This window comes from Arvicanthis niloticus, chromosome 1 (genome assembly GCF_011762505.2).
Source record: "Arvicanthis niloticus isolate mArvNil1 chromosome 1, mArvNil1.pat.X, whole genome shotgun sequence".
Lineage (NCBI taxonomy): Eukaryota > Metazoa > Chordata > Mammalia > Rodentia > Muridae > Arvicanthis > Arvicanthis niloticus.
In genome coordinates, this window is record NC_047658.1 from 110397070 (window position 1) to 110873561 (window position 476492).

The 476492-nt window shown below is 49.1% G+C and overlaps 1 protein-coding gene and 1 long non-coding RNA gene across 26 annotated transcripts; one reads left to right on the plus strand and one right to left on the minus strand.

Annotated features, from left to right (window-relative positions):
• The first annotated feature begins 26009 nt into the window (after positions 1 to 26009).
• Shank2 (SH3 and multiple ankyrin repeat domains 2) lies at positions 26010 to 467213 on the plus strand. Of its 23 annotated transcripts, none has more exons than XM_076914170.1 (27): positions 29881 to 30512; positions 30601 to 31637; positions 53598 to 53692; positions 82649 to 82868; positions 104525 to 104728; positions 106965 to 107036; positions 110859 to 110967; positions 120876 to 121027; positions 122221 to 122388; positions 134180 to 134296; positions 143961 to 144038; positions 181175 to 181241; positions 231638 to 231956; positions 238935 to 239104; positions 245713 to 245826; positions 311035 to 311110; positions 334900 to 334982; positions 336505 to 336629; positions 437050 to 437185; positions 437972 to 438051; positions 438246 to 438267; positions 439425 to 439445; positions 446235 to 446365; positions 447933 to 448044; positions 448868 to 448888; positions 450271 to 452674; positions 461778 to 467213. In XM_076914170.1, exons 4-27 carry the CDS (start codon positions 82662 to 82664, stop codon positions 462346 to 462348), a joined length of 5559 nt encoding a protein of 1852 aa, XP_076770285.1. In that variant the 5' UTR covers positions 29881 to 30512; positions 30601 to 31637; positions 53598 to 53692; positions 82649 to 82661; the 3' UTR covers positions 462349 to 467213. The 23 variants fall into 23 exon arrangements, with proteins under 23 accessions (XP_076770315.1, XP_076770285.1, XP_076770313.1 ...); XM_076914198.1 differs by having other exon boundaries at positions 30601 to 30686; XM_076914200.1 differs by lacking the exons at positions 29881 to 30512; positions 30601 to 31637 and adding an exon at positions 26010 to 26140.
• LOC143434716 (uncharacterized) lies at positions 442860 to 451676 on the minus strand. 3 transcript variants are annotated; one of them, XR_013104438.1, is made up of 4 exons: positions 451551 to 451676; positions 448578 to 448860; positions 445928 to 446062; positions 442860 to 443966 (listed from the first exon to the last, which is right to left on the minus strand). It is a non-coding gene; the product is annotated as an uncharacterized LOC143434716 (long non-coding RNA). The 3 variants fall into 3 exon arrangements; XR_013104436.1 differs by having other exon boundaries at positions 447914 to 448860; XR_013104437.1 differs by lacking the exon at positions 448578 to 448860.
• Positions 467214 to 476492: the final 9279 nt, after the last annotated feature.

Genomic DNA, 476492 nt, shown 5'->3' on the forward strand with positions numbered 1-476492 from the left:
ATTGTCTAACATGAGGAGGGGCTGGAGGGTCCTTACTTCTTTGCTCTCTCCTCTGCTTGGTGTCACTGTTGTCTCCTCCTCTGCTCTTTGATAGAACACACTGCTGTTAGCCAGGGCCACATGGTTTTGCAAAGCCTCCTCTGTTCTGATTGAACTGTGCCATATCTCTAAACTTGTTTCTCTGGGTTCCTGACTTTTCTGCCCAAGGGACTCCAGTGATGGCTGCCCCAAGAGTTGCTCATCTGTCCCCCAGAATTCTTTAACTGACTGCTAACTTGTCACCCCTAGCAGTGGCCAACTAAGGGCCCAAAACACCCAAACCAAGCAAACAAAAGACTTCAATCCCACCTCCCACCCTATAACTACCCCAGCCTGAAAGTAGATAGACAGTCCTATAGGAGATGCTCCCATTGCAGTCTCCTCCACCAAGAAAGACCTGTGTTGTCTTAAGTTGCTCCCTCTCCCTTCTTTAGCTTTTCTTTTTCATTAACTTTTCAGCTATGATGAACCCCTTGCTGAGCCGAATTGCCTGTGAAACCTTCTCTGAGGCAGGGATCACTTACACTAGGTTTGAACCATGCTGTCATGTATGACTCTCAAACTGAGGTCCTTACAAGAGGCTCAAGAGGGACACCACGGTGGATTGTCCTTTTGGGGAAAAGGTTTGTTCAAAGAGTTACTAACACCAAAGACAGACAGACAGCAGGGTGAGGCTCTGAGAAGCATTCAGGTCCCAACACCACAGATAAACAGCACTGTGGGGTTTCTGATGAAGCTTTCAGGCCCACAAGGGAGAGCCATTTCTCTTCTTATAGGTCTCCACTCCCTGACTGTGGATGCAGTGTGTAGACATGTATGTATATGTGTGTATTCGTTACTTTTTTTCTTTTCTCATTTCTCAGTGAGCAAATACCTGACGAGAAACAACTTAAGGAAGGCTTGTTCTGGCTCACACTTAAGGAGGGAAGGTCACAGTCCATTGTGGGGAAGAAGGCATGGCTGCAGGATCAGGCAGGAGAGGAGACAGAAAGTGGGGTCCAGCCAGCTATAAAACCTCAAGTTCCATACCCACTAACCACTTCCTCTACCTGGGCTGTACTTCCTAATGTCTCCATACGAGTCCTAAATAGCATTCTCATATGTTTAAACACCCATCTGTGTTACCAGATGGGCACAAGAACTATGAGGTGGGGCGTGCTCAAACCCCGGGATCTGAGACAGTAGGAATGGAGCGCCCCACTCCCAGCCTCCCATTCCTGCTCTGGAACACATAACAGTGACCAACTGAGAGGACCACGGGCACTCAGTTATGTTGCATATTACCTGGAGCTCTTCTCCATGCTAATGAGGTCTCTAGACAGCCTTAGCCTTAGCCTTCAGCCAATGGCCTTCCCTTTCTGGATATTCTCACACCCTTCCTCCAAAAGTATATACTGGCTCACCCTGAATATAGTGTATTCATTCATATCCACCCCCCAATAAAGAAATATAAACAAGCTAATATTTTCCAGTGAGCTGCTTCAATAGAGATCACCACGAGGAAGGCCTAAAGGAGTGAGACAATAAGACTCCCGAAGAAGGCCTTTTCTCCTCTCACGCCCCTCTGGCACTCAGCACTTGCTCCCAGTCAGACTGGATCCGACTTGTCTCATGCTGTGTTTTCCTTTTCTTGCATGGCTCTGACACCTGTTCCCGACTTCCTCTTCTGGTTGGGGTCCAGGCATCCCAAGGGGAAACCCTGGGACCACAGCATCCATCCCAGATTCTCCTTCTCCTTCTGGTCTGGCATGAATCTGCATTCTCATGCCCCGAAGGGAGATGCATAGACTGCTGCAGATTCCCAGTTCTGGACTTTGCCCTGCCTTCTCCTAGCTGGTGTATTGGTGGCCACCACTTTGAGGCAGAACATAGAACTACAAAAGTTCCTCATCCCTAAACCCGAGACAAGGTGACCTTATGTAGCAGAAAAGACCTCAGTGGTGTCACATAGCTGTCTCCTCTGGGCTGGGCAAGATCATCACCATCTTGAAACAGAGCGGCTGTGAGAATCCAAGCAACACTTGAGAGAGTGAACCACTAGCATCCCCTCGTGCAAGGAGCCTGAAGGCACATGAGGTCCTGCCCCTCCCCAAGGCCGGCTGAGTGGTAGCAACTGCTCAGAAGACATGACTTCTTAGGGTGGAGCTTCCGGTATGTTGTGCATACTCCTGAAAGTCACCTCAGCAAACTCACAGGCTCACCAACACAATCTGGTTTGAAAATCCCTTTTGGTCTCTGTCTGGGTTGCATAGAACTAGCCTTCTCAGGAAAGCAGGTAGCAGCCATGACTGGATCAGGAACGGAGCACCAATAGCACCAATGTTCTAAGACTTTGGAAGAGTACCTTTACTCCAGTGGGTGCCAGGAAGGGGCATCTCAGAGCACAGAGGGGAGTTGTTTGAGGTGGTGGGTTCAGCTGATATCCCAACAGGACAGCCCAGTGCCATCCTCCACATCCAGGTTGCCTTGAAAGTTGAGCTCACTGCAGGGATAGTGTCCTATCCTTAAGTTGCAGGAGGGAGGACAGGAGGAGAGCCACAAGAGTTAGGTAGCTCCTTACCTTGTTGTGGGCACTGATGTGAGTCTGGAGGGTAAGTGCTGGGGTTCTCCGGTACTTGTGGCTCTTAGGATGGATTGTTCAGAGACACGTGGATCATTACTAGAAAGGAACAGTGTTCTGGCTGGTTTTGTGTGTAAACTTGAGACAAGCTAGAGTCATCACAGAGGAAGCAGCCTCCATGAGATCCAGCTGTAAGGTATTTTCTTAATTAGTGATCAATGGGAGAGTGCCCAGCCCATTGTGGGTGGTACCATCCCTGGGCTGGTACTCCCAGGTTCTATAAGAACTCAGGCTGAGCAAGCCAGGGCAAGCAAGCTAGTAAGCAACACCTCTCCGTGGCTTCTGCATCAGCTCCTGCCTCCTACCCTGTTTCATTTCTTGTCCGGACTTCAGTAACGGACAGTAGTATGGAAATGTAAGCCAAATGAACCCTTTCCTCCCCAGCTTACTTTTTGGTCATGGTGTTTCACTGCAGCAATAGAAACCCTAACTAAGACAGTTTATCAAGGGAGACATTCAGAGGGGCCTGGAGGTGTGCCACACTTTTCCTGTGGCGTGGCTACAAAGGGGCAAAAAGGAGGAGAAGGGCTTAGGCAGATCCCCAGGGACGATGACCTTTTAAGGATTATTAACATAGTTCCCACCTCTCTCACGTTTGCATGAGCAATGGCTTTTCTAAGCGTTCTCCTTTGGCCGAATGACACCCATGTGGAGTAAGGGCTGCCAAGTCTTTCCCTTGCTCTGCCCTTAGATGTGTTGATCTCTGAAATTCCCTCCTTCACTGTTCTGTCTCAACCAACCCCAGGCCCCCCAAATTAGCCTAGAAAATCCAGACAGGACCTAGAAACCACATAAAAATGTAAAAGTAAAGCGACTTACTGGGCTGTGCTCTGAGAATGGTGGGAGAGGGAGAGAGAGGTTCAGCTTTCTGGCTTTGGGCTTGGAGAAAGTGCCCAGAGCCAAGGAGGAGTCTGAAAATTAATTTTCCCCGAGAACCCCCTAAAGAAACAGCACTTTGACTGAAACCCTCTGCAGCCCCAGTCTGACTTCAGACTTCTGAAATTGCAACAGTAATATATTTGTGTTTTGTCTTAAGCCACTAAAGTTGTGGCCCAGATTATATCAGTCAAGGTGTGCTGTTTAGATTTTTGTCAACATAAGCTAGAGTTGCCTGGGAAAGAGAACGTTAACTGAGGGCTTGCCTTGATCAGATTGGCCTGTGGGCCATTTTCTTGATTGATGATGGGGAGGGCCCAGGAAGCTGTGGGTGGTGCTACCCCTGTGCAGGTATCCTGGGATGTATAATAACGGACACTGAGCAAGGCAGTAAGCAGTGCTCCTCCGTGTTCTCTGCTTCAGTTCCTGCCGCCAAGTTTGTGTCTCGAGTTCCTGCCCTGATGTCCCTGTGTGACAGACTACAAGCCATAAGATGAAATGAACTCTTTCTTTCTCGAGTGGCTTTTGATCAGTGTTTTATCACAACAGCAGAAACCAAGGTAGGACACATTGAGACTGATAGCTTGGCTGATGTGAAGACAGATGTATTTGATGTGACCCAGGGGTGGTGGCAAGACTACCTACCTCCCAAGACAGACACAAAAGCCATCAACGGCTTTTACAGCTCATTGGTCTGAAGAGAGGGTGAGAGGGCTGTCCTTGGTGTGAAGGAGAGTGGGGACAGGTATAAAGTCATGCTGTTGTGGGAATGAAGTCCAAATTCATGCAGAAGGTTGGGTACAGCAGCTGGGTATCCAAGGGACTACAGCTTTGTCAGGTGTGGTCTCTCGGCTCTAAAGCTCCCTTGCTGCAGGGGGCAGTAGAGTGCTGGGCTGTGTTCTCTGAACCATGCCAGCTGCTCTCTGCAAGGCTGTGCCTACCAGGCTGCTAGAGGGTGCTGCAGATGGCAGCCATCCACTATGCCATCTGTCCTATCCCTAGAGGCTGAGATTAAGGAAGCCCTCTCAGAAGCAAGGACACTGAGACCCTCAGAGACACTAACCCTCTCTGGGGGGTCTGGGCTTAGGTTCTGAAGGGCGTCTTTGCCAGTGTTCTCATTTTCACACACACACACACACACCCCATCTCCTCTTTGGGGCAGCTGTGTCCTGCCTGTGCCTTCAGCCTCAAGGATGCCTTGGGGCCCTCACTGTGCCTCTTGAGGTAGGCATAAAGAGAGTGTCCAGATAGCAACTGCTCTCTGGTCATGATCTCTCCCCACTCCATTAAAATCTGCTAAGTAGCTTCATGGTTCTGAATTTACCATGGTGTGTTCTGAACACCTTGCCTCTGGCCACTACAGGCTTCCCAAACACTGTCCCTGTGACTTCAGATGAATATTCTTTCTGCTTGCCATACTCTCATCTCTCTCTCTCTCTCTCTCTCTCTCTCTCTCTCTCTCTCTCCCTCCCTTCCTCCCTTCTTCCTTTCCTCCCTCTCTCCCTCTCTGTTTTTCTCTCTTACTTTTTTAAAAACAATTTTACTTTGTTTGGATTCATTTATTTTATGTTTATGAATGTTCTGCCCATATGCGTGTTTGTGCATGGTGCATGCTGGTGCCCGTGGAAGCCAGAAGAGCAGAAGAGGGTGTCAGGGACTCTGGAACTTGAATTATAGATAGTTGTGAACCACCAAGTTAATGTTGGGAACTGAACCCAGGTCCTTGGCAAGAACAACCAGTGCTTTCTTAACTAGGGAGCCAACTCTCTGGCTTCCCTCAGCTCTCACAGCTGAAGTCGTGTGTGTGTGTGTGTGTGTGTGTGTGTGTGTGTGTGTGTGGCCTCAGGACCGTCTGCATGCTAGGCAAGCACTCTACTATTGAACCACAACTCCTGCGCTTAGCAAACATTCTTCATGTTCCTAAGAAAGTGCACATGGTTTAGCACATGAAGGTTTATCTGCAGCAATGCCAGCCTGTGCACATAGATTCTTCCAAAATGTTCACTTATGGCACCTGCCAACATCCAGTTCCCACAGTGGGAACCCAAGCCTTTCTTTCACTCTTCTGAGATTCCAGAAAGGGACTCACCGTGATGGGCTGTCTGACCCTGCATCATCTCTAGAACTTCTACGAAGCAGTTTGGAAGCCGAGGCTACCGTGACTGAGCTGAGCAGTCAGAGATGCTGGTTTGTTGCCTCCCCTTCATCCCTGAAAACCTGAACTTGTGCATCCCATTCTTATTGGGAAGAAGAAAGAAAGACCCACATCCACTTTCCTTCCTGAGTGGAGAGCCAGCTAGGTTGTGAAATAGCACCTTTTTTTGTTTTGTTTTGTTTTGTTTTGTTTTGTTTTGTTTTGTGTTTTATCTGTGCAGTGAGGTCTCCCTTAGGGTCTGAAGCTTTCCCGCTATGACAAACAGCATATATCATGCTTGGTTAATCTCCTGTCTCAGTCTGCACTCTGTTGTTTTGTTTTTAGAGCCAAAGACTGGCTCATTGGCTAGCCTGGAGCTCACTATGTAGTTCAGGCTGGCATCAAATTTACAGTGATTCTCCTGTCTCTGCCTCTCAAATGTTGATGTGAGAGTGAGCCACCACACCTAAGGACATGTGGACAGACCCCTCTGTACAAAGACTTCAGGCAGTGAGAACAAATGACAGATGTGGTTGGGGGAGCGTAAAGTATTTTGAAAATTCCTTCTGCCCCATGTCATAGTATCCTCAGTGCCCTTGGTTGAGCTTTGAGTGCTGATCAACAAGGCTAGCATCTGTGGTGAGGAAACCAGCCTACCAAATGCAGGCTTCTATCCTGCTCACCCTCTCCTCAGGCCTTGTGCACCTTGCTATTGCAATGATCAATGTTATCATCCCCCGACTCTCTTAGTAGGTGATTGGTCCCAGATAGCAAAAGTTGGGAATGTGTAAGCCCCTCACCTGAAAAGTACATTTGCATGTGACCTGCATGTCTCCTCCTCCTCTTGATGCCTCATATGATAAAAATGCCTCACAAATACTTACCATTCTGTGTTTCAGACATGATGGCAAAACTGAGGAGATAGTGGGCAAGATTTCTTGCAGTGCAAGTGTGAGGATGCGTTTGAATCCCCAGCACTCATGTAAAATGCTAGGTATGGCTCTACATGTCTGTAACACCAGCCCTGGGGGAGGGGAGACACATGGATCTTGAGAGTTTACTGGCCAGTCAGCCTAGACAAAATGGCCAGCTTCCAGCTCAGTAAGAGACCTTGTCTCAAGACAATGAGGCAGAGAGTGATACAGGATGCCTGGTGTTCTGCTTTGACCACTGTACACATATGATGGATGTACCCACACACTGTCTTAGTTATATTTCTGTCAGGATGATAAAACACCCTGACTAAGAGCAACTCAAAGGAGGAAGACGTTTGTTTAGCTCACAATCTCTGACTATGGTTCATTGTTGTGGGGAAATCAAGTCAGGATCTTAAAGCATCATATCCACAGTCAAAAACAGAGTGAGAATAAACACATGAATCCTTGCTTGCTTCTCTCAGTGAGATTTCTCCTTTCTTATATTGTGCAGGATCCTCTGCCTAGAGAATGGTGCCGCCCACAGTAGGCTGGGTCTTCCTACATTGTCAAGACAATTGCCTATTAACATACGAACAAGGTAACACAATCTAGCAAGTCTCTCAGTTGCAGCTGTCTTCTCATGTGATCCTAGGTTGGTAAAGTTGACAGTTAAAAACTAAGTGTGTAAGAGTACACATGTGTGCCACACACACACACACACACACACACACACACACACACACACATCCTAGGGTCCAACTGGAAACCATACAGTACTCTCAGCATCTCTGTAGCCTTTTGGAGCCTCTTTCTGTTTCACCCTCAAAGGAAGCTTGCTGGACTATGAAAATGTATTTTTACCTGAAATGCACATTAATCCAATACTGTAAGATTATTGTTTTCTTTAAAGACAGGGACTTACTATGTAGCCCAGGCTAACCTTGAACTCATGGCAATCCTCCTTCCTCAACTTCTTGAGTGTTAGGATTACAGAATGTGCGTGCATGGGCGAGCACACACATTTATTTATTTATTTATTTATTTATTTATTTATTTATTTTTATTTTTGATGACAGGGTCTTACTATGTGCCTCTGGCCAGCCTGGAACTTGCCACGTAGACCAGGCACCTACAGCCCACAGCTTTGGGGCTGTTAGTGGTGAGGAAGAGCCTGTATCTCCTGCTCTCCTCAGTTGGAAGCTGGGAACACAGTTGTGCCTTGGGAAGCTGTTGGCTGAGATATTTTCCCCATTTTTCTGATCCTAGGAAGAATCTCATCTGGTACCATTTTCTCTGGAGTACCACACTACTCTCCTTCTGCTTACAGCCTCCCCAGTACCAGAAGCAAATGAATGATCTCAGATTGTTCCCGTGAGCACCTGGGGTCCCAATGCTTGGACTGTTGTGTTTTATAGAGGAAAAAAAAAAAGAAGCCATGGTTATGTTTGGTGGAGGAGCTGCGGAAAGGGTGCCTCTGTGGGCCCATGCTGAGGCATCTCTTCCCCCTGAAGTACCAGCCAAAGTATAGTATAGAATAGAGTTTATTTAGGGCTTGGGAAGGGGAGTTGAAGGGGTAGTAGAGGCAGAGAAAGAGAGAGAGAGAGAGAGAGAGAGAGAGAGAGAGAGAGAGAGAGAGAGAGAGAGACACAGACTAGAGGAGTAGAGGCTGGCCATAAACACATGGTGAGAGAGGAGGGAGGGGAATGGGAGAGAAGGGACAGAGAGGGAAGAGGGTAAGAGAGGAAGAGAAGAAGAGGGGGCAAGCAGCCCTTTTATAGTGAGTCAGGCATACCTGGCTGTTATGTTACATGGCTGGTAACCATGGGGTAGAGCCTAGAAAGAATGCCAACATGGATCATGATCAATCCAGTCATGGTCAAAAGCCACAAGCAGAGTATCCTCCAGGATTCCCGTCAAAAGCCCTGGTGAAGGGTGGCACTCTCCCTGCTGCGCAGCCACAGTCTGATTGAACTGTGGAAACTCAAATGATGGGTAGGAAAAAGCTACACCAGAGCCTGGAGGCTCTGTCGCTGTGATAGAGACCTGACCTTAGCAGCATAAGGGAAGAGAGGGCTTTGGTTAGGGTTTGCTTTGGGATCGCAGTTGTGAGACCACAGGGCACCACGATGGGGAAGACACTGCTATGACAGTAGTAGGAGCATGAGGTTGTTTGCTCACGTAGTGATGGGCTAGGAAGCAGAGATGGGACAGAAAGGGAGAGCCCGCCTTCTGCTGACTCACTTCCTCTAGAGAAGGCCCGCCTCCTAAAGGTTTCACACTATCCTCAAACAGCAGAACTAGGACTTGCTGGACACTAAGAGTTCAAACACAGGAGCCTGCTGGGCAGCATCTCACATCTGAGCCAGTATAGATGCTGTGAGGCCACCGCCACTGGGGAGCACACTCTGCATTGAACTAGCACCTCCAGCAATAGTGTCACCCAAGAACACCTGCGCCAACCATGCAGATCAATGTTTGACCACATTCCAGGGATCCTGGACCCAGTCCAGGTCACATAAAACTCAGGGTCACGCAGTAAGGTCACCAACTATAGAGCTGGAAAGACCTCCAAGTGGGTCTCACGGCAGATGTCCTGCATGCCCTCTCCCTTTTCACCCTGGCCCTCAGGCTGTGTTTCCCAGGCTCTGCACATTCCTGGGCAGATTTCTAAGGTCCAGGGGGTCTTTCTCATGGATGCCCTCCATATCACAGAACAATCCTGCCTCTGTTTTATTGTTTGTTGGATAAACAGGCTGGATCAGGATTGCCAGTCTCCTCCTTCCTCCTCCTTTCTCACAACCAACCGAACCAGCCTGGCCTGTTCTGAACCCAGGAGGCTGGCTCATTGGACCTCAGGGCCTGTCTTCTGCATGTGAACTTGGGGGCAGGGAAGGTGTCAGGAAGCTTCCTTCCCCAGTAGCCGCTCTTCTCTGTGGGCCTGCTTTCTGTTGATGTGGTGGCAAACATCTGTAAGCTCAGTCTTCAGGAGGCTGAGGCACCAGAATTGCCATGAGTTCTAAGGTCAGCCTGGGCTACATAGATAGCATGAGCTACAAAGTGAGATACTGTCTGTCTCAAAACAAAACAAAACAAAACAACCAAAAAAAAAAACCCCACAAACAAAAATGGCAAACAAACAAACAAAAATGGCAAAGCATGAAAAAAGCAAAAGAAAAAAAAAAAACAATAGCCGCTTAGGTCTGACCCAGAGTCAGTGAGCTTGTTGGAGGCTGCTGAGTCAGGCTAGGCACCCACGTAACTTTGACATGGCTCCCCTCACAGTCTGATGGGGGTGGGAGAATCTGCTAGACAGGCCATTTCCCAAAGTCAACCCTCAGTTGGAGGATGGGAGGTGGGTGCATCCCCAGAGTGAGGATACCACTCAGCTTTAGTGCACTCTTGTGTGTGGTGTGGTGTGGTGGTTGGTGTGTGTGTGTGTGTAGGTGGAGTGAGTCTGACCTGTAGAGATCTATGACTGCTTAGTTGGAGTTGCCCATCTGGACCTGGCACAGTGTTCTCTGCTGAAGGAACACCATGGGCACAGGCAGGGTCTTCTACTGTGAATACAACTCTTGTCCACCAGGGGCCAGACCTGAGAAGCCTTTGCTTGAGCGTCACAGGGCCATTTCTAATCCTTGCCATTCCCTCTACAGACTGTGATCCACCGTCAGCAGGTATGCAGCACGGCTGGTCAGAGGGGAGGCTTCTCCTATCATCCTGTTGCACTGGAGTAGCCCGTGTTTCCTAAAGAACTGAAGTTCTGAGGAGTCCATTCCTGTCCCATGTGGCCTCTCTGGGAATGCTTTCCCGGATGCTCCTTTCATTGCTTTGGGAAACATGATGACTGGAGGGTCCAGAGCTGCAGAGGTTCATGGGCCTACCCTGATGTCCCCAGGAAAACCCTTAGCTAACTCCTAACCAGAGGTGGCCTGCAGGTGCTGGCTGCTACAGCAGTGGTGCAGGTGATCAGCTCTCCCTACCATGGTTCCAGCAATCTCTGGAGCCACGTGTCAGACAGAGGTGTGGAGTGTGTTCTGGCTGCCAGGACAAAGCTGTCCTTCCTACCCAGCTGTCAGGGGGACAAAGGGCTAATTGAGTGCCCCTGATTCCTGTTACCAGGCCAGAGGCTGCTATTTACCTTCCTCAAGGTGAGGTGGACTCTTGGTGGGGGTGCCCAGTGGGAATAATGCCACAACCCAGTCTTGGCCCAATTACAAGAATGTGCCCATTAGTTAGTAATCCTCCAAAAGGTTGTGTTAGGTGCATTGCCTCTGCCCAGGCTGCCAAGCTGCTTGATTTTTTTCTTAGCTGCCTTTGTAGCTGTGGAAGTGATTTCCACTCTGACTAATGTATCTTCCCCCTCACCACCACCAGAACCAAAAAGTCAGAGGTGGTTTTCCCTTGACCATGCAGTGTCTCTAAGAACTGGGGTCCAGCTAAGATGTCCTTCTCTGTGTGTTGTTAGTGAGTTCGGCTCCTGACACAAAAGTCTGAGTGTGAACTAGTCAAGGCATGTCAATCAACACCCCCCTTTTTAAACCTCTCTTAATGTCTGTCTCCCATGACATGATCTTGTTCAGTGTTGAGGCATTCCAGAAATGGATTATTTATTGTACCCCATGTTTTCAAAGTGTAACAGACCCAGAGAGGTGAAGTGAATTACTCTACACTGGAGAGCCAGTTTTTACAATATCTGTGCAGCAAAGTCTTACTAACCTCAGTGCTGCTGATGCTGGGGCAGAGCAGTGCTGTAGTGGAAGCTGCTTAGCAGAAGATAAGGCCCCTGCAAAACATAACCACTAAAATGTCTCTAGACATTGGTGGTGATTTCTGAGGGGTAAAGCATCCCTTGTTGGAAACCAATAGTTGTCTCAGGCCATTCTGTTGCTATAATGAAACACTGGATGCCATGTGCTTTAAAAGAAAAAGATGGACCTGAAGAGTGGTTAAGAGCATTAGTTGCTTTTGCAGAGTGTCTGGGTTCAGTTCCTCATGGCCACTTGCAGTGCCAGCTCCAGGGGATGTGATGTTCTCTTCTGGCCCTCCATGGGCATGATATAAACATGGTACTCATGTTTATATCATGACAGGGTTTCAAGACAGGGTTTCTCTGTGTAGCCCTGGCTGTCCTGGGACTCACTCTATAGACCAGGTTAGTCTTGATATTTACAGATATTTGCTGGAATTAAAGGTGTGCACCACCACTTCCCTGCTAATAATTTTTATGTTTTAAGAAAAAGATGTTGTGCCGGGCGGTGGTGGCGCACGCCTTTAATCCCAGCACTTGGGAGGCAGAGGCAGGCGGATTTCTGAGTTCGAGGCCAGCCTGGTCTACAGAGTGAGTTCCAGGACAGCCAAGGGCTACACAGAGAAACCTTGTCTCAAAAAAAACCAAAAAAAAAAAAAAAAAAAAAAAAAAAAAAAAAAAAAAAAAAGATGTTTATTTAGCTTGTACGTTTTTTTCTTTTATATTATTTTGAGACAGGCTCTTACTCTGTAATCCAACCTGTCCTTGAACTCTGGGCAATCTTCCCTCTATAAGTGCTAGGATAATAGATTTGAGTGGCTCACAGTTTTAAAGATTTTAGGTCCAGGATCAGATGCTGTATCCATTTGGCCTCCTATAAGACCCCTGTAAAGGTAACTTTTATTCACTTTATATAATTATTATCTCAGAGGCTTCCTGCTGAATACGCTCACTCTTTCTAGTTCTTTCTGAACTCTGGCTGGCTCAACTCTGCTCTTCTGGCTCAAACTCCTCTCCAAGCTGACTGACTCTATTTGACTTCTCTGGCTTCTGACTAAGTTGTTCTCTTTGACCTCACACTAACTCTGGTAATTTGTTCTTATCTTCTGGTTTCTCTTTATTCTCTGGCTTCAACTGCCCCTGCTGACCTGCACTGAACTGCATGAACTCATGAAGGAACGCAGCTCCACTGCACTGCATTCACTGCACCAACTCCAACTCACTGAATTCAGCTCCACTGCATTCACTGCACCAACTCCCAACTCACTGACTGAACTCAGCTCTACTGCACTGCATTCACTGCACCAACTCCAACTCACTGAATTCAGCTTCACTGCATTCACTGCACCAACTCCCAACTCATTGACTGAACTCAGCTCTACTGCACTGCATTCACTGCACCAACTCCAACTCACTGAATTCAGCTTCACTGCATTCACTGCACCAACTCCCAACTCATTGACTGAACTCAGCTCTACTGCACTGCATTCACTGCACCAACTCCAACTCACTGAATTCAGCTTCACTGCATTCACTGCACCAACTCCCAACTCATTGACTGAACTCAGCTCTACTGCACTGCATTCACTGCACCAACTCCAACTCACTGAATTCAGCTCCACTGCATTCACTGCACCAACTCCCAACTCACTGACTGAACTCAAGTCCACTGCTCTGCATTCACTGCACTGACGCCCAACTGACAGACCAGCTCCTCTGCACTGAACTCAACTGACTGAACAGAACTGCCTGAACTCCACTCACTGAACTGCTCTCCAATTAGCCCTCACTTTTGAACACGGCTATTCCTTCTACAAACTTATCTTACCTCCATTGTTTGGGATTAAAGGTGTGTACTAAAGGTGTGTCTTCATTCCGGCTGGATCAGGCAGACCTAGGAGGTCTTTGGATGTGATCCCTTGCCAGAGCAGCCATGTTGCTGGATTAAAATTCCTCCACAGACCCCCTTGGCTATATCAAATATAACAGAGGAACAGGTCTAGGGATATGATTCAATCAGCAAAGCAAACATGCTGTGTAAGTGTGATCTCCAGCATCTGTGTGAAAAGCCAGGCACGACGGCAGGCATGCGTGGCCTTAGTGATGGAAGGCAGACGTAGGTGGTTCTCCTGGGATTATTGGCCTAACTGGTGAGCTTCAGGCCAATGAGAAACTCTGAGGAGATGGATGACCTTTCTTGTGACTTAAGGCTTTTTTTGTCTGGCGTATACATGCACAGACATGTATGCACACACACACAAACAGGAACATGTGTGTATGCACATACACCTGCACACACGTGCATGCACATGCACAGACACACCTCTACAAATATAACAGAAACAGAAACGGAGCAGGGGGGAGAGGGCAGGTGAGTATGGAGGCCTTGACCTGTAAGTACTTGCTCCCACTAGAACTGGCTTACTCTGTCTGATCAGCATTCATCCCTATTCAGTGAAACCACCGTGACCTTCCACTAGGCCTGTTGAACACGACTGTTCTCTGAGCCAAATCACCACCATCTTCATCAGACCAGCAGTGCCAGCTTGCCAAAGATCATCACAGCTGGGCTCACTGACTATTGACATTCCAAGGGAGTGGAAAGAGTCTGGACCCTCACTTGAGTGTCCAGTCCCTTCTTCTAAACAATTGTAAAGAAGTCTAATTATGCATGTCCCTGCAGGATATGGGGAACTACAAAGGAGGGGGCTCCATCTACATAACCATAGGAGAGTCATCTTCTATCTCGGGTATAGACCTGGTGTGGCTGCTTTAAGACCACCCAAACTCATGTCCATAGCCCCTCACCTATGCTTAATAAACTCATTGCTTCCCCAGAGTGAACTCTCTAGACCTTAGAAGGAGGGTGGATGTCACTTATATTTCCCCCAGAGAAGAGATTTTAGAAATGAGATCTTATTTCTGCAGAGTTCTGACACTGGAGAGTGAGCTCATGGGACACGAGCCTCTGGGGGCAAACACCATCCAAACCAGAGCACCAGTGGGTGCCTGTGACATGTCCATCACAGTGTGTCCCACCTCACCCTCACGACCTTAACCGGCTCTATTTTCCCTGTGCTCCAGTGTCCAGGCCACTGCTGACTCCGTTCTGTCTCCATAGACTCCCTGGTGGTTTCTCAGTCTACACACAGAGTCACAGGTGTCGGTGTGGAACAGCGGGATGTGGGATACTAAGGGCACTCAGACTGTCAAATGTTGGTGGCTGTTCCTCGAATCACCAAGCTGATATGGTGATATGGCAGACAGCCTCTGCTTCTGTATTCAGCTCTGGATGGCCTCCTGTGTTGTTCCCAATTTGGAGCAACAAGGAAAGCTGTTCTAAGTATCCTTGCCTAAGTCTTTTTTATCTTGGTTTTAGCATGGAAGGGCTGCCCTGCACCATAAGGCTGTATTTACTTGTTTAAGAGACTACCATGCTTGGAGTGAGGCCTGGCAGTGCAGGCTGTCACCTCAGGTCTTCTGGAGGCTGAGGCAGAAGAATCATAGATTTAACACCTGTCTAGCGTACAGATTGAGGTCAAGACCAGACTAGGTAACATAGTGAGACTCTGTCATTTGTTCCTAGAGGTTTGTGTGCCACAAGCTCTGTTCCTGGTGTCAGAACCTTGTGTGTGTGCACATGATTGTGTGTGTGCATGTATGTATATGTGTGTGCGTGAATGTGGAGGTCAGAGATCAACTTTAGATGTCACCATTGGAGTTGTCCCCTGGAGCTGTCCACCATTTATTTATTTATTTATTTATTTATTTATTTATTTATTTACAGGGTCTCCCATTGGCCTGGAGCTCAATGATTGGCCTACAAGTCACTAGACTACCTGGCCAATGATCCTCAAGGACCCTCCCATCTGCCTCTTGCCTTCGTGTGTAGATGCTGAGGACCAAGTTCAGGTCCTCATACTTGCTCAGCAAACACTTTTCCGACTGAGCCACTTAGACTGTGGCTTTAGTCCAACATCCAACCATCCCCCCTCCCCCCTCCCCCCTCCCCCCTCCCCCTCCCCCTCCACCCTCTGCCCCATCTCTATTCCTCATTCCCATTTGCGCCCTTAATAACATTTGGATCCCAGCAGTGATCCACAGTGAACTCTCTGGGAACCCACCATAACAACTCACATGTTTCTTGTTCATGTGGCTTCACACTGTGCCTCCTCACTCCACTACAGCAGAAAACTCCTAATCCACAGGACGGCTCTGTAAGTGCAGGGGAGGGACCAGGGACTCGATAGCATTTTTCCTTTAATAAGACCTTTGATAAAGTGATCTCCTTGTCTTCTTATGTTCTTATGTCCTTGTCTTTCCCAAAGACAAGTCTAAACCTTTTAAGTAGGTAAGCAAATCAGAGAGAAAGACTTTGTTTTTCTTATTTCTAGAAATGTAAGGATTAAGTTTTAATCAGTCACTTTAGTGCGAAACCAATTAGTTTCAGATAATACGGTGGAAATTAATCCTTGTAGAACATTCATTTAAACCCTTATTTTTTTTCTTACTCAAGGGTTAGTTAAACTTTAGTTTTTTGCATGTTGGTGATTCAGGCGTCCCCGGAAAATACAGAAAATACTTCAGGAGTGACATCAAGACCCTTGGGCTCTGATTGGTGACTACAGTCTTAAAGGGAGAGAGACACTCTTTTGGTAATCTCTTTTATAATGTTAAAATAGTTTTATGTAAAGATTTATTTAAATTTTTTAAAATCACTACTTTTAAAGTTTGTTTATACAAGTATGTCTCATATATGCCTCTGTGTACTACCTGTGTGCAGTACCTGTAGAGGCCAGAAGAGGGCGCTGGATCCATGGAGTTACAGGCTTTGTGACTGGCCTGTGGGTGCTGGAAACTGATGTTGGAAGATCTTCTGCAAGATCAGGAAGAGCTCTTAATGTCTGAGGCATCTGTGATGCTCCACTGAATGATTTTTCTTTAACCACCCATGTAACATCTTTGAAAAGGAATGAAAAACATGATTTGTGAAGCATCTGCCCTAATCCTCAACAAGGCTGATATTGTTCCTGTTGACGTGAATATTAATTCCTACTTCTCAATCCTGACAGGCAAGTATTTTTAACCTGTTATGTATTTTCACAGGTGAATTTTTGTGTATTTATAGACCTGTGCACACCTGTGAAACTGTAAATATACAGTAGCAAACATGTCTCCTAGCTAGCTGTTCTTCAGTTTACAATACAGATGACATATCTGTGGGTGTTGACTGTGCATCCCAGTTGCTAAAGTGGGTTGTGGTCAGCAGAGCATCTGACCCAGTGGAGGCCTTTCTGTATGTTCCATGTGTATTAGTTAGCTTTTCCTAGTAACACACACTGCCCCCCGCCCCCATCTCAGCATGCATTTCTTCCTCAGAACTGGAGGTTAGTGAATGCAGTGGCAGCCTTGTTTAGATTCTCATGGCTAGTGTCATCCAGATTCCACAACCTGAAGTGAGTCTGTGGCCAAGCCAGCATCTTGCTGTGGTGGGGAAGCACATGTGGTCATGTACAATGGATGTTGGCTGGACACAGGGAAACCCAGCATATTGTAAGAGAGGAAACTGAGAGGAGCCTGGGATCTGCTGGACGAGTGACTGACGGGGCTTTAGAAGTCTAGCATTTGTTTTTGTTTTAAGTTTAAAAAAGAATTTAAGTGTGTGTGTGTGTGTGTGTGTGTGTCTGTGCACGCGTGTGCGCATGCATGCCAGAAGAGGACATTGGATCATTGACTCGTCTGGAACTGAAGTTACAGACGGTTGTGATCTGCCCCAGTGGCTCCTGGAAACCAAACCCATGTTGTCTGCAAGAGCAGTAAGGCCTCTTAACTACTGAGCCACTGCCATTTCTTTAAAATTTGCTCCTAATTGTTTTTTGGACTTGATCTGTTGTTGTGTTAGAATATAATTCATACTGTGAATATTATAGTAATGATCCTTAATCTTGTTTACATTTATTTATTTTGAATATGTATGTGTGTGGACACAGGCATGTCACAGTATGTTTATAGAGGTCAAAGAGCAACTTGTAGGAGTCCATCTCTCTTTCCACCTTGTAGGTCCTGGGACTTGAACTCAGGACCTGAGGCTTAGTAGCAAGCCTCTTTAGCCATCCAGGCATCTTGACAGCCTATAACAATGATTTTATTTTATTTTTTCGGAGGGAGGATCTCACTAAGTAACCCAGGCTGACCTGGAACTTGAAGTGATCCTCCTGCCTCTGCCTCCTAGGAGCTGGGATTACAGGCATGTACCACCATGCTTGTTCTTATTAATGATGTCAATAGCTAAGCAAGACCCACCTATTGGAATGTCTGTTAAGTATTTTTTTTTTTTTTTACATATATACCTTTTTAAATCACACTACAGCCCCAGGCTTGTTCAGAAAGACTTGTTTTTTAAAACTGGGAACCTGAGGCTTAGAAGATCCATCCAGCCACTGCCCCAAGCCCCGTCCCAGGACCAAGACAGGATGCTTATTACATCTGGAAGTGGACTCCATAGCTGGAGCTTCAGGAGCACAGGGGTGTTGTTTAATAGTCCCATCTTTTACAAACTCTTCTATTTTGTGTTGAGGGAAGAGTGTGTGGGTCATAAGCATGTGGAAGCCAGAGCTGGCTCATGTCTTCCACCGTACAGGTCCCAGGGACCAAACTCAGGTTTTGTCAGGCTTGGAGGCAAGCACCTTTGCCCAAACAGCTCCCTTGTCAGCCCAGTCCCCATCTTGTTGATGCAGGAGGACAGTAGGAACTTCAGGAGGACAGATGTCCTGTCTGGACCATCTGTCTGAAAGTGGGGCCATCACAAAGGTCTAGACCTCCTGAAGATGCTTTCTGGTCTCACTGTGACAACTCTAAGACCACTCTATCTGTTTCTCGGCCTCTCCGCATTCTGAACATGGAAGGAATTCAACCTTCTTTCCTCCCGCTTTGAGGATAGGCATATCACATTGCATGCCTCAGCCACTGAGGCTTAAGTGGAAATACAAGGTCAGGTCCAGGAGGGGGCTTTGAGTGGGTGACTGATTGGGTCTCGTGAGGGACAGGTGTGCTGGATAGTCACCTGTGTCCACACAATGAGCAAGCAACAGAAGATGTGAGAAGTGAACCACTGTTGGAGATGAGTCAGTATTTGTCACTATAAAATAACTCAACCTTGACTCGCTGATACAGTCTCCTCTCCTAAACTCTTTCCACTTTATGTGTAGATGCCTCTGAAGCTAGGCTGTTAGACCTCTTCCCTCTCCATGTAACTCAACTTGCCTCTCTGGGTAGCCCAGGAGGCCCCCTGCACCAACTAAGAATGACTTTTCTTAAGATAAGCACATTAGAACCTCATAAAGACACTGCTGTCTCTAGACTGGGCCAAGAGCTGCTTCACAGCTGTCTAACCCAGCAAGTGGGTCTTCCGTGAAGGTAAATTCTACCCTGTGTTTGTAACTGAGAGTAGAATGTGCCACTGTCTTGCTGTCCAGACACTGTGGCAGAGCTGGTTCCTAAGTTGTGCTGGGAAATGTCCCCAGTGACCCTACCAAAACCTGTTTGTCTGGGGCTTCACGATGAGTGGACAGTTATTAATTCTGACTCCAAGAAAGTCCATGTTAAAAATATAGCACTTGAACTGCTGCGATGAACTCTTGTGTAATCGACACTTGTTTCTCAGTGTGGAAATACTTCAGCCCCCACCACGGCATGCTCCAGCACACTTGAGGGGAGGAGTCCTGTTTGTGGTCCTGTGGCTTGGCATGAAGTTTCTAGGCCTAGAAACTGACTTTGACGGTTGTTTGCAGTTCTTAGCTGCTCCTTTGCCTAATTTACTAATTTTGAGAACACACGTGGCAGTGGAGGCACGTGTCCACACAGCCTCTGAGGCTGTGCAAGTGCTCAGTACAGAATCACAAATAAAACAACACATATCCAGGTAGTTGGGTTATCCACAGGCATCCTTAAACGTTATCGTGTCTTCTTCTTCTTCTTTTTTTTTTTAAAAAAAAAAGATTTATTTTATTTTAAGTTATGTGTATGCGTGTGATTCTGCATGTGAGTATGTGTGCGGGTTTGTATGTGTGCGTGGAGGTATCCTTGGAGGCCAGAAGAGGACATCGTATCTTCTGAAGCTGAGGTTATAGGCTATTGTGAGCCACCTGACATGTGTGGGAAGTGGGCCCAGGTTATCTGCAAGAGCAGCAAGTGCTCTTAATGGCTGAGCCATTGCCTCATGTTCCCTCCCCCGCCCCACAAGGGTCTGTATGTGTCAACCCCTTTTCTTTCTCCAGGTTTCATTATATTTTCCTTTATGCCTCCAATAGCACCAAAATGTATTTATCCCTTGCCTTAGTGACAGTCTTGAGATAAACATGCTCAGTATTGCCATTAAAGGCACTTGGGACACACACGGAAGCAGCCAAGGGCAGACCCACTAATCAAAGACACCATCGATGACTGTATGTAATGTGTCATCCATAAATGAGGTATTGACAGGTGCATTAACCTAGAGCCATGGGTCAATGCTGCAGAGACCCACTTCATAAGTGAGCTTGGCATCGTTAATGTAGGAGGCCGCCAGGCCTCGGGATCGGTGACACTGAGCTCTGTTTTCAGGGTGCATCAGGCATTCCACATTGGTTACTTTTCTCACTGGTGAGAGTAAACTCAGCTGAAGGGAGGGAGAACTGATTTGGTTTCATGGTCCCGAGGAACTCAGTCCACCAGGGCAGGAAAGGCACGGCAGCAGAGGAGACTAGGAGGCAGACATGGAACATCTGTCCACAGGTGGCTTTTCTGATGCAGTCCAGGATCCCAGACCATGAGACAGGCCATCTGCATTCAGGGTCTTCCCTCCTCACTTAACTTCTCTGGAAACACTGTCACAGATGCTCAGAAGAGTCTTCACTAATGCCCTGACTATTTCTTAATCATTCACTCACTTGTTTAATTTTTTTACTCTAATATTTTTATTATTCTTTGTGTGTGTGTGTGTGTGTGTGTGTGTGTGTGTAGCATATGCCACCGTTCTCATATGGTTATCAGGGAACAACCAAGAGGGTAAATTCTCTTTCATTCTCCTGCCTTTGCTTTCTTAATGCTGGGATTACAATCATTGCAGCCACAGGCAACTTCCTGGGTGTTGTGCTTTTCCTAATTTAAAACCACCACCACCACCACCATCATCACCATCATCATTTTATGTGTATGGGTGTTTTGACTACATGTATGTGTGTGCACCACATGTATGTCTGGTGCCCATGGAGGCCAGAAGAGGGCATCTGATCCCTGGAACTGTAGTGACAAATAATTGTGGGCCACCATGTGGGTGCTGGGATTTGAACCCAGGTCCTCTGTAAGAGCAGCTCAGTAGGCTCTTAACCACTGAACCCCCTCTGTCCCCACCAGTTGTTTTCTTAATGCAATCAACTTGACAATGGCTATTTATTTACTATGATAATCTCCAAGGGGTGATCCCCAGGTGACCATGGGGCAGGCTGAAACCTCCACAGGGCCAGCACAATCCATTCTCTTTTTATGGTAAAAAGTGGATCCACAGTCTTTTTATGATAAATTGGAAAGGCACATACATTACTGCAGACAGTTCTGAGTGCTGTCTTCAGGCAGAATTTGGGTTGGAAGGAGTTGCCACGTGAGGAGTGGTCAGAGCCAGCTGCTGGTAAGAATGGCATGCACAGTGGATTGGTCCTCAAATTCTGAGAAAGACCCTAGTCTCCAGAATGTAAGAATCACTTTCCTGGAGCCTCAGCTGTGGGATGGGAGTAGGTACCTGCATTACTTATGGGGACTTCAGTTCCCAGCTGGGGAGTTTTCACTGGTTCGTGGGGTCTGGAAATTTCCTTTATAATCAGTCAGCCATGTTTTCATTTGTATAGGGGCAGGAAAAGTTCCCTGGTTTCAGAAGTGTGCCTGATCCATGCAGGTGCCAGGCTTCATGTCCACATGTCCTCATGTCATGACCTGTCACCCACTTAGAACATCATTTTTGTTACTAGATGCAGGTTAGGAGCATCCAGTAGGTGCAGGGCTGATCTTCCCACAGGGATGCTACAGTGACCTTGGAAGCCCTGCTGTCCCCTCCAGTTTTCTCAGCTAGTGTTGTTGTGAGCTGCTGGGACATGTCCTGAACCACTGCTCTGTGCTGGGCTCTGGCTCAGCACCCCACGTGAAACCCAAGGAAATCTAGTGGGTTTCTTATTTGACATACAAGAGCCCAGGCTTCAGAGAACCCGGGTGTGCCCAAGTTCTGAGAGCTGCCTCAAGAGCCTGTCTGGACAGTGGAAATGGAAACTTGGCTCCATGTGTACACGTTACAAATTGACCTGGCTCAATTGTATCTGTGACATACTTGCACTTTTGGTGAAAGGAACAAGCTGTGAAACCACCTAGAGTGGAGACCAGGAGTTCAAGTCTTGCTCTGCCCACCATACCAGTAGGCCACTCTTTTACAGTGTTTTCTCTTCTGGATGCAACAGATGGTTTTGGGGGTAGAGTCTCACTCTGTTTCAAGGTCAGGAAATTCCAGAGTTCTCCTGTCTTAATATCTCAAGCACAGGAATTATAGGTACCAGCTGCCCTGCCTGGCTTCTAGATTTTTGGTGGAGTTTCTTTTCGTGGCATGGCTTGTGGCACATATAAGAACAACCCCAGGCCATGTTCTCTTGTGTGAGTGGGAGAGAGATGAGAGAGAGAGATGAGAGAGAGAGAGAGAGGGAGGGAGGGAGAAAGGAGGGGCTTCTGTGGGCTCTTACACACACATGTGGTATACACAAATATACATAATTAAAATTGAACATAAAATATTACAAGGTAAATGAGAAAATTATTTAATACCCCTCAGTATATAAAAAGAAAAATAATGAAGTCATCATAAAGACAGTGGCTGGAGAGTTGAAATGGAAGGTCGGCCGTTTAGCAGCCCCGTAGTATTTCTGACAGTTATACATCCTCTCAAGACACTTGGCTGGTGTTGGAACAATAAAGCAGGTTAAGAAGGGCACCTGGTGATGAGGAGACCCTCTCACACACCTGCCACCTGATCTTCCAGCATCTGCTGCCATGGAAACAGCCGATAGCCCAGTCCATCTCAGCTTGTTTCAGGAACATCAGAGAGATGCAGAGGGCAGCTCCATGGGGTACATGAGAGATACAGGACAGGCGAATGGGAAGATGTGAGGGAACGGAGGAGCACTGCGGCTCCGTCTTGGAGGCTGTGTCCCTGATGGTCAGCCCCTTTGTGGTTGACGCTGCATATAGGGTATGCCTGGCAGATCAGAAACACAGGCGCCAGGTTGCTTTTTGGGTTGTCACCCATTCACACTACCGAAGGGTCTGCACTTACAAAAGACTTTGAGTTCATTATATTACCATTTGAATTGTGAATTTAACAACTCAACACCCCTATATACTGTGGACCTTTCTAGAGGACCATTGGGAGAAATACCTTAAAAGATGCAGTCCACCAGGAGTTGGGAAGAATATAAGAACACCTCACTTCATGAATATGCCACACACCTCATAAATATTCATAAAACATTCTTTTACCTCTATAACATAGAACCCACTAAGTGTCTCTCCACTGTGGGGCAGCCCACCTCCTATCTCTTTGGAGTGTTTTGTTCAGCTTTGATAAATAAATTTCTACGAAAACTGTCTGTTTTCACTGAACTCTTTCCTTGAAGCAGAGCAGAACGGAGAGGCCCTTTTAACCATTCTGTGGGAGCCCAGGCCACCAAGCTCATGATGAATCAGCTGGCACTAGAAGGCAGAAGGGACAGGTAGGGAGGAGACATGTGCACAGCAGCTTGTCAAGTGGCTCAAGTCTGGAGAACATGGTGACATCAGGGCTTGCTTGTCTGAGTGACAACATGATCCCGCTCTGTCCCTGACATCCCCAGTCCTGTGCCTCAGCTGGCCCTGCTTTATCACTAGACCATCTGTGAGGCTGAAGACAGAGCCCAGGGAAGCAAGCCTAGCAGGAGCTAGCCTAGAAGAGAACACACTGGGCCAAGCATGCTGTCACATGTCTTGACACCCCAGCCATTGAGAAGTAGAGGCAGGAGGATCAGGCATTCTGTGTCCTCTTTAGTTAAAATTGTGAGGTCAAGGCTAGCCTGCTGTACATGAGACCCTGTCTCAAAAACAAAACAGAAAGGGAGAAAGAAAAGAGTCCCTTGAAGGAGGGAGTCAGGAGGGAGGTCCCTGGACTTCTGAGATTCTATATTCCTGAAACCCAGTCTTGGCCAGTGCAGGTGAGAGATGGCACCCTATTTTATTAAAACACCATAGAGCACCCACTGGGTTAGCACTTTCTGCTCACTAAGGGGGTGGAAGCTAAGTGGTTTCTAACAGGATCTTCTCATTATCTGGCTGTATTCTGGGCTATAAACTTCCCAGGAATGCCCAGGATTCTGCAGGGATAGTCCACCCACACCCAGTGGAGGTGGAGGCCTTCCACCCTGTCACAAAAGCTGAACCATTTCCTTTTGGCTTTTATAGCACCCCTTCAACCTAGAATGGATTTCTTTAGCTCTGATCCAGCCAAAGGCAAAGGAAGCAGGAGCTTACAGAGTGGGCAACCTTCCAACTCCTCCATCTCCTGCCCAGGCACACCCCATTCACGGCCCTGCCAATCGATAAGTTAAAAGTCTCACATCGCCTTCAGAGAAGTAAATGTGTAGAAAATGCTGCTTCTAATGAAATAGTGCATACAGCACAGTTGGACCAGGTATGGAGGGGAGGCTGGTCCCCAGTGGCCCAACTCTTTGTGGTTCCCTGTAAATGTACAGGGCCCCTTAATACCTTTTGAGGAATGCTGCTTGCAGGAGCTTTGGGACGATCCAATGCACAGTTCTCAGATCCCTGCTATGACCACAGGTGTTTGCACAAATACACCCCAGATGTCTCAGAAAACTTAATCCAACTAAATGTGCAAAGAACTGTTTTGTAGCACCTTGCTGAAGGACAGTGACAAGGACAAAGGTTGGTGCACATCCAGCAAATGGGTATTTCCCCAAAATATTTTTTTTAAGATTTATTTATTTTATGTATATGAGTACACTGTCACTGTCTTCAGACATACCAGTAGAGGGCATCGGATCCCATTGCAGATGGTTGTGAGCCACCACATGGTTGCTGGGAATTGAACTCAGGACCTCTGGAAGAGCAGTCAGTGCTCTTAACCACTGAGCCATCTCTCCAGCTCTGCAAATATTTTTAATATTAATTAAAACATTTATATTTTATGTGTGTGAGTGTTTTTGTTTACTTGTTTACTTGTTTACGACCTACATGTAGAGCAAGCAGAGTCCAGAAGAGGGCGCCATATCCACCGGAACTAAGTTACAGATAATTGTGAACAGCCATGTGGAGCTGAGAAATTGAACTCCAGGTTCTCTGGAAAAGCAGCCAGGGTGCGTAACCACTGAGCCATCTCTCCAGCCCCTATGTGGTTTTGTTGTTGGTGTTTGTTTCTAAAACAAGCAAGCAAGCAAGCAAGCAAGCAAACAAACAAGCAAGAGTTCCGAGGGTTGAACCCAGCTCCTCAAGTTTGCAACTTAAGCAGTTTACCAACTGAGCAATCTCTGGAATACTTTGATCCCCAATGTTGTGGGATTGAGTGCAGTGTCCTCTGTCGGGAGATGTGCCACCTGCACCTCTGCTCTGAGTTTGACTCTGCACCGCCAGCCAGGACGTGTGTGGCTCATCCTGGATCCTTCCAGTGTCTCCACCAAGGTCCTGAGCATGCCTCACACAGGTTTCTTGAGTTATATTCACTCAGAAACCCGGACCCACCATGCTCCAATGTTTGTCTGCTCTGCTCAAAACAAGAAGGGCAGCTGGGCACAGAGAAGATCACCAAGTCAGAGGCACAGAGGGGCTTACAGGCCAAGGGTGGGGGGCAAACATGCAGGAGGCCATAGCCTGTTTGCTCTACCTGGTGGGGCAAGCCAGTTTAGAGCAGAGCTGGAAGCCTGCCTGCTGGGTGACAGTGAGTGTGTGCGGGAGGAGGAGGCAGGGACCTCCTGGGCTGCTTTGATTGGAGGAGTTTGGATCTGACACAAGGAGAAGTGACTCCAGCTAGGAGTTCCCTCAGAGGAGGAGGGTGAGCCAGGTCAGATCAAGCCCTCTAAGGAGGTAGTGGTGGGGCAGGCGTGCAGAGGAGGCATAGCAGCAGCAGCAGGAAGAGGAGGAGAAAGTGGAGAAGGAGGAGGAGGAGAAGGAAGAGGAGGAGGAGCCCAACAGAACTGAGAGACAAGCTGGGTCATGGAAATCTAGTCTACAGGACTTGGGGATGTGAGAGTCAGAGCCAGGAGCAGGCTTGTCTGTGCTTCCAGGTCACTAGTCTGGAGCATTGAGTGGGTCCAGGGTCAACTGTGTCCCCTAGCAGGAACCCGGGAAGAAACAACAGTGTGAACAGCAGTGTTTGAACTCTGCAAATTTTGAGTTTGGAGCCCCAGTGAGCTGATTTCAAGCTACAGGAACTAGAGCCACTTGGGAAGGGCAAGCCTTAGTTGATGAATTGCCTCTGTCAGATCTGCCTGTGAGCAAGTCTGTGGGGGGCATTTTCTTAACTAAGGATTGATGTGGGAGGACCCAGAACACTGTGGGCAGTGCCACCCCTGGGCAGGTAGTCTTGGGTTGTATAAAAAAGCAGGCTGAGCAAGCTTTGAGAAGCAAGCCAGTAAACAGCACTTCTCCATGGTCCCTGCTTCAGTTCCTGCTTTGAGTTCCTGCCCTGGCTTCTCTAAGTGATGGACCGTAGGCTGTAAAGATGGTGGAAGAGAGGTCCCAACAATCAGGTATAATCAGCCCTGACACAAAGCCCTCCACAAGTGCCTCAGCGCTTTCTTGTGTTAATTCGGGAATGGTCCTCAGCGCTTTCTTGTGTTAATTCGGGAATGGTTTTGTCTTTCCATTGTATTTCCAGATAATTACTGTTTGATGAGTAGACAAGTTGTCCTAGAATATTTTCTTAGACTTTCCAACATGATACTCTCTGGGTGGGAGGTTGATCTCTTTATTCCAATGCTTGTGTTTCTTAATTTTTCTTATCTGATTACACTGGCTGATATTTTACATGAAATAAGTAAGTGTGGGGGGGTCACACGTGTGGGGACATGCACACAGCTTGTGTGTACAGAGCTTGTGTGGAGGTCAGAAGACAATTTGTGGAAGTCAGTTCTCTTTCTATCATGTGGGCTTAAGGGATGGAACTCAGATCAGCGGGCTTGGTAACAAGCACCTTTTCCTATGGCGCCCTCTTTCTGGCCCTTAGCTGGCATTTCAGAGGTCTCATAGGAATAGCAGTCTTGCACTTCTTGTTTCTCCATCAAATTCTATTGATATAGCATTTTATATTTAAACATAAGGTACATTTTGGTGCAATTTAAACTGAATATTGAAATATCCTCAAATGATACAGCTGTGACATAACAATTTTGTTTGACAAGACATATTTCTTAATTTGTTTGCTGATATGTAAACACATGTCAGAATAAACGAGAGTCACACTGGGTGGATTTTGTCTGTGAAGCCCCATGGCACTCTGTTTATCCATCATCCATGTAAAGGTTTTGCTTACTTGCTTGCCATGAAGGAGACAGATGAGGTACGCAATAAAAGTGGGTCTCTGCATCAGCAAGGAAAACTCCAAAGGCACCTCAAGAGGTCATAGCTCTTCTGCAGGCTGATCCCTGCTTGGGATGCTGCTTGTTCTGCTTTCACAGTTACCAAGAGTTTCCCCCAGTGTGTCCACTCCTCTGTCGTTTTCATTTGTTCATTTCAGACAGGGCATCACCACTAGCTGAGGCTGGTCTTGAACCTGTGATTTTTCTATTCCTACCTTTTGAGTCCTAGGGTGTATCAGCCTATCTGGTTGATTCCTACATTCTTCAGGCTATGCCACCAATAGGAGGCAGAAGATGTGTGTGTGTGTGTGGGGGGGGGGTTGGGGGGGAGAAGTATGGGGGTGGAGAAGTATCCTGCAGAAATATCCTCAGACCCATCAGGCCCTCTATCTAGCTGGCCTCTCCTTCTGCCCACAGTCCACATATCCTCAGGCAGACTCTTCACACAGGGCTTGTCAGAAAGTAGCCCAGCATCCTTCTATGCCTAGTTTAGTTACCAGGCTCTGGGCTCTTATGTGTAGATAAAGTGCCAGGAGGTGTTCCAGAACAAACACAGGGAAAAGAACCCATAAAATGTGGGTGGAGGGTACTAAAGGTCCGTTTTAGGACACAGGTGGGCTGTAGGATAGCACAGCTGCAGGGGAGGAAGGGGATTCCAAGCTAGAAGCCGAGAGAGGAATACACTTACCAACTCGGAGTCGAGAGAACAAGAATGAATTTAAGCTTTTCCAATAGTGGAAATAAGTTTAAAATGTCACAGAAGCACGAGAGATCTAGCAGGGACCAGATGTGCTGCCCACAGCAGCTGCTTTAACCCGGATATGGCAGCCTTCAGCTCTGCACACCACATCTTGCCTGCATTTTATCCCTCCCATCCTCAGCCCTCAGGGTCATTCCCCTCAGGCAGTCTAGAGACATCTTGCCACCACAGCCCAAAACAACTCCAGGGCTTCTCTAGGAGTTGTTGAGTGCAGTGAGCATCAGGTTAATGTTAATCACAATATATTGATAATGGCTTTTCCAGGGCCAAAAAGGTGGTTCTGTCTGGAATCCCCACAGCATGATGTGATGTCTTGGCTCCAAGTTCCCTGTATGCATCTCTTTCAGAGAAATCCTAATATGAGAAATGTGATATTGGGATGGATAGAAGCCTCGTCCAGGGCTTGCAAGAAAAAGACCAGATATTTGTTGGGAGGCCTTTCTACAAGGTCATCTGATCCTCCCCCCACCCCCCATATTCACATGTGCAGTTAGCTTGCAGAACCAAACTAGAGGCTCAGAAACTCAACTCTGCAGCACAAAGAGTGATGCCCCCTTTTTACACTGAATGGGGGCGGGAAACAAGGCTCTGGGTGATGTGCACAGTTGCAGACTTGCCAGAAATAAGAACACCAGAAGAGGTCCTAGCTCAGATGAGTGGCAGTTTATCAATCTTTGAAAGCTTACAGTGGGTTTGGGGACAGACAGGGTGAGGGGTGTGTGTGTCTGAGATACCACCGCAGGCCCTCACTGGTGTTTCCTTAGCCTAGAACTTTCCATGTGACAAATTAGATTCAAGGATGTGGCTTGAGCTGAGGACAAGGCTGCACTGGATACAGGGACACAAAGAAACTGGGGCACAGGCAGGATCCTGTCCTTAAAATGCCAAACCGAAGGCTCCAAGCAGCAAGCAGAGCAAGGGATGTATGTGGGGTAGGCAGTGGGGGCACACACTGGGGTGACAGGCTGGTGGAAGCTGGAGTCCTCAGGGAAGTCTTCCTTTCTTAACATAGCGATGATGATGGCACTTGAGCCCTCCGTGGGGACAGCAGAAAGTTCAAGGCTGACTTCTGCCTCACTGCTTCCCTTATTGTCTGCAGCGCAGACTGCAGGAGTGAGGCTTGGGGACAGGCAGGCACTTAGGGTGGGAGAGTGGCAGCAGCAGGGTGTCTTGGCATGCATCTTCCAGCTGGGTTCCTGGGGCCAACAGTCCACTTTCATTTCTGTGACATGTGCTCTCTGGGGTCAGGACTGATGGAATTAAGGAAAGGTGGAACCAGAGCCCATTGCTTGCAAGGAATGCAGAGACCATCAGAGCAGTCTAAGGATCTCTCCCAGGAAATCAGTCTGCGGGATCTGGCCAGGGTTCCTTTTCTTTTTGTCTGAGGGATTACTAGTGGATGCCTCATTTCTTCATTCAACAAGTACGTTAACAGCTCTTACATCTAAGGAAGCTGAGGAGGGCTGTAGATTGGAGCTGGCAGCCCTCCCCTGGAGGTACCACATTACTCGGTGTGTGTCCTAAAATAGGCCTCAACACTACTCTTTTTTTTTTTTTTTTTAAACTCAATAGGCCTCAACACTACTCTTTTTTTTTTTTTTTTAAACTCAAGGGCTTAAAGACTTCTTTGAAATGTGGTCCAATTATTCAAGGAGAAAAAAAAAAGTATACAGAGCAAATATTTAACTCTGCTCTTGGTATGTTGAACTCACCTGTCCACGGGAATCTCTCAGGCGTAGCCTACAAGACTCACTTCATTTGTGTCTCCATTCTTTCTGAGGAGGGTGCAGATTGGGACCTGTCTAATGCCATGGTTCTGAATCACAGCTTGGAATAGGAGATTAGACTTCTATCCTCACCTCCAAACTCTTTGAGCTGTAGATTTCTGGGACAGTAAACTCCTTTTCCAAAATATTGGAAAAAAAAAAATACAGATCCCTCCCCTCAATAGCTAGCCCGGAGACACACAGTATGTACGGTGTGGAGAGATGTCAGTAAATTATTAAGGCTTTTGGAGATTATTAGCCATGGTCCCTCCAGCAGATTGGGCATGTTGCTGTGGCTTGGAGCTGAGGACCTGGGGCTCCCTCTGGGCTGAAGGAAAGTCTACCACTGCGGACAATAAAAACCATGGACGGCTCTAGGGAGAGCTTCACCTGTAGGATTCTGGCTCCTCTTCCCTACCAGCCCCGCCCGGTCAGTCGGTCTCCTCCCCTGGGCGGAAGGTGCTCCAAATCCAGCGGTTTGGGAGGCAGACGCAGGCGTGTTACCCAGGTACAAAGTTTTCAAACGTGCCGCTAAAGGTTTTCCTAGCCGCGGACCTCGGTTTTCCAATCGTATTAACATGCTCCGGGAGGAGAGGGGTTGCGGTCCGGATAATCTTGCGGAAAGGGGCTGGCCTCTACCATCCGGAGAGACTTTCTGGTCTGGGAGGGGGTGGCGCGTGAGCCACGCAGCCTGGGGCGGGGCGCCCAGCGTCTCCCTGGGTTGCTACAACAGACCCCACACTCTGCGCCACCTCGGCCACCGTGAGAGACTTGGACAGGTGCGGCGGAGGCGGGTCGCCCGCGAAAGGACCCCTCCCCCACGCCGCTAGTGCCCCCGGTCGCATTACGCCCGGGAGCCCACAGGTCGCCCGCGGCGCAGAGAGGGGCGGGGCTGCGTTTTACACCCCCAAACCTCCGGCCGGGCTAGGCGCGGCGTGGCTCAGTCTTCCAGGCTGAAGCAGGTTCTGGATCTCAGGTCCTCCCCGGGGCTTGGGCCCGCCCCCGACGTGGGAGCCAGGTGAGACGCACGGGCGGGGAAGAATAGTAAGTGGCCCTTGGGCACCTAATTTGGCTTCTTGAGGCAATCGTGTGTCTCTGGATTCCAGAAGCAACAGCGACCAAGTCAACGCGGCCCCCCTGTACCCATAGAGGCTGAGGATGGGAGCTGGGAAAGAAGGGTGCGTGTATGCAGGTGCGGTTTGCGTCTCTTAGGAGGTACCCCTTCCATCATGACCCTTTTCCCCCAGCAGGGGCCAGTTACAAGAGCTTTGGATGCGACCTGGTTGCAGAGCTCAGAGCTCTTTGTCCCCTGAGCCTGTAGACCTCTGCTTCCTCCAGCGCTTTGACTCCTTCCCCGGGTCAAGGCAGGTGGATCAGCCTCTATTTCATGCCCGGGATCTCCTGTCCTGTAGATCGCCTGTTTCCTGGGGAGTTGGGCCAGCAAAGCCCCGCAGAGGAACAGCCGCAGGGCCGCCAGGGGGCGCGCTGGGCGGGGACCCGAGCCCTCATCTTGCTGTCCCTTGAGGCCCGATGCGCGCTCTCTCAGATTCTCTCCAGTTGCTTGCTTTGCCCAAGATCGCCCTGGCCTCAGCTGGCTCCGGAAGGTCGGGGGTTGTCCAGATCCCCGCCGGGTGCCGGACCCCTGCCCTCCGCGCTCCCTAGTAGGGGTGTGGGGATCCGGCGGGCGCAGGGGAACGGCCCCCGCGTCCGCCGGCCGCTGCCTGTGAATTATGCAGGAGGCTGGCACCGGTGCTCGAGTTACTCAAGTTTCCCTGGCAACTTTCGCTCGGGCATCCCTCCTGCGGCGCAGCGGGCAGCTCCTCCCGCGCGCCCGGGGCCCCAGGCGCCTTCCCTGTGACGCCAGGCCTCGCAGCCCTGGGTACCGGGTAACCAGGAGGGCTCCGGAAGACGCAGACGCAGACCCAGGCCACGCCCTCGCCCCCTGGGCGGGGGTCCTCTAAGGAAGCGAGCAGGTGCGACCCCGGTGACATCATCCTGTAAACTTCGTCTTGGGCTCAGAGGGTGCTTGCAGAACCTGTGGTGGACTTCGTTGCCAGGATGCTGTGGTCGCGCGGGACTCCGCTTCCTGGTTTCCAAGGGTGTAGGGCATCCGCTGGATCTCATCGCTGGGGTGTGTAGTGTGGTGAGTCTCCCTTAACCTCTCAGACCCGTCGTGGAGGATGAGGGTATCCAGGGAAACTTGTCTCCCCAGTTCAGAGGGCGCCAGGATTGCCTTGCAAACTGCAGCTGGAGTGCAGATAGGATGGGCTTCCATGCACCTCCCCACCCATTGGCAGAAAGTGCAAGGGGTTGCAATGTGAAGCGCTCTAGCTGTTCAGCTCCAAGTGAGTGGGGCACTGCGAGGTTTTAGGGTCTAGGGGGCGCCAGGTGGGCGAGAGGCTTATTCTACTGACCACTTTTTTGTTGGCTGAGCTTTAAAAAGGGTTGTAGGTTGTTCCATCTGAGAAAGTACCTTGAGCCCATGGGTGCGGGGGAAGGGGGGTCTTGGGGGCTTTTCCAATCAATGGCTTACAGATCGCTTGCAGGCACAGTCCTGGAAGCCTTCAGAGGACATCTGGAATTAGTGGTTTGCTCGTGAAAATTCGAGGTAGTAAATTAGGTAGGTGTGTGACCTCTTTCTTTCCAAACTGAAGTTCGAACATTAATGAGGTCAACCAGCTAATTAAGCCGAGCTTCAACATGCAGAGATAATTTTGGAAGTCTGGATTGGAGAGTGGCTTGTGACCGACCTCTAATTGGGATTGTACCCCGGACCTTGCTGACCTGACTAGGGGAAGTTCTGCAGGTAGCGACCCACCTGCAGGCTCAGCTTTGATCCAAGTGTCAGGGGCCAGCACCCTGCAGGCTGCCTAGTGTGTGGCATGCTTACAAGGGCCCCTGGAGGTGCCTTGATTGGAAACATTCCAACCACTTGTAGGTGATAACTAGGCTGAGTCTGATGGAGATTGAAACCTTTTTGCTGCAGTTGAAGCTAGCTGAGAAAGATCATGGACACTGATGATAAGTGGAGAAGACTGGTAGCCAGGAAGGGAGTGGGGAACCAGGAAGTCACCTAGTCGTAAAGTGGGCAAGAAGACTAGAGCTGGCTTCATAGAGGCTGGAAGTCACAACTGCCAGGAGTGCAGTGTTCTCAAGGAAATGGAACCCATGGTTTGTACCAGGAATTTTTCCAAGAAGGAGCAACTAGGTGGCCAACTGGGCATCTTTGGGCCCCTCAGGAGGCTGGAATACAGGAGAAGGTGTTGCTGCTCCCGGACACTGACCACAGCCCTTGGTGAACTGGGACCAACAGGGAATCTCTGCCTGGTATCTCAAGTGATTTCCTAGGGGGGAAAAAGTGCCTCGTTTGTAATCAAGTCACTCACTCATTTATTTAAGCCACCTCAAGGCTCCATCACAGCCATGATCGTGAGAAGGCTACTTGGTCCAGGTGTGGGGATTGTGGTGTTATTGAGAACACTGGGTCATGGCAGGGGGTAGTGAGATGTGAGGAGTTTCAGCTGGCCCCTGTGAAGGAGTTGGGGACAGCATGGAATTTTATATTCCCTTGTGAGGAAGAAAGTGTGATGGAAGAGAATTCTGGGAGTTGCCCCAATCTTCAGGAAAGCAGCCCTTGAGATGGAGCTGGAGAGAAAGCAAGTTGATGACATCTGTGCTTTGTTTCTGGTTACTTAAGAGTCCTAAGTGTAGAGTTCTGGGCTCTCCGCAGGCTCCAGAGAGCAATGAGGGTGGCTTGTCCAAAAAGGGCTTTGTGTGGGACCCTGCAAATGTCATGGACACCAAGCAAGGCTACACCCTCCCTGCTGACCCCTTTCCTGATGCCAGAGGGCTTGCAGCCTCAATGGCTCCTTAGGACAGCAGCAAGGTCCAGCCGTAGCAGCCTGTTTAAATTGGCATTTTGACCTTACAGGGCCCTTACCTGTGGCTGTGACCCCCATGGGAGGTAACCTTGAGGAGGTTCATGCACATGACTCCAAACCTCTTGTGGATTTCCTGACCCTCTTGGTCAGGACAAAGTGGGGATTCATACACAAACCTATCTTTTTTCTCTTTGGAGCCCCTAAGCTCTTCACCTTGGTATTGTTATATGTATATCTGAAGAATGTGAACAGATTGAGGGATTGTAGCCTGGAATCCCTACTTCTAACCTCATGACATTTGGTCTGGGAACAGAAGCTAACCAGCCCACCCCAAGGGAGATCTGCCATCTTCTGTGGGCCAGATATTTAGCCCTGTTTTCTGTGCTATTTCATTAAAATAAGCTGAACAGATCTCATCTGGGGGTCTGCTGCTGGATGTCAGGCCTGGAGCTGGATGCAGGTTGCTACTCTTGAGACTTCTGGGCTGGTGGTGGAGCCAGAGGATGGTTACATGTGGCTATTGGGTGCTGTAGAACACAGAGAAACCCCTGATTGTTATGAAGGGGACAGTACAAACCACCCAGAAGAACGGGATGACTGCATTCTCTGGCTTGAGCCAGGCCTTACCACAGCTGAGGATGACTGTCGATCGCCTAGGTCCTGGGGACTGCCGCTCGGCAGCTGTGGAGTGGACAAAGCAAGCTGTCCTGAACACTGCCTTCCTAGGTAGCTTTATTATGCTTTTGCTGATGTCTTATGTTTATGTCTGATGTCCTAGAATGCTGGAGGGTGGCCCGACTTCTGTTCCCTTTTCCACGGTAGCCTGAGGCTCTGGAGAGGTGCCGCTTGCCCATGGTTCCCATAGGTAGTGAATGAGGAGCCCGTTTGTACCTTGGGCAGCCCCAGGGAACTCAGCCCACATTCCCACACCCTGCCAGAGCTAAACACACACCACCCAGCGGGAAGTGCCACCAGAATGTGCCAGAAAATTAGTTGTCTTATTCCTGTGGTGTGAAATTGAGTTAGTGGGCGAAAAGCCGAAGTTTCGAAGTTTCCGAGCAGGCGTCTTGATAGGATGTGCATTTTTATCATTGTTGAAAGCAGATGCTCAGAGCCATTTGACATGGCTCACGGGGTCCACTGTGGCTCTGGTGGGAATATTCTGGTGTCTGGGTTGCAGGTTGCCTCTGATAGGAGCCTTCCTCCTGATCAAGAGGATGTCCTAGGCTTAATTGGGAAGGGGCACGATATGTGTCCCTCCTGGTACCCAGAGCCTGTTCAGGGTGGGCATTCTGATGCCTGGTCCTAGGGACAGGCCAGCTGCAGCATATAGCACTTCCTGGGAGATTAAGCTCTTAAAAGCCTTTGGGGGCAGTGGGGGTCAATGGGTAATAGCAGTAAGTAGGAGCTCTCTGATTGGCTGCCAGATGTCTCTTCCAAGCAGAGAAGTAGCACAGGCAGATGGGGTTATTCTCTAAAAACTGCCTATGTTTGATGTGCTTTTCCTAGCCCAGTCCTTGGGCTTTGTGGGGCCATGGGTTTGACAGATTCTCAGGCTATGTCTGTAGATTACATATGATGAACTTCAAGGGTGCAGGAGGGCTCCTACCTGCTTCCTTGTGTTGAGCACCCTGGAATTCTCCTGCAGGAGTTCCAAGAATCCACTTTGAGAAACTTAAAGTTTTTAGTAGGGAAGATGGTTGAAGCAAGCCATGAGATGCTTAGCTTAGAGCCTCCCCTGGGAGACTCCCCCCAGATGCATCCATTAGGGATAAAACCTTTGCACACTTATAGTGGCCCTGCTGTGCTGGGGCCAGGTCTCTCTAAAAAGCATTTCCCCCTTCTCTCCATTTTTTTTTCTCTAAAAGCATCCCTTTTATTAAAACCTACATATTGTATCTTCCCATTTTCTGACTGTTTTCCTTTGAAGCATTCTTATACCTGGCAAAATTAGAGCAAATTGCATGGTAACCCTGCTATGTCATCTCACATTCTGCCTTTAACTCTTGGTTAGAATTCTCGCACATATGTGAGTCTTTATCTAAATCTGTCTTCACAGTTTACATGTTTTCAGTGGATGCTGGTTTGCCTTTAATGTTGTGGTTCACGATAATCAAGAATGACTGTCTGTTGGCTAACTCTGTTATAGCACCCAAGCATTGCAATCTATCATAGACCACCATGGCTAAGACACCTGGATGAGCTTTACAGAGCTGTTAGTATTCCTGAAATTTTTGGAAGGTGCTGGGAATTTGTACTTAGGTCTTTCACAGTGCTGAGCAAATATTCCACTGAACCATGTCCCTAGTCCCTTACTGGGAGACTCTAAGCAGCTGACCTCCTATTGAGCCATGCCCCAGCCCCTCACTGGGGGATTCTAGGCTTGTGCCCTCCCACTGAGCCATGCCCCAGTGCCTTACTGGGGATTATAGGCAATCATTCTCCCCTGGAGTCACGTCCCAAGCCTTTATTCTTTATGTGACTGTTTCTGCCAAAGAATTTTCATCTAATGTGATATGTTTTATGCTCCTGGGTCTTTTATTAATTAACCTAGCAACTCATCAGCAAAAAAAAAGTCTATAAATTGATGTTTTAAAGATTTCCTGTGACCTTAGTCACAGTCCGTGAAAGTCACTTGTGGATTGAGACAGTAGGATAGTGTCTGCTGATCCTGGCTGACCAGGTGCCATAAAGACACCACAGATATTTAGACACGGGGAGGGAAAAGGTGGGAGTGGAAATGTGCTTCCCTGAGCAGATGTGGGCAGCTTGGTGTTTTGATGAGTTCAAACACCAGATCAACCCTTTGGTAGCCAGAGGTCACCACTTGGGTATGTGACCTTCCCCATTGGGTCCGGAATGTCTTTCATTTGTAAAATAGTAGGAGCCTTTGGGAAAGGGATGTGGGAAGGGGTCACCCTGTCTTAGTTTTACTGCTGTGAACAGACACCATGACCAATGCAAGTCTTATAAATGACAACATTTAGTTGGGGCTGGTTCACAGGTTCAGAGGTTCAGTCCATTATCATCAAGGCAGGAACATGGCAGCATCCAGGCAGGCATGGTGCAGGAGGAGCTGAGAGTTCTACATCTTCATCTGAAGGCTGCTAGCAGAATACTGGCTTCCAGGCAGCTAGGATGAGGGTCTTAAGCCTACACCCACAGTGACACACCTACTCCAACAAGGCCACATCTCCTAATAGTGCCATTCCCTTGGGCCAAGCAGACACAAACCACCACATACTCTAATAGTTTTTTGTTTGTTTGTTTGTTTGTTTTGGTTTTTTTTTGGTTTTTCGAGACAGGGTTTCTCTGTGTAGCTCTGGCTGTCCTGGAACTCACTCTGTAGACCAGGCTGGCCTTGAACTCAGAAATCTACCTGCCTCTGCCTCCCAAGTGCTGGGATCAAAGGTGTGCGCCACTACCACCCGGAAAATGGTCTTTTTCTATGATCTATTTCTGGAAGAACTTTGTGCCCCTACAGGGTGAAAGTCACTGCTTAAGTTTGTAGGATTTAAAAAAAAAAATCCTGCAAAGGGGTGTGTGTGTGTGTGTGTGTGTGTGTGTGTGTACATATATGTGTTTATATGTGTGGAGGTCAGAGGTCAAGCTCAGGTAATATCCTCAGGAACACTGTCCACCTGTTTTGAGACAGGGTCTGTCATTGGCTTGGAGCTCAACAAGGGGGCTAAACTATCTGGTGAGTTCCAGGGGTTCTCCTGTCTGTACCTCCCCAGTGCTGGGATTACATGCATGTTTCATACATTTTAACATGATTTTTTGGTTTTGAACTCAGAGTCTCATGCTTGCAAATGCTTTACAGGCTAAGTCATCTCCCCAGCCCCTAAGTTAGCAAAATGCATTTCACCTGCATCAGTGTTCATCTGGATAAGGTGACTCCTAGGTAATGACAGTGACAGTATCTAACTGGTGAGCTTTACACATGTGTTGCCTCTTAGCCTGGAGCCTCATTATTGTTTTGGGATTTGAGGGTGTCCTGCTCCCAACTTTGCAGGATTGAAGAATAGCCTGGACTCTGGATACAAAGCTTGGACTCTGCTGTCCAGCCTGACAGGTGGTTTGTGAGCTTGGAGCCTCAGCTTTGCAGAGAAATCCAATCCCAGGTCATTTCTGTGGTGAGAGGGGTGCTCAGAAAGGACACAGGGGGCTGCCCCTGTGGTTTCCCCAAAGCATGCAAGACTTGGGTACTCCCATTAGGGGATCCCTGCCTCAATAACAGACATCACTCCTCCCGTAGCTATGGCAGGTTGCTCTGTGTGTCACCCCTCACACCTCCTCAAGTCCCAGTAGTAGGTAGGCTCTGGCAAGCTATCAGGATCTGTCCCATCTATCGGCCGCATCTGGTGTCAGGTCCCTGGGGATGAAGTGCCAGGCATCCAGACTCCAGACTTCGTCTCTCTCAAATGTCACTCAGCAATAAGAAGCCAGTGAACCCTTTCAGCCAGCCTGCCTCCATCGTCATGAGATCAGCTATGCCAGCTATCCTCATCAGGATGGGGTCTGCCGACTGTAGCCATTCCTGATTAGAAGGAGAGTGTCTTAGGGTTTCTGTTGCTGTGAAGACACCATGACCATAGCAACTCTTATGAAGCAAAGTATTTGATTAGAGCTGACTTACAGTTCAGAGGGTTAGCCTGACGGGAAGCCTGATGACATGCAGGCACACATGGTGCTAGAGAGGTAGCTGAGAGAGTTCTACATCCAGATCAGCAGGCAGCAGGAAGAGAGAGTGACACTGGACCTAGCTTGAGCTTCTGAAACCTCAAAGCCCACCTTCAAGGACACACTTCTTCCAACAAGGCCACACCTACTCCAATAAGGCCACACCTCTCAATAGTGCTACTCCCTAATAGCTTGTGGGAGCCATTTTTATTCAAACCACCACATAGGGGATGAGGGCCACTGGATCTTTGCTTGAATAATTTGGTTACTCCTCCCAGCTAATTCTGCCTTAATCTCATGTGCCTTGGTACTCTTGCTAGAGTACATAGGTCAGGGGAGGCTAGGGAAAGGGGACTTCATCTGCACAGCTGTGGGGAAGCTACCATCCTTGCTGGGTGAAGACTTTCCAGTGTGGTTAACCTGAGATCCTTCATGCTTCTGCCAATAACCCCTTCCCCATTCTGTGTCAGTGACCCCAGTGAACCCATTGGTTCCTTGGTGTATACTTTGGTGGACTTGAACTTTGGTTTGTCCTTAGGACCTTAAGAGAGTAGACATTGTTCACATCTTCCCCTAAGGGAGGAATTTTAACAACATTTGCCCTCAGAGGCCTTGGAGACCCAGCAGCAGCTAGATACTCTGGCCCAGCAGTGGCGGGTATCCCCTCAGGAGGCATAGACCTTATGCAACTCAGGTTGGCATTTCCAGGATGTTTACTGAAGCTGGGAGCAGGAGGGCATGGGGGTGAATGGCTGTGGGTAAACAGTGAACAAATCCAGAGTCCACAAGCAGCTGAGAGGGACATTCCTGGAGTCTTAACGGGGACCTGGTTTTGTTGTTAATAATTTTCTACACACAAGGACAAATGCCTCACTCCTGTTTCTGGAGCTGGAGAGGCAGAAACCCTTTCTGTATTTCCCCCACCAATGTCTGTAATTCAGAGGTAGCCCATTCTGATTTTTTGGGGGTCCAGTTGGGGAGTGTCTTAGTCTCCCTGGCTTTAAGTGGCTCATGTTGGGTGGCTGTGGGTTTTCTGTCTTGCCTGGGCTGTATCCTCCTCTTATCTGCTCTGTTCCTTTTGAAATGACTTGCTTTTGACAAGGTTTGAGGTATGTAGGAGGGGGTTGAGATGTGTATTTCAAAGAACTGGGGCCACTTAACCCTGAGGCTGCAACACATACAATGGCTTCCAGTTTGGCTTCAGTAACAGGGAGATGGCTTTCTGTGGAGGCAGCTTCACCTTAGCTCATCTTGGACAGAGTTAACTAGGACATTATGTTAGATACTTCTCTCATTGCTGAGACAAATATCGGACATATGCGACTGAAGGCTCACAGAGTGAGGATGCGGTGCATCGCAGCAGAGAAGGCATGGTGGCAGGTGCACGAGGCAGCCGGTCATATCGCATCCACAGCCAGGAAGCAGACAGATGAGCATTGGTGTGAAGAAGTCAAGTCCCTTTTCTTCCTCTCAGCCCCATGCTCCAGAAATAAGACTCAGACTCAAAATATATTTACAAATACCTTGACCATATTCCTAGGCCCTTTTCTTATTAGATCATAACTAAAACAACCCGCGTATATGTACATTCTGCCATGTAGCTAGTTACCTGTGCTCAGGTGCTATGTGTCTGTCTCATTACATCATCCCGCACCTGGCTCTATCCCAGAATTCTTTCTGCTTCCCAGATGTTCTATCTCCCATTTCCTGTCTAAGTCATAGGTCATAGGCTTTTTGTTTGTTTGTTTTTGTTTTGTTTTTCGAGACAGGGTTTCTCCGTGTAGCCCTGGCTGTCCTGAAACTCACTCTGTAGACCAGGCTGGCCTCGAACTCAGAAATCCACCTGCCTCTGCCTCCCAAGTGCTGGGATTAAAGGCATGTTTTTAATTGACAGGTGATGCATTCATACAATACACAAATATTCTCTGAACACTGGGGCTCAGCTCCCTCTCTCATTTCTGTTGAGTACAGGACCCCAGCCCACGGAATGGTGCTACCAACACTCAGGGTGGGTCCTCTCATCTCTGTTAACCTAACTGGGAAACTCTCACAGGCATGCTAGGTGATTCTAGATACTGTCAAGCTGACAATATTAACACTCACAGACCTGGTTTCCCAGGGTGCGCCCTCCCTGACACCTGCTTCTTAGGGTAGGCGGGGTCATCTCAGGTCAAAGGAGTCCTCCAGGTTGTCTCCTTCATTTCTCTCTCTTTCCTGGGCCTTCACAGTGGCCAGACAGGGAAAGTAATCATGATATTGTGTGGGGAGTTCTTGATTGTTCAGCACCGCGTCATCTTCATCCCAGCCCGGAGAAGACAGGCTCCATGACACCTTCTTCCATCTTCTGGGGGAGTAGACAGAGGCAGAGAACACCAAATCTGATAAAGGTTCCATGGCTGGCATGGGGCCAGGCAGCCACCACTCCATCCTGTCAGCCCTTCATCAGTGCAGGTCATTTCCTGGGGAGACATGCTGGCTTGCTTTTCAGTTTCTAATTTGAGGGAAGCATTGTGATTCTCAAACTTAGGGCCAAGGGACTTGGGGTCTGGGGGCTCTTTTGGCCTCTTCCCACAGGATTCAGGGGTCCAGAGAGTGTGTCTTTGTATCTCTGTACTGATAGTCCTGTCAGGAATGGAAGGAAAGGGCTGGGAATATAGCCTAGTGATAGAGTACTTGCTTAGCACGGGCACGGCCTGAGTTCAATTCCCACCTCTGGAAAAAGAAAGGGGGCGGCGGGTACAACCCAGCAGCATAGTGCATGCAAGACCCTGGACTTGCCAAAGAGTTAAAAAGGAAATTGTAAAAGAAAAGTTAAAGTATTTATTAGTATATTTTTATAATAGTAATAAAGGTATTAGCTGTTAACACAAATATTTCCCACAATATAGTAATTCCAAACAGAGGAGATCTAATTGTTTTTTTAAATAAATAAAATAAAAAATTTATTTTACTTAATAATTTATTTGTGTGTGTGCACATGCATACACATAAAGGCACAAGTGTGGAGGTCAGAGGTCAGCCTGCTGGGTTGGTGCTTTGCATTCTACCATGTGGGTCCTGGGGATCAAACTCAGATTATTCCCCGAGGTGACAGGTACTTTATACTCTGAGCTATCTTGTGGCCCCAACATAAGTGTCATAGTTTTTGTTGTCATTTTGACACACCTGGGAAGAAGGAACATTGATCCAGGAATTAGTTCCATCAGATTGGCCTGTGGGCAAGTCTCTGGGGAATTTTCTTGATTAATGATTGGAAAACTCCACCCACTGAGGGAGGTAGCACACCTGAGCAAGTGGTTTAGGGCTATATAAGAAAGCAGGCTCAGCCAGCCAAGAGGAGCAGACCAGTAAGCAGCCTTGCCCCGTAAACCTCTACTTCAGTTCCTGCTTCCAGGTTCCTGCCTTGTTGAGTTCCGGTCCTCACTTAGCTTCATGATGAACTGCAAGCTGTGAGCTAAATAAATCCTTCTGACCCCCCAGTTGCTGTCAGTCAGTTGATTTTGTATCATGGCAGGAGGAAGCAAACTAGAACACCAAGTGTTTTCCAAAAGGAAACCAACACTTACAAGAACATCACTCCAGTCTGTTTTTGCAAAGCCTCTCTGTGGCCTGGTTGTGCAGACAGAGGTGGTCTCGCCTCTGTTTCTGAAGAAGCCAGCTGCCTCTGTCTCAGTCCCACAGCCCCCAGCACAGACTACCATACATGGAGTATGAGAATATCGTTAAATTAATTACATCTTAATATTATTATGAACACGGTTTGAAAGGGCCATGGGGAGCCCTTAGTGTTCCCTTGCCCATGCCACTGCTGGGCAGACCAAAGGTGAGGCCAGCTCTCCCATGCTCACATCCTCAGGGCTGGCTCACCTGAGCTCCTGCTAACAGGATCAGCTCTACTGTGCTGCCCAGGTGGATGCAGGACCCACTCTCCTGAGTGCTGCAGCTGCTGAGGAGCCAGGGCCAGCTCTCCTGATCTCATAACCCTGGGAGACAGTTCCCCCATGATGATCAGAAAAGTGGTAGGGCCAGCTCTGCATAGCCCTCAGAAATCAACATGGCCCCAGGTGGCAGCCCTGACCAGGGATATCCACACATTGACAACCACGGGAATGAGCATGGGTCCAACTTCAAGAACAGGGCCTGGATTTGAAAGTCAGCTCTGTCTTGTGGGAACTGTGAACAATAAATTCTTGCCATTCAAGAGGCATTTGAAATTTGGTTGGGGGCTCTAGATGGTCACAAAGTGGTCCTATCTGAAGAAAGGGTTCTAGAGTCTGGAATGATGGGAGAAGGCAGGGACCTCTCCAGGCTGCAGAATAAAGGAGGCCTGATGGAGCCTCTAGGTGTTTAGAAGATGCAAGCAGAACAACTGGGAAGTTTTCAAATAGAGTCAAGGTGGATGTTGCAAGAATTTTTCCCATTGGGATTGGGGATAGGGGCTGACTAGGCAACATCTACCTGCTATCCCCCAAAGTCCTAATGACAAACCAAAGTTTAATTCCATCAAAATTTACCTTTGGGAAATGATGAACTTGTTAGGTTTATTTATAGGAACATAGAGGACCCCAAAGCAGCCACATTGCAAAGTCTGTGCCCAGCATGGATGATGGCTTCTGCACAGCTATAGATGGCTACTTAGATGGTGCCTCTTTCCTAGTCCTACCACTGTCTATCCTTTAGCCCCTCCCATAGACCCCAAGGCCATGTACAATATAGAGCAAGAGTAGCTAGCAAGCATTTGTAACTGCTGGCCCATTTCTCCAGCCCCAGGTCTTTCTTTATTTTTCTTTAAATTTATTTCTTTTATTTTATGTAAAGAGCACTTGTCAGCATGTACGTATATATACTATGCGCATGCCTGGGAGGGCATAAGAGGTCATCAGATCCCCGGGAACTAGAGTCATGAATAGTTGTGGGGGCTGGGAACTGAGTCCTGGTCTTCTGGAAGAGTAGCAATTGCACTTAACTGCTTGCTGAGCCATCTTTCTCTCTCTGGGACTTTCTTCCTAAAGGCATAACCATATTATAAATTCTATAGTCACGTACTTACAACTAAGGCTTATGTAAAATATCTATCAGTATCATGCACCCAATCCCACTCATTTATACCCTTTTATAATCCCACCCAGTGCCCTTTTGACCACACATCTTCATTTGCAAACATTCATTGCAATGAGTCATTGGTCTGGTTCTAGGCCTCTGGCTTCTGTTATACTATCAATACTGGATACTCACTCTTCTCAAATATCCTGTTGTTGCCCTGTGCCATGGAGATCCTGATGCTTTGGAACTGTAGGACCAGCTCCTTTGTTCACTTCATCAATGAGGTCAAGGTGGGCCAACTTAAAATCCTGATCTGGGCCTGGTGGTAGCTGAGTTGGTTATCTTGCTAGCTCTCCTATACCTATACCACCAGGGGGTGAACTCTCCAGCACTGCCTTGGGATGGCTTACCTACATCTCATGCATCTCCCACATCTCTGCATCTCCAGCAGTCCCCATAACCGGGGTCAGCTCCACTATGCTATCCAGGAGAGAGAGGTGCAGGGCCCACTATCCCAAGTGCTGCAGCTGGTAAGGGGTGGGGCCAGCTCTCCCACATGCTATAGGTGAGAAATGAGGGAGACATTTCTCCCTTGCCCATGCCACTGCTGGGCAGACCAAAGGTGAGGCCAGCTCTCCCATGCTCACATCCTCAGGGCTGGCTCACCTGTGCCCTTGCCAACAGGATAAGCTCTACTGTGCTGCCCAGGTGGATGCAGCACTCACTCTCCTGAGTGCTGCAGCTGCTGAGGGGCTGGGGCCAGCTCTCCTGATCTCATGACCCTGGGAGACAGCTCCCCCATGATGATCAGGCAAGGGGTAGGGCCAGCTCTGCATAGCCCTCAGAAAACAACATGGTCCCAGGTGGCAGACCAGACTAGGGATATCCCAGGTAGATCCTGGCCTTTGGTGGTAACAGACCCCACTGCTGCAGGGCCACAGACCCAGACATGGCCCTTGGGAGCAGCATGGGTCAGGATCTCACCATAGCCTTAGGTGGCATCTAGGGTTCCTCTTAGGCTTGCTCTGTCTGCTTGGGCCACATGATGCTGAGTTACAGCTCATCTTAGGCACAGTTTGCTTATCTGGGCCCCATAGCACCAGACTGGCTATCATCTGAGGCTTGCCTGAATACTCACCCCTTTAAAAAAAAAAAAAATCAGATTTTAATCTGTTCTTTGTCAGTTTCACCCATGCGCACAATCCATCCAGTCATACCTCCTCACTGTGTCCTATCCCATCCCAGTCCCTCAGTCTCTGCTCCTCAGGGTGTTTCTCTCCCACATTCATGTGTTGCTTTTGTTTGTGGCCCACTTCATTTAAATGGGGTGTCTGTGTGGGCCCAGGCATGAAGCTGCCTGCAGGAGCATGGAAACCCACCAAAGGCCAAAAACTCTGAAGACAGTGGCTCCTCTCCCAGCAGCCATGACTGCCAGTAGCTGGGGACCCATGTGCTTCTCCCCTCTCCAGTATTTTATTCATTTCTTCACTACTTCTGCCTTGCTGATCTGTAAGGGAGAGCGGGATAGTATTGGTTGGTCCTAATTCTGGGAGTGATGTCATTTCTCACTGTGAGTTTGGTTTTACAGTAACCCTGTGCTGGGCTGAGGAAGTTCATAGGGTGTTGGATCCAGTCCAGTGCTTTTTCCACTGCCCTGGAGATGGTGAACGTCCCTTTGCCATTTATTCAATTAGTATGGTGCATGACACTGACTGAGTCCTGAACATTTTTCTCTTGGGATTAACCTATCCTCCAGGATTCACTGTCCCCTGTACCTGCTCCTGAATAGCTTTCCTCAGCTTCTGCAGATACATTCTCAAGAGATACTGGGCCTGCAACTTTCTTGTGGGATCAGGTTTGGGACCAGGATGGTACTGGCCTCTGGAGAGGAGTTGAGAAGTATGCATTTCCATTCTTGGGGAGACTGAGGAATTGGCCTGAGGTTTTTTTTTTTTTCAGTGCTTAGCATTTGCTGAGAAGCCACCTCAGCCTCAGGTTCTCTTTGTAAGACTTTTCAAATTATTGATTCAGTTTCTGCTCATTAGAGACCTGCCCAGATCGTTTCTTTACAAAAAATTTAAATTATGTCTTTGTGTCTGTGTGTGCAGATGAGCTCAGGGCCCATGGAGCCCAGAGGCGTTGGGCCCCCTGGAGCCGTAGTTACAGGTGGCTGTGGTTGTGAACTGCCTAGTGTGGGTGCCAGGAACAGATTTTGTGGCTTTATCTCCTGTCCAGTGATGTGTCCATTGGAAGTTGCTCAGCCTCCCCCCAGCCCGTACCTCCCTTTCCTAGTGTGGTCAGTTCCTGTTTTCCATCACTGGACATCCCAGTCCTTGTGCTTTCCTTAGGTAGACAAAGGCTCGCCCGCTGTCACACTCTTCAGATAAGTGCCTTCGCCCTCCTTGATCCTCTATGGCTTTTCTGATCTCAACTGGATGGGTTTTGCTTCGACCATATTGTTTCTGCTCCTGCTGTGCTTTTGATCTCCGTTTGCCTTTCTTTTTCTACACCAGTTAGGTAGAAGGCAATGCCGCTACTGAGGTGAGATTTTTCTAGCAGCAATTTTTGGTGTTAGATGTTTATCTGTTGCTAGTCAGGCATTCTGCTGCAGAGCTGTGTCCCTGGTCTGCGGCTTCCTCTTCATGTGGATACCCCAGAGCACTGCTGTGGCGAATCCCCCATGTTTTGTTTGAATGGGGTGTCAGAGGCAACATAGCTCTGCTTGAGACACACAATCTGTGATCTCAGCACTTAGGAGGTGGATGCAGGAGCACTCAAGAGTTCTAAGTTGTTCTCTGCTACATGGTGAGTTTGAGGCCAGTCTGTGATACGTGAGACCCCAACTTCAAAGCAAGCAAGGGAAGCTGGGGAGATGGCTGAGTGGCTAAGACCACAGACTGCTCTTACAGAGAACCTGGGTTCAGTTCTCAGCACCCACCTGGCAGCTCACAACCGTCTCTAACTCCAGTTTCAGGGGATCTGATGCCCCCCTTCTGGCCTCCATGGATGCTGCATGGATGTGGTGCACAGAGATACATGCAGACAAAACACCCATACACGTAAAATAAAATAAATTTTTAAAAAGGTTTAAAACCAAGCAAGCAGGCAAACAACTCACCCCCCCCCCCACCTAAACCCCTAATCAAATAAACTAAAGATAGAGAGAAACCGTGGCACTGTTTTTCAGAGCAGCTTCGACATTTAATTTCCTCACCAGTAATGTCTGCATGATCGAGTTCCATCCAGGTCTTCCACCGTCTTGAAAACAGGCGGCATTAATATTTTCTATTTTAACTGTCCTGATAGGAGTAGAGTCATGGCTGATTTTACTTAGTGTTTTGGCTGTAAGGACATTTTATCAGCATATATTATTTATAGTGAGTGATGGGCTTCCTAAAGATGCCCCATTCAACAGTATTGACCATACTCTTCCCCTGCCCCGTGCCCCTTTCCTCTTCTGCCTCCCGTGTTCTCCTTCATTTTCTCAGAGAATCTTTTTGGGATTGCCTCGTGAGAGAAAAACAAGCCAGTACCTTTCTAAGCCTGGCTTATTTAACTTTTTATGATATCCAATCACATTGATTTTTCTCTTACAAAGGATGTTTTCCTCTTTTATTATGACTGAATAATACTCCATCATGTATCTAATGGAACTGGTCCCATAACATACTGTGTAGGTGTCCCTGGTGCTGATTCTGGCTCCATTCCTAACCTTCCCAGGGGTGGCATTTGTACCTTTGATGACTGAGGATGAACAGCTTCATGGCTTATAGCTGTCTGTGTCTTCCTCTGTTAAACATTCCCCTGTTTCATTTGTTCCGACCTGGCTTGTCTTGGTTTGGGGTTTCACTGATGAGCAGTGAGCACTCTGTGAATCAAGTGTGTGCTTTGCAAATTTTCACTGTGGTTTGTGTCTCTGGCCCTTCATCAGGGCTGTCAGGAGGGGGAGGCTTTGATCTCCCTATAGTCCTGCCTAGGCTGCTGCATCCCTGCGCTGCCTTTGCAGGAGTTCAAGCAGGCGCTGCCTCATCTGCACCCTGAAGAATTCTTCTTAGTTTTACTAAAAGCTTCATGCTTTCATGAAAGGCTATCAAACATTTGCATAAAATTCTGTTTTTTGAAACAGCTTATTTTTCATGTGGATATGTAACTCTTCCAATGTTGTTGACTGTAAATGACCCTGTCTCACTAAACTGTCCATGGCCTGGGAATCAGCTCTGTGTGTGTGTGTGTGTGTGTGTGTGTGTGTGTGTGTGTGTGTGTGCGTGCGCGCACATGCGCACATTTGTGCATTTGTGTAAGCTGATGATCTAGCCCAGGGATCCCATTGTGCTAGGCAGGCTGGAGAGCTAGGTCCAGCTGTTAAGAGCACTGGCTGCTCTTACAGAGAACCTAGGTCCAATTCCCAGCACCCACATGATGGATTACAACTGTCTTTATCTCCAGTTCCAGGAGATCTGATGCCCCCTTCTGACTTCTGAGGTCACTGTACACACACGGTATGAATACATACACATGGAAGCAGAACACACATACACCTAAAGTAAAAATAAATCTTTAAAAAATGTATATATGATTTCTGTCATCACCGTGCAGAGTCAGAATACACCTCCTAGACATGTTTTATTGTACTTATACCTAAGAATTTATTTTTTACACTTACCTGTTAGTTCGTGTTGGGTGGGATAGGTATGCATGTGGAAGTGAGAGGTCAATCAGGGAGAATCAATTCTCTCCTTCCATCATGAAGGACCCAGGGGTTGATCTCAGGTCCTGAGATTTGGCAGCAAGCTCCTTTACCTGCTGAGCCATCCTGCTGTCCCCTTAAGCATTTATTTTCCTCTCTCTCTCTCTCTCTCTCTCTCTCTCTCTCTCTCTCTCTCTTTCTCTCTCTCTCTCCCCTCCCTCCCTCCCTCCCTTCCTCCCTTCCTCCCTTCCTCCCTTCCTCCCTTCCTCCCTTCCTCCCTTCCTCCCTTCCTTCTCTCCTTTCCTTTCCTTTCCTTTCCTTTCCTTTCCTTTCCTTTCCTTTCCTTTCCTTTCCTTTCCTTTCCTTTCCTTTCCTTTCCTTTCTTCTTGGAAGAGCTATGTAGCACTGTGTCATTTAGAGTTGGTATTGGTATTTATATGCTCATCTTGCTTTTTTTTTTATAGATTTAGTTATTAATTGTATGTGTATATTGGTGGTGTGCATGTGGACGTCAACCTGGGGGAGTCACTCCTCTCTCTCCATCATTCAGGACCCAGAGATTGAACTCAGGTCCTGAGACTTGGCAGCAAGCTCCCTTCTCTGTTGAGCCATCTTGCTGGCTCTGAGTGTTCATCTTGTATCTTGTGATCTCCATGTCTCAATCCTCATCTATTATTTCTGGAGGATTCTTGATTTTCTAGACTCCTTCTGGTGTTCTATAATTGAGAAGCAGCTTACTTGTAGATGGGTTTTAATTTTTCTACCTTGTTGCACTTATGGGAGCACCTGGTGCTGTGCCCAGTAGCAGTGACAGATGACACCTTCAACTCATCCTGAGGGTACAAGCTTTTCCAGGAAAGTACCTATCCCTTCATTTTTTAATGACTGCAAGTTAATGGGTTTCCTGGTAGATATTAAATTGAGGAAATTCTCATTTTATTTTTATGAGAGTCTTTGCCACAGATAGATGTTAAATTTTGTTAATTTTTTTCAGGATGACATCTTTTTAAAATTAACTTTTAAAAATAAAATATTGAACCAACCTTGCATCCTGAAATGAACTCCACTTGGTCATGGTGTATATTTATTTTCATATATGGCTGAATCATATATTTGCTAATATATATTTATATCCAAATAGTGCAGTATAGTGTGTGTGTGTGTGTGCGTGAGAGAGAGAGAGAGAGAGAGAGAGAGAGAGAGAGAGAGAGAGAGAGAGAGAGAATCAGTTAGAGTCTCAGATTGAACTCACTATGTAGCCAGGGGTGCCAGGGGTGACTTTTGAACTCTCCCTCTCCAGTGCTGAGATTGATTACACCATGCACTTTTTTTTTTTTTTTTTTTTGCAGTAATAGGAATGGAACTGAGGGCTCTACCAAGTGAGCTGTAGCCCCAGCCCCATTTGTTAATATTTTTTTCAAGTATTTCCCTTCAGGGAATTTATGTTCATCTCTTGGCTTTCCTAATATTGATACCAGAGTTCTTCACAAAACTTTATTTTTCTGTTGATACCAGTGTTCTTACTGAGGGCTTCATTCAGTGAATTGGGACATGTTCTCTCTTCTTCTGTTTTCTAGGAGACATTGTGTAGAGTTGGAATTATTAATTAATCTTTCTCTTACAAGTATTTTAAAACATTCTGATAGTTTCATACATGCATTTAATGTATGTTGGCTTTATTCACCCTCTCCTACCCACTCTCACTTCAATTCTCCTTTAACTATTTCATACAATTCCCCAGTGAAATCAGGTGTGTCTAGAGGCCTCCTTTTCATTCAAAACTGGGTTTTAAAACTAAGAATTAAATTTCCTAATGGGTATAGGGAATTATCTAAATTGACTATTCACATTGGGTGTGTTGTAATTTCATTTCTTGATGAATTGGCTTATTTCATTTTTACTGTGAAATAAACATAATGTGAAGCTGATTATAATGTTCTGCCATAGCTGCTGCCTGTGTTGTCTGTGCTGATGCCTCCTGCCTTATCCACGGGGTATGTTGTCTGTGTGGTCTATGCAGATGCCTCCTGCCTTGTCCATTGAGTATGTTGTCTGTGTGGTCTGTGCTGATGCCTCCTGTATCATCCACAGAGTGTCTGTGTGGTCTGTGCTGATGCCTCCTGTATTGTCCATAGGGTGTCTGTGTGGTCTGTGCTGATGCCTCAACACTTTTTCTTTGTATGAGTTATAGCATTATAACTGATGTGTATGCAATGTATACTGCTCAAGTCAGGGTGATTAACACTTCCATCTTTTCATGTTATTGTTTCCATATATTGGTCACTTTCAACACCTCTAGTTATTTTGAAACATATGATTACTTGTAGACTATAATTGTTCTATTGTGCTGTATACCTCTAGGATTGTTTTCCTCTTGTGCTGTGTTCTGACATCCATTATCCATCCTATCATTGCCCCCTCTCTCCCCTCCATATCCTGGATTTTTAATACCCCCATTCTAGTATGTGCTCCTATGCAATCTACTTCTTAAGTTCTACAAATGGGACTATGTGGACTTTGTCTTTCTGTGCCTGGCTTATTTTCCCTCATATGATGGCCTCCAGGTCTTCCTGATTTGCCTATATGTTTGCAAAATTTGGTGTCTACTTTCAAGCTTCTGGAGATAGTAATATAGAATTTGAGATTCTTATTAATTGTAATGTATACATTGAGAACTATGGATTCTCATGAGTAATTGAAAAGAATTTGTTGTGCAGTTGCTCAGTGTGATGAAGTGTGGAGTTGCCTCTTTCCTGTCAGCCTGTCAGTTTTTGCATGCTCTTTGCTGCTCTAGTTTGTGCATGTATATCAGGATTGCTCTCGACTGTTGCCACAGCTGTCTTGATTGTCTTGAATTTATGTTATAGAATGTGTTTTGCATCATTTCTGTTTTCTACCTGCCTGTAGCATTGTATTGGAACTAAATATAATTAGTTCCAATTGCATCCTCATATAATTATGTTTTTTAAAAGAACCTGCTTTATTTTTTAGTTGCCATACTTTTGACCATTTACATTTAATGGAATTACTGCATGCAAGGGCTTATGTTAGTTCTTTGGGGTTTTCTGGGTTTTTTTTTTTTTTCTTTCCTTTTTGTGGGTTATGTAAATCTTTACATGGAGTCTCATTTTGGCTTATCTGCATTAAGTAGTGTTTTTGAGTTCATCTGTTACATAACTGTTTGCTCTAGGCACAGTACACACTAGCTTTATTACCACTTACTATGGAACTGGTTTGAGTAGAATATATACTTTATTATTTTATGATCCTCTGCCCTCCCCACTTGTAATTGCCAAGTATTTCCTTTATGTGCATTTAAAGTCTTATCAGATGTGCTACAGTTTTTTAAAAATGTGATTGTCAAACAAAGAAAATTTGGGAAGGGGGAATATTGCACATTTTTGCTTATCATATGCATTTTCCCTTTGTGCTTCACTGTCCTGCTTCTTTAGTCATTTCTTTGTTTGAAGAGGTTACTTTATCCATCCTTTAAAAATATTGCATTTATTACTATTGTATGTATGTGCTTGTGTGTGTATAATGTGTGTATGTGAGGTTGGTACACATGCCATAATGCACACTTGAAGGTCAGAGGACAACTGTGTGGAGTTGTTTTTCTCCCTGCAGCTTGCTGTCACTGTAGTGAAACACTCTGACCAAAAGCAACTTGGAGAGAAACGGGTTTATTTAGCTTACACATTCAGGTCACAGAGAGAGGGTGAGGGAAAGACTTCGATTGGTGAGAGAAGTCAGGGCAGGGACTTGAAGCAGAAATCATGGAGGAACACAACTTTCTGGCTCACTTACAGGCTCATGTTTAGTGCCCTGGGTCCTCCAACATCAGTTAACAATCAAGGCAGTTCTCCACAGACATGCCCACAGGCAATCCTTCAGCCGAGACTCCCTTCTCCGGTGACTCTAGTCTGTGTCAAGTTGACAGTCAAAGCTGATTAAGACAGGTGGGTTCTGGAGATTAACTCAGGTCATGGGGTCTATACCTGCAGAGCCATCTTGCTGGCCCTACTTTGGCCATCTTGACAACAGGTCTGCCACTGACAGATCCATGAGTGCTCTGCTTTGCTCTTCCCCCACACAGAGCATTTGGCAGTCTTCTGTCTTCACTTGCTAAGTCCTGTGCTGCCTTCTTTTGACTCCATGGTTGTTGATGAGAAGTTTAGATTTTTTTCATGGTCCCTGCCTTATATTTAAGGCGTTGTGTTCCTCAATTTGTTTTCTAGACTTTTCCATTGTCATTAGTTTTCACACATTTAATAATGATGTAACTTGATGTGAACTTTCATGGGTTTATCCTCCTCTTCTTCTCCCTCCTCCTCCTCTTCTGCCTTCTCTCCCCCCACTTTTGAAACAGGGTCTAGTGTAGCTCAGGCTAGCCCAGAACACACTATATAGTCAAGGCTGGCCTTAAATTTCTGATCCTCTTGCCTTCAACTCTTCAGTGCTGGGATTTTACATATGCACCACCACTCTCAGATAACTCCTGTTTTCTAGTGTTGCTTCCATAGGGAAGGTGAGCATGCGCCTTGCCTCACCTCCTTTAGCTGGAGTTCATGGCTTCTACAGATCCCAGCCTGGAGAAGCCTCTGTCTCTACTGGAAGGTGTGGGAGTGGCCATATGCCTTCTACTGATGTCATTGGTGGAGTAGCCTTGCCCCTGGACAGTGTGGAAGGTCTGCCTCTACTCATCTTCTAGATAATAGCCCAGAGCACAGGGATGGATGTACTGCGGCTGCCTGGTGCCTGGAGGCCCAGGCTCTCTGAGATGGCCAAGCCAGTACTGGAGGGAAGGAGAGGATCCTTAAGGGCAGTGGTTACATCTCTCTCCCCACCTCCCCGCCTGGCAGAGCTAGGGGCCCTGGTACAGCCATTCCGGTTAGAAATCCATGCTCTCACTTGGCCTTGCTGCTGGGGCAGGTAGGGACCTTGGTTCTGAGTGTCTGGCCAGAGTTGCTAAAATGTCTTTTGACTGAAGAGAGGGCTTTGATCGTGGGATTTCTCCATCCCACTAGGATTTCTGGCTTGTGGTTTCTGTGTGGTTTCGTGACTTTTTCTAGTACAACATGAACACTGATAACCAAAGCACAGACCAAAGAAATTATTCCACCAGAGTCTACCTCAGTGAACCAGTGAGCTTATCAGGTGATTCACAGGAGTGCATATGGGGGCTGTGCTTAGAAAGATGCAGGACCATTGCTCACAAAGCCATGGGTCGGTCAGGGTTACACATGCAGGAGCATAGATGACTTAAAGGGAGCTGCATTGCTGGAAAGCCCCACACCCAGCATGGCTGATGACCAAGAAAGCTGAATCCCATGGGCTCCTTGTATAGCTTGCAGGCAGCTCCACTGAGTACCCTCAGAGTACCCCTCCAGAGAGTACCCTCTCCCCAGCACCTGTCACTGTTCATAAAGTCTTAGTCGGGTCCTTGTGTGTCTTTTAATTTCCTCAGCTTTAATTGTCTTAGTCCTGGGCACCTTGGATCCCTCTTTTCTCCCTGAGGAAATAGCTACACAACAAGGACGTGTGTGGGACGAAGAGGCAAAAGACCAGGACACTCACAGGTGTTCCACTGGCCACCCGTGGCCTGGCTCCCAGAAACCTGTTTGATTTGTGTCTGGTATCCGGGGCTCAGCTGCACTGGGATAGGGGACCAGCATAACTACTCCATATGTGTAAAGAAAAAGTCCAACTGTTGGACTTTTTAAGCTCAGAAAAACCAAAGTCTGTGGAGAGTTGGACCCTGTGCCTTTTGCAGCCCCTCCTGACGGTGCCCTGGCTCCTGTCTTTACAGGTCTTGAAGCTTCTCCACTCTCCCCACCATCCAGAGTCCAGGCTGTGGCTGCTGTAGGGAGCCTTCCTGTGGGACCTGGTGTGCTGACACCTCTGGTGAGTGGGAACCTAGTTGCTTGTCCTGTCACAGGGACAGTGCTGATATTGTCCAAGAAAAAAACCATAAACCTGCCCAAAACATTGTTAGATTGTTTCTGTGATTTGTGTGTGTGCGCATGTGCATGTCTGCGTCCATGTGTGTGGTATGTATGTGTATGTGCATGCACATGCATATGTGTGTGTTAAGTCTACAGTGTGGTTTTCTCTCTCTTTAAAAGAATAAGCTGTATGTGTATGGAGTGTGCGTGTATGGGTACACATCTATGTGTATGGTGTGTGTGTATGTGCATGTGTGTGTAAATATACAGTGTGATTTTCTCTCTTTTTAAAAGAATAAGCTGTATGTGTATGGAGGTGTATATACACATATGGTCAGTGTTAGACATCTTCCTCTCTTGTTTTCCAGCGTACATTTTGAAATAGGGCCTCTCACTAAGCCTGGAGCACAGGCTATCTTTCTCTACCCTCCATCCCTGGCTTTGCAAATGTGTTCTGTCATGCATGCACAGCTTTACATGGATGCTGGGGATCTGAACTCAGGTCCTCAGGCCTGGAAGGCAGGCACTTTATCTTCTGAGCCAGCTCCCAGCCCCTATTGTATGGCTTTCAGTTGTCTCCTTTGTAGTGACTGTTGTGTCACATGATCTTGAATATTTCACTTTCCCAATGCATTCTGGGTCACTTCAAGCCACGTTCTCTACCAGTGGGTGTTTTAAACACCTGCCAGTGCTTCATCAGCCTAGAGGGTTTCTCCATACTTGGGATGGTCTTTTCAGGAGGGGAGAGAAGTAGATGTGGAAGGGTGGGGCTGGCAGCACCTCTGTCTCTTGGAGGGTGGGTACGGGGCCCAGTGTCTTGTTCCCGTTCAGAGGCCAACTGTGGCTGCAGGCTGGTGCCTGCCAACTACCCTTTCCAGAAATAACATTTTAGTCTGCTGATTGTGCTAGAATACATACAACACAAACTTCCCATGTAGCAGTTTCCACTGGGTAGTTTGATGACTTTTACTCTGTCATGTGGTCATTACCAGTGGCTTCCCAGGGCAGGCTCTGCCCCATTGAGCACTCCCTCTCTCCACCCCCAGGCTTTCTGTGTATATGGGTGTCTGACTGGGGACTGACACAATGGAATCAGATCTGACCAGGGGGTTATGTCTGCCCCATGTTGTAGTGTGTGTTTGAGCATCAGTTCTTCGTATGGGGACCATTTTGCATTTGGGGAGGCATATTGCATCATATGACCATGTCATGTAGATGGGTGTTTTCCTTTTTCTTGGGTAGATGTCTTGCAGTGGGTGCTGTGGGACTCTGTTGAACTTCCAAGAGCTGGGTGATGACTGCCATCCTAGTGGATGTGCGAGCTGGTGCATCATGGTGTGGAAGGACTTCCTTTAACCACCATCGGCAGGCCCTTTGTGGTATCTGTGCTGCAGGAGGTCAGTGCACCTCTTTGTCCTGGGAAGTTTGAGGTCCCGGAGACTGAGGGTTGGGTTTCTGCTTATAGAACCTTACAGTGGTTTCTGCTGAATAACTTTGTGTGCAGAGGGCTGGGTGTACAGTCAGGTGTGGCAGGGCTGTACATGGGGAGACAGCAGCTGGATGTCACCATCATTTTAGTCAGGGCCTTGGGTCCTTGACTGTCTTGCTGGGGAGAGAATGAGTCACCTCAGGGTTCCATGGGGCCTAGCCTTGTGCTCAGCACTTCCTCACATGTGTGCCAGGGAACTGTAATTGGGAAAACTGTTTTTTGTTGGTCTGACATGTCAGTTGCTAGGCCTGTGATCACATGTAGGACCTGCCGGAAGATAAGCCTGGAGGACCCAGGATTGGGTGGATCGTGACAGGGAATGTGGCCCTGTCTTCTTAGGAGTTTGGCTTCAGCAAGTAGGGGCTACTCTTCCATCTTCATGCTGTCTGTGCAATGTGAGCAAAATCAGGTCACTCTGTCCCTTGCTGCCCAGAGCCCGGTTTGTCATTGGGTACCATGGGAGCCAACGACCCTCTCTTGGTGAGTGCTATTTAGCTGGATGGCAATGGCTGAGCTCAAGGACCTATCAAAGCTGATGAACCATCTTTGTCATCTCTGAGATTGCTTTGGGGACCTGCCACCAGAAGCATGTGACAGGTTGGCAGATGGCCCCAAACCCACAGAATTCTGAACCCTTGATCTTGTGTGGCCTTAAGGGAGCTGGTAACATGACTGAGTTGAGGGCCTTGTGCGTGCGAGATGGCCTGGTTACTCTTGCTAGTCTACTAATGTCATCAGAGCCCTTGTATGGGGCTGAGGGAAGCTTGGAGATGGAGGAAACAATGCCTCATGAAGCCAAGGCAGAGCCTGGAGAGATGTAGCCATGTGGGTAAAGTGCTTATCGTGAAAGCCTAGGGACCTGGGTTTGATCTGCAGAACCCACATGAAGGTAGGAGAGGACAGACTCCACCCAACAGTTCTCTGACCGCCACATGTGTGACATACATATATCTTACATACATACAATGATGATGATGATGATGATGATGATGAAGGGAATGAAGAAGAAGAGGAAGAGGAGGAGGAGGTGGAGGTGGAGGAGGAGGTGGAGGCAGAAGCAGAAAGACACAGCCATGGCTCAGGAATGTCTGAAGCTGAAAGATGGAGGGGGACCCTTCTGGGGTTTGAGGGCCTGGGAGAGTACAGTATTGCTCACATCGATCCAGCTGGGGGTCCTGAGTTGTTGACATTGGCTTCCAGGAGCAAATCTCTGCTGCTCAAGGCCAGGCTTTTGTACGTTGTGGAATGGTTGTAGGAGACCTGCACAGGGTGTGATGGGCTCCTTTTCAAGCCTCTGGATTTCACTCAGCAAGAAGACAGGTGTGGGCATCCAGTTCTGAGGGCTCAGGTTCCCTTGGCAGCACACTGGTTACCGTGGGAACGCCTGGTGGCAATTTCCTAGGCGGGCAGCAAGGATGGCAGGCAGCACTGTCCTGTGATCTCTGGGATACTGAGGCTGTAGGGAGGGTTAGCTTTTGTGAACAAAGTGCAAGACGAAGCATGAGGTAGGAGGTTGGTGAAAGGACCTGGCTTGAGGTAATAAATTGGAGATACAGGAAGATACTTGATGTCCTGCTGTGAATTCTGTTTGAGCACACACTGGAGTACTGTACCTGCACATAGCACACACACACACACACACACACACACTGCCCAGAGAATTTGGCCTGCAGTCTATGACATGTACATCAGACCTTCAATATGAGGGACTTTCAGAGAATGTTGCCGGGGTCAAAGTTGAGGCAGGAAGGTGGACGAGAAATCATGAGGACATCACCTACCCCAGGAACTGTGGGCCAGTTTTGGCTGTCACTCTATATGTGGTCCATGAGTCTAGAACTCTCTGGACCACAGCCTTCTGCCTGCAGAATAGCGGCTTAATGTTTTCACAGGGTAGAGTGAAATGCAGCTAAGGAGTCAACATCAGCACCATGGGCTTTGCAAACTGCAGCTTTGAGAAAGTGTGTCTTGTTAAACCTGAAATGTCACAGTGGGGATCAAGCTCAAGTGCACATGAAGGTGGCAACAGTGACAGAGGGCAGACAGAGGGGAGCCAGTGCAGGGGATGTGTAGCCTGCAATATGGATTGAGCCCTCAGCTATGGGAGCCTGTGGAGGTAAAGTGGGATTCACAGCCACTTCCTCAGAAGTCCTGCCCTAGGAGAGGCACACCAGAGATGGCCAGGATCCAACAGCAGAGGTGGCCTGGCTTTCAGAGCTTTGCAAACAGTGTATACTGTCCAGCAGCTGTGCCTCCAGGAGATGGGGTACAAGAGAGATGTGAGCAGCCACCATACACTGGACCAGAAGATGCTGGATCACTGTAGAAGGCAAGATGGCCACATGGATACCACGACTCATCAGGTAGGATTCTGATTACCTGAGCTGCACATGGTGGCCAGCCACCCTGTCTAGGACAAGCAGAGCCATAGCCAAAGCTGCAGGCATCTACACTGCTGTGAATGAAATCATCGACATTAGAGATTCCAGAAGTCAACAGAAGACTAATCGGGTAGCCGCTGGCTAGGAAAACAGGACTTTACTTCCTAATGGGTAGCGGCACAGTTTTACCTTTAGGGTTATTTTTTCCTAACAATTTACAAATTGATGTAAGATTCACATAAAACTTACTCTGATGGCTGACCGGATCTGGAAATCAACTGGAACAGTCCTCTGGGTGCTCCTGTGAAGGATTTTTTTTTTTTTTTTGATCAGATTATTTGAAGTGGGAGGACCCACACTTGATGTCAACGGCAGCCCAGATAAAAGAATGGGATGAAGGAAACTTTGCTTGCTTACCATCCTTCTCAGTGGCAAGTTCAGAGGCCAATCATTGAGCTTCACCAATACTAGGACCAATTTTGTCAGCCTTCTGCTGTAGACAGTCCCAGCAGCCCTTCAGGATTCCCTCAGGTCTTTAGCTTTCAGCCTCCCTGACTGAGCAGCTGCCAAACCCTCCATCACTCTGGGTGAGCCAGCTATAGTTAACTACCCAGACAGTGTCGTGCAAGCCAATATAACACATCCTCTTTTAAAATGTCCTCATCTTATTGGTGTTGTTCTGTTGGAGATGTTTACCACTGTAACGTGTCCAAGTCAGTGGTTCCTAGGTATGCTGAACCACCATACCACAGTCTATTCTAGAATATTCTTACCCCCTCATGAAAAAACCCCTAGGTCAACCCCTAGGTCACTCTTTACCACCCCCTGGCTCTGAGTAACTACACTTCTGGACACTGTGTAGAAATGGTTAGAAGACAGAATATGGCCTTTAACACTGTGTGATTTCACTTGGCGTAGGGTTCTCAAGGCTCATCCACTCTGTAGCCTGTATTAGTGCCTTGCTCTTTCCCACAGCTGGATAATATTCCATTGCTTGGGACCTTGTAGACTGATTCTACACCTTGGTGATTGCCAGTGGTGTGGCAATGGGGGGTGGGGTGGTGGGAGATTGTAGGTAGACAAATGCTTTTACTGCTCGTGGGTTTGGAGAGAGGAGAGGAACTGTTCGCAAAGTGACAAGCCTCTCTTGGCTGGCAGACTGACAAAATAGGGTGGATTACTCCTGATTGCACCCTGAGGAGGGGAGAGCCATTCCTGTTACTCTCTTAGGCTGCAACAACCCTTCTTGGATGCCAAGGACACTTCTCATACCCAGTAATCAGTTTCCAGATGGAAAAATAGGAGGTTTACCCACTAAACAGTGATGGCCAGCCTTGCTCCAGGTTATAGTTTGCTCCTGAAACTAGGGTTCTGTTGGGAGGTATCGTAGAGACTCCAAGGTTCAAGGGGTCATGGAGAGGGGCTGAAGCTTGGCATCCTGTAGCAGGCTGGAGTCCCTGAAGAGAGGCCAGAAGGCCATGGGTGGAGGAACAACATGTGGTGACTCCAGCCACTGGAGATGCCAGGATCATGGAGATCAGGGACACTGGAATACCAGGACAATGGGAAGATCACCAAGGGCAGCAGCAGCTGTGGAATGGAGTCTGCCTGAGCCTCTGAATTATGTGTGCTGTGCACAGCAGAGCTGGAGAAGTGGAGCTGTCTGGGCCTGTGGAGCCCAGAAGATGGCAAGCGAGGCCCAGATGCATGACGTTGAGCTACAGGATGTAACGTACACTGACTGTTGTGTTTGATTTTGCTTTGTTCAGACTAAGACTGTTCTCAGGTTCTTCCTTCTTGGAATAAGAAAGTACTTAGATTGATTTGGATCTTTTCTTACAGGAGCTCACAAATGAGAGCCTGGACTAAAGAGATATTGGCTATTTTAAAGAGACTAGACTTTTTTTAAAGTGTTGAAATAAAAAAAATATATATATGTATGTCTGTGAAGCATGTGCATGCAGTACTTGTGGAGGCCAGCGTAGGTGCCAGGTCCCCTGGAAGTGGAGTCACAGACAGGTGTGAGCTGTCATGTTGGTGCTGGGAATCAAACTCAGGTCCTCTGAAAGAGCAGCGCTGCTCTTAATCCCTGAGCCCTCTCTCCAGCCCCAAGTGTTGAAATTGTTAGAGACTGCAAGAATTTAAAAGTCTCACCAAGTTGTTCATTGTGATATTAACATAAGGTCTTGGAGATAAACGGAGCGGATATTATGATTTAATAATTATGTACTTGTGTGTCAATTTGGCAAGGGGTCAATTTTCTGGTTGGTGTTTTGTCCACTTGATGTAAGCCAGAGTCACCCGAGAAGAGGAACCTTAATTGAGGAATTGCCTCCACCAGATTGGCTTGTAGAAAAGCCTGTGGGGGTTTTCTTGATTGATGATTGACGTGGGGAGAGCCCAGCTCACTGTAGGCTGTGCCAGCACTGCTCAGGTAGCCTTCAGTTGTGTAAGAAAGCTGAGCAGGCTTTGGAGAGAGAGCAAGTCCATAAGCCGCATTCCTCCATAGTTTCTGCTTTGGTTCCCTCCTCTGGGTTCCCTCCTCTGGGATCCCTCCTCTGGGTTCCCACCTCTGGGTTCCCTCCTCTGGGTTTCCTCCTCTGGTTTCCCGCCTCTGGGTTCCCACCTCTGGGTTCTCACCTCTGGGTTCCCACCTCTGGGTTCCCTCCTCTGGGTTCTTGCTTTTGGGTTCCTGCCTTAGCCTTCCTTGATTCTCTCCATGATGCACTGTAAGCTGTAAAGATGAAACTTTCCTCCCCAAGTTGCTTTTGGTCGTGGTGTTTATCACAACAATAGAAAGCAAACCAGGACAGAAAGGGTGCTGGCCAGGGGATCCCAGGTCCCCTACACTTAGGCCACCCACAGAATTCACAGCCCCCCAGAGTGAAGATTCAAACTTGAGCCCCTCCCTGTTCCTGAAGGCTTGGCAGGAGGTAGAACGAGTTGGCACAGGCTGGCCCTCTGAGGGATTGCTTCTCCTCCATGTCATTAGTGGCTCTTGTATTGCTCTGGAACGTGGCCTCCTCTCTCAGTCAGGTGTCGGGCCTGCCTTCCTCTGCTTTAGGTGCCCAATGGAGTAGGTGGCTTAGTTATTCCCTCCTCTTCGGCAGCAGCTGCTGAACTGCACACTGGGTGCTCTGCAGGCTGAGGCTGGCTAGCAGGTCCTGAGCTTCTGGTTGAATATCTTGGGCTGCTCCCCTGGAAAAACAAGAGCAAGATGGACTTGGGAGCTTTGCAGGCTGGGTCCCTGTGCCAACAGGGAGGCACTGGCCAGGAAGGGTGGCAGGCTGAGGCTGCCCCAGGCAGTGAAGGCTAAGGATTATGGAATCTCAGAACATTCCTCCACCCTGCTCTGCTCCTCCTTGTAAGATCAGGTGTTTTGCTCAAGTGGGACAGAGTTGGGGGGAGGTGGATGTAGTGACCCCAGGACACGGGTGCTGCTCAGGCACAGTAGCTGTCTTCTTGATTTGTTTCCAATCTGGCAGAGTGGAAACCCCCACCCCAAGCCTCACCCCCAGGCACTGAGTTTTGTGCAACACTTGGAAGAGAAGAGGACATGGATGGACCTCTCACAAAGACACATGGTCCCCTACTTACAGCTCTTTCGTCAGCACACTGGAGCTAAAGCAATGCCCTGTCAGAAAGTGTACTTGAGTTAGAGTTTGATCATTTCGGGGGTAGGGACACTAGTAGATTGCAGTCCGATTCTTTCTTGGGGGTTGACTGGACATTGAGCCCCAGCTTCTACTCAGCATTGTGGGAAGAATGCTGTAGAACCCTGTGCTCTCCTGTTCCCTAGGATGAGGTGGGTCCAAAGGAGTCAATACTTCCTAGGGTTTGGATGTGTTTGAATACTTGATTCCTGCAGGTGGCGCTGTTGTAGGAGCTGCTGCCTGGGGCAGCCTCAGCCTTTGCTACCTCCCTGTAGCATGTGCTACCCTTCCTGGCCAGTGCCTCCCTGTTGGCACAGGGACCCAGCCTGCAAAGCTCCCAGGCCCATCTTGCTCTTGTCTCTCCCTGGGAGAAGCCCAAGCTACTCAGCCAGCAGCTCAGGCCCCTTCTGGAGGTGGGGCCTGAATGGAGGAAGCAGGTGGTTGAGGGGACAGGCCTTGAGGATTATACCAGACCTAACTCCCAGGCCAGCTCTATCTGCACCCTGGCCTGCCAAGACTTGAAGAGTCCCTGCTGCGGGCTCCCGCTGTAGTCAGCTCTGCCACGCCTTCCACACTGTGGTGGATTATACTGTTTCAAACCATAAGCCAAAGGAAAATTTCTTTTCTTAAATTGTCTCTGGTCACAGCAAAGGGAAAGTGGCGGATATGATATATTAGATAGTATCTACACTCATTTGTGTGTATGAGTGTGTGTGTGTGTGTGTGTGTGTGTCACAGGGCATGTGTGGGGTTTAGAGGACAGCATGTAGAAGGTGATTTTCTCTTTCCACCGAGTGAGTCTGGGGATTGAACTCAGGTCACTGGGCTTGGCAGCAAGTGCCTTTACCCACTGAGCCATCTCGCAAGCCCTTCTATGCTATTTTTAAACCTAGGATGTTTTAATGTCCCATCAAGGAAGGGATAGCTGGGCCTTGCTTTGCCATGACAGGGACCTGCAGGATCTCAGGACGGTCACAGGCCTCCCTTCCCAGCAGGAACCTGGGGCAGAGGACGCTCTGGGCTGCCTTGGGACCTCAGTCTGTATCACAGCTGCCTTCCTCCATGGGAGGCCATATGCCAGTGCCTGTGCTGGGCCCCCAGCAAGGCTTCTCCTCAGCAGAAACAATATAGTTCTGCTTGTGGTTTGGACTCTGGGTTAGAGCGATGCCTCCAGACCTCTGCTCTTCAGCTGGTGGCCTCCATTTACCAGTGTGTTCCGTTTATAAGTCTAGGCAAGCAGTGGCTTCTCACCTAGAGACCCAAAGTCCCTGAGAGTCTACCAAAACATTTTGTCTTGGGTATTTGACTTTCTCTCATCTACCTCATTATACAGAAGATAAGGAGAAAATTTTAAGTTCTATATAATATTCTAGAATAATTTTAAGTTTTCTTCCCTCCCCTTCCCTGTCCCTTTCCATGTACATGTGTGTATGCATGTTTTGCCTGTGTGTGGGCACACACCTGTAGGTGTGCATGCGCATGGAGGCCCCTGGAGTTGATGTAATCTTCTTTGATTGCCGTTACCAACTTAGTCTTTGAGGGTCTTTCAGTCAAACCCAGGGCTCGTCAATATGGCTAGTCTTGCTAGTCAGCTTGCTCTGGGGATGCCCAGGCTCTTCCCTCTGAGGCTGTAACTATAGGAGGGCTGCCGTACCTACCTGGTATTTGTATGGGTTCTGGGGATCTGATCCCTGGTCCTTACATTTGTGAGGCAAGTGCTTAACTGTGAGCCATTCCCAAGCCCAGTTTTCAATTTTCTCAACAGTAGTACTCAGTGTAAAACTCTCTCATTTACACCAATCCCTTGGGCATATATTTGTCTGAGATCAAAAGGCTTGCTGGTTAGCACCCAAAAGTGAGCAGGTGTGGTGTATAAGACAAAATCACCTCCTGGGCAGTTCTGAAGATGGCCTCACAACTAACCTTAGGCCTAGGCCTCCGTGACAGCAGAGAATAGTATCTTCCAAGGGAAATGGCTAGATGGCTTCCACAGTTTGACTGTCTATCTCAGCAGCTAGGGTTAACCCTTGACTAGGGAATGCAGCCGCTCCTCAGGAATCCAGGATTTGCCTACCTCAAGATCCTCATTCCATGTGGGCCTGCCCTGGCTTTACGTATCTCCAGACATCCAGTGGGCTCAGCCTTTCTGCCCATCATCTGCCTGGGGCTCGTCTGTCACAGGGGCTTGTGGTGCCACATTCTGTCTCACCACTGGGGTGTGTGAACTCTGCTGGGTCAGACGAAACTCAAACGCCAGACTGCATTTACCCTACACCACCATCGAGTGATGGACTTTCAGGAAGCACTGATGCACAGCTCAGGGGATAGGGCCTCAGCCCCAGTGTGGGAGACTTAGGAAGTGCAGCTCTGTAGACAAAGGTTTTCCCCATGCTCCCCACAGTGGTTCTTGATGAGAGAGACAGTCCATGCTTGTCCATACCATTTATAGATTGTTCATCATGGAAAATGGGTGCACACAACTTCCTCAGGGTAGACCAGAGATTAAATACCTTTTGCAGGAAGGAATGTCGGGGAAGGGTAAGCTTATTGGCTAAACCCCCAGGACCATCTAAGTACCTCATTAGCATGGAGAGCTCTGTTCTGATCTGCGTGACCATTGATCACTTTCCTATGTGGGGAGTGTGGTCACGTGTTCCAGGCCAGGAATCTGATAGGGAGCAGGGAAACTCCTACCATCCTCAGGTGGGTGCCAGGGTCTCTGAACCCACTCAACCTTACCGAGTTTCCTGGCACAGTGCACTGCCCCACAGGAGCTGGTATATTCTGTGACGGGATGACTTAGTAGGAAGCTCGAGCCCAGTATGTGGCACCTGAGAGCTACCTGCAGAGAGCCATTCTCAAATGTAGCCTTGGTAGCCACCACAAGCACAAAGCTTGTCCCTCAGTTGACTGAGTCTCTGCCTTTTCTCAGTCCTGGGACACACTAGACATTGCTAAGGCTTTGGGCCTCTCTGTATTCAGTTTCCCAGGGTGGCAGGCATGATCTTTCTCTTGTCCCAGCTGTACCAGGTGATGGCCTGTGAAGGCCTGAACCATGTCCCTCATAGTGCAAATGTTGGCCTTGTTTACAGATGGACTCTTTTGGTTTTTTGAGACAGGGTTTCTCTGTGTAGCCCTGGCTGTCCTGGAACTCACTGTGTAGACCACCAGATTGACTCTGTAATGAGGTGACACGGTACGAGGAGGTCAGTAGTCTGGGTCCTGTTACACAGGGACAGGATTTTAGGAGGTGACTGGGACAAGGGGCTATACAGAGAGACCATATAAGGACAGGGGGCTGTGGGCATGTTTCCATGGAGATATTGCTCACATGCTGTGGTGCTGAATATCTATCTGCTTTCTCTATGAGGGTCTTGACGAGGAGAGCACTTGTGACCCTTGGGAGACCCTTGGAGATAATACCTGTTAACAGTCCCCCGTGGGACAGGGCAGGCTCCTGGCATCAAGACAGTACCCCTCATCCCCAAAGTTCTATCAAAGGTAAACCCTTGCCTGGGGAGGGCAGCCTACATAGTAGTATCGTTTCTTGTATTACCTAGGGGGTCTCTTTGCTGGTACGGCTTTTTGTGAGTTCTTGCAATGGCTGGGACTCTTCAGAGTTAGAGCTGCTTCTGAGTTACCTATGTACCCAGCAAGCTCATTGTCCACCTAACTGCGTCAGATAGAATTCTTTTTTTGGTCTGCTGGTGACTTCTCTGTCTAGGGTTAATGATGTTTCTTTATGTCTCCCAAGGAAAAGTCCCATGACACATGGAGCAAAGCCTGGTCTAGCGCCTCTTTGGAGAGACCCACCCTGGCCATGCTTGCATTCTAGACTCCTGCCTCTGGAATGTGAGGTGATGCATGTTGGCTGTGTGGCTGCACCCTTGAGAAATGTGGCCAGAGATACCAGGCAGGGAGTAGTGGAACAGGAGATGGTACCGCCTGCTGCCACTGCTGTGTGAATTAGGGAGATGGAGACTCTTCCCAGGCCTTAGTTTCCTCCTGGATTGGGCTTGGATGTGGGGTCTCCTCTGTGTGGGTTGAAGAAGCATCAATGCCCAGATGTGTGTAGAGCATGGGGAGGCCTCCCGCCAGTTACCTTGTCCTCATTGACTTGGCTTTGCTAGAGACCATGGTGAGTGACTTGGAGGCGGGATACAGATGCATAGAGGATGAAGATACTGGGAGAAGATAACATCTGTAGGGAAAGGACAACAGCCTCTAGGGAGCCCTAACACACAGCTGTCTTAGCTCTCCAGCATCCAGGATGAGGGACAATGGGTGTAAGTGACCACAGGCTGTGGGCTAGAGGCTATGGGTGGCCATCAGGGGCTCCCAGCCTGTTTCCCTAAGATTCAAGGTTATCCCAGGCCATCTGCTCCTAGAGAGATAAGATAGTTAAGAGCACTGGCTGCTCTTTCAAAGGACGGAAGCTGGCTTCCCAGAACCCACATAGACTGTTCATATACATCTGTAACTCTAGTTCCAGGACATTTGACACCTTCTTCTGGCCTCTGTAGTCATTGCACACACATGGTATACAGACACGCAAGCAGGTATACACTCATACATATGAAATAATAAATAAATAAATAAGTTAAAGGTAGTAGCCAAGACATATCGACCCCACTGGGTTGTTCTAGCACTTTCTAAAAGTTTATGTTCCTGGGCTGAAATTAATCCAATCTACGTTGGCGTGTGGGCAAGTGTGGTTTATTTATTGTGGATTGACAGGTTTTTTTCAAACATACCATCTGTAAGTGTTTTATAGAAGTTTGTGTCTATTTTAATTAGCAATTGAACTGGTTTTTTGTATAGTGTGTGTGTGTGTGTGTGTGTGTGTGTGTGTGTGCCTGTATGGGTGACCTGGACTTCAACTGTGGACCTCTTGTCCACAGCATTGTTAGTGGGGGAACTTTCTGTTTTTTCTGTTTTGTTGGTTTCCGTGTTACCACCCCCATGAAAAGAAAAGCTATTTTAATTGTCCAGAGCACAGCACCTCCTCCACAGCTTTCTCTGAGAACCACGTCCTGCATTCTCATCGCCCCTACCCTATTGGTACAGAATGGTGCAGAATGCCAGCAGGTAGCGTCTCTGAAATAAAGCAAGGCACAGGCTATGTGCCCATGGTCTGTTCGTATAAATACCACAGTGTTGGAGAAGCTGAACAGCACAGTTGCTGCACACCTGGAATAAGACAAGCCAAATCCACCAGCCACTGTGGTCTACATGTGCAACTAGAGAGGACATCTGTCCCCAGGACAGTCAGTGGTTACTCTGTTATCCCCATGATGCAGTCAGGCCACAGCGGACTCTGGTTGTCAGCTCTGGGGGAACATTCTGGGCCTGGTGGATTTCCCATGGCAAGCTAGGGTTTGTGTGGACATGGGCTGATATCAAGTGAACCCTTTGTGTGAACATGGGCTGTTACCAAGGTGACCCCTCTGAATGTGGGTAGGACTGTCATGGAGGTGACCCCTCTGTGTGAACATGGACTGTCATTGAGGTGACCCTGTAGCTTGTCTTTGCTACCTTGTGGGTTCTTCTCCCCTTCTGTACCCCCTTTCTTCCACCCTTTCAACCCCCTAACACTAGATGAGAGAGAAAAAAAGGATAGAGCTGCCTGCGAAAGGCCAGTGAGACCCCAGTTCACCATGCCTTCCCCACCATGATGGGCTGTATCCCCTTGAACTAGGAGCCAGAAAAAGCTCTTTCTCTCTTCAGTTGCTTTTGTCAGGGTGTTCTACCCCAGCAATGAGAAAGTAGCACGCACAGCTCTAGGCCGCGGGCTTACAGATGCTCTCAGAACATGGGCTAGGCTGATCCTGAGCAGTGGTTGGATTGGTTTATGAAGGATATGTCATAGCTCTACTCATGAGACAATGATGACAATGGACAAGATGTTCTTAGGTCTTGTTTATCCAAGCTTGCCTGTCTTGTGTAACAGAGAAAGTACAGAGATATTTCAGAAGACAGGTCTCTGGGCAGGCATCTGACTGTGGGCTGATCGGGCTTTGGAGGGAGAAGTGAGAGCAGGCTCAGGTGGGGGTTTTGACCCCTCTTTAGGCCTTGGGAACTGGACACGAAGGCTGCTGAGTGTGGAGGCCACTGGGCGGTATTACATCCTAGGACCTGATCCCGAGGGCCCAGCACATGGCTGGCGAGGCTCAAAGGTTTTAAACTTTCCAGACATATTCTCTGAAGAATACCAAAACATTGACATTCAGGTTGCAGAGAATCCTGGCTCCCACAGCTGTCTGAATAACAGTAATCAACCAAACCCAATCTGTCCTAAATACTGTCATCAAGCACCAATGATGGCAGGTTGGGTAGTCACAGCCCCCACTGGGGGCTGTCCCAGGTAGGCCCGTGCTTGGCAGTCAGGGCTCTCTGGACTACAGGCTTTTCTCAGTCTTGGCCCAAGGTGGTGTCCCTTCAAGCATCATCCCACTCCATGCTAAGGCTGGCGCTGGCTTTTGAGGGCATTAAGAACTCTATACAGAGCTATGTGAGTCCAAACACTTAGCTCACTATTTTAAGTGTTTTGGTAACACACATATTTCAGCCTTAAAATGCCAGAAGCATTTCTTTTCTCTGTACTTTGAGGCTGGGGTGTGTGTGTGTGTGTGTGTGTGTCCCCCAGAGGTTTTTGTTGGGTGTTCTAGTCTATCTCTTTCAACATTAGTTTTTCAGACATGGTCTCCCACTGAATCACTTTGTATAGATCAGTGGTTCTCAACCTGTGGGCCTCGACCCGCCTGGAGGATTGTGTGGCCTTTTCCCAGGGGCCATCTGAAAACATCAGAAAGCACAAATATTTACATTATGAGTCATAACTGTGGCAAAATTACATTTATGAAGTAGCAACAAAAATAATTTTCTGTTGTGGCCCTCTCCACTCCACACTTGGCAGCCACTGTTTCCCGGCCCAAGCTGCCGCTCCGGTCTTCAGGTCAGGGTCTAGTGAGAGAGAGAGAGTGGGAATAAAGGGGAAGAGACTCGAAGAATGGAGACAAGACAGAGGTTCTGATCAAGTCTCAAGTCTCGTTTATTGAAGGGAAATCTGGGGTATTTATTCGCTTTTGCCACATGCCTTGTAGGCGCGTGGATAGCACGTGCCTTGCAGGTGTTGATATGACGTAAGCCTTACAGGTGTGGATACCATGTGCACCTTATAGGCATGTATGGCACGGATAGCACGTGGACAGCACGTGAACTCACGTGCGCCTTGCAGCTGGGGTCAGTAAACAGCAAAACAAAATATGTGGGATATCAGAGTGTGCTCAGCTGTTGTAGGCTGTTGAGAAACAAGTCTCACGTCAGGGTATATGGCTCAAGATGGCTGCAAAGCTGATAGCCGCTTTCTGCTAAAAGTTGGCTCCCAACAATTTTCTGGTCAGGCGTCACCATAACATGAAGAACTATCTTAAAGGGTCGCAGCATTAAGAGGGTTGAAAACCACTAGTCTAGATCAACTGGCCGGCCAGCCCCAGGGATCCTCTCGTCTCTGCATCCCAGTGATGGGATCACAGGTCCATGGCATCATGCCCAGTTTTTTATGTGGGTGCTGGGGATCTGAACTCAGAGCCTTATGCTTACATGCCAAGCACTTTGCTGACTGAGCCACCTCCCTGTCTCATAGCTCTATAATTCTGCTGTGTGGTGCACCTAGGACCAGAACTCAGGGACTTTACTCAGAACTCAGGGCACTGTGGTTTAGACTGTGCATCAGCCTCAGGCCCTAGCACTGACTACAACACTGGAGATGACTGTAGTAGAGGTCCTATGGGAGACTCTTCTACGTGGGGTTTTGGCTGATGACTCTCGCTTTACTGGTTTAGCACCTGGGCCTAGAATAGAGCCTGGCATGGCTGTCTTTTCCTCTGTTGTAGCCAAGGCCCCTGGTTAATAATGTCAGTGTACTTTAACCAGGTCAGATGCTGCAGAAATGCAGCTAGGATGTAACTGTTCCAATGACGGTTGGTCCAAGTGTTCAAACACACATCTGTGTGGACACTTTATTCCCCAGACACCAATGGCACCTTTAGTGACTCCTGGGTTGTAGGGCTGGCTGGATGTTTTCCCTTCATTCATAGTCAATGTGAGGGATTCCATTACCCTTTGTATGTTAATCTCTCATGTGGGAGCCAGTGCGGGCGGCCTGCTAAAATGGCGCCTGACTTCCTCACACTCCGCTGCCGCTTACACTGCGCAGACTCACTGCCACGTAGTATCAGGCCATTTGACGTGTGCCAATGGTGTGTGCCCACGTGGCAGGCTCTGCGTGACCAGGCATGGGGATAAAAGGGAAAGGGAAATTGGGATCTCGGGCTTCCAGAGAGATTGTAAGAAAGGTTCCTGAGTAAAGCTGTGTTGGGAAGAATCTCATGTCGTGTAGCTTCTTTCTGTGGGTCAGATAGTGGCGTGCAACACTCTTACTTGTCTGACATGGTGGCTTTCTTTGCTAGTTCAGTTTATCTTTAGCTTCTCTTGGGCTTTCAGTGCAGTGTAGGTAATTATCTGGAAATACTGATTACCTCCATTCTTTCCAGTCCTTGGGCAGGGGTTCATTTTTCTGTCTGCTTGCATTAGTTGGCAATACTGTATCTCAGTGGTTCTGTTCTGACGGTGCCCGTGTGCCACGGTACCAAACTCGGGCATAGCCCTGGGGGATTAAAGGAAGACACAGACCCAGGTCATTCTTTAAGAGAGAATAAAGCTTTTACTGAGCAGGTTCAATATATATACCAGCCAGGGAAGGAAAAATACAAACAGGAACTCAACTAGGGGGCAATGGGCTGTCAAGTGTAAATTCCCTGCCTGGGGCACCATGCCTACATCAGGATGTTTTGATCTTAGAAAAACAGCAGAATGTTACTTGTCAGACAGCAGCACATGGAAAGTCTCAGCCAGGGCATAGCAGCCCTTCGGGGTCCTACACTGTTCAAATTAGGGAGCTTATTGCTCCCCAGGCTTACAAGGGATTGTCTGTGATGGAGGTATCCCTTGTTCCTTGGTGTCTATGGAAGACTGTCCGTGGCCTGGATTTCTTATACCTGCTGCACACAGGGATTTGCTGGACACAGGGCTGAGAGCTTTAGACCAGGCAGCATAGCACAAGAACTCATGGCCTGTGGGTCTTTATGTTATTCATGTGTTCCGTGAAGCATTTGCCTTGCATGTCCTTCCTAGCCATGGTGGGCAGCTCTGCAGGAATGTTATGTGATGGTCCAGGTGTGTGACGAGGAAGGGAAGAGCAGAGTGCATTGTGGCTCTGGAACTCTTGGATTCTGCTGTAAAGAAGCTAACATGCAAACCTGAGCTAAAACCAGGTGGCACAGGGTCTGCATGCAGTAGGAGCCAGGGCAAAAGCTGGCTGGGGCCTGAGGAGACACACAGTTTGTGCTCTGCATTATCTGGGGGGGGGGGGGAAAGCTGAGTGAAGCAATTGTCTGAAATTGCCTGATGCTGGCTAAGGAAGGATGGGAGATACCACAGGAATTGTCCCATTACTAGTATCAACCAAAAATGGCAATTGCTTCCAGGACCATGTCAGCACCCTCCCAGCAACCTTCTTTTCAACTGGCCTAGAATCTTCCTCAGAAGGCAACTCTCCAGACCTTTGGTAGAATGAATCAGCCCAGCATGACAGAATCCTTAGGCAGTGCTGGTTAGGGGAAATAGTTTAACCTGGTAGCATCTGTTTTTTGACTTAGACCCTCGAGTCTGACATGACGAAGATATTTTAGGGATGGAAACATGGCTCACTAGATAAAGTGTCTGCTATGCAAGCTGAGGACTCGAGTTTGCATCCCAGGACCCATTTAAAAAGCTAGGCATGGTGCCACACATCTGTAGTCCCAGTGCTAACGGGAAAGAGATAGCAGGATCCCTGGAGTTTGCTGGCCATTCAGTCTAGCCATCAGTGAACTTCAGTCAGTGAAAGAATAAGGTGGAGAGCTGTAAGATGGAATCTGTATCTATATATTTGTATCTATATGCTAACATGCACACTCATCTATACACAGAGACATATGCACCAACATGTACACACACACACACACACACACACACACACACACACACACACACACACACAGAGTTACCGAGTGGCTATCATGTCCCTACCATCCTTTTCTCCTGGATAAAGAGCCATTTCAGATTTCTGGCCACCACTGTCATGTGAACACAGCTCTTGACTTCAAAGATGCAGACTGCATCCAGGAAGCTTTCATTCCTACTGGGCAGGTTGTCTGTGGCCTCCAGGGAGAAGCCAGCTGAATCCAAGAAACCTTAGTAGTCTGTCTTAGCTGTTCTCTAAGAAGCTTCCTTGCCAAGCACTAAGGTGGGTTGGGCTCTAGTGGGACCCAGGCATTCTTACTCCATCTAGGTGTGTTTCCTAAACCCACTTGACCAGAGGAGGTCTAGAGAGCATGCGTGTATGAGCAGCAGGCAGTTTTCTAGTACTGGGAGGTCATGGCAGCTTAAGAAGGTGCTGAAATCAGCGGCTCAGTAATTGGGGAGAAGGGCAGGCTGAAGAGAAGGGCATCAGAGAAGGGGGTGCTCATGGGACCTTTTGCTTTGGTTCATGCAAAGACACACATAGGGCCAGACTTGGCCACATATATGGCTCCTTAGAAAGTGTGTATGGAAGTTGCCGGTGAACCAAGACAGACAGAGAATCTGACCCTGAGTGTGGAAAACACCCATTCACGGGATGTTTCACCAGTGTTTCAGCTGTGACAGCGTGGGTGCTATTCCAGAGCACCTTGGACAGGTAGTATAAACAATAGGAATCTATTGTCTCACATCCTGGAGGGTGGAGGTGGGAGATAGAGGTGGTACAGGGCAGGGTCCTCCGGAGCCTCTCTCCTTTCTTGCAATGGAGTTTTCTAGTTGCTCCTTGCATGGTCATCCCCTGCCTGGTATGTGACTGTGTCCAAACTCCAGCACCTGTTAGAGACCCTGTGACAGTTATTCTTGACTGCCAACTTGATGGGATTTAGAATCACCATAGAAACACACTTCTGGGCATGTCTGTGAGGGAGCTTCTAGGTTAGGTTCATTGAAGTGGAAAGATCCTGAGTGTGGCTAGCACCATGTCCTGATCTGGGATTTTACAATGTTTGAAAGGGGGAGAGTGATCAGAGCATCCATCTCTCAGCTTTGGGAATATGGATACAATGTGACCAGCTGCCTCATGCTCCTGCTGCCATGCCTTCTCCATGATGATGGACTGCATCCTTAACCCTGAGCCAAAATAAACCTTTCCTTCTTTGAGTTGCTTTTAGCAAGAAGAAAAAGAATTATTGAATCAGGACTGACTATACTGTATTGTATTTACTTAGGTTTCGTGGTACTGGGGCTAGAACCCAGACAAGCACTCTGCCACTGAGCCCTTTTGCCTGTCCAAAGACCTTTAACCACCCATTGAAAAGCTTTATCCAAGTCATGTGGCCAGGCCCAGGGAGTAGGACTCCCATAAATGAATCTGAGGCACGCAGTTCAGCCCGCTCATTCCACAGACCACTGGACGTCAGCTTGTGGACCTCCTAAGTTTTGATCTCTAAAACGTTTAACTGTTTCCTGGAGCTTTATGTCTGTGTCTTGCATGATGTCCTCGATGAATGAGCAGGTAGGAAAGTGTACTCACGTGTGCGGCATGGGGTGGGGACGGGGCGGGGGGGGGGGGAACAGAGGGCGCTTAGGCAGCAGGGCAAATATCTCACTAGAATTTTGTGACAGTGGGGTGACACATCCTGTGTTGGTTATTTTTACCTTTGCTGTGACCAAGTGACTGACGAGAAGCAGTTTAATGAAGGGAAGGTTTGTTTACGTTTGTGAGGACACTGTCTATCGTAGCAGGGCAGCAGGGCAGCAGTGGGAGGCAGCTGACCACATGGCTTCTGCAGTCTAGATGCTAAGCCCACTGGATGGTTCTGCCCACAGTTAGGGTGTGTTTTTCCATCTCAGCAAACCTAATCTAGGAAGTCCCTCTTACACTTGCCCAGAAGTTTGTCTCCATGGTGATTCTAAGTCCCATCAAGTTGTCCCTCAAGATGGACCATCGCATATGGGGTTTCATTCAGCTGCACCCATGGTACTCTGGCTGGCAGGGAGAGCAGGCTGTTTCTCTGGAGAATTTGAGGGGCAGTGGGGGGTGGAGGGGTGGAGCTTTTCAACAAGGCTCCCCTGAGGAACAGGTACCTGATGCTGTCTGGCCCCTGTGTCGCTGACCCTTGCTTCCTCTACTCAGTTCAGTTCCCAGGGGGCTAGTGCTCTTCTTGGCAAATTTGACTTCTGTTCTCCAGGTTTCCCAGGAGGCGGCCCTCTATCCTGTACTGGGACCTTGACCTGGCTTTAAATATCTAAACAATGCTCTGAGGACAGCTTGGAAAGGGAAGGTTCCCCTGGAGGACCAACAAATTTCATACATTTAATGCACAGAATAAACTACAAAATAAAAGCTTTCACCATGTTGGTTTGAGATTCCCTCAGGAAGAAGGCTTCTGTGCATTTTAAACTAGAAATCGGTCTGTGAACCCCTGAGATTTTTGAATTGATCCCCAAAGGCATTGCAGCCATTGGCTGGACTGTTTTATCTGTATCTTCCATCAAAGGTCAGCTTTTCTGCCCCGTACATGAATGAGTATGAAACTATACACCTGCCATAAGTGGCGTTAGGTGATAAGCCAGTTCTAGGTTTTAGATGTTCCCAGAATTCTCTAGTAGCAAAATGCCTCTTCTTTGTGGAAATTTGCTTCTCAGTAGTGATTTTTCTTTTTTCCTTATTAGTAGCTGTCCAGCAGGGCTGATGCAAGAGTCCCGCACCAAGGGTTGACCTTCTTGGCCTGGGAGCCTACAGCTCTGCATGTACCCCTGTGAATAGCTGTATCAAAAGCACAAAACCACCCTTCCTCTCTGCCTCACCCTGCCTCCTTTCTGTTTCTGGGAAACTTCTTTTTGGAGTCTGGTCCTGAGGGGATCCAGGGACCAAAGACAGTTCCTGCTCCCCAGAACAAAGCCAGACAAAACACCAGGCCTCCTATTCTGTTTCAGCATGGGATAATGACCAGTGGGTGTTTAGTTTAAGTGTGCCCTAGGTAGCCAGCAGGATGTTCACAGAACAACTACTGCTTCCTGCTTACCTGAAAGTGAATGTGCCCAGCTGCCCTCTGCCCTGGCCAGAAGTTAATCATTAATGTTTGCCCAGTCCCCTTTCAGGTGGCCAGGTGTCTGCTGTTCCCATGGAGCTGCACCACATTCCTTATTAGGGTCATGACCCTCCAGGTCAGGTCTCTGGCCTTGGGATCTCAGGACCCTCCTGCAGAGAAGCTTGGGGCTGATTCTTCCTCCAATCATCCCACTTCCAGACCCAGCCTCGGGCCTCTTTGGATCTGTCTGGTGGAGCCCTTCTTAGGTACCTACCTATTTAGTCATGTCTCTTCAAAGTCAGCATGAGGGTACATTATAGGGTGTCCTTGTGGATGAAGAGGTTGCTGGTAGTGGCTTGGACTGGGGAGCTTCACCTCATTATTCTCCCTGCTTTGGTCTGTCAGCTCTGTTCTTGGAGTCAGGCTATAGCTTTAGCCTGTCATGAATGCCCCCATCACACTCCTTTATTATAGAAAGAAGACTGGGAGGTTAAACTCACCTCAGAGTTCTGGTTTATATCCAGCCATGGACATGTTGTCACTGCCCAAATCTGACCTAACTGTCCCCGCAGGCCTGGGCCTCTGGGCTCTGTTCTCACTTGCTGGAGTTGACACTCCACTGGGGGCAAATTCAGGGCCCATGCTCTGCTCATCTCTCCCTCACTGCATCCTGCCAGCTCCACAGCCTTGCTCCTGTCTGACTGTGTCCATTGAATGTCTTCTGTATCCCAGATGATGGACGAACAGCAGCAAATGAGACAGTAAAGAACCAGTAGTCACAGGCGTGTGGTTCATCAGGGAGCTGTAATGATGCAGTCACTAAGAAAAGTTTTGAGAGAGCTGGTTAGAGGCCAGGTTGGGTCTGATGGGGGAGGTAATCAGGGTTGTGGGGAGGGATTGAGGTAAACATGGGTGTTTGCTTCAAGCTGTTGGATGCAGTTTCAGGCAGCTGGGGGTGGAATTCACGTAAGAGGGGCTTCCTGTGCACTGCCTGCCTCTCCACCCTCCAGGGCAGGAGTTCTGAGGACTGGAAGATCTCATTTGCTCCAGGATTAGACAAAGCTGGTCTGGGCTATGTAGGCTTCAGTGGGAGCTGTTTTCCAAGGCTGACAGAGAACGGTGCTATATGCTGTGTGCTGGGGCCAAGGACGAGTGATCCCTTTATGGGGATTCAATGGAACATCTCCCCTTCTCACTTCTCAGTGTACGCTTCTGCCTTTGACCTGTTCCTGGACTCCCAGGAACCCAGCCGCAGTCATTGCTCATCCACCACATCTATCTATGCCAGGCTTGTCTTCTTTCTCTGTCCCTGCTGGGACTGAAAGTGGGACAGCCTCAGGAGCTGGAACCACTGGGACCACACTAACACCTGTCAGTACAAAGGACTCCATGAGATGGAACATGAAGGGCCAGACCTCCCCAAGACATGATAGATTTCTTCTTTCAATCCAACACAAGTTGTTTTAGAGATAGCTTGCCTACTTGCTCATCCTCAGAGAGGTTCCGGGTGGCCATCTCAGTAGGATGTGTGGCTGTGATGCAGGACCCATGGTGGTAGCGCCTGAGCAAACAGGCTGCAGAGTGAACTACTCAGCTGCAGCCCGAGCAGGCTGGCAGAGCTGCGGCAGGGCCATTCTGCCGTTAGCCTACTGTGGTGCTATGGCACCAGTGTGTGAGCATTCTCATCCCTTTCCTGCAGGCTGCCAGCAGGGTCTTGACCACCCTTAATGCTACCTCATTGACAGTGATACAGGGTCAACAATCCCCTGTCCTACTGGCCACAAGCAGCTGGGACACATGTGCTCTGTATGCTTCGGTGTCAAGCCTGCAGTATTGGGACACCCCCACAGCTCCTGGGCCCAGCTGAGCTGTTGCCACTTCTGCTGCTGCCGTGGTTGTGGTCACTGTCACCTCTGCTGCTGTTGTCAACTGAGGCTGCTGTAACTGCTGCCAGCACCACTGCCAAGATCCAGCAAGCAGCAGATCACGCCCCCTCTTTGCAATTCCCTCTACCATATCTTGACAGCCCTGCACAGGGGAACCCAATGAGCACAAACCTTTCTGGTGTGGAATACAAGAGTGAGAATGGATTGCATATCTGCCAAGAGGTTATGTGCAACAAGTCTAGCTATTAGACAATCACTGGGCACGAGCCTGTACTATCCCACCTCTTCCTGTATCCGGGCATTGCCCTGTGGATCATCAGTGAGCCAGGCTGGGAGCCCTGTGCTGACCACTGCTCCCCCGAGCTCCAGCACAAGCTTCTGTAAAGTCTGGCTAGGGTGAGTGCCCTTTCCTGCTCCCAAATACAGCAGGCAGAGTCTAAAGCTGGACCAGAGACACTAAGAGTAGAAGCTGGAGGCACCAGGTGGCCCATGCTTGGCCGTTTATGTTTACTTCCCAAGCTTAGCAAAAAGATTTCCCGATTTATTTAATTTAATAAAGGAAATTAATTAAGGAAGCTTGCTTGCATGTATGTGTGCATACCATGAGTGTGCCTGGTGTCCATAGAGGCAAGAAGAGGACACTGGATCCCCTGGAACTGAAGTTAGATAGTTACGAGCTGCCTTTGAATTCTGGAAACTGAACATGGGCCAGGGCTCTTCACCACTGAGACATCTCTCCAAGCCCTATGGATCCTCCCACTTACTGATGACAATAGCCCCCAGGCAGCACACCCCATGCCAAGGGGCTGCCCCATGATCTCCGGGTCTGTATGGGGTGGAAGACTCTGTCCGCCCTCCATTGTCCCAAACTTTGTGGATATGCCTCTCTCACTTAAATGAGAAGCTGGTCTATGTTCATCTAGTCTGTGAAGCTACAACCGTTTTGAAGCTAAAGACTACAAGGTTGGCTCAAGGTTAATGAGGACCCATGGCTCCAGCCTGTGGCTGTCAACCTGCCTGCCTGTTAAGCCACCTGAGAGCATTTAAAATGCAATAGCCATGGTGAGGCAGTTAAATATCAGTTCCTGGCCTGGAGCTGGTGTGTTTGCAAGAGCTGCATAGCCAGGAGGAGAGCATCAATAGCTTCCTGAGAACCAGAGGCCTGGGTGGAAATCATGACACAGTGCATCATTTTCTCATGAGTCAAGTCCTATGCTCCCCCCCCCCCAAAACCCATAAATCCAAAGCACTTTGATATCCAAACCTTCCAGAACAGAAACATAAAGATGGGTGGAAAATTCCATTCCTGACCTCAGGGCCTGGGTTGTAGCTGAAACCTGGGTACAGAGACAGCAGTGTCTCAAACCACTAGCAGGCTACATTTGTATGACACACAAATGAATTCATCTTCAGACCAGAGTCCCCTCCACGAGATGTTCCATTATGCATGTGGACATACTCCCAAACTGCAAACAGTCTGACATTCATCCCTGGGGATGAGGGATCCTTATCTTGTGATAATGTCACATCAGGTTTGAGTACCGACCCTTGTTAACTCCCACACAGGTGGTGTATGAGGGACTGGTGAGGGACTAGCTCAGTGGTTAAGAACAAGCTCTTCCAAAAGACAGATTTGTTCCTGCTGCTTGCTCTGGCAACGACAGCTCCAGGGGCTTGGATGCCCTCTTCAGATGTCCACGGTCGCCTGCACTCTTGTAGCATGCACTCACACAGGCACGAGTGATAAAGGCAAATCTAAAAGGAGGATAGTGAATGCATGAACAAGTGAATGTTAAAAGTTACTTTGAAGCCAGTGCCTAACTGAGATGGACAGGGAGAGCTGGGCCTTTGACCACAGACCTTGGGTGCCTTGCTGGATTCTCGTGTGGCTGAGAGGATGCTGGCAGAAATAATGAACCTGTTCAGCTACTGAATATAGGAAGGCTCATTTGCCCTGAGATAGGCAGATTAATTAATTACTTAGTTTTAAGACTCAGTCTCACTATGTAGACCAGGCTACCTGGAAGTTCCAGAAATCCATCTGTCTCCATTTCCCAAGTGCTGGGATTAAAAGCGTGCTCTGCCACGCCTGGCCTGCTCTGAGATTTTAATTGAGTACTGCATAGGGTGAACTCTGGAATTTTTACTTAACAAGCCTTCCTGGCTGGTTGCAGGGGCTCATTGTTGGGGTGTGCCTGCAAGTGGGCTGGACAAAAGTGAGGTCCCAGAAGAAACAGTCCATTGGAAAGGGCCTACTGAAGAACCTCATGGGGAGGAGTATGACCAGGTGACCTGGAATTTCTGAGGGCCTATAAGGACGAAAAAAAAGATATCTGGAATTTTGTTATGATATCTCTGCATCAGCAGGCATTTCTTTTTCTTTTTAAGTAAACGTGTGTGTGTGTGTGTGTGTGTGTGTGTGTGTGTGTGTGTGTGTAGATGTTGTGATGGTTTATATATGCTCGGCCCAGGGAGTAGCAGTATTAGAAGGTGTGACCCTATTGGAGTAGGTGCATCACTGTGGGAGTGGACTTTAAGACCCTCATCCTAGCTGCCTGGAATCTGGTATTCTGTTAGCAGCCTTCAGATGAAGATGCAGAACTCTCAGCTCCTCCTGCACCATCCCTGTCTGAATGTTGCCTTGCTCCCACCTTGATGATAATAGACTGAACCTCTGAACCTGTAAGCCAGCCCCAATTAAATATTGTCCTTATAAGAGTTGCCTTGGTCATGGTGTCTGTTCACAGCAGTAAAACCCTAACAAAGACAGAAGTGATAGTTGACTTAAATTATCCACTTGATACAACCTAAAGTCACCTGAGGAGGAAGTCTCTCACTCCAGCCCATGCCCAAGTTTATGGGGCCAGCAAGCTGGTGCAGGTATCCCAGGACACCTGATGGTGAGGGCTAGTGACCTTGGTGTGTACAGAGGTGATAAAGGGTGGAGCTGAGTTACCTTGTCAATTCTGCCTCATCTATAGGGCAGCTGCAGCCTAGTGCTGTTTTGAAGTGGCCAAATGGGCCAGGATTGGGCCTGGAGTAGCTGTAGCCTAAAGCCTTATAGAAGGTTGACATTGAGGTATGTCTACATGGAGACAACCATGTTTGGAATCTTTCTGAAACTTACAGCCAGCTGAGGGACTGGGGAGTGAGAAAGGAGCCTGGGTACCCTTATTTCTGCAGGTACAGTCTTGCACACGTGTAGTGTTTGAATCAGACAGTGCTTGTCCTCCTGAGCCTTGCTGAGGATGCAGAGCGGTGGTCATGTTAGATATGAGGGCTCCCTAGGAGTGGCTGGGTGATTGTGCTGATGCCTGTCGTGTCCCTATGAGTAAGACTACTGTGTGTCAATGTTATGAGGCCAGAAGGAGACCTAGCTTTGCACATAGTAGCCCAGCATACAAGGCAGACAGAAGGTGCACCTGCTAGAGCCTGATGCTGCCTTCTCAACCTATGCAGACAAGTAGTGCACCATTAGAGTGTGGGAATGTGTTTTCATTCACAGACAGATGTGAATTAGCTATGGGCAATTGGTTTAGATTCCCATACATTGGCATCCCCACAGCCACAGTGTGAGTAACTGACAGTGAGCTTACCTTGTGTTGTTATGAAGAGCCTTGTTAGATAGCTGTTGTCATCCCTCCTCCCTTTCTCCTTTTGCTTCCCTACTGTTTTTCTATTTAAGTCACTCAAACAGCTACACACAGTTACCCCAGCCATTCATATATTCATCCATGTACACAACAATCCTCCTACCCACCCACCTATCTACCTAGCCTTTATCATCCATCCATATATATATCCATTCATTATCCATTCATCCTCCCATCCATCTCATCTCACTGCACCCATCCATCTATCTATCTGTCTATCTATCTATCTATCTATCTATCTATCTATCCATCCATCCACCCTCACATCCATCCATTTATCCATCCATCCATCCATCCATCCATTCATCCATCTATCCATTTGTCCATCCATCTATCCATCCATCCATCTGTCCATACACCCATCCTCACATCCATCCATCCATTTGTCCACCCACCCACATCCATCCATCTATCTGTCTATCCACTCACCCACTCATTAACTCTATCATCTTCTCATCCATATTCACCTCTCACCCATGCACACATTCAGGCAGCTATTCATGTTCCATCCAACCATGTCTCCATCCATTTACCAACCCACATATTCCTCCATTTGCCATTCATCTATCACCCTCCTTCCTTCCTTCTCTCCTTCCACAGGGAGGGAAACCCCTTTATTGGTATTCTAGATTCTCTGCTTTGTGGCGGTGTGAATTCAGAACAAAAGACAGATCCACAGAAGAAAAGCAGGTTGCTGACATAGGCAGCCCACACTTCCCTCCCCATCCTGGGCTAAGCCTCTGGGAAGAGTGACTCAAAGGCTTGCTTAGAGCTCTGGCCTGGGTAGCATCTCTGCAGGAGAACAATGAAGATGAGAGAAGACTTGATCTCAGGTAACAGTCTGCAGGATGGGCAGCACAGGGAGGGGAGTGCTGGATAGAGGCCACTCAGTACAGCCTGTCACGTGGGTCCCCTGGGCTGTCTGTCTGGCCTCTAGATGATGAGTATCAAAGTTGTTTCTAGAAGTAGACCTTTGTCCTCCCTGGCAGCCAGAGGGGAGCAACTTTGTAAAATGAGGCCCTAGGCTTAGGCTAACTGGGAGATAGGAGTGTCCTTGCCTCTGCTTCTGCTTAGTTGCTCCCAGCATAAAATATTCTCTATGCCAATGTAACCTGAAATGTGTGTGTGTGTGTGTATGCATGTGTGCATTTGTGTGTGTGGGGATAACATTCCTTCTGTCCTTCTCTCCCTCTCTCCTTCCCTCTTTCTTGCTTCCTTCTTCCATTAAAAATTTCCCACCTGGGGAGAGTAAACTCCAACTCTCAGCACAGATCCCTGTGCTTCCAGCTTCACTAGATCTTGACACTTATCCTCTCAGGCTGGCCTTTCCAGCAAGCACACAGCCCTGTGGGGTTCCGAATTCCTAACTCTACCCTCCTGAGAGGTGGCTCCTGAGGTCCCCAACTTCCTTCTCATTGATGCCTCCCTGCCGTGATACCCCTTGGAATCTGTACACCTGTCGGAAGGACTGTCCCATGTCTTTCTAACCACAGAGCTATGAGAATCTCTCTCAAGTTTTTTTCCTTTGCTTGGAAGTCATTCCTCTGTTTGGGGTCATTTATACAAAGCTCAGGTTTATATTTGTTCATAGCCCATGGATAGCGGAGACTATAGCTTGGCCAGGTAGTGCCTGAGTGACATAGGTTTTGGTCTCCTGAGCTCACATGGCCTTCACCTTCTTAACAGAATTTCTCTACAGGTGGAATTGCTGGTATGGTGTGGCACATTCCCTGCCAGGTCCTCAGAAACCCCGGTTTAAGCATTTATTCAGCCCTTTCTGATCTCCTAGCAGGGCAGGGGTGGGGGCACTTGCCAAACACTGGATGACTTTTCCTGGGTTCTGTTGGTATTTTGCTTTTATTGCTCCCTCTGGTAGCCCAGGCTGGCCTCAGACTCATTGTTTTGAGGTTGACTGGACTTATAACCCTCTTGTCTCTACCTTCTAAATGCTACCATCACAGGTGTGTGTTGCCACAATTGGCCATGTTTGTCTTCCAGGTGCTCCCTGAAGGCCCTTCTCTGAGGTAGCCACCTGCAACCTGGCTGGAGCTTTTGCACTGGAGCTGTCCCTACATTAGCTTTAAGAAAGGGGCTTCCCCAGCTTCTGCCTCTGGGGACCCTTGCCTCTCCTGGCTCCAGCTTGCTCAAGACTCGGGTCTCTGTTCTGCTCTTAGACCTGGAGATGATCTTTCTAAGGCTCTCCTCATCTTTCTGTACTATTTTTACTCTATGCTGCAAGCCACTCTGTGTTTGAAGTAGGGGGTTATTACAGCATAGCTTGCCGCCTTCTGACCCCGTGCCTGCGTTCTTTCCTCTCCTGCTGCCACTCTGGCCTCAAAGAAAAAATAAAGGTAGCTGTTCCTCCTTTGTGGGCAGTTTCAAACTGCCAATGCAGCCATCCGGTAAATTCCCATAGTCGTGGCCATTGCTGCAGTCAGCTGGGACTCCTTCAGGGCTGCTTTGGCACAGTGTGACAGGGACATTCCTGGTCCTGGCCCTACCTGCTGCCTCTGTCCAGGATCAAGGAAGCAGGGGTGGGGGTGCCCAATTCTTTCCACCTTTAGGAATCTGACATGTAAGCATAGGATGCCATGGACTGGCAGTCACATTGGCAGACTCAGGAACAAGTCTCAATGCACCCCTGGGTTCTCACTAACATTCATATTTATTTATTCTCCTTTCTCTTTCCTTCCCAGAGATCCAGGCACCATGCCACGCAGCCCCACATCCAGTGAGGACGAGATGGCCCAGAGTTTCTCTGACTATTCTGTGGGCTCGGAGTCAGACAGCTCCAAAGAAGAGACCATCTATGACACGATCCGGGCCACCACAGAGAAGCCAAGCGGGGTAAAGATGGAGGAGCTCCAGGGCAATACCCTGGTGATTCGAGTGGTCATCCAAGATCTGCAGCAGACGGTGAGCGAGCTCCTGTGTACAGTAGCAAGTGCTTCCTCATCTGCTCGTGTGTCTGTGTCTAGCAGCACTGACTGTGGCTGTGGGTGGTTCTGCTCCACCCTGGGTTTTCAGGCTGGTGCTCCAGACTCAGTGCTCCTGGGTAGCTCTCTGACATTTCTTGCCCCTAGCATCCTCTCCTTCCTTCCTATTGCAGCCTACAATAATCACTGAACATTCTCCATTCATTCCGAATTGCTATAATGAAACCCGTGGCTGGGCAGTGTATAAAGAAAAGAGATTTGTTCAGGTTCATTGGTTCTACAGGGCCAAGGTCGAAGGCTATCTATCCTTGGTGGTGACCTTATTCTTAGTGGAGTTCCAAGGTGAGCCAGGATGTCACAGGCAAAACGTGTGTGGGTGTGGGTGTGTGCATGCCTCTGTCTGATATTTCTCCCTATTCTCCTGTAGTTACCTGGATTTGAGAGTTGGATCACCCCCCCACTTGACTTCACCTAATTCATTGCTCCCCAAAGTTCCCCCTCCAAACACCATTGTCGAATTTAGTTTCCACCCATTTCATACACCATGAAAGAAATGATATTTGAGGCCTAGAACCCTAGAGAGATACCCAACCCATGTCCAGGCCATAGTAAGCACCTTCTGCTGGGTCAGGCCTCCAAGCTTTGGGACCCAGAGCAAAGGAACCACAGGAGCCTTTCCAGGTCTTATAGATAAAGCTCAATGGTGAGCATATCAGCCAGCAGTGTCTATGATATTTTAGCAAGGAAGGCAGCCCACTGCCCCTGCCTCCTATCATGTGCTCACAGCTCAAGTAGACAGCCTGTTTCCCCTACTCCTGGAGGAAGGGATTCTGGTTTGAATGTACCTTGGTTCCCCATGTGGCTCTGGTCACTACCTGGTTGTCCCTAAATTCTGGGCCCAGCATCATTTCCTGGGATGTCCCCCAGGTCACAGCTTGCTCATGCTGATCACCTTGCCTGTCCTTGTGGGATCCTCCTCCTGGATGTTGGCTTCAGGTGTTTGGGTTGGGGAGCAGACACAATCTGGATGTGATAGATGGCCATGGTTGCTGTGTTCAGGTGTCACTTCCCAGGAGGTTCCTGGGCTGGGGTTCTGTCATTCTCTCAGCTTTTCTCCTTCCTTATTCTTTAACTCCTTGGGGCTTTCTTGATGAAACTGTGAGCTCAAAGCAGAGATAAGGCCTGACCTCTTCAGTCCCCATGGGGGCAGGTTGTGAATTATTGGTGCATTGCTGGTCTGGGGTATCAGGCTCTGGCTCTCTGAGACATTGCACAGGGTCATGGCAGGGCCTTTGAGAATCTGCTCCACCTCTGATGTCTGTGATAAGAGACAATGCCAGTTAATGACAGGGCAGGAGAAGTGGTGAGGGATGTGCTCTGAGACAGGATGAAGGAGGTGGAGTAGGGTAGGGGGGTGGCAGGGTGGGAGGTGAGTAATCAGGTGGTGGGATGAGGGAGGCGAGGGATTGGGTGGTGAGGTAATCCAGTGGTGTTGGGGGATGGGATAGAGAGGTAATGGGGTATTAAAGTGATAAGGTGAGGGATAGAAGTAGTGGGTGATGGGGTGAGGGAGGTAGCAGGGATAGGGAGGTGGGGGAGATGACAGGAAGAGGCAGGTGAGGCGGGGTAGCATCTCTCTACGCTCCCGTTACCTAGCTCTTGAAGGCAAGCTCTGGAGAGGGCTGTGTGGGTGCAGATCACACACGTACACGCACATGCACACGCACATGCACACACTATTTATTAATGAACATCCCTGACATTATTCATTTGAATTTAAAAGGAGGAAAAAGGCAGTGAGGAAACAATGAACTTTTTTTTTTTTTTTTTTTTCTCCAAGAAAGATAGTTTCCAAGGACATCTAGAGGGAAATATTATTAATTCTATGAAGAGGGCTAGATTTTCTGGTACTGTTAGCCCCCACCCCCCACCCCCGGCTGTGTTTTTCCCAGGTCATTTCTGGATGAATGACTCAGATTGCTGAAGAGAGCTGCCTTCCCAACTCACAGGCTCTTTGGAGCAGGTTCTCAGGCACACAGACACTTGGGGATTCAGGCTCCTTCACTTGGTAGCCAGGCCTTTCCCAGGGTCTGGAGTCCTCCACATCCTCCTGTGGATCTGGCCTGATGGTGACAGATAGAAAAGGTGAATTGGGGGAGTATCTCGCTTCCCTGCCTTCCCCAGCTTCCTTAAGGAGGTCACTTAATTGCAGACTGGGCCTTGGAAGTTTTGGTAAGCAGCAACTAGCCATTTGTACTTCCCTTCCTCCACCTCCAGCTCATACCCATCTTCCTTTGGTGAGGACTCTGTATGCAGACTGCTTGTCTTACTTAGTGCTCACCCCAGTCTGCACCCAGGACCCTAGAGTCACCCTGTTGCTGTTCCCACCTAGACGCTATATGAAAGGGCAGAGACCTTTGCAGGTTTCTTTGCTAGGTTCCTGTTTTATTTGCCCCTGCACTGGACAGAGCTCATGGCTGTGAATGTGGACGTGCTGCTGAGCCTCACCACGTGTGGCCTGTCTACTCTGTAAAGATACCTAGTTCCTGTTGAGGTTGAGTCGGGGATGCTGAGCTCAGGGCCAAGGGCACAGGAAGCCACACCCGTAGGCCATTGTGTCTTCCTAAGGAGCAGCTCAGCCTTCCTGCAGTCAACTGCATCGTGTACTTTAGTACCTTGCTGGAAAGCTATATTTAATTAATTAATTGATTCTACTTGCTTGCATCATGGTGTGTGTGTATGTAAATTTGTACAACTCAGGTTTGTTCCCTGCTTTGTTCATATCTGTAAATGAAAGTATTTAGGTATTATTAAGTTGGCATGTTCCTATGAAGGAGTCCCACAAACACTGAGAGGGGTGACTGCATTTTAAAATGTTCCTTTATCACCTTTGGCTCAGACATACATTTTCCTTTCTATCATAGTTTAGGACCAAAATTATTCCTCCTGACTCAGCCACTAGACTATAACTGTTTTTGTTGTTGTTGTTATTGTTAAAAAAATATTTGGGGATAGGATCTATAGTCTCTCATAGCCCAGGCTGGCTTTGATGAATTCACTAAGTTGATGAGGATGACCTTGAACTCCTGATCCTCCTGCCTCCAAATCCTAAGTGCTGGGATTATAGGTATGCACTGCCATACCGGTTTTATTTATTTATTTATTTATTTATTTAATGTGAGTGCAATGTTGCTCTCTTCAGACACACCAGAAGAAGGCATCAGATCCCATTACAGATGGTTGTGAGCCACCATGTGGTTGCTGAGCATTGAACTCAGAACCTTTGGAAGAGCAGACAGTGCTCTTAACCACTGAACCACTTTCCAACATACTTGGTTTTTGTTTGTTTATTTGTTTTTTTGAGACAGAATTTTTCTATGTCACCCTGGCTGTCCTGGAACTTGCTCTGTAAACCAGATTGGCTTTGAACTCAGATCCACCTGCTTCTGCCTCCTGAGTGCTGGGATTAAAGGTGTGCATCACCTCAATCATGGTGTTTTATGTGGTGCTGTGAGCAGAGCCCATGGATGTGTTGGTCCCTAGCTCCTAAACAGTGCTTATTGGGGTTTTTTTTTTTTTTTTAATACTTATTTTTTCTGAATTTGTGTTTGTGTGTGTGTGAGAGAGAGAGAGAGAGAGGGTGGGGGAGGGAGAGAGAGAGAGAGAGAGAGAGAGAGAGAGAGAGAGAGAGAGAGAGAGAGAGAGAGAGAGAGAACACAAGCGAGTGCATGCTCAGGCAGGTGCCTGTGGCGGTCAGAGAGTGCATCCCTGGAGCTGGGCTTATGTGCAGTTGTAAGCTGCCTGACTTGAGAGCTGGGAACTGAATTCAGGTTTTCTGCAACAACAGTACAATCTTTCTAGCCCTAAAAGGGATTATTGTTGGTCCTTCCTGGAAACATGGCATGAGAGCTTACCTATCATTCCTGGTGTTCTGTGGTATTTCCCATGTTGCTCTCCTGGCTCCTGTCTGTGTCAGGAGAACCAGCTAGTGTCACTCAGGGATTTTCTGCTCTGTGTCTGCATCTCCATCCCTCTCTGTTGAGTTTTTCAGCATCTTTGTATCAAGCATTTGGCTGGAGCCGTCTGTCCCCAGGATTCTCTGATCTTAGAGTACTGTCTGTTTTCATAACTTTGCATGCTCTGCTTCTGACAAGTATTCTCTGGAGCTGTTGTTTGGGATGTGTTCTGATGTCTGATCATTTCCCTCCTGAGTATAATGTTTCTTAAGACAGTTCTTCCTCTGTGGGGTGAGTTTTCACACAGAGCAGAGCAGCTCTCTTCCCATCATTCTCTTCTCCGCCTTCTGTGTTGCCTAAACCATCCACCCCTGCCCAGCCCATGCCAGCTGAGTGACAGCAGCTCTGTCCTTCCATGGACCTAGAGCACAAGAGTGAACCCTCTTAGCTCTCTTGATATATCAGTCTACCTGTTTCTCTCTCTCTCTCTCTCTCTCTCTCTCTCTCTCTCTCTCTCTCTCTCCTCTCTCTCTCTCTGTGTGTGCACGCATGTGTGGGTGCGTGCTTGCATGCACGTGTGCATGTGTACGTGTGTGTGTGTGTGTGTGTGTGTGTGTGTGTGTGTGTGTGAATTTTTCTAGAGGGCTGGGCAGGTATCTCTTTTTCTTTTTTCTTCCAAACATTATTTTAAATGCTTTTCCTTGAGAAGTCCCCTGAACAGAGACTAAGTTTCTTCATCACTGATGGACCCTCTCTGCCCCCATCACTCAGTGGAGAGCCCTGCCTACAGGGTCTCCCAACAGCTGGTTCCTCATAACCTTATCTCCCACCCAAGGAGGGGGAAAGAGCCGCAGTGAGAGGGAAGAGACATGCCTCCTATCACAGCCTTTTGTATCTCTGCAGGTCATTGGATTGGGTCACTTCTGACTGTGTGTGGTGCCTGAGTCCTCCTCTGCATCTTCTAGGCTGGCTTCTGTATTTTAGAACATTTAGTCTGACTTACTTGATTCCCAGAGACTGTCTCCCTCAGTGTTGGCCTCCAAAGTAGAGAGCCCTTGACCTGCCATCCATTTGAGCCATCCTTCTATTACATCCTTCCATTACATAAAGCTGGCTAATCTTTATTTCCCAGAACTATCTACTGATATAGGCATGCATGCTACGGACTCTAAGAGTGCTCTAGGCTGGCCGACCCAGAACCTAAACATCAAAGCCAGGAGGGCAGAAGGGGGTGGTGAGGGTTAGGCTGCTGGGAGCAGGTTACAGAGTATAGTACACTTCTTCCCTGCTGGGGTCTATCCCTAGGATGGGTGGGGCCCACTGCATCCAGGCAGGATGCAGCCTTGCCTTGAGCTGATCCTGACGTGGCTCATCCCTGTGGGTGTGTCCCATGCAGGAGGAATCCCAGTGTGCCATAATTATACAAAAGATGTTGAATGCTTTCCTGATCGTTGACTTCATGACAGACATCATATTAAGGCGTTGAATGTGCTCTGTGGAGTCCTTGTAACAACCTTGAGCTTGGTAGTGTGTCTGAGCATCTTTGTTGAAAGTTAACACACCTATGGAGAGGACCAGAATCTTAGTTGTTCAAATAGAACTTTGGTGCTACACAACTGGGAGGAGACAGAACCATACAGCCTGGTCACCAGGGAGGCTCCGGATGTGCTGAAGTTTTGAATAAGGCTCTTTAATAACGTATGAAGTGGGTTTGCTTGTGACATTCTTGTATATACACGCAATTAAACTTTGTTCTTGTTCATCTTCTTTCCCACTGTCCTTCCCTGCCCCCTCTATCTCCTACCGCTCGTTCTTCAATTCCTCCTACATCCCCCTGATCCCTCTACCTCTCCCCACTGTCCTTCCCTGCCCTCCTCCCCCTCTACCTCCCCCCACTCCCCTTCCCTGTCTCCACTCTATGTTCTTTCCTGTCCTACTCTACCTTTCCCCCCACTATCCTTCCCTGTCTGTCTGCCTCTTCGTTGGTCTTCTCCCCCTCACAGTACTCTTCCTACCCCCCCCCACCACACATTTAAATCCAGGTTGTTCATATGAGAGCAAACATGCAATATTTGTCTTTTTGAGTCTGGCTCATTTTGCTTAATAAAACAGTCTCCAGTTTCATTCATTTTCCTGCAAATGTCACGACTTCATTCCTTGCGGCTGTTTAAGATTCCATTGCATGCATACACTGTATTTTCTTTATTCATGTGTCTGATATCTATGTGAGCCGCTGTGAATAGTGCAGCAGCAAACACCCCAGTTTGTAGAAGGAATGTGGAAGATCAGAATGGAGCCGGTGAGAGACAGAGCAGACGATCTAAGGCCTGAAAACCTGCTGAACAAAAGGCCCATGATGTGCCCACTGACTGCCAGGTACCCAGGCCTGGTTTACACACACAACTGGCATTCAGTGTGGAAAGGTGGTTGGTGAGCAGCTTGTGTGGCAGACAGTCCTGGTACCACAGTCTGGTCCTGCTGTGTGTCTGTGTGCCCCTACCCTGGGAGGTCTATTGAGTTATATTGGCTGCCATAGTATTCCTTAGCAGCCAGGATGGGTTAGGTGACTAAGGAGGGTTCACAGGACTCTGAGCGTAAGCCTAGTATGGTATAGCTTGAGAAGCCACAGCACCAACATCTGGCAAGCCCAAGCTCCCTGTTCTCTACCTGCTTTAGCCAGTTCCTAGCTGGTCACCTTCACTGTGGTACAGGCCCACTTCTCCCACAGGCCTTATATCTGCTTGTTTGCACTAGAGTTACTGGGAATGCTGGCAAAGGCTGTGTGGTCACCTAGTATTGAAGACCAGAAGGGCAGTACCACTTTGTAACTGGAAGGGCACTCTCAGGAGCGTAATCTGTTCTGGAACTTTCTAAAGACCATTTCACTTCATTCTGTTCAAGACAAACAAAGCCTCTGGAGGCAGAGACAGGCAATCCCACGGGTATGAGTTGTCAGCAACAGAGCGGACATTGTTCCCGCATGCTGTCCCTTGCGGGCTAAATCCTCTGTCTAGCTGGGGACATGACACAATTCCTGGAATCCTGCCCGGAGGAGCTGAGTGGAGCTGCCAGCCAGCTTGCCCCAGGGGCCCCCAGTGCCTACACACTGGGTGCCTGGAGAAGCTGTGGGGCTGTCCTTCACTGTCCCATGAGGCGCAACCCCGCTGTCTTCTGCTGCCTGCTATTTCTGAGCTCACAACTCCAGTGAGTCTGGTCCAGGGAAGCCTTGAGCAGTACTAACAAGGCACCCTTGGAGCCCTGGCTGAGCAGGGGATGAGTGGTGGGTTTAGAGGATAGGGAGGGGTTGATAAAGGGTGCCAGGAACATGTTGAAGCACATTTCTGCATCATTCCGAATTCGATATACAACTGGCACTGGCCATTCACCGTGGCCTTTTAAAAAGTGGCATATGCCCAGATGAGTACCAATCAGAGTGGACTCTTCTGTTATATTCTTGGAGAACGGTGAGTGAGAGACTGGGTACAGTGCTGGCTGTGGCCGAGGTGGACAGCAGCAATGATTGAACCCACATTTATCCCCGGGAGGTGGCAGAAGAGTGCTGTGGAGTGGGGGGAGGGGCTCTTGAGGGTTCCCAGCAGCAGCCCCTCAACCTCCAGTCAGGCTTGGCACCAGGAGCTCAGCCAAAGCTATCAGTCTAAGCCCCCATCCCCTCCACTCCACCACCTTGGCTCATCTCCTGGCAGCCGCTGCAGGGAAACGAGGCTGGCCCCTTTTTCCTTAATTAGTAGTTCCATTTATGACATAGATGTATCTTCCTATGGGTTATTTCATTTAGCAAAAAGCTTTTCATCTACCACCCTGACCCCCTTAAAGACAATTTATTGCAGTTCATCTTTCCTCTGTGTTTGACTCTTTCTCGCTCTCTCCTATCTCGCTTATGTACCTCCCGAAGCCACTGTTCCAGATTTGGCACTCCTAGAAGTCCTTTCTTCTCCATCTCAGTATCCCTGCCTCCCCCTCCCCCCACCCCCATCACTGACCATCTATCATCCACTTCTGAATGGTCTACCTAATTTGCCTGACTCAGAAATATCCTTGACCGTTATACTTGTCATTGAGGTTGAACTGCAGCTCCAGGCACAGTGCGGTCATCTCCCTCTTGTGCCTTTGGTCACAGGCAGGTGATTGTCCAGCTGGCCTTACATGTATGAAATTTCCTGTGCTTTTGAGTAGCAGAGGAACTGAGCTTGCTATGAAAACACTTGAACCCATGTCCCTGTCCAGTAGCTGAGAAGGAAGGACCATAGTGACCATCCATGGTGAGAGAGTGCAGGAAGGCTGGCATGCAACTTATCACCCTGACCAGCTGTTTGAACATTGTCCTTGGCCCCCTGGGAGGAGAGAATGTGATACTTCTTCCAAGGCTCATGGTGTCTGTGTTTATGGAAAACAGGTATGGCTGGTGAAGGGTGTTAGGCATGGCGGCACCTTCATTCCATGTTAGGAAGCTTTGTTCTGGATTCTTTAATATACACTGCCTAGAGGATGCTGGCACCATATGATTTACCTGCCATCTTGTTCCCAACAGCATCAAAGCACTAGTCACTAAATTTTAGACTAATCATTCTCTTAACCAGGTCACTAACAGGCTCCAGCAGAGGGGTTAGGTCTACAGCGCCTTGCTCCTTAGCCAAAGCCCCTGGTCCTACCATCGAGCTTGGAGCTAAGCCTGCAGCTAGGTCACACCTTGTAGCTCTCAGCTCACCATTCCCAGTTTCTGATTCCTGTCAGAGGCTCCTGTCTGCAGAATTGCTTTCTCTGGAATCTCAGCTCTCCCCTGTGCATGTCATTATCTTCCTTCCCCAGCTGGCTCCTCACACCATCCATCCTGCAGGTATGCCTAGTTCATTCTCTGACTGTAACCCTGGGCCCACCATCACCACATCCCCAACATAATGACTTCTATCTAGTGTGAGCTCACTCCTCTTGGGCACTTTGTGGAAAGCCCAGAGGCTTGTGGCTAAGTCTGGGTGCAGCCTGGGACATAGCTCTTCCCTTCCCCCTCCTTGTACCCCCACACCTGTCCCAGCTCTAAGCATCTTCCTCAGCCAAGTTTACCTTTAAAAAGGATTGCACTCCCCCAACAGTCAAAAGAGCTTTATTGATTTATAGTTTTTTATAGATCCCAGACACTGTTTGTTTTAAGCATTCGGGTCAATGGTTTCTAGTGACTTTAGCAAGCTGTGTGCCCATTGGCCTCATCTAGGTTTGACATACATCAGCACCTGGAAAGATCCCTCATTCCCACTGCCAGCCTGACAAATGTGTATCTACCCTCTGTGTCTTGTTTTTCTTGTTCTGGACATTTCCATGTAGATCAGGCCACAAGTCCATGGCCTCGGTGACTGGCATCTCACTCAGCATCATGGTGGTCACTGCCTTTATTCAGCTCTTATAGGACTTCTAACTGTCCCAAAGGGAGCTCAGACACTGCTCTATCCAGCAGGAACTCTGCCTGACTTTCTCAGGCCTTTGACCACCTTAGAGTTTTGATTTCTCTCACAGCATCTGAAGAGCTGTTTGCTTAGTGTTTATCTCCCTTTTTTGCTGTGTGCTCTGCTAACGCAGCCTGGCTGGAGGGAGTGGGCTCACTTAAACCTTCCCTGTCAGTCAAGGAGGAACATTTGAGCTAAGCCCTGTGGTGCATTTTTCTTGGGAAGATGTGTATCCAGAACTTGCTAAGCACAACCAGCCATGAAGTCCGAGTGTTGAAGCCACAGAGATGGCCATGTGCCGCAAGTGCAAAATGTATGTTTGAGGGAGACGGTCATGGGGGTGGACTGAGACACCACTGGGGCATAGTGGTTTGGGTGGCCAAGTGAGTTCTGTTCAGAGTGTGTGATTTCACTGAATTTGTGCTCGTGGCCTTGGCTGCTGTGGTGGGAGGAAGGCTGGAAGAAGAGGCGGATGGGAGACTCCTGGGGAGAAGGAGAAAGAGCAGGAGAGGAGCCAGGTACAGGGCTGGCAGGAAGAGGAGGGACTGAAGAGGTTCCAGGTGACAGGGCCAAGGACAGGAATAATAAGATCAGAGTCACAGGCTCTTACAGAGTCCTGGGTGGAGGGGAGGAGTTTACAGAGCCCTTAACAGTGACCTGTCAATCAGTTTGAAATAGAGTGCCCATGTCATGGATGTTTCCAAGAATAGGACCAAAACCCTATTCTCTCTCTCTCTCTCTCTCTCTCTCTCTCTCTCTCCCCCCCTCTCTCTCTTCCTTTGTCTCTCTCTCTCTCCTCTTTCCTCATTTTTGTGTGTGTGGTATATATGTGTGTATATGCATGTTTGCATGTGTGTGTGAGTTGATGTGCTTGTGTGTATGGCGGCTGGAATACATGTATGTGTGTGCATGTTTGCATGTGTGTGTGAATGGTGTGCTTGTGTGTGTGGTGGCCAGAGGTGAATGTAGAGACTCATCCTTGATTGCATCTCTCCCACTTTGGTAGGTGAGGCAGGGTCTCTCAATCAAATCCAGAGCTCATCTATCATATGGCTAGGCTTGCTAGCAGCTTGCTCTGAGGATTCTCTTTCTGAGGATGAATTACAGGATTCTGGAGATCTGAACACTTGTCCTCATGCTAGCACAGCAAGAGCTTTAGCTGCTGAATCATTTCCTCAGCCTCCATTTTCTTTCTTTAAAAAAAAATCTCATCATGTTTCATATAAGTGCACCTTTCAGTCATGGACAGTGTGTGCTTCAGTGAACCTTAGGGTATTCACAGGTATGGGGCACAGCCCCTCAGTCACAGAGTTCTCTTATCCCTGGAGGAATCCATACACCAACTGGCCAGCTGTCCTCTCGTGGATCACTCTGGCTCTTCCTGTTCTGCACATGCATGGTAAGTGGAGTCACAGGGATATAGGGGCTGAGGGGTGGAGACCTGCCCTTTAGAGTCCTGTCTCTCCTATTGGCGACATATCTGTCACCTCACATCTGTGCACACAGCAACACTCCCAAATCCATTGTGGTCCTGATTTGTTTCTTTTTTTTAAATTTTTCCTAATAAGATCTTTCTATGTAGATCAGATTGGCCCTTGAGCTTCCAGCAATTCCCCTGCCTCAGCCTTGTCAGTGGTAGGATTGAAGGCGTAAGCCACCATACTGACTGACTTATTAAATATCACACGATATTCTCCCTGATCAACTCAGAAGTGCAGAATTCCTATATCAAATGGTTCTTCTGAGCCAAGGGCTGTATTTCCCTTTGCCCATCTCTCTCAGAATGGACTTGTATAGTTTAAAAATATTTTTTTATTTGTATGTGTATATGCATGCCATGGCACATGTGTGGAGGTCAGAGAGCAACTTGTGGGAGTTAGTTCTGTCTTCCACTCTGTAGGTTACAGGGATAGAACTTGGGTCATCAGGCTTGGTGACTCAGCCCTACTCACTGGTCCAGAATGGACTCTTTCTTACTTGCTCAGTGCTCACCCAAGGAGGCTTATTGAGAGCTAAAGGCCTGACCAGAGATCACTGACTGGCATGTGAGTTTGATTGGGCATATGTTGTGCTCTAACAGAAAATGACTGACATGATGCTTCATCTTCGTTGCCTACTTGGCTGGCTTTGGAATCACCTGGGAGACTTACCTCTTGGTGTCTGTGAGGGCTTTTGCAGGGAGGCTTAAGCGAGGTGGGAAGACCTGCTCTGTATTCCGGCAGCCTCATTTCATAGGCTGGGATCCCAGACTGAATAAGGAGAAAATGAGCTCTCTTTCACTTTCCTCTGTCTCCGCTCCCTCGATGTGGATGTAAGTCCTGCCGCCATGCCTTCCCCGCAGTGGTGGACTGTGCCTACAAACTGTAAGCCAGATAAATTCTCCCTTCCTCCAGTTGCTTTTGTCTCATCAATGAAGAGAGTCACAAACACAACTGGATAGTAGATGACATTGATAATGGCCCTTCCTCATTCAGAGGCTTGGAGTTCAAAGAACCTGTGACTATAACTGATACCCATCCATTTAGCCAGGCCCCAGGAGGCTAAGTATACTTAAGGGCCTCGGAAGTATTTTATTCCTCATTTAGAGAAAATGTCAAGAAGAATAAATATCATATGGGCTCTAGGGTGTCTATTACACAGATCTATGACCACAGACAATCTTCAACTTTTTAGAGATAAGATTAAGCCTTACTGATACAGTCAGCCTTTGTTGTCCTTGTCTCCAGTCCTTTCCCCTCAGGGACAAAGCAAACACTGTCATGAATTCAGAGTCTCTCTCTCTCTCTCTCTCTCTCTCTCTCTCTCTCTCCCTCCCTCCCTCCCTCCCTCCCTCTCTCTCTCTCTCTCTCTCTCTCTCTCTCTCTCTCTCTCTCTCTCTCGCTCTCGCTCGCTCTCTCTCTCTCTCTCTCTCTCTCTCTCTCTCTCTCTCTCTCTCAGCAGTTTTGATATATATCCCAGGTTAGCCATAAACTCATGATCCTTCTGCCTCAGTTCCTTAAGTGCTGAGATCATATGACGATGTCACCATGTTCCTCCTCTTACAATCTGTTTCCCACATACCTATCTACTCACCAACCCAATCATCCAGTCTTATCCTCCCATTCATCCTTTACCCACTCACTCGTCCCCTCCTTCATGCAAACATTCAAGCATCTGTCTGTCCATCTATGCTTTTGCAATATAGAAACCTGTGCTTAGGCTTTTGTGTCTACTCTGAGTGACCACCCAGTGTGCTTTGTAGTGGATAGCTGGATTGCTGTTGAGAGAGATTGAAGGCAAAGAATTGGTTTTCTTTGTGGTTTCATTGACTCATCACGAAAACCAAAGGAAGTTCCCATCCCCATCTTCTCTGCAATGCTACCATGATAATCTGTTTCCTTGTGCTTCAGCCCAGAAGTTCCACTTCGAAGCTTTCATCTTAAGTTGTTTGAAAGAGAGCGGAGGCCCGGGGCCCTGCCATGCAGGGAACCAAGGAAAGGCAACCTTCATCTTGCTGGTATTATTCCTCATTCATGACTTGATTGACAGGTGGAGAGGGACTTGATACTTATAACTAACACTTTCCAACAACTAAAACTGGCTGGGCCATGTCTCTTCTCTATGTTAGGATCCTATTCTGTCCCTTCCTCTGCTGGATAACAAGATGGGAGTTTTATATGCAAGGTCAGGTGACCTAGCTCGAAAGGATCTCTGATCCCAGACATAATCAGCCAGCATGGTTTGCTTTTCTGCTTAAGCTCATGGTTAATTCCCACTTAATTCTCTTTGAGAAGATAACTTCTGGGAATGAAAGATTTGTCCTGGAATTATCAAAATTCTATACAGAAACTCAGTAAATTCCACATTGCGGTGGGATGCTGAGGCCCAGACGTCAGGCTAGCGAAAAACACATAGCCCCTTTCTTCTGGTGATCCCTGGTAAGACAGCAGGAAGGTGATCCCTCATTCACGTTAAATCTGAGGGAAGGGCTGTCTTCTAACTTCTTTGTGGTGATTATATTTGTATGGGAGGGTACAAGAAACTGCTGAAATGGCCACTCCATTAGGAGGAAGGTTTTTAGTATAAATAAGAGAGGGAAACTATCCAGAGGACCCTCCAGAGTCCAGAACAGAGAGCAGACTGGACATGGCCAGGGCCAGGAAAGCAGGAGAGAATAGTGGACTTAGCATGAGACAGACTAGCAAGAATGCAAGAGAATGCCGAGTAACAGAGTAGTTGTGATATCAAGGAAGCAAGAGGCCAGCAGGTGAGAGGCCAGCAGGAGCAGCTGGCTTATAAGGAGGATGAGTAGCTAAGGGAGAGAAGCCTGTGAGCTGGAGGGGATTTAGGGGAGAGGAGAGGGGAAGGGAGGGGAGGGGAGGGGACAGGAGAGGGTCTGGAGTGGAGGCTCTGAAATGTATAACAAGTACTTGTGAATAGGGACTGAGGAGCCTGGCAGCCAGCATGGGCTTTGATATGCTACCACAGGTGCATATCAATGGAGAGCTCTATCCCTTCTGCCAGAGGCAAGGGAAATGGCTGCTTTTAGGGACAGAAAACACATTTCACAGATTTCTAAGGAACGCTGTCTTTTATCTAACAGCCAGAAACCCGTCTATAGTCTGGCTTGAGCTCATTCTGGATATGTGGACAGCCTGAAACCTAAGAGTGTTATCAGAAATTTCGGGTTGCCAGATTTGCCTGGGGAAGTTGGGGGGATCCCCTCAGGGTTCTTAGTCCTGTTAATCAAAGAATTTAAGAACAGACTCAGAAAAAATGCTAGAGGTAGATCTTATTAGTATCGATAAGAAAAAAAAAAACAAAAAACAAAAACCCAGGGCAAGTAAGCTGTAAATCTGGGTACTTGCCAGGAGGGAGGGAGACAGAGAAGAGGAAGATGCTTTGTGCTGCTGGTAAGCAGACAGGTGTAGGTGTAGCAGCTATGTGGTGGCAAGGAGGGCTTTAGAGAAAGATTAAAAAGGCCCAGGATCCTGGAGACAGCTCACTGAGGCTCTGGCCATAGTCCAAAAGAAAGAGATGGAGGGAAGAAAAAAGAAAAAATACATTTTTCTGAGTCAGGGCTCAGGTGAACAGACCTACGAGAACCTAGGAACAGCACAGAGAACAGGGATTTCTGGGAGGAAACATTTCATTGTCTCATTCTAAGGATAATTATTCCTCCCATCTCTTTATCATGGCCAGTGAGCTTTGGTTGACTGGCTGGTTCTACTGGATTAACTGTTAAGAGAAAAACAATGGCATTTCTCTATCTGGAGGTAGATTCCATATTTATGACCAGAAGGAAACAGCTTCTTCTTAATGAGTTCCCAGTGCCTCTCTAAGAATTGGATTTTCAGGATCCTCTCATCTTGTCTCTGACTCAGCTTCCCAGCTTGGTTGTTCCCACCTCATCTGGTGGATGAACTCCCTTCCTGCCTCCCCATCTTACCCTCACCCTACCCCTTCCCCCATCCTTCCCCCACTCCACCCCTTCCACAGCTTCCTGCCTGTGATTTGCTGTGGCCTCTCCTGCCTGTCTCCTCTTGATTAGCTTTTGTTACTTTCCCTCTGTGACTGGGAGGGACTGGCAGCCCCTGGCAGTTGTATGGCTCTGGAAACATGAAAGTTGGGGAGTATCCCACCTTGGATGCAGGGGTGTTGGTTGTCACCTGTAGAATAGCAGAGGGGATCAGAATGCTCCTGACTGTCTAACTAAGAACCATTCTCTACTTCAGTTTATTGCTTTTACACTGACTACTGTGGCCAGGGTCTGACTGACTACTTTGTGATCTCTGCCTGAGAGCGGCTAAGGAGGAAAATTAACTCATCTTCAAGGAGCACACGAGCCCTGGCGGGTCTGAGCAGTGCCTCCCAGTTCACTCTCACCTTGGCAATAGCAGAGGCTTCGGCACAGCATCAGATGGCTGCGGTTAAGCTTCTGCAGCTGGAAATGTTCTAATTGGAAAAGGGAATCCACAGCCACGATGTCCTTCGTTAAATTCTCAGAAGCATAAGCCTGGCCCTTGGACTTCAGCATCATGGTGTTAGCCTGCCTTTCTAGGTCAAGGTTACCAGTTCCCTATAAAGCCCTTATTTTAAACTTCAGGTGTTGCCCTACCTATGTGTGGGCAGTGACTTCCACAGGTCTCAGTATGATTGATGGGCTTTTGCTGAAAACAAAACCCATTTTATTTGGACAGTGGCATTTGTGACCCAGTCACAGCTTGAGTTGACTTTAGATTGCTGTTTTTCAGAGGTGCGGACTGCACAGAGTGCAGAAAGACAGATAGCCAGGGGAAAAAATCCTCCTTAGTGTACCTTACTTCAGCTTCTACCACGCCTGTCTTTGCCACAGGTCACCCAAATGCATTGTGCCAGCTGGGGAGACGGCTGAGTTGGTAAAATGCTTGCCTCGAAAGCTCAAGGATCTGAGTTCAATCCCCATCACCACATTAAAGACCCAGGCATAGTGGTATACTCTTGTAATCCCAGCTCTTGGGAGGCAATGGCAGATAGATCCCTGGGACTCACTGGCCAGTCAGTATTGCCCAGTCAGTGAGTTCTAGGCTAGTGAGAGGAATTGGTCATTAAAAAACAGGGTGAATGGCACCTGAGAAATGACACCTGAGGTTGTCCTCTGGCCTCTATACACACAAATGTACCTGCACACAAGTATGCCTGCACACACACACATATGAACACATACACAGCATCATGAAGACATCCATGATGATGTGGTGTTGGGAGCCGACTTTAGCAGAAAGCGGCTAGATCAACTTTGCAGCCATCTGGAACCATATACCCTGACGAAAGATTTGGTTTTCAATAGCCTACAACAGCTGAAGCACACTCTGATATCCCACATATTTTGTGTTGCTGTTTACTGGCCCCAGCTGCAAGGTGCACGTGGTAGTCATGCCTGCAAGGCATTGCAGTTCACGTGCTGTCCACGTGCTATCTACGCCATACATGCCTGTAAGGCACACGTGCTATCCACGCCTGCAAGGCATTGCGGTGCACGTGCTGTCCATGCTATAGACGCCTGTAAGGCTTACGTCATATCAACACCTGCAAGGCACGTGGTATCCACGCGCCTACAAGGCACGTGGCAAAAGCCTATAAATAGCTCCGAATTCCCTTCAATAAAAGAGACTTGATCAGAATCTCTGTCTTGTCTCCATTCTTTGCGTCTCTTCTCCTTTATCCCCACTCTCTCTCTCGCTAGACCCTGACCCTCGGACCGGAACGGGCAGTACGGGCTACAACAATGTGGATGGATAGTGCCGAGAGACTTTCAGTGTGAGATGCAGTTCCTTGTCGGGGTTATGTTAGGAGCACAGTGGGAGTGGCCTGTCTTCAGGCGTGCTGTGGTGTGATCTATGCCAGGGACTGGTCTTTCAGCTCTGGAGATGGCCCCAGATACCTTAGGACTTCTTCCCTGAGTGCTTGTCCTGAGTTCTTTTGGTTTCTTCTGGCTCCTCAGGTGTAAGTGGGTGATTTAAATCTCACTCAGGGTTAACAGAGGACGAGAAGGCAGGCATCTTAGAATGTATGTGTAATGCCAGCCTGGGGTTGTTGATCTTCCTGTCCAAGCTGCCCACTGTAAGGAGACATATTTATACAGTGTAGTATTTACTATTCTTCCTCGCTTTGTCTAGACGTTCCCTCACCTTCACTGCAGTCTCATCGAACAGTCCTTACACTCGGCTCAGACTCCAGACAGGCATGGGCACACTCTAGCTGGCTTCGTCCACAGTGCTGCCGAGACTCAGAACACTGTAGACAGGAAACGAGGGGCAGCTGCCCTTCTGTAGGGGTGGACATGCGGCCCCAGCACTGCTGTGTGCCCTGCTGATGCTCACGTGGACTGGCAGTCAGTGCAGACTTACCCCTCAGCCCTCACCGTGGGCACATGGCCCTCTATGGGGGTTAGATATTTCTCCTGGTCACCCAGTCATACATGTAACATACATCTAGCAATAGGACAGGCGTGACTTCTTCTGTTCTGAGGTGTAGCCCTGACTCTAGGACCTCACAGTCTGACTGCTTAGAGTTAAGAGGGCTTTCAAGAGGGGATTAGGGTAAGTTGAGGCCAACAGGGTGACTCTGATTCACATGATTGGGACCCTAATAAGAAGTGGGGCTCTGACACAGGGTAGCCTGTGAGGACAGGGAGAAGACAGCAGCTGCAAGCCAAGGAGACAGGTCTCAGGAGGAACCAGCACTGAGATTCCATCTGGGACTTCTGATGCTGTGGGAACAAATGGATGCACAGTCAGAGACCGAAACACACAGGCTGGGGCGCCTCTGGTTGGATTTGATGAAGATCAAGACCCTTTGGACTTTACCCTTGCAAATTGGCTTGGCAGGCTATGGCCAATGAGCATGGTGTGGAAGACTTGTTCTGGTGGTCTCCAAAGCTCCTGCCCTGTGTGTGCTGAGTCGAAGACCCAGCACGGGTGTTCTCTCCATCGGTCCACAATGCATACTAGCTTCCTGCTGTCTGTACCTGAATATTTTCAGTTCCTAGCTCACGTCTTGCAGAATACTTTCGAATGCACGATGACCAAATACTAGAGCAGCTATTTGGGTGCTGTCAAGGGTGTCTATGGCTGGGGTGGTGGCGCTCTGACTGTTCTTTGCATTACAACACTATTTGTCTTGGATTGGACTTTGACAGTGAAGTTCACTAATGGACATATCCGTGTCCTACACTATTGAACATCATGATCAGCCCCAGCTCATGCTTGTAGCTATGTGGGTTTGGGTGGGCGTATTCCTTACTTTTCTATTGCTCTGATAAAACACCTGACCCAACCAAAGCAACTTACAGAAGAAAGAGCTTATTTAGGCTTATGACTCCAGAGGGATCTGAATCCATGATGGCAGAGTGGAGGCATAGAAGCTGATGTTGAAAGCTCCGAGCTCCCATCTTGAATTCCAAGCAAGAGGCAGAGGGAATTAACTAGAAATGGAGCAAGTGTTTTAACTCTCAGAACCCGCCCCCAGTGACACACTTCCTCCAACAAGGCCACACCTCTAAATCCTTCCCAAACGGTTCTACCAACTGGGAACTAAGCAGTCAAACACAGGAGCCAATGGGGATCATTCTCAATGATGACCAGCACAAGGGTCATCACCAATTACTCTCACCATTGCCCTCACCCCCATCATCCCCATCATTCCTAATTGATAATTCACCGTTATCTAATTGATATGCCCAGATGTGTAATTCCAAATTCAGTCAAGTTGACAATCAAGATTAAAGGTCAGGGGCAGGTTATTTATATATCTGTTACTTCAGAGGCTGTAGTGACTGCCTCCAGGTATGCTGCCTCATACCTCTGAGTTCAGAAGTCCAAGATCAAAGTGCTAGCCCAGATTCCCCAGGATGCCCTGAGGAGCCTCGGGTCCACTCTCCAGTTCCAGGGCTTTGTTGAAGACCTTCAGCTTTTTTTTTTTCCTCTAAAGAAACATTACCCCGATAATCCTCCTGAAGCCTCCTCCTATGTGTCTTCTGTGACATCCCCATTTACCATCTCTGTAATGCCATGGTATTAGGTCAGAGCCACACTTCTCCAGTGTAGCCTCATCTTAATTGATCACACCTGCAAAAACCCCATTTTTAAATACGCCTCTGTCTTCGTGGGGTGTGTGTTGCTTATGGTCACCTGTATCTTTCTGGCTGCCATGTGTGTGGAGTGAGACCCACATTACTGAGGAGTCAACACGGTGGCTGGTGGCCACTTATTAGGTCTGCCCAGCAGGTGGGTAGCAGACCCAGGCCTTTCTGACCTGTGAATTCTAGCTATTCCCAGAAGGAGCTCCATGGGGCACCCCTGGTGCTTTCCAAAGCTGCTGTTTTGTTTCTCAGGGTTGGTTCTTGCACTAGGGAGGCACAGACTGGGCATCACTGCTCTGCCCACCAAGTGCCAGTGAGTGCCAGTCTTTGTATGGGCTACAATGGCAAACAAGTCCCCTGGGAGGCAGCATGCAGCCCTGGGCCCCTCTAGGCACTTGCCAGTTGTCAGAGAGGCCACTGAAATGCTCTGGGGTGTGGCTGTGTGAGGGAACCTGAGTTGGGACGTCCCATCTGTGTACTGTAACTCAAATCCTGCAATGATTCCTGAACTGGGAGTGGCAGGGTTATGTGCAGCCCCAGGAGGCTATATCTCTTATCGTGCTTTTGTTGTGTCAAGATCACAGAGAGTTCTCACCTAGCCCCTTGGATGGAAGCAGGCCGGCCCATTGCCTCCTCTCTGGAAGGAACAACTGGTCCCACCAGGTCATGTAACCCAGGAAGGTCAGAGGGTCACCCTGAACTCAGCCAGTGACACCTGAGAGAGGCCAACAGGAGCATTCATTCATGTGTGGGGTGTCAGCTTCCCTGGCTGGGGTTGTAGCTGCTGGACTAGTGTTCAGGGTGGACAGCAGCTGAGCCATTTTGCAGCCATGAGAACCTGCTGGCGCTCAGGGACAGGATCCTGAAGGCAGCAGGGCCTTCTGTACCCTTAGGCAGACACACACGAATCCCCTGAGAAGCACTAACTCTAACCTCTTTCAGTAGTAATTCCTCAGCTCTTCTGAGCTGTCTTCACAGTAGGAAAGCACGTCTCTGCACTCCTGCTTTGGCTGAGGAGTGGAAACCAATTGTAATCCAAAACAAATGAAGAGTCTTAGTTAGACATGAACCTGATCTGGCTTTGGCTTCCCTTGGCTTCCAAGGAGTGCCACAGAAGGCTCCTAGGACACAACTGAGTGTCACTATTCCAGTTCTTAGAGGCAGGGATGCATCTTTAGGACTGTGGGCGATGGAGTCCCTGCTGGTGCTGTTTGACCTTTTAAGAAGTTACCTCTTACAGTAACTGATTTGATGCTCCCCAACCCTGCTCAGTGCCACCCCTCACCCTTCAAGTGGTATGTACAGATTGGATTTTGGTTTTCCATTTTTACGTAGATATACATGGCGTGCATATACAGATACATGTTTGGCTACCTGATGTCCAAAGTGGATGTCTAGAATCATCCTTCACTGCTCTTTCAACTATTCACTGAGGCATGGTTTAAGGCTTTATCAATCAAACCCAGAGGTTGCCCTTATGGCTAGTGCCATCAGCTAGCTCTGCTGGATGCACTGTCTTTGCCTCCTGGGGCTAGAATTACAGGTGCATACCACACCCACCTGGCATTTACATGAGTTCTAGGGATTTGAACTCCAATCCTTACACTTGCACGGCAAGCGCTTTTGACCACAGAGTTATGTCTCCAGATGTCTAGTGCATACAGTTCAGAGATAGTGCTGGTGATGTGAAGACTCTCATCCCTCAGGCTTCCCATGGTGAACTCTTTAGGCAAGGTGTCAGAGTTGCCAGAGAGCAAGCCATGTACACCTCAAGTGGCACTGTCGCACAGTCAGCTGCAGCACCAAGGGTTCCATGTAGTGGACTGAGAATCATGCACAAGACTCATTTGATCTTCATCAGGAAAGAGTGTGATTTCTACACAAGGGTACACCAGATCTATTATGTGTTACAAATAGGAAGCTATGCAGTATATCCAACTATGTGTCTCAGGACAGCTGTAAATGCCTCAAACAAAAGAGATTTCTTTTTCTAACTCAGTCACATAGTTCTCAAACATGAACTTTGTAGATGGCAATGTTATACTCCAATATGAAATGCACTTGGGAGGATGCGTGGAAGCTTTAAAAACATGTCATCATTGTGTATGAGGAACCTGAGTGTCCATAGATCTGAAGGTCCAGAGGGGGTCCTGTAACCCCTGGGATGTCTCAGAGGCAGTTGTATTTAGCTGTGACCCTCAGTGTATGTCCCCCGTCACAATGCATTTGAGCGCTCTGGTGTGCACATATATGATAATCTCGGATTCAGTCTCTAGGCTGGCTGGTCAGGTAGTCTCAGGGATAAGCCTGTCTCTACCTCCCAAGCACTGTGATTTTGTGAGGGTTCTGGGGCTCAAGCTCAGGTCTCATGCTTAGAGGACAGGCACTTTATTGACTCCCAGCCCTGATTGAGTTGCTTTCCCCAGCCTTTCTGTTTGAGAGACAGAGGTAAACTTTACTTTGTAGTTAGGAAGCCACAGCTCTTGGCTCTTATGTTCTGAACGTGTAGCAGTGGGGCAGAGGTGACAGGAGTGAAAGGAACAGGAATCCTTTGATCCTGTGCCCAGGTTAGTAGCTCTGATGACCTTTGGCATCCTGACTCATGTCTCCGTTCTTCCTGCAGAAGTGCATTCGATTTAACCCAGATGCCACCGTGTGGGTGGCCAAGCAGCGGATACTGTGCACGCTGAACCAAGGCCTGAAGGATGTACTCAACTATGGACTCTTTCAGCCAGCCAGCAATGGGCGTGACGGCAAGTTCCTGGATGAGGAACGGCTCCTGCGGGAATACCCACAGCCCATGGGCCAGGGTGTGCCTTCCTTGGAGGTAACTAGCCGTGTGTGACTGTATGAGGGTGGGCTGGTGCTGTGCAGCCTGGGTGCACCTGAGGGCAGCATTTTAGCCAGGCTTCCTTTGGTTTTCCAATGGAATTTTAATTAGAAAATTACCCATTCTACAGTTAAAATCTGGCTTCTCGGGACTTCCCTGTTAGGTGTGTGTGTGACAGGTACCTTCTTGGTGGCTTTGGGAATGTGGATCAGTGGCGTGATTAGTTAAAGACAAAGTAAGAGCTGAGTTTATGGTGGCATCTGGAAGTGGGCTGGGGTAAGATGCAGGGCTAAAATGTTGTAGTCTAGCAGCAGGCATGGACATCCTCCGGTTCCATCCAGAAGCTACAGGCTGAGCTTCGGAGACACACACTCCCCAGGCAGTCCCAGTAATCCAGTTCTTCAGAACTGACTTGTTTTGACACTTAAAAATCAAGAAAGTTCCTGTCTGAGTCATGGGCGTAGTGGACTTGTCATCTTGTGTGGGGCAGAGGGAGAACAGAACACAGTTGCCTCCTTCCGATAGTACAGGGGTCGGTGATGGTCTTAGAGAGATGGCTCAGTGGTTAAGAACAGCTGCTGCTCTTCCAAAGGATTCAAGTTCAGCTTCCAGCATTTAAACATACACACATACCCATGCGCGCGCGCACGCGCGCACACACACACACACACACACAGATTGCTTTGTGTTTTAGAGCACTCGTTGCTGTTGCAGAGGAACTAGGTTCAATTCCCAGCACTCACTTGGTAGCTCACCACCATCTCTAACTCCAGTTCCAGGGGATCTAATGCATTCTTCTAGCCTCCTAGTTACAGTTCCACACACACACGGCACACCAATATACATGCAGGCAAAACACCAGTAGACACAAAATAAAAAGATATTTCTTTTTGAGACAGGGTTTCTCTGTGTAGTCTTGGCTGTCCTGGAATTCACTCTGTAGATCAGGCTGACCTTAAACTTACAGAGATCCACCTGCCTTTGCCTTCCAAGTGCGGGGGTTAAAGGCATGTGCTACTACCACCCAGCATAAAAGAATATTTTTTAAAAATTACATTTTCTTACTTTTTATTTTATATTCGTGAGTGTGGATCCTGCATGTTTGTGTATGAATCAAATATGTGACACACCCACAGAAGCCAGATGACATCATCAGGTGCCCTGCAAGTGGAATTATGGGTGGTTGTGAGCCACCACGTGGGATGCTAGGAACAGAACTCAGGTCCTCTGGCAGAACAGTCAGTGCTCCTAACCACAGAGCCATCTTTCCGGCTTCCTAAGTTTTTTGTTTTTGTTTTTGTTTTGTTTTGTTTTGTTTTGTTTTTTAAAGGCTAAAAAAAGGAAAATAATAGAAGGTCAGATTTCAGTTGGGGAACTAGCTTATGCCTTCACCTGGAATGTTCCCATGTTCCCATGTTCCTACCTTTATTCCTGGAAGTATGACAGTCTCAGGAGAAGATCAGGAAGGAGGCACAAAGCGACCTGAGTTCAGGAAGGTCATTCCACTCTGGGGCCTTTGGGTGTTGTTGTCCTTGTGAGACAGAAAAGGAAACTGAGGCTGTGGTGGGAAGATGACCAGTTCAGAGTCACTCAGCAAATAGAGGACCTTATGTTTCCTCTCAAAATCTCAGTCATGCACCTGCCCTTAGTGTTCTCTGAGAACCTTCTGCAGTGCCTCTCTAACAGTCAGCTACACAAAGGTCTGGGTGTCTGGGAGAGGGGTGCGTGGTAAAGCTGACCACTGGGTCACCGCTTGCCATTAACTTCAATTCCACTTCTCTGCTCTGCAACGAAATTTCCAATCCCAAATAGGCAGCAGTGTCCTGAAGGGCTAGCGGGGGCCTCTGAGTCCTGGGCAGAGGGTACATGGGATTGCTCACACAGCTCTGACAGAGGCAAGTGACAGGGAACAGAAATATAACATCCACAGTGCACTCCAGACAAGCTCAGGTCAGGTGGGTCCCCACAGACTGTGAGCCAGTAGGATGAGGTCATGAACTCTGGTGTGGCCATCTTACTCTTCATGCTGAGGACTGCCTTCCACAGTTGAGAGCCTTCCCTTTGTCCTGATGGCTGCCAGATGGTGGGACTCTTAAGGGGGTGGGCTCTGCAGTACAGACACCAGTGTCTAGGTTAAGCCTGCGGTTCCATGTCCTTGGCCAAATCACTTTTCCTTTGAGCATCCATGTCTGGCGTTTAGTCATCTGCAACCTTTCTCTTGTTTCCATGGCAGTTTCGCTACAAGAAGCGTGTGTACAAGCAGTCCAACCTGGATGAGAAGCAGCTGGCCAGGCTCCACACCAAGGTATGGGGTGTGTGTTGGGTAATGCTTCCTCCACCCTATCAGGTCTCCTCTGATCCTGTTGTGTTGTCTCTGGAGGACTCATTCCCCTGGGAGTGGCCTCTGTATACCGTGTGGGATGAGGCCTCACCATGCACTTCGCAGGGAACCTAGCCAGATAGCAGGCAGCAAGGTGGCCAGAGAAGCTGGTGAAGGTTGAACAGGGGGTTGCTGTTCCTCGGGTGCCCAAGGGAGGTTAAAAGGCAGCAGGAGTGGGATCGTGGGATTTGGATACGTAGTGAGGTAGAGGCTGGGCACCATCTCTGATTGCTGTTACTGCCAAATCTGAATAGGCCTTAGAAAGGCAGAAAATTCTGGCACAATGGGAGGAGAGCTCTGTGCTACCTGGAGGGCTCTGTGCCCACTGAAGGGATGATGATTCCCTGTGTCACACCTCAGACATGCCAGTGAGGCCCTGGCAGTCAGGAACATGCCTGGAGCAGGAGGCAGAGATCCTGAGGCCTGTGGATGGAGCCTGGAGAACACAGGGTGGACACCACCTCTCCTTAGACACCCTGGGGTGCCTGGTACTGGCCTGCCGAGCTCTCCTGCTATGGGGAGCGCGCCCGGGCTTTCACAACCAAACGTTCCTTGTTTCTCAGATGGAGCAGGGTTGTCACTGTCGGTTTCATTCTTGCCTTTCATTAATTTTTTTTTAAATTAAGCTAGTTCTTTGACAGTTTCATACTGTATGATCCATACTGTATAAATGCATTTTGATTGATTGATCTATAATTTTCCTCTTACCTTCCTCTCATCTCTGTCAGCCACCCATACTTCCTACCACTCTGGTTCCACCAGGGCTGTGTGTATGACCGTTGGGTTGAGCCTATCCACTGGAGCCGAATGGGCTCGCCGCCAGTGGATCCACAACTGAAGCCAACAACTCCTCAGTTTTCTTGAATGTATCCGTAAATAGTTCGGTCATTAGGGGTAGGCCAGAGCCCCTTGTCCATCTATGCCTGAGTGCTGATGGACCCACTCTTGTGCAGACCCAGTACAGGAGCCCACAGCTGTTGAGTTCAAGACTTCAAAGTCCATGTCTTGCCAGGAGATGGCACTGTGCAGCCCTTCTTGCAGCTCTTGTTGTCTGTCTTTCCTCCCTTTTTTTTCCCAATGTTCTCTGAGCCTTAGAGGGGATAGTATCAATGTCTCACTTCAGGTGGAGCAGTCACAAGTTGCTTATTCTCAGCCTGTGCAACCACGAGAGGCTCTGAAAGCCCTAGGAAGAGAGGTTTCTCTGATTAAGGCCAAGAGTAACATTGTTTAGGGAGTAGGCAGCTTGGCGCCCTGTCAATTTAGTGTTTCCCCGCAAGGGCCTGTGACTTTCCCTACCATGCATTTTTTTTTTTTTTTTTTTTTTTTTTTGGACCCAGTTTATAGCACTGGGTTTGGATTCCTGCTGTGAAGTGGGCCTCAAAGGGAGTCAGGGAGTGGTTGGTCATTCCCACAACTATTCTACTGCTATCATGCATTGCCTAGCAGGTTGATAGCGTGGACTGTAGGATTTATAGCTGGGCAAGACCGTTGGTACCTTATCTCCCCTAAGATAGGACTATTTTGTAACTTCTTAGAATTACGAAAGCTAGCCGCCCATGAGGAAGTGTCCAGCTCGATTTCAGGTCCACTTTGATTTCTCTAAATCACTCAATAAGCTGTGCCCTGTCTTCAGCTCGAGGTCTCATTATCTAGTTCTCATGAACAACCAGACAAATGGCAACAGCCTGTACCGTTTTAGGGGCCTCTGTGGCCTCTCTGACCAACATGGTTTTAAGTGTTGTGCCTAAGTTATCCAGAGGTAGCTGGCAGCTGTCCTTGGATCCCTGCCCTTTGGTATACCACAGTGTCCTTGACACTGTGACACCTCAGCCATGTCCTGGCCAAGTATGGTCGAGGCTCTTCTTATTTTTATTATTATTGTTGTTATTTAATGTTCAGGCATAAATCCGTGTGGCTTTAAAGAAAGATGTCAATGAGTGATACCCACAGTTTAAATGACACTCCAGATTTTGGACATTTGTTCCAACCCCAGACTGTAAGGGGTTTGGATGGGAACCCAACTGATGGCGGGTGCCTGGACAGCCTGGGAACATCGTCAGGCGAAAACTCACAGGTGTTCCTGTCCTGTGTTGTGGAAACGATGGATCAGGATGAGGGTGGGGCCCAAGAGATATGCTGGGCTCTTCCTGATCCTGCGGCTGGGCTGCCTGCTGAGGATCAGGAATGCTGTAACTTCTCTAATAGAGAAGGCAGGCAGGCTTGGGAAGCTCAGGTCCTGTGGCTGACCTATGTGACCTTCGTCCTGGACTAGGTGTCCCTGAGGGCAGGTGTCACTGTTTCAATCTGGGACTAATGGGTGGGGTTCAGTAGTCTCCTCTTTACAGATGAGACCCTCAGCCTCAGCCTCCCTTTTGGGAATGGAGTGGAAGGTCTGAGTGAGTCCCGAGACTATCCATTGTCACCCTGCTCTAGTGATCTGCTCTCTCTCTCCACATCAGAGCATCTCTTGCTCCCAAAATAGTGGAACCCACTTCTGCAGCTATCATAACTTAAAAACCACAAGTAGACTGGAATCCCACAGCTCCAGGGTCCTCAGCTCTCTGATATCACAACTAGGATTTAGATTTCTGGGTGCCTGGGTTATGGCTGTCAGGAGTGGTAGAATGATTTCTCTGGGACCTCTTTAGATGATCTGAACGCCACTCACCAGGGTTCCATCCTAGTGACCCAGAGACCCCTAGTGTCAGCATATAGGAATTACAGTTCGTTGTGAGAATCCTGGAGGGACAGACACTGAAATGTTGTTACAAAGATGGCAAACAGCTAGGGTTCTGAGATATTTATCCAGAACAGGCCCATAGTGTTGGCTGTGTGTTGACCTCACGCTTGTCCTTATGTGAGCCTTGGTGGTAGTGGTGGAGGTGGGGTCAGCAGTGCCCCATGCTAGAGAAAGCTAGTGCCTCCTAGCGGGTAACCTTTTCTAAGTCTATAAAGATTCTCTCTCCCTCCCTTCCTCCTTTCCCATCTATCTTCCTTTCTTTTCCTTCTTTCCTTCCTTTCTTCCTTTCCTTTTTTTCCAGCATAAGCTCATGTTGTCCAACTAGCTTTGAAATCATTATGTAGCTAAGGATGACCTAGAACCTCTGATCCTCCTGGCTCCAGCAGGAGCTGGAATTAAAGGTATGCACCTGCATATCCAGTTTATGCAGTATTGGGCTCAAGCCTAGGGCCTCATTCATGCCAGGCAAGTTTTCTGCTCACTGAGCCTCACCGCCTGCCCCTGTGTCGCAGCCCTCGCTGCTCCACGCTGCCCCACGTTCAGACAGCAGGTGATCCGGCCCACACTGCCCCACGTTTGGGGACCAGGTGCTCCAGTCCGCAGGGGTCAATCAACAGGGTCTAGCAAGAGAGAGAGCGTGGGGATGGAGGAATAAGAGACACAAAGAATGGAGACAAGACAGAGAGTTTGTTCAAGTCCCGTTTATTAAAAGGAAATCATGGGTACATATAAGCACAAGCAGGGGAACACAGCTGAAGACGCTTTACCACGTGTGCCTTCAGCTGGGGCACTAAACAACAAAACAGGATATGTGAGAAAAACAAGATGTTTATCAGAGTGTGCTCAGCTGTTGTGGGCTGTTGAAAAATAAGTCTCTTGTCAGGGTATATGGCCCGAGATGGCTGCAAAGCTGATAGCTGCTTTCTGCTAGGACTTGGCTCCCAACACCCCTGTAAATATATTTTTCATAAAGATACTTCTTTTTTGTTTGTTTGTTTCTTCTCCAGACCAATCTGAAGAAGTTTATGGACCACACTCAGCATCGCTCAGTGGAGAAGCTGGTCAAGCTGCTGGACAGAGGCCTGGATCCCAATTTCCATGACTTGGAGACTGGAGGTGGGTGTTCATGAAGGAGGCCTTTTCTGTACTCTAACGAGTAAAGCGATCGTCCATTCCTTGGTTCAGGTTACTCTGCATCATTCATCTCTTATGCTTATGGGGTTTACCTGGGCTTTGAAGTGGCTCCTTGCCTTAGTTAGGGTTTCTACTGCTGTGATGACACACCATGACCAAAGTAACTTGGGGAAGAAAGAGTTTATTCAGCTTAGGCTTCCATGCCAGGGTTCATCATCAAAGGAAGTCAGGACAGGAACTTGAGCAGAGCAGGAACTTGGAGGCAGGAGCTGATGCAGAGGCCGCAGTTACTGGCTTGCTCAACCTGCTTTCTTATAGAACCCAAGACCGCCAGTCCAGGGAAGCTGCCACCCACAATTGGCTGGGCCCTTTCTCATAAATCACTAAATAAGAAAATGCCCTACAGTGAGCTTATGGAATGTTTCCTCAGTTGAGGTTCCCTCCTTTCAGATAACTCTAGCTTATGTCAAGTTGAGATAAAATTAGCTGCTACGCTCTCCAGGCATGTAACTTCTGATCTGAAGGCCTGTATTTTTCTCCTTGCTCTCTGAGCCTCTGCCTCAGTGCATACATACACACAGTAGGTGCTCCTTGCATAGGTGTTAGGATAGAAGAAAGCGAATAGATGCCATACATGTGTGGGGCTGTTGCCTGCTGACTGGGGGCCTTCTGCAGAGCCCCTAGGATGCATGTGCTAACCAGCCAGCACTGCAATGTCCTTGGGTTTTTCCCTCTGTCTGGGTTCAGGTTTCCTGGCAAACAGGCTGCTGCATGCACATGTCTTATGCTCCCTGCTGGGTGTTGGGTTCCTTAGGCTTGAAATATCCTTGGGAGAAAGCTGCACTGGTTGGGGAGAGGGCTCTTGGGGAAATTTGACTTTAGCAGTGGGGTCCTTTTTCCTGCCTTTTTTCCTTCTCTCCCTTCCTCTCTTCCCAGGGTACCCCAGGTCCACTGCTGGCTCCCACATGGCTTCTTGTCACACCTAGAAATTACTATGTACACAAGATATGAAGGTGTCTTATATAGTGTGGATCTTGTTTGTCATTTGGGGCAGCCTGGCTGACCCCTCAAGCTGAGGTGGGCCCCACTGGGTACTGACCTAGTTAGCATGCCCTAGTCTGAACCCTGATGTGGGCTGGGTTGCCTCTTTGCTCCTGTGTTTCTTTGGGTTTATCTGTAAGCAGCATGAGAACTGGGAGAGGGCTCTTTCTAAGGATGGTGGTGACGGTGGTGACATCCAACATATCAGGAGAGATTAGGAGTCTTGGCGAGGGGATGTGAGAGGAAGTCCTGACCAGAATGAGCAGGCACCAGGCCAAGGAAGAAGCTCCCCAAAGGAAGAAAGTGATGTTTATGTGCCTTGTGGTGACAGGATTCCTCCTATGGCCTCAGGGGTCCTGGCTTTGTACTGTCTGGTCCCCACTTTCCCCATGGCTCTAAATTGATTCTCCCATGCATTGACCTCGAGTTGGCTCTGGCTTGCTCTGCATGGATGGGAGCTGCCCTGTCCCATTCAATGACATGCAGCTCCCCGAACTCTTGATATGAAAGTAAAGTGTAGCCAGGAATGGCACATGTCCACAACCCAAGCACTCAGAAAGCTGAGGCAGGAGGACGACAAGTTTACTGTCAGCTTGGGCCACATAACAAGTCCCCCATCTCAGATTAAAAGGTAAGAGAAGGACCATGGGTATAGTTCAGTGGTAGATTGGGTTCTATCACCAAAAAAAAAAAAAAAAAAAAAAAAAAAAAAAAAGGAAAAGGTCTATGGGTCTCTGAGTTCTGAAGGATGAACTGGAGCCTTCAGATCTCCACAGATGACCTTCATTCAGGCCTACAGCTCTGTCCTCAAGGTCTGTGGCCTGGGTTTTCTCCTAATCATGAGTCTTTGGCCTTGGTGGCAAGCTGCTTGGGTCTGGTTCTCTTTCTGTGTTTTATGGTGACTGTTTCTAGAAGATTCTATAAGGGATCAGACCAGGCAGTATGAGCCTCTCGCCTTGCCATGTTCATTAGAGCAGGCTGGTGTCTGCAATGGGGTTTTTTTCCTGATGGGAGCTGCTGCTCCTTTGCTCCCATCCCCTTTTACATCAGGGTTTCTGGTTCTGGGGTTAGAAGCAGCTGTCATTCCAGGGCACAACCCAGTCGACACCGACTGTTTTGAAGCAGAGGTGTGCGTGGGGTGGCCTCTCTTAGCCCCATCTGGAGCTAGAACAGAGGTAGTAATGATGGGCAAAGAGCCGGTGCTTAGAGAAATTCCAAGAGATTCTGCCCTCTGGGTATGAGGGACCTGGAAGTTCAGAGCACAAAGCCCGCAAGTGATGATTATTCCGTCTTCTCTGAAATGCAGCCAGTGTTCAGTGAAACACCCTGATCTAGCTAACCAGAGATTGACAAAGGAAACCAAAAAGCCTGTCTGTCCTCTCTCCTGTCATTGCCCTCTAAGAAACAGACTGTGACATCTACTCACTTCTTAATGGAATGTATTGGTCTTAGAATAATCTAGAGATGACTAAAAGTCAAATATGACATGGCTTTATAGAAGGAGCTTGTGGTGGTGCACACCTTTAATTCTAGCACTTGGGAGGGAGAGGCAGAGAGGCAGAGAGGCAGAGAGGCAGAGAGGCAGAGAGGCAGAGAGGCAGAGAGGCAGAGAGGCAGAGAGGCAGAGAGGCAGAGAGGCAGAGAGGCAGAGAGGCAGAGAGGCAGAGAGGCAGAGAGGCAGAGAGGCAGAGAGGCAGAGAGGCAAGGCAGACGCAGAGGCAGAGGCATGTAGAGCAGAGCTCTATGAGTTTGAGGTTAGCCTGGATTACAAAACAAGTTATAGGATAGTCAAGGCTATACAGTAAAACCCTGTCTAGATGGGGGAAGCTAGGAGGCTCCTAGGTGTCCCAGGCCACTAGACCTTGTCCTCTCCGCAGCCCCACACTTGTTTTCTAGAAAGGCGATGCCTCCTCCAGCTCTAGTAGACTTTGGATATCCCTTCCATGTTTTGAAAGCTTGAAGCTGGGTCTGGTGACGTTCTGAGTCACCCTCTGATTAGCAGATTCTCTGTACACCAGACACCTTTGTTCCCCAAGGAGAGTCAAATTCAGCTTCTTTCTGAAGGCCTAGGCATGCCACCAGCCTTGGCCTCAGCTCTGCATCTCAGAGTCAGCTGCAATGGGGAGCCATAACTGAGGCAGCAGTCATTCTGGGCTGACTAACATGCAAGTGACATGGGAATCCCAGTGGGGTGACCTGCCACTTAAAACCACATGGTCTGTCCACAATAGTAGATGTCTGTAGCTGCTGGAAATGTCCATTTCAGTAAATAATATGAAGAGAAAACTGAAGACATCTCTCCTAGTGGAGGGGTCCTTGGGTCCCTCTCTGCCATGATGGGACCTCTGGGATATGAGATGGATGGCAGCTCCAAGCCCTGGAAAGGCCGTCACAGTGACAACCCTAGGGGACTTAGTCCATCACTTTCACACTCTGGGTTTCTAAGCTTTGAGGTGTGCTCAGATGAGAGAAAGGCAGCTGATTAATGAACTGGAAACTTGCCGTACCTCCAAAACCTCTGAGAAAGGCTTGGAATAGCACAGTCCCCTGCCTGGCTGCTCCTGCAGAGACACTTCGCTCATCTGGACTCACTTCTAAGACCTGGTCACCACTGGTCCTAGTCTGCTCGCTATTGCAGCCTACAGTTGAAGCCTGTTGTGAAGGGAAGTAAGGACAGGAATGTGAGGCGGGAACTGAAGCAGAAGCCATGGAGGAGTGCTGCTTACAGGCCTGCTCCCCAGGGGTTGCTCAGCCTGCCTTATAGGATCCAGGCCAAGGGTGGCATCTCCCACAGTGGTGTGAACACTTCCACATCAATAATTAACTAGGAAAATGTGCCACAGGCTTGTCCACAGACCAGTCTGATGGAAGCATTTTCTCAGTTGAGGGTCCCTCTTCCTAGCTGACTCCAGCTTATGTCAAGTTGACAAAAATCCCCAGCAGCACACCAAGTGAGAGATTCCAGGCAGTGATGCTCCAGAGCTGTCAGTGAGGGTGGGGGTAGCTTCTAGCTAAGTTCTTTATCATCCTTGAGAGGTGCTGTTTCCACCCACATATGACTGTGGTCGACTCCTGGGGAGCCCCATCCTTCTCCCACATGGCCCAATTAGAAGCTTCTGTGGACATTCTGTTTCCCCTTCCTCGGAGCTCTGTGGCTTGGGGAGTGGAATGGCCTGTCTGATGACTTATGGTCTGTATCTGTCACACAATGAATCACAGTGCATGATCAATACCCCAGGAATTGCTGTGTCTGGAGGGAGCGGGGTTCTGAGACCTCATAAACCTGAGTCTGCAGACAATGAGAGATGTGCAAACGAAGGCAGCCTGCCGCCAGTTCATAAATACTCCCCCCTCCAGTGAGTCGGGCGCGTCTGGTTGGTCCTTGGAGTTCTAATAAAGAGGCCTATTGTTAGGCGAGAACTCAGATGCGGTACCTAGTTATTTTACAAGTCTTCTTTATGCTCCTGCTCCCTGAGGAGCATGGGAAGCTCCTGGGCTAGAAGATAAGGTTCATCAAATATGGAAGGTGTGAACCAGGAAAGGCAGCCTGCAAAGGAAATGAGTCTAGGATTGGGTCTAAGGTCCATAAAGAACCAGTTTTAGGGTCACAGAAAAATCCCACTGGGCAGCTGGGGTGTAGCTCAGAGCCAGAGCATACAGAGCCTGTCTGCCTGGGGTCTTGGGTTCCAGCCCAACTACTGCCCAAACAACAAACAGATATGACAGCATACACCTGCAGTTCCAATACTCAGGGTGGGAGGCAAGAGGATCTGGAGTTCAAGGCCATCCTCAGCTACATAGCAAGTTGGAAATTAGCCTAGGATACATGAGACCGTGTCTCAAAATAATTGATTAATTAACTCTAACCCTGAGTGTGGACCATTCCCACATGCACCTGCACCAGCTGACAGTCAAAACTGCTGTGGTGTGTTTGTCACAACTGAGGCTTAGGGGTTACACTAGGGCCACTCTTGGTGGGTCACAGATTCTGTGGGGTTTGCCAAGTGTGTGACTCCTGTACCTACCATCAAGCATCATCGGGGACCCTATCACTGTCTACACACCCCCCAGCCACAGTCACGTGTGTCCCTGCTGTCTCCTCCTTTCCAGCAGTGTGAGTGTGGGAACTGGGCAGTATGTTACAGCCAGCCTGGTTTCATTCACTCAGTGGCCTGTGTCCAAGTTTCATCTGTGCCTGTCTGTGTCTTTTTAAAGTATTTACTTAATTGTGTGTTGGGGGAGTATGTGCACCGTGCACATATGTGGAGGTCAGAGGAACTCTGTGGAGTCCTTTCTTGCCTTTCACTTTTATGTGGGTTCTGAGAATTGAACTCAGATTCCTAGGCTTTCTCTGCAAGCACTTTACCTACTGAGCCATTCTCAGTAGGCCCAGCTTAATTCTTCATAGTTCTAAATAATATTCTTCCCAGTCAGTAGTTTTCTTTTTAATTTATTGACTTAGGATAGAAAAATGATTCTATGAGATCTTTAACAATTATGAACATAGGTTTTCCTTTCCTTTTTTTCTTTTTATTTTATTCTTTTGTATTTTTTTTTTTTTGAGACAAAATCTTTCTTAGATAGTTCAGGCTGACCTTAGACTCAAAGCAGTTCTCCTGCCTCAGCTTCTTGGAGTGCTAAGAAATAGGTGCAGTACCATACCCTAGACATATATTTTCAGCTTTCTTGTGGAAACTCCTAGATCTCTAGTTTGGCTGGGTAGAATGTGCTTGATTTTTTTTTTAAATAATTACAATTATTTTATTTCAGATGTATGGCTGTTTTGCCTGCCTGCATGTCTGTGTACCACATTGTGCAGTGCCAATGGGGGCTAAAAGAGGGCATCAGATCTGGCACAGGAGTTACAGACAGTTGTGAGTCTTCATGCAAATCTTAGGATTCCTACTGCTGTGATAAAACGCCATGACCAAAAAGCAAGTTCTGGAGGAAAGGGTTTATGTGGCTTACACTTCCACATCTCTGGTCATCATCGAAGGAAGTCAGGACAGGAACTCAAGCAGGACAGGAACCTGGAGGCAGGAGCTGATGCAGAAGCCATGGAGGAGTGTTTGTTACTGACTTCTTCCCCATGGCTTGCCTTGTAATAGAAGCCTGGACTACCAGCTCAGGGATGGCACCATCTACAATCACTAATTAAGAAAATGCCCTACAGGCTTGTCTACAGCCTGATCCTACAGAGGCATTTTCTTAATTGAGACTTCCTCCTCTCAAATGACTAACTTGTATCAAGTTGACATAAAACTGTTCAACACAAAGTGGTTGCTGAGAATTGAACCCAGGTTCTCTAGAAGGGCAGTCAGTGCTCTTAATTGCTGAGTCACCTGTCTAGCCCCATTGTACTTTGTTTTGTAAGATTATGCTGAGCTGTCCTTCAAGGCACCCTAGGTGGCTGCACCCTGTCACATTTTTGCCATTGATGAGGGAGCAGGGCCCTCTGTCCTCAAGGGTTAAGGACTCAGTGTTCTGTGTTTGGCCATTCTGAGTGCCTGCAGCACATAACCCCTGCAGTGTCCCCTTGAGGTGTGAGTGCATCTCCTAGGGACCTGGGGCACAGCACACCAGTGTTCCATGTGTAACTAACTCACTGTCGGTCAGTTCTCTTTGTTGGGGATTTTGTTCAGGTGTCTCACCCACTTGGGGAGGGGGCTTATTGAGTTTACAGGTTCTCTGTGCATATTGGATATCAGCCTCTCATACATTTGTGTTTGTTGTTGGAAATATTTTCTCTAAGCCTGTGAGTAACAGAGTGTCTTTGCATTAAGTCCCTCACCCTACTATGTAAGAGCCTTGAGGTGTTTTTTTAACTTTAAAATTTTTATTTATGTGTATATGTGTTAGTATGTATGTGCACGCATGTGTGCGTGCATGTGTGTTTATGTCTGTGTGTCTTCATGTGCCCATAGAGGCCAGTAGAGGGCATCAGATTTCTAGAGCTGGAATTACAGGCAGTTGTGTGCTGAGTCAGGTGCTGGGAACCAAAATCAAAACTTGTGTGAGAGCAGCCTGTGCTCTTAATTGCAGAGCCATCTCTCTGGCCCAAACGTTTTTGTTTTGTTGTCGTCATTTGTTTTTTAATAAACCTTTCTTAGAAAAGCTTTGGCATGGGGAGTTTCTGCAGACCGCTCACCCATTGCTACCCTTTGACATCAGTGTGGCATATTTTGCCACCATTGACCCTCATACCCACATGTGAGTATTACAAAGCCCATGCACTATTCTGATTTCCTCAGTTTCCTTAAATGTTTTCTTCCTGTCAGAGGATTTCAGGGGGCCTGTAGCATCTTTACTTGCCATGTCTCTAAAGGCTGCATGGCTTTGATGGTTGCTTGGACTTGATGACCTTGGCAGCTTTGAGAACTGTCCTGGGATTTATTCAGATGTCCCTCTGTGCATGTTTGTCCAGTGTTTTCTTCCTGACTGGACCTAGATCCTGTAAACATGAAGAAGTGTGGGGCTGGGAGGAAGATGGCAGAACTGAAGCATCCTTCTCACCTTGGGTGGGGTCTCCTGCTGTTGGCCAACCTGACTGCTATGATGCTGACCTCCCCAGCATGGCCCTGACTGCAGCTTTTCTTCCCTGAGCCTATCCCATACAGTGTGTTTTGGAAGGGGCTCAGTTGGCACAGCCCACTATTAAGGAGTGGGGAGTTATGTCCTGCCTCCTGAAGGGCACAATGGAGACTCATGTCTGCCTGTGAGCTTGTCCCCCCGGCTGCCACTTATTGGTCACCTAGTCTCTGTATGGGTTGTGTGCTTTATGTAGGTGTCCCTGAGGAATGGGCTTTAGGATCCCTCAGGTCTGAGCTCCAGGGGGATGCTCAAGTCACACAGAACCTGTGCACATCCCCTGGCAGCCTGCATCATCTCTAGATTGCTTATAAAACCTGATTCATGGATGCTGTGAAAATCACTCTGACATTGTGTTACTTCTTCGTTATATTTTATTGTTGTTATTTTTCAATCTGTGCACTGCATTAACTTTCCCTGGGAAGATGTGAATGAACTTCTGTTCACTCTGGGTAGATCAGAACAAAGAAACAACCCCAAGCCCAGCCCAGATCAATGACTTAAATCAGACTTAGTAACAGGAGCAGTGAAGGTATACTTGTAGGAGTTGGGCTGAGGTGTCACTCACAGGAGCCTTGGTGAAGTGTCAGTGACCCTGAAACAGCTGCATCACTGCAAAGCCCCACCCCAACTTTGTAATGTCCCCAATCTGCATCGATGGAGTCCCACTTCATTCACCTTCAGTTCATATCCCATAGTGCCTTGGGAGAGACCTCATGTAGCTTGGCAGAATTTCACACACCTGGGAGGGAGGGCCAGGTGGGAGCAGCTGGATCTCAGGTCTGGGTCTGATGACCTTCCTCTCCCTTGTCCTATGAGAGAATGTCCACTGGCCTGATCATGGAGGTCTCCTGTGGGCCTCAGCTGCTCTGGTGAAGATGGGGACAGCCAGTGTTAGAGAGGAATGTGTTTCCTGATGCTGGGGTTGGCTCAGTGTACAGTGAGTGGCTGGCTGGTTGATACTGTAGCCTCCGAACTCAAGCTGGAAGGCAGTGTTCTCTATGGCGTATTTGTTCTACATCTTGCATTTCACACTTAGGGTGGCTCAAGTCAGCCTGTGTGCCCCACCTCCAGTCCCCATGTCTGTGACACACTCATCATTCCTCCCTGTGTTAAATTTTCCATTCTGGGACCCCTCAGCCTCCTAAATCAGTGTTTCGAGAATCCTGTTAGAGGTCGCCCAACCCTTCAGAGGCAGACTGGTTTTCACTGCCATAGTTGTTGGCTGACACAGGAGGGATCGCACCTCCAAATGCTTGATTCCTGGGATCCCTTGTCTTGTACATGGAACACACACACACACACACACACACACACACACACACACCCTCCAACTGCTGCTCTGAGTCCCTTACATCCCCTCCTTTCCCTCCCTGGTGTGCTATCTCCCTGTAGCCTGGCTGGAGTTCTCAGCTGGCCTGCCAGGGTCCTGCCTCTTTCCCATCCTCCTGGTGCCTTTTGGAAGACATCCAGTTATCTCCCAGCTACAACATCCCCAGGATATGTCTAAGGTGATGGTGTGTGTATAACTTTAAGGTTAAGTGATGCAAGTTTGGGTACCAGCCTCTGCTCAGGTGTAGCTGCTAAATTTTAAAGTGTTTTAAAAACCAAGGAGATTTCAACGTGTGAAAAATGAGGAATATTTTCAAGACACTGTTGCAAACACCTGTGTGGGACCAGCTCTCATGTAAACTGAGACCCATTGTTTTGACTGGACATGGCCAGCAAGCCCTTAGGATCTATCTGTCTCTGCTGGGGTGACAGATATGCACACTTACATTTAGCTTTTATTTGGGTACTGGGGATCTGAACTCAGGTCCCCCCGCTTGTGTAGCAGGTACCCTACCTACTGAGCTTCCTCCCCTGCCTCGAGATGGAGACTCTAGGCCAACAGTGCTCAACCTGTGGGTCGCAACTCCTTTAGGGGTTGAACAATCCTTTCAGAGGGGTCACATATCAGATATCCTGTATATCAGATCTTTACATTATGATTCATAACAGTAACAAAATTACAGTTATTAAGTAGCAACAAAATAATTTTCTAGTTGGTGGTCACCATGACATAAGGAACTATATTAAAAGGTGACAGCATTAGAAAGATTAAGGACGGCTACTGTAGAGTGTTGTCACTCTGGGTCACAGAAACTTGTAGGTTGTCCTAGTACTCTGTGGTCACCTGAATATAGCACCTAGAGGACCCCAGTTCTTATCTCTGTGGTCACCTGCGCTTGTTGTAATGCCTCTTTGTTTGGTCCCCTCAGAGACGCCCCTGACCTTGGCTGCCCAACTTGATGACTCCATGGAGGTCATCAAAGCTCTCAGAAACGGGGGTGCACATTTGGACTTCCGCTCCAGGGATGGGATGACTGCCCTTCACAAGGCTGCCCGGATGAGGAACCAGGTTGCCCTGAAGGTATGTCCCGAGCCTGCCTTGTGTGGGCAACAGGGTCCTTTATCTGATCCCCGAGCTATTGTCACAATGGCTTTCTCTCTAGGGAACCATGAATCCTGTCCCCACTAGAGCTCAGAAGGGCAGCTGAGTGTCAGGATTTCCTGCCCTCTCTGTGCTATAGCTGCTTCTCAAACTAACTACCCTTAAGCTACCCTGATCCCTCTAGTCCACAGAAGGGCTCATGTTTTGAATGCATGAGTTGGTGCTAAACCCTGTGTTTGTCCCTCAGAGGAGGCCTCAAGTCCAGTAGAAGTACTGACAGCCTCGTTGCCCCTTGCATTGCATCTTTGGGAGCCAGACAGTTATACCGACACCCATCTTCTCCTGAACTTCCATGTGGCATATAGTTCCCCGTGGCCATCTTCCCAACCCCCCTTTCCCAAGCCTGCCTTTCCAGGTCCATTCCTGTTACACACCTGTCTTAACCACAGCCATCTTCCCACCCCACCTTTTTCTCATGCCTGTCTTTCCAGGTCCATCTTCTCTGTCCTTCCCATACCCTCCTCCCCATGCCCATCTTTCCCCACTGCCAGGCAGCATTCAGTCTCTTCCTTTCTTCATTTCCCATCTTCCTTTCTCCCGTGTCTTTGCTCCTTTCCCCTGTCTGGCAGCATATGCAGCATTGTCCAGAGAGAAGATGGCTCCCGATGAGGATGAGGAGGTCAGGTCCCCTGGCTGCAGCTTGATCAGAGATGGAGGTTTTCCTCTCATTCCTGCCATCCCTACCTCACCTCAGCTGCGCCTTCCTACAGGCTTCTGGAGATTCCACATGTTCCTGATCCTGCCCAGAGGCTCACTCCCCCTGACTTACTGGGGTCCCACTGTTCTCTGTGTTAGTTCAAATGCTATGGTTCTCCTTACCTGGTGGCTCTCTACAGCTGCCTTCTGGGATACTGGATTCCAGGTGCCAGCAGGAACCTGTCAAGAAGCCACCGCTGCCAACTGTCTCTCATCTGGGTGCAGGTGCCATTCCTGCATCCCCAAATATCACCTGTCACTTCCATTGGCAGTTAAGATTCTCCAGTTTTCTGTGTCAGGGGGGAAACATCAGGTGACCAGGCATGACTCGCCTGGTCTGTGGGAAAGCAGCCCACGTGTGTCTTCAAGTCATTCTGTGTACAAGACCAGTGACAACTTTAAATTCCTTCCCCTAGACCCTCCTGGAGCTTGGTGCCTCCCCAGATTACAAGGACAGCTATGGGCTCACCCCACTGTATCACACGGCCATTGTGGGGGGCGACCCTTACTGCTGTGAGCTGCTTCTCCACGAGCATGCCTCCGTGTGCTGCAAGGATGAGAACGGCTGGCATGAGATCCACCAGGTATGACTCTGCTTGCCATGCCTGCTGCCGAGATCCCTGCCCTGTGATGCCAGACCCAGCTCACGGAGCAGCTGAGTGCCAGGCCCTCGAAAGTTTACAGGGTCCATGATCTCCAGGCCCTGATGTTCTAGGAACATGGCAAAGAAGGTACCAGGACCCCTGATGAGGCCTGATATTTTCACACAAGGCCTGAGGTTTTTAGACATTACCTTCTAATCATGAGGCTGGGAAATACATCACCTATGATCTGGTAACCATGAAGCTGGGAGGTGTGTCACCTATGACCTTGTAACCATAGGGCCAGGAAGTGTGATACCTATGACCCTGGCAAGAAACAAAATCCGCCTGATGATTCTAGAAGGGCTATCTCTCATCAGGTGTAGGAAGGAAGGGTCCAAGTTCAAGCTGAGCCCTGTACACAAGCCAGGCAGCTGTGGGAGCCAGTGCCAGCTCTGACTCTGAGACTGGAAGGGCCAGTATTTCTGGGAAGGTGGGGCTGGTTGGGTGGAGCTAAGCCAGCATGGCTGGGCTCACAGGGCTAGTGGAAGAAATGTTGAATCCTCTAAAGCTGGAGATTATAGCCTTGGAAGTCAAGGCTTTTGATCTGGGTGGAGAAAGGGTCTGGGCAGGTGGGCAGACAGGCAGGAAGGTCGGGGAAGAGAGCAGGGAGTCAGTCTCTCATTGGCCTTCATATGGCGGTTGTGCATCATGGGTCTTAGTCTCTCCATCAGTTTCTCAATGCCTGTGCCATCTCCCACACCTGCCTTTCTTGGAGGGAGGGGTTGCATGCCCACCCAGTGCTGTCCAGGGCCCATGGTTGCAGACTGTCACAGAGAGGGAGGGAGATCCCGCCCTACCCTGGCCTGTCACTCATAGGGTTCAGCTCTGTATTGTGGGACCCCACAGCTTGGAGAAGTCCCCACGTTCTCATGGTGTGAGTGGTACTCTTTAACACCTGATGCCGGAACCCCAAGCACATACTGGGTGGGGACTTGGGAGTGGCAAGCATAATGACTATATTGTCCATGTAGCTGATGTGAGACTGCTGCCATTCCTATGCTTATTTTGTGAAGGACTTTCTCCCCACGGTGCCTAACTTTAGGTGACAGACTGCTGGAACATGGTACCAGTTGCTGGCTCAGAGTAGTTCTAGGCACTGCTCTGACGGTGTACTATAAGATGGGACAGGTGTTTAAGAAACCAGTAGACTTTAGGGAAACAGATGATTCTCCACACGTGGTGGAGCCTGTCCAATCAGCAGAGGCTCTTTCTGGGAAGCCAGAGGCACCTAGAAAAACTCAGCTCTGTCCCAGATGCCTTCAGGCACCAGCTACAGCACCAGCCGCTCTCTAGGCCCCCAGCCTCCCGGTGGACATCATACCTCCATATATACATTTCAAAGTACAGTCATCTCTCAGGACCCTTGGGGCTCCTATTCCAGGACTTTCCAGTGATACCAAAATTTGAGATGCTCTAATCCCTTCTGTAATACTGTGTGGCATTTATGTACATATCTACCCAGGCCTGTTCAGCCATCTTAAGGTTACTCTTTTAATTTTTTTTTTTTTTTGGAGACAGGGTCCCAATCTGTGGCCTAGGGTATCCTGGAACCACTTCATAGAATAAGCTAGCTTTGAACTTCAGGGAACCTGCCTGCCTCAGCCTCCCAGGGCTAGGATTATAGGCATGATATAGAATAACCTGAATGATGTGAGTTCTTTGAGAACAATGGTTCTACCATGTTTAAGGACAACAAGAAAAAAGAAGTCTGTGTGTTTAGCACAGATGCAAAATTTCCCCCAAGTATTTCTTCTATTCATGGCTGTAGACTCCATAGGTGACAGATTCACAGATGCAGAGCTAGGTTTGTACCCTGGAGAACCCTGGGAACTGGGGTAGTATCTTGCCCACATGCTTTCCTCTTTCCTCTCAATCTCTGCTGCTTCCCCTTCCCTCCCTGGGCCAAGGTGACAGCCAGCCATCAGGCATGCTCAATTCCTCCCGAGATGCATGGCAGAGTTGAGAGTAGTTTCCCATTTGTTCAGCTGTCTCCCTGGTCTGGCCCTCACTTGTGCATGGTCCTTGCTTGTTTGTATCTGCAGAGGCCTCGTGGGGCTCCTGGCCTATAGATAGCCCTCACCCCCCCAATCCCCATCTCCCCAGCACTGGCCAGAGACTCCACTGCACCTCAGGCATGCAGTAGATAGACAGACTCTGACACACTAGGGAAGCCAGACAGGAGACAAACATTTAAAAAATTGCAAGCATGTGTGCACACACGTTTCTGGACATGTAGGAAGCAGGTATATGTACTCTGTGTCCCCATGTGATAGTAGTTCCTGGGCTCATACAGTGACAGCAGGCACTGGCACTGTCATCCTGGGGCAGAAGACGGGTGACTGACTCCTCTGCTCTGCACATTTGTGGCTTCTTCACCTGCATCTCTGTCTGTCTCTCTTTCCCTTGCTCCCTCTGTCCCTTCCTCCCTTCTTCCCTCCTTCCCTCCCTCTCCCTGCCTGCCTGCCTGCCTGCTTGCCTGCCTCACCTCCAGCCTTCTTGCCCCTCCCTTTACCAGGGTATCCCCTCTTCACAGTCAAGTGACAGTGACACCACACTTACAGGTCTGGTCCTTTTTATCTAAACCACATGACTGGTCCTTCCCTTGGACAGCCCTTGGCAGTGAGACCCTGGCTGTCTCTGATTCCTGGGCCTCACAGATGCCAAGTTCCATCCTGGGTCTGGATTGAGAACTTCACCACTTCAGTGCCCCCCAGACCTGTCAGTCCCTCAGCCCTGCAGACCAGACCGCAAACCATGGTTCTCTGGAGACCCTGGCAAGACTTAACACTGTTGATTATTGACTCCTGAATCCTGCCTTTTCTTGCAGGGTTTGGTCTGCCCTCTAGTGGTCAGTTTCAATCTAGCCTGGGAACTTGTGCCTACTAAACATGGTGACCCTATGCAGACCTGTCAGGAGTAGGAGACACAGGCAGCACCTCCTAGGTTATCCTTCCAGCCACAGTTCACACTTACTCACCTAAACACTGCTCTGCTCACTCCCTTTATATATCCTAGAAATAATCCCATCAGATTTTTCTGTTCCTGTTAGTAGGCGAATTGATAGGCCCAGAGAGGGTAAGTAACTTGGCTAAGGTCACAGAGTGAGCAGTTGGCTGAACTAAATTGAGCCCTGCCTTGTCTTATCTTGATTGCCTTCTCCTTCATCTTATCTGCAGACCTCTCAAGCAGAAACCATTCTTAACACAGCTGTGTTTGCAGAGGAAGAAATGGCATGGGGTGGGTGGGTTTTGTAGGGTCCACCTAGACTAGTTCTGGCTCTCTTGGAACAGCCCCAGAGCCCCAGATTTCTGGGCTGAGGATTTAAAGTTGGTTCCTTTGTGGATAGCACCACCATCTGATGTAGCATCATGCTGTGGAGATGTCTGCTTTCTTCTGCTGGCCCTGGAACCAACTCCTTGTAGCACACATGGCAAGTGCCTGGCCAGCTCCCTGGGGTTCTCAGAGCTGTCCCTTGGCTCTCTGTTCAGAAGCCAGGTTTACAACACAGGATATTTCTCCTAAGGTGAGCATGGGCAGGTGCCCCTGCCTGATATTTCTGGAGCTCTTGTTTGAATTCACATCTGCAAATTCATATCTTTTAATAAACATTTATTTTATGTATGTGTATGTGTGCATGTGTGGGGGCATGAACTTGTGGATGCAGGCACCCAAGGAAGCCAGAAGAGGGTATCAGATTCCCTGAGCCTGGAGTTACAAGCAATTGTGAGGTACCCAGCATGGGTGCTGGGAACTGAACTTGGGCCCTTTGGAAGCTTTCTTCATTTTGTTTTAATCGTTAGCTAGTTTTATGTTATGTGTATAAGTGTTACACCTGCATATATGTGTGCAGTGCCCTTGAAGGCCAGAAGAGGGCGCTGGATTCTCTGGAATTGGAGTTGCAGATGGTTGTGAGTTGCCATGGCAGTGCTGGGAATTGAACCCAGGTCCTTTGGAAGAACAGGAACACTCTTAACTGCTGAGCCACCTTTCCAGCCCTTCAACTCATATTTTTAAAGATTGTTTAAATGCTACTAGTTCTTTTCCTTGGTCCCAAAATAAATACATGTTCAGCATGAACACCTAGGAAAACACATGTGCACACACACACACACACACACACACACACCCCTCCTTAAAGAAACCAAATACATTACCACCACTCAAAGATATCAGGTGGGAGTTTTCAGTTCTGTTTTCTTCCCCCCCCCCCCAACACACATGCAGCTGTAGTGCAGCCTGCAGTATGTTGGAACCAGCGTAGACAAGCATTTCAGGGAGAAGAGAGCCACACTCCCATACTCTATGAATCCACATCATCAGTATGGTGTCATCTCCTCATACCACCCATGGAGTGATTTTTAATCCAGTGTGGGCAGCCTGGATGGAAATCTCTCATACTTCCTAGGTGGCCTGGGCAAGGGCAGTGTCTCCTCAAAAATTTCAGAGCTCTTGAAACAGCCGAATGTAAGAGCATCCGTGATACACTTTCTACGATGCCTGTGTACTAGACCTCAGTTTGTGTTCTCAGCATACACGTGACCCTCTCCACAGTTGTCATCCTACCATGTCCTATACTGTGACCTCATGTGACTGTCTTCTGTGTGTCTGTGTTTTGGCAAACGTGTTTGTTGTTTGTTTTTACCTTATAAGAACAGGGTTTCTCTGTGTAGCCCTGACAGTCCCAGAACTCACTCTGTAGACCAGACTGACCTGAATTTACAGAGATCCACCTGCCTCTGCCTCCCAAGTGCTGGGATTAAAGGTGTACACCATTACCACCTGGCCTTTAAAAAAAAAAAAGATTTATTGCATTTTATGTGTATGAATATTTTGCCTGCACGTATGTATATGTGTCATGTGCATGCAGTGCTTGTGGAAGCTGGAAGAGGGTGTTAGCGTTAGGGCCCCTGGAACTGGAATTACAGATGGTTGTGAGCCACCATGTGGGTGCTGGGAATTGAACCCAGGTCCTCTGAAAGAACAACCAGTGCTCTTAGTGGCTGAGATGTCTAGCCCCATTGGCTAGTCTACTTTCTTTTTGCTCACTCCAGTGATCTCATTCTCCCTCACAGCCTTCCTTTTAGACCAAAGAGTCCAAAGAGTGACATTGTGACACCCTGGTTAGGACTCTTCTGGTGTCCAGGAACTTCTCGGCTCCTTCTGCAGTTGTTTGGAGATTTACCACAAGTGTCCAGCAGGTGACAGTGCAGTAAAGGCACACTGTTTCCTCATTCATACCAAATCTGCCAGTTGGCAAGTGGCAGGTGGGCTGCTGGGCACAGCTGGGGTGAACCCAGCACTCTAAGGACACCTTATTCTAAATACTCACGCCCAGCCCTCCCCAGGGGTGTCTGAGACAGTAGATTTGGGTGACCCCCAAGAAAACTTTTTTTTTTTTTTTTTTTTTTTGAAAGCAGGGAAGTGGAAAGACAGGGTCTGAGTCGGTGTTATGTCTTCAATTTGGTTTGCTTTCCACCTCCATTCTGCTCAGAAGCTGTGTCCAGTGGGCTCTGCAGGGGACAGGGACTGGTTTCTACCCTTTGGTAACATTTAGGTTCTTTGTTTTAGAACTATCTACAGGGAGTTTGCAAGTGTAGGGTATCATATATCAACAAGCAGGTGCCTCCTGGTAGGCTTCCCTCCAGAGCACGTCCATTTTGCCAGCTGTCCCAGCAGTGTCTGGTCCCTCTGCCTTCCCAGGGTTTCCTTCAGACTCTGGGACAGTTGTTTTTCAGATTGCCGTTCTGTCTGTGTTCCTCTGCCATATCCTGAGGACACACAGGTCTACATTTGTCTGCAAGCTGCTGCCCCTGTGCTCTTGGCATTGTGTCCTGTCGGGTGGCCTGTGGTGACCACTTGACATGATTAGTGGCATCCCTGTGAATACTGCCTCTTCCCTGTTGCAATGAACTAGTGATTCCCGAGACTGCCAGTCCATGCACGATTTTACCTGCAGCTGTGGCATTCATATTTCTTGTCTGTATTGATTTTTGTCTTTGCCCAGTAGAGATTTTCCTCCATTTTGCCTCTAGCTGGGTATCCATCAGACAGAAAAACTACTTTTGTTTATCTTTTATTTATAGCAAGGTAGACTCATAGGTTTCTCCTTTCTGGCAGATATTATTGGATAACACCTGGTGTTGGCATCTGTCTGGATCTGTGGGTGCCCCTTTAGAATGCATCTGAACATTGTTTAGTTGTTTTTCTTATTGCTTGACAAAATGCTGAACAGAATCAGTTTAAGGAAAGAAAGGTTTATTTGGCTCACACTTTGAGGGCACTTATGGTGTCATGGCAGGGAAGGCATGGTGGCAGGTGAGTGAGGCAGCTGGTCACACTGCAGCTACTGTGACAGAGAGAGACACAGCACCAGTGCTCAGCCTATTTTTTGTTTTGTCCAATTTGGGACCCCACCTCAATGAACCTAAGGTAGATACTTCCTCACAGGCATGCCCAGAGGGGTGTTTCCATGGTGACTGTAAATACCCATAAGTCAATATGAATTGTCACAGGCTTCTTCCTGTCCTCTTCTGACACATGGTTAACTCAGGGTGTTGTGTGATAATTTTCCTGGAAAGACATGTCACAAAAATATATTCATCCCTGACTAAGAGGAACCAATGACAGACTAAAGTGAGGATAACACTGAAGTCCAACTTAATAAACCAGTAGGTTTGTTAGCATTCCTTATACGGGTATGGAATGGGATAGTTACAGGAGCAGGGATGACTCTAAGCCCACCCAGACGTGCTGATGCCTCATGACAGCTAGAACCCTCGAGCTCCCTGCACAGCTTGCAAGCAGCTCAAAAGGTCAGAGAGTTATTTCTAGGCAGTTCTTCTGGTTTAAGAGCATCTTAGCTTTATACAACTTTAGAGAGGCAGGGGGCCTGTGCATCTGTTCAGTTTCAGGGACATCCTGAGAATTATGAATTGTCTACTTCCTGCCTCTGAATGAACCTTCCTTTAGAACCTTCTGAGTCTAGAGGAGTTTCACCTCTAATATGGAATGTCTCAACTTGGGAAATTGCCATATAACACAAGCTCTTCCTCTCATTTTCCTGCCTCAGCCATGGAATGACCATTTCTTCAAGACCTTACCTCTCTCTAGTGTAGCATGGTGTGGGGTGTGCTCATGGCTCCTGGGCTACTGCTGATAACATGTCTTCCTAAGCCAGAATTAGAGATGCATGCATATGTGTTCCTTTTCTCCCCCTCTCTCCCTCCCTTCCTCCCTCCCTCCCTCCCTCCCTCCCTCCCTCCCTCCCTCCCTCCATCCCTGCCTCCCTCCTTTCCATATGTCTGAGACTCCAAGGATGTCACAATCTAATCTATGATGTTTGAGTATCTTACCAAAAATTGAGAAGGTACAGCCACGTATGGAGACTCAAACCTGTGATCCCAATATTTAAGAAGCTGAGGCCGGGGATTGGCTTTGAGTTCTAAGTCAGCCTAGGCTACAGAGCTACAGAGTAAAGCCTTGTCTGTCCTATTTACTTTTCTATTGCTCTGACAAAACACCATGATCATGGAAACTTCTGAAAGAAAGTGTTTAATCAGGCTTACAGTTTCAGAGGATTAGAGTCCAGGATGACAGAGAGAAGGCACAGCAGCAAGATCAGCTGAGAGGTCACATCTGGATCTAAAAGCAGGTAGCAGAGAGAGGCAGGGGAGGAGAGAGAGAGAGAGAGAGAGAGAGAGAGAGAGAGAGAGAGAGAGAGAGAGAGAGAGACAGAGACAGAGACAGAGACAGAGACAGACAGGCACTGGGAATGTCATGAATCTTTTGAAAACTCAAAGCCTGCCTTCTATGGCACACCTCCACCAACAAGACCATACCTCCTAATACTTCCCAAATGCTTCCACCAACTGGGGGCCAAACATTCAAGCATACAGCCTATGAGGAGCATTCTCATTCAAATCACCACATTGTCTCAACATAAAATAACATAAAGAAACATGTGTGCCCCTCCCCCATACTCTGAACCACCCCCGTCATCTATGACCCTACACAGTGGACATGCTGTACAAATACTTGTTCTGTTCTTTTGTATGGGAAATAATGACAAGAAAAAGATGCCTGTGCACTGTCAGTACAAATGTGATGTTTATCCTGGATATTTTTGATTGATCACTGATGGTCTCGCAGCTCAGAGGGACAGCTGTCCCTGCTTCTATCTTTGTTTCTCTGTATGTATGTCAAGAACTGTGTGTTCATCCATCCATTCATGACAGCTCACTCTCTAGCACTCAGAAACCAGAGGCAAGACAGTTACCCCAGGTTAAGACCAGCCTGGTCTACATAATGAGTTTCAGGCCAAAGGTGTTACATAGTGAGAGTCTAGCTTTAATCTGTCAACCAAAAGAGAATTGTGTTCATGCTAATACTCCATACTGGGGGCTGGAGAGATGGTTCAGTAGCTAAGAGCACTGGCTGCTCTTCCAGAGGACCTGGGTTCAATTGCCAGCATCTTCATGGTGGCTCACAAATGTCTATAACTCCAACTATTATCTCAAAGATGGAAGGAAAAAGACCACTGACCCAAATTATCATGGCCAAATTAATTAAAGCAAGCTTTTAAAATTTGTGTACATGGGCTGCCTCCTAAGGCGGGGCTTAAGCATTGGATGAGAGGAAGACAAAGCTTTTATAGCTCAGGAGTAGAGGGTTTCCAAATGGCATATTTGCTGGGCGGGGTTACAGGAGCACAACATAAGCATAACACCTAACACCTCCTGACAGGAAGACATAACTGCAAGGTGGTCGCAACAACAGGTAGTCATAGCAGCCATTTGAAAACAAAGATAGTGTTGCAAGATAGTTACTGACTTTTTGAAACAAAGACATCCTTGCTGTTTCTTGAAACAGGCAGTACAGAACCATTTGTAGTTAAGGTTACAGTCAGGCCATAGCCTAGTCCTTGAGAAACAGGTTTAATCATAAACAGGAACAAACCTAATTTGACTTTACTATAACATGACTGTAAAATCTAAAATGGAGGCAGGCTGGTTCATTGTCCCAGAAGATCAGATGCCCTCTGCTGGCCTACTTAGGTACTGCATGCATGTAGTGCACAGACATACATAAAAACACCCTTGCACATAAAATTAATGAATTAATCCCCCCACCAAGCCAGCACCACAAAGCTCTGGCTTTTCTTTAAGTTGAATTTTAGCTAGTCTCTTCAGCTTAGAGAAACCAGTCTGAGTTCTTCACCTGAGCACCTGTTTGCTAAGCTCTGGCTGCTGGTTGGCTCAGCCATCCAGTGTCTGATCCCTGGGCTCTCCCTACCCACATTCCTGCATCTCCACCAGAAGGCTCTGCCCTAGCAACCAGGGATTAAGAAGGGAAGAGACTAAAGGTGGCTTCTTATCTAAGTGCCTGGCAGATTCTGTGGTTATAGTTATCTGTTTTTGTTTTTGTTGTTGTTTTTGTTTTGTTGTGTTGTTCCTCTTTTTCTTCTTCTTCTTCAGGACCCTTGGCCCCGACTTCCTACACTCAGTGCCCCTGTTTCCTCGCCCAGTGTCCACTGCATCTTGACCCTCTCTGAGAAAATGGTGACAGGCCCCTGGGAATGCAACTTCAAACCTCCTGAATTTAAATTCTATGGGGGAGGGGGTAATGAGTCTGGATGAATTGCTTGGTGAGCCTGTAGTAACTGAGTCCTCTTAACTGACTAGAGAGCAATTAAATTAAGCTGCTACAAAATGTTGTCTCTGCAAAGCCTTGGAGAAGAGCTGATTAGCCAAATTGTATCTTCACTTTAAGGAGCAGAATTTCCATCTCAAACTGGTTGAAGGAAGCAGAGGGATTAGGCCTTGTTTTAATGTCTCTGAAAAACCCCAGGGGTGGAGTAGCTCAGAGGAGTCCCAGCAGGGTCCTGTGGATTACGCCAGGGCTTCCCAGGCTCCTTGCTTCTCCCTCTGGTTCTTATGGCCCTCCCCTCCCCTCCCCGCGTCCCTCCCCTCCCCTCCCTTCCCACGGTGTGATAGCTCCAGCAGCTGTAAAGAATGTTACTTTTCCAGAAGTCCTGAGCCATTCTGGCCTTGGCTCCCTGAGTCTGCTGGGCTCCAAGGTTCCTCCCTGAGCCTTGCCTGCAGTGGTGGAGTTGCCAACTGCATAGCTATGCCCTGCTCTTCTGCAGGATCAGGTGCACCTGGGCCATCTGAACCAACAGGAGCTGGGCAGGCAATCCCAGGAATGAAGCAAGTGCTTAAGTGAAGTGGGGGCACCAGGCAGGCAGGTAGGAGAGCGGAATCTCTTGTCAGAACCATCTAGTCAACAATGAGAGAGCGTCACAGGGGGCATAGCACGATAAATGGATGTTTCTTGGATGCTTTTAACAGCCATAGTCTACTTCTCACTGTTTGTAAAGTGGCTTTTACTCTTATTGACCCTGCTGAGGTAAAGTGTTCTCTGTATACTGATCAGAGGCATGGTCTGTTGATCCAGGGCCAGTGTTGTCATCCACAAGAGCTTTCTTTGTCCTTGGTGTGGCAGACCTGCCTCCTCCTGTGAGGTCACTGCCTGTCAGAGGTGCCCAGTCACCTGTGCAGGGACCTTCCTGCCACTTTGAACTGGGATGGGGTGCTGTACCTATTTTTAGGGCCCAGTGTCATGTGATCTTTGATGTCTTTGTCCTCTGTGACTCATGAGAGGGACACTGCATCCACTTAATGACAAGGACATCCATAAGCTTGAAGGTGAGGGCCAAGCTAATGGATGGTCTGGGACCCAGTCCAAGTGTGTTTGGTTTTCGAACTACCTGGGATATAGTCACTGTGTCAACCCCTAGAAGAACTTGGAAGGAGCAGATCACATAGTTTGGCTATCCTACCCTGGGTCCCGCCTCCTGTGGAAGGTTGGATTGCATTTAAATGCATCGAGAAGCTGGGTTTGCATGTGGAAGGACAAGTGCAGGCCTTCTTGCACACATACACACAGGGATAGGGCTCTGAGCATCCCCATCCCCATGGCTGTGCATAGTAGCTTCCTGCCTGGGAGCATGGACCAGTAATACAGAGCTGAGCATCCTGATCTGAATGTCATAGAGCTCAGCACCCATATCAGGGAAAGACCTATTTGTCTTTCTGGATCTATGTGGAAAGAACCCTGGGGCCCCATCCAGACCCCTTGCCCAAGAGCAGAGCTGGGTTCCCAACTGGTCAGGGGTTCCCTCTCTCCACTCTTAGCTGGGATCTTGGGGCCTCCCCAGTCCTTGGTGTGTGATGTCTGTGGGCCTCAGTCTACAAAGCTAGGTGGGGTGAAGTCTGCCATGAGCTCTGTCATGCTTTTAAATGAGTGGTAGGATGCTAGGCATAGGCCCGTGGCTTGGGCAACATTAGGCATCAAGTCTCACTCAACATCTGTGTCGTAGGCCCAGCCAGTAAGAGGGTTCTGGGGTCTCATTCAGCTTCTGTGTCCTGGGACCAGGCAACAGGGGGTTCTGGGATCTCATGCAGCCTCTGTGCCTCAGACCTAGCCAGCAGGGGGCGCTGGGGTCTCTGTCTCAGAACTGGCCAGCAGGGGGTGCTGGGGTCTCATGCAGCCTCTGTGTCTCAGACCTAGCCAGCAGGGGGGGCTGGGGGTCTTTGTCTCAGGACTGGCCAGCAGGGGGTGCTGGAGTCTCATGCAGCCTCTGTGTCTCAGACCTAGCCAGTAGGGGCCACTGGAGTCTGTCTCAGGGCTGACCAGCAGGGGCACCAAGGTCTCACTCAGTCTCTTGTCTCAGGCCTGCAGGTACGGCCATGTCCAGCATCTGGAACATCTGCTTTTCTATGGCGCAGACATGAGTGCACAGAACGCCTCGGGGAACACAGCCCTGCATATCTGCGCCCTCTACAATCAGGTCAGTGGCATACACATCCCTCACCCTAACCCTGGGGCGCACTGGGCACTGGGCGGAGGGGCTGGCCTGCGTATCTCTGTGACTCTCACCTGCTGCCTTACTGAGAACCAGAGGCTAGTGAAGCTGTGAGCAGCCCTAGGTCACATTCCAGACCTACAGCCAGCCCTGTGCAATGCCAGTGACCCAGGCTGCTCATTGTCTAAAAGACACGGGAAGGGCTGGAACCCTTGGCTGAGTGCCAACTTTGCTTGGTTCCCAGAGCCTGGCACCTGGGTAACCCCTCCAACTCTCCTTTTCACTTCTGGTTAAGTGTGCATAACAAATGTGACTCTCATAAACATGTAGGTGCACAATTCCTTGACAGCACATTCACAGTGCTTTATGGCCATCCTCACTATCCACCTCCATGACTTTTCATCTTCCCAGACTAAATCCGTGTCCCCAGGAAACACCAGCTCCTAACCCGCAACTCACCCCCCTCCCCGAATCCCTAGTCTCCCATCCTGCTCTCTGTTTTAAGGACCTCTGAAGACGAGGATTTTGCAGGAGTTGGCCACCTATGCTGAGCTTCTTCTACTCAGCACCGTATTCTCATGGTCTAACCTGTAACGAATGCCAGCCACTCTTCCTTCTGAAGTTTGCTTCCACACCACCTGCTCTCCTGTGGGTGGATGCGCGGCTTGTTCTGCCTTTGGCTGTTGTGGTTTCATGTTGCCATGAGCCCAGGTGTGTGCAGCTATCTTCTGCCCTCCATGGGGACAAACTCCTAAGCAGAACTCAATGTAACTGACACACTGGTGCCCCACACCCCTCCCCCAAACTTCCGTGTCAGACCCTGGTGGACAGTGCTGTTCTGGAATCCCTTCAGGCTGGGGGACATAGTGCCTGCTCTCTGGGAGAGAGACACCTTAGTGGCTGCGACTTTGGTCCTGGACCATGAGTGCCCTGATCTGGACATGGAAGGGAAATGAGAGACGGATGTCCCCGGGGGATGGGATGGGTGTTGAACTTAGTACTGCTCAAAGGATGTGAGTGGATTGCAGGGTCAGCTTCGGCAAGCAGAAAAAGTACCACTCTCCTTGGTGCTCAGGGTCAGGTTGACACAGGACAACCCCACTGAAGACGGCTTGCTTCTTTCTCTTCTCATGTCATGAAACCTCAAGTCTGGGGCTAATGACCCAAAGACATGACCCCAAGCAGCCCGGCAGAGGGACTGGGGAAAGACTCTCCCTCTCGAAGGGTGGAGGGATCTCAGTGATGAGACTCTGCTGAGCATACCCTGGGGGTGTGGCCTCAGTAAACACTGAGTTCTCTTCTAGTCTCAAAGCCATAATCCTATTGCACCACCGACAGTGACCCTAGACCCTCAAGCCTTAGCTCACATATCCAAGTTTGGTCCCAGGCCCTAATGGCTGGTCCCAAGTCCTCTCTACTTCTTCTAGTCAGTAACTTTCCTGGATCCTTCACGCTTGAAAACTCCTACAAACCCTTCAAGACCCCACTCACATGGTCCACCCCGAGTCAGGCCTTCTCTTGACCTTGTAGAATTTGTGAGTGTCTTGCTCTGAAGACCACTCTCAGGATCAGGCTGATGGAGTCAGTGTTTCAGCTGGAGTGTCGTGCAGTGTTCCTGACTTGGACGCAGAGTATATTCACAGTGCAGTCACCCCCAGGTCCACCGTGGAGCTCAGATGGGGGAACCCTTGTTAAGTGTGGGAATACTCAGCTGCCTTAGAAAACACATCATGAGGCTTGGCTGGGTCTAGGAAAACATCTGCACCAACATCTGCTTTGTAATGATTGCCTACGATGGGAAAACATGGCTTAATTTTACTCAGTATATTTCAAGCATATTTTAATCACAAAAAATATAGGAAATCACAGTGTCTGTCACTTAAAATAATTGTGGGCATGATGGTCTTTGAAAGGGAGGCTGCAGAATTTTATTAGGCAGCCTGTGTTCTTGGCTATATTGGAGAATGGTCCTGCTGGGGTTTACTCCATATGCCCCAGAGCTGTCTCCATCCCTAGGAGGGTCCCCAGATGGCCAGGGTTTCCAGGAAAACCTTTTACCCATATACTGTCAGTCAGAATAGAGGTAGCTGATTTTCTAGGGCCTATTGATAAACATTTTATGCTTTGGTCACTGCCTGGACCCTCCAGTCACATGTCAGCTGAGCAGCTACAGAACAGCAGTCTGAAGGTCATGGAAAGTGGCCATGTGTAAGAAAGTTATTTGTTCAATCAGGGATGGGGTGAGTTCTGGGGGTCTGGGATCATGGGGTGATCTGGCCCATAGGCTGTTAGCCATCTTTGGAGTAGAAGGCTACACTATCTTTTTTTTTCTTGTACCTCATTCATAATTTGCGCCTCCCCAGGGCTTGGCTGACTTCCATCCTACAGACTAGTGAGTGTGAGTAGGGTAGGTAGAGCTGTCCACCCCACAAAGCTGCCCCCTCATGAGGGCAGCCTGCTGCCACCCAGCTTCGGACAGTATGTCTGTTCTCTGCAGCCTGGGACAGAGTCAGCCAAGGTGACTAATCTTGTGTCACCTCCAAGGAATGCTGTGTTGGTTTATAGGCTCTAGAGTTATTTGACCACACAGCCTCCTGACACCATGACAAGTTGGGATGTCAGTGAGTGTAACAGAATCTGTCCTCCCCTGATGGGAGGGGTCTTCAGTCTGTCTCAGGCCTTTCCCAGCCCATGGCTGTGTCTGAATTGTGCGGGTGAAGTTGCTTTGCCACAGCTCTGAGGGTCACAGTCTTGCATAGCTTCCTGGAGCTCACAGGAGCTGTCTCAAGAGTGGAGGATAAGTCAGCCTTTGGCATTGCACACGGATGTCCTGCGTCTTTCCTCTGCGTGTCACTACCTTGCTGGCATCTGTGCTCATGGCCCCTTGTCTCCAGACAGGAGATATATGTGGCTGCACAGGCTTGGTTGTTGATGACAGAGACCACACCAGGGACATTACATAGGAAGTGGTGTCATACTGTACATGGTGAGGATGTGCCCCAGGGGAAGGACAGAATTCAGAAGGGCAAGATTCAGGGCAAAGAGAGACATGGCCTCAGGGACATGGGATAGTGATGAGGAGGCCTGGCCCACTGGGCTCTGCTGGGCATAAACTGGGACCTGGATTTGCAGTTAGGTAGCCTGAATGTCCTTTGGGTCTAGGGTTGCTAAGAGGCTGAAGTAGAAACTGAACATCTGTGATATCTGGCAGGGGATAAGGACTCAGCAAGTCAAGGCTGTAATGGTGGTGTTGAAGATGGTGTTCATGGAGATTATGGTGGTGATGCTGGTGATGCTGTAGCTATTGATGATGGGATGATGGTAGTGATGGTGATTATAGTGATGCAGATGCTATTATGGTGAAGTTAATGGGGATGATGATGATAATGCTGATGGTGATGCTGATGGTGGTAAAGTTAGTGATGAGGGTGGTGATGATAATTGGAGTGATAATGGTGAGGATGGTGATACTAGGCTTGGTGATGACGGTGGTGGTGTGGTGATACCTACTGATAATACTCGTCCTTAATGAGCCGCTCCTCAGATCTGGAAGCCCCAGGTCTGTAGAATGCTATATGTGCTTTATCAATTTCATCAGGACACTTCTAATAAAACACACTGTGATCAGAAGATTCTCTTTCCTCTCATGCAATCAACTAATTAGGGCTCTGATTGTAAGCAGCAAATTGATTCTAATCTTTGAGTTCTCTCGACTCACGCTGGCTTCCCAAGAGCTCCAGAGGGAGAAAGCACCATCCTGGATAATGAGGAATCAGAGGAAGCTTAAATATCAAAGGTTACTAGAGCAGCCTGGTTTGTCTAGAAGATAAACACACACACATACACACACACACACAAAAACATACATATATGCATGCACACATGTGCACACACAGATACTTGCATGCATGCATGCACACACATGAATGCACATGCATGTGCATGCGCACGCACACACACACACACACACACACACACACACACACACACAAGCATGCATATTACCTTTTGTGTTGGGAGGGGAATGTTTTCAGTGTGTATCTCTGTGCCTTGCTGGTTTCTCATGGGGCATGTGTCCACTTATTTCCCTGGGGCCATCTGAGGGCTATCATCCCTATAGGCATCATGACTCTGGGTCTCTCAGAATGTACTTCTGTCTATTACTGTGATAAAGCACTTTGACCAAAAGCAACTTGGGAAGGAATGGGTTTATTGGTCTTACACTTCCAGGTCACAGTTCATCATTGATGGAAGTCAGGACAAGGACTTGAGAGAAAAACTATGGAAGAATGCTGTTTGCTGGCTCACTCAGGCTCATGCTTATCCACCTGCTGAGGGAATGGTGCTGCCCACAGTGGGCTGATCTCTCCTATATTAATTAACAATTAATATACTTGTTATATTAATTAACAATTAAGACACTCACCCACAGACATTGCCACAGACCAATCTGATCTGGGCAGTCTTTCAACTGTGACTCCCTTCTCAGCTGACTTTAGGCTGTGTCAAGTTGACAGTTAAAGCTAACTAAGACAGATGGCATCAGTCTTTCCTCTGACAGCCTTGTAGCTATCACTGACTGGTGTTTGCATCATACTGGTCAGCAGATCCAGGTTAGGAAGTAGTGAAGTTAGACTTCTATTCCACTCCCCTTAGCCTTTGGGGTCTGGACAGAACTCAGGGAGTTCAGGTGAAGCAGAAGCCTGGTGACCTGCAGCATGTGAAATAAGTGGTCTCAATTACCCTGGTCCTTTTTGGGGGGACATAATATTAAAGGTTGCAGACTCACCCCGGTGATGCCTCACAGTGGTGACACCTGCTCACCTGATGTCTCCACCTGGTGGCCTCTTAGGAGACCCAGTCCCTATGTTCCTCCCTGCTCTGTAACTAGTGTCCTTTACTCTCGAGTTAGAGGCTGGTATTCAGATGACCTCCATCCTGCTTGTCCATGTCTGTCCCCTATTGATCCATTCCCACCCATCTCATCACTCCTCTGATAGCCCCCCCAAGACCATGGCATTCACAGTCCAAACACACCTGTGGCTATAAATTGGCTCCTGCTACAAATCCCAAGACCTGCCCCCACAGTGCCATCCCGTGATTCCCTCACTCCTGGCTACTTCTGCAGAGTCTTTACATTTGTCTGTGGCAATCCTGCCATTTGTGACCACAGCTTCTCTTCTTGTCACACCGGGACTCAGCCTACTGACCACTTGCCTCACCTCCATCTGATATACCCTGTCCTCCTTTGAAGGCCACACAAGGACCTTCAGAACAGCTCACCTTGAGCTGACTGCTCCTTGTCCCCCCACTCCCACCCATCCTAAGCTCACAGGGACCATGACCTTATGCTTCGATTCTGTGTCCCCAGGGACTGGCGTGGCTATTGGCTTGTCCACTCTCCACAGGCAAGGATGACTGAGATTTCTTAGTCTGTCCTTTGCAAAATGAACAAGATAGTGAAGCCCACAGCTCCTGGAGCCAGAAGCACACAGCCCATATCTGAGTGCAGGGCAGAATGACTCCCCTCAGGGAAAGGATATGGGTTCTTTTGTTTTGTTTGTTGGTTGGGTTTTTTTGTTTGTTTGTTTTTTTTTTGTTGTTGTTGTTTTTTTTTTTTTTGTATCTCTGAAAATTTGTACCAAGAGAAAATCTGGTGGGGAAATGGCCCTTAGAAGATGAATACAAATTGCTTATGTATTCATACTTTATTGATTTTTTTTTTAAAGGATGGAGACCTGCCAGCTAAGACTCAAGCCATCCAAGGGAGTGAAGGGAAATGGTTAAGCTCTGCATTAATGTTTTGGGCCTTCCTCACCCTCCTGACACTGCAGATTACCCTGTTTCTCACCAACCCTTCATTTCTCTTCTTACCCAATCCAAGCAGCTTTCCCATGCGCTTGCCCTGCCTTCTTGTGGCATGGATCTCTTGCCACCCCAGCAAGGTGCTGTGCCAGGCATGTGAGGTAGAGCAGCAAGGTATAGAACACATGCCTGTACAGGCATGTACACACAGGTACATGCATGCACACACACACATATGCACAGATGTATGTTGAAGTCTAACTGTGATTAAGCCATAAAACCCCTGGCCCTTTAGTTCTGAAGTAGCTGACTGACTGGAATATTAACCAAACATTTGGGGATCCTGCCAGGGTTGCTCTATGATATCAGAGAAATGGGCTCTCCTCTTGGGATTCTTAGTTTCATTAATACAAAAAAAAAATGGAAACTTTTATCAGATTTTGAAGAAAATCCCCAGAACAGGCAAGCTGTGAATCTCAGCAGTTGCCCGAGGGAGAGTGGAGGAGAGAAAGGAAAAAGCCATGCATGGAGGACAAGCTGCTTCATGGTGAGAACAGAGAGTAAGCGTGAGGGAGCTTAGTGTGAAGGAAAAAAAAAAAAAAAAAAAAAAAAAAAAAACCAAACCCTCAGGATCTGGCAAGCATCCAAAAGAAAGAGACAGAAAAGAAATGGGGAAAGCTGTGTCTTTTTGAGGCCTGACTCTCAGATGCGAGCCAACTCAACAGAACCTCATGGAGGATCATAGGGACTGTGCTAGGCAGAGGGAATTCTGGGAAGGAAAAGTACAGTATCGCATTAAAGGGATAATTATTCCTCCCATTTCTTTAGCATGGCTTAAGATTAACCCACCTTACTAGGAGTGGTTTCCTCTTCCTAGGGGGTCATCCCTCCTTCCTAGGAGTTATCTCTCCTTCCTTAGGGTGTTCCCTCCTTCCTGGGTTGGGGAGGGAGAAGAATCTTTCTTTCTTAGGGGTGGCCCCTTCTCCATAGGGGTTGTCCCTTAGCCAGATCATTGACCTGCCCAATTGGAATGTTAGGTCTCCACTCAGGCCAGAGCTGCTCTGTCAGAATGCACTCTGCCTTTGCAGCCTGGCCATCATTCCAAGGATGAGTTGGGCTCTGGGGGTTAGTTCATATGGGTTCTGGAAACAGCCCTTTTGGGGTGAGTAGAAGAGTTTTCTGGGCTCCTTCCCATGTCCCACTGATGGGTAGGGATGACAATACCAGGGGAGGGTTTATTCCTAGCCTTTTATGGGAATGTCAGTGACAATGTAGGTACTCTTGAGGGGTTTCAGGAGCCAGGGACGGGTTGCCCAGGCTTCCCCACAGGGCTCTCAAGCTGAAGTTCTGATTGGGAAACAGAGGCTCTGAGTTGCTTTTGCAGCTGAAGGTGTATGGTGCAGAGAGCCCCAAACATGTTCAATTCCTGTAGAAACCCAGCACCAGGCTTCCCATCAGATTCCTTCTGGCTGCTGTGTGCTGTCCCCAGGTAGGGCCCACCTGCTTCCTCACCTGAGCTGGCATGTTTTTCTTTTCCTTCTGTTTTCTTTCCTTTCCTCTTATCCCAACATTCCCTTCACTCAAGCTGTATTGTTGTGGGTGTCATTGCCCTAAAGATTTAGGTTGTAGATTACAGGGCCATGATGGGATAGGTTGAGGGTGGCTGAGGCTTGGGCTCAGGATGACTGGGAAGGCTCCGGGTCAGGCCAGGGCAGCCCTTCTGTGGCCTCTTATCCTTGTAGCCCCAATCATCCTTCTCTTGACACAGCCTCCCAGCCCCCAGCTGCTGTTGAGAGAGCATCAGCATGCCTTTTCAGTTCTTGTAGCCACAGGAGGGGACCTCCTCCCAGCTCCCAAGGTCCTAGTGGTTGATGCATCTGGGGCACAGAGGGAAAACACCTGCTTTTCCGCAGGGTGTCATCACAGACAGAGCCTCTATCCTCATTGCACACCTGCCTGTTGGGCATCCCTGAGTACAGACATGCAGGAATCTGCTTGGCAAGGGTCCTGACCAGCTGCAACCCAGTGACAAACATTGGCTTAAACTAATCATGCAAATATTTATTCCAAACTAGAATTCAGTATTCTGAACACCTAATAGGGTCCATTTACTCAGGCAGCCATACACCCCACAGCGAAGCTCTGCTTAGCCAGGACACCACCATGGTCTCATAACAACTCATCACCTAGGGATCATCTTAGTTTCCTAAGTTCAGTCCGTGAGGGTCATTTGATAACTATGTCACCGAGGAATACATTAAGTGACCATGCAACTGCAATCAGTCCTTCTATATCAGTACTGTAATCTCAGTCTTTTGTAGAAGTTTTGTTTATGTCTGTGTGCGTGCATGTGTGGATACCTGTGAAGGTCAGAAGAGAGCATCCCTGGAGCTGGAGTCATAGGCAGTTGTTAGTGGCCTGAAGTGGGTGTTGGGAACTGAACTTGGATCCTCTGCAAGAGCAGGAAGTGTTCTTACCCACCAAGCCATCTCTCAATGGCCTATCCTTAGTCTTTTTGTTGACAGCCACTAGCCCACACAGTCCTCCTTGGAGCTTCCAAAGGTCAGCAAGACTTCTCTGTTGGCCCGAAGTTCAAATAAATGGCCAGGGGTAGAGGCTCCTTTTCATTACAGAAACACCAAAATGCCCTCCTTCACTTTGTCAGCATTAAGACATGTAATCCTGAGCTGTGCTCAAAGACCTGTGTGCTTGACTGAATCCCATTCCTTCTCTGGACAGTCAGGTTTTTGAAATGTGATGGAACCTGGTTCCCCTGCTGGCCAGACCTTTGCCTTCCAGAAAGATTTGTGGGATTTTTGTTTGTTTGTTTGGTTTTGTTTTTGTTTTTTTGTTTGTTTGTTTTGTCCATTTGTCTTGTGGGTCCTGCAACTGCCCAGAGTTCTACAGAACATTTAGAGAGCATCAAGTCCCTGGAGCTTGAGTTATAGGCAGTTGTGGAGTTATGGGCAGACCCTGTGGGTCCTGCAACTGCAGTATGTTCTAGAACACCCTTACCCTGACTCAGAATGTCAAGGTAAACACAATTCTCACAGTTTTTCTTTCTTTCTGTGTCTTGCCTTCAGTTACCTGTCACATGTTTAATAGATGTGTGTGGAACATCTGTAGAATATTGTCAGGAGTAGACTGGTTTGTCATGGGCAGGTGTGGTGTAACATTTTATAGCTTCTGCCAAGGTGTTTTCGAAAGCATTGTGGTGATGAAGCCTCAGCTGACAGTGATGAGACTCCTTTATTTATCCTCTTATTTATCTTTTCTTTCTTGATGTGAGTGAGTGTGTGTGTGTGTGTGTGTGTGTGTGTGTGTGTGTGTGTGTATGTGTGTGTGTTTGAAACACTGTCCAGAAACTTAGTAATCTGGACAGACTCCAAGAATCTGCTGCCTCAGCACTGAGATTGCACACATGTGCCACCACAAAGCACACTTGTTTGCTGTTGTTGTTGTTAAGATTACTTATTTTTCAATTGTGTGTGTATCTCTGTGTGCATACATGGATACACATGCATGTGAGTGCAGTACCCATGGAGGCCGGAAGAGGGCGTCAGATCCTCTGGAGCAGCCATGTGGGTTCTGGGAACCATCCTGGGTCCTCTGCAGGAGCATCACCTGTTCTTAACTTTGAGCCATCTCTCCAGTCCTGGCACCTGACATCTTTACCTGGATTGTGAGGCTCGAACTCAGGTCCTCATGCTTGCATGGCAAGGACTTTACGGACTTTCCCATCTCCCGTCTGTCTTTCTCTTTGTGGAAGTGCCACACCTATTTAACCTTTCATGCGCAGGCCCAGACTTCTCATGAGGCTGAACTTCTTCTTTTCCATTTGCAGGGCAGCTGTGCCAGAGCGCTGCTGTTTCGGGGCGGAAACAAGGAATTGAAAAACTACAACAGCCAGACACCATTTCAGGTAAAGACAATCACTGATAATGACTGCGGCCACAATACCTCCTGAGAGGAGGCTGCACTGCATTCCTGTTGCAAAGCTGAGGTGGTTCCATTTGCCTGTCCACACAGCCTGCTTCCTTTAGACCAAAAAGTGGGAATAATGTAGACTCATCTCTGTAAAAGGTTCTAGAAGGGCAATGAAGTAAGACCACTTCAAATTCTGCAGCTGTTGGAAAGTGCTGACCAAACTGTGTATCTCAGAGTGCAAACTTGATGAGAAGGGGGCTTGCCGCTCTGTGTCCTTCCTCTCCAACATCCCAGAGTCCAGGAGAACAACCCCCACCGGACCTTGGCCTGTGACCTCTGGGAACATGCAAATCAGTCCATAATTGCTCATAAATTAGAGAAAATGCATAGGACACAAAAGTTAACAACTTAACCATTTAAAAAGATTTAACAAAACCAATTTAGTGACTTTAAGGGCATTCAGAGTGTTGCTCAGCCATTACTACTATATGGCTAAGAACTCTACCATCACCCCAAAAGGAGGTCCTGTCCCCCACTAACCATTAATCTCAGCTACTCCTCCACCCCTTAGGCAGCCACTCATCCCCTTTCTGCCTCAATGGAGCCTTCTCTCCTGGGCAGTTCATACAAAGGGTACACTCTGTCATCGTGACTTCTTCAGTTGAGGGGTGATGTCTGATGCTCAGCTTGATGAGCCGTGTCTCCTAATTGTATCCCACTGTAGAATGGCAGGTTTCATATGAAGCTTCAAGCCAGGTTCCCACATTGAGCACTGTAGGAGGACAGATGAAAGGGTTTTCTTGTTGTACGTGATTAGAGGGTAGAGCCCTTTGTTGGTGACCAGGAACCCTGTAATCCCTGTGTTCAATCTGTTCTAAAGCAACTGCTCAGCCAAGGGACCAGTCAGTGACGATGCCACTTGGCACTGGGGTGATATCATGGTTCTAGAAGTTGTGGTTTGGTGGAAAATGAATAAAGTCTTCCAGGTCATTCTAGGCCCCCTTTCTCCAGGGTTTTGAAATGTCTTTCCTGGTTGAGGGGTTCAGTGGGACCCTGTGCTATTGGTATCCTGTATAATTGTTTTAAGAGTAGGGTTGACATGTCTTCTCTAGGGACCTTCCTCTTTGTGGGGTGTCATAAGCAGGGTCCTGAGACACCCTACTGTAGTGTTTCCGGGTGTGTCAATGTGGTATAAGCTAGCCTTGGCAATGTCTACAAGGGACTGAATCTGGACATACACACACCCATGCATGGCTGTTCTCAGGAGTTACTGTGTGTAAATCTAGCCAGCCAGGTTTCTGTTTAGCCTGTTCCCACTAGGAGCTATGGCCCAGGATCCCCTTTCCTGTCACTCAAAGTTGACCCCAGCATAGTTGACTACATCACTGGTAATTGTGATCAGTCCAGCCTCCAGCCCTGAGGGGGAAGGCTGAAAAGCCCAGCCCTGATCTGGGGTTTTGGGCTTATGTCCCCACACCAGCCTCAATCTTGAAGAAGACCGTGAACTAAGTTGGTCTGTCTCATTAATATATTTGTACCTAGAGAAACCTAAGAGCTCTGTTCTATGAATGGAGGTCAAGGCCAAATGTGAGGTGTGGGGTATGGTAGTGGTGGTGTATGTATGGTGTGTGTGTGTGTGTGTGTACACACATGTTCATGTGCAGGTTCAGTACATATTATCTGCCTTGTATTTTGAGACAGAGTCTCTCACTTGATCTTGAACCTGTAAGTTAGTCTGGGTTGGCAGGCCAGGGAGCCCAAGGGACCTGCTGTCTACCCCTTAGTGCTGGGCTTGTAGGCACATGCCACCCCACCCCAGCTTTTTAAAAAGTGGGATCTGGAGATCAAACTGGGACCCTCACATGAGAGTCATCGTCTCCCAAGCCCTGAAATATATATCTTCTGTACATCACAGCAGCACAGGCTCTGGAGTCAGGCAAGAATGTGGCAGTCTGAGGAAAGCATTGTCGGCCCTGCTGGCTGGCAGCCTGCTGTCCCCGCCAAGGGCATGTTGCTGGGGAAGCCGCTCATTTTTAAGTCTCTGCTCTCCAAAGTTCTGTGAGTCTTATTTGGGATTCAGGCTCTTCGTTCCCATAGAAACAGGGGAGTCGAAGTTGTATTTCTAGACGAAGGACAGGAGCCCAAACTACCTAAAATGTGACTGGCAGACGATACATATTTATGATGGAAAGAAATCCAGGTTGAATCTGCCATCTTGGCCAGGCCAATTCACACCATGCTTCAAGTGACAGCCACTTGCGGGTGATGCTGCTTGCAGGTGTTGGGGGAGATGAGACCCAGCCAGGCTATACCTTCTCCCACTAATAGCACATCAGACAGACAGGTAGCCAGCAGATAAACAGACACATACTGTACTCTGTCAGGTCTGCTAAACGCAAGAGAAGCAAAGCATGATGGGGAAGTAGAGTGAAGTGGAGGCTGGTATTCCAGATGGCTTTCATGACATCAGAGCAGGGGCTAGGAGAGAGGGAGGGGGGAAGGAGAGAGGGAGAGAAGGAAGAAGGGAAAAAGAGAGGGAGGGAAGAGCCTTTTGGGTCTATGATAAAAGGGGTCTGGAGCTGCTGTTTGTGCAAAGGCCCTGGGGTCAGCATGTGCCTGGTGGGCTTTGGAGCAGCAAGACTGGCCAGTTGGGGAGGGTACAGAGACCAGCACCTGTGATTGGAAATAAGCGGACCCATAAGGCTTGGCAAGGGCTTTGGCTCTGATTCTATGTGCATGGCCAGCAGATCAGAAGAAGGTTCTGGATGGAAATCAATCATTCATTGTGAAAGCCAGTCACCATGCCACGTGATCTGCAGTGTGGATGAGATCTTAGACCACAGATGAGTTGTCTGGGCTGTGAGTCACATTGTACACTCTGCTGTCAGAGTATGGGACATGAGACAGTAGAGTCAGAATGTTAAGAAGTGAGACTCCAGACCTAAGTTTCATTACCTTGTATCTCAAGTGCTCGGTGGGCCTGGGCATCATTCTAGAAGTTGGCACCTGTGCTGCTTAATCATGATCAGCAAATTGATCAGGATCTCACACAGGAGACAAATCTCTGGGCATGTCTGAAGAATCATCTAGATTGGATTAATCCTGAGTGAGGAACTATGCCATTGTCTGGGGTTCCAGACTGAATAAAAGGGAGAGAGTGATTTGATCCAGTGTTCATCTCTCTGCTTCCTGACACAGACTAAATGTGTTCAGACACCACAAGCTCCTGCTGCCATGCCTTCCCCGCCATGATGCACTGTGCCCCCAAACCATGATAACCCCCCCCTTTCTCAAGTTGCTGTGTCAGGTGTGTCACAGCAATGAGACAAGTAACTAAGACACTACGTTTGTACTCACAGATGTCCCCCTCCCCACTCTCTTTACTTCCTCTGTCAATCCAGCCACCCAGATCTTTCCCCAAGCACACCAAACACATCCAGGCTCCAGGATCTGTGTGTAATCCGGCACCTTTGTAAATAGAACCCACCTGCAGTGCCCTAACCTGGCAAGAGTACCTGAGGCAGTCCCACGTTGAGAGATAGCTGACACCATAGAGAGTTTCCTGTTTGTGTATTAATACTTCACTCTGAAAATGGGAACAGATAGCTGAGGATAGCCCATCGGGAAGGGCAGACGGTGAAAGGAAGATGGACAGCAGAAGCAAAGATGCTGGGTAAGAACAAAGACACTCGGGACGTGGAAGGGGCCTTCCAGATGGTCGTGACCTGACGACATCATGATCCCCAGTGTGGCAGGAGTGGGTATGGCCTCCATGAGAGGCGGCATTCAAGGCTTTCCAGAGGAATGCTGACAACAGAGACGACAGAGACACAGCAGCTGGAGGGAGGTCAAGATCAGTGAAGAGCTGACTAAGGAGTAACCGCGTTCAGGGTCTGAACGTGGATTTCCAGAGGAAGAAGAAACATGCAGAGACCTCTCAGGACAGTGCCCCAGAGGAAGGGCATGAGGCCCGCAGCTGAAAGGGTCTCCAGAACACCAGTTTAATATCCAAGAGATGTCCTAGCAGAGACAAATTCTCCAAGGGCCCAGAGCTCATAAAGATGGCATCCAGGGAAAGCTCAGTTTCAGAGGAGAGTCAGAGGTCAGCCACTTTGGGAACAGCTGTCATTTTTCCCACTGGGAGCGAGCGGTCCAGCACGAGATTAGCACACATTCTCACAAGGACCGTGCCCGGGGCTGCTGCAAGCCACTGCCCCCAATGAGAGACTAGACTGTTACACGGGGAAACCCTGAGCTAGGGGAGACCCAGCAGCCGGGAAGCCGGATGGACTAGTGAGGAGGAGGTAATCTGTCAGGAATGACACTGGACAGAAGGAGCTTGTCTGTGGGTTTGCACCGGAGGAGCCTGCACTGCACAGTCAACACCGGTCAGAACCCAGCAGTAACTGTAGGCAAGCAGGCAGATGTTAAAATATGGCCACTGCTTCCTGGAGGGATGTCTACTCAATCTACTTACAGGGGACCATCTGCCTGGCTGTGGCAGATGTAGGTAACACCCCATGGTGATTAACCAAAGCTGGACACACTTGTTTGGGGCTGTGACAAATGAGCTAAGCCCATGTCTTCCCAAGTTATGTTTAACCAGACATAGCCAAGGAAGACCACCAGCCACATTTTCTGTACACTTGGGCAAAGCCACATATGAAACATGATCAGCACAGGTGTGGCGTGTGGGACAGGAATGGGTGGCTTGTGATCAGTGTGAAAGCTTGGCTTCTTTCAACCAGCTCCCTGGATGTGTGACAGGAATGAAAGTCAAAATTTGATTTGGGGTTTTGAAAAAATAATCTCATGTTTTCTCTTCCCACCCATTGCCCAAGAGCAGATAGCTTTAGCGATCTTCCTAGGAGTCTGGGCTTCCACCCCTCTGGCTCAGTCATCTCTGCTGCTTCTCAGTCCTACCCCAGCTTTCCAGAAGGTCTAGGCTCCTGCTCAGTCCTCGGGCATCTCTTGCACCCTGAGAGGAACACCTCAGCTCTCTGGGTTTTCAGAGTCTCAGAATCACCAAGTGGTGTCTGTGCTAGTGTTACCTACATCAGTCCAAACCCAGATGCCAACACCGAGCCTGGCCCTGGATTCCTCCTGGACCTGGATACATCAAAGTGGGCCACCAGCTTCTTCTGCCCAGTTCCCTGGGCATGGCTCTGACATCCTCACAGCTAAGCCCCTGTTTATCAAAGAGCTTTGGTTAATCTCCCTGGTACCACTGTCACTAGGGATAAGAGCTCTTCAAGTCAGGTAACTTCTTGAGCACTCAGGGAGGCAGGAGTTCTGCAGCCAAGTGAGACTCTGTGCCCCACTCCCATCTGGCCAGGGAAATTCCTGTCTCCCTTCAGACTCACCTTTGCAGGAGCCTACTGCTTGCTTTGCGCATTTTGTGGGGTTTGAATAGTCCCCGACTCAGTCTCTTCAGATGGCTCACAGCTGTGTCTTCCATCTCTGTGATCTTGGTGTCCAGCCAAGACATGGACCCTCAAGAAAAGGAACTCGGCAGACAGTGCTGGGCAAAGAATTGCCTGCTGACAGCTTCATGTAGTTTTTCATGCTTACCACTAGGGGGCGGTGCGAGCACAGAGCACCTTGGTTCCAGGTGTACAAGAGGAGGGGCTTGTAAAATGCAATTGATGAGAGTCCTGGTTGGTCTGGATTCTTAGCTTGATCGATTTAAGATCAGCTAGGAAACACCTCTGGGTGTGTCTAAGGGACATTTCAAGGGTTTCTTTTCCTTGTTTTTTAAATTAATTTTTTGGTGGGTGTGCGTGTACACGTGCAGGCGCTCGCACAGCACTATATGTGAGGAGGCAGAAAGCAGAGTCAGTTCTCTATTTGTAGTCTCTCAACTTATTTCTTGACACAAGTTCTCACTGAATGTGGAGCTCACAGATCTGGTGAGCCTGGCTGACTAGGGAGGCCCAGGGATTGTCCGGCTCCACTACCCAGCATCCCTGCCCTGTGCCTGGCTTTTTATGTGGGGGGTGGGGGGGGAATGGAACTCTGTTTCTCAGACATGCATAATAGACTACACACTGAGCCATCTCCTCAGCCCCTCTAGAGGGGTTTAACTGCAGAAGGAAGACCCTGAAAGTGGGCAGCACCATCTCACAGGCTGGCATCCGGGGCTGAATAACGAAGAGAAAGTGAGCTGCAGATCAGCCTTCATCTCTCTGCTTCCTGTTGTGGGTATCATGTGACCAGCCCTTCCCCGTGCCTCGTGATGAATGGTACCCTTGAGTTGTGAGCCTAAGTTAACTCTTTTCTCATTTTGCTTCAATTTTTAAAACCTATTTATTTACTTATCTGTGTGTGTATACGTAGGTGTGAGTGTGGAGGTCAGAGGATAACTCACAGGACTCCTTCCATTGTGCAGGTCCCAAGAGTTGCTGGACATCAGTCTTTGTGGTGGGCACCTTCATCCACTGAGCCATCTCTCTGGTTTTCATTTGCGTTTGTTAATTATTTTGTCCCAACATTGTGAAAAGTAATTAATATACTCCCATAGTAGAAGATGTTAGAACAGGGGCCCTCACTCAGACACCAGATAAATGTCCAGGATCTTGAGGTGCTGCACAATTTGATTGTCACAGGGATGCTGGACACTCCATCTCTACCCAAACCATAGTGTGTCATCAGCTTCAATCTCCCTCTAGAGGCAGAGGAGTCTATGAGGGACAAAATGTGGCACTTGGGTTCCCATTTCATTCCTGCCTCACTGACTGACCTGAGATATTGCTTATGAAGGTTAAGCATGCAGAGGCCCAGGTCCCAGGTCCCACCACAGTAGCCAGCCATTGGCTGCCTGTGTGGCCCGCAGAGGACACTCAGTGGATCTCAACCTCCTCCTTTCCTGCTTCTCATACTTTCCAGAATGTTCCTGCATGACTTTAACAGACTGGTGGGGTGCATTGTGTACCACGGTGAGTGCTGCAGGTTCACAGGACCAACCACAGCACTCAAAACTGGTCACGTGGCACAACTGCACCCAGAACTGGTCACACGGCATTCAGTCACGAAGCGGAGTGATGAAAGCTAGTGCTCACTACTCTCACTTTCTCCTTTTTATTCACGGGTTGTGAGCAAAACCCTGGGAATGTGCTGCCCACAGGTAGGGTGGGCCTTCTCGCCTCAGTTAACCAGATCTAGAAACTCCCTGACAGGTGTGCAGAGGTCTCTCTCCATGTGATTATTGGACCCTGTCCAGTTGACAGCGATAAGCACTGAAGAGACACCTTGAGTCTTTGCACACACTAGTGGCGTAGCTCTCAGTTAGCTTATGTCCCCAAGAACTAGATAGACTCTTGGGAGTGTGGTGGGCAGTGACACTTGCGGTGGGCAGCTGGTTCCTCTGCTTCCTTTGTCCAGAGCAGGTTGTATGCTCTGATAAGATACGCTGAGCCCGATGCTAATGCAGCTGTCCGTCTGCACCCCGTCTTGGGGAGACTTTTTATGCACTCTTAGCAAGATCACTCACTGGGATCTCTGTGAAGTCAGGGGGGCTTTAGGGGTCATGTGGAGGACATGGCGCTGGTTCTCTTAATAGTTTTTCATGTGCCCTGCCGCTTCACCATTGCTAGTCTTCCTGGGAGTGCAGAGAGCAGCCCCAGGTCCATGGCCATTGCTCCTGCTTCTGCAGACACACACAGCATTGATCCCATTACTCTGTTAGAGCTAGTAGCCTCTGTGAGGGGTCTTAGCGTGTCTGGGATGGTGGGTGACATGCCTGGAGCAGGGCTCCGGTGGAAGGAGAGACGCTGGGACTATGGATCCAAGGCTCCCTAGAGGAGAGCCACAGCTGACAATGACCCTGCAGGAAAAGTCACGCCAATCAGGAAATCTCAAGACAGCAAGGAACAGTGGCGGCGTCTTCTGAGAAAGAATGCAGTTCTCATATAAGTTCAGTGTTGTTGATGAAGGCATAGAAGGTGCATCATTCACCCCGTGCAGGGGCATGTGCCTCTGCCATTGTTCTGTCTCTGGTGTCTTGTCTCCATATGGGGGACACCCTGTGATGCTTGTTTTGGGGACCCTGGCTAGTACTTGCTGCTCTCCCAACCTGCACCAGCTTAGAAGGAGCTTTTAATACTGGGGAGAATGCTTGCATCATGGTTTTTGGTTGCTAATGTAGATGGAAAAAAAATTTAAATCCATTGCTTCAAAACTATTTAATAAAAAAGCTGGGGGTGGGGTGGCCTACACTTGTAACCCAAACACTGGGGAGGCAGAGACAGGAAGATTCCTAGGGCTTGCTGTCCAGCCAGCTTAACATACTTAGTTCCAGACTGTGAGAGGCCTTTAAAAAGAGGGCTGGGGCAGAGAGATGGCTCACTGGTTAAAAGCACCAGCTGCCCTTAGCTGAGAACCTGGATTCAGTTCCCAGTATCCACAACTGTCTGTAACTCCAGCTCCAGGGGCCAGGGGATCAGATGTATTCTTTTGCACTCTTCAGCTCCTGAACACATACTACACACACACACACACACACACACACACAAATAAATATGAATGGCTGGCACCTGAGGAAAGACATTGTCCTCTAATGTCTATGTACATGTGCACACATGTGCATGTACCCTACACACCTGTACCTCCACATAAGCATACGCACATAGATGTTCAACAGTGCATGAGACGGTCTTAGCCTGTGAGTCTTCCCCATTTTTATTAACGTTTTGAGAATAGGCCTCAGAGGTTTGGTATTTAAGAAATGGCGTTTATTCAAGAGAGAGAAATCTCAGCCAGCCATGACATTAATAAGGACAAATTGATCTCAATTAGTGAGAGATAGCAGCATTAGGGTTAGGAGGGGTTTGTTCTCTGCTGGCTTCAGGGACAAAGGAGAATCCCTAAAGGATATGCATCTCAGGACATCTGTGACCAATACCTTCAAGTAATTCTGTGTTTTATTTGAAGCTCTTCATAGAACAGAGCAGCAGCTGGGAATACAAGTTAGCACCGCGGGAGAACTCCTACCAGGAGTAGGGTACACACCTCTCCTCCCAGCCTTCAGGAGGCAGAGGCAGGAGGTTGTATACGTTTGAGCTCAACCTAGTCTATATAGCCAGTGCCAGGCTGCCAAGCTGTCACAAAACAAGTTTCCAAGGTGGGGAGATGGCTCAGTTAATACAATACTTGCCTCAAGGATGAGGACCTGCATTTGAGCCTCCTCATCGACATGAGACACCAGGAGTGGTGGCTCATACTTATAGTCCCCGTGTTAGGGAGGTAGAGACAGAAGGAGCCCTGGGGCTTCCTGGCCAGCCAGCCTTGCCTGATCAATGAGGCCCCTGTCCCTGGATGTGGTGGTTTGAATGGGAAATGTCTCCCCAACAGGCTAAGGCTTGGAACACCTGGCTTCCAGCTTTAGCTGGTGGTGCTGTTCAGGGAGGTTTAGGAAGTGCAACCTTGTACATCATTAGGAGTAGGCTTTGAGGGCTTAGAGCCTTCTAGTTCACTCTCCGTGCTCCAGGCTTACAATTAAAGATGTGAGCTCTCAGCTCCCCGCCCCTACCACCATGCTTGCCGCTTTCTGCCGTGCCGCTCCGTCAAGATCCATAAGCCAAAATAAACTCTTCCTTTTATAAGTTGCCTCGGTCATGTTTTATCATGGCAACGGAAAAAAAGCAGTTAAGATGCAGGGAGAGAGCCTGTCTCAAGAAGCAAAGGTCTGTGGCTCCAAAGGAATGACAAAGTTGTCCTCTGGCCTCCACGTGCACACACATGAATGCACATACACTCATGTGCCCTTACAAACATGTACACACACCTACACATGCACAGAAATTGGTCCTTCAAAGTTAAAGAGCACCCGTAACAACTCCTTCTGCCCCCAATTTTATGGGGATCGACACACGATCCAGCTGCTTTCTGGGAAGGCGTCATTCAGGGTGAATCCGATTATTCATCTGTGAAGTCTAGTTGGCTCCTCAGCTCGGACCTGGCACAGACTATGTGTGTTTGTTGGCTACATGAGTGGAAAATAGTAAGTTGGCATCTAAGCTCTGGAGATGACTTGATTTCAAGGCAACAGTTTTAGTCTGTGCTTTTCACGGGGATGGCACTGCAGGGACTGGAGGCACAGTCAGGGACATTGTAAGGAGGCCCCTGGCCCCTGGCCCCTGGCCCCTGGCTCCTGGCTCCTGGCCCCTGGCCCCTGGCCCCTGGTGATGCATCCCTAAGGATGCTCAGGGCCTGGCTGCCTCTTAGCTGCCATGGTTTTTACTTCATGCTTAGAGAGACAGATTCTCCTGAGCCTGCCCCTACCTTCAGTTCAGGGGCTGGTGCTCTGAGGCCTGACTAGGAGATGCAGCTCAGGTCTGTGTGAAGTAGACCCCCCGGGTTCCTAGTTGTCTGGAATGTTGGTGACATAAGTCTCCAGAGGCCTGGATGGCTTCTCTGTGTGCTTCCCTGATGGGAATGCCAGGTGCCACTGGCAGTCCTAAAGACCCCATAGGCCCTTTGCTTCCTCTCTGACAAACCACACCAAAGATGAACCAGGGTAAGGTAGTAGTGTCAGGATAAAAGCAGTGGGCCTGGAAATCGGTATTTCCTACAGCTTCAGTTAGAGGTGACACAGGCAGGTGCTTCTTCCAGACCTCCGATGGATGGCTTTAGGGTCTGTGGAGCCTGTCTCTGCCACATGGAGAGCAGAGTGTTTGTCTCCAGGGAGACATCTGCACAATACTTCTTCCAAGAACACCCCAGTTTGGGTTGAAGAAGATGTCTCCACCCATTGCCAGGAGGAGATGCGGTGCCATGGGGAAGGAAGGGCTTGTGGAGATTGCTGTTGAAGATTGCTCAGAGCCTCTTTTAGGAGTTCCTTCAGAACATTTGTTATGCTAATTTTGGACTGCCAGGGATGATGCAGGCGTGAAGTGGATGGTGTTTTTCATTCTTTTTGTAAAACATTATAAGGGTGATTTTTCACTCTAGAAATGTAACAAACATAACGGGGTTCTTGATAACAAGAATCCATATAAGAAAGACATGGCCTGGGGTTGGGGTGTGGCTCATGCTTGCCCCTATTTCAGCACAAACTGGGTATGCTGTCACATGCCTGTAATCCCCAAATTCGGGAGGCAGAGGTAGGAGGATCAGGAGTTCAAGGCTATCTTCTCATACAAAGAGAGTTTGGGGCCAGCCTAGGCCACCTGAGACCCTATCTCAAACCAATCAAAAGAAAACGAAAATAGACATTTGAGTAACAGGTAAGCACTTGGAAAGCAGCAGGTCTCACTGGCAGGAAGAGACTGGGACACAAGCTCCTGAGAGGCAGGCCCTTCAGAGTTGTGCCTTTCCTTGGTAACATGTCTTTGCCATTGAGATACCTTCTCTTCGTTTGAGCTCACCCTGCTGAGCCACTGACATCACAGGAACAGCGGGTAGAGTTAGATGGATACATGTCTTTTCAGTTGCCCTTGTCCTGAGGTGGCATGGCTACCCAAGTGTCCTGGGCTTGTGATGAGGGGAGGAGATGCACTCCCCTTTGGTGTCCCAGCTTTATTAAGATATCCCCCGGTTCACTGCTCAGTGGCCTGGGGCCTGGGTACATCCTCAGCACAGCCAACAAGGTGTCAGAGCCATCCAAACACATCCCAAATATATATTAGCCAGGCATCATAGCAGGAGGATTTAGAGTTCAAGACCATCCTTGAGCTGTTCTAGATACTTCACAGACATGAATTCCACCACCTGTGGCCATATTAGACAGCTTGTCTAGGAAATGTTGTATATTTACAAAGGGTATAGGTTGGACTGGCTCACAGCATAGAGGCTGGAAAGGCCAACAGAAGCTGCTGCATCCTTTGCTCTGTGTTGAAAGGCTGAGGAAGTGAGAGACTAACTTCAGCAGAGGTTGGTGGCTGTGACAGTGACAGCAGTGATAGACAAATCCAGAAAAGAAAGAAGAGGAAAAGAAAAGGAAGGGAGAGGAAGGAAGGGAGGGGAAGGACGAGGAAAGAGGCATAGGGCACCTGCCTTTTCCCTAGACCTCTTTATATTGGGACTTCCTGGTGCTTCCTGTTGGAGGATGCCATCTAAATTGAGGGAGGATTGTCCCCACTCAGCTCAACATTTCTGGAAATATCCTTACAGACATACCCAGAGGTGTGTCTCCTAAGTGAGTCTAAATCCAGTCAAATTGAAGTGAAGATTAACTATCATAATGCAAGGAAACAGAGCTGAAGCTGGGGTGACGGTGTAGCCTGCAACCCTAGCTCTTGCTGGGTGGGGACAGGAAGGTCAGGCAGGTGTTCAGGGTCATTCTCTGCTACACAGTGATGCCAGGTGGCCTGGAGTATAGCTGGAATGACATCAAGGGTGTGTGCTTTTATAATAATACTGATACCATTTGCGTTAGTCTGTGCAGACTTGCGTGGTAACAAATATCTCCATACTTTCAGTGGCTTCATGTACTTGGTAGTGATGTCTCCAAGTTGGTTGTAGATTTTCTGCAGTGGTACAGAGTGCAGGCAGTCAGTGGGGAAGAGAAGGAGACCATAGGAGTCCAAGCACATAGACAGGACTGCCTCATGGTGGCTGTTAGAGATTTCCTCTGTGCCTGAAGTGACCATCACTTGTACAGAGCAGCCATTGCTGTGACCCGTGGCATCTGAGCCACAGTGGCCAACACACAGCAGGTGTGGCATAGGAATTCCATAGTTATCTAGGGCCCTGCTTGCTTTCTAGGTTACAGTGTGACATTGTTGACTTAATTGGATTAATACACACCCTCATCAAGGCACACCTTTGGGCATGTTGTGAGCAAGGTCATGCCCAGGTGTCTTCACACTGTTCTGCAGACACAGTCTCTGGTCACCACACAAGCATCGAGTGTACCCAGTTGAGCATGGACGCCAGTTCTTGATGTTACTCTGGGCATGAAAAAGATGATAACGCCTCATTCACAACAGTTCTGTGGAACTCAAGACTCCTCCAGCCCTCTGCTCCTGTGCATCCTGAGCCTTGGGGACAAGGCTAGAATGGCATCGCTGGATTCTGATCTGTTCCCTGTGGTGTCTGCCTACCCTCCCAGGGGAGTCCTGCATAACTTTGGAGTCACTCTGTCCCATCCTTCAGGGTGTACCTCCTCGTGACTGACTCCTCTCTCTCTGGCCGGAGTTCAGTGTGTGTTGTGGGGGTTGAAGATGACAGTGTCATGGGTCAGGTCAGGGACTTATCCTTGTCATCCTTGTCCTCGAGGACTGCCTACTCTTGTCAGTGTGTGAGCCTGACACATCTGCCTAGTCTTGTTCGATCTTTATTTCCTTGGTTCTGGCTCTGCCTCTAGGTCCTATTGGAGGAAACTGATTCCTCCAGAGGGAGACCCAGCCCCCCTCCCCCAAGCCATCTTTCTTTCTCTTCTCTAGGACCCTGGAAAACTGCTTCATGTTCTGGATAGATGCAAGAAGGAGGCTCTTGCCACATCATTCCCCAGGAGGCCCTTTCTGGGGGTGAGGTTGCCTTGGCAACCACACTCTGCAGTCCTCCTTTGGTGCCTTGTGGGCCCCTGGAGTCCATTCCTTCCTGAATCAACTTTCACTGGTTGACCTGAAGTGGCCTCCTGTCAGTCAGAGAGTCTCTCCTTACAGATATTGGGAAGCTGCTCTAGTGGGACACCTGTGGCCTGTCTTCTCTCCATAGACAGAAGGGCCTAATAGCAAGACCATGCTCACAAGTTTCAGGCAGGTTGTTTTAAATGGGCCTTCTATTAACAAGAATTCTCTAGAAAAGCAGCAAGCCTGGAAATATATCATCACTTATAAGCATGTGTACACTTTTGACAAAGAACATGGACTCTGCTTTATGGATTGTCTTTTATTATTTATTTATATGTATGTGTTTATAGATTTGTGCACATGCACATGGTGGCCAGAAGAGGGTGTTGGGTCCTCTAGAACTGGAATTACAGATAGTTGTGAGGCACTATGTGGGTGCTGAGAACAGAACTCTGGTCCTCTGGAAGAGCAGCCAGTGCTGGAGTGCCATCTCCTCAGCTCCTTGACCTGCTTCAAAGGACATTAAAATAAAACAACAACAACAAAACCCTGTTTATTCTGAATTAAATACAAGTGATAAGGCCTTGGACCATGGATTTGGGTCGCCTTGAATGGCACACTCCACTGTGGAAGCAATTACATGACCTTCATAGCCACAGAACAAGGGAGTTGTAAGTCAGTACTTTGACAAGTGTGTCAGTGGGGATGTCAGAAGGGGACCTCCTCTGCGGCTCAGATCTTACCTTATGACATCCCATCTTTCGGTCTGGTGGAAGAAAAACTCTGCTTGGTGATGTGTTTACCTAATAGCCGTGAGAACATTGGGTTGGATACAGAGGTCAAAAGTAAATGGCTATTAAAAAGCCTGTAAGGTGATTTTGGCTCTCAGGGGACAACATTCATACTCTCCACACTCTTTGTCCTCTGCCAAGGTCAAGATTCAGGATTTTGCTATAGATATGATGGAGTTTCTTCAGAGAAGGGCAAGGGGTTTGTGTGTATGTATGTGTGTAGACTTCAGTGGCCTATTAGCTACACACACACACACACACACACACACACACACACACACACACGGGGGGGGGGTGGTAGTAGATGCAGGGTAGGAGGGGAGGGAGAGGGAGAGAGATTTACTACAAGGGCATCGGCTCCTGTGATTTTGGGTGCAGGGGAGTTCATCTTCCACTGTTCTAAGCTGGATCCTCAAGAGAACGTGTGGTGTGACTTCCAGGTCAAGGGCAGGAGGGAAGAAGTCCATTTGGACTAAAACTACCAGGCTGAATGGACCCCTAACCCTTCCTCAGTCTTGTTCAGTCCAGGGCCCCAGGGATTGGATGCTTCCCCCAACCCCCACCACCACCACCACCATCACCACTTGGGAGAGCCATCTGCTTTAGAGTTACATTGAAATGCTAATCTGGTCCAAGCTTGCTGAACATCCATGGATAATCTTGGCATCTCAATAAAGCTACAGTGGCAGGCCTGGCAGATCACCTCCCCCTCCCCCACCAGGGTCTTTGTGGTGCTGGGTCTTCACATTCCTGTGATCTGAATGCTGCCCTTTGCTTGACCCCTCAGAAAAGCAGCACTGTTGCTCATCCAGGAAACTAGCTATGGTGGATTCTCTTCCCAACGTGGGCCAGCAGGCTTCCTCACCTGTCAGCTGCTTGGACCCCCTCCCCTGGTCAATGCCTTGGCCTCTGAGAACAGGGTTTCCCACACCTCCCATAGTTCTCAAATCCACAGCATCAGTCAGAGAAGTGACCCTAACGTCAGGACAGGACGGACAGTTATCAGTGCCATCTCTTAAGTGTGAGTCTACACTGGAGCAGGAATGCATTTGAAACCCCCATGAATATTCAAAGGCATTCAGAGTTAACTCTGCTCAGGGATTATTTATTTGAACACTGTAGGAAGCGTCATTGTTTATAAAATAGATAGGAGAGAAGCCTTTGTCTCTGTGTTTCTTTTGAGCCTCCTTCTTATAGGACTGAATTCTTTTCCTTTCAACATTGAAGGCAGCAGGGAGCATTGGGCTCTGCCTGTGGGAAGGGAGAAGCCAGGAGATGGTGAGAACTGAGGGTGGCCTGCTGTCTTGGGGACTTTATGAGGACCACCTCCCTTCCTCAGGTTCCCCAGATTCCAGATTGGGAGCTGGTGAATCTGCCTTCTCACCTTTTCTCAAAAACAAAAAGAAAAATACAAAACAAAGCACAGTAAAGGCTAATGGAGGCGGAGACTCGGAACGGAGGCCTGTGACTACATCTGCTTTTTCTACCAGGTTTTAAGTTTCTGGTTTTAGGGGCTCAGCCTCCTTTTGATAGAAGGTGAATAAGCAGGGGCAGGAGGTACTAGAGGAACATTCTAGCACATGCTATTCCTTTGTAAGTAGTCTGGCTTTCAGGGACCTCTCCAGCTACCAGGTACATCATTTTAAAAGCCCCTTCCTTACTTGGGTCAACATTAATATAATATAAATACATGTGTTTCTCAGATCAGAATCAGCAGAACAGGACTTGCTTAAAACAGAACTCTGGCAATACAGGGTGTATTTAGAACCACACAAGGCCCACGTTGAGGGTTCTGGAAACAACCTAGCAGGTGTAACTTTACCTTGGCTTCCCCACCCACCCATCACTCCTGTGGTGCAGACCTCTGGAGCTGGGCTTTATGTGTTAGATGGATGGGTGGAGGGAAGAGATGGTCGGGGCAGGGAGGGACCCCACTGACCTTGTAGGCTTTAGTGGGGGACACTCTCTTCCTCAAAATGTTGAGTCTAGGGTGGGGGTGCTGAGGTGGACCCCAGTTCATTATCAGAGATCTCCTTTGCAAAGATCAAAGAAGACTTCCCTGCTGGCAACAGCTCATGGGGCCCAAAGTCAGAAAGGAAAGCACAGATGCCTGACATCACATCCAACCTCTGCAGGCCAGAACTCCACGGAGAACACAGTGGTCCTCGGGAATCGTGCATGCCACCCTTCTGTCCCTCTCACATCTGCTTGGAGGTGACTTTGGCTTGGTGGTACTTCACTGCCCACCCGAACCCCTGGCAAAGCCACATAATGGAAATATTTCAGACATAGGGTCAGTGCTAAAGCCTTTCCCCTTCTTCTCTCCCCTCTTCCCCTTCTCTTCCTGGCTAGAAGTGGCCAACCCTGGCCTGTTTCTTAATGGATAAAATAGGCCAATCAGGAGGGTTGTACATGAAACAACTGTAGATGGTAACCACCTCCCTCGGCCTTGGCATCTGGTGACAGCCTTGGCCCTCTCATCACTGGGACAAAGGAGATCATGAAAGGAGAGGGGCTCAGAGCCCTGTGACTTCATAGCCTCTCATTAGACCCCATCTCCTAAAACATGCTTGGGAATTAAGTTTCTGATATGGCCTTTGGGGGACTATGTAGAGACAAAGACTGTGACAATTTGGGGTCTGGCATAATCCCCTGAGTTTCTCCTACTGGGTTAGAGCCTCTGAACTATTTGGTTTGTATTCAGTTTTTGCCTTTTATTTTTAATTGTAACACTTTGTGTGTGTGTGTGTGTGTGTGTGTGTGTGTGTGTGTGTACATAGGTATGGAGAACAGAAAACTCGAGCAGTTGGTTCTCTCCTTCTCCCTGTGGGTACCAGGGACGAACCACAGTTTTCAGGCTTGGCAGCAACACCTTAACCACTGAGCCATCTTGCTGCCTTTGTTTTCCCTTTTATTGAGACAGCGCACACTCTGTGACCCAGGCTGACGTGGGACTCACCTATGTAGCTCATGCTGGGCTCACACTCCCAGCAGTCCTCCTGCCTTAGCCTGCCAGTGCTGGGGTTGACCATAAGAGCTGCCAAACTCCACTCAAAGTTTTTTTTTTTAACAAAGGATCTTCCTTGCTTGCCTCAGCTTGTCCTAGCCCACGCTGGCAAGCGACTCCTGACAACAAAGCCGTGCTGCCGAGACCGCCTCATTGTTACACTTCCAGTGGCCTCTTCCCTGTTGTGGACCCTGTGGGCTGTGCGTTAGATGAGCGAGATTAAAAGTCATTTGCAGTGCAGCTATATTTGTTTATGCCGGCAGCCATGGGTGCACGGAGAGTTCTTTGTTTAATCTTATTTGATTTTTAATGGCTGCTCTTTTTTAAGTTTTGAGTTTGGACTCGTCAATATGTGATGTATTTGCATCATTTTGGAGTTTAATCTATGAAGCAGACTAGGGACACAGAAGCCCAGCTCTCTCCCTCTCCTCCTCCCCAAAGGTGGTTCTCACCTCCAACCCCACCCCCTTCTCTGGGCAGGGAGATGGCTCTGTAGCTAAAGTGCTTGCCATGCCAGTGCAAAGACCTAGCCCAATCTCCAGCAACCACCAAAGAGACAGGCATGGCAGGGCACTGTCCGTCTGTAACCCTGCTGTTGAGGGGCAAAGACTAGTTCGCTGGACCACTGAGCCAGGCTGAGCTGTGGGCTCAGTGAGAGACCCCATCTCAAAATATAAGGTGGAGAGAAGTAGAGAAAGACACCTCAATTCTCTCGACCTCCACATACATGCACACATGCACCCACACAAATGTGCACACACATAATTTTAAAGGGATAAAGCACATTCCTCTATCGTGCCTAAGAGTGTTTTAAAACATAACCACGTGTGGTAGGCACTGTAGTTTATTGAAGGTTTTTACTGTCCAGGAGTAAGTACAGCAGTTACTATGTCACTGGCAAGACAGGGACTGTTTCTGCCTCTTTTTATAGTGAGGAAATAGGCTCCTGATAAGTTACAGGGCTAAAGCCACACAGTCACCAAACTTGAACCTGGGACTAGAAGTTGGGCCTTGTCACAACTGGACCTTTACATAAATCATTGCCTCTGTGGCTTTGGAAACTACCAGTCACCAAGTTTTGGTTGGTAACTCTTGATAAATTGCATAAAAGATAGTCATGAGGCTGGAGAGATGGCTTAGCAGTTAAGATCACAGGTTGCTCTTCCAGGGGTCCGGACTTTGATTCTCAGCAACCACATGGTGGCTCACAGCCATCTGTGACTCCAGTTCCAGGGGATCTGAGGCCCTCTGCTGGCACCAGACACACATACATACATTCAAGCGAGACACTCATACACAATATGTAATATATCAACACCAGGTGTTATGGTCTCACTTTGTAATGTCATTACTTTGACTGAGGGGTGGGACTCACTGTGAGCCCTGGGCTTTAGCCAGACAAACCTGAAGGACATTGATTTGCATCTCATAATCAATAAAAGGAGGTTGTACCTGGACCCACTGCCAGTACTAAGCGTGTCTGGTGACTTTGTGCTCCAAGGACTTGATCATCCTCAAGTTGGGCAAGATCATCTGCTCCTGGCTCCCTCTGTAGGAAGAGGAGCTGAGCGTGCTCACTGTGGTTTTGGCTTGCAGTGCAAACTTGAGATTTCTCTGCAGCAAGCTCCCTCCTGGGAGCTGGAGGCTCCCCACTGTGGCTCCCATGCTGGTGGCATCCAGTCTGTGGAACACCCGTGGTTTAGCAATTGCTTTATTCTCTCAGGTCAGGTGCTTCACAGAGTGAAAGCATTTAAAATACAGGCTGGCAACCAGTCTCTTGAGCCTGGTTGTGGGCTTTCAGTGTCTCTGGGGGTAAGAGGAGACTCATCCTTTCCCCACAAAGTGGGCCCCAATGCCCAGCAGCTCTTGCTGGACACCTTCACCTTTTACTTTGCATTGGAAGAGTCAAATAGTGTGCACCATGGTGCACCACGGCCTGTCAACATGCACACTCCAAACTCCAAGCACAGTGGGGATGCTGTCTCTCTCTCTTTGTTGAGGGAGATGTCACAGTGCAGGGGCCTGCTGGGCTCCATGTCTTCACAGCTCCAGGAACTCATCCTCTGGGGAAGCACCTGCAGGCCCCCCCAGGCCCAGCGAATGTTTGCTCTTAGTGCGAATGCAAGAAATGAGGATGGATGACAGCACTGCTTGTGGCAAAGGGGGTGAAGGGGGGGGTGTCCTCACCATTCAGTGACACAGGTGGATGATTGTAATAACGCCTTGGCTCTAGTCAATCAAGCTCCATTAGGGTTTCTGGGAATCATTTGTGAAGCTTGCTGTGCTCTCCGCATGAAAGGTTGATTGTGTGTGTGTGTGTGTGTGTGTGTGTGTGTGTGTGTGTGTGTGTTGCAGATAACCAGGACTTAGCTGGCTTTGCAATCTGAAAACAAAACACCACCTGCTTTTCTTCTGTGTGACCATGTGACAGGTCAACAGTGCATGTGTAGAGGAGGGGCTCTTGGGTCTGGGGTCCCACTTTGTTCCTCCTGGGTGGTTCCCACACCCACCAGACCTCTCTCTGACTCCCAGATTAAAATGGTGTAAACTGTCACTGGGGCTTGGCTATGTGGGCTCTGCTGTCCATACACCAAGGCAGAGGATTGGGGTTGTTTATCCCCCTGATTCCCAGGAACACCAAGGGTTTGTAGTGGCTTTGCATAAACCCCCTGGTAAGAGGGGATTAGCACTCCTGCATACTCCTCTGATCCTTTACTGCAGGACTTCCTAGCTGAGCCTGGCCTAGGAGCTGATTAATAAGCACAGTGTGAATGGGAACGAACATGGAAGAGCATGCACACAGGTGCCTGCTGGTCCCAGGGTTACATTCCCAAATCAGAGGTGGGAGAACACACAAAATGAAAACGGATGTCTGATATCTGACAGTCGCTAGCCACATGGCCAGTCCATTTTAAAGTGTGACCTTGACCACAGTTTTAAAGTATAACTAAGCCCAGTATCCTTATTTGCTGGGGTGATGCAGGCTGGGGGTGGGGTGGGGTGGGATTGGCACCTCCTTTGTCACAGTCCTCTCATTCATCCAGCTTGGCAGGCAGTGGGTGAGTGCTCTTTTTGGGCCCAGCAGGTTTCCTGTGTTCTGCTCTGAGGCCTGTTGCCTGTGACTCTTTCCTGGACTGTGTGGGCAACACTCTCCTCCCATTGGTTAAGGACAATTTAACTGGTTTGAGGTGATGTGATTCTATGTGGGCTGAATGTCGTCTCATCAGGTCTGCTGAGTCCACTCTGAGCAGTGGATTGGGGTGCACGGCCTGTCCTGGTGTGGCTTCTATCCCTTCCAGCAGCTCCCAGGCACTGACACCGAAACTCTGCTGCACACACGCCATGATGGCTATTCTCGGATTATTGTCCCTCATTATCTGTCCACAGATGGCACCGTGAATCATAACCAAAGGATTTAAAATGTGAGGTGCCAGTATGTAGTTGCTAAGGGGTGTGTGTGTGTGCGTGTGTGCACAGAGTGCTGATATACACCAACAGATCTGGGAATGGTTGGTCTGTGTACTGGAGATGAAATTCCCAGCCAGCAGCTAAGTATCCCCAGGAGACCAAGCGCTGGATTTAAAAGCAGTCTTTAGTGTTTGGATCAGCCCCATCAGCTCTCAGAGATGAGTTTGTCACGTGGGCAAGCAGTATCCAGAAAGCTCCAGGAATGCCATGGAAAGCCTGTAGCTGAGACCAGCAAGTAACCCTCAGATCCCCACGCAAACTTCTAAAAGTCTAGAAAAACTACCAAAATGTACTTCTTACCAGGAAGGGCTTCTTGGGAGTGAATGGCACACCACCTGGGAGGTGCCTGCAGCTGTCAGTCACCGAGCTGAGGTCCTTTCCTATACTAACCTTCCAGCTTTCAAGGCCGTTACAGTACCAACAGGCTTAGCTGTGGCAGCTCAGGGTCCCTAGCCTTTCTCTGCAACCCAGAAGGGCTCTGGGATGGGGGATAGCTGTGGATGAGTGGCATCCCTCAGCCTCTGACCAAGAAGCTGGTAATAAACATTGTCTTGGCCTCACACAGGTTGTATCTAAGAGACAAGGGAACCTGAGAGGATGGGCCTCAGAATGCTTGGATTCTCGGCCATGTGGCTGGGCTGACCCCAGCCCTAGGGCAGCAACAGGTGTGGAATAAAGACCTCTGGGGAAGATGCTGCAGAGACACTGTGTGAGGCTGGGTTCTGTGCTCTGTCTCCAGCAGCCCCCAACCCAAACCTCCTCCCTGTAGTGTTCTGTGCCTTCTCCAACGTGTCAATGGCTCCATTAAAAAGTGATCAGGAGTGTAACTGCCCACGTGTCTGCCTGGGATATTTCCTGGTGCTCAGGGCTTGCTCTCCTGAAGTGTAGTACATGTTGCCTACACTATCAGACAACAGTTGGGGAAGAGTGGTGGCCCTTGATGGAAATTAAGGGACATAGATTCAAATGGAAGAGGGACTTGAACCCTGAACTCAGCTGAGCCACACTGCTCCTTAAGTAAATGCTTTGACACTCCTAACACAAATGCCTGATGCCTCCATATGCACAGGTGCTTGTGATGCCAGTGTGCGGTGGCAGTGTCTTTCTCAGTCACCCTTCACCTTATTTTTTGAGGCAAGGTCCCTCACTGATCCTGGAGCTCACAGATTTCCGGAGACAGGCTGGCCAGCATACTCCAGGCATCCTCCTGTCTCTGGTGTACCCACCTGACTTTTTTACCTGGATTCTAGGGAAGCAAGCTCTGATCCTCATGCAAACACTTTATCTACCGAACCATCTCCCTAGTAACCCCCTGCACACACACAAAAGATACCTATTTAAGGGGCTTCTGTATGAACTTGCAGGTTTTAGAACCAATGTCTAACCCCTGAATCATCTTTTAGCCACCAAATGTCAAAGCAGAAAACTGTGAATCCTTGACTGACATTTTTAGTGGTTTTTAACGTCTTTGCAAGGACATTTTTAAAAGCCAGTGATACCAGTTGTCCCTACAAATGGGTGAAGGAACACAGGCAGCTGCTCTTGGGATGGTTTTAGCAAAGAAAACACCTTTTGATTAAAAAAAAAATCCTTTTAGGTGTCAAAGTGAAATTTTCAGTTATTTAATTGTGTGGCATTTACATCACATATATTCATTCCATGTGTTTAGGGTAGGTGGGCCCTGGGGATACAAGCGTCTTCAGAGCAGACCAACTCACAGTGACAAGGGAAATGAGGAAAGGGGTGCGGGCAGTTCCTTTACCTAAGGAGTTTCTACTATGGCGCTGGGGCTCATTAAAAGTGTGATTACCTTTTCCCCAAAGGACCCCATCTCTCTGGGATTTATTTATAAACACCAGGGGTTTGCAGGGATGCTGGTGAGGTGGGAGGAGGCAGGGATGGGTTTTGTTTCTTTCTTTCTTTTTTTTTTTTTTCTTTTTTTTTTTTTCCTCTTTGCTGGGGAGTGCAGAAGATATACTACTGACAGAACCAGGGAGGCTTAGAGTGGTGAGCCTGTCAAATCTGCTCTCAGGAGGCTGAGGCAGGAGGATGACAAGAGTTTGAGGCCTGCCTAGATGACATATAGGACTCTATCTGAAAGACAAAAACAAAAGGGAAACAGAGTCAGCCAGGCTATGTAGTCTCTGGTTCTAGGACCTGCAGCTGCCAAACAGCAACGGTTTCCAGGGGCAGCTTTGGCTTTTGTGGTCCAGCACAACTTTAGTTTGTAATTTAGTGGCTGTTCCCCAATGTGGCTTGTGAGTGATGGTAATGTTTATGAAACTGTTTGTTTGTTTGTTTGTTTGTTTTTTTCGGTTACTTGTAGAAGAAGCTGAGCCAATAACATCCCCTCAAAACTCCAGTTTGTATGTCCCCAGCTGGACCTGATTTTAGGCTACGTGACTTAAGTCTTCCTCCATCACTAAATGATGAAAGCTAGTTTGTATATGTGTAGTGTGAATTGAAAATAGTGGGAATGGCCCCTTGTAGGCGAATTTGATCACCTATAGCCAACCTCTGTCCAAAACTATGACATGAATATTTTTTAGAAAGAGGTCTCAAGTTTTAAGTAGTAGGCCACACTGTGTAGGGGTGGAACCTGCACTGAACTGTTCCATCCCACCCCAGACACAGCCATTCTCCTTGTCCAGAGTTATCCCTGTGGCATATGATACCTGTCTATTAGTCACGCAGGAGCATCTTGGTTCATGGCAGAGCTTGAGTGCACATGACTCTTGCTTCATTTAATCATAGCTCCCAAAGCACAACAGTAGTGAGGGATGCTGGCGAATTGGAAATGCCAGAGACAAGGAAGAATGTTACATTTCTCAGTGTGTATGTGGTTTTGCACTGTCTGTGTTCTTGTTCTTAGGCACCCATTAGGTCTTGGTGCACAATGGGAAGGAAGGCTGCAGCTTCCCTACCTTTGTGCCTTGAACACCATGACATCAGGGCAGGAAGAGCTGTTGGGCGGATGATAGTGGTGTTTCTGTACCTGTGTTTCTGTACCAAAATGCCTGACAGAAGTAAATCAAGGAAGGAGTCTTATTTTGGCTCTCAGTGCACAGTCTATCACAAGGAGATGTGACTGTGGAGGATGTGAAGACACCTAGTGGGATGGCAGCTGGTCACATCCCACCCTGGAAGCAGAGAGAGATGCACACTTTTTTCTTTGTCTTCAGCCCAGGACCCCAGCCTATGGGATGGTGCTGCCCAAGATCCTCCCTCCTCAGTTAAACATACCTGGGAACACCCTCACAGATCTGCACAGAGCTGTGTCTCCTAAGTGATTCCAAATCCAATCAGGTACTCTATCATGTGGCTCAGCACGCTAACACATTGTGCACATATGTGTGTGGGCACGTGTGCCACACACATGCGCGTGCCCGCACACACACAAACACACACTGATCTTAACTGTCACTTCTTTTTTTTGTCTTTGGAAAATGGGGCTGTTTTCTACCTCTGAAGTTGATCTCATCCAGTGCCTCTTCTTGCTTCCTCAAGCAGAAGGCCGAGCCTTGCCCCAAACACTGGAATTTTTCCTGCAGTTAGAGCCCAATGAGGCCATGCGGATGATGGCACCTCGTTTACCCCCCTTAATGTTCAAGTGGATGAGGTCTGTCTTTAGGTAACAGAAATCCTACTTTCTCACCTGTCAATAAGCCTTCTCATGCTGTGAGACTGAGTCAGATGTGTGGACCAGCACCTTCTTCGTGATCACAGTGTCAGAGCCAGTCTGGAGACAGCTCTGTCCCTGACTCAGCCTCTCTGGGTCTTATTCTTCCTGCTCTATAAGTGGGAGCTGCCACATTTACCTCACTCAAGGCCAAGTGGGAACACCCTAGTGTCCTGTGGACCCACAGAGCGTTCACTAGCTGAACTTCCATCAAGCAAACACTGGGGAGTTGCTGGATTTCTGTGGAAACCCTGGACCATGATTTTAGGGATGAACAGGGGAGGGGGATGTCACCCACTGACCGAGAATAGAAGGTACCTTTCAAAGCCATTGTGATGTCAGAGGAGAAATTCACATTTTATTGTTAAATATATAGCCGCATTTGGGTGATGTAAGATACGATGATAATTAGAATAAAAGCCACAAGGAGGCCTCCACAGTTCTCTGATGTTCTCCCTCTGCCACCTTGTCTGTCTGACTGACTGTCTCTGTGTGTATTCATGAGTACACATTCACACATGTGTTTTATCGTGCTGAGCCACACGTTAGAGCACAATGGCTGAGCGTGTTATACCTCATCCTCATTTTTAGCCTGACTGGATATGAAATCACCTAGGAGACAGCTCTGTACAGGGAAGCATAAACAGGCATGTGTATGGTGTACCTGTGGAGACCAGAGGAGAGAGTCAGATACCCCCTCATACTAGAGTTACAGATGGTTGTGAACCACCATGTGGGTGCTAGGAATTGAACCCAGGTTCTCTGTGAGAGCATCCAGGGTTCTTCTGCTCTTAACCACTGAGCCATCTCTCCAGTGCCCACCCCCTTTGGACACAGAGTCTGTCACTGAACCTGGAGCTCATTTGGAGCTCACCATTTCAGCTATGTTGACTAACCATTGAGCTTCAGGGATCTGCCTGTCTCTGCCTCCTCAACTCTGTGTTTAGAAACACAGGCCACCATTTTTTAATGGTTCTAGGGAACAAGTTCAGGGGCTCACATTTTCATCACAAACATGCCAACGGCCAAGACAGAGTTGGATGTTCCTCTGATGTCTCTTACAGCATTTTACTTTGCCACAGGTATTTTTTTTTTTTAATAATAGGAATCTGTATGCCATTGAATGGAATCTCCCTATGCACAATGGACCAGGCAGGTGCCATCCTCCAAGGAGATGGCAGATGTTCTACTTTGCCCAGCTTTCCGTGTCTCTGTTGGGAACTGGACCCTGGAATAAAGGTAGATCAGGCCACCGTGCATCGTGTAGCGTTGTTTGCTGGTTACGTCAATGTACAAGATTGCTTTTTTCCTCAAATGGGATCTCCTAGCCCCAACTACTGGGCCAATAACCTGGTTCCCTTGTAATTAGGAGCCTGGCATGGTGCCCAGCATCCCTGGGAAAGATATCGTCAGTATCAGTGCTTACTATAAAGCTGTCTTAACCAGATAATGCTATGTCATCTGAGAAGTGTGCTCTTGGACTCCAGCTTCAGACTCCAGAGTACATGCAACTGTGAGCCTCTTTCTTTCTTTTAAGATTTATTTTTAATGTTAATTGTGTGTACCAGTGTGTGTGCCTCCCGTGGAGGCCAGAAGGGGGCGCTGAAGTTTTGGTAACTGTGAGCTGTTGTTGTGGATGCAGGGAACCTAACTTGATTCTTCTGTAGGAGGAGTATGAAGACCTAACCACTGATCCATCTCTTCAGCCCTTTAGGCCTCTTCTTGCTCCAGGTGGCCCACTCACCTGTTGCTCCCAGTGGCACATTTATGCTGTATGTGACACAGAGACACAGTTTGAACACAATAAGAAACAAAATACAGCACATTCCATCAGTAGGTGACATCCCCCTTCCTTGTTCATCCCTAAAATCATGGTCCTATGTTTTGACCAGGAGACTGTGTTAGACACAGTATTACTTGAGATCCAAAGCCAGACTCAGGAGGAGTGGGAGGTTTGGGTTTTGCCACATGGAAGTTTATCCTGGGGTCACCATGTAGGAAAGTCAGTTTGGCCTATTGGGGGATGGAGGACATAAGGAAGAAGTTAGGTGAGTGCAGGTATATTTGGGGATCTACGTTGACACTGGCCTGCATCTGACAGCCCTGCCACCCTGTAACAGTCACACGGGCAAGCCCAGAGTGGCAACACTCAGAACCTGTCATAACTTAGTGTGACAGCATTGTTAAGGAACATAGTTACCCCTTAATGTCCATGGAGGATCAGTTTCAGGATCTTGCCATACACCAGACCCAAGGATGCTTGTATTTGGGTTCTGGAAAGGACTGGAATGGGTGGAGGAGATATATATTAGATTGGCTTACTGATATTGTCTGGGTATTCCAGCAGTGGCTGTCTCACACTGTGCAGGCTGGGAGCCCTGTAGCTGCACAACCCACAAGGCTGGACACCTCAGCATCCCAATCGGATGCTGAAGGCTCAGAAGATTCCTGAAGAGCTTCCTCCAGTCCATACTGGAAGGCCAAAGAAGCTAGGTTCTGACAGCTCAAAGGATGGCAACAGCAGAATAGGACAGATACACTTACTAGCTAACATCAAGGCAGGCAGGTGGCAGGCCTTTCCTCAGGACCTCTTTCTATCTGGGCTGTCATGGGAAGCCACTGCCCACTTTGGGGGGCGCTCTCCTGTCTATAGTCAGTCCTTGCAGGAAATGCCCTCACACACTCACCTAGGGTGTAGCTCTTAATTCTTTTCAGACCCAATAAATTGACAAACAGATCAACCACCCCAATGCTGACATCCTTATAGAGATAGAAGTGGTGTTGAACAGGACCTGTATGGTTACAGTGCTTCAGATCACCTCTAGCTGATATTTATCAGTATGTAAATGATATGTAAATTGAGTGTTTAGGGAAGGTGCCCACAATTGCTCCTCTGCAGATGCATTTTCTTCTGAATTTTATGTATATTTAGTGTGTTGTGTGTGTGTGTGTGTGTGTGTGTGTGTTTGGATGTGTGGCTAGGGACTAGGGACTGGCTCTTAGTTCCCTAAGATGGCTCATCAAAGCCACCACAGCCTAGGGTGGATGCTGTCTCCTCAGCCCTGTCACAGTTGTCAGTCCCAGGACATTACAGACCCCACAGGCCTTATCCTGGAGATGGGCAAAGATACCAGTAAAGTTTGTCTGGGGTGGTCATCAATCTCTGAGCTTACAGGGCCAGGCACCACTCAACCTCCCCACTCACTGAAGAATTTTGTGTTTAAAGGTCCACATCCAGCTCCTGTATCCGCTGTGTCCCCAGGCTGCTGTGTCAATCAGAACAAGAGAGGAGCTGTGACTGCCTTGAGCTTACATCTTTCTTTCCATAGAGGCTTTTTCTCCATGATGGGAGGGATGGTGGGGAGGGCAAAGCCGCCTACCTGCTGGCTGAGGCACATCCTGTAAGCAGGAGCAGGATGGAGTGTAGTGGCTTTCCTCTGTGCTCTGGCTGGGGGTCTAAGAGGAAGCTGTTGAGAGGGCATTGAGAAGGGGAGCCACTGGCCTAGCTTGGGCAAGCTCAGTTCCATAATGCAGTGAATGCCCCTTGGTACACAGTAGGGAGGCAGGGACTTCAGGGTGTCAACTGCCCTCCAGCAGGAGACCAAGGGAAAGAAGAGGCAAGGCCAAGGGAAAGAAGAGGCAAGGCCAAAGGTGGCAGTCTCTCTTACATCTTTATTGCTGCAAAAATACTCAGAGAAAACGCTTTGCCGCCCTTGCCCCTCAGCCATAACCAGGTTTGCTTGTTGGAGTTTCTTGGAGTTTCTCCTAGGTAGCCTATGGGGCAGGAAGGATGTTACCCAAGAGACTCACAGGTTTGTGAACCATGAACTTTGAACTCTCGAAGCTATTTGAGACTGAAGTCCGAGGTAGAAGTGTGGCTTTGATAAGCACACTCCTTAAGGGTAACTCAGCATGTACACTAGTATAACACAAAGCAAGTTCACAGTGACCCCAGCTGGGAAAGAGGCGGGTGCCCTGGGATGGGCTGAGGCAGCAACTAACACATTTCTAGGGTCCTGAGAGAATAACTCTTCCAGCTGCTGTGCTCCCTAGCCCCTGGCTATAACACACCTGGCTCCTATGCAAGGCCTTCTGTGCAGGTCCTGCACAATCCTCAGGCACTCTCCGTGGTGCCCTGATTCCTTCTACTGCCTCATTCTTGAGTCTTTCGTTTCTGGGTTGGTGGGGTGCACTGTGCCAATCAAGAAGAGCAGGACCTTATGTCTCCCCACAAACTCTTTTGATGGAATGGGCACAGGACTCAGAAGGTGAGGGGACTCCTTGAAACCATAATGATGAGAAAATGGAAGTAAGCATCAGCCAAGAGGGAGAGAGCTGGGACTTCTGGGTGCTGTTTCTGGGGTGGTAAAGTGTTGAAGTGCTGCTCTGGTGTGTGAAGAGGTCTCAGGGCTTGGCAGGGTGCAGGGCTCTGGGAGGACCTGCCTGGGGCATTTCTCTGAGCTCTGTGGAACTGGCTGGGAAGCCCATGTGCTGCCTGTGACAGCAGTGTCACCCTTCCCAGGCATGGTCTGAGCCTCGTGGGTGAGGTTGAGTCTCTTCCCACGAGCTTGACTCGTAGGGTGTGATTGGCAGGCTATGGATTTAGAAGGCATGCTTCAAAGAGCGTGAGATAAAATTAATGTTAAGTGTAAGTGTTTGAGGCGCCACAAAGAAGACGCTTGTCAGTTTCTGAGGTATGAAAACAGATGACATGTCTCTCCCTCCCCATAGCTAGAGGATCTGGTGACATGGGAGCTGTGCCTTCTCAGGTGATTCATTTCCTGGATGTTCTGCTGGCCAGTTGGCTTTGTGGACAGGGGCCAGATAAGCACTTTTCCCTGCCTCAACAGGGGATCCAGCTGGAGAAGGGTGTGTCACTGAGTGTCCTGAGTCCTCAGGATTCCCAGGGCCCTGTGAGGATAGAACTCCCTGGGCTCTGGGGTTAGATCAGATCTACCCTGGCTCTCCATAAAGAAGTTCCACTGAGGGCCTCTTGAGAGGCACCTGGAGTCTCCTCAAAGGGTCCCCACCCACTGTGGACATCATGTACATAGGTCTCATGCCAGGAAAAGCCAGGACAAGGAGGGCTGGTGACTGGGAGTGAGCACCAGCGTGGTGCTTTTCTATCCTGCCTTGTTAAACGTGTGGCTGATGAAATGGTTTAACACATCCTCTAACCTATCAGGGCCAGGGGAGGATCTGGCCCTGATTGGCTTGAGCCAATACTTTGGCTGTGACACTGTCTTAGATTCTCTGTTGCTGTGATAAAACCATGACAAGAAGCAACTCAGGGAGGAGGGAATTTATTTGGCTCACAGGTTAGCATACAGTTAGGAAATCAGGGCTGGAGCTCAAGGCAGGAACCTGGAGGCAGAACTCAAACAGAGGCTATGAAGGATGCTGCTTATAGGCTTTTTCCTCATGGCTGGCTCAGCCTGCTTTCTTTTCTCTTCTCTTTTCCTTTCTTTTCTTTCTTTTTTGCTTTTTAAAAAAACGATTTATTTATTTTATGTATATGAGTATGTATGTTATGAGCTACCATGTGGTTGCTGGGAATTGAACTCAGGACCTCTGGAAGAGCAGTCAATGCTCCTAACCGTTGAGCCATCTCTCTAGCCCAATTTTTTAATATTACTTTTATTTTATTTTATTTATTTTACTTATATGAGTACACTGTTGCTGTCTTCAGACACGCCAGAAGAGGGCATCAGATCCTATTACAGATGGTTGTGAGCCACTATGTGGTTGCTGGGAGTTAAACTCAGGACCTCTGGGAGAGTAGTCAGTGTTCTTAATGGCTGAGCCATTTCTCCAGCCCCTGCTTTCTTATATAGCACAGGACCACCATCACAGGGGTGGCCCCACCCACCATGGGCGGGGGTCCTCCTACATCAATCATTAGTCAAGAAAATGCATTACAGCTTGCCCTCAGACCTATGTGATAGAGACATTTTCTTGGTTGAGGTTCCTCTTCTCAGATGATTCTAGCTATTGACAAGTTGACATCCAGCTCTGTGATGGACAGGTCACCTGAACCAGCTCCGTGATGGACAGGTCCCATGTTCCCATTGTCTTACCTTCCTCTTCTGCACAGCAGCTCAAAGCAGTGCGTGGAACAAGTTCCTATGACATTTGAGCTGTTAGTTAATGAGTTATTCTTACTGACAAACATGGCTGAAATCAAAGAAGACAGCATCCTCCTGCCGTCTCTCACATCTAGCCCTACAGCCTCAGTGGGCTATAGAGCTCTGGACCTTGCTTCCCTCCCTCTGAAGACATCTTTGGGAGCATGGACAGGCAGTGGTGGAGGGGGTTGGGTGGCCACTGCTGCCTGGAGGTTCCCCAGAGAGAAACAAGCAAGCAATTCATAAATATTTACATCAACTTCATTTGCATAGCAGACATAATTACTTCACTCAGAACCATGTGGAGGCTTCAGCCTTGGTAGTCTAGATGGTAGCAGGGACATCTCTTCTATCCCTGTCAACCTGAGTCCTTTAGGGAGTGGCATTCCAGCCATGGACTGACTGTTCCTTACTGCAGGGTGAATGGGCCTCTCGTTCTGCCCACTAGGACAGGCTATGAAGCTGGTACACCCTCCATTCTGGTTTTGTTCTGCCTTGTGGTCCCGTCCTGTCCTTTGTCTGTCATATAAGCAATGGGAATGATGGTTGCTCTTTCAATGCCATGCCCAGAAACTTCCTCATCTTTAATAATCAGTTTCATCCGCTGCCAGGTCTACCTTTTACAGAGTGCTAGAACCTATTTCCATCAAGTTCTGTGTCACGTTAGATCATCGATGTGTTCCCAGTTCCCCTAGCATGCTCTCTCCTCTCCAGCTGAGAGCGGGCTGCTGTCAGCATTTCATCAGCGTGACTTAATTGTACAAAGTAATGGGTTTGCTGTGGTGCTCACACAAATACATGTTGTAGCTTTGGTCCTCTTCACCCCGCACCACAACCTTGGTCCCTGAGCAAGGTTTCTCCTCCTCTTTCTAAACACTCCTACTGTCTTAGTTAGGGTTTCATTGCTGTGAAGAGGTACTATGGCCAAGGAAACTCTTATAAGGACAACATTTAATTGGGGCTGGCTTATAGGTTCAGAGGGTCAGTCCATTGTCATCAAGGTGGGAGCATGGCAAGGTCCAGGCAGGCATGGCACTGGAGTTGCTGAGAGTTCTACATCTTTATCTGAAGGCTGCCAGAAGACTGGCTCTCACGTGGTTAGGAGGAGTGTCTCATTGCTCACTCCCACAGTGACACACTTCCTCCAACAAGGCCACACCTACTCCAACAAGGCTGTGGCACTCCTAATAGTGCCACTCCCTGGGCCAAGCATATCCAAACCACCATATTCCACTCCTTTGGCCCCATAGGCTTGTTCAAATACATGAGTCTATGGGAACCATACCTAGCCATATCATATTTAAAAAATACATTTAGTCCAACTTCCAGAGTCCCCATAGTCCATAGCAGTCTCAACAATCTTAAAAGCCCAAAGTTCAAAGTCTCTAGTGAGATTCATCCAATCACTTAACTGTAATCCCCCAAAGTAAGACAGGAAACCAGCTGGGCAAACTCCAAACTCTGCATCTCCATGTTTTATGTCCAATTTCTTTCAGCTTTGTCGGCTGTAATAAACTTCTTTCTCCTGGGCTGGTTCCACTCGCTGTTAGCAGCTTTCCTCAGCAGGTATCCCACGGCTCTGGCATCTTTAACATTTTGGGGTCTCCAAGTCAACTTCAGCTTCACAGCTTCTCGTTCCAGTGTCTGGGATCCACACGTGATCTTCTGGGCTCCTCCAAAGGGCTTGGGTCACTTCTCCAGCTCTACCCTCTGTAGCATTCTAGTCTCTGTTTGACTCCACTCCACTGCTGCTGCCGTTCTTGGTGGTCATCCCATGGTACTCTCATCTCCAATACACTGGGGTCTTCTGCTGCAACTAGGCTTCACCAATAGTCTTTCTTAGGCTCTTTTCATGGTAGAAAACAGCTTCTTTGCATGACACTTTCAGTCCTGGGCCATTAACTGCAACTGCGACTGCACCTTCACCAATGGCTTTCCCTGGCCTCTCACAATGCCAAGCCGCAGCTGCTTTCCAAGACTTCATACCTTCAAAACCAGTACCGCCTGGGTGATTCTTACACATAATCAAGTCCAGCTGCAGCACGAGGTAGAGCCTTGGCTATCTCTGGAACACAGCTTTGTGATTTCAGAAAACACTTCCCAGAAGATTTCACCTCAGTGATGCTGGTCTCTTTTTAATCACCACTAATTATTTTAGCTCCAGCTAACCAGCATCAATTGTCCCGGTAGTCCCTTCTATTCTGGACTCTAAAGCCTGAGCCACATGGTCAAAAGCTGCCAGTTCTGCTGCTTGCTGGGGCTGGAACATACCCCCCCCCTTTATTCTATTACCAGTTTTCTGTTTTCCAGCTCCCTTACTGCCTACACGTAACTGTCCTGAGCTTGCTCTGTAAACTTGCTCAGTAGATTGACCTTGAACTCAGAGAGATCTGCATTGCTCTGTCTCCTGAATGTTGAGATTAAAGGTATCTACCACCAAGCTTGGGGCCTAAGCTTAGCTGGGTAGGATCTTGCCCCAAGATCACCACTCCCTTAATCTGTTTCTGTCCTTGAACATAGGATTCAGCTCAGTTTCACTTCCTGGTGACCTTTATTACTTGAACCATACATTTTATATTGTCCTTTCTCAGCTTGCTACTTCTCATTAAAACGTTCTTCTTTAGTAACCACACAACAGAATTTACACCAGGCTGTTTTGAGACTTCCTTTGTCAAAGCAATTAATCTAAATCTATTCACCTTAGCCTCGGGCAGACACTTTGAACAATGGCAAAAGCATCCATCTTCTTCACTAAAATATCACAAAAATAGTCTGTAAGCCACATACTAACATTCTTTCCATTGTAACCTCTGGCCTACACAGTTAAAATCACCGTCAACACCACCATCTTCTATACTCCTACCAGGATGGCCCATTAAGCCCCACTTAAAGAATTCCATGGCTTTCCAAATTCAAAAATCCCCAAATCCACATTCTTCTAAACAAAAGCATTGTCAGGCCTATCACAGCAATACCCAGTTCCTGGTACCAAATTCTGTCTTAGTTATGGTTTCATTGCTGTGAACAGACACCATGACAAAGGAAAACTCTTATAAAGGACCACATTTAACTGGGGTTGGCTTACAGGTTCAGAGGTTCAGTCTATTATCATCAAGGTGGGAGCATGGCAGTATCCAGACAGCCATAACACTGGAGGAACTGAGAGTTCTACATCTTCATCTGAAGACTGCCAGGAGAAGATTGGCTTTCACGTGGTTAAGAGAGGGTCTCAATACCCACCCCCACAGTGACACACTTCCTCCAACAAGGCCATATCTACTCCAACAAGGCCATACTTCCTAATAATGCCACTCCCTGGACCAAGCATGTTCAAACCACCACACCTACTTTCATGCCAAGTGTATATCTATACATAGGAATAGACATGCGAAGTTTATATCTAAACATACATATACATATGTTTAAAGTATAATTACTATATTATACACATATTGAGTATGTGCTCATTTAATATATTGTTTAGGTAGTACTGAGAGAAAATGAATCCCTTTAAAATTTGTATTTCCAGTGCACACTCCAAAGCCTTTGCAGTGTGTAATGTTTCCAAAGCCATCTACACTTCATTCATAGTCCTAACATCTGTGTTCGTTGGAGTTCTTAAAGGCGAGAACAAACAACAACAACACACACACACACACATACACACTCACACTGGAAATGTCAATGAAATGTATGGTCTTTTCTGAGTCAGGGTCTCACTGCATAGTTCTGGCTGGCCTTGAACTCAGAGCTCCACCTGTCTCTGCCTTCTTAGTAAAAGAAGGGACCACACCTGGCTCTTGCTCTCAGTTCTATCAAAAGGCCAGGCAAAACAAAACTCCACTTAAAATAATGTAAAGAAGCAACTTGGAAGAAACTCAGATTCCTCTAGGGTCAGACGCTCTTGAATCAAAATACCGCCCAAGGTTTCTTTCACTCTGCTGAAAATCACACTCTACTCAGCCTTACTGCTATAAAACAGCCGGTCCTGTAGGATCCAGAGGCGGAGCTCTGACCACCCAGAGCAAGGCAGAAGATCCCTTTGCATTAGGAATAAAATCCCAGGGGGAACTTGCTTAAGAATAGCTACACTACCTTCTGAAGAAGTAAAACTTTCTGCCTTACCAAAATACTTAAGATTTTGAGGTTATTTTCTTGAGACCTGTCATAGTTAGGGTTACTATTGCCATGATGAAGCATAATGACCAAACACCTTGGGGAGGAAAGGGTTTATTTGGCTTACACGTCATTGAAAGAAATTAGGACAGGAACTCAAACAGGGCAAGAACCTAGAGGCAGGTGCTGCTGCAGAGGCCATGACGGGGTACAGCTTACTGGCTTGCTCAGCTTGTTTTCTTATAGAACCCAAGGAAACTGGAAACAGAGGTCAATGCTGCAGCCTTGAGGATTGCTTCCTCCTGGGGAGACCCACCCCATGGGTCCCTTTACATTGCTACGTGATGTCAGTTCAGTGTAGGTGTGTATGACCCTGAACCTGCATCTTATGGTCTATTGTGGGTATACTTATAGAGTCCATTCCAGGGGCTCTAGAGCAGTGTAGGCATTGGCTTAGGGCGTCTATTTGGGGCTCCAGAACCATTCCCTGGATACTTGGTGTCACTTGCTGGGTGTTCCTGACTGTCAGGTGGCAGGCAGTGGGGCTGCAGAGCTATGCTGAGATGCTTTCTAGCTGGGGCTCACTCTTTCTCTCTTTTTTCTCCCTTCCTTACTTCACTCCCCCTTTCTGTCCTAGGGTTTTCTGTAGCCCAAGCTGGCCTCAAACTCACAAAGTAGCCAAGGATGACCTTGAACTTGAGATCCTCTTGCCTTTACCTCCTGAGTGCTGGAATTATAGCCTGTTCCACCACATCTGCTTTAGAACATATGGTGCTTTAGAAGGTGGGGCTCAACTTGTTAGGCAGCCCTCAGGCTGTGTGCATGGGTGCATAAGTAGAACAGTTTGTGCTCACAGAACATTAAGAGCATTTGGAGGACAGAATACCTGACAAAGGCAATATAAGGAGAGAAGCCTCCATTTTGGCTCACAGTTTGAGGACACAGTTCACCATGATGGGCAGGCATGGTATCAGGGGCGTGAGGCAGTTGGTCACATTGCATCTGCAGTCAGGAAACTGATGCGCGCTGGTGTTCAGTTTACTTCCTCTCTCTTTATTCAGCCTGGGATTCCAGTCCGTGGGATGATGCCCTCCACATTCAGGGTGGGTCTTCCCTCCTCAATAAACCCAATCTAGAAACTTCCTCAGACCTGTCCAGAGACTTGTCTCCATGGTGGTTCTAAATCCCCCCTGTCAAGTTGGCAATAATAATTAACCCTCACAGAAGAACAAGTGGGAGTGGGTGGGATAGCAGCCCAGCCTTCTGATACATAGGACACAGTCCACAGTGAGGAGTTCACAGACCCTCTCAACCCTTGCTGCCACTGCAGACTGTGCCCATGCCTCTGAACAGACAGTTAGTTGCCCCCACACAAAGGTTGCAGTGGAACAAAAATTTCATGATGTAGCTGCTGAGTATTGACGGCCAGGCATTTCCTGGCTCAGACCTTTGTGGTGGTTTGCTTTAATTGTCAATTTGATACAATCTAGAATCACCTGGAAGAGAGGAATTATCTAGATCAGGTTGGCCTGTGGGCATTTTCTTGTTTTTTAATAGATATGGGAAGTCGTAGCCTACAGTGGGCAGCACTATTCCCTAGTGAGGGATTCCTGACAGTGTAAGAGTCAAGAAGTTGACTCAGTAGAAGCAAGTAAGCATGCATTTATTCCCCCTCTGCTCCTGACTGTGGATTGATTTAAGTTCCTGCCTCGGTTTCCCTCAGTGATGTACTGTTTGGAAAATATAAGCAATATGTATTTTTTTTCTATCAAATAAGACAAAACTACATTTAAAAAATTGTAAAAAAAGTCAATTGGCAGAAATTAAAATTTTTCTGTGGTTGGCTTGCATTTTTTTCAAATCAAAATATATGCTCAAGTTTTATTTCTTCCTAGAAACTGCATGGCTATTAGCTAGCCAGGCAAGTAAGAATGTGAGGCTGAGCTGGGCGGTGGTGGTGCACGCCTTTAATCCCAGCACTTGGGAGGCAGAGGCAGGCAGATTTCTGAGTTTGAGGCCAGCCTGGTTTACAGAGTGAGTTCCAGCACAGAGAAACCCTGTCTCAACTCCCCACCCCCACCCCACCCCCCCAAAAAAACCCTAAAAAACTTAAAAAAAAAAAAAAAAGAATGTGAGGCTGAGTTTTACCATTTGGGTAAGGCACAAGATCCCTTTACATTAGGAATAAAAATTGCATGCTTGCTTCAGTGGGTGCAGCTTTTTTCTTGCTGAGGTGTTTTGGATTGTGTGGTCATTTTCTTGAGACCCATTTCTTACAACTGTAACCTGGAATTGTAAGGCAAATAAACCCTTCCTTTTCTAAGTATCTGTCACAGCAACAGTCATGAAATGAGAACAGCTTTTGACGATGTAAGCACATAGAGACCCACGGTTGTGCAGCTGACGTTGAATTCTGTGATTTTTCACTCGGCAGGTGGCTATAATAGCGGGGAACTTTGAACTTGCGGAGTACATCAAGAACCACAAGGAAACAGACATTGGTGAGTAGGCTTGGTGAGAAGCCGCAGCCATCGTCATCTGAGATCTTCCTGGGACTGCTTGCAGGGCTCTCAGCAAGTTACCAGAGGCACCTGCATCAGCCTTGGGAGTCCTTCCCTGACAGTGGGGAGGGTTGTGAAGACCTTGTGGGATGAATAATACATTTCCCATGAAGAGTACCACTCTCCTCTCTCCTGACAGTGCCTGCTACAGGCACATGTGAAGTGTGTAGGGCCTCAGGAATGAGGATGTTTGAATTCTGCTGGGGGATTAGTCTAGGGTTCCCACCTGATTCAACTCTCTTGATTTTCCCCAATAGTGACTTAAAATGTATGTCTGTAGCTATGCATATCTGCAGATGGTGAGGGTCTAGCAACTTTGGCAGGTGATGCTGATCCTAGGGGAGATTGTGCATGGTGGGGGCTGGGGGATATCACTATACCTTCCTCTCAAGTTTGCTATGAGCCTAAACTGTTCTCAAACAGTGTTTTAAAAAAAAATCTACAGAAACAAGTTAGAGTCTGGGTACCAAGGAGGAAATGCACTGAGGAGGTGGCTTAGATGTGCTTATTGGAAGGTACAGACTCATGTGTAGATGGGTGGCAAGCGAGAGGGGAGAAGAATGTGAGGTCCTCTCTTCTTTCCTCCCATCACCTCTACTTGGTGTCCCCCTCCCCTTTCTAGTTCCCCTTGCGCCAACCAGGAGGGCCGTCTCAGGGGCTCCTCCCTGCTCCCACCGTCTTACCATGGGCTGGGCCCAGTCTTGCACAGTGGATGAGCCAGCTGGCCTGCGCCCTCCAGCGCTGGGCTTCCACAGGACCTGCAGCGGGGAGCAGCCCCACTGGAACAGCAGTGGTGAGCCCTCGAAGGTCGAGTTGTCCCATGGAGGGGCTCTGGGATGGGACTTTTTGGAGCCTTGAGAAGAAGCAGATGTCATCTGCCTCTTATTGACTATGCCCTCACCCTGCTTTTGGGTGTCAGGAGTGAGCAAAACTGTTGTCTCGCTTTTATGTCTATACCATGTTGAATGTGTGTCTTGCATCGAATGTGGCTGGGACCTGCCTTGTGCTGGGAAGTTGGATAGTGATGTAGAGCCAGATGATGGGCTTGTGTCACCCTGTACCCTTCTCTGAGCATCAGCATTGTTAAAAGAGGGATGTGTGTAGAGCTCAAACCAAGTGGAGTCCCAGGTTCCCAAGCTGTTCCCTATGCTCGCCTGCCTCAGCCTCATACCAGCTGGGAGCAAATTGGACGTCCCCATCTGATGTTGATATCTTGTCCTGCTTACATGTGTTCATCTTCACCTTGACCAAGTGAGTTCTTACCTGAAGAAACAGTTGTACCATCCACAGGTCCTATACTAATTTTCAACTTCTCCTTATATTTTACCACTTCAGAGGGAAATGGCTTCCCTTTGAGAGATGGCAGGCCTGGGAACTTCTTCCCAGAGTATCTTTGAGGTCAAAGTCAGTGCTGTTCTAGCCAGCAGTACACCTCACAGATGGGGGTGCAACTGATACTGCCCTGTGGAGGCTAAGAGGGAAAGATACATTCTGAGGGAGACAGTCACTGCTCAGGGCTCTTGAAAGGGCAGGTTTGACTAGAGCCCTAACAAGACCCTGAGAGCATTCTGTATCCTAAGACTCCAGTCTGGTGTAGGGAGCTGCAGATACAATCTGTCTCCTTCAGCACATAGGAGAATGTCCACAAGGACCAGATATGTGAGGGGTTAGAGATGTCTGGGTCAGAGATCACCATGACTAGTATGATCTTCTCTGACTACCTCCTCCTGGGAAGACCCTGGCAGATTAGTGGGTCCAGAAATCCTCCCAGGCTCTTTAGAAAGGGTGGGAGGAGGAGCTCAGAGACTGATGGCCTCTGTGGCTCCTCCCTTACCCCAGGCTCTAGGGGTGATGTCAAAATGACTGTAGATGTTATGTCCCCTTGAAAGTCATGTGACTTGGAGATCAGTGGTTGCTTACTTCAAAAAAGACATGTGACTTTTCAGAAGCTCAACCTATGGTGCACACTGTCACTTTTGCTGTTACAATGCCACCTCCTCTTGATTCCTGGTCATTATTTATGCTTAGATGTGCTTTTAATGTCCCCACCACCCCCAGCTCCATCAAGTTTTCTACGAGCCTGGCAATTGATCTGCAGAGATAGCTTGGGAGCCACTCCTTCCTCTCTGTAATGGACTATGTTCTCCACTCACCTGCATGAGAGAGCTCTTGGTCTTCTCAGCCAGCATTGCACAGTGTGTATTCACAGGGTGTACTTGGGTTTTCTGAGAGCTTGTGTGGAAAGCAGACACCCTGGCAACTACCCAGTCTGACTTTACAGGTCCAGGTGCTGCTGGAATCATTATGCTAATGTCCTCTGGTGGTTCAGAGGCTGGGCATCCACCTTTGTGTCTCAGGGCCTACCTGGGCATTCCTATCTCTCATGAGCTCATTCAGATATGAGAATTGGCCACCCATCAGTTTCCAAGGATGACAAATGATGACTAGCTGAGTCATTTAAAATAATGAGTTTATTCTGCCATTCTAAGGGACACAAGGTCAGAATCAAGGTACTGGTATCAAGGTTCTGGAAGGGTTTACTCCAGGCTCTTTCCCCTGCTAGGTGCTGCTGGTGGTCTTTGGCCTCCATGGGTTTGTGACACATGATTGCAGTCTCTGGTCTGATAACCTGACCTTCTCTATGGTTATAGAGATTGTCAACTTGATGGGGGTTTAGAATCACCATGGAAATTAACTTCTAGGCATGTCTGTGAATTCTAGTTAGTCTGGGTTAACTGTATATATGAAGACATACCCTGAATGTGTGCAGTACCATCCTGTGCTCTGGGGTCTCAGACTGAATAAAAAAGGAGAAAGCAAAGTGAGCAGCAGTGTTCATCTCTCTCTGCTTTCCTGACTGTGGATGAGATGTGACCAGCCACCTCATACTCCTGTGTTGAGGCCCACACTCTGCCTCAACACTTTTCCTCAACACTTTTGGGGCTAAGTGCTCTGGTCAAGAGAGAGTGTGGCTCTTGGGGCAAGAGACGCGAAGAATGGAGACAAGACAGGGTGTGATTCAGTCTCTTCTATTTTCTCAAGTCTCCCTTATTGAAGGGAATTCTGAGGTATTTATATACACAAGCAGGAGAACACAGGTGAAAACATTTTACCACGTGCACCATACAGCTGAGGTCACTAAACAGCAAAACAAGCTATGTGGGATAAACAATATATTTATCAGAGTGTGCTTCAGCTGTTATAGGCTTTTGACAACCAAGTCTTTCATCAGGGTATATGGTTCCAGATGGCTGCAAAGTTGATCTAGCCGCTTTCTGCTTAAGTCAGCTCCCAACACTCCTGAGGTCTCACGCCCCAGGCCTTCCCCACCACGATGGACTATGCTCTCAGGCTGTGAATCAAATAAACCTGTCCTTCCTTAAGTTGTTTCTTATCAGATGTTTTGTCCCAGCAGTGAGACAAGTAGCCCCCCAGTGTGTCTCAACTTCCTGCCTTATCTTAGGACACCAGTTTCGTCCTGTATCTAAGACAACTTTCCACTGAAGATCTTAAACTGACCATTAGTGAGAAGACCCATTTCCAAGGCCACAACTGCAGGGTCCAGAGTTTAGTGTTGCCTGTCTCTAGGCCATTGCCTCCTCCAGGGCAATAGTATTGGACTCTGCACATCCCTCAGTACCTGCCCCTCAATCCCAGGTAGTATGTGCTAAGTGAGTGACCCTCTCCCATGCCGTTTGCCATTCAACGCTGGCCTTTTGGTCACCTTCCTTCTCAGCATAAGCCCTGTCTTCATACTGATCTTAGGCACTGAGGGGTGACTGACACACTGTTGATGGGTGCTCACTTGATCCTGAGTGTCGACTTTACAGTGTCTTGGTTATGTGTGTTTGTGTGGCGATGGCGGTGTTGGGGTGAGGAGGGCAGATGTGCATTTGTGTTCATTCATGTAGAGCTCTGGGGACCGTTTTGGGTGTTGTCCCTCAGGAGCCATCTACCTTTTGTTTGAAACAGCCCATCTCTGGCCTGAGGGTTCACTTGTCAGGTGATCACTGATCAGAGAGTTCCAAGAAGCCTCCTGTCTTGGCCTCCGTGCATAAACCTCTGTGGGCTTTTTACCTGGCTTCTGGGGATCCAAACTCAGATGCTCACACTTTGGACTGAACTAGTACTCCATGTTGTAGTCTCATATTTTAAACTTCACTACCACTTTGGAGGGACAAGGAGGAAAGAGACCCATCCCTAAGTGTGTCCTCCATTCCTGGTCTGGCACCCCTCACTGCTCATGAGCATACTCCTGTGTGTCCTAGGCTGAGTGAGGCTGAGTGAGGCTGAGTGAGGCTGAGTGAGGCTGAGTGAGGATGAGTGAGGATGAGTGAGGATGAGTGAGGATGAGCTGCTGTCCTCGAATCTCTAGCAGGAGGAAATGAAGGTAGGAACCCCCCAACACACACCTCTGTCAGGTTGGGTTGAGTCAGGGCACATGTCTGAATGTAGGGTAGTGGGAAGTTCTCCACATTTCAAATTGGGCGTCATTAAAAGTGGGTAAACACCTCCCTGGCTTTCCCTATGGTTAATCAGAGAAAATCCTTCTTACTGAAAAATCAAATTGTTCCTGCTTTTGAATGGGGGAAATCTTTGTTTTCTAGACTTGCTAGTGTGCTAGCGAAATCAGAGCACTTGAGAAGTGCAGATGTGGTTTGGGGGAAGGCAGCCATAACCCTGCGGTCAGAGCCATCTGGCAAATGGACACCTGGAAGTCTGCGGAGTTCATGTGGCTGCAGCTTGCCTTCCCAATTGGCACAGCATCTTAGTGTGCACAATTTATGTGCGAGCCGGTCACGGTGTGCATGCTGCTCTTGTCTGATTCTGCGCTGCTGGGGTTTTTTTTTAAGCACCCCCCCCCCTTAAAATATTAAACGTGACTTCCATCAGATTGTTTTATCTGCCAGCTGGAGGAAAGTGCTTGTTGGGAGAGGCTGTGAATAGCGAAGTTAATCCCTGCTTGCTGTCACCCACCGCCACCTTAAGCTGTGGCTGGGCAGATGAGCAGAACCGGCTTGAGGTGCCTTGGCCACAGAGTACCTAGGATGACTTCCATAGGATGGCTTCCATTAAAAGCAAGGCCAGGGGGGAGCTGGGGAGCTCACATCCGAAATAAGCATGCAAGTATTAAGCATGTGGCGCGCTGATAAGCTGCGGACCTGGCTAACCTGTTTTCCCCAATCTTTGGTGGTTTTGTTCTTGACTGGCTCTGAGGGGAGATGTGCTGTCAGATGGATTAAATGACATGGGTTGCGCGTCTTCAGCGGAACAAGGTTTGTTTTCCTGTCTTGTCCTTCCGAAGCTATGGAGAGAGTTGAGGTGTGTGTATGTGTGTGTGTGCGTGTGACAACGCAGTCCACAGAGCTGAGGTGTGTGTTAGTTTGGTGCCTGCTTAGCTGACTAAGGAGCACTTGGATACGGTTGCTAGGTTTCAAGACCGGGAGCCTGTGTCATTACTCTGTGGATTTGCATAGATGATGGATGGAGAGAGATGTTTTCAGATTTCTTAGTGTAATATAGTGTGTGTGTGTGGGGGGTGAGAATGTGAAATCTGAGCTTGTTTTGACTGATGGTTCTTTGAGAATATATACCTGTTTGGAAGCTACCACCTGCTGGGAAATGAAATAATTCCGACCTGTGAGATTTCTGTTTTCCTGGCATTTTCACTATGAAATGTGCTACTTCCGATGAAGCAGGCAAGGCTCTCTGAAGTGAGCCGGAGGAGCCTTTGTATTTGCCAGAGAGACTCTCTAGCAGGTCCTCAGGAAAACTCAAACGCTGACCTATTTCCTTAAATTTAACCAAATGGATCAGGGCCCCCACTGAGGAGTCCCTCCTCTCTGACTCTCCCCAAGGAAAGGGAGGAAGGATGCTACAGCCAGCTGGGCAGCCATCATACAGCTGTTGATCAGATTCCCACAGTATATTGTGGAGCAAGTAACTCAGCAGGGGTGGGGGACAGAAAGCTTCCCAGACACCACACCTGACTGGCGGGGGCTCACCCTCCTATTCTTGTTGCCCTTTGAGTGGATTAGAAAGACGTAAAAATTTTATCAGTCGTATGTGTGTGTGTGTGTGTGTGTGTGTGGTCTTGCACTGGGTTGATTGTTCAGGTCTGTCTGTTCCTGGGGTCTTGGTTGTTGTCTGCCATTGAAGGCATTGGTCTAGTGGTTTATTGTGGCTCTGTGTTTTGCTGCCTCTTCTTCCATCCAGGAGTTTTGTCCCCAGTCATAAAACATAGTTGTGCCACCTGAGTGACATGGTTTTGTTTGTTTTTCCCAGTGACATCCTTGTGCTGCAGCTGTGTTAGGTGGGGGTGGTGTCTCCACTTGGGGATTTCTAACACAAGGCCTAGGTAAATATCCACTTCAGATCTACTGCCATCCATGGCCCATCCTATGCGTGCGTTTGGCTCCTAAAGCACCTTGGTTTTGTTCCTAGTAGGATATGGCAACAGGCCTTCTGTCTTGTGAGCATCTCCATGTGATTTGTCTTTGTGATCTCCGTCTGTCCATGTGCACTCTGGCCCACGTGCACTCCCATGTGCCTCCTAAGCAGCTCTCCATCTGTCCTAGCTTGCTACGTCTGGTCTCCCTTTAGCCAATCAAAATACTGCCTGAGAGAGGGATGGGTGTGGGCACAATGTGTCCTGCTTTGGTCCCTCCTTTCCAGGTCACCCTGCTTCCCCTGCAGTGGACATACCTGGCTGCTGGGAAGTATATACAGCATCTCGGCTCCCTCCTGCACACACATAGACACCTTTGAGTTCTGGGTTGCTCTGGAACCTTTCCTGGCCTGTGACTTCCAGGTTCTGCACACCCTGAATGCAGGAAGCTCCAGAGGTGTGTCACTGCCCTCTACCCTCATCCCCGCAGTCTCTAGCAGTTTCCTTCAACATGAAATACCTGTCTTCCAGGCCACAGCCTATCAGGATGCAGCCCCTTCTATGGCTAATGCCATTCGGCACATCTATCCTATCCTCGAACTCAGAACCAACTGGATGTGCTTGACTAGCTGTTTAAAGGTTCCCATGGCCTCTTCCACACTGTCCTGTCAAAGGACAGTGCCTGGGATAGACTTAGCTGGATATCCACTGAAGCTGTCACAACAGGGTATCCTGATCTGTAGACCCAGCACTATCACCTGCTGCTTGCTACCCTCTTCTGTGGCCACTATCCACTCCAAAGTCCCTCTTGCTGTTGTGGGGCAAGAGGGCTAGGCCAGAGGTGGTGGAGGTTACAGAAGTGATAGATGGATCTCAGTAAAGGTCTGAACCAACTAATAAGCCTTCTGTCATTTATGTGGAAAGGGGGTCAAGTTTCTGGGGGAATTCCTGGATAGTAAAACATCTGGGAAAGTGGGTGGTGGCTGTCAGACATGGCCACACACCAGAACAGAGGGCCTCAGGTCTGCAGGAGTCTGATGCCTCATCCAGACCACCCTGTAAGGGATAGTCCTTTGCACAGAGCTAGACTGTTTCTGTCTCTAAATACCTCAACCTAATACATAACTGGGACTTGGAAAATTCACGGAAGTCTTGAAAACCAAGATTGTCCTTATTCTTGCCTGTGTAGCATTCCGCCACCATCACTTGAGCCAACCCATCTTTCCCCAGCTCTACCTACATACCCACTTTTTTGTTTTGTTTTTGTTTTTTTAAGACAGAGTTTCTCTGTGTAGCCTTACTATGCTAGAACTCCATCTGTAGACCAGGGTGGCCTTAAACTCAGAGATCCTCCTGCTTCTGCCTCCCAAGTGCTGGGATTAAAGGCATGGCCCCTACCCACCTATTTTTATCAGCCCAGTTTCATTTGAGGTCCAGGCTGGTCTTTAGTCCATCTGTGTTTTCTTTGCCTGCAGGCCCTTTCTCTTTGGGTCCAAGGGGAAGGCAGAGTCCTCCCACCTGGTTTTGCTTTCCCTTATGTGGGCTCCTGGGTCTGTCTGGCCTTCTTCATCCTTTCTTGTTCTCTTAGACTGTCCTGAGCCCTGGATCAGCAGGTAAGTTGAGGGCAGTCAGCAGGTACTAGAACTTAAGAGCCGTAACTTGAGAACTTTGCAGACAGATACTTCATGATTGCCATAGGTCGCCCGGGAAAAGACTGAAGTCTACACAAGGGGTATGGAGTATAGCCAGCCTCAGAAAGGAGCCACAGTGCTCCTCCCTCATCCAACTGACATGCAGTGGGCTCCTTCCATGCCCAGATTACATGGATACTGGGTCACACTCTACAGCACAGAATGACCTAGAACTCCCTATGTAGCCCAGGCTACCCTCAAACTAATGGCAGTTTTCCAGCATCAGCCTCCTGAGTACTGGAACGTCATTGCTTTTTAGGCAACTGGGATGGGAATATGCCATCAGTCACTGTCCCCCACCCCACCCTGCATTCTACCAGTGACCAGAGCCGAGGGAGGCTCCAAGAATGCAGACCTTAGTCCCAGCTATGGGTAAGATCCCGAGTAGGCTGTGGACAGAGGCCTGTCAGACCAAGTGGCCCTGCCCCATGCAGACCTCATACTTGCCTCGCCTCAGCCTACCCAACACCTGTGGGCCTCCACGGCTGGTAGCGAATTGAATTTAGCAGTAGGCTGGCCACTCACCTGGAGTTGCTGGCCTCTTCCCACTCAGGAGCTCATTCCTCTGCAATTTCCCCTCATGACAGCCTGAGAAGTAGCATAGAATAGCCTTTCTGTGGTTTCTACAACCTGGGGTCCCTGTCTCTCATATCTGCATCCTTACTGGCTGAGTTTACCAGGACCCTCTGCCTGCTTTGTGTTTCTCCTCCTCTGCACATACGTGGCTCTCCCAGTTCTCATGTCCCCAGGCTCCACTGCAGACTCTGCCAGCTGGTCACCTCTCAGAACCTAGCCAGGAACCAGGTCTTCTAATCAGAGGACCCTTCAGCTGCTTTCTTAAATCTCGGTCTCTGGGATGTTAGGTTCAGGAGCTCACCCTCCCTCTTGAGAGTGTGCAGAAGGCGTGCTGGCCACCAGCCCAAATCCGTCTCCAGCCATAGCCTTGGGCTTGTGCTGGAGGATCTTCAGGGGCACAGTGAAAGTCAGTGAGGCGGGGGGGGGGGGGGGGCATCCTGCTTCCCTCCTTTCCCACCTGTTCCCCTCCCCCTCCTTTTGTTTTTTCTTCCTTCTTTCACACCTCTTTCCTGTAGCATTTGACCTTCATGTTGGCACTGGTGTCCTCCCCTAGGTCTGTACTTGACTCTGCCCCTCTGGAGGGCTCAAGAGGCTCACTCCCAGGTTCCCAAGATCCTTGTAAGCTCTGTTTCACCTTGGCCGCTCACCTATGCCTTCCCTGGCAATTAGTCCAAGTACAGGCCTGGAAGTGACCTCAGCATTCATATTGGCCCCAGCTGAGCTTCCTGTGCTGTTCTGTGAGGACTCTCAGCCCTCAGTGAGCCAGGGATGCCTATGTTCAACAGCAGAACTTGAAGACCTTCCTTTAAAAAGCCCATACCCATAAGGGCTGCTGGGTAGTGGAACTGAAGCAAAAGCATTAGGCCAAGGACGGGCAATGTTGAGATTCCATCTGGAATTATTTTGGTGATCTTGGATCAGCCATGTTCTTTCTGGGCCTCAGCAGAGTGTCAGCTCTTCCCCTACATCCCTCAAAGCTATACATGGGACTCTTTCTGGGTCAGAGCTGAGCCCAAATGCAAGAAGGATTTCGACAGGCAGCAGCAGGGTTGGGGGCTCTTTCTTGTGGCTCTTGAAGGCGGTCCAGGTATTCCAGCCACGTGGTAGGGGCTGCAGACTTGCAGGATGTGCGTGGTGGAATTAAACGGAGCAGAGGGAAGAATCTAATTCTGCTCTAATAAGCAGCAATAGCAGGATTTCACCCGGCTCTAGTGAGAAGAGGGAGGGTTCCCCCATGCATGTACCTCCATGGGGTTCACTCCTACCCAGCTGGAAGGGACAAGTCAGAGTGCAGGGAAATGGCAGGAATTATTAGAAAACCAGGTGAGCAATCAGGGCTTGGTTATGTGACTCTGCTGGGTCCTAGCTTCTGAGGCAGTCAGGAGAGGCATGAGAGACCCTCATACCACTGTACTGTCATGCCCTGAGGCCATTGCTGTTTGGGCTTTACTGTCTAAGAGATGCCAATGTAGCAGATAAAGAGCCTTGAGGATATTTTGTTTCCTCATGATGCTCAGGAAGAAGGTAGTGTCAGGTGGTCTGAAGGGGCAGAGAGCGCCCAGCTGGAGCAGTAGGAAGGGCAGGAATGAATCTGGAGCCTTTTGCAAATGGGCTTTGTCTACTTTGTTTCTTTGTGGCCCCACCCAGGCTCCTGGGAGCCAGATGAAAAGAACCACTTCTAGCTATGGGAAGTTCCCAGGATTGTGAGGCTGCTCCTGACAGAGCAAGAGAAAGTTATCTGCTATGCCAGAGGAATATTCATCAAAGGAGAGGCTGATCCCCTGCTTAAGGCTACCCTTGGCCATGGCCGCTGTGGTCATAAGGTATGACCCTGCACTCCTAGGTAGCTTTCTGTGATTTCCAGAGCGTGGTCTTACTGAGAGAATAAATTCTCTAGAAAGTGGGTGAGGGCAGCCAGCTGATGTGCAATCACGGCAACCTTACATGCTTCCCCCCCACCCCCCCGCCCCCATGTCCTTCTCCCATGCTGGGAGAAGTTGAGGTTACATGAGAAGGAAGACTTAGCTTTGGAGTCTGGCTTTGTTCTAGTTCCTCCCAGAGATCCACTTTCGGAGTGACTTGGTCTCTAGACCACTAATTCCATTCTCCCTGAAGCTCCACAAAACTCCTGGCTAAATGCTGGCTGCTGTGTTTTTTGTGTAGCATGAAACCTGGCTGAAATACTGCTTGTGGCTTTAGAGAAGTATAGATGGGGCAGCCTTCCCGCTGTCTCCTTCAATCCAAGCCAGCAGGACTTTCTCCTGCTGCTGGGGCAGGTGCTCAGCATAGCTTCCCTACTCCCCCACACCACTGTGTCCACCAACTCTCTCCTATTTGCCTATCTCCCCTAAGACTCTAGGCTCATCAGCCTGTGTTCTGTACTATTTCCTGGCCAAGATGGTGCCCAACACTCACAAGGCTCTTGGCAATATTCATTAAGCTGTGAGCGCATGTCAGGGAGGAGGACCCATCTTTCTCTGTAGTGACTATTCACAGAACATAAAATCCTTTCGTCCATGTCAATGTAACTGACTTCACTCAAGGAGAACCCTGGTCCTCGCTGCCAAGACCAGCATCCGATTGCCTTCTAGGGATATGGCTTTGGCATCAGCCCATCCAAACCAGTCATAGTGGCCACTGACATTCATTTTCCTTTCTTCTCTTTTCTCAGATCTGAGAAAGGCCTAGAAAGAGGGGTGAGTGTATCAGAAATACTCATCATGAGCAAACAAGATGGCTCAGTCAGTAATGAAGCTTTCAGCTAAGCCTAAAACCTGGATTCAATCCCCAGATCCCTCATGATAGAAGTAGAACCATCCCCCAAAAGTTGTCTTCTGACCTTCGAATGTGCACTTGGCACACACACATAACTTTAAAAAAAAAACCAAAAAACCAAATTTCCATCTAGATCTGGAAGAGTGAAGAGGGGCACATGGCAAGGCTGGAGGGGAGAGGGCTGTGAGGCTGGGACTAGGCCAGGCCTAGCTCACGGTGGCGTTCTTCCGTTTTAGGTCAATGGCTACTGCTAGGCCACATGGTTGCCCTATAGCCTGCCAGGTAGAGGACAGTGCCATGCCCGAGAACAGGACAGAGTGGGCAGGAGGAGGGCAGGTGACACGTGTCAGCAATCACAGCAGACCTGAGGAATAGTTAGCTTCTGTCCCAGAAGCTCGATGAGTTCCAGGAGGAGCTCAGGGTTCAGGCCCCAACTCTTGGCTCTGATCTTGTGTACTGCATCTTCTGTTGCATGAGGAGGCTGATGGGAAGAACTGGGAGATGGCTCGGTGGGTAAAGCACTTGCCACACAAATATGAGGACCTGAATTCCCACCCTCAGAATCCACCTAAAGCCAGATATACTAGTGCATATCAGTCATCCCCGTGCTCCTAAGTGAGATGGAAGGCTGAGACAGGGGAATCCCTGGGAGCTTTTGGGCCAGCTAGCCTGGTGCACACGTCAGTGCACAAGAGATCCTGCCTCCAAGCAGGTGGGAGGTGAGGCTTGACATGGCAGGGTGCCCTCTGACCTTTATGTGTACATTTGGCACATGAACATGTTTACACACACACAAATGCATAGAGAGCAATAGCCTGTCAATAAAATGTGTCCTGTCACTAAGCACCGTGTTAGTAGTTTCTAGTTACCCAGTTAGCCACACGTGGCCCTTAGCTATAGCCCTGATGCAGGTTTAGTAGGATCTGTGCCTTAACCCTGTGGCAACTCTCCCATGCGCGCTTTGAAAAGAAGCATGCCTGCTTTCTTCAACTACAGCATCCTGGGGTAGCAGGTTAACCAGCAGCCGGTGCAGACGGCAGGGTGGGAAATGTTCAGCAGGTGTGGATTTCAGCGCTTTCGAAAACCCTATTACTGAATTTGGATAAGACCTTTAACATTGACATTTATTCTTTTCTAATGTGTCATTTAAATACAAATACATGAATCAAGAAAATAACACTTATTATATGACTGTTACTAAAAGGAGTCTTGCTGCGTGAAGGAGCAATGGGAGACATGTCCTTCATGTGTGGCCCCGTGCAGGGAATGCCTGTGGTTGGAAATGAGGGCATGAGCACAGGGTGCCTGGCTCAGTGCCAGGAGATACGAGATGCCGAGATGCCCTGAAGTGATTGTGACGATGTTTGCTGACTTACGACAGCTCAACTCGCAACATTTTCACTTTCCAATGGTGGGAACCGGAGGCCCTTCAATAGAAGACCAGGCTTGGGTTTGGGATGTTCTCCTGAGCTGGCAATATGTATTCTAATCATCTCGTGGGCTGCTGGGTCATAGCAGAGCTCTTCAGCACCCACCAGCCCTAAGGTGATGGATGGAAGGGACGTTCTGTACCGTGCTGTGCGGCTAAGCTGTGGCATGAGGTCAGTCATGTGCAGTTTCCTTTCTATTTTGACAGTGTTGAAGATAGAACCCAGGGTTTTATGCTCAATAGACAGTCCCTCTACTGCTGAGTTATCTAGCCTCCCTACCCCACAGCCCTTAATGAATTTTCTACCGAACAATATTCTCAACTTGCAATGGATTTACCAGGCTCTGACCTGTGATCTAGATAAAGCCTTGCCCTTCAAACCAGCTCCACTTTGCACCTCCTGGCCTCTCATGCCCATGTTACTTACCCCAGGGACATCCATGGTGGGACCAACCCAGCATGCTGGCCGCAAACCTCTGAGGTGGGAGCAGAGCCATCTCTGCCCAGCGTCTGCCTTCTGTGTGTAGGGGATCATCCACTGCAGCAAAGGTGCCCACGAACCTGTAAGAGTTTGGGGAAAGTGAGAAGCAGCGCTGTGGGCAGGAGGCTTCGCCCTGTCTCAGTCTTTCCAGCGGGGGGTCAGATTAGGTGGTTGCTGTGGGCTCTGATCTTCTTAGTGACTTTGGAAAGGTGAGACCTTCTTTGGGGGCTGTGGGCGGTTCTCCTGTGAGGCTGCTCCTTATGGTGTGTCTGCTTTTTACCCTTCTGGTAGTCAAAGGTAGCTCCCGGACATTTCCTTCTTTCTCCTTCCCTCCCTCTTTCATTCCCCCTCTTCCCTTCCCCCTTTCTCCTCTTCCCTTCCTCCATTCCTTTTGTTCCCTCCTTCTTCCCCCTCTTCCCTTCCCCTTTCTCTTCTTCCCTTTCCCACCTCCCTTTCTTATGTCTCCTCCCCTCCTTCCTCCCCCCTTCCCTTCCTTTTTCCTTCTCTTTTCCCCTCAATCTCCCTTTCCTTCTCTTCCTCCTCCTCTTTCTCTGTCTTTTTGTCTTTCTCTAGTTCTGGCAGTGGAACCCAGGGTCGTGTACATACTGGACCAGTGTTCTACCATGCACTACATACCCAAGTCTAATATATGTATAGTCAAAATGCCCTGGGTCATGGAGCACAGATCACAGTGTGAAGGGTTTTGGTGTCTTCTTGTGATTGCATATACTTCTCACATTATTAACTCTTCAATGGGATGTCCTCTCCCACAAAACTACCATGATAGGCATTTGACAGTTAGTGCGCCTTTGTGTTAAGTGAGATTTTTTTTGATAAGGCAAGATCATGATAATATAAATATTCCATTTGCTTTCATCACAGTCAAGTCTGTAACATACTGTTCCAGGGATGGCAATGGTCATAATGAAAAATTTAAAGCCTTTAACTTACCGATATTTATTCATCTATGTATAGTGTGCATGGATATGTATGTGGCTATGTACATGGATATGTGTGTGGATATGTATGTGGCTATGACATAGCTATGTACGTGGCATGGTTTCATATAGAGGTCAGTGGGAATTATTTCTCTCCTTCACCACCTCTCCTCTCTGGGTTGAACTCAGGTCTTCATGCTTGGTGGTAAGTGCTTTTACCTGCTGAGCCATCTCCTGGCCCTAATAATAACTTATTTTAAAACTAGGAATTCACTTTGCATCTCAGGAACAGCTGTGACTCTGGGGAATGGTGGGTGCCTCCCTCCTGAGCCTCCCCACTCCTCCCACTCCTGGGATTTCATCGAAGGTTAAGACATTCAAAGCAGAGCCTACCCAAGTCATTTGAGAAACAAAACTTACTGTCTACCATCTCAGAATAGTCTCTAGCTCTGGATGCAGAGGTTGCCGTGGCAACACTTCTTTGTTTTTGGGAAACCACAGACACTAGCCTAAGAACTACAACAGGCCAGATGTGAATTTTGCCTCTGGAGTGAAGGGTAGGGAGCAGGGATCATCTAGAACAACTGGTCCCTGATGCACTTCCTTCAAAGTCATGACATCATTGATATCCCCATGTCACACCCACACAAAGCTCATGGACAGTGAGAGCCTGCACCTCGAGTCCCCAGGAGCTGGTTTTCTAGGTGTCATAGGTATCTTTCTTCCTAGTTATCCAGATCAAGCCAGGCCAGGGCAGGTGACCCCAGACCTTACACAGAACATGGAAGGCAGGATCATTTACTAAGGTTGGCTAGACTGGCCTGCCTGCAAGCTCTGGGGATCTCCATCCCCATAGCAGTGGGGTTATAGATGCGTGTGCATCATCATCTCTGGCTGGCTTGCTCTTTTCTTTTCTCTTTTCTTTTTTCTTTTTGGCTCATTCTGAAGATCCCAACTCAGGACCTCATGCTCACGTGGCCAGCATTTTACCAACTGAGCTATCCCATCAACCCCTACAAATCAGTTTTCAGTTGGCCAAGATGGAAGAGCAGAGAGCTCAACAGATGCCCAGCATAGGGAGGGGGCTCAACAGAACTGCAGCATCCTGTTGCATGTGCCTCATGGACCCCGCATACCTGCATTCACCTCTGCTTTGGTACCTCTGACTGGACAAGCAGTTCTTCCCTGCCTTCAGCTAAAGTGAGCATTTCTACTGCCACGGTTGGGATATGGTTTAAAATTTTCTTTCAAGGCCTCGTGTATCTGGAGCTTAGAACTCCACAGTAGCAGTGTTTGAAGGTGGTAGGGACTTTAACAAAGTGGATTCCCACCTTCTGCAGCTCCCTGCCTTGTGATGCAATCTTTTCTTCTGCCTGTCCATTATTGTGATGCCACCTGCCTTGAGGCCCTTGCCAGAACCTCAGAACTTGCTAAGTGCTGGACTAACAGAAACCCTCTTTGTTTATGAAGTTACCCAGCCTCAGGCATTTCATCATGGTCATAGAAAAGGAACTAATACATCTATCTACTATGGCTATTTCTTGTTATCAAAGAAGGGTCTGTGTCCTTTCTCCACCCACCTCCCAGCCAATCCAGTTTCTCTTTGGTCTTCATGGATGTGTACACTTGGACCCTTCTATAAGCTTTAAAGTCTGTACTCTTGTCTTCACTTCCCTGTGCCATCTTGCCCAATCCCCAATGCTGAGCACCAGCCAATATAACAACCATCAGAGAGCTTCAGGTATCCAGAGCTGAAGAAAGATCTGGAAAGTAGAAAATTTTTTTCCATATGTGTCAGTCTTGACCTGAACCAATTTTCAGTCATTTATAGTTTTTATTTGGCATTTCTAGTATAGTTTTATCTCCATCTTCTGTGGGGCACCTCACGTGATCTGTGATGGGAGGTTGCTCAGACCCACTGGCTGTGTGACATGCCAGGGCACATGTTACTGTCACAGAACCTGGGTGGTGCACAGATACCAATGCACCTCTGGTTTCCAGGGTTGGCACCATGGGTCTGTATTTGTTGACTGAACAAAAGAGTTCTTTAAAAAATAATCCTGGGTTTACCTTCTAGGCCATGCAGAAGCGCCTTTCAGGATAGTTTGCAGGAGAGTGGGTCAGGTTGTGCTTTAAATGTTAATTGGGAGTCAAAGTGGGAATTGCAAGTGCCTTCAAAGACCATCTCAGCCAAGATCAGACGGGATCTGTGGTGATTTATGGCTCCCCAAGTCTTTCCCAATGAATGCCACACGGGCCCTCTGAGCGACAGGCATGTCTAGCCCTCACTGACTTTTCATGAATGTCCATCTTCTTCCCCCAAGTCCATGGTCACGTCCACCCCCTCTTCTGTTCCATCCCTTTTGTCCAGCTTGCTTAGCAAATGTGCCAGGGGAGTCCCTGGGGTCCTCTCAGAGCCCCAGGGAGGGCTCATGGCTTTTGAGGGACAGAAGAGCCCAGAGATTCCTGAGATCTACTGTGCTGCCCCTTGGGCTCCCTGCCCTGTGGTGATCCTCTGTGCTGGCGGTCTCAGCACAGGTTTCTCCTAACCTCCATATAGAGCCTGAGATCCTCAGCCTCAGATCCAACAGGACCCCACCTGCCCAACCAACTCAGAGACCTTCATTTCGATGCCTGTCATGAGCTGAATGGTGTCCCCTAAACCGTGTTGAAGTCTAAGCCCTGACTCCTCAGATCAGGCCTTTCTTTGGAAATAGTCTCTCCCAAGGCTGTCAGACTAAAGTGCAGCATTAGAGTGGACTCTTGACCTACAAATGGGGCCTCATGAACACAGACACATGTGTGTAAGTCACCCGAGGATGCAGGCAGAGATCCGGCAAGGTTCATGAAAGCCAAGAACAACTGCAGATCTGATACTGGAAGCCACTCAAGCCAAGTTCTGCGTTCACCCTGAGGAGGGATGTAGCAGGCTCCCCTGGGACCTGGGAGTCAGGTGCAAGAGGCTGTGTGCCAACTGCCATTTTGACTTTACTTCCTGAGAAGTCGGTATGTAGTTGACTAGACCAGTGCTGCTTCCTTTGAAGTCAGGCACTTTCTCTGCTGTCTGCACCCTCCGTGTAGTCAGCACCTGACCTATGTACAGCTGGACCCCTGACTTGAGGACATTTTGTTTGTATCATGTCCTGAAGCAGCCCACTTCTCCCTGCCCTTGCCATAGATTTTGGTCCTTCTTAAGCAGCCCTTCTCTGAGTTCTCCAGAAGGTGACCGTGTGCTTCGGCTCTCCAGTTTCAGTTCGTACTTGTCCTCTGACGGCTTTGGGAGAGGTCTGGGGTTGACACCTGAGTCTTTCAGGAGTGTGGAGACCCATGTATCCCCTGCCTGGTGGTATAAGAGTTATAGTCTTATCCAGAAAGTAGCCACCACCTGTGGCCTTCTAGACTGGGGGACTAACACATGCGTGAGGAGGGGTTAGTCTGAAGGACAGGCAAGTGAGATAATGCCACGCACAAGGCTGTCGAGCCAGTGGATTTGTGACTAGAAATGTGAGCTGACTCTCCGAGAGGGTAGCTGCTGATCTTGAAGGGAGAGTTTCAGGGGTCCTCCTGACTCTGCTTCCCCAGCACCGGGATAATAAGCATGCCCTACTGCACCCAGCTTTTTGTATTAGGGATTAAACTCGGGTCCTCAGGCTTGGATGGCAAGTGTTTTTCTGACTGAGCTCTCTCCAGCCCCGGTATTTGTGTCTTCTGAACAAATGAATCTCAAGGTGAACCTCTATCACACTGGGTGTCAGGGAGCATGTACATTCATGCCCAGCCCCATGCCCACTGTGTTCTTTTCCAAGTTCCCTGGGTATTGCCACTGTGATAAATGCTCGGGGTTCTTACACAAGCTCAGTGTGGACCCTGGCTGTTCTTTCTTTCCTGTACAGTTGCTTTGTCTGGTGAGGGGAGCCAAACACTGGGAGCCATAGTTGGGCATTAGGAATGGTGGCTCTTCTACAGCCCATGGTGGGCTCTGGGTCTAATGTAAACATTCCTTAACAAGCCTGTCAGAAACAGCTTGGATACCCACTTGAATAATGTGCTCTCTACGTTTGCGTGGACGAGAGAGGGTCTTAGTACATTCAGGCCATGGTAACAAAATGCCATAAACCCAGAGTTCACCAACAACTCAGATTCTTTTCTTGTAGAACTGGAGGCTGGGAACAAGATTGGGTGCCAGCAAGTTCCATAGGCTATGATCCTAAGAAATCGATGCTACTCAGGAGGCCTTACTCCAAGACCTAAGTGTTTCCCAAAGGCATTCAGATTTTGGGGAACATGGCATGGTACCTGGTCTAACACAAGTAAAGATTCCCCATGCACCCCAAAAAATCTCCCAGCTCACAGCATAGCCTTGCTAGTCCACTTCTCTTCAAACCTCAGTTTTCCGTCTGATGGCTGACGTGGACATTAGCCTGGCCCCACATAAAAAAAAAACTCACAAGCATGGGGACTCTTCTCTGGCTAGCACAGACCCGGTGAACCTGAATGTCTTCCTCACGAATACCTTTGCTTTTTTTCTCTGAAGCTCCCGTCTCCCCATCTTTTCTCACTCCCCCTCCAATTTCCAGATGTGCTAAACAGGAAGATGCCCAGTGGCGTTGCCATAGCAACAAAAGCAGACCTGGCTATCTTGAGTGTTGCCCCTCTGAGGCACCTCTCTCCTTCAGCCTTCTGGATGACAGCCCAGGAAGAAAGTGGGAGAGAGTAGGTGGGACCCTGAGCTGGGGTGTCTCTTCTTTGTTTGTCTCAGCAAGTTCCTGGGGGTGGTGACTCTGCTCAAGCCCCCTTACCTAGATCTGCTTGCACTGCCAAGTCAGAGTACCATAAACTGGGGACTATTATAGCTTCTTTGTTCTGGAGGTCAGAAACACAAGTGTGACAGGGTGTCTCCTTTGGATACCTGTCCTTAGCTGTGGATGGTGGCTTCGTCCCCCACCACCTAATTCTCTCATGGACCTTTGTATCCACCCTTTGTACTAGATTAGGACCAAAGTTTAACCCATATGATGACCTTTTCAATGAATAAAGTCACATTCTAAGACATGAAGGTGAGGACTCCAACATAGAAGGGATTTTTGGTTTTTGGTTTGTTTTGGGTGTTTTGGGGTTGGTTGTTTGGGGAAAGACACGGTTTTAGCCTGTAGTACTTCTGATAATTGAGGGGGCCCCACATCTTATCTTTATGGTGACAGCTCTGGCTGCCAGAGACAGAGTGTCTGTATGACGCCTGTGAGGGGAAGATAGACTGCATTCCCAACCCCAGTCACTCCTGATACACAGCAGATCAGCAGCTCCTGGGGACATCCCAGAGGACAAAACAGCATACACCAGTGGTGACATATTTGGAGGGACAGGCTCATCCTGGTTTCTCAGCTTCAGGCTTGGGTGCCAGCTTAGGCCACCTGCTTACTGTTATGATTACTTACATCCTAACTTCGCCCTCCCTAGGGTCAGGAGCCACATCTAGCTTGTCCCCCGCCACACCATCTCCTGGGCCTGGCCCATAGTAAGCCTCAACTAAACTTGCCTTTTTGGATGAAAGGACACAGGGCATCCCCCTTGCAGAACATTCCAAAGCCTTGATTCTGCTCCTGCTGGGACCATCAGGAAACACAGGCTACACAGATCCCACAACCTACCTGGTGAGCACAGGGGGCTGGGTTTGCACACTGTGGCTCTGAGCCACAGAGAGTTAACTGGCTTGGAAAGGAGGCTGGCTTGGTGCAATTAAGTCTGCGATGCTTATTTGCAGATTTTTTTTTTTAACACCAATTTCAGTCTAAAAAGCCTGCTTCTCACCAAATAAGATTTCTGATGAGAATTTTGATTGAATTCATGTGTTGTGACGCAAGTTCAGGTACAGGTCGAGCCAGGAACACACAATTATCCCACCTCTTGTTTCATAGCCAGTGATAGAAGGGTGGTAGGGAGACATCTAACTCCCTGTGGTAATGTCCTTCTGCAGCCGGGGCTGTGCCAGACCTCGTTTGCTAGTGTTTTAAAAAAGCACTCATCCTTCGCAGTCTACAGGTCGAAGGAACAAAACCATTAGCAGATTTGGGACTCGTTCATTTTCACGTGGAAATGGGCATAATAGAGCTCTGGGTTAAACATGGCACGTGGCTGGGGGCATAGGGCTTACAGACCCAGGGCCTGATTAGCGCCTTGAACAATCTGCAACCTTCAACTGACCATGCTTGTTAACTGGCTGGGCCCTGCAGGGTTCCCACTGCTTGGGACCTGAAAGGGCTTCATCCTCATCTGCCACCCAGAGTTGAGGGATGGCTGAGCTGAGCTGACTATTGCATTCCAGGGGCCCTGTGTGGAGCTGCCTTCTGAGGGGGAACTTGTATGCCACACACAGCCACATTTCTTACTGTAGTATCTTCCCACAAGCAGAGATCTATGGGAAGGCTGGCTTGTGCATGGCTTGTCCTCATCGTCTATTCAGGGCCCTGGCCCACAGGGTGCTCATTCAGCCATCCTGGATGAATGAAGGGAAGAATGGGTGATATATTATTAGGTTTCTACTGCTGAGATGAAACACAGACCGAAGCCAACTTGAGTAGGAAAGAGTTCATTTCATCTTACAACTTACAGGTCATAGTCTAAAGTAAGCCAAGACAGTAATTCAAGGTGGGAAACCTGGAGGTAGGAACTGAAGCAGAGCCATGGAGGAATGCTGCTTAATGGATGCTCCCCAAGGCTTGCCCAGCCTTCTTACATAACCTAGGATCACTTGTCCAGGGTTGGCACTGCCCACAGTGGGCTGGGCCCGTCCACATCCACCATTAGTCAATAACATGCCCTAAGGGTTTGCCTAATCTGATGGAGGCATTTTTCTTAATTAAGAGTCCCTCTTTTTGGATATGTATCAAGTTAACAATAACCAACCCACCTACATGGTGAAGGGAGGCATAGATGAGGGGCTGAAGAAGGGAAGGACAGAGTGGACACAGGCAGGGAGGAAGGGTTCACACAGCATCTGGGCACACAGCTTCTGTCCACAGCAGTGATAGAGATAAGATAAGGGCCAGGCTGGAGGAGAAATGGAGTTAGAGAATATGATGGAGACCTCATTGCATATATAGCACACTGCCAACCATCACAACACACACACACACACACACACACCATACACACAGACACACACATCATACACACAGACACACACACCACACACACTCACACACATACCACATACACACACGCCACACACACACACACCACACACACACTCACACACGCCACACATACACACACCACACACACTCACACACATACACACACACCATACACACAGACACACACACACCACACATACACACACTCACACACACACACCACACACATACACACACACCACACACACATATACACACACTCACACACACTCACCACACATACTCACACACCACAGACACCACACACACTCACACACACACACCACACACACATTCACACATACACACACACTCACACACACTCACCACACATACTCACACACCATAGACACCACACACACTCACACACCACACATACACACACCATACACACAGACACACACACACCACACATACACACGTACACCACACACACACCACACACATACACACACACCACACACACATACACACACACCACACATACAGACACACTCACACACACCACACATACACACACTCACACACACTCACACACACCACACACACTCACACACCACACACACCATACATACATACACACTCACACACACAGACACACCACACATACGCACACACACACACACCATACACATAGACACACCACACACACACCACACACACACCACACATACACACACACCACACATACACACACACCACCTCACCCAGACCACATCACACCACATATATCACATGACCACCACACCTCCTATACCATATACACACGATATCACAACCAAACACATGCAACCATTTCATACACTCACACACCGCATACCACCATATGCTATCAGAAACATAGTACATCTCACCTCACAGACCACACACATCACAGCACACATGCTACAATTCCTATGTGCCTACCATATCTCAACCAGACTACGCATACCATATCCTATTTACACATGTGGGCACAACACCATGCATCACATGCATGCATGCACTACATAACATCACATGCCACACACTGCAAATACATGTCAGTATGACCAGAGTTGAGCATGCAGGATCATGACTTGAAGCCCTTGCTGTGGTATCTTTTTAAGATGGCAAAGCCACTGTTTTACAGCCACTTTATGTTTCTCTGCTCACTGCACTGAGACGTCAAAGAGCAAATGTCCAGCCATTTTTCCAAAGACCCGATGAAGGCAGAAGTGTCCTGGTCCCGTTGTCCAATTGGTGTACTCTCAGGATTGTGTCCTGATCCCAGGGGGCTTTATGGCTAGCTCTAGTTGTGGGTATGGGACTGAAGGGGTTGGGGATACACAGATAGGGACACTGCTGGTATCCTGCTGGGCACAATGATCTGATAGTTCTCCTTATTTCCCATCCCTTTCTTCATCCAACTCCAGTTCAGCACATTCTTAGGTCTTGGGTCTGCCGCATGGTAGCTTATGGGAGAAGTCTGAAAGGTACACCTACTGAATCATCCCAGGGGTGGGGTACAGAAATAGGTTAGCCACCTGTAATGTCTATGCTGAGCCTGGTCAGTGTCAGAGAGGCTTCCAAGACAAAATGATCCTTAAACCTTAAGAAGGGCTTGGACCAGGACAATATGGGAATTAGAGCTGGCAATATGGGCAGGGACTGAAGGAGATGCCTGACAGTCATACACAGAGCCAGCTTGGTGGAGTCGCCTGCAGTCTGGGGACAGGGGTATCTTTCTCTGATGCCCTTTGGCTCTGATGCCCTCAGATCACCATCACTGTTAGCTGCTTAGGAAGCTGGGTTCTGGCTGTGCTAAAATGTCTGCTGTCTCTGGAACTTCTGTCCTTGCCCGGGCAGCTCCCTGACTATGCCGGGTGCTCGTCCTAGGATAGGTCCCTGTATGTGATGGCTGTGTAACAGGTTCTTTCTTCCCAGAGATGGTGATTGGCCACTCTCTTGATTTAAAATCTGAGGTTCTTAACTTGTGCTGGGAAGTTTCCTGGACCCTATGTTGGGACTGATGATGTCTATCTAGCCACCTATTTCGTCACCATCTTTTCAGCTGCTCAAGCACCCACCCACCTGCCCACTCATCTAACTCCTTACCCATTCTCTCACTCACACATCCTCACCTACCTGCCTATTCACTTATATATACACACATACACCCCTATCCACTTATCCATTTACCCATTAACCAGCCTATTCATTCTACCTACTCACACATCTGCCATCTACCTTTGTATCTGCCCATCCACCCATCTCCACCCCCATCTACCCACCATGCCATCCCTTCATCCACTCAGTCATCCACACAGACACATCTACCATCTTATCCGCTCAGTCACCCATCACGTACTCACTCCCTACTCCTGTCCATTTATCTCCCACTATACCTACTTACTCACCGCCTCATCACCTCATCCAGCCACCCAGACAGAAAACCAGCACAGTGGTGAGAAAGGATAGCAAGGGTCACAGGAGATGAAATCCCCACCAACAGAGAGCTCAGGAAAGGAAGGCCTTACTGAGGGCTAAGTCTGGGAAGAACAAGCCATCCGAAGACAGTTGGATGGCCTATTCCTGGATACAAACTGGCAAGCCACTAGAAGGGCTTTCTAGAGATCTCCTGGGCTCAGGGATAGCAAGATAGGTGCATGGTCCATGAGAAAAGGCAGGAGTGTCAGGCTACAGCAGGAAGCCAGGTTCTTTGAGTATTATGGTCAAAAATCAAGAGCTGGACTCTTTCATGGTTTAGTAGTCCTTAGGGGGTTTTAGCAAAGATACCACTGCAGCTTACTTTTGTGTGTGTTGAGGGGTACGCCTGTGTATACATGCATGGTGCACACGTGAACCATGGGTGTCATTCCTCAGGAGCCATCCAATTTGCTTTTTGAGAAAGAATCTCTCACTGGGACCTGGCACTGTCTGATTAGGCTAGGCTGGAAACCTCCTGTCTCCACTTGCCCAGTGCTGAGGTGAAACCTGTATGCCCTCATACCTAGATTTTGTGTGTGTGTGTGTGTGGTTCCTGGGGGATCAAACTCAGGTCCTCATGCTGTGTGGCAAGCAGAACCATTTCATCTCCCAGCCCTATAATTTGCATTCCTAAGATAAGTGCTTTGCCTGTGGTGTGGGCCTGGCCTATAGCAGGGGTGAGGGAGGCAGGACTCCTCAGTGCTGGGAATAGAATATGCTGGGTCATATCTGAGTGTCTGATGTGGTCTACTGAGTCATTGACTAAGACAGGAGGAGGCAGCAGGCTCTGAGGGGTGCACATCAGGCTTACAATTTAGGTACCACCATCATGTCTGCCACCCACCCAGCATAACTGAGTTCCAATTCAAGTGCGCCAGCAGCTCATCACACAGCACTGTACACATGTGGTGGCAGTTGCCGCTGGTACTGCACATGCTCATGGCAGTGAATTTTGATGGCCCCATCTGAGATGGATTATGAACAGGACAAGGAGCAGATGCTCACGGTGACCTTTGTACAGCCCGACACTTGCTCAACAAAGCGCAGGCGGGTGCAGCCTTCCCCCTCGTTTTAACTCCTAGCACATTTGGGCTGGAATGGAAGCCGTGAAACAGGAGTCACAGCGCGCTGTGACTTGAATAATTCCCTTTTTGAATAGTGTTTTGCAGCCAGCCACAATCCGGGAAATCCACCATGTGCAGAGCAGGGGTTTCCAGATGGGGTGCCAGAGGCCTTTCTGGCAACTCCAGGCCTGGTTAGCTTAGATCTCAGATTAGACTCCGGGAGGCCAAGGCTACTGAAAGTGATGCATGTGCAGCTCCCAGAAATGATTAATTGCTGTCACCTCCTGGGTCTCCTGTTATTGGCCTTCTGAGGAATTAGCTCTTTGAAGCCCTGACATTATCCTCATGTGGACAAGTCCCTCTCACTGGGTCTCCACCAATTTCTGTTGGAGGGTACCATATTATATGTGTAATTAGGTCCCCTGTGCCCAGTATGCCCTGAGCAGTGGGAAGTGGCCATTGTGTCCCGTGATGTTGAGACCAGGACTACAGTCACTTGCTGGTGCTTTCTTGGGCTCTAAGCAGGTCACCTTTCCTGAGGTCTGTGAAGGACATCAGGGTCCTCATGAGGAAATGAAGCTACTGAGAGAAAGGCAGGACTCAGCACGGCTCAGTGCTGCAACCGAGTGTGAAGCTCACACCTTTCTTGCAGCCAGGAAGACAGGGATAAACAGGGAGTTTTGCCTCCAGTCTGCTAGTCAAGGCCAGATGTTTCTCTGGCCAGGGGCAAGTGGCTAAAGCAAGGTATTGTTCATCCCCCAAACAACTGTGTGTGAGTGATGCTTGCTATCTCCAGAATATAATGAGGATTTTGCAGAGTGTGGCCACTAACTCTTGAGAGTGGACCCTGGCCTCTTTGCCCCACTGCTGGGGAATGCTCTCTTCTCTACATCCTTGTGGCAAGAACCTTAGACCGTAGGCACAGGTTACTGCAAAGAGCCTAAGTTGTCAGTGATGGCTATAACTCCAAAACATATCTGACTTTCCCATCAGACAGAGTCCAGTGACAAGGTAGCCAGCAGGCAGAGCAACCTGTGAATATTCCGAATACTGAGTGGTACTAGAGGCTGGGAAGGCAGGCAGAGCAGAGCTGTGCTCAGATGGACCAGCTATGTTTGAATCTCAAACCCTGGATGGGGCTTTGTGTAAGGTCCTTACAACTCTCTCATTCCACAAAACAGGATTTGGTGCCTTTCTTCAGGATTGTTGAAGTGTTCTATAAAATATTACCTAATATGAGGTATAGACTCAGACCAGACAGAAGCATGTGGAAATGAGCTACATAGGTCAAAAGAGTTTATAAACAACTGCTTTATGTGTCAGATAATTCATCCACCTATTCCCTATCTATCCATCCTCCCTTCTATCCAGTATATATCCAGTAGCCAAGCTAGTCATCCATCCATCCATCCATCCCTCCATCCATCCATCCATCTATCCACCCAATCTAATCCATATATCTAGCCAGCCAGCTGGCCAGCCTCCTATCCATCCATCTACCAGTCCTCCCCTGTCCACATAACTGGCCATTCACCTATTCATCCACCCTCCACTCACCCATCCATCTTTCCATTCATCAGCATCCACCTATCAATCTGATCCATGTGTCCAGTCATCCTTTCCTCCTCCTCTTTATTATTTTAAGTCTTTTTGGGGGTGAGCTTGTCAAAGACCAGACACTACACCACTTGAGGGAGGCTTCCCTACCTTCAGAAACTGCCCTTTATCTGCATCCACTCCCCACTGCCAGGCTGGGAGCAAGAAGGATTTGGTTGTGATTGTTCATACATGGCCCTCCCTAGAATCTGCCAGAGGCTAACAAGGGCCTACACTCCATTTACCCACCCCTGAGGAAGCTTTCTTCCTTTCCAGCCAGACTTGAGTTTTATCTACATTTGACATGCTGGGGACATGATTCCTAAGGCCTTTCCAACCCCTGAGACCTCTGTGCTGATCATAAGCTTGTCTGCCAGCATGCTGAGCTGTCCCTTCCCCTGCCTTGGGTTTGTAGCCTCTGGTATAGAATGCAAGGTTTGCTCCCATCCTGGTCTGTGTATTGTCCCCAGGTAGAGGGAGCAGCTGAACCTCTGCTGTGGAGAAGGAGCAGGTATGAGTGGAGGGAATCTGTTGACACTGTTGCAACATACCAGGAACTCCCTCATGGGGTCTGCAGCATGGGAATGTGAACTCTGGGTCTTGTGTGAGTTTACGTTCCAGCTTTCTTCTAGGAGCCATGAGTCTTGAGAACTGGAGGCGTGGTCCAGGGTTATTGTTAGGCTGGAGTGGCCAGTATCTGGGGCTGGCAGAAAATTGCCTCAAAGCCTATTGGTGACTGTCACCATCCTGGTATATAGATCTTGGATTGCCACAACTTAAAAAAGGGAACACAAACTTTCTAACAGTGGAGAAAGTAACCGTAGCTTGTGGAGAGACTCAGGTGTGACAGTGTGTAGAGGAGACTCAGGAAGGGAGGCGGTACCAGCTTTGGTGTTCAACTGCAGGCTAGAGGATCTTAAAGCAGATAGGTAGACAGAAGCGGAGGTCAAGAGTAAAGTATACATAACCTGGGACCCCACCAGGAGGAGGTGGGAGAGCCAAGAAGGGAAGAGCTAAGGTTTTCATGTCTTCTAAGACTCAGATGAACTAAAGCTTTGGTCATTTGCTCAGAACACCAGCCTTTCTGACCTGGAAGCTTATGGAAGCAAAACTAACTCCTGCATTCTGGGCCAGTTCTTTCCATGAGGAACCAGATTGAGTTTGGGAGGGACATACTGTAGCATGCATTGTTTTTAATTAGCCCTTGCAGTAAAGTCGTGAGGAGCTATGGAACCTGCCAGAGCCTCCAGGGTACCTGTTGGTGGCCAGCCAGTTGGCTGTCCTCTCATATCACTGGGTCATCGGAAGTACCATGGAGACAGGGCTCAGACTGCCTCGCTTAAATGACAAGCTATGCCTGTTTATACAGGCTAGGGGTGGAATAGCCTTCTCCATGGTAGATGCAGGGTTTGTCCAGACAAGGAGGTCACGGCCAGGGCCCTCATGTCCTAGCAGCTCAAGGTACCTGTCCTTAGCAGCACATATAAAGGGGCCTTGTCTCCCCATGATGCTGGCTATTGACACAGATACTCTTCTTCCCAGAGTCATCCAATAGCATGTTGGAATGTAGCTTGTTTAGAAGCAGTTTTGTAGACTCAGTTAAAAAGAGTTCATATTGAATTAGAGTGACTCCCAAGTCAATGGCCCTATTTTTATAGAGAAATGGGATGGGGATATTTTAGGTTCAGGGCCCAGAGTACCCAATGGGAAAGAACCATGTGAAAATGGAGGCAGTATTGAGATGTCACTGAGGATACCTGGAGGCTTTGGAGATGGAGGATGTTAGTCCTTGATGACTGCACCAAGTCTGACATTGTATGCGCCAAGTCTGACATTGCCAAGGTCCAGGCCAGGTCCTCAGGAGGCCACCAACTCCTTCCTGGGTAATGCTGAGTCCCTCTTAAGAATCCTGTGTTTGTCTGCTGGGCAGAAGCTTTAGACCCTGTCGTCATGGCTTGTCGGACTCCTCTCCCAGAGTCCTATGCAGGTCAACAGCCAACTAGGTGCAAGTGGCCTGGGTTTAGCTCATGTTCCATACTCTGAGGCTCTGGTTCCGAGTTCGAGCTTGTGCCAACTGTCATTCAAAGCTGGTACATCATTCATGATTGAGGTGCATGTATCTCTGACTGAGCCCCTTAAGTTAGGTTCAGACCTACTTGCTCTTGACAGTCTAGGTTCTAGTAAGTTTCACAGCTATTCTGAAAGACACAGGTCAGGGGTCAATTCTACCTACCCTAATCCAGTGCTTCTAGGTGCATCATGGTGTGCTTGACAATACTTACGATCTCGATAAGTCTTGTAAGAAACAGCCACTTAACCTTGAACACCCTGGGGAACCTAAATTACACCATGCCTCCAGTGTCCAGGGTCCCATGGAACTAACCTTGAAAAACTACACTAAGGCCACCTATGGGCTGCCTTGAGAACACTGAGCTTGACAGGAGTGCCCTGATCGACAGGGATACTTATTTATCTTTTCTAGGCACATCAGAGAAAAACAAGTCCTACCTTTCGAACACCCAGCTCCAATTCCTGGTGGCTTGTGGGCAGATCCTAAACTATAAGTAAGGCACATTTGGATTTTGGGGTAGGGGGAAGGAAATGATTTACTAGTATTTAAAAATTGAGAGATTTCACATGACAATCCAGGCTTCTGCCTGCCTTTTTTAGGAAGCGAGAAGGATATTGCTGTCACCAAGACTGTGCTGTCCCAAGAGAACCTCCTTCTCCTGTCTCCTGTGGGAAGACTAGTGGGCTTCAGACTCTCTTAGCCACAGCAATGGACCTGGGCCCATCCTTCCTGCACAGCCCCATCTCCTAGCATGACAAAAAAAGGCCAAACCTGACCCAGCTTGCTAGAATTCCAAACTGGGCCAGCCTGGGGTCACCTCAGTCCAACCTGGTCTTTCTACTAAGAACAGTCCCTGAGTCTGTTCTGGGCCCCTCCCGGAGGCCAGACTTCAGGAGGGCCTAGGCAGTGCTCTTCTGAAGCCCACGGAGACTGCTACATTGATGTGGCTTGTGAGTTGGAGTTGTGAGCTGAATTAATCAGAGGTTGCAGCTGGGGGCTGGGGACTTTCGGGGCACAGAGTCTCCTGCTGAGCATGAGGGAACGCCCTGGCAGGTTCTCAGTGCTGTCCCCTTTCCAGAGCAATTTAAAATTAATTAAAAATGCTGGTGTGAGCGGGGCTCCTCACAGGCAGCCTGGCAGCCTGGCACAATCCCCCCTATTTTTAACACTGACAGCAGATTCGAGGATTGACGGCTGTGCTTCCTGGCATTTCTTTTCTTGCTTAAAAACACAGCAGCGGCCCTTCTGCCACCAAACCTTCTACCACCCTGCTCGGTGAGGCCACATTCGGGGAACCCTTCCTTAGGGTTTCATCAGAGTCCACTGGAAGGTGTGAACATGACTGTTCTTGCATTGGTTAGAGGGACAATTGGCCTTGCTTGGCACAGGCTGAGACCCTAAGAACAGGCTCTGTGCTTCCATCTCCCCAGGGTCCTTATAGGTCTATGCCAAACAGAGGGGTACAGGGCACAAAACGGTCCAGAGGCAGTCTGGTGAGGTGATGTGGGAGCCTCAAGTAAAGCCATTAAGTTTTGGGGAGAGGTGTTTCTACCCAGATGAGCAGGTTGGGCTCCATGCCAGTGGTTAATTCTTGGTTAGTTTCATATGTGCAGAGCTGTCCTGGTCCTTAAGAGTTTCTTATTTGGAGTGTGTACCAAACGCTTTTCAAGGGTGAGTCCCATTCCAACAGTCTTACAGATGGTAGGAAGGATGGTGTCATGGTGTCCCCAAGAGCAGACTGTGGAGCTGCAGGTCTCAGCCAAGCTGTTTAACCTCTCTAAGCTAAGGTCACCCCCCTGAAGTCATGGCATAGTAATGTGTCTTCCCCCATCTTGCTGTAGCCATGAGACAGGCCAACACTGGACATATTGCATGTGTGGATCCCAAGATAAATAGTTTGTAAATAGCTAGTCCATGTTGGCCAGAACATATGGCCAATATTTTCACTATTAACCTACAGATTAATAACCTGAGATGTTGGGGTTTCAGAGTCCCCTCCCAACAGAGTACCCGGGAAGAATGAAGCCTTTGCTTTACACCGTCTATAAAAAGTCCCACCATCTTCTTTGTCACTTCCACACGTGGAGGCCAATCAACCCGAGGCTGTGCAGACTCTAGCTCACTGTCCTGCTTTGCCTCCAGAAGGCAAAAGTCCAGCACTGGTCTTAGTCTCAGTCATTCTGGATCTGGCATCCCTGAGGCCACCCTCTGTGACAGGCTTTTCCAGCGTATGTGTGGACTATCCCAATGTCTTTTGAGGTAAGGTGTCTCCTCCTCAGCAGCCCTCCCATCCTCTGCTCTTGATGCTGTCTGACTGCAAGAAGCTCACAGACGACAACTCCGCCCTGTGGCGTCCAGTCTTCTCCAGTGGGTATCTATTTTCAGCCCTGCAGCAAGCAGCTGGGACGCTTGTCTCTCCGCCTTTGTTCTGCTCCTCCTGCTTCCCCCTGCTCTGTAATTATGGGAGATGTTTATTCATTCACTAAGGGCCTGCCTGTGATTCTTAATTTTGTGATGCCTCTCTCTATCACTGAGCAAATAAATCCTATTCCGTATGGGTATCCAACACCATCGGCCCTACTGTGCTACCTGCCATCCTGGTTTGGGCCTCTGGGAGGAGACTTTATAAATTGTAGGAGCTTACTGGATCCCACTCTTGCTCATGGTTGCTAAGACAACATCACCCACCAAAAACCTATCACAGTTCTCTTGAGGTCACCCAAGAGGACCAGAGCCAGCAGCCAGCCAGTAGATAGTACTTTCTAAGCTGGTAGCTTTCTGCTCACCTGGGGAAGATCCAGGAGCAGGAAAGAGGAACGCCTGCCTGATATCACAGGATTATGGTCCATCTTCTGCTGGAAGGATGACCTCTGGCTTTGGCATTGTTACTGGAACTCTTAGGGTTGGAACCTGGGCTCTCTCTAATGGTCTGAACAGGCCAGACTTGCTAACTCATCCTAGGTAGGCCAATTAAAGAGACAGCTAATAGTGAAAATCAGAGAGAAGAGCCATTTGATATGGCTGCATTAGGAAGAGGGACAAAGAGGTGAAGTGACTCCCAAGCCTGTCTTCAGGGTCTGGACATGAGGATCAAACTTAAACACAGGGAGTTTAAGAGGAGTGCAGAACTAAGAGTCCTGGTCAGGGTGTGGTCCTGCCCATCACTGCCCATCACTGTCTCCGCTCCAGTCTCTCCTGCAAGAAGGTCTGACAAGTTCTCAGAACTCTGGGAGGTCTCTGGGAGACAGGCTCTCCCTCTGTCTGGCTCCAGACTTCAGCCTTTCCCTCCCCAGGGTGAGACTCCTGGGGCAATTCCAATGCCTTGGGGGTCTACTGTTTCCATGGTCTGAAAGGCAAAAGAAGGGTATACGAGTCTCTCTATAATATCTTTTTTTAAGAGAAAATTTACTCTTAGTGGCTAATTAGTTCTTCCTGGAATGCCATTTGCACTAACCATAAGCACATTCAGGCCCTTTGGCCTGCGGCTTCCTTCTGCGAGAAGAAAGAACTCAGAGAAGCAAGCACCGCAGGCACAAAGATGTCCGGGCCATGCTACTGATCAAGCAAAGAGTCCAATTGCATTTCACCCAGCTCTGAAGAACCTGGCCTGAAAAAGGACAGCGAGAAGCCTCCAGGGACATTATATAATATCACACGGGACAGTACAGAGCTGTGGCACGGGGCCGAAAGCTGTGAGGGAAGGAAAGGCAGACTTCAAGGTCTGTCCCTATCTAGAAGCTGGAGTTGTCCCCTGCTGCACGTGGAGACATGTCATCTGTAAAAGCTCACACAGCACTTTAACCACCTCCTGAGTAATACCAGAAGGATCAAGTTCACGAGCAGGAAACTTCATCTCTGTCCCCCACCCTCCTGGGACAAATGTGTGGCCACATCAGGTAGCAGCGAGCAGGGAGAGTACACTTCCTGGATTGTGCTGCTGACCCAGATAGAAAAATGGAGCGCTCCTTGGGTGTTGGTAAAAGTAGACTATAAAGAGATGGGTCTGATGTGGTAAAGGCCCCATCAGCCAGAACGGGGGATGGAAGGAGGGCTGGCTACAGACAGGTAAGGTGTGCAGGCTTACACTCTTGGGAGCTTGCACCCCATGGGGACCTGTGCTGTTGGTGCAGAAGCACTAGATTATGTCTTCAAGATGAGGTGGAATAGTATGAGGCCCTCTACCCAAGATGGGTTCCAAAACCCCAAATAGAGCTCATGTAGAAGAAGCCTAGCTTCTGGCTTCAGCACTTGGTCCAGGACCAGAGTTTCACCTCAAAGGCAATGGACCACACCACCCTGAGGAGTGTATGTGCACTCCTCATTCTTCCTGAGCTGTTGGAAAAGTGCCTAGGTGGGGCTTCAGTGGCACATGTCTGCCATTCCATATCCCAGAAGTTCAGGATGGAAGCTTGCAGGGCTGGCTCCTCCTGACCCCTCTCTCCTTTGCCCATAGAGTTTTCTCCCCATGTCCTCATACGGCTGTCCTCTCTGTGTTCCTATCCTGACCTCCTCTAAATATAAGAACCCCAACAATATGTGACAAGGGCTCAAGCTAGTGACCCATTCTAACCTAATCACACCTGGAAAGGGTCTTCTTCCAAGGTAGAAGCCAGAGATCAAAAAATAAGAATTTGAAGGTGTTGATAATTCTGTGTGTGACATTGCTCCTTCTACATACCCTCCCTAGACCACCAGAAACCTGCTCAGCTACCTCTGAGGGCCTCTCCAGAACCCATGAAATGTTACTTCAACTCCACCAACAAATCACCCACTTGAATGTCCCATGTTCCTCATTACCCTGCTCTGAGCATAGACTGGTAATCTACAACTTGTTAGATCCAGTCCTCCATGTTCAATACCTGCTGGAACAGGCTGAGGATTATGGAATAGACACCTCATCAGAATTCCAAAGTGGCAGAGGTCACGTTAGCCCAGTCATTCTCTAAAACCCTCAATGAAAGGTGAAATGCAGTTGGGGAGACAGAAAGTTCCCTCTTGTGTGCCCACATCTCCAGTTACTGCCAGAGGGAGACACAATGACTGCAGCCTACACCTCTGTTACTTTCCATGTCAAGATACTCTTCCCACCTTGTCCTACCCCTATGCAAGTGAATAAGACCCCATGTCAGGGCTGTCCCACTCAGACCCCATCAAAGTGACCTGGCCTAGATCCAGTGCCAATGCACCAGTGAGTTTAGGACAGCCTCTTAAGGTGCCTTATGGAGTACACCCTCCTAGACTGTTTTCAATGTGTCTCTGGGTGGCACATATCTTCCTTGTAACAACTGTCTGTAGGTTGCTTCTGTCTGGCAGCAGGCCTTCCTCCTGGACTCTTCTTGGAGGGCTGGTGGGAATGTTTGTGGCTGAAGGGAGAGCTTCCTGTAGCCTTACATGGACAGCATCCTCTCCCTGACTGTTGGATCTTTCTGGCTACCTCTCTCCTCGGCCTCCCAGCAGTGTCTCTTTAAGTGTTAAGGATGTCTTAGCTTCTTCCCCTAGCTGAATGGAGGAGCCAAATTCTATAAACCTCAAGTTATATGCTCTGCAACCTTAGAATCCCATTAGCTGGTTGGGAAGAGCTGCCCATACCCCACCAAGGAATGTGAGCAAGCTCTTGACACATATCTGCAAATCCACCATTGTGCATAGTTCTTCCTGCTTCCTAAAGCCAGAAGAGACTTTACAGAGCATTTCACTTAAGTCTCATTTACCCATGAAGATGCAGAGACCCACAGGAAATAAGTACCTTGGTTCAAGAACATAGATAATCCTTGTCATATGACAAGCCTGGATAGGTATCCTGCAAGACCTCCTCAGTAACTGCCTTGGTCTTGAGCCTCCAGACTGTCTCTGGGGCCTTTCTCCTTTTCCTCCTCCTCCTCCTCCTCCTCCTCCTCCTCCTCCTCCTCCTCCTCCTCCTCCTCCTCCTCCTCCTCTTCCTCCTCCTCTTCCTCCTCCTCTTCTTCTTCCTCCTCTTCCTTCTCCTTCTCTTCTTCTCCATCCTCTTCCTCCTCTTCCTTTCCCTCTTCTTCCTCCTCTTCCTCCTCTTCCTCTTCTTCCTCTTCCTCCTCTTCCTCCTTCTTCTTCCTTTGTCTTTTTTCTTTTTTATTAGATATTTTATTTATTTACATTTTTAGATGTCATCCCCTTTTCCCATTTCCCCTCCCTAGAAACCCCCTATCCCATCCCCCCCCCTTCTTTTTGCTTTTAGACCTAAAATGGTATAAAATACGTGCAAGTATTAAGGTCAGTTCTAGGTTGAGGAACTAGTGATACAATAGATGCAAATAGTCAAGGAACAAGCAAGACAATAAACAAAGTTCTATGAACATTCTTTGGGGCCCTTCTAAGGGATATTTTAGCCCCTGTTTGAGCCAGGGCTTCCACACAGCAGTAGGTATATCAGAAGTACACACAAATGTCTGTCAACTTACCTGGTAACCATAAGGAGTCTACCCAACAGCCTCTCTATGCAATGGTTGGGACATTTCTTGGCTTAACATACCATGGTGATAGAAGTGAGTCCAATTCTATTGTGGGAAGCCATGGCAGGGAGTCTGGGGCCAGCATTTTAATAATAAAATCCATCCCCAGTTCATGGCAAGGGCTCACAGCAGCACCCAGCGTGGGTCCATGAACATGTGGGCCTGTGCCCTCCCTGCCTTCCGTCTCTGACTGTATATGCTGCTCATCAGTCCTCCCAGCATCCCCTGTTTGTCCCAGGGCTTCAGGGATTTCCAGTTGCATCTAATATTAACTAGACCACAAGTACAGTCCTGGAATTGATTTGCTTCAAGGTTAAATCAGCCATGGTGCCTCTTTAGTTCCTAAAATTCAACAGGGCATTGGATCCAGTGAGAAGAAGTTGATTTGAGTCTCAGAACCAGTTCCCAGCAGCCTCAAGAGCATTTTATGTTCTGGGTGTCTCTGTGTCTCAGACTCATTTATCCCAGGCTAGCCTCAAACTCTTCGTATAGTTAGTTATGACCTTGAACTCCTGGTCTTCCTGTGTCTACCTCCCAAGTGCTGTAATTATGGGCATGTGTCACTCCATCTGGTTTATACTATACTGGGCATGGAACCCAGGGCTTTGTGCATGCCAGGCAAGCACTTTACCAACTGAGCTATACTCCCTGCTATACCTTATTAGCTTTGATTGACTGATACAGTAAACAGCAAACCCTCCTTTCCATTAGCCTTCACCTCAGGTCTCCCAGGGTCCTTGGATAGGAAAGAGTTGGATTTGTTTATTGCAGTAAAATCCCCTCCATGGCTGTGCTCTTTCCTGGTGTTGTAGGAAACCTCATGACAAGAGCAGAGGCCCTGGGAAAGCTGTTTCCCCTCCTGCCTCTGTGGTCGGAGGCCAAGTCACTCATGTCACATAACCCTCCTGCCAGGAACAGTGATGAAGTATGCATAAATGCCAACCTGAGGGGCCTAAAGCAGATATAAATAGAGGTTCTGGGCCCTGACGGAAGGGAATTCCCCCAAGGAAAGCCCTAACAGATAGTGGGATCTCACTGGCTAGAAGATTCCATCTGGACACTGGGTCAGAGTTTTTTAGATGGCTAGAAGTGGAAGAGCAAAGTTCTTATAAAGAGGAACACCCGCAAAATCTCCCCCCCCCCCAATCTTCCTCAAATCTCTGACAGGCTCCTGAGCTCCTTATGTGTGCAGGGGAAGAACTGAAGGGTCCAATGGAAAACAGTAACTTAAGCTTGAAGAGTCCAGGGGAGATGTCAGGGGTTCCCATTGAAGAGGCAATGGTGGAGAGGGGAGGCCTGCCTTGGTGGAACTTAGCTTGCACCTTGGGCTGTCTATGGAATCCCTGGAAGGGAGATTAGAATCAGACCTCATCCAAAGACTAAATAAAGCAGTAGCAATCCCTCCAAAGAACCCTGTAACTGGCTTCATGTTCATGTTCTGCCAGTGATTTTATTTACTGCTAGAAAACTCAACACTCTTCAGATAACAGATACAGTTTGTACAGCATCTGACTCAGAAGTCAGCAGATACACAAAGGAGAGCATTTTGCCATGTGTGAGCATTAATCTTAATCATCAGTGTGAATACAATCATCTAGGAGACGCCCCCATGTGTGTCTGGGAAGGTTTTTTCCACAGAGGTTTAACTGAGGAGTGAAGACCAACTCTCAGTGTGGCTGTGGTTCAGAAGTGAGAGGAAAGGATAAAGTGAGCTGAGCACCAGTGTTCATCTCTCTCTGCTTCCCGATTGTGGGTGGGATGTGAGTGGCTGCTTCATGTTGCTGCTGCCATGTCTTCCCAACCACGATGGACTGCACCTTAACCCAGAGAGCCCAGATAAGCCTTCCCTTCCTCATATTGCTTCTGTTAGGCCCTTACACCCGTTGTCAAGCTCTTGCCACACTGAGAAGTGGGTTTACAAGAACAAGAATGACTGCAACTCCATCCTCTGCCCTAGACCTTCCAGAAGGTGCAGGAAGAAATATTCATGGTGTAAGGAATTCTAGAAGAAGTTCTCTTACATAATGAAGTAAAGCTCAGGGTGAAGCGGGAAGAACCTTCATTATATCTGCTTGTTTATTGGATGAACATTTGAAGGCATCTTTGAAGGGAGCTGGGCTTCATACTGAAATTAATAAGACAGATCTTTTGCTCAGGAAGAAATGCAGTATGAATTCTTAAATAATAGGACTTCGGTTTCTGATCTACGCAATGAGGAAAAATAATGAATGGCTAGAACATGATGTTAGACCATGTCTGGAGTAGCTCATCTGTGTCATTCCCATGATGCCAGGGGCAAGTTAACTTTGTAAGAAGCAATGAGGACTATTTAGTTGACAATTCAAGAAATTGTGTGGAAAACCACACAGCACAGAAGTCGAGGGAGAGAGAACCTCTACTGTGTCTCATTTTAGAAGACCATGAATCATGACTGCCCTCCTTCATGGGTTCATCTAGCCCCAACCTTCTACAAATCCTGTCACATGAAGCACTAGGGGCTTCAGTGCACAAACTGGAAGATGTTAGCTTTCAGTATCAGGGCTTGGTTGCTCTGGTTATGCTTGATGGTCTCAGCTGCTGTGTATGGAGCCAGAGTGGTCATACAGCCACTGTGGTCCCTCAGCACAGCCCTGGCTCCTGCAGTCCACCTTTATTCTCCAGGATGTGGTGAGGTGCTATGTGGAGAAAATAGTAGCTGTGTAGGTCAGGGAAGCTCTAAAGGCAGAGTCCTTCCTAGAGCTCCTAGGGAGTCCAACCAGAACGATGATGGCCAGCAGGAGTTGATTCTCCTTAACAGCCGAGAGCTCAACCTGTGTGCTCACGATGGAGAAGCAGCCAAGCCATGGGAGGATCAGCTCTCTACCATGCATGTAACCTATGCAGGATGCAGGCCTTGTTATATATTGGCCATGCAGAGGAATACCTGCCTGAGTCTCTGGAGTCCCTGGGTTACCTTGTAAGGCTTCCTGCCAAGGCGGGTGGTAGCAGGTAGCCCGTGCCACATGCTTGTGAAAGGAAGACGCTGAGCTACATACTTTGGGTGGGTTTGGCACATGTTCCCTATCTCCAGAAAGGCTGAGCATGAGTCCAGTCTCTCTGGGTCCTAAAGCCCTTCCTAAGCTCTCTGTCCTTCAGGATGAAGCAGGCTAGGGCTTGCTTCTCTTTAGATAAGGAAATCTTGGAATCCCACTTTGGACCACTCATGGACCCAGGATGCCCATCTGCTAGCTCTAGGCTTAGATTTCATGAATTCCTAGGAGTTGGACCAAAGGACCCATCAGGGCTGGAGGCTGGGGAAGGTGGGGGCTGCTGCATGGACTTGGCTCCCAGGCCGAGGACTGTACTCTGCTAATCAGCGCTGCTGGTAATTGACTTACTCCCTGCAGACGGCTATCTTTGTCTCTCTGAAGTCTACAGGGGACCTTCGGGCGTCCTTCCATCTTGGGGGAAGGGTTCCTGTAGGAAGGCAGGACTCTAGGGCTCTCTTGGGGGAGCTGGACAGGTGGGGGTCTTCAGGTCGAAGTAGAAGCCAAAAACCTGATCCTTCTGTTCACCAGAAGCTTCCAGGGCTCAGAGACAGGCCTAGCTGAGAAAAGACTAGGTCTGATACAGGGGTGCTGGCTGAGTCTTAAAGGGAAGTAGGGGTAATGTTTGAGTCCAGAATGGGATCAGAGTATGCCTTAGGGTCTGAGTATAGAGCACCCAGTCTTGAGCAGGCAGGGCAAGGTGGGCCTGGCTGGTGGGGCAGCATCTGACACCTAGGATCTTTCTAGAATATATTCCAGTCTCTCTTACCTCTCTCAGGCCTCCAGAGCCCTTGCACTGGCTGTGGTCCTGGACATGTAACCAAGGTTACTGGCAAGAGGCTCTTACCCAGTTTCTACCTGGCCCTTCAGCATCTGTCTAGTCCAGCCAGGCTCAGGCCAGTTCTGAAGTCTGCTCCTTAGCAGTGCCACTCATGCTGGGTGCCACACACCTTCCAAAAGTTGAGCCCCTCAGTGGCTCCTGCCAGGAATGGTGCAGACGCCGCAGACGCAGACACCCACATCTTTGTGCAAAACTAACCCCATGTTACTGCTGAGATGCCTTTTAATATCTGGCCTTATTTATATGGGTAATGACTCATTCACCAATTACTGTGAGATGGAGATACTAATATTTAAATTGCAGTTATCTGAAGCTACTAGAGAAGGAAGTGAGGTCTGCTGGTTTGAGTTTGGTGGGAATGGGCTCAAAGAATGGGCTCTTGCCTCTACCTACCCAGTTGTGTTTGCCTCTGCCTCCCTGCTCCAGTCTGACCCTGCTGGTTAAGGACCCTGCACCTTGTACATTTCCTTTCTGAAATTTGTTGGAGTTGGGGTCTGGTGGGCCACTGAAATCCTTTGGAGCTTCTCTTTCTCCTTTCAGCTCCCCATGAACCTCTGTTAGACCAGGAGACAGAGCAGCCTCTGAGTCAGTGTTGAAAGCAACTCAGGTACTCTCCTGCCTCTGCAGTCCTGTCTCTCTCTACCTTGTCCTCCTCCCCTGAAATAAGGGCCCCTGAAATAGAACCTCAGGAGGCTTAGGTGGGAAAATAAGGACCACCTCAAGGCATCAAGGTATGCTATGCCTCAAAGCCTGGGAAGTTTGACTAGCTGCTTCTAGAATCTCCCATTTTCTTCTCTTCCACTGTAGAGGTACCACATGGGTTGGGGGTGGGGACGGGGATGGGATCTTTGTGTCTTTAGGTCTCTAGCCACAGCTGAAGGGAAGCATGGAGACTCCTGCACATACCCAGCATGCCCTCAGTGCCTACCCTCAGTGTATCCTCAGAATATAGCCTTGTGCTGGCTGAGGCAGGTCTCTTCTCTAAGAGAGGCTTGGGGTGGGGGCGAGGGGGGGAGGGGTTCGATGTGAACTCCCATATGTACAGTGACTGAGAGAGTACCATCCTGGCCTAAGTGAGTGCCTAGTTAAACTGGCCCCTGCCATTTACATATGCAGTTCTGCTTCTCTTTCTGCTGCTGCCTCACAGGGTGCTCCCCTGTATCAGAATGCTCTTCACTCTTCCAATCAGATGGGTGAGTCCAAGTGACATTAGAAGCTAAAGATGGGCTCTAGCTTTCGCCCAGCAAAATAAGGTTACAGGGAACCCTGAAGACACCAAAAGGATTCTGGGAACTGAGTTCTGGTGCTCCTGTTCAAATGACAACCCTGTCAGAGCCCTCTTGCACAGGCCTTCCCAGGTCCCCAGTCCCCTGTTTGGTGTGTCAGCGTGGCATGCCTCAGCATAAGCCCTTGATGGAGTGGGGCAGCCCTGTGTAGGGGTGGGGCAGGGCCACGGGCTGGCTGTTGCCTCATGTCACTTAAATAGGACTGGAGACAGACCAGCCTGCTGTACCTGGAACCCAGTGGGTGGGGACTGGATTTTTTACTCAATCGTTTAGTTTCCAGCACTTGGGGAATTTCTAGGTCCCAGTTTTCAGGGGAAAGAGGAAACACTGGCAACTCCAGGCAACATGAAAAGCCCAAAGGGCTGACAGCTTCACTAGGAATTCTGACAGACAGTGTCTCCAATGACAGGGTCACCCAGGGAGGTGCCTTGGAGGAGGTAACACCCTGAAAGATAGCAGAGGCATCTGGACGTGCTAAGGAGGGCCTATGTTGGGTATGTCTACCACCTTTCCACCGGATGACTTATAGTTTGGTGTGGTTGGGGTCTTCCTGCTGTTGTTGTCAAGCAGGGCGTCCTGTGGCCCCGTCTGGCCTCAAACTTGCTGTGTAGTTGAGGAGCTTAAAAATCATGATCCACCTGCCTTCATCTCCTGAGTGCTGGGATTGCAGGTATAAATTTATATCAACCGTGCCTGCATTATGCTGTGCTGGGGATTGAACCTAGGGCTTTGTGCGTGCTAAGCAAACACGGTGTGAACTGAGCTGTGTCCCCGGACTCCATTACACATGTTCTAATGACACATATTACTCAGCCAGTGCTGACAGTACTGTTGCAAATAGAAACACTTGAACTCTTGCCACCTCTCATGAGGAAGCTCCAGGGACATCCTTTTATACAGAAACAAGTACAAAGAAGAGGGTGGCTTTTCTGGGGTCACAGAGCCTTACTCCCCACTGGGTAGTTCTTTTCCAGAGTGCTGTGTGTGGGAACACTTTGTTTTGCCCTGAACACATGAACTCAGGTAACCCCACAGCCAGTACTGGGAATTGCCAAATTCCTCCAGTTCTGCTGGTGGGGGAAACTGAGGAAAAGGGACTGCCTGAGCAGGTAGTATCACTACCATGGTTGCAGAGGACAGTGCCCCAGCCCACACAGTCCAGCTCCCACATGCATGCCCCCACACACTGAAACCACAGCAAGGGGAGACACGCTTGTCATCAGCAGTAAGCACTTCCGAGTCTCACCACGTGCTTGTAGCACCTGCCATGTCCTCCCTGCCAGGACTTGAGAGCCTCAAAATGTTCTGATGCACAGAGAGCCTTTTTTTGTACAAGAAGTAAAATTATTTTCAGCCTGTTGTCAGGCAGCTGTCAAAAGACATGGAAATGAAGGGCTTAGTGAGTCTCTGAGAGGAAGTCCCACGACCAGGGTGGGTGTAGGGACACAGGCTGTTGGCCATGCAGGCTGTGGAATGGAGAGAAAATGGTGGTGTGGGGCTCACTTTGGGGTTATTCTCTTTCTGGAAACGGATCCACAATCTGACATTTTTACAAGCATGCATGGACATTGAGTGGTCCCAGATACTGATGGTACTCACCTCCCTGCAGGACTAGAGTCCATGGGTAGGGGTCTAGATTTGTGCTCTCTGCCATCTGAACATCATGTACTGTCCTGTCATCTAGAATAAAATCAGGTTGATGGGGAGAAAGCTTGTGGGTGTGGGAGTGAACATCCAGGAGGCTGAGGCAGGAGGATGGTTAAGCTCTAGGCCAGGCTTAGCTTTGTAGTGAGGCCTTCTCTCTAAGAACAAAAAAGAAATGAGGAAGTTGGTGTTGGACCATGGTGTCTTCACATAATGTCGAGGCAGGGTGTCCTGGTACCTCCAGGACCCAGGTACTTTATACAACCTTTGCAAAGCTCTAGAGAGTTCTGTGGGTAATCTCAGGGAACCCAGGATGGGGATGCCCCCAGAACATTCCAGAAATCTCAGACCCTCTCATGAAAAAGCACTGTGAATAAAGAATCTCTAGCAGTCTTGAAGAGAAAAAGCTTTTGGATTTTATCTCTCGCTTAATTTTAATTTTTAATTCCTGCTCTATAGTTTCCGGTGTCCTTAGAGATGCTACCAGTATTTCCCAGGGCTCTGCAGGCTTGCTGCCAGCCTCAGTTAGCACCATCCCGACTTTCCAGAGAATCCTGAGTTGGTAGTAGGGACCTTGGTCACCAGGGTGGAAGACCCCAGGGGATGGCATAGACAGGTCTGTGCCAGGAGAGGAGGACTTGGGCTCACTGTCTGTTGACAGACCTGTGAGCACAGAGCCATAGCAGTGGAAGCCAAACCACAGCTGCTTGTATGGGAGCGTCGTTCACATGCAGCTGATGTTCTGCCAGCCATGCATGCTGGGAGGCCACAGGCTGCAGTAACGTTATAAGAGGAGAGATAAAATAAACACCCCTGTGTTTGTTTGCCGTCTGAAGCCAGGAGAAGAGATTCATTGGTGGGGTACAGAGTTAACATCTCCTTGGGGTAAGGTGCCATGACCTGCCTTTGACAACAAGAATCACTGCATGAAGATAGAGACCCCTTTGTTGCTGGGGATATTCAAGGACAGCATGTTTGTGGGGGGGGGTATCCCCACTGCCCCAGCAGGAATTCTCAGGGTACAGCAGGAGGCACCTCCACCTCTCCATAGCAGAGCCTATCCCAGGCCAAGTATCCAGGATTCTGTCTGCCCAGATCACTACAAAGGCTCACACAGCCTCTAGCCCACCTGTCCACAATCCTGCTTGTCACAGTCAATACACGTGGTCACCCCAGCTCTAAGCTGAACTGTTCTCAGCCTTGTCAAAGAAGCTTCATTTAGCAGTGGACAGTGGCAAATGCAAACTCATAACTGGCAGTTCAGAGAATTAAGTGACTGTAATGAACAATCCAGTCCTGCATGGGACCTCTGTAGCAATCCAGCCCTGTGTGAGACCTCTGTAATAACTTCTCTGCACTGCTGTCCCACGCCCCCACCAAGGCTCAGGGAACAGCACAGAAGGAAGAGAGGAAAGAATGCAAAGCTGGAGGATATGTGGAGCCTTGTGAAATGGCACCATGGGGACATGACACGGCCGTTGCTCCCATGAACTCATAGCACTGTGGTTACCTGTATCAGACCTCTACAAGACCAAGCCAGCCAGAATTCCAGTATGGACGGGAAGGAACTCATGAACCCCCCGCCCCCAGCTGAAGGTCTATTGGCAGTGGATGGCTGCTGGGGGAGAGAGCAGCCACTGGTAGGTAGCCCATGTTCTGGTGGATGGCTCCATACCCCTGCACACATAGGCAACACTAATTGGACTCTGATCTTTAACTAGGGAACGTAGGATCTGAACTTGTATGCTAAGAGGAGGTGGAGGGGCCCTTGGGATGAATATGACCAAAATACATTGCACCCGTGTTTAAAAAACAACTAAAGGTGTCTGAAGAGAGCGTCCTCAGGTGTGGGATTATACTGTGGGGTCCTTTGTCACATCATCTCCTATCCGTAGCCTGGTTGGTTTCCCCTACCTGGACATGCTGCCTGTGCCCTGTACCTGTTGCTCTTCCGGCTAGCACAGTTCACTCTCCACAGCCTGATGGGACATTGGATTTGGGGTTGGGTCTAGTTGGCACTGAGGGAACTGGGTAGAGACATGGTTCTGCTTGTGATATTCTCAGCTCTTCTTATTGGACAGCTCAGGGTTCTGCACACCTCCACGGCAGTTTCTATTGTGAACAAGCACATCCAAAAGGGCAGCTAGCTCATCTATAGCTGGTGGTGATGGCGGCTGGGGGCTGTGACATTGCTGCCTTGCTGGAGTTTGCTCTAGAGAAGATGGGACAGGAACCTGCTTGATCCTCACTCTTTTGACATATCTGAGGTCAGAGGCCCAGTGTGGAAAAGAAAGTTCTGTCATGTTCTGTCATCTCCTTCATTCAAAAAAAGGTGTGAGGTGTCACGCCGCCCTCCTGGGAAGAGGCCTCCCCCCACAACCTCCACCAGAGGTCAGTGTCAGATGTACGGTATTCTGGTGGGAAGGATGACTGTGGCACAAAGCCTGGCTTCTAGCTTTACCATCCAGTTGTAGGCACACATTCTCTATGCCATACAGTGGCCAAGGAGATGCCAGAGCAGTGGGTAGCAGGGAAACTAGGCTCAGATGCAGCTTTGTGCTTTCTGGAAGATATTGATCCCAACAGATGGAGCAATCACTGAGCATCGCTGGTGTCTCAGAGAGTCCCCAGAGCTCTGGCAAGCCCCCCGAGCCCATGTGGTTTGTGGGTATAACTGGCAGGGTCCCTGGCCTCTGGAGTGGGGCTTCCTGTATTTGTGGACACTGGTGTCACCATCCCAATATGGCCTCCAGCCAAGTGCTTCATGATCTAGAAACCACCATGTTGAAGCCTACCCAGAAAAGGTATCTCGAGTTCCTACTTAAAAGATGGATCCTTGTGGGTGATGCCACAGGCAGAGGTCCTCCTAAAAGCTGCTCAACATTGCCTGGAATGTGCCACGGAGGCCACATGCATGATGAGGCATCGAGCCTTAGACAGCCGCTCCATCTCTAAGCCAGCCGTTTTGATGCCACCGGCTGTGATACTACAGGGGAGGATGTCACACGGGCGGTTTTGACATTGCTGACGAACCGTGTGGGCCCAATGGAGATGATGTTTAAATGCTCAGCCGACACGAAGCTCACACACAGACACACATAGTGAATCAGGCACAGTCTTTTTCTTCCCAGACAACGCCTGGCACAGGATCGACCATTCTGAGAGTGCCTGGGATCCCAAGTGTGCTGAGGAAGGAAGGTGCCACTGCTCGGGCACGGCACGCCAGCCTCCTCTTCCTTACACCGCCATTTTTGTTGACATAAACTGTGTCGACCATATGGGATTGAATTCAGTGTTCCAGTTGCTTTTTCCTGTCTCTTCCTTTTCCTTTTCTCCCCCAACCCTCTGGTTTGGGAAGCTGTTCTCTTGGCAACCGCAGAAGCAAAGCACACTCTTAATTGCTGCCCTAGTGGTAGATGGCCCTTGCAGAGCCTGACCCTCGCACTCCCTCCTCCTCTGGAAGCACCCTCACTCTGGTGAGGGAATCATTCCCTGTCCCACCCACTGCAGGGCACAGCAGCGAGCGCCCTCCCTCTGCCCACACTCTGCACTCCCTTTGTTTGCTATACAGACAGAACTTTCTCGAGGTGAGAAGGGGAGAGCTTCTCTTGCTTGACTTCTGTTGGGGTGTGAATGCCAGAAACACATGGGGAAACAGCTCTGAAGGGCCCATTTTTGCCAGCTGCCCCATATTAGGATGCTTCACCTCTGAATACTTTCCCAGTTATTATTTCCCATTCCCCCACAAAGCAAAAGTAAGCAGCAGGGGGCGGAGTCCTGCTTTTCCAGGGTCATTATCAGGATGGGGAGGGCCAGAGAAATAATGCCACTTGTATCTGATTCTTTCAAAGGGAAATAGGTCACTGTCAGAATTCCTGAATCCTGGCAATGCCTACTGGGGTGTCAGGGATCTTTTAGTGACTTGACTGAATTGTGGATATTTCTCTCTTGACTTTCTTACCACATCTGCTAGCTGACAAATAGACTTGGCTTCTTCTTTAAACAAAATGTAAAAAAAAAAAAAAAAAAAAAAAAAAAAAAAAAAAAAAAAAAAATAGAAAAAGCACAGTACTTTATATTTAGCCACAGGCGCACGGAGCACCCAGCAGCAGCCGGGTTTCCTTGGATAACTGGGGCTCCGGCTCACAAATGCCTCCCGGTGTCTCCTGGCCGCCAGCTCGCGCGCAATCGCCTGCTCCATGTTAACCCTGCGTGGTGCTGCCTCCCCGATGCCCTGCTTGCTCTCCCAGCAGAGCGGCACTGCTCACATGAGGATCACCGCCAGAGGTAGCCGGCTCTGAGAGCAGCCTCAGTCTGCGCACAGTTGCTTCCCAGCTGACAGACAGAATATGGGGTGGGCTTTGTCACCAGCACGCTGGGTCTGGCATGCCCAGCGATGCTCGGGGCTGCAGAGCGCCCAGACGCCCGCCACTGCTCGCCGGGTCCCAGCCGCGCCAGCTCCGAGGGGCTGGGCTGCGCGCCTAGCCTTCCTGCCCGCCGAGAGGGTTATATAATGAGCGGACCGCTGCCAAAGTCACAGGGAAAATGAAGTCTTTGTTAAATGCCTTCACCAAGAAGGAAGGTAAGGAGAAAGCTGTAGGAAGCGTGGGGTGTCTAGTGAGCAGCTGTGGGCTGCTTCTTGGGGGAGAGGGGACTCGGGTGCCTCCTCAAATTGCTGGTTGCGGTTCATCGCTCAAGGAATAATTGCCCCAGCTTTGTGATACGGTTTGGCTCTAGTCAGGTCTGGAAGATTAACACAGATGAAGGTGCCTTTGTATTTTAGTGTGTTCCTGAGCTACCAGCCTCTGACAGAACTGCATTCCAGAACATCTCATCCAGAGAGCTTATGCCAGGGGGACACATTGGGAAACTAGGTTTTGGGGAAAATAAAAGAAGTTTTTGTTTTTGTCTTCCAGTCACCTGGAGGCTGTGAGCACCTGCTAAGTAGGGTCAGGGCACATGGCTGGATGCACCCAAGGCATCCTCTTCTGGTGCCACTTGCCAGTTCTGCCTGGCTGTCCCTGGGTTGCAAAACCATGGGGTGCATGAAGAATTTCTCTTTACCATACCTTGTATGATTTTTATTGTAGGGAAGGAAAAAAAACTGTATAAATAAATGCATGTAAGACAGCTAAGAAAATATCCACCCACCTAAGAGCTTGCAGATTGCCTGAAAGAAGGAAACCGTTGGGTGGCATATTAATCATTTTCAGACAGGAAAGGAGTTATTTTTAACACTTTTCATAAAAAAAAAAAAAAAAAAAAAACATCATTTGCGTGTATGGTCCCAGTCAGAGAGTTTTCTCAGATAGCAAGCTCGCTATCTTTCTGATGAAACCAGGTTTCCAAAGAGGTGACTTTAAGGGAATTAGGAAGCTCACTTCCTACCCGAGCTGTGAACTAAACACCAGAGATACTTCAGCAGCCTTGAAACTAATTTGATATGAGGCTTGGTCGTTAAGCGAGACGATTTTCATTAAAACGTTCACTCTAATGTTACTTGTGTGAGTCCCTTTGACTCACTTGCCTGGTCTTCGGGGTGAAATGTGTATAAAATGTCCCGGCTGTTTTGTTCTATGACCCTGCCTGTGTGGCTTCGCCTGCATGAAGACACCCTGCCCACTCCTTCCTTCTGCAGACCCAGGCTCTTCAAAATGGGTATAGAATAGATCCTCTTCTTTTTCTGATGAGGCTTACCAAAATTTGTCACGTGAGACTTCGATTTTTATAACCCACGAAGAGCATGAATTGCAGCCATGGGCTAGAGTGTTAAGTAATGCTATCTCCATTCTTCTTCTTGTGGACCTTTCTTTCCTATGGAGTCTATCTTTGCAATGGGCAGGGTATTAAGTGCCCTCACGTCCCCTCACTTTGCTATTAAGGGTATTAATACCTTACTGGTTAAACAGTCAGAACTGCCATCAACTGTACTCTTAGGGCTAGGTGACTCCATAGACGCACAGTTGCAGGGTGCCAGCATGTCCAGGGCTTGGGGCTGTTTGGTACCCTCTACATGCCTCACCCATGGGGTACTCCCAGAAGCCCTAAGGTATAGGCACTATTTGTCCTTTCCATGTCTGCTGGCCTTTTGGCTTTCACACCAAAACAGCCCTCCAGCCCCTGATCTCAGTAAGTGGCAGATAAGACTGAGACTGTGAGGTCACCTGTCCTTTACAAGGCCTTTAAAATCCTCCACCTCCGTAAGTCCCAAGATCACCACAGACTCCCTGGTTGGCTCCATGGTGAATACTCTGAGATTTCTCAAGGCCCTGCTCTGGCAGTGTCATCAGCAAAGGCTTTTTTTTTTGTGCCCAGTCAAGTACACTTGGTGGCCTAACCTGGCTATGGCTCTTTTGGAGGTGGGCTGTAGGCCTAGCTCTTTAAGAGCACAGGCTTCAGGGAAGACACTACCAGCCTTTGGTGTTCCTGGTCTGTCCCTGACCAGCCCCTGTGTGTCACATGCTGAAGAAACTGGGAGCAAGATCGCACATAGCCAGGAGGTTTGCTGACCATCTTTTCTTATCAAAAGCTTGCAGAGAAAGCAGGGCGCATGACACATGCTGCTGCCCACTGGAGAGATGAGGACTCCCTCCATATATCACACAAGTCCCAAGCCCAGCAGCCTCTCACCCTAGCTTAGCATCTAGCTCTGATTCCTAGGAAAAAGGAGCATTGTCCTGGGTGGGTCACAGCTGATCTGAAAGAAGACTGTCAGAACCACCTCTGCCATCTCTGTCCCTGTGAACTATGCTGGGGCTCTGTCCCTAGAATGTCTGCCAAGGCCACTCTGTCCCTGTGAGCAGGATTGATGCTAGCTCCGTCCCCATGAGTTCTTCCAGGACCACTTCTATCCTTGTGAGGTTTGCTAGGGCCACTTCTTGAGTTATGTCTGGACTATCTCTGTCCCCGTGAGTTATTCCAGGGACACCTCTGTCCCTATGAACTGTGCTTAGGCCACCTTTGTCCCCATGAGTTCCTCCAGGGCCACCTCTGTCCCTGTGAGCTGTGCTGGGCCACTTCTGGCCCCATAAGATCTGTGAGAGCCGTTCTGTTCTATTTCTAGTACCACCCATGTCCTCATCCTCTGGCTGTCCAGATGAGCAGAAAGCCATGGACTCTGATGGAGCAGGAATCTTAGCTCTCTATGAGGTGCCTACCTCTGACTCCTGACCTTGGGCAGCTCCCCTAAACTGTTGTGCTCTGCTTCTTTGATGTCAGGGCCCTTACACAAGTCAGTTACCCTGGAAGCCCTGTTTTTTTCTAGCTTCATAGGGTCCTGTTTATAGAATAGAGCCCTAGGATTTAGGGGCAGAAATCCTATAGCCAGGCTTCACTGGGTATCAATTAAGAGGCTAGGGGTGTGTAGTATCTCTGGCCATCAAGGTGAAGGTATCTACTGTGAGTGCAGTGTGAACACCATACCTGAAGGTGCCCAGGTTTTCCTTATCTGAGTTCCCAGACATATTGGGCTCAAGAGTGTGAGGACCCAGTTCTGTCTAGACCTTTCTATGAGACACCCAGTGAAGTGGGACCACCTGCTGCTGCCACATGATGCTAGGCTCCACTTTCTGAGAGGAAAAAGGGAAGATTCTGAGGGTGTTGTGGCCTCTTATACCTAAGAGATTGGGGGCAGAGGTGACTGGCTTTCCCTGTGACCAAGGCTATAGACCTGAATGCATAAAGATGAAATATCCATTATTCCTCATATTGGATTCTGACTATTCAAGATTAAAATGACCCGGGGCTGGTTCCCTGAGGTCTATCTGTGGCTTACAGATGATATCTTCTCTGTATCCTCATGTCTAGGATACAGTTCCTAAGTCTCAGGATCCTGGTTATTGTTATCACATGAGATCATCCTCATGACTCATTTTAGCATAGTTATCCCTATAAAGGACCTCTCCACACATGTGTTGCATCCTGAGGTCCTGGGTTGTATACCCTAGTGTAAGAACTTTGGGTACATAGCTCTGCCCACAGAGGTCAAGTTCAGATTTTTAGGGGATGCTCCTGAGTCATGCAATGCCCTAATGCTTGGTGACATTGGGAAGCCTGTTGCTGGCAATAGCGTGGATTCATTTTTAATAATTCCAGCAACAGAAGCCCATCCTTACATGTCTTATGGCTGTGTCTCCCTGCTGAAGGCATGGGCTGGCTCAATGGAAAGTCAGACCTTGAGTCCCTTCCATTGGGGTCCTCGTTTGAGCTTCCATGTACTGGAGACATTAACTATCTCAGTGTTTCTCTGTGTTCATGTTGGGGGGTGATCCAGGCCTTGGGGAGCCCAGCACCACTCAGATCCTGTACCAAGTCCTCAGGGCCATCCCTGGCTTGCATGGGGCGTGAATGCATGCAGCCCTGGCCTTCCTGTGTCCCTGTCTCCTGACATTACTCATCTGCCTCTCTCTTTTTCTCCTCAACCCAGTGCCCTTCCGAGAGGCCCCAGCTTATTCCAACCGCAGGCGGCGGCCCCCCAACACATTGGCCGCCCCCAGAGTTCTTCTGCGTTCCAATAGTGACAACAACCTCAATGCTGGTGCACCTGAATGGGCTGTCTGCTCCGCAGCCACCTCCCACCGAAGCCTCTCACCCCAGCTGCTGCAGCAGACACCCAGCAAACCTGATGGAGCCACAAAGAGCCTTGGAAGCTACGCCCCTGGGCCCCGCAGCCGCTCCCCCTCACTCAACAGGCTGGGTGGCACTGGTGAGGATGGCAAGAGGCCACAGCCACATTGGCATGTGGGGTAAGAAGAAACTGGGTAATGGGCAGGGGTCTCCATGGGAGATGATTAACCATACATGCTGCTCAATTCAGGCTGCCCCAGAAAACACTTAGGCTGAATTCTGCCTTCTGAGCCTGGGGCTTCTCTGCTTAGCCTAGTGCTTCTAATGCAGGGGTGAGGAAAGCTGAGCTGTGCAGGGGCCTTATGTCCTTTCCAGTGCCTTGACTTCTTGGTCCTTGAAGTGAAAGGGCCTTAGGCAGTCAGAGCAGAGAGTACAGTCTGTGCTGAGTGCTATCCCAACACTCTCGTCTGTCACATACATACTGTGCCCAAACTAGTGGCCACATCCTCATAGCAATGAGAAATCTGAGCCTGGAGCAGAAAAGAAAAAAAAAGCAAAACAAACAAACAAACAAAAACAAAACAACAAAGCTCAGAGGCATGTTACAGCACAAGAGACCAGCCATGTCTCCAGCAGCCTTGGCTTATGTTACAAATGTGAACTGTGTCTGCCCAGCATGGCAGGGGCTCAAAGCCTCTCCATCTACCTCTGAAGCAGCCCCAAGTGACAGGCTAGAATTGGGCAGGCTGAGGGGACCACTCAGGGCATCATAGTCTGGACCTTCCCTAGAAAAGAGGCTTCCGACCTGCATAGCCAGGAGGAGCCTGGGTTTCTATGTCCAGCTCCTGAGCACACCTCTGCCTTCCTGAGTTTCTTAGCAAAGAGAAGAGACTCACAGGGATCAGTCGATTATGGAGGCCTTGAGGCTATATTTGGAGGCCATCAGAGAGATTTTGGGGCAGCAGGGAATGGTTTCACTGTCTTCCTGTGATCCTTGTGGTGGGCAGTGGGGGATGGTGGAATGTGGACCTGTCAAAGCAATGTCTTCACTGGGGATTACTTCCACTCTCCTTTTTCTACTATCTTTTGTCTTCCCTTCCTCAGTCTCCCTTTTGATTTTTCTTTTGCCCTGCCCTGCCTGATACAGGCTGGCCCAGAAAGGGTCGGAAGCAGTGTGCACAGAGCGTGAGTGTCTGCAGTCTCTGCCCTGTGCCTACATAGCACAGGTTTGAGTCTCTGTGTTCACCTCTCCAGAGGCGGCACCCTCTAGTGGCACCTAGAGGCACAGCTGAGTCACAATCCTGGGAAACTTGCATTTACCATATGGGAACCCTGGGAGGTGGTTGGGGCATCCAGTACACTCCCAGGTCCTCCCTCAGTTGCCCAGATGTGGAAGATTACTCAGCATCACAGGGGGGTCTGGCTGTACTCCTCATGGGGACGTTTCACTACTGTCTCATTTGTCCTAAGTAACTTTAGCTTTGGCAGAAAGCAGAGGGGCTGGTAAGATCCCTAGGAAGACAGTGGTATCATGAGCCACTCATAAGCTGTGTCCATCAGAGACATACTGCCCTTTCCAACCCCACCCATCTCTGGGGTTTCAGGTCGTGTGGTGAGGATGGTGACATTGGCATCATCATCATCCATTACCCCAGGAAAAGCCAGTTCCTCAGTTGGTATCACAAAAAGACACTCATTTGAGACAAGGGCCTCACATTGTAGAGCAAGGTACCAGAGTCCATAGAAAACTCTGTATGTCCCTCAGATTTCAGAAAGCACAGGCCACTCTAGTATTTCCCCTGCAGGCTCTAGTCTATTCTGGGGTAACCGCCTTGCCTGTACATCCCAACCTACCAGACATGGATCTGAGGGTGACAGTTAGATGTCCCTGTGGCTCTATCCTTTGTCTACCTGTATTTCTCTCTCTGGGTCTATAGGAACATGTGGACGTGCACACCGAATCCTGCACTCGGTGGAGTGAGACATGGTTATCTCAGCAAAGAGAAGAAAGGGCTCTGTCCCCTGACTTCTATCCTGATTCCTGGGCTGGGTTAACAGAGATAGGAAAAAAAGAGAGAAGGAGAGGGAGGGATGGAGGGTGTGTGTGTGTGTGCGCCTGTGTGCATGCGCATGCCCGTGCGCGCATGTTTTAATTGAGTTGAGATCTCCCTAGACATCTGCTTGTCACATACACCCAATGTGTGATAGCATGTCACCAGGACACCAACAGAACAGTGTGGGTAAGATTACCAGATTTATGACTGAAGGAGGCCGGGCCAAGTGAAGGATATTTTTTGTTGGAACAGGTACACATCCTGGCTGCTTGTGAAATCCAGATTCAGACAGCCCTTCTCCTTGTATAGTCTGCAGAGTGGCTACCCTGGCAGGCCACGGCTCTCAGGATGCAGGAGTTACAGAGAAGCCATTATTTCAGGGTAGAGGACTCTAGAGTTGGCCTTGCATACAGTCAGAGCCCTGACCCACCCACTTGGAGCCATTAAGGGCTTGTTGGCCATCCACACAAAGGAGGTACTCCTCCACTGTCAACACAGTAGGGGTATATATGTACTTCCTACCTGTGAATTGGATGGGCCCCTTACTCTAGTCACTCTTAAAGATATAATGGATCTGCCCACTGAAGGCTGATTGTTGCACCTTGTATCCTATACCCCTCCTGAAGAAGTCTTTTTTGTGCCAATGTCATGGGCCTATTGAACGATGGTGAGTCCTTGTCCCTGTCATAGCTCCTAGGGATGGGTAGCTGGAGGCAGGATAGACTAAAGTGCCTGGCACAAACCTCATGTGCTTGCTTAGTTTTCTCTAAGTTTTCAATAGCCAGAAAAGAACAGGATGGCACCTGTAGTCTGTAGGTATAGCAATGATGGATGGTAATGCAGCTGGAGTTCAAGGCTGGGTATGATATTGGCTATGTCCAAACCCCAGCTAGGAGTTCTCGCAGCTTCCATTATCCCAGGCCTTTCCCAGGGAGACACTGATTTCAGCAGGTGTCTGGCAGGTGACTCTTCCTGACCATATCTGGAATTCTTTGACTTTACACATCAGCTCTGCCCCACACCTTCCCAAGACCAACCACAGAACCTCCTTATCCAGTGTCCCACCTCTGTCCTTGTGCCACTTCAGTACCACCCTATTGCCACAACCATGGTGCCCTAGGATCTACCTTACTGTGTGTTCCTTCAGACACCTTCCAAGGCCTCATTTGCACTGCCTGACTCCCACCCTAGCTCAGACAGGCCTGCCTGTGTGCACTCAGACTTTGACTTTGGTTGTCAACCTGGTCTCAGCAGAAACCTCACCCAGTTGGAGTCCACTCCAGTTCACTTGAAAGCCTGTGTGGCTTCTCCCATCTTCAGATGTGTGTGCTGCCCTGCAATGGGCCACCTGGGAAGTGATGAATAAATGAATGAGTAACTGAGGAAGAGGGAATGAATGGAGGGAGCTCAGTGTGTGGGTAGTTCCCGTTCATACAGGGGAGCTGGGAAATGGCCCAATTCATCCTTCCCAGTCACCCCACAGAATAGAACATTGGCTTTCTGGTACTGAGTCTCCAGCAATCTAACCCTTGGACTAAAGCAAGTCAGCTGGTGCTCCATCTGGCTGCTCTTGGCCAGAACATGAAGGAACCATAGATGCCAGGGCTGGGGAACTGCTGAACCATTCTCACTGTGTGTGTCCTAGCTTAGTTTCTCAGGCCAGCTGTCTGAGGTTACCCCTTACCTGGGGCCATGGCTCTGCTGTTGCTCAAGGCTGCCATAAGGAGAGCATAGCCCCTGGGCAGGAGGACACAGTTTATAAAACACCTTCCCTTGAGGTACAGGCTTTCTTGTTTTTTACTATACCACAGGATAGAGCATCAGGATGCGAGGGTTGCTCTGGCTCCCATGTGAGGCCATTACTCGTGGAACCCCTCTCTTATCTGGGAAATGGGCTCAAATTTTTACCTGCTGCCTTGGGATACTCCGTGAAGTTCAACTTAATAGTGATTATGAAGATGCTCCAATACCCACACAGGACCACCCATCACCACCGAGCCTTACTGTATGTGTGCCCTGCTTCATGACCAATGATCCCCCTAACCCTGTTCCTGGAGGCTTCTGGGCCTCCAGACTGATGACTCGGAGCTAGCTGTCTGCAGAGTGGGCTAGAAAACAGGGTCCCAAGACTATGTTTACATTGACTTCTGTGTGGAATAACACTCAGGCACTGGCTCGAATCAGCTAGAGCACCCAGCATTTTGTTTGTCAGCTTTGCAGTTGACACTGCACTATGTGGAGTAGGTTCCTATTGATTTGTTCTCATGGTCACTCATGATGGGGAAACTGATACTTTAAAAGATTCACTGATTTATCCGGTATCTGGTAATTAAGGGGTCAGCTGGGATTCAGGCAGTATTTCTTGAAATGTGGGCGTGTGAGTGCAGAGATAATATTCAGCTATTCAGTAGGATAGGCCAATGAGTGGATGGACAGATGATTGACAATGGCAGGGTAGATGGATGAACAATGGATAGTGAATGGATATGTTGATAAATGGATGGATGGATGGATGGATGGATGGATGGATGGATGGATGGGTGGATGGATGGATGGAAGCATGAATAGATGGATTGATGGGTATGTGGGAAAATAGATGGATGGATTTATGAAGACCCAAGATGTGGCTGGCAAGGCAAGGAGAGGCTACATAATGAAGTGAGGCTGAGGCTATCTTCTGTCCTCTACCTTACAGTTGTCATCCTGGTGGTCACATAGCCCACTCAGGCACCTGTGCCTCTATAATTCTGTAACGACTGTATCCATGGTTATGATTTTGAAAACCTTGGGGATATGTGGGAGTAGGTGTACATTGCTAGCCCCAGCTATAAGCAGCCTTTCACTTCCCTCAATAGCCAAAGAGCTGAGGTATGTTTTCAGGCCCTGCATTCATGCTAGAAGAAGCCAAGAAGCCTGGCCTTTTTTTTTTTTTCCTCTTTGCCTTTACATGGATGAAGGGCAGATCCAGGCTTTGAGGCCAGGCAGGCCCTATGTTTTCAGTGCTCATCCATTCTCACCAACATTATAAATGAGGACTTAAATTTAGCATGCCACAGCTCCAATTTCATATCTGTAGGCTGGGCTCCTCAAAGACATCAACTAGGGTCTGGTGGCTAGATCTCACAGTCATGCCAGATAGAAAGTAAGAACTTATGGGCCAATGATGTAATGTATAACACATCTCACTACTGACCAGATAAAGTGAGAACTATAATCAACTATAACATAGAACACCTTTGCAGTTCTGTAAGCGCACCCCAAGCCACAGGGCCTTTACACATGTGGGCAACATGGTACAAAAAAGGCCCTGGGAAGATAGTCTCAATGAGGGATCACCTAGGTAGGTCTGGGTAGGCTTGCCTGTGAGGGATTTCTTCTAACTGCCTTACATGAGTGGAGAGACACAGGTGGCACTATTCTCCAGGCTTGGGCTCCTGGGCTGAATAAGGGAGGAGAAAGCTAGCTAGCTGTATTCAATTCTCTAAGCTCTTGACTGGATGGGCTGTGACTAGCTGTTTGAAGTTCCTGTCTTGACTTCCCTTCAGTAATAGACTGTGACCTAGAATTGTGAGCCAAATAAACCCTTCATCCCCCATATTGCTTTCTTGTCAGAGCATTTTCTCACAGAAACAGAACTGAAACTAGGACAAAAATTCACCTTAACTAATCAAAGAGCATCCCATCAGCTTCCAGAAATTCCCCTGCACGCCAGTTTCCCGTTGGTCCTCGTGTTAAGTGGCTCCTTTATTTCCTTGCAGGAAGTAGTTCGAGGCCACTTCTGTGGGCCTAGAGACCACAGTACTTAGGTTTAGAGACCAGAGCTGTGGATTTGGGCTCCTAGTTTAGGTTCAGACATGATTCCCATTCTGGAACCCTCTTCTATGCTTTAAATGACCACTCCTTTCTCTTAGCAGACCTCTTGGAAGGTTCCAGCATTGTGAAGGTGCTACTTACTTGGCCAGGGAAGCTCTGCAAAGTTGTCCTGACATCCTGACATGTTTTCTTTTCTAATGTGGTCATTTTTTTTTTCTTTTTTTTTTTTTTGTCGATTTCTGTAAAGAGAAGTGACAAGAGGTCCCCTTGAGGTTGTCCCTGATGAGGACTTGGGTGATCACTTGTCCCAGCATATGACAGTCAGTTCATCACCCAATGGAATTCCACTGTACCTCATGATGAGGACACTGCAGATTGACCGATGTAAGGACCTTCTGCCTACATGTCCCATTACTGGTCTTGATTAAGGCTTCTCACTGTTGAGGGAAGATGGGCCTGGGATACACATTCAGTGCAAAATTAATGATATAAAGAAAAGTTCTCTTGGGAGTGGCCAGCAGGCTGTCCATGGTCATGAGCACTTTGGTGACAGATTCTACAGTATCCTTACCAGCATGACGAATGCTCACAGTGAATTGGGAAAACATGGCAAGGGCTTCTCCGATGACAAGGCCTCAATTTGTTTTCATGGTTGTAGTCAAGACACTCAGGAGCTTTCCTATCTTCATCATTGTATGTGCCCAGCTCAGTGGTCACTGAGCTGAGTGTCCTGAAGCTGTTCCCACCATGCATCTCCAGAACTACCCATCTTTCCAACTAAATTTTTGTCCCTGCGAACCATCACTTCATAACTGTGTGTCTCTGTGGATCTCATAGTAGGGACCACATAGGGATGGAATCATGCTGCTTATGGCTTTGTATGACTGTCTTCATCAAGCATAATGTCTCCAGGGTTCATCCCTGTGGTGGCACGGATCAGAATATCCTTTTCCTAACTGAATGATGTTTCACTGCATAGGTGATTATAAGCTGTTCATCCAGGATCCATCTGTGAACACCGGGATGTGCATGATGCTGCAAGGAACACAATGTGCAAATGTCCCTTTGAAACCCTGCTTTTCTTCCATGTGGATGTGCCCAACAGTGCAACCACTGGGGCCTTCCAGTCTTTTCAGCCATAGACACTGTCTCTTGACCTTCCTATGCCCTTGCTGTCTGGCTGCACACGTACCAGTAAAGGCCACTCTTAGCTCAGTGTTTGTAGACCACATTGGCCATGGTTGGCAAAGTGTGACTTTCTTTCCTTTTCTCCTGTGTTGCCTAATTCAGGTCGCCCTTCACTCCTGGTGCCAACAAGGACTCCCTCTCGACCTTTGAGTACCCAGGGCCCAGGAGGAAGCTGTATAGCGCGGTGCCTGGGAGACTCTTCGTCGCCATCAAGCCATACCAACCCCAAGTCGACGGCGAGATCCCCCTTCACCGAGGCGACAGGGTCAAAGGTCAGTCTTTGTCTTCTGCTTCTGGGGAAGGCAGGCCCTCTCTGTCTCCACAAAATACCTTGGTGAGTCTTTTGGAGCAGGGGCAGAGTCCAAAGCATCAGTTCAGCAAGGCTCATGACTCTTGAGAGGGCACAGTGACTCTCATTGGTCCCTTTGATTCAGTGTCCATTGCAGAATCTTTATGGCTGGAAAATGCCCATACACTCCTGGGTCCATTGTGGGAAGTACAGGGATAATCCAACCTGGGGCTCAGTGAGTTAAGCCACTTTCCAGCCAGATAATCCCATGAGAAAGTGGGCTTAGGGTAGCCTATGGTGTAGGTGTGAGTTTGATGAGTAGAGGAAATCAACCAGGTGAGATACATTCTCTAAGGGAATTCTGAGGGCTTTTGTGAACAAGCTGAGAAATCCAATATTGTTCCAGGGGTCCTAGGGAACCAGTGATCACTCATGTGTAGGTGAGGAGTCTGTGACACATGTTGGAAAAGCAAGGATAATGACAGTGTGGAGAGAGGAGGTGGACAGTGACTTCAAAGCCTGTGGCTCAGGGCCACAGAGGGCATTGGAGGAGGGGTAGGTGGGGACTGCAGGAGACACATAGCAAAAGATATGGCTCACAGATGGAACAAGAAGGACACTTCATGTGCTCAGCATGCCCAGCCCCTACCGTTGGACACAAGGAGAAATAGTGGCTCTTCAGAGGTGGCAGGCGGCTTCTGACCCTGCTTTCTCTATCCGGCCCTTGCTCAGCCCTCAGCAAGGGACACATTTGTTTCTTTGTCTGTGCACTCACCTGGGGTTAGTGTGAGGATCTACAGAGCATGTAGCCCATGCTTTCCTAGCCCTGGCATCTGGCTTCCGTGCTGCTGCACTAACAAGTCCCTGGTGCCCTGTTCTCTTCTCTTTCAAGTTCACTTACTCTTGCCTCAGAAAACCCCTTTCCCCATCTCGTACCTCCCGCGAGGTTCATAATTTCAAAAATTATGTTTTCCTCACTTTCTGAGCGTGTGCTTTAAATTGCTTCTTTCTCATTGCGGTGCCTTCTTAGGACTCTGCTGGGGCTTCTATTCATTGGAAACATGTGCTGTTTTACAGCACCAACACCATGGCTTGGCGTATGTACCGCTTTAAAAATCCCCGTCTGATCATTCACCAGCAAGCACGTGCAGGAGGTTTACGCTCCATCCATCGCTTTTGTCTTCTCTCTCAAGGACACACTCTGCTCACCTCATTCACCCACTGACTTTTGTTTGTGTTCTGGACATCAGCCCTTCCCCTGGCATCCCTCAAGGTCTGCAGTTCCAGTTTCAACTTTCTGGTCCTTCCAGCTTCTCTCACTGTATGCTTTTCCTCTATGCCCTCCTCCATTGCTGGCCTAGCAGTGGGGACTGTCCTCTGCTCAGGGTAGACCAGGATATGGAGAACAGAGACTCTGGTAAAGCTCCCGTCCTGCTCTTCAAACAAGGGAACATCCCCCAGAGCCTGGCTGCCCCTTCACAAGGTCTAGCCCCTCCCAGTGGTGGCTGCTTGCAGCCGGCTTTGGAACTGTTCTCCCCACTGGGGTCTAGTGGAATCCTTTTTCACCATGTCCATAAGGTGCCCAGACAGTGCAAGTGTGGTTTAATGTAGGAGTTTAAAATTTCACACAAGATATGGTTCTGAATTTCAGCAATATAACCCAACCATGGGTCAGGCCCTTTCCCTATACAAGCAAGTGATATTTGTTGATCTCACCACAGGTACATGGTGTGTCAGACTCAGCAGTGATACACAGGATACAGACTTTGCAGGTGTGATGGGCAGGCAGCTGGGCAGGTGCCTCCTTGACAGCTTCATCTACACTGCTAATTCAGACCCATCATAAATGTAAAACTCCAGGTACAGCAGCACACATCTGGAATCCCAGCTCTTGAAGAACAGAGATGGGTAGATTCTGAAGCCCCCTGGCCAGTCAGTCCAGTAGAATTGGTGAGCCCCAGGTTACATGGGAGACCTTGTCTCAAAAAGTAACGTGGGAGGTGAATGAAGGGGACACTCAATGTCAGCCACACAGCATGCATGCACAGGTGCACATCTACATGAACACACACACACACACACACACACACACACACACACACACACACATTTACATTGTGGCCATCCCTGAATCAGAATCCGTTTCAAATCCTATCAACATAGCAGGCACATAGAAAGCCATAGCTTTGGATAGTTGCTGCTCACATCAGTGCTGTGGCCTCTGGAGATACACCTCACATCTCCTGACTTTGCAGATTGTAGAAAGACATTGTAGGGATGAAGTGGGGAGGCCTCCATCTGTCTGATCTTGTGGTATCACTGTGTGGCTCTTAGACCACATATGTGGAACTGGCATAGTCAGGACAGAGGCATGAAGCCCAGGTTCTAAAGACCTCCCAGGACCCTATGTCCAGCAAACATGTCCTCCCCAGACTGTGCCCCTTACTGCCATTCTCTCACAAGCATCTGGAACCATTGCCAGGCATGGACAGTGTTTAGAAAAAGCTTAGAGTAAACAGGTCCCTGGCACTTTCCCAGCTTGTTCAGCATTGCCCGGGTAGCACTGGGAACCATCTGGATGCAGCCACTGCTAGTCCTGGGCAGCTGCCTCAAGGCAGCAGCACGGGCTGCCCAGGAGATCAGGGTGGTTGAACATCAGGCTACATCCGAGCTGAAGATGATATATGTATGGGATGGCCCAGGGTGTGTCCCATGCAGGAAGACATTGTTCAGGCCCTCACTCCAGGCTGCTGGTTGATTTTCACAGCAAGACTGGGAGGGGAAATTCCACCCTGCACATCTGTAGAGGGGAGTCCCCTGTAGTACTGTTGCCTGGCTAGTGAGGCTGCACCAATAGAAAGTAGGCAGGGAGCTCTTTACACCCATCAGTGATTTACAGTACTATGCTGAGACAGCTTAAGAAGTTCCTTCCTTCTAGAAGGTTCTGGGTGCTAAGTGTACCCCTTCTCAGGAGGGGGTGCCTGGCATGCAGTGTCTTCACCCTTTCCTTCTTCTAGTTGTCATAAGTATTGGCTCTTCCCCGACTCTTCCAGGGCCTTTAGAGACAACTGTTCCTCGCCTTCTAAGTCTGCTCTCTGCCCCCTGGATGAGCTTCCTCTGCTTAAGCTTTTTATTCCTAGCTTAGTGCAGTTTCTTGTTCTGATGCGTGAAGGAGACTCCCTCATCTTTACACATCACCTCAAACAAAGAGAATAATCTTAGCTATTCTGAATTAAAGCATTGATTTACAAGGGAGTCGAGCCTGACTCCCTCTATACTAGGCAAGATGTGCCCACTTCCACACAGACACTTCCATAAGACACTCCCACACAGACACACCCACTTCCATAAGACACTCCCACATGGCACGCCCACTCTTTTTTTTATTAGATATTTTATTTACACTTCAGATGCCATCCCCTTTCCCCATTCCCCCCCCTTAGAAAACCCCTATCCCATGCCCCCTTTTCCTTTTTGCATTTATACATTTTTTTAAAATAATATTAATCGTAAGCATTATAAGTTTGGAATTGTTCAATCAGAGGTGTAACCCACTGACCAACCTAGATATAACAACTATCTTTGACTGGTGGAGATACATGAATATCTGCCTCCCTGTCTCCCCCCTCTTTCTCTCTTTCATCACCTACCTTCTCCTATCCTTCTTCTCCTCCTCTTCTTACTCCTTTTCTTCCTCTCAGTACTCCTCCTACCTTAGCTCCTCCTACACATCACCCTTCCTGTTAAAATGAAACTTTTCTCTCAAAATACAATTAGAGCATAATTATGCCAATTTGTACCAGTGAGGTACAAGATAGTCCTAATACCCAGTCCATCATTTTGTTGACTAACCAGCACCTCTGTCATCTATCCTAACTAAAACATTTACTTCTGAACCTGGCTTTAGGATGAATGTCAGCTGACGACCATCCACTCAAATCTTTTCTCTTACGGTAAATAGCTATAAGTTTTCAACCCCATCAGAAATCCAGAATGACTGAGTTAACTATAATTGTGGGAAGCACAAAGCATAGCTTCTAAAACTTAGCCAATTTATAGATACCTCTGAACACCTGAAAAGCCCCTATACTACCGAACGTTGGAGCATCAAATCTTCAGCCTTCTGGCCCAGAATCATCTGACAGACCTTGGTGATGCAGGATTATTAAGGACTGGTTACTCTGCCTAGGCAGATATAATCAGTCGACTATTCTGCATGTGTGTCCTTTTCTGGACAGTAATTTGTCTGTAGATGGAGAGAGGCAATTCTTGCCTAGTGGCTGTTACCACACAACTGGAGTAACTCCAAGGATGCTCAATTTCTTCTTAGAATCCACGACAGGAAGCTGTCAGGAGCAGACAGGTCTCTAATCAATATGAACATTAATATATAAATATTTGTAGCATCAGTTCTATGGACTTCTGATGTTTTGAAAACCAACTATCCATGTAAGGTAACCTGGACTGTTTTCTGTTAACTCCTCTCAGCTATTTCTAAGTAAAATATGGAAAGCACCCTAACAATAAACTCAAAAATATGAATTTGCTATAGTCCCTTAACTCATAGGTTAACCGTCCCAAATCAGTTAAAAAAGTTAAAAAAGGGCTGGGTCTAGGCATTGTATTCCTAAATGTGTTATACAGGCACAATGCCCATGAGTGTATCAATATTCATCTCACTTCCATAAGACACTCCCACACAGACACACCCACTTCCATAAGACACTCCCACATGGCACGCCCACTCTTACACAGACATGTCTACTTTCACATTGGCATCCTGTTGTTTCTTTGTCCCCATGTCACTAAAATGCTCCAGAGAGCAGAGCTGGCAAATCCTAAAGTACCAGATGGCACCTCTCTGTGTACCTGCCTGTATTCACAAGCTTTTTGCTTTTCCTGGGTCATCCTGGTGACCCACCCAGATTGTACGCATGAGGGGAATCAACTGTAGAGCAGCATGCAGGGATCTCCCAGAGCAGGCAGTGTGGTAGGATGTTCGCAGCAGGGATGGCATTCATGACTCAGTGGCACCATGAAGTAAGTAGTGTTCCTCTCTGACAAGTGAGGAAACTGAGGCACCTAGTGATAAACAACCATCTCACATGTGGCACATGTAAGGTACGGCATGGTAGATCCCAGGTAGAAGAGGATGCTAACCTGACCTTACCATCTCACTTCTTGCTGTGTGCTTTGAAGCATCTGGGTTGACCTGTTGAAGGCTCTGAAGAATGGTCATGGGTGTCCTTGTGGGCCTCACTGCACAACACAGATCTTCCACCCAGGACTACACCCCAAGATGATCTTCTCAGGTCCAGAGCTGGGAGGCTGAGACGACTGTCCTTCAGCTGAGCTGTGTGGAGGGCAGGGGCTACATCCACGAGTCCATGCCTTGAGGAAATTGTTTCAAGCAGATATGATGGTATCAGCCAGTCGGGAAGTGGCTTGTCCCTTTATTTGGGTCATTTCCTCAGATTATTGGGCAAGAATTTACAAACCTAGAGTTTGCTGTTCTGTCCTTTTCAAAACCACAGACTGGGTAGATCTTTATCGACTGTTTGAGGTCAGAATAATGGAAAACAAATACTTGTGCCACGATCTCTTTTCCTCTCCCACAGGGCCTCAAGTAATTTAAAGACAAATTGAGATGTGTGGACAGGATAGCAAGCTCTTCATGTCCAGACAATACACATCCCATTTTGAACAACTCACCACAGCTTCGTCTTCATAGCTGAAATCTTTATTCTAATGGAGCTAGAATGTGTGCTGTGAGGTCCTTGGGACCCTGCCCCAGCCCCTGATACCTTTGGGCTTGTGTTTTTAGCTCATGCCCAGCAGCAGAATTTAAAAACGAAGAACCTCAGTGGGAAAAGATATGCCTACTCCTGTTGGGACAAGATGTCCCAGGGTGGGGTGGTACCCAAGGTAGGGTTGGGGAGCTTCCCCTTCTCTATGGAGAAGTAGACAGGTTAATGGGGGTAGGGATTTGTAAAGGTGGGGATGGGACGGGGGACTGGATGTAAAGTGAATAAAAAATAAATTATTGAAAAACAACAACAAAACCAAATACCCAGAGTTAGAGAGGTGGCTCAGTGTTTAAGGGCACTGGCTACTGTTTCACGGGACTTGGATCCAATTCCCAACACCCACATGGCAACTTAAAACCATCTGTAACTCCAGTCTCAGGGTATCTGATGCCATATTCTGGCTCTGTGGGCATCAGGCATGTGTGAGTTGCACAGATATACTTATAGGCAAAATATATATGATAAAAATGAATAAACTTTAAAAGGGTGATAAGGTGGATGGTGTCACTGAGGATGAGTCCCAAAGTTGTCCTCTGACATGTGCACATGCCTGTATATACACACATACACACAGAGAGAACAAAAAAGGAAAAAGAAGCTCTCTATCCATTCTCTGCCATCACCCACCAGGTGGGAGGGGGTCCATGGGCTGGGGCTGCCTCACCTGTTCTCCAAAGGCCACTGGGCCTCATCTGCCAAGTTGTTGACAGTGCAGGCCTTGCTTCCTCTAACTGTGGTCTGCTGTCCCCTGTACTGATGCCTTTCTCCTTTCTGTCCCCTCTAGTTCTGAGCATCGGTGAGGGAGGATTCTGGGAAGGCAGTGCCCGTGGCCACATCGGGTGGTTCCCAGCTGAGTGTGTGGAGGAGGTGCAATGTAAACCCCGGGACAGCCAGGCAGGTAAGGTGACTTCACAGGGCCGGGTTGTGTCATGGTGGGGCTACTTGGCTGGAATGTGTGGCAAGTGCCATGGCTGTAGCCACACTGTGGAAGGAGGACAAGTTACAAAACCAGGGCTTCTCTATATTGTTGCAAAAGGCTTGGCTGGTTCTGTTCCAGTGGGCTCTGTCTAAACCAAAATCACTTGACAAGCTGGGGCGCAGGTTCTATTAAAGAGCAGCTCGTTGTGTGTCTGGTGCAAACCTGGAGATGATTTAGGAGTGTGTGTCCTTGTCACCCTCAGAAGACTCTGGGGCGGAGTCAGTGTCTTTTTTCCGCCTTCTGATTGGGTGTTAGAACACAAAGTCCTTCCCAGTGGAGGGTGAAGCTCTCTAGACCCTCCCCCGGAAATACCGCACAGTGCTCATGGCCAAAGCTGTCCCGGCACCATGCATTAGAGCTATTCCCCAAACCTGCCCTGGCTGAAAGCCTTCTGGTTAAAACAGATTGATCTGACTGTGATGCCAATGGCCACTTATATGAAATGGCCTGGGTAAGAAGTAGAGACACCTGAGGCTTGGATGGAAGGGACTTCTTAGTGACCTCTGTTTACCTGTGAGTTCTGTTTCCTTTTGTGTGAGCTCCTGAGTTGACTGTGCACCCCCAAAAGCAGCCACATGCCCTCTGCAGATACTTGGTGTGCTGTCTTTGTGGGCCTGTGACCACTGAACTTGGCTCAGATGTGTTCTTCATGATGTATTCTGAGGTTCCCTGTCTGGTGCTCCACAGGGAGTCCCTGGGTCCTTGTCATGTCACCTGAGCCAGGGAGAATTTAGGAACATATGATGTGTGAAGCATCTCCCACTGCTGGGCTCCCTTGGGTCTGCCAAGCTTTGCAGTCTGTTGGGCATTCAGAACACTTCTCTCTGAGAACTTGGCCTTGAGACAGTAGGGTTTGTGTGTCCTAAGCCTTCTACCATGGCACTGCTCAGGTGCAGCTGATAGGTTGTGTTATGTGTTATCTAATACTACACTCATGCTGGGCCCTTTTGTTTGTTTGCTTATGATGTTGTTGTTGAGATGGCCTTCTATAGCCCAGGTTGGCTTCTAATTCCTCATATAGGCCATGATGACCTTGAACTCCTGATCTTCCTGTCTCCCCACCCAAGTGCTAGAATTCTAGGCATAGACCACATGGTTCATATGGTGCTGGGGATGGAGGGATGCAACTCAGGGCTTTGTGCATGCTATATCCCCAGCCCACCCAGCCAGATCTTGAAAGACAAGGTTGGAAGTGGTGTGGAAGAGGCTGGCAAATGGGCAGTGGGTTAGTGGGCGGTAGGAACAGGTTTGGCTGGATGAGGACACTAGTCACCAGGTATCAACTGGTCTCGCCTAACGCCTAACCCCCTTCCAGCTCTGGTCTGGCCCCAGCTTCCCCCTGGGGAGGGAGGATCTGTTTTCTGCTTTCGTGGCTTCCAGAGGCTTTAATCCTTAGCTGTTGGCCCCTTCTCACTTCTGAGACAGCAGCTGTAGGTAGGGTCACTCCCAAGGCCACTCTCTAGCTGAATCTTTCAGAATGCACCCCCCTCCCTGTCACCACTTTTAAGGCCCAGCCAAGTAAGGTTCAAGCTGCTTAAAGCAGCTCCAATTCCATCTATAATCTTTTAAGCTCCCATGTGTCGATAGGGTAACATCCCAAGTCCTAGGAATTAGGACATGAGCATCTTTTGGGTGGGTGAGGAGCATCCTTTGCTCCAAGACTATCGACAAATGTGACCAATATCACCATTTTGTAATGCAATAGGCCACAAGTCCTGCCAGCATCCCTGGGAGATCGGGAAACCTTTCCTCCTTATAAACTGATTAGCTCAGGAATTTTGACACAGTGATGGACAACCATCTCCCTGATGGCTGTCCAGTCATCCCTCCCATCCCAAGAGGCAAACAGCTTTCTGAATTGTGTCACCACAGAGGAGTTATGCCTGTTTGGATTCCAGGCTGTCTTGACTTCTTCATTCAGCCAGTGTCTACCATGTTACATTGTGGTGCCTTGTATGCTGCTGCATAGCAGTCCCTTCTTTATAATTTTATGTGAGCAGTGTTCTCCACTTTCCTGAAGATTGCTGATTAGTTTCTCTGTGTGTGCTGACATAAACTAAGCTGCCAGGCTCTTTTCCATACAAGTCTCTCTGTAGATAATCTGGTTTCACTTCTCTTCACTTCCTTAGGTGAAAACCTGCTAGGTCACATGATAGGAACATGTTTAGTTTCATAAGAGATTGTTACATGTGCCTGGGAAAGATGACTCAGTGAAGTGTGTCCTTTGTGGACCTGAGTTCTGTTTCTAGAGCCCACAAACCAAAGCCAGCTATGCTGGTTCATACCTGTTATGCCAGCACCAAGGAGGCAAAGACAGAGGATCATTGGCTAGACAGCATAGTTCAGTGTCTGAACTCCAGGCCAGTGAGAGACCCTGCCTCAAAAACAAGGCAGATAACGTTGCTGAGGATAACATCAGAGGTTGTCTTCTGGCCTCTACATGTGTCTACACATGTATGTACCCCTGTGGAGATATACATCTGTACATACAAATATTTACTTACACAAAATTAATGGAAGAAAGGAAAGAAGGGATGGAGGGAAGGAGGGGAGGAGGGAGGGAGGGAGGGAGGGGGGAGGGAGGGAGGGAGAGAGGGAGGATTGTGACATAGTTGTCTGATTTGCCAGGCTGGCTCATGCCCACACCAGCAATGTTGGAGCACTCCAGGTGCTCTACCCCAACACCAGCTTTTGGTAATGTCAGCCTCTGATACTGTCAGTCTCCCATGGCAGCTCGGTGGTTGTGAAGTTACTCCTTATTGTGAAGGTCTCCTTGTTTCTCTGATGGCTTTGGTGGTTAAGCCCTCCTGCAGGTGTGGTTGCCACATGAAAAACTTCTTTTGAGAGGTCTCTGACTGTTCAGGGCTTCTGTTGTCTTTTCTAACTGGAGCTCTCTCCTCATGTGCTGGGTGTGTAGTGTAGTGATTTTCTTGTATGGACCCTGCTTGTCACTGCTCTGTCCTGGCTGCTGTAAATGTGTCTCCCAGTCTGTGACTTGCCTTTTGTTCTCTAGTTGTGTTTATTATAATGAGTAGAAGGTTTTAAAATTTTAAATGAAGTCTAATTTATCCTTTTTTTCCCCTTTCATAGTTGGTACTTTCTGTAGCTTTTTTTTTTTTTTTTTTTTTTTTTTGGACACTGGAAATTTGCAGCCCTTGAATATGTATAGAATCTGAAAGATCGTTCAGATATTGTTTCAGTGTTTCTAGCCAGCCAGCTCGTTCCACGCAAGGTCAACTTTGTCTGAGCTGTGGAAGCCCTTTGTTTTTGTATGTGGAAAAGTAGAAGCACTCTTGAATATTCCACAGAATAGGAAAGTAGGTCAAGGACTGAACCCCAACAAGAAAGGGCATACATAGGGCCCTTTCTGCCTGTAGGTGGGACAGTGAATTTCTGTCACCTGAAGATGGTTGTCAGAGGCTGAGAACCAAAAGCAAAATGAACGGTGGCCCTGGTGTCTTTGAAAATTGTTATTATAATTGTATGTTTGTTAGTGTTTTGCCTGCATGTGTGTTTATTTGTCTTACACTTCCATGTCACTGTTCATCATCAAGGAAGTCAGGATAGGAACTCAAAACAGGTAGGAACCTGGAGTCAGGAACTGATGTAGACACCATGGAAGGGTGCTTACTGGCTTGCTCATCATGGCTTGCTCAGCCTGCTTTCCTACAGAACCCAGGACCATCAGCCCAGGAAGGGCACACAGATGGGCTGGGCCTTCCCACACCAATCACTAATTAAGAAAATGCTCTACAGTCTTGCCTATAGCCCAATCTTATGGAGTCCCCTTTTCACCTGGGGTTCCCTCTTCTCATCTGACTTCAGCTCGAATCAAGATGACACAGAGTTAACCAGCACACTTCCCTTGTAGAGGTTACTTATCATCTCTGGGTAGCTTTCTTCAAGTGTCTTGTGATGATGAAGGGTCTGTGGAGATTATGACCATCATAGTCACATTTTCTGTGCCTGAGAGTGAACAGCATGGCCCAGTGTACAAACTCTCTCTCTTATTCTTACACACCACCCCATGGAGTTGGCAGCATAGAGTGGCCCCTGACCACAGTGCTACGTGCATAGCAGGCAGCACCCTGGAAACTTTCAGTTTAGCGTGTGCATGTCCCTCTCCCATCTTCCTTAAATGCAGGCTCCTCAAGTCAGGGATAGCATCTTGATCTTCTTAGTCCTACATGGTACACACCAAGGACAAAGTGTCTATCACTGGCTCTCTATTATCTATGGAAGGGTGCTATTGCAATAGACCAGGAAACTGGCCAGCTGTTGTGTAGACTCCCAAGCCTCACAACTGTACCAAGTAGCACCATGTCAGCTGCTGTAACAAATATGCCCACTACCTTAGCGTATGAGGCAGCATTACCCACCCCAGACCTCCTCCATCTACAGAGATGTCAATTTCCTTGCTTGTTGACTAGAAGTGATAGACTGGTGACAGCTAGACCCTTCCTTCTTCGAATTCTAAGGTGGAGCTAAAAGCAGGAATGTCATAGAGTTGGCTCTTGGATGAGAAACTAAGATAAAGTCCACCAGTCTTAGCGCACACATGCAATCCTGGCACTCAGAAGGTGAGACAGGACTGTCACAGGTTCAGTGGCCAGCCAGAGTTATGCTGTGGGTTCAAGGTCAGCTTGGAGTATATAGTGAAACCTTGGCTTACAAAGAAAGAAAGCATTCTAAAATTGGCACTTGGTTTCTGGGAATGAAACACTATGGGAAGCCAGCATGCACATGTGTGTCATTTCCCATGATTCATCTTTCATGTAAATAGAAAACACTGTCTGCCAACCCTGGTTCTCTCCAGCAGAGTTTAGTTGCTGAGACAAACGTCCTGACCATTGATGAATGACATCAGGAGTTCACTCCCCAGCCCTAAAGACACGTGGAATCTATTCACCTGAGAGCTATCATTAAGGAGGTCAGATGACCAGATGACCAGATCTTGGGTAAAAGGTACCACATTCTTAACCACGCCTCAGTCATGGGTGCTCCAGTGGGAGATCTGGAGTTCTGTGAGCCATGTATCCTGCTAGGGCCTGTGAGGTGTCAGAACCTATAAGAAGCTTCCAGAACCACATGGATTAAAGTGTCTGAGATAGGATTTGAACCTAGATGTCTGAGTCCTGAACTGTCTTCCCATGGTCCCCTGCAGGGTCTTTTCTGGTGTCTTAGAATGAGGCCTCTGAAGGAGTCATCTCTGTCTCAGAATATTGCTTGACTGCTTGGCTCCATGTGCCATGCAGTGGTTAATGCCCCGAGGCCTCCCCTGCAGACTGCATGAACTTCTGACAGGTGGCAAATTGGTCAATGTCTTGTCCTTCCTGTGTGACCTTAATAACAAAGGCAGTTCCTCAGCTGTGGTAAGCCTGGGCCAGGGACCTGCCCACTGGTGACTGTGCCTCACTGTCAGTGTTGGATCAGTCTCTAGGGTTTACCCATTCTCTTGATGACTGTGCTCCTCTGTTCACAATGGTCACTAAGTATCTTCTGGTATCGCTCACAGCTCTGTAGTGTGGGGCCTTTCCAGTACTCATGGCTACAAGCCTTCATATTATAGCAGTAGCCCTTCAGCCTTTGGTTTAGACTTTCAAGTGACTCTTGTGATCTTCAAAGTAAACTGGGGACTGGGAATAAATGAAGTAATGGTTCCCATTTTACAGATGAGGGCCAGAGAGGTGTATGTCTTATAAGTACTGGTCCAGGACTTGAATATAGTTAGGCCTGAGTCAGAGATTTGTCTCTTCACCAAGAAGGCTGGAGTGTCTACAGAACATCAGCCACCCTGGGTGATGACAAGATTTGGTAGCTGTGGAGTTGGGCAGTCAGGAGGTAATGTTGGTCACAACAACATCAGTAATGGCCATGGCAGTGCTGTCCATGGTGAGGATGGTGTAGTTGACAGTAGTGTTGGTGTTCAGCTAGTGCTGTGATGATGTCATTGGTGATGATGGTCATGAAGATGCTGATAATGATAATGATGGTGGCAATGGTAATCATGGTGGTAATGATAGTGATAATTGTCATGGTGATGGTGATAGTGATCATCACCATGGTGATGGTGATAGTGATGATGGTGGTGATGATGGTCACAGTGATAGTGACGGTGATAGTGGTGTTGATGATATAAATGCTGGGTGGTGATGATGGTACTGATGATAGTCATGATGATAATGGTGATAAGGGTGATATTAGTGATAGTTGTGGTGAGGTTAATGATGGTGTTAATGATCATGTAGGGACAAAAGTGTTAAAGCAATAACAGAAGAATAATACTAACAAAGTCTGGCTCTCCAGCTTGGGATCCCTGCTGTTATGAGCATAGACTGAGAGTTCTACTTCCTCCCTGCCTCTGCCCAATGGTCCCCCTTTCCCAGAAGGCCCCTAGACTGCTCTGTGCACTCCTGAACTGTCATTTGGCTCTGTCATACCAATTCTTCTCTTGGTATGGCAGGCTCCCTTGAGAAAGTCACTTTGCCTTTGCCTCTGTGTATATTGACTTTTTTTCCCCTGGAGTGCGAGCCTCTCCCTCCTGATACATCCTATTGGGTATAGGCTCACCTGAGATGACTGCCAGGGCAGAAACTCCACGCCACAGCTGATGACCATCAATATCAATAGCTCCCCCTTTCTTCCATTTAAACTTTTGGAGCAGGGGTCATAGGTGGGCACCATCATGCCCAGAAGATGCTGTGCTCTCAGCTGCTGTACACCTTACTTCCAAGTTCTATGCTAAGGGCTCAATTGATAAGTGTGCCCAGCATTAGTGCAAGGCATTGGGCCATTTATCTTTTAGGTCATCTGTCTGTTTCTTGCTGATTCAAGGGTCCCTCTTCACACACCCCAGAAGCAAATCTTGGACCAGTGATGCTCACTGGAGGATGGGATTCTTCCATTCTCTGATGAGCTGTTGATCTACTCTGTGACTCAGAAGGGGCAGGCATGGGCCTCATGCCTCCTGTAGGCAGTGGGGCCGACTCCACTGTAATCCCATTTCCTCGTTTCTGCTCAAATGCACATGGAGGCTCCCTCCTGTCTGTGCCAGGGATGCCAGCTTCTTGTTTTAAACAAATTAAAGTGCTCCCTTCAGAAACACAAAGAGCTAGTTGGCTAAGGCTGGAAGCCCAGCAGGGACTGAACCACACCCCCACATTTGGACAAGTCCTTTCCCTGGGTTGAGACATCCAAGTGTCCCTGAGGCTCTCAGGGCTGCCTGGATTGGGGAGTTTTGGATGGGGGGGGGCTGAACAGTGGGGCCCTTTAAAGTGCCCCTCTTTTTATAAAAACCGTTCCCTTGTTGTGACAAAGATGCTGACCCAAATATGAGCAGCAGCCTCTCCTAAACCAGCCTTATTAGGATGGCAGCCTGGCCCAGATGTCTTACCTGGCTTTCCTCTGATCCTTAAAGCAACCCCAGGTCTTATCGCCCTATTGTGTACTCTGAGAAGAAGGCCAAGAGAACCTGAACTGCACATTTGGCTTCCCAGAGCCCATGGTTGTAGTCCAGAGGAAGCTCTCCCTCCTTAGTTCCATTCAACAAGATCCAGCACAGGCTACAGTGAAGGCAAGAACCCAAAAGTGTGGAAGCCCCAGACATCTGACTCCCCCTGTCGTAACACACAGATCTTTATTTAAAAGGTAAAGCAGTTTGGTCTTTAAAAGTTAGCATTGTGGGGCTGGAGAGATGGCTCAGCAGCAAAGAGCACTGGCTGCTCTTGCAGAGGACCTGGGTTTTGTTCCCAGAACCTACACCAGTCAGGTCACACCTGCCTGTAACTCCAGCTCCAGGAGAATCTAATATCCACATCTGAATTCTCTGTGTACCTGCACACATGTACTGCATATACACATACTCAGACACACACACACACACACACACACACACACACACACACACGCAATAAATAAATAAATAATCTTAAAAGAGAAAAAAAACATAGCAGGTCAGGTAGGCATGGTGGTGTACATCTTTAATCCCAGCATTCCAGAGGTAGAGACAGGCACATCTCTACGTTTGAGGACAGCCTGGCCACTCATAGAAATCAGCCAGGACTGCATAATGAAACCCTGTCTCAGTGAGTGAGTGTGTGTGTGTGTGTGTGTGTGTGTGTGTGTGTGTGTGTGTGTGTGTCTCAAATCAGACCCCTCATGTGGATGATAGAACCCAAAGGTCTTCGTAGGATTTGAGATACTCGGGGCTCCCTGCTCCTCTGTGCTGTGGAGCTCAGGCCTGGTGTTCAGAGGGAGTTAAGTGAGCATCTGGAGCTCCGGTTCCTTTTTGCTTTTGCTTTTCATGGCCCCATTCAAACTTAGTGGCAATTCAAGTCATCATCTCTTATTCTTTCAACTGGAGGCAAAAGCTGTGAGCCATGTGTGCCTGAGGAAAGTTATTAGCTTCAATAGTTGAAACGTCTTCCATTGCTCATCTTCAGGCCCAGCTGGATCCAGGTGCTCACACTGATATGTCCAGGGAGGGCTTTCTAACTCCGGCCCCTTATCTCTCCAAGGAGGCCTCATCTTCTGTTCACTTTGGCCCTCACATGTTCCCTGGCAACCACAAGCCTAATGTCCTTGTAATGTCCAAGTCCAGGACAAAGACCTTTTGCTAAGCTTAGCCTTGATCCCATGATGACCTCAATGGGACTGGTTTGACTCATAAGGCTAATTTCTGTGGAAGGGCTAGGAGAAGGGAAGCTGGTGTATCAGGAAAGGTGGCTGGACTAGAACACAGATGGCTTCCTAAGGACAGACAGTGAGGCTTCTGTGACCAGAGGGCAGTCCCCTGTTGCAGATGTCTGAAGAGCAGAGAGGACTTTGCCCTGTTCTTGTCATCAGCAGGCGTGTTTTAGCAGGGATATAAAGATTTGGGGAGTGATCCTCACCTCCTTGGAGTGGGGTTGGTGGTGTACCTTGATAACTCTCTGTTAGTCACTGTGCGTAAACCCTTCATAATCTCAGAGTGGCAGGGTGGCCTATTCCAAAATAGAATGTGTCTGTTATCTTTAGAGCCGTTAAAAATACAAGCAAATGACTCTATTAGCACAATTGCAATCTAAAATATTAATAAGCAACCCCAGCCAGCTTCCAAAGGAGCCACTAACTGTTCCCTAATGGGACATAAAATAAATATGAAGGCTTGCCGTTCTGCCTGCTAACGACTATGTGTTTGTTAAAAAACCTGGCACACACACATACACCCACGCGTACACACACAACAACCCCACCCTATCTTTTACGCCATTTTATTAAAATATACTCAGAGCTGCTTTGGGGAAGGGGGTTGGGACTGCTGTTTCTTAGCAGCTGCTCAGGGTTTTAAATACCAGTTTTCATGCCGGGGTTTGCCCCCAAAATAGAGTTGCACCATCTCTGTGTGATGTTTTGGGTCACGTTGAGAGGATTTAGTCTTTGGCTTTCCTGTGGGACCCAGGCCTTCCTTGCCTCCTCCCAGGAGCAGTGGTGGACTGTTCTGGGTTACCATGGCAACTTTGAGATACTGGGTACCATACCTGCCCTTCTTCCCTGTAGCCCTTCCTGCCTGCCAGGAAAGTCACCTTGAGTTTAGTCACCTTGCACAGGCTACAGGCTTCTGAGAGAGAGGTACTCGTGTGACCCAGATGCTCATAGGCAGGGAACATCTTCAGTGTTTCATTGGACCACAGTGGGGAGGGCAGTAAGCTGTGATATAGTTGTGCTGTTTAGTTTGTCTGTCCTGAAGCCTGGGTATCTAATTCTTCACAGTTCTAGAGGTAGAAGTTGGGGATCTCGGGGGCAGGCTAGTCTAGGTTAAGGGCTTCCCCCAGCTTGCAGACCTTGCTACACAAGCATCCTGGTGTCCTCACCTGCCCTCTGCTCCCTGTGTACCAGCCCCACTCTAACAGGTATCTCTGACCCTCTTTAAGCACCAGTCTCTAAGCATAGCCATACTAGACTTGAGACCTTGACTGGGAGTGGTGCCAGTCAGGCACAGGAAAAGGGGGTGAATCCATAGGACACAGGTGGGTGATGGCTCATAAGTACCTGCAGGTATGGTGAGGTGATAGGGCTATGATGTGCCCTCCCTGACAGGAAGGACAAGGAGGATGCAGCTGGCTTATGGCAGAGCTTCCCATACCCCACATGGCCAAACAACAAGGTGCCAAGGAATGGGAAGAGAATCGATAGGTGGATGGATAGTGGAATGAGTTAGGTAGGTGTTAAGGATAGATGGATAAATGCAGACAATAGGTGGATAAAAAGAGGTAGATGGATTGGGAGGTGGGTGAGTGGATGGATGGATGGATGGATGGATGGATGGATGGATGGATTGATGGATGGGTAAGTGGGTAGATAGATGGATGAGAGGTGGGTGAGTGGATGGATAGATGGATGAATGAGTGTATAGGTAAGTGGGTAGGTGGATGTATGTATGTATGCATGGATGGATGAGTATCTGTGGGGTGGATAGGTAGGTAGATGGATAAATGGATATGTAGGTGAATGAGTGGATGAGTAGATGGGTGGATGGATGGATGGATGGATGGATGGATGGATGAATGGATGGATGGATGGATTAATGGATAGATGTGCAGGTGGGTAGACAAATGGCAGTTGAATGGACAGGTAGATAGGTGGGTGAGTGGGTAGATGTTGGGTGGATAAGTAGGGGGCAGCTGGCTGTACACCACTCTTGTCTCATTTGCCCTTTATTCCAGTTTTGTTATCCCTCCCATCTTTACCCCCACAGTGGAGCCCATGAGATGTTTCAGAAGCCCTGGGGTCTGTGAGCAAAGGCCAGCAGGGGTGTAAATGCTACCCTGGGCAAGGCTATTAACCTCCCACTGGCTGGCTTTGGTCCTGAGTCTGGGGTTTGTTTAAGCACCACTTTCCATCAGGGGTTTGGCGCCTGCCTACCCACATTCCCTGCTGGACCACAGGGTCTGCAGCCTGCAGGCCTCATCAGTCCTTCTCATTACCCCCTGAGTGTCTGGATGCTGCAGTGTTTCAGAGGGCAGGCAAGGTCATGTACCCACAGGGAGGAATGGGCACTTGATGTGAACTGGTGGCCCCACTGCTCTGCCATTTGTCAGCAGGAATGACGAGAGGCCTGAGGGCAGGCCCACTTTGGCACCAGTGCACCTAGCTCTGGGACAATGAGCCAGACCTGGGAGTCCCCTGGAGCTGGGGCAAAAATGGATGCCTTATGCCACCCCCAGAGCTGCATATCTTTCTGGAAAATGAAGGCTGTCATATGGCGCTCTGCTAGTGAATGGAGATGTTGTTTTTGGCTTCTCTGAAATAGACGATGGGAAACAGACCCAGAGATTATGAATAAACATTGGCTTATGGGGGCTGCGCACTGCTAATGGCAAAACCTCCACACTTACAGATTAAATTTAAGACATGCATATGGAAAGGAACTCTGGGGAGGCCAGACTCCTGCTTGAGCAAATCTTATAGCCACTGTGGGAGGGTGCACTGTGTGGCCCCTGTCCCTAGCCAGGGTCGTGAGCACAGAAGTGCCAGAGTCTAGGAAGAGCCTGTGTTCTCCCAGGGAGCCAGGGAGATGCTGCAGGGAGCAGGGGCTACCTTGGAACTGGCCACTGCCATGGACTAGATTAAAATCAGTGTGTGACTTCAGCCAAAGTGCCTCAGGAATCTTTAGGCCAGTTGATAAAATCAAGTCACAGAATTAACTCCTGGTGGTCAACTGTGGCCTGTCAGATGAGCCCTGAAGAGCTCCGAGGGGCATCTGGGGGTGGCCCATCAGTTTTTTGTTGACCTGTGATATAATCATTACACCAAAAAATTTTACCCTTTTAAAGTGCATAGCACAAGAGCTTTTCTTTCCTTTTCTTTTCTTCACATAGTTCTAAAAACCTCAATGTGTTGAATTCCAAAATGCTCAAGTACCTTACATATAAAGCTGGCACCCCAAACAGTCTCTTGCTTCCCTGTCTCATCAGCCTTTGGCAGCCACCAACTCTCCCGCTGGCTCCGGGCAGTTCATGTCATGGAATTCATCAGAAGATAGTCTTTCTCAAATGACTATTTTAATTTAGCAAAAGGCTTATCATTCTTTTTTTTGTGGCTAATTCCTTTGCATTTGCATACACATGGCACATTTTATCAGTTTCTAGTTGATTGGCACTTATGTTGTTTCCACCCTTTGGCTGTTGTGAATCATTTGCCTGTGAACATTCAGGTATAGGTTTTGGTTAGAGTCTATTCGGTTCTCTGAGGTTTATATCTAAGGGTAGAAATATTGGATTGTGTGATTGGATTGTGGATTGTGTGATGCACATGTACGTGCATCCATGCGTGCATGTATATGTGTTATGTTTACATATGTGTGTTGGTGTCTATGCACCTGAGGAAGCCAAAGGAAGACATATGGTGTCCTGCTTTACCACTCTGCCTTATTCCTTTGAGACGGGGTCCCTCCATGAACCTGGAGCTTGGCTGGTGGCCTGAAAGCCCCAGTGAGTCCCCATCCCTGCCCCACATAGGGCTGGGGTTGTAGGTGCGCATGCAGCCCCAGCTAGTTTTTTAATGTGTCTCCATGGATTTGAACTCAGGCCCCCATGCTTGTGCAGCAAGCATCCTTACCTACTGAGCCATCTCATCAGCACTGATTAACATCTGAGGGCCTCCCAGGCTGTGCTTGGCTGTGACTGGCATTGGTGAGTAGCTTTGCTTTGTGAAAGCCACCCCCTCCCCTCTAGGACGCAGTTCTTTGAACTGCAGGCACAATGCTACTTTGCAGAAGCAAGGTCCAATACTGTGTGGGCAGACACCTAGGGTGGATGTGGCAGCTCTCTCACTCTGAGTCCTAGGGAACCCAAGAGGTCAAGGGGAGTATGGCTTAGTTCTTTACAGACTTGTAAAAATGGGAGCTTCCATGGTGCTGAAGCACAGACGTAGGAGACAGAATACACCTGTTCTCCAGCCAGGAAAGCTTGGCTTCCCAGCCATCCCACACGCCACCTGCTTCATGCTTATTTGATGCTGTTGAAATTCCTACTGTTTTGGACAAAGAGCCCTGCTGTCACCCTGCACCAGTCCTCACAAATGTGCCATCGGGCTTTGCTGGCCTCAGGGTCCCTCCATGGTTCCCTAGAGATCTTCACCAGTAGACCTCTGGGGAGGGGCACACAGGTTAAAGGTCATCTGTTCTATGTGATTCTAGAGCCGAATGTGATGCTGGTAGTAAAGGCAGATGTGGACCGAGGAGTCGGTGCCTGGCTGCTGAGGTGAGCGTCCAGCTCATGGACTTACTGAGTTGCTAAATCTAAGGAGCGATGTGCCTGCTGTGGGGGAGGAGCAGCTTTGTCCACTCTGCCCTCTTCCAGCCAGAGCTGAGGATGTGCACCAGGGCCCAGCACTTGCTCACAGCCCTTCCTTCAGGTCCTTTGGCTTTGATTAGAGCATATCTAGCGTGTGTGTGTGTGTGTGTGTGTGTGTGTGTGTGTGTGTGTGTGTGTCTTTGTCTCAGTCTATCTGTATCTGCACACGATGCTGCCAGCTCCCCTGCAAATGCCACTCAGCCCAGTGGAGCCGCTCCACACATGCTATCAACTTCCACAACTGTGCCCTTTGTTTGAATACAGAAGGTTCTGACACTTCATTTTACTGAAGGATGCCCAAGGCAAAGGGAGGAGAGGTGGCTGAGCAGCAGAGACTAGAACTCCCTCCTTGAGGGTCACACACCAGACTTTCAGCTAGAGGACCTTTCCTGAGGGCCCAGATCATCTGTCCAGCTGCTAGGAACCATCCAGAAGCCACACTGACACACATGTTCTTCCACAGCTTGGTATAAGTAGGCAGTGAGAGAGTCCATGACAGCTTCGTGCCCTGTGTGAGCCAGCTGGCACCTCCCTGTGAAATGCAACACCATAACCCTCACAGAACACCAGAGGAGAGATGCCTGTGTACACATTCATGGCAGGATGCAGAGACATGCCATAGTGTGTGCATGTACATGAGCACACTTGCATGGTGACATACACGTTCATGGGGGCAATCATGTATAGACATATCTTCACATGAGTATGTACATAACATCACATATAACTGCATATATATGTCCAGGTGTCTTCACTGTATTCAGACCTGCAATGAGTATATGCGTGATATCACTTGTAACTGCATGTGTATTCATTCATAGTACTTACACTTACATGAATTTGTGTGCACAGTGCAGCTACACATATGTTCACGTGCTTGGTGCTTGCACCCGTATGTGTGTGCATACAATTTATACACGTGTGTGCATGTCCTTTGTATCTGAACACACCTGTGTATGTGTGTGCATCCTGTTTCGTGCCCTGATTCTGAAGCCTAAGGCATGCCCGCTCAGGCTCACTGTGTCTGCCCAGCAGTCAGGTGGATACAGGACTTCTGTACTATTTGGGGCAGAGCTGTCCTTGAGTTCTGGCACAGATACAAAGCCCTGGTGACGACCTGACCCAGTTCCCATTCCTGAAACTCTGGCTTCCCTCGTGGACAGTCCTAGAAGGAGTCTGATTGCCAGGGTGACTGCCTCATTTGTCATCCAAACGGGGCCGCTTCCAAGAGCAAAGGAGCGCAGCAGAGCTGTGGCCGCTGAGGGAATCGGCTGACCCACTTTCTCCAGGAGCTGAGGATTCCTGGCCTGATGCAGGCAGTGCTCCCCCTCCAGGCAGAGAAGGCAGCTAGTCACTTACTCTCCTACCCTCTACTGGCCAACAGAGGCTGCTTGATGCCTGGAGCTGGATTCCAGGCAGGAAGTCTGACACTGGGTGACATTTAGGGAAGGGCCATATTTTCTTGTGAACCTGGGCCTGCTGAAGAGGCTGGTACAGGCTGATGATCAGTGGCCATCACCTAGGAAGGGTCTGTAAGGGAGATGTAGAGATAGAGGGGTGCCCTCTACCTTCAGCGGGATACTCAGCCTATCCCAGAGGGTACCATGACACTGAGGGCAGAGGCAGGGAATGAAGGGAGAGATGCCTCCCACACAGAGGCTTAAGCAAATATGAACACTCAGGGCTTCCTTCTACCCATCTGGATGGCCATGTCTGCCCAGAAATGTCATGCAGATCCCAGTTGGAATGGTGACCACTTTGCCTCTGTGCCTGTGATATGCCACACCTACAGCCACCTATAGAAATGGCTCTTCTAAGTGGGCTTGTAAAACAAGTCAAGGTCAGAGCCTGGATCCTAGCAGCCCTAAACATCCAGAGTTGGTCACCTTCCTTCAGTGAGCTAATTAGAAGATATAAATCAATAGAGAAAAACAGAAAAAGGAACTTTATTCAATGTGGCTACACTGGGAAGAGGGAACACTCTAGTCCATCTCCAGGGTCCTGACAGGATGCCTGGGTTTAAAGAAAAGGCAGGGCATATGTACACTTGACAGCTGCTGAGGCGTGGTTCCCTCCACACGTGGTCTCAGCTTCAAGTATCCCCTGTATGGTCCTCTGATAAACACCAAACCTCTCCAGAAGACAAGCCTACGCCCCACCCTACACCCCTGAATGGCACCAGGCTTTAGCCTTCTCCCCATTCCATCATGGCATTCATGGAGGAAATTCTGTTTTCTTGGTTCATTGTCTCAACAGCCTGGTAGCCAAAGGAGTCCAAATGTCTCCCTAGAATATCTTCATTCCTGCCAAACAGGCTAGGGCTATGAGCTGAGCAACCTAGATGGCTTGCCTTCTCTGTGCACCCCAACCTGCCCCAGACAGATATTGCCCCCTCCTCAGGCTCTGATGAGAGTGTAAATTGTCCTCATGAAGCACCAGATATCTTATGAAACAGGGAACTTGAATTCCCCTTAGCATTCACTTGGGGCCACCCATAGTCACCTCACAGTGAAGCCATGTGACACTTGAGTTCCTGCACTGGGTAGATACAGGGTGTAGCCACCACAGGTGACCAGGCGTAATCTGTACTACCTAGATCAGGCCAAAGCAACAATGGCTTTGAGGCCATGTGCTCTCCTCTCAGACCTGCGTTTTCTAGTAGAAAGCTCTGTCCCACCCCTCTACTCCCAGGTTGGTCAGTGTTGCTCTCCTACAGCACCTTGACCCACCCAGTGTCAGAGCAGCCTCCCTTGGGGCCCATAACCATCTACTGTCATACTCCGCAAGGTGCATTTGCAGAGCTTGGCTCTGTGCTTATAACAGGGGAGTCCAGAAAGGCCAAGAGGCAAGCAAGAAAGGAACACAGATGGATCAACTGCTGGAAACCCTGAAAGAAAAGATTGGGGTTGCAGACAAGCAGGAACACATTGAGGCCATCCATCGTCCCCTCAAACCCTAAAAACCCAGAGAGGGAACCGTGTTCTGTGCTGGCAGCTACTGCCACTGCCCCCTCCCACCCTGCCCTCCTTTCTTTTCCACACCCCTCGATGCCCTAGGTTGTCCCCACAGTGTTGTTTCTCCTGCAAGTGAGGCCTATAGGGAAACCAGTTTACAAATGCTCATTGTCTCTTTCTACCATATGGGTCCCAGGGAGAGAACTCCAATGGTCAAGCTTAGACGCAAGTACCTTTACCAGCTGAACTATCTTATCTCCCTGGGCCCAGTTGGAAACCATCTCCCATGCTTTGGAAAACAATCAGAATGCAGACTGCAGATTAAGATGCCAAACAAAGGCTGCAGGAACAGCCTGACTCCTGAAGTTCAAGGGCCCCATCTATCTGAACAAGAAGCAAAGCATCAGGATGTGCCACACCTTTTGCAGCCTAGACTCAGAGCACTGAGTGCTGTGTGTGCCAATGCTCTACCCATTGGGCTGTCCTGGCTGACCCCTCCTACCTCAGTGGAGAAGGAAAGGGGACGGATGGAGGTCAGCACCCCTCCAGTCCTTCCCCCTTTCTTCATGGCATGAGGCTTCCTTGGTTTTTATGGCTTCTTTGAGCCACTCTTCTTTTGTCTCTCAGGAGATAGTGGCACTTTGTCTACCTTGATCATGACCTGTGGCTCACTGCCTCAGAGTCCTGTGGGTATCCAGGCTCCATGAACATCTATTCTGTATGTGAGACGGGACTCCTGTCTGCACACCATGAGCTATCTGCATTATGCTACTGGCTCTGGGGACAGCCCAGACCCTATGGTCAGGCTTTTGTCACTCAGCATTATGTCCCCTGAGCCCCTTCAAGTCTGAAACGCCTTCCTCCTGAGGCCAGGTTCCTCCCCCCATGCATGTCTGAGGACTCATCTGCCCAGCAGCATAGGAGGATTTAGATTTCCTGCCTTTGATGTCTCAGGGTTTATAATTTTATGGAAATAGAATTACCATGTTAAACTTTTGAGAAATGGTAGAAACTTTTTCATGCTCTAGAATATTGTGTTTGCATATGTATGCGTATACATGTGGGGAAATCAACATGAGTGTGTGTGTGTGTGTGTGTGTGTGTTACAGGGTGTCTGTGTGTAGGTGTTAAGTGTATATGTGCAGGGACAACTGGTCAACCTCAGCTCTTTCTCCTTAGAACATATTCCACATTGTTGTCTGAGACAGAGTCTCTCTGTGGCTTAAAACTCATCAAATAGTAGGCTAGACCCAGTGAGCCTCAGGAATACACCTGTCTCTTCCTCTCTGGGTCTAGGTTTGCAGGTACACTATGTAGCCCAGGCTGGCATCGGCCTGTCTTGGCTTTCTGAGTTCTTTGGATTAAAGGCATGTGACAGTATGCCCAGCAACATTTTAAAAATAAATAAATTTATTCATTCATTCATTCATTCATTCATCCATACATACATACATTTATATGTATGTGCCTCTGTAGTTTTGTGTGCATTATGTACAAGATCCTGAGAGGCCAGAAGAAGGCATCAGAGAACTATGAGTTGCAGGTAGTTGTGAGCTGCCTTGTGGATGCTGGGAACTCTGGAAGAGCAGCCACTAATCCATCTCCTAGTCATGCACTGGCCCTTTTTCAAAAGGGTTCTTGGACTTAAAGTCAGGTCTTCATGTTTGTGCAGCAAACACATTAACAAATGAACTATCTTCCCAGCCCCAAGTTCTGGAATCTTCCTGTACAGGGTTAGCTGTCTCTTGGGTAGAGCTTTCAGCCTGGCCTGGCACTTGCCTTCCTATCCATGGCCTAAAGGCAAAGCTCCATCTGTTTGTTTGTCCTCATCTGTACACTCCCCAGGGCAGGACCTACCTGGCATCATCCCATGTCCCCACCTGGCACACAGTAGGCCCACTATAGACTCCTGCCATGGAAACCAGAAAAATGACAGCGTGTCTTAGAGACAGCTAGTTATTTTCTAAGGAACGTGACACAGATTTAGAATTCAGTGTGGCTAAGAATCAGCCGGCTTCTGCCGCTGAAAACTTGCTTGTCGTTTTGTCTGCCAAGAATCCCAGAAGCTCCTCCAAGTGATCACTGATGGGAGCAGAAGCGTTACCACTAAAATTAGGTGATGGAACAGTTGTTATGAAACACCAAAGAGACTGGCAGGTACATTTAGTGAGTGGGGGACACTCTTCCATGACATGCTGCCATAGCCAGAGCTGTGTCCCTGTGCCGGGGGCTGGATTTAGTTGGCCCAGTATTGTGGTTGCTTAAAGTGGAAACTTAGATATTTGGGAGAATGGTGCTTTAGACCTCGAGATGTAAACCCCAATTCTCCATCTCTGTACAGGCCTGCTCTTCTCTTCTGCCCTGGCCCTTGCTCTCTGCTAGAGTGCCTGTGACATGCTGGCTGTGAATCCAGTGTCCACGCCATATTAGACTGACTTTACTCAGCAGAAAAGCACCAAGGAGTCATGGTTTGAATGAGATAGAGTTTGTCTCTTTTCTGTTCCAGAAGACAAAGGGAGACAGCCCTGAGCTGGAACAGAGATGTTAAACCTACAGGGACCTAGTCTCCTTCTTTCTTGCTGTTCTGAAATTCTTAATAAGCTGCCCCATGGTTCAAGCTGAATGTATAGATTCCAGTCATCACATTTACATTCTTGTAGAGGAAGAAGGACTCCCCTTAAAAAAGAAAAAGAAAAAAGAAAGGAAAGAAAAAGCCCTATCTTAAGGAAATATCTAGCTATGGGCTGTCAGCCATAACACGTTATATGGGGTTTTGAGCCGCTACTGGGGGATGAATAGAAGACCAGATATTAGAGAGGGTTTTAGTACCTCTGACCAATCCCATCTTCCCATTTCCTCAGTGTTCCTTCCAGCCACATCTCATCCTCTCACACTCCAGAGCAGGTCTGGACATTTGGCATAAGATATCACTATGTGATAAAGCAGTGTGGTGCTTCAGATGAGAACACAACTGACTTCACACCAGGCAACACCCAAGGTAGAGCCTGTCTGCAAGGGGAGGGTCAAATGGCCACTTGCAGGCCAGAACACAGATTCCAGATGCCTGCACTTGCCTCAGTGGGACCCCACCTGTCAGAGCCCACATGTGCTTTAGTGAGGCCTCCTACTGACAGCCGACCAGCATCTCACCCAAGCTGAAGCTGCAGAGGGATGAAACAGTTTCCAGATTCAAGATTAATAGCCTCAGACATGGCTAGATCCAGGAGGTCAGCATTCTCTGTGTACCTCATCTGTCTGCTTTTCTGTGTGGAGCCCTTTGGCTGGTCCTCTCTAAGCTATGTGGAAGTGGCCAGTAGTGGCATCAGGCTGATGAGTGACTGTTCTGGCAATTCTGGCAGTTGTGTGTGGCATAGAGTATCCTCTCTGGTCACCGTGAGAGACAGCACAGGATTGGGTCTCATTGTGTGATGGCTCATCTGACTAACCTTGAATCACTTGGTCCAATTGGCCAAGAGAGAAGGTGGGGCTGGTAGTGGTAATTCAGGAATCTAGGCTGAGTTTAGGACATGGCTATCTCCTCCAGAAAATAGTAAATGGGCTCTGGCAGGCCAAACTCATATTCTGTCTCTACCGACGCCTACATCGCACCACCCCTAACCTCCCACTCCCTATCTTGATTCTACTCTTTTGTAGCAAGGCAGAGATGTCCCAGCCTTGGCCTCCAGATGCCCACATTCAGTGGTTTTTTTTCTTGTCTTTTACCACTCTTCACTCTCTGGTGCCTGAAACAACCTCCAGAGCCAAACTATGTATAATCCTCTTGGTGAGGTCTCAGCACCTGTCAGCAAGAAGCATGGCATGGGCACATTTTGAGGAAGTCACACAATGATTGAAATAAGGATAGGAAGGGAGAGCCAAAGGAGGGGGAAGATTGATGGATGAATGGTTGAGGGTAGGTAAATGGACCAGTGGACATACAGATGGATGATGGATGGATGGATGGATGGATGGATGGATGGATGGATGGATGGATGGATGGACAGGTGAATGGATGGACTGATTTATGAATGAATAGATGGGTGATTGACAGGTAGGTGGATAGGGAGCTTAATGGGCTTCTTGGTTGCCAACACAGAAAGAGTCGCTGTGTCCTGCAGCTCTGGTGCAATACTAGCAGTTTAGTGTAGTGACATTTCATGTCAGTGCTGATGGATATGCTTTTACCCTACTGTAAAGTAGTAGCAGGCCCAGACAGGGAAGTAAGTGGGAGGAGCTGAGGGGCTGGTGGGAAGGCTCCAGGCAGCCTCAGGGTTGTGTGCAGGCTGTATGCTTTGGGCTTGTGTTCTGGCCACCAGTCATGACTTTGGAATGACATGCCCTGCCACCTGCATACATTCTAAGCATTTCAAACAAGGCCACCACCTGTTTCTGCCTCTCGCCTTCTTCTTCTTCCTCCCCCCATGACCTCTAATTCCCCTCCTCCTGCAGACATTGAGAGAGTTCATAGCTGCCGAGGAAGGCAGGTGGCTTTAACCCCTACTGAGGTTTGCTGTGTCCCCTGGACATTTATATGGAGAAAATCTTAGCCTGAGGTATCAAACCTGTGGCATTTGGATGTGGAACCTTTGCTAGGTAGTAAAATCAGATGTGGTCACAAAGGAAGACCCTGTGGTGGCTTTTGAAAAGACCCTGGCATGCTTGCTCTGTTCCCATGTGATGCCCTTGGCTGCGTGACAACCTGACAAGAGCCCCTTGCCAGGTGCCAGACAGATGCCAGTCAATTTCCCAGACTTTCAACCTCCAGACCTAAGATACTCACAAACCTCTGTGCTTTATAGACTCCTGAGGCCTAGCTAATGTACCATAGCAATAGAACATAGACTCAGATGCTTCCCTCTGCTCTCTCTCTGGGAGTGTGGCACCTGTTCTGAAGAACACAGAGCCCCAGCCATTCAAATGGCAGGTACCAAAAACCTGGGCCAGAAAACTGTTTGGAGGCCCATGGGCCTGGGGCTGGGCCTGTTTTACCTCGTTGAGTCCTGGCTTTGTTGCAAAGTGACTGGATTTAGGTGGAAGAACACCCCTGCATACCCCAAATACTGTGTCTAAGTGGCCCCACAATACTTAGCCCCAGAATCTATCATGGAAATTGCTACAGTCTGGAGCTCATGGCCACCCAAGAGCCCCATTAATCACATGGACACAAAGCAGATCTCTCTTTGCCACAGCTCAGTGCTCAGCTTGGGGGGAGGTCCCTCCATCTTGTGATTTGCATTCTGATCACAATGATGCTTGGAGACCTCAGGAGGACAAATACTAACAAAGCTTGGTGGATGCAGTTGTGGCTCTCTAGGAGCGTTCTAAACCTAGGATCTCATGAGAACGACAGCCCCTAGGGCCCACCTAGTTGGGGGACTCAGACTCAGATAGTCTTCCCAGGGCTTCATGAAGCCAAGAGCTACCTGTAAAGGTGGCCCGTGACAGATATGCTCAAAGACCCACTTAAAGACCCCACTGCTGGTGGTGCCCAGCCACTTAGCACACAGTGTCCAGGCTTTAGCTTTCTTTTCAGGCTATGGGGCCAGTGCTATGGGCCTAGGTAGGCAGGGAGTGGTGCTGTTGTTCCCACAGTGCACAGGCTCCATCTCTACCCATCTGCCCACATGGAGAGGCGTCGCCCCTCTGCCCAGCTGCTGTGACCATAGGAATCAGATTGACAGAAGAATATTGCTCCCCACTCTGGAGACTGGACAATCAGGGGCTGGGCCCAGGAAGGGCTCACCCTCTGGGTCAGAGATGACCGCCTGCTCACTGTATCTTCATATGGATCCTGTCTTAGTCACTATTCTATTGCTATGAAGAGACACCATGACCAAAGCAACTCTTTTAAGAAAGCATTTAATTGGAGCTTGTGTACAATTTCAGAGGCTTAGTCCATTATCATCATGGCAGGGAGCATGGCAGCAGGCAAGCAGGAGAAGTAGTTGAGAATTACATTCTGATCTGCAGGCAGAGAGACAGACACTGGAGACAGACACTGGACTTGGCATGAGCTTTTGAAATCTCAAATCCCACCCCTAGTGACACACCTCCTCCAAGAAGGCATACCTCCTAATTCTTCTAATCCTTTCAAATAGTACTACTCCTTGGTGACTAAGTATTCAAATATATGAGCCTATGGGGGTCATTCGTATTCAAACTAACATATGGCCAAAAGGCAGGGAGACTGGCTGCTGGTATTCTGAATGGAAGAAAAACACTTGTCCACAGAGAACACAACCTTGGCCAGTTATCTATTTAAATTGTGTGTGTGTGTGTGTGTGTGTGTGTGTTTTATTCATGTGGGTGCACACATGTGAAGGCCAGATGTCAACTTCTGGTACTATTTTCCTCCAGAGTCTTCTACCCTTTTCTACTGGGTCTCACTGTATAGCTCAGATTGGTTTCAAACGTGAGATCTCCCAACCTCAGCCCCCTGAGTGCTGGGATGCAGGCAGCACCTCACCTGGCTGGTGATATTTTTCATAAAGACACTCCCCTCCTCATGAAATACCCACCTTGTGAGCTATCTAACCCAAGTCTTCTCTGAAAGGCTGGCCAACAAGGGACAGGACTTCAGTGTTTAAATGCTAGGGAACAGTTTGGTCCACACCCAGTAGCTTCATAAAATTTCCAAAAAGACCTAACCCCTTCCCCTGTTACCACCTCTCCTACCTGACACTTCAGCATGCGAAGCACACCTCTGTCTCTGCCCCACACTTTGAATCCTATTCATTCATCTTCCAGGACCTGGTTGGCTCCTTTCTACCTGCAGGCCATGGATACCACATAGCCAGAAGTCCTCCAGACCATGGGCACCTCTGTCCAGCTCTCAGAGACAGGTGCACAGTACCAGGAGAACAGGTCACTGGACTTGCTCTAAATGCCATGACTGCTCTCTGGGTTGATTCTGTGATGATCCATTGAGTCTTCTTGAGAACCTTTGGGGAGCTGAGAGGCTTATACTCCTCCACTCCCAGATCCTGCAACAATTGCCCCATTAAGAAAAAGAAGGCCAGGCATGACTGTATATACCCATAATCCAGTCCTTGGGAGACCAAGTTAAAAATGAGCCTTGGCTACATAGCAAGTTCCTGTCTCAAAAGCAGAGGGAGAGCCATGAGGTAGAGGCTGGCACGTGCAAGGCCCTGTATTCCACACCCAATGCTGCAAAAGACAGATATGTTGCAGACCTAACTGCTGTTCCTAAAACTCAATTAGCAGGTATCTTTGCAAGAAGGTAGGGTCAGTGAGATGGGTCGTGAGGAAAAGGCACTTGCCACTAAACCTGATGACCTAAGTTCATTCCTGTGAACCTGTATGGTAGGAGAAAACTGACTCCCACAGGTTGTCCTCTGACCTACTCATTTGAGCTGTGACAATACACCCACATATACACTACATAAATTAAAATGTGATTTTTTAAAAAAAAAATTAAAAAGAAATAAAAACTGGGTGCCATGGATATGTGTATAGCCAGCTACATGGAGGCTGGGAAAGCCCACAGGAACACAGGGGTTGGAGCTGCTGGGCAGTGTTGGCAGACTTTGTCAAGGGAGAGAGAGACGAGAGACAAGCAAAGACACAGAGGTACATGAGAGTGGAGGCAGAGACTGGAATGCCTGGCCACCAGCCAGGGGACAGCAAGGGCTATTGGCAGCCCCCAGAAGCTGAAACAAAGCTGGAGCAGACTCTCATTAGAACTGGTGGATGAGACAGGCCTGGCCATGCCCAAGTTTGATGTCTAGTCTGGAATGTGAGATACTACATGTGAGGTACCCTGTCTGTGGCAATCTGTTCCCATAACTTTACAAAAGCCAATTAAGCCACTGAGGTCACGGGAATTCCCAACACCACCCATATATCCCCAGGTTTCCTGAAGGACCTGGAGGACTCAGTGTGGAGTTGTATTGTTGTCTGAGATTGGTCACAGGTGACACAGGTAGGACACCCATGTTGAGAACAGGCAGATGCTGCAGGATTCCACACAGCTCTGAATCGTCCACACCCAGGACAGAGCACGAGCTGCCCTGGAAAGATCAGCCGTGTAAGGAAGCTCACAGGAGCCTCAGCAGTCACGGCTGTGGTTTCCCCACTCAGCACAGTAACAGCTTAGACTCTAAGAAGCAAGGCGAGGGCTCCATGCCCAGGGTCTAGTGTTAGAGTAGAACCCGCAGGGCTGCTGCAACAGGGCAAGGCACCAGCTGCTCAGGAGAAGGAATGTTTCAGCTCCTGAACACAGGCCCAGGGCTCTCCAAGCCCTCTTTAGGGTGGCAGCCTTAGGAATCTGGAATCCTCATTCTGTAGTCTAAATGACTGTAACAACAGCCAAAGTTGGTATGTTGAGCTCCTGAGCTCCTGTAGCCATTTTAAGAGATGCGCGGAATGGGAGCCACTCAAGCCTTGAGGGCAGGTGAAGAGCTTAAACACCGCAAGAGGATTTTCACCCTATATCACTAACATCACATCCTTCACGTTACACTACCGTAGTGGGTTGGCACCTGGTCACGTTGGCTCCATGGAGCCTGCCCAGACCCAGGAACCCAAGGACTAGATGAAGGGTGGTCAGGCCATCAGCCCACTTGGCTGGAGGTGAGATTTGAGTGGAACAGTGGCCTCACTGCCTTTCCTTCACTGCCTTTTCTGGGGAGGGTGACAAAGGCCCTGTGTGCATGCACCATGCAGAGGGAGAATCCCACCACTCACTCCCTGGCCCACCTCTGTGCACTCCAGGGCCTCAGCATGGGCGTTTTCAGAGTTGCCTATGACTACCCTTGCCCCATATTGCCCATGTATCGCCAAAGGATTTTTAAGGCTCAGGGAAGCCACATGGCTACTCATGCATTTTCCAATAACCTTTACAACTAAAACTTGGACATCTACGGAGGCAGTTTCCCCCAGCCCCAGAAGGAGAGAGAGATGCCTATGCTCAGTCAGGAAGGCTTCCAGCTTTGCCCAGTGCACTGACTTCTGGGAGACTGAGGGCATGAGGGCATGACATACATTACTTTCACATTGGGGCTGCAGACTTAACCCTTAACTTGACATCCAGAATTCATCTTTATGTCCAGTGGTGATAAAGCTCAGAGAGGTTGAGTGGCTTCCCAAAGATGCATAGACACCCCTGCCCTCCTAAGGAGGCTGCCAAACTTTAATCCCTGTCCTTAGGGGATCCTGCTTGGGAGCCGGCTCCCTGATGCATGTCTCCCTTCTTGCCACTAGATGGCAGGCTCTAGGTGTAGAAACCAAGAAGAGATGGTGGCCAGCCTGACTTCTGAGGAGCATCAGGGACCAGCCTATGCTAAGAAGCCCAGTGGAAAGACATTTAGGAAGAAGCATCTAGCCTTGTTAGCTGCTTCCTCTGTAGACCCATACTGGGCTGCGGACACACCTAGAGGGACTCTAACTTTGTTTCAGGTGTGGAATCAGTGTGTGTCAGGGATGCTGAGAGGGTTTTCATCTGTTCTGGATGTTTCTGCAATATGGGGCAGGTGTGTGTCTACACAGCCCCTCCAGCTAGCATCCTCTCTGAAGCAGCCTGGCCTAGGCCTCTGCAGTGATGATGGCCAGCCAGCCTGGATGGGTAGCTGGACTTCTTTACCCAGATCCAAACCCATCTTCAACCTCAGCCAGTCTGTGACCTCTCACAAGGACACATGTCCCCTCAGTGCCTCAGTTTTCCCCCCACACAGAACCATCAGATTTACTTATTAGCATCAACTAAGCAGGCAGGAGAGGTCACCAGCATTTCCCACCCTGTCCTGTCCCCCCCTACACACACACTGGTGTAATGGTAGTGGTTATTGATGGGGTGGTTGAGCTATGTTTGTGTGTGCCACTGAACTTGGTGTTCACAAACAGGACATGGGCAGGACATTCCAAAACTTGTTTCCTGGCATCCTCAGGGGATAGGCTTCAGGACCCCAGGGAATCAAATTCCACAGATGGCCAAGTCTCCTATGGGAAATGGCCTATGGCTTGTGTATGTAGTGCCCAGACTTCCTATACATTGTGAGTGAGTTCTTCATAGCTTGTAACACTTAACGTGTTGTATTTGTGTGGGTGTATGGGTGTCTTGGGTGCAGGCCCATGTGCATATAGAGACCAGAGGTCGATGTTATCTTTCCTAATCCCTCTCCACCTCATGTTTTAAGACAGGGTCTCTCACTGAGCCTGGAATCACAGATTCCACTACACCAGCTGGCCAGCAAGCCCCCAAGATCCACCCGCCTCTTCTTCCTAGGGCTGGGATTATAGGCATGTGCCACTATGTCTGGCATTTTATATGAACATGGGGATATGATTTGGGGTCTGCATGCTTGTACACCATGCACTTTAACCCAGACCTGCACCGTGTCACTCAGGGAAAAATTATAAGAAAAAAAATTTCTTTGTTCAGTTACTTTGTTAACCCAGACCTGCACCGTGTCACTCAGGGAAAAATTATAAGAAAAAAAATTTCTTTGTTCAGTTTCTTTGTCCATAGCATTTTGTTCAATATTTGAATCCGTGAATGTAAAACCTGTAGGTGCCCAGGGCTGACTGCACTTCAGATATGTCACTGCTGATACCAGTGTTTCCATTATTAGTATTGTTTTGTTGTTGTTGTTGTTGTTGTTGTTATTGTTATTATTATTATTATTATTATTATTATTATTATTATTATTATTATTATAGTGTTACCTTGTTAGCCCATCCTCATAGTTACTATCATTCTGGGATTAGTAGTGTTTACTTGGAGACCTAAAATGTTCCCATAGTCAGCGTCTCCCCACATCCAGGGATGTGTTGATTCTCATGGTACACATTGGTACTGCCAGCCCCAGAAACTAACATGTATGGTGTCTTGGGGTCCCACTGGCTGGGTACCTGGATCTTACCTATACTGATGTCACTGGTCCCTCGATTCAGGTCATCATTGGCATGATGATTCAAAACCTGTGCTTTGCCTGCTGAGTCTGGGTCTTCCACAGGCTTCATAGAACCTACTTGTGGGATATGGACCTGGGTGCTGGCTCTACATGACCACATCAGAAGGTCTGTGACAAGGTGTATCACTGTGGGTACCAGGAATTTCCTCAAGCATGTGGTCCGCAGCCCTGGGTAGAATCCCATTTTTCTTCATTTGTTTATAAAGTAGTTTGTATCCACTAGACTTTCAGGCTAGACAGGCCTTGGTTAATGATTTTTTTTTTAATTTTATTTTATGAATAGCATGGAAGCAATAGGTACTCAGTAGACACAGTATTTTGAATTATAAATCCTGTGCTGGTGGCATGGGTATGTGTGAACTTCTGCAGTGCTGGGCAATGGTGGTGAATGCAGTTTGCAGTGAGTCTGTGGTTGCAGAGACAACAGTCAACCCTGCAGTATAATATGCTGTGTGACTTCGATGGCAGATGCCAGAAGTCAGGGGTACACTGTGCACCTTCAACTTAGTAAATTTTAACTTAAATAGATTGGTTGGGATGCAAAGCTCCTGGGCTGTTATGTACAGAACTGCACAGAAGCAAACTTGCACTCCTGGGATAAACTGGACTTGACGGTCACACATTACCCCCTTTCTATATTGCTGACTTTCACTTCCTAGGATTTTGGTGAGAGTCTTTGTATTTAGTTTCATAAAAATGATAACATTTTTTTCTTTTCTGTTTTTAAGACAGGCTCTTGCCGTGTAGCCCAGGCTAGCTTCAGAATTGCAAACCTCCTTTGTTAGCCTCTCATGGTCTTTACTTTTCTCCAGCCTTTGTCTGCTTTGGTATCATGTACTGTCATGTGTTGTTATTTTTCTCATTGCTGTGACCAAATGTCTGGCAAGGTGTAACATAAAAGAGGAAGGGTTTAGTTTGTTCACTGTTCAGAGAACCCAGTCCATCAAGGCTGAAAAGGCAAGGGATGTATGACAGAATTCACCAAGAAACATGCAGCTGAAGAAGCCTTTTTAGATGATTCTTAAACTACACCTTCAATACTGTGGGGGTTGGAGATAAGACACTTTGTGCTATCTGTTTCTTCAGTGGGAAGTTTTGAAGGTCTGTTACTTTCAAATATTCAATCTATATAGCTGAAATGATTGAATTTATCCAGAGTTGCTTGTAGTATGTTCTGTCTTAATTTTTTTTAGATTTAATTATTTTGTGTATGGATGCAAGTCAGAGGCTGAGGACAACTTGTTGGAGTTGGTTCCACCACATGGGTTCCAGATATTATACACATGGTGTCCAGCTTGGCAGCAAACATTGTTACACACTGCACCATCTCACCAGATGGTCTCTTTGTACTTTGTTCTTTATCTTTTCTGACCTTTAAAATTTATTATTGTTGTGATTATTATTATTATTATTATTATTATTACTAGTGTAGATGTGCACTGTGACAGCCAAAGGGCAATTTTGTGGAAATATATTCTCTCCTCCTCCACCCTTACCTGGTTCCACAATTGTGGTCAGGCCTTCAGACTTGTATCATCAGACAACAAGGAGTTACTCCAAGGTTATGCCCAGGACTTTCTGCCACCTCCTCATTTCATTGTTGGACAGCCTCCAGGCAGCATGATGAGAAAACTAGGCACCAAGTTTACAAAACTTATGAGTTTATCTTTGCTCCTATCGTATGTGTCTCCCCCTGGCTCTGCCAGCAGTCTCTAATGGAGCATTAGAGACCATGAGGCATCTACACTGGCTGTGGAAAGGAGCAACATCTTGGCAGGCACATGGCTGCCTGCTCTTGACCTACCCACTCTAACCAAAGGAACATTGTTCTAGTTTCACTTTTGGGGTCGTAATTAATTATCCCGACAAAACACAACATTGGAGAGGAAAAGGTGTTCTTATTTACAGGTCATAATTGTGGATAAGTCAAGGCAGGAATTCAAGCAGCCTGTTGCATCAAGTCCATAGTCAAAAACAGAAAAAAATAAATGAATCCTTTTTTCCTTGCTTCTCTGAGCTAGCTTTCTCTACTCTTATACAGTTCTGAATGCCCCTCCTAGGGAATGATGCCACCCACAGTGGGCTGTGTTAATTAATCAAGACAATCCCCTATAGGTATACCCAAAGGTTAATCTGATCCAGGCAACTCCTCAATGGAGACTTCTTTCTCAGATGATTCTCAGTTATGTCAAGTTAACAAAACTAACTAGCTCAAACCCCAGGTTCAAAGAATCTCACCCCTGGGAATTGCTGTGCTTGTGGCCTTACCATTGCAGTATCTCATGGGGAATGTATGTGCTATGAACATACTATCCAGCTATTCTATTCCTCCTCTAAGTGTGGCTGGGTCTGCTGGTGGGGATCCTGGGAGCACCTTGAAGTTCTAGGGACCAAAAGAGCATCTGAAAGCTAGAACTTGGGACCAAGAACTGGAGTCTTTCTCCTTTGTATGAGCCTCAGACAAATTCTCTGTTTTTCTAACCAAGAGATAGAGTGGCTGGGTAAGGTGACACCAGGCTACTCCCATTCATGATCTGCATAGTGGTCCTACCTCCTCCCCCTCCCATTCTACATCCACCTCCAATGGCTATTGGCATCTACTGTGCCAGGCATAGTGCTGGTTAACCAACTGGTGGGCAGTACATGGGGGCTGTGTATCTGAGGTTCACCTCAGGCTGGAAAGGTATTGAGAAGAATGAGAGGTTGGCAGAGCAAATGCAAATATGGAGCGCTTCTGGGAAGAGGTACCCGTGGAGAGCCATGCATGGGCACAGGGTGGGTTCCTTCTGGGTTCTAGGGTTATGTTCCAACTCTTAGGGAATGGCTGCTTGTTGCTGGCTTTTCTAATTCAAGGAAGCTTTGAAAAGGATTTGGCACATGCCCTTGTGGCTTAGCCTGAGCCCGTAGCCACAACTCCCAGGCTTCGCAGATGTGTTCTATGGAGCCTAGTGTTCTGAGTTGACATGATTGTTCTGTATTTCACGGAGGGATTCACAGGAAATCAGCTCTGCAGGCAGCCAGTTAGGAGGATAAGCCATCCTGAAAGCATCCTGCAGCCATCTCTTCTCTTACTGTCACTTACTGCCCAGGAGCATGGATGGGGCTGTCTGCACTCTGTTGACCCTCAGTGAAAGTCAGGTGCCAACCAGACAAATCAAAGAAAAGGATCACTTCACACCAAGGAGCCTCCTGCAGCCAGGAAACTATAGACGGAGGAGAGTTGCAGCTGGACAGTGCAGAACCATCTCACATGTCACCGCGTGTCACTGATCTGGTATCTGAAGTGGAGTCTTATAAATGCAGACTGGTTTTTGTCATTGTGAATTCAGAGCTCTAAGCCAGGGGCTGCTACAGACTCTTCAGGAGAGCAAAGCGCGGGGGTTCCAAGATCAGAGCCTCCCCCCCCCCCCACTGCTGACCTTGGGCCATGTGTGACCTTGAGTTCATCACAGAGCCTCCCTCTGCTCAGCTGTAAAACAGATGAAGGACATGGATCTGTAGACATTAGAATTCTGTAAAAGGCTCTTGGGAAGGTGATTTAAAATAGCATGCAAATGTGTTACTTGATGGGTTTTCATGGTACGGGTAGAGAATAGTTGAGCTTCTGCATGGAGAAAGCCAGACTCAGGACAGGTCCGGCTGTGGTCAGCTGTGTGTTGGGGACCCTGCTCTAGAGCCCGGAAGATGGGACTTGAGTTCATGTAGTGAAGGAGACGAATGCTCAGCTCAGAGTAGGTACAAGAGGGAGAACAGGAGGAGGAAGTGTGGCAAGGCTGAGGCCTGGGTCTCTGATGCTGTGGAAGAGAAAGGGTTAACCAGAGAAGGTGGCACTCTCCAGAATACAGGGCAGGGGATACAGCCAGGAGGGCTGGCTGTGGAGAGGCCCCCAACTGGTGTAGGCATCTTTCCTGGACAGTGTGGCAGCCAGAAGTGTGGGTTCATGGATAGGCTGAGCTATGAGTCTCCAAGTGCATTCTTGTCACTGATCTGTTCCCTAATCCTTGGATGTCACAGGAGTCTCCAGGGACTGGTGAAGCAAATGACTGTGGATGAGGGAAGGGTCCTGATGGCATAGATTTTGAACAAAAGGAATTGACCCCATATCCTGAGGGCCAAAAGCTGCAAAAAGCCACCCCCTTGAGTGGGTCTTTCTGCCTCTTAGCTCCCAGAGGGTCCAAGTGTCCTCAAACTGTGGCTGCATGCCCCAGCCTCCTGCCTCGGTGCTCACCTGACCTCACTTTCAGTGTATGGGCCCCTCTTGCCCTCCTAGGAAGACACTTGCTATTGTCATTAGGGTCAACCTGCTTAATCCTGAATGACCTCACTTTACAATACTTCACTTATGCCTATGGAGAAAACTTTTCTCACATATGGCCCTGTGGGAAGCATCTGAGGATGAGGATTGGTCCACTCATGAATATACTGGCAGAGGCCAGAACCATGGAGGTATTCCTCATGCAGCCCCATGAGGGTCCTGCAAAATGGAAGACACCATGTCAGAGCCCCAGGCTCCTGGAGCAGAGCACAGGAGGGAGGGTTCACAGGAGTCAGACTGCAACCTGTGTTTCTACGTTAGGAAACCACACTCTTGCAGGGGTGTGATGGGCTCCCACAGTGTTGATGGACAAGCTCTGTCCAGTTTGTTCCTTGTCTGCAGATGGGTTTGGGGACAGCAAGAGAGCCTTGAGACTTCAGGCTGAAGAGTCTGTCTGTTCATGACAGTCTAACCCAGGGTTTAGTTTGTTCTTGACCTTCCCTCTGTGGCTGCTGGGGCTCTGCTGAAGCCACACAGGCATAAGGTGAGGGTGAGTGTAAGAACCTGCAGCTGCCCGGTGGACAGATGGCCACCGCTAGCACAGTTTCCTATTGAGGTAGTTGCCTTGCTCATGCTTTACAGATGAGGAAGTGGAGACTTGGCAAGGTACAGCTGGACAAGGAGGAACCCAGGACAATGTACACTAGCACTGTCCCTCTGAACGTTTGCAGTTCCTACTCCCAAAGCCCACATCCTGAAGCCAAGGGAGGAATCTATGAGATGGAGCCTCTTTGCTTTCTTGCTCCTTGCTCTGTCTTTGTCAGTGTGTTCTCTCAGGACAACCAGGTGACTCTTATGATGGCCACTTACTGAGAATTTGTAGGCAGTAGGGCCCAACACACACACACACACACACACACACACACACACACACACATACACACTCACACTCACACACACACACACACACGGTTTTCTTAGTCTCTGATCACTCAAGGGTGCTGAGGTCACATTGATGGGTGAGACAGAGAAAGCATTAGAAATCTGGCAGGGGACAAGCCAACAGCATGGAAGGAGGATTTAGAAAGGATCTGGACAAATGGTAACAATGGGGAGGCAGCACCTTCTGGAAAGGGAGAGGCTTAATGTTAGGGAGATGGGTGCACAATGAAGAGTTGGTGGGTAGATGTGTGGATACATGGAAAAAGATGAATAGATGGATTAGATAATAATGAAATGGACAGAGGAATGAGATTGGTGGAGAGAGGGATGAAAGAGAATGGATAGATGGACATACAACTAGGGACAGAGGGATAGATGGGTATATGGATGGATGGGATGGATAGATAAATGGAACAAGTGGATAGATGACTGAGTATGTGGAATGAATGGGGTGGGTGGATGGATGGATGGACACATGGGTGGACGCATGGATGGATGCATGGACTGGGAAGATGGGTAAATGGATGGGATGGGACAGATGAAGTGGGTAACACCTTTCAGAACTTGAATCAGCCTAATGGTGGAGAGAAGTTTACAGTGCTCTTTTAGATGACATTCAATAAACAGTTCTCTCAGATGGTATTCACATATACTTTATTCACAGTGAATCAAGGGCTATACATATGAACCTTGGGGAGTGGAAAGGGGTTCCTTTTAAGGTGAAGTTTCACTGGCTGGAGTTTAAGGTTTTGGGGATACCTCATTTGCATGGAAAGGCATTCCAGGAACTCGATCCTGTAATTTCATCAAAGATTACATGACATTTCTCAGGTAGAAGATTGGGAGTTAGACTCCCCAGATCAGGCAGAGAAAATGGAGCCCTGCTAAGATAAAAAAAAAAAAGAGTCCTTCATTTTGTGCCAATCTCGGGAATGCTGTCCAGACATGGTAGCCTACAATCTTAGCAAGGTGCAAGAAACAGATGGATAGATAGATGAAGGAAAGGATTGTAGAATAAATGAATGGGTAGATGTATGAGTGGATAGATGGGTGGATAAGTGAGGGGATGGATGATGAGTAGATAGATGGATATTTAGACAGGTGAATGGATGCATGCATAAATGGATAGGTAGATGGATGAAAGAATTGGTAAAAGAATGGGTGGATGGATGGTATATGAGTGGATATGTGGCTGGGTAGGTAGATGTATGAATGGGTGGATGGATTCATGCATGGCTGGGTGGGTGGACTGGATGTATGAATGGATAGATGCATGAGTAGGTGGGTGAATGGATGGATAGATCCATAGTATATGGATAGATGGGTGGACGGTAAGTGGGTAGATGGATGGATAGTATATGGTTACAAGAATGGATGTGTGAATGGATGAATGGATTAATGGAAGATGGGTAGACTGATGGCTAGGTGGGTGGATTGGATGGGTGGGTTGATTGGATGGAAGGAGGGTGGGTGGGTAGATGAATGGGCAAGAGGATGGATGCATAGTAGATGGCTAGATAAATGGATGGGCAGATGGTAGATGAGTGGATGGATGGATGGATGGATGGATGGTGACAAATGGGCAGATGGATGGGTGGGTGGGTGAATGGATAGATGGACAATTGTATAGATAGATGGGTAGATGTTTGGATGGATACATAGACCTATGGTCTATGGATGGATGGATAGATGGATAGATAGATGTATGAATGGATAGATGATGGTACTTTCATTCCTTCCCCTTTCATGTCCCTCAAATTGGTCTCAGTTGCCATCTCTTCATGATCTACATGAGTGAATGGAATTTGACTACACCTGAAGCTCCTTAGGGGACAGCTTTCCAGGGTGCCTTAGCATTCCCCTATCTTCCTCTGGAGACGAGGCTGGCTTTGGATACCAGAACTCTCTCCGGAAGGGGCCAGCCCAAGGCCCTGTTCCTTGGCTCTCTGCTGCTGGGTATGCTGGCTGCAGTTTGCCCCCACCACCCTGCCGTAGGAGGATGCAGCTCCCAATTAAACTGTTTCAGTGACAAAGACCCAGGGTAATCGTGTGATTAAAAATAAACCAGGGCCGATGCTGCTCACTGGAGCCTATCAACTGAGGGTGGGGGCGAGGAGGAGGGGAGGGATGCTTCCATCCCTGCTTCTCTGACGCCATTGCCATAGGGGATGGGGCAGCCGCACTTTTGTTTACAGCAGAATGAAGGAGACATAGAAAGGAACACTAGGCTTCATGGACTTGAGGCAAAGTGGGAAATCCTTTCATGAGGTTGAAATCTGCTATGGCACCGCAGGATGAAGGAGACTAAGCAGGGGTTCAGTGAGCAGCTACTGCACGAGTCCCTGGGGCCTTCCTTTGGGTTATCACGAGAACCTGGTGCAAGGTATTTAGTGTTATTTACAGGAGTGTGATCTGTGATTCAGGGGTGCCTGTGCTGTATTCCCTCCACTCAGCATGTATTGAGTACCAACAGTGTGCCAGGCACCGTTCTAGATTCAGAAAACAGAGAGAATCAGTCACAAGTCTTGCCACCATGGAGACTCCAGTCTAGTGAGCATGTGATTGCCCAGAGTCTCCACCAGCGGAGGATTGAGCTGCCACTCTGTCCCTCTTCCTCTTTCCCACCAAGTACAGGTTTGCGACCTGAGCCCAGGGTCCCTTCCCTGAATGAGAGCTGCTCTGAAGTGACAACGCATGGCTGTGCTTGGGACATTTGATGAATTCTTATTTATCCAGTGTCCCTAACACACTGAGGTTGTATCTGACACCAAGTTCCTCTTGCCTGGAAAAACCCAGCTCAGAATTAGATAGCTGAGTCCCACTGCACCACCTTCGTGGTCTGCCTGGTCACACAGCACCTTTCTGTTTCTCTGAGGGACTCCAGTGACCTTTGCTATGTTCCTCCCAGGCCTTTAGCACCCTTGTCCTCATTGCAGAATCTTAGGGGCCCTTCCTGGTGACAAGCAAGGAACAGGCTTCCAGCCCCCAGCATCTGCACGACCCTGGACGTGGATGGAAGCCTTAAGACAGCATCGTGCGCTTTTGTTATCCCCCAGTTTCTCCCTCTATCGAGGGTGTAGCTTTGGCAAGGTGACAGCCATTAATTAGCTGGAGTCCTGGCTCCAGGAGGGACAGGTGAATCACCTCTGCAGAAGACTGGAGTCCAGAGGCAGGCATTCTCTGCGGTTCCATGGCTATGCTGAAACTGAAGGAGTTTCTGGATCTAGACTGACCAAAATGAATTAAAGCAAATACTAACTCTGGAGCTTCTGTGTGGGACTGCATGTCCCCTTCCTGGAGGAAGCACCAAGGTAGCACTCTGCTCTCCTCACCCAAGGTCCCCACATAGCCAGCCATGTCTGTGTCTATTTGGTCCTGCTACATCCCTTCCTGTGGCTCGGATGTTGCTCTGTGGCCCAGATGGGGCTTCGGACCTCTCTTCCAACCATAGGATGCGAGCATCTTCGCCTTCGGCCTGGCGGTGCTGTCACCCAGAGGCTCAATGCACTGATCCAGAGCATTGAGAAGGCAGAGCTAGTCATCTCATGGGCTTCCCGCCTCCGCAGCCACCATGTGTATGCACATGAGCCCATGGAGACCAGAGTTGAGCCTTGGGTGTCATCTTCAGGAATGCCATCCACCAAGGTGTCTCCCTGGCCTGGGGCTCACCTGTTAGGCTAAACTGACTGGTAAGCCTCAGGATTCTCTTGTTTCTGTTTCCGTGCCACTAGGACAATAAGCACATGCCACCACAACTGGCATTTTAACGTGGGTTCTGAGCACCACACTTGGGTTCTCAAGCTTACAAGCCAAGCATATTACTGACTGCGCCATCTCCCCAGCCTCTAGCTGAGCACAGATGTGCCATGGCCTGCAGCCATCTCCAGGGCAACACAGACTGCCCTACCCCCTACCCCATTCCCTGTGATGCTCAAAATACACCCACCACCAGCACACAGCCGAATCTCAGTTCTTACAGAGTTCTTCCTTCCCCTTGGGACTAGGGAGGGCCTCGGCACATCTCCTGGGTCCCAACTGTAGGCCATCATTCCTCTGTCTAAGTCCTGGCTAGAGCATCCTCTGCAGGCAGGAGGGAAGTGACAGGCAGAGAAAGACCATGCCTGTCATTCCCAGTCCACCCACCTCAGCAAGGACACAGTAGAAGGCCTGCTTAGTGCCAGGTGGGTGAAGCCCATCTGTGTTTCACCCCATGCTGGGCTGGGCAAGTAGCTCCAGACTGCCCCTCCTGTTCCCTGGGCCTCTCCAGCAGCATTCTTTGGCTTCTCTTGTAATGTAAGGATTAGATGTTTCTGACAACTGCTTGGAAGTATCAGGTTCCAAGGCTGCCCCTTCTCACGTGGCAGCTATGCTGGTAGGTGCCTCATAACAGCCAGGGCAGCAAGGACTTCAGCCCTCGATCTCCCTGGATCTCCCTCGATCTCAGTATCCTTCCCTCCCATTCCCCATCCCCACGCCCCATCCCCCACCCCCACCAGCTAATCCAACTGGTACTGGCATATCTCCTTTATTCTGCCTGCTCCTGAACTGAGCCCTACCATGAGGTCCCCAGCCTGTGATGCACACTACCATGCTGGGTCCAGTACTGAGTTACCTTCAGGGCTGAAGAATTAGGAGAGCCATTCTCCCCCAAGAGTAGGACTTAAGGTACTTGTTCCACTTCCAGCTCTCTCTGAACACGTGCACGCGCACGCGCGTGCGCGCGCGCGCACACACACACACACACACACACACACACAAGTACATGTACATACTCCATGTGGCGGCTGAGCCCTAAACCTATCTAGTTCTTTCTCCTTACCTCTCTCCCACATGCTCCATATTCTTCTGTTTTAACACTCTTAGAGGGGCTCTGTGTGCCCCAGTTCTCCTGGCCAGCCTCTCCTGTCTCCTAGGCTGGAGCTGCCCAGACTTCATCCTTACAGGGCAGAACATGGCTGCTTCAGCCTTTGTAGCCATATGCCCTCACAGCTGCTTCCTCTGAGCAGAGGACACACCAGCGAATGGGGCTTTCCTGTACCAATAAAACTATTGATGATGGTAGAAAGGGACGGAACACCTCACACTAATTATTAGTGTGTATTGCCACTGTAGGGACGATTCCATCTTTGGGCCTTTCTTCTCCACCTGCTAAACTCCTACTCATCCTACAAGACCCCACTATGTTAGCCCGCATCTCATGCTTCCAGCAAAGCTCTTATGCTCCCTGTTCCCAGAACTCCTGGAGAGTCTCACAACTCCCATCACAGATGAACCCACTCAGTTGTGATGAACTTCTCTGTGTATCTGTCTACCCCCTCTTGCCCTCCTCCTAGCTTAGTCATCTCTCTTTTGGTGGTGTCTGACACGCAGACAGCTCTGGAGTCACTCATTCAGCAGAAGCTGCCAGCTACTGTACCTAGAAATACAACAGGGAGCCAGATGACACCTAGGGGCACCGGTCAATGCTGGGAGCGTGACGCTGTTTCTGGGGAGTGGAGGGCCTATACATGACACAGTCAAAGACCCAAAGGGAGTGAGGGGATTCAGGTGGATATGGGGGTGGGGGGAGCAGATAGCCAGGCAGTAAGAGCAGTGAGTTTAAAGGCTGGCAAGGGGACAGCCTTATGGGGAGAAGGGCTACACGAGACCCATGTCTGTTATATCTGTAGGGACAGAGGTCACCATGTCAGGACACATCACTGAAAAGGCACACACATGGGGACAAAAGGTATGGCAGCAAAGGCCTTTGGGGTATAGTGTTTCCTGAATGAATGCATACTGTTCCATTGTGTGTATAGAGATTTGGGGGCCCGTTCTACCCCCATCTAGGGATCCCATCAAATGATAGCTAACATGAACTTATTCTTTCTCTCAGGAACCTCTGTGGGCATCAGCTGTCCAGGCCAATCTTGGTTGGGCACCTGTTGGTACAAGGAAACCAAAATGTAGAGAACACCGCTCAGCTGGGTTCTTGTAGCCGTGCGGGACGAGCAGGCTCAGAGCCTAGGCCTCCTGGCCCAGGTGTCTGCTAGCTCTGCTTTGCTGTTCTGAGATATAATTCAGATAGCAGCAGGATTAGCCTGTTGACGTGCATGAGGGAGTGGCATCCTGCACACCCAGTCACCGCCTTCAGCACTGCCTAGTTTCAGAACCTCTTGGCATATCAGAAGGAAGTCCATGTCATCGGTCCCGCCCTTGCCTCTGCCCAGTCTTCTGGTTGCCACTCATCTGCTTTCTGTCTCCAAGGCTGTGTGTGTCCTGCAGGGGTCACAGTGAGTCCATCACTGTATGGCCTTTATGCCTGGCTTCTTTTTCTAAATGATACATTTAAGGCCCATCTTTGGTTGCCTATGACCCAAGGGGTGTAGTTAGGGCTTCTCATCCTACCGAGAGTGCAGGGCTTCTTACCAGCGTCTTTCTACCCAGAGCCCCTTGACCCTTGTCTCTGGAGACAGGTGCCTCTTCATGAGCAGCACATGCAGCCAGCATGTGTAGTGAGAACTGAGGACTTGTGTTTTGCAAATGCAGAGCAGGGCCCCATCCTAGTGCTTCTGTCCAGAGAGGCCCCGCCCATGGCTGTGGATGGACAGTGTGTTGTTATCCTGGGGTTGTCACCATGTGTTTTTTCTGATTAGGCATGAGTTCTATCCTGTGTATGCTGGGCTCTTGTCTGGGGTCTTTGGGGTCCTGCCATTGGCTGAAGATGCTTCTGAGTTGTCTGCTGAGTTGATTGACAGCGGTATTCTGTGATTTGTAACAGATCAGAGCACGATATGTCCCACTCACCCCAAATGAAGGTCACAGGCTCCTGAAAGGATCCTGCTTGTAATGGAGAGACAAGACCCTGCCCTATCCTCTGTAAACAGATTCAGGGACTGGGCATTGACAAGGCTCCTTTAAAGCCTGTTGTTTCCCAAAGCTCTGCTCTGTCTCCATGGAGATCATAAACAGAGTAAGGGAGATGCAGACCCGCATACCTGCCTGCCCCTGCCCTGCCATAGGCTGCTTAGTCCGTTAACCCTCATTTAGCGCATTCATAGCACGGGGGCAGTAAACAGGAGAAAGGCTTCTGGTGAGCCCGTGAATATGCATGGGAAATGCCAGCCTGCAACAGTCAAAAAGCCCCTCTACTTCCTTGGCCTTAATGTCCTTCAGTGCATGCACATGCGTGCACATGGGACCTAGAACAGCACTCAGCCCTCACACACCAGAAAGGTGGAGTTTGTGTTACCATCTGCCTATCACGGGACCTTGGGACCTCAGTGACAACCTGAGCCACTAACATATTTGGACATGGTCACTGACCTTGCCTGTTCCCAACATGGGAGGCAGGGCAGGAAGGGGTGGCCTCTCTCCCACAAAGGCACAGTGGTAGCTATGGGTCGGGACTCCTGGACAGTGTGTTACTTCTCTGGCTGTCGGGCACAAACAACTTAAGTAATTTTGACTCACAATTCCAGGTACTGTCACCTGTGAGTGATGGCACACACCACAGGCGTATATGGCCACTCGGGAGTTGTCACTGAACCAAGGACTATCCTATGAGGAGAAGGGGCACTGTTCTCTCCAGTACTCTCCTCATGACTCCTTACTCCCTACATATGCTGTGTCCTCCCTTGCTCATTGGTGACCCACAAGGACAGAGGGGAAAAAAGCAGATCCAACATGGCTTTTGTCATGACCTCTTGCCATATCTCCAGCCACCACCAACCTGGAACCCCAATTTCTACATTGATGGGCTCAGCCAATCAAGAGTGAAGAATTTTCTTTTAGCTGGGCTCAGTAGTACACACCTGTAATCTTAGCACTCAGGAGACTGAGGCAGGAGGATTGTGCCAATACTATGCCATCTATACATTTCAGAGTCCTGGGTCCCTGCAGATGTGAGGACAGCTGCATGTTAATTATTTTGCTGTCGTATCTTCTTAAGAAGACACCTCTGGTGGTGTGTGACAGGTGTGAACAATGCTCACTGTTATAGCTGTTCCAAAATGAGCTTCATGGGCCCCTGGGCTTGGCAGTTTCTATGTGACACAGGCCGATTGTCCCGAGAGCTGTGTCTCTGGCTAGCCCTGAATCTGTATGGTTCCAACCCTGATCTCCCAGGTGAGTCGGTGAATCTGGCTGCCACACTCAGCGTTTAGGAGTCCCCAAGTGTTTCCAGCTGACTCATGGAAGTGTGACACACCACCACTGCTGATAGGTTGAAGTTGCTAGCATGGGGTGTTAGTGGCATTTATGAATGTCATAGGGAAGCATTTACTCATGCAGCTTTCACACAGCAGAGGAAGTCGCCCCAGCTAGTACTCGCTGCCTGACGTATCTTTGCCTGTTACAGTTGCCTAACCATATAAATATGCACAAGGAAACACATACACAATAGGTTTCAGAGCGAGCTCTGCTGAACTAGGAGAGATGTGGTATTACTTACTGTATTCCAGAAGAAGTTCATATAACCTGAGTTAACCTTGAACTTGGTAGGTAACCAAAGCTGGTCTTGAACTCTTGAACCCAGGCCTCTGCTTTCGCAGTGCTGGGATGACAGACATGAGCCATCATACTTGGCTCTTAGCCTCTTCTATGTGTGAGGGATGGCGCATAGCCTTGTAGCTGTTTCTATACTTCTGTATTGAAGTGTGTGTGTGTGTTTGTGTGTGTGTGTGTAGGTGTATAGGGATATGTATGTGTTTGTGTATGGTGTGTAGGTGTATAGGTTTGTGTGTTTTAAGGTGTGTGTATGAGTATGTAGGGGTATAGATGTGTATGTAGGTATATGTATAGGTGTGTAGGTGTATAGGTATGTTTGTAGGTGTTTAAGTGTTGTGTATGTGTGTATATAGGTGTATAGGTGTGTGTGTGTAGGTGTGTGGGTGTATGTAGTTCATAGGTGTGTGTAGGTTTGTGTAGGTGTAGGTGTGTATGGGTGTGTGTGTAGGTGTGTGTGGTGTATAGGTTTGTGTGTGTATATGTGTGTGTAGGGTTGTGTGTGTATGAAAGTATATGCACATGCACGTAGAAGCTAAATTCATACTCAAATGTTCCTCTGGTGCTATCCACTTTTCCATTTCTTTCTTGAGACAGTGTCTCTTATTGACCTGGAACATTCCAAGTAGTCTGGGTTGTTTGCCCAGCAAGCACCAGGAATCCTCCTGTTTCTACATACCCAGCGTGAGCCACCATGCCTGGCTGTTTTATCTGGGCTCTGTTCTAGGGATCAAACTCCTATCCCTATGCGTGTGTGGCAAGGGCTTTACTGACTGAGCCTCCTACCAGTCCTGTAGTGAAGTCTTGCTAGGCATTTGCCTTCTGATCTCAGAGACTTGGGACATTCTCTCTTACCTCATCATCTCTCACACCCCCTCTGCTTCATGGTGTGGACACAAGCTTGCCACTTACCTCCTTGGTACTCACCTTTGTTGTTTAACTGGTTCTAGACCCAGTGCAGACAGGTGGCAGCACTGACTCCTTAGTCAGCGTGAGTTCTGCTGCCCCTAAGTTGTTGAGGGACACAAAGTGGCCTAGCTGTTATTGTCCACAAGGCTGAGATAATAACAGCCTCCTAACCCCCCCCAAACTCCCCCCCCCCATATGCTGGGTACCAGCCAGGGGTCATCCCCTGCTGGTTAGTCAGAGAGGCCATAGCATGCACACTGCCACCTAGCTGTCTAAACCCTACAGTACACCACACACACATTCACACTGTGTGTGCACTTCACAAGAAATAGAATGTGAGATGAGCTACCAGGCTGTGAGGAAGCAAGAATGGGGTGAATTAGGGAACATCTTCACCATGGAAAGCGACCCAGGTGACTAGGACTGTGAATAAGGAACAGGGAGGACCCAGATGAGCTGAAGCCTTGGCTGGGTTGATAGAGATGTAAGGACAGGGCCCAGCCCCCAGGGCTGGGAGAGGAAAACAGCAAGTCTAGGACTTGTCTCCAAAGAAGTTCTAAATCATACCCTCTCACCCCTCCCTGACTGGGAACGTGTGTGTGTGTGTGTGTGTGTGTGTGTGTGTGTGTGTGCGCGCGCGCGCGCGCGTGTGCGCGCGTAAGTTCATGTGGGAGTGCACATCTTTGCATTTGTAAGACTGTGTGTATGCATATTGCCTGAGTGTGTACATGGGAGTGTCTATACACGCATTCATGTGTGTGTGTGTGTGTGTGTGTGTGTATCTTGGCATTTGTGAGAGTGCGCAGCTATTTATGCACTTTGCTTGAAAGAGAGGGAGGGGAAGAGGGAGAAGGAGAGAGGGATGAGGGAGGGATGGAAAGAAAGAGAGAACGAGAGAGAGAGTCCATCCATCCGCACACTTATTGGTACATTCTGTCCTATCTGTGTCTGAGCATTAGAGACACCAACTGCTCATACCTTCGGCAGCCACCCTCCTCAGGAGCTCTCTGTGTCCGCCTATATTGTAGGCGTGATGGATGGGTGGAGTTCAGCTGTTCTGTTCCCAGCATGCATGTGCCTTGCCCAGCTTAGCAATTTCATTGTGCCTTTCACACACCCTAGCTGGTTGTCCTCCTGAACTCTGGGAAGTAGCCTTTTCCTCATCTCTGCTTTGTTGCTGATGGGGGAGTCCTGGGGGCCAACAACTCCAATAATCACCCTCAGGTCCTGTAAGCAGCCAACCTCAGAGCAGGAGTTCAAATATATGTGGCCCTGTCTATAGAACATCAGGCTAGCTCTTTGCTGTTCCTAGATGTGTGTCTGTCTGAGTGTGAAGGAAAGACAGACATATATAAAGACAGACAGACAGACAGACACCCCTGGGACATGTCCATCTTTGTGATAAACAGCCTGAGCCGGTTAGTTTTTGTCAACTTGCCACAACCTATAACTTAAGAGGAAAGACTCACTTGAGGAATTGTCTAGATCAGACTAGTCTCTGGGCATCTCTCTGGGAGATTGTCTTGACTAATTAACCTAGCCCACTTCGGGTAGCTCCATTCCTTAGGAAGGAGTCCTGAACTGTATACACATGAAAGAATCAAGCTATGCACAGGCAAGGCTATGCATATCTCTCTGCTCTTGACTGTGGATGTGATCATTTGCTCGAGTTTTCACCTTGACCCCCCTCAGTGATGGCCTGTGACCTCGAAGTATAAGCTGAGGAAATACTTTCCTCTCCTAATTTGCTTTTGGTCAGGGTGTTTTGCCACAGCAACACAAAGGAAGCTAGAATACCGTCCTATACTAGCAATGATAGTAGCACTTTGCCCAGTACCCTATAGTTTATACAGCCTGTTAGTACTCTAGGTGGGTGTTTACAGGTGTCACCAAGGCTGCAGCAGAGACCTTGTGTGCTGTGGTTCCTGCCACGTGGAGCTGGCACTGATACTCTTGGTCCACTGGCCCTGCAGCAGGATTCACACTTACCTACCCATTACTGGTAGATGGGTAAACTGAGTCCTAGAGACACTTGTCCACGGACACCAGACAGGGACCAGGCAGCAGCCTGTCATCTTTGGCACTCCTCAACCACTACTTCTGGCCTCCTGACTAACCTCACTCCTCAGACATAAAGACATCGAGGAAGGTAGAGGCTCTACCCTGTACACTACTGAGCCCCTCACCTCTTTGATGAGAAAGGGCGTATCCAAGGACACAAGCTTTAAGATGTATGCTCCAAAGATTTCGAGGATCACATGTGCCCGCTGTGTGGGGCGGGCCTGGAGAGGGAAGGCAGAGCTTCCGTGGAAACCCTGGCTATTTTTACCCCTGTCTCTTCGGCTTCTGCCTCCCACTGGATTCTCGGTGAGCTGCGGCGGCAGCAGCCCCCTGGGTCCCTCGCGTGCCAGGCACAGGCTATTTTTATGACCTTCCAATTTGCCCACAGATCATGTCAGACCACCAGGGGCATGGTGGGGAAGAAAGGGGTACAGAGAAGCAAAAAGTCTGTGGGAGGGGGCCTGCATCCACTATTAAACTGCAGGGGATAGGATTAAGGGATGGCTTGAGATAAGCCAGGCCTCCCAAGTAGGAGGGAACCCACTGCCTTTTAAAGCCACAACAACCAGCGTCATCTCACTGTCCCCAGCATCCCCTGGAGCAGACCAGGAGACCAGGATTCTAGTCCTGAGTTCAGCCTTAACTGGCTGGGTGACTGGGCCATTCACCTAACTCCTTTGGGCTTGGTTTTCTCATCTTTGCCCTTTATAGAGCATCTAGTCTTGCATGCTAGGTAAACAAGAAGTAAATTCTGTCACCAACTATACAAAGTCCCCACAGGCCATCTGAATCTGGCAAGTCGGGAGTAGCTGTAAGACCTCTGCACAAGGCATTGAGGACATAGGTAATACGAAAGGTAGTCTTTCCCCGAGACCTACAGCATCTCTGGTGCCCTTTAACATGCTTTATACATCTAATGCCTATAGTATCCCTCTTATGGATAATTCAGTGTTTGTCCATCAAACAAGTCAAGACAGTTAGAGATGTGCCCAAGGTCATACAGCTGGAGACTGGGACATGACCTTTCCCACCCACTCAGCCTCTCCGGGGGCAGAAGGACATTTGATGAGCATTCCTTTCCTACCCTTTCCTAACTCATCTGCAGCTCAGAAAGGAGAGGGCTCTTGTCTAAAGCCACACATCAAGCTCCTCTACAGCTTTTTTTTTTTTTTTTTTTTTTTTTTTTTAAAGAGGGAAGCCAGGTGTGGTGGCACATAGCTGACATTCAAGCACTCAAGAGGATTCTTAGTGGGGCCAGCCTGGGCTACATAGCTAGATTTTCTATCTCCAAGAATAAGCAGCTTAAGATTTTTTAATTAATTAAGTTAAAAGAAAAAATGACAGATGGCAAACAGAAGAAGATTCCCTGTCCTCTTATGTGACTTCAGTCCTTGGGGATGGAGAGAGAAGGCACCATAGGAAAGCACTCAGAAGGTGATTGGCTCACCCCACACCTTGAGCCCCAGCTCCCAGCTCTGCCTCTGAGCTTCAACCTGGTGTTCGCCCACCAGGATCCTTCAGGCTGAAGTTGCAGCATGTCTGAATGTGCCCCAGATCTGCTTCCCATGCAGCACCAGAAGTTCCAAGCACCTGGAAGGGTACACTGTCCCTGAGACCCAGGCCTCCTCTTTGGCATCAGTTCCGTGAGGTGATGGGGCTACCTTGCTGTCCACTACACAGAAAGCAGGAAAACTGCCCAGGCAGAGAAAATGCCCTGTTCCAAAATGAGAAAGCAATTACTCAGGACAAGGACGGTCACTGCCTACAAGTGACACCTCTGGCCCCTGCTAATAGTGGTTGAATCATTTTCCTCTCCCTGCTAATGGCGTGCGTAATTGCACTGGTTTTTCAGGCGTCCTTCACCCGTACTTATTTAGACTAGTGACTGATGCGTTGCCATGGAAACCGGCACTAGGAAAAAAAAGTCCCCGGTACAGTGAGGAAGTGGAAGGATGCAGCTCCAGTCTGCAGCTACAACTTGTGTCAAAGAACCGAATTTTCAGCCGATCCTGATTTTCCGCCTTCAAAAGTCAAATTCGTGAACCTCCTCGTGGATTAAACTCTCTGGGGTTGTCTTTCTTAGTCCTGTGATCTCTTCTTTTTTTTTTTTTTTTTTTTTTTTTTCTTCTCCTTAAATTCTGACCATAGAAGACTGCAACTTTTTTTTTTTTAACTCCTTGTTGGATTAACAGAGAATATAGTAAGTGAGGCCAGCCCCGAGGACCCAGTCTCCACATGGACCCAGAGGAGGAAGAGGCAAGGGACCGGTCTGAGTGAGATGGTCATACCCAGGTTAGGAACGATGGCTGAGAGCTCCCGGTTCAAGAAGAGAGTTCATTTTGGAGGTATGGTGCTACCTCCCCAGCCTGCTTGGGGTTGGCCGATGTGAGTCTTTGTTCTCTGCTGGAGCAGCGGAGACAGTAGTCCCGGAACTCTGGTGCTGCTGGCGCGCTCGGTGATTATGGTGGCATGCTCGTGTAGGCAGCAGGCTGCTCAGTCTATACTTTGTGCGTCTTAGAATGCACTGCTTCTGGTGCCTGGGTTCCTCCAGGCTATTGTTTCCATCATGGCTTTCTCCTACTTCTGACTTAGAGGAAATCAAAGGTAGCTGACAGATCACACCAGGATGCAGGCATCTCTGTGGCAGAGAACCCCCACGGTCCTATTTGTATTTTTGAGTGGCTCTCTGAGCACTGGTGGGTTTCTGAGTCCAACTCAAACATCTGTTCCTAGTGAAATTCTGTGTCGAGGGGGTTGACTGTATGGTGAGGGGTGGACTGAGGCATCAGTGTTTCAGGATCCCTGCAAAGTGCATGGAAAGTCCTTCAAACTGGGACAGGGATGCTTGCTCCCCTCAATGCAGGCTACCCTTCTTCAGAGAAAGCATGGCCAGCTTGGCTTCTGTTATTGTTCTTTAATCACGCAGACTCCCTGCCTCTCTGGTGGTGTGGCAATAGAAAGAAAGAAAAAGAAAGAAAGAAACAGAAGCTAACAGGAGCTGCTGCCTTGCCAGGGATCAGGCTAGCTTAGGGACATAGTGAGCGAGAGGTATCTCACCCCACCCCTGGATGTCACTTTGAGGTCTGCAAAGATAAATGTGAGTTGCCAAGATTCTAGTGACAGGGTGGGGGAGGGGACTAGTTCTCACTGCATGGCAGCCCTGTGTTCTGTTTGTCACCTGTGGAGTTTGTGCTTCTGGACAGGGGCTGCAGTGTTAGTGGCTGGCAGGGAATGAGAGCTCAGGGGTCAGACGTTTGTCTGTAAAGGTCATGGCCAGGGTGAATCTATGCTTTCTGTTTCCATTTGGACTGTCCAGCCCTCACTCAGAGCCACCCTGATAAGGGGTGTGCTCTGATACCCTGTGGTCCTGAGCTCTGGTTAGCCAAGGTGTGGATGCCTCTGAGGCTCCAGTCTGCAGAGTCCTGGCTCCCTCCCACAGGAGGCAGCAGCTTCCTCCTGTTCAACAGGTCTCTTTTCTCTGTGCCCTAGTTCCCAAGCCTCAGCTGCTGGTGTCCTTAAAAAAGATTAAAAAGCTAAAAGGATCCTCCCGCCTCCAGTCCGGATCCCAAATTTAAATCCAGGCTATACTCCTCCAACCGGTGAGCCTTGGACTTCACCTCCAGGAGCCTTCTCTAGAGTGATTGACTCTGCCTTCTGGAAGGGGTCAGGGAGGGCTTGCTCACCAGGCTGCTCCACTAAGGGCAGTGCTAATTAGCAGCTGTTTTATTTGAGAAATTCTGATTCCCTGGGGGTGGAGGCCAGTTGTGAAGTAGGACCCCCCCCCCAAGACCAGATGTTAGAAGTGGAGGCATCAGATATATAGAGGCTGCATGCTCAGGCACACAAAATGGGGCCCACCCAGTCCACATGACTTGGCACAGCAGAGCACGGAAGCCTCTGCTGCTGCCTTGAGGGCAACCGGTAGATTGACCCTGGGACAGGAAGTCTTGTCTACCTGTTCTTGTGGGACTGTCCCTCCCCTCCATTGTCAGTGAAGCCACAGGCTGCTGGAGCTTGAGGCACCAGTTCCCCTGGCCTCTTCTCTTGGCAAGGCACTCCCAGCCAAGCTAATGAGCCACGTGCAAATCAGAGCCAGTTCGTCCACTTACTGTAATTTCCATTCAAAGTGCTGGTTTGGGTCTGTGGATTGTGCAGGCTTGCAGAGTCTCTTGGGCTGATTTTTTTTTCTTTTTCTTTTTCTTTTTTTCAAACATTCTAATTACTACAGAACAGAAACCACCTCACTGATAGCCAACAGCTCTATTCATTTGTTCAAACAATTTGAGAGGGTGGTCACTGGGCATTGTCCCCAGAAAACATTACTATACCCCCCCCCAGTGTCCTTAGTTCCCCTTGGCCATAGAACAGCAAAGAGGGCAGAGGTGGGTAAGAGAGACGCTGATAGTCACCACTGGGAGCACCCGGCGGTCATGAGTTATCAGCTGAGCTCAGAAGGACAAAGGGAGACAGAGGTGAAGAAGCTATGTGCCCTTAGATGAGTCCAGCACTTCCAAAGTGAAGAAACTGAGGGTTGTTGTGGACTCCTCTCCCCCAAGCCGAGGGTGCTCACCTCTTCCCGCACTCCTAGTAAATCTCAAGCAGCATTGTGGGAGTGTCACTTAAGGGGAACAGCTCACTGTTCAGATTTATTCTTTACAGATGCTCTCGGTGCCTTGGGTTGACCTTGACGCATACAGTCAGGTTGACCTGGGTTTGGATCTCAGGTCTGCTATTCAGGAGGCACTTGAGTCCTGCCCAGCTGCCTCCTGACAGAACAAGGTTGAGACAGCTGTGTGAGTTCAGCAGCATGCCCTAGGGAGCTCGGTGATTCCCCCATTGCAGGTCACAAGGTTATTTCTGTGCCTCAGTTTCCTCATTGGAATTTTACAATGAAAACATGACTCTCTTTCTGGGTGTTGGTGGCTGAAAAAGCAGGGCGTGGCCATGCAGGCGGGAGTGCCTGTGACTGAGAGAAGTGTGACCTTGGAGTCATACCTGGAAGTCACGGGGGCTTCATGGTTTCCTCAACAGGAGGTCAGGGGTCACATGTGGGTAGGCATGGAGTCTAGAACATGGAGACCTGTGAAGCCACTTGGGATTCTGACTTTCTGTGTCCTACTTGTCCTCAGCATGCCCAGGGTGTTGACGTGGCTGCCAAACCTACCCGCCCTGTAGCCAGTGAAGGGGAAGTACCAAAAACTACTAGGACCTAGGAGGTGTAGTGGGATGAAGGGAAGCCCCACCCAGCAGAACCTGCTCCATTTTATTGGCCAGGGCCGGAGCTACTCCTGGGAGAGGAGGGAGCATTAGTTCTTAGATTCTAAGCCACACATGAAAGTGGTTGCAGAATACTACAATATAGGATGTACACAGGAAGAAGGGCACAGTGTGGGGTGGGACCTCTGATTCTGTGAGTGGGAAGCTCTGTAGAGCATCAGTTAAGGGCTGGATTCTAGAACTTTGGTGGCTAGGTTGGGTGTCCTTGGCAGTTGGCTTGGTCTAGTCAAGCTTGAGGCAGAGAAGCATCTTATGTATTCTACACTAGGACAGTGTGTGTGACATGTGGTAACTGAGGCCAGGTGATGACTTTCAGCAGATCCCTGTCATGGTATTTCTTCCCAGCCCTCCCTCCCTGTCCTCCTTCTGGAGCCTCCCTTCCAGAGTGTGCGAGTATTCTCTGTGTCGTTATAGCGAGGAAAAGCGACATAAGCTAAGACACCCAGATAGGAAGCAGGTGCCAACTTAGAACTCACTCCTAACGACCTCAGCAGAGTTAGCCTGGGGTCCCTTGCAGCCACCTTCATCAGTCTGAGGGCAGAATCCCCAGGAGCTGAGGATCTCCCCTTCTCCCATCTCTCATGGCCTCAACACACCCACAGAGTGATGCTTCCAGCACATATTAGGAGACCACAGCACATGCCCACCATGAGGTAGCTGACAGTCCAGTTCCCCATGGGCTCTCCAACATGTGAGTGTACTAAGCGTCCAGGAGAACCTGGACACTAGCCTGAGAGAGGGCCGGCCGTTCACTGAGTCATCACGATCCTCCCTCCTCCCCTCCCTCCCTGGTTTGGTACCTGGAGCTGGTATTCTGTGGGCCCTCTGGTCTATGCATGAGCCCTGATGTCTCGGGGGTCTTTGATTGGGGCAAAGAACACAGCTACACCCGGTTAAAAAATACCACTTTGTAAAGTGACAGCTGACTGGCAGTCCCTTAAGTCAGTATTCAGCTCATGTTTCATAAAAGGTTTTCAGTCGCTAGCAGATTCCCAGGAGAACTGAGAAGAAAACCACTTTGCTAGGGGGGCCACCTCTCTGAAGGGGTTTGTGTTTATTTGGGAGGGGAAAGCAGCTTGTGCTGGCAACCTTCTTCCTCTGCCTCTGGTTTTAGATGTTGGACTTGGCTCTGGCACAATGCCTGAGTGTTTGGTCCCTATTGATGCAAGTCCTGGGACCCTGCTGGGCCCCTACACCCATGCCTACCTTGAGGGAATCAAAGGTTCTGTGTGTATGTGTGTTTGTGTGTGTGCATACATGCATACATGAAAGTGTGTATGTGTGTTTGTGTGCATGCATGCATGCATACATGAGAGTGTGTATATGTGTTTTCGTGTGTGTGCATGCATACATGAGAGTGTGTGTATGTGTGTGCATGCCAGAGCTCAACCTCTGGAGTCAGTCCTCAGGTGTTGTCCACCTTGACTTTTTAAAGAAATCTTTAAGTTTTACTTTTATTATATTTAATTATATATACATGTGGTTGGAAAGTTCTAGAGCAAGTGTCACTGCTGAGGGGGTTAAAGGGTGCACCACTATGCCTCACATTTTTTAAGGTGGGCTCTGGGGATCAAACTCAGGTCCTCATGCTCGCACATCAAGCACTGTGCTGATTGACCTGTTCCCCTAACCCAGAATGTGAGGTTCTTCAAGAAGGCATTTCTCCTCTGCTTGTTGCTGGGTTCATAGCCAGATGCTGAGACGCAGAGCTGGTCCAGGGAGGAGGGAATGAGCAGACATCACACACTACAGATGCATGCACACACCAGGGCAGAAGGCCATGCTTCAGGGAGCTGGGGATGAACAAAAGTGATGTCTCAGCTGTCTGCTGGCACCATATCTTACCACAGAGGCACTGAGACTCAGGGAGGTGAACGTCAGCCTTGATCTGGGCCTGGGTTGTTGGTACCGAGCAAGTTCTGTCAGCTAAAGGGATCATCCCACAAAGACACAGAGCAGAACAATCAAAGATGCTGTCCTCTGCCTATTTGATGAAGAAGGGGAGGATCCAGAGCATGGAGCCCAAGACCTGGCCTCACTGTGGTAGCACAAGCACAATCTGGTTTTAAGTTGTCATTTGGTTGGTTTGGATATTTTGTTGGTTTTGGTTTTGATGTGAATGAATGTTTGCTCTGTGTGGTGCCAGTGTGTGCCTGGTACCTGTAGAGGCCAGAAGAGGGCATTGGATCCCCTGGAACTGGAGGTACAGAAGGTTGTGAGCCACCATGTGTGTACTTGGAATTGAAGCCTAGTCCTCTACCAGAGGAAAAAGTGCTCTTAACTGCTGAGCCATCTCTCTAGCCTCTGTTTTTTGAGATGGGATCTCAGGCAGCCCAGTCTGGCCTCACATTCACTGTGTAGCTGAGGATGGCAATGAACCATGGCTCTGTGGTCAAGTGCTTCTAACAGAGTTCTGAGTCCCAGAGTACTGAGTCTCAAAGTACTAAGTCTCAAAGTACTGAGTCCACAGTGCTGAGTCCCAGGTTCTGAATCTGATGAACAACAGTCCCAGCAGCCCTTCTGGCCATGCTGCCCTGCAAAGATGGCCTTGGCCTGTGACCATAGTGAGCAGAGGAGTGACCTTTGAACATAGTCATTTCTTGGTCCCCAGTAGCTGTGGGTGTTCCACCCCACATGGCCAAGGGGAATTGAAGTCACTAATGGAATCCAGGGTGCTCTCTGTCAAGCCTAAGACCCCTAAATATCTGGGTGAGCTCTCTGTGACCCCAACAATCCTTAAAGAGAGAGGGTAGAGTTCAGAGTCAGTGATGAGATGTGAGAGAGACTGACATGCCATAGGCCTCTCTGATTGGAGGATGGGCTGGACCCAAGGAGCGCAGTCTGTTTAAGCAGTTAGGGGAAGGGTGGAAACACCTGCAGAAATGCCTTCGAAAAGGACCACAACTTAACTACAGTCTTGCCGGTCACTGAGCCAGGGGACTGTAGGAGAACAGGTCTGTGATGTTGCAGGCACCCAAGTCTGCCCTCCATTATTAGGTCAGTGTAGTGTATGGCGTATTTGTGCAGTCTGGCCACCATGCCTCCTTTGCTTCTGCTCCCTTGCTGGACTGGGTCCTGGGACCCAGAGGTACTAAAAAAAAAAAAAAAAAAAAAAAACCATCGTGCAACTGATTTAAGAGATATACTTGTGTGTAGAGTGAGTCCCCAGATCTTACGTTTGTTTTATAAGTTCTTAGTTCTTTTCAAGTCAGAGTCCTGTACCTACTGACTCTGGGTGCTGAAGTCCTTAGACTTTTGTCCCCTCGTGGTAAGTCAGTGTGACTAGCCACTAGCCAGAGAAGAGAATATACAGACTATGAAGGTGAACTTCAGTCTGAAAAATGGAGTACCAGCTCCCAGCCTAGGACCCCTCCAGACATGCTCGGCCCGAGAGAGGCCCCAGAGCTCAAGCCTGCTCTGGTGGCCGAGGGGGCATGACCTGGCGATAGGCCTTTGCTGCTTCCATAGCTGTGTGTTTCCCCACTTCACAGAGAGCCCAGCAGGGTCTTTGGTTTTCACCACTGTCCTCAGTTGTCCCCTCAGCCCTTATATTTTGAGTTGGGTGAATGATGTCTGGATTTAGAACCTGCAGAGAAGCTGGACAGGCTGGCTTGTATGTATACTCTCAGCACATTGGAGGCTGAGGCAGGAGGATTGTCATTAGTTTGATGCCAACCTGGGCCACATAGTGAGCTGCATGACATCCTGAGATACAGAATAAGACCCTGTCTCAAGAAAACAAGATAAATGAATGAATAAAACTTACAGGAGATACAGGAGCCTGGGCAAGGAGTCGGGTACAGAACACGGGTGAGCCAGAGTCAAACAGCCTGGCCATGTTGTCAACCAGGAACCCTGAGCCCTTTGCAGAGGTCTGAATAGTTCCTTGAAGCTGTAAAATAAATCCCTGGTATCACAGCCCATGTGAGTGGGTCTCTGTCCTGCATTTGGAGGCTGCACATGGCACCTTCTTGCTCTTCTGCCACACCAGGAAGCCAGCATCTTGGTCTTCAGCTCCCCAGCCTCCAGAATGGCAAAGAGAGTAATTTCTATTCTTTATAGACAACCTGGCCTTGGGTATTGTTACCGCATCAGAAAGGGACTGAGCTGGGAGCCAAGAATGAGAACTAAGCAAGGGACCGGATTCCATAGAAAGAAAGGCAGAAATAGCCAAGGTGCTCGTCTCAGAAGGAGTGTGTCTAGGGCACAGGCACTGACATCCAGGAGCAGTGTCTCAGCTCAGAAAATGGCCTCACCACTGCCCCTCTGGCCCTGGCTCTGAGTCCCCAGCAGGATCTTTCTCCAATACTGAGGGAGGCAGTTCTCGTGTTCCAGGCCCTCAGGGACATCCATCCTGGAGTATAAACATCTCAGTTGACTTCCTGCTGAGTCTTTGGAAGCCATTGTCCTAGAGGCATTCCTGCTCTGTCAGGAGCCCTCTCCCTCCTCTGTCCCAGACTTCCACACTCAGCAGCTACCAGCTTTGCCTCAGCCTTAAGTTCCCAGGCTATACGTGCCTGATCTGTCAGCTCATGCAGGTCCCTGGGGCTCAACTCTTGTTCTGTCATGACTTTCTACCTCTATATCCCCATTTGTGGAATGGGCCAGCAATTGCCCCACTGCCACTGGCTCACAGTGGGCGTCTACCATGATAGTCGTCAACCAACAGTTGAAACCTGATAAGATACAGAAGTATGACAATAATACAAACAGCTTGACAGGATCTAGAATCACCATAGAGGCAAGCCTCTGGGCATGTCTGTAAGGGAGCTTCCAGATTATGTAAATTGAGGGGGCAAGAACTGTCCTGAATGTAGGAGTCACTAATCTCTCTCTGATTCCCCACTATGGCTGCAATGTGACCACACGTGTGGCACCATGCCTTCCCACCATGATGGACTGTGCCCTCCATCATGTGTAAGATAGAATAAATGCTTCCTCTTCTAAGTTGCTCTGTTGGGTGTTTGTCATTGTGATGAGACAAGTCACTAATACAGATATCTAGCACCTCTGACTTACAGTGCTCCACAGGTCAATAATAGCGTTACCCATGCTCAGAATCCACACTAACCCTTGCTGGTCAAGATCAACACTCTGCATGAGAGAATGAAGTGCTGACGGCCTCATGGCATAGACTAAAACTGTGTAGAATCCACAGCCGTACCACCATGAATGCCTAGCTGATCTCAGAAGCTAACATGGCCAGGCCTGGTTAGTACTTGTATGGGAGAGGAAAGCAGCCTGGTGGTCCTGGGCTTACCTCATGCCATTGTAAGCCATTGTTATATCCATCCAACCTGGCTCTGATGTTAATATACCTGGCACCCAGGGAAGGCGCTCAGCCACCCTTCAGCTTACACATGACCATTGTCCCCTCTGCTGTTTTATCCTTCTGTGACTTCTTGCTGTGTCCTGGCTGGGTCAAAGAACCTCAAGAAGATAGTCCTGGACTCTCCTCTCATGAAGTACTAAGCAACACTACCATTGAGGCCTATTCCCTCTGAGGGAGGGTGGTAGAACAGGCAAGCTAACTGGCCAGAGTCCTGGGGCATCTTTCCTGTGTTCTTTATTCTGTCTGCTTAGACTGATACACCCGTGTTCCATGGTCCCCCCAGGCACAGTGCATGCATTCTGAGTTGAGCCTTTGTATTAAACTGTGTCTTCTGGATGCCTAGCATTGCTCTCCATCTCTTCCATAGTTTCTATGCTTCTTGTCAATCAAAACAAGGGAAATTCACCACTCAACTCTTTGAGAAAGGAATTGACCAGCTCAGAGCATCATCACCCCTGACCCTCCAGTAGTTAAGAGGGGTAGCGCCCTCCATCAGAGCAAGAGAACTGTCTGTCTTTGAAGTTAGTCTTCAGCCAGCATCCAGGGCAGAATCCCAGGGTCTCCCTGTCGTTAACACAGATACTAAAGATACTTGACTCCTATGTGCCCAGTGTTCTCTGTCTGGTCATCTTTTCAGCAAAAAGTAACCTAAAAATATCAATCATGTGGCCCCAACAGGGATTCTGGTTGAGGGGTATGCTGCCCCCTGGGGGCATCAGAAAATGGGTGCAGGGCTGCTGATTGTCACAGGAAATATGAAGGTAACCATTCCTTTGCATCAGCTGGGAGTTAGCTCCAGGACCCCCTCCTCACCCCTAGATACTGAACCCCCACATACTTTCAGTCCCAAACATAACACCCAGTGAAGTCTGTATGCTCCGCAAACATTATTATACTGAATTGCTTGGGGAAGTAAACACCAAGACAAACCTGTTCACGTTCAGTGCACATAATTTCCAAATATGGTCTTTTAAAAAGTTTACTAGCATTAATTTTAATTGTATCTCCATGTGGGCATGTGAAAGTTAGTACAGGTACCTATAGAAGTGACAGACATTAGATCCCCCTGGAGCTGGAGTTACAGGTAGTTGTGAGCTACCTGGCTCAAGTGCTGGGAACCAAACTTGGGTCCTCTGCAAATGCAGCAAATACGTGTAACCACTGGGCCCCTCTCCAGCCCCTGTTTTTCAAATATTTTCAGACACACCTTAGATTGATAGAATTCATGGGTGTGGAAGCCACAGCTACATGAGGCCTGATGCAGTTGGGAACAGGGGGAGGGGTATTTAAAGCCATGCCATGCTCAGAACAATCCACTCAGCAGCGCTGTGGGGCACATGGTTCAGCAAGCAGAGCCTGACTCACTCTAGAGTGTTTCTACCTAAACTGATACTGGCTGGAAGGGAATATGAACGTTATGTGAGATGGCTAAGAAACAAAATGCACTCCAGTCTGTGGGGCTCAGCTTGGGCCTTTCAGGCCAGCCACTCAGAGCAGAACCCAGGGGCAAGTGGGTCCTCCCAGGAACTGAGACAGTGTGGCTTTATCATCGCTGCCAAGAGTCTTATGCACTTTGTCATATGTGACCCCAGTCCATCCTCTGTCTTCCACTTGCTGCAGCGCAGTGATGGGTCCTCAGCTGAGCAGGATGTCCAGGAGCAGAAGGTATCTTGTTTCAGGGCCCTGGGAGGGTGTTCAGTTGGCTGGGATGATATAGAGCTTTCTCAGCTCAGGCAGCAGCAAGCAGGATATCATATGAGGCATAAATTCCTCTTGTATGTAAACCAGGTACACCACATGGGCGTCAGACAAACAGCAGTCACTAAAGAACTGGAGCAGCATCTTTGGTCAGGGCTAGGGAGGGATGTGTACAGAAACATCTCTACCCTATTCTCTCTGTATCCCTGTATTGTGGAGTCTGCTGTAGACCACATTGTAGAGGGGAAACTGAGGTTCCTTTCCTACTTTGATCAGAAGGTCAGGAAAGCATTGAGGCTTAGGTTCATCTTGTCTGTCTCAGGGGCAGGGGTATGGCTCAGTGATGGAAGGTTCGTCTAACATGTGTGAGACCTTGGAATCCATCCCCATCCATACAATAAACAGGAAAGAGGAGGAGAAGGGAGGAGGGGAAAGAAGGAGAGAATGAGGGTGCTATTTTATGTGCCTCATAGTCTATCTGTCCACTGGCATCCCAAGGGGGGTGTGTTACCACAGGGAATATGTCTGTGGCTCAAAGGGCTTTACATTCTTCTGGTCTTTCAGGGAGCTCATACTGGTCTTGGAGAAAGTCCCTCTTGTCATTCCATTTTCCAGAAAGGCACTCTAGGATGGGAGGGCACAGAGTCTCCCAGGATGCCCCACCCTGGTTTCCTTGCCAAGCTACAGGCACCTCCTCCTGGTTGCTTTGCATAAGGGCTATTTTAACTGCTGACAATCGGAGACTGTCATGAAATCTGTCGCTGCCTTCCACACATCCCAAGGGGTGTACAAAATAGAATTTCCAGAGATTCCCCCCACTTTTCCATGTAGATTTCTCAGAGTGGCGTTTTTAGGGCATATCAGCTTAAACGCTGCCTTGTGGGGAGGGCTCATAGCTGCCTCCTGGGAAAAGGAGATCCCCAATTAACCTGGGATGTGTGCCATGAGGGAGCACCCACCCAGGGCATCCATTAAGGCAAGCATCCTGTTCTTTAAGTGAGACAGGAACACCCAGAGGCCCTTTAAGAAGGTTCTTCCTGGTCACTGCCTTGTCCAGGGCTGGAACTGGGGGTTCCCCAGTGCAGATGGGCTCTTTGCACTATGCTAGCGGCCTCTGGGAGGCACTAACTTAGCATTCTCTGTAGAGCCTTAAGCGCATCACAGCCAGACCAAGCAGATGGAGGTACCAATTTTCCAACGTTCACTCATTTACCAGAGATCCTGGGTGCCCACGTGGCCAGGTTGTCATAGGAGCCAGGGATCTGTTGGCACAGTGAAATCAGAACTGGGGAAAGAAGATTCTAGCAAATGCAAAGGCCCTGAGATGCAAATCAGCTTGTCTTCTAGGAGCAAAGAGCAAGGGACACTAGTGGGGATGAGGGTGCAGGAATGGGCAGGGCTGATGGCAACACTGGACTCACATTCCTTCAAAGTCATTAGAGGCTATGGTTGGATAGGTGGAACAAATCACCAGGAAACTGGAAGACAGGAAGCTACTTCATGAGTCTACGTCAGAGATGGTGATTACTTGGACCAGGATGTTAATGAGGGCTGAACTCTGGGATGCTGAAGATATTGCAGGGTAGCCACTGTGTGAAGAACTCTGACGTTGGATGAGAAAGGAGACCTAGCAGTGAGCTAGGTCTTACAGAAACTTGTAGAACTTTCTATACAGTAAAGGAAGCAATAGCTCTCTCTTGATTGGTTAGCTTGTCTGCCCCTTTATCATCCATAAAAGGACCTTCTTTTTACAAAAGGCATGTGTTCTACATTGTGCATGTGGAATACCCAGCTATATACATGTATGTGTGCAGTCACCCATGTGTGTGCGTGTGGAGGCCAAAGGAAACAGTATCCTCTATCAGTCTCCACCTTCTCGATTTGAGATAGAGTCTCTCGCTGAATCTGGAGCTCTCTATTTTCTGCTAGGCTGGTTGGTCAATGAATCTCAAGAATCTACCTGTCTCTTCCCCATTCACTGCTGGGGTTACAGGCATGTGTGGGCACACTGGCCAGTATATGAATGCTTGGGATTTGAACTCATGTTTGCTGCCTGCTGTGTCAGGTTGCATTCCTTTCCTCTACTAGGCTGTTTGCTCCTGGTGAGTTTGGGGTTCATCCTGATGAGATCCCCATTCAGCCTTTGTCTTGTTATCAGGCCTCTGCTGTATACATCTGTCAGGACTCTTGGTGCTGCCGACACAGATGTAGCTGTACAGGGCCAGAGCACAAGTGGAGGAAGAGCCTGCCTTGTGCCATTGAACAGGCCACACATGTCTGTCACAGCCAGCCTTCCCCAGGTGATGCTGTGCGACAAGCATCCCTCAGTGTCAGGCAAGGAACCACAAAGACAGTTCACACTCTTGCCACATGTCTGTGCCATATGCACACTGGTTCCTTGGAGTCCCTGGGTAGAAAGCAGTGATGGCCCTAATGTAGGCTCCATGCTCATGGGCAACTGTCCCACAATGCTCTTGGAATGTTGTTCATGTCATGGAATGCTACAATGGCTTCGACATTGGCTGGTACTAATGTCTGGGGTCCACCAAAGCCTAGAGAGATGGCTCGATGTTTAAGAGCACTTGGTGCTCTTTCAGAGGACCCAAGTTTGAGTCCCAGCACCTGTGTCCAGTGGCTCACAACTGCCTGTGATTCCAGTCACAGGGGATCTGGTGTCTTCTGGCTTCCTCTGGCTCCTGCACACATGTGGCATGCATATAGATACATTTTTTTATATCATTAGAAAGAGGTCTGTTAGATCAGAGAGCTGAGGAATGAGATGTGAGCACCCGTGCTGGTGAGAAATACAAAAAGCACATGACAATGGCTCTCATGACTTTCCAGGTCACAGCCCAGGGCCTCCATAGCAGAGCTCTGTGCCTTCTCCCAATACTCACTACCCTCACCTCACACAGAAGAAGCTTACCCAGCATCCAGGCTGCAGAATGTCTCAGAGGAAGGCTGCATTCCATACACAGGTTGAGGACTGGTGGAGTTAGAGACCAGCATAATGCTAGACCAACTTGGGCCACATCTGGATATTCTCACAGGTTGGGGGTATGCCCTGGCATATGAGACATCACCTTGCTAGGAACCCTATGTGACAGAGAAAATACCAACTCTCCAGTGAGGAGGTACGGCCAGTGAATCTATGACAGTGCCATCCCAAGGCTGGCTGCTCCCTGGAGGTCCCGTCCTCTAGCCATCGATGCACCAGTATACACGGCTGGTACATACATGTATTGTCTGAGCTCTTGTGCTGTCAGCAATAGGAGGCTAAATCACATCGGTGAGAAATGACAGTAAGTGGGTTTGTGTGTTAGAAGTAAGAACTTTCTGGAGCTCCAACTGTGTTCTGTCTGTCTGTCTGTTCCTTTCACTGCCCCTCTCTGGATTCTATTCTGTCCTGCCTGTGCATCATCGCATAAGGCAGGCCACCACTGGAGGCCTAAGAAGTGGGAATCACAACAGCAGGGCAAGAACCTTGCTCAGATGAGGTCACAGGAGTGGCCTTGTCAGAGTCCTTACCAACTACTAGTGACCAGAACTTGAGACCTCTACCAGGTCTACTGAGGAGAGATAGCAGGGCCTCCTGCCTCCTTAGCAAGTATAGAGAAGTGGTGGAGTAGCCACAGCCTGGGGAGTGATGTGTCCGGTTCAAGTGATCTGGTGCTTCCCTGAAGAACCAAGTGGGGATTCATCTGTCCTGGACATTGTCCTTCATGGGTCTCGGGCCTCCTGCTCCCCCTACCTGTTCTGGGGTTTCTTACTTGTATCTTGTGCCTATACCTATGTACCCTATGGGGTTGCAGAAGGGGTCGGCACAGAATATAGTGTAGAGCTGGTGAAAGATAAACATTGGATGTAATATAGCTCTGTCACAGTGTGGGAAGGGTCCCAAGAACCAGCCAGCCCACCCATCTATCCCAGGTTAAAACTGAAACTGGGTGAGGACATATCCAACAGTATGTCTGAATTGGAGGCCCACACTTCCTCTCATATGCTATGTGACTTCAGAAGACCTGGGAAGGCAGAAACTTTGAACCTAAGGTGTGGCATGTGATAGCTGTAGCCAGCCTGACACACACTTCCCATGTGCTTTGTGCCCAGCTGGCCTCACGTCCAACCACTCAGGTGCCTCTGTATGGGCAGGGCTGGTGCTCTCCCCACATCACAAGTGAGAAGACGAGACACAGCCATTTGGTGACAGAGCCAAACTTTGAACTCCACTAGTCTATCTTCAGAACCTCCTCCCTAATTACCACAGTCTTTTGTAAGGTGGAGACCGGAAATGGGCTGCCTGCTGGGTGCTAAGTGAGGACCAGAGCAGGTGGACACTCAGTGATGACTTGGGATCACTAGTAAAGCGCCTTGTCAGCAGAGAGCAGCTAAGGGAATCTGCTACAGAGAAGGGGGGACTTCAGGATGATTATACTGAGACTCTCGGATCTGCCAGCAGTATAAATAATGACACAGAGGCTTTTTAATATTTTAAAGCTTAGGCCTTTTAGCTAAGGCAGTCTCCCAGACAGCTATCATGCTTAACCTGACTAATCCTGGCACTACATCCTGCCACGTGGCTAGCTCAGAGTGGGCAGGGCCTCAGCAGGGCCTCTGCTCCTCTCTGTCCATCACCTCTGTGTCTGCTGGCAAATATCCCACGTTTCATTTCTTCCCTGTCTCCCTCCCCCGCCCCTCTTTTTTTTTTTTTTTTTCTGAGACAGGGTTTCTCTGTGTAGTCCTGGCTATCCTGGCTCACTCTGTAGACCAGGCTGGCCTCGAACTCAGAAATCTGCCTGCCTCTGCCTCCCAAGTGCTAGGATTAAAGGCGTGCGCCACCACCGCCCAGCCTCCCCCCTCTCAAATCCCCCTCTCACCCTCCACTTCCTGCCCAACTACTGGCTGTCAGGTCTTTATTATAGCCAATCAAATACAATTCTAGATTTCCTCTAGGCTAGTGAGGAAGAATGAACATTTACAAAATATGAGGCTGGTGTTGGGCCATAGAAATAAACAATTCCAGGATCCTGCCAGCATTTAGCTCTCTACTGGTACAGAATTAACGATTGAAAATACAGAGACACATCATCACACAATGTAAAAATGGTTACCCCAACAGATGATGGTGGTGGTGGTGGTGATAGTGATGATGATGGTGATGATGGCGGTGATGGTACTCATCCACATGTATGTTCACATACACACATGTACACATTTATTTACCTGCACTCACATGCTCAAATATATGCCCACACATGTACCTGTTTACACATTCCTTTTTTACCAACATGCACATACATACATATATGTGCACATGTATACAATTACATGTGTAAAGACATACACATGAATACATGCACTTTCACATATGATTTGTGTGTATGTACTCGCATGGGCCTGTACACACGTGCTTTGCCACACAGTCATGTGCTCACATATATCATCATATATGCATCTGTACTCACACACATGCTCATATGAATGTATGCATACCCTTATATAATACAGTCACCATGAGCCTATACATACAAGGTCTCCCATACACATGTATGTGTATATACACATTCATATGTCCTCAGACATGCATAAACATGTGCACAGAAATGCATGAACATGTACATAGGCACACATGAACAGGTACACAGGCACACATACATATACTTGCACATGTGTACATGCATTTTACTTCACATTTGCTTCTCTGTTCTTGGCCCTGTGCCCTCTGGCCCTGCTGAGGCCCTGCCCACTCTGAGCACCCACTGGTTTCCTAGACAACCAGAACAGGACAGCCCCGTGTGATGGAAGTAACCAGAGCAACTCAGGGCAATACTAGTAAGGAACCGTCCGCTGGCCCTTTGGTGGGTGGCTATGCTTCATGTCTCACTTTCCTTTCCTAGCCCTGACACATGTATGACCTAAGCATGGATGTCCCAGGGACAGTCGGACCTCTATGTTCCCTCCATGGTGATCTGATGCCTGGGGACCTCATCCTGTCATAGAAGGCTGGTTTACTTGGGCTCCTTCACCCAGCCCTGGGATCCTGGCCACCTGCTCCTCCAGTTTCTTTCTAATCCCTGTCCTTAGGTTTTAAAGCCTTGCACTTGTAAACCCCTCACAGGGTCAGGAGACCAGAGGCCCACATCTGGTCACCTTTGCTATAGAGGTGAAGTGTGAGGCTAGATTGTCCACAGCCCAGCTAGTGGTCCTTGTCCACAAATTCTCACTCCAGTGCCTTGGACTGGGGTTATTTGCTCCCTGTGTGATGGGAGGGGGGAGTTGTTTAGTTCAGCAAGCCTTGATGAGCAGGGAAGCCATGACCAGAACTGCCTGCATAGACTTGGTGATGTTTAGAGGACAAAGTCACTCCATTTGTGGAACCAGAAGTCTAAGATCAAGGGCCATGTCTGGTACACACCCTTCCTACTGCTGGGGACTTCTGCCTTGCCCACACGTGGCACAGGCTATCAAGTGGTAAGCCTGGGCAAGCTGCCAGTTGAGGTCTCTCTTCTTATTCTTAGTAAGCCACTTATTAGCTCATGTGGGCCCTGCCTTCATGACCTTGCTCCAAACTGTAAGTCAGGAGGATGATTCAGAGAAACAAGGTAATGCCCCATTCTGGAGCCCTGAGGACAGCCCAGGATGTAGGTCCCTGACCCCAACCTATGGAGGAAAGGAAGGCACTATCAAGGAGTGCTGATTTGAACCTGAGTGACATGGGGTAGGCATGCATTTGGTTTTGGTGATACCATCCATCAAATGTACCCAATCACCCCTGCCCTCCCTGTGAACAGATGCCCACAGGTTATGCAGGGGAGGGACAGGGCTGTTACAATTCAGATGGTGACAGCATGGGAGTGACAGGCATAAACAGAGGATGGCAGTCCTTTTGCTGTCCTCTGTCTGCAGTCCAGCATCTTGCTGTTCAGTGCCCTTTCTTTGTATCAGCTGTATGTTCTAGTCACATTCTGTTGCTGCAATAAAACATTACCCAAATAAGCTGAGGTGGGAGGGATTATTTTAAACTTCCAGGACACAGTCCATCACTGAGGGAAATCAAGGCAGGAACTCCAGGCAGAGCCCTGGACCCAGGCCTTCTCACGGTTCCATGCAGTGTTACCTCTGACCAAAGAACTCATTCTCAGCCAAGGCCATGCAGGAGGAACCCTGGGGGAGCCTGCCTGCTTGCTCGCTCTCAGGTTAGTGCTCAGCTAGCTCTGTTAGACAGACTAGGAAATGGTGTTGCCAACAGTGTCCTGCACCAATTAAGACAATCAGGACAATCCCCTGTAGGCATTTTCACAGACCAACCTGATAAGGACAGTTACTCAGTTGAGACTCTTGCAAGTGATTCTAGACTGCACCATATCTACAGTTAATTTTAAGTCTGAGTGACAGATTTATAATCCTGACAAGTAGCTCTGAGCCATCCGTTTACTATTTGAAGGGGTACATTTTCCAAAGCTGAAATTGCTTGTTTTGTTTGCAAATGCCATTGCTTTCCACTTGCATTGTGAAGGGACAGTTCTGGCAATTGTTGGCACATTTTTACCGATGGCCTTCAGGCTCTGTGTCTTCAATACTAAGCCAAGGAGTGGTTGATTAGAGATGGAAAACATACAGTCTGACATTTAAACTACCAAGATGCCTTCAACTTAAATAAGACACTACCCCTGTGGAAGGGACCCACAGTCTGGGCTGGCCTTCAAGGATGGCACTAACCCAGTGAAGAGGCAGAGGGGTTGCTTAGCTGCCTGTATGCCCCTCCCTCTGGGTTTCCATGGTGGCCTTTGACTGGGTACAACAGCGGTGTTCACAGTAGGACTGGTACACAGAAGCACTCAGTTAGTGTCGGTGTGGAGAGAGGTGGCATTGTCATGGTTGAGGAAGACATTGGAAGCCTTGAGTTGGCAGACAGGGAAAGGAGGGGGACAACAAAGCCCCCGTCCATCTGTCCGTCCCTTGAAGAGAACTAATCATGTGCCAGGGTAGCTGGGAAATGCAAGTCTAGCTTCCACATTAGCATGGCTCTTTCCACCCCAGGAGGGGACTCCCCACTCTGTAGGAAGTGGGGTATTCTGTCTCTGCTTCTTAGCACATAAAGACCCGAGGCCTCTCTCATTAACCTGCACTGGGAGGGGCGAGTTAAACAATCATGTTGACCTTGGAATGAGAGAAGGAGAGACTGAACTGAGGCTCACCTGACTCTCACAGCTCAGGCTGTTCTTCAAGGCATTTGCTTAATTTCTCCCATAGTTCCACAGGACCTCGGAAGGAGGCAGGGCAGGGAATCTTGTCTGTGAGGGGAAATACCTTGAAGCTCTCTGTGTGCTGTAGTGCTTCCAGCAGATGCATCGTCACGGTCCCCCCTCAGCCCTGTTACCATCTGCTAATCTAATTACAACCGTCATATCATTTCCCACCGATCTCTCATCTGAATCTGCTGAGTCAGGAAAGTGAGGCTTAATTAGAAGCGTTAATCATGTGTGTGCTTACTTTAGCCTTTTTTTTTTTTTTTTTTTTTTTTTTTTTTTTTTTTTGGTGGAAAGTACCCATCATCAGGATATTAATCCTGATCATGTCTCTCTGGAATAAAAGCCCTCATTGCATCATTGGAGGTTCCTGAGATGTCCAGAGGCCTGCCAGCCTGGGTAGCATCCTTTGGGCTACCAGGGCTAGCAGATTCCACATGAGGTGGTTGTCACTGTTAAAACTGGAAGGCTTATAGCCCCCTGCTCTGCAGAACCTCAATTGCCCCTCGGTGAATGGCCAAGGATTCACAGCATCTCCACACTTTACAGACTTGCGCCCCCAAATCATCCCCATCTCCCATGCATGTCCCTATGTAGAGTGGCTGTCACCCTGTCTGGGGCCAAAAAGGGAGATCCAGCCTTTTGCTCATGCAAGGTGTGGGATATGGCTTTGCTGAATGGTGTCTCTCTTCCCTCTGCAGAAACCCGTGCGGACCGCAGCAAGAAGCTCTTTCGGCATTACACAGTGGGCTCCTATGACAGCTTTGATGCTGCCAGGTAAGGCATGCTTCTGCCTTCCAGAGACCTCCTCAGGTGCTCCTGCATGCCTGGGGAGATGGGGGTTGCATTCTGTGCTTTATTATTCGTGTGCCACCTCTGCTGGGGTTGTGGCAATCATATTCTACGAGAGAACCTGTCACGGGCAGGGCCTGTGATGGAAGCCCTTGAGAGAGGGCAGTATGCTTTAAGGAGGATGGAAAGATGGCATCACTGGAAGAAAGCAATAGAGATGAGAAAAGGGGCCAGAGTGTGGGGCCTGAAGCTGAGTGATGGCCATCCATTGACAGGTTTTTAGGTCTTCCTGGCTCTGGGCTTACACCTCACCTGTGTGTACGCATTCTCATGATGTCTCCTCCCCGCTGGAGTTTTGTTTAAGAAATCTTGCTCTCCTTGATGAGCAGGGCCCAAAGAGGCATCCATTCTATAGGCTCATGGGGTTGGGAGTTTGTAGAAAGCTGTGTGTTTCCCATAGTATGGCTGGCACAAGATACAGGATAGAATCTTCCCACAGAAGCCTTGCTTGAGTGGCTACTGAGAAAACTGGCCAGAATGGGCCTTTAACAGGTGGCCATAGTCAGTAGTAGCCTTAGCCTATATGTCCACCTAACAAGGAAGGTCCAGGCAGAGCCAGTGGGCCACAAGTCCCAGGGAGGTCTGGGAAAAGCTGTCACCATGGCTACTTGAAGGGCTGTCCAGGCAGGGAGCAGTGGGCCCTGTGGGGTGGGGTTGGGAGACCTAATGTGAAAGGCTCCAAGCAGTGACCACTCTCAGTTGTGCCTTTGATGGAGCATGTCTGGGGATTCGGGCCAAACGGGGGCCAACCAGCAGCTTCTGAGCAGAGTATAGAAGAGTCTAGATTAATAGTTAGGAGTCAGCCATAGCTCTCCCACGATGAAGGGTTGGACAAGCTGTGGGCCTCCCTTGACCTGCCGTTTCACTTGAAGCAAACATGAATCACATCTGCCCTGTTTATCTGTCCGTCTCACCAGCACCAGCCACCATGCCCTGGTCACATCCTCAGCAACCTAGTAAAGCAAGGTCACTGTCAGTGTGATAGAAAAACATGGAGACTGAAGAGGCCAAGAGGTGGGGTGAGTCCTCAGCCTCCAAAGCATTTATGCCTGTGTGTGAGGCTGAACCTGGAATCACCTGAGGTCAACATGTTTCTGCTCACAATGGCCTGGGGTCAGGCCTGTTAGGAGGAGTCTTGGTGAATATCAAATTCTTGCTGTCCAGAGCTCCATCGGGAGGGAAAACACTGTTCCTGTGACTGACAAAAAGACCATCAAGCTTGCTCATACAGATACAGGGATTAGGAAGGGAGCCAGCTTTGACCATGGCAGAGACCTGCAAGGCAGAGAGAACCAGGAATTCATGGGTGGAGAGACAGAATGGTCTCCCATGCCATAAGGACCCCAATGGTCATGTCGCCCTGGAGGGGACATTGGAAGAAGAGGCTGGCCATCTCTCATCTGATTGAGCAGGCAGCAGCCATCCTGGGGCCGGGCATCTGCAGTTTAGTGTGCTCATCAGCTCATTAGCAGGGACCAAAAGCGCAGGGAGACCCAGGAGCTGAGCCACCCCACTGGCCAATTAGCCACTCTAGGTGGTGTGACTGTGGTCTGTGCAGGCGCCAACAGCTGAGGCTGTCTTGCTGCAGATGCTAATGTAATTAAAGAAAATGCTATGGGAAGTAAGGCTCAATGGAGACATTTTCCGAATCAGTTGAAAGCTTTCTCCCCTCCCCCCACCCCCTGCTTTCATGTGTCAAGTTAGCCCAGAGGCTGGTGCTGAAGAGGTCAGCAGTTAGAATAAACCCAGGCATTAGCATGTATGCCCAGTTGCTCCACCTGATTCTTGCCTTAGGATTCTCTTCCATCTGCAAGGGGAACATGAGAGGGATTTAGAAATAGATACAGTAGTCAGAATCAGACAGCAGAGGTCCTGGGGCCACCACTGTACAAGGCTTTGTAGGTACCTGAGGGTCAGTGTTAAAAGCACATCTCAAGATGAGATGACAGCTGCAAGTCCTCATTCCTCATTAATTGGGTCCCTGCCTCATCAGCATGGAGCACCAGGAGGAGCTACCTGGGTGGGCAGAGGAACCTCAGTGGTTGCTGTATGCTGAACAGGCTCCGTTCATCCACCCATTTTTTTCTACCACTCATCCACTCAGGTATTTATCTGTACACATACATACATACATACATACACACACACAATATACACGTGCATACATACATACATACACAATACACACATGCATACATACACACACAATACACACATGCATGCATACACATACATACATAAATACATACATGCATATATACATACATCTATTCTTTCATTCAGTACTCATGCATCTCTCTATCTCTTTCTCTCTACCCACCCATCCACCAGTCTAATGACCTGGTTGCTTATCCATTCATGAACCCATTCATATATACAGCCATATATCCATCTGTCTGTCCATTCATCCATTCATCTATCTTCTTTCCCATCCATCTATCCTTACATCTTTTTACCTTTCCATTCTTTCATACCTCTGTCTACCTAAACATTTGGCCATCATCTATCCTACCTGTCCACCCATCCATCCATCCAACCACCCATTCATCCACCCTCCCATCTACCTATCTATTTCTTTATCTACCCTTACACCAACCCATCCATCCATTCATCCATTGCCTCTATCCCTCCCTCTCTTTATCTATCTAACCATAACTAGTCATCATCTACCCACCCACATCCATCCTTTTTATGTATCCCACTCATCTCTCCATCAGTCTAACCAATAGCTATGAAGACTTGCTTATTCTGCGAGTTAAAGATCATGAGGTCATACGTGGCTTGATGGCTCAGAGGATGACCCACGTGCCATGCAGTGTGAAGACTGGAGTTCGGATCCTCAGAACCCGCATAAAGAGCTTGACAGGCACCATAGTTGCCTGTAAGCCTACTCTCAGAGCAGAGATGGGATTGCCTAGAGCAGCAGCAGTTCTCAGCCTTCCTAAGGCCATGGCCTTTTAATACAGTTCCTCATGCTGTGGTGACTCCCAACCGTAAGATTATTTTCATTGCTACTTTATATCTATAATTTTGCTACTGTTGTGAATTGTAATGTAAATATCTGTGTTTTCTGATGGTCTTAGGCAACCCCTGTGAAGGGGTCATTGGATCCTTGAAAACCCACAAGTTGAGAAACTCTGTCCTAGGGCAAACTGGTTGGCTAGATTAGTTAGAGCTGGAGGGCTCTGGGCTCAGAGAGAGACCCTGCATTAATAATTAAAGTGGAGAATAATTGAGGAAGGCATCCAATGTCAGCTTGGAGCTTCCACATGTGTGTATACACATGCCTATTCACTTACATATGCACCAACACATGTAAACATGCACACACACACACAAAGATTTTGAGGTCAACAAGAGAAAGTCTTTAATCTCATGTAGATCATGGTCTTATTAGTGAAGTCAAACAATAAAGTCACTGCAGAGATTTGCCCTGGGTGGTCAGTCAGAGCCACAGGGCAGACCAGCAGCCCTCGAGCAAGCCACAGAGCAAGCTGTGTGAGGCCAGAGCAACTGTCCTTGAGGGCAAACAAGGTGACTTCCAGGGGCTGAGAGGGAGCCAGACAGGACTCAGCAACTGCAGAGAGATTGGTATAGGCCGAGCATGTGAGATGGTAGGGAACAAGGGGTGTACAGAGGCTGACAGCCTAGGAGCCATGGGCTTTGGGAAGTCAGCACCATACTTGGTGGAGAGGAACTGGAGTCTGTGAGACCTGACCATGAGACAAGCAGAGGAATGAATGGAGGTCAGTGAGGGGACTGCCCTGTCGTCCAGGCTGAGCATGAACTGTGTGCACTGGTAGAGGAGGGGATAGCACAGGAGATGGATCTGAGGTGACATTGGAATGAACAGGCCTGGGTATGGACAAGGGGAGGCAAGGAGGATCTGCCGTTCACCCTCTTTGAGGTTTTCCAGGGAGGACTTGGTGAGACAGCGGATGGGCTCCAGGCCTGGGATTAGCTAGCAGCAAGGTCCTCTTGGTCCTCACCACACATAACTGTACAGCCTGCTTGGAAGGAGCACTTCCTGAATGCCTGCCAAGGCAAGCCGCTGCTATTACTCCTCCTCCTCAGGAAACCCGATTCCCTCCTGGAGATTGATGGAGAAGGGCAGCAGATTGTGCCACTTCAACAGGTGACTACCTGCCACCCGCAGCTACTTCTGGTGACTTTCAAGTATCATTCGTACATTTTTGAATTGGTAATAGAACATATGCACTTAGTAAAAGATTCAAAATGTTTAGGAGATAATAGAGTGCAAAGAACAGACCCTCCCCACTCTGTCCCACCCAGCCCCCAAATCCTTCCCAGATAGAACCTCCCTTGATAGGTTCCTGAGGCTTTCTAAGGGAAAGACTCTGTCTATGTGATACTGTGAAAAGCCTCTGTGTGGAGGGAAGGGTATGTTCTATGTACACATTCATGTATGTGCACATGTATGTGTAGGAATTGGGGATGTCACAAGTACATATGTGCTCATACATGCGAAAGCCAAAGGTCAATTTGAGTATCTTCCTCTGGCACTATTTATCTCATTGTAAATTTTTTTAAATTTATTTAAGTATGTGTATATTTCTATGTGTGTATGTGTCTATATGTATGTGTGTGTATCTGTACGTATGTGTGTGTCTGTGTGTGTGTGTGTCTGTATGTATGTGTGTGTGTCTGTATGTATATGTCGTGTGTGTGTGTGTGTGTGTGTGTGTGTGTGTGTGTGTGTGTGTGTAATTTATATGTAATCCTGTGGAAGCCAGAAGAGGCTCTGATTCCCCAGAGCTGGATTTGTAGGTAGTTGTGAGCTGCCTGACAGGTGCTAGGAATGGAGCTTAGTCCTCTAGAAACAAGTGCTCATAACCTCTGAACCATCTCTCCAGCCCTGAGATTTATTTTCCTGTGCATAAGTGTGCATGTGCGCACATGTACGTGTGCGTGTGTGTGTGTCTGAATGTTTGGATATGCACATGTGTGCAGGAACCCACAGAGGCCAAAAGAGGGTATCAGGTGCCCTCGAGCTGAGGTTATAGGTGGTTATGAGCCACCCAACTTGGGTGCTGGGAATTGAACTCTGATCCTGTGCATATGCTCTTAAAAGCTGAACCATCTCTGCAGCCCCCACCTCCTCCTCCTTCTCCTCCTCCTCCTCTTCTTCCTCCTCCTCCTCCTCATCTCCTCATTATCATCATCATCATTGCAACAGAGCAGCTCACAAGCCCAAAATTCACAAATTTAGCAAACTCTGATGGCCAGTGTGCTCCAGGGATTCTTGTGTGGCATCTTCCCACCCTCCAGCCCTGGGATTACAGGCATGTGTCACCACTCCTGGCTTTGTATGGAGATCTGGACTCAGGTCCTCATGATTGTGTGGCGAATGCTGACTGAGCCATTTCCCCAATCTCCTTGCTTGTGCTGTGGGATCACACAGGACAATCCATGAACTTCCGTCCATGATGGATTCCATCCTGGCATCCATTCCTGCAGGGAGGCGCCTGGCTCAACACTCTCAGGCCACATTTAGCACTTTTCCCAGGTGGCGAGTGGGTGTCCTGAAGGGGGAGAGCAGGCAGATGGGTGGGGCGATGGAGAAGCGGCAGAGCAGTTGCTAGGGGAAGCTGGCAATCAGGCACACCTCCAGGCCGCACCCAGCAGACTGCCCTTAGCCCTTGGGTTATGTGGAGAGACAGGCCAAGGTAGGCAGGTACACCATGAGCTTCCTGTCTCCCCGCTTCCCTAGCCACACCAGCAGCAGAAGGAGGGTGTTGACCCTCTTGTCCCTGGAATTTTCCATCATCACATCTGCCCAAGGCATTTTCTTTCTGCTAAACCCAGTGCTGTGTAAGGTCCCCTGCCTCCCCTCTTTACAGCTGTCCTGTAATTGACATTTGCCAATTTCCATAGTGTGAGAATTCTGCCCCACCAATCTCAAGCTGCTGGTGTGTTTACTGATCCTGGAGCTGAGGAAACATGCCCACCGCTAGCCCTGGCAAGCTGGCACGCTGCAGCATGCCCTCTGCCAGAATTATGTCTTTTTTTTTGCCTCCTTCTCCAGCTCCCCCATGGTAGGCCCTCAATCCTGGAGCTGAATGAGTCCTACAGGGTGATCTTCAAATCAGGATGATCTAATGGACCAGCCTAGGAGTTCTGATGCCAAGGCTTTCTTCCCTGTCCTGATACAAACTCCCTGGGTAGGCCTCAGTTTCTCAACCTGTAAATGGCTATATTATTCTCTTCATGTTCTTTTTTTCCATGATAACATTTTTTTTTGGATATTTAGCCAGAAGACACTGTAACTATTTGTCAGCATTCACTGTAAGGGAATACCACTGATGGTCTCCATGAATATGCCAGATGCAGAAGCATGCATCTGTAAACCTAGCACGTCTGTGATGAGAGGAGAGGCAGAGACAGGATTCCTGGAAGCTCACAGACCAACTAGCCTGATGCTTGTAATGGTGGGGTATTAGAAAACCTCTCTCAAACAAAAAGAAAGGCAAAAACTGACCAACAGCTGAGGTTCTTCTCTGAATTCACATATGCTCCAAGGCACAAGCTCCTGACGAGAGAGAGAGAGAGAGAGAGAGAGAGAGAGAGAGAGAGAGAGAGAGAGAGAGAGAGAGAGAGAGAGAGAGGAAAATTGCCAACATGAATGGGCATAAGCAGTAATGTCCAGGACAAATATGTCAGTCACTGTATATGGATATGACCAGTGGTCACCATGAACATCCACACCTGTTGCCCTGAAGCAGGCCTGTCAGGGCCAAATTTAAGGGCCACAGAGGTGGTCACAGGACAGCTATGCATCCCATTCAAGTGCCAGCCAAGGAGAAAGAGGGTGAGGTGGCCAGGTCTGCAGGTGTTCTTAGGACTAAGGTGGGCACACCGGTCTCCCCAAATGTCTGTACTGATCCTCACCTTTGGCAAGGTCTAGGTGCTCCATCCTCCTCTAGGCAATAGCAGCCTCTGGGGCCTGACTCTGGGGCCCACCTGGCTCACTGTTGCTTAGGCCAAGGACAGCAGCCAAGTGGCTGATCTGCATTTGCTTATGTCTCCTCTACTTTGTATCAGTGCTGGCTGGCTCTGACTTGTCTCCTTCCCTTATCACCTGTGGAAAGGCCTGGCAAATGTTCAATCTCAGAAAAGCAAGGAAGAAGGGGGATTAATGGATGAATGAATGATCGATGGGTAGATGGATAAAGGATGGATTGGTGGCTAGATAGATGGCTATATATTAGAGTGATGGATAGATGAATCATGAACTTTGGATGTTAGATAGATGGGTTGATGATGATCAATTAATTTAAGGTGGATGATGGGTGATAGATGATTGGGTAGATAGATGGGCAAATAGGTATTAAATTGATCATAAAAATAGACAAATGGACAAACAGACATAGACAGACAGATATTAGATGGATGGATGTTAGATAGATGAGGATAGATGGATGATGGATGGGAGGATGGATGGATGGATACATGGATGGTAAATGGGTAGATGGATAGATGAATGTATGGATAGATGGATAGATTGATGGCTAGGTGGATTGGTAGGTAGATGGATGCATTACCATCTGATGAGTGGTTCATTGGGACAGTAGATTGATGACTCCAGATGAGGAAAAATGCTCACTTGGGGCATCATTCTGAGGCTTCTTTCTAGGTAGAACTGTGCACCCAGTTGATGCTCAGTAAATCCTATGAGGAGAGTAAGGGACAATGTGGCCCTGAGTGGGAGAAGATAGGTACCCAGTGCCAAGCATCACACCATGCAGAGTTCAGTGCTATCAAAGGAGATTCAGCTGACCCAGCCCCACACAGCTCTCCTGCCTCCATTTCCTCAAAGGCAACACCAGGCACCTGCATTCATTGCCAGAGTTAGAAAGCAACACAACATGGTCAGGTCTGCAGGAGGGCTCAGCCATGAAAGCCTGCTGCTGTCTCTGAGATTTCCTCGTGGGGAGTTTGGACTAGGCGGCGAGCCTGTCCATATTCCTTGGCAGCCACCAGCCAGTCAGCAGTGCTTAGCTCTTCAGGACACATGCTGATTAAAACCTGACTCTGCTAACCAAGGTCAAGGCTGAGGCAGGCGTGGTGGCCAGAAGCCTGGCATAGCAGATGGTGCTCTTGTGCCTCAGGTTCCTTGGCCTGGACTTGGCTCCACGGAGCTGTAATGCTTGTGGACGAGCAGGACTTGGTGACAAACAAAAAGGCCAAGCCGGGGATTGGCAGGGTTGTATTCTATAAGGGACCTGGGACAGGGGAGAGGACAGTTGATAGGTAGGCTTGGAGCATGTCCCCTTGGAAGGGCTCAGGAGTGTGGCCCCTCTGGCACTGGCAGATAGCATGACGAGGATTGAAGTCAGGTGTCTGTCAGGAACTGGGAAGGGTTGAGAACAGAAATGACCTCAAGCTTTGGCTACATCTCTCTATACCAGTTTCCACCTGTCCACTGCAAAGCTCAGGGCTTTGCTCACCTCTCCTTAGTGCTAGAGCGGAGGTGGATGCACAGGCTTGGATGAAGATGTGAAGGTATGAGATAGAAGGGCCACAGCAATCCCAGGGACAGGCTGGGACCTCAGAGCCCTGGGAGGTTGGGCAGGGTACCCTGCTTGGTCTTCTGTCTCCACCCCTCTGTGGTGGCTGGTGGACAGGGCTCCCTTCCCATCACCATGGCTTGTGCTGTCCTGGTGTGAGGAGAGTGATATACAAGGCAAGCTTCCCTCGGCAAAGACTTAAATATTCATGGTTTGTGATTCTAAGGGCATTTCCCCCCTTTTCAAGTGCAGTGAGTGGTTAGTGACAACCTAGAGAAGGGGTCACATCTGTGAAGAGAACAGACAGCAGAGAGACTTAGCTGCCCTTCTTATCCATCTACCCATCCATCCATTCCATCCACCCATCGACCCACTCATTTGTCCTCTGTCTATCCAATCTATTCATCTATCCATTAATCCATCCATCCATCCATCCATCCATCCATCCATCCATCTATCCAAAAATTCATTTACTGGAAGAGAGGTAGCTCAGAAGAGCACTTGCTATTCTTACAGAGGATCTAGGTTCAATCCCCGCTCCACTCCCATCAGGTAGCTCTCAGTACCTAGACCTTCATTTCCACGGGATCTGACCCCTTCTTATGGTCACCAAAGGCATTTGCATATACATGGCACACATCCAGACAAGCAGGCAAACATACAAATAATAAAACTTTGTAATGCATGTACTGTATGCATAGCTCTACACCACATGACTGGCACATATAGTTAGCTGAGTGGCCTTTAGAGATGCCCATATCAAAATTCTATCTGTTAACTTATAAGTCAAAGAAGGACTTGTCAGATTTGGTACATTAAAGCTATTGTAATAAAGAATTATCCTGGGGTACCCAGGAAATACATAGATGTCATTTCATGTCTCCTTCTAAGAGGACAGAGCTAGAAGAGGCCCTATGATGACAGAGGCAGGAAGTAGGGAGATGCAACTGTAGTAGACTTAGTAATATCTGGAGCCACAATAAGCTGGGAAAAGACAACAGAGCCTCACCTAAAACTTACTTAGAAAGTATGGCCTGTGTTGCCTTGGTCCCTTCCAGTGACAACTGGTGACTCTCAGCCTTGATCTCTGTGATGAGACAGACATCTGCTGACTGGAGCTACCAAGTGTGTCATTGTTTGTCACAGCAGCTGCAGGAGCCTCATACTGTCTGTATTGGAGACCTGCAAAGGTCTTGCAAAGGCAGGAAGACACACTATCCATTGAGGAAACAGACAGTAGTGAGATCATGAAGAGGATCTGAAAGGCGGAGTGTATGGGTGGGTGGAGGGTGGGTTGCTATGGAGATAGGGTAAAGAGCTGAGGACAGCTCTGTCGGATCCTGAGCCACATATGAGTATAGACAGAGAGCCATCTAGAAGGCTGAGATCAGCACGGAGATGCCCCTCAGCGGTGGCGTGCGAGGACATGACTCGGGGCATGCCCAGCTCTCTTGTTTGCATCAGCTTTGTTCTTCTGCGGTTGCTCCACCATGCATACAGTCTCCTACCTGTTGTGCCTCAGTTTCTTCTCCTTTCAAGGTGAGTCCTGATTCTAGGCATCAGTGAGGGCTCACAGTGCCCAGCATCTACCTCTATGCCGTTGCTCCTTGTCCTTCCAACATCCCCCTGTGAGGCAGGGTTCACTGTCATCCACCATTCCATCTTCTTCTGGCATCCTCTCCTGGATCATGTCTGTGAGTATGTAGTCATCAGTGCTGGCCCATCTGCAAGTCTCAAGGCTAGGAGGAAACAGAAACTTCTGCCCTCCTGGCACTGCCCATGATCATGAACATTTAAAAACTGGCATATTGGATGTGAGGAACCTCGGAAAACCTACACTCATGTAGCTCGTGGACGCTGCCATAGCTTGGCATGACCAGGATCCTTGAGCTCTGTAGCTCCACACTGCCCTTCCTCTCTTGAGATAATTTGTTCACTAGCTGAGTGGAGAGTGGCCCCAGTGCCAGTGTCTGCTCTGTGTGTTTGGCATCCTTGGTGGAGCTTGGGAGCTGCAGGAACAAGTTACCAGAGATGGGAGCTTAAAGCAGCAGGAGTTTGGCTTCTTACAGCTCAGGAGGATGAGCCCACATCCAAGTGGGCACAAGTCTGTTTTCTTGTGAAGACCCTGCATGAGAGTCACTCAGGTTATCTTCCTCTCTTGGTGGTCCCATGCCAATGACTTGTGGCTGCTCCCCTCTGTCCTCAGGACTTCTCTGTGTGTCTCCAGGTCACCTTCTGTCTACTATGAGAACACTCTCTTTGGATTCAGGGCACCCCTGGAATCCAGGCTAGACTCATTGCCATGCTTAGTGACTTCTTTTTAATTTTCTTCCTTTTAAGTGTGCGCACGTGTGCAGTTGGTCCCTTCATCCACCGTATGGGTCCCAGGGATTTAACTCAAGGCATTAGGTTTGGATGCAAATGTACTTACGTGATGAGCCATTTCACTATCCCATAACATCTCTTTATTTTAAAATGTACTTATTTTGGCATATGAGTGCTTAAGTATGCACACACTGTGCTATGTGAATGCAGTAACTGCAGAGACCAGAAGAGGGCATTAGATCCTCCAGAACTGGAGTTTAGATGGTTATAAGCCATCATGTGGATGCTGAGAACAACTCCTACCTGCTGAGCCATCTCTGCAGCTGTAAGCCCATGATATATGCGAAGACTATTACTAGAGCCCAAGAGAGGCCCCTGATGGGTTAGGCTGTGGGTAACCAGAGGCCATCACTTCTTTAACAGCCTTAACAAGGTACATGTCCCACAAACAATGGCCTTCCTTAGACAGAGGCCACTCAGGAAGCCAGGATCATTGTCACCTTGTGAGGTCACATGTTTCCAAGTCATGACTGTAAGGGACATCAGAAGTCAGGAGGGATGTGTGATTTTACTTGAGTGGATAAATGTCTGAGAAGCAGGTAGTTAACCAGAGTTGGTACCCACCCAGCCCTCAGGATGCTGGGTGATAGCAAGGGCTAATGGCCATGCACTGGGCACAGAGGAGGAAGCTGGCAATTGGCTGTACAGGCTGAGTCCTGGAGGTTTCTCAGGGCATGGGATGTGGCTAAGCAACCATTGGTTGGAGGTCTGTGTGTCAGGATCAAAAGCCGCATACAACTGCCAGCTATCAGGCCCAGGCAGGCCCAAGCCCCACATTGCTTCCCCTGTCCACACCATGGCAAAGGTCTCGTATCTCTATCATTCTCTGCTGACTTTAGCTTCCTGAAGATGTCATCACTCTGGTTGGCCTTGTCCCCAACCATCTATATGCAAGCCATTACATCAGCTTAGCTGTAATGCTCCAGGAACCTGGACCGCTCAGAGAACTAAAAAAACTCCTGAGCAGCTAAGCCCAGGAAAAGTGCTTGTCCTCAGCTCACTGCCTCTTGAACTAAGCCCATGTAAGGGGCTGTGGCTAGATCTTCCCTGGAGAGCTGAGCACAACATAGGAGTTCACTCTACCTCCTTGTTCCTAGCCCCAAATATCAGCCCCTGTCCTCTGGGAAGCATTTGGCAGAGTCTGCGACCTTGGTGGCCAGCCTGGTAGAGGTCAGAACCAATATTTGTCCCATAGGTCAGTTACAACTCTCCAGTCTCTTGGCTTTTTACTCATGGTGGCAAAGTTGCAGCTAGCACTCTGGCTATCACATCTCCACAGCACACCCTTTGCAGGGATGTGGGGGAAGGCCATGCTTCTCCAGTGCACTGAGTAGTTGAATAATTCCCAGAGGCTCTGGTAGATTTGTACTCTAATCTCATTGGCTAAAGCCATGTCCTATGGCACAGCTGTCCCTGCTGTGACTGGGAACTGCAGGGGAGACTGGGAAAGCAAGCATCTAGGTTTTCCAGAGTCTGTTGTGGGAAATAAACCAGGGGGTAGAACAAAGACTGTGCTGGAAGCTGGATGTGAGGGGGAATGAGATGAGGTCCGGCCTCATCACTGAGGGCACCAGCACACCTTGAGGGACAGCAAAGGAGCCTCCTGGACATGATGACTGTGAAGGCTAGTGGGCTTTGACGGATGAATAGGAGTTAGGGAGCTAGAGTCAGCAATCAGGGAACGTGCTCCAGGTAGGAGCCAGAATGTAGGCTGGGAATATAGCTCGATGGTAGAGGACTAGCCTAGCACATGTGAAGCCCAGGGCACCCCTGGTGCATCTGTCATGCTTAATGTCTGCTGTGTACCTGTTTCTGTGTGGAAACCTCATCTTTCTTTTCATTGAGCACCCCATGAGCTGGAGCTGCTGCCTTCTTTGGAGCTTTTCTGTCTGGCTTGGGGTGTAATCTACTGGCAGAATGTCAGAGTATTGTAGGTGCTATCCAAAAGCTCAGCCAATTCCCAGTGCTGCTGGAGCCTGCTCTGTCCCCATGGAGACTCCCATCCCTGTGATCCTGGGGTAGCGGCTGTGAGTGTTCAGGCCCTCCTAGCTGGGCAGCCTTATAGGTCACAGAACTGTGTCTCCTGCGCCACCCCACCCCTGTAGCTGGTCTCCTTCTCTGGATTTGTTCTGCTGTGCAAAGTTCTATTCCTCTCCATGCATGCCTTTGTTTCCCTAATCTATACAAGAGTCAGTACCTAGTGTGGTGGTTCACATCTGTACTTAGAAAGCTGAGGCAGGAGGATTGTAGTAAGTGTGTGGCCAGCCTGAGCTATATAGTGAGTCCCAGGCCATGGCGAGATCCTGTCTCAAATACAACCAAAAAAGAAAGGAGTCCGTTTGTCTCAGGGAAACAGAAGGTTCAGTCAGTTACGCTGAGAGCACTCAGAGCCCATGTACACAGTCATTATGATAATTGGCATATTAATTACCACTTGATAATTATTGCTCAGAGAGGCCGAGTCCAGGCAGACCTCAACTGTGAGCCAAGCTAGGGGGCGAGAGGGCGCTTTGCTTTGTGCAAAGAGCTCTCCATCTCGGCCTTCAAACCTTTCTAGGGCAAGGCACGGGTGACCTGGTTTTTTCCACAGCGCTCCGTGGTATATTAAGCCAGGCACACCTGTACCGGGCAGTGTCGTAGCTACTGAGGAAAATTAATTCTTTTCTTAGCTTCTGCTATAGGCAGTGATGGACCATGTAGGCTTGTTATTTGTGTTCATTCTAAGTCCTGTAAGGTTACTGAAGAGATGTCCTGAGAGAACCCAGCCCGAGGCCCACTGCCTCGGCTGTCAATAAAGCTTTATTGGAGCAGAGCAGGGCCCAAGCTTTCTCATGTTGGCAGGGCTGCTACAGCGTCACTCCTAACTAGCCAAGGCTTCCCTCGGAGCCTGGACTGTTGACTCTGGGTCTTTATAGGAAAACTTGTCAGCTGCTGACCTGGGATATGGAAATTTTAAAGTGCTCCCTCTACCTGGGTTTAGAGGTGGCTCTGGAGAGGTGGATGTGAGGAGTTCAAGACCAGCCTCCCCATACAGTAAATCTGAGGCCACCCCAGGCTATATTAGGCCCTGTGTTTTAAAAGAAAAAAATCTTGAATAAATAGGCATTTGTTTTATTTATTGTGAATAGGGGTCCCCACTCCATGACATTCTTGTGGAGGTTAGACAACTTGCAGGAGTCAGTTCTGTCCTTTAACGTGGGGGTTTTAGGGATCATACTCAAGCTGTCAGGCTCAGTGGCAAGTGCCTTTACCTCTTGAGCCATCTCACTAATTTTAATAGTTTAAAGCTAGGATGGCCCCCATCCCACAGACCAGAGTGGGCTAGCCACATGAAAAGAGCTAATGCTTGTTTCTTATCCTGTTGGGCTAGCTCTGAGACAAACAGATGGGGCAGGCTAATTAGTGGATAGAGGCACAAACAGCTCCTGCCTGTGCCTGTAGTAAAATTCCTAGCAGCTGGACTGCCCTGTGGTATTCTAGGGAATGTTCCACACAGAGTGGAGGCTGGGATTCCAGAGAAGCCCGAGCACACAAGTCACTAGGTCATAGAATCAGGAGCCATGGGGAACAGGATTTTCAGTGGAACCCAGGCTGAAGTCCTGTAGGAGCAGCCTAGGATGGAGATACTCCTGATTCTAAAAATAAAGTTCCACGTCCCAGCAGAACAAAGCCAGGGGATTACCCATGCCTCATGGGCTACACAAAGGTGTCACTTGGGAACCGTCAACGAGGCCCTGGAGGCCAGTAGATGGCCATGTGTGTGTGTGGGGGGGGAGGGGCAAGTATTCTCCCCAGAGCTAGCTGCCCAGCCCTTCCAGGGCTAGTACCCACCAAACACACAAGTCACTGAGGGACCTACACAGTGACAGCAATGTGGCTCCCTGAAGACCATGGTAGCTTTGTGCAGAGAGCATGGGCTATGCAAAGACACTGTAGTTCACGAAGGGTACCTGCGCCCAGAAGAGGAGACAGCAGTCAGGCTGGAACACAGGGGGAGGCATTACAAAGGGTCTTAGCTATAGTGAGGATTGTAGATATTATTCCCAAAATGATGAGACTCTGCAGAAGAAGTATTTTAAATGGGAGAGACGAACAGTCTGACTTAAGGTGGGTTTTGTATACATACATACATACACATATGTATGTACATACATATATACATACATACATACATACATACATACAATGAAGAGAAAATTCAGGGAGACCCAGCATCGGGTCTTAGAAGAGAGATTCTGAGTCCTGAGAATATGCGTTTTTTTCTCTGTTTTGGTCTCCAGAACCATGTTGGTTCCAGGGTCAGGGTGGACCACCTGCAGGGCAGTTCCATGAGAATGGCGCCTGCATGTTTTGTTTTCCTTGGTCCTTAGGCCCTTCTCTTCTGTTGTTATCTTGAATCAGCTTCTCCAAGAGTGCTGTGAGCTACCCTGCTGGGCTAAGCATTTCCCTTTCTGGAGATGCCCACCCAGGCTCATGGAGGGAGACCTCAGGGCAGGATCCTTAGGTTTCTGAAAGCTCCAGAAGGAGAGGGGCTGCTGTCCCTCCCTCGTAGGCCCCTAACCTTCATCTACCTGCTCGGTGGGAACATCTTGCGTCAGATAGGTATGTCTTGCTGCTTGCTGCAGGCAGATCGCCCACAGGGTTAGGGTACACATGACAATATCTATGCTTGTGCATTGCTTTACCAGAATGCAGCAGGCTCTGAAGCACTGGGCTTTCTCCCAAGCTAATAGGCTTCCAGCCCTGCTATGCCCCTGGTCTGTCTCAAATGAACTTTTCCTCACCAGCCTGAGTGTGTCAAGGCTGCGGCCGACACCAACACTGCAAATGAGGATAGCAAGCAAGAGGACTCTCCTAAGGACCCTGTGTGAGTTCAGGATACCGGGACATATCCCACCTGGGTCTGTGGGACCCAGATCCCATTCTGTGCATGGTTCTCCTCATTTTAGCTGGGAATGGTGCTCACAGCCTGTCACCTAGGCAAGGTGCTTCTGGGACCATTGTCTTGAGTATGCTTTGGCAGGTAGCACATCGGATGGTGCTCAGGCAGTACTCGTGGGTGACTTATTACAAGGTAATGAGGTGATTTAATTCGAATCAAGTTCTCTGCTCATGATTGTTTCCATCGGGAAGAAGTTGTATTGCTTATCACGTTAGCAACGAGGAGGGGAAATGGCCGTAATAAACACCGGCAAGGCTTTTGCATAATTGCCCATCTGAGAAATAGTTTCTGTATCTAAGGAGGGGGTGTGCAGTTTCCACAGGTAAGGGTGACACAGTAGCATCTCCATTCATCCTGAGGCAGAGTGGCTCCCAGGAGCCAGAAGGAGTGCAGTCTGTGACTGTGTCCATCTCTTCCAGCAGGTAACACAGCTCAGATTTGTTTGACTGTCACTGAAAGCCCAAGGTGGCACCCAACAGGAGACTTATTAGCCCAGAAGCAAGAGAGCCTTATGAATCATGCTCCAATCAGGAAGCAGGGTGTTAGAGGATGCCATCATGTGTGGTTAAAGCTAAGAGGACCCCCACTTTGGTGGCAAGTGACAAGTAATGAGGAACCCCTCCTGTCTACCAGCAGGCTTCCAAGCCTTCCCATAGACCAAGCTATTCTGCCCCTGCCCATCCATAGATAGGTCCTCTCTGCCAATCTACAGCCAGCTCTACCTCCATGAGCTGGGCTGACTGCCCATACCGGCAGCAAGAGGACCTGGCTGGCATCTCTGCCGGCTGAGCTGGGATACCTGTTAAGTCTTGGCCTGTGCTCCAGCACCTCCCTACCCACCCCTTCCACAGAGGAGCTGACTGCATCCTGCATGGCCCCATCCTTCCTGATTGGCAGAGTCCAGAAATTTCTAGGGCATCCACTGTCACTGCTGCTGCTCCCTGGAGACACATCTTTCTAATAGTGCTCCAGTTCCTGTGTGGACAGGCCACTGAGATACTGTCACAGGAGCAGTGGGGTTGCCACTTTCAGCCTTCTGCTCCCAACACTGGAAATGTTTTGCGGAGATAATCTTGGGTTTCCACTGCCTCTGGACAGGGAATGGTACCACCTCCCCACGGCCCACCTCACCACCGGTGGATTTTCCCAGTGTGCCCACGGCCCTTACTCAGCATACCTTTTGGCCCATTAGAGTTGTCTAAAATAAATTTTCCCTTGAACCCATTCAGCTGAGTCACTGTGGCCACTGCCCGGCTATGCCCTCACACACTTAGTAACCAACAGCACTCAAGGATTCTCCTGAGGTGAGAAAAATCCAACTTACAAGTGATTTTCACACCTGAAGGAATGATGTTTACAGATACCAGATTTAAAAAGAAATGGAGTTGACCCCAGGTGAGATTCCAGAGACACTTAATCAAATGGCAGGCCGGCTTCCATGTTGCTGCTTAAGCCCTGAGGACTTTGAAAGGAACTGAATTTATTATTTCCCAGCTTGCAAATAGGCTTGAGAGTTGAAGCCAAAACCTGGCGGAGTCCTCCCTCGTCTGCATGACTGTGGATAACAGCCTGTCACATCTTGATGGTGGCCAACACACCTGCATGGTCTCAGCTAGCCAAAGTCCATCCCCAGTAGGGTCTATGAAGTCCCTTTTTTCAGGCCTCTATGCAGGGGACTTCTGTGATGTTTGGATCCCTGCAATAACTAGCTCTTATATGGGACCAGCCTGACTTCAGCGTCTAGCTTGTAGAATGTAGTGACTCCTTATAGAATGAGCCCCATTACACAGAGCCATAGATTATATGTCCTCAGTCACACCCACAGGCTACTCCCACTGTCCAAAACAATAGTCATAGCCTCCAGGGAGCAAGACTAGGCTACTTGTGCTGACACCAGGGAGAGCTGTGCAAGGAAGAGGAACTGACTATTATGGCAGGACTGAGTAGGAATTCCAGCCACTTGTGTGTCAACCCCGCTGAGGGAAAGAAATGGCTCACCTGCTTGTCTGTCATCTCAACCCTCCTGGATGACACAAGGGACTGGCTGGAGCTGCCACAGATTCAAGCATCTTGCTGTGTAGGTGCCGACACTGGCTGTCTGTGCAGGTAGAGCCCAGCATCCCTGGACATCAGCCTGGGATCTGTGCTCTGCAGGCTCCCTCATGCCTCATAGCCACAGCCATGCACTCCTGGGCATTCTGTGCCTCTGTCTCCTCTATGGAGAAACCGTCTAGACCTCATAGCACCGCCTTGTCTAATGTCCACTGAGCAGGTTTTTGTGACCACCATATCTACTTGTTTTTCTAACTCCAGCAGCCAAATCCAGAGATCAAATGCATAGGCAGCCCTGCCTTACTTCCGACTCCCCAGGACCCTTTCTGGCCCCTCTTGTTTGACCGTAGTTCTCTTGTGAATCTTGGCTAGTAGCTGCATCCCTGCAGACCTCACTCAGCCTCCATGGGCTTTCCCCAATGTCTCTGAGCCTCCAGCTTCCCCTGCTTATGAGGATATGGGAGGTATTGGTCACACGGGCTCCTAAACCCAGAATGCTAGAAAGGACCTGCCTCCAAGGGAGCCAGGCAACAGGAAGTAAGGATGTCCATTAGCAGGGGCACCGTTCAATCTACTTACACCCCACATCTCCATAGGGCCAGACTGAGCCTAGTCTGTTTCCTCTGAGATGCCAGGCACCTCGGCTGACCATTGGCTGACACCTAGTAGGTGTTCACTACAAATGCCTGAGCTAATACACTAATGTAGTAGCTTCACAAGGGTTCCGGCTACCTTTGACCTGAGGCTGGAGTCCCACCACTGCTGACCAAAGAGAAACCCAAGCAACATGATTGACAAGATTACCATCCCTACAAAGGTTCCCAAAAGAGGTCAAGAGAGGCTCAAGTCTGCACTCATAACCCCATATTCAGGATCAATCTGCCCATGGTGGTCCTGTCTCTAAGAACAGTGATTTTGTGGGATCCTTCTTGAACTGGGAGCCAAGGGAACCCTTCCTCCCTTAAGTTGCTCTTGTCGAGTGTTTTTGTCACAGCAACAGGAAAAGTACTACATCAGGTGTGATGGCTCACATATATAATCCCAGCAACTTAGGAGCCTGAAAGCAGAAGCTTGGGGGTGAGGGGGAATCACCAAGAGTTTAAGGCTAGCCTGGGCTACACAGTAAAGCCTTATCTTCAAAAAGTAAAACATAAACAAATGCCACTGTGGCTTGGCCACTTACAATCCTACAAGGTAGACACCAGAAGGCATGTCACAGGGGTAAGGTCCCAGGAGCCACTCTGTGGCAGACTTCAAGTCCCCATAATACTCCACATGTACTTGGCCAGTTAACACAAAATAGATTGGGGGATGGGAACAAACATGGCTGCCTTCTACATGTGGTTCCCAGAAGTCAATGTATTTCCTGTAGAAACAGCTCTTCCATTCTCTATGGCAACCAATAGCCATGGCCTGAACTACAAAAGGGACCTGGTCCCTCCTCACGGCCCTGCCATCTGTCCACATGGCTGTAATGAATACATGATCACAGATAGGAACTGTGGGCAGTGTTCTCTGACTTGTACTGTGCATGACCTGCCCAGCTGTACATATCAGACCTGTATCCCCACCCTCCCCCCCCCAGACACACCTGCTGCAGGTAGATATTGTCATAGGAGGGTCCATTTGAGGTATACTGGAACTCTTCTTCCCTGTGCAGAAAACACATCTGAAGAGCCTGTGCTGCTTGTACTTGTGTGCAGTCAATGAACACTGGGAGGTTTTTGTAGAACAGGGAACTTAGGGGTTTTTGCTTCCAGGATACCCACACTGAATGCTTTATACACCTGGTCAGTTACAGGGGAGGGAACAGGGCTCCAAAAGAAGCCTGAATGGGGTCACCCAGGAGCAGTGTGTGGAGTATGGGAGCTTCAGATGTGTCCCAGTGAAATGTAGACAGTGCCCTTTGGGTTGAATCTGAAGGTAGATGTGCTGGGGAGCCACACAGTCTACCAGGCCCTTAGGCAGTGTTGGTTCTTATGGTAAAGTGCTTGGGCAGTCAGTGAGGCTGAATTATCCTCACCCAGGGCCAGGTTACTGGTCAACAGAGGAAGGGGCTGCTGAGAGAGTCCAGGAGAGGCCTTCCCTCCGGAGTCATCTGCAGCATCTCCCACCCAGTTCCCCTCTACCATGCGTTGCACCACTGCCTTGGGTCCTGCCAGCCCCTGGGCATTCAGGGTGGTCTGCAACAACTCACTGTCTCTCAGGAGATCAAGCCCCTTGAAGAGAAGGAGGCATTTGCTTCTGGGTAAAGCACAAGAGGGTGCTTGGCAGCTTGAGGGCCGCGTTCCCAGCACTGAGTCTGTCCACAGTGGTGTGTCTCGTCAGTGGAAACTCACTTTCCATGCCTAAGTCTTTACCCACTCTTTTCAGGATGGCAAATGTCTGAATTTGGGGTGTAGGCCCAAAGCCTGTTTGTGGTTAATGGTGGTGGGCACATGGTGGGGCTTGGCTCCTGAAAAACACATCATGGAGAAGGGGAACTGGGAGTCATCTTCCAGGAATGGGAGGGGCTGGGAGGAGGAGGAGGTCTGCACACACAGGGCTGTCACAGCAGAAAGCTGGTAGGAAGGTCTTGGACGATCGGGATGTGGGAGAAGGCTCTGGCCTGGGGTTGTAGAAGCGGAGAGTAACATGGTTACTGCCTCCAATAGCAGCTCTTTAACTGAAAATAATCCCTGTGTGTTAGAGCTGACTGCCCACCAGGGGCTGCCCTGAGAGTACAGAGTCCTTCTGTTCCCCCCTCTGCACCCCACCCATGGCCATGCCTGTGGTTGTGGTTCTCAGACTATAGAGCCTGATCTAAGGCTTAAGAGGTCAGAGTGACCTTGGGTTTAGCATCACACTTGGCTTTGAACCATGCTCAGTGACACACCTGCCCCCCTACAAACAGTCAGAAGGAGACAGCCAGTCCAGTCAGCACAGCTGACCTGAGGAGGTTCCTGTGACTGGTGTGAGGAAGTGTCTGGATTCAGTCAGGTTCTGCTGGCTTCCGGAAGGCCTCCGTGGCTTCTTCCCTGAGCCAAAGCCAAAGTGGGTGCTGTTGCTCACCTGTGTAGAGGATCATGTGGACACTATGTCTAAGACTCTCATGTTGGGGCACCAGCCCTCAGCCACTAAAGCACAAAGAGAGAATGGGGTGCTAGACTGGGCTGAACACCAAGGCCTCAGAGAGACCCCTGTGGCTAAGAAGGGGCATAAAGAAGCCACAGGACTTCTACTGGCTAGCCACTGAGTGAGCATTAGGCCAAGACAGGTGGCTTCCTATGTGAAAGCTAGAGGAGAAAGGAAAAAGGTCTTCAGTAAGGGACCTGAGTCTATATTCCAGATACTGAGGGTGGGCACAAAAGTTCAAAGATCGAAGGGTCCGGCATAAGCTTGCTTCACCCAGTGTCTTGTAAAGTGCCTGAATCCATGGCAACAAGTCCCATCATACCCCAGCTCTCCTTTCAACCATTACTGTGATGGCAGGTCCTGGCTGCCAGCCAGGGCCTCTCCAGTTACTGACCACACTTGAAAGGGGTTCCCTGGGGCATTGTCACTAAACCACACTATCATGGGTATAATGGCATCCAACCACAGCAGCCTCAAGTGACTGTGGGCTGTCCTCACAGCCAGTCGATATGGGGCACAGCAGATCTAGGGTCTGTCACTTCCTACAGGCCAACCCAATGACTCACCCATAGGCTCTCATCACCCCTGCGGGACCTGCAGAGCAGGGGGCTTTGAGAACTGAGTAAAAAGGGTCTCACACACCAGGATCCAGGAGGCTGGCAGGATATGTCAGCAGGATATGTCAGAGCAAGGTTTTAGGTGAACTTCTCAGCTACCTCTCAGACTTCTGTGACTTGTCATCCTACCTAGACCACTGTGCTAACAGCTTATGTCACTGCCCAGCCTATGTTACCTCCCCCATAGCCAATTTCCAGAGCACAGATTCTCCCTGGGGCATGAGTAGCATGACCCCGTGATGGGTAAACTGTTGGGTGACTTCTGTGACCTCGACCATCAGTCTTGCTTGCCCAATGGGAACCTTGGAAAGGCACCACTCTGTCCTTACCTGCTTCCAGGTGTGTCTAAACCAGCAGACCACTGGCCACATGCACCCAAGGCAGCTTTGAGTAGGGCCAACCTAAAATTTTATACTTGTACTCAAATATTGTAAGATTATTTTGCCATATTTTTTTCTTATAACTTCATTTCCTGAACTTCATAATTGGTAATGTCAACATAATGTCACAATGACAAAAGGTTGGTCAGGCCTGCTAGACTGGTTAGAAGGGGCTGTCCTGCTCCTCCAGCTCCAGGGTGCCCTGTCCTAGTTAACTGCTATCTGCAGGCCAGACCCTACCTAGGTCCCGTGCCTCCTGCAGAGTTCCCTAGGGAACTCTGGGACTCAGAGCCATCAACGATCTTCACTCCCAACCTGCGTTTCACCCACAGCCTTCTTCCTCTGTGTCAGGGGCTCGGCTCCTCCTGTTGTGATTTCTGTCCACTATGTCCTGTGTCCTTCTATTGGGACTCTAGAGAAGAAAACCCTCTCCCTCCTTCTCCAGCCCTCAACCTCCAGACTTCCTGCCTTCTGACTTACTTCCGGGGGGCGGGGGCAATGGCTGATTCTGGGATGCAGACAGCCCTGTCTCCTGCCCCAGAGCAGCCACCAAAAAAAGGCTGGCAAGGGCCAGAGTTGGTAGCTCTCAAGTCATTAGGCAGCATCTTTTCATCCTGTGTCCCCTGTGTGCACCTCTAGGTGGACAGTCAGAGTTCTGTTAATGTTGGTGACAGGCAGCTTTGGCCGGAACAGCAAAGTTGGGGCTTTTTAGTCTGTTTCCTTTAAAAATGGAAATGCTATACAAAGAGGTGAGCGCGGTGGTTCTTGGTCTTCCTTGCAGTGGGGATGCTGCTGCCCTCGGTGTCCTCAGCAAGGCATCTTCCTCAGGAGGGAGCCACTGCCCTCCTTGGCTCTGGCGGGACTGAAATGGCCTGAGCCCCTTACTCCCTCACCCCTCAGCGTTGGCCTCCGTAGCCGGGAGAGACACAGAGCAGGCGGCTCCCCCTCCCGCCGGCCACCAGCCCAGCCTGCGGTTCCTCTGCTCTGCGCGGGATGACGCCCAGGCAGCAGCGCCGGTCGCACTGTGGGCTCATCAGATGACTGTGGGGGCTCCTGCTGCACACCACATTCCCTAGGACGGGGGAGAGGGAGGGAGGGGGCGCTGGCTGCAAAGCACAGGTCTCTGCATCCCCAGTGCCTGCTGCTGGCTCGAGCACAGAACAAACGGAGAGAACCTGATCTCCTCTTTAAGCCCCTTCAAGAAATAGCAAAGCAGCTGTCTTGGTTATTCCTCCGGCTGATTTCTTCGGCTTCCCTGGAAGATGCGTCTGGCCGAGACAGGCCTGGGGACCTCCTTCACCACGCTGCTGCCTCTGCCGCCGCCACCACCACCCGGGCCACTTACTTTCTTTGCTCTGGGCGGCGGCGTCCTGGCCAGCCCCCGGGTCTCTTGAGCTGGGCCCCCTGCTCCCCCAGCGGCCTGGGCAGCCCCTCTAGCATCCATGACTCCTTCTCCTGGCTGGCTCCCGCGCCCGCCGCCCCCCTCCACATCCCACTGTGCCCCGCTCGCCCATCCTGCCACCCCCCCACCCCCAGCTCCTCCTGCACCGAGCTGCTGCCCAGGCTCCTCCATGCTGCCTGGATCTGAGCTGGGTGATTAATTGGCTGTGATGATGAGCGTCCCCGGCGGTGGAGCAGCCACCGTGATGATGACCGGTTACAATAATGGTCGCTATCCCCGGAATTCTCTCTACAGTGACTGCATTATTGAGGACAAGACGGTGGTCCTGCAGAAGAAAGACAACGAGGGCTTTGGATTTGTGCTCCGAGGGGCAAAAGGTGAGTGTTCTGGGATCCCTTCCCATGGTGTGTGTGTGTGTGTGTGTGTGTGTGTGTGTGTGTGTGTGTGTGTGTGTGTATCACACACAGGCTTGTATGAAGAACCTTCCCCAGCTTGGAAATAAGCATGAAATAAGCATTTTCCTGGGGGCACTTGGTTGCTAGACAACGATGCTCTTTAACATTCTGCCTTCCTCAGAAAACATCTAGGCTTCCTGCAGGCATGTTTTTAATTTTCCATCTACAGTACCGCTCCAAATGAGCTGCTCTCTCTCCCTCCCTCCCCCCACCTCTTTCTCCCAATCCTGGGGAGACCCTGCAGCTTGGGCTTCAGTTTAGTCACAGTGTGCAGACTCTCAAAGCTCCTGGTCTCTGATACCCAGAATGGCCCAGCCCAAGTTTGAGGCACCCGGAAACTGGCCTGTGTTAGGGGTGGGTTTCAGCTCCAAAGGTGGCAGGTGTCTGCCAACTCACCTCTAAGGTGACTTTGCAAAGGCAAGGAGAAAAGAAGGTCCCCTCTACCATCAACTAAGCTGGCAGCACCACACACCCTGTGGCCTGGGAGTGGGAGGCTCTGGGACACAGCTCAAAGCAGTGCCCCACGCCTGCCCCTAGTGTGGGGCTTCCCTTCCCAACTACAGCAAAATGGCATCAGTTTGCTCTAGAAGAGGCATCTGCCCGAGGCAGGTGGAGGTCAGCCATGTGGCAGTTGTACCTGTGCAGGAGACATCCTTCCCTGGCTAGCTTGCCCACCTGCCACAGGCTCTGGCCGCCCACGGCAATCCATCCAAAAAGAGAAGAGCAGAGTCTTCTCCACCCCCAGGGTACAGGTCCATGCCTGTGTGATGTGCCTTCCCCTCCCCCAACCTGGGCATCACACCTTCCCACCCGTCCACCCCCGGCCTCTCAGGAGGACCAAGAAAGTCCTTCAGCAGCCCCATGGGCCCCAGAAGCCCAGCCTAGCTCTGCTGAGAGGTATGTTGGTCATGTGATGGTCATAGAAAGACAGGTCCCCCCTGGAGAGAGTTCAGAGCAGATTCCAAATCAGCAGCCACCCACTGGGTCAACATTGTTCTCTGTCCCTGTTCCAAGTTGAATCCCCTGAGTTGCAAGTCTGTATAGCTGTGAAATTGGCAGGCGGTTTCAGTATGGTCTTTCCCTAGCTCTGTGTGGTAGAGGAAGGAACTTTTCCATTTTTAGAACTGAAAATGTTTAGTCATTGATACTTTTAAAGAAAATGACAGACATGTAGACGTGTACCACAGACCACTTTATTCCATGGTTTCAGCAGAAGGGCCAAGAGGCATGAGGGGGTCCTGGCATGCACCTGGCTCCGTGGCTTACATTAGTACTGATGTGCTTGTGAGTAAGGAACCCCTCTCTGGGTCAAGCTAGCCAGGACCACTGCCTCCCAATGGAGAATGCAGTGACCCTCTTCCTCCCAGGGTCCCATGGGCAGGTGGGATGACCAACTTGGAAAACATCCCCCAGACTCAAACACTGTGTTTCTCTGTCTTCCCAGCTGATACCCCCATTGAGGAATTCACACCCACGCCGGCATTTCCAGCCCTGCAGTACCTGGAGTCCGTGGATGAAGGTGGGGTGGCATGGCAAGCCGGACTAAGGACCGGGGACTTCTTGATTGAGGTAGGGCACAGGTGTTTGTATCACACTGCTTGGGGAGAGCGCCGACTCTCATGTGAGAGAGGATCGTGGTTTTAAGCACAACCATCCAGATGGTGGATGACTTAGGCCACATGGCTTGTATTTTCTTGAGTGTCCCCTACCCCCTGAGAATGAGTTTTTTCCTCTGTCCCTGATGTTTGAGTGTTTTCGTGGTTCTTTGGTAGGAGAAAGCATACGTGGAACTTGGCCATTGGTCTTCAGGAGGAAGATGGAGACATTGTCATGATGCTGGTGCCACACGCAGATCTGTGGGTGGCTTAGCTCTTAGTCCATAAATAGGAGGGGAGTCCTTGCCTGCTCCTGTGTCCTAAGGGCAAGTCACCAAGCCTTTGTGTGGTGTTGACTAACATGAAGTGTGCTGTGGGTGGCTAAGAGTTGTTTGGTCTATGTTCAGTGCATGGTTGATGGACCACAGAGCATGGGGCTGGAGTGGGGGTGGGGAGGAGCTGGAGTAGGCCCAGAGAGACTGGAGAGGAGACTACAATGTCCAGAAGCTATAAAAGCTAATTTTCATTCAAACCCCAAAGCAGGGTAATGTTTGGTCATTTGAGGAATCTTCTTGTGTGCAAGTATCGGTGTCTGTGCACAACACCTGCAGTTGTATGTTGGTGCCAGTGAGGAGGTTGCATCCTGGTGCTTCAGGGCATCCTGCCTCTTTGCTGGTTTAGGTGTTACTTTGGATCTCACTATGCGAGACAACTTGTTACTCTTTGGAAGCAGTGTGAATGAGCGAACATGCGCTAGGTTGGAAGGATGGCCTTTTTAATGCTCTGATAGACCCAAACGGGCCTAGTCAGGAGCTTTTTGTTTCCCAGGGTTCACTCAGAGTCTTGCCTCAAGTTTGTCAGAAATCACACACAGGTGGAGATGATAAACAGGTGTATCTCACGAGCCAATTGGGTGACCTCAATGCACATCCATTAAGAGGATACCCTAGCCTGTCCCAGTAAGATGGCAAATTAAGCCTTTGCTCCATGTTATACGTCAGCTGCCCACTATAGTTTCCGTCTGTCCATCACAGTTTTATATCACTTTGGAGTTTGTTCACACTAGTAAGGGTGACAGGAATAGAGAGAGAAGAGATTACAACTGTTAGGAAGAGGGACCACTAAAAAGGAGTCATGTGTGGCTCTCATGTCACTGCTGAAAGACACTTTAAACTACTCTTGACCGCCCAGAGCCTGGTCTGAGTGAGGCGTGAGCTAATTCAGGTTTCTGTGGGTCAAAGCAGTTGGAATCACTTCCAGAATGGAGAAACCAGAGCCAGCTGCAACTCCTTGAGTTCATGGGGTTTGTAACCTCCTGGAACTGCAGACTGGGTTGAATCATCTTCTGTAGGATGCGGTTGTGACGCAAACCCTCTTCCTGTGTATGAGAGACACTAGAGACAGAGGGGGTGTGGCCTGGGGCTGGGGCTCTGAGTGGTGTGTGGGTGGCCCTGTGATGGCAAAGAAGGGGGCTCCAGAAGGTTGAGATAGGTTTCAATAATAAATGAGGGCTGCAGATGGATGCACACCCCCTGATGTTCAGCTCACTTGACTGTCTCTGTGATAAACTAGTCAATAAAAGAAGCCTGGGCCTCTGCGGTGGAAGTGCCTTGGAGTGGTACTTTTTCTGGGGATGTCCTGCGTACCACCCTACAATTTTCTGTTCTTATAGCACTTCATTTGACTTGTTTTTAAACCTCTGATATAGTAAGCTGCCTTTGGGAAACAGGCATTTTGTTCCAGTGGCCTCTGAGTTCCAGGATTCTAGGCTTGTCTAGCTTGGCCCCCAAGGCCTGTTAGGGCTTGTGTGTTGATCTGGGATTTTGTGCATGGCCTATGGAAAGACTTAGCACATCAAAGCCATAGCCCCACAAAGCTGATTGTCACATTCATACACTGATGATGGGGCTGTGGGGTACAGACCCCTGGAGGTGGCAAACAGGCTCCCCCTCTTCTACTTCCCAGGCTGCCTGAGATGGAACTCAGAATTTCTCTATGTTAGGTGCTTGGATTTAAGTCCGTACCTCCCCATGAGTTGTCTCCTTGGCTGCTGGCTTTTGCCATCAGGATATTAAAATCATTTATAAGCCCTTACACAGGCATGTGCTTCCCAGGGGACAACCGCTCTGTATTTGCCGTGAACGGTTTTCCATCTTGGAGAGATTGTTTTTAAAAGCTTTGTGTGTTCTCTTATGAATCTGTGTGAGGCGAAGCTGTCCCCTACAGCACTCCATGAAGCATGGGTACCTGTGGGCAAAGCTACCTCAAGTGCCAGCGTGTGATCCTCATCCCCACACCCTTTGGCAACTTTTTTCTCTGCTTCCTGAAAAAAAAAAAAAAAAAAAAAAAAAAAAACCTGCAAAGTATATCAGACTTTGTATTTGCTCTCTAAAATCACGAGCTGTGGTTTGAACCTTGGGACCAAGGGGCCACTTTAGAAGTGGGGGTTGACTTTTAACATCTCAAGTGTCCACAAACCTCCATCCCTCTTTCTTTAACTCGGTCAGATTGCCCTGACATTGTCATCGTGCCTGGTGCTGGAGCCCGTAATGAAGAGCTTCCTGTTGTACAGGATTTTCTCTAGTCTACTGTCTAGAATTGCTTTTTCTCTTGATAAAGTGTTAAGGAGAGAGTTTTTTTTTTCTGTTGTTTTGATCTTTCTGTCGTGACTACACTTCACTCTCAAAACAATGCTAAGATTCAAGTAAAGCCCTGTCGACCTTTTAAGTCTTTCAATATTTACTTTGTTTTTGTGTGAACAAGTGCACACATGTATGTGTGCTTGTGTATGTATATGTGTATGGGCACACCACTGTGCTCACCAAGTAGGGTCCAGTTATCAAACTCAGGTTCTGAGGTTTGGTGACAACTGCTCTTATCTATTGAGCCTTCTTGCCATCCCCTTTGATAAGCTATCTTGAAGTCACGGATTAAAAACAAAAGCCCCTGGGGGTGAGCATGAGAACTCAGCTCTGAGTGAGGGTGTGTATGTGTGTGTGTGCACCCCATGTTTGAGGGCTTTGACTACAGTCATTCTGTTCACACACTCATCCATCACTGCTCAGAGCAGTGTGGCTACAGGCCCCCAGTGTACCAAGGTCAGAAGATATTCTTGCTCCTTGTAGAAGTGGCCCAGTGCTGATGGAGAACCCATTCAGCTCCTCTGAGACTTGAGAGCAGCTTTCCATGCTTACACTACATAGTAAAGGCTTTGTCCATGGTTGTTAGACTAAATCGCTTAGGGAATCATGACAAGGGAAAACATCTGGGCGCGCTTAGTATAGGCAGTGGGTTGGTTTTGTTTCTGCGTTAAAGCATTTTCTGTCCGTGATGATAGAGTTTGTAGAAACAGAGCCCTGTGCTAGAACACTGGTGACTGTGTCTCTACGTTTTTCTCATTAAGAGACTTGACAACTGGCCCAGTAACAATGGCTAGGAAGGCCTTCAGAGGACATGGAGTGGCTGGGAAAGTGCTCTCTCTGTGCAGCTTGGGTGAGAGGCTGGGGATTTCAGTAGCCAAGAAAGCCATAGAAGGATGTGCATGGCTGGCACAGGAAAAGGAGAGGAGAGCTGGCTGTCATTGTGATGTCCTGTAGGCTCGTGGGCTCATCCTCTGAAACTTGGCTGCCATCGCCGTCACCAAAAATGCCTGTTAACGATGCAAGGCCTGGTCCCAGACCCTGCCTGCTAGGCCAGAACAAGTGGGAGTTTGGGCACAGTGCTTTCACAAAACTGAGGTATGAGGCCAGGGAGATGGGTCTCTCAAGAGAGTACTGCACAAACTTGTGGGCCTGAGTTCAGATCCCCAACACCTATGTAAAAAGTGGGGTGCAGAGGTGCATCTAATCCCAGCACTGGAGAGTTGAGACAAGAGGACCCCGGGGCTCAGTGGGCAGAACTGAAATACTCCATGTCTTATTAGTAGCCTTTAAACCAACTCACCAGAAAACACACAGTAAGCAAACAGCATCTGTTGCAAGTACCACCGAAGGCCCATGTCCTTCCTCACTGTCATTAAGGAACACCGGTCATGGTCATTTCTCCCTCTGATTTGCACAGAACTTTAAAAACCAACCTCTAAAGTCATTATTTTGTTGTAGAAGAGAAAACTGAGGCACGGAGAACTTCAGTGACTTCTCATGAGGTCACACACTTGATTATGTTAGACACTCGGCTCTGCCCAGACTGCTGAACTGGATGCCCTCCACTTCCTAGAGCTGAGACCCACACCCTTCCCCCACCTGTGCATAATGCAGGAAGTGAGGCAAAGGGCATGTGCCAGTTTTTTTTTCTTTTCAAATTAGCAACCATTTTTCAGAACCATCGTACCTGTTGCTGGTAACGACACATTTGTGTTGTTAGAGCAAAACAGAGTGCCAGGAATTCTGGGGAGGGCAACATGGTAGCATGTTACCGGAAGCAGAGAGCCGAGCGGGTAATTTCACATCTAAGATTCTATCCTTAGGGAACTGCGTTGAAAGCAAGCAGCATGCACAGCACACAAATAAAATAATAAGAGGATGGGAAGGAAGGACAATCAACATCTGCTATGGCTCCATGAGGGAGCCGTTCACAAAGCCCTACAAGGAGCCCTCCATGTGCATGGGGTATAATGCAGTTCTATTTAGTGAGCAATGCAGAATCAGAATTATCTGCATAATCCATCTACTGGCAGGGAGGAAAGCCTTGCCCCACCCCCACCCCCAGGGGATTGAAGAACACCCTCCACTTGCTTCAGACCTTTGTGTTTCTCAGCTTTTCTGCAGTGTTCATTTGTTTGTGTGTGTGTGTGTGTGTGTGTTTGTGTGTGTATGTGTGTGTGTGTTCATTAATTTTACAAATAGAACATTCCTTCGAAGGTTATGGAACGCTGTGCTGTGGAATGGTGTCCTGGTCTCCTGGGCCAAGGTGGCATGCATCCAGAAAAGGGTTTTCTGGTGTTAGTAATTGTCCCAGGCCTTCCCTCAGCAGCCAGCCCGTGCTGGGCTGTGAAAAACTCCTATGGTTTCTGTGATTGTTGTCTTAGCCCTGAAGTGGCCGATCTCGTTTTTTGTGTTAATTTCCCTAAATAGGTTTTTCTTTGCAATTAAAGCAGGCGGCAATATTCTTCATCCTCGAACAGCCACGCTGCAGATCGCTAATTACCTTTTCCTCATATTAAACACTTGCATCAGCGATGCCTGGAACCGTTTTTTATAATCTCTGGTTTATATTGAAGGGGGGATGCTAAGAGGGATGTCCCAGGGTTCTCCTTGGAGACTTAGTGTGTTGTAAAAGCTTTCTTAGGTGGGTTTTTAAAGATGGGACTTGTCTCACACACATCTGCCTAAACCATTACTTCCAACTCGTTTGAGCCAGCATGGCAGCTTCTGCTCCTTCTAAGACGGCATCCCCCAACCTCAGACCTCAGCAAGGCTTGTGGGAAAGGCAGCCAAGACCAGTCAGTCCTAGTATTCTATTGAGAGCATTATTCATAAACATATGAGGGGGCTCACCACCTGATTGGTAACATGTGGTACTGAGAATTAAGTCACCTGAGATAAATTGCATGTTAACCCGGGCTCTCCAAGGAAGATTGGAGGTCAGAAGTTCTGGGCACAAAGCTAGCATTTGTCAGTATCTGTTGGTGTCTTGTCTTTCTGCCTCATTAATATTCTTGACTCAGAACAGAAGACTGGAAAACATTTGTCAAACAAATAATAATAAGTTATAATGATGGTGAATGATTTTGTGTTGGCAGTGACCCCTTCAGATGTGTACCATTGTACAGTGACAAACACAAGCCAGACTAGGTGCCATTCAGTACAAGACCCTGTTAAAGCCTCCCCAACCCTCTGGCAGGCAAACTTGGCTTATACCTCTGCTCTCTGCACTCACCACCCTGCACAGTCCTGCCCTGTCACGGGCCTGGTTTTCACATAATCTTGAAGTTTCCATTTGCCATGCATATGCTAACCTCTAGGGACAAATCCCAGGGTTAAGGAAAAGCCTTTCTGTGGCTTCCTTGGAGCCAAGTTCCCTCTGGTCTAGACAGAAGCTGCACCTCTTAGTTCACTACTTCTCTGTCTCTCTCTGTCTCTGTCTCTGTCTCTGTCTCTCTCTGTCTCTGTCTCTCTCTGTCTCTGTCTCTCTCTCTCTCCCTCTTTCCCTCTCTCCTCTCTCTTTCTCTCTCTCTCTGCCTCTCCCCCTCTTCCCGCTCCCTCTCTCTCTCTCTCTCTCTCTCTCGCTCTCTCTCTCTCTCTCTCTCTCTCTCTCTCTCTCTCTCTCATCTTTTGGAATATCGCCAAAGACTATCACATGCCCACTGGTGACCCCAATGGCCAATGTAGAAATTCTAGTCTCTGTCTCCTCCTAACTCTTTATATTTTATTAAAACAGTGCCCATGGGCACTCAATTCAGTATGAGGAACCAGGCACCAGCAGACATTAGCAGGGCTAGGGCTGAATTCCTGGCCTGGTGTTGTGTTTGTGCTTGGGTTGTCAGCTTTGGTTCACATCAAAGATGAGCAGTGGCTGTCTTCGTCTCCCTCTTGAGTGTGGAGTGTATCTGTTCCCATAGAGCTGTATCTTCTGGCCAAGCCATTGCAGTCTGCTTGCAGAGGATCACAGCATTAGAAATCTTTGTCATTCTAGGACTGCAGCCATGAGAGTGAGATCCCCAAGGCTGTTGACATTGGGTTCTTTACTCTTGAGAGTTTGAAGTGGCTGTTTCTCTTAGGAAAGTCCCTGGTCATCTGGGAAGCCAGATTCTTTTACTCCAAACATCCCCAGATCCAGAAAACCGATAGCCTTACCTTCCATATTGACCAAGAACAGGTGGTTTTTGGCTCAAAAGTAGCAGAGAGATTCTGCTGAAAGGGTGGATGCAGGCTGCTTCACCATAGCAGCTCCAAAAGCTTGGCTCTTTCATTGTGGGGTTCTAATTTGAAGCATCAGTGATTTCAATTTCAAGCTAAAAAAAGATCCCGAATCACTTCAGGGGACCATGGTTGCTGTGCTCAGACTCTGTGGGATTGGCAGATGGCAGTGCAGTAGGTTAGAGAGAGAGAGAGGAACCATGGTCAAGGACACAGGTTACTCAGCCAACCCAGGTCTGAGTCTGGGCTCTGCCTTGTCTTAGCTGTGTGAACTTGGGCACATCACTCACTTCAAGTCTTTCAGTTTCTGTAAATAAAGACACATGAGGAACTTACAGCATAGCTCCTGACACTGTGGCTGCTCAACAGATGTTGGGAAAAACTAACATCTGAAAACCCAATTCACTGATTCATTTCTGCAGCTGATAAATGGGTTCCCAGGAGGTATTTGGCTGGAGGAAAAACAAGAATTAGCCACGGCTTCTTGGGAGCTCACAGTCTAGAGGGGAAACAAAAAGAAAGTTTGTACCAGGGAAAAAGACATATTATTGCCTCCAGGCTTTAGTGGATAAGAAAGGTCTCCACAGTTGGTGTGGAGGAGGGAGAGCTTGAGCTTAGAGGGTCAGTAACATCCAGGGTGAATGTGGGCAATAGACAGATGTAGTGGTACTGACAAAGGCTGGGACTGGTGCATTAAGGCCTTGGATGGTCCTTTGAGTAGGTGCAGCTGCGGGTGGCTGCGGGTGCAGGAGAGCTAGAAGAAGGTACAGGCAGATGGTAACAAACCAACTGCTTCAAAGCGGAAGCACTGCCCGTGGTCCTGAAAAAAAAACAGCTCTTTGGGCTTTTCTCTGTCCGTGGTGCTGAAATGGACTTTATTTCTAAAATTCCCAACTCTCCTTCCTTTATCTTCCATGGAATCCCTTCCCCACCCCATGTCCTTGGCGTGTCCAGGCATGGAAAGTCATTACTTTGAGGCAAAGCTCATCTGCTTGGTAGAGAATTCTCTTCCACAAGGATGCATAGAGAATCTGGTGTGGCAGAGCATCTGTGGTATCCTGTGCTTTGTGCCCGCCTTTGCCTTGTTGCTAAGGTCTCAGCTCACATGCCAAACTCCCAAACAGGCCTTTCCAGGACCATCTGGCTGCCCCTGACGCTCATGCTCATGCTGCATGATTCTGTCACTGTCAGAATCATCTCCAGTGTCGGTTGGGTGGTTGACTTCCCATCCATTTCTTTGTACAGTGTCTCTCCCTATGGGTCATACACACTGTCAACACAGCACCTGTCATATAACAGAGGTCTTAAAGTGTGAATCTGGTGGTGGCCAGCCCTGGGACTCTTGCATTACCATCTTTCAGATAATAAAACTGAGCCTCCGGAAATTACCTGGGACCTCAGGGGAGGCTTGAGTCTTGGCAGCCTGCAAACCATGTCTCTCTTTTTGTGTGTCTGGTCAGTGCCCTGGCTAAGTCCTGAGTCATGTGATTGTATCTTATTTCCATCCATCTCTACCTAATGTATCTCTACCCTGTACAGACTGTAAAGATGAGGTCCTAAGGAGGCAGACGAATATCTCCAGATTAGAAGTTTGGGGTATAGGGTCCTCTGATGGACCCATTGGTTAACCCTGGAAGGAGAACACAGGGACCTTTTTGCCTTCCATCCATTCTACCAAACTTCCTGTCTCTCAGAGTGCCTGGCAGGAATCTTGTTAGCATTGATTTGTTTCTGTCTGTGGTGCCCTTTTGTGCTAGGGAGTTTTATGATCCAAGTGGTTAGGTTGGTAAATGAACTGAAGGAAGGGTGTGGGCCAAATGCCCTGTAGGACTCTAATTGATAGGGCTTGTCGGCCCTGGAAGTTGTGTGTGCACATCAACACTTGCAGAGATGAGATGAGAAGCAAGAGGAGACAGAGGTGTGGAAGCCACTGGGTAAGGCTGTGGGAGTCAGAGAATGGCCTCTGCAGTTTAGTCCCACAGGATCAACCACGCATAATTCACTACTTTTTCCCAACTAGTCTGCCCTGGGTGGGGCAAGATGAGAGAGAGTGGGGGCATAGGAACCTCCATCAGTATGATCAAGGCACCCAGGGCTAGTGTTTTGTACAAAAAGAGTTATTACTTTTATGGGTGATGGTTGTTGTTGTTTGGCCCTGGAAAGGGCAGAAACTGCCTAGCCAGGCCAGGTGTGTACATCCCCCAAGGGAGAGTTTCCCCGTGTAACCTGCCATGGGGTGTGGTCTCTCTCATAAGCTGTGAGTATCACAAGGGCAGAAGCTGACTCGTTCTGACTGCCCTGTGATAAGTCCTAGGCACTGGGGATGGGATCAAAGCCAAAGAGAAAGGTAATTGGTCCTTGAGTTGACCAGAAGTCTATGCTACAGGTAGCCAGAACTAAGCTGGCTAACTAGGACTAAGTCCTGACTAAGGAGGAATAATGAGGCCTGAGCATGGCAGTGCCGGGCAGGCCAGTGCCTGCTGGATGCCTGAATTCCAACACAGTAACTTAGGTTTGGGGTTTTCCTAGACATACACCTCTCTAATACCATTCTGGCTATTTTTGACATGGTCTTCACCATTGCTAACTCTTTAACCCTCACCAAAATGGAATTCCCAAGTCCCAAAGATACTGGAGCATAGTGGTGTTAGCATAGGGGATAGCAGCCTCAGATCACAGAGCTTCGGAGTGGCAGAGCTGGGATTTGAACTGACCTGGTCCCCTTACCAGTCTCTAACTATTGCACATTTCAGTCTCTCTGCTCTTGTGGGTTTAGCAGCTGAGATGTTAGTCCTGGGTACCATTGTAATTTCCTGTCTCCTAGGGACTGTTACCAATGTCTCACCTGGTCCTACCATCTGTGCTGTGTCTGCAGCTCCAGGGAGAAATGTCCTGTCCTAGAAGCTGGCCCTTGCCTTAGCCTACAGGACCCCAAGGTTTAAGGTTTCAGCCTCAGAATGGGTAGCTCCTCACTCTTCCCTTCACCTAACTTGACTTGGTCCCTTGGCTTTTTGCTGATCCAATGATATAACTCTGCCTCTGGTTTTTCCCCCATGTTCCTTCCCTCCTGCTGGGACACTCCCCTCTTTTTCTTACCATTGTTCCCTGAATTTCTTTTGGCTTTCTTACCTAAATTGCATGAACTCCCCCAGTCTCCTGCCTCTGCTAGGAATGTGTCTCATCTCCGCATTGCCACGTGTTGTGTTTGCATGGCATGCAAAATTAATGGTGAGTGTCTCTCACCAGAACCTGAGTCCATCAGAAGCTGAAAGCCTCAGTCACAGAATGTCAGTTATACAGGTGATACAACAGACAGCCATGATAAGGACCTGGAGAGACTTTGGATCCTTTCCCCACAAAGAGATAGTTAGTTGTTTTTTCCCAGATTCACATACCCCAAGAGTACCAGGAACCCTAGGGATCAACACAGAGCAGTCCAGCCTTGTCTGACAGTGTCTAGCTCTCTACTCCACACCCATTGCAACCTTGGCATTTTCAGAGGTTGTGTGTGCTGATCTCAAAAGTATTAGAGATTTTGTTAAAATTCCACTCCTACTCTGACTGGTAATCATCTTTCATTAACTCTTCTTCATCCTGCCTTGAGTAAGTCATGATCCACACACACAAGAAAGGACACCAGTGAGACAGGAAGGTGAAGGGACCGCCAGGCAGGGAGTATATGCAGCACAGTGTGGGTCACAGGGCACCTTTAAAGTTTTATCTTTCTGGTAGCAATGCATGTTATCAGTCATCCTCACTTGATTATCTTTATTTCCTTGGCTAAAATATACACTCTAGAGCTGGAGAGTTCTCATTGCCCTTGCAGAGGACCTAGGCTCATTTGCCAGCACCCACATCAAGTGGCTCACAACTGCCTCTAACACTAGCTCCAGAGGATCTAATGCTTCAGGCACCTGTACTCAAACATGCACAAAGCTCCACACACATGTACACATAATAGTTTTTAATTGAAAAAAAAACGCATGCTGTGAACATTATGCATTTTAAAAGTATACAATGCAATGGCTTTTAATATTTAAATTTTATTTATTTATTCATTTATTTGTGTTTGTACATGGAGGGGGACTTCTGTATCCTATTATACATGTGGAAGTCAGAAGGCAACTTTTGGGAGTTGTTTCTCTCTTCCTACCATATGTGTTTTAGGATTCTGCCTCAGATCGTCAGTCTTGGTAGCAAGTCCCTGTACCCAGTGGGCCATCTTCCCATCCTCAATGGCTTTCTCATTCAGCACTGCCATCACAACTGTAGCTCTGGAACATTATTATCGACCCAAAGATAAATCCTGTTGCTGTTGATCATTACTCCTCATCTACGTGTCAGCCCTCAAAATGACCTCTTCTTGTTTCCTCTTTCTGGAGGCTGGGGGTACCTACTCAAGACATTTCAGACATAGGACAAGGCAGCATGGCACCTTCAGGGATGCTTAGTGCTATCAACTTGATAGAATGCAGAATGACCTTGGAGACAGTCCTCTGGGCAAGACTGTGGGAGGTTATCTTGAGTCCATTAATTGATGTGGGAAGACCCATCTTGACTGTGGGAGGAACCATTCCCTGGGCAGGGGATCCTGGGCTGTATGAGACAGGGAAAACCAACTGAGCACTACCAAGCATGAATTCTGTGCTTTCTGTTTCTTGAGTGTGTGGGGGATGTGACCAGCTCCCTCGAGCCCTTAGGAAATGCCCACCACTGCCCTGCACCTGTGGCTTCCCAGCTATGATGACTGTAAACCTGCAACTGTGAATAAAAATAAACCCTTTCTCCTTGGGCTGATTCTATGAAGCTATTTTACCACAGCAACACAAGAAACTAAGACCCATCTCAGGACCGCTGTTTATTGGTTTCATCCATGCCATACCATGCATTGGTACTTTGTACCTTTTATAGGTAAATGGACTTCATGATGTGGCCTGATCACATCAAGGTGCCCATTCATCATTCAGAGGAATTTTGGGTTGTCTCCACTTCCGTCTTTAATACATAAAGCTGCCACTGTGGTTTGTAGCTTCCTCTCAAACCTCACATGCTGGAGAGCAGGGAGATAGCTCAGTGGATGAGAGCACTTGCTGAGGACCTGAGTTTGGATCCCAACACCCATCCAAAAACGAGATGTGGCCTGTAACCTCAGCACTGAAAGAGGCAGAAGAGGGATCTTTGAGGTTCGCTGGTCACTAGCCTAGGTTCAATGACAGACACTCTTAAAGGGAAATAAAGTTAAAAAAAGAAGAAGAGGAGGACATCCAGTGTCCTCCTCTAGCTTATACCTGCCTGTGCAAGTGCACACGCACACACACACACATACACAGAAAGAATTGCAGTATCATGCTTTCCTTGTTAGAAACACTATTCTGGGATCCATACTGCTATGTTGCTGTTTGGGGTGTAAAATGTGGATGACCCTTGTCACCTATCTACTGGTGCTCTTTGGGGGGGGGGGCTGTGGAGCCCTTAAAAGGTGGAAACTCACTGGAAGAAGCAGGACTCCAGAGAAAGGCTTCTGGGTGTTATTTCCTGGTCTCTCTTGCTGTCCCATCTCTGTGTCCTAGTCAACTGAGATGTAAGGCAGATTCTGTGCATTCAGATACCCACAGAGCCACCAAGCCATCCCCATCATGCTGGACAGGAATCATCTCAAGCCATGAGCCCAATAACTCATCTCCCTAAAGTTGTTCCCACCAGTTATTTGACCACAGTGATGAGAAAAGCACATGTGTGCTGGTGGTCTTAAGAGATAGGCCTTTGGGAAGTCATTAGTGCTAAATGGGGATGGTCCATAACAGCCTTTGTGGCTGTATATGAAGAGGAAGAAAGATCTGAGCTGGCACACTTGTCCTACCTCACCACACCATGACCCGACACAGACCTTCAACCAGATGTGGAGCAGATGCTGGCTCTGTGCACCTAGAATCCCCAGTCTCCAGAACCATGAGTCACATAAACAGCCATCTACTATGAATTTCTTGGGCCCAGGCATTTTATTACAACATCTGAAGATGTAGCAAAGATGGCTTCTGGGAACATTTGTATTCAAGCCTTTATCTGAGCTCTTGTTTTCAGTCTGTTCACACCCGGGGAGTAGAGTCGCTGGATCACATGGCCAGTCTGTGCTCATCTGCAGAGCAGTGCTCACTGTCCACTTAGGAAATATCCACCATGGTCCCTCACTGTGCAGAAGCAACGGTGACTGGAGAAGAAACAAAGCCTGACCCACAGAGGCCAAGCTCAATGCACCACAATCTCACCACGCTGACTGCAGGGAAATCATCAACTGCAAGAACACATCGTTAGGTGGAATGTCTGTGTCTCCCGAGCATCCTCTATGCAGCAAGCAGCTTTCTTGGAATTTCTCCTTCACAAACTCACACGCTCAATTTAGTTAAAATATTTCTGTCTTCTCCTTTTTCAGTACGAAGAGACTGAGATCCAGAGGACACTCTTGTCCACAGGGCCACAGCCAGAGAGTACAGAGCCCAGGCATCCTTGGCAGATAGTGTCTCAGAGCTTCACCTGGAATGGAGCTGTAAAGATAGTTCAGGATAAGGGGAGGTGCTGACTCAGCAGGTTGAGCATCCTTACAAAGTAAAGATCAGCTCTGTCCCTGAGAACAAGCAGGATGAGGAGCTATCAAGGTTTCTAAGGATTCTTGCATCCTTCCACTCTGGGTCTGGCTGGGTGCACATCCGTGTCTGAGGGTTGGTGCTTCTCTTGGCCTGTGAGGCTTGCTGGCTGCTGTTGAGTACAGTGATCCTCCAGGTCCTGGCTCATTCAGCAAGTTAAGCCTCTCAGTCATGGACCAGGATCAGCCAACATCCTTCTTGCCCCTAATGATAAAGGGGCACATGTCTGAGATCCAAAAGGAGGTGGTAAGTCTCCATGTGGCACATGTGGAGCATGAAGGGAAATGCTCAGTGAGAATGTACTGAAAGTGGTGCATCCATCCACACATCTGTCCATCTCCCAGTTCCCTTCCACCCTCCCATCCTTCCACCCTTCCACCTACTCACTCACCTGTTCATCCATTCACCCATCTATCCATCCAACCAGTTCCGATTCAACCAACCACCCTGTCATTCATCTATCCATTCAACCATCCATCCATCCATCCATCCATCCATCCATCCATCTATCCATCCTCAGATACATACATACATTATACATACATATATCACACATACATCGTACATGCATACATGCTCCCATCTAGCTACCCATCTACCCATCCATTCATCCACCCATCTTTTTATCTATGCACCCATTCATCTTTCTATCCATAAATAATTCATCCCATCCACTTAACCACCCATCAGTCTACTCGGAATTTATATCTCCATCCCTCCCATCATTCATTCATCCATCCACTCACCCACCATCCAAGGGTCCATCTAGTCATTCAGTTGGGGGTGTAACTTATTGGTTCCCACCAACCCTTCTTTTTCACATGATAAAGAGAAAGGAGCCTTAGCTGATGTGGTTTATTTGTGATGCAGAGACTAGATGATAAGGAAAGAGAGAAAGAGGAAATATGGGAATTTGGTAGAAGTGATAAAGTAGCCACAGTAAAAAGCCCGAAAACAGATCTTTTATGTACCGGTTGTGTAGAGTCAGGCCTCCAAGAGGTGGTACTATGTGCTCCTGCTCAGATCCCTATCCGTAGCTAAGAAAGACCGCTAGAGACCTGAAAACCTCTCCTTGGTGCATGGACCTTAATTCTCTGGAACTCCTTCTCAGCAGACTGGTGCCACAGTGTGCATCTGAGTTATATGCCTGTTTCTAGATCAGCTTCTGTATGTGGGCTGAGGGTTTGGGCTAGTGGCTGGTGAAGTAGTCATGGCTGAGCCCGGCAACCCATGTCTCTGTCTCCTCCACACTCAGAGCTCAAGGACTTCCAAAGTAAAAGAAACTTAAAAGTAAAACTTTGTAAAAGAAGAAAGTGGGAGGAGGGATAGAGAGATACCGGTGACGTAGTCACATGGGAAAGGCCCAGAGAATTCTATGCATTGGGAAATGAGCTGTAGCCACGAGGTACACCAGTGTTGATGGTGACAGCCTGCTTGTGCACCTGGGTTAGGACAGACTTGGGGGAAGGGCTGGCAGTGCCTTTGACCAGCTGGCCATGTTGAGCCAGGCACGTCAGACAGCCAGATGGACCTTCCCCATCCTGCCCGGAAGAGAGAATCATTCCAGTCCGAGGCACATGATGGGCTACTGACAGAAATGGGCAGAGAACGTAAAGGCCCCCAAGACATAGAAAACCAGAGCATGTCTAGGCCTTTTGGGCACTGCTCTACAAGATGTCAGGGTCCACATAGTGCTGGGGTCAGAGGCAGTGAATGTTTCTATCACTGTTCTGCATGCTGTAGCATGCTACTGGCGTGTCAGCATCTCCCCACCCTCAAAGGCTCCAGGAGGGAAGCTGAGCACATGGGGAAACTGAGGATGAGCATGATATGGTCAGGAGTTGTAAGGTTATGGGAAGGCAGTGACGGGGCAGTACTCAAACCCACATCCAACACTGGATCCACAGTTTCCTAACACTGTTATTCCAGGGCAGCAAAAACACCAGGGGTGCTTGGGGATCCTGGCTGCCCTGGGTTGGGGTTCCAGCCCAGCTCACTCTGCCTGGCTTCAGCCTTCTAAGCTTGTTCCCACAAACCAGAAGTGTTGGTCACTCAGTCAGTCACAGCACATGAGGTAACTCAAACCTACAGGCCCGGTGGCAGGCAGTGCATTCTCCAAGCCGTGCTACACGCTTCATTACCTCCTCGTGGTTATGATAGCAATTCGGCCACTGTGGCACCCACACGGGGTGGGCAGTAATTTGTTTTAATTCCTGTGTTTGCCTGACCTCATCTGCTCTGGGAAGAAATCTTATTTATTGTCAGTTAACGTTCCCTGAGTGGTTTTGATGAGCCTTCCAGATAGAACGGCCTGAGCTGTCCTCCCACGGGGTCCTTTTCCCTGGAGAGCAGGCTAAAGGCCCTGAGGCCATTCTGATGCCAAACCTGTGTTCTCTCTTCTTGTCCCAGAATTCTGGCCTCTGGCAGCAGGGGCTTTCATAGACCCTCCTTCTCCCCATCCTCATTCATGATGCTCCTTGATCTTTTGGCTAATTGCAGACATGTCTGTCATCCCTGCAGGGTTCTCTCTGTCTTTCTCATTTTCTGGGGTGTGTGTGTGTGTGTGTGTGTGTGTGTGTGTGTGTGCGCGCGCACTCGCGCATGTGCATGTGTCTGTGTCTGTCTGTGTGTCTGGGGTACAGATGTGGGTCAAAAAGGCAGGAGCTGTTGTCTGTTGAGGACATGAACAAAGAAGGCATTCATGAGACAGGAAAGACAGGTTGATGGGTAAAATGCTTGCCATGCAACTAAAGAACTGAGCTCAGATCCCCAGAACCTATGTAAAAATCTGGCTGAGGCTGTGTGAGTCTGTAATCCCAGCACTCCCACAAGACCGGAGGTGGAGACAGGAGGATCCCCATGAATCTCACTGTAGACTTGTGTTCACAGCAAAACATGAGACACCTTGCTTGAAGAAAGGAGAAGACACCAGGGGTTGTCCTTTGACCATACATATGACATGGCCTGCATGTGCACATACATACATACCATACACAGAGAGGATTTTTGTTTGTTTGTTGTATTTTGTTTTTAAATAAAAAATAGATGGGAATAAAGTGACCTGAGCAGACTTGGGCCCTGGAAACAGGCGAGATTTGACAGGGAGGTGTGTATTTGTGTGTGTGTGTGTCTGTGTGACTGTATGTGTCTATGTGTATGTTTGTATATCTATATGTGTTAGTGTGGGTGTCTATGTGTGTATGTATCTGTGTGTTGTGTCTATATATATGTGTGCATGTCTGTGTATCTGTGCATGTATCTGTGTCTATCTATGTGTGTATGTCTGTGTATGTATGTGTGTGTGTCTGCTTGTGTATGTGTGTCTGTGTCTGTGTCTGTGTGTTCCCCTGTTTAAGAGAAGGTCTCTTGTTTGACCACTGTGGATGCCAAGCTACTTGGCCCATGAGCTTCTAAGGATTCTCTTCCCTCCACCTCACATCCTGATGCATTGCAGTGAGATTAGAGACACACACCCTGTCCAACTCTGTTAGTTCTGAGGATCCAAACTCAGTTCCTCACACAAGTTTGAGAAGTACTCTCCTTCCCCGGAGCCATTTTCCAGACACACACACAAGTTTCTAAGATGGGAGAGAGTGAAGAACAGAGAAGAGGTGGTTCCCAGGCAGCTGGGGTGAAGCTGCTGTGTTGGGATGGCATTCGTACTTTCTTCAAGAGTTTGCAAAAAATACTGCCCACACTCTCATGTGTCCAAGGACAGCTCTAATGCAGTCTAACACAGAACTGTAAACTTAAAACATTATGAAGAGACTTGATGGGGTTTGTTTTTTTGTTTTTTTGTTTTTTGAGGTGAACATTCAATGTCAAATGACTGGAAAAGAACATAAATACAAGGAAGAAATCATGGAAGGCAGTTGGGTGTAACAGCTGACACCTGTGACCCTAGCACTTAGGAGGCTGAGACAGGAGGATTGCCATGAGTTCAAGACTGACCTGGAATGCATAGTGAATTTTAGGCTAGCCTGGTCTACAGAGTGAGAGCCTATCTTGAGACATACCTGGTGATCATGGGGTTACCTTAAAGCAGGAGATGGGAAGGGAGTGAGGGAACAGGGATATCTCTCTCTCTCTCTCTCTCTCTCTCTCTCTCTCTCTCTCTCTCTCTCTCGTTGCCATTTTCTTCTTATATATCTTTTATGTATATATTATATATCTAAGAGCAAGCAAGTCCAGGAAATCACAGCTCTCAGCCGAGGGGTCTCCACTGCTCACTAGTTGTGCAGAGCTTGCTCCTGTCATTCTTCACCTCTGGCTGATGCTACAGAAAGTCCAGTGTATACGTCCTTGATGTTATTTCTCTAGGATGAAGGATGGTGATGTCTGGTGAGGTCCATGTCAGTGGGAAGGAAGAGCACCCAATATAAACACAGGGTGTGGTACATCTTAAGCTACCATAGACATGGGGAGCACATCTTGGGCTTGTGTGGACTTGGGAGGCATGTCTCCCTCTAGCATATACACTGAAGGCACACATTACTGCACCCCTAATACCGTTAGCCAACCGCAGCCACCTCCTCAGAAGCTAAACTGAGCCTGCTCCACCCACAAAGGCAGCTTCCTCTGGGACAGAATCAGTGTGGGCCCTGTTCCATCCACAGTCACTGCTAAGTGGACCTTTGTCACTGCCTAGCTGCTATATCCTCTGGGACCCAGTCTCCAGCCAGCTCTGCAAACATAGATTTAAATTCACATGGTATGGGAAATCAGTTACTAGGCCCAGGGGCACTGTTAAGGAAAGAGGTTTATCTCTGGGCAGCCCAATGGCCCAGTGCTGAGCAAAGGCTGAGGTCAGGGCACTAGGCAGGAAATCCTGGGATGCTTAGGTCTCGTTTCCTTAGATCCTGCTGACAACTAGAGAAATGTGCAACAGAGGGTCTCCCTGAAGAAAGCTGGTGGCATGTGGTGGGTCTCAGCCTCTGTCCTATGAGACTTGCTTGCCCTAGCACACGGATCCCTGTGTGTTCATCTCCCTCCCAGAAGCCCCTGAAATGAGCCACCTGGAAGAGTATAACCGGAAAGAACAGACAGATCAGCCCTCATTACCCAGCAAAGCCCTGAGCTGAGGCACAGCTCTCATGCACTCCCTGTCCCTGGGCACCACCTCTGGCTACCCTTTGCAGAACTTAATCCATGTCAGACTTTGTATCAGTTAGGGAACTGCTAGATGCTGTAACAAACATGCCCTTTCCCAGAAGGATGTGGCTATTCATTTGAACAGAGTTGACTTCCTGCTCCCCCTGCCTGAGTGCTGACAGGCAGGCAGCTCACCTCTGTGCCCTGAGACAAGCTGTTTCCATTCAGCCTCAGCATATGGGGGCCCAGGTGGCCAGCCTCTGCTGCAGCCACCTCTAGCCACTGGAGAGTGAAATCCCACAATATCCCCCTTCCCATCAGGAACAGTCAACTGCAGTTGCACTTCCCCCATTGTCAGGAGGCTGGGGCACAGGAAGGGACCCCACAGTGGGCCTGGAAGGAATACAAACCCCACCCTGTGCTGCTGCTGAAGCAGGTCTTATATTAGACCTTGGCTGAAGCCCTTGTGGAACAAACACATTGCAGAGGACATGTGGGGGTTTTCATTGGTCTCATTAGTTTTGATGCTGTTTTTATTTTTTAAGACTGGGTCTCATATAGCCCAAGGCAGCCTCAAACTCACTATGTAGCCACCAAGGATGGCCTTGAATATCTGACCTTCCTGTCTCTACCTCCCAAGGGCAGAGATTACAGCCACATGCCACCATACCTGGCTTGTGGTGCTGTGAATCGAACCTAAGACCTTCTGCTTGCTCAGTGAGCATTCTACCAGCTGAGGCATAGCTGTTTTATTGTTTTGTTTTACTTGGGTGTGGTTTGCGATGACTCTGTGAAAGAGGACAGGGAGAGACCTTAGCCTAGGTGTCATCTACTTTGTCCACCCACTGTGCTCACAGCTGTGGCATACCAAGGGACGTAGAAATAATCACAAACTGGTGGCTTGAGCAAGCAGACAGTGGTCTTGCAAAGTCCTTCCTGCCTTTTCCAGGTGGAGGTCTCCAGGATTCCCTTGGCCTATGGCCACATTACTACTCTGTCTTCATGGGCTGTTCTGTGTGATGACCTCATATCCCTTTGCCCTTTCTCAGAAGTACGCTTGGTAGTGGACTTAGAGACTAGGTAGGAAAACCAGGGCGACCTCTCCATCTCTAGCTCTCCAACTCATTTGCATATTCTTAGATCCCCTGGTCCTAGACTGTTACTCTTCATTCCCCAACCCAGGATCATGACAGATACAGCCTAGGGGTGCCCATCCCCACAGTTAAGATCTCAAGACAATGGGTTGTAAGAAGAATCAGATGGAAATAAATTTAGGACAAACAAAATCCAGACCCTCCATGTTGCAGGTCAATGCCTGTGCCCTCCCCCAGATCCATGTGGGCAAAGACCTCTTCCTGCAGTGTAGTAGGCAGTCTTGGAGGGTATCTGGACATGGTAGCATCTCTCAAGAATGGGATTGCTAAGTTTATTTTTAAAGGGACCCCAGAGCCTGAAGAGATGGCTCAGATGCTAGCAGAGGACCAGGGTTCAATTCCCAGCACCAACATGGCAACTGACAACCACCTGTAACCCCAATTTCAGGACACCTGATGCCCTCTTTTGGTCTCTATGGGTACTGCGCATGTGGTGCACATACATATGATCAGGCAACACACACACACACACACACACACACACACACACACATATATATATATATATATATATATATATATATATATATATATAGAGAGAGAGAGAGAGAGAGAGAGAGAGAGAGAGAGATAAAAATGAGAATATATGCCCTAGAGATGCTCCTGTCTGTTGCATGAGGATAGAGCAAGGGACACTGCTGTGAAAGGCCATCAGGCCTCATCAGTTCTAAGTCATTCAGCACTCTGGACTCACAGCCTGTGAGACAAACCTCTTTCTTTAGCCCCTCAGAATTGGGGTATTCAGTGACAGCCAATGTGGACCACAGCTTCTTCCCTAAGACTGACCAAAACCTGAAGCTGTGCTCTGGGTCCCCAACACAGAGACTTTTGGGTGTCCTGAGAAGCCTCAAGAGCAAGCAGTTCCTCATGCCAGGTTCTGCCTGCTCTGGGCACCTCACCATGTCAGTCATTGTGCGCAGCTATTTAAATGATGTCAGAATAGGCATTTTTCTAGGAAATTTTCCTACTGGCAATTATTAAGATTTTTAAAAAATTCTTATACAAGTAACTCTTAAGCAGACTAAATGAAGCTGGGCCACATTGGCCCCTGATCTAATGGCTCATCTGAGCTAAGTCACAGCCCTGCTTGTCTGCGACAGTGACTCATCTTTTGCGTTAATACAAAGGAGGCAGGATTCGGCGGAGGAAGAGGAGGGGCATCTGGTGGGGCTGGGGTCCCAGCACCCTGGGGTGATACACCACCAACCAATGTTCTCTCTTGTCTATCATTGGGGTGTGTGGGTGGCCATGTAAGCCCCATGTCAATGCAGTGCCCGATACTCGGGTGGGTTCTCAGTGACTGGAAATGTTTCCCTCCTCACCAGCTCTGGGAGTTGCATTTCCTGGCAGTATGTGCTTCCTGCCTGCAGCAGTGGTCCTATTCTGTGCCAGGCCCATTCCCCCCTGGGTCTGAGCACATAAGCTCGGGCTCGGAGCAGTGCGGCGAAGATTAGTGTATTTACCAGATTAGAGGATCAACTTCTTTGCAGGAGAAAATTAGCCCCAATTTGCCGTGTTTCTCACAGCCCACTGTGGGCTGCTGGCTGTCCTGAGGATGCCTAGCCATGCCCTTCCCCCAGGGCTGGCAGCAGATCCTAGGGTAGGGCCTACTTCAAACAGGCCTGGAGGATGAGTCTTGGAGAGGCAGAGTGGATACTGTGTGAGTGGCCAGAAGCTGAAGACCCCAAGCAGGGCTCGAGCCAGCACACGGCAGACTGGCTGGCTCGTCAGCTAGAGATCAACTGAACACATCAGTAACTCACTGGGACCACCATAGGCTCTGCAGAGTCTGGGGTTCATATTGAAGGGGATCTAGGGCTCATGTCTCACAGGCTCACTGGATTATGGGGAGGGGGCACCTGGGGCTGTTGGAATCTGGAATTGTGGGGCTCTCCAGGGTCTGTGGCTTCCCAGGGAGATAGTACCGTACACTCATATGCCCTGTATCCCTTCTCCATGACCTTATGTACTCGACACAATAGAGTCCACCCTATGGTGGCTGCTCCCTAGCAAGCTAGCTGAATCTTCCAGGACATGGCTTTTTGAGCTCTCTCCTGAATGCACATATCCTATGTTAGCTCCTGGACTACATACCAGGCTGTGTTCTGGGGCTACGTTGCTCTGACTAGGAATATGGGAGACCTCACAAGGACACTGGCACCTGATCATGCCACCTGCAAACTCTCATGGTTACCTGGCTTATGGACTTTCTATGTAGACTATCCACTGGATATCTGCATTCAGTAGGTATGGCCCCTTTCAAGGATCTCAGATAAAAGTAAGACAAGACCTAGGCTGCTAGAACTTTTCTGGGAAGGTGGAAGCCAGCACATGCCACTGTAGTGCTCATAGTGTGAAATGAAATGTGTGTGTGCGTGTACACACACACATACACGCGCGCACGCACACACAGTCATACATAAGCATATACGTATGCACAGGTACACAATTATGTATGTATACCCATTGCATGTGTGCACACACAGGCACATATGTCAACACACAAGCATCACTGCAGTAGGAAAACAGTGATCTCAGCCCCTGAAGCCTGTAAGCCCAGCCATAGGAGGGGGATGAGTTTTTGCAGGGAGGGTAAACAGTGACTCATAAAGAAGGTTCTGGAGTTTTCACCTGGACTGAAGTATCTTGTGTTATAGGGGAAATCGGGAGATTTGATACACCTGAGGGAAGAAGCCAGATGACCATAGAGATGACAATGGGAGATGTGTGGCCTTGAGCCAAGGACCACCCAGAGCTACCAGGAGCTAGGAAAACAAGGAGGAGCCTCCCCCGGGGACCTTTGGAGATGTATAACCCCTCCCACACCTGGATGTATAACTCCTGTAAGAAAAGAAATCTGCTTTTACCTCTGGCATCTCTGGGTCTGGGATGCCTGTGGAAGGTGCCACCCACTCTGAAGACACATCCTCCCTGCTGCAGTAAACCTCTCTGGAAACACCCTCACATTCATGGCCAGAGGTGTGTCTCCTAGGTGACTCTAAATCTAGTGACCACAGCAATGAAGACTGACCACTGCACTAAGCTATCTCCAGAATGTTCTCACTTTCCTGCATGTCCCCATTCCGTACCTGCTCCATAGCCCCCTTCCCAGCCCCTAGCATCTCTGTCCTCCTTCCTGTCTCTCCAACACCAAAAGATCTCAGCCCCTGAAGCCTGTAAGTTGACCTAATAAGGAGGTGGGTTTTTGCAGAAAGAAGTATGAACTGACCCATAAGAAAGTTCTGGAATTATAAAGTGACCTCACATTCGTGGATCATGTAGCATGTGGTTTTTCCTGCCTGACTCATTTTGCTGAGCATAGTATTGTTCAAGGTCACCTGACAAATGTCAGAGCCCTGTCCTTCCTAAGGCAGAACTGCATTCTGTCACTGGCATGGGTAGCTACATGCATTTATCCATCCACCTCCCTGTGGCACCTGGTTGCTCTACCTTACTGTCGGGACTGAAGCTGCTGTGGGCCAGGGCATACAGATTGTTCCTGAAGACCCTGACCTCAGTGCCACTTGATCTAAGCACTCGTGTGGGAATGTGCTTCATGGGGACACTTTAGGAAGTGCACCACTGTTCCCACTAGCCATTCACACCAGCCATGCACACCAGCCATGCACACCAGCCTTGTATGGATTCTGTCATTTTCATATCCTCCCCAATGCTGGTTGCTTTCTGGTACACTCCCAGCATTTCTCTGGACACTGGGGTCGGGGGTGGGTGCTGTACAGACTCTAGTGTGCTCACTGGCTATGCATACCCTCTCTGGAGAAACAGCAATCTTTGCCCACGTTTGTGTGTATGTGTGTATATGATCCATGCGCGTGTGTGCGTGCCCCTGTGTGCAAGCAGAGTCCAGAGGAGGATATTGGATGTCATACTAGCAGCCATCAGGCCCCAGTTAAGCCTCCTGTTACTTCTGCCCGCTGTGCTGGGTTTACAGGTACTCACAATGCTTGAATTTGTTTTATGTCGATGCCAGGATGTGAACTCAGTTTCTCATGCTTATGCAGCAAGCACTCTCAGCCACTGAGTCTCCCAGCCCTCTGTGACTATGTAGATCAGATTTCTTCATGTGGTGGTGGGTGGTCCATTTGCCAGAGTTCTTTGCTCGTTTTGGATATAAAGCGTTTGGCATATGTAACTTGCAAGTGTTTTCTTGACTTCTGCTCCATCACCGTCCATTCTACTGATTGCACACTGGATGAGCGTCAGCATTAATTCTCACAGGGTCTAATTTGCACTCTACTTTTGTTGGCCCACCTGTCACTGTCAGGCTCGAGAGGCCACCACATCTGTCCATCCCCTTTTCACTCACTTTCTTTAAAATGTTTTAAGTTGTGTTTGTTTATTTTGTGTGTTTGCTCACAGATGAGCATGCCCTGTGCACATGTGTAGAGCTTTGAGTACAGCTTGCAGCCACAAGGTCTCTTCTTCTACCATATATGGGACCAAAGAATCAAACCCCTCATGTCATGAGGTTTGGCAGCATGTGTATTTACACACTCTTGCTAGCCCTCATCTTTTCCCCAGCACATTGCGAGCATCAGGTCCCCTTGCTTCCATTTTTAGTCTATCATTTCTTTCCGAAGCATGTATGGGACCCAGTGCCAATGTCCCACATAAACATCAAACAACAGTTTGTTGGTGGGATCTAACACTTATTCATCCTAATATTCCTGAAGGTCTCAGTGTCCATTCCTGGTGGTGACTTTGATCTGGGACTCAGGTATACCTGAACTGAGCATACCTGATCTCAGTTGATGTGGGACCCAGCATGGTACTTGGTAGAAATGTCCTCTGGGGTCTTGCCCCCACCTCATCTTTGTCTGTAGGGTGAGCTCTGACACTGTAGAAGAATCCACAGTGGTGTACTGGTGATGGTGTCCTAGCTCTGTTCTCCCTATCCTACTGTAAGCCAGCTTCTGAGCGTTACCCAGAAGTACTTGCACAGGGAGGAGGGGTAGAGTGCCTGCTTTATTCTCCCCTCGGTATCATAGATTTCCCTGGGATAAATCCATACTTCCAAGGCCTCCACTGGTGACCACCAAAAGGAGTTAGCATTGCCTTACCAGGAAGTATGACATCCCTCCAGCTTCCCTCTCTTACCCCCGCCCCATGTATTGCTTACAAGGTGACAGTGTCAAAATTGGTTGTAAACATCATTCTCTCTGAGGCCTGATTGTCCCAGTGCACGTTGGCAATGTCCCAGCTTGTGCCCAGGTGTGGGGAGCCCACAGCTTCTGTATCCTCCCTGTTTTATTCCATCCTTCCCCACTCAGCAACCTTCTATTTGCCTGTGTCTTTGCTGTGACACAGTACTGGACAAATGCAACTTAAGAGAGGAAGGGTTTATTTTGCCTCACAGCGTGAGGTTACAGCCATCATGTAGGGGGAGGCAGGAAGGCAGGAGAGTGAGGTGGCTGGTCACATTGTATCCACAGTCTGGAAATAGAGAGACATGAATGCTAGTGTTCCAATTGTTTCCTCCTTGTTCTCCAGGCTGGGACTCCAACCCATGGGATGGTACCTTCCACACTTATGGTTGGTCTTGCACCTCCGTTAACCTAGTCTGGAGCCTTACTCACAGACATGCCCGGAGGTTTCTTCCCACGGTGGTTCTTAACCAAAGTAGCAATCACGACTAACCACAACAACTTCCAAATCAGCACCATTGATATATCCTGATATAGCTCTTTTTAAGAAATTCTAAAACTCTGCTGGCAATCCCACCTTCCCCCAGGTTGGTCATTATAGTAACAGTGTTGGCAAAATCTAGCATATACAGGGTGATGCCAGTATGTGGCTATTTGCCCACCTCTCTGGTACAACAGGGTTGCCAGGAAGCATCCAGTGTAGACAAGGTAGTGAGATAATTTCATTATAGAAGATGGTTTTCCACAAAATATCAAAATGTGGAGTTTATCAAGGGAAGAAGGGAGTTTGGGGGATCAGAAATGTGGTCTGACTTAAGGGCTTCCAACCTGCCTCCCAAAACTGCCTGAGCCTGGATAGAGCCAAAACACTAGACCTGGAAGTCTGTATGACACTTGTCCCCGTGCTCATCCTGAGCAGAGTAAATTGTAACCAGTGCTTAGCTTCTGAGAATGCAAGAAGTGTCTTTGTGCCTGGAAAACAGTCTTTAAAGTCCTTCCTCTCTCTCTCTCTCTCTCTCTCTCTCTCTCTCTCTCTCTCTCTCTCTCTCTCTCACACACACACACACACACACACACACCCTCTGTCTCTATCTGTGTCTGTCTCTGTCTCTCTGTCTCTCTCTGTCTCTCTCTCACACACACCCTCTGTCTCTGTCTCTATATGTGTCTATCTCTGTCTCTCTGTTTCTCTCTGTCTGTCTCTCTCTCACACACACCCTGTCTCTGTCTCTATATGTGTCTGTCTCTGTCTCTCTGTCTCTCTCTGTCTCTCTCTCTGTCTCTGTCTCTCTCTCTCACACACACACACACCCTCTGTCTCTGTCTCTATCTGTGTCTGTCTCTGTCTCTCTGTCTCTCTCTGTCTGTCTCTCTCTCACACACCCTCTGTCTCTGTCTCTATATGTGTCTCTGTCTGTCTCTCTGTTCTGTCTCTCTCTCTCTCTCTCTCTCTCTCTCTCTCTCTCTCTCTCTCTCTCTCTCTCTCTCTCTCTCTCTCTCCTTTCAAACTTAAGGAGAAATTTAGTCTTCTGATTCCCCATGTGATTCTGGCAAATATGTAGGGAATTGCCTCTGGAGGCCTCCTGCCTCCTCTGAGCCTATGGTGCCCACCGAGTGACCTGTGAGCATGGCCACTCAAAGATGCTTGTTAGACCCTCAGCCCCATTCCTTCCACCTGGATGCTGTTCTGCTTGAGGGAGTCATACATGACTAACCCAGCTATCCATCTCAGAAGTGACCCACATTCTCCTAGCTAAATGTCCATCTATCATCTGTCTGTCCCCTCCCCCCATCCTCTCTGCTTTGAGGGCAGTTGTGGTTATGTTCAAACACATTCATGTAAAGGCACCTGCTGTGTTGGCTACCTCAGGCTGGAAACCACAAGCTCTGACCTGAGGTGGGTGGGCTGCCACCTGCCCAGTGCATTGTTGGGAGCTGAGCCCCTAGGGTTCCTGCCTCTGGAGGTAAAGTTGAATGCTGCATAAGGAGCACCAAGAGTATAGCTGATTTGGGAGAGGAAGGACTGGAACAAGGTGGGTATTTAAGTGAGCCAGGATCCGAAGGCTCTGGACAGCACAGACCCCACTTCCATTTTTGAAAGTATGCCCTGTGCATGGATAGAAGTTGCCAGGAAAGCCCTGCCCAGCCTGTCCTGCCTCAGGCACCCTGAGATGTGGTCATTGCATGACAGTCATTGCTCTGCCTCTGCAGCCAGCTCTCACACGGCTCCCAGCCTACCTGGGTCCCCTCCTACAAACTATCAAATGTTCCTCTCATTAACACCAGAGCCCACTGAGGGCAACAGCTCCAAATGCAGGCCCCTGTCTCAGGCTGTAGCTAGGCCTGCACAATCCAGTCTGGAAGCAGCCTCGGGGTGTCTTTTCAAGAGATGAAGAGATGCTGGGCAGGATCTGTGGTCTCACCCTGCCCTTTAGGTGCTTCCCAGCTCCTCACTAAGAAAAATGCCAAAGACAATGACAGAGGGGGCCTCACACAACAGAAGGACCTGGCTAGTGTCTCAGTCACCCTCATCCCCGCCAGCATCTTCACAGAATACTCAGCCTGTGTCTCCATGTCTCCATTTTTCTCTTATAAAAGACTCCGGCCACAACTGGGGAGATGGTGGAGCTCATAAAGGGCTTACTGCATAAGCGTGAGGGTGAGTTCAGATCCCTGGTATAGCAGCTAGGTGGGGCAGGAGAGAGAGACAGGAGGATTTTCCTGGACTCTAACCAGCCAGTCTAGTCAAGTCAGTGAGAGGTGCTGGCCTGGTTAGGGTTACCATTATTGCAATGAAACAACATGACCAAAGCAACATGACCAAGGCTTAGGTTTCCACATCACTGTTCATCGTCAAAGAGCAGGAATCTGGAAGCAGGCACTGATGAGAGACCATGGAAAGGTGCTGCTAACTGGCTTGCTCCCCATGGCTGGTTCACCCTGCTTCCTTTAGAACCCAGGACCCACTAGCCCAGGAATGGCACTACACCAATGGATACCCTCCTGCATCAATCACTAATTAAGAAAATGCCCCACAGCCAGATCTTATGGGGGCATGTTTCAGTTGAGGTTCCCTCCTCTCTGATGTCCCTAGCATGCATCAACTAGCAGCCATCCCAGACACAGACAGAGGAAAGAATTTCAGAGGAGATAAACTGTTGCCCTCCATACCTCCCAGGTGCTGGGATTAAAGGTGTGTGCTGCCACACCCAGTTAATGGTTGGCTTTAACTACCAACTTCATTGGACTGAAAGGTGCTGAATTGAATAGTAAAGCACACTTATGGGCGTGCCTGAGAGGGTGGTTCCAAAGATGATTGGCATGTGGGACAGCAACTGAGAGAGAAAGGCCTGCCCCTTTCCCCAAATGTAAGTGGGCTCCATCCAGTAGAGAAGCACTTGGGGGCCACGGAGAAACAGGAATCCTCCCTCCCCATCTTCCTCTCGTGTCTCTCCTTCCTCAATCTCCCTCTCCTCTCTTCCTCATTCCCATTCTGCTCCCCCCCATGTCTCCCCCACCCCCATCTGTCTGTTTCCCACACACCTAAGGTGACCTTCTCTGCTCTACCACACCCAGCCCAGAAACACAAAGCCAGCCCACCATAGCCTGAAGCTGTGAGCCAAAACAAATATTTTCTCATTTAAACCCTTCCCCTGATGGCATTTGCCACAGGAATGAAAGGTGTAACGTGTCTACACTCCGCTAATGTGAAGTCCAAAGAACTCCAGATGCAAGTTTTTCTGCTCACAGATCCCCTTTCTCCCATCAGTCGGGGCAGCCTGGGGGTAGCCTTCTGTTTCCAGCCTTTGCTATCATGTCCTTGATCTGCATCCTATCCTGAGGGATGAGTGGCCTTATGGGGCTTCTCTACTTCCTGTCGCCTGCGCATCAGGGCTAGCCCCAGAGGTAGGATTATTGTTATCTTGATCTACCCTGGAGTAGATCACTGTTGCTGTTGCAAAGCCCTGGCAGGGATTGAGCCAGGCCTGTGCGTGTGCAAGTGTGTGTGTGTGTGTGTGTGTGTGTGTGTGTGTGTGTGTGTGTAAGCACAGGTCATCATGGCCAGTATAAGGCCCTGAGACAACAGGGTGCAGGCCAGCTCAGGCCCTTAGTGGAGAGTGAAAACCCTTCAGCCATGCCTCTTGCATCTCACTGCTAAACCTGTGTCTGTGTCCGTGTCCGTGTTGGCCCAGGTTGAGGAAATGGTTCAACCAAGTGTCCTAAGGAATCTACAGCCAGGGCCCCACGATAAGGAAGAAGGACATATTAAGACTAGGGTATCAGAAGACAGGATCTTCTAGTAGATAAATGGCCTCCCCTATATAGTCCCCACTAGACACCCGAGGCCCAGAGATCAGTTAAGGTTGCCCTAGACAGTAGGTCTGCATGTAGGTGAGATATAGACCTCTGACACTACAGGCTTCGTACACTCTGGTATCCTAAACCCCACAGGGAAAACCCCAGTGAACAGTGGTGAGTCCATAATGTTAGGAGCTATTAAAGTAACGGGGAGAGGACACTTAGAAGACATTCAAAGGAATGTAGTGATAGGCCCCTGAAAAAGACTTGAGCAAGAGCCTGGAAACTTCCAGGGACCAGGAGCAGGACTATCTTCACATGTTGGTCTCCCACCCCAACCCCTTCCCTACTCCCCGTCCCTACCCATCCCCACCAGTGGGTGTGCACAATTCTAGGGGTCTGCAGTGATAGAGGAGGCCCCTAGTGGTGACTCTTTCTACCCTGTGTGGCCTCAAAGCTGAAGTGGCCCGGACATCTGTGCTCCCGTCCATCTGTCAGGAATGAGATCCCTGACGCTAGCATAGTCACTAAAGGTCTAAGCTGAGTGACAGAGCACTGCACATATGAACATATAGGTGGCTTCCATGAGGCAGTTCCCTTCAAACCTCTGCCCTTTCTCTACCCCCGTTGGACCCCGTCACTGACAACCAGGGACAGCCTGGGTGTGGCCCAGTGGAACACATATAGCCCAGGCCTTCCAGATAGGATGAGGGGCCAAGACTTCTTTAGGTGCTGGGGTTGGGAAGTAGCTTGGAATGCTAGTAAGGACAGGTCCCAAGGATGCCTCATCCCCTGAATCCAGACTGCAGCAGCCATGTGCCTGCATGCCCAAGCTCCACCCCTTCCGAGTGTTGGCTTCTTTCCTCTCAGGCTGAAATCAACTCCAGGCTTAAAATTAATTTCTCTTCCGCTTCACAACGATGCTGCAGCCTCTCCCGGAACAGCCTGTCTCCGCTTGTGCAGAACATGCTCTGCCTTGTTGGGCTGGGCCCTTGAGCCCCCAGAACTCAGATTATTTACCCAGCCAGACAGCCTCGGCATCATCCATTTACCAGGTGTGCACCTATCCTGCAGAGAGTACAGACAAAATATGGGGACTGCTGCAGCCCCACCCCACTCAGGGCACTGATGCCAACAGGAGGCAGATCTGGAGGCCAGGATCTGGGAATGGAGGGCAGATGGCTGCCTGGTGCTAGGATGCAGGGAGGCGAGCAACTCTACCATGTCAGGATAAGGTGACCTTGGACCTTACTTACTTACTAGAAGTCAGTCACCTGACTTCTAGGCTTTCTGGACCTCATTAAAATGCTGCTCTGAGACCTGAGGTTACTGTAGGCAGAGCTCTGTGCAGTGAGGTGCTGCCTCAGCAGACAAGGCTGGCCCTCAAGAACATTCCTATCTGCCCTGACCTAACCAGGAAGGAACTTGAGGACCCAGGAAAGGAAATCGGATTAACAGGGGTAGGACTGGAAAGAAGCCCCTCCACCCACTCATCCCTCTGCCTTGTGTTATCCCTTCTTCCCACCAGGACTTCAATTACAGGGCTGAGGGCTCACCTAGTCCAACATGCCTTGCACCACACAAATCTCCCTCCTGACCCCCATCATCTCTCCAGCCTGCACTAACAGTAGTTGCTTCCTTAAAAGTCATCTTAGCAGCCTCTCTACGCTGCCTCCACCCAGGGACACCAGCCTCTGGGGATCTCAACTTCCTAGTGTTCCGGTCCACAAAGCGAGTGTACACCACATACATGTACACACACACACACACACACACACACACACACACACAGAGAGAGAGAGAGAGAGAGAGAGAGAGAGAGAGAGAGAGAGAGAGAGACATATAAACAGAGAGAGAGAGAAGCATGCACAGACACTCACATACATATATACACCCATCCACACAAACATACACAGATACACATTCACACACACACCACTAGCTGTAGAGTCTTCCATATGTATGCATCTGTGGGGCCAGAGAACATCTGGTATCCTTCCCTATAAGTCTTGGCCTCTTCCTTTGAAGCAAGATCTCCTGCTTGATCCAAACTTCACATTTTCTCAGCTAGGCTGGAAGACAGCAACACTCAATGATCCTGCTTCTGTCCCCCCTGCTCCCCCAGTTACAGCTGTGTATGGGAGGCCTGGCTTGTAACAGGTGTATTGAAAGCTGAGCTCTGGTCCTCATGATTGAGTAGCAGGTACTCTTAACCACTGAGGCATCTTTCCAGCCCCAAGTCTTCTGTTTTGAGACTTTGTTTCCCCTGCTGGTGATGTTGGCATTGTGAAGGGCACCTTGTAAGGTTTGGTGTCACCTAATCTGTATTAGTCAGGCTGCAGACACAAGCAATCCCAAGCTTACAGTGGCTTACAAGCCCACAGGCACGACCCTAACCCTGGCAGTTCCCACTGAGGGCTCGAGGGACCCAACCACATGGACTTTCCCCAGCTGCCAGTATCAGAAGCTGAGTTGAAGACATGATAACAGTCTTGTTGCTCCGGGCTTTTCCTAAGCACAGCATTGCCAGCCTGTCCCACTGGCCACACCCAGCTTCCGGAGCGGGGATAAAACCCCACGTAGTCAGAAGTAGGAAGTGAGGAATGCAGTGAGCAGAGCCCTAAGACACAGCCCCAGAAGCAAGTGCCTCTTGCACTGGGAACAGTCAAAAAGACATCCCCACACATGCCTGACTGCAAGGCTATCCCCTAACCAGCCAAAGGCCTCCCCAAGGTCTCTGGGTTTAGGGCCGACCAGTGAATGGGAAAGTGAGTAACCATCACCTCTGCCCACGTAGTTTTCCCTCTTCCTACTGCCCGCCCACCTTGGACTCAGACCTAGCCTCTGTCCTGGGGCTAGAGCCCCTCCTCTATGGTGAGCACCAGGCTCACCTAAGATCAAAAACAGGGCTCCCAGAGCAGTGGACATCCCTGAAGGCTTTACATCCTTCCACAGAGAAGTGGGGAGATGCATCTGTTTCATAATGCTTACTAAATAGAGAGTGTCAAAGTGCTAGTGAGGACCCAGGTAAAGGAAAACGCTGGCAATGTTTGCGCAGGGCTGAGGCGGAGTGGACAGGAAAACAGGCCTCCCTAAATGGGCTGGCAAACTGTGTGGCTGGGGGTGTTTTCCGTTGCCAGCTGAGTTGTGACTCTCGGCAACCGTCTCCTAGCAACCATGTATGCGGGGTACCTAGCTCAGCCGGGATGGGTGGCTGGGACAGAGGCTGCTGGGAGAGAACAAGGCAAGCGGAAGTGGAGGGGATAGCCTACAGCTCCAGGCTATCCAAGGAGGAAGGGGGTCCACTGAGACACCAGGTCCCCACTCACCCACTCACATTGTTCCAAGGGTGTCCTTCATGCCCTCCACAGCTCCTGCCTATAATGTGTTTCACATACACGCTTGCTCCATTTCCCTTTTTCATGCCACAGTTTAAAGAGCTCTCTATTCTACAGTTTGCTAAACAACTAGATTGGGGTTGCCCCTGGCATGGGCTTGCTGACCTCCAAAAAGTGTGGGATGTGAGGAGTTAAATATTTCAGGGTAAAAGAGCAGGAGGCAGAGTCTCCTCTCCAGTGCTCAGGACCTGGACAGGCTCCCTACAATCTGTGCCTCAGTTTCCCAATCTTCAAAATAGAGGCAGGATTGCATGAGGGTAGGGAATATGGGGATAGGGACTAACCTGATTTAAAGATTGGCCTGGACTTTGCCTTTGGCTCTTGGGAGGAGCTCTGGCCCAGAATATTCCATTTTACAGCGATGGTGTAGACCACACCCTCTCATTCTTGACTTGAGTCCCTAAAGGATTTAGCCCCATGGACCTGGAGACTAAAGCAGAACCTCACAACCCAAGGGAACCCACCCTGATCCCAGCTCTGAATGTCAGCTGGGGGCTTTTCTGGCCACCAATATCCTATGTACCTTGTGTAGGTCAATCCTGGAAGGGGTCCCTATTCCTAACACATGGAAAGGGTCCTTTGTCTGGCTCTCAGTCTGTGGTGGATTTTAACCCAGTCCTTTTCCTATAACCAGCATTGAGGGCACAGAAGCATCCAGTGAGAACTGAGAGTCTTTCTTACAAATCCTCCAGGTCGTGGGGATCCCAGAACCTGTGGCTGGTGTCTGAAGTGTGGATGAGCCTTTCCTTTTGAGGACAGGATCCTCAGGCCTCTCTCGTGAACCATCAGGAGAGCTGGCAGATGGAGGTGGCACTCCAGGTGGTGACATTTGCAGAGCTAACCTTCAAGTATGGGAAGGGGGCAGTAATTTCAGAACCACTTGGGCCAGTCCCCTGCTAGGGCCTGTGTTGTATATCACAGCATCCCCCAGTTGTGACAGTCAAAATATCTCCAGGTATTGAGAAATTTCTCCTGGGTGTAGAAGGGGGCAAGAACAGCCTTGAGGGAGGACCTACCACAAGGAGAGAGTGATGTCTCCTGCTGTTTCAGAGACAGGCTGACTAGTCACAGAGCCTTCTATGCGAGACCAGCTCAGAGAGTCTGAGCAGGGAATGTGGTCTGCTGTTTCACTGAGCGAGCCAGGGTGTCTCCAGAGAATGCTAAGTCTGGAGAACCACGTACCCCCTTCCACAAACAAAGGGATCAAGGGCCCCCTATCCTCAGACTGGGTCAGAGCTGGTATCTGGCTCTATCTCTTCCCTTCCCTGAAGAGAGGAACAGGAAGGAAGCCATGCTGTGAGATTTGCCAAGGGAGTAAGGAGGCTGACTTGAGCCAGGGTATCAGCTTGTCATCTCTCAGTGGGCAGAGATGGTGTTCCAGAACCCCACACCCTTCTCCAGACCTGCCCTCCCTAGCTGGGCTCATTGGCCAGTCTTGGAGGGCTATCCCCAAGGCTGTGGGGTCACAAGCTGAGCTCAGCCCTCCCCAAGGACCCAGGGCTCTGCTGTGCCAGCAGGGTGATGACGTGGGGTTAGCTCTATTCCTTGATGACACTTGGCCCCACCACATTCCCATCTCTAGTACTAAGGCAGAACACCTGGCCCGCCCCCTCACCCACATCCCCAGTTGTGTGTAGAAGACTCTGTGCTCCTACCTTCAGTCCCTACCTTCAGTCCCTCTGCAGTCTGTTTCCCAGGAATAGATAAGAAGCCCTGGGCCGCTCACAGCACCGTGGCTACCTCTAATTGTCTCCTTGTTCTGGAACAACTCTCCAGTAGAAGTTTCTAGAAATGACCAGTATGCTTGATAAAGTACCAATGGCCACACACACATGGCTAGTGAGCACTGGAAATACAGCCAGTGTGATAAAATGACTGCTTTCACAGTAATGAATGAATCCGTGACGGCCGCTACGTTGACCTCCACCTGGTGAGGCTGGTTTGTTCCTGGGAAACAAAGGAACTGAGAAAAATATTCTTTCTCTTCCTCCATCTTTCTTTCCCATCAGCCCCTCTTCCCTGTACTTCCAGGCACCTACCCATCCTATTCCCCTTGCTGGACCACTGCCGTTGTTCAGGGAGCGTAGCAGGTGATGTGTATAGAGGTGGATAGTAAATAAATGAATCAGGTTTTTCTCCAAAAGGGCCAGCGGTGCTCAGAGCATAATGCAGTACCATATGGTGGGGGGTGGGGGAGGCAGGGGCCCCCTTCCCAAGGTGGCCCAGAGCTCAGCTCAGAGCCTGGAGCTAGAAGCAGAGAACCCGCTGTCTCTTCCCAGGCCGGGGAGCAACACTGTGAAGCCCAGGGGCCCAGCTGAAGCCTAGTGAGGTTCATAGGGACTCACATGCACCCAAGTGTGGGGAGCAGAGCAGTGCCCCTCAGAGTTCTGATTTTACCCCCACAATGAAGAGGGTGTGCAATGGGCCCAGGCACATGGAGGCCTATTGCATTTGTTTGTTTGATATCTATTTAAAGGGGGAAAGTATCCCCAAAACTCATGCGACTGGGAGCCTCCTTTGGAAGTGGGACCTTTGCAGAGGTTATCAGTTGAGGATGCTATCCCTGACTGAGTGCTCCCTTGGTTCTATGGTGAAGAGAAGGAACTTGATGGAATAGAAGAGGGGCCCAAGACGGAAATGGAGGCTCGGGTGGGCGTTAGCACCACTCAACAGCCGGAAGAAGGAAGAACAGATGCTTCCTGCATCCCAGGTCTCACTTTTGACCTCCAACCTGAGGTCAAAACTGAGCCTCTCAGGTAGTGTCTGAATCCTCAGCCTGTGATGCTTTGCTCAGCATCCTTGGAATGCCAATAGGCAGGAAGCCACGGGGCTCTGACACATGGATAGTTGTGTTCAGCATTGATGCCATAACACTGGAGTGCAAGGAGTCAAACCACTCCTCCTTCTTCCCTTCCTCCCTTCCTTTCTTTCCTCCCTCCCTCTTCCCAGGAATCTCAGGTGAGGCTGATATGGCCAATTCCTGGCCCTGATGGCCCCTGCTGGGATGGGGAGGTCTGGAGTGGGTTGGACATGGACAGGACACAGGCTGCTGTGCTGGGATAGCAATTCTCTGACATGTCCTACCAGGGCCAGATGGTCTTGAAGATGCCAAGAAGGGGCTGGCTGGCAGCTCTTGTGGGTTCACCTTCACACACACACACACACACACACACACACACACACACACACACACACGCGCGCCAAGATAGATTTCCCTGTCCCTATCCTCCAGCAGTGTCCCCTCCTCTTCCAGAGTCATCTGGCCTGGCTTAGCCAGAGGGCTCAAGTCCTGTTCAGCTCATGGGTTCCTGCTGTGACATTAGACAGTTCCCTAGGCAAGTGTTTGCCCATCTGAACTGTAAGATGGGGATCTGTATGGAGGGTGTTCTGAGTATGCTCCAGGACCACCATGGGATGCATATACCTCAGAAATGGGGCCACCAAGGAAGATAGGGGAGGGCCAGTAGGTGTGGAAATGTGAGTCAGGAAGATGTCTCCCCACCCTGCTGCCTCCATCAAATCCCCACAACCTGTGGAATGGATGTTGTCACCACCCTACCACAGTTGGGGAAACTGAGGCCTGATGGGTATTTCACAGATGCCATGTTACATCTGGAAGCCACCCAGGTCTCCTTTGGAGCAGGTAGAAAGAACACAAAGTGGGGATGGGTGACACCATTCCCGCAGGACACCAGTGTCTCTGCTCATTTAGCAGACTATCTGTGCCACTTAGTTAACTGGCAGCCACCATCCTTGAAGCCCATAGGTGTCTTAAAGGCAAAACCATACAGCAAGCTACAGCACTTCTGCATGGGAAAGGATAGGGTCTCGATGTCTGTGTGACTGCCTGGATCTTAGCCTGGCTGCTGTCAGGCAGGCAACATAGACTGAACTCTGTCACACACACACACACACACACACACACACACACACACACACCACCCCACATCACTTATACACATATATACACACCACACCACTTATATTGACATATGTTATACACACCACAGACCACACATACACACCACAGACCACACATACCACACACATCCCACACATAAGTACACCACACACACACCACACATACACCACACCACACACAGCCCCACAGACCATACCATTTATACACATATACACACACCACACCATTTATATACACATATACCACATACACACATACACCATACCACATGCACATACACACCCCACACATATCCCACACCACACCACATATACCATACATATACACATCACACATACCACACATCACATACCAAACACACACACCACCAACACACCACACATATACACACCACACACCACACACCACTTGTGCATTGGAGCTCTCTTCTGCTCTCCTGTACAGCAGGGCTTTAGGGGGATTTGGGGATCAGATTAGGTCAGAAGGGTGGGCCTCACAGGGGGATTAGTGCCCTTTGGGGAGATGCAGAGCCCAAAGCTCTGTCTTCCAGAAGGACATGCTGTTGCAGTGGCTAACACGGTCCCCAAATGTAAAATGTTCTCACCTCACCTTCTTAGTTCCATCATGATTTCTTCAGAATTCTCCCCCTCTGCTCCCCGAGGCCTCTGGGAATGAACAAAGGCGTGTCTGAGTCACAGAGAGGTTTGACCTGCTTCTAAGCCCCAGGTCATACTTCTCACAGGTGAGCTCTAAGCTAAGCACCTTCTGAAGGTCAAGCATTCAGATAGGAGCCAAATGCCATTACAAGGCAACCAGTATTCTTGTCATTGTGATCTCAAAAAGGTTGTATCCTGACTCGTGGTTTTGGGATACTGTCCATTGTGTATGGGGGTAGGGCATGAGGTTGGAGTGGCTCCTGGCTTGACTGCAGGAATGGGGCTGCTTGCTCACATCTAGATGGATCAGGAAGCAGAGACAGGACAGGAAGTAGAACAGGCTATAACCCTCAAGGCCCACCCCACAGTGACACACTTCTTCCTACTGCTTGGGCCGCCTGCCGTTAGCTCTAAGCGTTAAAATGCACGTGCCTATCGGGGAGAACTCACACCCAATCCTCAGCACGTGTGTTGGAAGACAGACCAAGAGCAATGGCAGACCAGATGAATGCATAAAGTGGGGGTCCTTGTGCAAGAACCAGAGGGATGTAAGGAGAAGGATATGGGATGAGCACATACATCAGAGCCTGCCATGATTCCCCTCATCCACCTTCTACTGGTCACTGAGGTCGGAGGCTCACGGGATGTGCTTCCTCTTCCCACCATGATGCTGGGTCCACTTGACATGACCTCCAGGTTAGTAGATTAGTTCTAACGTAAGTGTCCCTGTGGGCATTAGGGACAGTCCATGTCTTTGTGAAGTCTTCTACCCAGTTTCCAGGGCCATGTTTTTATTGCATATGAAGCATTCTGAGTCTTGTGAAAGGGGAGAGGACCATGTTTTGATGTGGGCTGATTTAAACTCAGACATTTGCACACTGCTCGGGAGCCTTGGTAATTGTGCTAGAATTGTCCTCATAAGCCTCTCACATCTTGGCATTCTTCTCCAAGCACCAGGCTTGTGTTTTGTAGCTTGATTACTGAGTCCCAGCCATGCAAAAGTATTAAATGAGACAGACCTGAGAGGGGGACTGGCCAGGGCCTTGCCTCTCAATGGAGCCTCGTGGGAGTTAACCAAGGGTACAAGCCTCCCATTCCACTGGACATGAACACCGGTTTATCCTGCAGACTTTGTTCTTGAGTTGAACCCTTTTTCTCTGAATAGGCTCATTGCTAAGCTTTAAAGTCACCTGGACCCAGACATGCCTTCTGTCAGACTGACCACCTCTTAACACTTTGCTAAAGGATGCTTCGTACCAAAAGTGGCTCACAGCTGAACCTATGTGGAACCTGTGTGTCCCCTCCTCTTACTCAATTGTGGCCCTATCAAATGGCCTATCTGGCAGCAGCCTCCTTGGGCTTGTACACTCAGAAACTTCCAGCACCAATGTCCACCTGAGTTGCAAGCACCTTTGAGCCAAAGGGCTTGCTCAGACCCCATAGCTGGACACTGGAGACCTGGAGGAGTCAGGGCCCCTGATCTACCCCAGGAGTCCTGTCCCCTCTGTGCTGGGTACTCAGCCTCCCAGCAGCCTCTGCCCCCTGGGTACTGCATGGCTTGGACGCCTATCCTGCCTCTGCCTTCTCCCCTGCAGGAATCACCCACACACACCCCCTGGACTGAAAGCTTCCTCCTGGGGTCCTGGGAGATGATCCTTGTATCTCTGACAATTCTTGACTCGTATGAGGTAAGGCCACCCAAGGTCTGTGATTCCTGTTCTCCGAGTCTCTGGGAGCTCCTGGAGGGAAGAAAAATGCTTATTGGAATCTGGGTGCTGATCAAGGAGCCTGTCAGGGTGTGTCACATCCAACTGGCAGCATTTAACAGTCTTTGACCTACAAAAGTGGCTATTTCAGGTGGCTGTACCTCAGGAGAAAAACCAAGACTTGAATCAGGGAGGGCTGATAAGGGATATAGCGAGAGCAGTGGGAGCCAGGGCTCGCACACCCAGGAGTGCCTCTAATACCATGTTTCTGCATACAAGCATTTTTTTTTTTTTGAGACAGGGTCTCATATAGCCCAGGCTACCTGAGACTCAATATATAGCTGAGGATGACCTTGAACTCCTGACCTTCCTGCTTTCACCTCCCTTGTGTTAGTATTAGCAGCGTGGACCTCCAGGCCTAGTTAAAGCTACTAGGGATGGAAATCAAGACTTCATACATGCTCAACAAGCACTCTGCCTCCTGAGCCCTGACGATAACTCCATCCGTAACACATGCAGGATGGCAGATGCCAGGTGAACACACTTGCTCCTCCTCACCCTGACCCAGTCAAGAGGAAACCAGAGCAAGGCGGGGAGAGGGGCAGCAAACAAATATCATTGCCCACAGACCTGATACCATCAAAGTGGCCCCAGGTCAGATAGCTCCGGCCCTGGCCATGGAACCTGTGCTCAGTAACCTTGTCACTGATGTGTCTAAGTCCTATGAGAACCACATCATACACATGGCATTAGCAGGTTGTCAAGAGAAGCCCAGGGTCTGTTGCTTGGCCACCTTAAGGCTCAGAACATTCTGGGTCCAACAGCACATGCCCTCTTGCACTAAAGCTGAGGAGACTGGAAACTATCTGCATTCTTCAGTGCTTGAGTTCTCCCCAGAAATAAACATAAAAAAGGGGGACACAGGATCCCTGTGTGGACCAGTCTATGGGGTTCATATCACAGTCAGAGACTGTGATTGATGCCTGAGAAAAGGAGAGGGATCTTGTGTGGCTAAGCCCCAACCTATAGGATCTGACACTGGTCCCAGGTCCATGATGGCAGAACTAGATTGGGACACATGATGGGCCTGGGCTACCACAGAACGACTGGCTCACGTGGCATATGGAACAACCCCACATTTATCACAGCTCACAGTAGACAGTGATTTCACTTTTTCTGTCAGTTCAGGGCAGGTAGAGATGCATGCATGGGCAGCAACAAAGCAAGAAAAGAAAGCAGTGCATTGAAAATAGACACAGGCCCGAGGTCCCCAGGAGTGGCCATGAGGGGCTCTGGCCCAGCCCTTAGCATGGGTTCATCCTCTCTTGTTTGTCATGAGCCTTCCTGGCTGTTCTCTTTGGACTTGTGAGTTGATCTAAATATATTTGTAGCTGGAGAAGAAAGAACGTTGTAGAAATCACGTGTATGCACGTGTGTGTATCTTCGGCTCACTACACTGCTGTGAAACACCTGAGACTGCCAGCTTTATGGGGACAAAAGCCTGCTCAGCTCAAGTCCTGGAGATTCCAAGGCCATGTTGGGGCTCAGTCAAAGCATAGGTAACTCAATGATTTACTATCTGGGGAGGGCAGGGGATATCAATGTTCAATAAGTCACCTCTCCAACCAGAACAGAGGGACAGTCAGACTCCAGCTTTTATAACAATCCTCTCTCCCAAACCTGCCATCTGAAGACACTTCCTCGTGATCTAGAACCTCTCCTGGGTCATCTCTAGAAGGTATCATGGGACTTTCTAGGAGAGCTGCCCTGGGGACCAAGCATTTAACCCTGACCTGGAGGATCCTACAGGACACAGTGAGCCTGGCAGCTTAGCTATAAAGGAGGTGTGCCATCAGTCATGGGTAGATACCTCTGTCTGTAGCTGCCTGTCAGGTCACACCTGTGCTCTGTGAGGAAGGCCCTGGTGCGCTTGCTCCTGCCTAGGATCTATGCACTGGGATCAGAGAGGCTCCTTGCAGGGCCTCCTGTACCCCAACAGCCTAGCCCTGTTGGCTCTTTCTCTTCTTACCCTGTGGCAGCAGCTGCACAGAACTGGCCCATCCAGTCCTTCAAACCCTGCAACAGTGCCCTGTGCCCCCTTCCCAGGATCTCAACAGCAAGCTTCCCTCTAGCCTGCCTTCCATGTCCATGTCCCTGTCCCCACCGTGGGCGCCATCAGCAGCTGGCAGGTGGCAGGGAAGGAGGCGTTTGCTTCTCTTCTAGCAGCCGCCAGTTTCTCACTCCCGAGTGTTGCCAGGAGAACAGAGAATTGCCTTTATCCATCCTGCTCAGAGGAAATAAAGCCGATTTTCCCAGCCCTCCCAATGTTCTTGCATGGCCCATCCCATGGGCCTGGCTACCTAGAAGTCTTCCCCTTGGTGACATCACCCTAGGATGCCCTCCCAGGTCGCTCAGACATTGGAGTTGACTTGTGCACACTGCTTTTTAATCTTTCCAAAATCATGGTTCAATTAAGTGTAAGACAGAACCCAAAGGATGAGCGAAGTCTGAGGCAGCCTTGAGGTTAGATACCATCTGTCCCTGTGATAAGAAAGTCTCCAAAGATCAGCTTCCAAGTTCCTGAAGGTTCTGTGGCCACTGCTGGGAAATCCCAGGATAGACAGATAGGGAGCAGCCAGAGGCCTCCTTGAGATGAGGTGGCAGGTTGGGGTAACAGTCCAGCAATGCCAGAGCCAACAGATGACTGTGAACTTGCCCTGTGCCAGCTGTTGGGGCTTCCATAATGACACTTTTCACACTGCCACACTCCTGGAACCTCGAAGTGCCTTCCTGGAGGGGTTGCTACTGCCACAAGCACAATTCTTCCCAATGTGGGCAGGCAAAACTGGGGTACAGGCACCCAGAGCCACAAAGTCTTGTCTCTTCAACCCTGGCTATGGGTCACTGGCTCTCTGAGTGTTCACAGTCTCAGGAGCTTCATGCTCAGGCTTCAGGAAAGCAACAGCTTGATGCCTCCCCACTGTGACCAGAACTGCATTTGTTACCAGGTCTGCTCCAGCCACGCCAACCAACCGTTCTGCCTAGTAGTTCATTTGTCTTTAATTAATATGAAATAGAGACAATTAATGCAGGTGTGGTCCACTCAGAAAACTGCCATCCTTTGAGTCAGGGACAGCAGAGAACAAAGGGCCCTTTGGAGCCTCTACCTGTCCCAGGGTCCTGCTTTTGTCTAGGAGGAGCTGAGGGACTGGAGGAATTGGCCTGGGGTTGTAGTCATCACTGTCTCATTCAACAGACCCCGGGGCTTGTGCTGGTTCTGGAGAGCCAGACTGGTGAAAAACCAGGTATGCCTGGCTCCTGGGTAGCCCGAGAGGCCAGGCTGCTGCATTTGTGGATGAGGAATGAGGACTAGAGAGATGGCTCAGATGGTAAAGTGCTTGCTGAATTTAGATGTTTATAGATTTCAAAGATCTATGTCAAAAAAAGGAAAGGAGAGGAGAGGAGAGGAGAGGAGAGGAGAGGAGAGGAGAGGAGAGGAGAGGAGAGGAGAGGAGAGGAGAGGAGAGGAAAAGAGAAAAGAAAAGCCAAGCCAGGTGTAATGGCATGTATTTGCAATATCCTAGCACTGGGAATCCCTGGGACCTACCAGCCAGCTAACCTTGCAGAATCAGTGAGTTTCAGGGTCAGAGAGAGACCCTGTCTCAAAAACTAAGGTGGAGGGGTAGCTAAGAAAACACTCAGCAACAGCCTCGGGGCTCTACATATAACACAAACACAAACTACAAACATCTACCACGCACACACACATACACTCATAGAAATCCATGACCTATGCAGAGGCCGCCCTGGCAGACATAAGTACTGCAGACGCCTACTCTCAGGCCCTGGGGTTTTCACTATAATAGAAACTGTGTGTCCTCTTTTCCAGGTAAAGCTGTTTAAAAGTAAATGTTTGTGACCTCCTAGAGTAGAGTAACTCTCATACCTGTGTGTCACCTCCAAAAGAAGCTCACTCTCCCTAGTAGCCCCCCCCCCCCCAGCAGCCTCTAGCACTGCACAACCAGCTCTTTGTATCTTCTCTATGGATTCACATGTTCTGGGTGTCTCTTATCATGAGTCACACAGGGTAGTGTCTGTGTTATGATGTATATGTTTTGTTCCTGTTCATAACTGAGATGTGTTTTGTGTTATATGTTTCATATTTTCATTCTATATATACTACTGGGGAAAGCTGTCCTCCAAGGCCCTGGTGTTACAGTCTTAGTCCATAGGGTCCAGATACTTATTGAAGATGCTATAGACCCTATGGTCCTTTGGGAGGCCCTTAACTCATTGGGATGTCCTTGAAGGGGACTTTGGAACCTTTCTCTCTCCTGTCAACTTTTTGCCACAGTCTACTGTGCCCACCAGCAATGCAAAGCAAAAGGGCTTTACAGTTCTAGACTGGGGCCTCCAGGTATGTCAGCTAATAAACCTTTTGAGTTTATTATGGTAGTGGTAAGCTGGCTAGTGCATTCTCTCTCTCTCTCTCTCTCTCTCTCTCTCTCTCTCTCTCTCTCTCTCTCTCTGTGTGTGTGTGTGTGTGTGTGTGTGTACATGTGTACAGACATGTGTGCCTATCATATCTGTATTGGGTGTATGTTGTGGGGTCTTGCCCACTTTCCCTGGTAACGGGGTGTTTCCACCACCTCGGCATCTGTGAGTGGAGCTGCTGATCACTGTGTCTTCTACTGTGCCTTCACTCCTCTGCAGCAGTGAAGCCCCTGGGTCACACTCAGAAGCCAGACTTAAAAATGCCAAAGTGTAACCATGTAACTGAACCCAGCACCTCCAAGCTGTCCTCTGGCCCCAACTTTGTGAGGACCAGGACAGATCAGAATAGGTGCAGCCACCCCCTGGATAGTCTCTTTTTGTAGTAGGAGTGTCCTGAGCTCCCCCTTTCCTGCTCTGGAATCTCTGCCCAGGCATAGCCAGGTGCTTTGGTTTCTGGCTTTTTGGTCTGTGAACATTTCCAAAGTCTGCATAGGAGGATTGGCAAGCTGGACTGTCATCAGGGTCCCTCATTACTGGGTGGGCTGTGACACAAACTTAACAGCAGGAGACCCAGCCCTAGAGTGACTAATGCAGATGCCCTTGCACATCTCTCTTTCCCCTCCCAGGGTGACCTGAGTGAAAAAGCTCCCCAAACAAGACCATTAGCACAGGGCTATGTCTCTGGTTCACTGCACTCCATGCAATGTCTTTCCAGAAGGTTCCTGGACAGCATAACAAGTTAATAAGAGGTATGGGCCAGGCAAAGGTCTGGTTCTTCAGGGCTACTCGCTCTCTCTTCCCCATAGGCTATGTGGGGAGCGAGTCCCCCAGAGGTCCTGCTGCCCTGTCCCTGCTCCTGGACTTCAGCCAGCCACTGTGCCTGCCCACAGCTCCAAGCATCACCACATGGTGCAGATGAAGAGGCTGCAGCTTTGAGAAAGATGGGCTGTGCTGGTGAAGGTTCAAACCTGCCCCTCACCAGGAGCTCAGCAGCTCAGAGAATTAGTTGCTATTTCTGGGGGCCCCTTAGGGAATGTAGACCCCCTACATGTCTGACTAAGCCTCAGCCTATGGCTCTTTTCACCGAGAGGCAAAGGCAGGTGCTAATATGTAGAACTGAAATGGCCAGCATGGTGTTCAGCCTCTTCCTTCTGTTTCTATGGAGAATGTGCCTGCATCAGACATGGGGGTGCACAGTCAGGAGAAAAGAGGCTACCTTTCCTGTTTGACCTTGGATTGCTCACTCAACATCTCTGGTCAGAGTCAAGTGGAGAAACAAGCAGTTGCTCACCTGCCTTGTGGGAACTCTAAAGAGACTTTAGGCTGGAGAGGAAAAGGCTCCTTGGATAAAGCCCTTGCTGCATAAGCAGTGGAACCTAAGTCTGTCCCCAGCACAGCACCAAGGCATGCAGGCCTGTGATCCCAGCACTGGGGAAGTAGAAATAGGAGAATCCATGGGGCTTGCTAGCTGACCCCAAGTTGAATGGGCGGGTGAGCTCCATTTTCAGAGAGAGACCCTATCTCACAGAACATCAGGAGAGGTGGAGGAAGACGCCTGGTGTCATCATCCATGCACACACATGTGCACCTGCACTCTTACACGGGGTGCACATGGACACACAAATGTGGCCCATAGAGTCATATTTTGTGGTCTCTCAATGCCACCTCACATGGCTTCCTCCCTGGCCCTCCACTGACTTCACAGAGAGCTGCCAGCTGATCATCAGACTGTAGCTGCTTCAGAGAACAGTGGAACAGCCAGTGTGGAGTGATGGAATACCCAGGCTATGGTGTCTGGGAGCAGCTGTGACCTTTATTCCCCTTGGCAAGGTCAGAGAGGTGGATAGGGACTCTGCCCCTCCTACAGGACCAGCCACTCTCTTCTGGTGTTCATGGTGTCTTACTAGAAGTCCCTGGCTCACTATACCCAAGGTGGCCTTGTCAGGAGGAGACAGTGACCTGTATCAGCCAGTGTCTCCTTGGGCCTCTGAACAGGCTAAGTTGGGGGTTTTGCCTCTAGGCATATTAGCCCAGGCCCCAGCATGCATCCTGGGAGAACAGATGGTCGGTACCCAAAGCTGGGAGAGCCTTCTTGTTGTAGGGACCGGCATCCCTCAGTGCCCAGGGAAAAGATCAATGCTTCCAGGAAAGTCTCCCCCTGAGAGGCCCAGGCCTCAGAGTACTGTTAGCTTGCATTTCCACTGACCCAGTTCTATGCAGAGGCAGAAGCAAGGTCCAGATGGTAGGGAGTGATGACAACAGGGCTTTACCTACCTCCAGGGCTGGGGGACAGGGTACTGGAGACAGGAACATTGAAAGAAAGGGGCTCTCTGCTCCCAGGCCTTCACACACACACACCCCTCCTGCTACTTGACCCAGCTTCAGATCAGGATTGAGTGGAAGGGTGCCCAAGGCAGGGAGCAGACAGGACACTCTATCCTAAGCCACACCTGGCATGTTATAGCCCCAGGTGAGGTCTTGGGGTGCCAAGATGTCGAGGACATGGAATGGTCCTCAAGAACAGGAATTAAAAAGAATGTAGGGTCACAGTAGATGGCTGTAGTGGCCAGAGTTCTGGATGCCTGGCCTCACAGCATGGCTCCAAGCCCAAGTCCTACTAGGACTGGCTAACTTGGCCAAAGGAGTCAGGATAGGCTATGCAAAGGCCCTGGGAAAACTTCACAGCCCCAGGGAAAAAGCAAAAAACCCCAGGAACAGAGAGTTTCCAATATGGGGCAGGCTGGTTTTGTATAAGACAGAGGTAGCTCAGCCCAGTCTTAGCTGCCTCCCAGCCTGTGCGATCCTGGACAGTGAGTCTCTGAGAGGCAGCCTTGTCTGTATTCATCGTCTACAGATTCCTCTATCCATCAAGAATCTTCACTATTAATACTTGAGGCATCTTTTTATCCCTGTGAGGTGAGACCCTTTAAATAGTGTACTTCCGGGCCTGTGAGATGGGTCTCAGAGTTCCTATTCCCTGCCCATTACCTTCTTCGGGGAGTCCCAGCCAGTAGAATGAAAGACCTGAAAAAATGAGGTCACTGGGGACTGTGGGCTGTTGGGAAGTCACAGGAGCCTCCTCGGTGGTTGCAAGGCCCTTTGACCCAAAGCGTGAATGGATGAAGGTCAAGTGCCCAGAACCTTAGGAAAGCTCAGGTCTAAGTGTTGTACCTAAAGCAAGTGGCAGTGGGGACTTTACAGGGAGAGGCCCTTTCTGAGCAAACATTCTTGTTGCCCACAGTTCACAGACCTGTCACCTGTATCTCCTGAGCCCTGCTCTTTTGTGCTGGCACCCGCCACAGGGTCACAGGATAGGGGCAGACACAGAAGCCAGGACAGCTGACTTGTGGGATCAAGTGTCCTGAGGGTGGGCACAGGTATTCAGGTTTGAGCCACCCGTTTGTTTCTGAAGCTTGCCCTGTAGAAGCTGCATTCCCCCCCGCCCCGACCCTTGTGTGTGTGTGTGTGTGTGTGATATCTCTGTGTCACATACTATATGGGAGAATCTCCAGGCCTTCTGCTTCCCAACTCATGACCACTAGTGAGAGTCTCAGGCCTTCCCTGAGCCCAGGATCCTCCCTGTCTATGAATACACCCACAGTACCTAACCCAGGAGCTAAGCATCACTTTGCCCAGGCTAGCCCTACCCCAGGCCCTTCCAGAAAGCCCCCAGGAGGTGGGCTAGTAATCCTTGCAGAGGTAAAGCTGTTCTGAGGAGACACCTGTACCCTGCTCATTGTCCCAGGAGTCTCATGCTGGGGAGGGAAAGGCTGAAGTCTGGAGCCAGACAGAGGGAGCTTGTCTCCCAGAAACCTCACACAGGTCTGAGAACTTGTCAGACCACCTTGCAGGAGAGACTGGAGCTGTGACAGTGATGGACAGGACCACACCCTGACCAGGAATCTTAGCCCTGCACTCCTCCTGCCCTCTGTTGAAACCAGAGCCTCATGTCTGGACCCTGAAGAGGAACTTGGGAGTCACTACACCTCTTTGTCCCTCTTCTCAGTGCACCTGCATTCAATGGCTCTCCTCTCTGCTTTTCGTTGTGACCTGTTTAATTGACCTAGGGAGGAGAGTAGCCAAGCCTGGCTAATTAGAGACACCTGGGCTCAGGCTCCAACCCCAAAACTCTGGTAGCAGACCCATCTCATGGATGGGGGCCATTCCCCAAAAGGACCAAGGGGCATATGGCAGCCTCCTGAGCACACAGTCCTGTGTAAGGCCACCAGAACCTGTCAGTGGGTTCTGGTGACACTGACACAGACCCTGCACAGGAGAGAGTCACTTCCCATGTCATTAAAGGAAAGGTGGAAGGTTCTGGTAGATACTCTGAGGGCTGCCTGGGGTTAGTCTGCATTCTGCACTGGGCTGACTTGGGCTTCAGTTGCCCTCTGGTCCCAGCCCTGGTACCCTTTGACCTGTGCCTCATAGTCCACAGTTAAGTGTTTGTTTATATCATCCTTCTGGGCTGGCCCACATCCCCTATCCTTCTCTGGGTGTTGATAGCCAGCATCACCGTGGTTGTCATCTCTGCATGTTTGCAGGCTGGGACAGGTCCCTATGAGAGAGTGCCACAGGCATTCCCGCCCTGCCAGGTAAGCTGCAAATGGGAAGATAAGGGACATCTGGTGACCTGCATCCTCTCTGTGCCCCTTGGGTTTTCACAAAATTGCAGAACTTGGGGGGAGGTGTGCATGGAAGACATGCCCCCACCCCCAGTATCTTGGCTCAATACCTTACTGCTGTGTAACCTTGGGCAGGTGACACAGCCTCTCTGTTTCTTAGCATCATTATGGTGTTTGTTAGTAGTTCACCTGCTGGGAATGATTTGTGTCTCTGACAAGGATCCTGCTAGACAGAGTTGGCAATGCCAAAAATATTTGTCAATGAGCTTGCTGTCTAAGGAGGCAAAAGATGAATGGCAGCTGACAGGTGACAGCACTGGGGACCCAATCCTGTCACATGACAGATCTTAGAGGGCTGGGCAGGACACAAGTCAGGTGTAGTAGTCTAAGCTGAGCACTGTGGCAGGGGAGATGAGGGCTTGGAAAGGCTTTGTCCTGACCTGAGTCTCATTCAGGTGAGTGACCTGTCAGATGGTCTGTCCTCACAGCTATGTACCAGCCACTGGGGAGGCTCAAGCAAAATAAGAGGGACCCAGGACCCACTTCCATGCTCTGAGTAGTTTGGGGCTGGGCTGCTGCATAGAGCAGACAGGAGGGGCGACTCTGGGGTGGGTCTTATGACAGTGTCACAGCCCCTCCAGGCCCTTGCTCTGCATGATTCCTGTGGCCTGGACTCTAGGCACACTCTGTCCCGGCCTTGATGTGGTCCACAAGTAATTGTTTATGTTCCTAACCTAGAGGTGCCCAAGAGGAGCAAGCAAAGGCAAGAGCGGTTAAGAGACACAGTTAAGACTGCACAGACCTGCTGTAAGGAACCTCTCTGCCTCTCCAGGACTGTCCTGGGATCTGCCACCAGCACAGGCCCCTGAGTGTACCTTCCGGCTTCCTTTCCTGAGTTTAGCCATGCCCACGCTCACAGACGGCCCAGATGGCCTGGGATCTTCTGAGAACTGTGCTGTTACTCAGTTCCAGGCCTATAAGATTCTGTCAAAGGTCAGGTCCTAAGTCCCTCACCCAAAACCCAGAGCCCACAGGCCTTACAAAACAAAGATAAAGCACAGACACACACTTTATATCATAAAAATTGATGTTAGGTGTGGTTCTAGGTTCTACCTCACCTTTTGAAGTAACCAGACACCAATGGTACACCAGATTGGAGAGGACTGGTGTACCACCTCTTCCTTCTGGGGTGTCGGATGCTGTTTCCCACCTGGCCGGGAAGGGGTGAAGCAGTCAGGGGTGGAGTGTAGGGGGGGACTTCTTCAAGAATCTTAGTGTTATGGCTCTTTTAGGCAAAGGCCTTCTCTTGAATGAAGCAGTTCTCTGAGGCAATCCTAGCTTGTTCGTATTTCTTTATTGGGGGTGACTTTGAATGCATACTTTAATTTGGGGTGAACCAAGGGTTATATAGCTTTGGGGTAAGGGCATGGGACTATCCATGGAGGAAAAGATCACTGGCTAAAGGCTAAGGCTACTGAGATGCCTCATTAGCATGGAGAGATGCCCCAAGTGCTGGGTATGAGACTGACCACCTCATGTGCTCCGAGGCAGGCTCGGAAACAGGGAAGGAGCAACTTCTACTCCTGCCGGTCTCAAGTTTTGAATTTCTGGGGTTTGACCAGGGTCCACTTCACCAGTTCCGTGCCAGTTCCTCTGGTAGTGTGGTCTGTGTGCCCCACAATTAGGAGCTTAGAAGACAGCTCAGTGGGTAACATGCTTGCCACAAAAGCACAAGGATCTGGGTTCAGTTCTCAGAACCATGTGAAACAGCCAGGCTTGGGGCTAGAGAGACAGCTCAGGGCTTATAAGCACTGACTGTTCTTCCTAAGGATCTGGGTTCAATTCTCAGTACCCACCTGGCGGCTCACAGCCATCTATAACTTACAGATGGAATCCAACATCTTCTTGTCTCTAAGGCACCGTATACATGTAGTACATTTACAGACGAGCAGGGATGTGTATGCGTGTGCATGTGCGTGTGCTCATGTGCACGTGCGCGTGCTCGTGCGTGTGTGTGTGTGTGTGTGTGTGTGTGTGTGTGTGTGTGTAAATAATAATTTTGTAAGTAGCTTTGTAGTGTGCACCTGTAATCTCAGGGAGGAAGAGACAGGAGAATCTAGCTTCCGGACAGTCTAGCTGAATCCATGAATTCCAAGCCAATGAGAGGCTTGTCTCAAAATGCCAAGTGGAACATGCCTGAGGACTAGTACCCCAGCTGGCCTCCTGCCTCTATATGTTTGCACACAGACACTCTTGTGCTCACACTTAAGTATGTGATGCTTTTACTGCAAAGTGTCATCTTACAAGGTGTGAAGTCCTGTCCAACATGTTTGTATGGCCCCAGTCAGGTGCCATCACGTGACTAAATGCGTTGGTTTTTCTGCCTAGAAACGCAGGATTGGGCAGAGCAAGGGGAGAAATCAAGGCACTCATGTCCGCCGGGGTCTCCGTTCACCAGTTAACTCATAGAGGACATAGAAAGAAGTCACTTTCTGCTTCCACAGCCTGGTCCACGTGGGGACTTGGGGAGTAGCACTGTGGATCTCATTTTAGAGATTGTTTTATGGGGGGACCCTCGGCTGTGTCCTCATTTTTTGGCTGACCAGATAAGCTTGCAGCCCTACAGTATGTACCTCCTGACGTCACCCATGACATCAGAACAGTTGCTAGGTCAGCAGGAGCCACAGATTCAGCTTGGCCAGCGGGTGGCTAGTGGCTTTCCATGTGGCACTCCAGAGAGCTGGGTGACATTTCTCCTAGCACCTCCACATCTGCAGTGCCAGTGCTGGTAGAAAGGTTTTTTGTGGGTTTTCATAGGCATCTTGATTGACATTTCCTGACGATAGACAGACTAGAGCATCTTTTCTGTGTCTTTGGGTTTTGGAGCTAAGGATAGACCCAGGGCCAGGCACATGCTAAACAAATACTTGATCACCAACCTACACCCCAGGCCTAGCTATTAGAGGAACAAGATCTCTCTAGAGAGCTCAAGCTGACCTACACCTTTCAACCCTGCTGCCTCAGATCCCTGACTACTGGGGTTACTAGTATGCACCACGGAGCCCAGGTTTTTTCCTTGTATCTAGCCACATCGTCCTTTTTATCTCCCATGAATGGTTTGTTCTTGTTTTGCCCAGTTTTCCCTTGGCTGCTCCTTATACTCTGTTTTGTATTCTTTGTGTGTCCTGCTGATCAATCCCTAATTTGTGCCATCACTCTTTTATGACGCCAATTGTTTCTCATTTTGTGTGAAAGAATTTGTCAAACACTCTAAGCTTGTGACTGCTGGCTTCCTCTGAAACATTCTTCCTTACCACAGGGCCTCAGGGCTACTTTCCATCATATCTTCTGGAAATTCCTTATGTTTGCCTCTTGTTTGTAAGTGTCAATAAAGGGTTTGTTTCTTATGTGTGCTGTGAGGCCAGGAGCCAAGTTCACCTTTTCTGCTTGCTGTGGCTAACACAGTCTTCCTGTGACATTTCTGAGTGTCACATTGTATCAGTGACCTCTCTCATTGCTGGGACAAACACTTGACCAAAGCAACTTATTTGGCTTACAGTTTGATGGCTTACAGTTTGAGGGCACAGTCCATAAGGGGAAGCAGAGTATCAGGACCCTGAGGCAGCTGGTCACATTGTATCCACAGTCAGGAAGCAGAGAAAGATGAACTCACTGCTCAACACACTTTCTGCATTTTCTTCAGTCCAGGGGCCCAGTTCATGGGATTGTCTACATTTGGAGATTGCCTTTCCCCAGTTAAACCTCTCTGGTGACTTCCTCACAGCTATGCTTACAGGTGTGTCTCACAGGTTATTCCAAATCCCATCTACTGGACCTTGCAGATGGACCCCATACTCTCTTTCTTGGTGCTCCCCATCAGCAGCTCAGTAGTCACTATGTGTCCACGTGCTGTGTGTTGGTCTGTGTGTCAAAGCTCTACCTTAGAGGCATCTGAGGGAGTCTTCAGTGCACTTGCACTGACCCGGAATAACTGGTTTTGGGAAAATGAATGCCTTTGTTGCGGTGCCTGCTGAACCAAGAACTGGATGAATTTCTCCACTCGATTCAGCCTTTCTTAATGTCTTCCAAGCAGGCCTTATGACTGTGCCTGCCTGGAGCCTCCACAGCAATTTTTTATATTATTATTCATTCCTCAGGACTTTAGCTGACACTTTGTAGATAATTTTTGAACTTGCTCTTGCTGGCTCTGGCTGAAATATGGAGAAGTAGCTGGCTGTAGAGTATCGACTCTGGATTTTACCAGCACCTTGCTGAATCCTCTAATTAATTTTCCTATTTTATGAGTCGCTTGTGCCTTTTATGGCCCACTTCTTCCTCTCTCTGCTTGCTGGGAAGGGCAGTAGAGAGGGCAGGTGTCCCTGTGTTCCCAATCTTAAGATTTGATCTCCAGACTTCTGTTAATTTGGGTCATCTATTTCTAGTATGCAGAGATGTTTTTCACCTAAATTGAAAATAGATTTTTTTTTTTTAATTTTTGTTTATTTGAGACAGGGTCTCATTTAGCTCAGGCTAGCCTCCAACTCACTGTGAGGCTGAGGATGACCTCCAACCTCCACCTCCTGAGTACTGGGATGACAGCAGTGCCAGATTACAAATGGTTATTAAGTTTCATCTATGGCTTGTTTTTATCATTTGGGAGGAGCACGTGGCTGGTTAATAACATTAATTGATTTTCCACCATCTCGCTTACTGTAGTACCAGCTGCTAATCTAATCTAACAGTGACTGAGACTCCTGCTGCCTCCTTCCCTGCCAGTGCCACAAGGCCACAACTGGAGTGCTCATCCTAGGAAAAAACGCTTGGGGGTGGGGGTGGGGGCCGGGGGGGGGGGGGGAGGAGGCTGCAGTGGGTGGGGCTTGTGGTGGGTGGAGTGTGCTGGGTGGACTCACAGTGGGTGGAGCCTATAGTGGTGAAGACCAAGGGTGGAACCTGTGGAGGTGGAGCCCCTATAGGCAGCTAGGTCAGAAAGCTGCTGTCTGCATGGGCTCTTTTGTGAGTTTTGTGGTGCCTAGTTAGTGCTGACTCTTCAGGTCCAATTTCTCTAAGTCAGGGCTGGAAGCAGAGCCTTGTTTGCCTCCTTCCAGCTGCCCAAAGGCAATTGTGTCCATGTCTGTCCCTGCCCCCTTTCCTTCCTGCCCCTCACGGGACTCAGTCAACATCCAGTGTGTATATGTGTGTGTGTGTGTGTGTTGGGGGTGGGGGGTCCTGACCTCTCACTCCCTCATCACAGCTGGAAGTGACCAGTCTGCCCTCTCATATGGTGTCCCCACTGGCTCTGAACTCATCAACAGCTGGAATTTAGGAGTTTGGAAGGCCTGCATTAGCATATGTCAGGGGCCATCTATGGACGGCATAGACCCATAGCTGCAGGACCTGCTTTTCCATAGATAGCCTGGTCTGGGGCCCTTGGAAACATTTCTGAAAGGACATTTTCAATCAGGCCAGATGTCATGGTTTGGGAATAAAATGCTTCCACAGGTACATGTGTTTGAATAGTTGGCCCCCAGCTGATGGGAGTTGGGGAACATTTAAGAGGTGGGGTCTTCCTGGAGGAATTGGGTCCCTGAGGGGTCGGCCTTGAGGGGTAGAGTCCTGCTCCACTTCTTGTCTCATCTCTAGTTTTTGATCTGCCCAGATGTGAGCAGGCAATCTCCTGTTCCCATTTGTCATGCCTTCCCAGAACGACAGAAGATCCTTTAGACTGTGAGCCCAGAACATCCTCTTCCCTTAAACTCCTGGTCAGGCATTTGGCCACCATGAGGAGAAACGTAACTAATAGACCAGGGAGGCTTTCTCCCCACAGGGAGCCTGGCTGGTGCCATGTCTCATGGGGTCAAATAATGATTCCCAAGACAGCCCTGGCAGCCCTGGGGAGCCATGGTAGTTGTGCTGGGGGAGAGAGTCAATGCCAGCCAAGGGCAGAGTGCAGAGAGAACATGAGAACCTTGCCTGAGTAGGCACCCAGTGGTGCCTTGTGTCAGAACAGACTACATTTGTCACCATGTGCTCTTATGCAGCCACCTTGCTGCTACCAGGGGTGGGGATAGAACCTCACACTCAAATGCCAGGAGACTGAGCTCAGCCCCTGGGAGCTTAGGCTGCCCAAATATGGTGTGAACCAAGTGCTTTCCCTCAGAGCTTCTGCCCAGGCTAGACCTCAGCCATGTACCATCTCCATCCCCACCTATCATAGACCCCACTTCCTCTGCAGGGAGAGCCTGAGTTCACACACTGGGAGGGCCCAGCTCCAGGTATCATTCTTAGCACTATTACATATGACAATGTGATCTATATCACACTTAAGAATCACGAAATCAAATTACACACACACACACACACACACACACACGAACACACATGTATCATGAAAGAAAAATTTTACAGTGTTTTAAGAAACTATCCCCTTTTGTGTTGGGCCCTGTTCATAGCTGTCCTCAGCCATGCACACGGCTTGAGCACATCTGAAGCAAAGGAGGTGGCATCTGTGTGTGCGGTGATCCAAGAGTGAGTGAGAGGAAGCAGCAACAGGCCACACCAGAGTAGTAGCAGTGGGGGGTCCAGGTCCTCCTCCTGGGTCCTCTGTCTGCTTTGGGGGACTCCAGACCTCCTCTGTCCTGACTTGTTCAAGTGTATGCTAAAACACCTCCAAGATAAAAGTGAACCCTTTGGAGGTGGGGAAGGCAGCCTAGCCTGGCCTCAAGCTGAGTATCCTCCTGCCTCCACTTTGCAGATACTGGGATTACAGGTATGCACTGCAGGCCCAGTAAAACTTCACATTTAAAACGGAGTTCAGCTACCCTTGCACTGTGTTTGGCCACCAGCTTCATCTGTTTTCAGAACATTCTCTCACATACACACACGGTGACTCCCTGGACCCATTGAGCTGAACCTTCCCCCACCCATCCCAGCATCACTAAGTAGCAGTCTCTGCGGACTTTCCGGTCCCAGACATCTCAGGGGAAAACACAACACGTGGTGTTTCACAAGCGGCTTCTTCCATTACTCATGCCATTACTCATGACCATAGAGTGCCATCCATATTACGATACAGACAATGTCCCTGTTCATTTTTGTGGCGGAGTAATAAATAGTTCACTGAATGGACACCTAATGGCTTGCTTATCTGTTGATCTGCAGTGGGCATTATTAGAAGGAGAGCCAGAGTGGTAGCGTTTTCAAGACTGACTTTATTTATTTATTTAGTAAATTAGTTAGTTATTTTAATTTTTGAGCAAACAGTCACTTCATGAGTCAGGCAGCCAGTGCAGAGTAGCTCTATGGTAAAACTAAGAGACAACCTTCACAGACTGAACGTGGAAGCAAATGAAAAGGGCCTCTGCCTTGTGCTTTCCCAGCCTCCATGTGGTCAGTCCCGTCTCAGAGCCGCTGGTTTAATTGTGAGCTATGGGTGTTCCTGACTGGTTGACATGAGGTCTGCTCTTCTTCAGCCTAGACAACAGGCCAAGTTGTCTCTCACACAAGATCAAGGTCAGGGACAAAGTCTCGCCCTCCCTGCTTGGGATTGAGTCTGTTCTGTAGTTTAAGTCTGTCTCATATCAAGTTTGCTGGTTGAGGGACAAGCTTTGCTGGTTGTGGGTACCGAAGGCTCGTGGACCTGGGCTTACTGTGCTGCAGGACCACAACACACCCCTGAGGATGCAGGAGCCAGTGGGTCATCATCACAGGTACCTGGACATTCCTGCCTCTGACAGCAAGAGACTAGGTGTGGCCCTGGGTATCAGAGGTGTGGACACGGCCAGGACCACATAGGAAGGCTGGGGTGTGGCTACAGCCTTGGGCTGACAACTATGAGAGTTTCCTCTTATGCCTCAGTTTTGCCCAGTGGCCGCAGTTGGTGGAATGCAGCCTACTTCTGTCAGGGAAGTGGAAAGCTGGGCCACACACCCCTTCCTGAGAGCCCTTCCCCCACACCTGCAGCTGGCAACCTCCATGAATGTACCACTGCAACTTGGAACAGAGAATGAGGCATGACTGCATGGATGGGTGCATGTATGCATGCATGAATGACTGGATAGATGAGTAAGTACATGAATGAATGAATGAATGAATGAATTCATGGGTGAATGAACGCATGAAGGAGTACATAGGTGGGTGAGTGGATGGATGTGTGTGCATGCATGAATAAATGTGTGGGTGACTGAACGAGTGCATGAATGGATGAAAGGTGGGTGGGTGGATGAATATGTAGATAGATGAATACATAGATGAATATATGAATGAGTGAATGAATGTGGGAATAAATGAATGGATAGATGGATAGGTCAGTACATGGATAAATGCAGTTGGTTAGATGCATGCATATATGCATGCATGAAAAATTGGGTGTATGAATGAATTAATGCACACATGCATGAATGGATTGATGAATTAATAGGTGAAGAGATACATACACACATAGATGGGTGGAAGAATGCGTACATACATGTGTGCATGCATGCATTAAGGAATTAATGACAACAGCTATTCAGTCTTCTAGTGGGGCCTGTCCTCTCACAGCTCCTCTGGCTCCCTGTTTGGGAACCTACTCTCTTCTTGTGACAAGGGCCTCTGGCTGTGAATTCTTACCCAGGACCATAAAGGAGACAGTTGTCCTTGAGGAATGCAAACAACACCATTACACTGGTTTCTCATCCTTCTGTTCATGCCATGAACTGGGAAGTGCACCTGGCTTTGGATGCTACCCCAGGAGTGAGTCTCCTTGGGCTCCACCCACTCTCTCAGGGTCTCATCTCAAGAATCAGGAGCCTTACCTAGCCTCCTGTATTCAAGGCTGCTACATGGCCAAGATCACCCCTCAACCCACACACACCTGGCTCCCTGGATCTCTGATACTCCTCACTGGCAGAATCAGGAGCAGTGACCCAGCCCTGCCACACCTTCCTGCCCTCCCCCTCACTGTCTGTCAGTCAGCAGGCTTCCTTCTTGTTCCCTCTGAGGGGCTGACTATATAAGGCTGTTCCCTGACAACACTGTGAGCCCCAGAAGGCAGGGTAGCCAGTACTACTTGGGTGGGGGAACTGAGGCATGGGTTGGTGGACTAGCATACCCTCCTCCAGGACATCTTTGAGCTAAAAGGTCTAGAAAAGTCCTTTCAAGGCAGAAGAACAATACAAAGGCAATGGAGCTGGAGAGTAAATACTTCATCTGCTGTGTAAACCTAGATATGCTGAGTGCACATTCCTCTCCACGCCTGCTAAATTAGATTCTCAGATAGGAAGAGCTATCAGAGATCAGAGTCACTGAGAGGCCACACCCTCAACAGAAGCCATGCCCTACCACAGTGCCCTCAAAATGCAAATAGGCCAAAATACCCTCTATGGACATGTGTGTATTTTTGTTGGAAATGGCAGGAGAGGGGGCACTTTAGGGGTCAGCAGTGGTGAGCTCAGGCCTGAGATATGAGAGCAAAATGTGGGAGATTTCTGCAAACATCACCGCATAGAATGTCATTCCGAAGGAAGGAAGTTCGGTTCAACACAACTTAGTAGTAGCTGCTGTTGGTTCAAACATCAAGAATCTGAAGCTGGGTAGTTTATTGTAGGCATATTTAAAGCACGGCATAATTTGAAAAAAGAAGTTTCCTGGTGATAATTAACTCAGGCCCATGTGCACAACCAAGTTTAAGATGTAATTACATTGAAACTCTATATAAAGTACATATGAGATCTTCCGTAAAGATTGGTTCCATAGATTAACTGGGAAGGCAGGCTCAAGGTAAACAAACTCAAGGGTCTGGTGGAGGATCACGCTGTAGATTGTCTGAGATAGACAGGCTCCAGATAAGAGTCTGAGGGAGCTGGTGGGGTCTCCATTCTTGGTCATAAAGATAGCACAGAGTATCCCAGATTATAAAAGACAGGCTATTATCCACATTCGTTCCCTCCCTTTGAAGAGACAACCCTGAGCGTTTAACATTCCTGGTTTCCTTAGTACTTACTTGTGAGCCTGGGGGTCTATATGTCGTCTATACCCAGTCTTGACCAGGAGCCATGCATCATGGGATAAGGCCTCCAGAAAGCCTCTAGCTTCCTGCACAGGGTCATTCTGTTTTCTGGTGAGCCGACAGACCCAAGTCAGAATCAGAGGCAATCCATGGTGGTCTGGGTTGTAGGCAGAGGATGAATGTACCACAGAGGATTTGATGGACAGGGGATGCAGAAGTAGACACAGAGTCCACAAAGTGGTCAATGAGAACTTAGGGCTCTGGCAAAAGAGGGGAGGAAGCCATGGGTCTAGAGAAGACTTTCAAGTCTAGGGCAGCTTCTCTGAAGAGTGAGGAATGCAAACGTGACTTATGGCTGAGCACGTGAGGAGCAGATGGAAAGATAAGAGGCCTGGCCAGGTATCTCAGATTCCAGGCACTGTGCAGTATTGGCCATCTTCAGGGTGACACATGGTATTGCTTGGTGGGTGAGACCTTCCATTTCCAAGATGATTTTGACTGCTGGGTTGGGAGCTGTCCACAGAGGATGGGAACAGCCTTAGGGTCTACAAGGGGCTCTTAGCAGTAGGCCACAGGGTGTACAGAATTCAGGTCTATTGAAAAGGTGGGGAGCTGGGCTGGTCAGCAGGTGGCCTGAGGTCAAAATGAGCAAGGAGGACTCCGGAGTACCTAGACTTTTCACCTAAGCAGCTCAAGACAGAGGGCTCAACCCTTTTAAACTTGGCCTTCACAGAATGGGAGCATCTGACTTTTCTGCCATCTTGGAAACTGATGCTCCTGGCACTGCCCCTCAGCATCTTACAGATGCTGATATTATACATTGGCCCTTGTCTCACCCCTGAGCCTGGTCTCCCTCTTAACTTCTTCAGCCTAAGCTTTCCCCCAAAGGCTTCTTCTCTTGGCCTAGCATAGGGTAGACACTCTCAGGCTAAACTGGACTACCATTGGAGTCCAGAGGCTAGTAATGCATTAAGAAGAGAGATGGTCTCTTAGTGCTTCTGGAAGCTTCCAGTACTCACCAGCCTAAATGGCCTCTGCAGTTAAGGCTCCAGACCCCACATTGTCAGAAAGACATGGCCTGTGCACTGAAGTATTGGCCTACAGGTCCCCCTACCCTGCCTCAGAGTGACAGAGTCCTAGGTCTCTGTCCTAGGTCACTTATAAGTCCTAGGTGTCTGTAGCCACCACTACAACAAACAAAGCCAGGCCAGGCCAAGGCTGAAGATGGCCTCAGGCCTGAAAAAGAGGAGGTTATTTGAAAGATACAGCTAAAACATCCCCCACTGCCATCATTGGTCCATGGCAGAAGACCTGTCCAACCTCTCACCTCATCAGCCTCTCTTGATACCTCTTATCATTCACATGTCCCTGTTGGTGGCAGCAGGCAGAACCCAGATTGTCTGGGATGGGGCCATTGCCACCTGTGTCCAGGATTGCAGCCCAAGCTGTATGTATGTAATTCAATGTCCTATTGCTGATGGGAGATGCCTGTGGCTGATTGGCCACCGACAAGAGCTGCAACATTGTGGGGTGCTGACAGACACCACTGGTGTCCCCTGGGCACCTAAGCCATTCATGGTATAAAACTGAGCCTTTACCCAGTACCTTATTCGTAAAAGATCCAGTGGCTAGATGCATGCCATGCCTCAGCGCTGGGCCTTGGTCCCATCAGCACCCAGGCTACTGACAAACAATACATACATAGTTCTCTTGTAGTCCTGGAATATAATTAGGTCCCATGGATTTAAGGCAAAGTGTGTTGGTGCTGGTCCATTCCCAAGACTCCAGGGAAGGCCCACTTCCTTCTTAAACTGGTACTGAGTCATCCTTCATTCCTCCATTGACTGGGGGTTCTAAGTCCCCTCAGATGGTGTCTGGGCTCCATGGTTCCACGTGTGTCACAGTCTCCAGATGGAGAGAAGAGGCTGTGCCTTAGTGGTGCCCAGGTGTGCTCCAGGCTTCAAGTTTTCCACCCACACTGGTCCACAGAGGATCGAGGAGAGGGGGCCTCAGTATAGCAAGTGATGGGCAGTGCTTTGGTATCCAAAGTTGTCAAGGGAGCAGAGTAAAGATGTCTGCTGTCCTTCCTACCTGCTTGCATGAGTGCTACCTTTGTCCCATCATCCTCTGGGCCCTCAGTCCTCAGTGCATGGATCACCCCAAGTTCCCCCAAGTGGATGACACCATTGATAGAAAAGTGAGGCTGAGGAGAGGGACAGAGACTGTTCTGGAGACTTCTTTGAAACTGCATAGTGCTCTTGAGTATCTTATACTTTTAAGCAGGGAAACCAAGGCACTGTCTGGACCAGTGCCAAGGCTATTCGGTGGACCAATAGGATACAGATGAGAATGTGGCTTCCTTTGTTTGTTGTAGTGGTGGCTACAGACACCTAGGACTTATGAGTGACCTAGGACTTATAAGTGACCTAGGACAGAGACCTAGGACTCTGTCACTCTGAGGCAGGGTAGGGGGACCTGTAGGCCAATACTTCAGTGCACAGGCCATGTCTTTCTGACAATATTGGATCTGGAGCCTTAACTGCAGCCTGTCATGTGCTTCCTGCTGACACTAATACTCATCCTGAGGCACAGGGTCCCACCTGCCACCTCTCCCTCATGAGCAGGACTTCCACTAAGCCTTTATCACAGGTTCAGTGCCCTAGTCACCTCTAGCCCTTCCTTCAACAAGGCCACACTTCCTAATCCCTCTCAAGTAGCACCTCTCCCTGATGACCACGCATTCAAATATATGGATCTCTTACTCAAACCACCACAGACTCAGAATAGAAAGATGGCCCCTCCCAGAAGCATCATCAGGTGTAGGGCTCAGAGATCAGTCAGCTCACCTCACCCACCTTCCCCCCTCACCACCCCAAAGAGAAACAACAAGGAACAGTGTGCCTCAGGCACTGTGCCCCAAACCTGAATCTCAATCCAGGCAACATTGCAGGGAAAATCTGGGAGGTCATTATCCTGTGTTTGTCCCAGTACCCTGTTTCCCCCATATAGATTGCCATCATCCCCAACACACACACACACACACACACACACAGAGAGAGAGAGAGAGAGGGGGGGGAGGGAAGGAACGAGGGAGGAAAAGAGAGGGAGAGACAGACAGAGACACACACAGACAGGCAGACAGAGACACAGAGAGACAGAGACAGACACACACACATACAAGAGGCCGGGGGGGGGGGGATGGTTCCTTGGAGCCCTATGATGGAAACCACTGGGTTTCCCAAGAGTTTCATTGAGATATCACATCAGCACACAGAAAACACCTCATACTTCCAGTTTTATGAGCAGCAGCATTTGCGTGATTGACAAGGCACCAACCAGGTCAAGGTGCTAGTGAATCTAACAGATGACCTTTGTGCACCAGAGGAGGGCCAACCTCACCTCCCATTCTCCTGTCCCCAGCTACAGCAAACTCAGTTTTGTGACTTGAGGACTTCTTGAGTGGAAGTGTTACCCATGGGCAGTGCCTTCTTGTAGTCATCATCACTATCCCGAGACCGTTGAGAAACAGTACCATTCCTTCTTACCAGTGAGTGACATCAGTCCACCCATCCCTCACTGATGGTTTAGTTGCTGTGAAGGATGATGTCTTTGCCCTAAGTAGACACTTCATTTCAAAGAAATATTTCACTTGGGAACAGTAGTGGGAAGGTCTCACAATAGAATCAGGTGGTGAAGAAACCTTGCCAAGGTACTTCCAAGTCAGCCTTACCATCTGCATTTCTAGCTCCCTGCCCTGAGCTCAGCTACACACACACTCGCACATGCACATGTGCATGCACACACAAACAAGTGCATACACTGTGAGCCCAATCACCAGCACTAGGGCTTAGAGGTCCCCACTTTCCCATTGTAGCCCTCATTCCTCTGGATTACGAGAGACAGCTGGGCCCCATGGCTGCCATGTTCATCTCTCATGTGGCCTCGGATGCCTGGCATCTGCCCATCTGTGTTGGCACCTGTTGGAACTTTACACAGAGAAGGATTCTCTCTTGATTTCTTCACTCTCTCCTTTCCCCATCCTCTCCCCTTTCCTCCATCTGAGCTCAATCCTGGGGCCAAGAAGCAGCAGGCATTTCTTCTCAGGGTTGTGAATCTGGACATCTGCAAGGCTGGGTTTCTAAAGAGCTCTGTGGGGCCTACATAGGATAAGGTAGAAGGCAGCTGCCCAGAGTCTGTTTCCTAAGGGCTTCAGTCCTGTCAGGAGGTCTCTACCCCAGTGACCAACTCTCTTACCATCGGCTCTGCCTCCCAACCCCATCTCCTTCAGATAGCACATAACCTGGGCAACACAGAAAAGCTACCCACAGCCCCTCCTCAGTACCTACTCTCACTCAGCCTAAATTCTTGCCCTTCCTTCCCTGCCCACCCCACCCCCTTACAGCCTCTGGTCCAGGATCAGCACATGTCTGGCTACATCTTTCCTTCTTACCCTGAAGGTGGTGCTGGTCACCCTGCTGGGTCAGGTGGCCACTTGTGCTCAGTTGGCTCATAGGGTCATGGTTTGCCTAAGGTGCTGGGGCCATCCTCCAGAAAGATGGAGATGTTTGGACTTCTTTCTTAGAAAATGAACAAGAAGAAGCCAGACTGGCCAGGCAGGATGCCATCCATTCTTCCCCTTCGGGGTTCTGTTCCTCCTGGTTAGTCCCATTGTTCACCCAACACAGAGGGTGGAAATGACCTTCCTTCACTCAAATAAAACTCTGCATGTACCTCCTCTATGGTAGGCTGAGTGAGAAGTGGCCCCCACTGGCTCAGCCATTTGACACTTGTTCCCCAGTTGGTGGCTCTGTTTGGTGGGGGGCAGTTAATGGAGAGGTGGAGTCTTGCTACAGGACTAGGGGTGGGCTTCAAGAGCTTAAAGTCTCACCTTACTTTCTATTCACTCTCCCTGCTTCATGGTTTTGGGTAAATATGTGTGCTCCCAGCTTCCTCTTCTAGCTGCCACTTGCTGCCATGACAGAGTCCAGAGCCATAAGCCAAGGTAAACTCTCCTGTAAGGGCCTTCATTGTGGTTTTGTATCACGGCAACAAAAAGAAGTAACTAAGACATCCTCCCAGCATTCCTGGGGCATCAGACATGGGACTCTAGCCATGCCATTCCTGGAGCCAGATGTCTCCTGTCAGGGAGCAACAGGCCTGGTCACTTGTCATCCAGGAAGCCCAGGAACCCATCATGTGGTCCCAGAGATCTATGTCATATAGCCTGTAAGGAAGGGACTCGGGGTCCAGGACTACCTGGTCTTAGGAGGATCGGGCAGGATGCAGGCTGTGTTAAGAGGCAGCTCACAATATCCTCCTGCTGTTGCCCCAAAGTCAAGAGGAAGAAACAGCACCCACGGTGCATGGTTGAAGCTTGGGGGTAGACAGGTAGCTGACCTTCACTGACTCCAGAGCCCATGAGCCAGCTCTATGACCCTGATCATGCCTTGGGCTGCCTCTGTTGCCCAAGTCTGGATGCCTGCCTTTGATCCTGCCTGGCCTTTGGTGCCTTGTCATAGCTTCAGTGCCTTGAGCCACTCTCAAGACTTCTCTCAGTCTGGTGGTTTCCCTGCATGAACGTCTTCAGTACCCAGGCTTTACTCATGCAGAACTTGTCTGACCCACCCAGCCCATGGCTCCCCACTCCGAAGAGAACACAGCATTGACCTAGGAAGTTACTGCAGAGAATGCTCCTAAGAGCAGGAGGCAGAAGATTCCATAATCCAGAGGCTTAGCAGCTCCTCCATAGGGGTGGTGGGGTACCAGTGAGATGTGCAGCACTAAGGAAAGACACAGACGTTTGCTCTGATTCACATACTGTTCCAACTGAGGAGCCTCAGCTTCACAGAACTGCACTCTTCCTCCCTTGGTCCCATCTGTTTACTATGGGATCCAGCAGGCCAGTCAGTTTGATGTACCCAGGTTATAGATACCCGCCTTCCCTCCAAACAGCACCAATTTCAGCTCAAGCCACTGAAGCTATGACAAGGCACCAAAGGCCAGGCAGTACCAAAGGCAGGCATTCATCATCTCTGTCCTGGAGGTGACAGGCCTGGCTTCTCCCAAGGCTCCACTCCTTGGCTTGCAGATGCATCTCCTTCCTGTGTCCTCACATGCATGTCCTCTGTGTATCTGTGTCCCAGTGTGCTCTTACAAAGATAGCAGGAGCAAGAAATAACCTACTGACCTCATTTTAGCATAATAACCTCCTGAAATACCCTGACTTCAAACAGTGACACTCTAAGAGTCCAGGAGTTGGGAGGTCTTCAGGTGACCTTGGGAAAGGATCCCACATAAGGGCATGGCAATCTCCCATGCCACAAGCTCTGCAGACCAGCTCCCACAGATTAGAACCAAGTATTTTTTGACTTAGGATGGGAGGCCACCTACTTCTGATGATGGCAATGGCACCTGGCAGTCACAGAGAGCGTTCTAGACCATTTCGCCATCTGTGACAGAGAGGGGCACATCTGAGGACCTAAGGAATGATCAGAGCCAGCAGGGGGTCCCTCTGATCTTGTTTAGCAAATGTGCCACTGGCAGAGAGCCCTCCTGCTTCCTGCCTAGGTGATTAATGAGAGAGTTCAAAGGCTCGGGCATTCCTGTGCACATCAGTTATTCAGATCGACACCTCCGAAGGTCTGGAACAGGAACTAGAGAGGAAGGGATCGCTAAGCAGTTTTGAAGGGAACTAAATGGATTGCTCATTAACTGCCATGACGGATCGGGTCTGGTAAGAGTCTGTAAGCTGGCTTAGCTGCCCAGCAACAGCACCATCCTATCTGGAGGGGAGGGTGGGAAGGTGTTCCAAACTGTGGAGCAGCAGGAGCTTTTTTCAAGCTCATTGCTCACCTGGGCCTGTCTGTCCATCATGATAATGAACCTCAGATTGAGTCAGGCAGGTATGCTAGAACTGATCTGGGAATCAGGCTATGGAGCCACTCCAGGGTAAGCTGGGCCTGATGGTTAGAAACTGAAGGGGCTCACAGTCCACTGTGTGTTGGGGGCTGGGGCATTATTCACTGTGACTTCAACTGGGGAGGGGTCAGCTCATGATGTATCCAGTAGAGATGATTTAATGTGGGAGTGTGCATTGCTTCGTTGATTGTGATGCTGCAAACCCAGCCAGGGAAGCTTCAGGTAAGGCAAAGTCCCCTGCTCCCCTTTGTCTTTGCTTATGTCCCACTCTTCCTTCAAGGAAACAAGAAGCTGGGCCTGGTAGCACACATCTTTAATTCCAGCTTTGGGGAGGCATAGACAGCCAGAGCCCTGTGAGTTCAAGGCCAGCCTGGTCTGCATAGTGGTTCCAGGCTAGCCAGGCCTACACACAGAGAGACCTTCTCTCTAAAGAAAAGCAAAACAAGAAACTTAGGATGCTCAAAGACACATCTGTTTCTACTTGTGGAGATACAGATTAGGAGTCACTGTTTCCCATGAAACATCTAGACACTCAGCTTCAAAGGAGATGTGGTGGAGGGAATCTCAGATAGGCTGTCAGGTGACAAAGGACAGCAGTCATTGAGGAATGAGATACAGGAAGCCAGCCAGCATGGGTTCTGTGCTCTCCCAGCTTGCAGAAGTATCATGTGGGAGAAGGGAAGCTACAGAACAGAAACTGAAGTCTGGAGAGACCAAGGCAGCTCAAGTGTGTGAGGAGAGCCAGGGAGAATATGTCACCCAAAGGGGCCCTGGAAAACTGCAGAGCTCCCAAGGGTCAGCTGAGTGATCAGAACATGTGGGAGAAGAAACTTCTCAAAGCTGGATAGAGTGTTACCCCAAAGATGAAAGACTGTACTCCACCCACACAGTACTGAGCGGTGTGCCTTTACCTCCACCAGACTTCGAACTGCTCAAAGCTTGTGGAGTTCTTAGAAGGCCTCAACTATGAAGGAGGGTCACCTGTGACTGAAGGAGATTTTGATCCCACCTAACACATTTTTAAATAAAGCACTCAGGAGAAACTCAAGAACATTTATAAGAAGGCAAAAATTGTCAGCTGCCGGCAAGACAAAATCCACAATGTCTCACACTCTCTTAGGAGTTTCAGCTCAGGCAATGAGGCAAGGAGAGATGACCTGTGAGAGAGTCTCAGTTAACCACAAGCAAGGAGACATGGCCCATGAGAGAAGAGTTTCAATTAACCACAAGCAACTGCAATCTACACAGATGTCAGATTGCAGACAGAGGCTTTGAAATAGTCATTGTAACTATATTCCACATGGCCAAAGAGTTAGGTAAAGCCAGCCCTGATGCCACAGTCCTGTAATCTCAAGTACTGGTAAAGCTATAGCAGGGGCTTTGCAAGTTCAAGACCAGCCTGGGAAGCTTAGGGAGACCCTGTTTGTAAAAAAGTAAAAAAAGGGCTCAAGCTTGTGTAACAGATGAAGCCCCAAATCTAATACATAGCACAGCATAAACTGCATGTAACTACACTTGTAATTCCAGCATGAAGTTCAAGGCCATCCTCAGCTATGTAGAAAGTTTAAGGACTGCCTAGACTATGAAAATGAGTAATTTGCCCAATATGATAGGCCATGCCTTTAATCTTAGAACACAGGGGTTAGAGGCAGATGAATCTCTATGAGTTCCAGGCCAGCCTAGTCTACATAGGGAGTTCTTGGCTAGCCTGATCTACATAGTGAGCTACATAGTGTCTTAAGAAAGGAAGGAAAAGAAAACAAGAAAAGGTTGTCTAGATTTTTTATTTTAAAAAAAACCTGAAAATTCAGAGAACTGTACATTTTGAAATGTTTTGTGTATTTTGTCATAATTGAAATTTAATTTTTTTACCGAAATCAGAATTCCAGAGATGGAAACTGTACTGTCTGAGGCAAAGAGTACCCAAGATTGGGCACTGGACAGGTAGCTCAGCAGTTACAGGCACTGGCTGCTCTTCCAGAGGACCACATTCAGTTTCCAACACCTGCATGGTGGCTTACAACCCTCTGGAACTCCAGTTTCAGGGGATCCAGTGCCCTCTTCTGGCCTCTGTGGGAACTGCATATACATGTGGTATACCTAAGCACATGTAGGCAAACACATGCACATTCAATAAAAATAAATAAAATGCCCAGAAAAGGCTTACTAGAAGATGGGACATTGTGGAAGTGGTAGCTGTGGCAAGGCAGCCATCTCAAATGAAGCAGAGGAAGACTTGCTGTACCCTTCCCGCTATGCCCTCCCCCTTTGAAGAATGTTCCCCTGAGCCATGGGACCCTGGCAACCTGGCAGATGCCAGCAGAGTCTTGAGAGAGGAGGAACTGGTGTGTGGAAGTCAGAACACAGAGTTGAAGAAATAATTAGGTAAAATTTCCCAACTTGAAGTAAACTGTGAATTCACAGATTCAAGCAGCCTGTGATCCCCAAACTCAGGACATGTTTAAGAGAAGAAAAACCTACAGAAACACTGGAGCACCCAGCTTCCTAATTGCTCCAGATCAAAAAAGCACCTTGAGGTGGTGAGGGGGCTCAGCATGGGAGCAGCTAAGTGTTATACTGCTCTTGCAGCTCCTGAGCTCCGCTCCCAGAACCCACGCTGCCATTTACCCAGTGGCTCACAGCCACCGAGGACCCCAGCTCTTGGAGACCTGATGCCCTCTTCTGGCCTCTGCAGGTACTGAAGGACACAAAACTACACACAGGCACACACATATACACTAACTAAAAATAATAATTTTTCTAAAGAATGTTTTATATATAAAAGAGGTCAGGCCATGGGTGGATGTATGGCCAGAAAGGACACAGGGGGGAGGCCACCTTTCCATTGTCAGAAGGAAAATGACATTTATAAAAAAAAAAAAAAGAGTAAAAGAAAGAGACATGGCAAAAACACAAGAGCTTGGCCAATTAATCCCAGAAGACCACACTATTGTATATCTCCTGGGTAACAAGAAATAACTGTACATGCAGACCCATACAGGGACAAATGCAGGAAATATTTTCTGGTTATTTAAATCTCTTCACAGCAGACAGGATGGCTCAATGGGTCAGATACCTTCCGCTCAGCCTAATGGCATGGCCTCAATCCCTGGGACCCCTATGGTAAATGGAGAGAATCACTTCCATCTACACACACACACACACACACACACACACACACTAAATACACATATATACAAATAAAATGTAATGAAAATAAAATTTAAATCTGTTCAAATGGCAACTAGATTTATTTATTCACTTCTTGATTTGGGCCTTTTTGAGGCAGAGTCTCACTGTACATCTCAGCCTCAAATTTGCAATCCACTTGGCTCACCCTCCTGGAAGCTGGGATTCCAGGCATGTACACCATACACAGTATTCAGGATGGTAAGACAAGGATACGGAAAGGTGATTACTCAGCAATGAAGACTGAAGGAACTGAAGGAACCATGCCCACACAGATCCCCTGTGACTGGCAGGGCGGCATAAACAGAGGGCAGTGCAGACGCTGGAAGTGAATGACAGCGGCTAAACTAACAAAACACTGGAGGCTGATGGAAGAAACAAGACGAAATCGTAAGAAGGTCCAATCCTGATGAGCTGTTTTCCTGGAATCCAGCACTCAAATGGCTGAAGCAGGAGTATTGCTGAATTGAAGCCCACCCTGGCTACATAGCTAGAGTCCTTTTCAAAAAACAAAAGGTATAAGAATAGGGAATGGGGACGTAAAATATACAGAGAAAAAGATAAAGCAAAAAGTAGGCAGGAGCATGGCTCAGTAACAAGATACACTGTCTTGGGTTTGAGTCTCAGGATCCCACAAAAAAACAAAAAACAAAACAAAAACTAATCATATCAGTTATTACACTAAATATAAGTGACACAAATACCCAACTCAAAGTCAGGGTTTTGAAGTTAAACACTTGTCCTCAAAGTACTTTAATTGTAAAGACACAAGTATGTTCAGAAGGTGAAATTATATACCACATTGATATTACTCCAAAGAAAATTATCTATATTATCACGAAGGTATTCTCAGAATAGAGGGCACAAACAGATCCCCATTCTCTATAAAGGGCATTTTATAATGGTGAGGGGCCAACTCTGTGAAAGGGCAGAAGAAAACACTGACATCAACCTTGGGTTCCCCACCCATACACACCCAGCACACCACATAAATGTATAAAAATGAACAAAATTGTATAAAAATACAAGAGTCTTAGTGGGGAATGATGAAACAGGAAGCTGGTGCTCAAGAAAAAATGTAAATTAGTAGCAATGGAGTGAGTGCGGGGCCATCCTTCAAGTTAGCCCACTCTGCACTTGTGTACAAGGATGCCTTTCTCTTCTCGGCTTTATTCCCCAATACATCCATTTCTCCATCTGTCTGTTCATCTATCTGTCTATCTCATAGGACATCCTTGATCACTATATATTTCCCACCACTTTGACCTTCTGTTTTTGTTTTATTTTGATTTTTTTTCATTGAAAAGAAGAACTTCCCTACAATATATTTTGATCATGTTTTCCCCTCCCCCAACTCCTTCAAGGTCCTCCCCACCTCCCCACCCATGGTCACTGCATCTTTGTAACAGGTCCTGGACTAGGCTGGGGTAGCCTGTCAGCTCTGCTCTGTCAGCACTGTGTCTAGTTGGTACTTATTTCTGGATCACATTCCACTTCTCTTGGCCATGCCTTCTTGGGTTTGGTGTCTACATCTTGCAACTTTTGTCAGATTTATCCCTGCTTATAGTTGTTTGGAGATACTGTAGAAATATCTTTAAGTTTCTATTGGTGGCCATGAAATGCTCTGATATTAAATTACAGTTTACTTGGGGCCAAGGGGCTGTGCATTTTGGTCTACTGTACATGTAGCCCCAAGGGACAAGGGAGGGGAATTTGTTTTTGAAGCCCTTACTTATTATTAAAGTCAGCTTCACCCATTTGTGCAGAGTGGGTGGGCTGGACAGCAGGCACCTTCTTATATGTTGGAAGTCATAGTGGCACACATACCCTGAAGAAGGCAACGGGGCCGTTATTATGGGAACACAAAGTGCCCATGCCCTCTGACCACTGTGCACTCTGGGACCATGTTTTCTACCTCTGCCCATGTGGATGCAAACCCTGACCTGCCCCAACTTCCCAGAAGGCATCAGATTTTCAGGGAGCCAAGCTGTCCCATGCCATCATCAGGAAGGCAATGTCTAACATCAAGGGCTTCAGGTGGAAAGGGTAAAGGTCAAGAAAAGTGTTCTACTCTGCTACTTTCCACACTGAAAAGAGAGAAAGAGATGTGTCTTGGTGTGTTTCTTTTCTTGTTACCATGACAACAGACCTAACAAAAGCAACTTAAAGGAAGATTGATTTATTCTGGCTCACAGCTTAAGGGGATACAGTCCATCATGGCTGGGAAGGCATGGTGTCAGGAGCAGGAGGAGCAGTCATGTTGTGTCCTCAGTCGGGAAGGAGAAACCAGACAAAAAGTGGGATATAAGACCTCAAGGCCTACTCTAAGCCACATACATCCTCCAGCTCAGCTCCACCTCCTAAAGGTTCTAGAACCTTCTAGAACAGCACCACCAGTTAGAGGCCAAGTGGGCTCTAACAACACCTGAGCCAGTGGGCGACATTTCACTTTCAAACCACAGCACATGGGAGGTCTGGACTTCTTCCATGGTTTTTCTGTATACCTAAAACTGTTCTAAAACCAGCCTGTTAGATGAAAGCCTTTAAAGAGGCAGGTGTGTTGCCTGAGTTCAGGGCCCATTTGCAGTTGGCCATGTAATATGTAACCTGTGAGCTGTGTGTTGAATACAGAGCTGTCTGCTTCCCTGGCACAACCTGAGCCTGGGTCACCCCCAGAGCTCATTGTGTCACTCACTGTGTACCTCCCACAAGGGTTAGCAGTATACAGCCTATGTTTCGCAGGCTTACATGGTACTGAGCATAGAATATAGCTATGCAGAACCACAGGCTATGAAGAGGCAGGGCCCAGGTGTATGCTGAGTGCTACCTCCAGGCATAGCTTCAGATACATAGCATTCTTGGGGGGGGGGGGACGTGGATCTTGTTCCTATGTGACAGATGCAGAGACTGTGACATGGAGAAAGTAACTTGCCTGTCTAAGATTGCCCAGCTGAAGTGTAGCAAACTTGGAATTTGAACCCTGGTAGACTAGTTTGAGCCTGGGAGGAAGCTGGTTTCTCCTTCCTTTTGAGCACCCCTACAGATGTTACTACCATTGTGTGTTACCAAGCTGATGAGCCCCCAATCTGCTGCTTCCACATGGGCAGGTAATACCTGAGGGCACCACCTTCCTGGAGGACAGGTAGTGAGTGAGTCCCAGTAAGCCTGCAGCCTGGGGACCTGAATGAGGAGAGAAGTATCTCTTTTAGAATCCTCAGGAGAGCCAGGCCTCCTGGGTGGACCACTGGAACCTTGCCATGTGCCAGCTGGAAAGAGTGGGCCTAGGCCCCCTTCTGCAGTTTCCCCTCCTCTCCCAGCTCCTGGTGGCATTTGTGTGCTGAGAAGATGGATGAGTGGAGCTCCTGGTGGCATTTATGCTCAACTGCTGCTTAATATGTTTGCCAAAGGCTGTCCTTTTAAAGGGGAGCATGTCCAAACAGCAGCAGTGACTCAAGCCCCAGCTCAGTCCCCTGGGAACTGTGGCAGCATAGAGCCTGGCCATGGGGTCAAGGATGGGTTCTGCTGCCTTGGGAACTCCAGAATGCTTGAGAGCCACACAGATGTTCCTGTGCCTGGGTTCTAGGAAGCACTTCAGCCTTCTACTCAAAGAGAGCCAGGCCCCAGGGGATTTTGACTTGTCCTTCCCAATAGGAGAAATCCCAGGAGTATAGCAATGGTGTGAGAGTCAGGTCCCCCTTCTTGTATCCCTGCCCACCACACTTCACAGCCCACTGCCACCCTCCTGCCATCACCCTGCCAGCCTCCCGGACCTGAAGTCACAGTATCCACTTCAGGTGGCTCACAGACACCCACATTTGTAGTTCCAGGGGTTAGACGCTCTCTTCTGGCTCCTAAAGGGACTACTCCCACAAGCATACACACAAAGACATGGGCGTGGTAATCTTTTTTTATTGGATATTTTATTTATATTTTAGATATGATCCCCTTTCCCCATTCTCCCCCCACCCAGGAACCCCCTATCCCATCCCCCTCCTGCTGCTTCTATGAGGATGTGCCCACCTACTCCCACCTCCCCACCCACAAATCCCCCCCACACTGGGGCATCCAGCCTTCACTGGACCAAGGACTTCCTCTCCTACCTATGCCCAACAAAGCCATCCTCCCCTTTGTTTAAAAAGAAGAAAAGAAGGTTCCCTGGGGAAGCTCTGTCATCTTAGTGCTTCTTTTAGACTTCTAGGTGGGCAGCCTGGTTTGCCCTTTCCTTTCCTTGTTTGCTCACTTTCTTTTTGCCTAATTTGTATCCTCCTGAAGCCAGGTGATAGCGTGGACTCTGGCACCTAGAATAGGGCAAGCTTCTAGACTGCGCTCCAGAAGCTGATGCACGTGTGAATGAGCAAGGAAACCCTTCCTTGCAGCACCTGTTGTGCAGTGAGCACATGAAGCATGGAAGCCACCAGGGCCGGAGTCACAGCAGTGATGTCATGACATAGGTTGTCATGGGTTTGGAAAAATAAGACCAGGCTGTATGGATGCATCCAGCAGCTGTGTTCAGAATTGCCCAAAGCCAGATGCAAGCAACAAGTCCTGCAGGGGATGAGTGGACAGGCCACAGATTCAGACAGTGGAGTATCTGTGGGCAGCAATGAGAAGTGAGCCATGAGCCACAGAAGACAGAGAAACTATGAATGTGGCCAAGCAAAGGAAGGGAGACTGGAAAGGTGGCATGCAGTGTGATTCCAGCTCCGTGGCACTCTGGAGAAGGCAAAATGGTGGAGACATGCAGGGATCAATGGTGATGGGTGAGACACGTAGCCAGGGCGACAGCATGCCTGTGGTATTGTGATGGTGGACACGGGACATGTGACCTTTGCTGCAGCCCAGAGGCTGAGCACCCAGACTGAGCCATGTTGTGAATTGATACTTGGTAGATAAAATTTTTCCCTGTTAGTTTCTTAAAAGCCACACGTGTCCCACATTGGGGAAAGACATTAGCAATATAAGACTCCTTGGAGTGGGAGGAGAGCCACAGGTGGGGACTTGACTTTTCCTCAGCAATTTATCCACAAATCCAAAATGCCCCGCAAAAGTCCTGGTTAAAATCAACTGTGATTGGATCCAACCTCCAATTTCTCACTTAGAGGTACATGGGGAGATCCATGTCCCAAACAAAGGACACAAAAGACAGATGATTCTAGAATGTTCTAGAAAGCTGCACAAGAACAGATTTTTGGGCCATGGACTTTTGTTAGGTTTGTATCTTTTGCTCTTGCTTGCTTGCTTGCTTGCTTGCTTGCTTGCTTGCTTGCTTGCTTGCTTTTTTAATTTTTTTATTTATTTTTGAATGTGTATGTCCCTCCTCATCTATATGTGCACTAGCTTGTCTATATGTGCACCAGCTTGTCTATATGTGCACCAACTTGTCTATATGTGTGCCTGATTATCTATATATGTAGTGCCCTTGAAGGTCAGAAGTGGGTCCCTCAGAACTAGAGTCTAAGCAACTGTCTAAGATGGCTGCTAGAAACTGGACCTGGGTCCTCTGCAAAAGCAGCAAGCGCTTAATTGCTGAGCTCTGTCTCCAGCCCTGTTCACTTGGTTTCTTAGGCAGGATCTTGCTATATAGTACAAGCTAGATTCATGCTACTGCCTTAGCCCTCCAGACTGGGGTTACTGACCTGTAGCCCCATACCCAGGCCACAGGCCGTGGGTCTAACTAACAAGCAATGAGTCCTGGTGGCTGCCTTAGGTAGCCTGTGGCTTGTCTCTAGCCGGCCTCCACTGTGCAGGTGTGGGAGGGAGGTGACAAATGGCCTTCGAAGATGAAAGCCCACAGATCAGAGCCTCGGAAATGAGCCATCTCATCCCTTAGAGAGAGGATTAATTTTTTTGCTGTTGTCTGAGCTGGAGCACTCAATAAGTGGTTTGTGATAAGGTGGAACACAGAGATGCCAAATGGAGCCATAAATCTCCCTGGGCTGGATGCCTGGCCCCAGTCTGAACTTGCTGCAAGAGGGGAGATGGGAGCCTGGTGATACCTCGAGGTTGCATGAGTTCTTTAGGAGGGTGCCTCCAGAGTTTGGCCTACATCTGAGAGACCTGTGCTCTGTCATGCCCCTGCCTTAGGAAAGGCCAGCTGCTGCTTGCTTTTTAGTGTCAGCTTGTAGTCCTGATGGCTGGGCTCTGGAAAGCAATCTATCCCCTCCTTCTTCAGCTTGCTGCCTCCTCCAGGAAGCCCTCTGTGCAGTCTTGCTGGCCTTTGTCACCAGTAGGTCCAGAATTGTTGGTTCACCCACCCTCTTCAAACAAAGTTGCTCCAGTACCAGAAGAAGGGACCCTATACATCTTGTGCTTCCCATCCTCGGTGTGGGATTGGAAGGTGAACAGCACAGGTTTGGTGAGAGGACCTTCCCTTGGGGCCATTTGCACCCTCCACCATCTGCTTCAGAAGGACTCACTTGGGTTCCTGTTGGTTCATGCTTGAAGCTCAGTGTTATAGGTGCTCCAGACAAGCACTGGTCTGTCTACTGCATTATAACTGAGGGACCAGCTAGTCACAACCCCCATGGGCTGTTGATCATGAGCGAACTAAAGCCCTCAGTGTCCATGTCTGTTGCTATTGCCCCACAGCCCTGAAGGACTGGCAGTCTAAGTAAAAGGAGAAGTCCGAACCCAGGCCTGACTTCCCACCTCCAAGCAAGAGGAGCTTTTGTCCAGGGACCTGAGCTAAGGATGGGCATGAGAGCCAGTGACAGAAGCCATCCCATGTCCTCATCCCCAGGGCTATTTGCAATGTGATTTAATGATATCTGAGGGCTTGTGGACCCATTGTCAGATCAGTCTTGAGGAGCATGCCTCCTGAACACTCCTCAGATGCTGGTTAATGATTGTGGCAGAGCTGTCTGGATGAAGGGGGTCAGTTCTCTATGTCTCTTCAGCTGCCCCAGCTGAAGCAGAGGTGGGAGCCTGAAGAGGCCTTTGTCATGTGTTCTAGCTTCATTTCTGTTTCTGTGATTAAAGATATATAGATAGATAGATATAGATATAGATATAGATATAGATATAGATATAGATATATGACAAAAGCAACTTCGAGGAGAAAGGGCTTATCTAGCTCACACCCCCTGGCTAGTCTGTCACCGCAGAGAAGTCACAGTGGCAGGAGGGTCAAGCAGCTGGTCATAGCCCATCTGCAGTGAAGAACAGAGAAATCAGTGCAAGCAGGTTTGCTCACTCGCCTTCTCCTTCATCAGGGCCCTGCCTAAGAAATGGTCCTGCCCACAGTGACTGGGCCTTCCCAAATCGATCAGCAGTCAGCAGCATCTGACTTTGTCCCTGAGCCAGGATTCCTTCGTTGGGAATCCTTAGAGAGAGAGGGAGTACTTCCTCTTTGGAGGTCTTTCTGGAATTCTCAAGGAAGCTGGGGCTCTGGGCGGTAGCTGTTGGCCAGTGAGAGTCAACAACAGCACACGCAGGGCACAGAATCTGCAGCCTGCATTCAGGATGTGATGGGTTATCTTTACCTGTGACTTGACTCAGCCTAGAATTGCCTAGAGCAGTGGTTCTCAACCTGTGGTTTGTGATTCCTGATTTTGGGGGAGGGATGTCAAGCGACTCTTTCACAGGGGTCGCATATCAGATATCTTGCACATCAGATATTTATATTACATTTCATAATGGTAAAATTACAGTTATAAAGTAGCAATAAAAATACTGTGGAACTGAGTGAGAGTATACTAGACACATCCAACTTTCTGAGATTGTAGCAAGATACCACCATCTACAGAGTCCATACTTGAGTCGAGATTCACAAACAGTAGCTTACTATTATCTGTAAGATGAGGAGCCTGACCCAGATAGGTATTATAGCCTGAGCCTTAGCCTTGTCTGGAGGCTAATGGTCACCAGGAATGAGATTAGTGAGGTTGTCTTCCCTAACTTACCTTGACTTAATTTCATTACATCAACAATTAACCTTCACAGGTTCAAAGCCCATGAGCACCCATTTCTGAGGCCGTTATTTTGAGAGTTTCTTTTGTTTGGCACGTTTTTGGTTTTTGTTTAAGATGACCTTGAACTTGCAATCCCCCTACCTTCGTCTTTCAAGTAGCTGAGATTCAGGTACACTTATCTGGGAGATTTTCAAGCACCACAGGATGCTGTGACCCTAAAATGAGGGTGCAGCCCAGGCACCAGCCAGCTGCCCCAGAAGCCAGGCCTGACCCTGGGGACAGAGGGAGCTTTGCCTCAACCCCTGTTCTTCAACATCTAGGAACATCAGGCAGATGTGCAGACCCTGGCAGAGCACAGGCTGCCAGCCAGCCTCTCCACAGTCTCAGATGCTCTCACCAGAGATGCCACCTGAGAGCAGGGAAGGGGGAAGGAGGACAAGAAGGGACAGTCTCTGAAACAAAGTCCCCTGTCTGGGGCAGAGCAGTCCCATGAGTAAGAAAGGGGTGTTCCAAGCATCTGGCATGCATACACATAGGTGGGAGACACCACTCCAGAAGGTAGCAGCCAGGAGGGAAAGACAGACTGGGCTCTCAGGCAGGAAGAGGCTGGGTTAGAAGCCATTTGTGTGAGGTTTGGGCAAAGAATGTGACTGTTTTCTGCCCTTGTCCTGAGAACTTGCTTGAGGCTAGCTTCTAAAGTAATGGGCTAATTTCTTTGGAAGAGGAAATTTCAAAAATAATGTGACATTAATTCCATAATATTTTTGTTATTGATAACACTTACGTAGGTCTATGTTAAGAAAAAAAAAACAGATTAAGCAAAAAGAAATGCAAAATGCAGTATAAAGAGAAAACAACTGGAAGTTCAATGTCACAGCCAAGACTTGTACTGGAAGAGAGAGGTTGTTAATTATTAAGAATATTAGCATTGTTAAGGAGAGGCCTGCTCTGCCTGGAATTAGAGAAGGATGCTCCCAGGACAAGATCCCATACAGCTAAGCTTCCAATATCTTCAGCTCAAAAGTTCCTCAACTCCACAGGCAACATGTATTGACCAATGCCTTCAAAATTGTGAGCCAGATAAGCCCTCTCTCCCTGTAATGTTCTGTTCTCAGTGACAAGAAACAATTAACTGTGCCTGTGAGAGGCCACAGGTATATGGACAAGAAAATACTCTCTGCCCTACCTCAGTAAGCACAGGAGTAGATATGCAAGATTGTGCCCAGAACATTCCAGAGTTGGCAGGACCTCATAGACAGCAGTGAAATATGGACCCCATACTGTAAGACCAGACCTGGTTACCCCAGGTAACCCTAGGTTACTCTAGGTAAGCCTAGGCTATCCAGCTGCTGCACAGGCTAGCAGAGCACACTTCCAGGGACCTCCAAAGGTCTGACTCAGCCCAGCTGGCAGACAGGGACTTAGCTAGGACTTCACAGAGTGGGGAGGACCCTAGTATGAAGGGCAGGAAGCAAAAGGGTCTAGCTCTTTTTTGTAATATCTATTTAACTATATTTTCTTTTGATGGTGGTGGTAGTGTATGTGTGTTTGTGTGTGTGTACATGGCACATGTATTCATGCATGTGTGAGTGTTTGTGTCCATGTAAATGGAGACCAGAGGCATCTGGTCCCCTAGAGCTGGAGTTACAAGTGATTGTAAACCACTTGGTATAGATCCTGGGAAGCAAACTCAGGTCTTCTAGAACAGTGTGCTCTCTCCACTACTAAGCCATGTCTCCAGCCCCAGGGTCTGGTCCATAAGAAAGGCCTACAGAACAAGGCTGGGCACCTGGGTGGGAGACAGTGATGCTATGACCAAAAATACGATTCTTCTTTGTCTCCATTTCCTGGCATGGAATCAACACTGAAAGTATTTTCCTATTTAATCTGTTTTTAAGATATTTTAGGGGGAGGTCCTCCATAGCTTCAGGGGCTATTGCCAGAAAATCAAAATGTTAGTCTCCTACCCACCCCTACTCAGCTGCCTAGAGATGTCACCCATCATGACTAGCCTGAGATTTAGCCAGGGATTTCCAGGCCAGCCTAAATGATAGCAGGGGCTTGTTTAATTAGAAGTGAAGTCCCACCATAGAACCTTAAAGATGCGATGAACCACAGGTATGGACAGGGAGGCAGACACTCACTGGAAATAAGGAAGGATACACAAGTTATTTCAAAGCAATAACCTTTGGTGTCAAGAATCTATAAAACTCCATCTGCCCAAGATGGGATATGCAGCTACTGAACACACTGCTCACTGAAGTGTGCAAGGCTGTAGCTCTGCAAGGCTGCAATAGCTCTTGGCACCAGGAACATGAAGTGAGCCCTCCCCAGGCCCTCGCAGATTTAGCATTTGTTGCTGGAGTTTGGTCCAGGTGAGTCTCCGTTTGGACCTAGAGAACCTTCACAGGCATAGCACAAACTCTGAAGCAGGGAAAGCTTCCAGGTTGGTGGCACCCAGAGGGGACGTGGAAGCCCTGGGCTTTGTCATGGGCACTGCTGCTCCTGCTCATCTCATGGAGAGTGCTGTCTTCGAGTCTTGTGAAGGATAGTCAGGGATTTGTAAGCTGAAATGAGGGCTGTGGGAGCCCATAGACCCAAACCCTTTGCCTGAAGGGTCTTGGGAACTCTGCAGAGGGTGTCAGAGCAGGAATGGATTGTGCAGATTCAGCTGATGTCACCCATGGGGGAAACCAGTAGCTCTTATGGACATAGACTTGGTATGAACAAATTCAATAGCATGGTAGGTGCCATGCCCACGGGGCCTCGGTCCCCCTGTCTCATTATCCCAGCACTAGAGGGGTTGACATCATCACTTACGTACTCTGAGGAGGAGCTGAAGCCCAGAGGCCAGGACCCTTAGCTCTGTCCTGGTATCTGAAGCAGTCACTACCAGGAGGGCACATAGCACAACCTGGCTTACCTACACACATGAGAACACACCTCAGTATATCTGAGTGTCCATGTGAGCAAAGGCTGAAATGCCAAGGGAACCATTGCTGGAAGCCTGGCCAGAGACCTAGGGCATGTTGTAAATATGAAATACCATGAGTGATATCAATGACCAGATTACAAACACAGAGATGCATAGTCAGTGGTTTCCAGAGCTGATTCTGTCCTTTCTCAGGTAGAAAGAGACCAGCTGTGTGACACTGATGAGGGAATCTGATACGAGGTGCAGCCATGTGCTCCCATTCCTCTGGAACTGACCAGTCTCTGCCTGCCTGGCTCTCACACTGGGCATTGGCCTTTCCTCTATCCTACAGACACAGGCTTTCAAAACAGCCAGGCCGGCACAGAGCCCTGGCTCCTGGGGCTGAGACATCACTGTTGGTTTCTGGGTTGGTCCAGAGACTTTCAGGCAGAAACTCCGACAGGTTCTCAGGGAGGACAACCCTGGTGACATCTGCTTCCAAGGTCTCTCCTCTGGTGGTTCTGAGATAAGGGTTCCAGGTCATAGTGTAGACGGTAGGAACTCTCTATTTTCCTGTCAATAGACAGCCACATCATCACAGAGGTGGCGTGAAGACACAGCCTAAGAAAGTGCTGTTCACTCCAAGGGGAGACTCTATGTGGATTCCCATGAAAGGCCATTGGAACCCAGAGTTAACACCTGACTTGGGCACCTTCAGACCACAATTCCAAGAAAGAGGCTTTCTAATCCCCAGCCCACCCCACCATTGGCTATCTATTGGGCTCCTGCCCCAAGTTTTCTAGACTCAAGCCAGATGGTGGAGTGCATGGGGTGGCCCTGTTCCCTGTAGTGTCCAGCTGTGAGAACAGTCTGGCGAATGGCAGTCTCTCACCTGCCCTCCCAGCATGAAGCCCACATAGAAGGTGTTTCATTACAGGACCTCTAGAGAGCTGAGATGCTGCCTGTAAAGTGTTTGCTTTGCAAGCATGAGAACCTGAGCTCAGTCTTAGGTACCCACATATAAAGCAGAGCATGGCACTGCAGGCTTGTAACCCAGTGCAACAAAGGCAGAGACAGGTGGATCCCTGGAGCTTACTAGCCAGTCAGCCTAGTCTAGTTGGTGAGTTTCAGGCCAGTGAGAGACTGTTTCGAAACTACTTCTGAGGGACAACACCAACAAGACCTCTGGCCTACACACACGGGGGGGGGGGGAGTTAGTTAGTTAGTTAGTTAGTTAGTTAGTTGTGGGTGAGGCTGGTCTATCCAGGTCTACCCAAGAGGAGTAGCTGTGTAGCCCACCAGGTCAAGAATTGTCCTCAGGAGCTGAGCCCCCCCCCACCCCCCGTTTCTGAGTCACACAGATACTTAGTGCATCTCTACTCAAACATCAAGATGGCTCCAAGCTTGGGGAATCTGAGGACTGATGTCCATTGGGCCCCTGGCAGTTTCTGCTTTAGTAACTCCTAGATGCAAGCAGTTTGGAACCATGGCCCTAGAATCCTGGCCCTTTGGAACTCCAAGAAAAGGGAGTTGAGCCCATTCTGCCCAGCCCTCCAGCCCCATGATTTACTCCCCTTCCAGCTATATGCACCACAGTCCCTAGGGGCCCAGTCCATGCCATGCCTGTATCCTGGATAAAGGGCTTACATGCTGTGGCCTGGGCCACCACCACTAAGAAAGGCACCAGCAGGCCCTCAGGAGGGGGTGGCTCAGCTCCTGAGAACAGCTCTTGACCCTCTGGTGACAGCCCGTGGGCTGTGCAGCTGCCCCTCAGCTGCTGTAGAGCCAACTTCCAGCCTCTAGAGCCAGTCCACATGCTGACACAACTTGGGTTTATTTTAGACCAAAGCCTTCTCCTGCTCAATCCAACACACTTAAACTTTAATAAAGCAAAGAATGACAAGCCAAGCCTGACTTTACAGACATTTCCAACATACAGGCGAGGCTTGGCCTGTATTAGACAGAGGCTGGGAGAAGGGCCTCAGGGCCAGTGCCTCCAGCAGGCAATGGGCTTGGCTGGATGATGGCTTGGACTGAGATCACTGGTTGGACAATCGGGACAGACCCTACTAGTGGCCTGTGCCTGGTACTAGAGGCATCTGTGTGACCCAGTAGTCATATGAACACCTGCAGAGTGTGAGCTGTTTCTATTCTACTCTACCCACATCCTTATAGCCCTGGACAGTCCCCTTGTCCTCTCATGGTTTACCTGAACCTAGCTGTCTGCTTGTGCTTGTCACACTCCCCAAACAACTTAGGATTCTCCAAAGCCTGTCTGTAGGCTAGCCTGAGCTCCTTGGATCTTCATCTTTCTCAAGAGTGCTTCCCTCAAAGACAGGGCCACACATCACATGTGGCTAGCTTCAATCTCAAAGTCAGCTAACAGACATGGATGGACCATGAGAAGAAGAATAGGTGGATGGGAGATGGAAGCAGGAAGGGATGGACAGACCAGTGATGAATGAATGGAGACAACAGTGGGGAGGAATGGCAGGCGATGGAGGAAGACTGAGTGTCTTGTGGGAGGCTCCCTTTGCTGTGAGTACCACCCCTTACTGTGAGGCCCATACCCACCCCTACACCCACTCACACCCGTATACCCTCCCCCAGTACCTGCCTTCTCTTAAGTCATTTCAGTGTGGACAGGGAGGCAGGAAGGACTTGGATGGCTCCTGGTTCAGTCCCAGGGGTGGTGACCTCAGTTAGTATTCTCTCCTGGAGCATTCAGTTCCAGCCCAAATCCTTCCCATCTGTCAAGCTGGTAGCCTGGCCACCTGGATGGACTATCCTCATTTCTGCTGGTCCAACATAGTTCTGCCTGCCCTCACAGAGACCATATCAGGGCTAGGACCCCAAGCATAGTAACAGCCCAAGTCCATATGTACATGTACACACACACACACTGCACATACACACACACACTGCACATTTGCACAGTGAACAACCAGCATGATATAACAGGGCAGCTCTACCTGGCAGTGACCAGAAGGACATGGCGCTCACACAGGATAGGGGCTATGCCTTGTGGGGCTAATATGCTTCTGAAAATACCTGTTACCACATAAACTTCCATCCAGCAATCCCTGATTCTCACAGATGGTGGAGGACCTGGACAGGTTACATTGCCCCTCTGGTAGGGCTGCAGCCCAGGTGCATGATGGTATGTCTGCCTGCCTGGCCAGCCTCAGTGCTGAGGTTAGGATTAGGGAGCTACGAGGTGGAAAGATAAATGGTGCAGCAGGCTGAGAGAGGGCACCAGCCTATCAGCACAAAACAAGTGACCAAATGAGCAAGCTGTGCCTAGATCTGTCATCCAGGGGGATTAGTTGGTCCTTAGTCAGAAAAGTAAATTCTCCAGAGAGACAGAAGGAAGAAGGCATGTGGGCACAAGACCCCAGCTCACAGGGTGTTTCAGCCCACATTCATGGTGGATCTTCCGTCCCCAGTCACACCTCTCTGGAAATGTGCTCCTAGGCATGCTCAAGGGTGTGTCTCCTGGGGGTTTGCAGATCCATCAGACTGACAATGGGAATGCACCTTAGACAATGCTCCAGTGTGCCCTTCATTGCTTCCACATTCCAGACAGGCCTGTGAGTACCATGCACACGCTCTTGAGCTCAGGAACAGGTATGTGTGTGAAGTCATGGGAGGAGCAGAAACAGATCTTCCTCCTTTCAAGGGAAGAGGTAGACATTTGCCACACTATGTGAGTCACCAGTTCTGCACAGTGAATTTCTTTTTTTATTATTTAATTTTTTGAGAATTTCATACATGAGTACTGACTGTATTTACATCATTCCTGCCCTTCCCTGTCCCCCTCTAACTACTCCTGTCCCCCACTCCCTCTCCCAACCTCTTCTTCTATAATGATAATTGTTTTATACACACACAACTATTGAGCCTATTCAGTGTTGCTCGTTTGTATATGTTTTTAGGGCTGACCATGAAGGATTAGACAACCTATCAAGGGCTTTTCTCTCCCTCACTAAAAATTGGTTGCCTGTAGCTCTTCATCTAGGAGTGGGGCCTTGTGAAATTTCCCTATCCACCTGATATGTCAACTGGTGTTTTGTTATGCAGGTCTTGTTTAGGTATCCACATGGTTGAGATTTCATGGTTACAGCATTCTCCGTTACATCTATAAGATGCTAACAGCAGGCATCCTAGTGTTCTCTCTCTCTCTCTCTCTCTCTCTCTCTCTCTCTCTCTCTCTCTCTCAAACACACACATGCACGCACATGTGCGAACACACACACACACACAATCTTTCTTCTCCCTCTTCTGAGATGTTCCCTAAGCCTTGATTATTCTTTGTGTAGTACAGGGGGGTGGGACCCAGAGCATCTTCCATGCTAGGCAAGTTCTGTGCAGGCAGAGGTCAGCGATCAGCCCTACTGCACAAGACTCACACTGCTCCACCACATGGATGATGTTATGGTCAGTGACAGTGTGAATCTGACAAGCAATGAGCTAGCAAGATTTCATGGGACTGTGTCATTAGGTACCCACAGGGTCCCTTCAGACCCTGGGACTGAAGCAGCAATTTTCCCCATTGTACATACAAGGGGTTGAAGGTAGCACCTAAGATGTGGATCATCCTTCTTGTGCCTGGAGAGTAGAGCAGAGGAAGTCCTGCAGCCTGGGGCGAGCACAAGGACAGACATGTATCATGGAGAAGCAGGACCACTGTGCCTGCCACTCCCCATCTACCTTTCCGGTGTGAGGATGCTGAGGATTTCAGAGAGAGGTGGGGATAATCCTAAACCCAAGACAGCAGCAGCCTCTGCACCTGATGAGGTTTGTTTACTGGAGAGAGTGGCCACAGCCCTCAGCAGCTGGTGTGCAGCTGTGACCTTGTGATTTGCAAGGAGCGAGCAGTTGGCTCACACCCGATGGTCAGGAGCTTGCCAAATGCACACTCTGCCATAAGGTCTTCACAGCCCTTAGAGAGGTCTGGTCAGCTCCAAGGCCCAAGACTTCAGACTGGTCCACTGTACAGATGATGGTCAGCCCACCAAGGGCTGTAAATGCACAGCAGCAGATGTGACCTGACTCTGGAGACAGCTGGGTTGGCTGCTGTGGACAGTTCATCTGTCCTCAGCTCATGTGGACTCTATGTTGAAGGGCTAGTCAGGTCCCTGTAGCAGTCCACCTGTTCGGCCATACCTGGGCCTTGAACCTGGCACTCAGTGGCCTTACTAAGTTGGGGCGATGGGAATGGCTCTGTTTTGGCCAGTGAAAGAACAAAGGGTGCTGTAGAGTGACATCACCCTGGCTGTACAACATCATCCCCACTAGACATGTTTCCACTCCTTTGGACTGAGATACCAGAGCTCACTGGGAGAAGAGACAAAGCCCCTCAGGGTCCTGATCCACACATAGCTCATCCCCAGCTAGGCAGCTCCACCATTGTCAGAGGTTATGGGAAGGCTTTAGCAAAGGAAGGGTGTAGACCAGTGAGACAGAGGGATAATTTAGGATGAGCTGAGCTTGGTGGGTCAGGCAGGCCTGGCATCCCAGCTACTCAAGAGACTTGGGCAAGAGGATTGTAAGTTCAAGGCTGGCCTAGACTCTAGAGTGAGGTCAAGGACAACCAAGGGAAATTAGTGAGACCTGATCTCAAAATCAAAAGTGAAAAAGAGGCATGCTAGGGTATAGCTCTTGTCTAACAGTGCAGGGCCCTGGGTTCCGTCCCCTCCAGTACTGCAGCAATAATAAAATGATGATGGTGGTGGTGGTGATAGTGATGGGAATAACGGCGGTGATTATAGCAGCAATAGAAACCAGGAACGAAGGCAGCTAAGGTTTGACAAGGCAGCCATTGCTCCGACACAGCCTGACAGCATGTGGGGAAAGCTGCTTAAAGGCATACCAGAGGGAGGTATTAGGTGAAGATGGATGGCCACGACTCCCAGCAGCACGTTTCTAGGGGCAACAATGGTTGCTAAGAGAGGAGCTGTTGCTCTGGGGGCATTTTGGACCCAAAGAAAAAGCCAAAATCCCTAGCTCTCTGATAAAAACTCCTGAGCCTGCCCCACCCCCATAGCAGTGAGCAGGGAAATGGGGGGCAGAGGAGGCTTCACTCTGCTCCTGCATTCTTTGTGCTCTCTACAGGGCTAAGGGACTAACACCCACTCTGGGTAGATGATGGAGCAGGCGGGAGGCAGTTTTTAGAGCACATTTGTGAGCAACCTATACCAGCCAGTCATTGGGCTGGGCGTGTCCAGGGCTGAGACTGGGAAAGCAGCCTGAGTGTCATGACCAGGCATGGAGGGTCTTGGAGACTTTAGTGGGATATGAGGGGTTGCGTGGAGACTCTCAGAGAGATTTCCGGTGAATAGAAGGAATAAGATCAGGTTTTAATAAACCAGAATGGTGTTAGCCTTTGCATATTCAACTGATTTCAAAACTCCTCAGTGGCTGGAGAGGGTAGCAACCCCCAGGCCACCAGGAAACTGCCCGGTTAGTGCCTTCTTGTACCTTTGGAATGCTGTCCTCTCTGCATCTTTGCAAGAATAAATGAGTCAGAGGGGAGAAAGTGTCTGTGAGAAATATGGTAAATCTAATGACTTAGAGCCATGCATCCAGACTGGCCTGCTGGAATCCGCTCAGACAGCAGAAAAGGCATCTTTAAGGAGGAGACTTGGAGTACAGAAACAGATGGTCCACACTTGACTCTGGATGCCACTACATGGACTAACAGTCCCTGGGAGCCAGATGCTGGGTCACTTCATAGGAGTATGTGGAGAGGGGACAGCCAAGTGGGCCAAGAGTAAGCTTTGCAGAATGAAGTCCCCAAGCAGAGAGTCTGGTGCCTAAAACCTGGGGGATGGTGGGAAGACAGAGCAGGAGCTCCAGCATCCCCACCTAGACCAGTGTGCCATGTCCTGCACAGTTGATCCTAGAATTCAGGCATGGAGAAATGGTAGAACCTGAAGAAACAATAGATGAACATACTGAAAATATTGGATCATGGGCTGAGCTTGCTCTGATGAGGGCACCTACTAAACAGCCCAGAAACTCAGGATGTGTGTTATGAACAGCACAGGAGGAGGGGTTAGCCTGTCTCGGTGGATGGTCTTATAGGGTTAGTCTCAGGTGGGAGGAATACAGGGACCAGCTGTGCTGCTGGCTTTTGCACACACTGTCAACATCTATATGCAGACCAGATGAAGGCTTTGCCAATACCCTGACCCTGGCCCAGGAAAGGCATTGCCATACCGATGGATCTGAGGTATCAGCATCCTAGACATGGCTGTGCACATGTCAACAGTATTCATTCACTCAGGGCTCCATCAGTATTTCACAACAACGCATATCAGGCAGGCGGCAAGAGCATGGAGAAACCGGACTGCCCGCTTCAGCTGTTTGTGAGAGCAGAGGGCTGAGATCACCACCAGATCCTCTAGTGGGGACCAGAGTGTAGCTGCCGTGCACAGACATTTCTCTAGGCAGCTGTGCCACTGACTCCAGGGCAAGGAAGGTGTGGCCAGCCTGCTGCCCTCATCCAAGGTGGGGAGGGGATGCACAAGGGCTCACACAGGGACAAGGACACTTGCTCCTTTCTCCCTTCTGTTCTTGCTCCTGTTTTGAGACAAGGTCTCACTGTGTTGCTCCACCTAGCCTGAAATTTGCTAAACAGACCATGTTGGCCACAAACTCACAGAGATCCACCTGCCTCTGTTTCCCAAGTCCTGATATTAAAGGCAGGTACCACGGTACCTCGTTTTTTGTTGTTTTTTAAAGACAGGGTCTTCTGTAGCACAGGTTGGCCTGAAATTGGCCACATGGCCAAGAATGACATTGAACTCCTAATCCTCCTGTCTCCACAAGTGCTGGGATGACAGGTGTGTTTCAGCGTGACTGGTTTATAAAGTTCCGGGGATCAAACCTAGGGCATTATGCATAGAGGGTATGCACAATAGGGTAGTGTACAGATTCACTACCGATTAAACTGTATTCCTACCCCACCCCCAGTCTCCTTTCTCCTTTTTAACAAAAAGATCTCCCAAAAGGAGGTATTTGATCCTAAAGTTGCCAAGGATGGGACTCAAGAGAGACTCAAGCAAGGCAAGAGAATCAGACATTCAAGGACGTTCTTGGGTACATAGAAAGCTTGAGGCCAGCCTGAGCTACATGAGACCTTGTCTAGAGAAAGAGAGAGGGGAGGGAGGAAGTGGGGAGAAGGAGAGGAACCCATCCCAGTTTTAACAGAAGGGTCCTGAGCCAGTAGACAGACACTGGATAGAAATTAAAACCGAGCACTCCGTGGTCGTGTTGAATAATCATGTGTGCATACTAGCTCGTGAATTGCGAGAAAACACCACGCTCCTGCAAGACTCGGGAACAGGGGAGGAGGTGGGAGCACGTGGAAACGCCCTCAACTGTCTCCACTGTGTTCCTAGCAGCCTAATGCTAGTCTGAAACAGAAGGCTTGTTTACAGAGGACAATGATTGCAAACTTATCTGATGCTTTAAAACAACAATAAAAACCCAATCTCTCTGAGTTTGTTATGAGGATGGAACCAGATCGTGAACTGGAAATAATAAACAAAACAAAACAAAAGACTACACAGTTACCCCCATGCTTCTCTTTGCAAGGTCCCCAGATGGGTCAGAGTTAAGAAGTACTCATATTCCCCTCTCCTTCTCTTCTTCTCTCTCTTAGTTTGTGTGTGTGTGTGTGTGTGTGTGTGTACAACTTGCAGGAGTTGGGTCTCTCCTTCTACCATGTGGGTCCTGGGCTCTGAACTCTGAACATCAGGCCAAGCAAGCAAACACCTTGATCCACTGAGCCATCTTGCCATCCCAGGAAGTTTCTCTAAAAACTGTTCCAAACAGGACTGGAGAAATGGCTCAGTGGTTAAGAGTAAGATCACTTCCTGCTCTTACAGAAGACCTGGATTCAGTTCCAAGCACATATATCGTATGGCTCACAACTGTCTCAAACTCCAGTTCCAGGGTATCTGGCCAGGTATTCTAGCTGTCATGGGCAACTGTACTCATGTGCACATACCTCTACAGACATACCTCTACAGACATTTTATTTTATAATTAGTTTTGCTTGGGGGGGAGGGAAGGCCAGGGAAATGGCTCAGTGGGCAAAGGCGCTTACTGCCAAAACTGACCTGCGTCCCAACCCTGGACTCTGTAGAAGGAGAACACCAACCTCTGCAGGCTGTCCCCTGACCTTCACACATGCAATTTTAAAGTCTGAACTTTAAAAAAAAAAAAAAAAAAAGAATGAAAACTGCAAAGCCCTAGATCTCCTCCCCACTTTTAATTGGTTATGACCTGTTGGTCATGTGACAGCCACCCCCCTCATTTCTGCTGGTTGGGATCTGTTATGTGACTGCTGACAAAGTGTGTGTTAGTAATGGGGCATCCTCTCTGCGCTATACATTCTGTAGGTTCTGAGCTATGTGGGCCAACAGTTGTCTACCATCACAGTACCACACAGATGGTCTCATCAGGCAGAAAGTCCACTGGGTTCCACCTGCTCTCCCCACATCCTAGAACCACTGATGGCTAGTGCTATCTCTGTGGTGTTCTGTAGTCTTGAACTTGGATCCAGGGTGCAGCCTTTTCACTAAGATTAAGATTTTTCACATAATTAAGATTTCCCTATTTTTTGTGGCTTGATGGCTCATTCCTTTTTCAGTTATTGAGTAATGTTTGTGTAGCGGTGCCACCAAGAATTTGCTCATCCACTAGCCTACCAAAGGATAAACATAATTGCTTCTGAGTCTTAGCAATTAAGTCTAACATTTCTAGAAATATTCATATTCACGTGTTTGTGTGGACCTGAGTTTCTAGCTTCCTTGGGTAAATACCAAGACAACGGGTGGCTGGGTTATACAATGAGAATATGTTCCATTATATAAGAAATTGCCAGGCTGGGGACTATGAGCCCCCACCCCTACCTGACAGGTCATGGCAGCATCTGGGAGAGGAAGGGAGAGTCAGTTTTCTTTAAGGATGTGACCCCTGGAAGGTGGGTCACACACCAGTGGACAGTGCCACACATAGGACAGTACAAATCGGACTTGTGGGTTATAAAAAAAAACAATTTTTTGTTTTTTAAAAAAAGAGGAGATAAAGTTGGGAGAGGGTGGAAAGGATAGAGTGAGGGGATGAGTCAGGCGAGTATGATCAAAATACACTGGGTAAAATCAATGAATTAATAAAACACAGAGGCTGGACCATGGACAGGATGTGGCTCCTCAGGGCACAGTGTTTGCATGAGGTTGTCTTAACGGGTCCATGACGGTGCCCCATCCTGTGAATCTACATCCTCTTAGTACCACATTGTTCAGGTTCCGCTGAGGAGAGTTTTTCTCATTTTTTTTGGTTTCTGGCTGGTGGTGCTGTTTGGGGAGAATATGTGTCCTAGTTACCTTTGTCAACTTGACACAGTCTAAAGTCATCTGAGAAAACAGCCTCGATTGATATAGAAGGGCCTTCACTATTGTGGGTGGTGCCATTCCCTAGGCTTATGGCCCTGGACTGTATAAGAAAGCCAGCTGAGCATGGGCCTGTGAGTGAGCAAGCTAGCAAGCAGCACCCTCCATAGTTCTTGCCTCCAGTTTCCTTCCCTGGGTTTCCCACAATGCTGGACTGTGACCTGGATGTCTAAGCCAAATAAACCCTTTCTTCCTCAAGTTGCTTTTAATTGAGGTGTTTTATAACAGTCATAGAAAGGAGATTAGAACAGTGAGGTCGTGAGGCCAAGCAGAAGATAGTGGACTACTGGTTGGTAGACCTTGAGAATAACTCTGCTTCCTGCCCTGCTTCCTAGTCTGCAGAGATGGAAGCCAGCGTGCACACCTAGCCCCTCCTGCCCTCGTGCCTTCCCTGCCAACATGAGCCATGATAAGCCCTTCCTTCCTCCCTTGACACACTTCTTGTTGGTGTTTGGCTACACATGCATGGAGCCGGCCTTTGACTACTTAGTAGCCCTGTGTCTGCCTTTGTTGGTGGTTACCTGAGCAGAGAGCACGCCCGCCTCTAATTTAGCTGTTTGCTTCCTTACTGTTGAAAGTTCTTTGGCTTTTTAAACACCAGCATTTATCTGATGTGTATTTTGCACAGACTTTCTTCTCCCATCTATGGCACTTTTATTCTTAACGGTGGATCTTTCTATGTGCAAACCTTCTGCTTGATGCAACCCACCATGCCCACAACTCCTTCCTAGATCCTGCTGTGGGTGCTGCATTTGGAGACTCAAGGTCACCTGGATTTTCTCTAGCATTATCTTCCACTAGTGGTATAGCATGGAGTGTTATATTTAGAACTGTGATCCATTTTGGGTTAATTTCTAAAGGTTTAAGGTCTGTGTCAGTGTTCATTCTCTGCACGTGGGTGTCTGATTGTTCAGCAGACTGTGGGAAAGCTTGCTCTTTCTCCACGGCCTTGCCAGTGAGCCTTTGTCAAAAGATCAGTTCACCAAACTATGGGGTCTATTCTGGGATATGTGTTATGTTCTGCTGACCTGTTATCAGTTCTCCCACTGGCACCCTGCTGTCCTGAGTTCAGCTGCTGGATAGTGCATCTCCAAGTCCAGACATCTTAGCTCCAGGCTTTGTCCTGCTCCTGTGTCCCATTTGCTAATTTGATCCGTAACCTCTCCGGGTAAATTTTAGGTCAGTTTCCCAGCATTCACTTACAATGGGTCAGGCTAAAAGTAACCCTGTTAGAAGCCTCTCCTGAGTTTGGGATGCCTATCTGGAAGCCAGGGTATTTGGTGTAAAAAGTATTAACAAAGACAAAGCCCAAAACAAACACACTCCAAAAGGGATGGGCTGGCGAGATGGCTCAGTGGCTAAAGGTGATTGCCACCAAACCTGATGACTCAAGTTCTGTCCCTAAGAGCCACAGCACAGAAGAGCACTGACTCCTACAAGCTGTCCTCTGACCTCTCCACAATGTCCACTGTGGCACACGCACTCACATAAACAGTCACAAAATAAATAAAGTTAATAAAGAGTTAAAAACACATTCCATTAAAAAAAAAAAAAAATGGGAGGGCCGGGCAGTGGTGGCACACACCTTTAATCCCAGGACTTGGGAGGCAGAAGCAGGCAAATTTCTGAGTTCAAGGCCAGCCTGGTCTACAGAGTGAATTCCAGGACAGCCAGGGCTACACAGAGAAACCTTGTCTCAAAAAACAAACAAAACAAAACAAAACAAAATGGGAGGGGTCGCTGTACAGGGAGACGACTATTAAACAAATCTGTGATTCGTGTGCTCGGCGAGATCAAAGAAGATGCCGCCTCCTTGAAGTAAGAACAAAACGCCCTTCTGAAAGGGAACATTCAGAGAACAAAATAAGAGTTCTAGAAAATTTTAAAAACATGATAGCAGATGTGAGTGTTTTGATGGATGGACTAGAAGATGACATCGGAGAGAACCTTTGAGAACAGAAGAAACGGTACAAGATGGAGGGGGGATGGAGAAGACGCAGCCCAGCCTTCCCTGAGCAAAGACACAGGCAGGAGACGATTAACAAATCATGGGAAAACTTTTCCACCTGAACACCTGGAGTTCTTTGATGAACGAGAGGTGAAAACAGTCATACTCCACACACCAGACACACCAGACACCCGTGAAGCTCAGGATGTGGACGGAAGGAACTCAGAGAATGTCACACAGGAGTAAAACAGCAGAGTGGGACTCGGGAGATGGCTTGGTCAGAGAAGCACTTGCATTGTTAGCACAGGAAGCTGAGTATAACCCTCGAAACCACCCCCAAAAAACATGGAATGAATGCTGGACATGGTGGAGCATGCCTTTAACTCCAACAGTCCTCAGGCAGAAGCAGGCAGATCTCAGTGAGTTTGAGACCAGCCAGGAACACAAAGTGAGACCATGTCTCTAAATAAATAAATAAGCTGAATAAGGTGGTGAATGATTGTAATCTCATGGATGAAAGGCAGAGCCAGGCTCACCCCTGGGGCTCACTGACCAGCCAGTCCAGCATGCTTGGTGAGTTCCAAGCCAATGAAAGATCCCAACCCCCCAAATTAAGTGATCATTCCTGGTGCATAACAGGAGTTGTCCCCTGGCCTCTATATGCATACACACACACACACACACACACACACACACACACACACGCCATATCTCTCCGTCCCTCTGTAGCAGGCTTCACATCTGGAATAAATGAAAGCCAGCCTTCAGCACCCTCCAGATCGCTTGTCATCTTTATTGATTCGTCTAGCTGTCCTGTCAGTTTGAAAAAGGGGTGTGTGATGGTTAATATTGTCAACTTGGGCTGGAATCACTCAGGAGCACTCTGGCGACATCTTTAAAGGATTATCTAGATTGAGTTACCAGGAGCAGGAAGCCCAACCTCTGTTTTCAGTGCCAGCCCCTGGGCTGGGGTCCTAGACTGAATAGAAAGCAGAAAGTGAGCTGAGTAGCAATGTTCATCTCCCTCTGCTTCCTAACAGCAGATGCAGTGTGACCAGCTGCCTCATGCTTCTGCAGCCAGGCCTTCCCTGCCGCGGTGGACTATAACCCTAAACCACAGCCAAGATAAATGCTTCCTCTCTTATGCTGCTTCTGTCAGGCTTCTGTCTCAGCTTTAGAGAAAAGGATTGGGGTTGGGGTGCGGGCAGGGGGAGTTGGCATTTCCTGCTCTGTCTGTGGGTTGCTGAGCTCTGTCTGTATTTATGCCAAAGTTTACACATGTTTACACATGTGTGGTCTTTGATATTCAACACATGTTTATCACTTCCTTGATAGCTTCCCTCTTTACTTCCCATAATGCTTTTTCTTTCGTTTTTAAATTTTATTTTATTTCATGTGTATGGTGTTTTGCATGTACGTCTGTACACACTGTGCATGCAGTGCCCATAGAGGCCAGAAGAGGGCATCAGATCCTCTGGAACTGAAGTTACAGATGGGTTAAATTACCGGTGCGGTATGGGAAACAACCCAGAGTCCTCTGTAGAGCAGCCAGTGCTTTTAACCCTCAGCCACCTCTCCAGGCCTATTAACAAAACTTAGAGGTAGAATCCATATAGTATAAGCCTTGATCCTATACCGTGTACAACCCACTGGATTTTAAATTTCAGTTGTGCAACCAATTAGCACAATAAGATTGTAGAACACGATGTTGCCCAAAGAAGCAATCTCACACCTATGATCCTCCTGCCCACCAGGAACCTCTGTGCACAGGCTTCATGTGCACTCAGCTGCCTTTACTATTCCTGGGCATATACCTTGGTGGAGAGTTCCTGGGTCGTGTAGTGGTCTATTTGACAGGTTCTGAACAGAGCACCATGCTGCTGCTTGGAGAAGGCTGGCTTGTGGATACTGATGGAGCCTCCACCCTTACACTGACTTTCCCACTACCCCTTAGTAGCTTCACACTGAAGATACATGGACTGTCTAGAGAGATGGCTCCGTATTTAAAAGCACCTGCTGCTCTTCCAGAGGATCTAAGTTGGGTTTCCAGCATCCTTGTCAGGCAGCACACAACTATGTTCCGCCAAGTCCAGGAGATGTGGCACCCTCTTCTGGAATTTGTAGTCAATGCATGTACATTGGGCTTCAGATCCTACTCCCAATCCCTGCAATATACACACAATTAAAAAATAAAATAAGCCCTTTTTAAAAGAAACTCTGTGAATAGCATTTTAGATCTTTCTTTTTAATCCATTTTTATATCTCTGGTATTTTATGTTGTTGTTGTTTGTTTGTTTGTTTGTTTGTTTTTGAGACAGGCCTGGGACTTCTGTGTGCTGAGATTAAGGGTGTATGCTGCCTTGTCTGGCTAGGCCTGCTTGTTAATTGGAGTTTTCTCCTGCTAACATTTAAGTCATTCCTGACATTTAGTCTGGATCTGTGGCTTTGCTTTCTGTTTCTCTGCTCCTTTCATCTCGTCTCCCCTTTCTTCCGTATTGTGGCTTATCTGTTCTTGGACTCTGTTTCAGTTTGCCAACGGGCTTTAGCTGTCCCTCTCCGCATTCTACATGGCTCAGGTCATGGGCACACCTGAGTGGTCAGGGTAGACTTGGAGTTGGTAGTACAGATGTGACACAAACTTTTTATATTTTGTATTCCATTCTTTTGTGTCCCTACGTCTAAATCTGCACAATCCTAGACAGCCCCCCACTACTGTTAGTTTTGCCTCAGGGGACACACAGTTGTGTGGACAGCAGAAGAGTCCGTTCCTCAGCCAACCTTCATTCTCTAACTAATGCCTTCAAAGTCCTTCGAGTTTTGGAAACATTGTCCCCTGACTTCTGGCCTGCAGGACTTCTGACATGAAGTCCTTTGAAGCTTCCCTCTTCTCTGGCTTAAGGTATCCATTGCCTTCCACTTCCAGGGTCTGGCTGTGTAATGTGCCTATTTCTTGAATCTGTGGCTTTATATCCTTCACCAAACCGTGTGTGAGTGTGTGTGAGTGTGTGTGAGTGTGTGTGTGTGAGTGTGTGTGAGTGTGTGTGTGTGAGTGTGTGTGAGTATGTGTGTGTGTGAGTGTGTGTGAGTGTGTGTGAGTGAGTGTGTGAGTGTGTGTGAGTATGTATGTGTGTGTGAGTGTGTGTGAGTGTGTGTGAGTATGTGTGAGTGTGTGTGTGTGTGAGTGTGTGTGTGAGTGTGTGTGTGTGTGAGTGTGTGAGTGTGTGTGTGTGTGTGTGTGTGTGTGTGTGTGTTTTAGCGTCTTTCTCATCTCTGATTCTAGTCTCCTCTCTTTCCAAACCCTACATTACCTTTCCATTAAGCATTGGCTGATTCCCTGTGCATTCTTAAGTCTCTGCTCATTTTTTAAACTCTGTCTTTTTCTGACTCACTGCTTTATCATCTCTACTCTGCTGCCAAGCCCACCCAGGGTAGCACTGTAAGAACTGTGTTGACACCCCTGTGTGACACTTCCAATGCCAGGTCATCTGTGTTTCTCAAGTGGGTTTGAATTGTTCCCTGAATGTTATGACAGTTGGGGTGTGGCACCTTTGGACTTTGTTACAGTTCCAGGATGAAGATTCATTTTCTGTGGAGCTGACTGCCAGCTTGATTAGACTCCGAGGTCCCACTCTGTGTGGCTTGTAGCAGCCGAAGCTCACAATTCCATCCCAGTTCTTTCTGTCCTTTTGGCAGTTTGCTCTGAGGTTCTGTCGCACATACATTTCACACAGTCAGCCCAAGATCAGAGGACAGGCAGCTGCCCCTTCTCTCCTTCCTGCTGGGACTCTGTCTTGTTTTAGCACCCATAGCCACCCTGAGCTCTGCCCTATAGTTTCCTAAGCTGGTGTGGCTGCAGTTTTCTATCAGGGCTGCAGGTGACCCACAGAGGGCACTGTCTCAGCTCCTTATCCAAAGCCCACCTGCCTCTGTTTGTACTCTAACACTGCCTTCTCTGCTTTCATTCTGGTTTGAGTAGGGATTGTGGCTGTCTAGTCCTCATAGCTGTTATCTGAAGAAGAGTTAGAATAAGGGACTTACTTTACCATACCCTCCATCTTTGGGTTTTATACCCAGCTAAACTACTGATTACATTTGAGGGTCATAGGCCATTGTATCAAAAATAATCTCAAAATAGCTGTTAGGAAACTCTACTGTCCTTTCATCCCCCCCACAAAAAAAGACATTTTAAACCAAAAAAAAAAAAAAAAAAAATTCACACAACAAAAGTCTGAGATTCAAGTCATCCAACATAAGTATCAGAGGACACCCAGGGATGGTGGCATGGGGACTTCAGACTAGCCTGGAAAACAGTCTTGACTATACAGTGCCAATCAGAAGCCCTCAGGAAAAGCCAGAAGTAGTAGCACATACTTGAAATTCCAGCACATAAGAAGCAGAGGCAAGAGGGTCACCCATAGTTCAAGTTTAGCCCAAGCTGTATAGTGAGTTCCAGGCCAGCCAGGGCTACATAGTGAGACCCAATGTCAAAAACAAACCAAGAAAATCCCAGGTGACAGTTATTCAGGACAAAGTTAAAACCTCATGGATCTGAATAAAGACAGTGAAAAGAGAGTCTCAGAATTAGGAAAGTGTTTGGTTTTGAATTTCTGTTAAGTATACAGAAAATTAAACCGATAAAAAAACAACAACAAAATTATTCTGCTCTGGGGAGGAAAACCATACATGAGATGATAAAGTAACCAAATCAGAGTATATGGTTTAAGTATGGGAGGATTATTGCACAGCGGAGAAGAACAGTGAATGTTGGTCTAGTTAAATGTGATGTAAATGTATCCCGAGAGTCAGAGCTGAAAGCACAGCAGGAGGGCTGAAGGAAAGGAGGTTCCTGCTGTGGAACTCCAGTCATCCTTTCCATAGTGGCTCTTCCACAGATGAGAGCTCGAAGTATAGTTCACAATAGACAGTCAAGAGAGTCGATGACATGGACAGAATTGGTTAAAGGTCTTGGGTGAGAACAGGCACTAAGCAGGAAGCTTCCTCTGTCCGCTTTTCCCCACAAAACTCCAACATTTAAGGAACACCCAGATTGAAGACCCAAATTCATTATGAAGGACCATATAGGATCACAAAACAACGAAATCCCATTTAGCCTGGTTTATCCACAACCCATAGGTTCATGGCTGTGTGTAAGGATATTTGGAAAGGCCCAATGCTTCCTTAAGGGTAACTGGATCAGCTTTTAAAAAACAAGACTTTAAAAAACAACACTTCCTGCCAATCAGGAAGTGTTGGAGTCCCCTATGGTTGCAGCGAGGGAGAAGAGGAAGGATAAAGACCACAGCAGTGGGGCACCAGGTCAGCGTGCCCCCATTGTGGGCACTGCTATGTCAGCTATTTTTCATGGTAACATGTCATAATCAAAAGCAAGCTGTGGGGGAGTTTATTCCGCTTACTGTACCCAAGAGTTAAGAGGCCATCATGGCGGAAAACATGGCCGCCAGCAGCTGGCATAGTGGCAGGAATGAAAGCTAAGAGCTTACATCCTTAACAGCAAGCACAAAGCGGGCAGCAAACAGGAAGTGGCATGAGGGCTGCTAGTCTCAAAGCTCAGTCCCAGCGACATGCTTCCTTTAGCAAGGCCTCACCACTTAATCCTTCCCAGGTTGTAACACCAACTCAGGACCAAGTGTTCAAATACTCAAGTCTCTGAAGGACATTTCTCACTCAAACCACAACATTTCACTCCCTAGCCCCAATATCATGGCCATACCATAATACAAAATGCATTTATATAATCCAGCTTCACAAACTCAACACTGTTTTAAAAGTCTGAAACCTCTTCTGAGACTCAAAGTGATCTCTTAACTGCAACCCCCTGTAAAATCAAAAAGGCAAATTACATACTTCCAACATGTACTGGCCCAGAATATACATTACCATTCCGAAGGGAGAAATGGGGCATTGTGGGGAAACACATGCCAAGGCAAGATGGAAGCCCAGCAGGACAAACAGCAAAACCCATAGCTCCAATGTCAGGTGTCCCCACAGCTGGAAAAGCCAGCCTTTCTGTCTGGGAGATGGGCTGTGTGTCATCTTCCCCTGCAAGGAGAGGTCGGGGGTGTGGGGCAGGCTCTGGGACTCTGCAGCACAGCCAGGGATGGGGACTCTGTACATGGCACATCCAACAGTGTGGAGAATGACAGCAGCGTGGACACACCTGCCCTGTTTCTACCGGAAGGCTCTCTTGTCCCCAGTGTGGGAAAGGGAAGAGACACAGTGCCCTGAAGCCTCGGGGAGAACAGAGTCCAATGGCAGTAAAGGAAGGAACCTGGAAAGACAGCTCCTAGGAAAGAGACTCTCCTCAGAGGTCCACATTCCAGTGTCCCTAGAATGCCCCAGTGAAGTAACACTGTTTTCTGGGCATGGCATATTCTTGCTCTCTGGACCTGTGGGCAGCTGTGATTACCTGAACAAGACTGGAACCATTCCCTTTCTGTCATTCCCTTTCTGTCATGGGAGAGGAGAGGGGTTCATGGCCCATCTTCAAGAATGTATAGACCTTTAAGGATTACTAGAGAGAGAAGACCACAAGGCCACGCCCCCTATGGCTGTTTATGGACAGTTAATGGTTATCAGGATGTCTAGTCACTTAACCAGTGCCAAGGTTTCAGCTGGCCCTAAGTTGCCCAAGCACTCATAACACCATTGCAAAGCAGGAAGGTGAAGCTGCAGGACCAGCCCACAAGGCCTGTTCCTTCTCTAGATAGCATTTCCCAGTGTCCCCTTCTCTCTCTGTTCCCTCCATAGCAGCACTGGCCTTTGCAGGCTGTATCAGAGCTACTCTGTCACCTCTGCAGGACTTGGTGTCTGTAGCTCCTTCCCTACCTCCTAGCTTCCCTTCAGCCATCACGAGTCTCTCCCAGGGAAGCTGCTGGCAGAGATGCTGCCTTCTCCACCTAGGCCTGTGTGTAACTGAGAGGAGGCAGGCAGAACACTGACTCTTAAGGGCCTCAAATGAAGGGTGTTAGGTAACCCAACTCCAGGCTGAGCGGCACAGCATGGCTGGTCACTGGTTTCTGTCCAAGGCTGTTCAGTTTCTGTTCTGTAATAAAGTGCACAGTGGGGGGAGGCAGGGTTATTTTCTTCTTGCTTTGGGGGCTAGGACACTGAGAGGAAGGCATTGGCTATCCTAGCTTGCAGACTGTTGTGTCCCTGATGGTCCCTCAGAGGGGAACAGACCCTAATACCCTTTGTAGGAAGCAGCCATCAATTTATGAGTCATCCTTGATGGAACCCCTGGACTGAATAAAACGGAGCGTGGAAGCTGAACACCAACGTTCCCCCCACCCCCCTTCTCTGTGTGTGTGTGTGTGTGCGTGCACGCCCCCCCCACCCCCCATGGATACAATGTAACCAGCAGCCTCATTCATCTCTCTCTGCTTCCTGATTGTGTTCCTGATTGTGGATACACTGTAACCACGTAACCAGCTGCCTCGCACTCCTGCAGCCAAGTATTGCCAAGTTTTATGCACCATGATGGACTGTGCCCTCAGTAATTGGGAGCCAAATAAGCCCTCTCCTTAAGCTGCCGGAGTCAGGTGTTTGTCACAGCAATGAGACAAGGACATAATATAAGTCCTAAAGGCCCCAGTCACCTCTAGGGTAATGTCTGTGCCATGATGTCTGTGCTGTGACAGTTGTGACTGCTGGGCTGGCAAGCTTACTGAACCCCTGAACAGCCAGTGAAGCCATCATCCACTCCTGTAGCCTCAGGCCAGCTCAGCTGCTTTGGGAGACTCGGTATTTAGTTTCTGTGCCTTGACATCATGTGTCTAATGACAACTGTGTGTCACCAGAGCTATGTGCTTCAGGCTCCAGCTGTTTAGTGCCCTGTCTTCTGACTTTTCCCAACTTTGGCCCAAAGTGGGTGGAGAGCTCTCAGTACCCACATCAGCTCTCCCATCCATGTCTATCCTGTAAGCACACACTTGGGGTTCAGTGGACCCCATGGGAAGACAGTCAGCTGCCTGCAAGCTGCACCCTCTCAGTGTATCTCCTTCAGCTCAAGAAGGGCTGGCAGCAGTCCCTTTCATAACTTACCCATTTACAGAGTGTGGGCACAGGTCAAGGCTTGGTGTCAATCGTGGCTATGATCAAAAGGATGAACCCTAAAAGCCCAGCCCAGGGCTAGATTCAGAATTGATTGCATAGATATCCCATGAATGATACTCTGACAGCAGAAATATGGCAGAGGTCCATTCTGTCCCCTTCCAGAACTCCAATAACAGAGCTCAGGGTCTTGCCTGGGGCTTCTACACACCCACCCATGTCACTGTGTAGAGATGGGGCCCCTGGTGATCTTGATTGGAGGACACAGTGCTGGGATGGGCATGAACCTGCCCATCCTCAAGACTCTGGCTTTGGGGACAAGGCCTGGAGGTTTCTGCTCAAGGAGGTCCAAGAGCTCTTGGCAAAGAGTCGAGGTGATGCCCCGCCTCTGCTCAATTCTGTGTCTGCTTCTTCCTTGGAGATGGGAAGAGAGCACCTGATTCTGAAAAACCAGGTTTTCTGAACCTGGGGTTGTGCGCACAGCAGCAGTGTTGGGATCGAAGCGTGTATCACCACAATCCCAGGAGCACTGGGACAGTTTTCCCTCTTCCTGCAGTGCCAGGGCAGAAGCCTCATCTTTCTTAACACCTTGGAAAGTCAAGCTTCTCTGCCTCTGTGTGGAATAAAAGAGAAAGCCTAGAGGCAGTGAGCCAAAGCATAGGAGAAGCAACGAGGGGCCAGGTTTCCACCTCACTGTAAAAGGGGAGAGCTGCTCCTGCATCCAGTCCTGGGAGTCTCCTGGGAAACTCCTGAGAATTCTGTTAGGTGGGACCCATGGGTCCTGGCAGAGGTTACTGGATGAGGCATCTCACCCCTCACAGTGTGGCAGCCCCTGCTGCAGCGGCACACATGCTGACCTCCCCAAAGCAAATCTTCATCCATAGAGACCAAAGTCCCCCCTGGTCTCCTGTAGGGTGGCAGCAGCATGTACCTCATTACCTCTGCCTCCTCTCACATGTTACTGACCTGCCATGCCTCTCTCCCTGCAGGTTAACAATGAAAATGTCGTCAAGGTGGGCCACAGGCAGGTGGTGAACATGATCCGCCAGGGAGGGAATCACCTCGTCCTTAAGGTCGTCACGGTGACCAGGAATCTAGACCCTGATGATACGGCCAGAAAGAAAGGTGTGTGTCCCTCAAGTTACTCTGCAAGAGGGGGGGTGGGGGTGTGGATGCCATGGGAGGAGAACAGGATTCTTTTCAGCTGAGAGCCAAGGCAACAGTGTATCGCTTACATTTGTGTCCAAGGCCATGACACTGAGCTTGAGTCACCATTCTGCTAAGGGAGGCCAGAGCTGGGCCAGTGAACAGGTACCAAGTACAGAACAGATGCCCCTGCCCTATTGGTAGGGCAGATGTGGGGGATAAAGCTTCTAGCCAGCTGTCCCAAAAGCAGCTCTGTCAAGGGACCAGGGACAGCTAGGAGAGGGTGTTGAGATGCCTGTAGCAAGGGCCACTCAGTAGCAGGGCTGTCCAGAAGAAAGGGCTGGAAAGAGCTGAGACCAGTGAGAGGGTACAGAGATGACATTTCCTGGACACCAACAGGGCTCTTTCCACAACTCCAGTGAAGCAAGCCTGTGTCCCTGCCCTGACAATCTGGCAGGTAGTAGCTAAGCCACCTATTTCACCACCATGTCACAGTCAGATTCACACAGACAGAACTGAGTCTGAGGTCCCCTCCCAGCCCAGAGCACCTGAGAACCTGAGAACCCAGAGCTGCTGCCCATCATGGCAGCCCAACTGTGACAACCCGACCCCTAACCACCCATCAGCTTCGCCCACAAAACGCAGATTGGAAAGCCTCTGCCTCTCGGAGTCTTCCTATGCCAAAAGTTAAGGGTATGGGATGGGGTACAGGATGGGGTGGGGGGCTTGTGGTAATTCTCATGCCTGCTCTGCCTATCCATCAAGCTCCCCCACCTCCAAAGCGGGCTCCAACCACGGCACTCACCCTGCGTTCCAAGTCCATGACAGCGGAGTTGGAGGAACTCGGTAAGGCTACCTCGCCCTGCTGCCCTCAGCCAATGCATGGCCTCCTGCTAGCTGGCTTGTCCGTGCCCTGCCCCTGCACGCCCTACAGCTCCATGCTTGGCTTGGCATCTCTAGTGGAGACCAAGGTGGGGTCTACAGGAATGGGGCTGTTTCACTTTCTGCTTATCTAACATTGTTTTGTTTTGACTTTTTGGGCCTCTCACTAGTGGACAAAGGTAAGCAGCCCCGCTGGCCCCGCAGCAGCATCCCTGCTGCCTCGGGCACCCTCACTGACCCCACCTCAGCCTGGCCTCTAGCTTGCTCCAACCACCAAAGGCCCTGCCCTCATGGACTCTTCAGAGAATCTCAGCACACACCGCACTCTAAAAGATCCTCATTAAATAGACCTGGCCATTTGTCCCTTTGGAGGTAGATGCTTCAGGGGGATCGTCAGCCATTGGAACCATTAAGAAAGGGGATGACTTTGATGCGACTAAGAGCCACGTCCTTTGTGTCACCCAGGTGCCACCAGGTAGCCAGGGGACTTCTGCAAAGACAGTGACTCTGAGCCAGAGATTGTGAGAGGAAACACTGGCCCCATGAACGTCTGTTGAGGGTGGGCTCCTGGGCACAGAAGCAACCGCTCAGATGTAAAGCTAGAGCTCTTAGTGGTGTCCTGCCAGGATGTCACTAACAACCAACAGTATTGTGTGGGAAACCCACATGTCCCCACCAGCATGGAGCAGCCCCTGGCTCCTTGCTCATGTCAAACATTGTCCTTTCTTGCTGGTTTCTGGGAATCTGAAGCTTGCCTCAAATTGTCAGACTTCTAGAAGAGGGTACCCTGATACAGGAACGCTTCTCTACCCAGAAACTGAAGTACCTTTCCTTCCAGCCATGCCCCTGACCCTATCATATCCCTTCAAACATTCCACTGGGAACATTCTAATTGTGTTCCCATAACTATGTTTGCCCTACTTATGATGGGCCAAGGCCAGCCTGCCCTACTGAAGGGCTGCTACCATGTGTCCTAGGAGTTCATTAACCAGGGCCTGTCTTCAGCTCTTGGGGCCTCCAGCTCTCAGGGCCTCCAGTTCCTTTTTAAGGCAGCCCTGCCCTCCTGTTCCACCTGTGGAGTGCTGGTGAGATGCAGGGAGCAAAGTAAGAAAGCAAGCCTCATCACCACCACAAAGAAGGCAGAGCAAGAACAAAAGAGAAACCAAGGACAAGTTGTGGGGCCACTCTGGACCCCTGCCTCTCAGTCCCAGTGGTCTCAGTGCTGTTCCCCCTGTCTGTCTCCCATGACCTCTGAGTTGAGTAAGACCCTGGGTTCGGGCCACTATGGGAGGGTGCCACCGTGGGTGGCTCACACACTTCCCTTTCTGTTTGCAAGCCTCAGTCCGGAAGAAGAAGGGTAAGGGAAGCGTCTGTCCCCATACTCTTGCCCAGTAGAAGAGAAACCCCCTCGTGACCATCGTGTAAAAGTCCAGAGTGTGCTGTGAGCCTTGTGTCGTCTTCCCTATCTGGGTAATCATACCCAAGAGCCCCACCCTGGGATGTACCCTGTTCTGGTCTGTCTAGTCTGCTTGGCTTCCGTCTGTGACCCCTTGACCTATTTGTAAGTCCCCCAGTCTGTGTCCACATCAACACACTGACAAAGCGGCCAGAATCCTGGATGACTCCTGCTGTGCCTGCCTGGCTGCAGGTGCGCTCACTCTTCTGTGGGGCTGGTCAGAGACATGCATGTGTACTGCCCGGCCACTGAACAGACTGGCATACAGGCAAGGGGATCCCAGGCTCTGTTCCTCTTCAGCTCCCCTCACACTGGGGAGGAGGGAACAGTGTGGGCCTTTTGGCTGTCTGTCACCAGGCTCTCATGAGAGGGGAGAGGGCATGACACAAGTCTCATGAGTAACCAGGCAGAGCCCTGCCTTCCTCAAAAGCACCCCATTACAGATGTATACCCCTGACTGCTCATGGCTTCCCAACACTGAGCCAAACACAACCTGTGACCCGTAAGTACAATCCTAAAACATCATTCCCCAAGGCTGAGATGATCCCTAATTAGGCTGGGGAGGTCCCTAATGATTGCTGAGGTCTGGCGTGGACCTAGCATCCTAGATGCTGACACGGGGATCAGGAATGCCTGAGTCCAGCAGATCAGCCTCAGGGCAGAGCCGGTACCCTTGGAGCTGTCAGCATGGACAACTCAAGACTAGCAACCATCTTTACAGCAACCCATGCCTTTACCACTGGGCAGCACAGGTCACTCCAGCATGCCCTCTAGGGTCTTCCCCATGCCTAGGGTATGGCTGATATCCAGCCAAAACCTGCCCTTTTTCCAGGAGTCCTATATTTATATTACTATATGAGCACCCCACCCCTATCAAAAGCCAAATCCAACTCTAGCCTGTCAGATGAGGCATGCCACTGCTGTGGGCTCCCAAGGTTCAGGGTGCCCCACCAGAGCTGGTAAAGAAAGGCTGATTGTCAAGAAGATGGGATCTGGGAAGTCAAGTCTCTGTCCGAGGGCTCCTCCCACTGAAATGCTGCAATAGCTGGAGACGAATATTTTTTTTTTTTTTTTTTTTTTTTTAGCCAGCATGAGGTGAATCCACTCAGAGATAGATGAGTCTCGGACAGTGGAAAATGCCTTCCATGTGAGCAGCAGAAAAAAACAGTTGAGAAGAAATGCCCCAATCTGGGGCTACAGCAGGGGGTAGGTGTGGGCATGGAGGCAGATGCCAAAGGAACCAGTGGTCACAGCCAAGGAGAAGGGACTGGGGGTACCCTGTTCCCATGGCCTTGTCCCTCACCTTATCTTGCAGAGCCCCATGGTACCTTGGTACGTTCACTCACTTGGCACACTAGCTCCTGCCATGCATGGCTTGGGGCAGTGTGAGCACATGGTGGCTGAGTGTGGCTGTCGGGGCTCTCTGGGAGGGCTGCCTACCTGGAAGAGAGTACACTCCAGGGAGGCAGTCTAGAATGAAAAAAGGACTTGCTCTTCCCAGCTGCCCTGAGCTGAAGAGTAGCCCTGCCCCCGCAAATATTTGTTTACCCAGAGACCATGAACTAAACCACTTTTAGAAATAAGGTCTTTACTGATGCAGCCAAGACAAGGTCACAACAGGATAGATGTACCCTAAAGGAACCATTGACTGGTGTCCTTATGAGAAGAGGAGGAAGGTTAGGGAATGGTAGAGACTATTGGGACCTCCAGAAGCAGGGCTATCCCCAGCTGCCTACAGATAGAACCTGGCCTTGCTAACTCTAATCACAGAGGACCAGCCCCCAGAACAAAGCTATTGTTCTTTTGAGCTACTGTTTATGGTTCCGGGAGATTGCTGAAAGTTAGCAGCCTCATCTAGGTGTGGTGTTGTGTGCCTGTAAGCCCAGCACTATGGACAAGGGAGGCAGAAAGACCACGAGTTTGAGACCAGCCTGAGCTACATGAGATCTTTCTCAAATCAAATGAGGAGGCCTTAACCTTGGATCCACCCTACCAGCCACATGGGCTTAGAGATGTAGGGCTTTTTGCCCTAGTGCCCCATGGTGAGAAAAATCACCATGGACAACTACCACACATATACCAGCCCAGGGCAGCTGAAGTGAGAATAGAGACAGAGGCAGCCAGGCAGAGTGAGCGGTGAAATGGGTTGTGTGATCACGACTTCCAACCTTGCTGGTCACCCCTGGAAAAGCACACAGGCCTTCCCAGGCACAAGCCTGGGAGTCTACAGGTCCCCGGGGCCCAGGCTGCATAGCCATACCTCACTGCCTGGGAGAGCAGACAGGAGGCAGCCCTCTGGTAGCTCAGATGACAATGTGATATCTTGGCTTTTTCTCCTGGTAGCAGAGTAGCAGAGGAAGCCTGCACTGTGCTTCCTCACCCTGAGATGGGTGTAGTAGCACTGTCCTGCAGTGGGAGTGGGCTGGTGTCTCTAAGACACCAAGGGGAAAGCATGGTGGCTGAGGACAGATAAATTTCCAGCTATCTCAGATGCCATGAGCACCCAGGAATCTTGTGGCTGGCTTTGTGGATGCTTCTAGAACACTTGATCTTGCTCTCTCACAGAGATCCAATGTAGTACGTGAGAGATGGCTGGGGTCCTGCTCTGACTAAGGCTTGAGTGCTGGCCTCTGGCTGCATTATCACCCCGTGTGTGGCCAAGTGACAGAGTACCTCAGCAGGGCTTCCGCTCACTCCCTGGGGAATTGGAGGTGCCTGGAAGACTCCCTTAGGACTGTACCCTGGGCTGCAATGCTGGGCCGGTTCCAACTCTTCTTTGCTTTAGCCATTGGGGTTGTTTCTCTTCCCCCAACATTTGTGACTTCTTCTCACAGAACCATGACACCTGGTGGACTGTCACATGCAAAGCAACAGGTGCCTCAAGTTGACTGCACACACCTTCCAGTGCTTCCTTCTGCAACGTCTGGAGCTGCCTAGGGCCCAGGCAAACCCACAGGCTGGGAGAAGCAGTGATGGGCAGGGCAGGCTAAGAAAAGTGGCTTTAAGCCACCTCAGGGAGCCTGACAAACCTGCCACCCTCCCCCCTCTGGTTCCTAGAAGTCTACAATTCATAGCCCATGGGCAACACATCTGCCTTGTGAGAGGCCATAAGCTTGCATAGACACTCAGAGCTCAGCTCATGGCTGGGCTGTTTTGTGACTCAGAACTGCTTTCATGTGTGTCTGTGAGGGTATACCCAGTCGCAAGACCTTATGTTATCTCTGGAAGGGCCTGGTCTCCTCAGCAATCTATACAGCTTCAGACCTAGGCCTTTGTAAATTTAAACCTCATCCTCAGAAGCCAGCCATACAGCAGTTTCCTTTAAAACCTTTATTTCTTGTCAATAAGATCCCATAGATGGAGCCTGTGTGGCCAAGTCTCAAGTTCCCAATGGTCAGCGAATCTAAGAAAGAAGTTGAAGCCCCCTCTGTCACCTGACTCACACCAACAACACTAACACTAGAAATCTGGAGCCCTGGGTCTGACAGGCTCAGAAAGAAGCTTCTAACAGAGATGAGAAAGGCAGAGCTCAAGAGACCAGGGCAGCATTCAAGACTCTTAGGGGTGTGCCCCAAGACACAACCACACCAGCACTGTCACCTTACAGGCTCCACAAGCCCTTCTTCTGTTCTGTAGTCAGCTAAGTGAGGTTGGTGACTCTGGTCACCCTTACAGGAGTACCATCCAGCTGTGCTAACCGTGAAAGACTGTTCTTCCTACAGCCAGGCGAGTCAAGTTGAAGTCTCAAAGCCCCACATGGTTAGAATCATCATGGGAGATTCTTATCCAAGGCCCTGAAGTCTCAAATCACAGACTATTGCCCACTTCTGATGGACATGTAGAGATGCCACAGGGACCCACGTGCCCCAGGGATAATGCACACACTGCCAGCCCCTGCCTGGGAGGTTCTCAGTGATTCCACAGCTCTTCAGCATGTGTGTTCCTCTAGTGTCCTTTGCTGTCCAGGTGCCCAGACCCAGGCCCCACACAGCAGACTCTGGCCAACCACCTCCTCATGCTGAGTCTGCACCCAGGACTTCCCTAGCAGGACTGTGATCCTGTGCCTCTTACCTGATCCTCCAAGAGTCATCTGGCCCACAACCTTCCCTTGCCCAGCTGCTACCATTAGCCATTGGGTTCAACACAGGCCAGTTTTATGGGACAGGAAAAACAGGAGCTTCTTGGAGATCATACCTACCTGTACTTGATAGTCCTACCCAACCACTCCCAGGGTGAGCAGGCTGGGCTCTCACACAGCCAGGACGGACCTTCACATCTCGAGGTGTGCACAGGTTGGAAGTGGCTACATTCTTGCAGGTCTCCAGAGCTCTCCGTGTAAAACACTCATCCAGTCCTCGTAACTCAGTGGCTTCCACTTGACCCACATTCAAGCTCAGGGTGGTGTGTCCCCATGATAAGCCTCTGTGGGTTCAGAGGAAGTATCACTGAAGAGAGGAGGGTAGTTTCTAGAGTGAACACAGTGTTTTCTGCCCAATGCCCACTGCAGTAGTGGAACATAGCCCTCCGCTGTTAGAAAGATCTCCTTTCTTGAACGCACTGTGGGATCACACCTCAGCAAAAGCTAGGCCAAATCACAAGTGCTAAGAGACCTAGTGTATGGGATGGGGGTGTGGATCAAGCCAGGCCAGTGTGTCCTGGCTGGGTCACCAAAGCAGGCCACACAAGTGTCCGCCCAGCTGGTAGGTGGACAGTGGAGACTACACAGAAAGAAGTTTGATCTCAGCCGTAAGAGCCAACCTGGACCTCTGGAGGAAGATGGCAGAGATGGAGACAGGTGGACATGGCCTGTATCACACGGTGGGAAGCAGTCTGCCAGTGTGTAAAGTTAGTAAGAAGATGACAGACAGTCCAGCAGAAGTGCCCAGGCCCAGGAAACTGAAGGTTTTGGTTACAAGTAAGGGCTTTGAGACTCATGGGCCATGGACATGGGTAATTTGGTCTCCAAGTGTCCTAACTGCCACTGGAGATGGGAGCTGAGCAATTGCCTGACCAATCCCTGAAGGCTGGATTCTAGCCCAGGAAGAGGCCCATAGCTAGATGGGCCTTCAGGTCCCAGACATCGGAGTCAGACATGAAGGGACATGCCACCTGAGACGGCATGAATTCTGCAGCCCTGAGGTCTCTTCTACAGTCTTTATCCTTTTAAAAATTCATCACACATGTGCAAGGCTCCAAGGCCAGGCAGGACCATGTGGCATGGGCCACCTCTGGACTGCAGCCATCATCTGTAGACTGCTAGAATCAACACTGGTCTAGAATTAGCCATCTTCCCAGGATGTCAAAGGTCCATGGTGGGTACTTCCATTGGATGGTTAGTCCTCCTAATCACAGTGCACCCTCTTCCTCTTGACTCATTTTCAAGGGGACCCTAACTCTGGCCTGACTTCTTACACTATTACTTCATTCTGAGGCTGAGCACCACTGCAGCTCTGGGGCTTAGCCAGGGGGCCAGCTCCTCCTGATAAACCACCATTGCCAAGTAGTATTTGAATGACTTGGTAGCTTGATAAACCACCATTGCCAAGTAGTATTTGAATGACTTGGTAGCTCGGTCAGTGAACCCAGTGTTCATTAAACAGGGAGCCACCAGACCCCAGAAATAAGCAGAGCTTGCCTGGAAGGACTTAGTCATGTATAACAAATGTTCTAGAAGCTAAATATCTCCTGTACCTCAAAAAGATTCAATGCAGGAGGTGCCCACAGGCATAAGCTTCATCCCAGGACAGCTAGAGCCTTTTCCTGAGTGCCTCTGGAGACTGGGGGACTCTGACTGCAGGTCTCAGGGAGTGGGGTCCCTGTGTTCTGACAACCCTAGAAAAAGCCTTATTTCTGGTCTCACTCAGTTGTTTTAGAGCTAAATCGGGTGTCAAGGTCATTCTAGAAAAAGTTTTGGTTTTCAAGTTTAAACCAAAAGCTTTTGTGTTTTATTTTGTTTTGTTTGTTTTGTTTTTTCCATTTCCAAGTCTTCTTAAAATTTGGTTTTTATTTTCTAGAACTAGGAATGTTCCCACATGGGAAGAATAAATAGGAAGTCCCCTCTGCAGCATATGCTCAGAGGTCTGGAGTTCCTGCCATCCTGGCTGGCTTACTAATCAGTCAACATCCCAGCCTTGGTGCAGGGTGCTTGCCTTGAAAACTATGTTTAATTACAAAAAGGACCGTGTGTGTGTGTGTGTGTGTGTGTGTGTGTGTGTGTGTGTGTGTTTTCACCTGGTGGCACAGGTCTGTAATGTCAACTCTCAGAAGACTGGCACAGGGGAAACAGAAGTTTAAGGCCAGCCTAAACTACACAATGAGAACCTGGCTCTAATAGTAATTCCAAAATAACACTTATCAATAACAAACCATACCATTTGTCATACCTGAAGATGGCTGAGTCACAGGTCCTGGGTGGTATAGCATCTCCAAGGGGGCAGGCTGAGATGTGGAGGTCTCCTGCTGTCTTCATCCAATTAGTTACACACCTCAGGCAGGCAAGAGGATGCATGGTGGACCTCCTAGTGGGACATGTGATGGAGGCATAGATGCTTACCTGCTCCCCACACCACACCCTGCCGGATAGTACAAGCGTATGAACAGTGGCTGCATGCCTGAATTCTCCTAACTGAGCCCATCCACCCTCCAGGCTTCCATGAGACTAAACCACTCCAAAACTTCTTTGTCTTTTAGATAAACCGGAAGAGATAGTCCCAGCCTCCAAGCCCTCTAGGACTGCAGAGAACGTGGCCATAGAATCCAGGGTGGCGACCATCAAGCAGCGGCCCACAAGCCGGTGCTTCCCAGCCACCTCTGATGTGAATGTGAGTGAATGGGACCGGGTAGCGTTTGGGCTGGCCTGGCTGGTGGGCAAGCAGGCAGAGGGTTCAGCATGCAAGGAGCGGCAGGCTCACTCAGCAGCTGGCCTTCACAGCAGCAGCTTCTCTGCACGTGTTGAGAGCCCATTTTCAGGCACTAGCACTCGGATCCAGCACAGATCTGCGGCAAGTCCGTTACTAAGCAGAAGTACAAATCTCACCACTTCTGCATGCTGCCTTTACCTGGGTTTATCCACAGAGCCCCAGACCTTGAGGGTATCCCTCCATGTGTCTAACCAAGAGACCTTGGACATAGGGGCCATGGGAGTGAGTGTTCCTCAGACAGTTCTCCTTGCCTGAGCAGAGCCTCATGCACTGTGGTACTCTGCACAAACACTTGACACGTGCTCTGAGGTGGGATGACAGCATCCTTAGAAGGGAAGTGGATTAATGTGTTGGTCATCCTGTGCATGGAAGGCACCGGATGCCAGCTCACAGCTGGTGATGCTGTGCTCACCCACCCCAAGTAAAAGGCACTTTCAGTAAAGAGGTGACGAGTTTCCCAGGAGCCAGGGGTGAGTCCTGGACAAAAGTGAGATCTTTGAACCCCCTGGTACCTCCTGGTTTCTGGTCACCATCACAGTCCAGTGCCAGGTCTGAGCACTAACTGTCCCACCACATAGCTGAGTATTTTCTCTGGCTCATTTTCAGACTGACTTGGTTTAATCCAGCCCTTTTACACAGTGACACCTACAGTTGCAATGAATTTGGTAAGAGTTTCATAAGATAAGCAATAAAATAGACACTCCCAAGATTCAGATACTTACTTCTCCCCCTCAGGATCCCTGAGGGAGGAACCCTGGCTTTCAACACACCCACACTCCACCCTGATACTCTCCAACCTGATAGCCCCATGGGACAGGTTCCTTTGACCTCCCAGGGGCCAGCATCCTACCTCCCCAGCCTCATATTCCAGGGTCAGGTGGCTAGAGGCTCTGGGGCTTAGATGAGCCTGCCAGAATACCCATAGACACATTCTTAGTGAACCTTAGTGGCCAATCTTCCCCAGGTCTCTCCTGGGACTGGAGAACAGGGGAGGGACAGCCCACTGCTGTCTCTATGACACTTTCCAGCATCACTTGGCAGTTCTCATAGGTCAGGAGTCCTACTTACTCAGTTGCACAGGTTTGGTACCTGGCCACCTCTGTAGTGTGTGGAAGAAGAAAGCAGAATCCCAGCTGAGGTCACAGGGCGTGAGAACCCAGGCGGGGCATGGCGTGGACTAGACCCCACTGCCTATCATACTGTGTCTCTCCCCCAGGCCAGCCATCTTGTCTCTATTCTCCATGAGCTCCTCTGCTGGCCGAGTGAATGTCTCAGCAGAGTATGGCTGCCTAAATCTGGGAATGCTGGCATCATATGCACAGGAGCTCAAAGGATCATGGGGAGGGCATGGCCTGAGGAAGCCATGGTGATTGATACCTGAAGCTCCCAGAGCTTTCTGTTGCCTCTGGCCCTATCACCATGGGTGGGGCTCCCAGGGATGCACCTCACCTGGCTCTCTGGTTTGCAGTCCGTGTACGAGCGCCAAGGGATTGCTGTAATGACGCCCACGGTCCCTGGGAGCCCGAAAGGCCCATTTCTGGGCCTCCCTCGAGGTACGATGCGAAGGCAGAAATCCATAGGTAAGAAGCGTGGCCCTCCACCCGAAGACGTTGCCCCTAAGCTTTCAAACGTAGCCCTCAGCTCCTCAGGGGTTCTGGGCTCCTGACTCCAGGCTCCATGGTTGCCTTGGTACCTAGAACCTAGTCACTCCCTACTGGGCCTGCCTACTAGGGGGCAGGTCTCCAGCTTCTCTCTAACAGGCAGCCCCTTGAACATGGTGGGGTAAGAAACCTTCCTTTACGGTGGTTTCTCTAATCTACTGACAGTAGCAGCCAGGGGAGCAGGGAGGAGGGTGGGCAGGGTGGGCAGACCCCTCCAGTTAATGTTTCATAGTCTGAGCTCAAGGGACATACTTCTCCGGGTGGCCGGGTCAGGTCTGAAGCGCTGTGTGTAAGAAAGCAGCTTGCCTTCCTCGCTAACATCCCATTTCCTTCACTGGCTCGGACAGGGCAAGGTAAACCTGACCCCTCAAGACAGGAAAAACCTCAGTGCGGTCCTTCCCAGATAAACTTTCTGGAAGCCTAGGCTACTGCTGGACACAGTGGAGTCTTACCATGTAAAGAGAAGGGGTGTGCAGCCTCCCGCCTCAGCGGGGCACCGCCAGGAACACAGCTCTGTGTGTTCCGGAAGCTCCTACTGGCGATGCTGTCAGTGACATGACACGTCTGTTTTTAGTCAGAGGAGGAGGCAGGAGGTGGCATCTAGGCGGTAATGACCATGGTGGCGTCTGCAGCTTGGGTGGCCCGCCCACCCCTGGCACAGTCAGGGCCGGGCATAGCTGTACACACACCTTTTGTATTTCTGGATCTTTCTGGCTAATAACAGTTGATTTCCTCCTGTCAGACAGCAGAATCTTTCTATCAGGTCAGTGAACCCCCCCAGTTTGGAATCTGTAACTTGAATGTATCCCAGTTTACTTTATAAGGGGTATTCTTAAATTATTGCTCCTTGGGAATGTCACCATTAGGTGACTACTCACGGTGAATGGTCCACCGAGACCTACCTCCTTTAGCAACAGACCTCTGAGATGCCAAATTAGTCTCCCACAGGAGTATGTTCAATTTGGAATACCCTTATCAAATGGAAGTTCTCATGGAATAAGTGACTGTAGTTTGTCCTGGGATTTTTTTTTTTCTTAATTTCAAGTAATTCATTTTGTTGCCTCTGAAATCCTGCATGCCCCTGTGTTGAGAACTCATCCTCGGTGTCTGCGCTGTGTACGCTGCTTCTGTCTGTATGTCTTAGGCTGTATTGTCACACCAGCTGATACATGCACCCAGAGAAAGCTCAGGTCACAGTGTGGCCTCAGCCACATCCCCTCTTGTGGTGTCACACACACATACACACACACACACACACACACACACTGTCACCAGTCAGGTCTCAGAACGTGGTTCTGCCTTTGTGCCAAGTCATCCAGGCTTGGTTAACCATGACAGCCAACCTCAGCTCTCCAGAGAATCCTTCAGGCCCACATCAGAGCTTCTGTGGAGATGGGCAACTGGCATGGAGTAGCTGACCAGCATCCTGTAGCTGCTGTGGCCCAAGACTAGGTAGAGAAACCAAGTCTCCCTCCCCTCATGGACACAGTCCATGCCAGAATGGCCCTATCTTTCAAACCAGCCACCTGTTGAGGGCTTAGGAATTCAGCACACGCAGAGGGAGCAGATGATGAAACTGGTCGGTGTCCCCTTGGAGAAAATCACACAGTGACTATAGCAGCTCCTCCTTGCACATTTGGGACACCACTAGGCAGACAGCTACTCTAGCAAGGTAGCAGGTCTACCTGCTAACTGGACAGGAGAGATAGCAACTTTGACCGCCACTCATATGGCCCTTCGGAGTCAGATGAGAGCCTCAGTCCCTTAGGTGCCATCACCAGGTCTGAAAGACACAAAGATGGATGCCACCTGCACCTGCACACTTGCACCCACAGCCACAACTTTGGGCTCAGGTCGCCAGGGCTTAGCCTTGTTTTGGGCACTTGCCACTCTCACCTCACTCCAGACACCACAATATGCCCCAGAGAAGCAAACCCCTACATGCGTCCATCACACCCAAGACCTGTCTTTCTGTTTCTGGCTCCTAGAAGGCGTGTGACTAACTGCAGCATCCTGGCCTGTGCTGTGCTTCCTAACAACTGTCTACTGTCTGAATCTGTGGAGACACAGTGTGTTGCACAGTCCTGAGGACTCCAGTGTGCTTTGTGGTTGCTGGGCTTAAAACACTGTGTTCTCCGCTTGCAGGGATAACAGAGGAAGAGCGGCAGTTTCTGGCTCCCCCAATGCTGAAGTTCACCCGAAGCTTGTCCATGCCAGACACTTCTGAGGACATCCCCCCTCCGCCACAGTCTGTGCCCCCCTCTCCCCCTCCCCCTTCCCCCACCACATACAACTGCCCCAGGTCCCCGACTCCAAGAGTCTATGGGACAATTAAGCCTGCGTTCAATCAGAACCCCATCGCCAAGGTGCCCCCAGCCACCAGGTCTGACACTGTGGCCACCATGATGCGGGAAAAGGGGATATTCTACAGGAGAGAGCTGGACCGCTTTTCCCTGGACTCGGAAGACGTCTACAGCCGCAGCCCCGTGCCACAGGCTGCCTTCCGCACCAAGCGGGGACAGATGCCTGAGAACCCATACTCAGAGGTGGGAAAGATAGCCAGCAAGGCCGTCTATGTCCCCGCCAAGCCAGCCAGGCGGAAGGGCATGCTGGTAAAGCAGTCCAATGTGGAGGACAGCCCTGAGAAGACATGCTCCATACCCATCCCCACCATCATCGTCAAGGAACCCTCCACCAGCAGCAGCGGCAAGAGCAGCCAGGGAAGCAGCATGGAGATCGACCCCCAGGCTACGGAGCCTGGCCAGTTGCGGCCAGATGACAGCCTCACCGTCAGCAGCCCCTTTGCTGCAGCCATTGCCGGGGCCGTGCGGGACCGGGAGAAGCGTCTGGAAGCCAGGAGGAATTCTCCGGCCTTCCTCTCCACAGACCTGGGAGATGAGGATGTGGGTCTGGGGCCACCTGCTCCCCGGATGCAGCCCTCCACGTTCCCCGAGGAGGGTGGGTTTGGTGATGAAGATGAAACGGAACAGCCCCTATTGCCTACCCCCGGGGCAGCACCCAGGGAGCTGGAGAACCACTTCCTAGGTGGTGGTGAGGCTGGTGCTCAGGGGGAGGCTGGGGGACCCCTGAGTTCCACATCCAAAGCCAAGGGGCCTGAGAGTGGCCTAGCAGCCCCCCTCAAGAGCAGCAGCCCAGCCAGCCCTGAGAATTACGTGCACCCACTCACAGGGCGGCTGCTCGACCCCAGCTCCCCGCTGGCCCTGGCCCTCTCTGCCAGGGACCGAGCCATGCAGGAGTCCCAGCAGGGGCACAAGGGGGAGGCCCCCAAGGCTGACCTCAACAAGCCTCTCTACATTGATACCAAAATGCGGCCCAGTGTGGAGTCCAGTTTTCCTCCGGTCACCAGACAGAACACCAGGGGTCCCCTGCGACGGCAAGAGACAGAGAACAAGTACGAGACCGACCTGGGCAAGGACCGGAGGGCTGATGACAAGAAGAACATGCTGATCAACATCGTGGACACTGCCCAGCAGAAGTCAGCCGGCCTACTGATGGTGCACACGGTGGATGCTCCCATGGCGGGGCCACCCCTGGAGGAAGAGGAGGACAGAGAGGAAGGGGATACAAAGCCAGACCACTCACCCTCCACAGTGCCAGAAGGCGTTCCCAAAACCGAAGGTGCTTTACAGATCTCCGCTGCCCCGGAGCCCGCCGCCGCGCCCGGCAGGACCATCGTGGCAGCGGGCTCCGTGGAAGAGGCGGTGATTCTGCCATTCCGAATCCCCCCTCCCCCTCTGGCGTCCGTGGACTTGGATGAGGACTTTCTTTTCACAGAACCATTGCCTCCTCCCCTGGAATTCGCCAATAGTTTTGATATCCCTGATGACCCGGCAGCTTCAGTTCCTGCTCTGGCTGACCTGGTCAAGCAGAAGAAAAACGACACCCCTCAGCCCCCTTCGTTGAACTCCAGCCAACCAGCCAACTCCGCAGACAGTAAGAAGCCAGCCGGCATCTCAAACTGTCTGCCCTCCTCATTCCTGCCGCCCCCCGAAAGCTTCGACGCGGTCACCGATTCGGGGATCGAGGAGGTGGACAGCCGGAGTAGCAGCGACCACCACCTGGAGACAACCAGCACCATCTCCACAGTGTCCAGCATCTCCACGCTGTCCTCAGAGGGCGGGGAGAGCATGGACACGTGCACAGTCTATGCAGACGGGCAAGCCTTTGTGGTTGACAAGCCCCCAGTACCTCCAAAGCCAAAAATGAAGCCCATCGTTCACAAAAGCAACGCACTTTACCAAGACACCCTCCCAGAAGAGGACACAGATGGCTTTGTGATCCCCCCACCTGCACCCCCGCCCCCGCCGGGCAGTGCCCAGGCCGGCGTGGCGAAGGTCATCCAGCCAAGGACCTCCAAGTTGTGGGGTGACGTTCCAGAGGTCAAAAGCCCAATTCTCTCAGGCCCAAAGGCAAATGTCATTAGTGAGCTAAACTCCATCCTGCAGCAGATGAACAGGGGGAAGTCGGTCAAGCCTGGGGAAGGGCTGGAGCTGCCAGTGGGAGCCAAGTCGGCCAACCTCGCTCCAAGGTAAGTTCGCAACCAGCTTGGGGATGTGTGGTCCAGTGCTGGCCAAGGAAAACCATTGGGGAGCAGTGGAGAAGAGGGGATCTGCATGGCCTCTGACACACCCATTAGGCTATAACCATGTTGCCACCATCCTTCTGTCACCGGACTACGGCAGAGCCAAGGCCATGGCTGCCACACAGCCTGATACACCCTCCTAAAGACACATAAAGGAACCAGATTACACAGGACCGGGCCCATGGTTGCTTCCAGAAGGAAGCTCAGGTCTCTGCTCCGTTTCTCCGGCCCTTTTCCAGGACTACCTCAAAGGCAGGCAGAGCTCCATTAAAACCCAAAACTGATCAACAGAGGTGACCAGAGGGTGGGTGGTGTGGCCACTGTCTGAACATGGGTGTGCCATTCCCTCTTTCCCTTAATCCCCCTGGGGGTTGTGGATCCGAAGGAGCTGGGTCATTTCTCCAGATGAACACCTGCCCCTCCGCTGCATCATCCCACCCAGGGGCAGCCGTCACAAAGATATCACTGCCAGCTGAGCCCAGCGGGCCATGTTCAGCATCATGCAGGGTTTAACTACTGCCTTCACTGGGATGGGGGAAGAATAAACACATTCTTTCTAATCCCAAACAGAAGGTTCTAGAACAGCCCCTTGACTATGTGGCTGCAGGATGGTACTCGGCAGCCTTTCGGGCCCCACCCTCTCCTGTGGCCTTTATGTTTTTGTTCCTGTGTGTAATGTACATGTGTGCTGTCTTTCCGCTTCGGTGTGTGCAGCGCTCAGCCTCTCTGGCTGACAGTTGAGCTCGGGTTTCATCCGTTTGACTAATGAAGTCTTTCTTTATTCTCCCACTGGGCAGGCATCTGATTCAAACAACCAAGCCCATTAATCAGGGACATCACACTGCATTTGAGTCTTGAGGTTTGGGCTGGGAGCCACAATTCTTCCTGTTACCTTTCAGTGTGGTTGTATTAATGGATGACTTGGACGGCTCCTTAACTCCTTTGAGAAATACTGATTGGCAGATGTTGTAAAGAAATATGCGGATGCCGCCTAGGAACAGGACACCTGCTACAGGTGGTGTGCAGACACAAGCTCCCATGGCTCCCTGCCGGCTAGTGGCTGCCTGCAAAAACCCTCCACTCCTGTTAGATGTAACTGCACACACACCTGCACATTTTGTACATATTCAGGAGTCTTAAGACAACCTTGGAATATGCTTGGTTCACCCTTTCCCCTATAGAGTTTTTTATGGCACAGCCTCTTGTGAAAGTAACATTTGCAAGCCCTTGGGGTGGTGTTTCTGACAACTGGACAGCATGATCCTGGGTGTTAAGTCCATTCTTCAGAGAGACTAAGCAGATATTGCAACCTCTCTTGTTGGGGTTAACAAGGAGACAAAAGAGGCTATAATAACTGCTTAGTTTTCAGCAGGGGAGAAGCTGAGATGGCCACTGGCATTCATGGGGGTGCCTTCTGAATGGCCACAGATGACTGCTGTCCTTTCTTTTTCTGGTTAGACAATGTCTGGTGGTTCCCAGGAGATGGAGACTTACCCTCCACTGGGGGGTGGGACTGTTGTCTTTTCCTACTCTAGGTGGGTGCCAGATATGGGTAGGGGGCTCAGAGAGAGCATGACCAGCATAATCCCAGCACCCAAGAACTGGCACCACCCAGCCAGTCTATTCCTGGCCCAGGAGGCCTCTCACAGCAAGGACTCTAGCCAACGCCTACAGAGTACCTCCAAACATCGGGCATTCTGTTACATAGATACCAGCAACAGGGCCATCTGCCAGCAGAGAGAAGTCTTGAGGCAAAGAATCAAAGGAACTCTATGGGAAGGTTCTAGAAGCTAATGCTGGGGATTGGCTTCAGAGACAAGGCTTACCACCGATGACCATCTACAAGACTGAGCTCCTGAGAGACAGAAACAGCCATTAGACCTGGAACTCCTCCTGCTAATGAAGGGAGAGATGACTGTTGTTGACCTCAAGCAATAGAGGAAACACATGCCTCTGACCCTCCTTTTCAAATCTCAGGATTGCCTGAGGGTTGGGCATGAGCTTAAGGCCCTGGGATGCCAGCATGGCTGCAAGACACACAGGACCACAGGCTGAAGTGGCAGTTCACACAACCATGCATCTTGTTTAGGGGTTGCAGGCGACAGCTCTGCCTCTCGTCTTGGGTGCACTGGCCACCTGGTCACATTGCTCAGACACCTCTCTGTCACCTTCACTGATGGGCCAAGGATGACAGCTAGAAGTTCACTCAGTTTGAGCATCTTGCCACCACTTGTAAATGCTTCTAAAAATTAAGGTATGAATGACCCTGGGCAAAATGAGGTTCAGAATCAAATGGAGAGAATTATTGATGGAAAAAATGAGAGTGTCAAGAGAAAACTGAAAACTGGCCATGCTCCCTGAAGTGACACATGTTAAGGCAGAGAGACCCTGTTTCCTCAAGAATGACTGTGCTCAAGGAAAGGCTGGTTCTCCGCTTGTTCCTCGGTGGTTCCACCATACAGGCAAAAGCTTTGCTGCACTTTTTATTTGAAATAATGATCCTTTTGCTACGTGCTAGCTCTGAGAGACACTATCTTATGCTAGCACCAGGACAGGGTCCAGGAAGAATCGAAGAGTGTGATGACCTGGCACCTGCTTCCTGGGGTGTAAGCAATCTAACTTTAGTATACTCAGGGTTTCTAGACTGACCCCTAAATCAGGACAGTGTGGAATTTAGACACATTTAATTACAAATGTATTGAAAGAGCCAGCTGGAACTCTCTTTCAATATATTTGTATATTATATATATTAGTGTATGATATCAGAGACACTGAAAGACCATGGAGTGAAGCTGAGAACAGTTCTGGCTACAGGCCTGATGCTGAAGCAATCTCTGTTAGAAGTCAGACCAGGCCAAAGTGAAGGAAGCTAATGGGTGGGGTCCGCACCTACAATCACTGTCTCTTTTAGCTGCCTGGCTTCCCTGTCCTGGCTGGGCACAGAGCACAGAGCCCCTTGCTCTGCAGCTCTGCTCCCTGCTCTGCAGCCCTGCCCTCCCCCAGAGGACATGGCTGTGCCTCAGCCCCTATGGAATGGATATGCAAACACTCATGAGTAACCTGGGCATGCCCTTCCGTTGGACAGGGCTTTTGACTTTCGGAGGCCTCCTGTCATCTGAATCTGGCCCACAGTGGAGGCAGCAGGCCTGACTGACATTTTTGCTGCTTCATGGATCTAAGCAGAGTGTCAGGCCTTGGCCATTTAACCTACACCATCAATCACATAGGATGCAGGTAGAGAGCGTGATTAACAAGTCTCCACCTCCAGAGATTAAAATATTAATGAGTTATCTAAAGGCCAGGGGCGTGGCTAATTAAGTTATCCCCGCCCCTTCCCCCTCCCTATAAAAAGCCAGGCCCCCTGACTTTTGGGGGGAAGCGTGCACCATCTATACCCACTCACCATGCCATGAACAATAAAAGCTTTGGAAAACCAGACTCCATGTGTCGCCTGGGCCTGTCGCCGCCAAGTTCCCAGCCTTTGGAACCCTGAACCTTCTCAATACAGCTGCCGACTTGCCTGTAGCAGCTGCATGAATGTGGGCCCCTCCACCAGCAGTGTGGGAAGCCTGCCCGGGACCCCGCCGCCAAACTCTTCCCAAGCGAGGTTTTTTTTCCCATAGCAGAGTACTTAGGTGTCCTGATTAAAGCTGCATAGGGCCAGTGGCCAGCCATGGTCGGGAGGTTACTAAGCTGCTGCCACTCTCTATGCCTAATACCAAGCCCAAGAAAGAAGAGACAAGAGGACATCACCACAGAGGGTTCTGCAACCCTCCACAGCTGGGAACCGTAGTCACTATCATCCACCCAGGCACCCTGTTGATGGCCTAGGATGCCAGGCGCCACATGGTGCTCAGAATTCATCATTTAAGAGAACATGTTCTTATTAAGAAAGCATGGCCACTGTTCCCTTGGGCATGCCAGCTCTTGAGGTGAGAAATGAGCAAAACTAAACACCAGGACTGGATGTGACAAGTGCCACAGAGGAGAAATGGCACTCCAAAAGTCAGGTTAGAACGGAGCTGGCACTCTCAGGAAGTGACTCTCAGTGACCTAAAGCATGCCAGAGCTAGTTATGCAGAAACTGGAAACCTGAAACCCGGGACACAGCGCAGGGAGAGTGTGAAGCTGGGTCAGAACGGACTCTCCATGCCCATGTGGGGGAGTTGGAGTCAGGCCACCAGGCAAGGAGTGAGCAGACTGTGGGGACACAGCATCAGATCCAAGGGATGAAAACCATACACAGACTTACCATGTCTTACCAGGAGTGAACACCAGTTTGTTGACATTCCCGGGCTGCGTGAAACATGAAGATATTTTCAAGGTCTGTGCTGGAGAGGGATGCTTCCTGTTGCTAGAGACAAGAGGTACCTTGGAGCCACTGAAGAGCTAGACCTGGCTGCCTGTCGATAAGCACTGACTCCTCAAGCTGGCTGTGACCAGAGACCAGGCCTCACATCACTTAGCAGGATGAAACCTGTTCTCTTCCAGCATTCATGGAAAATCTCATCTCACCTTCATCTCCCCCTAGAGCACAGGGTAGCGAGTGCTCGAGGGAGTCCTCATGGCTCTGCCCTGAGGGCGTGGCATACACTCAGCCTCCAGCACTTTGTGGTGAGTCCATGAGGGACAGAGTTTGGCCTTCACCTTGATGAAGCACACAGGAGCTTGAGAGGGAGACAGCGCTACTGAGGAAGTTCAGGCCCCCAAGGTCCCTGGGCAGGCAGCATTCCAGGTGCCTGTGGGGCTTCACTCAATCCTTGCCACCCCTGCTGTCCTCCCAGGGCAGTCCTCCGACCTTGGTCATTGTCTTCTGGCTCTCAACTGGGTCACCAGTATTAATCCAGCCCAGCCTCTCCATTCTAAAATTAATCAATATGATTGTTAAACTGCTGTGACCACCTGGTCCCAGAGCATGGCTTCTGTTCCATGATATCTCAAGCTCTCTGCACTGCCAGGCAGCTCCAATACCTCAGTCACCAACCAAAGCAGGAAGGCGGTAGTATGACCAAGTAGCACATTCATTAGTGAGGTGAGCCTGGCAGTCTCTGTCTCTATTCACATGTTGAGGTGAATAGTCTGACAGAGTCTCTTCCTTTGACTACCAAATGGCAGGTCTCTTCTTTAGAATGTATTTATCTATTTTTATGTGCAATGGATGTGTTGCCTGCCTGTATGTGTGTGTATATGTACATGTAATACTCGCACGGGCCAGAAGAGGGCATTGGATTCTCTGGAACTGGAGTTACTGATAGTTGAACTATGTGTGTGGGTGCCGGGGATTGAACCTGGGTCCTCTACAAGAGCAGCCAGTGCTCTAAACCACTAAGCCATCTCTCCAGCCCCCGCCAAATCTTCTCTCTTGGTCTCATCCCTCTTTCTGACAAGAGCCTATCACAGGTGAACAGTTCCTCCTGAAAGTAGGAGCCTTCCTGTCCTGGCAACTTGTGAGCAAGGTGGGAACCCAGACAGTGTGCTAAGTCTGAGGCAGCTTCCTTAGCAGGAAGGCAGGCAGTGTTCCAATGCCATTCCTTCCGTGGCTCCATGCTCTGCTCCCGTTCTGGAGAGAGGCCCTGAGGCCTGGAGCAAGCAGAGCCCTCACAGTTCTCTGAGCCCGATGGTGACTGCCGGGCACCAGGATCAGAAGTGTGGAGGGAGTCTCAGCTTCTGAGACAGGCAGACACTAGAAAGGTCCCAGAAAGAGGCAAGGGTGCTGCTCTCACTGTGCACACCACATGACCCGGCTCTCCTTCCCTCACCGTTTGTGGAAGCCTGAAGAGGCAGAGCAGCTTCATAAGAAAGCAGGCCGATGCCCGATGTGGTTCTATACACCTGTAACACTAATGCTAAGGAGACTGAGGCAGGGGGATTGTGACAAGTTCTACACTAACCTAGGGCTACAGTGAGATTCTGTCTCAAGTCACCAAAAAGAAGGACGAGAAGGAGAGAAGGAGGGAAGACAAGTAGTTTAGAAGTTGGTGCCTCATGCAGAGGTGAGCCTGGGGCTGAGAGTCCATGCCCAAGTTGCTCAGAACCCTAGCATCAGTGCTGGCCCTGAGGAGCCTCTGGCCCACACTTCTGCTCAAGTCCAAACTGGATCAGTGACCACAGTGTGAGTCCTGTTACCTGTCCACCTCCCCAGCTCATCAGTTCCTGCCAGGGAAGACAGGTGAAGAGCGTCTGCCAGCAGCTGCATTTGCTCTTGGGCTGCTTTTGTTTTGTTTCTTAATTCTCACATTTTTTAAATGAATTTGATTTAAAAAGCAGGCTAGAGATGATCCTCCCAGAGGCGGGTGTTTGTGAGTGTGTATCTTTCTAAATCAGGGTAACAGACTTCTGTGTATGCCGCCCAGCAGCCCAGCCGTTGCCTAGCAACATAATGATCTGCGCACACAGGAGGACCCAGTGAGTCATCACTGGGTGATTCACCAGGAAGGAGGCAGGCTACCCAGAAGGCGCAGAGCAAAGCCGGCAGGCCAGTCCAACTTAACTCAGCAGTTGCCATGCAGGGTGGGGTATCAGCAGGCCCCAAGCATGTGGCCAGGATAGGCTGAGTACCATGTTGTGATGTAAACTTGATGCAAAGCCCTCGCCTGGGCAGGTTGGCCTAAGTCCACTGGGAACACAGATTCATTCTTTCCAAGTCAAAGTCAAGTGAGGGAATTAGCTGTGAGCCACTTGTCAGAGATCCTTCCTTTCTTCCTCAGTGCCTCAGGGCACACCAGAGAAGGCTAAGTGTAGGTTCCCTGGCTCATGTGAGTGTCTGTCCCAAGCCACTGGGCTGCCTGCCAGGAGGGGTCTAAGGTACATTGTTCAGCCAGGGTTCAACCTGCCATGTTCCACCCGTGAGGAGGCTGCTGCCTCTCCTTGCTTTCCAGTCAGTTCTGCAGTGTCGTCTCAACCGTTCCCTGTGTCGTTTCCATTTGCTCCCATGGTGCTGTTTGCAGAAGAGGGTCATACTGAGCAGAAGTAAGTGCGGCCTGTTGAGATCCGTGTGTTCCCCGTGTGTCACTGTCTCTGCTCCTACCTCTGCTTCCCAGATTCAGCTGCCTGCTGAATCTGTCCTGACCAGAAGGCCAGCCCAGCCCAGGGTACTGGCTTAGAGACCCTTTGAAGCAGTGTCTGGGTATCTGCTGGCCCTTAGGGGACCAGTATGCCAACCACATGGCTCCAAACCAAGGGTCAGGCCACTGCTGGGAACAGAACTTCACAGCCCCCTCCCAACCCTTCACTGCCTCACTGTCACTCAGGAGTTCCTGTAGAGTACCCTTCCCTCCCCATCCTCCCTAAAGTAGCCTGAAAGTAGCCCCACTTCTGTATAGGGAAGTGCCGCAAGCTGGAAGTGTGCCCCCCTCCCCGGTTGCAAAGAGCCTCTGAGCGACTACAATGCTTATTCAGGCTGAACTGGGAGACCTTAACATGTCCCTGGCCCACTTCTCCACGACTACCTAAAACTGAGTCTTTAGAGTTGCCCTGAAAGGTGCAAAGCCCAGATGGGACCATGAGCTGCCTCAGGCCTACTAAGATGACCTGCACACAGCAGGGACAGGCTCTCTGAGCAAACCTTGGTGGGGAAGCACTCTGGGACTCACATATAGCTACAGTTCCCAGAAGCCACTACTGCAGGTCCGATGCTCCCATCCACAGCAGAGTCCTAACCCACTGAACCCACACCTCCTTTCTCCCCTGCAATGTCCAGTGTTTGAAGTAATCACTGCTAGCCCTAGTAGGGGTATTCCATAGAACAGAGAGGTAACATGCTAATGGCTTTACCCAGACACACAGCAGGCAAAGAAAACAAACAGCACCCCAGGAAAAGGAAGAGGCAGAGTAAGGCTCAGGGACAACCAACTGTATGTATGTCACCTCAGACTCTCTCCCCTCACTTAAGCTCTGAGGAGGTCCTAGTCTGCTAGCATCTGTATGTCCTGCAAGGGGACTAAGTAACGGGTCCCCAACGTTCAATGGACCAACACCATCATCAGGCCCCATGACATCACACCCAGAATCCCCACCCTGACAGTTGGAGGTGGACTGGGGATCTCTCAATTCTGACCAGTTTATGCAGGACATGAAGACATGGGCTAAGCTCTGAGCCACTTTAGGCTGTACCGGTGGCAGGATGGACCTTCCCATCCTTTCCCAGAAATCAGTGGGGTGTGGTGTGTCCACATTCACACAGGTAAGCCCAGGCCAAGAGACACACCTACTTTCTTTAACCTGGTGCTGTCTGCAGCTTGGCAATAGAGCAAGAAGCAGTGTTTGGAGGTAGGCTTTGCCTTCCTAGGTATGCGGCTAGAAAGTCTTCCAGGGCCCTGACCAACATGGGTCAGAGAACACATCTCATACTACTTCCAGCTAAGAACAAGAATATCCTCGGCCCTCAGGAGAACCTCCTCCCAAAGCAAGTCACCTACCCACAGTGGGTCTGAGGAGGTAGGCTCTGTGAGAGTTGAGCCTGCCCCTCCCTATTCTGAGGACTTCACCTACCCAAATGTAGCAGGAAGGGCACCTATGGCCACCACTGGAAAAAGGGGCTTCTGTCTCCTATGGTAATAGGGACAGATCACCCTGCCAGCAAGTCTCTACGTGCAGGGAGTATACCCTGAGGCCTGTTGTCAAATGACCCAGTCAGTAGTAGGCAAGGTTCCCTATGAAGAGGCCCCCTGAAGAACTTAGCCTGAATCACACTGGCAACCTGGATGCTCTGTGCACTGAACATCCAAAACCCAAGAAATTTAACCCTAAGCAGAGCCCTGGCAGGCTGTGAGACAGTGAGCCCCCTGGATGGTATATGTTGCTGCAGAGGGACTAGGCTCATTCTTGCCTACACAGGGGGTCTCTCCAGGCTCCTCCCAGCCTGGCCCAGGTGAGTGGCTGGCTTGCTGTGCTGTGATGCCTCCTGCTCTACCCACACTCCTCTGACTGGCATGGCGGTCTGTATCACTGCCAGTGCAGACCCTCTGCTGTGGTGTGGGTGCCTCCCATTTCCATCCCACGATCCTCAGTGACCCGGAAGTGATGTTCTTCTCTGTCGTTGCTGTTTCAGAAGCCCGGAGGTCATGAGCACTGTCTCAGGTACACGGAGCACGACGGTCACCTTCACTGTCCGCCCTGGCACCTCCCAGCCCATCACCCTGCAGAGCCGGCCCCCCGACTATGATAGCAGGACCTCAGGACCGAGACGTGCCCCAAGCCCTGTGGTTTCACCAACGGAATTGAGCAAAGAGATTCTGCCCACCCCTCCGTCTGCTGCCGCAGCCTCTCCCTCCCCCACACTCTCAGATGTCTTTAGCCTTCCAAGCCAGTCCCCTGCAGGGGACCTGTTTGGCTTGAACCCAGCAGGACGCAGCAGGTCACCATCTCCTTCAATATTGCAACAGCCAATCTCAAATAAGCCTTTTACAACTAAGCCTGTCCACCTGTGGACGAAACCAGACGTGGCAGACTGGCTAGAAAGTCTGAACTTGGGTGAACACAAGGAGACGTTCATGGACAATGAGATTGACGGCAGCCACCTGCCAAACCTCCAGAAGGAAGACTTGATAGATCTTGGGGTGACTCGAGTTGGGCATAGGATGAACATAGAAAGGGCTTTGAAACAGCTGCTGGACAGATAAGGGTGGCTGCCCTGGGCCTTCACAGACTCCTTTCTTATAAGTAGAGATGGGCTTATGTTGAAATGTGTGGTGGCCAAGCAGGGGCTGACAGCACCAATCTCCAGTCTGTGGGTTTGTCTCTGGGTACCCAAAGAAGTGCTGTGGGTGTCCCTTGGTGTGGCCAAACCAGGGCCTCAAAACCCAGCTCTCTGTGCAGATTTCTTGGGTGGCTTCTGTCCAAAGAGACAGTAAGGGGGTTTCTGTCCTGGTCTCAGAGGCTGCCATAGATGGCATGTGGGACCCTCTCCTCCTGTGGCAGATACCAGTGTACTCCAGATACCTCCTGAGGCCTCCCTCCTCTGCCTTCTGAGCAACTCTCACCCCTCAGCCCCGGAACACAGCCTTTCTTCAGGCCTTTGGCCTCTGGGTGGGTTCACTGGCTCTGTCCCTCCCCTATGCTCACTCTCAGTGAGCAATTCTAGGTGGAGCCCTGCCTGAGCCAGACCATAGAGAAACACCATCCCATCCACCTCTTTGTCCGACTCCTGTGACGTGCATCTGAGCTTCTTTGGCCCCAAGGTCCTTGGCAGTGGTGGCTGTGTGGACAGGATCGTGCCCAGCTTGCTTTACTTGCTTTCTTTATTTCTGCAAACCGATTAGCATAATTCCAGGGTGGCCAAACTGAAGTCACACGGAGTTAGTCAAAGCACAAAGTCACGATCCTGAGGAGGAGGGAGGCCTGGCGATAGAGCCAGCCAATGTGTGGCTGTCCGACCACACAACCTCCTCCAAGGCAAGGACAGGTGTCTGCCCAGAGCATCTGCCCAGGAGGGAGAGGTGGGGGCTTTTGAAATTTACTCTAATTGGATGTCTGCAGAGCTCCACAGAGGTCAGAAAAGGTGAGCATCTACTTTTACAAGGATGAGAAGACCCAAGGCTTGTGGTAAGCATGGCTGCTATAGGGAAGCCGTTGTCCTCCCTGGTAATGAATGGAATGCCATAACCTTCATCTGCACCAGGCCATGAGTGAGCATCCTGCTGAGGCAGCCCTTTGGCTCTCAGAAGCCAAGAAAGGTGGAACTCAGGGGCCTTTCTCCCTTCTCTCAGATAGTGGGGATCCCACCAGCTTGTCTTAACATCTGGGTCTCAGAGAAGCCCATGGTCAGGACCTGGTGGAGAACACAAAGCGGGGCACAGGCTGTGGCGAAGTTTAGGTGTGCGTGGAAAGGAAGGTGGGGAGCACCCTGGACCAAGCTTCACCTCAGGCCCAGTCACCCTTCTTGCCCCCAGATCTCTCCCTCCCAAAACAATACCTCTAATGTCCCAGGGAGGTCACCGACTGCACCCAGCTGCCACGCAGCCAGCTAGGTTCCTGCAGCCCCCTCTCCCCCGCACTCAGAGGAGACGAGAATGTCAGGTGCCGGTTTTATCATTTCAGAACTAGCCCAGCCCATCTCTAATTATAAAACATTTTTTTCCTTTTTTTCCTTCACTTATGCTCACAACCACGTGTCTGACAAGGCCTGGAACAGCGCTACAACGAACACATAAAATTTAGCAATTAAAAAAAATCTTTCTTTACTGCAAGTTTAAATATGTGTACAGATAGTTCATAAGCACAATATTTTAAGAAAAAAAAAGTGGCTGGTCTACTGGGCAGCCCCTGTGCCACCTAGTGCTGGAAAGCTAAAGGGAAAAGAGGGGTTGTGGTTTAACAATACCATTTCCTTGGGACAATTATACAAGCAACCTTTTAAAAATTATCCTTCCCTGGACACATTAGAACCTGCAACATCAAGTTGTTTTTCCAGCTTTTGCCACATCATTGAAGGGCAATTATTTCTTCAAAAGGATTAGAATCCATGACTCCCCAGTTTGTTCAATAACAATGCACATACATTCATACTTGGATAAACACACACACACACACACACACATACACACACATGCCCTCACGCATGCACCACAACCCTTGATACAGAGACCAGGGCTTTGAATCTTATTCTGTCCCCAAAACCCTTTGCAGGTCAAACTTCTGAATCATCCAATCAACTGCTACCAGGTGTCTGTTGAGCGCCTTGCTCTGGGTTCCTTACCCACAGCAAGGTGAATGAGTATCGTTCCAGAGATGTTGTGAGTTCCGACACTGCGGGGAGCCATTGAAGAATGCAGAGAGTGTGAAAATGTGGCCCCGCCATTAATTTGTCTTCCAATGGGTGGTTCTTCGAAGTCCCTTCAGTGTGCCATAGCACTAGGCTCCTTCCCTTTGCCTCTGGTTGGCATTACCTCTGTGCTCAGTGCCAGACAGATGCTAGGCAGGAGAGACCTGGTGGCTTGGGATGCGCACTGAACTTAGGCAGCAGGTGACAGGCTGCAATTGCCTTCCTTAGACTTCAAGCCACAGGCCTCCAAGCAGAAGCAAGCTGACTGCCAGCCTTGGGGGCGGATAGGCCAGCTTTGCTTTGCAGTGTCTGGTCACAGAAACACAGCTGGACCTATCAGAACTGACCCCCAATCACACCAACACACATTTGCCTAGATACCGGGTCTCTGTCTCTGACAGTTGATTTTGCGCAGAAAGCAATAGTCCCTCATTGAAATAGCAACCCATTGTTCCCCCCACACACACTTGGAACATGTCAGGACCAGGCCCTATCCCAGGACCCTCTTCAGTTGTGAATCAGATGTTAAACTGCTCATAAGGACCATGTGACCACCATTCCAGGTTTTAAGATCAACTTTTGTTATATACTGTAATTTAAATAACTGCATAAATTTACATGCCTAGTTTCTGTAATATTGTGTATACAAAACCAAAATCTCTCAAGCTGTAAATTGTGTATACCCGCCAGGATCCCTATTCTGGGGCATCCGTGCGCATTTTAGATTTAATTCATACAATTAAAAACTCAATGTGACTGCTGACGTGCTGAAACTTTACATAAGAATTATTTGTGATACTTTAGTTAATAAAATGGTGAGTTTTTTTTTCCTAAGTTATTGAACAAGCAAACATTACCCAGCTGACCTGGCAATGACTTTTTGTGTGTGTGCAGGTAGGGGGGCCACCAATATTGATTTTTTTCTCCCATTAGCAATTTTGGGTTTTAAATATTAACATGTTTCACACTATAGTTTGTGTGTAACAACACATGCCACATTATCTTTGTTGCTGTTAATTTTGTGCTCTTTTTCTTTTTAGACTTTATTTATTTAGGAGAGAGAGAAAGAGGGAGAGAGAGAGGGAGAGAGAGCGAGAGAGAAAGTTCCTGTACTTTGCACTTTTCCCCCAAATCCTTCAATCTCTTGTATGGCAACCAAAATTACTGTAAAAAAAAATAAATATACTCTTGCAATAAGGTTGTGGTTCTGATTACAAAGGGGAAGGTGGAGCTGACTCCCCCAGAGCAGTCAAGCTTGCCATCGGAAATAGGATGTTCTGCACACTTCAGCTGGCTTTACCTGGGCATGGTGATAGGATAGCGTCTTCCCTTCAGCCGCTTCACCTCAGGCCCGTTTCCTCAAGTGCCCTCGTTGCCTAAATGGAAACCTTGTATATTATTTCAGAATTGTGCAAAATGTCAAAAATGGGCTTGTGTGACCACTCCTGTGAGCATGAGTCCCAGGCCTGGCTATCCCTTCTGTTTCAGGGGTGGGCACAGGGGCACTCCAGAGACTGACCCAGGCTCACCTCCCTCTTTCCCAGGAGGAGAGGTATCCTCACAACAATGAGGGTTGTCTTCTGGCCAGGGGCCATGGGAGCAGACAACTGAGCGGCTTCTCTGGCTGACCTAAGCAAATGATGCTTCCACAAACAGCAGTGGACTAAGGCCAGGACAGACAGAGAGAAGCTGGGTCTTTGGCGAGCAGCTGGACCAGGAGCTTAGGACCGTCCGTGCACTACTGGAAGTATATCTGAAAACCACTGAACCTCTCTGGCCTCCTGAGTTTCTCCCCAACAGGGTCTTTCCTTGGGCACACCTACATCTAAGCAGCAGCCACTGTGTCCCCATCTTTGTCCTTCGTTCCTGTGCTCCTCCAACAGATTCTCCTAGACCATCAGCTCCCCCAGCTTCACTGTCTAACAGCTTTTTCCAGACCCCTTGGTAAATTGGGCATTCATCAGGGGACACCTACCGGCCGACCTTCTCTGTACTTGAACTGTATTTGAGGCATTTGCTCCCCAGGGGTCTGGACCATGCCTCCACATGTAGAGGCCCTGGGTGGGAACATCCTGGATAGAGGGGTCACATAGACACTGGCATTCAGACTGCCTGCTTTGGGTAGAATCTGGCAGTGTCCTGTGCCCTGCCCCAGATTCTAGCAGCCCCCTGGCTCCACCCTGCAAGTCCCTACTGTCCTGATGATGCTGTTTCTTCCTGCACTCTGGGACATGGGTCTGCTGCTCACAGTCTTTGTTGGTTTGTATTTGAAAATCACTGCAGCCAGTGTTCACGGCTTCTACCAGAACTCTATCCACAGCCAATCCGAAACTTTAATATGGGCCTTCAAATAAATTCTGAATAGAACAATTGATTTAAAAACAAAGTGTGTGCCTTGGGTGTTTTGAACTAATCTGCATAATACCATACTGTAAACTGTACATTTGATAAGAGGATCAATGTATAATGTAGCTGATTTTAAAAAAAAAAATAGTTCTAGTGCCTTGTCTTCTGAACTGGAAGCCCGTATCAATGCACAACCTAAAGAGACAAAGCCCGACTGGACAACTGAGTGCTGAGAGGAGCTAGCCCCTGTGCAGGGCCCTTCTCATCAGAAGACTGTGGAATACACACAGTCGGTTATGCTTAAGAAAAAAAAATAGAGAGAACATTGAAACAGAATTGTGTTATCAACTAATTTTCCATTAAAAATGCTCTCTGCTACATCACGTCCAGTATTTTCATTTAAATGCAAACATCTTTTAGAGGATTTTCATGGGGGGTGGTGTCATTTCTGGTGGCGTCCTGGGTGCGCAGCTCTTGTGTTATAGTGCCCCCTGGTGGCTCTGGCCAGTGCTGCTTACTGAGGTCAGCAGTGGTCTCAGTTTCATGTTTTACTAAAAATACACAAAATATTTGCATTCTAGTGACTGAGACTAGGCATTAGAAGTATGTCACTGTCAGCTGTTTCTAGAAATTCAAGATATCAGATTTCCCTGAGTGGCCTCCATCCTTGGTGTGGGGGGCACACTCTGGGAGCAAGCATTCTGTCCCTGGGTCTAGACTAATCACAATTATAGTGAGCCTTGAGGAACTCAGCCAGAGAGGGGAGTGATGTCACCACATACCGTGTCTCCTTGGTCTACTGATGACAGAGACAAGGTAGACACCATGCTAGACACACTGGAATGCCATAGAGCGGTACTGCACACACACACACACACACACACACACACACACCCCTTAAAGATGCAAGGAGTGCCTCAGCCCCAAGCCTGTCATGAGGCTGTGCTACAGCCAGCAGGCTGTGGACACATGGGTCACAGAGTCTCAGGCAGGGTAGATCCCAATAATCCCAGAAGCTGAATCATGGAATGCAGAAAGAAGCGCCTTCTTTCTGGTGTTAGCATTGCGTCCACACAAGGAATGTACCCTAGGGTCAAGAGTCCAAAGGTGAGACTGAACACTGCCCACAAACACTGGGTGAGATGCCCAGACATCCTAGGGACACAACCAGAACACAACCTGGAGTTTACTCAGCAGCCACCCACTCTCTTGGCTGCTTATGGAAATCAAGCCACCCTGATACTGCCCAGAACCGTTATAAAATCGTGCTGTCTACCCCAGGACTGAGGGGGGGGTAATGAACACACTGTGTAGGACATTGGCACAAGCAGAGTCCATCCTGGGCACAGCAGGGTGCCCTCTAGGAGTGTGTACCAGCTATGAGGCAGAGCCCTACTCAAGGGCACTTCACAGTCTCAGTGTGGAAGCAGGTCCTGCCCGAGTCATGGAAAGGAGAGGTCCAGTTTACTGTGCAACCTCCCTGACCAGGTTCACGTGGAGAGGAGAAGCCACAGGTGCCCTAGGAATAGGCCACTTGGTCAGAATTCACGTCTGATGCCAGGGTCATGACCTCCCCCTTCTCCTTCTCAAGTCGTTAGTTCAATTCGGGGATTCTGGAAGCTCAGTACTGCCCAGGACCACAGCCCACACCAGCTTCTAGAGAAGAGAAGGAGGCTGGAATCCGACACAGACAACCCTAACCTCCTTACCTGTGGTCAAGATTGCCACACACAGGGAACCTGACCTTCAAATCGAGGACATACAGGAAAAGAGCACTTGGTTATGTGTGCCACTGACTTTAATGTTTCCTGAGACCTGTCGCCAAGCAGATATCCCTTTTATCAGCCATGTAGATACCATGTGGACAGGATTTTCAAAAGTCCAGTCCTCGACATGAGCACGCACAACTGTCACTCACAGCTGGGAACTACCTGCAGTCTCTGTGCATATTTTTCTGTAAGGCCTGTCAGCCACAGCTGGCTCTGGTGCCCACGATGACCTGGGTGCTGGTCCACCACAGTGGCTTTTCCCCCACAGCTTCCTCTCCTGCTGAGAAGAGGGCTTTTGCCTTTCTGCCCCTTCCAGATCACAGGTATGATGGAGGAGGTCAGAGCCGGAAGCACAGACTTACTGCCTCGAAGCCAAGGAGGAAGCCAGAAAAGGACAGCAGCAGACCTCCCTGGCTGTGGAGCACAGCATCTGGGCTGGCTCAAAGCAGCTCCACTTTCAAGCAAGAATCCGTGAGCTGTGACTGCAGAGACCCCGGTAGAGAAACAAGAGTGTGGCAGCTCTGAGGGAACCCACGACCTGAATCCTTCCGTCCTCTGCACCAGCTGTCTGCCCTCCCCCTGAACCAGCTTTATGGAGGAGAGAGGTGCTCACTGAATCATGTGGCTGCTCCTCTCCACTAAGGGGAGGGAGGACCACGGAAGCTGAGAGCATGAGAAACAAGCCTGGTTTGGTTGCAACAGGCACATGGAGATGGTTGCCCTGCCAGTCCTCAGCCATGTGCAGGAAAGCAGGCTCAGGAACATCTGACAGGAGGTGCATTCCGGGAACCAGGAAACCAGAACAGTTAATGATGCTGGGCTCACTCTTCACGCTGGGTTTGAGGGTCATCCCTTCCCTAGATGCACACTGGGGCATAGAAGATGGACCCACAGACTGCCCCCTCTTCCTACCCTGACAGCATCTGTCCTACAGCCCTTGGTCCTGGCCGTTTTCTTCACTTTTGACCCTGAGACTGTTCTCATGGCTACAGTATCCCTAACTCCTCATGGAGATGAGGCAGGTGTCTTGTCTCAAACAATACTTTCTGGGCATGTCATGACTATTTCTGTCAAGAGTGCTTGTGGTCACCTACTGGGGACTTCCACGAGATTATGTCCCCAGTGGTCACTCTCTGAACAGTGTTTCCAGATTCTTAGTGTCTTGTTCAAAGAATTGAAGCACAAACAAATGAGAGAGCAGGAGCTTTATTCAGAAGCAAAATTCTGTACAGCAAATAAGCACTGGACAAGAGGGTGTAGGGGCCTAGTCATGGCTGGACGTTCTCCTGTGGATCCAAGGGGAGGAAGTGGCTGCTAGGTGTGGGGTATGGGTAGTTTTCCATTTTTTTCCATTTTTTTCCAAAATTTTCCATTTTTTTGTTTTTATTTTGGGGGTGAGGGATTCAAGGCAGGATTTCTCTGTGTATCCCTGGCTGTCCTGGAACTTGCTATATAGATCAGGCTGGCCTCGAACTTATAGAGATCCATTGACCTCTGCCTCCAAGTACAAGGACCAAAGGCTTGCACCAGTCACCACATCTGGCTGGTTTTCCATTTTGATCGACAAGTTTGGGTTACCTAAGTCTTGTTCTCTGTTCATTTCCCTTCCCATGATGCCTCTGGCTTTTACATGTGCTCATCAATAATTACACACAGGCATAAGATGGGAACTAGGGGGGTTCCCCTAAAAGTTCACTCTGAGGACACAGTTTGCTGTGCATTCATCCAAAACCAGTTCAGGCTGGATCTGTGTGCCACCTCTAGGTCCCATGTGATCCATGATGTTTGTCCACAAAAGGGATGTGTGACTCATGCCTCACGGGCTCCCCAGGAGGCTTTAAGAGAGTACATGGCACCCTGCCCTACGCCCCTGGACATATTAGCAGTTAAAGGATCCTGAAGGGTGATGCTACTTCAGCAGTTCAGCAACATAACCAACTGAAAGCCACTGTTCCCTGGGAGAGACCCCTCACCCTCGATTCTACAAGTGACCCCCTAGCCCATGCTCCTGCAACTGTCTCCTCACCCACACTCTGCTAGTGACTCCTTCTCCAGGTTCCTATCAGGAACCCCAATTAAAGGCACTGGCTTACCAAGCTGAGCTTGCGTGAATCATTTCTTTGATCTGTTGTTGATCTCCCATCTTGCTATGGCCTTTGTGGTTTTAGAATTGACTTTCGTGCATGTGCACACACGTGCGCACACACACAGACAGAGAGGGGGGGAGGGAGGGAGGGAGGGAGAGAGAGAAAGAGAGAGAGAGAGAGAGAGAGAGAGAGAGAGAGAGAGAGGTTAGGATTGGGTGGGCCATGTGTTCTGAAGGAGACAAGCTAGCAGTAGCTGGAAAATATTTACTGTATACAGCGTGACACTGTCAGGTGGCTATCATTCAGGAGGAGGACGCTATGGTTGATAGAATTTCCACACACGTTGTCAATTTCCACACACAGGATGTTGCTTTGCTATTCCTGAGCCTGGCCCAGGAAAGGTCTTCCCATTCTGATCGGTCTGGGGCACTGAGGTCCCTGACGTACCTATGCTCATGGTAATCACACTCACTCAGGACTTCATTTATTTTCCACACTATCTAGGGTGAGTAGACATTCGTTCACGTCTCCCAGGAAAGTTAATGCAACAGTTGGTGCTTACACAGGGACAAAACAACAAAACAGAGATGCACTCTGAAGGCACATGGGCATTGTGTGTGCCCTGGGTGATGAGATACAACTGAAGCTAAGCTTAGGGTGGGCATGCACGTCCCCAGCTGTGAAAGATATGCGGCCAAGACTGAGCCATCACATCACAAGGTGTGACTCATCACAAGGTGAAGTGTCGGGGTGAGGGGCAGGGTGGCTGTCTTCCTCTGTGTCGCCACATAGAATGGCACTCCTTCTTCATGAATTGAGTCTGCCACATGAGTACAGAGAAGGCCCTTGAGCAGCTAGCAGATTTGAAAATATATTGTGACCAATGAAAAGATTCAGACAGAACAGGACAGTATGTTTGGGTGACAGGACGTGTAACTAAGACTGAGATATCAGCCGAGAAAGGCACTGTCTCTGTGTAAGGAGAGACCATAAAGAAGAGAGCTATGTGAACATTGTTCTTCACGCTAGATTCTGACCCAGCAGGAAAGGGGTCAGGGGTGGAGATGTTGGCTACTGTGTCTTAAGGCTAGAGGACCAGAAGCGACACCTAACAAATTGTATCTGTGCAAAGTAGATGACCCCACACGCTGGAGCTATAGGTCAGTTGGTAGAGTATAGTCCCAGCATTCAGGACCACCAGAATGTACTGCTTCAGAGTCATCTGATGAGGACATGACCCTTCCCCATGCTGCATTGCCTTCCTAGGGAAAATAAAAAGGCATACTCACCCCAGACATGGAAAGCACAGACAAGACAAATGATCCAAGTCCAGCTTGGTGAAATGAATGGGTTTTGTCTTAGTTACTTTTCTGTTGCTGCAATGAGGCACCATAATCAAAGCAACTTATAGAAGGAATGGCTTATTTTGGCTTACAGATCTAGAAGGGTAGTGTCTTAGTTAGGTTTTTACTGCTGTGAACAGACACCATGACCAAGGCAACTCTTATAAAAACAACATTTAATTGGGGCTGGCTTACAGGTTCAGAGGATCAGTCCACTATCATCAAGGCAGGAGCATGGCAGCATCCAGGCAGGCATGGTGCAGGAGGAACTGAGAGTTCTATATCTTCATCTGAAGGCTGCTAGGAGATACTGGCTTCCAGACAGCTAGGATGAGGGTCTTAAAGCCCATACCCACAGTGACACACCTACTCCAACAAAGCCATACCTACTCCAACAGGGACACACCTAATACTGCCACTCCCTGGACCAAGCATATACAAATCATTTAACAGGTAGGTTCATCATGGTGGGAGGCAGGTCAGCAAGCAGTAGGCATGGTGGCTGGAGCAGACAGCTGAGCTCATGTCTTCAACACAAGCACAAAGCAGAGTGGACCCGAAACATGACTGAGGCTTTATAATCTCAAGGCCAACTGCCAGTGACACACTTCCTCCAACAGGGCTGCACCACCCAAACATCCCTCAAACAGCACCACCAACTGGGAACCAAGTGTCCAAACACCTGCACCTATGGGGGACATTTGTCATCCAAACCATAGTTTCTCAGAGTTATAGGACATGTGTATCTATATCACTCAAAGGGTCAGTTTGATCTGGCTTTTTCCCGTCATGTCCTGGTCCTTCCCTTTTGGAATAAGAATGTCTGCTCATTTGTTTATGTGGTGGAAATATGTAAATTGTTTTTAATTTTGTAGAAGATCTCATTTAAAAAGACTTTGGACTCTTAAAGTGTTGGTATGTTTGTTTGTTTGTTTGTTTTGTTTTTCGAGACAGGGTTTCTCTGTGTATCCCTGTCTGTCCTGGACTCACTCTGTAGACCAGGCTGGCCTCGAACTCAGAAATCCGCCTGCCTCTGCCTCCCAAGTGCTGGGATCAAAGGCGTGTGCCACCACCGCCCGGCGTAGTGTTGGGGTTTTTTAAGACTTTTTTTTATTTTAAATTTGACTGCATTTTACATTTTGAGATAAACATGAGACCTGGGGACAAAAGTTAGAAGGTTATGGTTTGAAAGTGATGTGTTTGTGTGTCCAGTTGACGAGGGATGGGATGCGATGGTTAGATTTAACTGTCAACTTGATCTTGTAAGTGTTACGACTCTGAGGGAAAAGGTAACCTGACAGTCAATAGCCAAGGAACACCACACAGCACACCACACAACAAACCTCACACAGGAGACTTATTGGGCAAGACACAGGAGGGTGGCTGCCTTTGATCTGGAGAGAAGCAGCAGAGAACTGAGCATGAGTTAAGCTTATACAGGATATCTTGGACACAGAGTTTTTTAGGGTAGAGATTTCCAAGGTGAGAATTGGTGGAATTTCCAGCTAGTGGAGAGTGTAGGGGTTGGTGGGCTTTCTGGCTCATGGATTGGTGGGTTTGGTGAATTTTCAAACCCAAAAGTGATTTCAACTTTTTACCCTACAGACCCAACTTAGAATTACCGGGGAATAGTACTGGTGAGGGATTGTCTACATTGGATTGAGCTATGGACATGTCTATGGGGATGTATTGAGTTAATTGATGTGAGAAGACCCAGCCCACTGTGGGCAGAACCATTCCCTAGGCAGGGGTTCCTGAACTTTATAAAAGTGGAGAAATCCATCTAAGTACAAGCAAACAAGCAAGTGGGGCGGGGGGGGGGGCACAGAGAAGGAGGGATGGATGGAAGGAAGATGGATTAAAAACAAGGAAAAAGGACTGATGAGATGGTTCAACGGTTAAGAACACTGACTGCTCTTCTGGAGGTCATGAGTTCCAATCCCAGCAACCACATGGTGGCTCACAACCATCTGTAATGAGATCTGATGCCCTCTTATGGGGTGTCTGAAGACCTCTTATGGGGTGTGCTTATATATAATTAATAATTTTTTTAAAACCTTGGGGCTGGAGCAAGAGGGAGAAGGAAATGGGGAGTGGGGAAGCTTGGGCATCTAGTGCTCGGGAGAAATAGATAAACATTATTAAACACACTGGGATATCTTAGCCCTAGGGCCTATCCAGCAGCTTTAGTAGCTCTTGCTTTTGAGCCTGGCCTCACTCTGCCATCCAGGCTGGTCTTGAACTTATGTGTTCAAATCCTCCTCAGACCTTAGGCTTGCATATACACACAGAGACTTCACCCTCAGGGGGGGGTCAGACAATGTGTTGCAAGCACCTGATTAGAGACAGGGGGCCATATGTACCCCCTTTTTTTTTCTACTAAGGAAGTTGGAGCTGTCCAGGTGGTGAATCCGCTACACAGTGGAGGAGCACAGTGGGTGACCTGTCACTAGAGCCCCAGGAGAGTTGCCATCCACACCCCAGCCCACCCCCAGAGCCTTTGCCTTCCTTTCAGAGCATCTTCTTCTTTGTGGTGGTCACATGGAAACTGGAGTGGCAATGGCATAACCAAGACCTAACAGGCCACCTCATTTTCTGACCTTAGCATGGAAGCTGTCAGATACTATCCAGACACAACCGTCTCCAGTCTGTGCATAACAGAGCTTACCAGTGGCCAGCAGTGACTTCAGGACTCCCCAGAAGCCACTGCCCTTCCCTTGATGGCCCCAGTCATTCAGCAGAATGGAGTCTCCACCTTCATGCCCCAGCAGCTCAGAGCATTCGGCCCCATACTCCACAAATTCCTCAGGTCAAAGGCAGCTGGTGGGTGCACCTGACCTTCAGATGGCTGGTGATTAGTTTTGTTCCAGTGCTGATAAGACTTACACTCAGTGCCTGTGGCATGCCAAGCCGCATCCCTAAGCCCATTTAAGAGGAAAGCCAGTACAGCGGGAAGCATGTGTACCGGCTCAAGACCAGGAACAGACCTACTTACGACATCCTGTTCCTCCTGAGCCTCTGTCCCTGCCCCACTCATAGGCAGAGGGGACCAGCAGTGGTCACATCTTTATGTTTCTGTCCCCATCTCTGCCCACCCTCCAATCATGTGAAAGCCACCTTGAGTCCCTAAAGTGGCTGCAATCTCAAGGCCAGAAAGCTCTTTGCTGTAACAGGGGTGAGGGCCCTGCAGTGGGAGGAGAGTGTGACCCTCAGGTTTAGATCCTGCAAGCCACACTGGCAAAATTCTACTTAGGACCCGGGGGCAAGGCAGGGCTGGCTGCCATACCCAGGGGTCACTGAAGGGACATTCAACTGGAGGGTCACAGGGAATCAGGTTCCCATGGGCAGGCCACATAGCCCACAGAAACCACCCCCATCAGTTCCCAGCAGGTAAGGGTCCAGGTGGAGCAGGACAAAGGGCAAGCCATAGCAGCAGGGGCCACCTTTCTGGTTCTCTACCAGAGTGACTGCATTCCCGAACTGGAGCCAGCCCTCCAGGGACAGACTGGGAGTGAAAGTCTTGCTGAGGAACAAAGCCAAGTAAGTATATATCTAGGCATCCCCATGGATGAGGTCACAGCAAGGCTACAGAGAGATCAGAAGCACATCAGGCCTGGGACCCTGGTACTGGAGACTCCTGACTCTATAGGACCAGCAACGTGTCAAGACTTGAGAAAGGAAGCAGCCATAGCTAACAATTGGGTCCCTGGATTTGTCCCCATCATGAGCACCGCACAGCTCTGTGAATAAATGCCACTGTGGAGGCACTATCGGGGTAGCAAGAACAGATTGTACGGACATCCCAGATCCCCCTTGTTCTGCAAACCTGCCTGGGAGTTGCCTGAGGAACAGCCTGCCTGCCACTGAGAGCAGGCTGTCAACAGCAGTGTCCAGCTCTGACAATGGGCAAGTACCAATGGTTTGGTTACTCCTTCTCTGCTTGCTGCTTCTCTGCTACCCCTGGCTGGCTCAGCCAGGGCCACTATTGCCTTCTACACTGCTGGATAGTACCCTAAAAAAAGAAGATACATATGACTATAACCATTAGGATTCATTTAGAGGCTAATTCAAAACTCTTAACTCCTTCTATCTCGTGTGTGTGTGTGTGTAATGTTTAGAGGTCAGAGACCAACCTCAGATATTGCTCAGTAGCTGTCCATTTTGTTTCATGAGACAGGATCTGTCAGTGAGACATGTAGCACACCAGACTAAGTTGGCTGGCCAGCAAGCCCCAGAGATCCTCTGATCTCCACCTCCCCAGAGCTGGGATTATAGACAAATCCCAGTGCACCTGGCTTTTTAAAAATTATGTATATGCATATGGGTTTATATGTGGGTATGCCCATGAGTGTGCAGGTGCCTACAATGACCAGTTCAGAGACCCAGAGGCATAGGATCCCCTGGAGCTGTTACATGTGTGTCCCAACATGGGTGATGAGAACTGAACTCAGGTCTTAA

What these genes read in the sequence shown, in the direction of transcription:
- Shank2 (XM_076914200.1), top strand. Translation starts at nt 82,662, where the DNA reads ATGCCACGCAGCCCCACATCCAGTGAGGACGAGATGGCCCAGAGTTTC. An exon ending in TGGCCAGGCTCCACACCAAG is followed by an intron (nt 107,037 to 110,858) that starts GTATGGGGTGTG and finishes TTTCTTCTCCAG; the next exon opens with ACCAATCTGAAGAAGTTTAT. An exon ending in TGATACGGCCAGAAAGAAAG is followed by an intron (nt 437,186 to 437,971) that starts GTGTGTGTCCCT and finishes CTATCCATCAAG; the next exon opens with CTCCCCCACCTCCAAAGCGG.